General features: G+C 42.7%; 1 protein-coding gene and 1 long non-coding RNA gene across 3 annotated transcripts; one reads left to right on the forward strand and one right to left on the reverse strand.

Annotated features, from left to right (window-relative positions):
- Window positions 1-25507: 25507 nt before the first annotated feature.
- ABCA13 (ATP binding cassette subfamily A member 13) lies at window positions 25508-386937 on the forward strand. The gene is made up of 62 exons (XM_073239122.1): window positions 25508-26526; window positions 44350-44443; window positions 48237-48360; window positions 59096-59250; window positions 61805-61833; window positions 64354-64517; window positions 66646-66776; window positions 70412-70545; window positions 73200-73364; window positions 74940-75139; window positions 77865-77992; window positions 78714-78814; window positions 79012-79188; window positions 80933-81138; window positions 81857-81996; window positions 91548-91662; window positions 94338-99092; window positions 100807-102633; window positions 107176-107285; window positions 112450-112568; window positions 116838-117001; window positions 117719-117798; window positions 118527-118648; window positions 134481-134675; window positions 137335-137499; window positions 138507-138666; window positions 141345-141484; window positions 155046-155159; window positions 157086-157176; window positions 163563-163739; window positions 165042-165348; window positions 178200-178314; window positions 179638-179967; window positions 181791-181860; window positions 183396-183527; window positions 189444-189572; window positions 190188-190368; window positions 192498-192716; window positions 198691-198887; window positions 202727-202884; window positions 204081-204311; window positions 223327-223432; window positions 236283-236532; window positions 249292-249381; window positions 255381-255450; window positions 258723-258841; window positions 260463-260544; window positions 265190-265298; window positions 284953-285007; window positions 286346-286523; window positions 288780-288895; window positions 293626-293782; window positions 297833-298086; window positions 300560-300752; window positions 302878-302987; window positions 343422-343572; window positions 348871-349005; window positions 351067-351170; window positions 363600-363692; window positions 383101-383206; window positions 384367-384504; window positions 385153-386937. Exons 1-62 carry the CDS (start codon window positions 26458-26460, stop codon window positions 385246-385248), a joined length of 15132 nt encoding a protein of 5043 aa, XP_073095223.1. The 5' UTR covers window positions 25508-26457; the 3' UTR covers window positions 385249-386937.
- LOC108405944 (uncharacterized) lies at window positions 117505-133083 on the reverse strand. Of its 2 annotated transcripts, none has more exons than XR_001855332.3 (5): window positions 132706-133083; window positions 125329-125525; window positions 122337-122627; window positions 120924-121382; window positions 117505-118169 (listed from the first exon to the last, which is right to left on the reverse strand). It is a non-coding gene; the product is annotated as an uncharacterized lncRNA (long non-coding RNA). The 2 variants fall into 2 exon arrangements; XR_012132420.1 differs by lacking the exon at window positions 132706-133083 and adding an exon at window positions 126806-128743.
- Window positions 386938-576716: the final 189779 nt, after the last annotated feature.

Raw genomic sequence — 576716 nt, forward strand, 5'->3', positions numbered from 1 at the left:
AGGGGAATAGAAAAAAATGCGTCCTTGAGATCTAGGACTGAGAAGTGGGATGCAGAAGCAGGGATCTGCGATAAAAGGGTGTATGGATTTGGAACTAAGGGATGGATAGGGACAACGGCTATGTTGATGAGGCGAAGGTCTTGGACAAGGCGGAAAGATCCGTTGTTTTTTTTAACAGCTAATATGGGGGTATTAAATGGGGAGTGAGTGGGTCTGAGGTAGTTTTTGTTTAAGAGATCTTGAATGATGGGTTGGAGGCCTATGAGGGCTGAAGTGGTTAGGGGGTATTGGGCCTGACAGATATACTGAGAGGGGTCACGTAATTTGATAGAGGCAGGGGGACATAGGGCCATGGAGGGGCTTGTAATGTCCCAAACTTTGGGATTTACAGGGTGTATAAGGGCAGAACTGGAGCTTTCATTGGGTAGAGGGGGGCTGTCGGCTATGAGGGCCATCAGAAAGGGAGTACTGGGGGCTGTGGGATTGGATATAGTTATGGAAACGTGGAGGAGGGAAAGGATGTCCCGTCCTAGTAAGGGGATGGGACACTGGGGCATAACTAGGAAGGAGTGGGAGAAAGGTATGGGACTGTCTAGGATTGTGCATAAAAGGGGGGGGGTTTTTAATGGGAAAATCTGTTTACCTCCTACCCCGACTATAGGAGTAATGGCTGGCGTGGTAGGGCCCCGGTATTCTCGCAAGACTGAGAAGGTGGCTCCTGTATCTAGGAGGAAGGAGATGGGGCGACCGTCTACTGTTAAAGTAACCCTGGGCTCCTGTTTGGTGATGGAAATGGTCGGGCGAGAAGCCCCCGGGCCCCGTCAATCTTCTTCTGCCAGCCCCACTACGGTGGGCTTAGGATGGGGGTTGTTCGTCCAGCCTCCCCTTCGGGTGGTTGGGCAATCAGACCCCCAGTGGCCCTTTTTGTGGCATCTGGGGCATGGGGTGGTAGGAGATCTGGGGGAGGGGCACGCCCTTGACCAATGTCCCTCTTTTCCGCACTTGAAACAAGCTCCTTGGGGGGGCTTGTCTGTAGAGGGGCGCCCAGGTTGTGGTTTTATCAGCTGGGCCAACATCTGGAAATTGGCCTGATCAGCTTTTTGTTTACGGCGTTCTTTCTCCTCCTCCCGGTTATGGAAGACTTTAAAGGCCACTGTTAGGATCTCAGTCTGTGGGGTAGCGGGGCCCTGTTCTAACTTTTTGAGTTTAGCTTTAATGTCGGGGTAGCTTTGAGCTAGGAAGTATGTCATAAGGACCTGTCTTCCTTCAGGTGTTTCTGGGTCCAGGCTGGTATACTGTAATAGGGCTTGAGTGAGTCTATCTAAGAACTCGGAGGGGGTTTCATCTCTCTTTTGAATTATGTCTTGGAGCTTTTGAAAATTGACTACTTTACGAGCTGCCTTTTTTAGACCTGCTATTAAGCAGGAGGCAAAAATATCTCGAGAGTGGAGACCCACAGCGGTGTTATAATCCCAGTGTGGGTCTTGTTCGGGGACAGCAGTGGGACCAGGGGGACAGGTGGGGTCAGTCCTGTGGGTTTCGGTAGCATGCATTTGGGCGAAGTCCCAAGCTCGTCTACGCTCTTCAGGGAGGAGAGTATTGGCCAGGAGCATGAAGATGTCATGATGCGTGAGGCTGTAAGACTGGAGGGTCCATTGAAACTCCCTGATGTAGGTCGTGGGATCAGTGGAAAAGGAACCTAGGCGTTTCTCTAGTTGGGCTAAATCTCCTAAGGAGAAGGGGACGTGAACACGCAAGATGCCTTCGGATCCTGCTACTTCCCGGAGCGGGGCGATAATTTTGGGAGGCCCTCGGGACCGAGTCTGAGGGGGACTGAAGGGTTCTGGCTCAGTCTGTGCAGGGGAAACAGGTAATGGGGGCAAAGCCGCGATAATTTTGGGAGGCTCTCGGGACCGAATCTGAGGGGGCAAAAATGGACGAGGCTCTTGGAACTTAGTTAGAGGGGGGCTGAAAGGCTCAGGCTTGATTTGCGGGAGGGGGGAAGGTGAGGGGGACAGAGGAAGAGGTGGTGAGGTGCAGGAGGAGATGGTGGAGGAGGGGGAAGGGAGAGGATGGGAGGCTTCTGCGGGGGTGGAGGCGGCGGCGGCGATAGAGGAAGGGGGAGGGGCTGTTGTAGGAGAAGAAGGGGAAGGGAGAGGATGGGAAGCTTCTGCCGGGGGGAAAGCGGCAGCGGTGGCGGCGGTAGAGGAAGGGGGAGAGGCTGTTGTAGAAGGAGAAGGGGAAGGGAGAGGATGGGAAGCTTCTGCCGCGGGGAAAGCGGCAGCGGTGGCGGCGGTAGAGGAAGGGGGAGAGGCTGTTGTAGAAGGAGAAGGGGAAGGGAGAGGATGGGAAGCTTCTGCTGCGGGGGAAGCGGCAGCGGTGGCGGCGGTAGAGGAAGGGGGGGGTGCTGTTGTAGGAGAAGAAGGGGAAGGGAGAGGACGGGAGGCTTCTGCCATGGGGAAAGAGGCGGCAGTGGCGGCGGAGGGTGGAGGGGTTGTAGGAGGGGGAGGGGCTGAAGGGGGAAGTCTGTATGGCGGAGGCTCGTCGGCCGGGTCAAAGGTAATTGAAGAGGGACTGGGAGTGTGTGGAGGGGAGGGAGACGGCTTGCAGGCTAGGAGAACTTGGGGCGGGGAGCAGGTGGTGCAGAGGCTGGGATTTTGAGCTAGGAGGCGAAAAGCTTCGATATAGGGAATCTCCTTCCATTTTTTCAGGCGCTGGCAGTAGTTAAAGAGATTGCGAGTGATGTTAGGATCAAGAGTTCCCCCTGCGGGCCATTGGTTGTTATTGTCTAGGGGGTATGTCGGCCAATCTTGGGAGCAATATTTACGGAGAAGTTTTGGTTTTATATCAGGCGTCAGGGAGAGGGTAGCCAGATGCTTAAGCAGGCATTCAAGAGGTGAACTTTCAGGGAGGGATGAGGAGGCTCCCATGGCTAAAGGACAGAGAAGGAGACAAACAGGGGAAGACGAACGGAGATCCTCAGACTGGAGGCAGACCACAAGGAGACAAAATGGCTAAAGGACAGAGAAGGAGACAAACAGGGGAAGACGAACGGGGATCCTCGGACTGGAGGCAGACCACAAGGAGACAAAATGGCTAAAGGACAGAGAAGGAGACAAACAGGGGAAGACGAACGGGGATCCTCGGACTGGAGGCAGACCACAAGGAGACAAAGGGCGTCCCCGATGATCCTTGGTGGTCTGCGGAAACTCGTATACGAGTCGGAATTTCTTGGGAAGTGTGGGTCGTCACCCAAACTTCCCTAAGAAGGCAGAGTGCCGGAGTCACGAGGTACCTAGCGCTAGGCGTTTTCGGCGGGCCGAACAGGTTTCGGCGGACGGAACAGAAGGAGGAGGGAGCGGGAAAAGGAGCGTTCTCATCTGCAAAGGAGTCACCTCATTTATGGCTGTTGGGGGGGGGGGCTGAGAGTCTGCTGCAGCTGTGAAGGCCTGAGGTGGGGGTTTATGGCTTTTGGAGGAGGGGCCTGAGGGTCCGCTGCAGCCGTGAGGGCCTGAGGCAGGGATTTATGGCTGTCGGGGGAGGGGCCTGAGGGTCCGCCGCAGCCGTGAAGGCCTGAGGCGGGGAGCGTTCCCTCCTCGTCCCCGAGCGTCAGGGCCTTGCCGGACGATCACGGTCAATGGCACTGCGATAGCTCAGGGAAGAGTGGCCCACCCCGGGGAGGGGACTTACCTAAAGGCCAGAGAGGAGTGGTGAGTGTGATGAGCCAGCGCCGGAAAAAGAGGACGAGGGCAAGCTGCTGCTGGTGTTGGGGGAAGACGGGGCCCAGTTGGGGTGTCCCGTCTCCCGGGTTTCGGCACCAATGAAAGGAAAGGAGCGACACACAACAGCAATTTACCGGAGAGTTCCGCTTTATTAGGGAAAGGTGCTGGGATATATAGGATGGGGCATAGGGTGATTGTGGTGTTACTTCTACGGGGCTGGTGGCTGTTGGCTAGGTGCTGGGATTGGGAGGGGGGCGAGAGGTGATTGGGCTTCAGGTGGCGCCGGCGGGAACCGAGGACCCCGAAAAGAAGCCGGAAGTTCGCCATCTTACTGGTGGGGACCCTTCAGACATGGCCTCTGAAGAGACCACAGGTGCAGAGGATGGCTTAGTTGCCAACCTGTGAGAACCGCAGACACCTGGGAAGCAAGGCCAGGGTGATGGGCGGGCCTCTAGGCTGGCCAAGCAGCAGCTCAGCGAATTGATAAAGGGAAGACAAAGTGTCCTTAGCATCTGGGCTCATAATCATCTAAGTGGGTTTAAATCATCTGAATCACCTTTGCTGCAGTCCTGTGGTCTTCATTTAATGGCAACTAAAGTGTCGGCGCATATAGCCTCTTAAAAGCTCATTTATAATGATGTTATAGTTTATATTTGATTTGTGATGATTGCTTACAGTGATGGCATCTGCAAGTGTTCCTTTACAAATTTCTGTGTGAATATATTGCTCTCCCAGCCTGTTCCCCACCCGCTAAGCAGACATCTTCACAGTCCGGCTGCACTGGACCCCGAGGAGGCCAGGAGAAGGTGAGACCCCACCACTCTCTTCCAGGAGTCTCTGCTGGTCACTGGTTCCTAAAGAGCTCTCAGCACCACTGCTGTTTGGGAAACGCTTACCCGTTTAAACTCCAGGACTCATAGAGCTTTAAATCTGTGAATTGAAATCGAAATTGGGCCTGCTGTGGATCACCCCATTAACAGTTGTGTCCAAAAAGCATCTAAAAGCAGGTGTGGGCTTGGAGGGAGGTTATCAGGCATTTGCCTGAAATAAATCTGGAATATTTTAGTCTGAGGCCAGCTCAATGCAAAAACCGTTAAAAGGTGCGGTTTCAGCTTATGTCCCCAGGGCTCTAGTGTCGTGGAATCACCACCTTTAGCCGTGGCAGACATGAAGTTACAGCTCAGGAGGAAGGTGGGAAGAAAGTGGGTACAACTAGGAACCTGCATGATCTACAGTGTCAGGGGATGTCAAGTGAAAGGGAGTTAGGGCATTGAGTATATTTTTTCAGGTTCAAGAGGCAGGAGGGTGGTGCCCAGCAGCCCCGGTATCCTGTAGAACTTTACATGCTGGGAAGGAGGGTTCTTTTCCTGTTTCCCATCCTCTCTCCGCCCTGGCAGGGACCTTTGGCAAGGAGATAAAGACCGCTCAGTTTACTAATGTGGGAAAGCACCCCTCCCAGGTCAATGCTTTCAGCTTAAGAACGCATGTTTGGAAGAGCTGTTTTTCTTTGAAGATCTGAAGGCAATAAAGTTTTTTCCAGAGATTGTGCCGAGGAACTGGGAATGAGCCCCTGGCCCTCAGGAATAGAGGGCACTCTGGGGCTGCCCCTCTGGGGTGGATGGTGCAGGATTGTCCATCAGCTGATGCAAGGAATCTATGGGCAAACAGGGCTTGTGCGGTGGTCTGGGCTCCCCGTATATGCATGGCAGCTGAATGGACTGTATGTCTCCCAGAGGTTCTGGGCTTGATGAAGGGATCGCATTGATGACCCATAGTGTACTGAACAATGGACAGCCTCTCAGGAGGTGGCACTCTGCCATTCTAGGGAGCATTTGGCATGTATGGGTGATTATGGGACAATGAATCCGTTTGATGGATTCCTACGTGAGGTGCAGAATTGGGTCTGATGTCACGTAAGGGCACCTGTGATTCCAACTAGATAGGTGGTGTCCGAGTGTTCCAACAGCCCAGAGATTCTCCTGGGCCTTGTTTACTCTGCCAAGGGAGGGGCAGTATGCCACCCCAAAATGTGCCCATTTCGCATAACGATTATTGAGAAACAGCAGACAGGGGAAATAGTGAAAACCGAGTAGGCATCCCCCATTTGTGAGGGAAATTTACATTGTTACAGGAAATCTCCATTTGTAGGGGTGTCTGCCTCTGTACTTGGGAGGGAAGGAAAACTCACAGGGAGCGCTGACCAGTGGAGAAGGCAGGGGCTTAAAGCTACACTCCCTGACCCTGGTTTAGGAGCTTTTCCTGCTCTCCCCTCCCACTGGTCCCCTGTGCCCCTCCTCTCTTGTGTCTTTAGCTGAAGATGGATTCAGGTGGTGGCTGGGCTTTTTCAGGAAGTTATTCAGTTTTCCTGGGTCTCTCCCAAGTGTACATGAAGTATCCATGTTAATAAAATTTGTTTTTCTCTTGTTGATCTGTCTTTTGCTGCAGGGCCCCAGCAGAGAATTTAGAAAGGTAGAGAGAAAATTATTTCCTCTTCCCCTACATCTTACTATTTATGAAAAATGAATTTAACTTGTAATTAAAATTTAAAGTGCAATGCATGGTATAATGGGAAAAAAATCTGATCAGCTAAATATGTGACAGAAGTTAAATCTCCTGCAGAACCTCTTCAGAGGCAGAACTAGAGTTTTCTGAATGTCTGGTAATATTTCCTGCAGGGACTTGCCTATGTGTGTGAAGAGTTCTTTTAAACACAAATGAGAACATACAATATATCAAGGAATACCTCATTGTCCTTTAGCTTTACTAGCATACAGACATGGTTTTGAAAGAAATATGTGATAAGAGTCTTTTCTTATACTATATAAAATCATGAAATGTATAGCCTGGAGAACTTAGTTTACCAGTAAAGATAGTTTATGGAAAACAAAATAACTGCTTATATTTCTACTGTTGAAAGAAAAATCGCAGGCACATAATGAGATCACTTAAAGTTCAGGCCCCCATAAACCAAGATTTAATACCTAATCTATTTCAGTTTCAACCCCCTCGACCAGCCAAACTGGGATCTCCTGGGGGTCATCCCCTCGGATGCTCTTCCCCCTTAGGAGTGTGATCATGCTAATGGATTCCTCTCTTTTTAAAAAAATTTTATGCTCTCTGCCTTTAAAAACGTTTCCCTTTCTGTAGCCTTTCAGAGTGCTGTCTCCTTGGGGCCCGATTCATGAATTCTTTAATGAAGCCAATTAGATCTTTAAATTTCTTTGAGTTTTGTTTTTTAATACTAGATGTTTTAGTAAGTCAGGTTTGAGAGAGCAAAACTGTGTAGCTGCTTTTATGAAGCTATGTATAAATTACTGTGCCAAAGAGCAGCCTGCAGAGGCCCTTGACTGATTCGCAGGCTGTATCTGGCAGGACGCAGTGGGTGGGCAGTAGCACACACAGCCCTCTGAGAGCTGGGCCTGGCTCTGCACTCTGCATATATGGTCAGAGCGGGAATACTTTACTTTTTATTCCGAGTTGTCGTTTTAGAAATGGGACTACATTAGTAACACGTTTGGGCAAAAGGTGAGCCCCAGAGTTTCATGTAGGTGGCCCTGTTCTGCTGCATGCAGGCGGTTTGCGGGTTGGGTCAGAGTGAGGGGGGAGAGGATGGAGGCAGGTGGAGGAGGTGGGGTGGGACATTGAAATGGCTGGCCAGTCACCCTTCTTCATGACCTGCCCTTCTCTTAAATTTAGTTTCTGAACTAGATGAAAATCTTGGCCAGCAGGGCATCTCTGGGAACCAGAGAGGGGCTGAGCTGGGTCCAATTTTGCATCACGCAGATCCCAGGGAGGGGAGGAATAAGGGACAATGGGTCTCTGGGACCCTCTGTCCACTGCTCTGGACCTTCCCTGGGCTGTAGTGGGGGGCCTGGGGCCAGCGGAAGCCCACCTCAGCAGGTGGGCACACACGTGGCTGCATACAGAGGCCCTGTGGATTTCCCGTGTGGACAGAGGTCTGGTGGCTGTGCAGGACTCAGGTGATGTGCTATCTTCACAGAAGGAGGTGACTTGGGTTGGAGAGAGACACCATGCCCCCATAAAGTGGGAAACTGCTTCTAAGCAGCTGCTGCTTGGGGCTCAGAATGTGCCCAGGTGTGTGCTTGCAAGCAGTCAAAACCTTTTGTTCTTAATTCTAATGTCATTCCTCTTTGAAGAAGCTGCTCAATTCTTTGTGTTTTGTTTTTGTCTCCCAAAATCATGCATGCATGCACACATGTCTGTGTTTATCTGTTTATCATACATTATAATGATGTAAAGTATGTGTAATATACAATTTATAAATAATGATAAAATACACCATAGTTTTTATCATAAGTTTCAGATAGCTGATTGAGTCTTGCAGAGAATTTCACTGATTTTTGTGGAAATTTTAGCCTCCCTGTGTCTGCAATGCAACCCTGACTTGGCAAATGGAACTGTATCCCAGTCAGCTAAGATTTTCTGAATAACTTTATTGTTGCTAAATCTGATACATGACCTACTGGCAAATGATTTTTAATCCTGAATTATCCTGATTAAAATGAAACCTCTTTTGTTTTCAACACTGCAAATATTGGAACTCCACTCAGTCATCAGTACACATGCTCTTTCACTGCTAAATAGGTAATAATCTTCAAATACTAGAAGAATAATTTCTCAAGTATTTATGCTATTTGTAATATAACAGCTGCAGACATGAGATACTTTTAATCTGTATTATTAACATTTTCCCTATCATTTTATTTAGTCTAGATAATCAACAATTGATAAACCAAGTCCCAATTATAGTGTTCGCCAATTTCTACAGTGTAAATACTCCCACTGTGCTCGGTCACAAGCTACTGGCATCGTGTCACTGAGCATGTGGGTTTGAGATACACCAAGTCATCTTTACACCACACAGATTCATAGATGTAAATAACTTCATGAACATGAAGGCAGTGAAATAATGTGAAGTGATTTGAGTGTCACTTTAATTTTTGATAGAATTTACTTAATTGTAAGTTCAGTTTTTTAAATGATGGTTTTAATAACTGGCTAGTAAATTTCTGATAATTTACCATTTGGCTCTCAAGACTGCAAAGGCTGCTCCCAGGGCATCCCTTCCAGAGGGTGTGAGGAGTGCTGAGCCTGGCCAGGGCCCCAGAGGAAAGAGAGGAGCATGGGGGCAGGGAGATGAGGGCAGGGAGGTTAGTTATCCAGGGCCTCAATCCTGTATCGCAAACCCTTTAAGTAGATGTACCTCCAGATCTCGGAAATGAGGCACAGAGGTGGGTGGCATCACTTTGCAATGTCCTCGGGGGGCAGGCTGCACAAGACTCTCAAAGGAAATTGCTTGGTTTGACTCACTGCTATGCTTGGGTGAAGGTCCTAGAGCTCATGAAGTTACATGCTCACCTGGAGATTCTTGTAGTGTCTGCCCAGTGATGAGCTACCACCGAAGGGTACAGCTTATGGCTCTCTAAGACATCAATGCTGGAATATGACCTTCCAAAAGCTCTTTGAAGCAGTCACGCTTACTGGCTTCTTCCTTAATGAATGACTTGCATAAGAACTTTGACCTGTGTTCCTTCTGTATATGCAAGAAAGTCATGGTTTTACCATTGTGATTGAAAAGTATATTTTAACGAAATACTTTAAAGTTCACGTACTTTGGAATTATCGAGAGGCAATGTAGTGCATGTGCGTGGCACAGGCTGGGGAGCATCCTGTAACCAAGGGCAGTAACCCATATAGCACTCATGTCGGGGGATGAAGACTACACGTTACCGCTGGTCAGCGTTGCTACCTGGAAAAGGGATTCCCATAAATTTATTTTACACCACACAAGACTTCAAGACATGGAAACAACTTCAACAACTTAACAGCGGTAAAATAATTGTGGGTTATGCATGCAAGTGATGGGTTTTGCATATTCATAACTTCCATCTATCATATCACCTATTTAACTATAAGATAATTCCAGTTTTTAAAATATTGATTTTGGAGTGACACCAACATACAATCAGTCCATAGCAGGTGTGAATGACAAAAGGCACTCATGTCACCCAGGAAACTCCAAGGGTGTTTGAAGCTCTGTGCCAGGAACCCGGACAGATGATTTTCGTGATACTTGAATTTCAGAATTTTAGATGGCAGGTATTCGATATGTCACCAGGTCCAAGCCTGTCACTGCATGCAAGGCCAATAAGGAGGGAGACAAGGTGCTGGGAAAAGGAAAGTGACTTTATTCTGAAAGCCAGCTGGCCGAGAAGATGGTAGACCAATGTCCTAAAGCCTCACCTTAACTCAGGGTGATTTCAAGCTTCTTTTATGTCACAGAAGGGGGTGTGGGAGCAGATTAAGGGGTGACCAATGCCTGCCAACATCTGGATGCCAGCTAGGTTCTGAGGAGGGTGTGAAACTCCTTGTCCTTGTTTAGTTGATTTAGTCATTTGCTGACGTGGGTCCGACCATGATATTCCTGTAATCTTGACAAACCAGTTGTCATCTTTGTACCTACTTCCTTGTTTCCTTTAGGGAGGTCAGTTTCCGGTAAGGGGCTGGTTGCATTGATCTTAAGCCATGAGCTAAGTTCCTTTTGATGATTAACCAGCCTTTGTGCAGGGCTGCAGTGCTTAGTAGAAACGATGTGACACAAAGATTAAGGCAGCAAAGGAGGCAGATACAATATAGAAGCTGAAAGGCCAAGCTTTTCACCCTGTTACAGATTGTGACTTCTATGTATGACGTCCCTGCAACAACATTGGCATGTGGTAAGCACCCACCTTATGACCAGTGTCCAACACCAGCTGGGTGTCCCACGATTCAGCTCAATTCTGACACCAGCCCCCTGAAGTTAACACCACCCTTACTTTAGATGTCAGCTGTAAGTGGGTCCTCAGGCTACCACACTTCACATTTAGGGATTCCATTTGATAATTTGATAATTTGTTAGAATGACTCACAGAGCTCAGGAAAATGCTATACTTGAGATTATAATTTTATTATGAAGGATATGAGTGAACAGCGAGAAGGACAGGTCTACAGGGCCAGGTTGATGAGGGAGAGAGGAGCTTCTGTCCCATGCAGCTAGCTCAAGCCCCCACCCCTGGTACATTTGTATGTCCACAAATCAGGGTGCTCTCCAGAGTTTTTCCCCTAAGTTTTCATTATCTAGGCATGATTGACTAAATCACTGAGCACAGGATAGAAGTCAGTCTGCAGCTCCCCAGCCTTTACTGGGAGGCCTGGGTGAGTCAGCTGGTGGCCCAACCTTACAATCATGTGTTTGGCCACGGAGGACCAGCCCCGTCCTGAAGCTCTCTAGGGCCCCCATTGAGTCAGCTCATTAGCCTAAACTCAGGGGTGGGAGAAAGGACTCCATAGTCAGCTGGGCTGCCACATGGAAAACCACAGCCCAGGGTTTAAACAAAAGGAATTTATTTCTCATAGTTCTGGAGGCTGGAAGTCTAAGATCAAAGTGCCCGCAGATTTGGTCCCGAGGGAGGGCCCTTTTCCTGGTCGGCAGACTGCTGTGTTGCCAGGTGGGGTGGAGAGGGAGCTGGTCCCTTCCTCTCCTTATCAGGGTCGAGTCCCAGCATGGGCACCCACCCTAATGAATCCTCTGGCCCTGATCACTTCTCAAAGCCCCACCTCCTAATCTATCCCTCTGTGGGTTAGGGCTTCAACAAGAATTGTGGAGAGACACAAACATGCAGTCCATGACAAGTGGGAATAACAAAAGACACTTAGTCACCCAGGAAATTCCAAGCTGGTACCGTGAACCAGGACAATGACAATGTGTATGCATTTTTATTATTATTACTTCATAGCATTAGGTTTTTAATGTTGCTAAGCCTAAGTATCCTTAAGGCAGTGGTCTTTAATTTTTTTCTGGAAAAAAAAAAACTTTGTTTTTTTTCCCCTGAAAATAATTTTGAAAATCTGTGCATCCCTGGTAAAATTTTAAGTTTACATCTTACTTTTATAAGTTTAGCAGAGACAAAGAATGTAATTTCTGGGACATTTCTTGTATTTTTGCTTTAAATATATCCATCAAGCCTCAGAGCTGAAAGATTAGTTCATTTGGTTTTTGGAATGTGTCATATACTCTGAGTGACAAAACTCACCTTTGTTGAATTAATCGTAATAGACTTTCTGTCAGAAAAAAATGGATTCTTTTCAAATCTCTTCACCTTTCTATTTGAATGGGAATCTATTCCCAGTTCTATTCAAATAAATGAATTAATGATCATTGGCATGCAATCTCCCCAGTTCTGAGTGTGTGTCCTGAGGTTAGTAGGTGTATGGGAGGCACTGATGGACGAGTGAGGCAGGACGGCCGGCTGCCTTTGTCACCTGGAGAAATGAGCACTCAGTGCTTCACCGCTTCCTATCCAAACACTCCTCACCTTGGAGCCTCTGGGTTCTCCTAAGGAGCTATTATGCATCCTCACTGTGTCCCTGAGTTTGGCCCCCAGAAGTTCTTACACCAAAGGGAAATACATCATGTGACATTGGGATGGCTGGGTGTATGCCTTTTCTTTGGTTGAATGTGAGGGGGCATCTTCATGTACCCCAGAATCACGTGTACCCTGGTCTGATGGTCATGGATCTGAAGTCATAGGCCATATTGATGTCTCTAGACTGGCTGTCCTCTGTCTTGCTTTTAGTGGATTGCTGTGGCTCCTGTGGTCCTTGGGTGGTGGAATTGGCTTGTGGCACTCTTGTTTTGCATCTCCCAGTCCTTCCGTAGAGAGAGGTGTCCATTAGCTGTAGCGAAAGAAGCTCATGCTGGAACTGTGGGCCCACTCCGCTTCAGCACACGCCATGGGGCTGTGTGAGCAACCCACCCAGGCAGCTCCCTGGCTGCGGGTGGGGGAGAGCACGATGGCTTTTAGAGCAAGGAGACACACGCTCTCCCAGATCCGCTGCTTTATTACCTGAAGACCATCAGCCATCCTAGCCATGATTTTACGTGTCTCAGGGGACTCTCCCCACCTGTGCACTGAGGGCAGGTGGTGGCCTGCAATGTACTATAGCTTTCTGTAGTAAGTGGGACAATGTAACTGAATATGTTTCAAAAACTGTAAAGCACTGAAGAAAAAAATTGCTAGATGTTATTTTTACAATTTAACAGACATTGAGTTGGATAAACTGTCACCCTCCTTAATCCTGTAATTTCCCACCTGTTAGGTGATAGCTACAGGGATGTTGAGAGCTTCCGTACTGTATTCTTGCTTCCTTCTTTGTGTGTGTGTGTGTGAACATAATGTATCTTTGTGACATTTCAAACCATACCTTTAAAAAAATTTAAGAATGAGTAAGTCATGTCTGTAAAATGCCTCTAAAGTGAATTGTATTGTTTGAAAACTGCTAAAAACTCTGCTAGTATTCAGTCTAGCAAACATTTTGCCAAACTGGAAGATTTTCTCATTTTCTAATATTATGGAGAAGCCAACAGAACTCACTTTGCATCTAATTAACAGATTTAAATAGAGTCTACTAGAGGGCCGGAATATGGAATAGAACACTAACAAAAATCTGGTTGCTGTAAGTGGAGGAAACTTGTCCCTGAAGTTGCGCACAGGCCTCAGTGAGGCGGCCTGGTGGCGGAGGGCGCCCCCTCGCGGCCTGTTGAATTTCTCTCTGGACAAGTGAGGAAGTCAGTGAAACCAATTCTGTTAACTTTGAGAGATTGCTGCCGTCTTTCCCAGTCAGAATATCTTCAGGCCACCCTAGGCTCAAGTTAGCTCTTTAACCTGCCGCTCCCCGGATGGCATCATGGTTTACTCACTTCAGTTTCCCTGGAGGGTGTCACCAGGACTAAAGAGCCAGTGCTTGCCTGTTAGCGCGCTGTTTGCTAAAACTATCAGTCCTTTGATGTCTGGCAATCCTCAGCATACTGTGGTGTCTGCGCCCCGGGGGCTGAGAGGGAGCCTTGCAGAGGGGCTGGCAGGTGTCAGGAGCTGAGTCTGCGTCCTTGTCCGCCCTGCTTGTGAGCGAGCCAGACCCCAGAGCTTCAGGTTGTAGGAGGAAATGCTGCTGTCCTCTCGCAGTCATGGACATAAAGTGATAAAAGACCATCAAAGAGCTTGACAAATGGGCGCCACACCGGCCTCCGGGATTTCTGTGGACGGCGCATCCCCTCTGGGTAGCACACTGAATGCTCCCCTTTTACAGATGACGTGGTATGCCGTAATTATTCAAGCCGCTGCTGACTGGGGAGCCCGGCTCCCCTTTAAGCCAGTGTTTGGCAAGGTGCTTGGCTTGTGGGATCTCTCATAAATAATTTGCCAAATGAGCAGGAGCAAGTAATTCCTGGGATCCAGCGGCAGGACATTTCTGTTTCATATTACACGAAATGGATTTTATTATTGCTAATTCCTAACCAATCAGCCTGGAAGGCTGGTTTAGGGATCACCCAGGGTGTTCATCCAAGAATTGTGTATCATCTGGCACTGACGACATTGTCCTGGGGCAGGGCATTCGTGTGCAGAGGGGATGACGCCCCCAGGGCATCTGCCTTTGGGACTGAGTTACCATGAATCTCTAGGGATCAGATATGTTCCATGCAAGAAGCAGGCTGCCCTGGCCATGAGCTCAGATCCACATAGGAAATGAAAGTGAAGCAGTTGGCCAACAACAGCCGCTCTCCATGGGTGGTCCTCAAGTAGCAAGATGAGCATTACTTGGGAACTTGTTGAAAGTGCAAATCCTCAGGCCCCAGACAGACGGAATTAGAAAATCTGTGGGTGGAACCGGCAATCTGCAATTTAAGAGCCCCTCCGGTGATTCGGATACACGCTCTTGAGAACAATATCCCAAACCAATGTCTGAACCACCTCCACCCTCTGCTGATTATCATCTCATATGCCTGCTGTCCAGGTGGAGGGTGGGCTTCGATTCCACTTCCCTATGTTTTCCACTCTGCCCTCCCTTGTGGGTTGGCTTCATCTCATGTCAGAAACAGGGTGACTAAGGCACTTACACGTGTCACATCCCCAAACAAGGCCTTCTCCTGTGGTGTCCTCTTCTTGAGAGCCAGAGAGCTTTCAGTGACCCTGCAGCAGTACAGCCCCTCCCAGATGTCTTATTGGTGAGCCTGGGGCCACCTGAGAGCCCTGTACCGATTCCCTGGGAAAGGGATGTGGCTGCAGAGACAGAGCAGTTGGGTTTTGCCTCTGGTGGTGGAGATGAGCTTCTTTTCTTTTAGTTCCCTGTGGCAAGATTGACTAGGAACTCTGCCAGCCGTTGATTTTCTGTTATTGTTTTATTTTACATATACAATGCAACGAACTTTTAAAAATACATAGTTCTAGGACTTTTAAAAAACGTATTATTTTGAAGCAAGTACAGGTACTTGGAAGTTGCAAAGACAGTCCACAGAGATCCCATGTAACTCCACCCAGATTCCTGCCATGGTTATGCCTTAGGTCACCGTAGTATAAATCAGAAAACTGACACTGACACAGTGTGTGTGTGTGGTTGTGTACTGTTTTATCACATGTAGACTCATGTAACCACAGATAATATTCAGGGCTGTTCCATCCCCTTAAAGATTTGCATGTGCTCCCCTTTGTAGTCATGCCCAACTCCCACCCAGAACTAATATATTTTTCATCTTCATAATACAGTCATTTTGAGACTGTTATATAAATGGAATCATGCAGTGTGTGTCTTTGAGGGTGACATTTTTCTCCCAGGATAACATCCTTGTGATTCCTCAGGGCTGGTGCCTGTATCTGCAGCCCATTCCTCCTCATTGCAGAGCAGTAGCCCATGGTGTGGATGCCCAACAGAGTGTTTATCGGCCTATTGAATGACATTTTGGTTGTTTGCTGTTATAAGCTAATGTAAATAAAGCTGCTATGGACATTCATGTACCAGATTTTGTGTAAATGTAAGTTTTCATTTTTCTGGGATAAATGCCCAAGAGTAGGATTGCTGGGTTTATAGATAAGTTGTATTTAATTTTTTAAGAAATTACCAAACTATTGCCATCCCATGGGCAATGTATGGAGATCCAGTTTCTCAACATCCTTGCCAGCATTTGGTATTTTCCCTAATTTTTATTTTAGCTGTTCTAAAAGGTATGTAGTGATATTTCATCTTGGACTTAATTTGAATTTCCCTCATGGTTAGTGATGTTGGGCATCTTTTCATGGTCTTAATTGATTTCCCTCTTCAGGGAAATGTCTCTTTGTGTCTTTTGCCCATTTCCTAATTGGATTATTATTAGTTTTTTACTGTTGCATTTTGACAGCTCTTTCTATAGTCTAAGTATGAAGCCTTTGTCAGATATATGATTTACAAACATGACTTGCCTTTACATTCTCTTGAGTATTTTTCACAGAGAAAAGTTTTTAATTTTGATAAAGCCTAATTGTACATTTCTTTTCATGGACTGTCCTTCCTGTGTTGCATCTTTGTATTCTTCTATTTTTTTTATTCCTGTACCAATGTCTTTCTCCTCTCCTTCCATCACACTGATGATAAGAATATTGGATACTGACATTGTTCCACAGGTCCCTGAGGCTCTAATTATTATCTCTTTTAATCCTTTCCCTTCTTCTTAGACTGGATACTTTTCATTGATCTATCTTCAAGTGTGCTAACTTTTTCTTTCAGATGCTCAGTCTACTTTTGAACCTCTCTAATGAGTTTTTTTTTAATTTCTGTTATTTTATATTTAAGTTCTAAAATTTCCCATTTGGTTCTTTTTAATAATACTAATCCTTTGCTGAGAATGTCCATCTTTCTAATTGTCTCAAGACAATTGCCCTTACTTAATGGAGCATGATTATAATAATTATCTAAAAGAGTTAACTAACAGTCCCAATATCTGCAGCATCTTGGGGTTGCCATCAGTTGATTGCCTTTTCCCTGGAAAGTATTTTTTTTTATTTAAAAAGGTTTTTCTTGTTTTTATATATGTTGACTGTAGATTTTATCCTGGGCATTTTGAATAGACTGGGTCCTATTAAAATCTGGGGAATGCTGATCTGTTCTGTTATTTTGTTATAGCAGGCAGTCAACCCAGTTCGGTTCACTCTGCAAGTACTGACGCATCTCTTGTGGGCTGTGCATTCAATGTTAATTTGCAAAGGCCTTGGATGTGAATGATACGTGTGCCACCCGGGAGCAGTCAGGGTCCTGGGCAGTGTGTAGTCAGCTCTCAGAGTCTTTGCTATGTTGAAGTTTGTCCATTCCATGCACGCAGAGCTCAGGGGGTCCCAGGACACCGCACACAGATCTAAAGGATCTCCTCTGGGCATGTCTGCTCGGGATGTTCCTCACCCACAGTAGCTCCTATGCTCACCACCTCCTGGTGCCCTGGCCAGGGTGCTGGGCCTGTAGCCTCCCTGTGCAGATGCACACTTCCTATGACAGAGGACTGGGCCTGTGGGCTGCTACCACCACTTGCCATTGCGGGGGCCCAGATTTTTTATGGGATACACCAGAAGGAGGTCTTGGGGACTTGGCCCAGCTCCATACAGCAGGGTCTCTTTGTAGGTCCTCTGGCTAGTGTGAGAGGGTTTTTTCTTGGAGATTTCCCCATCTGTGTTTGCTCATAGATTTGGGCTGCTCTAAACTCTACATCAGGCAACTTGGAAGGAACCAAAAGAAAAAGAACAAGAAAGAAATCACCCAAACATAAGGAAACACACACTGGCATATATGGGCCATTGTTTGAATTTGATTTCTCTACCCAGTCTGCCTGCTTTTATTTACTTTTCAGAGTTCTCCAATAGTTGCTTTTATGATCTGTTTAGAGGTTTTAGTTGTAATCAGTGGAAGTGATAGAGTGGGATGGGCTTAATGCTTTCTAACTACAATCAGGACCCTATTTCTTGGCTTTTAAGTAAAAAGGTCATGGTCCAGAATAAATTGGAGGAATATTCATTGATTTTGTTATTTTGTTTGCTTCCTCTTCTAGAATGGAGATAAAGTCTAATGTGAGGGGCCAGGATTATTGGGGAAAACTGCATTGGAAGCTTCTTTGAGAGGGACCCTTATCCATCCCGTCTCCTGAGCCAGTGCCATCTCCCAGGTGGGGCTGGGGCAGTACAGCCCCAAATAGCAACTGGGGTCTGAGTGTTCAGCAGGCTGGTGCCCTGCTGCTCTGCAAAGCCCTGGAGGGGGCACCTTCTAGAGAACCCGTGCCCTTCAGGCAGGAGAGTGGTAGAACAGCAGTGCCAGTGGGGCCTTGAGGCAGACAGGCAAAGTCAGCCCACTGAGTTCCTCAACGTCCCAGACAGCAGGGAGGGCAGCTGCCTGCTCCCTGTGCCTCTGGGAGGGGCTGGGAGAGGCTGTGGACAGGGTGAGAGGACGCGGCCACAGAGGGCCCCGTGGGCATGCAGACAGGAGACCAAACTTGAATGCAGGCACTGCAGCACAGTCCAGCAGGGAGGCATGCTCAGGGAGGTCCATCTTGGTGGGGTTGCTGAGGGCGGAGGTCAGACCAGTGAGAGAATTGGGCTGGCTGCGTGTTACTAGGATGTTGAGCAGGTGGTGAGACAGCTGAGATCACCATGGCAGTGGGTACACGTGGAGAGAGAAGGGGGTAGAGGCTGAACCCTGGGCACTCTGATGTTCAGAGGAGGGGACGCTGAGGACAGACAGATAGCCAGCCAGGACTGAGCCCAGTCAGCCAGCGCTGTGGGAGAGGAGCTAGGGACAGTGGCCTACTGCCCCTGCCAGGCCAGTAGGAGGCGCTCACCAGGTCTGGGCACTAGATCTGGGAGCATGAGTGTGGAGGTAGCCGACAGAAGCCTGCTGCAGTGGGTCTGGGACAGATGGGCTGGAAAGGCGTGGGGGAGTGTTGGAAGACCTTTGGTGTTAATAAAGGCAAAACACAATAGCTGGAGGACTAGTGTGTTCTGGTTGCAGCCAGTCTGGCACGTTTGTGTGCTCCTAGAAATGACCTGATACACGACTGCCCATGGGTGGGAGCGGTGTAGCCAGTCCCAGGTCAGGGCAGGCAGAGAATCGAGCAAAGACAAGGCCCGCCAGTCTGTTTACTAGAGCGACTGTGTGAAAGCATTCTTCTGATCACCTGGTTTGCATCTGGGAAATGAAATGGATAAAACCTGTCTACTTTTTTTGTGAGGATCAGAGCGATACATTCCGGCATATTTTGAAAAGCACAAGACATTGTACAAATATGATTGTTGTTATAGACCCTGGCAAACTTCTCCCTCTCTTACAGATATGAATGCTTCTTTCCTGAGGTCCTCAAAATTTTAGAAGGTTGGTTTTGATGTCATCAGACTTGCACTCCCCTGGCCAGGACACTGGAAGAAGGGTAATGCTGGAGTCCTACTGTTCATTTCACTTGTGGATTTTGCATTTGATTCTGCAGCCCTTTGCTTCCAAATTAGAACTGGCCTTGGGGCAAACAGAAATGGCACTTCACATTTTCACCTGGAGAAATGTGATTGAACTCAAATGGAAGGTAAAAGTAGCATGATTCAGGTCTCTGTTGTCCCAAGGGGATTAAGGGGGGATTCCACTCACTGGCTGTATACCTAAGTTATAAGTTTGGACAAACTACTTCTCAATATTGTTAGATTTTTGAGGATTTCTTTTTGATTTTCTTAGCTCAGTGGTCACCAGATAACATTAGAAGATGCAAACCACATGTTCATATCAATATATTGCCTTTTGAACAAGTATCCTTTAGATACAAGTTGAAACTATGGTTTTCTATTAAAGCAAGAAGGGAAACTAATTCAGATTCATGAAAAATTATTGAAATGAGCAAGATAGAATTTCAGTATCAGAGAAAAGTAAAGTATTTGAACTACCCATGAGGTTATTATTTTTCATGATTTTAAATTGTAATTAAATAAGAAACAATTATATCGTTCTTATGAACATTCTTTAAACTGTGAACCTTCTAATGCTTATTGCCCCTAAATTAAATAAAGATTTTAACAAAGAGGCACTTTTACCTGAAAATCCTGAATAATTTACATTTTAACTTTCAGACTACATTACGCTATCCTATCAAAGGGACCAGCCAAGTGTGTGATCATCTCCTACATTCAAGTCCACAGCCCACTCTTCCAATGTTGTGGGCGGCCTTTTAGGAACAAGTCAGCTTTCGTGCAAGCCATGATCCATTCAGGCATGGACTGAAGTGCAGCTGGGAAAGAGATGGGGTGGGTTTCCAGCCCCTGGCTGCCTGGTTCTTCACCTCTTTCTGCTCTGGATTCAGCCCTCCTTCCCTCCTCCTGCGTGCCTCACTGTGGAATAAACTTGTAGTTGAAAGGTCCCTGTTGAGTGGCTGTGGGAGGAAGGGATGGGGTTGGGTGAGGGGGGCAAGAGCAGACAGAGGGATAAGTCCTGTGATCAATTAAACAGTCAAGTATTATTTTCCTAAACTCACCCATAGCAGGTGTCTGATGACAAGGGCTGGTGCACATGGGATTCTGATTTGTGATGACTGATGCATTGGCATGTAGTGTGCTCTGCAGACTGTTCATGAGATTGTGTTAGTATGGAGTGGCCAGTTCTCCTCTGGGGAGGTCTTGGCGTTAGAGAGAATCTCCAGGAAGTTCTGTTCTCAGGATCCTTTCAGACAGAGACCTTTCTGCCAACCCCACATTTTCCTCAGTGTGTTCCTGTGGATAAAATGAGAGTTCCTGTGGACAGGATTCTCACCTGGTCCTGGTTGACTAGCTCACTGCACACCACCTGTGGGCAATACATGGCTGTTGACTCTATAAAAAGAGCTCCACCCAGTACTCTGGGCGCGACATGGTGGCAGGGCTGCAAGCCTGCAAGAGAGCAGAGCAGAGGCTGGAGTGGTGGCAGTGCTGAGGACAGAGGCCCAGAGGATGGCTGTTCAGGATGGCTATGCAGAGAAGCCCGGAGGACAGCTGTGAGGACAGAGGGGCCCAGAGGCAGAGACCAGCTTGCTGCTTACAGACTCGCTCTGAGTGAATGGGATTCTAGTGACTGACCTGCCACCTGGAAATAAAGTTGGGTATAACCCTTTCACCACAAGAACGTTTTGCTGTCATTTTCTTTGGTCACACTGAATCCATAGTGAACTTGCCTGGGGCTGAAACCCATTGGCAAGACAGTTCCAGACTCAGAGAAACTCTGCAGTGCAGGTCAGGGGCAAGCGTCAGCCCCACATTCCTTAGCTGGCTCACCTGCAGGCACACACATGCACATTTAGTCTCCCCTGCCTTTTATCCTCTGTGTCAAGTCTCCTGGGGCTGAGCTGAACCAGCAGGCGTTTTCTCTCACAGTGTTGGCAGTGGGAAGTCCCAGATCCAGGTGTTGGCAGGTTTGCTTACTTCCTGGCTATAGGTGCTGCCTTCTCGCTGCGTCCTCACGTGGCCCTCCCTCTGCAGGCACATGCAAAGAGAGCCATCTCTGGTGTCTCTGCCTCTTCTTGTGAGGATATCTGTCCTATTGGATCAGGACCCCCATCCTTATGACCTCATTTAACCTTAATTTCCTCCCTAAAGTTCTTATCTTCAGATCCAGTCACGCTGGGGGCTAGGGTTTCAGCATAGGAATCTGGGAGAACATGATTCTGCCTGTACCCTTGTGAGATAATGAGTCATAAGAAATACGTATTTCCCAGGTATATTTGGTCTTCATCCACGGTTCTTAAAGACACTGCAGTCTTAAAGGTGAAATAGGTGTCTTGTCATGTTAGGGACACCATCCAAGGGCAGGGGCTGGAGGTTGAATCAGCCAATGGCCAATGGTTTAGTCAGTCATGACTATGCAATGAAGCCCTCATGAAACCCCAGTAGAAGAGCATCTCTCTCTCTCTCTCTCTCTCTCTCTCTCTCTCTCTCTCTCTCTGTCACAGCCTTCCTCTCTGTTGGAGAGAGCTTCCACAACTGGGGAACCAGAAAGCCTCCACAAGACATCCAGCCAGGCCCCAAGGTCCACCAGGATAGGAGCTCCTTTATTTTGGCCCTTGCCCTTTGTATCTTTTCATCTGGCTGTTAACTTGTATCCTTCAGGGTATCCTTTATTAAACTGGTACATGTAAATGTTTTCCTGAGTTCAGTGAGCCACTCTAGCAAATTAATCAAACCTAAGCAGGAGTCTGTAGGAACGTCCATACTGTAGCTGGTAGGTCAGAAGCACAGGTAACTGCCTGGAGCTTGCAACCAGCATCTGGAGTCAGGGGATGGAGGTCAGTCCTGTAGGACAGAGCCCTTAACCTGGGAATCTGGTGCTGTCTCCAGGCAGATAGCATCAGAACTGAGTTGAGTTCTCTAATGCTCTGCTGGTGTTCTGAGAATTGCTTGGTGTTGTGTAAGGGAAGATCCCCTCCTGCATATTTACATGCGTTGAAATTGGGTCTGTTCACCCCAATGGAGTAATACTACTATTCCTACTGTGTATAATATTGTTACTGTTATACATGTATGTAGGGAGAAATATACCATTGCATTTGGTGTGGGATGTGTAATAATAAACAGCAGTGTAACAGTATAACTTCTTTCTGGTTCTCAGACTATTCCAGTGTGCCCCCCCTGCATCTCCCGCACTTCCCCAACAACACCAAGCAATTCTCGACTACCAGCAGGGCATCTGAGAAATCAAGTCAATTCTGATGCTATCTGCCTGGAGATGGCAGTGTTTTCAGGAACTGTGGGTGAAGATCAAATATACCTGGGAAATACATATTTGGTCATATGAATGAACAACACTATTGTTGTTGTATATATAAGAAGGAAACGTACACACAACCACCCTATTTTTCTTCCTCCACTGTCCTTGTGATGTAGGAAAATACCTGTTCCCTAATCACTGTTGAACCAGCAAGCCTGTGCTCTCATGTGATATAGAAGAGGGGCTGGTAAGTTTGTTCTCATAGCTTTTCCTCTAATTGTCCTGGTATTTGAACTTGCATACTTGCTTGTGTATGTGCAGTCCACTGACTAGAGAGACGTGGTACAGGGGCTTGTCCTGATAGGCAAGTTGGCCTTGTGCAGGAGAAGACAGAACTGGACCCTTGCTAACTGACTTTCAGAGCAGCCACTTCTGAGAGCAAGTCTGTGCCAGGCCTGGGCTGGGGGTTCTTGCACTTCATCTGTGGTGTCACTTCATAGATGTGCTGATTGGAGCCCATGGCTCCAAAGACCATGGCTGGCAATGCCACGCAGCTGATGAGCAACAGGCCAGACCTGGAACTCCTGTCCAGCTGGTTCCAGTGCCAGAACTGACTGATTTCCAGTCATAGAACTCCAACCACCATCAGGCACCCCACTCCCACGCCACCACCCCTTCTCTCTCTCTGTTAGGAGGCCACCATTCCCTTCTCTCTCTGTGCTTTGTCCCACTTCCTGTTGGAGGTACTCATTACCTTCTGGTCTAATTGCCTCTGAGTTGTGTTAAGGGGGTGGATGGTTGGGATGGGTATTTACAGAGGAAGAGGGGAGGGAGAGAGAGAGTGGCAGAGGCTTTCTCCCATGACAGCACAGGCTGGCCTCCAACCCTGGGGCAGCCACTCCCCTGGCAGCTGGCGTTTTGGACCACCTGGCAGATTGCATCCATCAGCATCTGTAAAAGGAAAATATAGGTCTTGCTGAACATTGCAAGGAGAAGAAATGGAATGTGGGAAACTTGCGTAGGTGATGGAAGAGCTGGGAAGCATGGTAAGGTAACTCTGGAACTGGTGGTACTAGGAAGCCACTGCACCTCCAGGCTGGAGCTCAGGTTTATGGAGCCAGGGCCCCAGTAGGGGAGATGGGAGGCAGAAGGGAAGGAATTCTGTCTCTGCTCAGTGACCCCGCTCAGGGGGCTTCGCCACAGGAGCCTCCAGGGGTCTTTCTGTTCTTCTGCCCCCTGGGGCCTCTACTGGGGGCGAGGGCAGATGCACACCTGAGGTGGAGAACCTGGCCTTGGAAATGGCCAACCCCAGTCCCCTCCCCTCCAAGGCAGTCCTGTGGACACACACCTCTCTGCTTCAGCCTTTTTAGTGGGAGGTGAGCCGTTGGGGTGGGGGCCTCCCACCCCTCATCCTTCTGTGGCTGCACTAAAACTTACTCTGCATCCCCCCATGCTCCATCCAATCCTATTTTACTGCTATTATGTTATTATTACTTACAGTGCATGGCTTCTTCAGGGCTCTTCGGGATCTGAACAGAAGGGAAGGGAGAGAGGTGGGTGACAGCTGGAGTTGTGTTGGTTTGAAACCTGCAGGGCTCCCTGGGGGAGATCTGAACCTGCCTGGCATTGTGGACAGCAGGCGGAGAGGGAAGTCAGAGACAGACCCCTGGATGGGCACGGAAGGTGCATAAGCAAGGGGACTGACCCTCCAGCCTTGCCTGGACAGCCACGAAGGCAAGATCCCTGCCTTGGACACCAGACCTCAGAAGGTCCTCCCGAGGCCCCAGTGGGGCACATTCCACAGAAGGGAAGGTGGGGGCTTCTGATTGGTTGGGGCCAGGCTGAGGGTCAGCCTGCGGTCATATCCTCTCAATGACCTCGCCAACAAGCTGGCTGCTGGGCCATGGCGCCTCTGTGCAGAGTATGTGTGCATGTTGGGGGTGCTCTCATCACTGCTGTGAGCCCGAAGGACACAGGGGCAGTCAGTACTTGACTAGGTGGCTCCCAGTTACAATGACATGCAGGTAAGATGAGGGTGCTGGGTAAGCAGATTGGGTAGGGGACATGATGTGTGTCCTGGCTCTTCCAAGTAGGACATCAGTAGTGGCCATTTGATCCCACAGAATAACCAGGTGGTTGTCATGAAGACAATGGGAAGAACAAACGCAGTCAGAACTGACAGGTTCCAAAATGCAGACCCAGCCAGTGTACTGTGAGTTTATGCTATTGTGAGCTTGGCTAAATAGCTGAGAATACATAATTCACCTAAAATCATGTATTGAGGTGAAATTCACATCATATAAAATTAGCCGCCTGAGCATGAACCTCGCGTGGACATCCCGTACATTCACCACTCTCTGTGGTCACCCTTGCACCTGGTTCCACTGTCAGGAAAACCCACACCCATTAGACCGTTTCTCCTCCTCCTCCCCCAGCCACCACAACCACCAGCCTACTTCCTACATCTGTGAATTTATCTATTCTGGACATTTCCATTGGTAGGGAATCCTACAATATGTGCCTTTGCATCTGGCTTTCTCTTGGTAGTGTTTTCTGGATTCATCCACATTGTAGCATGTCAGAATTTCATTCCTTTTTATGCCCAGTAATATTCTCTTATGTGTACTTTCCACATTTTGTTGTTCATTCATCTGCTGATGGACACCCCTGTCATTTCCTCCTTTTGGTGAGTGAACTGTACTGTAATGACCATATGTGTACATGTATTTGTTTGAGGCCCTATTTTGAATTCTGTTAGGATATATACCTAGGAGTGGAAATTGCAAAGTCATATGGCAATTCTGTGTTTAACTAAAATCCACTTTTTCAGTCTTGGGTGGCAACTCATCCTCACTGGTGTAATAGTGATGTGGACGCAACGCTCGTGGTGGTGCTCCAGGAAATCAGTGGATGAAATGAAGTGCCTGACAATAAAATGGGGAAAACCCCATGGTTTTAACCAAGAATGATGCAAAATGTGGTAAGTGCTATTTGCAAGGGTACCTGGGGAGCAACACCCAGAAAGTAGGGCAGGGCTCTGAGGGGATGGGGGTGCAGGGAAGGTGTGGTGCCAGCATGGGGCAAACCCACTCTTGTGTGGTGACCTCATCCTGCTGGGGAATGGCCTCTACCAGTGCTGAAAAATGGGTAACAAACAATAAAATAACAACCTAAAACAATGTTCTTTTAAAAAAATGGGTTTGCAGGATAATTGAGAGTCAATTCCTCTGCTGAAGCCTGTGCCCTGTTCCTGTTGCAAAAGCCATTGATGGAACATTCACAGCTTGTGAAAACGCTTTATGAAATGGAGACCACAGAGTCCGCCTGCCTGACATTCCTCTGACCACAGTCGAGGGCAACAGGAACCTGGGAGCTCAGGCCCCCAGGACGGTGGGGCAACAGTCCACTGGAACGATGAATGTGTGCAGAATCCACCAAGACCCGGAGGCAACTGCAGGCTTGCTGATGCCTTCCAGCCTCCCAGAAGGTGCCCGAGAGCCCTCACCTGGCTCCCAGGGAGCCTGGCCAGTGGCCTGCCTCCGGGGCCACCAAGACGGATCACATATGGAGAGCGGCTCCCTGTCTGTCTTACTGAGTCATCTGGGCGATTTACTCGGAGGACAGGGTAAAGGCTGGCCCGCTCCCTGCTCCTGAAGCACAGGTTGCCCACCACTGGGGGGAAGTCTGTGAAGAGGGGCGTGAGGCACCACAACTGGCCTTGAACTCTAGGTGCCCTCCATCAGCACCTCTCCCAGACCAACCCTGCCTCCACCTCCTTCCCTCAGTTCCCAGCCATGGGACCTGGGAAGGGAACATGTGTTGCTAACTTTGTGGGGCAGCTGAGGTTTCAGGAGAGAGGAAGGTCTGATGCCATCTGACTGACATCTGGAAGGAGGGAGGGCAGGGATTCCCACTGCTCCGGGAAACATGTGGTGGGCAAGGGCCCACCACTGCCTCACGAAGCCCACGCCTCCCAAACTGGCCCAGTAGCAAAAGGGATGATTTCTCAACAGGTGCAGGGCAGGAGGGACATTCATGCGTGCCTTCTCCAGTCACCCGTAATTCTCTTGCATCACCTGCTTTTGTTGGGATTGACTAACGGGCACCATGCCTGCGCCCAGCCCTGAGACATAAGACGGCCAGCTGCCTGCCTGATGCCCAGAGCTGCTCAGCAGGCATGGGGCGGGCTGGGTGCCAGTTTCGGGCCCTGGTCTGGAAGAACTGGCTCTGCAGACTCCGGCACCCGGTGAGTTCTGAGGTCCCAGAGAGACCCTGAGGTGGGGACATTAGGCGCTGGCCTGCCTGCCCCACTTGCAGGGAACTGGAGGAGGGCAGCTCATTCAAGGTCACAGCCTGCCCCGAGGGCCAAGGTAGCTGAACACTCAGCCTATTGGGGCTGCAGCATGTTGTCAGAAAAAGGCTAATTTGGAAAAACTCTTAAAAAGGAGGAATTTGAACTAAATTGGTGTTTGGGCATCTGTTGTGAAAACTAAACTGAATCTTTTGGTTGAAGAGACTAGGATGAAGTGCACTTAATGCCCAAATACTGTATCACAGGCACCTAGTCCAGAGCACAAGTCTGTGCCTATGTAACCTGGGCTGCCGGTGCATTGGCTCAATGTTGCTCTTTCATGTCCATCTTTTGTGTTAATTCACATCTTTTTGGAACTGTATCCAAATTATATTGCAAGGCTCTCCTAGATCAGTTGGAATTGCTCAAACCAATCTTCCTGGGCTGGGAACACATTTTCCTCTGGGGGTTACACTTCCTCAAAATAAGGTAAATGCTAAAAAGGATGTTTACCTTTTCATGTGATGATCTTTAGGTTTAGAACAATTTCAGCTAGAAATTTGCACAGAAGTTTTAAGGTCAGCAATTCACAAGCAAGTCTTATGACGGATGGCTAGTGCATCTAGACATCTGTGTAACTGTTTTTCAGTTTATGAACAGCATGTGTTATTGACACATAGTTTGTTTTTTGGGAACTAAGCCTATTTTCCTATGAAGGAATTCTGTGGATAGAAGTTTCCTTGGGCGCTACAATTTCTGCTTTTAGTGTATCATCTCATTTAAACCTCAACAAAACAGCTCAGTGAAGTAGATGCCAGGACTGACTACCCTTCAGTATCAGACACTTGAATTGTTTAAACATTTTTCATGATTATTAATCCTGCTAAGATAAACATCCTCCTCAGAAATATTATATTTATTTATTTGAAGACTACTTATTTCAATGGTGATGCCTGCATCCCATCCATCTTAGCTGTATTTTTCTTTTTAGTATTTATCTTCTTGTAACATTTCACAAATACATTTACTAGTTTCCTTTGGAGCCCCACTAGTATCTCAGATTCATGAGAGCAGGGAAATTTTTCTGATATTTCCTAGCACCCATACAGTGCCTGGCATGCAGTAAGTGTTCAATAACTACTTGTTGAGAGGGAGAAAGAAGGCAGGAAAACAGTAGTTTATGGCATGTCTGCTATGTGCTAGGCACTTGGAACAGAGGAAAGCAATGGAATATGCAATCACATATTTAATGAGCCTACTTCCAGGCCTCTGTCCCACAGATGTCCCTGCACAATGGGGAAATGATACTTACACAGGGCCATTCATTACAGTACTGCTGATATTTGAAACAACTCAAGGCGTTCAGTGCAGGGAACTGGGATCCCACCTCTGACAGCCACTTACTAGGTTACTGTGTAAGCGCATTTCTTAACTTGGTTTTCCTCCCTATAAAAGGAGATGGTTTGTAAGGATTGAATGAGTTAGTGCGTATAATGTGCTTGCAACAGAGCCCAGCCTAGAAGTGGGACGTGTTTTCTTATTTGACCAAAGTATGGATGCGGTAGACACGGGTAGGTGATGCCCGAGCAGTGTGAGGCCAGGTGAGGGTGCTGAGGCTCCTGTGGGCATAGTTGGGCTGCCACGGCCCGGAAGGATGCGATGTAGCTGCAGCCCTCTGGGCCATGGTACTGGCACTGTTGAGGCCAGGCCCCTCTGGGCGAATGCCTTTAAGCTGATCCATCTTCCCCAGCTAGTTTGTGTCTCCTCTGTCAATGTGTGCATTCTTTGTGCCCTGCAGCTTCCTGGCTCTGGCAACGGGGAGCCAACATGTGGGATAACCGATCTGACTGGTGATTAAACGACCTCTGATAAATGTTTACTAGGTGAACAAGAACTAGGCGCCATTGTGAGATGGCTGTACTATTGAGGGAAACATGTCTGTTTTCATATTTACTTAAAAAGCTCCTACATTATGTTCTTATTGTTGTAGTTCCTTTAGAAAATGCTTTGTTATGGGCATTTCAAACAGCAAAATAGAATAGCTTAGAATGGATAAACAGTGCTACCATACTTATCTTCATACTTAGCTTTATAGATTGTTGAAACTACACCATTCTTGGGAAAAAAATGAACTCAAATAGAAGAATGTTTTATAACTGTTTTAATGCCACTTATTTTTTTCCACTTGATTTTTATTTATTGCACAAATAGTCCTATAACAATAAGGAAAACTTTGAATGTTATCTAATATTCCCTTATCCTAATATGCCTGCTACTTTTATGGTCTTTTCTTGTCATTAGGCATATATAATGCAATGTTTTTGCATAATTAAAGTCAGAGTTTTTTCGCATTTTTCCCCCCACTCAGCATTTTAAGCCCAACACTTTAAAAGTTGTTGTTTGGTCTTCCTATTTAATGGTCCTATTGCCTAATAGTCCATCCACTGGATACACATTATTTATTCAACCATTTCCTTATGTTGGACTCTAAGGTGCTCCCTAGCTCTTACTGTTGTGGGTAGCAGCTTTATGCCTGAAGGATGCATCTTCTACCAGCTTGTTCCACCTGAATGATTTCCTGGAGCAGGGTTTCTGGGTCAGAGTTCAAGACACCAGTGTTGGGCAGGTCCATAGAGTTGACAGTGCCCCCAGGAGCATCCGTCAGGGCCATTTCTGAGCAATCTTGCCAATGCTGGCAAACGTCCACTGGCTGTGAGCCATGCTCCTCCACATGAATGTATATATTCATTTTTACATCTCATTCTAACAGAAAATGAGTCTAATTCATTGCATCTTGTTTTAATAATTTAATAACAAGAACAAGGAAAAACAACATAAGCCAAGTCTCTGTGGTGTGCATATCTCCTGTTGGTGTTTCATTGAAGAGGGGGGCTGACCCATGTTGTGCAGGTGCTCGTGGGGCAGTGGCTCTCCTCCGGGCTGCCTCCTGTCTCCTGCTCTGGTGGGCCCCCCTCTCAGCTCTGTGTCCCCTCCACCTCTGTGTGACTGCCCCGGCGGCCCTGGGTTGGACAGCACGCTGACCCCTTACTCCTATCAGTGTGAGCTGATGCAAGCCTTTTGGCTTTGGTGGGCATTAATGAAGACATGGAGCATAGAGCAATGCAAGGACATCACTGTCCTAGAATGCTGTGGTGCACCACCAACCAGAGGTCAAAGGGGGCTGGTGGAAATAAGAAAACGCTACAGTGTTTTACCATGAGCACACTTCTGGCTGTCGACATAGCACCCCAGGTCCACACAAACATCCAAGGGCAGGGACTGGCCAATAAGTGAAGCCCACCAAGGAGGAGCCCCACGTTTGCTCACACTTGTCTGCTCTGGTCTCTAGTGATCTCTGAGTTGCAGGACCTCCAGCCTTAGGTGGCTCTGGCCCCTCAGGAAGCCTCCATGGAGGAACTGTGGTCCAGGTCCACAGCCGGTGGCCTGGCCCCATTCAGACTCTCCAGGGCTGCGTCTGGCCTAAGCCCAAGAATGGAGCCTGCTGGTCCTTGCCCGCTCCCAGATGGCAGTGGTGGTGGTGCTCAGTCCTGCTCGCCTTGGTGCACCAGCACTTAGTGAGAGCTGACAGTGTGGCTCCTGTGCTTTACAGATCCTGGGGTGGGATGTCCTCACTGGCTAGCTGGTCAGACATGGAACCTGGGAAGCAGTCCTGAAAGGTGACCTGCTGGCCCTGTGCATCCCCCACACCCCACTTCTGAGCAGTGACTCCAGGAGACCTTCACCCACACTCCCACAGAACTGTGACTCAGTGCTGCTGGGCTAGACAGAATGGGGAGGCATGGGCATTCCCAGGGCAGCGCAGCAGCCTCATGCCAGGCTCAGCGCTCCCCATGGTCACGGGGAAATCGCATTTCCCTGTGGAGACCATGCAGATAGCTCACATGGCCCACTTTTCTCCTCTGGTTGAACGGTGTCTCGGAGCTGGTGTCTGCGGCTTGCAGAGCTCTAGGCTCTGACTTGAGGGATTGTCTGGAAAGCTGCAGAATAATTTAGCTTCTCCCTGGCTAGGTAGAGAGACAAAGTGGATTGCCCTTCTGCAGGCCTAGGGTGCACGAGGTTGGCCTGGGCTGCCCTGCCGCTAGGCCTCACCCCCGACTAGGCCCCAGGAGGAAAGTGGCCAGGTCACTGAAGGTCACTCTGATGTGGCTCAGGTCACTCAGAACAGTGGTCTAAGAAGAGTGGTGCAGAAATCGAATTATTGAAAAGCTTGGCTGTTTCAGGTTTGTGTGCTTTAAACCCTTACAACCCCATGTCTGCAGGCAGGCCTCTCTCATTCTGACTAATCTTAATTTGCTTCTAATCCTGTAATGTGAGCTCACTTTCCTTCTCCTGCTCTCAGAGGCACCACACCTGGGAACAGCTGTGAAGGTCAGGGAGCATCCTGGTAAAGCAAATGTTTTATTCAGTCAGCATTCTTTGTGTCCTGCACCATGGCCCAAGCTTAAAAATGTAAAAATATCCAGTTTTTCAAAGGCATGGAAAACCCACTGAATTTCAAGAACAAGGCATCCAATTTCCTATTTCCCAATTTGATTGTTGGGGTGGAAAGAAAATAAAAATCCTCTTAACATCGTTATTTGGATGAAATTGTTATCAGCACATCAGAGGGAAAACTGCAAGGTCCTCAAAAAGCTGGGTCTGGAAGATTTTATTTGGGATGGTAGATTTGGGTGACTTCTATGGAAGAAAAAGAAAGGCCCCAAACCAAAACCAAAATACGAAGACCTCTTCTCTTCCCCAGAGGCACTTCTGAGCCAGGACTGGGGGCCTCCTTGGGATTCGGGAGTTGCTGTGGTTTATTTACTTTGGCCCGGACACTTGGGTGTTTCAATTACAAGAAAGACGACAAACAAGCAAACAGACCTCCTGGCAATGAAACCTCCAGAGACCAGGGCGAAGGTGGCCTTGGGTTGTCTTATGAGCTGGTGTTAGAGGCAGCTGTCTCCTGGGAAACCATCTGCATTGCCGAGCACATTAATTTTGTCAGCTTAGAGTACCATCCACCCTGCCCTAGTCCTTGTCATCCTGCTTTGCAGCCCTGGTGGGGTTCCCATCCCCACCACCTGCTGTGAGCAGGAGGGCTCCTGTGCCCAGGCCCACCCAGTCCTGGCCAGAGTGCTGGGGGCTGGTGCTGGGCAGGTCCCGGGTGTGCTCACAGGCACCCTCAGCCTTTGGGTCTGCAGCTGCAGCCCTGGCAGAGCCAGTTCCGTGCATCCCGGAGTGCCTGTTTGGAAAACGACTGTTCCTTAGGGATGAGTGGCAGGGGCCTCTGCTGCCCTTTTTGAGTTTGGTACAGACTTAAGGATGGGGGTGGGCATGGGCTGGCTGTGAAGGATGAGAATGAACATGGGCACAGGGTTGTGCTGGGGCCTCGCCAGCTGAGCGTGGGCCTCCTCTGCCCCTTCTCCTTCCAGGTGGACTTGGGTCACATGACTGAGCCCCTTGCATCTGTTTTCTCCCCTGGCCAGTCAGTGACTTGTTGAGCCCAGTACCCCAGTGATCTCCGTCCTCCCTACATTCCTGCAGGATGGGACCTCCCAGTCCCACATGCAGGTGCAGGACCCAGCCAACCTGGTGCTGTGGGGCTTGCCTGGCCCTGGAGAGTGTGGCCAGCCCTGGCCCACGTCCAGCCCACGGTTGCCTGTTCAGTGCCCAGGGCTCTCCCATTTCCTCCAGAAATAGCTCTGAAAAAGCATGTGCTGAATTTATGTGTTGAAGACCAGGGTGGGTAAATAGGACAACATGCCACCACACACCGAGAAGCAGGGAATTCCCTCCTGCACGCAGTGGCTTCAGCCACCTGGGCCACTGCTTCGTCAGGAGCTGGGGGAATGATGCCAGCCCTAGCACAGCCCTGACCTCTGTTGACAGGCAATGCTGGCATACTGGGGGCATTTCTGTTGTGGGGACTCCCTCGTGGAATCATGACCATACCCACACATCGCTCTTGATATGTCACATTGTGTGGAATGTTGCCTTAATGCTTGTCATGCTGGCCCGCTTAAAACATACTAGTCCCAGGACAAGCTCTACCCAGCGCGGTGGCTGAGCCAGAGGGGAGTGTGATTATTTTCCACCCCCCAGGTCCATGCGCCGGCCTCTTTCTCAGAAGGCATGTATGATGCCCATGAGGCCCACTGGCGTGTGCAGTGGTGAGCAGGCCTGTGGTCTGCCCCTGAAAATTTACTACATGCACATGGCATGGAAGGTTTATTTAATTGTCTACTTTCAGGGATTAGTGTGGGTAGGAACATTTTTTATATGTATTTTTGCTCATACAAATTGCTCACCAAATTCTTTTCCTATTTCACAATTTGAGGCCTGGTGATTTTCTCCCGCGGTGTGATTGCTAAGGCCTCACTATGTGTACAAAAAATTTTCTGCCATTATTTATGCTCTTTTTATTTCCTTACGTTTCTTGTTCACATTTAATCTGCATATCTAATAATACCTCTTCCTCTTCTTTGAAGTGTCATAATTTCAGAACCGTGGGATTGTACTTCATTTGTCTATAGGTTTGGTCAATATTCTTTTCTTGCTTTTCTAGAATTAAACTTACTTTGTTTCAGATTTTCTTCCACTAAGAGTGTACTTTTGAGTACTGTGTAAGGCTTTAGTTTATCTTAAAAAAAGAAATCCCAATTCAAGAGGCCTGACCCCATTGTTGAGTTCTTCCTTGCCTCTTCCCAAAAAGGTTGTCTTTTCTTATGTTTTGAAACATGGTAGAATGTTTTTGGACTTCTTAAGCTATTTCATTGGGCTATACTTACGTTTCTGTACTGGATTTGTCTTTTAAAAAGCATTTATAGTTTATAATATGTTCTGACATATTATAGAACTATAATCTTTCTAGCTCATCTTTTTCCTTCAGAGTTTTCGGAATGTATTTGCTCACCAATTATATTTTAGAATCGTTTTGAATTAAAAAATTATCCCAGCTGGTATTTTAAGTGGAACTGGAGTCATTGTGAATGGGCCTTGGGGTGGGAGGGCTGTCACAGTCCCCCATCACCATGTCCCCTCCCTCGTGTCCCTGTGGACAGGGGACTTCACTCCCTGGATATTGTCTCCATGCTTCTTCTGATTGCCCTTGACCCCTGCCTCCTTTCCATTGCAACCTTCTGTGTGCCTACTGGACTTGGCAGGAAACAATGTCAAAATTACCTTTTTTCTTTTCTTTAAATGTATTTTAGACACCTTCTCGATTGTGTCCTTGTGAAAAGTTCATTGACTTGGAATCTCTGGGTTGAAGAGCCTGCACACTTACAGTATTGCAGTGTATCACTCACAAGGCTCCCAGAGGTCATACAAATGTGCATGTCATACCTGGGTCCACATTTAACTGGGATGATTTGTTTGCTTGTCTCTTTCAGGTCCTTGGAGGAAGGACTTACTGCCCCTTCTTTGTGGCTCACTCCCTAAACTCTGGCATAGTGCTGGAAAGAGTGGGTGCTGCATGTGTGTTAAAGGGATGATTATTGAAAGAAAAGCAATTGTTTTTCACTATAAAGCAGCTAAAAAACAAAAAAATAAGGAAAGGGAGAGAGTCTTTTTGTTCCTTTCTCTCAGCACCCAACTAAGTCAGTATCCAGCTTACAGATTTGCAAAAGGTCCCATAAGGGGAAATTTTGGACCAATGGTGAGTTCTTTGGAAGTCCCAGCTCTGAACCACACTGGATTTGGGGCAGGTCAGCTGTGCTGAGACCTGTTATTTAGTTTTGACTCATGCTTTGTTTGAACCCCCTTTTCTTGCAGATTTTATGGCAAGGACCATAATACTTCTGGGAAAGTCTCCTCTTCTAAGAGGCTGGCATACAGGATCTTTTGTGCCCCAGAGAGACAAAATAGAATTTCACACTCACTGCAAAGTGCTTTGTTTCCAAGGACCAGGCTTATGATAAGCTTTACTTCAGCTTCCTTGATATTCTAAACTTACTGTGATTGTTTCCTGCTCTCAGCCAATGAGATCCTTGCCCCTCTGAAGTGCTCTCTTTCTTCTTAATTCATTTACAATTTTATCCTTTGTCCCAAAGCATTTTATTCTGTGCTTTTGTTTTCAGTTGTAACCAAAGCCACATGCTGCTAGAGCAACTTGGAGGATTTAAAAATGGGTTTAAACTGAGTCTGTGAGATGATTTGTTCAGTGAGATGGAAAATTACTTATTTAATCTGCAGGCCTAAGATGCAGTCTGGGTCCCATTGAAAGCTAGTTCAAGGACACCAGGCAAAATAATGATCATTTTTGTTTCCAGTGTGTAAAATTGGCACAAAATACCTCACTGGTTGTTGGAAGGATAAAATAATAGAAGAGCAAGGGCTTGCAAACACTCCAGGGCTGTGCAAATGATCCAAACGAGGCTGGGTTGGGTCCTGCTTACATCTGCATCCTGGGACTTCACTCACGGATGGATGCAAACAACCTGCTCCATCTGCTTCCATGCACATCCGCTTAGCCTCCCAGGCCCAGGCTTAGTCACATGTGTCCACCACTATTTCCCCAGTGCCTGACACATGGTACCCACTTCCTGATGAACAGATGAATGAGCAGACTTATTTTTATTGCTCCAATACACTGCAATGTATTGATACATTCTCCTATTTTTTTTGGCATGACTTTGACTTTTTTTCATTCACAAATAATGTAAGCATTCTTGAGTACATCTCTTGGTTCATATATGGAATTACCTTCTCAACAACTATTAGGTTGAACCTTCTTTATAGGCTAAAACCAGTCTAATACAGATAAATTAAAATGGTCCAGCCTGTTATGTAGTTGTTAAAATATATGGGTCATAGAATTTGGACAACTTCAGCTTTACTGAGACTGTCAGGCTGACCTCTAAATTTCCTGTTGACCCCTGTCCTCATGCACACTTGGTGTTGTCAGACTCTTACTTTTTCCCAACTGGTGGATGTGAGATGGTACCTCATTGGGGTTTAATTTATATCTTACTGTGAACTACTGACATTGAGCATCCATTCGTATACTTGTGAGGTGTTTGTAATTTGCCCTTGCCTCCTCATTACCTTCTAAATGTTTTCTGTTAGGTGATCTCATTGATTTCTAGGCCTGTGTATATATTCTGTATATTACATTGTCAGTTGTGCATGTGGAAATAGATTCTTCAAGTCTGTGGCTGATCTCACTTGTGAAATAGCTTTTCTTAAGCATAGAGATTTTAATTTTTAGCACAGATTAATTTTCTTTTGTGGTTTGTGTTTTCTTGTGTCTTATATAAGAAAAACAAGACATGAAGAAGATGCTCTATGTTTTCTTATAAACATCTTAAAAATTCCTTTTTTCCTACATTTAGAGCTTTGTGCCTGAGGAGTGGTAAGAATCCAATCCCCTCCCTACCCGCTGGTCCCCACTTTGAGGATCATGATATGTGGCACAATTTACTGAATAGCAGTTTTTTTCCCATTGATCCACTGAGACCGCCTTTCTCCTATGTGAAGACTCTATAAATATGCAAACTTCTGTTCCTGGGCTCTCTATGCTTCCATGTTGTTGAACTAATAGCACACGGTCTTACTATTATTTATAGGAAATTTTGATATGTGGGAGAGCAAATTTTTTCAACCCGTTGGTAAAAATCTCCTTGCATATTTTTGACCTTTGTTTTTGCAAATGCATTCTAGAACCAGCTCATTAAATCTGACAACAGCAAAATCAAAATAAAATTGAACACATGTAACTCCATTGGAATTGCATTGAACCTACATACCCATTGGGTAGAATTCACATCTTTGTGATGCTGATATTTTGTGTGCATTAATGATGTTCATCTGTTCACTTAGGTAACTTAGGTTCTTTTTGGTGTCCTTCAATGAAGTGTCATAATTTTGTTCATGAAATAATTGCACATATTTCAGTTAGATTTTTTTTCTTTCAGGTACCTTATACTTTTTACTGATAATACAAATGGTTCTTATTTAAAAAATACCTTCTCTTACTGATTCTCGGTCTGGAGAATTATTGTGAGACAGGTATTGAATTCTTCTCCTATGAAAGTAAATCTGGAATTTTCTTGGTATAGTTCTATCAGTTGTGGCTTTATAAAGCCTGAGGATATTTGTTAAGTATAAAAATGCACCAACTTACTGCATATTCCTATCATATCATTTTTTTATTGGGTGGTGGTCCTCTTTATATCTAATGGTGCTCTTTGTCTTTAAGTCTCTTGTCTGACATTGCCATACCTAATTTGTTTAATATTTACCTAGTATTTTTTAAAATCTCTTCATTTCCAACCAGTCGGTGTCCTTATTTTATCTATTTTAAATGGCACATAGTTTTTCTTTTTAAAATCAAGCGTGAGAAATCCTTATCTTTCTGTGAGTTTAATGCAAACATTTATTGAAATCTAAGCATATTCGTTTCTTTAGTGTAAGTCTTTAGTCTTTAGTTGGATAACTTGATTTCTGATTAACTGAAAATTTTCTTTTACCATCATTGTTGAGAGGCTTTTTCCTGGGTACACAATTTTAGATTAAGGGAATTTCTCCAAGCCATCTAAAAATATGTAATTATTTTCTGGTATTTTGCTATTGATGAGTCCTTGGGAAGTAATTATTCCTAGGAAGTAGTATGTCTATTTCACAAACTGCTATTGAGATGTTCTCTTTGACTTAGTGACACCGAAGTTTTTAATGTAGATTTAAGTTTCCTAGTAAATGTTCTATTTCCTCTTATCAATGGATTTGTGTCTATCATATGTTCTGAAAAATTCTCCATTAGCTATTTAAATATTGCCTGACCTACTTGCTCTACATTTACCTTGAGGGGATTCTCTCCTTATAACTGTAATGATTCAACTCATGACTTATTTTTTTTTAACATTTTTTTTGACATTCCTCTCCTCCAGCGACTTGGAGATTTCTCTTACTTCTGGAAGAGCAGCTGTGCAACATACATGACATTCCTGCAGTGGTTCTCCCCTTGCTTCTAGTCAGCTGGCTGGAACCAAAGTGATACTACTGGATTTTGAAATTTGTCTGGTTTTCATTTGAGGGGGTTTCATTGCTATGCTATTCCTCCCCTCAGGGTTCATGGTTCATAAATTTTCAGTGTCCTTTCATGATTGAGAACACGTGTGGGTTCATTCTTTTTTGGCTGGGTATCATATATTTGTCACACTTTCTTTCTGTTGGAACCAGACTTTTTTTTTTGTCAGTTTCTGTTTTTTATTTTATTTTAATTAAGGTATCATTGATATACAATCTTATGAAGGTTTCACATGAGCAACATTGTGGTTTCGACATTAACCCATATTATCAAGTGCCCCCCAAACCCACCCTATTACAGTCACTGTCCATCAGCATAGTAAGAAGCTATAGAGTCACCACTTTTTCTATGCTATACTGCCTTCCCTGTGACTTACCTATATTGTGTGTGCTAATTATAATTCTCTTTAATCCCCTTCTCCCTCCTTCCCCACCTGCCCTCACCCTCCCCTCCCCTTTGGTAACCACTAGTCCCTTCTTGGAGTCTGTGAGTCTGCTGCTGTTTTGTTCCTTCAGTTTTGCTTTGTTGTTGTACTCCATAAATGAGGGAAATCATTTGGTACTTGTCTTTCTCTGCCTGAAACAGACTGGTTTTTAACCCCCTTGTCAGTGTGTTGCCCCCATCCCCCATCTAGACACCTGTAGTATTCTTTCCTTATCTTTGAAGTTCAATAGCTGTAATTCAACTATACTTTTGTTTTGTATTTTTCCTGAAATACAACATACCCTTTCTGTCTTCAAATAAAATCTTTTCTATTTCAGGTAAATTCTCCTGTGTTACATCTTTGAGCATATTTTGTGTTCCATTTGTTGGATTCTCTACTTCAGGGGTGGTTATTACTTTTAAGTTGCATAGCTTTTGTTTTTCAAAGACATTAGCTTTTCTGTGTTAATATTTTTGCCTTTAAAATTGTTAAAAAAAAACACTGTTATCTCAAACTGTTTCTCCAATGCAAAAATTCAAATATAAACAGGTCTTACTCTTTTTGTGGTTTCTAAATCATTTCAAATTCCACAGTGATGATTTTTTCTGGTTATTTTTTCCTTAGGTCTGCAAACTCTTATTAATCATCTTTTTCTGAGCTCTAGCTTTGTGAAAATTTGTTCTTACTAAGTTCTTCTTCTTTATGAGACAGTTATAAAGAGAGTCTTCATTTTATTTGAGTTGTTTCTTTTCCAGTCATGCTTTATGACTTTCTTTTTCTTGCTTTTCTTATTTGTTTTCCCCCAGAATGTTGAGACAGCTGATAGAAAGATAGCTGTCCTTCTTTTAATCTGACTCATACTTGGACAGCTCAGCGCAGGAGTTACATTTGCTCTTCACTCTCTTTTCAATAAATCTGAGACTAGTTTGTTTTCTCCTTCCAACTGTAGTGCATTCTCTGAGCGTATCCTGCGTTTGCCAAATTTCTATAGCAGGAGGGCTGGTTGGGATGATGGTGGGAATGAGTCGGGGGCCCTCCTGATATGAGATGCAATTATTATTAGACCAGCTGGGTTCTGTGTTTACCTTTGAAATTTTGTTCAATCTTTTATACCATATTCACTCCATGTAGTTGGGGGAATTATTCTCCAACTTTAGATTCTTTTCACATTATTGTGTGAAGCCCTAGAAGCTTCTTCAGCAGTCAGCCTCATTGTTCATCTTCCATGTTTCATGTGATCATTCCCAGCAGCAATTTCCTCGACTCTTCGGTTAGAGGAAGGAGACAAGGAAATCCCTTCAGGGTGCTCATCAGGTATGGGGGTCCCCCTGGGGGTGCGAGCTTTGGAGGTTCTGGGCTGAGTTAGGACTGAGCCATGGTGGGCTGGCTCGATCTGCTCTAGGCATTTGTTTCTTGACATTTTTGTAGTTTTTTGTGTTAGGTGAAGACAGGTTGTCTAATTTCTTTTCTTTTTTCCCTTTTCATGTTGTCTGGGTGAAGAAAACGTTTATGAGGAAGTTTCAATATGTCATTTTACCCAGGGGCCCTTTATGGACATATTTGTGTGTATGTATTATTAAGGTCTCCCCAAATGTTATTGTATCTCAGTTGTGCTGAAGGAACTGAGCAAGTGGCATCCAAGAAAATCATGGCAAGGGGTACTTGGGATGTGAAATCTGGGGCTGTGGTGCTGGACACTTTTGCCATTTGGTGGGCGCTTCCCTCCTGGGACTGTTGGGAGGGAGGGTGCTGTGGTTGTTTGGAAGGGTGGCTATGGTTCTGCAAGCACTTGTTTGTTTACCAGATGGTTGTTTCTCTCAGGAGCAGGGTTCCCAGCATGAACTCCTGGCTGCCCTTGGCCTGCACTAATGTCTATTTTTCCTTGTGCCCTTTCTAGTGTTGAGAAGCCACTCCTGGGGGGCCTGAGGTGTGGGAGATGTAGGGAAACACAAATTTAACCAGATAGCATTCCCACTTATCAAGGATAAGATTAAAAATGTGAAACAAGATTTAAGGATAATAATGACACATGAGAAGAAAAACATGATGCAAAAATGTGATGGGAAAGACAAGACTGCTTTTGCATACCTGCAGAGAAGCAGTCTCCTGAAAGGAGGTGATTCATAGTCTTATAATGGACAATGGCACAGCAGAACTGGGGACCTTGATATATTTCTTTTTCGAATGCAGTAATTTGAAATTCAGAACAATGGAAGATTTTCCTACCAGTGCTTTACAGAGGGCTCAGTGATTGGCTTGTAAATAAAAAACAGATTATTTTTTAGGTTTAATTGGGATTTTGTTTTTATTTCAAGATCCTCAAAGATACCTCTCAACTACAGATGTAGTGTTTTTTTTTATTAAAGTATCATTGATATACAATGTTATAAAGGTTTCACATGAGCAACACTGTGGTTACTACATTCACCCATATTATCAAGCCCACCCTCCACACACCCCATTGCAGTCACTGTCCATCAGCTTAGTAAGATGCTATAGATTTACTACTTGTCTTCTCTGTGCTATACTGCCTTCCCCGTGACCCCCCTACATTATGTGCGCTAATCTTAATGCCCCTTAATCCCCTTCTCCCTCCTTCTCCACCCACCCTCCCCAACCCCCTTCCCTTTCATAATTGCTAGTCTCTTCTTGGGTTCTGTGAGTCTGCTGCTGTTTTGTTTCTTCAGTTTTGCTTTGTTGTTATACTCCACAAAAGAGTAAAATCATTTGGTACTTGTCTTTCTCTGCCTGGCTTATTTCACTGAGCATAATACCCTCTAGCTCCATCCACGTTGTTGCAAATGGTAGGATCTGTTTTCTTCTTATGGCTGGATGATATTCCATTGTGTATATATACCACCTCTTCTTTATCCATTCATCTATTGATGGACACTTAGGTTGCTTCCATATCTTTGCTATTGTAAATAGTACTGCAATAAACATAGGGGTGCATATGTCTTTTTGAATCTGGGATCTTGTTTTCTTCATGTAAATCCCAAGGAGTGGAATTCCTGGGTCAAATGATATGTTTATTTTTAGTTTTTTGAGGAATGTCATATTGCTTTCCACAATGGTTGAACTAATTTACATTCCCACCAGTAGTGTAGGAGGGTTGCCCTTTCTCTGCATCCTCACCAGCATTTGTTGTTCCTTGTCTTTTGAATGTTGGCCATCCTTACTGTTGTGAGGTGATATGTCATTGTGGTTTTAATTTACATTTCCCTGATAATTAATAATGTGGAGCATCTTTTCATGTACCTGTTGGCCATCTGAATTTCTTCTTTGGAGAAATGTCTGTTCAGATCCTCAACCCATTTTTCAATCAGGTTATTTGCTTTTTGGGTGTTGAGGCATGTGAGTTCTTTATATATTTTGGATATTAACCCCTTATCAGATAAATTGTTTACAAATATATTCTCTAATACTGCAGGATGCCTATTTGTTCTACTGATGATGTCCTTTGCTGTAAAGAAACTTTTTAGTTTGATGTAGTCCCATTTGTTCATTTTTGCTTTTGTTTCTCTTGCCCAAAGAGATGTGTTCAGGAAAAAATTGCTCATGTTTATATTCAGGAGATTTTTGCCTATGTTTTCTTCCAAGAGTTTTATGTTTCATGACTTACATTCAGGTCTTTGATCCATTTTGAGTTTACTTTTGTGTATGGTGTTAGGCAATAATCCAGTTTCAGTCTCTTACATGGAAGTGTCCAGTTTTGCCAACACCAGCTGTTGAAGAGGCTGTCATTTCCCCATTGTATGTCTATGGCTCCTTTATCGTATATTAATTGACTGTATATGCTTGGGTTTATATCTGGGCTCTCTATTCTGTTCCATTGATCTATGGGTCTGTTCTTGTCTTCATCCCAAATTGTTTTGATTACTGTGACTTTGTAGTAGAACTTGAAGTTGGGGAGTGTAATCCCCTCAGCTTTATTCTTCCTTTTCAAGATTGCTTTGGCTATTCAGGGTCTTTTGTGGTTCCATGTGAATTTTAGAACTATTTTCTCTAGTTTGTTGAAGAATGCTGTTGGTACAGAGGTAGTGTTTTTAAAGCTAGTTATTTTAAAGCAAGTTGAAACTGGAGATTTGCCATTTATTTTATAATTAGATTCATAAATATTTGTAATTCAACAGTTCTACCAATTTTAATTTTGACTTGACAAGGTCCCTTGAATTACAGTGTCCCTTATGTATAGGAAAAAAAATCTAAATGCTGTAAATAAAAAGACTGATAAATTGCATCAAAGATTTTCACAAAAAAAAAAGGCAAATAATACATCAGGGAAATGTTTGCAATACTTAAAACCAACAAAGGGCCTAATTTTAATTAGAAAAGAAAAACAAGAAACAATAATTTGCAATCCAGTAAAAAACCAATTTAATAGAAAAATGGGCACAGAGAAGAATAAGGAGTTTACAAGGAATTATTATATACTTACGAAAAATGCTTTATCTTAATAATTAAAGAAATGTTATTTTTTTTTTACATATCAGTTTGACAAAAAGTTCAACCAAAGTCTGTTAACCTCAGATGGTATTGAGAGTGTGATTGGCATGAGTAATGACTGGTTTTGCTGTTATTGAGAGCATGTGATTATATCTATCCAAATTAAAAATCTAAATTAAAAATTGCATACACTTTGACTAGTAATCTCATTTAGAAATGTTCCCTCATAGTTATACCTATAAGTCAGCCAAACATGTACAGAAAACTCATGATAGGTATACTTTCTATATTTTTTCACATTTATATTCAGCCATAATTAATTGTGGAATCTTTCCCACTACATCCATACCCCATACTTGAAGAAATTATTAATTTTTTACAGAAAAGGAACAAAATGACTTAAATAGATTGTGGTTTTCTGAGTGCTCTTGACCTTTCTTTCTGGTTTAATTATGATCCTTTGAGCTAGAGGGTGAATTCCTGTGGATGCTTTCTCTGTTATCAGGTTGTATGATATTGGATTTCAGCACTTGGATGGAGGATTTTTCATAATGCTGTACCTCCTGGCACAAAAAACCGCTTCCTCATGAACTATTTCAAAGAGGGTGGTTTCCTTTCTTCCTTAATCACATCAGGATTGGCATCTTTTCCACCTGTGTTTTGTCTTTACAGTTTCAGGCTGCATGTGGTCACCTGGTCACATTTAGATCTGTGTGCCAGACCTGGCAGGGAAGAATTGGGGTAGGTGGGGATGGTCATAGCCATTTAAAGAGTGAAGGAACTAAAGTGATGAGAAGCTCATTTTAGTTCAAAGTGTATAACTTGGAGTCTGAAATAGTATGACACCCTCTTTAGTGTTAGACTGAGTGTTCTTAACTTCTTAACCTGCAGATTTTCAGATATTTGTTTGTGCATTGTTGAATGCCTGGTCCTTTTGTGTCTGGTGATAAACTTCTGTGTTTGTGGAATGACATAAAATCAGTAATAAAACATTATCCACCACAAAAAGAAGTGAAGAATGACAACAAAAAAACAATCTTGTGACTGTTGAAAATTCTGTTAATTTTTCATCAGGCTCTTTCTTGGGTGTTTCTCTCCCACAAAACTAACTTTCAGGCATCAATGGAAGTTCCCCCTCTTCTGACTTTGACAAGTCAGGGTTAGGCAGAGTATTGCAATCTTTGCAGGCAGTCCTTTTGTAGTCTGTGTCAAGAGATCTGGCTCCAATGATCTGAGTTTTAGGGGGTCTGTGCCAATCTCAAAAAGGTAGTTCAAAGGAAACATTATTTATACACAAAAAATATTCATTGATAGAAGAATGTGAATCATGATATATCCATTTGGTAAGAATGTCGTGCAATCAGTAAGATGATATTTATGAACCTCATGTAGCAACATTAGAAAATATTCATCAAATGAAGGTGTGTGCCACTACCAACTCTGGGGGAGATCTCTACTTGGATGGAAAAGTCAGCAATGTTGAAGAAATTAGAAAAATAGAAATAGTTAATTTGTCGGAGTGTGAGAAATAGGACGAAGTTATTTATTCATTCAATTTCTTTAGTGTCATAAAGTCTATAATACATAAAAATTGTATAAACAAGAGAAGAAGCAGAGGCCAAGTCTGGTGGGAGGAGTGCAGGAGCTGACATGGTCATAGATCTGGATATGGTGACAAGTGAACTGGAACCTTCTCTGGGGAACCTTGTCTCAAAAGATTATTCTCAGATTGTGTCTGTGTGCAGACAGCAATGGTAACAATGACCCCTTTTAAAGGAGGCCTGACCTGGCCTTCATAGCATCCTTCAAGAGATGGAGATATTGTCATGCTTTGCAGTTTACTCAAGCACTCATTTGTTTTTTCTGTCAAATTCCTCAGGTTCTTTCCCTTGCTGAATTCTTTTGGCCATGTATCCTGTTCATGATTCTGACAGTGCTTCGTTTTCAGGAACCTCCCAGACATAGAGACAATTGTAAGTTTTACTTTTTATTACCTTCTTTGAATTATAAACCTCTGGAGGAAAAAAAGCAGCAGCCTTTCCTCTTTATAAACTTTGAATTCTGAGTGGAATGAACTGGTAGGGCTCCAGTATGATATCACAACACCTATGTCTGGGATATGTGCCTGTAAGCATCACTACGTTGTTTTTTTCTCCTAATAATGATATTCACATACATCTGCTCAATGTAGCAGACAGATTTATTCTTTGGACTAAACTACCTTGATTTGGGCATAGGTATATGTGTTGTTACACATATAGAAAGAGCAGAGGAAGAGGCAGAGGTGGGAGTACATTTCACAGTACACCAACATGATGCTGATGGCAGTGATGGTGAGGGTGGCGGTGGGGAGGGTGACTACGAGGAGGGGAGGAGGAAGGTGGTGATGGTAGTGATGATGGTGATAGTGATAATGTCAGTGATGCCAGTGATGCTGATGGTGGAGATGATGGTGGTGGTGAGGGAGTGATGATAAGATTATGCTGATGTCATGATAGTAATGATAGTGGTGATGACGGCAGTGATGGTGGTGATGTACTGATAAAACATTATTAATAACTTCCTCTGCTCCAGGAGCTTTATCAGAAAGACCCTTTTGTTTACCTGGTTTGAAACCTCAACAGCATTGCTCCTTGAGAAATGAATGGCCTGTATTGTTTCTATTAGACTTATGCCACTTGAAATATTGGTAATGTGGTTAATTGTGAAAATGTTACAAGAATAAAGGGTTATTAAGGGATGGGCTTCATCTAAAATGCTGTGTCACTATCCAGAATATTAATTCCTTCGGCAAATATGTACTGAGCGCCTTCTGTGTCCCAAGCCTTGCTGAGGATAAAGTGGTGGACAAAGTATTTCCCCTGCCCCTACAGAACTCATTGCAGGGCCAGACTATTACAGCGCAATGGGAAAGCATCCCGGTGGGGTTCTGTCATGGGGGCCGCGTAAGTGCCCAGGAGGTTGGCCGATCCACTCTAGGGAAGGGCTTCGGGAGGAATCAACAGTGTAAAACTGTCAGAATGAGGGCGTGCGGGGGAGGAATGCTGGAGGCAGGCAGACAGCGCGGTGAAGTATGGAGCTGAGAGGCGGAGATCTGGCTGGAGAAAAGCAGCGGGGTCAGATCAGTCAGTGGTTCTGTATGGTGCTGAGGCTGGCGAACTCCTAAAGGGCACTGTGGAGCCTCTGCAGGGCTTCAGGCAGGCCGCAGTAAGGTGAATATGTAGGCATGATGCTCTTGTGCTGGCAGAGCATTGAATTGATTTGGAGGAGGATGGGGTCAACACTGGGGAGCTCAAAATGAGTTGTGGAGTCCCTGAGTAACCCGGCAAGTGATGGCCGCGGCCTGAAGCAGGAGGAAGAGGACAGAGTCCCAAGACTGGAAGGAGGTGGCACTGAAAGAACCACAGCTGGCTGGGTGCCCTGAGGAGAGAGGGCCCTCCCCTGAGACAACGGGGTGGAACATGCCCCTGGCTGCACTGAGAGCCTCAGGAGTGGGGGTTCTGTGGGGGCCTGTGCTCAGGGTGGCCGTGCTGAATTTGAGGAGCCTGGCTGAGCTGGCCCACAGGTGGATTTCTGAGTCCTGAGCTCATCTGAGTTGGGAGGTAGATGAGGACCCTTGAGGAGAAGCAGCACCCGGGACAGGGTCCTCAAGAAGAGCATGTTCCGAAGGCAGCCAGAGGGACCAAGGGAGTGGCCAGTTGGGGGCAGGAGGTGGAAAGGCTGTGCAGTCTGTGTGGGGAGATTTCACGGAGAGTTGCTATGCAGGTAGGAGGGGGCCTGACATGTCCCCATCAGGGGATTGGTGACATTGCCCAGGGTGTTTCCTTGGGAGGATAGGACAGAGAGGGGCCAGCTGTGTGGCATGAAGAGTGAATGGAAGGGTAGATGGTAGAAACCTGGCTCATTGGGCAGGAGAAATAACAGGGATGCTGCTGGAGGGTAAAATGGGGGGTGGCAGCTCTCATGTCACAAGTGGACAGTGTGGCATAAGGACCAGGGCAAAGACCCAAGTCAATAGTGGCCAGTAAAACATTTTGAATGATTTAGTTGTAAATACTAGAGCATTAGATCTACAGTACAGTGGGGTCCTGGTTCAGCCCTGCCATGTGGGAAAAGCAGCTTATGATGTTCCTCATCTTAAAAGGTGACACCCATTCCTTAAGCATTTAGGCAGCTCTTAGCTCATAGCCAGAGTGTAGCCTAGAGAAACACCAGAAATGCTTCAGAGGTTGGCACAGGTGAGCATTCTTAAGGGAGAGAAGGTTTTGCCAGAGTCTCAAAGGGGTCCAGGACCCAAAATCATTTAAGGACCACCAGGTGCGTGGGCTGGAGGCCTAACCTTCGTGAGAGACTGTGCCACACAGAATAGAGGTTTTCCGTAAGGACAGCTGATTTCACCTGCCTCCAGGCTGCCCCAAGGACTAAGAAAGGAAATCAGGCATGAGCATGTACTTAGCACAGGTACCCAGAGGAGATGACAGACAGACGTCTGTTCCCCCACCTCTCCCTTCCTGTTGTCCAGGTGTGGCCTCATGTCATCATGCCAGATCTTCGGTCTTGGAGATAAAGTGCATCCAGGACTAGTCCTCAATCTCTGACCCACTGAACACCCCACTGTGGTGATTACTATCCCCAGCATGTTCCTGAGGGAGGTGGGACACTGAAATCATACTAGGGAAACACACCTTTTAATACTGGCTGGGATGAGACCAAATCTCTCTACTTTCCTACCCTGGTGCACTGGGCCACATGTTACCTAAGAACTCCATTGCCCCTTTAACTTAAAAGCCTACTAACTTATACACTTATTTATTTTTCATTCAGTCATGCCCTCAGTCGTCTGTAGGTTCATACATTGGCTGGTTCATTCATTCCCCACACAGTGTGGAGCATTGTATTGAATTCTGGGCACAGCGATCATCCGAGTTGTGGAGAATAAGACCATGTCCCAGACAAACCAGACTCAAGTGGGAAGCCTTTTGCCAAAGATTTAGGAGCTCAACCAGTTAAATTAGTAACTCCCAAGACCCTTGCTGTCCCCTACAGCCCGACCATGTCCTCCCGGGTTGTGGTGCGGAGGGCAGACAGCGAGCGTGTGCAGACCCAAGAGTTTATCCAGTGAGGAGCCTTTTGTGGCAGCAGTTGTGCTGAGACACCTTGGATCCCAACCAGATTTTTGAAACTTTGCATTACATGATCTTTAGCAACTACACTTAAACCTGCAAGAATCCAAGGTGTATTGATTTGAGAAATTTTCCAAAACTAAAAACTCCTACATTTTTATATGAAGATGGGAAGTATTGTTCTTGGTCTTCCTGCCCACAGCTTGTTTATAAGGTCTGTGTCTGCAGGTCTGGCTGGGTGATAGGGATATTGCCACTCCTTGAACAGGGAGATAGGGAGAGGGAAGCACACAGCTCTGTGGCCAGGCCCAGCTCTTCTGAGCAGACGCATGAGTGCAGGCCCAGGACAGGGAGGTATAAAGGGCCCCAGCCTGCCTGCCTTTCCTTTCTCTTGCTTGCTTCTTCCTCGCTTCCTTTCCTTCCCTTTTCTTCCTCCCTTCCTCCCTTCTTCTCCCTCTCTTTCTTCCTCGCTCCCTCCCTCCCTTCTTTCCTTCCTTGCTTTCCATGCCCAGATTTCCTTTCAATTAATAACAGGATTAGTAACACAACAACATGATATTGCATATTATGATCCTAACTCTATAGGTTTTCCCCTTCTGTTACCAGCTGTATGGACTCATTTCTTCTTTGCATGTACATCCAGGTTATTTGCAAGCTCGGGATCTGCCCAGTCGGGGTGTGTTCCCCTTTGTCCAAGGCCTTCTTTGCAACAGCGGGTCGAGGTGCCGCAACAGGAGTTATGCAGGGTCGATGGAGCACCATTTTCGGTAAGAGACACACAGACATCTTTTCAGAAGTCATGGGAAGCTGGTCCGTAGCAGGCATGGTGCTTCTGGCCAAGCCTCAGTAACCAGGGGCAGATCAGACCCTAGGAAAAGTACAGAGCTTAGAGTTACAAGGAAGTCATTTTTATTAAATTCAGACTCACATGATAATGTCTCCAGCTAATGGTAGTTTCCAGTGGGAGGCCTTTTTACTGTTGGTTTAAGAACCACAAGGTGATTGCTGATCAGCAAATGCCATTTGCAGGCAAGGTTTTATTTTCCATAGGTTAAAACTTGGACTTCCAGATTCCTTGCTTAGCCAACTATTCATTTTGGTGCCAAATGGCCCCCAAGCAAAAGCGTTTGTTTGAGCCACACTGGGTTTTTCCTACTGTGGGATATTTGGTAGGTTCCTGCTTGCAGTTGTGATCAAGTGAAAACAGTGGTAACTCACTTCTTTCTTCCTGATCTAGCTACTTAAGTGGACTAGGTGATTTAGGAGTCCAGCTGAGACCTTCTCCATGCTAGGCCACACCTGTGGAGTCAGGTGGCATCAAAGACCAAAAAGAGCAGAAGGTAGTTTCTGCGAGAAGAGTCCAAATAAAGGGGGTTTAAATTAGAGGATTCTGAACACCCTAGAAACTTCTCTCAGTGTAGTTAAGAATGAAGGGAAGTGTCCGATTCTTCATGATAGTTTGAATTGATCAGGTATAAATGACCTGGGTTTTGCTTCATCTATACTTCCCGGCATTGAATAACCTATTTAAAGGTCAACCATATTAAATGATCTGATCTTCATCTTTAAGCTGCAAGAAGAAAATGAAAATTTCCAGCTGCTTTTGGACACATCTGGCCCAATAGTTATAAATGGTGCTTACATTTTTTTTTAGATAGGTAACAAAAGTATGACATAAAATCCTTTGCAAATAGTCTGAAGTCGTAACTCTGAAATGTTCAGTGATCTTTTTGTGGGTGTGGAAAAAGAAAATACATAACTCTCTGTCTTTCTGGGAAGATTCAGAGTGTGAGACTTCTTGGCATTCCCACTGCAGGTCTTTCTGATAATGTAGCCTCCTCCAGGGGACACTGAAACAGCCTGGAGTGGGTTTTGTACCAAACAATATTGACCCTTTACTTTTTAGTTCTGTGTGTCTGTGCAAATAATTTAACCTCTCTGAATCCATTTCTCATGGACCTGCTACAAGTTTCATGAGTATTCAAGACCAAACCCATAAAACCCCTAGCGGAATGCACGGTACAGGAGCACGCCACCCCTGGGTGCTGATGACAGATTCTTATTGTCTGGCTGTGACAATAATGAAATATTCCTCATAGTCACCAGGAAATGACTCTGTCCTTTCTTCTCCATGCCACTTCACTCTCTTCAGTTTTAGTAAAAGCTAAAATAATTTTAAACAAAAAAAAAAAAACTAAGTTGAAGGACTTAAACCACCTGACTTCAAAACTATTTCCCAAAAGCTGTAGTTATGGAGAATATTGGCCAAAGGATATTTATAAAGGTCACTGAAATGGGAAAGTACAGAAATAGTTCTACATATTATTATCAGATCAAACATCTGATCTAAAACAAAAATTTGCTGAAACCTGGGTGTTATAAGTCAGATGGTACTGCACCCCCACATTCTGAGAACCAGGGTCTGGTTCATAGCATCGACATCATGAAGCCTTTGACTCGGGTGACCAGGAGTGATGTGCCTCGTGTGCAGCAGGTCCTGCGGCAGAGGCAGGAGAAATCAAAAGGTGGTGGAGAAGGAAAAGGGTCAGGAGAGAGGGGCTTGGAGAGTGAGAAAGGGGGACAGGAAGAGAAAGACCATCACCCAGCTTGCCTCTGCTCAAACCTGGCCACGCGGCTGAGTGTTTCCAGCTTGGGTTCTTATTGGTGCAAAAAGGACTTTGGTTGGCCCTAGAAAGATTGACATCCAATTACTTTGTAGTAATTGTCTCAGTTTACCAGTATCTGAAAGCAGAAATTCCCATTTCAAGTCTGTTTACACTTGGTCACAGTTAATCAGTTTTGTGAATTTCCATGCGGAGTGTGCTTCCCCAGGGAAAGTGTGCTTTGGGCAGAAATTCCACATTTCATCTGATCCTGGTTATGACCATGATAAGCAGCTTCCTCATCCCTGGCTTTGCTGCGGAGTTTCCCTTTAGCTCCAGCCAGAGGATTTCAGAACAGACCCTGAGTCATTACTGACCACAGAGTGAGTGGGCATTCCCACGCAGTATAAGCAGTCAGTCCTATTCTTCCAAGCTGATGCTAACAGATTTCCTCCTACAATTTCCTTTAGAAGTTTTGTAATTTTAGCTTTTGTTTAGGCGTATGATCCATTTTGAGTTAATTTTGTATATGAGTGTGCCAAGTGTTGAGGTGGCCTTCTTACATGACCTGTAAGATATCGGCTTGTTGAAAACACTATCCTATCCCCATTACACTAGGCTGGCACCTTTGTTTGATCTGATAATAATATGTAGAACTGTTTCTGCACTTTCCCATTTCAGTGACCTTTATGAATATCCTTAGGCCAATATTCTCCATAACTACAGTTTTTTGGAGATAGTTTTGAAGTCAGGTGGTTTAAGTCTTTCAACTTTGTTTTTTTTGTTTAAAATTATTTTAGCTCTTCTAGGTTCTTGAATTTCCACTTAAATTTTAAATTCAGTTTTTTTATTTCTACAAAAATACCTGCTGAGGTTTTGGTTGGAATTGCATCTAAAAAAACCCCAGCCTTATAGAGATTTAATTCACATAATATAAAATTGACCCACTTAAAGGATACAACTCGATAGTGATAGATTTTGGTATATTCATAGAATTGTTCAATTATTACCACAATCAATTTGAGAAAATTTTAATCGTTCCATAAAGAAAACGTGTGTCTATTAGCATTAACTCTGCTTTTCTCTGGATCTCTCCAGCTCCTAGCCGAGGCATTCACCGTCTTACTTTCTGTCTCTATAATTTGACTGTTCTGGACAGTCTATAGAAAAAGACTTATGGGTGGTATTTTTGGTAACTGTCTTCTTTCACTTAATATAATGCCTTGAATGTTTACCCGTGTTGTAGCACATACCAGGACTTCATTCATTTTTATTGCTGGTCAGTGATGTCTCAATGTGTAGCCATCTCATGATGTTCATCTATTTCATCAGTTGATGGTCATTGGAGTTATTTCTTCATTTTGGCTGTTATGAATAATGCTGCTATGAATATGTGAACAGGATTTTTTTGTGTGAATATATGTTTTCATTTCTCTTGGGTGGATGCTAGGTCAGATGGTAGTTCTATGTTTAATATTTTAAGGAACTGTCAGACTGTTTTCCAAAGTGGCCCCCATGTTACCCTCCCACCAGCAGTGTATAAGGGTTTAATTTCTCCACGTCCTCACCATTACTTATACTTGTGTCTTTTAGATTATAGCCATCTAGATAGGTGTGAAGTGATAGCTCATTGTGGTTTTGATTTACATTTTCCTAAGGGTTAGTGATGTTGGCAGTCTTTCTATGTGTTTATTGACCATTTGTCTATTTTCTTTGGAGAACTGTTTATTGAAATCCTTTGTCCATTTTTAATTGGGTTATTCATTTTTTAAATTATTGAGCTGTAAGAGTCCTTCTACAGTCTAGATAAAATGTCCATTAGCAGATATATGATTGGCACATTTCTTTTCAGTTTGTTGGTTGTCTTTCCATTTTCTTAATTTCATCCTTTGAAGCACACACTTTCTAATTTTCATGAAGTCACACTTACCTATTTTTTCTTTTGTTGCTTGTGCTTTTGATGTCAAATCTAAAAGGCTTTGCTTAATCCATGATCATGAAGATTTACTCCTATGTTTTCTCCTAAATTTTCGATAATTTTAGCTCCTACATGTTGGTCTCTGATTTATTTTGAGTTGATTTTTTGTATGATGTGAGGAAGGGGGTCCAACTTCCTTCTTTTCATGTGGATGTCTCATTGTTCCAGGGGATTGCATTTAATCTATAGATTAGTTGGGAAAGAATTGATACCTTAGCAATACTGAGTCTTCAAATCCATGAGCACATTATATCTTTCCATTTATTTAAGTTTTCTTGAATTTCTCTCAGTAATGTTTTTGTAGTTTTCAGTTTTATACACATTTTGTTAAATGCCTTCCTAAGTAGTTCATGTGTTGTGGTATTTAAAAAAATTTAAAATGCAGGCAATCTGTTCTAGTGCCTTTTTAAACTTCCCTTAGAGTTTTTTACATACATGATCATATTATCTGAAAATACAGTTTTACTTCTTCCTTCTTTACCTGGATGCTTTTTCTATCTTTTATTTAAAGTGTAATGTGTTATTTTTTATCTGTTTTCTTCATGTTCAATTGTAGATCATTCATTTTAGACCTGTACTAATATAATGATTAAGAGCCTTATGTTTATGAGCACTGCTTTTCTGTGTCTAACAGATTTTGACATGTTGTATTTTCATTTGCATTAAGTTCAAAATATTAACTGATTTCCACTGTGATTTCTTTGACTCACTGGTTACTTGTATGTCAGATGTGTAATTTCTAAATATTTGAAAATTTTCCTCAAATTTTTTTATACTAATTTATACTTAAATCTGCTGCACTCAGAGAACTCTATGTGATTCAGGTCTTTTTAAATTTGGTGAGGCTTGTTTTATGGCCCCAGCATATGGTCTCCCTTGATGAGTATTTAATGTGTACTTGAGGAGACTATTAGCCTTCTGCTGTTGTTGGGTGGAGTGTTTAAGTCTTTAACATCTTTACTGATTTCCTGTCTACTTGTTCTATAAATTTTCAAGGAAGGAACTGAAACCCCCATTCATAATTGTGGAGTTTTCTTTTTTTCTTTTCAGTTCTATTGATTTTGGCTTCATTTACTTTGAAGCTCTGATGTAAGTGCATACATATTAGGATCATTATATCTTCGTCATTGACTCATTTATCATGATATAATAACCTACATTTATATATATTATGCATATAATGTATTACATATGCAATATATATACTTAATAAATATATAATGTATTATATAGTACCATAATCTCTGTATCTCATTGTCCTTGTTTTGAAGTCTACTTTGATATTTACATAGACACTGTAGCTGTCTTTTGATTAATGTCTCATGATAAATCCATCTTTTTACTTTTTGACTATCTGTGTCTTTATACTTAAAATTTAGACAGCATATAGTTGGCTCTTGCTTTATTATCCTTTCTAACAGTCTTTGCCTTTTGATGATAGACTTTTTGTATTTAATATATTGGACTTACCAATATTGCCACATGTTTTCTCCTTTTGTCATCTCTGTGTACTCCTAGTTTCCTCTTTACTGCCTGTGTTTACGTATATTGAGAATTTCTTACTATTTCACTTTTTTCTACTACTCACTTGTTAACTATACCTTTTTATACATTTTTCTAATGGTTTATGCCATTTCATACCAGTATACATGTGTTTGAAGAATTCCTAGAAACAAAATTGCAAGTCAACAAATAAATATATTTTAATTTTGATGGTCTTTTCCAAATGCTCCTTTTTGGGGATTATAATATTCTGCATTATGTCTTCCAAAATGTGAGGATTTTTTTCCCTCAATGAGGTCAATAGAGGGTTTTGTTGAACTCCTAAATTTCTTGCAATCTCATATCTTACCAATTTCTCTATATACAGTTTATACTTACTCTCCTGTGAAATATTTATTCATATCTTTTGTCCATTTTTCTCTTGGTTCATTATTTTTCTTCTTGATTTCTAGACTCTTTATATATTAGGGAGTTAAACACTTTGTCTGTGATATGAGTTATAAATGTTCTTTCCTGAATTTGTCATTTATTTTTTGACTTCGCTTGTTTTTTGACTTCCATTTTGAAACATTTATAGACTCAAAGAAGTTGTGAATAGTATATTGAGTCCAGCTTTCTCAAATAGTGACCTCTTATATTAGTATAGTACAATATCAAAATCAGGAAATTGACATTGGTATAATATTGTCAAGTAGAGCACTGAACTAATTTTGTTTTATCTGTTTTTACATTCACTCATTTGTGTGTGTGTGTGTGTGTGTGTGTGTGTGTGTGTGTGTGTGTACTGCAATACAATTTAATCTCTTGCATAGGCTCATGTAACCACCATCCCAACCAATGTATATTGTGACTGTGTCCAATCAGTATCTTGTATCTGTTCAGTCAGTGCAAAGAAACTCCCTCATGCTGTTCTTGTGAACCATGCTTACCCCACCATCCCCATCTTGTCCCTGGCAACTTCTAAATCTGTTCTGTCCCCATAGTTTTGACATTTTCAGATATAATCATGTATAATCACATTATTTATAATTGCACACATTTATATACATTTAAATAAAGTTACATGAATTGAATTATATAGGATGTGATCTTATGAGATTGGCTTGTGTCTTCCCACTAAGCATGATGCTTTAAGACCCAAACCTCTTGATGCGTGTGCCAGCTGTTCATTCTTTTTATGGCTGAGTAGTATTCTAATTTACATTTTAATAGTAATATATAATAATTTTTAGAAATTATTTTATTGGTAGTTTTTAAATAGCTGAAAATTGTCCTGTTTCAGTGAAAAATGATGGCCAATAAACAGAGATCTTTTATACCTGGAACAAATGATGTCAAATGTGGGTGAAGCCATTTCTTTCCACTGGTATTTTAGAAGAGATTGTGAAATGGTTAGAATTTGAATTAACTGAATTTTCTAGCTGTGTCCTTGGAGGCCTTCCCCCTACCCCTGGGGACTTCTTCCCCCACCCGCCAACCCAACACACTAAGAGTGTGTTCCCGTGTCTCCGCTGCCCTTTTCCAGCTCACCCTGCAGACAGACAGCCCACAAGCTCTTCACTTCGAGAGCTGGGTTGGAAATCCCAAGATTTGGGGAAACCGAGAGTGTGTTGGAAACAGAGATCTCAAAATACACCAAGTACTTATGGCCAATGTGTCTGCTCTGGAGTTTGGATTATTTTTTAAATAGACCTAAGGAAAGTCCCAAAGAATTTTTGCTCTTTCTTTTATCCTCAGATGGGAGTATCTAAACTTGGCCTCTTCTCTACATCACAGGTCTGTTACAGGTTTCAAAAGCGACTTGACCCTTGAAGGCTCTCCCAGAGCGCGGGCCCTGAATCAGAGGTTGACAATGAGGCAGAGGCCAGTCCCTGGCCAGCCTTACTCACCACAAGGCAGCTGATCTCCAATATTTCCTTTCTGGCCCCAGGAGAATTAGTTTTGCCTTTGGATCTAGTTGTCTTAGGAAATAACTCTAATTCTGTAAGAAGTTGTTTTACTTGTAAACTACTAATAAAATTAGCACAAACTGTACTAGAAACAATAATCTTCTTGCTTTACTTTGCTTGCTCATTCCTGCAGCTCTCATGGAGACAATGAGTCCTTTCCCAGCATTAGCTATAATATTACAACCCTTTATTCATATTTACAGAGAGCTGGGTGCTGGACACTTTGCTAAGATTTTATGTAGATTCTCTCTGCTGACCCTCCACGAACTCTATCAGGTGGACATTATGATCCAGTTTTAAAGACAGTATTCTAAGGAGACTCTGACTTGAGAAACACTTTGATTCCATCGACCCCTCACAGGTCTTAGTCTCCTCATCTGCAGTCTGAGGGGTGGGCCTGGAGAACCCCATTGGCTTCTGACGTCCTGTGGTCTGTGGCTGGACCCGCATGAGCACTGGTGCACCGCTTGCATCCTGGCCTGTTGAGAGGGGGTTCAGTACTGGTCTGAGGGCTAAGAAAGGAGTTCAGTTCCCTGCCTTTTCTTGTCCCCCTCCATTTCAGACCTGGTAAGATCAAGGGTCACATGATCAAAGACCAAATATATGAATATTTGGTTTCCCCCCTGCCCAAGTCCAAAGAAAGAACTGTATTCGGGAGCAGGTAAACTCCTCTACACACAGACTCCCTGAGGCTCGAAATCTCCATCACCACGTCCATATTTAACCCAGGATTTTCAATGTGCTGCTTCTACTCTAAACATTTCTCATGTTAGTAATAGTTTATAATCTGGTCTTAAGAACAAATTGAGGAACCTTTGAAATAATAATTAGAAAAAGAACATAAAACCAGTTCATTATTACAGGGAAAACTTGCCTTGAATTACATCAGTCTCTGTAATCTGATAGTTCTGCTCCCAGGACTGTCCCACATTGGGCGAGGTGGGAGAGCTTGTACCATGGCCTGCAGCTCCCCAGGGTCACTTTCATCCTTTAATACCAGGCCACAGCAGAAGCAGTAACTGATTTCTTGTGCTTTTGGAATTCTGACCCATTCAAATTAAAGACCACGGTCTGAATGGTGAGATTTCTGTCACGTGTATGGAAAGTGACTAAGCCCATGCCCGTTCCTTGGCCTGGCTTCCCTCTCCATGCTGTGCTTTTACCAAAGTCACTTGGCTTCTCAGGCCTCATTCCTTTGGCTCTGAGTGGACTGTGACTTGAGGGCACTGATGGTTTTATTCCCTGGTCAGTGTCTGTGGAACCTGCTCTGACCTCTTTCTAGATTGCGGAGGTATGGTGCCAACTTAGTTTTTATTTCACGGTAAATTTGCCCTTGACAACTGTTACTTCATGTTCCCAGTGTTCTCTGACTTGTAAAATGAAGGAATTGGGATTTAAAAAAAATCTGATAGGTTCTGTAACTTTGTAAGCCGGGAAAATGTCCCCCAGTTTTACTTTTTTCCCTTTTGGCTATGCTAAATGGAACTGCACACCTAGTCCCTTTAACAAGTTTCCAGCAATTTGTGAAATGAGTCCTATTTTATTTTAAATCAGTTGTTTCTTGGTGATCAAAAATCAATTCCCAACTAATTTGAGCTTAGTTGTGGACTGGGTGGATGATGCTGATTTCAAAGTTCCTGGGAATGTTTTCCCTTGTTTACTGGGGAAAAAAACCCTCTTTTCGCCCGATAACATGGTACATGTAGGAACCTTATCATCATTTTCCAACTGGAATTGCATAGTGTGCATTTCCCACGCCACGAGATTGGTACACAGACGTGTGTATCAGGCAGGGCCGGTAGACGGTGTGGGTCGACATTCCTGGGCCGCTAGACTGGGGTTTGGACCAAGATCCCTCAGGGCTCTGTCGGCACACGCAGCTCCAACCAGCCCACAGGAATCTACTTGCAGGGGCCCTGTTTTTAAAGAAGAAAGGAAATCCTCTCACAGCACCTGCTCTCGCGCCTTGAGCTGTTCTCTGTAGCAGATGTTTATGGCTTCCTGGAAGTTTTCCCCTTTAGAGCACTGCTCTGATAACATTTTTGTTAACACATTTTACATCTATTAGTGTCTCTAGCAGGAAAACTACTCACAGCTGAAATAAAATTAAAGACCAATAAACACCCTGAGGATATATTTTTAACAAATGTGACAAAGGGATACTGTGGTACACATAAAGAAGACAGTGAGAAATGAGGCAAAGGCTGGGACCCTCCAGGCCCTCCTGACTGCAGGCCCCAGGTGCAGGTGCTCTGATTTTCTCCTTGTGTCAGGTGCGCATCCCAGGCTTGGGTCTCAGGGATGCTCCATCTCCACCATTCACAGCTGTCCTCTTATGAGGAGGTGGTGCACTTTCCACCACTACCTGGAAGTCCTCCAGGATTCCCTCTCCGGGAAGCCCATCTTCTAGGTGCTCGTGACTTGTCCTGGGCAGGTGTGCAACACCTGCAGACATGAAGTGCCCAGTGGGTGAGTACCCTCTCCTGGGAGGGTCAGCCCTCCAGGCTCAGAGTCAGCAAGGCCTCAGCTTTCAGAGCCTCAGAAGCACATAAATAAAAGGCACGGGTAACATAGCATGCATTAAGTTATGAAAGGTCCTCTCTGTCCACTTCCCTCTTCCTCCAAAGCCGTTTAAGCTGTTATCTGGTTTCCATCCTGGCTTTCTGAAGCCTGCCTCCACCTTGCAGCTGAGGACTCTAAATGGCAATCAGACCATGTGGTTCCTGGGAAAACGTCCTAGCTCCCCACTGCCCAGGCGGACTCCCTCCCACAGCTGAGCGTGTGGCCCCATTTCTCACACTGCACACCTTCCTCTCTCTGTTTCTGTCTCCTCCCTCTTTCTCCCTCGTCCCTGGCCCTTAGCCACCTGCAGTCCCCAGGCCTTTGCACACGCTCCTCTGGCAGCAGGGCCCTGCCCCCAGCACCTCTCTGGCCATTCCCTGGCTGGACCATTCCATTTTTCAGGTTTTAACCTGTAAAGACTGCAGAGGAGGGTCCCAGTAAACAAGAGAAAACATTCCCCAGCTCATGGCCAGGGTGGTTATCTGCTAGGATTTACCTCAGCCCTCAGCTCTGCAGTGTGTCTGTCCACTTCCACCCCATGTGCTCTGTATGCAGGGCGGCCCTTGTTCACTGAGGTACTGCCCCTGGCGCCTTCCATAGCACAGGCCGCCTGATAGGCGCCAGATGAAGGAAAAACAAAATGACTCTAAACATATAAAACGGCTGAGCATCACAGATAGTAAAGTGATTGAGAACAACTCTCTCCTTTTAAAGCAAAGATTTTTAAAAAGGATAATTTCCATTTTGAATGAGGGTCAAGTAAATGAGCTCCTAAGAGCAGTTGGAAGTGTAAACGGGGCAAGTTGAACTGAAATTGCTTTGGCCTTGGGCATGACAACTTGAAAAATGTGGAGGAAATGTGCCTGTGGAGAGTTCTACTCTGGGTATTTATTCCATTCATTTAAAGTTCATCTAGGTTCCAAGCTGCAGCTGGTGACCATGGGCAGGTGGACGACCTGGTCTTCCTGAAAGAGATACAGGACCTTGCCGAGGAAATTTATGAAATGATGGACAAGGCAAAAAACTTACAGCATCTTTGGGTAAAAAGATCCAAGACTCCAGGTAACTAAAGCTGTCCTGGCCATCACTGCCCTCCGTGGACCCAGGCCTGGGCTGGGTCTTTATGTGCTGTGTCTTTATGTGCTGTCCACATGTGAGTCCCCCTCATCCAGCAGGCTGTCCTTATAGTCTTAGAAAAAAGCCCCTCCATGGAGCAGGCTCAGCACCCACACGGGCTGTGGAGTGTGGGCTGGATGCTTGTGCCTCCCTGGGAGGTGGGGACACCTTGAACAGGGTAGTCATCAAGGCGTTGCAGCGCCTGCTTATCTCTGCAGCCCTCTCCACACTGCCTTCTCTTTTCCTTTTTGGCTGGCGCACGCGCGCGCACACACACACACACTCTCTCACTCACTCACTCACTCACTCACTCACTCACTCACTCACTCACTCCTGATTCCTTTCCCCACCTCTGGTTGGCTTGGATTGATCTCTCCGTGTTAGCAAACTTTTAATTATGGTCTTTGATTGATTAGTTTGCTTTCATGTCCACATTCTAAGAGGCTTCAACCCTTATTTATAAATTAACAATAGAGAAAGTGAGACTGAATATATATATAGCTCACTAAAAGATGGGCTTGCTGATGGAGAAGCTTGGACCTTGGCAAGGGGCCTCTAACTTCACACTTTGCTGAGTGTGAACTTTATTGATCAACTGGGGTCCAGTAATCCTGGCCCCCCTCCAACACTGTTCTAACCTCAGCTGCCAGATAAAATGCAGGACATCCAGTAAAATTTGAATTCCACGTAAACAGCAAATAATTTCTTAGTATCAGTATGTACTTATATTAAAAATTATATACTTACAGTAAAAATGATTTGTTGTTTATTTGAAATTCCAATGTAACTGGACATCCTGTGTTTTTAATTGTTATATTTGGCAACTCTAGGTACCCATCTCAAATTTGTCTTTTCATATAACCTCTTTCTCTTCATGAAGCATATACAAGAAAATGGAATGAAGAGTTTGGTAGAAAAATGGAGAACAGACTCCCCAGAGGAGGTGACATGATGTGTTACTTCTAAGACAAAACATGTCTTTGCAGATTTCTCCAGGGACCCAAATGCACCAATGAGAGACCAGAATAGCTTCAGATACCAAATGATGGATTTCCTGTTAGGGGCTCTTTGGGGATCATTCTACATCTATGAAATTTGTTTTTCAAGTGAGGTGTTCAGCATTCTGTTATACAAAGAAATAATTGATTTTTTGTTTTTTTTTGAGATGAGCTCTCCATCTGCACTTTTTTTCAATTTGCTATGATCTGAGCCCTCTCCCATGGGATATGTGTAAAAGAAGACCTGTTCCTCCAGTCACAGCACTTCTGACACCAAATATGTGGCTTTTCCACACCAAGAAGTTTTGCAGTCCTTTGTGGACACCAGCCGGGTATCCTACCATTTAATCAGTTGTCATGCTGACCACTCAGAATGAGCACAGACCCCACAGATGGAGGGCCCAGCCCCACCACTGCCCCCACTTCAGACTCCATGCAGTGTCCCTGGGTTACCCACACTTCTGTCCAACGTGGCTGTAAATCAGTTCCTATGACCCCTGTCCTCGGATTCTGCTATGACTCACAGAATTCAAGTAAACACCTTGCTTATTGGTTAATCATAATGGATATATGGAGGATGCAGATGAAGAGCTAAAGGGAGAGGTTTACAGGGCTAGGACCAGAAGGATCCTGAGCACAGGAGTGTCTGTCCCCAAGCAGTTAGGGTCTGTCACCTCCCGGCCTGTGGACTATTCACCAGCCAGAAGCTTTATGAACCCACGCACCTAGGGTTTTTAGGAAGGGTCCATTCAGTAGGTATGGTTGATTAAGTCATTGTCCCTGGGTGATTAGTCACTGCCTCCTGCCCCTCGCTGGCAGTCAGGGGTAGGGAGGTAGAAGTTTACTCTCTAACCCCACCTGGGTCTTTCTGGGAACAAGCCCCCCACCCACAAGCTATCTAGTCATATCATTAGCATACAAAAGACATGGGATCATTCTAGAGAGTCCAGAAGTCCTAGAAGCTTTTTGGTCAGGTCCAGGGACTAAGACCAAATATTATAACCAGAGAAGCTCCTATCATCCTCACCGCTCAGGAGGTTATGAGGGTTTCAGGAGCTCTGTGTTAGGGACCTGGGGCAGAGACCAATATATGTATTTCCTGTTACGTCACAAATGTGATTCTAAATATAACCTGGAAAATCATAATTTCACTCTTCTCTCCCTCCTCAACTTTTATCTTTTTTTCCCCTTTACTCAGTCTGTCCTGTCCTGAATGCTCGCAAGGTGTGTGGAATTAGAGATTGATAAAATAATACATACTTCCTGGCAAATTTTTGAAATTTGGTTAACCAATTAACCATTTTCCAGTTTATTTATTATCAGTGTGTCCTGGAAATCAAAAGTGACTGTTCCCTTCCGAGTCATTCTTCAATTTGGGCGTAATCATCCCTTGGGCTGGGACTCTGTGATGGTTCATTTGGTTTTAGATCTAAAATAGGACCTCAGCAAATGCTTTCTGATTGTCTGTTGAGCTAATATCTCTGAAATCTTCTTTATCACAGATTCTTCTTATGGTTCCAGTTTTCCAGCTGTAAGTACTGTTGGGGGGAAGGGTTTTCCTCTGCCCTTCACGCTTCTTCCTGCTGGTCCAGGAATCAAAGACATTAACAGGAGAGAAAAATTGAAGTTTAGTTACGTAGGTATAGAGACCCAGTAATAAAAGTGAGACCCAGGGAAATGACCAAAGCAGGCAGTTTTTATGCATTTTAGACAGAGACAATAAATATGTGAGGAATTCACAAGAAAAAGAAAACTTGGGTTTGGGAGCTTCAGTTAGTGAGGAAGGAATTCTAAATGGCCTTGATCTAAGTTAGGGAAAGTAACAGCATTTGTTTATGCAGCCTTCTCTGCTCCAAACTCCCCATCTCTGGGCTTAAGAATGCCATCTACCCTCTGGGTGCATGGATGGTACGTTTCACGTGGGAGATTTATTTCCTTTACAGTATCTTAACAAAAGTTTGAAACTTAGTCTTCAGAGATATGGTGGTTAAGTTCAAAAGACTGGTTTTTAACTTTTTTTCAAGCACTTTTCCTAATGATTTGATATTTAGTAACACTATTTTAGACAGCCAGAATCACTCAAGAGATGGGTTGAAAGGGGAGTTTTAATGTTGTCCAGCAAGGCTGTGAACCCAGAAAGCAGCAGGGGGAAGACTGAGGCTCGTGGGTGCTGGGTCACTGGAGTGAGTGGCTTTATGAGATGGGCTTGGAGTGCCTGATCTCAGCAGGTCTGGGATTCATGTATCTGGCACATAACTTGCTCCGCCTTCTTCCCTGCTCCCCTCAAGACCTCCCAAACCTAGGGCTACACACCTCACTTGTCTCAGTGCCATCAGAACCCCCTCCTGGCTGCCCCCTGCTCCCCAACACTGTGACAGTCAAACAGGTGTCCACACACTGTCAAGCTAGGTTAACTAGTTAGGGCTCCAGTGGCATGTATGACAATGGTAACTGGTTGTCTGATTTGACAGTGATGGATTTGGTGGGGGGAGTTGGTGTCACTTTGTATCTCTGCCAGGGGCAGTGGGGACCGGGCAGCTGGGGACTGTAACTAGCTGGACATTTTCCAAGGGAAGGTGTGAGGAGCGTGGGAGCAGAGGGGAGCATGGTTTGAGGAGAAGTGGCCAGGGCCCAGAGGGCAGCAAGAAGGAGAGCAGGCAGCAGTGATGGGGGAACTCAGGGCTGTGCAGGCAGCTGGGCAGCAGCTGGATGGAGGGGCATGGGGCTGCCGTGACTAGTGAAAAGGTCAAGGTCTTGGCCTGGGAGCCGCAGCAGGGGTCACTGTCTCACCTAAGAGAAGCTGAGTGTCTAGGCATCGGACAGGCAGGCGTGCTGGTGGGAGTTGCAGTGAGTCAAGGCCCCCGTCCGAAACAGGAGGACAGGACCCCCTCTTCCCACTGAAGTTGGAGTGGAGGTGGCGCCCTCTGAGACTGGCTGGAGGTCTGAGGAGCCATCTTAAAACAATAGCAGCACCATATGCCTTCTGAAGGGTAAACGTGTGACTTCTGGACTCAGCTTGTTGAGGGGTGAGAAGCAGGTTGACAAGGGGCCAGGAACTGGGAGATCAACACAGACAGAGCAGGCTTGTTCTCACCCCGAGGGGGCTGGGTGGCTCAAGGCTGCCTGGAGACCTCTGCTCTGTTTTCTCTCTTTGCCATTCTCAGTGTATAGTATGAAAAGCGCAGGGATCTAGAATGATCTGAAGGATCTGTGCCATGTGCCAGCTGCTCAGGGGGGCCTATGACTAAGTGGTCAATGCTCAGTCAAAATCCGGGTTTCTTTCCTGCTCTTCCCACATCACCCTTTTCTCTGTTGCTTTTAAGCACTGCCCTGGTGTTCAACCCTTTCCTGCCTGACTTATGAGCTGAGTTTTTAATGGGTTAAAAACTCATTCTATCTCCACTTCTTATGCCTTTGCCTGGGGAGAAAGTGCTTGGCAGCTACCCCATTAGAATGAACATATTTACTTCTTTCCTTTGGGTCTTTTTTTTTCCAAGGAAAAGAAATCTGGTCTCTAGTTTCTTATTCCATGACTGTGCTGTCAGAACATTCTTTTCCTCATAAATTTTTACTTACATTCTTCTAGACTGAGCTTCTATTGGTTGTGCCCTGAAAACCAGCTCTTTGAGTGAGTGTGGATGGAGTCAGGGGTTTGTGTGCAGAGGCACGGTTCTCAGTTATTACCACCTTGTACCCATTGTGATTGGGCTCAGTTGCAATAACAGAAAAACCCCAAATAACCGTAGTATTCCACTTCTGTTCATAGTTGAACAACTCATCATTTATTTCCAAGATTTCTCAAAGTCTTAGACATTGGTATAGCCTTTTACAAAAACAGACCTGTATCCCTCTTTTCCTCCATACTTTCACAACATTTAAAAAACCAACCTGACAGGACAATTTTTAAATCTGTCCTTTCAGAATATCAGGCATGAGTCCCCAGAAACAGACTTTCTGCATTCTTACTCTTTGGCATCAGCAGCCCCCCACACCCATGTCATTTAACTAATTAACAAGACTTAAGAAGGAAACTGGTGCTGTTTCCTCTCAGGTGGATCTCAATCAGACGGAGGAGCTGATATCGAAGTTGGAAAGCCTGCACCGGCAGCCCCACATCTGGGATTTTCTGTTTTTCCTGTCGGGACTGCATGCAGACAGTGTTGGCGCTGAGGACGGTATCCGCGGGGCAGTGCATCTCCTCCAGGCAGTTTTGAAGTAAGTTAAGAAGAAAACTATGACTAACTGTGGGTGTGTTGGGGTTTCCTCTTCATTTTTCAATAGGAAAATCTCTATCTCTGAGTACAATTGTTCGAGAAGAGAAAGAACTCCAGAATGATGTCACCCTGAGATGGCTGGGGAGCTCTTACAGCTCACGCCTGTCCCTCGCCTGGCTGTAATTATTTTACATAAGTGCAGTGATGTTGTTCAGAGCATGTTCTCCCTCATTTAAATAATTTAGCATTACATCGTTATTGTTTCATATGTTCCAGCAGTCTTCAAATGAGCATTTTAATGGCCTCATAATATTCTGTTTTGGAAACGTATCATATACCACAATTTTCTTGATAATTTATAATTGAAATTCTGGTTGTTTCTAAGTTTTATCACTATTGGAGATGTGACATGCATATAATAATGTCAACTGATTTCTTAATGAGTTATGCTGAATTGCCCAAAATAGCATCTGGAAACGAAAAGCTCAGTTCTCTGAGGGGCTGAACACTGGTCTCCTCTGATGGCTCTGACCCCCCTGTTACACCGGGGTTCCCTTTGAGAGGGCCCCTTCCCCGGATGGGTTTCCCTTGTTTGAACAGCACTGTCTTTTTTTGTTGTTCAATCAAATTTTCTTAAACCTATTGTATTATTATGGTAGTGTATTAGTGGAAGTTTATAGTCTTTTCAGATTTTTAACTGTGACTTATTTTATCTGCCATCAGTAAGAACAATCAGCACAAGGGCAAGGCCAGAACTAGGGGTGGGGGGTCCCTGCCTTAAAGGGGAGCCCTCTGCAGCCCAGGCCTCTGCCGGTAACTGAGGAAGCCCCTGGGACCGACAGATATGCTCAGAAAGCCCCTGATGATAGAGCCCCTGCTCCAATGGCCAGAGCCCCCTTCTGGGCTGACTGCCCTCTGAGGGCAGCCCTCCTCCCTGGAGCGTGCCCCTGAGGCCCCAGGTGGTCCGGCTGCAGCCGATGGCAGGAGTGTGGGGTGGAGGCTGTGGATGGTGCTTGGATGTGCAGGCCTGAGTGTTCACATATGTGCACACAAGGCCCCTTTAGGTGTTGATGGAGCCAGGGGGCAAGTGGTGCTGGGGTGGGTGTTCCTCAAACCCCCATTCTGGTGCACATTCTGACAATGGGAAAATTCTAAGTTTGAACGTGGCTTTCCAAGTGGTATTTGTCAATATAGGAGAATGGAACATATTTAGACAGTTTACTGGTTTGACTTACCAGGTAAATGTTTGAGCACAGTGGGGCACTTCCCTTCTTATTCTTGCTCCAAGCCCTGAACATGTTAGCAGTGGGCAGCGGTTGTGCTGGGCTCTATGGAGAGAGACCAGTGTTTGGAATCAGGAGTTGCTGATGATGGCTATTGAACCCTATGAGCTCCAGCACCAGGTTTACTTCTATATTTGCTGCAGTGACACAAAATTCAGAAAATCTGCAGTCCTTGAGATCAGTATTTGCATGTGGGGCCAGTTTTCTACTGGTATATCTTATAGATTTAGGATACTTTCTGATGTGCAAGGGTGCCAGGAGAGATTTTCCTTTATGAGAAGTTACAGGAAAAGAACCTGTTTGAAGCACAACTTATGTATTGTTGGTCTCCTGTCACTCACGTTTAGATACATTCTCGCTTTAGTTGAATGGATTTTCTAATTTACAAGTTGAGGTGTAATTATTTATAAAATAAACTATTGATATTTAAAGGACAAAATCAGCACTGTATACATGTGCGCTCCCAGAGGCCCTTGTGCTGGGAACCAGTTTGACAAGCACGGACATACTCAGATCCATGGGCGAAGGCAAGTGGAGGACTGCAGTGCGGGGCATCCGGAGGGCTGCGTCCAAATAGGAAACTGAATGCAGAGCCCCCAGGCTGACTGCTTCTTTGCTTCTCTGAGACTGGAGCACTTGGGCTGTGACTGGACTTGTCATTGCCCCAGTGACATAAGAAAGGCCCTGACTCTTAAGCTGAGCCCTTAGTCCACGGAGTTAGGGTTGTGGTAAAGCCATGATTAATGCTGGTATGCAAGTGGTCTGGCCACATTGTGGCCCTGTAAATCTGGAAACTTGGTTTGCTAACGACAAACTCATATCGAAATGCTTCTGTTTTGTTTCCAGCTCTGTCACATCCCTGGAAGACTTAGACTGGCTGCCATTCAACCACACTTTTTCCACATTTTCTGAAATCATGCTAAATGTGACTATTTCGATACTGAGACTCCTGCAGGAAAATGGAGCAGCAGCTACTGGTACGGGCACCTAAGGGCTATTTCAATATTTCAGATGGCTCACTAGTTACGTTTACTGATGGCCACTGTAGAGCTAAAATGCTATTCAAAGAGATGAATTAAAATATTGAGTGCAAAAAGAATTAGTTGTTTCTATTAATAGAAGAGAATGGACTGAAAATTTAGAGCTCACAAATGAATTTGACTGTCTGCCATTGTTGCAATTCTGCAGTCATTGCTAATAACAATGATAGTTTTAATTAAAAATAACTGATTTTAAAATTCTTTGAGTTGATATCCTCTAAGGCTAGATCTATCACTGTATCTGTGAGTTTAATCTTTCCTCTCTTCTAAGCTCCTATTAGGGAGAAATACTTGAAAGCAGGTGAGGAGGCAGGCTGGTGTGAACTTGTAAATCCCACCACTGAATAGACAGCCCTTCTGTAGGGAGAGCATAGAATTATTTAGCTCTATCCTTAACCCATGATATTCTTTCTTTTTTCATTGAATATTCATTTTATTTTATTTTGACAAATAAAATTATATATATTTAAAGTGTACAGTGGGATAATTTGATATATGTATACACTGTGAAATGATTACTACAATCAAATTAACTAACACATCCATCACCTCACAGTTACCTTTTTTTTGGTGATAACACTTAAGATCTCTTAGCAAATTTCAAGTATACAATACGCCATTATTAACTATAGTCACCATGTTGTTCATTAGATCTCCAAAACTTATTCATCTTAAGTTTGTACCCTTTTACCAATATTTTCTCATTTCCCCGAAACACCAGCAACCACTATTATACTCTCTTTTTGGAGTATTTTTTCTTAAATTATCAACTAGACATTTTAATTTTAATAATCTTCTTATCTATTTCTGTGTCTTTCTGTCAGGAGCATACAGGGAGAGAACAGTGGAGTTAGAATTTATATTCAACTATCCATTCATTCATTCATCCATCCATCCATCCATCCATCCATCCATCCATCCATCCACCCACACAGCCACCCACCTATCCATCGATCCATCCATCCACCCACCCACCCACCTATCCATTCATCCATCCATGCATCCATCCATCCATCCATCCATCCATCAATCCATCCATCCATCCATCCATCCATCCATCCATCCATCCATCCATCCATCCATCCATCCATCCATCTATCCATTTACTCAATCCTTCATTCAGTAAACACTTAGTGGGCACTTTCTATGAACCAAACATTGTTCCATGCAGTGGGAATAAAAAACTGACTAAGACATGATTCTTGCTCTCAGTAGAGTCATGTTTAGTAAAGAGGAGGCATGTGTCAATAAAGAAAAAGGAAAGGCCACAGGATAGGGTATTGACATCTTTCTCAGGAAAAGCTTCAAGGAGAAGTTTTGAAGGGTGAGTCAGAGTTCAGCAGAGACAGGGTACACTTCCAGGAAGAGGGAGAAGTGTGTGCAAAGTCCTGGGACTTGGTGAGGGTCCTGTGCTTGGCATTCAGGTTGTGTGGGATAGTGGGCAATGGCAGGAGGTAGTTCAGAAGAAGATCTGATCACAGGAGAACCCCGGAGCAGAATAGCTGGGTCTGTGTTGTGGGAAGCTTCCCCTGGGGCAGGTGTGAGGGGTGGCCAACCTGCAGTCAGGGGTTCAGGGTCACATCCCCTCCATCGGCTCTCCTCTGGAAATGTCCTATTTGAATACTGAGATGGATGCACACACAGGTTCCTGTGAACCCTTGCAGACTTCCTGTCCAGGGAATAGTTTACCCTGATGCTCTCCATCTCCCCAGTCACACTCTAGGTCCTCTGGCTGGGGGCTCCTTGTAGCAGGAGCTCCACAGAGAGGAGCAGTTTCTTTGTCCACTTCCACTCTGTAAAGGGCAACCAAGTTATTACTATTTAGCTCGCCTCTCCCACAGGTGAATTCCAGTGGGAATTATTTCTTGTGCTCTGAACAAAACCAGAGGTGGAGGGAGGTACATAGAACACCTCCTTGAAGTCTCCCAGTGACCTCAAGTTTAACAGACTCATTATAAACTCAAGTTTTTGAACCTGATCCAAATTAGAGCAATCGGTTTACCTTACAATTGGAAATGTAATTACAGCTAAGAGTGTAATTAAAATAAGCTATTTTCTATCAACTTGCCAGTGCAGGAAAGCTGAGGAATGCAATTACAAAACATATTCTAGAGGCAATGAAAATGACCTCCATTTCTCTGGTCTTCAAGAAAAAATTCTTTGCTTCATGTGCATGTCACAGTGTGTGGCAGGGAGGGGACATGCCTGTTAGTGGTGTAGGGCAAATGGCCCAGTCATGTTACTCATTGGCATCATTAACCTGCACATTTGGAACTCTGTCATTCAGTAAGGACATTCAGAACTGAAGCTGTCTTTTACTTTTCAGAATGATTTTAGGGTGTTATACCCATTCCCTGACTGATGTTACTATTTGTTTTTCCCTCTTCCTCTCTGGAAATCTATGAATAGTTCCCATACGTTCTGAGAACAGTGGAGATGAGTGGTTGCAGTGTAGACTTGGAAACTGGATCTGGGTTCGAAGCATGACTTGATGTAGAAGTTTGACCTTAAGTGGCTCTCAGCATCTGCTGCCTTCTCCCAAAAGGGGGATGTTATTGCACCTGCCTGCCCTCTTGTTGGAGGGCTCACCTGGTACCTCTTTGACACAACAAATGCTAGTTTCAATCGCAAGCCTGGTCCTTTTATCAGGATCCCAGGAAGACTATCAGCCTGGAGGCAGGAGTCTTGGATTCCTGGGATCAGCTCTACCTTCAGTTCCTTCTCACTGAAGAAGTTCCCATGTCTGGGCTCATTTTGTAGTGGCAGGCCTGTGCCTTCTCTGTGGACCCACAGCATTCATTTGGGGACACCATGAGCTCGTGCACGGGAAAATGGCTTCATGTAGTTTGGCACATGTAGGCATTCAGCAGATGGTGTTGAATCAGGATCTGAAATGGATTTATGTGCTGTTATGTTTGAAGTTGCCAGGCCATACGCACACAGAGATTTTGCCAAACCTTGGAGGTCTCAGAATTCTGTCTGGGGAGTGCCACTTGCAGGCAGTGCTGTTTGTTGCTGGGCTATTGGTTGTGGCTGATGAGTTTAATACCTTGACTAACTCTGGTAGGGGAACCTTGGTCTATGACTTTAAATGATTTTTGGCAGTACAGTTTTCAAGACTATGTAGTCTTTTACATTGTGACTATTGCATGATTTGTCCTTTTTCTCCATGCTAGAGGCTTTGACTTTTCAAATTTAAGCAGGATGAAACCAACGCAGTAAACTTTTTGTACATGACTTTTTCTTCAGATGCCTGATAAGGTTTCTTGAGAAAGATTTTTTTCAGAAGTGAAATTATTGGGCTGAATGATTTGAATTTCATGAAGCCCTTGAAGTATGTTGTCCGATTATCATCTGGAAACGTTGCTGTCATTTATCCCAGAGTGGCTATCTCAGAGCACCCTCTGCACACCCACTGGTAGCTGGCTTGCTTCTCCTCTTGGCTTGTCCAAATGGCAGCTGGTCTGCATTGGTTTTTCCTTTAAAAGCAAAGAGGGTGTCGTTTTTAGAATAGCTTCAGCATGTCACAATGTTGGAATACCTGACTGTGTGAATCATTGGTTGTCTTGCAGAGTCAGGCTACCACCTGTCCTTGCAGATGCTGGTGTGGCATCCACAGAAGGTCAAGGATGACCTGAGATCCTGGTTTGGTTTTGATGCCCTTCATGCAGAACGAATCCTGAGTTATCCAGCTGAATTACAGGAGGTATGCACATGCTCGGCTGCTTCTCACGCGGTTGTGTTTCTCCTGGCAAGTGACTCTAGAATGTACTCCTGGGTAGGGTGGGTGCTGGGATAGGAAGGACAGCAGGACAAGGGGTTATTTTACTATCCCAGCTCCTGGGACCCGGAGGGCCTGCTGTGTCTGACTTTCCTAGTGGTGTCCCTGTGCTTGTACCCTGTCACTTTTTCCTGGCCTGAAAGGAAGCTTGGAAGTAGGAGGACACCTCATTGCTCTGGGCACTAGCAGCGGGAGAGGCCAGGTCAGGTGAGGGTGTGAGTTCTGAAGACCAGCAGCAGCTACTGGGGGCCTGATGGGACACTGGAGTATGAGGGGCTGCTCCCCAGGCAAAGAGGAAGTCTTAGAGGCCACTGGGCTCAGCAGATGGGCCATTACTTTCCGAACTGTAAAATGTAGGCATTGAACTAGCTGACCCCTTGAGACCCAGTTCACTGGTGCTCTTCCTGAGGTCCTGCAGGGACTCTGTTCCCGCATGGTTCTCCTTCATCAATCCAAGGATCATCTGCCTCCCCTTGGTGCACGGACCTCTCCTCTGGGGTGAGGGCTTTTCTGGAGCAGCACCCAGGTCAGGGTTGAAGTACTGAGCCTTCCGCAAAGAGCCATGCCTTCCCCTTGATCCACACTCAGGGGGTGGGTTCTGCTCATTTCTCAGAGTTCCCACAGACTGGTCCTTTCCTGATGACTCTTTTCACATCAAATGCAGCTACCATTTGGGTGCAGACTGCTGCTTTTGAACTTTGGGCTCTGGATCTGGGCTCTCAGCCTGCTGCCTCCTCTCTGGCATGGTGTTTGGAAAACCCTCTGCCAGGCTGGTCTCGGGCATAGCCAGAATATAAGCAGCTTTCTGCTCTTGTCCCACTGGCACACTTTTGTTAATGATTTGCCTCCTGTAGGACTTGGAATTGTGCCTTTGGCGTTTCTCCTGGGTGCTGTCGTAGGTGGGATGAGAAAGTCCAGCCAGCTGGCTTTTACTCCAGTGTTCTCGATACTTTATGACTCCATTTTCTCATTGATTTAGGATATAGTTTGAGTCAAATTATAGAAGACTTTTACCTTGAAATGATAAAAACTTAGAGATTAGAATTAAAGGGACAATGGTCAGGGAATATCACTAAGAGTCCACAAAGCTCCGTGGAAATCGAGTGTCACAGGGCTAGGTCTCCATGGCTGCTGTAACAAACTGCCGCCAACATCGGGGCCTGAACAGCACACACTTACTTCCGTAAGGCTCCGGGGAGATGCCATTCCCTGCTTTTCCAGGCCTCAGAGCCACTGCATTCCACAACCTCCTCAAAGCCAGTGATGGCTGCTGGAGTTTGTCTCGTGGCCATCACTCTGACTCTAGTGCCTCTGTCTGCCACGTCTAAGGACCCAGGGATTCCACTGGGCTCACTTGAGCATCCAGAATAATCCCCCAAGTTAAAGTTGGCTGATTAGCAGACTTAATTTCATCTGCAAGCCCAGTTCCCTCCTTCCATATTCCTAGGATCAGAGATTAGGACACGAGTGTTTTTTGGGGGCCATTACGCTGCCTCCACCCCGTGTAAGGCTAGCATGGCATAGGTTCCCAGGTCCCCCCGGGTCCTGCCTGATTCTGGATGCTGCCCCACTCTGGGGCCTCTGCATATCCCGCCCCTGCAATGGAGGAGCTGGCCCCCCACTTCCTCCACTTCCCACTGAGAAACAGACTCATTTTACCTCACATCCTGGATAAACTCTCCTGACCTCACAGCCAGCAGCCCCTCCGCTGTGACCGTCTGTGACCGGGCCCGTCCTGGGGAACCTGAAGGCTGTTTGTCTGCCTCTCATGGACTGTGTGCGTCCTAAGGTCAGGGACTGGGCCCTAGTTCCTGAAAAGGCCACGTGGTACCACCTGCCTCCTTTTTTTAAATTAAAGTAAAAAACCAGACTAAAAACCAGGGGGAACCCAGTGGCTTTGCAACTTGATAGTCACAAGTGAATATTTTTAATCTGGATCCTAAAGGAAGGGTCAACAGGAACAAGTGGGCCTTTGATGCTGCCTGGCCATTGCCACCGAGTTTCTGAAGGGTGACCCCACGATTGTGGGTAACTGTGACAGGGGGACATGGTTTGTTTTGACACAAACCTAAGTATTTCCACAGAACTGCGTTAGAAAGGTGTGGAAGCTCGTTTACAGAAATAAAGGAGATTTAGCTCCGATTGTTAAATGGTGGCTGACCCAGAACCCCAACTGGAATCCTTCCACCTTCATCCATCTTTGAGAATTAGGAAAGAAGATTTTTCGGGCAATGCAACTTTATTAGTTCACCATTTCAGTTAAACTGGACAGGCCTGTGTTTGCTTTTGGCTGGAGAGTGAAATGAGGACTATTTGGCCCGTCCTGCATCTGTGGCTGGAGAACAGCTGGTCCCGCTGCTTGTGGGCTCTCCTGAAAACTCTAAGCAATTCATTCCCAACTCCCCAGGCCTCTCCTCAGGGTACATCCACATGGACGCTACAGGTGACACTGTCAACCTGTTACTTCTTCAATCAAATAATATCAGAGCTTTTCCTTTGGCAAGACAGTGTATTAGTCTCAGAAGGGAAACATTCTAGAAAAATTTTTGGCTTCTAAATACTATTCATATCATTGCCAGATTCCCACAGACAGTTTGCTGAATCGGATGGTGTGTACAGTCTTGTCTGGCACCTCTGAGGATGAAGCTGACAGAGATGGTCACCATGGAGACTGTCACCCCAGATGGTCAGCAGCCAGACACTATCTGGTCCATGCAGTCAGCTGGCTGCAAGTCTACAGACAGGTGCTGTCCCCCAACAGCACACCTCTGTCCTGGTGTGCACCACTTTTAAATGTGTCTGAACCTCTTCACTTTCCTCCTGCATTTCTTATTGCTGGATTTATAAACATTTTGTCATTTTATTTTATGTTGGTAAGAATACAGAAGATGAGATTTGCCCTTTTAACAAGTTTTCCAGTGTACAATGCAGTGTTGTTGACGTAGGTACAAAGCTGTGCAGCCCGTCTCTGGAGATGACTCATTTTGCTAACGAAGCTCGAAGCCCTCATATCCACCCACTTTGCGCACATCATTCTCTGTGTCCTCCCAGGGAGGGACCTGGGAACCCTGCATCCTGGCCCTTATGTGCCCCTCTCCTATTGCATCCATTAGCCTCAGCTCACTGAGCCCTCAACCGAAATATCACCATAAAGCCCCCCTTAGACACCTGTGTGCATTACAAGAACTGCAATCCATTATGGGCCTGAGGGATTGCCACTGGCTGGTTTCATGCCCTACTTCGGCATTTGGGTGCAGAGCTTCAGAGGCCTGGAGCATGTGGGGTGCCAGCTGGCCTGTCCCTCTGCTCCAGTTTTGACAGGAAGCACTGTGCCCCCACAGTGACTGTGCCTTTCAAGGCAATGGATAGGAGGGGCTGTGGTGTGTTCACGGATGCGCTGGCGCAGCACAGAGCAGGCAACTGTGTGCCCTGGCCTCGGAAGCCCATACCTAGGCTGGTTCACATCCCAGTCTTTCTGGGAGGGGGGTCCATATGAACCAGAGGTTCAACTAGCGGTCACTCTCCCCTCATCTTACTGCACTTTCACTTCCCATCACAAGTTTCCCTCAAAGGACTCATATGTTTTGACTTTTGTTTACCTACTGCATCACTGATAAATGTCAAATTGTCAATTAGTGGAAAAAAGGTCATTAAAAAAATGTGGGTGTGATCATCCACTTGGTGGCACTGAAGTGACCAGGGGACACTGCTGACCTGACCAGCCCCAACATGGTCAGGTGGCCACCCTTGCTTGGTGTGTTACCTGGAATCCTAAACTCACGATTAGTTAAGGGTTATTAGCCACAGAGATGCTTGTGATTATTTACCCAAGCCTCATAATTTGAGCATGAACAAACTAATTTTGGTGTAATGTTGAGGATAAATCACAACACCAATTGTCTTTAGTATCACTATCCCCAAATCCATGCCATAAAATGGTATTTAGAAACCATATATTAATTACAATATAATTTTAAGTATATGAATATGTTTATACTACTCTAAGCATGTCAGTTTAGTTTTTACAGTATATGTCACTCATTGAGAAATATATGTCATTACCTTCACTCTTGGGGTTGGGAGTGAGGAAGGAAGGAGGGAAGCAGGGCCCTAACTGAGAAGTTACATTGCAACCATTGTTGCAATTTGTCACCTCTAATTTCTGAGTAGAAATTAAAGTGTGGTGCGCAGACATTTGACATAACTGCCAACAACCTAAGAATGGGCTGTCATCTGGGGGTCTGTTACTACTTAGGTAAATACTGTTCTTCTGAATGTGTTGTTGCTAATAGTAACATTCGGGTTTCTCCACGATGCAGGTGTTCGCTCAGTGGCAGAAGGGTGGCCTGCTCCAGAAGGTGCTTGCAGGGGCTGCCCACAGTCTGGAGGTGCTCAGGAGTCAGGCTGAGGAGGCCAGTGAGCCATGGAGGGTGGCAGAAGCTCTGCTCTCTGTGGTTCTTCTCCTGAATGAGAGCGTGCCGGCGGATGGCCCCAAGGGCAGCCATGCATCTCCACAGTTGTAAGGCAGATTCCTGTTTGTTTATCTGTTAGGCGAGACAACAGTGCTTTTGAAAGAATGCGATGAAATGAATTCTATAAAACTCCAGTTATGCAATGAATTTCTAGGTAGTGTCTGGAAATGCAAGGTTTTATTTCAGACCATCACGGAGCTATTTGCAGCAGTCCGATGCCTGCTCACATGTGGAAAACCACCACCTCATGGGGGAACAATATTAGAGAAGACATCAGCATTCTGGATTTTAGGTTTTCTGTCTGACATTTGTTTTAAAATGCACGAAAACGTTGCAGTGGTACTTCCATGTAAGGAACTACCTGTTTTCATATTTACTATGAAATGTTCTAGAGTTGAAATGTTTACATAAGGTCCAGAAATATTTCAGAAGTAGGACAAGATGAACTCGTGGCTTCTCTATTTTTAAGATAAACCAGAACCCGTGTGCCAAAACGGCCGGCTCTGCTGTGGTCCCAGCTCTTTTCTTCAGCAAGTGTGCAGTTTGTAGCAAGCTGATGGGTCTTCATGCTCCTGAAATGTAGGCCCTCTTGGGAAGAGAGCAGTAAGACTTCCCAGCAGTGTCTCAAGGGGGCTCAGTTCAAAGCATGGGTCACAGACACTCCTGAACCTGTATAGAAGGCTCAGAGAGAGCTGGGCTGTCAGACTGGTTGGGCATTTTTATGGCATACAGAAGAAATAGGAACTGGGGATGCTTCCAACCCTTTTGTGTTTCTTGGAGCCACATTAGGAAGCAGGAAGATCTCCTTTGGAAGGTCCAGTTTCCCGGTTTTGCTTTGGAGTTTGCTGGGGCCTGTGGGTGCCATGACAGAGTAGGGTGGGAGCTGGGTGGGGGGGGCAACAGCAGATGCCATGCAACCATTAGATGACAAAGGGCAGGGACAAACCATTCTGTCATTAGTGAGCTTCTAGTGCAGGACACTGCCTGGGGTGCTGAAAACACTGCTGGCCCCTGGTGTTATTCTTTTTAAAGGTGTTTTAAAATAACACCTCTGTTACTTAATGCACATTAACAGAGACACCACATGAGGTCACCTTAATGGCCCTACAAGCCTCTAGAGGGCCCTGGCACTTTTGTCCACCAGAAGATTTCCTGGCTCTTAGCTCGCTCAGGGATTGGGTCATTACAGGCTGCACTGGCTCTAAGTACTACCACACCTAAGTCCTGCACACACTCAGGGCGGGAAGATGAGGTCTTCCTCACTGGCTGTGTGTGCCAGGCAAGCAGGGGCCCCTGTTAGCCTCCCCTTCTGCGTGTACACCACTTTTGTTACAGGTCATACAAAGCTGCTTTCTGGTGACAGACAAACCCTGAGCTGTACAGCAGTTGGCCTCTCTGGGCCCCACCTCCCCATGGCTGCTACTATCACTGGGTGGTCTCTGTGGGTTTCCAAGCTCTTGGTTGCTGCACGCTCCATGCAGGCCTCCCAGAGGCCCTGTGCCTCCACCTCGAAGAAGGAATGAGCCACTGGCCTTGCAGCTGCAATGGGATTGATGGAGAGGCTGTGTCTAGACGGCCCTTATGGACCTCTGCTGTCCTCCCTGCACCCTTCCTGCTGATCCAACCTTTCTGGCACCCCCGCCTGCACCTTCTTCCCACAGATCCAATGGCTTCCTATATGGATGCCCCCTTGCACATGCATCCTTGTGAATTCTGGCATTGTGGGGGCACGTGCTTTCTCCTGCCCTGGGGTGAGGTTGAGAGGCTGTTCAGCAGGTGGGTGGTGGTGGGCGTGTCTGTGGTTAGGGCTCTGCTCTGCACTGAGGCCTTGTGGCCCTCCCCACCTGGGCGGCCTTCCCTGCCGTTTGTCACACCTACCAAGGTCTCTGGGACCTCCTCTCCAGAGCTGCACTTTTGTGTCCACTCCCAGTCACACCCCTCGGGAAATCTGATGTGCACCCTCCTCCAGCTTCTTCAGGTACTCACGATGCTCTGGCCATAAGCTGGGGCTGGGAGGCCTGGGCTGCTGTATTGCTACTTATTCCAGCCGTGTGTTCATACTTCTTTTGCTAAGTCACAACTTCCAGTGGAAAGAAATAGAACAGCACAGGGCCCTAAGCCTTCCTGTTTCTTACTGAGGATGCTGGCACCCTGAGACACAGGTCTGCCTTCTCCTGGGCACCTGCTCCAGTCCATGTCACCTCCTGGAAGGTGGCTGAGTCCTGAGAGCTCCTCTCCTGGGTTCTGTGTTTTTATGGATCCTCAGGAGTTGAGGACTCAGGGGTGCCTCTGGGACCCTCAGCAAGGTGTTCTCTCAACACCCATGTGCCAGATGAGGAGTGCCATCCCTGAGGCTCCCAGAGATACTAATTTATACCGACTGGGGCCATGCTGCTGGGTCCTGCATGCCACCATACACATCTCAATATTCTGAAACTCTTCTTGAAATATTTTTCTGCACCTGATAACTGGAGACTTCCTGGCAAATGTCTTTAAATCTCACCTAGAATTTTAACCTGAACTTTGCCACTTAGACATGCTGCTAGCAAAATATTTTCCTGTTTGGGGGTGAAAGGAATGTTTAGTCCATACTAAGTACCTAAAAGAATCTCTAGATTGGCTGATTGAAGCCTTGCACCCTGTCAAGAACCTGGTTCTGTGTACAAGTGAAGCTGGATGCTCGGTCCATGAAGGCTCTGTCCCAAGGGTCATTTCCCTGTGAGTGGAATTGACTGGCTTCCTGTTTATTTCATTTATTTATTTTCCCCTCAGATTCCTGCATCTACAGAAATTGCAGAATGTTCTCCAGAACCTGCCCCAGCAGCCGGCTCTGAAGACACTGCTTCGGCTCCATGGAGCTCTCACAAAGGCCATAGGACAGAATTTACATTTTACCCAAGGTAAACTACCTCTGCTGTCACTTGTCACCCTTGTGCCAGTGCTAAAGTGAAATTGAGGCTGCTGACACCTTTGCCCAGTTGCAGATGGTCATCTCCCACCCCCCACCGCAGGGCCTGGTATCTGTGCCTTTCCCTGCGCCTGTGGGCATTGTAAGTTCAGGACCCCGAGGGCGGGCACCACATGGGGAGGGGGCAGGGCAGGAGGGCAATTCTCTGGCTGGGGAGGGGACTGGCACATTCCCTCCCAAGTCCCCTGAGCTCAGGCTGGAATGGTCCTAGTGCCTCCTGGGTATCATCCTCATGGTTCCTGCCCTGCTCTGGGTGTTGGCAGGGAAAGCAGGTTCCCCGGTTACAGATGCCCCTCTCTGGGGACCTGTGAACTGTGTGGGTTGTGCCAGTCTTCTGCCCTCCTAGGAGGCAGCTGGGCATGTGGCAGGCGGGCTGGAGGCTTTTCCCCTCCTGGTGGAGAGGAAAGTGAGCAGGAGCTGCTGCTCCCCAGGGAAACTCCTGCGCCTCCCACTCCACTGGCCCGCGGCTCAGAGGGGCTGAAGTGGTATTGCCATGATTTTCACACTTCTCCTCCCTTAGGCAGAAGGTAGAATGTCTGGTAACAGGTCAGTCTGCTGGAAAGCATGTTGATTGGTTCGTGTGCACGTGGAGGCGTTGGCCTGGGGGTGCTCACCTGAGGGGAGTACTAATCAGCCCTTGGTCAATCTTACAGAAGTCCTCACTGGCCTGGAGACAGCAGCTAAGGACCCTGAAGCAGGTGGACCTGACCAGTTGAAACTGGAAAAGGGCGTGTTCTTTCAGGAGTTAAAGCAGGTAAAGTTGATACAACAGTCAAGAAGCTTACGCTGTGTTTGGGTCTGCTCCTGTTGTGAATGGTACCAGTGAATAAAGAATTTATGTCTTATTTGAAAATAGTGATTATTGCTGATTTCTGTTTGACATTTCCTAGGCCCTAGGGGCCTATCTGAGTCTCTCTAAGTGTGACCTTACCACCCTCACTTACCTTGTAGCTGCTGATGAAAAATGCTACTGTCGGCTGCCTGCATGGACACGGGTCTGAGGGAGCGGCCGTCCGGCGTCCGGGGAACGCCAGCGTCTGGGCCAGCCTCCGGGAGCTGATGTGTCACCACACCTCTTCCAATGAGACCAGGGCTTTGACCAAGCTCCTTGGGTCAGCAGAGGACACTGTAAGTGTCCACCACCTGATCTCACAGGCTAACCCCCCCAAACATGCTAGTACCTAACCTGGAATTTTACAAGGCAGGTGTTGACATCAGCCATTTGCTTAAAGGCAGTTGGCCCACGGACTCCCAGGTGCCTCTGGACTCCATCCTCCTGTGTGACCCTATAGGCAATGTCTGCCACCCTTCTGCCAAAATCTACTTGACATTAAATGGCTCTCCCAGAGAGCACCCCAGATGTTCACAGCATGCCATGTCTGTTTCCTGGGTTCCCTGTCCGGCTCCATTTATTTGTATCTATGCAAAGAAAGGTGGAGGTGACCAGTCAGGTGGAGCAAAGCTGTGCATTCTAATGACCAGAAAGATGTTCTCCCTTTGTGTGCCTGCCTGGGATACCTGGCTCTGCTGAGCCTTTGCTGAGCACTCATGTGGGACTGCAGGATGCTGAAGGGTTTGTTTGTAAAGGTGATTATGTCAAGCTGAGCCTGGATTTTTCTCACTGAGCATTACAAGCTATAACATCCATTTTATTGCAGTTTATTCTCAGTATTACGTGTTTATTTTTTACCTTCTTCCTTATATACCATAAAATAAAACCAGTGCAATAAGGAAATGTGAATTATAACCTGTTACAGCAAAAAGGACAGTGTGCACTCAGTTGAGCCTACTGAATGCTCTTGGCACCTACTTTCTGGTGACAGCATGCCAAAGGGCCCAGATGTGGAGACACTGTCCTGGACGAGAGGTCAGAGAACCGTGGTGCATGCAGTGCAGCATCTCTGGCTTCCCTAGTGAGCTATAACACAGGTGTATGACTTGGAAGCAAGGGGAAATCAGGAGCAGATCCCAGGCAGAAAGAGAAGTGTGTGTGAGGGCAGGTAGGCATGAAAACCACTACCTGTTTGCACATTAGCTTCTCTGTTCTTGGCTCATAAGCTCTTTGCTGGCAGAAAGCCCATCCCAAATTGCTTTGCATCAGTAAAGCCCATCTCAGAGGCCCCACAGTGCAGGGACTTGGCAAGACTTGTCAGGCTATGAGTGTATTTATAGGTTATGCACGTGGCATAGCCTTCCTTGTGGGGCTTAGGCTATTTATCACTCACAAACCTCCCCAGAGCTCAGCAGCTTAAGACAAAGCACACATTGTCACCTCTCATGACTCCTCTAGGCGGTCCTTCTGCGTCTTTCTGGGCATCTCATGTGGTTGCAGGCAGATGGCTGTGGGGGCTGTGGTCTGGATGCTCAGCTGGGGCAGGACCTGTCCCCTCCTGAGTGTCTCTCTTTTCCGTGTGGCCTCTCCACTTCTCATGTGGCAGCTGGGGGACCTCTAGGCACGAGAAAATATAGGACTGTACTGGGTACATGTCACTTTTGCTGCATTGAGTTGCTTAACATGGGTCACAGCTCAGCCTGGGTTAATTGTGGGAATGGGAAGAGGAACTAGACTATTAGGAGGCCTGGTGCACTGGGGGCTATTAAGGGGGACCAGCCAGCACAGATGGGCTTGACATGAGGGTTCCTTCTGCTTTATACCTGTATGAGCCTTTATTTTGGGGTCTGAATATTCACTTGAACATGAGTAAAGATTCCAGTCCAGGACCCAGTTTGGTGATCAGCATCCTCCACCACATGGCCCTTGAGGTAGGGTTCAAAAGAGACCCCTTTAAGTAAGAGGAGGTAAAGGATGCAGTGCTGTTACCCAGATATAATCTTTTTATGGATTAAAGCAATGTCCTCTTTTCTTGCTAAGGGTCATCTTTTGCAAGAGTTCATCACGGGGCACACGAATATGTCCAAATCTGTACCTGAAGGCTATCCAGGCTGGCAGGAAGTGGAGAGCCAGCTGTCAGAAGCAAGCCTTTCCTGCGTGAGGCTCTTCCAGCTGCTGGCAGCTGACATCTCCCCGGGGGATAGTGATGTTTCTGATGCCTGTAAGGACCAGCTTATCTCCACAGTGTAAGTGTGTGTTTGATAGAAAACTTCTGAGCAATTGGAAACCAGAATGATTCCTACTTTTTGCTATCTGCTGCTCAAGTGAAGATCAACATAGTACATCCTGTTAAGGATAGAATTAAGAGATGTTTAAGGATAAAAATAGAAAATATTAAACAGCTTCTTCAAGGTTTAATGATTGGCTTAATCTTTCACAAGAAATCTAGAACCTTCGTTTAGTCTACGTTGCAGTGATGACTGAGGTTCCTGCTTATTACATTAATTGGAATTCTCACATTAACCACCAGTGGCCAGCTTCTCTTCGGAGCTCTATTTCTCCAGAAATTTTGCCTTGTTTTTATTTTATGACACTAAATTGTATGTGTGATCAATTTCTGTTCTCCTTGGCTGTCAGGAAGTTCATTATCAAATATGTCAAATAAGGAATGTTTTTCTTAGTGTCAAAGCTTGTTTCCTATTACAGCCTTTAATATTCCACTTTCTTTTCTCTTGATTTGTTGTATTCTCTATTTTACATATTCCCATAGATGATTTTAACTCATTTAGGGTTGGAGCATTCATAGACAAAAATATATTAAGAAAACTGTTTCAAAGATTTAATTTCTAACATAAACGGACTGCCAGGCATTTGTCTATATGTATTTTGATGAATTTGTAATGGTCTGCCCTCTGGAAAATCATTATTAAATTTTAGTTTTCTCTGGATGCTTTTCGAATGCAGGATACTTCACACCCTTGAAGAAGCCCAGCTGTCCCTGGGACAGGCATCCTACTGGAAAGCCTTTACAGGATTCATCAGGAGGACTTGTGAAGTGGCTCGATATGTGAACATGCAAGAAAGTTTTCAGAACAGTCTCTTTGGTAAGTCAGTGGTCTTAGCTACAGGAATGTGGTGCTTTTCCCCCTTTAGTGTGGCAGTATGGTTTCCTAAGAGGTGACTCTATTGAATGAAGGGAGCTTAAAACAGAGGCTTGTCAAGTGTAACTTGCTGTTGTGATCAGTGTATTCAACCCACTCGCATTGGTTATAACACTCTGCCCAGAGTCCTTGTTTGGGTGATGAGCACATCCACGTGCAAACTAGTCAGGACCCCTCCCTGGACAGGGCTTCTCCCTCCACCTAGTATCAGGCCCACCCCACACACTGGGGACCGCACCCCGGGCTAAGTCAATGCCTCTCTTTCCTTGCCATCCTCAAAACCAAAAATACCCTAAAATATGAATTTTATAAAAAACTGTGTTTTGTTGACTGTACTGTACATTTGTTTCCTATTTCATTAATTTTTTTCCCATTTCTGGAATTGCTCCTTTTAACTTTATCATTTCTTTCCCTCTCCTAAGTTTAGTTGGTGTTCTTCTTCTAGCTTCTTGATCTTCAGATTTTGTTCTTTCATAGTAGATGTTTTTAAGGCTGTAAATGTTCCCCGATGCAGAGCTCTAGGTATGCTCCACTCATCTTGATATGGACGTTTTATTATCAATCAGTTCAAACTTTTCTAACATTTATTATGATTTCTTCTTTGGCCCATGGCTATTTACAAGTACATTGCTTAATTTCCATCAATTGGGGGTCTTTCAAATTACTTTTTAAAAAACCCATTCTCTAGCCTTATTTTACTTTAGTGAAAGAATATATACACTGAGTGTATCAATCTTTAGAATTTTTGAGATGTGCTTTAGGTTCATGTGGTTGATTTTGGTAAATGTATACTCTGCAAATGAATGTGAATTCTGTCATTGTTGGGTGCAATAATTTATATATATATAAATTAGGTCATGTATGGTGTATTGTCCAAATCAACCATTTCTTACTTATTCCTTATCTGCCTGATCTATCAGTTACCAATACAGGTGACATAAAATTTCCCATGGTGGTGGATTTGTCTGTTTTCTTTGTGCAAAAAGTTTAGAGTCGATATATGTTCATATTTTATGGGCTCTTTTATCATTGGGAAATGAAACTCTTCTTCTCCAGTATTTTTTTTTTTCCCTTAAATCTTCATCATCTGATATTAGTATTAAGATTAGTGTTAGCTGGAGTCTGGCTGCTCATCTGGGACATTACATGGGTTGTTTATTCCTAACCTTTCTGTTCTTTTTGATGCTGTGTAAATGAAATTGTTTTTTATGTTTCTTTTTCAGGTTAGTCATTATTAATGTATAGAAATACAATGGATTTTTGTGTGTTGATTCTGCATCCTACAGCTTTGCAGAATTTATTAGTTTTAACAGTTTTTTTGTGTGAATGCTTAAGGTTTTCTGCATGTAAGATAATGTCATCTACAAATAAGGGTAATTTTACTTCTTCCTTTCCTATTTGGATGCTTTTATTTTTCTTGCCTAATTTCTCAGGCTCAGACTCCTATTCCTGTGATGAATACAAGTGGCAAAAGTGGCATCTCTCTCTTTTTTTTCCCTGTATTTTTTCTTTTTTTCTCTCTATGCTTCAGTCTGATAATTTTCTCTGACTTATTTTCTAGTTCACCAATTCTTTCTTAAGAATACATTTAATGTACTACTTAGCTTATTCACTGACTCTTCAATTTCATAAGTTCTAGAATTTCTACTTGATAACTTTTTACAGTTTTTATTAAAACTTGTGCCTGATAATTCCAATATCTTCATCTCTAGGATGTCTATTTCTATTGTACTTTTCTCTTCTTTTTATAAGTTCTTATTGTTATTTATATATGTTTGTTTTTGACTGCATTCTAGACGTTATGTATTGAAAAAGTGTAGTGGCAATTTTATGCTCTGGATGAAGTTTTCATCCTTCAGACATGCTTCTTCTTCTTCTTCCTTTCCTGATAGGCAATTAGAGTAGGGACATATCAACTTCATTCAGCCAGAAATGGACCCATTTTAAAGCATGGCATCAATGTTTGTGAGAGCTCATGTGTTTCTCATCTGCAGCTCCTACCAGTGTGAACCCGTGGGGTCCCAACCTGAAGCTGTGGTGTTTACCAAGACATTTTTTCTTTGGCTGGTCCTGAATTCAAATTTCTTTCCTAGCCTTGTGAGACTGTTGGAAGATCAGCCCCTCAGCCCTTGTTTTGCTTTTGGAAGTAACACCTGCCTTCAATGGGAAAGTGGCTCCAAATACTGGGCTTTGTCTCTCTTGCCTTCTTTCTTCTTCTGGATCCTGGCCTAACAAATTCTCACTGCTTTGAAAGCTCTTTGTTGCCTCCAAACTCCAAAAAATATTTGATCTACTCTTCTAAGAGTTTTTAGTGAAAGGAGCAAACTAACCTGCCGCATGCAGAACTGCCTTTCCAGCTTAGTGTTCAAAGTTTATATGTCCCTAACCCATGGATGACAGAGCCAGGCTTCTGCCTGTGGCTAGAAGTCAAGCCCAGAAGAGCTCTTAGAGGATGGAGTGTATTGGAAAGGGGTAAAGAGCATGGAGGATGGAGTCAGCCTGGTCAGTTTCCAATCTCGGCTCTGCCACTGGCTGACCATATGATTTGGAAGCGTCAGTTATATCATTTACAGATAGGTGTAATCATATGAGAATTAAATGAACTAATACTTAGGACATCATGTGAGGTGTGTTAGCTGTTACATAAGCACATAATAAAGAATGAATGTTAAAGCATGCATTCCTTGGTGTGTCACGACCATGCCTCTTTGTACCAGGTGCTTTAGCGATGAGCTTGTTCCCTGTTTCTGCAGGTAGAAGCACAACGACTCATGAGAGAGAGATAGACCAGAATTAGCCTTTAGAGCAAAAAAGAAATTTTTCTTGTTTTGAATTTAATTTTTATTTGTTTCCAGTTAATACACAGACTAAATTTAAAAGTCAAATTTAAGTCAAAATGAAAACAGCATCCATTGCCCCACCTCCCTCCCAATCTAATTCTACTGTGCGGCAGCCTCATGCAGCTCAGCCCTCTGACCTTGTCATTTTCAAATACTATGCCTGTCCTACTGATTTCTGATTTTTGTATAGTTAGCTTTTATTTATTGACTATGTTGGCACCCTACTTTGTTTCCCATTTTTTCCCCTTTCTTGACTTTCTTTTCAATTTTCTGGGATATTTTCTCAATTTCATTTTAAAAAGCTTCTATTTAATTAAAAATTTTTTATCACATTTTAAATTTCTAAGAACTTTGCTGTTCTGAAGAGATTCATTAAAAATGACTCTGCTCTTGTTGAATCATCTTCTACCACTCTGAGCCACTTTTTAAAAAAAATCTGTGCCAGCATTTTCTATTTCTTCTGAGATTTTGCTTTTTTTTGTTTGTGGTTATCTCTGTGTTTTCTGTGGAAACTTCCCATCATCTGATGAGCCTTGGCTGTTTCTTCATATGTAAAAATGAGGCTCAGAAACACTAATAGCAAGCATAGCAAGCACATGGTGGCTTCTCAGCTGGAGGGCTTCTTTCTCTCTAGTGTCATCAGGCATACCCCGGCTCCTCCATGAGGGGATGTCCATCTTTCCTTTTGGGTGGGTCCATTTGCCTCAAATCTGCAAAACAGAGTTCTCCAAATTCCTGCCAACAGCATGTGGTGTTGAGGAAAATCCTGGGGCAAAATACCTCTAAAACTGAAATCAGTCAAAGGGAGAAATAAAATTAAGAAACCCATTTATTTCTTACAAGCAGTTGCCCCATCTCTCTCCTGACCAGGCTGCAGCAGAATAGCAGAGAGCTCCACCCAACCTCTAGGGTCCAGATAAACCCTTGCATGCCCTTGTGATTACCTATTGATATGTAGATAGACTAATTCTCTGCACTCCTTGGAAACACCTATTGATATGCAGATGAACTAAAACCAGAGGAGAGATTCTGGAAATACTGCCATAAAGGAAGCTCAGTTGTTATCAGGATGAAGGTCACTTATAACTGGAGATCCTAGTGTTATCGGCAAAACGTGTTGTGTTTCTATGATTCTTGTCTTCTTGAAAGAAGGAATTCAGTCAAGAGACAGGCTTAGGAAAGTTTTAAACTTTATTAAGTAAAGCTAAGTACACTCTCAAGAAGGGTGGAGAGCAGCCTGTCTGAAAACTAGAAGCAGCCCTGCTATTAGGTTGGCTTTTACTTTTCCTTAAGGTGGCAGGAGGTCTTGCCCTGCATTTTATGTCTTTGATTGACAATTCTAGGTTATATAAACTTTTGCTCAGTGCAGGCACCTTACCCATAAGTGAAGTCAACAGAAGGGCCAAAATCACAATACGTATTAGATTTAGATGTTATTTTATTGAGGTGGGGTTACTTTCTGACAAAGTCTTTGTACTTTGCATATGCCCTGTAATCAGGGAAGCTTCTGTGGTCCTGGACCTCTTGACAATCTAGGTGTCCTTGATGGTCTGGGCCTCCTGATAAGCTAGGTGTCCTTGACTGTGAAACTGGGAATTAAGGAGGGCTCAGGGGTTGGCCAGGGAGGAGTCCTCCTTGGTGATGGGTGCTTTTCTTTTGCTTATGTTTAACCAACTGCCTACTCTAACATTAGACCTTGATGGGTCCTGGTTGGTGGGGGATGGACAATCTAGAGATGGTGTATCATCAAAGAACATTGGTTCACAGAGGGGGTAACGGCTTGAGTTGTTTGCACCAGGACTTGGAAAGTGAGGAGAAATCTTCAGGTAGAAAACATGAGAGAAGTATACAAAAATTTACATGGTATCGCCCTTTCCATCTTGGGAGATTCATAATTGTTTCTCAAGTTAACTGACTGAAGTATTGAAGCTTTGGTAATGAGTGCACTGTAAAACAATTTTGATAGTTGTATGGAAATATAGGCAAGATGAATAATAACCGAGGCAAATTAGTAGACTCCGTGCCTTTTTTCATTCTTGTTGCCTTTATCAGATGACACCTGATGTCTCACTTTCATCCTTGCTCCTTAAAGTGTGACTTCGGGACCAGCAGCGGCAGCTGGGAGCTTGCTAGTAATACAGAGCCTTACCTGTCTCAGACCTACCAAAGCTTAACGAGCATTTGAAGAAGACACCTAGGTGGTCTGTAAGCGCATCAAAGCTTGGGAAGCTTTGGTTTACATGAATAGCAACAGAGCAAGGCTGTGGGTACGCACCCGGTGCTGTGTTATACATTCTGTAAATTCCTTTTCTCCTTTAAAAAACAAAACAAAAGCAACAGCACATGGTAAGATTGTGGTCCAATAAAGACACTAATTAAGAGTTCAAACAAATGTATTCTGCCATAGTTATTTAAACTCTGCAATGCAGTTTTATCATGCAGATAATGTGTGGACTCAGTTTGGCATTTTGGCATCAGTCTGGAAGCAGATGGACTGGGGAGTGAACTTTGCTTTTGACATAGATTTACTGAGCGGTCATGGGTTCATTGTAATCAGTCCTCTGCCTGATAAGACAGAAATTGAATGGCCAACTTTATGGGGCTCTGATGAGGACTAAGTCGGATAATATATGTAAAGTGCCTCACATAGTGCTTGGCAAGAGCAATAGATACCTGTTCCTTTTATTCCCCACAGAGAAGATTGCCAGATATGTAATGCATCACAAACAATAGCCAGGGAATTTACCACGGTGGGTTATGTTTTCTCCTTTTGTTTAATAGTTATTCAGTAAGGCCTGGTTTTCTGGGAGCTTTAACCTTTTATTTAGAAAAAATCTGATATTACTCACATGCACCTGTGCTAATTTTCAAGCTGTTACCACATTTTTTCCTTGTAAACATTTACAAAATTATGCATGTATGAAAACCAGTGTATTTCCATGAGAGCTCACTAAAGCATAAAGGATGCAAGTTTTATGTAATTTTCTCTCTGAAATATGTGTTAGGCTCTGTTACTTGCTTCAAATTAGAAGGATTTCTTGCTTTAAAAAAGACCTAGCTTTATTGAAATATAATTGACACACAACACGTCCCGCGTATTTGAAGTGCACAGTTTGTTAAGTTTTGACATGTGAAAAGATACATGAAGCCATCATGACAGTGGAGAGAGTGAACATACCTGTACCTCCCCAAAGTCCCCCTGCTCCTGTGTACTCTCCCCTACTGCCCCTGCTCCTGGCCCCAGACAGCCAGCCCCTCATCTGCTTCCAACACTGTCCATGTGTTTTCATTTGCTAGAAGTTTGTGTACATGGAATTATGCAGAACGTACTCTTTTTTGTCTGACATCTTTTACTTATCATAGTTCATTAGAATTAATTACGCAGGCTTTATTCACACAGTAGCATGCCAGTTCCTTTTTGTTGCTGAGGAATAGTTCACTGCACAGAGGGATTCCGGTTGTCCATTTGTACCATTTAAAATGGAGTCATTCCTTGTGTTTGGCTGTTGCAAGCAGAGCTGCTGTGAACATTTATGTACAATTCTTGCATGGAAATAATGCTTTCCTTTCTTCAGAAGTAAACTGGCTTGATTACATGGTATGTGCATGTGTAGTGTTTTAAGAAGCTGACCAAGTGTTTTGCAAAGCCATGCCATTTCACATCCCCACCAGCACCATATGAGAGCTCTGACCCCTCCACATCCTCGTCGACACTTGGTATGGTCAGTATAAACAATTTAGCCATTCTAACATGTGTGTAGTGGTGTCTCATTATGGATTTAATTTGCATTTATGAGTAATGATTTTGTACATCTATCTTTTCATGCGCTTCTATGCCCTCTGGATATCTTTAGTCATGAATTCTCTATTCAAATCTTCTCCACACTTTTTAAATTGGGTTGTGTGTTTATTAGTTGAGTATGAAAGTTCCTTGTAAATGAAAGATACAAGTCCTTTATCAGATATCCGATCTGCAAATATTTCCTCTAGGTTATCTTTCCATTCTTCTTCACAGTGTCATCCAGGAGACATTTTAATTTTGACCAAGACGTATGTATCTATTTTACTTTTTTTCCCAGTGGATCATGATTTTGGTATTATAGCTAAGAAGTCTGCTAACTCTCAAGCCACAAAGATTTTCTCCTGTTTTCTTCTAGAAGGTTAATAGCTTTAGGTTTTAAATTAGGTCTATGATGCATTCTGAATTAATTTTTATATAAGATGTAGGTGAACATTGAATTTTATTTTTTGCATATAGAGATATGATTGTCCAGAAAAATTTGTGGTGAGGATTATCCTTTCTCCATTGAATTCTTTTGTATTTCTGTTAAGTGAATTGTCCAAATACATGGGTATTTTCTTGCACTGTTTATTCTGTACCAGTGACCTGTTCATCTATCTTTACACCAATATTACATGATCCTGATTATAATAAGTCTTAAAGTCAGGCAGTGTTAATCTTCTCACTTTGTTCTTTTTTTAAAAAAGATTATTTTAGTGATCCTAGGTCATTTGCATTTCTGTATGAATTTTAGCATCTGCTCATCAATTTCTCAGAATACTGCTGGAATTTTAACCAGGATTGAATTGAGTCTATATATAAATTTAGAGGGAATGACCTTTTACTATATTGAGTCTTCTAACTCATGAACATATCTCCATTTATTTATGTCTTCTTTATTTTCTTATCATGACTTCTTGTAGTTTTCATTGTAGGATTATTTCACATCTTTTGTTAGATTTATCCCCAAGAATTTAATATTTTTAAAGCTATTGACATGTTGTACTTCAATATAATGTTTTAGGTTATACTGAATGTTAAACCAAACTTGCATAACTGGGATAAACCCCAGCTGGTAAGATACTATTGGATTCAACTTGGTAACTTTTGGTTTAATATTTTCCATTTGTGCTATGAGGGATAGTGGATTGTAGTTTTCTTTTCTTTTAATATCGTTGTTTTATTGTGGTATCAGGGTAATCCTGGTCTCCTAGAGTGGGTTGAGATATATTCACTCCCTTTCAATTTTCTGAGAGAGTTTGTATTGTAGAATTGGTATTATTTCTTCCTTAAACATTTGGTAGGATTCACTGATGAAGTCATCTGAGGCTTCAGCTTTCTTCATGGGAAGATTTTTAACTACAAGGTCAATTTCTTTAATAGATAGGGGGCTATTCAGGTGATCCATTTATTCTTGAGTAAGCTTTGATAGACTGTGTCTTTCTAGGAATTTGTCTTTTTCATCTGAATTGTCCAGTTTAATGTCATAATGTCTTCCACAGTATTCCATTATTATTCTCTCTTTATTACAAAATCTGTAGTCACATCACAGATGTTTCTGTCATGCTGGACATCAGTTCTCTGTGGCTTTCTTTTCTCTTGATCACTTTGCCTAGAGGTTTATCAGTGCTATTGATCTCAAAGAGATGGCTTTCGGTTTTATTAATTTTTCTTGAATGTTTTTCTTTTTTCTAGTTCCTTATCTTCTACTTTGATTTTTATCATTTTCATTCTGCTACTTAATTTGGATTTAAATGACTTCATTTCTAGTTTCTTAACATGGAAGTTGAGGAATACGATTGATTTGACACTTTCGTCCTTTTCCACTGTAGGTGTTTAATGGTATAAATGTCTCCCTGAGTACTTTTTTTAATGGCATCCCACAAATATTGGCATATTGTGCTTTCATTTTCATTCAGTTTTAAAGTACTTTCTAATTTTCTTTTTATTTCTTTGTTGACCCATGAGTTCTTTAGAAGTGTGTTATTTAGTATCCAAATATTTGGGATTTTCCAGATATATTCCTGTTAATGATTTCTAATTTAGTTCAGTGAGCATTCTTTACATGACTTTAATCCAGTTAAATTTACTGAGCCTTATTTTATGGCCTAGAATGTGGTCTGCCTTGGTGAATGTTCCACGTGCACTTGAGGAGAATTTATACGGTGCTGACGTTGGGCGGGTATCCTGTGAATACCAATGTGACTATGCTATGTGCTCAGTGTGGTTGCAAATATCCCCACTACTGAGGAAAGACCATTTGTGCATCTACTACTCAATGTTCAAAGAACTGTAGATTGTCCCAGTTGGGTTAATGGAAACAGATCATTTCTGGCCCTGAGTCATCTGTGGTTGCTGATCTGGAATCTGTCTGGGTGGATCCTTCCCTGATCTCAGGTAGCTTCCCCACATGCTTGTATTGACTTGTTCCCAACTGAATGCCTGAAAGAGGCATACAGCAGATGCTCCCTCTGTGCAGCTGTCTCTTTCTGGTCCTTTTTCCCAGGTACCGCCCCCCTCCTGCCCACTGCCCTTGCTGTCTTTCTGACTAACCTCTGTCCTCTCAGCTCAGGATGGCCACAGGCTGCAGCCCAGCTCCTTATCCTGTGTCATGGCCTGGGCGCTCTCCCTGGGCAGCAAGCAAGATAATTGTGGGCCTCACCTGGTGTATGTTCCATCTTTCATGGATCACTGTCCTGCATTGCTCAATGGCCAGTCGTATTTCATCTTGACCAGAAGTGAAAGTCAAGTCAGAAGTATTTCTTATCCCCTTTTGTTATATTTTCAAGTGAAACATGCTGTAGTGTTTCCCTTGGCTAGATTTGACTGTTATGTCCAACTTGAATTCAACATACAAAATGCTTTCTATTTAGCTTTCTCAGAGGAATCTCCGTGTTATGAAGAACACATGGATTGGAAAGTCATCATTGATAATTATTTTGAGTTTTTTGAGAACTTCTTCAAGTCTCCCAAAGCATCCATATCCAGGCAAGTTTTCAGAATTCAACTTTCAGGTCTTGATTAAACTCTCATCTGAGGATAAGCAAAACCTAGTCATAGGATAACACTTGCTTTAAAATGTGAGATCCTGTTTTAGCTATTGACACAGTGTTTCATGTTAGTGTTCAATAAATATTTGTTTCATAAAATGTATAACTCATGCTCCCATGGATGTTGAAAAGAAATACAGATTATAGTAATAAGATTCAGAAGCATGATTTATAACCGATACTCCAAAAATAACATCTTTCTTTGAAAAATAGCCTTATCTAGTAGCTTAGAGTTTAGAAATGGGAACAATGATTTAAGATTCTGGTACTTCTGGAAACCTTTGGGAGAGAAGTGATCTTTGTAACTCAGTCTGCAGGGTTATATACAGCTGTGCTGTTTTAGAATATGTTTGACATGGAAATTTTCAATGTATAATTGTGGATATTGTGCACAGAATAAAAGCACTCTTTGTTGTTTGTGGGGTGTGTTAGACATGGTGGACCAGAGCTTGGCATTAGAGCAGTAGCTCTACAATGTAACTGTGAAGTTTGCTAAAAACACAAATGTGTGGACCTTGCCCCAGACATGCTAAATCTTGTCTATGTGCAGCACCCAGGTTTCTGTAGATGTAACAAATTTCACAGGTGGTTGCATTTGAGAGCCATTCTGCAACATCAGTCTAGATCTTGGATTTAATCACTCTTAGTGAAACTTTTTAAGTTCAGATATTAGTGGGCACAGGAGAAAGAGAATAGGATGGGCCTCTGGAAATTAGTCCCTTGATCCTGCTGGATTTGTAATAATTTACTTTTCAGAGTCTCAAATATTTGATAGTCCTAGAAAGACAGCTGCAAAATTAGCCTAAATATACCCTGAGGGCATGTTTACCTTTATATTTATAAGCCCATCACAGCTGGCACAGTATCTGTCATGATAGATGCTTAGATACTAGATGGGGACTTACTGAATGAATGAATGAAATTGGGCATCAAGCTTGATTAATATTAAGAAAGCCGAGCTGGAATTGAGAAACCTGGGCCCTGTCCCATTCCTGCTGTGTAATAGTTTTCTAATTAAAAAAAATGTTTGAAACATTTCTTTTCCTATGAAATGGCAGTAGTCATGTGCACCTCAAAGGCTGTTGTAGAAATGAACTAAGATTATTTTTGTGAAAGTTGATAAATTGTAGTGTGATATAAAAATGTGGCAATATTACTACTAGTAGTATTAGTTTTACTTCACCTGTTACTAAGGCTACTATTACTATTCCAGGACTTCTCAATTCCCAATACAAAACAAGATATAAAACGAAAGAGTCATAGGGATGAAAAGTATAGTGTAGGGAATACAGTCAATGGTATTGTAATAACTTTGTACGCTGACAGATGGTGCCCATGCTTACTATGGTGAGTACTTCTTTTGTGCACCTGAAACCAGTCCCATATTGTATGTCAACTACACTTCAATTAAGAAAGAGTTTTATTCTTTTTTACTCTATCAATCCATGACTACTTGCATAATAGTTGTGCATATATTTCCATGTGGGGCTGGATTTGAGCAAATTCACATTCTGTCCCTGAAAGTAAAGTGGTCTGTTTCCTAACGGAAAATTTTCCCAGGAAATATTTTCAGTGTTCCCTGGTTCAAAGAAGGTACTCTCTGTCCTACAAATAATAATAGACTCAATTTAGCCTGTATTTTTCATACTCTCAGAGAGGAAAACACCATTCTTGCATTTGATCCATCCTCTATCTGTTCTGTGCCAGATGGTGTGACACAACAGGATCACAGAGATAAATGTAGAAAGGAGTTCATCCTTTAAGGCATTGATAGCTAGTACAAGTCAAAATCCCTTATCCACAACTCTGAAATCTTAACAAGACTGAAGAATGAAGTTTTCCTTGTGGTTGGCACCATAATTCACTCTGCAGAGACTTACATGTTAATGAGTCTGTTCACCGCACACACTGAGCCCATGTTCAGGGGTCACTGTGGAAGTGTTAATGTTAGTTGGGAGGGGCTTCCTGGGGCTCCAGTTGGAGGGACCATTGATACATGCCTCATACATGCCCATGCCCTCTTGCTAAACTCTAAAACAGGAGGCCTCCAGGATTTAAAAAGGGGATTTATAGCTGCTGAGTTAGTAGAAGTCAGTCCCTTCTCCAAGAGAGGACTTCTTTTACAAGGGTGGATTCACCATAATTCCTGAGGTGCTCTTTTGTGAACCCATTGTGTTTTAAAAATAAACACCTGGAGAAAGCACACCATCTAAAACAGGAGGTTTCTAAGAGTGGGAAATACAGCATTAAGTTTCATGAGTGCTGGAATTGCTTAGAACAGGGAATTCTACCCACTGGCCTTTAGTCACAGCGTCTGACTAGCCCCACAGTTTGGACTTGCCTCTCTAGTAATTTAAAGTAATTTAAAATGCATTATTTTTGGTTCAGGAAGCAAATTTTAAGCTAAATATATGTATCTGCATGGCAGGCTTCTGAAATACTTTGAAATGTTGACATTAATTTCTGTTGGGAAATATATTGTCTAGTGAATATTCTTTCAGGCTTTACTCTAAATAAGTCTTGATATCACTTTGAAAATTTGATAAATAGAACTTGTCTTAAGTTTACTTACTATTTTTTTCTGATACTAAAGCAATTCTGTTGATATTGTAGGGTTTTAAATTCCACAAAAGAACTTCTAATGGTGGAAAAGAAGTTTCATGTCCTTGAGGATGGGCAAGTGACCTTTCTTTTATCATTTGTGGAATTTTTGGAGCAGTTACTATTGCCTAATCCTTTAGATGCAACTGGTACTTCCAAAGTCTATAACCTTGCATCTCTCACTGACATTATTCTGAATAAAAGTGGTTTGTGGATAAATCACTTAAATGGTTTAGAAAGAGACCCATCTTCTACTGATACTCAGAAACTTGGGGAATTTGGCAAAGAGATGATTGAAAACATGCCAACTCTGGAAGGTTTCTGGATAAGGAAGGAATCAAGAGATATTTTGAGATTTATGGAATTAATACTTTCTGAAATTAATCCCAAGCTACAGGAATTGTGGATGTATGGCATTTCAGAAGAAGAAAGATCTAAACTGGAAACCTTGTCTACGCTTCTAAATTTGTCTCTTCCAGAAGACAAGAGGGTTCTTAGTAAAAGCTTTAACTTTTCCCAGTTGTTCCATTCAGACTGGCCCAAACCATCAACTGTGAAAATGGATTTTGTATATTTAAGTGAAACTATAATAAACAGTCTCTGTGAATTTGGATTTCTGAGGCAGGATCAAGCCTCAGGAGCTCTGGACACAGTCTATGCTATACGGAATGCATATGATCTTTTCTCAGCTCTTTCCGAAACTCAAAAACAAGAAGTGGATAAAATTTTGACTCATCTGTATCTAAATGTCTTCAAGAATAAAGATTCAGCTTTACTTTTGCAGATCTATTCTGCCTATCTTCAATATATTTATAAATTCTTGAGCATTCATAGTAGAGAGTCTTTGCTATCTTTCCTTACACAAACTTCAAAGCACGTTTTGGATATCACAAAGCAATTTAATTTCCAAAACATCAGTAAATCATTTGCATTTTTATATGAGACAGCAGGGCTTCTTCAGGGACTGGCTGAGGTATCCTATTGTCAGCAACTGATTTCAATTTTTAACTTTTTGGAGCATCAAGCTCAATCCCTGACATCTACAGAGGGCTCAGCCCTGGAAGTGATCCATACTACTTTGATGGGTCTCAAGCAGCTGCTCATAGTAGATGAAGATTTTCGTATTTCTTTATTTCAATATGTGAGCCAACTCTTCAATGGATCAGTAGAAAGCCTGCTGGGCAGTGAATGCTTTCCTTTGGTTAATAAAAGCATTCATTCTGTGAATCATTCAACAGATGGAAGGTCTTCGTCTATTCTTCTGTGGGCACAGTTTCTTTCAAATCTCTCTGCAGATGGCAACGTGTTCAATGAGTTCACGGCTGTTCACTGTACCATTTCATGGCTTCAAATATGGGCTGAAATCTGTGGAAGCATATCTCAAATACTCAAAGTTGACATGAATGTTTTTCCTCCTCTTCGTGTTGGTCTACATCAGCTTTTGGATGAATTGGAAAGTGATGTGAAAATTCCTAAAAGCTGCCAGGGAATATTTCCCACCCATCATCCTGCTGGATTCATATTAAATTTGTTTAAAAACATGACTCAAGCTGATGGCATCCACGATTTGGATGATTTTCTGAATCTCAGGGATCTCTGGGATGCATTCATGAGAGTTAAGTTGCTTAACCCGGACCAAGTAGAGGAATCCCTCTTCACCATGGAAACTGCCCTGCAACAGCTAACAGCATTTCCAGCAAACACAAATACAAGCAGAGAGTTTTTATATTCTCTGCTTGATGTTTTCATCAAGTTAAGCAATGCCTCAGAATATACAGATAGAATTGTACATTGGATCAATCACTTTCTTTCAAAAAACCTCACAAATGAGGGAGGAAAGTTCGAGAGTGTCATCAGTGAGCTAAGAGAAACAATACTGTTTCTTAGAAATGTGTCACATGACCAAGACTTAGTGTCTTGTGCTAGTTTTTTCCAAAATGTCACCGAGTTTATTTTGGAAGATGGCTTATTACATGTAAATACTTCACAGAGGACATTACATATTCTGGCCATGTTAAATTATACATTTTCCTCTGAGGATGCAATTAGCAGACTAAAAGGATGCATCACATTGGTAGATGCCATAAACCATCTGTACGCAGTGTCCAACTCCACTTTTTATCAAGGCCCTTTTCAGGGCATTTTGAGGAGTTTCAGAGATGTGGAAGACAGAATCAACTCTACACTGAAGCTTATTACCTGGATTTTAAATATAAAGGAAACTCCTTGTTCTTTGAATCAGTCAAATATAAATTGTGTGAATATTAACTTGAAACACATAACTGAGTTTCTAAATGTTATACTTACTGCTGGTTTTGAAAGGGAAAAGGTACCAACATTTGGAGTTTTCTTGACTCTTTTAAATGATTCCACAGACCAAGTAAGGATGATTATCAACAACTTAACAAAAGACTTTGATTTTGCATCTCAGTCCAACTGGAAACATTTTGCCGAATTAGTTCTAAGCTCCATGGAAATGTCAGGTGAAATTCCTAGCCAGTTTCAAAATATTTGGCTGCATTTAGTAGCTTTGGGGAAGGAAATTCAAAAATTTATGAAAGATATGTCCTCTAACATCTTGGAAGGTAACTCCTCTTCTAAAACTGAAAAGTTTTTAAATGTATTTGCTGCCAGTGCAAATGAAAAGGATATAAAGAGTTTAGGAAATTCATTTTATCATTTGGTTCGTTACCTTGTCCTCAATTTATCTCACGTACTCCAAAATTCACCAAAAATAATTCCACATGAAATAATACAAGCTGCAGGTTTTGGTATCCAAGTGCTTAGGGATGTGTTCAACTCCCTGATGCCCTCGGTTCACCATTATATGCCACAAGATCCAGGTAAGAGCCACATTTTAAAGAAGGTGACTTCTTTCTTGCATACTCTCAAGAACCCAGACATACGTCTGCTAGAATATCAACTTGAGCACATTAGTGAAAGCCTAAAGGATTTCATCAAGAATATCAGTAGATTAGGTCCTGGTGATCTGGGAGTCAATTTGCTTGTTGACTTGATGGAAACATTTGTAGACAGCTCACATTCCTGGAATGTCAATCATCTGCTGAAACTCTCACGCCTGTTTCCTAAAGATGATGTCAATGCTGTTGTAGATATGTACTACACACTTCCTCACGCCATGAGGCTCCTGCGGAAAGTAGTTGGCAAAAATATCACAGAAATCCTCAAGGACATCTATAACCTCACACTCCTCCATGGCATAAGCATTTCAAATGTCACCAAGCAGGACTTTGCTATTGTCATAAAAACTCTTTTGGAGACAATTGAATTAATATCTGATAAACCAGGAATTCTTTCAGAGGCTTTAACTTGTCTTCCTGTAGTTTGGTGCTGGAATCACACAACTTCTGGATTTGAGCAGAATCCAAAGTTTGAAACCTGTAAGGCCCATGAGCTCATGTCTTCTGCTTTTTATAGCAAAGTGGCCAGTATACTTGACCACCTCCACATGTCTCCCCCAGGCGATGTTGCACAATGTTCAAATGAAAGCTCACAGATGGAAATAACAAGGAGAATGGTCTGTGCCATTCATGAGTTAGTGGACTGTAGTTCCATTCTTCTAGAGTTGTCTGAAGTCCTCCACATGAACACTTCGCTTGTAGAAACTGTGCAAGAATTCTGGCATAAGGTGCTACCATTTGGCTTGTCTTCTGGAAGTCAAAGCAATGGCAACATCTCTGAACTTTGTCCTGGTGGCCCCATAAAACAAGTTGCTTTGCAAATCATAGAAACATTAAAAAACGTCAACTTTACAAAAGTTACATCAGATGAAAGCATTCTTGAGAAGCTGTCCAGTTTAAACAAGATCCTTAACATTAATGAAGACACAGAGGCATCTGTTCAGCATGTTTCCTCAAGTTTGGAAAGGATAATGAAATTGCTTTTTGGGGATCAGAGTCTAGAAAATAGTACTCATTCACTAATCTCTCCATTTGGGATGTTTCTGAATGCAAATCTGACAGGTAGTAGTGTAGAAGCATTATTAAGTTTTATTAAAAAAAGTGAAGCAACTTATAATTTTGAAGAACTATGGCTTGAGTTTGAGCAAATCATGAACTATCTAACCCATGACGTTAGTATCAGAGCCCTGTTTTCTGAAATTAACAAAGACATTCAAATAATTTATTCCATGGCTCTTCAAAACATAACTTTGCAATCTGGCCGCTTTTTGGAAAGCCTGGATTCATCATCAATGAAGACATTAGAAATTATTGAGGATTTTCTATTGGTTGTAAAAAACTGGCTTAATAAACATGCAAATGAAGATTACTCCAGAATAATACAAAGATTTCTTCCTATGGTCCACGAGAGTTCATCTGATGATATATTGACTAAAGATATTACTAACTTTTTGGATTATCTCAAAAACGTTTCTCTAGAAGATAATTTCGATGTTTCCCTACTTAATCATCTGCCAAACCAAGTACAGCTAACTAATTTCTCAGTTATTTGGTTACTTTTGGAAAGCCTCCTAATTAATTCAGTCAATAACTTAGCTAGGAGTTCTCAAGAGGCAGCCTTGAATTTAAGTGATACTGACCTTCAGGTAATGAATTTCGTGAACCTCACCTTGAACCACACTGAGTCTGAGGATGGTGATGGAATAAATTTCCCTCCGAGAAACATAATGGACTTCATGCAGTGGCTTTTGAAAAAATTCTTCTCTTTTTCACTAAAGGGAAATTCTGAGAACAAAATCTCTCTTCTGCTAAAAGACTCCCACAAAGACATCATTGCAGGGATGAGGTGAGTCCACCTTTGTTTTATATTTACATGCAGTCATCACACATTACAATCTACTTTATTTCCTGGGGTATATAAACATCAATAGCTGCATTAGTACCTAACACCTTTGAAATGATCTTTGAAATGAATTTTGTCTTAATGAAAATTTTATTAAAATACCAAGGTAAAATAATTTTGACGATTGTCCTCTAACTAGTAAACATGTATATAAACCAAGTGCCAGGCACTTAATCACTTATTGTGCTTTCTTACATTGCTGGTTATGAAAATAATTATGAAATTCTATTTTAGATGGAACTTAAAAATCAGTTTTTTATACATTTATAGGCATATATACCATGGTCATAATTTGAGTTAATGTATTAACTGTCTAATCACAAATGAGGGGTTTAACTATTTTCATTCCAAGTAATTTACTATGATGTTTGTATTTGGAATTGATTCGATTCCAAGATTTTAAAAGTGGTAGTCACGTTATGTTTTTTTTCATCCTGGCAAACTGAAGTTTGTCCTACACCCTCCCTGAAGGCCTTCCAACTGATTATGTCAGGCCCACCCTGATATATCACTGTGTGTTGTGATCTTTCCATTGCTAAACATGAAATTAAAAAACATATATTTATAGTTTTGTGCCAAAGGATGAAATCCCAGAAATCCTGAAACTGAATCAACTTCTTAATTCCACAAAAGAAGACAGATTGATGGGCATTTTCTCAAGTTTAAAGGAGAGTCTGTATCATTTAATCAAAAGCTCATTTGTATTAGAGGATGGGAAAATTTATTTTGATAATCACCAAGGACTGAAGTTTGCCAGTGAAAAGGCTGGAGGGAAATTCCAACTTACTCTATGATGTCTGTGTCGGTTGAGGCTCAACCACTGATGTAGAATCAGAGCAAGAATTTCATACAAGGGATTGGTGTCCATAGTTCTGGGGGCTGGCTAAGCAGGTGCAAAGTCAGCAGGGCAGGCTGGAGTGCCATGGGCATGAGCTGGCCATCCACAGGTGGTGGCCAGGGAGGACAATGGGGGAAAGAGGGCAGTTGTGTACCCAGATGCTATGTGGGTGTCGCTGGGTCAGGGAAGGCCTGCACCCTCTCTGAAGGCCTTCCAACTGATTATGTCAGGCCCACCCTGATATATGTCAGGACAATATCCCTTCTTACTAACTTAAAGTTTATTGATCAGAGATTTTAATGACATCTACAAAATCCCTTCCCAGCAGCACCTAGTTAGTGTTTATGTTACAAAACAGCTACTTTCTTCCATACTCCTCTTTCCTATGAGGGTATCAACTGTGCAGCCCACCCAAACCAGAAGCATGTGAGAACGGGATTCTGGGGCTGTTGCACCCCGCTAACCAACTGCACATCACAGATCCATCAGGTGTCTAGGTGGTTTGCTAGGGCTCTGAACAGCCAGGAAGACATACTTCTTACACTGAGAACCACTTTATGTGGAGTTCACATTCTTTTCTAGAAGCAGAAGTATGTGGCTTTGAAGTTGTAGGTTTGAGGCATTGCAATGGGATCATATATGGAATTCCTCCACTCTTTTCGTTATTTGGCAACAAAATACTAATTTTCATGGAAATATATGTTAGCATGCCATCTTTCAGTCAATATCGTCCTCCCATGATGCTACTGCAAACAAAAATGTCACTGTGTGTTGTGATCTTTCCATTGCTAAACATGAAATTAAAAAACATATTTATAGTTTTGTCCCAAAGGATGAAATCCCAGAAATCCTGAAACTGAATCAACTTCTTAACTCCACAAAAGAAGACCGGTTGATGGGTATTTTTTCAAGTTTAAAGGAGAGTCTGTATCATTTAATCAAAAGCTCATTTGTATTAGAGAATGGGAAATTTTATTTTGAAAATCACCAAGGACTGAAGTTCATGGGTGATTTATTTAATGCTCTTCTATGGGAAATGCCAATGGAAAATAGGAATGAAAATAATTTTGAATTTCTCAAGGTGGTGAGCCAGTTGCTTTTCCATATGAATAGTTCTGAGAATATCTTCAAACTCAGTCAAGATCTTAGGTCAGCCCTTCACCTTGTGCAAGAAACTTCAACAGAGACATCAAGTCTTATGGATGCTCTTTTAAACTCTCCAAATAAGGACTTTCGGAACTTATATCCTACACTCCAAGAAGTTATACTTGCTCATCTAACCCATTTGCTTTCCTTCGTAACTAATTCATTCCCTTTAAGAAGCAGAGCAACATTAGAAATTACCAAGGGATTTCTTGGTGTCATCTCAAGAGCTGAGAAAGGTGGAGAAAGTCATGTCCTGGAACCACTCTTGGAAATGTCTAATACTCTGATCATGCTGGTAAGGGGCACTGCTGAAATGGGAGACCTGGCCACCTCAGTAAATTCCACTGTGGCACTTCTTAAATTAGCCAAGAAAGCTTCCAGGAAGATGGCCCATAGTTTTGAAACTCATTTTATCTCTAAGACCAATGATACTGTGAAATTCTTTGACAGTCTCTATTCTATTTTGCAACAAAATGTTCAACAGGTTGTGCATGAAATAATTACTTTGAAAAAAATACCTCATTTAATATTTGAAAATATAAATGACTTGCTGACACCATTTCTTGACTTGGCTTTTGGGATGATTGGGGTCAAGCCTAATATTTCACAAGACTCTGATATTTCCAATATGTCATCTAGCATATTTGCATATGTGAACCAGTCCAAGGACTTTTCTGATATTTTGAAAGAAATTGCTGTTTTTTTAACTTCTGTGAAAATCAATTTGGGAGACATGGAGCATCTTGTGGTAGCACTTAATAATGGGTCTCAGATATTTTCTACGGATTCTGTCAACTTAGGGGAAGAAATCCTCAATTGCTTTATTCCTATAAATAACATCATCAACCAGATAGACTTCTTACATCCTAAACCTGTGTCCACTCACAGTTTCCCTCAAGATACAAAATGGGAAAGAACTCATCAAGTGATCTTATTTTTGGATGAAATACTATCCCAAAACAGCACAGAAATAGGGACTTACTTGAGGATAGTGCTTGATCTCACCTTAGAAGCTCTTTGGAATAGATTGGAGAAGGGTGACTGGAATTCTTTTAATCCTTTGCTGACATTTTCTCAGCATCCAAAAAATCTCTTGAAAGTCATAAAAACAGTTGTAGAAGGCTCCAGGGGAATGAAAAGTGACCATGCAAGTGGTTTGAGTGAAGCTTTGTTTCTCAACCCCTCTTGGATTCAGAATGAGACTCGTCAGCAAATGGATGCAGCAATCCAGATTATCTTAAGGAGAATAGCTCTCCTGAGGAAAGAGCTTCTCCTAAGCAACTCTCTGTGGATTAATTCCACAAGAACTCTGTTTCAGTCCATTTTTGAGATTTTTATTAATGCTGGAAAGAATATCACATCAGGAAAAGAGGAGAGGACCAAGAAAGAGGTGATCGATTTTCCTTCCATCCTCAAACCAGTATCATATTTCGAGAAATATCTGAGGGGATTACTTGCATTGACGGAATACTGGCAGAAGGTCCCGCTGACAGATCAAAGGTAATAAAACACCTAACTCATTTCATTTTCCCACTGCAGTAACTGTAAAACAGACCCAAGCAGGAATCACCCTGAACCAGGGTAAGTAGTCCCCCCTTCAATTTCTGTTAGACTTGGAAGTTACTTCAACTTACGGTCATTCAAGTCCAGTGCCTTTTCATCATTTGACTTGTTATTTAACATTCAAATATGATTTGAATTTATTCTCTGTTTTCCCAAAGTAGATAATTTTATTTTCAAAAGTAAAAACCTCTTATTCTATTCATTTGTCCCAAGCTAGGTACAGAAACGATTTTTCTATTCACTTAGTCTAGCAGCCAAGGGTCCTCTTATTCAATATGTAGATAGGAATTTATGCACTTCACCCAGAAAATTGTGCCTTTAGGTGTAACTAACCACTGCGAAGGGCCAGGCAACTTGTTGGCTTCCTCTCTGTTTAGATTCAACCCAACACCGGGTGGTTAATCCACCTCCAAGCACAGCACCCCCACCCCTGAAATGCAGGGCAAGGGAGCCCTGCTCTTAAAAGCTGCAGTCCTGTTGGTCATTGTGCTCTGGAAGCTGTTACCTTCGATCGGAGTGCTTGTGCCTCAGGTGTGCAGTCTCAGAGCTGTCCCAGCCCATGCTCTTTGTGTGCGACTGTGCTGTTTTGTGTGGCCCATGGTCCCTGTCTGTACCTCTCTTTCTCTCAGTCCCACAGGGAAACTAGAGGTCTCCGAATCACTCATCTGCCAGACAGCTTGACATATTCTGTTAGTTCTGTTGCACCTTTAATCTGATCATTTTTTATTCGGTTGGAAGGATTTCCTTGGTTACTGAAATGGCATCTCCTGGCACGAAGAGCTTCACAGCCTGCATGCTGGCTTTCAGAGCTTCTCGCCCCATCTCCCCATGGCCTCTGACCCCAACTCTACTGTGTTTGACTTTACACTGTGCTCTGAATTTTCATTTGAGCTGCAGGTGGTCCTGGCCACCCATGTCGTCCACCAATCCCAATTTTCATCTGATGTTTAAAGCTCTTTGAGGAGTGAATTTATACCACGTCCCAAGACTGGGAACTGATGGGCTGTGAATTGGCTGGGTGCCCACCCGAGTGTCTAAAATCTCTGGACTTGGCTCCCAGTTTCATCTTACATTAGTGATTACTTGCTTTCATTTGTTTTCCATGTTTTCACTATCCTTTTATCATCAACATCTTGAATGGGGAAGATACAAAATGTCCAGAACAGAAAATCCCATTGGTCACGGGTCTGAGGTCAGAGCAGCCTGACTTTAATGTGAGTCTTGGCCGTACTATTCACCACTTTCTGGATCTAGGCCTCATTTAATCTTTCTGAGTCTCCCTTTTTCTATGTACAATACAGGGATAATATTCATTTTGCATGGGTTTAACATATGAAAAATATTAGTAATAAAATAACCACAGACTTCTAGGCAAAAACATCAGCTTAAAATTAAAATAAATAGTAATAACAAAAACAAAAACCTCCACATGTAGAAAGTTCCATGAATATTCTGAAGATATATTACAAAGTTCCTGGAGTTGAGACTCCCTGAAGGCAGAGATCAGATATCTGGAGCAAATTCAGGCAGAATCCATTTTTCCTGCCCCCTGTGTCAGTACTGACAATTGTTCAGGGGGAGAAGTGTGGTCACCCCACACGGGAATCCTACTTTCCATCCCTAAATCTACCATCAAAATGAGGCAATATATTTAAGAGGAAATGGAGGTCAGAAAAAGAAGGCAGTCACTTGCCTCTGTTCTTTGCTCATGTCTGATGCCTTGTGACACTGGGAGGGCCCGATTAATAAACCATTATGCCACTCAAGTCAGGTGGGTGGCAACATACAGTGTCCTCCCTGGAGGTCCCCTGAGGTAGCCTTCTGCTATTTAGCCTTCTGCTCCTCAGTGTGGGGTGGTGGGGCCCATGGCCTCACCTGATTGCCAGTTAGGACAGCAGGGGTCCACCCTGTGCCATCAAAGCCTGAGGCTTAGCGCGGTCGTGGGCCTCCCCAAGTCTGCTATAGTTTGTGCAAATGCTTGTCTAGACCATGTTCTTTGTGGTCAAGGCTAAGAAACCAAGACCTGGGCACATCTACTGAGCGAGAGCTGACAGTAGCCCATGGCAGCTGTGCAGGGAGACTCTGAAATGATGACTAGTTTGCTTCCAGGTTGGTGATAGTTTGTGTACAACTAAAATGGAATTTACAATCCCACAATTCACTGACGCATATATTACTGGATGGTGATTAATAACTGGCTCTATATACTGTCACTTTTTTTGTCTGGTGGATATAAAAATTACCTGTTTATCTTTCTGTGGTTCTGAAACATGGCTCTGTAGTAACTATTTCCCACCCCCAAATCATTTTCAAATTCAACTATATTTTTATTATTGCTACAAAAAGTCACCTTTAGTCTGTCGTATAGTTTAGAGTGAACTTTTGCTCTTGTATCTGGTTTTCGAAGAAGATTTTGAATAATTCTGCCTTACCTTCAGAAGTGTCAGACTTCGGGATCTCTTTGATCCCCAATTAATCAGTGTAACTAACTATACAGACAACACAGTCTCCTCACCTCCAGGGTCTCAGCAACCCAGGTCAGACACATTTAATCATTAAACTGACTTTTGTCCTGATAGGTCACACAGCTCCACTGAGCTGAAATTCCCATGTTGGCACAGGAAAACTGCATTCTTTAAGGGGGGGCTGGGCTCTCAACAAACATAAAAACAGTATTCCAACTGGAGAAGACTCACATTTGCCTAGAGAGGTGGCTGTACTGGTACCATTAGGTGTGTTAATGAAGCAGAATTGCTCTCTTCTGCTCTGTAGTCAATGCCACAGTGGAACTTTGGAAGTTAAACACTTTCTTCAGAAAGTTTCATTCTTTCCCTGGGGAAAATTTAAAACAAGACACTGTAAAGATATTGCACTGCTTAAAAAAATAGCACTGCTGTGGTCCCCAGAAGCCGCTGGGTTGTCAGTGCTCTGAGTAAGGCATCTTTGCAGATGTGCGAGGTTGCTGTGCAAGGTGAGCTCAAGAGCAGATGAGCCACAGGCAGTGACTGCAAAGAGGATGCGCGATGAGGAGCAACGACATGAATCTTCTTGCTTGAAATCCATCTCCAGGCCACACTGGATATCCCTTCCCAGGGACTTTCATTGGGGAACTGTACCTGTAATCAGTTGATGTGGCCCACGGTGTAAAAAAAAAAAAATAGACAAAATAGACACATACATATTTTACAACTTCTTTTATAAATTGTCTCACAGGTAATGTTACTATATGCTCAGTTGTGTCTGATGTTTGAGGGTGATTTTGAGTTTTGGAAAGAAGGTAAACTCAACTAAGAGTGGAGAGAAAGCCATTTTGGGTTAAAAAAATAAAAGGTAAAGCTGTGAGTTACTGAGCCCTTTTACCTGTGTCTTTATGATGTCAACTCTGCGAATAAGCTGTTCTGACCAAGGGCTGCTCTTTGGTGTCAGGTCAGCCTCTCGATGACCAGCAGTGTTGTGGCTGGACCAGCCCCCAGGGTTTTATTATGATTGCATGATGCCCTCAGTGGCAACATTAGGAGACTTTGAAAACCAAAGGTTTATTATTTACAAGCCCTGGAAATTACACAGCCCACGTGGCCACACAGCAATATCAGGGGGAGAGAGAGCAGAAGGGTAGGCGTCGGGGTGAAGGGTGGGGGCCTAAGGTTTCTAGAGATCACCCGTTGTGGGTGAATTTAAACATAAGTGCCAGAAGTGCAAGTGTGGGAAGAGAAAAAGCAATCTGCCCTAACAATCAGTTATGGTAATCAACCAAGATCTCTAGAACAAGGTGCCTCACCGGGGCTGGGCGGGCGGCCCTCCCTCTGCTGTGCGGCTGGCGACGTGTGTTTGACGTGGCCTTCTGTGGTGGAGCCGCTAGGCAGTTAAAGCTTAAATCAGGAACGTACAGTATAGAAAAGAAACACCAACTCTCAAGGCTGACATAACAGCAGCTTATTAAAAATATTGGTCTTGATGATTTCACTCCAACACCAGCCAACTGGACTCCATAAAGACCAACACACATGTAACACACACACACACACACACACACACACACACACACACACACACACACACACACACACTGCAGCTCTCTGGGGGTTTGTTTAGAAGTAAAGATCTTACATATGCACTCATCTGCTGAAGATAATTCTTCATACAGAAGAAGTAAACACTAAGGATCTTTACTTTGGCTCTCTCCTTTGTTTCTTTTTGACATCCTTTGATCATTTACTTCTGCATTTCAAAAGAATAGATCACTGACAAAAAGAGAGAGTAAATATCAGGTTCATTGGCAACATGATTGAATCTTTGAATAGAAACAGGGGGCCTAGTGTTTTCCAGAGGTCTACCCTCTGTCATCTGTGTGTTTCTGCAGCGCAAATGGCTTGGGGAGGACTGTTCTCCCATGTGTGTTCTGACTTACTCTTGTACGCAGAAATGATGCTCTTGCTATAGAGCTTCACCCTTTAATGCTGTTGTCTGTTTTTCCCCAAGTGTTGTTGAAATGTGTCAGGTTTTCCGGCAGCCTTTGGAGCTCCCAGAAGCCATTGCGATTCTGCAGAAAGTGAAGATCCTGGTTCTGCATGTGCTTGTCACCTTTGCAGGTGGGCTGCTTGGGTAAGAATGCTGCCATTGATCTGGTGATTCTCAGAGTCTGGCTGTGGCGCGATGGGAAGATTAACCCTGAGTGTCCTTTACAGTCAAATGCAGCCCTCTTCGTCTGGCTGCTGAGGCTCTGGGGCCCTGGCCCTCTGCCTCCCACCTCATTTGCACACTGCACCTCTCTCCAGCCAAGAAGAGCAGCCCCCGCCCTCTCCCTGACCTGGGCTGTGGTGGCTGTGTCCTGGTTATGAAGTGTGCTTCCCCCTCCCTGACCTCAACTCCAGCTGACCCCATGGCCTGGAGCTGGGGTGTGTCTTCCAGGAGGACTGCTGCATGCTCCTTTGACCCTGGCCGGCTCTCTACCAAATGCAGTATAATGCCCTTATATCTCATGGGTCCCTTCTCTGCTAGAGTCAGTGTTCCTTGAAGGTGGAACCCTGTCTCAACATTCTTTCTGTGCAAACCCAGTGCCTGGCACAGAAGATGCATCCCACTGATGTGGGCTGGGTGGTCTGTGCAGTAAACCGAATTCCCAGGACACTGCCTGGAGAGGCCACTTTTGTCTTGGGTTTTGGTGCCCTTTACTGGCAGTGGTCTGTAACCTCACTGAGAGCAGATCTGCGCTTACTCAGTTCTGTCTTCATAATGGTCAGCACGGTGTCTACAGTAATGAATAACTAAACATTTGTGCTTAAGTGAACTTGTGGACCAAGACCCGATTTGCACAATGCATTACTATGCATACTTCCCCTGTGGAAGGGGCAGCCTTTGTTGCCTTCTAGGGTGGCCTTGGCTATTTAGGGCTCTGTGCAGTGGGAGCACTAGGCCTCGTAGCACTTTGTAGTCCATGGACGGGACCAGCACTGCCTGAGTAATTTCACTGTTGTACTTTGCACACATGTGGCTATGCTCTAGGCATCATCCCCATCGCGGCTGCACAGGGCCCTCTGGGTGCTGTTGGCCCAGTGGGGCTGGGGAGAGGCTGGGGAGACAGAATTGGCCTGGTGGGTGGGGAGCAGGGAGGAGGAATGGGGAAGCCACTCTCACCTCTGGGCAGATGAGGGGAGCAGGGAGGAGCTGGGGGTCAGCTGAGTGGGCCATCCACCGTCCTCCCTGCATGCAGCTGCCATGGCTGGCCTTGTGCCCCCAGGATCCCCAGTCTCATCAGATACCACACACTCTTCTACCTTCCCAACTCATCTCAGATGATGATTATTTAATGATGATGATGAGATGATTATTCTTGGATTAGCTGCCATTTTCTCTGGAAGGCGTTTTCTAGGCCCCAGATTTCCTACCCATTCTGGCATCAGGTGGCCCTGCTCCTGCAGCAGCCGAACTGTGCCTCGTGGCCTGACAGCTGTGCCCAGGAGTGATGGTGCACGTGCGTGTCTGCCAGTGACTGGCCTGTCAGTCATCATAAACTCAGGATATGGGGACTGGCGCCTAGGAGAGGTGGACAGACGTTTGTTGAATGAAAAAGTGAGTGAATGCCAGGAGGCTTTATGCCCTCACATGTCTATCTACTGCAGTCTGTGGGATTTCACACGGATTTTTCCCGTGGGAACATCTGGATACATGCCAGCGGCTAAGCCGTGTGCACCCTGGTACCACTTGGAGTCACTTTGCATGTGGGGGCTGGGAGGACAGAGTGGGGGGCAGAGGCTGGCTTGCCCCAGGGGTCACAGTGGAGGCACATGCACACCCACCTCACAGAGGGAGGGCCTGGGCCGCAGAGCTGGGAGCCAGGAGTGCAGCTCAGCCCCCACCCAGAGAGCTGGGACAGGAAGTGAGCCTCTGGCAGGAACCAGCATGTGGAGTACTTTTAAAAACAAACTTAAATAAATGAGAGAAATTCTCGTGCCAAGTGCTGAGAAGAAGTTAAAATAGGGCCACGTGGTGAAGAATGAGGGCTGGGAGGAGAGCAGGGGCCTTTAGGACCCCCTCTGGGTGGTGGCACTTCCTGTGAAATCTGAAGGGTGAGCAGGGGGCGTCTGCTTGGCTCCTTGGGCACCCACCCGCCCCAGGGTCTGGGATGCCCCTGACCCCTCACATGGGCATGTCTGTTGTAGGGCCTGCATGCTGGCACTGGGCTTGCACTGTGCGTCAGTCTGCTCAACTGGACAGGCTGGTGTGCCGGGCCTGCTGGCTGCAGTGCCAGTGAGGGGGTGGCCCCTGTAACCGCTGTAACCATGCCATCCCACTGGGTAAGGCCTTCCTCTCCCAGGCGTCGCAGGTGCAGATCCAAAGCAGGCGCTCACAAGCTGTGGATCCGCGTGTGGAGGTGTGGCGGGCCCGCCACAGCCTGCTCAGCCAACGTGCCAGCTGAGGGCCTTGCGACTGCTTTGTGCTCCTGAGCCTCAAAGGAATGGGGCCTCGTCTCTTTAACGCAGCCCTGGGAGGAGTAGGGGGAGGGAGGCAGACAGATGGGTCCGGGCCACAGTGCCATGGAGGGTGGGTCTGCGTGCACACCTACGTCAAAGCCACCTCTGAGCTCACAGCGAGCTTTTTGACAGTGACACATAGAAATTTAGGGGCACCAAGGGAATCTTAGGCTGAGAAACCTGGAAAAGGAGTCAGGGTGGAGGGTGAGGGGTGTTCAGGGCCAGGGGGACAGTGCGCAGTCTGAACGTAAATGGAGCCACGTTGGTCATGTAGGTCTGTTTGTTTTTTAAAGAGTATATCCCTTTTCCCAGTTAGGGATGTTTTGAACATCAGCAGTGCTGCCAAATAGCGTTAGGTATCTAGGAAACCTTCAGGTGGCTGACAGACATCTGGGAAAATGCGGATCACGCTTCCTCCAGGATTCTGATGCTTGTCTGACGCTCGGAGCCCGGCCACATTCGAACACATAATTACCTTGATGTCTCTCAATCAGTGAATGTAATGCCTTTTAAGTGAATTAAGCATTCATTAATACCTTAATTCATATTTATTTTGCCATTCTGTACTGCAGCTGCCACATTAATATAGCATCCTTGAAATTACATTAGCAACAGAACATTAATTTTGAATTTTTATATTTAATCTCAAGAAAACCCAAGCATGTCATGACTCGAGCATGACTGAGTCATGGTCACTACAGGCTCCTTATTAAACAGTCACTGAATCCTGTAGAGAAGGAGGGCAGGGACAGGCTGGGACAGGGCTGAGAGCTGGCTTCTACGGATTTGGGGTGGAATGGGCCTAACCGGGCTGATGTCTCCTCCTCATCACCCGGAGGAGCAGCAGTCAGATCTGCGACTATTACTGTTGAAAGTCAGGTAGTTATCAAGTTCAGCGTCCCTTGAGGAAAGCGCCTGCTTTTCTTCTCTGGCTCCAGCGTGAGAACACGGTGTACAGCTCCGTGGACTCCAGAACCATAAGGAACCTCGGCGGTCATCTGCCTTGGCCTCTGCCTTCTCAAACCGGCTCGCTGAGGACCAGAGAGCGAGCGAGCTGCTCTGCCGGGAGGGAAGAAGCGAGCGCCCTCTGCTGGCGAGGAGGCGGAGGGTTCCCGGAGCTGACCAGGCAGAGGGGCGGGGCCCTGAAGAGGTGGGGCTGGAAAGCCAGTGGGGGTCCAGGGTGTCCCAAAGCTGGGAAGGGCGGCGACGGCAGGTGGGAGGGGCCAGGGGGCGCCTGGGCTGCGGAGGCGCCCGAGGCCCCTTGGGAGAGGGCCCAGGGAGTGGGGCGGACATGGCCCGGATGGGCTCCCGTTTGTCTGGCCTTGAGGGGATGACTTTGAGGGCAGGCTGGTCCTTTTTCTCGTTTTATGCAGAGGAAATGAAGGGTCCGAGTAATCCTTGCCTAAAGTCTCATGACGTGGTAGGTGGTCTTTGTAATGGTGGGTTCTCTGTTCTTTAGGTTTGGATAACATGACTCCCAAACATGTCGTGTCTTCAAAACAGAGGGTCCATTTATCCTTACAGATAAATGCTGTGATGCATAATACTACTTGTTTCATTGTGCATTTAATAAGAGATTACTTAAGAGACACAATTTAAGTTCTTTTTATAACATCTGTTTTCAAAATCAGACACAGCAAGAAAATGAGAAAACAGAAACAAATGAGGCATTCAGATGGAATACTTCTGAAAAACATGGCCTTGGGTATGTTCTATGTCGTCTACACTGGACATAGTTCGAAAGAGATTAACTTTTGAGACAGTGTAATAATGTAAGAAGCATGCATTTTTTCTCTACATGAAGAAAGAAGATTTTGTTACTCACAAAAATATTTATCAAGCATCTACTAGGTGCTAAGCCATGTGCTAGGTGCTTGCAGTGACATGACACAAGAAGAGAGCAGAGTCCCTGCAAGGTCTGGGCTGCAGTGTGTGCATAACCTCAGGACATCTGAGCTCCAGGACCTCTGTGCACCAGCACCCCTGTGCACGAGGACCCCTGTGTATCAGGACCCCTGTGCATCAGGACGCTTTTGCACAAGGACCTCTGTGCACCAGTATCCCTGTGCACCAGGACCTCTGTACACCAGGACTCTGTATACAAGGACCTCCGTGCACTTGTAGGAGCTGAGTGTGGAGCAGGGATAGAGGCTGCTGAAGGCCACAGATGTGGTGTGAATCTTTGGCAGATTCCTAAAACCAGGCCTCTCCATTCCACCTGTTGCATCACATAATGGAAATGTCGGCGTGTGCTCAGCATGGAGGGCAGAGCAGAGGGGTGGGCTGAGAGTGAGCCCTGGTGCTGGGCTGGGCCCCCTCGGATCTGGCAGGTGGCGTTGAGCAGGCAGGCTGAGAGGGGTGATGGGGAGAGTCATGGGCAACCGTAGGGGATGGTCTGGGAGGAGGGGCCCCAAAGCAGCCATGTGCATGATTCCTCCTTTAAACAGGGCACTTGGGGAGTGGCAGAGGGCACTGTGTCTGAGATAGCAGGTGACAGCCAGGCTGTCCTGGGAAATGGGTACCGCCTGAGCATCTGGGGAGAGGCCAGGTGGATGTAGGAGGTATGTGGACTTCTATCCATTCAGTTAGGCCCAGAAAAAACAAGGTATGATGCCCATTAAGAATCAAAAGGCACAGCTTCCCTCTCATGTTCTGAATGTTCATGTTGATGCTTTAGGAATCTTTCAGATTTGTATCATTTTGAATCTTTCAGACATGGGCAGGAGCTGCTGGTTGGGGAAGGACTGATGACTAACTACTCCTCTGTGTGTTCCCTCGGCAGAGAGCCCTTCCCTGACCAAGGACATTCTGTGTGCCACTCTGAGTTGCAAGCAAGGAGGGATAAGGCGCCTCATTCTATCTGCTCTGCAAGGCTTCACGTTGGTGCATGACCACTACCAGGTTCGTTGGCTCCGTGGTTCAGAGAGCCGTGTGTTCATTACAGCTGGTCCGGCAGGGAAGGCTTGTTATTCTGGGCCTGCTGGCTTTGTCCTTACACCTGAGGTGGCTGTATTGTGCACAGGCATGTGAAGGCTGGGCCTGCAGGGTATCACCCCTCACCTCCCAGGGCTTCCAGGTGGTGTGCAGGGTGAAGAGCGTGGACTTGTAAGCTGATGGTGAAGTTTTTAGGAATTTTACAAGCTGGTTCTTATACATGAACATTATTAATAATCAAATTATATAAATATATGATAAAATGAATTATGTTAAAAACAAAGCTACTAAATACTCGAGATTTACCATCTCCTAATATTTTAGTATGTTTACTATTGTCTATCCTTTGAGAATTTTTACACCTGTTGCATCACATAATGGAAATGTCAGAGAGCCATGTGCTACTGAGCATCTCTTCCCAATTCTGCACCAGTGATGTCATGTTGGCAGCTCGAACTAGGACTTGATGAGAGCATTTACACCATGAACATAGGCAAATTCTACCAAAAAGATCTTTTTTCCCAGAGAGCCAGTGATTAAATGTGTACCAGCCCATTGTGGGTTCTGACTAATTGAACACACTGGTGAGTACCTAGAACTGGTAGCTGAAGGGAACCAGCTAGCGGTTTCCTTTTGATCAAGTAAGTGCCCAGTAAGAACTGGCAGAAGTGACTTTCACATGGGGCCTACTCCCTGGCTCTGGGCGTAAAGACCATGGGGCCCACAGGCAGGCCTGACCTGCTTGGGAAGCCTGGACTGTGGTGATTTGTTCAGCGGTGGAGCAGATACCTCCCTCCTAGGTTCCATTGTGAATACTGCTTATCACATTTGTGGTACAGTAACTCCACCTGATCACATTAACAGTGGGTGCTGGTATCTTCCCTGAAGGTTTCAGCCCCAGGAAAGTTCACTATGGATTCAGTGAGACCAAGGAATGACAAGAGAACATTCTTGGGGTAAAAGTGTTTATAACTGACTTTCTTCTCACAGTGGTAGGTCAAGCACTAGAATTACATCTGCATTCAGCAGTCGGCAGCTCTGTAATCCTCCGTCTCTGCCTGCACCCAGAGCACTGGGCAGAGCTCTTTATATAGTGACTCAGTAAACACTAGCTTATTGCCTAAGGGTGTGAAAGCATTAGCCTAGCAGTAGGCCAGTTATGGCATCAGTAGTTTAGGGTCAGGTGAGGATCTTGGCTATAGGAACTTCCATTTCCCCCATACTGGGCTATCACAGCAAGTAGAGAGAAAGACAATGCCAAGAGACTAGAGATAGTTGGGTGAACCCCAGCAGCATTTGGGGGGTTGAAGGCCTCACCTGCATGAAGATGTGAGAAGTCAGGGCTGTGATTCCTGCACTGGGCTGTGGGGCATGAGTGAGCAGGAAGCCCTGTGGGGTCCACCGAGGTCCTCGTCTTTGCAGCCCAGCCATCTGTCATATTTACATTGGTTTATTTCGATCATCAGATTCTTATCTCCAGGTTGTGCAAATCTTTGTCAGGATCACTTGTGGCAACATTAGAGAAACTAGTAGACAGTTCCTGAGTGCAGTTTGAAGCAGTGAGACACACGAGAACTGCCAGCTTTCCATACAAACTGCCTCAAAGAGTGTTTTTATTGTTCAAATTATATAATTGTCAATGGTTCTGGCTGGTAACAGGTCAGTTTTGATAAAAAGCAGAAGTTCCTGTCTTTGGTGAAGAAATAGAAGGTTGCTGTCTCAGGATGCAAAGCTCCCAGGATAGGTCTGTGGTTCAAGGTCTTGAAGGGTGTGAGGCTTTTAGAAACATAAATCTCCTCCAGGTGGCGGGGTGTAAAGTGGCCTGTGCCTGACAGAGGCCAGCAGAGGCATGATGCTATTTTAGTCTTTCAATATCTAAATAGATATTCTAACATCAAGTTGTCTCACTACCAATGTGGAATTCCATCGGGAGTGAAAGTCGTGTCCGGCTGAATCAATGTGGTGAGTGTTCTGGGGTCAGGGCCTCGCCCTCATTCTAAAGAGTAGAGAATAGCAATGAAGGGCTAGATGGGGTAAGAAAGTACATTTATGCAGTGACAGCAAATGCCTGATGAGTCTCAGTGCTTCTGGGTTTAGCTAAACTGGGGAATGTGGCCAGCAGAGCAGGTTCACCTGGGCCTTCCTACCCCCTCCCCATTCCAGGCCTTTGGGCCCACCTGTGGGCAGCGTTGTTCCTATATAGCAGACCCAGTACACCTATCTGACCCTTTCCTGGGCGGGACAGACTCTTCCAGCCAGAGGAAGAACGTGGCTTGGGCTGCCTTTCCTTGTGGCTGGCCCACCCTGTTACCAAGGCCTGCTTGCTTCTCTGTGTTCTCACACTGGATGGTCCCCTCCAGATCCGTTTATAGTCTGATAGATGCCATGAATACCCTGGCAGCGTCCAAAGGCCCCTCCTGTTTCAGGCTTGTGTGCCCAACTGCCCTCCAACTGCCCCACTGAGACGTCCATGGGCCTCTCAATGCAGAGCCTCACAACGATTCAATCTCCTCACCAGCCAGCCCCTGCAAACCCTGTCCCCCAGTGGCCAGGCACTTGTTTAACTTTTTTTCTGTTAGCAAACTGTTAGTTCCACCCTGTAGTTGTTTCCAGAGTCTGGGCATGCTGCACCACCTGCCTGGGGTCCTCGGATTCAAGCCCCCACCTGTCCCTGACTCTTCCAGTTTCTCCACTTCCCTGTCTCAAGTCTGCAGCCAAGTCCCGCTTCTGGGGCATCACCAGCACATGTCACCCCTCAGCTGCGCACTGATGTCTTCCAGTCTCAATCAGAGAAAGTGCCGGCATCCAGCTGGGCCTGGCCACCCAAGTGAAGATCGCCTTGCTAGTGTCCCACTGCGTCCCTTCATGCTCTTCCCCGTGGAGCTGGCCTCCTGCACCTGCCTCCGTGTATTTCCCAGACAGCCCTATGTGAAGTTGTGAGCCTTTGCTAGAGCTTCCAGCACTGCTTCCCCATTTCTGCCTATTTTTCTCCATCTTCCTCCGACATGCCAACAAGTGGCTCCCATGTCTGTTTGTTGGGGGGACTCCTCCAGTGCGATGCAAGCCTCTCGGAGGTGGGGACTTGTCTCCTGAGCTCACAACTCCAGGCCTGGGGCTTCACCCGTGCCCAGCACTCAGCTGGCGTTCACTGAAGGTCTTCTGAAGGAAGGAATGAGTGAACAGTTCTGTAGGATTTCTGTGCATGTTTCACCCCCAAATTCACTGGGAGAAAAGTGAACTTGGAAAAAGAGACTCAGCAACGTGGTAGAGTCAAGTGGTGCCATCTGAGCGATGCTCCACTGGCTGGGCCGGCTGCCCCAGCGTGACTGTAGGTCCCATGGAGGCGATGGTGGTGTCTGGTCCTGTGTTAATGCTCCTCAGTTCCTGAGAAGTCTGTTCTCCATGCAGAGCCTGTCACCTGTGCCAGGTGGCCCACCATGGGATGCTTCAGAGCTCAGGGTCCCTCTGTCTTGACATTTCAGTATTCCTCACATTTTTGACTTTGTATTTGTCACTTAATTGTACATATGATACATGTTTCACATTTTTATCAATTTATAGGGATTATTAGAAATTTTTTTCAAACTGATTGGTCTTTTATAAAGCTGGTTAATGCTTGTAAGATGCTAAGATGTCCATGGAATCCCAGAGTCGGGCCTAGAGTGGGAGTCTCCTGCTGTGTTCCTCAAAGTCTGAGGAACCCCTCCTCCCAAAGAGGGGAAGACAGGAAGCTCCCAGGCTGCCCTGCAGACCTCAGGGGCACTCAGCCTTTATTCACTGTAGGATGAATAAAGTAAATGTATGGACAACCATATGTGATTTTTTTTCAATTACTGGTTTTGTGGCTGGGAATTTTGAAAAGCCTATTTTCAAACCAGAAATGAGTTCTTCCAGGAGGCCAAGTGCCAGGTCATCAGCTGGGTGGTGCCTGTCCTCTGCTGTGCCTTGGAGAACATCCCCCCTTGGCTGGCTGGTTAATGGCAGCACCAGGACTAAAATGCAGGTTCTTCATTTTCAGCCAAGGGCTCCTTCTACTGCTCTGCAGTGCACGGGAGCAGTGGGATGGGGCTGTGCATGCTCAGTCTTCAGTGCTGTGTTCCGAGACTAAGGAAAATATGCTGAAAACATACAGTGCATGTAATACTCAGTGTGGGCATGCATTTAACTGGAGACTAGACTTAAGCTCATACAAAGAAGTGTATATGTTTCTAACTACATCACTGCAATATTTTCTAGGAAATGGGAAAGATATGGTCCTCACCCCTTCACCTAAACTGTGAAAGTCTCAGCAGGAATCTTTCCGACACATTGGAAGGCTTCAGGAGAAGCTTGGACAAGGCCACGGAGCAGGACTGTGAATGCCAGCCCACACTGGACACGGCTCAGCAGCGCATGCACATGTATGCTCTCCCTTGGCGCCTGTGCCCATTCCAGTACTTCCCTTTATAAAGGAGATGTCTTGCATTTTAAAATGATGAACTTTAGACAGTAAGGTGTACAACATACTATTAATAAACACCTACTTTCCAAACACTGAGGTTTTCCATGACATTAGGCTTTTAAATTGTAAAATGTAAGAGCAGCATTAGCTCTCAGGCTCGCATTATTGATGACTGAGATATTAGATCACAATGTTGAGATCTGAGATTACAGTATGGTATTAAATATATTCTGTAAGAGAAAAGATTTTTCAAATTACTTTCTACTGGATTAATTTTGTTCTCTGTTCTGAAAGTGTCAACCACTGGAAGAGGAAATCAGGCACTTTGTATTCTGCAAATGACTTGTTCCCAGAAAGAATGATGTTTATCTGACTTCTTAGTATCCTAATTTCTCACACATTCCATGACCCATTCTGTCCATTCTTTCCACATTTATGAAAAGCCATTTATTATGCATCCTTATCCCCCTGACTCATCTTGACTGATAGGGGCTCAGTCAATATGTGATATTAATGGGTCTTCACATACTGAGAGTGTCAGGAGACACTGTGTGTCTAATTGCCTGAGATCTTGTCGTCTGGCTCATTCCCTCTGAGCTGCAGCAGTATTAGTCACTCCAGCATTGTTTCTGGTGGTTGGTCTTGCCTAAAGGAGCTTTAATTTCTGCTGTTCTAGGTTGGCCCAAAGCCTTGAGAAGACTTTGTTGTCTGGGAATCCCATTATGACTTTTCTGAGCAATTTCACAGTAACTGAGGGTAAGTTTGTGGTTCCTTCAAGTCAGCTTGGTTGAAAATTTACTTTCTCACACAAATGTATCACTAAAATAAAACATAGCAAGGGTAAATTATGCTCTCCATGATAAACAATAATTTAGAGCTTGGCTGCTCTGATATATTTGGGGTTCAGAAGGAAAATCCTAAAACCCTGGTACCAAATTCAGGAGGGGAAGGAAGAGGACTTCTGGGGTTGGAGCTTTGCCCTGGTCCTGCCTCCCCAGACAAGCCATTTGGGTCTTTGAGGCTCTGTTTCCTGGACTGTTCAATCTGGACAGTTCATAAAGTCCTCATGGCCCCCATCAACTGACCACATCTGAGGAACTGTGGGAAATCCTTAGATGTTCCTCCTCCTGTAAAAAAAGAAAAAAAAGTGAGGTATATAGGTAAGTGGACAGAGGTGAGCCCTGCAGCACTTGGTCACTGTTCCATAAGAAAAGCTTCTTTCCAGAGTGAATTTTGAACATCCAGGACTTAGAGTGAGCAAGTGAGCAGGAAATACCCCGAAACCTGGGGTTTGCTTTGTTTTCAGCATAAAGTATGTCAGTCCTCCTGGAGGAGTAAGATGGGACTCTACTAGTGTTATTGTGCCCTGGACACAGTGACGGGAACGGGCCTTGCCAGGTTTAGTATTAGATCTAGTTTTCATAGTCAGTACTAGCCCACACTGTTGTCATTATACAATTTCCTTCCTTCTGATTACTTTTCAGATGTAAAAGTAAAAGATTTGGTGCAGAACACCACCAAATTAACTGAAGAGCTCCGATCTTCCATCCACATCTCAGATGACACCATCAGCAGTATTTTAGAAGCAAATATTTCCCATTCAAAGGTACAGTGCCCAGGCATCTCCTCTGCTTGCCAACCTGTCCCGGGACTGGGGCCATCCTTCCTCCCTGCCTCCCCTCCCCAGTGGGAAAGATATAACTGGAAGCAGAAAGGAAATGAGAGAACCTTTCAGGAACCAAAGGGTATTCTTGTCCCATGCTAAAGCCTTAGGGTCTTTAATTTCCTAATATTGCCTTTGTTTGTGATTAAAAAGATGACATACACCAGTGATTCCTGGTGCACGGTATCCCAGGGAGGCTCTGCTTGGTTAAGCAGGGGTTGCAAAATTCTCAAAAATATACAAAACAAAAACATCTGAAAAGCTCTAAACATCAGCTGTGATCTCTTTTAAGTACAGAATAGCTGGGTATGGGGGACGGTGTACTGAGGCTGTGGCTCATGGTGGAAGCAGTGCCGTCTCCCGGTAGCTGAGAAGCACCTGGAATAAGGAGCTGAGCATGTGTTGGCTGGTGCTGGGGCATGGCCTGTGTTGGAGGATGGGAAGAGGGGGTTCCACCTGGACCACTGCAGACGTGACTGCATCCTTAGCAGGTATTTTGCTGAGATGTCCTGCTGGCACTTCCTGTTGGGGTTTTACTTGTCTGTCCAGAACACCTTCCGGAAGCAGTAACTGTGAAGGTGGCTCTCAGGTGGATGTTTGTATTGACAGCCAGCTGGGCCCCAGTAGACATTTAGTTTCATGTCGATAAGTGGGGCCTAATGCAAGCCTGGGCAGGTAGATGAGTTTATTAAGAGTTAACCTGCCCTAAGAAAGAAATAGATTAGAAGCTAGGAAACCCAAAGTCAAATTCTAGTATCACCATGTAGCTTATGGTAAGTCACACAGTATCCACCTTGAGGGAGAAATCAAAGGTATGTGTACACACACATCTGCCTGGGGACGCCAGAGTGAAGGAGGGGTGGGGACAGCTTCTGCTAAGCTGCTCCATTTGTAAACTGTGATAAGATTTGGTGTGAAGTCATCAGTTACTGGGGCTTCCAACGGGAATGGGGCAGTGACCAGCTTGATTTAAGTAGGTGACCAGCGACGTTTTTTTAAGGAAGGGCCAGGTTAGCTAATTTCTGGGGTCCCTTTCACATGCAAAGTTTCCTGGGTTTGAGCTCAACTCTTTTGATAGCTGCTGCCTGATTAAGCAAGCTACCACTAGATGTCACTGACGTTCCATTGGGGGACCGCCGTGTGGGCTCGTAAGGGGACACTGGGTGTAGGTGGTCACCGGTGTGGTTTTCCATCTTCCTCTACCTCCTTGGCAGTGTGAGTCATCAGAGTCACCTAAGTAGCTGAGCATGTGGGTCAGTGGGAGGGTATTGAAAAGCTTGCATTTTTGCTATTCAACTAAATCATGAAATAATTTGCTTTGATAACCAATTTATCCCTGAACCCACATGAGTCTGCAGATCCTAGGTAACAAATTCATGTTTGGTTGGGTGGTGACAGTGTGGGGCTCTGTTTTTCTCTTGGTTGTCAGACTGACAGCAGGGACCGGGGGTTCTCAGGGGCAGCCTGCTAAATAAATAAACACATGTAGGGGAAGAGCATGTAGAGGGACAGTCAGCAGTGGGAATGGCCGATCACAGGGAAGCTGTGAGGAGGTGATGTTGGGGCTAGGATGGAATGAGGGAAGCCACCGGCTGTAAAGAGCTGTGTTAAGTCTCAGAGTTGGATGTGGTTCAAAGGGCCAAAGGCAGGTGGCACGCTGAGCCTACGCTATTTGTTTTCTGAGTTTCTTTCCGGTTCCAGAGAACCCACTGGGGTGCCCTTAGGATGCCCCATCCTTTAACCCCAGTAGTTCCCAGTTACAACCCACATCTCAGCCTCCTGGGCAGGTCAGACCTGGAGCCTGGATGAAGGAGGGCCTGGATACCCCCCTCGCCACCCAGAAGTGTCCATGCCTTTTGTGTCATGCTGTTGGCTTTAAATCTGCAGTGACTTCCTTCCTCATGTCAGGCCAAATTTTTATTCTTTTAAAATTAACAATGAGTCAGAATCAGGACTCAAGTAGATTGAGAGAGAGCCATCAGAGGGTCTGTCTACTGTCCTTTCATTTTGAACTCCAAACAACTGAGTGTATTTCCACGGCCCTGGAAGATGAGCATGTCTAAAATCCTCAGCACATTTGTCCCCCTTCCCAGGATTCTCACAGGGAGGAGGGTGGGGAGCCGGGGCCCCCCATGAGCTTTGCTGTCTTCTGAGAGCTTCCTCAAAGGGAAAGGTATTCTGAGACTTTCTCTTTTTTCCCCTGGGCAGAAATGCTTACGTTGTTGCATCTGGCCAAATCTCCCTGTCTCTCTTGACGCTGGCTCCATGGGCTTCATTAACAGCTGGCTGGCACAGATTTTGGAGAGAGAGTCCTTAGGGGAATTTAATGGGCATCATGCATCCCATGTAGTGTACGAGCTTTATCTTCAGAAAAGCCGCTACAGCTAGTCGGTGGTGTAGCTCATTCAGAGTCGATGTCAGTCAAAATCTGCTCATTCTGTCTTTCCTCCCCACTGAGAGAGGGAAAATTATTAATGTGTGAGTGGAGTTAAGGGTTTCTGGCCCATGTAGAAGAATTTGGCCCGGTGTCCCTGCCAGACACCACTGGCTCTCCGCGTAGGGAATCGGTGTCCTAGGCTGTGAGTTTCACTCTGTTCCCTCAGGCAACACTTTACCACATCATCAGGCTGGAGTTTATGGTTCTTTAATCGGTGCGCCTCAGACCCTGTACCAACTGCTAAAAAAAAAAAAATAAATAAATTGCTGCTTCTAATGGCTGCATCTTTCCTACATGTACTTAAGTAAATGTTTCGAACCTAAAGCTCAGGATTTGCATTGATCTCTGCCGAAGTACTTCTCGCTAGTTCTCGCCAGCCAGTCTAGATAGTAAGGTACTTTTAATCCTGACTCTGCTTTGCAAAGTGTCATTTGTTCCTCTCAACTGTGCCAGTCACAAAGGAGGTAAGCAATTCTTCTCTATTTTTATTCAAGTCATTAATGCAGAGAGGTGACCACGGCTTGGGAAGCAACCAACCCACACTGTTCATCAGTCTTAAATCAGCCACAGCATGTGAGCCGTGGGTCCTGGTGACTTACTAGCCTAATAACTCTGCTGTCAAAAGAAAGTGCCTTTGTCCTGACCTGACTCTTGTGGTGACTCGATCAACATGGTTTCTGGCAATTACCATTTTCTGCAAGGGCTCATGATCAGAATTCATCCAAGGATTGACATTATTAGCTGTTGGTAATTTCTAAAATCCGCCTTAAAAAATAAAACTGAGCTAGTTTCATTTCCTTCCTGACTTCTTAAACCCTGTAATAAGTAATAGAACCTTGATCCTGTCTGCAGCCATTCAAATGTACCCAGAGAGGCCCACGTGGGGGCAGCCCATGCAGCCAGCCCATGAGCCTGCCTCAGTGGCACAGGCTGCTGGGCTCAGGGCAGGGCTGAGAGCAGGGCCCGGAGAGGGGCATGCAGACGGCCACGTGGATACCAGTTCCCAGACTCCCTCAGAGTGCTCCTTTATCCTCTCCAGGGCCAAGACTGTCTCTTCAGGAATATGGAAACAAGGAGTTAGTTAGGTTTACCTTTCCTCTCATATCATTTTCATTCAACAACCTGTTGAATTCATACTCATCTTTTTTCAAATTTCCTGTAAGTTAAACTATGTGTTTGTTGGTAGCATCCTACCTGCATGCAGAGGGCCTGATGCACTGATTCCATTTAGTTCACAGAACACCCTGTGGAGTCCTTCTGGGTCTCATTGTCACCTCTGTTGCGTAGATGAAGGCACTGAGGCTGCAGGTGTCTTTTACCTGGGAGGGTGCCCAGCTGGAGCTGGTGTCAGGGTTCAGCTGACATCAGCCTTACTCAGGATCCTTCCGTCTCATTCCTGTATCTTCCCTGCAGGGCCAGGCAGGGTCCTCTCAATCTTCTCCTGCTCTTGTCCATCCTGCTTCATCGTGGAGGCAGACCTGAGCCCTGTGGGACACATTGTGACCCATGTAAGATAGATTTTTAAATATCTGTCCCGATCCTGCTTCCTCTGTTCATAGGCAGTGTGACATGGTGTGGACATCCCCCAGTATTTCCAGTGCTTACACATCACTGTCACTGTTACCTTTCTAGTCATAATTAGGCTGCAAACAGCAGTCTCTTCCTATGTTTCCCTGCACCTCTGAGTCTAAAATCATCAGCTGGGCAAAATCAAGGCCATCTCTGAGGCACTCATCTGAACACAATTAGGGTTTTGACAGATGCCAGTAAACAAGCTTCTGCTAAAAATGTAAATACCTCTCCTAGGCATTGTCTTCATTTTTAAAAGGAGTCTGTGAACCCAAGTAAATACCTAATTGAGTGTGTGCACGTGTGTGTGTGTGTGTGTGTGCACGTGCTGGGCACACAGTGGTGAGAGGCTCTCTGCCCTGGATCCCTGGCTCCTTGTGGTTTCCCAAGCCAAACATAAATGCATGGGAAAAGCATCAGCAGCCTGGCCTTCTTGTTTCTGATAATTGGCTTTGTCAGCCTGAACAAAGCCAGTTGAAAATGTCTATTTTACTTTGCAGAGGATTCGCACTTGATGTTTCCAATTCAAAAAAACTGAGTGTTATCTTTTTGTTTTTATTCCTCATTTGCTTCTACCTGTTCCAGGTGGCTTTTGAACAGGAAAAAATGGACATAGCAAGATTTCAAAAAGATGAAGAGTAAAGTTGGAAAAACCAAAGAGAAGGAGTGTCAGCAATCACTGTGCAGGTTGTCGCTGTCTGTGTGGTGTCACTGGGGTTTCTGCAAGACTGGATCCCATAGGCAGTGGGTGGGACCGCTCTGTTAGGTTAAAAGGAGTGTACACAATTTTTAAGACAAATGTTTTTGTCTTAGGACTGAATGCTAAGAGACATACTGAATAGGATCTATATGGGACCACTGGGTGACAGCTGAGACCAGGTCTCCATAGCAAGCAGAGAGGGGCGCTCCTTGGCCAGTTCTGGTTGATGCCCACCCAAAGCCAGGAGCAACTCCACTGCAGCTGTGGGCTCGCAGGAATCCCATTTTCAAGGAACACTTCAGACTGAAGCCCATTTTATGGAGCTGATCAAGAGGGACTGTCCTGATTACAGCAGAAAGTGGGTGTCCATGCCCCCTTTATCCTACCTCCTCTTTGAATCTCCTCCCCACCCAAGGCTTCTACCTTCCCCACCATGGGACATATTTGAAGGCAGTGGCATTAAGGAAATGTTTTTTAAGGTGTGTCTGCACCATGAAAGTTCCATATGACAAAAGGGCTTCTTGGTTAATTAGGTAGTAAGATACTTAATATATCTCTCTCAGTATTCAAGATGTACATATGCATATTAGAGTATCCTAGCCACTTGTTGTAAGATAAATTCCAACCGAAATAAGCAGGCAAAGAGAGGCAACAAAGGGCCAGGTAGTTTATTTGAATGCAATTCCTGGGCGAGGTTCACCAGTCTATGGAAATGGAGGCTGGGGAAGTCGCGCCCAGCAGGGCAGGCAGCAAGTCTTTAAAGAAGGTGGGGGGGGGGAGGGAGAGCAAAGGTAAACAGTGGTGTGGGGATTGGCTTGCCTAGGGTATGTGGGGGTCTCTCATTGGCCTTTAGCCAGGTACTGGAAAGTTACCACTACTCTTCTAGCTTGGGGGAGGGCTCTAGTTAGGAATGTTGTCTGATCAGACTCTGGAATGTTGTCAGACTGGAACCTGTTGGTCTCCCCGCCCTGTTTGGTGAGGCCTGAGCTTGTCCAGCCAGGCTCACCCCTTCCCCTGGTGCCTCCAGTCTTACATTCCAGCCTTTTGGTCATAATGGGCGTTGACTTGATCTGGCTACTTCCGGCTGACAAGGGGCGTCGTGGAGGGGAGTTTAAGGCTGGTTGATGGCTGGAGGAGGCTCAGTCGGGAGGGGCGAGTACTTGTGCAGCAACAGTTGAATGACCTTTATGTGTGATATTTCTGCCATGCGCTGTTGAAGGAACTTGAAAACACATGGGACAATTAAGAGTAAACTGCAAACTATTATGAAGGGGCCAGCAGAGGCATTAGCCAGGCTATCAAGGGGGACTGAAGCCACTCATAAGGGCTGCCTTCAGGTACTCATGTTTTATGGAGGTCTTTTTGTAGTTCTTGTAGTTTTTTTATGCTTTGTTCCACGACCCCAGACTCATTGATATAGTAGCAGCATTCTTCCTGCAAGAAAATACAGGTTCCGCCCTTTTCTGCAGTAAACAGATCTAGAGCCTGCCTATTTTGAAGGGTGACTTGGGCAAGGGAAGTAAGCTGCCGCTGGAGGGAAATCAGAGAGGTTGAGGTTTCTCCCAGGGTCAGGCTCACTCTATCATCTAATGCTGCCAGTTGATTTGTGAGACTTTGAGAGCTGACTAGGCTATGGCCTAACCCTCCTGCCCCTGTGGCAGCTGTGGCTGCTGTGGTGACCAGACTTACTCCTACTAGTTCGGGTAGGAAGACAGCCCTCTTTTATCTAGCTCCCGGATACATAGACCATCTGTCTAGTGCCTGCTTTACCTCAGGTTTGTTGTATAATGTCAATTGGGGAACTAGCATCACTGAAAAGCAGCGCCCTATGGTGGTGCTGCTGATACACTGGGTAAGGGTATTGTTGCAACAGAAAAACCTGCCCCCTTGAAGGGAAATTGGAGTGCCTATGGTTACCTGTCGTCGGCATTGGCTTCCCATTGACAATTCTGAGTTGGTGGAATGCTGGGTCAGGTAGCAGGTCAGTGGGGACGATGGTTCTTCGCGTTGTTTTCTGGTGGCCCCAGACTTATGTCGAGCCTAGGGCTTAAGGCTCGTTTTCCACATCGGTACCTCGCTTGAGGCCGCAGTCTTTTTCAGTTTACTGGTTGAGCCTGGAAAAAAATAATGGGAACTGCCGCCATTGAGGGGCGTTGGAGGGAGGCACAGAGGAAACAATAGGACACATTGCTGAGGATATGTGAAACATTAAGAAACCGCACTGTTTCTCCAATGACTCCGGCCCAGGAAAGGGGTGCTCCTGCTGGTGATAGGGAGTGGGGGTAGGGGTCCGACTGAATCTTCTGTTTTAGTGCCTGTTCTGTTTGTAGAATATTACTTGATACCTGTGCCTGGGTGTTTAGAACTTCCGTGAGAGTGGGGTTTACAGTGGTCCATTCCCTCTTGATGTGTACTGTGCCCTGTGGGGAGGCTTGGTAACTATGGTATAGCTTGCCCTGTACTCCTTTTTCCCAGCATGGATCCCATGGGTCACTAATGGTAATGTATAGCCTATCCTGTATTCTGAAGAACATGTTGTCAGAGACTCCTCTTGCTGTTTTTTCTACTGCATGAACTCTACATGTGTCTAATTCAGGATGAAATCCCCCACACATGTCAGACTGGAAAATACATGTATGAGAGATCTGGTCATATGGAAAGCACAGCATAGGATTTTAGAAAGTGTTTAAGATGTCTGTGTGTACCGGTATCTGAAATTGGTGCCCAACAACCTACATGTGGGCAACTTTGGGTGCCTACTTCTCAGTTGATTCTGCAAAGAGTTAGTTGGAGCTTAAACTTCCATGAAGAATAACTGCCTGGAGACTACCGGGCTATTCATCTGGCTGGTTGTACTTGACACGACTAACCCGCAGCTTAAGAGGGCCCACCTCACAAGACACCCAATCATCATGTCTGGGTGCCTGTCTGAGCCTAGAAAGGTGATACCAGGAGGAATGCCTGTGTAGTTTAGCTGCTGAGGGCATAGTGAGGAGTATTGTATAAGGCCCTGTCCAGCAGGGTTGGAGAGATTTGGGCTGGAGTTCTCTTAGGAGTACCTCGTCTCTTGGCTGAAGGATTGCTGTGTCTCTTGGGTTGTTGGATGATGTAGGTTGGGGTAGGAGCTGGTCTGCTTGTTCCCTAAGAAGATGTCTCAACACTGTGAAATAAGGAAGGTAGGAGGCCAAAGGAGGAGAGGTAGTGGACAGGCCTGTGTTTCGTAAGAAGGGCCTGCCATATATCAGCTCAAATGCGCTTAGTCCAGCCGGTCCCCGGGGGGCAGCACGCAGCCGAGCGAGAGCCATGGGGAGAAGATCAGGCCACGAGAACTTTACCTCTAGAGACAGCTTAGTTAGTTGGTCCTTTAGGAGACTGTTAGCCCTTTCGACCTTACCTGACGATTGGGGGTGATAGAGTATATGGAGGTTCCAGGTGATGTTGAGAGCCTCTGCTGTTAGCTGAGTGACCTGAGAGATGAAAGCAGGCCTGTTGTCCGACTGTAGCAAGGCAGGCAGGCCAAAGCATGGGATGATATGTGCTACCAATGTCTGTGCCACTACCGAAGCTGTTTCCTAGCTGGTGGGGAAAAGGTATCAACCAGAACTAGTAAATACCAGTTTTTTATGCTTAGGCATGTGGGTGAAATTGACCTGCCAGTCCTGTCCAGGGATTGTTCCTTTCATCTGGTGGAGGGCCATCTGGGTCTTCAGAGCACCTTGAGACAAGACGCGATGACAAGTAGTACAGGTCTGGTGCACCTGATCTATAGCCTTGCAGAGACCATAAGGGGCAAATATGGGGGAGAGATACCAGTGCATAGCCTTCAGCCCAATGTGTAGGACCTGATGAATTTTGAATATGACATCTCTGCCTTGGGCTTGGGGGAGGGCAATTCATCCCCCAAGATATATCCATCCCTGGTCTCTCAACGTCCCCCCTGGATGTAGAAGCAGTTGCCATTCGTCATTGGGGTATTGGGGCAATAGTGAGGGGGGAAAGAAACAACACAGAGTGTTGGCTAGACCCGGATGTTAACTGTTGGGCCATGGCATCTGCCAACGCATTACCTCCGATTACTGGATCGTTTCCAGTATGATGTCCCTTACAATGCATGATGGCCACCCCCTTGGGGTCCTGTAGGGACTGTAGCAAGTGGCTGATAGCTCTGCCGTTGATGATTGGGGTTCCCTTGGTGGTGAGGAACCCCCTTTCCTTCCAAATAATAGCATGAGTGTGTGTAATCAGGAAGGCATATTTAGAGTGAGTATAAATTGTGGCCCTCTTACCGGCTGCCAGCTGTAATGCCCAGGTAAGAGACACTAATTCGGCTTTCTGGGAGGTGGTCCCAGATGGGAGTAGGTTTGCTTCTATCACCTGCGACAGAGTCACCACTGCATAGGCTGCCCTCCACAACCCATCACTCCCCTTCACCAAGCTTCTATCTACAAAAAAAGTCAAGTCGGGGTCTTTGAGGGGCACATCTTGTACCCCCTCTCTAGGTTTTCTAAGAGCCTCTACAATCTCTACACAGGAGTGAATGGGCTGATCCACCTGATTGCTGACGGGAAGCAAGGAGGCTAGGTTAAGGGGTGGAGAGACTTGTAGGGTTACCTGTGAATGTTCAATAAACAGGAGGTGGAATTCCTGTACCCTTGAAGGACTCAAGGAGGCCAGGGATTTATGACTCAAAAGATCCTGTAACCGGTGTGGGGAATACACAGTAATGGGCTGTTGGAGTGGTAATTTCAGGGCTTCTCGGGCCAGACTTCCCGCAGCTGCCAGGGCTCAGAGGCAAGGCTGCCACCCCCTGGCGGTGGTATCCAACTGTTTGGAGAGAAAGGCAACTGGATGGCACCCCGGCCCCACTGGCTGTACCAGCACTCTGGTGGCCACCGCTGCCCTCTCTGCTGTATTTAGGGTAAAGGGCTTGGTTAGGTCAGGGAGCATCAACAGGGGGGAGGAGAGCAATGCATCCCGCAATTAACTGAAAGCAGAAGCTACCTCAGTGGGTGAAGTTATCAGCCCAGTAGGAGTCTCTGTGGCAGCCGCATAGAGCGGTCTGGCCAGAAGGGCAAAGTTAGGCACCCAGTGTCTGAAAAACCCCACCAATCCTAGAACGGATAGTATCTCGGCTCCTGAAGTAGGTGGCAGGAGAGCTTTAATTGCAGCTGCTCGGTCTGCCATCAGGGCTTTAGTGGTGGGAGTTAGAGCTAGCCTGAGATACGTAACCTGGGGTAGAGACAGCAGTGCTTTGGCAGGGGATACCCCGTATCCCATGTCTGCCAGGAAATTGAGAAGGGTTGTGGTGTCTAGGACTGAGGCCTCTTTTGAGGGGCTGCAAAGTGAAAGATCATCCACATATTGGAGGAGGGTACTCTTGCCTGTTGAGTGTTGCGAGAGGTCCTCTGCCAGGGCCTATCCAAAAAATTGGGGGATATCTCTAAAACCTTGAGGTAGAACTGTCCAGGTCAGTTGTCTAGATCGACAGGTGTAAGAGTCTTCCCACATGAAGGCAAATAGCGGCTGCGAGTCTGAGTGGAGAGGTATAGTGAAAAAGGCATCTTTAAGGTCTAGTACAGTAAAATGAAAGGTACTGGAAGGGACCTGAAGAGTATATGGGTTAGGCACTACTGGGTGTAAGGGAATAATAGCCTCCTTAATTATTCGGAGGTCCTGAACAAGGCAATATGCTCCAGAAGGCTTTTTTACTGGCAAGATGGGAGTATTGCATGGAGAGTTGTTACTAAAAGCCCCTGAGAGAGTAGACGATTAACAATAGGCTGTAGTCCCCTTCGGTGAGCCTGCGAAATAGGAAATTGAGGCTGAGAAGGGAAGCGGGATGGGTTTTTAAGGTGTATTAAAACTGGGGTGTGGTGGGTTGCCACCACAGGGGTAGAGATGTCCTACACGACCAGATTGACAGCAGTCCAGGTAGTTGGGAGTCTCAGGTCCCTGTCATCTAACTCCCCTTCACTGACCAAAGCAATGAGGGAGTCTCAGCCATCCTGTAAGCATTTAAAAAGTGAGAGGGAAATAGAGGCTCTTAACCTATAGCACAGATCCCATCCTAACAGAGGGGTAGGACAGGAAGGCATGACCAGAAAAGAACAGGTAAACGGGATGCCTTGGAAAGTGCAGGCCACAAGGCCCATCTCTAAAGGCCTGGAGAGGGTTCCTATGACCCCAACTATGAAGACTTTGGCAGGGTTCAGAGGCCCTTTAAAAGAGGGGAGAACAGAGTAGGTAGCCCCCGTATCCACCAAGAAGGGGATGGGCTTACCCGCTACCCACAGCTTGGCCCTGGGCTCAGCGAGGGTGATTGGGGTGTCCAAGTCCAGGCGTCTTCAGTTTTCAAGGATGCCCAGCAGGTCTGAAGGGTAGTCCTTTGAGGGTGTCTGCCCCCCATGGGGCTCTGCCATTGGGGGAGGACCACCTCCTAGTGGACAGTCCACTTTCCAATGATCTTGCTTACCGCAGTTGGGGCATGGTCTGGTCAGTCTGTGTGGCTGGTTGGGACACTTCCGTGCCCAGTGCCCTCCTTCGCCGCACCAAAAGCAAAGGCCCAGAGGTTCGAGTCGATCTTCAGGGACACCCCAACAATTTCCATGAGCCAGCCACAGAGCAGCTGTTATGGCGTGAGTCTGTTCTGCCATTCGGGCAGCTGACCTCCTCTCACTCTCATCCTCTTGGGCATGAAAAACTTCAAATGCCATATCTACCAGGTCTCCTAGAGGGGTCTGGGGACTATCCTCAGCTTTTTTAAGCTTGTGCCTGATGTCGGGAGTTGACTGAGTTATAAAATGCATGGCCAGGAGAGAGGAACCTAATGGTGAGGCTGGGTCAATCTTAGTAAAAGCCCCTAAGGTTTCCTTGAGGCACTTGAGGAATTCTGATGGATTTTCATCAGGTTTCTGGGTAATTCCTCTAAGCTTATCATAATCGATAACCTTTTGGGTGGTTGAGTTCATACCTGCCAATAAGTAGTGAACCATGAGATCCAGGCATGCTTCACCCTCAGGAGAATTATAATCCCATAGGGGTTCTTATAGAGGAATAGCTTCTCTGCTCATAGGTTCTCACTTATCTGTGGCATGGGCTTCATTGGCACAGTGCTGTGCTGCCGCTGTGACATGGTCATATTCCTCCGGGGTTAGAGTGGATTGGAGGACTACATGCACATCGTGCCAGGTGAGCTTGTAAGCGCGAGTGAGATATTTAAACTATTTAGTGAACATTATGGAGCTGGAGGAAAAGGACCCCAATTGCGGTTCTACTTGGGACAAGTCTGCCAGGGAAAAGGGAACATGAACCTGCACTACTCCTTCAGTTCCTGCTACCTCTCTCAGAGGAGCCATCACGTGAGCTTGAGACTGCTGTGACTTAGAGCGGGTTACAGGAGGGCTATACCATTTGGGCGCCAGCCACGGCGAGTAAGACGGCGGTGGGTTTGAAGGAGGGGACGAAGGAGGCGATCTTGGTAGCAGGGGATACAACCTGGGAATCAATGCGGAACTTGAAGGCAGGGGACTAGGATATGGGGGAGTTTTATCTGTTTTATCTCAAGTGGAGTCGGCACCTGTGGAGCAAGATGGCAGCGCAACTGGAAGAGAAGGGGAACAAGGTGGAGGAAAAACCAGAAGAGAAGGGGAACAAGATGGTGGAGAGACCGGAGGAGAAGGGGAACAAGGTGGAAGAGAGACCAGAAGAGAAGCGGAACAGGTGGAGGAGAGACCAGAAGAGAAGGGGAACACGGTGGAGGAGAGACCGGAAGAGAAGGGGAACAGGTGGAGGAGAGACCGGAAAAGAAGGGGAACAAGATGGAGGAGAGACCGGGAGAGAAGGAGAACAAGGTGGAGGAGAGACCGGAAGAGAAGGGGAACAAGGTGGAGGAGAGACCGGAAGAGAAGGGGAACAGGTGGAGGAGAGACCGGAAGAGAAGGGGAACAAGGTGGAGGAGAGACCGGGAGAGAAGGGGAACAAGGTGGAGGAAAAACCGGAAGAGAAGGGGAACAAGATGGTGGAGAGACCGGAGGAGAAGGGGAACAAGGTGGAGGAGAGACCGGAAGAGAAGGGGAACAAGGTGGAGGAGAGACCAGAAGAGAAGGGGAACAAGATGGAGGAGAGACCAGAAGAGAAGGGGAACAAGGTGGAGGACATGAACAATGAGGAAGGGAGCTGGCCCCGCCGTGGGCCTGGAGGAGTGGGAAGGGGGGTAGCCGAGATCCTCCGCCGAGCCCACCAGAGAAGAGCCTCCCAGTAACAGGAGGGGTAGAGCTCGGCAGTCCTTGGAGGAGGCCTGGGCCAACAAAACTTGGGAAGGAGTACACATAACACATAGATCTGGGTGGGTGCGCAAAGTCCAAAAGGCCTGCACAATATGGAATTTCACTCCACTTTCCACTCCAGTGGAGTCGGCACCTGTGGAGCAAGATGGCAGCGCAACTGGAAGAGAAGGGGAACAAGGTGGAGGAAAAACCAGAAGAGAAGGGGAACAAGATGGTGGAGAGACCGGAGGAGAAGGGGAACAAGGTGGAAGAGAGACCAGAAGAGAAGCGGAACAGGTGGAGGAGAGACCAGAAGAGAAGGGGAACACGGTGGAGGAGAGACCGGAAGAGAAGGGGAACAGGTGGAGGAGAGACCGGAAGAGAAGGGGAACAAGGTGGAGGAGAGACCAGGAGAGAAGGGGAACAAGGTGGAGGAAAAACCGGAAGAGAAGGGGAACAAGATGGTGGAGAGACCGGAGGAGAAGGGGAACAAGGTGGAGGAGAGACCGGAAGAGAAGGGGAACAAGATGGAGGAGAGACCAGAAGAGAAGGGGAACAATAATTAGTTAGGTCGGTGAGGAGACCAAAATCGAAAGTTCCCTCAGGGGCCTGTGAGATTGGTTGTCCAAGGGATACTGAGGCCCGGCCTCAGAGCAAAGAAAGACCAGCTTCCATTTGCAAGCTTCCCGGGACAAATACAGAGTAGCCAGATTAGAAATGAGACACCGCAACGGGGTCTGAGTCTCCACTTTTGAGGGCTGGTTCCCCATGTCTGCGTCACCCCCTAACCAATCCCGCTGAGAGGAACGCCCAGCATCCCAAGCACGCCAAGTCAGGGGAGATGTCCTGGGAGCCTGGGTGAGGGACGTCTCCCCCACCGCAGGGCCAGGGGTGGGCTGGATGTCCACAGAGGGTGGGCCGGATGCTCAAGGGGCCAGATGCCCCGACCTGGATGTAGCTACAATTTTGAATGGACCAGGTGAAACGAAGTTAGGAAGGGAAACAGACCGGGAAAAACTGAGGGACTCACCTGAAAGTAGTCCATGCAGCAGAGAGCAGGCTGAGGTCCTGGGTCGGGGAAGGAGGGGGGCAGGGCCGCCGGTGACCAGTCAGGGCCCCATGCGCACGCTCCTTCCCAGGATTTCAGCACCAAATGTAAGATAAATTCTAGCCAAAATAAGCAGGTGGAGAGAGGCAAAAAAGGGCCAGGTAGTTTATTTGAACGCAATTCCCAGGCGAGGTTCACCAGTCTATGGAAATGGAGGCTGGGGAAGTCATGCCCAGCAGGGCAGGCAGCAAGTTTTTAAAGAAGGCAGGGGGAGGGAGAGCAAGGTGTACAGTGGTGTGGGGATTGGCTTGCCTAGGGTATGTGGGGGTCTCTCATTGGCCTTTAGCCAGGTACTGGAAAGTTACCACTACTCTTCTAGCTTGGGGGAGGGCTCTAGTTAGGAATGTTGTCTGATCAGACTCTGGAATATTGTCAGACTGGAACCCGTTGGTCTCCCCGCCCTGTTTGGTGAGGCCTGAGCTTGTCCAGCCAGGCTCACCCCTTCCCCTGGTGCCTCCAGCCTTACACTTGTGATGTTTAATTTTGTATGTCAGTGTACCCAGGTATTTGGTCAGACACCAATCTAATGTCCCTGTGAGGTTATTTATTTATTTTTAGTGGAAATTCATGTTTAAGTCAATAAGCAGAGTGCCCTCCACTGTGTGGGTAGGCCTCATCCAATCAGCTGAAGGACTGAAGAGAAATGTCTGAAACCTCTGAGGCGGAGGGAATTCTGCCTCCAGACAGCTTTCGGGCTGAGCCGCATCAGCCGCTCCTCCTTGGGTTTCCTGCTTGCCAGCCCTGCAGATTTTGGACTTGCCAAGCTCCCACATTTGTATGTGCCAATTGTTTAGAAAAAAGATTTCTGTCTCTGCCTATACACATCCTATTTGTTCCGTTTACTGGGCGACCCTGGCTGATACACTATTCTACCTCTTCATGATTTGCGGGGCATTCTGTGGCATCAGGTGGAAGCAGTGGACGAGTCTGCCTGCCCCAGAGGCTCCTTGTATATGAGCGGTGGCTTCTGCTCGCCAGGGTTTCCCTTGTCCTGATGATTTCAGAGCAGTCACACCCATCCGAGTGTAACCACAAACAGGAGACCCACTGTTTCCTTTATAATTTGTCGTATCATGAAGGTCATTAAATGAAAGTCATACCCAAAAGCAGATGTGCCTCGTACCCTCTTTCTGTGGTGTGTAATGCTAATAAACCAGACACTGATGCCTGGTGCCCTCAGTCCCTTCTTCTGAATTTATTCACTTTTCATTTTTGAAAACTGCAGCAAGCTTAGAAATTTTTATTTTTAAGTTTGGAAATCAAGAAGGGAAAAAAATAGTTTCACCTGGTAAGAGTGAAAAGTGAAAGCTGACAAACTGAAGCCAAGGCTGAGACTTCATATCGGAAAGAAGATGAGAATGCCACCTAGGAGGGTGGTGTCGTGGAGGGGCCGGGAGTCGGCACAGAGGCGTGGGGTGGGCGGCGTCCCACGGGCACCCCGGCCGGGTGCGGGACGGTGTGTGTTAGCGCTGCTCCCCAGGCATCCGAAAAGGCAGATGGCTTCAAAAGGGAGTTAGGTGCACATTTGAGAAACATTTCCATTTAAAATGTTCAAAATAGAACAGGAATTTGGATACCATGTATCTACACGTAAATGCTCAGCCCTTGGGGAAAATGAGTGTCGGGGGACTGCTGGGGCCTGGGGGCTGTGGGTCCCGGTGCACCCACTGACTGCCAGCCCTCCTGCTTTGGAACAGGTTCTCTCGAGCGCCTTTACTGTAGCTCTGTCTGGAAGATGTGATCGCCGCAGTCTCCGCCTCCTGCTGCTCTTCCCCGAGGACTATAGGTCTGGGTTTGCAACGAAGGAACTGTGCGGCCTGCCTGCATCCAAGGTGTATTCTCTGCTTGTGTCGATGAGTAAGAACCTGAACCTGCGGAGTGTGATTTACAAAGTAAGTGGGGTGACAGCTGGGGTGGCCTGACTTGAGTGGTGTGATGTCTGCAGAGGGGCTGCTTCCGTGGGCACACAGATGAGTAAGCAGTGGCTGAGGGCTGAGTGTGCAGCCCCCTCCTCCCCCCCGGTAGCCATGGCCAGCCTCTGTCTCCTGTGCACTGACTCTGGGGTGGGACTTGGGATCAAGGGGTGTTCAGGGGACCTTTCAGGGGTCCTTGGAGTCAAGGCATCAGGGTGGCATACTCGACACAGAAGGACCAATGGCAAAAAGTACTACCTAAGCCCAGTGCTAGGTTGCTCTGCTCTGTAAGGGCCACCTCATAGTACATCGGGGTGCTGGGCTGCTGGGCCACCCCCAGTTGCCCCTCTGAGTCAGGAGCTGCTCCCACCTGTCCTCGGCCATGGCCTGCTCTGTCCGGCCCCAGTCCCTGTGTGTACCAGCTCATTATCTGCCCACACACTTGCACACCCAGTGGCTGAGGATGGCAGGCTGGAGAACACTTCCGGTGTGTGCTGGAAGTCTGTGAAAGCAGACGGGCCCAGACACACGGAGGGCAAGCCCGAATGAATCCCTTCACGGACCATGGGCTGTGTAAGGTGGCCGGTCTGGTCCCTGCTCCTGGCTCTACCTCTTCTAGATGTTCCTCATCTTCTGGCCTCTACTGTTTGAGCCGTTACTTAGGTTTCCAGAACCTTCAGCCCCTACCCTTGGGGACTGGTATTGCTCCAGGGTTCCCCCCAAGGACGGGTTTGACAGCCCTGGGGCTAATCAGAGATGCCTCAAGTGTCATAAACGAGGCAAGGGCTTTAGGCGCTCCAATCCTGGGAATCGTTTTGAGGTCAGGAAAAGAGAAGATTTGTCATCCTGGCCCAATTTCCTTGTGGTCTTCTGCCTTGTATTACACCAGGAGTCCAGTGGGCAAATGTCAGCTTGCATTAAGCACACCCAGACATTCTGAGAACAAATTATAATTTTCAGAACACATACATTTTGAACCCCATAAACAGGAGGACAAACACTTCCTAAAAGCCATAATTTACAAGGCCACCTCTATTCCCATAGGATTGATACTTCCAGCCAACATGCAGCCAGTTTGTCTCTGTGCCTGCTCACCACACTTTCCAACTTGACCATATGCCCCTGGGAAACAGATGCAGCGCCCCTGGCAAGCCAGCATTTTAGTGGCCATTCTATAAGGCACACATGAGCCACCAACATGAAATTAGTGCCTCTGAATAATTCCTTTGACAGGGGCCACAAGGATGACTTATTGGTTTGGTCAGTCTCCCAGACACAGTGAAAATGATGCTGCCATTTATAACACCAGTGCCTGTTGGTCAGGAGCTTTCTGTGTGTGGCTCTGGGGAAGTGGATTAGGGTACAATGTTTATAGGATGGCAGAGCAGTCTAAAGTCCACCAGTGTGGGCAACAGCACCAGCATTCCAGCCCAGCTTAGCTCTCTCCCAAGCCCACACACTTCCATTGCACTGACAGTGGATTAATGAAGCCTTTTGCAAAACACATCTTGTTTGACTGATCTGGTGCGTTCCTCGTCTGCCTGTGCTGTGACTCATTATAGGCATTCCCACCATGAGCTGAGGCTGGTAGGTTCCCCTTCGAAGGTGCAGCTTAATTAGGAAGGCAAGTAGAAGAGAAAAAGCCGACCTCCCTTTCTCCTGCCTGAATCATCTCCACTGTCCTAATTCACCACATGACCACCTCATTATTAGCAGAGTGTCTCTGTGAAGGATGGAGTTGTGATCTGAGGTCAGCCACAGAGCCAGCAGCTACGTGGCAGGTGCAGGAGGCTAATGAGAAAGAATAAGAAGTAGTGACAGTTAGGGTCCCAGCTGGAGACTGAAAACCGGGAACCTCAGTGGGCAAATGGATGCGGATGGAGATTCGCGGTGGTCCCTCCCTCCTTGTGAAAGAGGCAGCATCTGCTCCTTTACCCATCCATCCAAGCAATGATATTGCCGATGCTGTTTGAGTCCCTGTAGCTACATAAATGACCAAGACAGGCAAAAATCCCTGCCTGAATTGAACTTATGTTCCAGAACAAGGAAGATGTCAATAGTAAGTAAAGTGCAGTGTGTGTCTGAGGTGATAGCACAGGCAGGTTTTGGAGGGCACTGATACTCCTAAAGCACTAGGTTAAACTCCTGGCCCTGATCCTCTCTAACTGTGAGGCCCTGAATCTCTCTGAGCCTCAGTTCCTTGTCATGAAATGAGCACAAACACATACTGCTCAGGGGGCTATGGGGGCGGAGGTGACTGTGCATGCTTCAAACTCAGGGAAGCAGCAGGTAGATGGAAATTCTTTCACATGTAAGAATTGTTTCATTTGACACTTTTTAAATTTCCACTTCAGGCACCCCAAAGACAGCAAGAAATTTTTGAAAACGATTTGGATTTTAACAATAGATCACACTGGTCCGTGGTTTACATTTTAACAATACTGGTACAATTGAGCAGGCTCCAAAATCCTGAGCCATATGTACTCTAAGCAGGACGACTGGTATACAGCACAACAAAGGCATCTCCCTAGCTTGAGAGAGAATAACATCAAATAGCTAAGTTGCCACTGCACAAGTGATGCTCATCAGAATAAAAAATACAGTGCTGCTAATTCTGTGCTGTGTTGCTTCCCTTGAGATGCTGATACCGTCGGAAGCTGGTGCTGTGCTCAGGTCCCTGCTGGATGTCGTCTCTAGACTCAGCCACCTGCTTGCCAAAGCTGACCACGTCCTCAAACACCTTCCTGAATTTCTGCATGGATTTCAAATCACTGCCTTGAGAGACATGCCCGACTTCCCACAGGTGTGTGTTTGATCTTGACCTCTGGGGAATATCAGATTTCAGGGTCTTTGCATTTGCTCCTTTTGCCTTTATTTCTCTTCCAACATCTAAAATTTGCATATGACAACACAATACAGGATCGGCAATACCTGTTAATGGCTCTAGAGGCAACAGCATGACAAAGAGTAAGGCCTGGCATCTCCCTGCAAACTAGATGGAAGGTCCTTTGCTGACCGGCAGCCACCCACATGGTGCTGGGATCGCTCCGGCGCGGGCTGTCTGTGAAGTCAGAAACCTCTAAATCGATTACTAGCACAAATGAGATTCCAAGGGCTTGTTTAACATAATTCAGAGAATGAATTGCTTTCAAACCCTTCAATGTTTATTTACATATAAATAATTGGGTTACAACTCACAGAGTATTTGCTGCAAGTACAAGCACACACTTGAATGAAGTAGTGGCATGATACTCATTTTTGTTTGAACTCTCTATGCCTGGGATGGGATTGCTGGGGAAGAAGAGATCTGCAGAAGCAAGTGGGGAGAGGGGAGGCGAGGCAGGTGTCAGCACCCACAGAGCTGCCCCAGGGGAGCAATATTGATATGCTCCTGTTCTGATGGCTAATTTGGATAATTGTCAAGTATCTTGATAACTTGGCAGTACAGACCACATTAAGACCACTAATTAGTCTAAATTAGAGATATTTTATGGATTAACAATTTATCATGGACAAACAAAAAGGATTTGCTGGTGTGTGTGTGTGTGTGTGTGTGAGAGGGAGAGAGAAAGAGAGACATTTGTTTCTTCTAATAGGTACACAGGACAGAAAGAATTACTGCAGGGATGTGCACAGTATATCAAGGACAGAAAAGGCTAAGCGGAGGTTCCACCCCATTGCCTGGTTGAATATCTTGCATATTCAGTTGGAGAAGGACTATACTTTCAGAAGTCTGTAGTGAATTATTCTATGTCACTATTTAATTGCAGTTTATTTTTCTTATGTTCCCCGGCTCCACAAAACGGCCAGGCCAGAAGTTCATCCTTTGGTTCTTTCCAGTCTATGATGAAGGTAATTTGCAAGGAGCAAGAGTCTTTCTTCAGCAATTCTAACATGTTTGTTAACTTGCCCAGAGTTAATGAACTCTTGGGAGAGGACAAAGAAAAATTCAACATTCCTGAAGATTCAAGTAAGAAAATAATAATTCATATTCAGGTGTATTTGTATATTGATCCTTAGCCATGTTTTATACTACATAATCTGTGTAAAGGTGGGTGCATGCCAGCAGAGACCTTTCTGTTTTCACCCTCTTATCTTCAGTTTTGTAAGGCCACTGGTTGCTGACTCTGGAGGCCCTCAGTGCCTGTGAGCACAGGCCAATCCTCTTAGCTGTAAGGCCAGGGGACTGGGCCTGACGCCCAGCCCCTTTGGGACTCCCAGCTAACCACTAGTGGTGGGGGTCCAGACACAGAGCCCAGGAACACAGTTTGGTCCCATAATGAGGAGCACTGTGGGGCCTCCTACAAATTTGCCTTCTATAAAGCTTAGCAGCAAATGGTGGTGGGTTGATAAGGACCTTCTTGGCCCTATTTCAGGTGGGGACATCTTAACTAGAAAGGCAGACTAAACATGATGGTCAGCCTTTGGGGTTTACACAGTTCAGCCCCACCAATAACAAGTCGTGCCTCTTGGGTCACATGACTTCATCTCTGAATCATCTTGGTCTCATCTGTAACGTGGAGACAATAATGCTGCCTCATAAGGCTGTCGCGAGGAGTCCTGGGGAGGATGTGTGTCAGCCGCCTTGCACAACAGTGTAGATGTGCCCTAGCACAGTAGGTTTCTGTGCCACATAACACACCACCACACCTTACTGGCCTAGGACAGCGCATGTTCATTGTGTGGTTCCTGTGGGTCAGGATTTGGGCACTGGTTAGTGGGGTCCTCTGTGCTGCATCTCACAAGATTGCTCTAGGTGGTGGCTGGGGCAGAGGTCTCTTCTGAGATGAATGTGGGTAGAATTCATTTCCTTGAGGCTGCAGAACCCATGGAGGCTGTGTCTTCAGGCCAATAGGAGGAACTCTCTGGCTCTCAGGCTTCCACTCTTTTTAAAGGGTTTACCTGGAAGGTAGGCTTCCTAAGGTCAATTAATTAGAGGTCTTATTTACATCTTCAGAACTCCTCCATGGCTGTGTAACCCAACCATGGGTGTGGCAGCCATCCTGCTCACAGGTTCTGTCTGCAGGACACCATGTGAATGCCAGGGGGTGATCTGGAATCTGCCACTATGCCCAAGATGATTCTTCACTGCATCTGGGATGGGCAGAGTGTTGGTGGGACTGGGGAAGGAAGAGGAGAACAGTGGTGATTTGCAGAGGTGGAGGTATAAGGTGAGGGGCCAGATAGCAATGTCCTTAGAGCTGCCTTAGAGACAGTGTATCAGTATGTTCCTCAGCTGAAGGGTAATTTAGATAACTTCAAGTATAATACCATTTAGCAGCACAGACACACATTAAGGCTATTAATATTTAATATTTTTGTTTCTCCCTTCCTAATCCTCATTTCCTCTTTTCTTGCATTTGGGTTTCTTGAGGGTTATTGATTTATTCAACAAATCTAATCATTCAATCATCCATCCATCGATCCATCAATCCTCTCATTCAGCTACCATCTAGGGCTAGGTTTTCTTGGTCCTTTCATACATTTTACTCTAGCCATAGACAATATTGATGCCCTCATTTTCAGATGACGTGATGAAAGAAGGTTAAGTGATTTGCCCAAGTTCACACAGCTCACAAGTGGCAGATGTCAGGATTCCTTGTTCTGTACACATATATGATATTGTCTTTCCTGAAATCAAAATTGCTGCTGTCTACATTAAGCTTATAAAGTGTATGTTTTTAAAAATCAGTAAGAGCAGCCTCTATAATTCATGATTTAGAGATTTGTTATGTAGTCAGGCTCTTAATTTATGTTTTGTGGGATTATTTCAATTGATTTTATTGTACTTGAATAAAAAGAACTCATTTTTCTTCCCAAACAGAGGATTTGGGAAGGTGAAATTAATAGTGGAATAAATATAGCAGTATTCCGCATAATTTGGGTACTACAAATCATGGTACCAATGCTAAGATGGTATGTCTATTTTACTGTTCTTTTCAGGGGTAAAAGAACTAGTTATATGGAAGTATTCATCACTAGCTTAAAACCTTGTAATATTTGGTTACTAATCATTAATGTGATAAAGACTGTACCTGCATTGGGTGCCTATTGGCTTGGACAGTTTAGTTAAGACTTCAACTGACACCAAGACAGCACCATAGCACTGATGAACCACCACCAGAAATCAAGTATTTGAGTGAAAACAAAGCAATTTAATAGCTCAAAAGCAGCAAGTTCAATTGTTCTGTAGAGGTGTAGCAAAGAAAATTCTGTAATAACTTTTAAGGCTAATTTCATAAGAAAAACCGAATTATGGCCTTTATACGGAGACTGTTGAAACAGATTTTCCAAATTAAAAATCAGATGTATTCCTTTTTTATTACTGCTTTTCAGTATGAGCCATCTTTACCATTATTCAGTACTTTTGATGATAGCTCAGTGTGAATATGTGAAGGTCATGCTTTACTTTCTTTCAAATGATTGATGTGAGCATGGTGTCTTGAAATTTTGTATGAGACAAGAGCCACTAAAGTCAGTGATAAGAAAAATCATTTCTGAACTTACTGCCCAAATTCAGTATTGTATCATGAAAAAAATATATGTCACTCATTGAAAAGTGAGGAATCATAGATACGTACATGCATTTCTTGTTAACTTGGGCATCCTGTCTCATGAATAACAATTCTTTTCTTTTCCTTGTGACAGCACCATTTTGCCTGAACCTTTATCAGGAAATCCTGCAGTCTCCGAATGGCGCTTTGGTGTGGTCCTTCCTAAAACCTGTATTACATGGGAAAATACTGTACACACCCAACACTCCAGAGATTAATAACATCATTAAAAAGGTAAGTCTAAATAACTGTGGATCTCATAGACCATGCAGGTACCACTGGGAAGAAATCTTTAAAAGCATTTAACATGATTATTAGTTTTGATGGCATACTTTTCTCTGATGTCGGTCACAGTTCATTGTTTCACTGTCCCTGCTGCTGTTTAACTTCAATGTGCCAAGTAATTTTCTGGAGGCATTATATGGAGTAGCTGGTGCAGTGAGGACAGTTAAACAGGAAGGATGTCCTGGGAAGTTCCAGAAAAACTTGGAGGGTGAATGCTACTCTGTTCTGCTTGGTACACCTGGCAGTTAAGGAAGAGTCTGCCCCATGTGCTTGAAGTCGGGGTCTGCTGATGGATGCTTCCCGCACTGACTGAGGCTCTGTGGGCTTCACCCTGTGGGGGGTTGAGCTGTGGGGGAGAGGCCAAAGCTGCTTCCCTGCAGAATTTAGATGGAGCACAGCTCTGCGTGTTTTGTTTGTTTGCCATTTCGTATGTTGCTTAACTCCTCAAACCTATTCACTGCAAGGTTCAAATTAGTCATATTTACCCTTTTGGAAGGATCATGTCCGACTTCCCTGGGGTCTTACTTTTTTCTCTAATGGAGGCTTATAAGCCTGCAGGCACCTTTGGGGGCCTTCACAGAGGCCATGGGAGTGATCTGATCCTACTGCCAAGCCCGGAAGGGCAGAAACCAAGCACCAGGAACTTCCAAGCTTCAAATAGTATTAATTTAAAAACTCAAAAGGTAGCACTGGCGTGTGTGGTCATATGAGCAGTTGAATTATATTTGATCAAACTGGCTGTTCCAAGTGTGTGTTTCCTGGCCCTGTGGTTGCCATGTGGGGCTGCAGCTGAGAGGCCTCGTGCACCCCCTCCCCACCCTGTGCCATAGCCCAGGCACTGCATTCGTCTCAGCATATGCAAGTGTTTTTAATGATTTCTGGTTTTATCTTGAAAATGTCCCTTTGGAGGGGTGTTTACCAAAAGTCTGACTTCACTATGACATGATATAAACTAGATGTATGCTGGGAGTTGGTCCTTCCAGGCCTGGGCTGCAGAGAGGCCTGTAGCCAGAGCCCGCGTTATTCAGCTTCTCTATGTGTAATGAGCCTTTAAGGGCCATGTGGTAGCTTAGAAATTTCATAGAAAATGACTATATCACAGCTTTATTATAAATTTGAATTTTTAAAATAGGCCCTGAATTTGTTTTGATTCTATTGCACATCAGTATTATTAATAATACATATACTACAGGGTTGCATGCCGTGCTACATTCTGCAATACCACAGCTACAACAGCAGTCTCCCCTTCTGAAAGCTCATCCCGCAGTGGGGAAAGGGAAGCAGATGACAGAGAGATCATTTGGATACCCTATGAGTGGTTCGTTTAGGCAGCAGGGCACAGGGAGGTGAGCAACTCTCCTCCTGGAAGAAAGGGTTTGGGAAAGCATTTGGGGGCACGTGTTTCCCCATCAGTGGAGGATGGAGGAAGTCTGGCCGCGACAGAGGTGAGGGTGGGTCGAGCCCCATGATTTCCGAGAATGCTAAACAGTTTAGAAGAATCGCAGAGATTCTTGCTTATCCCCTTTCAGATGTGTAATGAGCTGCTATCCTTTTCATGTATTTGACATGGTTAATGACCTTATGTGTAGGTATCTTGGTTGTGTCCTGATAAAGCTAACCCTACGGCACAGTGGCCAGAATGAATTCTTTCAGCGGTCAGCCATGGCTATTCCAGTTCATGACAGTTGGTTCTGGTCATTAGACTCCTGGCCTCATGTCCCATATGACTGGGACACCCTGCAAGCTTTGCCACTTGTGTTTTGTGAAGGAACATCATCTGCAGGGCTGCAGGGACCAGTGTTGTAAATTATTTACTACTTGTTACTTCTTATTAGGTGGGACCATGTGAAGTTGCCATTTTTTTAGGAAAATTGTGTATAAAAATTGGTAATTTCATGTGGTTCAACCTGTAACCCTGAGGGTGGTGCTGAGAAGTACGCTGTACTGGTACAAAATAAGCATGTGCATTGGGAGGACTGGGCTGTGTTCCCCGTGTCAGCCGTCTGTGTGGCTTCATAGGGGGATGGCTCTGCATGGGGGTGCCTCCCAGTACTGGGTTCCCTTCCCCAGCTAGGCTCTGGTGCCTCCCCACCCCGCAGCCCCCCGTAACTTCTCACTCAAGTGTAAACCCCTAACTCAGATCCAGAGCAGGTCCTCGGCAGGTCACCACGGTCCCCTTCATGCCCCTCTGTGGGAGGTAGCCTGCAGCAAGGGCAGTAGGCTTCAGTATCCTCTGGCCATGACCGTGAGCCAGTCTTCTGACTTGGCTGGAGAACTGCCCTGTGTGTCCCTGCTGACGGGCCGCCATGGTCCACACACATCTGTGGGCCTCTGCACAGAGTCAGTGCCACCCCTTAGGGCCCAGTGGGGCCACCCTGTGGGAAGGGATGCCTCCACCACCTGGGGGGGCAGCATGGCACCTGCCTAAGATGCGCCCCGAAGGCCAGGCATCCAAGCCCCTCTCCCACCCTCTCCGGGGTCCCACTCATGGAGTGGCAGCTGCGGCTCTTTACGGGCACCAGGCTGACTTCCAGCTGGGCTTTCCATGTGTCCTCCTTCCCCTGGGCCTCTCCCTGGACCTTCTCCACATCTGGAATGAGGTCTCCTGCGGGGAGCTGTCCCACCGCCCCACCCGGGCCATTCCCTCCTTCAGAGATCCCTCTACCAGGCTGCGTGTTTCTGTTTTTTAATTAAATACAGTACATTTGAGTTTTTTAAATGTGTGTGTGTGTGTGTACAGTTTAGACACCCATCTAGATTCACTCAGCTACCCCCACTTCCATCACGCCCCCCAAAACAAGCCCCTCCCTTTGTCTTTGGTGGTCTCATGCCCTCTCACCCACAGGCCAGAGGACCACTCATCTGTCCTCTTGACACTGTAGTTCTCTCTTTTTGAGAGTGCCCTGTGATCTTTTTTGTTGTGTCAACCCCCCCCCCCACCCCAGTGCCTAGGAATGTGCTAGGAATGCACTAGGCAAACAGTTGTTGAATAAGTTAAGTGATCATGATGATAAAGCTCTTGTGCCTATTTGAGTCAAAGGCATTCCTGTACTTAAATAAGCCAGGGACAGGATAAGCTCTGTGCCAGGCCCTCTGCCCTCTCTGAGTTCCATCACGGTAGTAGCTGTGCTTTGATGCAGATCAGCCATGTCCTTGTGTGAGGTTGGACGGGCTAAGTGTGATCAGGGAGAGTGGTCTGCCTAGGCTATGACTCTCATTTATCAACGCTTGGCCAGGACAGTACATGGATCATCTAGCTCATTTACTCTTCATAGCAACCCCTGGAGGAGGTACTAATATTATCCCCATGATACATACACAAAAACCAAGGCTTAGGGAGGGTAACTTACATAGCGAGGAAGTGGTGGAGCTGGAATTCAGGCCAAAGCTGTTACTCTGAAGTCTTCGATAACCTGCCTGTATTAGTTGGCCTGGGCTGCCATAGCTAAGTGCCCAGATCGGAGGCTTAAACAACAGAAATTCATTGTCTCACAGCGCTGGAGGCTAGGAGCCCAAGATCAGAGTGTCAGCAGGGGCTGTTCCTCATGCCTCTCTCTTTAGCTTGCAGAGGGCATTTTCTCTCCATGTCCTCATGTGTGTGTCTGGGTCTTGATCTCTTTTGCTTATAGGACATTGGTCACATTCCATTCAAGCCCAATCTAGTGACTTTATGTGAACTTTGTTACCTGTTTAAAGATCTTATCTCCAAATACAGTCACATTCTGAGGTTGTAGGGACTTGGGCTTCAACACATGAATCCTGGGAGGACACAATTCAGCTCACAATCATGCTACTTTCAAACTATCTTTGACCACTTGAAAATGGAAATGCTGAAAGCCATCTAGGAAATTTGCAAACTCTGTCCTTACGGTTGAAGCTGGTTCTGGGATTGAAATAGTCACCCAAGGAAGGCAAGTTTGCTAATCACTGCCCGCACACAGGGCTCGGTGCTTGAAATAAGCAAGAGGCACACAGGAACCTGCTGTGGGGCCACCCTTACCTCATCTGCCCCGGGTCCCAACTGAACTTCCCCCAAACCTGGCCAGTCAGGCACAGTGCTTGAGTGCCTGGAGCTGTCTGGGGCAGGGTCTGACCTCACTCTCCTGGGTCACCTGCAGGGCCCAGCAGTGAGCTGATGCCCAAGAGTTGTTGACAAGAAGCTCATTGTGAAGTATGCATCAAAATACAAAGATCTTTGTCTTCAGGGCCAGTTGGAGGAGAAGATGTGGTTCAAATTGTTGTATTAATTAAAATGCTTTCCCTGAAAATTGACCTAGTGCTCTTCCACTTTGCTTTGATCCCTGGAGACTTCTGTGAGAGAACCAAGAACATCTTTATCAAATCTGACCACAGTTTAATCTGAAGTTGCTGAAGCAGACAGGAGGCATGCCCACCATATGGGGCCTGCTAACTTGAAGACCGAGGACAGCCTGCAGCTGGTGGCCAGGGTGCTGTAGTTGCCAGCTGGTCTGGGCTAGCAGAATTCCAGTTCTCCCACTACTCTAGCCCCCTTCTGTAGATTGGGCTCTGTGCTGGGTAGTGAGCCCAGGTGGGATAGCCACACGGGCCTCTCCCACCCCACCTGGTGACTCTGGCCTCTTGGGAGTTGTGCAGAAATCTAGCCCAGATGAGGCCTGGGAGCCTGCCAGCGTGCCTCAGGCTCCTCAAAGCCCCAGGATTGTTTTCTGTGGCTTCCCACCTCTCTTCAGTCTGCACCTGATAGTTTTTGTTTTGCTTTGTTAGAGATCAGTAGCTTTTGGTATTTTAAGTGACTTGACATATGTAAGAGATTTCATTACTTTTTCTTCTCAGCTCTTTATGCATTTTGCTGTTTTCTGAGCATGTCGCCCATTTGGTTATTTTCCAGCGCATCAGTCAGGGTCCAATCAAAGGACACAAGAGGGGGAGTTAATATGAAGAATGATTACAGGGGCAAGACACTAGTATAAAGAGAGTTGGCTAGTGATGTAAAGAGAACACTGGAGAATGCAGCACAGCAGGCCCAGGGTGCAGCCCCCATTTGGGGCTGGGAGGGCTTCCAAGGAAGGCCCTGGACTGGAAGGGGCCTCCACACCCAGGGCTGGAGGCCAGGCCTCACTGGGAAGAGCACAGTTATGGTTGCTGGAGGGCAAGGGATCTCTCAGATGCCTTGCCTCCCAGCCTGGGCTGGCTGGGAATATGCACTTGGGGGCCAGGAGAAGCTCTGTGCTTGACAGCCTTGTGGACTGCATGGGGGCTGCCTGGGAAGTCAGCAGCCCTGGGGAGAGCACCAGCTGGGCTGCTGGGGGAAGGCGCTGGGTGCTGCCTGCCACTTGCAATGCAGGAGATGAGCAGCAGGGAAGCAGGAAGCCAGGGGCTTGTTCTGTGGGAATCTGCTGGAAGCAGTACCCTAGACTCAGGAAGAGAAAATCACCCCTCCAGTGTCCCTTCACTACTGTCTGCTGGCAAAGCTTAATGTCATGCCAGCTAGCAAAAGGCCCAGTGCCATTCTTACAGAGCAGGCCGTTGGGGGTGGGCTTGCAGTGGGGAGATGATAGCTTGGTCCTGGCCCAGCCAGTCCTAGGTCAGTTTCTTCATTTTAGAGAAGTGAGACTCTGCGGTGTGACATGTTCCTACAAAATTCTCAGTTCTTAAATGTGAGTTTAATTTATCGAACACACTGGGTTGAGGAGGCAGGAGAGGTCTTAGGTAGTGTCACTGACACTGTCTGACCCTGCTGAGTTCCTGCCGCTGGGCACAGCCCCGGGCCTCACACCTATGCAGGGATTTGTACTTCACACTGAGTTTTCAGCAGAGGACACCGAGTCTCAGGGGTGAGCAAGCCTGTCAAAGTCTCTCAGCAGGTGCGCAGGTGGCACCTGAACTCAGGTCTGCGGACTGCAAGGCCAGGGTTGGCTTTTTTCTGTTCACTTTACTGTTACATCCCCCTGGCGGGGATTCACATGTGAGGAAAGTTCAGCTGCAGCTCTCAGAAGAATTTATGGGGTGAAGGAGACTCAGATTCCTCTTGAGTAGAGTGAGGAAGGCTGCTTCCCCTGGGGGGAGGTGGCTAAGCTTGGGAATTGGCCTATCAGGTTATGACGGGGAGAGAATGGCTTTAACCTCCTTGAGGGTGTAGTGGGCTCTGCTTACGTCTGGGGCCAGAGAGGAGGCCGATGGAGACTTTAACGTTTGCTCATAGTGTTGACCCCTCAACAAGAATTCCAGTGCCTTGAATGCAGATCAAACTGCTATTTATTGAGAACTTACTTCTACCAGGGTAAAGGAATGATCATGGACACAAACTATCTCTCATCTACTTCTCACAAGAAACAGGTGAGGTAGGCATCATTAGACCCATTTCATTTCTCCAGGGTAAAAGTGAAAATATGACTTTATATAAACCCATGGATTTAAGTCTATTTAATATATTTGATGCATTTGCGAGTCTTTATGCTTCGTGATGTTCGGATTGTCCCACCTAGGGCCAGGAGGCAGCTCTTCAGTTAGGATTCTATGTTCTTTAAAAAGTAAATTTTTTACCTTGAAATAACTGTAGATTCACATGCATTCTTAAGAAATAACACAAAAAGATCCCAAGTACCTTTTACCATTTCCTCCAGTGGTAGCATCTCACAGAACCGTGGCACAACCAGGATTCTGATGTCCATATGACTCATTGATCTTACTCAGATTTTCCCACTTTGACTTGTACTCCTGTTTGTAGTCCATGAAACCTCACCACCTGGGCAGGTCCACGTATCCATGGCACCAGCTGATTGGATCGGTTCCCTTGCTGCAGGGTCTCCTGCATGAGCCTTATAACCACACCCACTTTGTTCCTACCCCACTCCTGCCCCGTCCCTGGCCCCTGGAAACCACCACGGTGTTCTGCATTTCTATCATTTTGTAATTTCAAGGCTGCTATATAAGTGGAATGATACAGAATGTCACCTTCTGGAATTGGAGTTTTTTGCTCAGCATAATTCCCTTAAGATTTATCTATATTGTGCATATATCAGTAATTCATTTGTTTTCATTGCTAGGTAACATTCCATGGTATGCATGGCTCATAGCTTAATTAACCATTCACACACTGAGGGACACCTGGGTTGTTTCCAGTTTTTGGCTATCAAGTCCTCTCTTTATTCCTATGGATTACTTGAATTTGAATTCATAGTGCTTTTGAGTGTATTTCTTTGCGTGAAGTTCTTAGCCCTGGTGCCTGGTATCATGGCACACACATGACTTACCACAATCTACTGTATATGACATTTTACCACTTTGGGTCAAGTGTGGAAACCCTGTTTCCACTTGGTCTCCTGCCCTGCTTTTAAAAAGCATTGTCTTGACTATCTGATGGTCTTATAATTTTTGTTTCAGTCTTCAAAGATGATTGATAAATCTCATGAGGAAGAGGCTGATCTGTTGTATTTACCCATACTGCTCTCTCCATATTCAGTCTTCCTTCCCAATGATCAAGATTCCTCCTCATATTTCCTTTCTGTTTGAGAAACTTCTTTAATTTTTTAAAGTTTGTCTTCATCTTGGAATTGTCTGTATTTTCCCTTCATTCCTGAAGTATATTTACACTTGGATACAGAATTCACCATTGGAATTATTTTCTTTCCTCACTGAAAATGTTGGGCCGTTTCCTTCTGGCCTCTGTGGCCCCAGGTGAGCAGTCTGTGGACTTTTGAGATCGTGTCCCCTATAGGGACTTTGTCATTTTTCTTGGGCTGCTTTCAAGGTGTTTCTGTCTTCAGTTTTCAGAAGTTTAATGATGATGTGGTTTGCTATGAATTTCTCTCAGTTTAATCCTATTTTGAGTTTGCTCAGGTTCTTGATTCTGTAGGTTTTTATTTTTCACCGATTTGGGGAAATCTTCAGCTACTATTTCTTCTGAAAGCCTTTCAGCCACACTCACTCTGTTTCTCCTCTCCTTCTGGGCACCAATGGCACAAATGAGGCATCTTTTATTGTTGCCCTACAGGTCCCTGAGGGTCTTTTCACATTATGATCAATCTGTTTGCTCTTGTTGCTCAGATTGGCCGAAGTATATTTATCCATCTTCAAGGTCATTGATTATCTCCTCTGTCATTTCCATTCTGTTACTTGAGACCATCCAGCAAGTTTTCAAAAATTTCTGTTATTGCTTTTTTCAGCTCTATACTATACAGGCACTGTCTGTCTTTTCCAGAACTTCTATTCCTTTGCTTAGATTTTCTGCTATTTACCTCATTTCAAGACAATTTGTAATTGCTTGTTGAGGTATTTTTAAGATGACTGCTTTAAAATACTTGCCAGATCATTCCAATATGTGCTTTATCTCAATATTGGCTTCAGTTGATTGCTTCTCTTTTTCCAGTTGTGATTACTCTGGTTCTTTGTGTGATGGGTGATTTTCAATTGTATTGTATGCAGTTTGGCTATTATATTAGGAGACTGTAAAAATCTTCCATTTTTGCAGTCATCCTGCTGAAATTTGACAAGCAGGTCTTAGCCTCCTTTGTGGGCAGTGGTTCCACTGGCAGTTCAGTCACCACCTTGTGGTGTTGTGTTAGTCTGCTTGGTTTACCTGGTGCCTCTGAAGCTGCCACTGGTCCCTGGTGCTGCTGCCTGAAGGCACAGAGGGCTTCCTCCAGGCCCAGCTTCCAGGGCCTCCACGTGAGGAGAGAGTCCCGGGCAGTTGGAGAAGGAGAGGAGCTGCAGGCCAGACCTTGCTGTGCCTGGGCCCTCTGCTGTGGGGTAGCGAGTGCGTCCAAGTCAGGCCACCTGCTGTGGCCCTCTGCCACCACCTCCCACTGTTCCCACTGTCTCCCGCGTATGCTGGGTGCTCGTATGGCAAGATCTCCCTCTCTGGTCCTCCCAGTCCCCTCTGTCCTCCTGGGAATGAGAAGAGCGATTTCCCTGACCGCTTATGGTCAGCAAGTGTCCTTACTGTGCCCTTTGCTGGCATTTGCGCAGGAGTCCTGGTGCATTGGGTGTGGACCTGGCTGCCTCCTGTTGCTAGGTTGTTGGTTGGGAAACACAGGGTCTGGGTCAGCTCCTGTTGAGTAGAGGTCATAAGACACCCTTTTGCTGTGTTGTTCCTACAGCCCTGGGGACCCTGGCCACCTTGCCTTCCTCCTTCTGCATTGTTCTCTGTAGAGGCCTCCTGCGTGGTTTCCAGGCCGGGTGCAGGTATTAGCAGGCAGGGGCGGAGAGATGTGAGTTTACTGTCTGACAAGTCCTCTTCTCTTGGTCCTGTTAACATAACTCTAGGAGTCTCTGACGGCTCTCCTGTGTGTGGTAGAATGAGATGCTCAGGCACGTTTTGTCTGTTCCCCACCTCCACCCTGGAGTCAGCCTCTTCTCCAAAAACTTCTGGTTTCTTTGAAACGACAACAGCATTTGGCAAGCACACTTGTGGTGCTGGGGTGGCGTGTTGCTACTGGTCATCGTTTGTAGACCTTAACAGTCAGGGGACGCAGCTCACATTCTGCTTCCTTGTGAGGGTTTTCTACACCTTACTGGTGATTTTTCATTTCTTTAAAAAATATGTTTCACTGAGATTTTAGAATCTATGATCATAGAGATGGTATTTTTTTGCTTAAAAACATTCCCTTATGGATATTATCTAGGATTTTTCATATTTGGTAGCTTTGTTTTCTAATATTATCAAATTATTTTATTATTTAAGTATTAGTGTTTTCAATTGTTTGGAATATTTAAATTTAATACTGAACATTAATATTTAGATGCAACCTAATATTTTAATAAATAGCAAATAATTTAAAATTCAACTGCAGAGATTTTATATTTTGTTGTTAGGAAAATAGCTCTTGTCTTTATATATTTTTCTAACTAATTCCCTTATTGTTATTTCTTTATAATAATTTACTAAATAATGTTCTATAATTCAAGGATTATTTTATGATAATATTTAAGATTTTTTAATTGTTAATCTAAAATGTGTTTTCACAAACTTTTGCTAAGAATTTCTAATCTTATGATACATATCTAAATAGCATATTTTAGGATTTTATTGGCAATTTCTTTGTGCCTTAGCATATTATTAGTTCTGGTAAATTTTTCTTCTATATCTGAAAAATGAGGGTATGTATTCCTAGGATGAATTAGGATATTTTAACCTATGTAAGGTTCAGCACATGTTTATATGAAATATATATGTACATATATGTAAATACATAAATGTAAACATATATTTATAAATATTCGCATTGTGTTCTACTATATGTAAATATAGTATATAACTATATATACTTACATGTTATTTACCATATATATATATACACACACACACATATGGTGAGTGTGTGTTCTCTGTCTGTAGATTAAGATTGTTTTAAAAATTTCAGTTGGTTGCAGTGGTAACACCATCCAAACTGCCTCTCTGTGTGCGGTTTTGACTGACACAGGTGATACTGAGCCCTTACTATGTGCCAGGCTGGGTACCAAGACATTGGAATATTAATTTATTTAATACCATAATAACCCTGCCTCCATTTTTCTTAAGGCCTGAAGCTGAGCATTAAAATAACTTGGCTCAGATCTTGCAGCAAATAAACAGCAGAGCCAGGGTTTTAACCCAAAACAGGGGGTCTAGTTCACAACTTGATTTTTCAAGTACTCTCTGCCTTGTCTCACAAAGGCTCAGTGCAGTGTGTTAATGTCTCCTCCTCTTCAGTTCTTATCAAATTCTTTTCTTATTTTTAGTCATATTTACTTCATGTATTTTAATGATATGTTACTGTATACGTAATATTATGTTGTAATCATTGTAAATTGTGAGTTTTTTCAGAAGTCTTTGTGGCCTTTATTATTTCTGCCATGAATTTGATTTTGTTTTTTATTAGCATTTCTAGCTATTTTTTTTTGGTTGATTTTAAAAATCTCTTATTTTCTGTCCCAGTTAGAAATACAGTTGACATTGATGAACTTTGTCTCTGCAGGAGGACATAATCTTAACTAAGATAGGAAAAGGGTCTTGGTTTGTGCATGGCTACATTCTGAGCACCTCCTGCACCTGCCAGTCTCCGAGGACCTCAGTAAAACTTTACTAAATAATGTAACTAAATGAGTCTGAAAAGCTCAGCCTTTGTATCAGGTTGTTCTTAACCTACCCAGCATTATTGCCAAACTGGTGAGTGTAGTGTTATTTCTGTCATCCTATACAGTTCTCACATTTGTGTTTGTCCATCCTTTTCTCTCTCTTTTGCCCAAGGCACTTGTTTTCTAGAATCTGTTTTTCTCCTGTGCTCCCTTCTTTATTTCAACATCATGCTAACCCTCTCCAGAATTAACACCCCATCAGTTCTTTGCTCTGTGAGATGGGAGTGTTTGCACGCCTTCACTTTCTCTTTGTCCTTCATTGACAGAGACTGGAATCCGAGAGATTTGCATTATCTTAACAATTATCATCATCATAGTAAGCAACTGGTGTCTAGAATTTTTATTATAAATTTCCTGTTATAACTTTGTATCATAATTTTTATAATTTTTTTCTTTCAAGGATCATTATTGGCATTAAGATTAAAGATAGGACTTAATTAGCCATTATTTAAAGGTAATTCTTTATTTAGTTCGTGGTTCCTTATCATTTTGATTGTATAAAGAAATACCTGTTTTTATAATGCTGATTTAGCTTCTGCTCAGGTTGTCTCTGAGTAACGTTCTCAGCGGCATTCATAGGTCCTGTAATCTCTCCCTCCTTGGCTATCTGAAGATGGCTTTCTGTGGTCCTTACCTTTGCACCACAGCTTAGTTGGACAGAGAATTCTGGGCTTACCTTATTTTCCTCTCAAAACTGTAGATTCTGCTTCACTGTTGACTGACCTTTGCAGAGAAGTCGCCTGATGCAATGTTAATTTTTGTTCCTTCTTAAAAGCTTCTTGTGTATTCCTTGAAGCCTATATATTTAGTCTTTTAATTAGGATTCTAAGCTTTACAGGGTATATTAGGCATTAGTTTGTTTTTTATGATTTTGTCAATTATAAGAAATGGTCTTTAAATTCACAGGCTCAGAGACATTTGTCAGCAGTGGTGTGTTTTTTCCTCTCTGTTTACTGACTCTACCCTGGCCCCTCTCCCCCAGGATTTGTATCCTCCTTGGCTTAGATCTCTAGCATCTGTCCTGCTTTGTCTCTTGGCTGTCCTCTGAGGGCTGAGACAGCACCACATGTTTGCTCTGTGCAACAATTGGCTCTTCAGTGCTTGCAGGAGCCTGCCCACCTGCAGTGCTGTTGTTTGAACCCAGCAGCTGGTGCGCACTCCTCAATGGCCTCTCCTCACGTGGGTGGTCCCTTCTTCAACCTTCTCGACTCTCCTTGACTAGTCTGGGAAATACAGAGTGGAGGTTTTCCCCATATTCTCCTGTCTCCCAGTCAGTCAATTCCAGATACAGACCCTGAGTCCAATTCATATGTTGACCTGTCTTTTGACTAGAGGATCATTTCTTGCGCCCACTGGTATTTTTCCTGAGTTCGCTCATCCTTAAAAATCAAGCATCATGCTTACCCAGGTGGGAAATAACACAGACATTGTGTGAGTCCAGGTCTCTGGGGTTCACGGGAAGGCAGAAGGGAAAAGTTTAGACTGGCTACAGCTTTCCTTTCCTGTGTCAGACACTGGTGTCAAAGAAGTTGGGGGGAGATGCAGGGTGAGGGGCAGTCCATGGTGCCTGGGCTGTCTTTGGGCTTTGCCCTGTCTTTGGGCTTATAGCACGAGTGACCAGGTGGTGTCTCTTCCTCTGCGGGGGTTGCTTTTCAGCTCCTGACCTGGTGGAACCTGCACCATTATGAGGTCCAGGGGTGGTGGGTGTATGTGTGGTTGTACTCTAAACCCTCCTTAGTCTGGTATTTTTGGCATATAGACTATTATCTGTATTAACACTGTGCTAATATTGTGAAAGACATTCTCATGGATATACCTTCATATTTCTATGAAATTATTTCCCTAGGTTTGAGTCCTTTTATCTTTAGAGAAAAAGTACTTTTTGTGGGTGGGTGACTTATGAATATTTTTATGATACCAAATTATTTTACAAAAATCTTGTGTCAATTTGCTCTGCCAGCAGCAATAAATAATATACAACCAGTTTTACTCTATCTGCAGTAGTATTGGGTAGCATAAAATAAATATATGGATATAGTTGAGAACATGTTTTTAAGGAGGAAACATGTGCAAACGTTGTTTTATTTAGTCAGGATGTCCTTAGGTTATCTGCTGTTACTGACAGAAAGCTAAATGTTGGGGACAGCTTGGTGAACAGGTAGGGGGCAACCCAATGGACAGAGGCTGGAAGGGAGTTCTCAGGGGCTCACCTTGGCTATGAGGGCATGGGCACTGATCACCTTGTCTGGGGGGGTATGTCTGCCAGCCTGCAGGTGGCATGGACAGGTCTTTGGTTTGATGGCCAAGTCATGTATATAATTCTCACCTCCCTGTTATAACCATTGCAGCATTGAAGAATCTTCCCAGTGCAGCACAGCTGAATGAGACACATAACGAGATAGGCTTTATTTTGCAGGCAAATTATACTTTCCTTTTTGTGGACAAGCTGAAGACTTTATCAGAAACATTGCTGACAATGTCCAGCATTTTTCAGAACAGTGGAAATGGCCAGATGCTCAGCCAACTACAGGTGAGTGGCAGCTCCCTTTGACACGAGAGGCTGTGGGAATATTTGCTGGGGCGTGTCTGGGAATTCATAGCGGCCCTTTGGCAGAGTCTACAGAACTCCTAGCCAGTGGGATGCAGAAGCACTTGGAATAGCGTCTGGCTCACAGGAGGTGCTTGTGTGTCTGGATTCTCCCAGAAGCAGCTGTTAAAACAGGATTACACTTGCCAGGGGTTTTATTCTGGTTAACAGCACAGCAGAGGAAGAGCGAGAGGAAGAGGGAGATGGGAAGATAGGACTACAGTCATCAACAGCAGTGTCAATCTGACCCTGAGAGATGGAGAGAGAGAGGAAGGTCAGGTGAGAATATTTGAGACAGCCCGGCAACGTAGTGCATGTGACGTCACTGAGTGGACATCAGTCACCAACGGGGCATCCTGCAGCTCCTTAGACAGGGCCTGGAGCAGTTGCGGGAGGTGGCGCCCCAGGGCAAGCTGACATGGATTTCTGAGTACAGCCTTGGGGCCCACCAGGTCCCTCGCTGGTAGTTGAAGGTCTATGATGCTCATTGTCATGGCAGCAACAGCTGTCTAAGTGCTTTCTATTATTGCAGTAGTCTTCATTTGCTCATGGATTAATTGGTTACTACAGGGATAAGCAGGATTGCTCTGTAACAGGTCAGATTGTAAACAGGTTTTGGGAAAATCTCTGCTGCAACAAGAAACAATTACATGCAATATCATAAACAGCAAACTGAGTCTCTACAAAATAGTATGAGAATGTTACAGAGTGCTGAGCTCCTCCCCAGGCATCAGGAGTTTCCTGGAGAAGTCTAGGGCTGAACTGAGCCTAGAAATCAGAGTCCCATCTTCAATTCCTTGAACTTTTTATCCAGGAGGGTTAAGAGGGCTGTTAAGCCCCGTTTCCCAGTGTTTGGATCATGTTTGCGGACAGCCAGCAGTGCCCTTGGACTTGCAGTGGGTGACTCCGGCATCTAGGCCGGCTCTGACACTAGAGCACTGGGCCAGGGCCCTCGGTGATGCCCCGGCCTGGCTGCCTGTCTGCATCACTCAGGGAGATGCTGCCGAAATTGCAAAGCTATTACGTGTGAAGTATATGCCCAGCGTCTGCACATAGCTACTGCCCGATAAAAAACAATGAATAAGACCCCAAAATACAAAAGCATACACCAAGGTTTCATGATGACGTCGTGTCACCTGTAGACCAAGTCAATAAAGCCACCCCATCCCTAAGACCATGTGAGGTACAGGGCTGAATGCGGAGGGCGGGAGTTCCCTGAGGTTTCCTCATCAGAGGTCTCCAGGGGATGAGGCTGTGTGGAAAGGCAGGGCAGCACTGAATACTCTAGGGAACCGATGGAGTCCCTGGCTCCGGCCTCACTACAGGACATTTCTCCCAGCCTCGACTTTGTTGGGTGTCGTGTGTGGTGACACACGGCAAGCAAACATGTGCCAACTGCAAACCAGAGACACGAGATTTCCTTGTTTGTTGGAAATGATCTTGGAAGATTCATAGTAAAACCACTGACAAATGAGGCGCAGTTGGAACCCTCTACAGTGAAAGGACGTCCCCTCTGTAAAACTGGCCTATGGAAGAGGCAGAGCAGAGGACCTTGTAGAAAGGGCCGCCGTATAGTTTTGTTAGGAAATTCTTCCAGAGAGTCAACACTTACTTCATTCTGTTTTCAGTGTTAGTGCATATGGCAATTATCACCTAACTTGTCCTAATTGTTACCTTTGTTTTGTGAGATCAATTTCTAATCAAATGTTTTCTTACTTTTTTAACATGATGTTTTAGAACCTCGTTGAAGGTGATTCATTTTATGTGCTTTTCTCCTGTGTAACAGAACTTTGAATACACCTGACAGGTATTATTCAGTAACAGGAAATGATGAAATTTTTTTTACTAAATGATACTGTTTTCCTTTAGGAAGCCCTAAGAAACAAATTTATAAAAAACTTTATAGAAAGCCAGTTGCCTATTGATGTGGACCAGTTGACTGAAAAGCTCCAGAGATACGGTATGTGGGTGTGTAAATGAGTGTGTTAGTGTATACATGTAAGCAGGTGTGGGTGTGTATGTGTGAGTGGGTGGGTGTATAAGGGTGGTGAGTGGATGGGTATGGTAGAGCCCACATACCCCACTGGCTCTCTTTGCTGGTCCTCATGCTTTAGACCCCAAATGTCTGGGCGATGCTGGCATTCACGCCCCCTCTCTGTCCTCATCTGTAGAACAAAGGGCTTGGATTAGACACATTACAAATTTAGTTCATAACTGAAATTTTCCAATTTGTTAACTCAGGGCTTGAATAGTAAGGAACCCAGTTAAAGAGGAAAGCTTCTCACTGGTATACAAGAACTGTGAGTTATAAAATAAGTTTATAAAAGAAACTATCATTACTGAGTTAATAGTCAATTGAAAGCAGTTACACTGATTTGAGAATGTGGAGCTCAGATTAAAAAAATCTGTCCACCAGCAAAGGGTCATTGTGTCTTTACAATTTATTAATCCATGAATTCATTCAGATCACAGGGAGTCTGGCCTGTGCAGGGGTCTGGAGAGCCTGTCCGGAGTGCTGCAGACCACTGTGTCTGGGGACAGGGGCACTCTGCCAAGTCAGGGCTTGTCAGGCCCATTCCAGGGGTCCTGCAAGGGGCTAACCTGGCTGGGTGGCAGAACAGGAGTGGAGGAAGGGTCCCTGCTGGGTCATTGGCACTGGGCTTCTATGTGCACATAAGGAAGGGCTAGCTTCTGCCTGGAGCACAAGGATTGGCAGAGGGCAAGGCGTTTTATTAGCTGTGATACTCACGAAAAAAATGGTGAATTTACTACTTTAGAAGGGTTAGTAATATTTAAAAATAAATGTTACTCCCTTAAGTCATGTTTTCAAGTCACTAAAACACACTTAAAAAAAAAACTGAAGTAGGATGGGAGGCTGGCTGTACAGATTTTCCACTCGTGTGGTGGGAGCAGGATGGTGTGATCAGAGAGGCTGTGCATCCGGGGCACCGAGGCCCCTGTCCGCCTGCCTCTGCGGTCCTGCTGGTGTCCACATGGTTCTCAGAGGGCCACACACCCCGTCAGCACCTCCCTGAGAACCACGCTGCTCCTGGCTGGGCTTCACCCCTGTGAACTCCTATTACAAAGTTAAGGGAAAGATCTGTGCCTGAAACAGACCATGAGCTTTTCCTACAAATGTGCCAAAATGCAGAGTGGGGTTCACATGCAGAGTGGGGTTTATCTGCAGAGTGTGGTTCACACAGAATTGAGACCCGTCCAGCGTGGTTCCTCCTCCTTCCTGCCCCCGCTGAAGCCCGTGACTGAAGCCCCTCTTGGTGGCGTGTAAGGTGGTGATTTTCCATCAGGCCCTGCCCAGTGAGGTAGGCACTGTCCATGGCAGTCGACCCCCATAGGCACAGATCTCCTTTTGTAGCATCCTAGTAAAATAATTAAGTACCTTACTCCATGCCTTCTTTAAAATCGATGGCTAGGCACCCATTCCCTCATCCTACAACCAGTATCTGGAGACGGGCAACAATGACTCTGTGGAGATCAATGGATGCCATTCCTGGGAGCATCTACCCAGTGAGGCTCTTGAGTTTAATTCACTATCCAACTTAAAAAAAAATAACTTCTTGCTCATTACAGAAGCAATTTATGTCTGTTGTAGCAACATGAGAGCATACAAACAAACCAGAGAAAAACGTCTACCCATCACATCATTCAGAGATGCAGCTAGAAACCCTGGTGGTAACTTTTCAGATGGATTTATACAGCTCACATGACCATCAGTGTTTGTATTTTCATGGAATCAATCATACTGTCTATATTATTTTGCAGCCTGTTCATTAAAAGTTGAGCATTCCAGAGGTTTTTCATGTCCATCAATGTTGACTGTCATGAAGAGTCCCCTGCCCACCCCTGTCCATGGAGGAATCCCCAGGAGCATCTATCACGGCCACTGTGCACCTCATGACTGCCAGCCCCTTGGGGTGGCATTTCACAGCCCACATGGCATCTCTGGAATCTGGTGCAGAGATGCATCCTAGTCAGGAGCCAGGGCACATTGTGTCACAGAGTAACTTGATGCATTGCCCACCAAATTGGGGGAAAATGGAACATTATCTATACTAAACTGAAGGAGGAATAGATCAGCAGAATATAAAATTTCCATGAAAAAGATCAGTCATTTCACATAATTTTCTTTTCAGAAAGGCTCTTTCAGGACCTCTTCTTGCACTCCCCTCCCCTTCCACTCTCCTCCTGCACCAGTCCCATGGTCCTTGGCCAGGAACACTTGAGAGGCATGACCGTATACCTCATGAGCACGCCCCACACATCCGGTCCACCAGCTAGGGTGACGGATGAGAAAACATTAAAAACTGCTGGCATCTGGTTTACACCTGCCAGTTCAAGCCAGCTGTCCAGCCCTGGCCATCTGTGTCTCCACAGGAGATGAACTGGGGTGCATCTGGGGGCTGCAGGCAGAGGTGGGGAATCTGGAAGTCGGCCCTCAGTGCAGAACGTTGTTTTGATTGCTCACTGTGATCTGAGCCAATATCTGACCAGGCAGTGAGATGAAGCAGCATTGCCTCTCTATGCTTTATTAGAAATGGATTTTATATAATATTTTAATGATCAGATTACAAGGACACATTTATTGAGTGCTTAGCTTGCTCAGTGAGTGCCAGAAGGTTTGCAGACATTATTTCATTTAATCTTTGGGAAAAAAAGCAAAGAGCAGATTATTATCATGCCTGTTGCATAAAAAGGGAAGGTAGGTTCCGAGGATTAAGCAGGCATACCACCCACTAGGGTGTGGAGAGTGGGTATCCCCCAGAGGAGGCCTGACCACAGGCCCATAGATGGCCCCCTGGGAGCCAAGACTGAGTCTCCACCTGCATATCAAACGAGGTCTGCACAAGGGGCCCTTTAAGGCAAACCCCCATCACCTGTTCAATTGAGAGGGCCTCACCACTGGTCTTTGCTGCTTGCCTTCCATGGCAGTGCCTGGGGAAAGCCGCGCTATGCCCACCACACGGCAATGACCTGAACCCTCCTGTGAGACTCTCCTCGCCCTGTGGTGGTGTCCCTCCCACTGTGTCCCCACTGCATCCTAGTGGTGGATGCAGGGCTCACTGCAGCAGTGACCCAGATCCTGTGATCCTTCCAGTCATCCAAACAGCAAGGTCCTTTCCCACCTGGAACCTTGGAAATCTCTGCACCTGGCACTCTATGGGGTATGAAATGTGTGTCAATTCAGTGTTTCTGCTGTCAAGGCTGTTTGCTGGTTCAGGCTTGGGCTATTTTTTCCTAACTGTATGACTGAGGGGTTTGTTTTATCTTCCGTGACTCAGTTTGACTGTCTCTGCTTAACCAGACCCTTGGGGCCCACCAAGCTGTGGATTAAGGTGCTATTCCCATGAGTGTGTGTGTTGGCCTTCCAGGGCTTAATTGGTTTGTTTAATCATTTACTAAATGACTTCATATCCATTGTTTCTCTCCATTTGATCTGCCCCTGGGAGTCAGCAACACGATTTCATTCTTTATAAAATACAGGCTATGAAACCAAGGCTCTGGGACCAGCTGCTTTCACAGTCCTGCAGTAGCAGGTGGAACTGGAACCCAATGTAGTGAGAAGCGTAGGCCGCACCTTGGTTGGTAGGGCTGCAGGATGATGCTCACGTACTTTTGACATATGTTAATTGCATTCCATTCAGTTCCACCTGATATAAATGCAGCCTGGTATAGTTGTAAGAGAATGGATGGGCTCCAAGCTGAGGCCTGTGTTCGAATCGTGGTTTTAAACCTTACTAGTAACTTAACTTCTTTGTGTCTTTATTTCTGTGCTTTAAAATGAATGTGCCAATAGCAGTTTCCTCCAGAGATGTATGGATAAAGTGAAAAAATAATTAAAAGTGCTCAGAATAGTGCCTAGCACATGACTGACACACAGACAATGCCACCTCAATATCCTCCTAGTGAGGTAGAAAAGCTGGGTTATCTGAAATCCAGCCCTCCTGAATTGCGCCTCCTGCAAATCCTTGCACCGGGGCTTTCCCTGGTATCAGGAACAAAAGAGTAACACGATGATGAGCAACAGCCTCTGCCTTGAGGAACGGTGGGCAGTGCAGGTGGGCAAGCTGCTCCAGCAGCTGGAGGATCTGGCCGGCTGCCCTGTGCTGCTTGGAGCCTTACATGCATCCAGTCATCTGGATTTGGTGATGGAATGTTCTTCCCTTACCAAGTGAAGCTGAGACCTGGACATGCTGATTTGTCCACGTGCTCCAGGATGACAGGGACGGACCTTGCGGTGGTTTCTCATTCATCCCCGGCTCTGGGGTGTGCACTTCTGCCACGCTGCCTCAGATTCAGGCAGAGCCTGGACCTGATCCAGAAATGCTGCGAGCCAGGAGTCTGTGGGAGCAGGAGGCCTGGCCCAGGAGGGAGGTGACAACGCAGAGGCAGCGTCCAGTGGGCCTGATGCTGCCATGTGTGGGGGCGCCCGGGGAGCGGGCACATGGGGAGGTCACTGGGCAGCCTGGAGCATTGGGGATGTCAGAGAGCTACGAGAGGGCCTGCAGAGGGCAGTGCCTGTACACAGAGGGCAGGCAGGGAGGGCTTATTATCTGCTGCTGTACAATGGAGGGCAAGTGACAGGACGCAAAGGCGAGAGGCTGCCCCAGACCTTGGAGAAGGAACAAGTCAAGGTTGGTACTGAAGACTCTCTGGGATTCCTGTGTGACCATTTCTGCACAGGACACTGGATGCTGACACTGGGTATCCAGCGTGTGCAGGCCGGAGTGTGGAGCAGGGGATACCATGGTGACAAACCCTCACTCACGGGGGCTGCTTGCCCCTGGGACATGCAGGGGAGCAGGTGGTGGAGCCGGGTCCACGGGGCTACTGAGGAATCATGGGATTACAGTGCTCCCAGGAATGAGCAACAGGATTTGTTGCGTAGAGAATGGACTTCATGTATTTAAGAGCAAAATAATACATGACATAACTAGAATGTTGGTCAGTCAACACTCGCCACAAAGCACATGTACACTTTGGCAAAATTAAAAGGCATTGTAAAGATGAAACGCCATCTATAGTTGCCGGCCGTTCTCAGGAGGGTCTTGTTACACTTTCCCATTTCTTTCTGTCTTGATGTGTCCCAGCTGATGGTTCTGTTCAATCTGATAGATTTGGGTCAAGTGGATGGAAGCTAATTGCACCTTTATAGGTGCTGTTTGAGAGGCAGCTGGTGTCCACCTGTTCCTTGGGACTGGAATAAGCAGGTCCCTGCGGCTGGGGAAATGACTTGGTGGCTAACAGCTGCCCCCCACTGTAATTTTGTCTCCATGGCTTCTTGATTTGCTGTGTGTTTGTGTTGTGTTGTGGGTATGTAAAAACATGTCAGCCTGTCTCATGTATGTTCACCATTTCCTGATTAATTCTTTTAAAGACTCTCAGGACTTCATTAAGAAGTGAGGCCTAGGGGCATGGTGTGGCCTTGATGACATCCCCCACTGAGGGGCTGTGGGTAGAGCAAAGTTGAGGGGCTCCGTTCCTCAGCTGGGATCCCGAGAGCTTTCATGGCCACTGTACCTCTCTGGGCTGTGTCCTGGGCGCCCTTCCGCACTGCCTGACTCTTGACAGTTGGTTTTTCCATGTCTCTCCTGTGGCCCAGCTCCTCCTAGAATCCAGAGCTAAAGTACTGAGACATCCTTGCTATTTTGTCCTGAAAAATGTTTGATGCTCAGCTTCAATGACAGGTTGTGGCCACCTTTAATTTCCTGCTCTATTTCCATTTCAAATGCACACATTGGGTCAGAGATCACAGCCTGGTTTGATTTCCTGTGTTAATGCACCTTACTTACTGTTTCTGTGAAGTTAATGTTACAGATGGATGGCTTTCGCACTGTGCCTGCTGCCTCAGTGAAGGCACATTTGTACAACTGCTTGTCTTCATATGGGAGTACCGCCTCCAGGTGGGAACACTGCCTCGAGGTGGGAGCACCACCTCTAGGTGGGAGTCCTGCTTCCAGGTGGGAACATTGCATCCAGGTGGGAGCACTGACATTTTTGCTGCGATGTCCCTGAGAGGATCTTTGCTCTGCTGCTCACAGCTTCCCTCTAGTGTGTGTCCTCTCCAACAGCCACCGTTCCACATCCACTGAGCATTGGCTCTTTCCTTTTCATTTCTGTGTAAGATTCAGCATTTCAGGGACCATGCTCCCAAAGTGGAGTTTACATGCAGCAAGTATGTAACAAATTTTGCACATGAACAGATGAGACTCTTTGGACTGGTTTCTTCATGAAGGAATTTAGGTGTGACTCTGCATTTCTCTGTACAATGCCACCATAGCAGCCGTGGATGCTGTGCTGTTGCGATGCCCCCTGTGTTTACTCTCCCAGGAGCGATGCTGGATGAGGTGCTGACCAGTGTGGGCACCACACGCATCCATTTCCTGGGCCGTGTCTTGGTCAATCTGTCGTCCTGTGTGGTGCTGAACCGCTTCCAGGCCCTGGAGTCTGTCTCCGCCCTGGAGTTGAAGGCGCATGAGCTCCTGCAGCAGAACGGCTTGTTGGCCAGTAAGTATTCAAGGCAGAAATCTGCTCACAAAGGCCCAGGCTCCAATAGGTTGTCACTTTGCATATTTCTTCCCAAAAGCATCTGACAGTAACTCAGGAAGAATAGAAGCCCTTTCCAGATAAAATAATATACAGCAGAGAGTTACTTGGAGCTGATGGGAAGGTGGGCCTGGTCCATGACGCCCTTAGCACCCCAGCCCAGCAATGTTCACTGCATCTAGTTTTATTAGTATGTGGTGTCATTTTGTGGCTGGATCACATGATCAGTTATACTTTTCTTGGTTAAATTTATCCTCTGGTTTTCTCCATCACTTGATTTTTATAATAGTCTCTTGATCTCCTGGAGGTGGGGAGAGAGAGGAAAACAGCCAATTCAACTCCTCTGTTAATAGTTCACTTATTTCAGATAAATATGATGTGGTCTGATATTCACTCTGGGTAAACACTGAATTATTTTTATTTTTCGGTTTGTATTAGTTTTCTAGGGCTGCTCTGACAAAGGACCACAAACTGGGACCTTAAGCGACAGAGGTTTATTTTCCCATGCTTGTGGCCAGAAGCCCACGATCAGGGTGTGTGTGTGTGTTGGTGGGGGGGCGGCTGGTTCCTCAGGGATACCTCCTGAGGCTGAGGGCAGAGTCGTTCCAGCCTCTGTCCATGGTGCAGATGGCTGCCTTCTCTCTGGGCTTTCTCATTGCCTTCCCTCCATGCACGCCTTGTCCAAATGTCCCCTGTGTATGAGGACACCAGTCAAATTGGATGAGAGCTCACCCTAATGACCTCATTGTCCCTTGACTACCTATAGAAAGACCCTGTCTCCAAATAAGGTCACATTCTGACATACTGGGGATCAGGACTTAAACATATGAATTTTGGGAGGACACAGCTCAACCCATAACAGGTGTTATATATGAAATCTAAAGAATCCGCATGCCAGAACACAGAATCCATACGTTTACATTTTGAATGGCAGATAATCCTAAAGGTACCAATTCTTAGGAATGTGTCTGTAATCCTTGAGAAGGGTAGCCTGATTATCTGAGCAGCCTGGTGTGATTTTTCAAGAAATGCAAATTGCTTTGTATTAGTGACACCACAGTGTGGTCTTACTAAATAAAAAAAGTGTTGGGCTAGGAGCTTGAAGGCCTTGATCTCACTCACCACCCACTGCCTTTGTGCCCTTCTGAGACAGAGGGCAGTGTAGGGTCTCATGGTCCATCCAGCTTCCATAGGCCCTGCATTGCATCCTGCGAGGCCCTGCCAGGTTGTAACCTGCCATTGTTCTTCCTTTCCTGCCATCAGGTATCATATTCAACAATTCCTTTGTTGGCAAGAACTTCAGGTCAGAGTCTGGCCAGCTGCCACCCCATGTCACCTACACAATCCGGACCAGTGTCTTATACAGCATGAGAACGGATTTGGTGAAAAACCCACTTTGGAAGTTCCATCCGCAGAGCCTACCAGCCAGTGGGTTCAAATACAACTACATCTTTGTCCCTCTGCAAGACATGGTTGAAAGGGCCATCATCCTGGCACAGACAGGGCAGAGTGCTGTGGGGCCAGCAGTGCAGGCGCAGGCCATCCCATACCCCTGCCACACCAGCGACCTGTGAGTAGCTGCATCAGCCACATTCTCCCCATGTGCCCACTTGCAGGGAGAAGGAAGGGCTTTGCAATCAGAAAACTGGGTAGGACAAATCTCGGAGCTTCTCTATAGCCATGCCAAAGAACATGCAAAGGAAATCCATCCCCTTTTAATTTCTTATGGTTCATTTTTTTTATATCCCTAAAGAATAATTGTTGCAATAATATTACCATGTGGAACTTCAAATATGACACCTGAAATCTGTAGCTTTAAAGACCCTTCAGAGTGAATTTGAACAATATTGACAGGGACTTTGCATGTCTGACTCCAGATGGCTCCCACCTGACTATAGAAATACGAAGGTTATTTCCTCTTCAGGGTGAATCCTTAAAAAATGTCTGTGTGCCACTGATCTAATAAGGTGAAATTGTGTGAAGGGGGTGGGGGCTGATTGTCCCTTCTCCCGCCAAGGGCTGGAGCAGCTGAGGGACAAGACTTGGACAGTCCCATAGACCTTGGAGCAGGTGGGGTTTACGAAGTGGAGGAGGATGTGACCCACCTGGGACTCTCACGCCTGTGCAACATCTGATGCTGAAAAGCTTTCCAGCCTATTGCTGGGCTGTGAGCTCTGCCTTCATGAATTCTGCTCCTAATGGCATGTCCTCCTTGCCTTCTGGGACTAGGGCCTGGCTGTGGCATCCTCCATGCCCACACTATAGGACCCAAGCTGCAGGGGTTCATAATCTTCCTGCTCTTTCTAGACTTCCCAGGAAGAAGCAAGTCCCTGAGGGAGGGTGTCAGAGGGACCACATGGGGTCTGCTTGGTGTGAAGGCAGGCGGCAGGCAGCTCCAGTGGCATCAGAGGGACCATGTGGGGTCTGCTCAGTGTGAGAGCTGGTGGCAGGCAGCTCCAGTGGCATCAGAGGGACCACATGGGGTCTGCTCGGTGTGAGCGTGGGTGGCAGGCAGTTCCAGTGGCGCACTGCAGAGCAGAAGCCAGGTGGCTGGCCACGCTTTCAGAAGGGAGGCTCCACATCCTAACTCCATCCTGTCTTGATGTCCTCCATGTAGCTCATCAGCACAGTCTGATAAAAATGAGGGTGGTGAGGAGGGAAGAGCCTTCCCATTTGGCAGGATCAAAGGCTGACTCACTGAATGAAGTGGGGAGAACAAAGGGTCAGGAAGAAAGAGATGGGGTCCTTTTAACCCAGGGCCACCTCATTATGCAAATCACTGGTAAACCTCTTAACCTTCTTCTTTGTAAAATGAGAGCTTTTTCTTTCCTTTCAAAGCAATGACAGTTTTGGCTTTGAACATTTTCAACTATTGCTCTTCTGCTCCTAAATTGTTTTTCTTGGAGGTGATAGCACCAGGAGCAGAGATCACGAAGAAGGCTGTCCTCAGCAAGGTGTCATGCACAGAAACTGCACACAAACCCAAATAGCAAGGTGTGAAAATTAATGACCTGTTTTAGGTTCTTGGAGAAGCCCTCTTTTCAGGATGCTGTCTTTTTTAGGTGACTCTCAGGAAAACCTCACTCTGAAAGCCTCTATCCCCAAAGTATGCTGTGATGCCCACCCTGGAAGAGGGGATGGGAATCTGCTTATTCCCTCCCCTCCTGTTCACAGGAGGAAGAGGGGAGCTCATCCCCTGGCACAGGATGCTTCCCAGAAAGGTGTGTTGGGAAGAAAAACATACGTTCCTGCAAACAGCTTGACAGAAAGTCTGAGATGGCCCACACGGTCCGTTTCCATTCCTACCCACCATCGTGCTTGATTAGCAGGGATGGGAGAGGGCTGGGAAGGAACCTGAGTAAGATAGATGAAGGTGTGCCTTTCACTCCCTGAAGATAAAGTGCATGTTTCTTAAGACTTGATGTGCTTGCAAGTGATTGACATCATCTGAGATTGTCCAGGAAGCTGGCACTTGGCCACCTGAGTTATAATTGTAGTACAGTTTAGACCACTGCACACAGTTGCTTAGAAATGTTACGTGGTTCCCTGCTACTTTTTGCATGAGTTATATATTCAGTCATTTATTAATGTGTTCAACTATAATCGTGTGCTACTTGTCAATCTCTGGGTTTGGGGTGACTCAATGAAGGCCACAGGTAAAAATCTCCCTGCTCTTGGGGCACTTACAGTCCAGGGAAGGAGTCTGAAGATCAGGAGAGAAGAAACTTACACTGAATTTTGGAAGTTATGTAATGTGGTTAGGATCGACCTTGCCAGGACAGTACCATCCCATCTGTTAAATGACAGTGATTCAGTGGAGTAAATTTGAAGATCAAATTGGCTTTATTCAACAATTCAAGAATCAGGCAGAAAATAGAAAGGAGCTTGGCCAAGCTGTAGAAAAGTCTTCAAAGGCAAAAGGGGTGAAAAAAGGTAATTATTTGCAAAGAATGCATTGTTTCATGCAAGATGACCTCTAGGGAAAAGGAAGGCATTTATTGGGAGGATTATTTAGGTAATTCCAGGTTGACAGGTTAAAGGTCACATTCCTGGGTGGTTGGAACTAAGGTTAGGTTGGTGTTTAGTCTTGGTTTGCTGATCTGAGACTTAGGACAAGTGGCTCTGTGCTGGACTTGCTGTCTCTTAACAGAGCAAAGACCTGGAGTGTTACAGAAGCACAGGGAAATGTGTGCAGGTCTGGGGAACAGCCAGTGCAAAGGCTGCATGGCAGGGGCAGCTGGTATGTGGGAAAGCTCACTGGAGCAGAGGGCATAGGGAAAGAGTGCCGGAGGTGAAACCAGAGAGCAGCCTACAGATGGGGTTGCACGGGGTCTGAATGATACACGAGCTGAGGAAGGTTTAAGCAGGAGTGATACCATCTGACTTAGGATACAGAGAGCTGTGGGCAGAGGAGTCTGTGGAGGGTGACTGTGGAACCGAGATCAGGCAGGATGCTGATGTGATAGCCCAGGTGAGAGATGGTGGGGCTGGTCCAGGTGTGGTAGCAGGATTGTGGGGAGGTGGTGAGAATCTGGCTGCATTCAGAAGGGAGAGGCAGCAGACTGGAGGAAGGCATGTAGGGGAACGCCATTGTAACAGGGTTGCTGGGGTGACCTTTAACTCTGGTGGAACCATGGTGGGTGGGAAGGTTTGGGGGCTGAGGATAGGTATTCAGGGTCAAACACATCTGATAGCCTTTAGGGACCAGAAAAAACATGGAGATGGACTTTTTGGGAGGCTGGAGAGATCCAGCAGTGTACATTAATTTCAGAGTCTTCACTGTTTTGATGGCATTTAGAATGTGGAACTGGCAGGCATTCCCATGGGAGGCAGTGTGGATAGAGGCCGACGCCCAGACCTGGGGTCCCCACCTTGGGGAGTTTCAGTAAAGGAGACGAGAAAGAGCAGGTGGGGTGGGGGAAGCCTGGGAGGATGGAGAGTGAGTGGCTCCAGGAGGGAGTGCAGATGGGTCCCTAGGTCATGGGGACTCACTAAGAGCAGCAGCAGAGGAGGGGATGGGAGGCAGATTAGGGGGACAGCAGGACTGGAGGCTGAATCCAAACCCAGGAGTTTGCTATTGTTGCCAGGAGAAGAGGGCAGTGGCTCTTAGAGGAGGGAATTTGGGCAGAAGAAGGCTCTTTCATCTTTATTCTTTTAATGCAGGATGCTGTTGTAATCGTCCAGCAAGAGGGCAGAACTGTGGTGTGTGGTGGGGGAGACCTGGACAGGGGGAGCACCGACCACCAGGCAATCTGACTAGTGACCATGTCTGTGCACTTGACCTCAGAAAGCATTCTCCTCTTTGAACACAGACCACCCCCTTACTCTCTCTCATGCTATATGTTAGCAGCCCATGCAAGTCATGATTTGAAGCCAAGCACTGGGACCTGTTCTTGGGATGGGAGCAGGACTCCAGGAAACCCGATGTTCCTTCCAGCCTGTGGTTCCTGGCTCATGGTCACAGGATGATTTTATAATAGGAGCTATGGTGTGCTTCAGGACCATAAAGAATTTCAAATGTTAATATATTGCTTCAAAGACTATGGCAAGTTAATACAAAGGCTTGCAGAAAAATGAAAAACACAGCTGCCCTCTAGAATTGCTTTATGTACAAAAGCCTATTTCTTTGAAAGCGTGCCTATTATTTCCTGCGTTGCTTTGAGGCACTTTAATTCCCAGGACGGGAGCCCGCCAGAGAGAGGGAGGGAGCCGGCGGCTGAGTGATGGCGCGGGTGCTGCTGCATCTGGACGGGGATTTGTCTTGGGAGACGCCAGAGTGATGGGTTGACAGGGGTTTGTGCTTGAAATGACAGAATCCTGCTTTCCGAAGAAAAAAAAAATCAGCTTGATCCAAAACAGAGCAGGGAGAGGACCTCTCACTTCACGCATTTGTCTTTTCCTTCTCCCGGGGTTTTCCCCAAGTAATGGATTAAACATCTTTCCCTTACATTTAGTGAATAGCTGTTGTTTCCAGCAGAAATTCCCGTGTCTGATTCCACTCAGAGCCGGGAGTCCTCTGCTGCCCCTTCCTGCCCCTTCCTGCCCCAGGCTGCTCTGTCCCACTGAGAGGGAACATGCCTAATTGGAGCTGGAAGCACTACAGTCACTATATTTTTAACGCTTTTCTTTCTCAAGCCCCCAAAGGTCGGTGCTCATTACCCCTGGAGCAGAAGAAGGCTCTTTCATCTTTACTCTTTTAATGTAGGCTCTGTAAAGGCCTCAAGGAATGGTTTCCAGGTTTCTCCACATTCTTTCCATCCAGGGCAGCAAAAATAATGCCTCTCTTATATGCTGTCACATCTTCAAGCTCCTGTTGTCCTTTCCCCCCCAGGAGGATAAATACAGCTCCAGACCCTGAGGCTCCGCCCGCTGGCGGGCACTCCCCAGCCTCACACCTTCCTAGCGGCTTCAGCCCTGTAGCTCTCAATCCTCACTTCCCAGCACTTTGGGTCAGAGCCTGTGTGCCCCAGTCCCTCCACCATCCTGTTCTTCAGGCTCCGTGCAGACTGGTGTTTCCTTCTGTCCTAATCAGAGCTCAGAGTTCAGAGGGCTCTGGACTGAGTACGTGCTGGTGTTTTGAGGGTCACCATGGGATGTTTAGCCAGGGCAGAGGCACTAGCAGTCCTGGAATCAACGGGTGGCTCCGCAGGGAAAAACCACCCCAGCCAATTCCAAAGGCCCTCCCTAGGAATGCCTATTCACTAGGTCATTCCAGGGCCTTCACTCACACACCTGTTTATTCCTCCATTCATCTGTTTGGTGAACATTGTTTCCTTCCCACTGTGTGACATGCATTTTTCTAGGTGCAGGGGAGTGGGGACAGAGATGAGAAGTGTGCATTTCTGAGCCTCAGGCACTCACTGCTTGCTGCAGTCCATACTGTACATTCAGAGGGCTACTTGGGAGTGGGAAGGATGGAGACTGAGATGCTCCTGCTCTGGGGGAGGTGAGGCCGATTGAACCCCTGGCTGCTCGCACAGTTGTGGCACTCTGAGGTATGTATTTGGTCTGCGTCCCTCTTTCTGGCACAGAGCTACTAAAATCCTTGGAATTTCCCATGATGAGAGTCATAAAAGTGTCTTGTTGTGTGAATGAGTGAATGAGGTGAACTTTGGAGTGCCTGAAGGTGGGGGCTGGTGTCCAGGGAAACCAACCATGTGACTTTCAGTCCCAACCCCAGACCCCTGGGAAGGGGAAGGCCTGTAGGCTGAGTCAATCTCCAATGGCCAGTGAGCTAACTGATCATGCCTGTGCAATGAAGCTCTATAAAAACTCCAAAAGACAGGGTTTGGAGTGCTTCTGGGCTGGTAACTGTGGATAAAGTGAAGGTACCTGTGGCCAGGATTCTCACCTGGCCCTGGTTGGCTTGCTCACTACACGTGTGTGGGCAGTATGTTGTTATTGACTCTATGTAAAGAGTTCTGCCCAGTGCTCCGGGAGGCACAGTGGCACGGCTGCAAGGATTCAGGAGAGCAGAGCAGAGGCTGGAGTGGTGGCAGCGCCAAGGACAGAGACTGGGATGGCTGTGGGGGCAGAGAGGCCCAGAGGCAGAGAATGGCTTGCTGCATGCAGAGTGGACAGGATTCTAGTGATTGACCTGCCACCATGGGAATAAAGTTGGCTATAATCTTTTTCACCCCAAGAATGTTCTATTGTCATTTCTTTGGTCACACTGAGTCCATAGTGAACTTGCCCGGGGCTGAAACCCACTGGCAAGAAAGTAACCTGGTGGAGATTTGGGGAGAGTGGTGCCTGGAGTGGGTAGGGCAGCTCCACCCCTCCCCACACCTGGCCCTGGACATCTTCTCTGTCTGTCTGTACCTGAGTTATGTCCTTTATAATTAACTGGTGACCTAATAAGTCAACTGCTTCTCTGAGTCCTGTGAGCTGCTCTAGCTGATCAATGGAACCTGAAGAGGGGTCGTGGGGACCTCCAGTGTGTAGTCAACCATTGGTCAGAAGCCCAGGTGACAACTTGGAGACATCTCAAGTGGATGTGTGGCAGGGTCTGTGGGACTAGCCCTCAGACTGAGGGGTCTGATGCTGTCCGCAGGCAGGTCATGTCAGCAGTGAGCTGAGTTGTAGGACTGGTACCTGAGAATTGTTCGGTGGTGGGGGCACCCCCCAAGTTGGAACTGGGGGCTCTGACCTTTGTAGCAGTATAGGAGTGCTTCCTGATGGGGAGGCTTTTTGGACCCAGAAGTGTCAGTCAAGTTCTAAGTTTGGCCTCTCAGCACTTTGGGCCCTGGCTCTGTCTCACCTTTCAAGGCTATAGTTGCTTTCAACTGCCAGGATCCCTCTAGAATCTCAGGCTTGGAATCCTGAGAGAGCTCATCTGAAAAGGCTGCTTTTGGATCCAGGCCTGCCTCATGCTGGTCACAGGGACTTGGGCCAGGGATCTGAAATGTTTGAATGCCAGGCCCTTAACCATGCATGGGGGTGCTAATTGGTAGAGTGCTCAGCATGGAATGTTCAGTATATTCAGTGTGGAGTATTCAGTGTATAGTACTCAGCATGGCATACTCAGTGCAGAGTACTCAGCATGTAGTAGTCAGCATGAGTTCTCAGTATAGTATGCTGTGTGGAGTACTCAGCATGGAGTACTCAACATGGAATATTCAGCGGGTAGTTCTCTGTGTAGTGGTCTGTCTGGAGTAGTCAGTGTGCAGTACTCTGTAGTACTCAGTGTGCAGTACTCAGCATGTTGTACTTACGATACAATACTCAGAGTATAGTTCTCTGTATGTAGTACTCAGTGTGGAGTATTCTGCATGGAGTACTCAGCGATGACTGTGTTTGTGAGAGCCTGAGACCTGGGCAGGAGACAGGGTGAGGCCCTGTGAACAGGCAGGGACCCAGGGCCTCATGGGTGAGAGGTGCTCACCTGAGTCCAAGGCCAGGATGGATTGATAGTTCCGGGCGGTGCTGTGTTCAGAGAGTGTGTGCACCTGGGCTTCCTCCCTCTGCCCTATGTTCCCACAGACCAGGAGCCAGAAAGCAGATGCAGATCCACCTCTATCCAGGTTTGGGAAGTCCACATATTCCCATGCACAATGCTGGCACAGGGCATACCTGTGTGTGGACGCTGCCCCACTGCCTCCCACCCAAGTCACCTATTTTAATTTTTTCAAAAAACCGTATTTGGACTTTATTTATTAATTCTCTTTTTTGTCTTTCCTAACGTATTCATTACGTCTGCTTTGAGTGGTATTACCTCCTTGTCTGGGTGCCTTTAGCGTATTACATTGTTTCTTTGATACTTGAGGCCAATGGTTAATTCATTATTTTTAGAGTTCTTTTTTTTTTCTTGAATTAATGTTGTTACCTAAGGGGACAATTTTTCTTTCAACCAATACTTTAACTATGTTCCCCAGATCTGACATGCTGCTAAAAGTTCATTGTTTTCTAGATACTTATAATAAGGATTTCTATTGTCTTCCTGACCCAAGACCTGTTTAAGTAACGTTTCTTTTAATTCCCAAGTGGAAATTCTTAGGAATTTTAAGCATATGAAAAGTTACTCAGATTACTTTTAATAAGAAGAATTTAAATTAAGATTACAGTGTGGTAGCATTTTAAAATTTAGATTGACAAAATCCAAAAATTGTAGCACACACTAAATTACTAAATTCTGGTGCTAAGTCCTAATTTTACATTGTTAACAGAAAATATTATCTTGATCATTTTCACTTTTTGGATTTAGGGAATTTTTTCTGTGTCAACTAAAACATAATCTTTTTTGAATGATTTTTGGACACTTGAAAATAATTTCTAATCTCCTATTTTTAGAGTAGAGAATTTGATCTAAATGAATTTCCATATTTAGGAATTCTCTGTCCTTTACTTGTGTCCTTTATATTTGTCCTAGAGAAAGACAGATGGGTTGTAGTCCCTGCAGTATGGTTGCCCCTCTCCTGTGGCCTTTGGGATGGTGATGGTGTGTTACTTTGTGCACAGTTATACATAACTGCGTTTTGAGTCCTCTTTAATGCTTTGCAGAGATAATTGTGCCTTGTAAATGGAATTAAATCAATGACCACTGCTTTTTCTTTCTTTCTTCCTTTTTCTATCCCCCCTGCCTCCACCCCATATTCCCATTGTTTGATAAACCTTTGCCCATCCATTCATTTAAACATCTTGGAAGTGTTTTGTTTCAGGTGTGTCTCTTGTGTACCTCATATAGCTTCTTATATAGGGGAGGTTAGTTGTTTAATCGTGTGAAATGAAATTTCATGTAAACATGGTCATAGGTACATCTTGCATTATAATTTTGCTTTTAAACTAATATTTAGTAATGCTTCACTGTGTTCTAGTGGTTACCTTATAACTTTATATAAATAATATCAACCCTTTATTTGTTTTTTTTACCATGAGAAATAAAAACGAAGTAATCTTTCTCCTCTACCATTGATTTTTCTTCTCCATCATGTGGTTTTAGTTGGTATGTTCTCTCATGTCATGTCTTCCTTTGTACAGTGAAAGCTGCCTATGCTTATATTCCACATTTGTCAGTGTTAAACAGATAGCTTTTGATTTTGACCTTCACTTACCGAGTTTTCTGCTCTTGACTCATTTCCTCGCACCTGCCAATCTTTGTTTGCTGTATCATTTCTGTATTTCAGGAAACATAACATTTCAGCCTTTCTTGTAATCTTAGTTTTCATTTTTGGTTCTTTTTTAATTTTACTGGGAAATATGTCCGTGGCTTACCATTACCCTGTCATGGTAACTCCCCAGTCCTTGGTGGGCTGACATTTGTCTCCTAGTAATTTCCTTAAGAAGCTCTCATGAGATAATATGACCTGAATTCTTACCTACTTAAAACTCTTAGAAGATTGATATTTGAAAGACAGTTTGGCTGGATAGGAAACTCTTGGCTCACTCTTTCCTTAAGTATCTTATAGAAATTGCTCCATTATCTTTGGCCTTGAAGGTTATTATGGAGAAATCTGAGGCTGCCTTGATATTTTACTGCCTTTATATGACCTGGTAATTTGGGTAAGTTTCTAATAACTTGCAAATTCAATACATTTACCAAGACATACTTCATTGTTGATCATTCTAGGACAATTTTCCATGGTACAAGATAAGACCTTTCAATATGTGGATTTAAATTTTCTTTTCTGGAAATGCTTGTTGTATTCTAACATTGCAATTTATCTTCCAGTATATTTGGTTTTCCCTCTCAGGGACTCCAATTGCATGAATTTCTTTTGTCTGTGTTTCTTACAAATAAAATTTTCCTAATTCTTTTAAACTTTATTCATTTCTCTTTCCCCAGTTGTGTTTCTGTGTCTGTTTTCTATGCCTCTTTGCTGTATTTTGTGTGGCATCAATTTACCCTCACTCCTTGGCTAATTTTATGTTCGGTTGTCTGATGGCTGTTTTTTTCCTTCTGTTTCTTTCCAAGTTCTTCCAGTAACATTTCAAATCTTGCTGTCTTGCCATCTCATCATTGTAACAAATTCGGCTGAATGGTGTTTTTTTTTATAGAAAGGGTTGCCTTATTAAAAATTTTTAAATTGATGGCAAAAAATGTGTTCACTGTTTTCATCTCCATGTTACCATGTGCTTGGTATGTCTTCATTTCTTAGTAATTGTGTAACTCTGATAACCTTTTATTTCTTGCTTCAGTGTGCTAGATGATTATTTATTTTGAATGAACTGGGTATTCTTGACCAGTTGTTTGCAAGAGGGTCCAGGTAGTGGTGAGGTCCAGGTGACATTAATGGCTACACAGCTCACAGGCTCTTTCCTTTCAATGGCCACAAAGACCGCATGCTTCCTGCAAATACAGATTTTCTGCACATGACCTTCTCCCATTTCCCTGGAAGGAGGGTTGAGGACTAGGAATGGCTTCTGATTTCACCCAGCTCTGCATGCAGCTTGGCACCCGCTTAACGCTGTTGCTCTATGTGTCATGCCCCCAGGGTGCCCCTAGGCTTTCACAAGTGCAGTTTTGACTGCACATTCTGGATCTGCCGAGGGCAGCACTTTGCTTCTGACAGCTCTCTTACCTACTCTTTTATGTGACTCCCACATGAACATGATTATTTTTAGCAGCTTTTTCAAATATTTCCAAACATTAATTGAAATTGGAATGTAACTTGTTCCCTTCGCTGATTTGGGAAGTGTTTCTGAATCAGGAAGGAGCTGAGTAACATAGCCAGGTAATACAATTTCTCATCTCCAATTTCTATTACATTTAATTTCTACCAAATGGCCTCACTCAAACATGTATGTATAGGGTGTCCGGACATTCTCTGTGATTTGGGGTAGCTGTGCCAAAAATTCCAGCATTGGACTTATCCAATTCTGAGTCTTTCATGCCTTTCTCCTTTACAATGATGTAGGGGTCCATAGGACATACATATCACAGCCCCAGACACATAACTACAGAATTCTAGGCAGTATCCTAGAATTATTACTAATTAGAATCCTAAGATAATATTTGCGCATGATATTTATTGGCTCTCTTGTAAGATTCAAGTTGCTTAAAGAATAGAGTTCAACAGCCATCAATTCCAATGCTGTTAAGCAAAGAATAGTAAAGCCCATGAACAAACAGACAGTTTTTTCACCCTATCCCCCAGATAAATTCTGTGTTCATTGTTTTTAACTTTACAAGTAATCTGAGCTTCATCTCTGTGCCAGAAATGTCACTCTGGGAGAATAGGTGTCATTTGTGGGATGGCAAGTGGATATGGTTTACGGTACTTCCTGATTGGAGACTCCTACCTACACTGAACTCTATAGAAAACAATGACGAGAAAAAACATAAAATCACAAAACTGAAAGTCTAAAGCACTCTGCCCTCTGCAAATAGCCACTGTACAGAGTGCAAGTTAACTGTATTTAACTTAAAAATGTGATTCTCCAAGTTTTATATATGATGGCTCATTATAGTTATCTTAATCAGAAAAAGAAATAAAAGCATAGTGGTTAATTCCCTTTTCTTGTTTACTTGCTCATGGTTTTATTAACAAATGCTTGGCTTCCACTCTGTGGCTGGTCTTTGCCAAGCAGAGGAGGTGCAGGGGGAGGCCTGCCTGAGGGGCTCGCTGTCCAGTGTGAAGGGCAGACACCGCTAGTCCTCCAGATGGTCCATGCTGCAGATGATGCTCTGAAGGGGATGCCTTGAGCCCTGGGAGGCTCTGCAGAAGGAGCCCAGTGAGATGTTCCTCTCTCCAGGACCAGCATCTCTCCAGGTGCTATCTTTTGTCTTGACTGCTGCAACTTTATAGTAGCTTCTGACTCCCTCTTAATAGGCTTCTTCTCTTGGCACCACTGTCTATGCTTAGTTTAGTTTTTTTTTTTAAAGCCAGACACCTGATATGTCCCCTCAATTTCTCTCCCCCCCTTCCAAAACTCTTTTTTTTGGTATTCCCTTGTTCTTTAATAAATCCAGCTACCTTGGCTAACTCCCCTGTTTGAAATAACTTCCCATCTCTCTGTTGCCAAAAGAACACTGTTCTCTTACAGACTTGCCATAATGTTGTCTATCTCTGCATTGACTTAGTTTAAGTCTCCCTGTCCCCCCTGGGGGGTGGTACTAGGATGTGGGATCCTTTACAGCAGGACCTTCCTCTGGTCATCATGTGTCACATGCCCAGCAAAGTGGCCTGTCTCTTTGGTTGGTCTCTGGGAGGAATCACCTGGATCCAGAGCTCAGAGCTACAAGGTGAGGGGACGGAGCCCAGGGTGGCTGAGAAGGCCCACCGGTAAAGGGGAGGAAAGAATTCTCCACTAAGGGGGACTGAGAAGGGTGTTAGAAAGCTGAGGGTGGTTCTGGAACCCAAAGGAGAGAGAAGGAGGGACCCGTCCTACGATCTCAGTCATAGCTGGGAAGTCAAGATGGAAAACGATGAGAACATTTCCATTGCATTTGAGGCCTGGCTGTCATTGGTGCCCTGGACAAGGTTCATTTCATGTGCACATTAGAAAGAGAAGCCCCATTAGAGTGGGTTGAAAGCTGAGTTTTGGAGACTTTCAATGGCCAGTTTTCATTTATCTTAGAGGTGGTAATCTATGATCAATGGGTGTCATTGACTGAAGATAGACAATGGTCCCAATTAATGGGGTAAATTGTAGTCATGCATTAATGAGCGGTCGCCTTCTTCCCACCTGCTCTGCCTGAGAGGGTGTCAGAAAGGACAGCAAGAGCAATGGCTTGTCTGGAACCTTGAAAACTGGTTGTGTCGTCTTTGTGAGTTTGCACACCTATTAAATCAGGATAGCAAACAGCCATCCTGCCTAAGCCACAAGCCTGTTGGAATGGCCCAAGGATCTCTTTTTCCTGAAAGTGCTCTGTAGCCTGTAAGGATAACCTAAAAGCCATGCCCGGGTATGTTACCCTGAGCCTGATTCCGGGTAGAGCTGCTCCGCCTGCCCTCAGGTGCTGACTGAATTGTTTCCTTACAGATTCTTGAACAACGTTGGTTTCTTTTTCCCCCTGATAATGATGCTGACGTGGATGGTGTCTGTGGCCAGCATGGTCCGAAAGCTGGTTTATGAGCGGGAGATCCAGATAGAAGAGGTACGTGGCCTTGGAGCTTGCCCGGGAGGTGAGGAGGGGAGGTTCGGGCTTTGGAGATGAATCCTGTCCTGCAACTCACCAGGGTCTGTTTGGCCTTCCCTGCCTCTGCTGCGGTTCTGTGCACAGCCTAGCTGTGTCCCTGCCCCAGAAAAATCATTTTATACTGAAGTCTCAAGCCCTGCGGGAGTTTAACAAATATTCCCTGTCAAGGTGAGGAAGCCAGAGAGGCAGGCACAGGGGAATGGGGGAAGCCTGTGCTGCTCATTCGGCAGTTTTCATCCAACCTAGGAAGATATAACGGCAGACTTTCTATGTGAATTTAGAGTTAGAGGTCTGTATATATAGCTTTGCTGTTTTGGTCCTAATAATGTTAAAATTTGAAACTATCAAGACTGCGTTTAAGAATGAAAATTCACAGAAGTATCCGGTAAAGGCCTGAAAGATGCTTTGTTCACTCGCCCTTTAGCCCAGCAAAGAGGGAAGCAGTGAGATAGTGGGCACATATTATATAATTACTTAATATCCATTAAAGCCAAGGGAGAGCATGGTAAGGTGCATGTGCTTTTCATTCAGTGTAGATTAGACTGTGCACTATTGTTTTGCATGTTTACTTGTTTAGAACTGTCTTATTCTGGGGTTTCTGTGTTTCTTCCTTGTCCAACTGGGCCCCTGGGCACAGGGTCGGGGGTCTTGCTGGGCTGCCTGCTGCTGGCCGGCAGCCTCCCAGGGTGGGTGCACCTGAATGAAAGGTCCTCGTGGGTGCACCTGAATGAAAGTAACCAGCCCCACACCCAAAGACATCGTGATGTTAAAGATGAGCAAATGGTAGGGTTAGTGGATGAATAAATTTTACTGTTATACATTATTTTGGGAAACACATTCTGTAACCTCTGCAGTAATTCCCCCAGAAGAATTTTATTAAACAAACCCGACAGAAATCAAAGGGAAAAGAAACAAAAAAGGAAACAAAACCAACAAAAGCCAAGCAAACAAAGAAACCCAGGGAGACTGCTGTGGGTGGGACACAAGGCCCAGGACCTGCTCCTGCCCAGGATCTGCTCCTGCCCCTCCGCTGTCACTGTTACAGCAGTGCCTGCTCTCAGCTCTTGCGCCCCTAACATGCCCAATGACCTACTCTGTCAGGGGCTCTGATAATTAGACGCCTGACTTTAGGAGATGCTGGGCAGCATGGCTTAGCAGGCTGGATCTCCAGGCGGGTGTGTGGGCGCCGCATGTGTTTCCCCCGGCAGGCTTTCTCTTCCCGTGACCCGTCCTGCTCCTTCTCCGGCTCCCGGGAGGTAACTCCATGTTCTTCTTTCTCAGTACATGTGGATGATGGGCGTACACCCCACGACCCACTTCCTGGCGTGGTTCCTGGAGAACATGGCCATGCTGACCCTGAGCAGCGCTGCTCTGGCCGTCATTCTGAAGACTAGCGGCATCTTCGCACACAGCAACGCCTTTATCATTTTCCTCTTCCTCCTGGATTTTGGGGTGTCAGCCGTCATGCTGAGTTACTTCCTGAGTGCGTTTTTCAGCCAAGCAAACACAGCTGCCCTTTGTACCAGCCTGGTGTACATGATCAGCTTTTTGCCCTACATAGTTCTGTTGGTTCTACGCAGCCAATTAAGTGTTGTCATTCAGACATTTCTGGTAAGTGGGTGGCTCTGTAAGAGCGCAAAATAAGACACAACTGCCATTTCTATCAGATGGAGCGAAGTCACCACACTCCACGTTTCAGTTTGTCATTTTCAGATCTATGTGGGCTTTCTGATACCTACTTTTCTTTATTCTCCCATAGAGGCAGGCCTTCAGAGGTAGATCCCTGAGGCCGTAATGGTTTTGCTGGAGGGAAGCCCCTTATAATTGGGGTTTCTTCTGTAATGGGGATTGTTCTCCAAAGACATTTAGAAATCAGTAACAGCCTAAAGGAAGCATAGGACTTCAGTATGTCTTTGTGTCATGCATGGAAAGACACATTTCCAAGGCTATTTTAGAAGTAAAAAATCAGCATTTTTTTTCTTGAAGCATAATAAATTACGTTACATTAAGTGGAAAGGTCTCTCCGTTAGCAATGTCAGAATCATTCATCCATTTAAAATATACCTCCTGAAAAAGTATTAGTATATATTCAGGTCTAAATATAAAATATAAGAAAGCAGAAACTCATTTATTCCTTTATGACTGTGGCCTGGTGAGCACAATGCCAGACGTGTAGTGGGACTCAGTCCGTGTGTGGGGGACAGACAGGCACCATCAGGACAGTTGCACGGAGCCAGGGCATTACTGCTAATATTTGCATCATGCTGAAGGTTTTCTTCCCGTGCAGGCAGGTGAATTTCTCACAATGCAGTCCCTTGGGAGATATGATTGGCGTCACTAGGGAGTGGGGAGGTTCAGGAGATGTAACATCTCAGGGCTGCTACAGGGCAACAGAAGTCACTTTGTCCCATGTGACATGGTGACAGCTAGGTATCTCCATTTGGTGGGAGGGGTCACCTTGTTTGCTCATTGAGACCCTCAAGGTAAAAAACTTCTGAAAAAGCCAAATTATTTTTCTCTGACATCAACAGACTCTTCCATCTTCCATGGTTTCCACTGGCCATATACACACAGTACAGATAGACATGCAGAATGAAAAATGCGCTATTTAATCAGTATTTTATACATTGATGTGTACTCATAAGTTTTGATGAGCTAATGTCACACCTGTAATAATCCATCAGCAATAATTTTGTGTTAGTGTTAATTAGGTGTTTTCAGAATGATGAAAACAGCTGAGATATTTAGTTCCCCCCTCCCCCCTCCCAATATACTCCTCACATGTAGAAAAAAACCACTGACCACCTGGCCAGAATTTCCAACATTGTTATTTTTGGTTTTACTTCAGTGCTTACATTGAAGGGATCTATACAAACGAAGTTCTATTTCCTTTTTATATGTGCAAATATTTTCATGTAAATAAAACATCTAATTCTGGTATATTATATTTTTAGATGTGAGAGTTCAGTGGGCTCTTTTTCTGACATAGGACCTCTCCACTGGAAATAGAGTCACATTTTCCTTCAGTGCGTTCTCTTCTGAGTGGAGAATAGTGAATGCATTCCCTTAGTCTGCTGGCAGTGTGCTCCAGGGCATTTACTTCATAATAAAAAATAGTAAATTGCACTATTCCATTTTCCACTGTTTTGTGTTCCCCATTTCTGTGTACAGTGCATTGAATTTATGACACTTCAAGCACTACGGCAAAAGGAAATAATTCCTTTTAACATTAAACAACAGCTTGTTATCATGCCTTTCAGAGTGGGCTGACATTCAGCTCAGTCTCCGGGTTCAGATATTGAAATCACCACCTGGAGCAATGGCTTGGCCTCGTTAGAGCTGGAACGTGTAGTGACTTCTCTATTTGGGTTTAGAGCTGTGGATTTTGTAACTAACGTGCCACTTCTCTCTTCCTTCCCTCAATCTACGGGCAGTGCCTCCTCTCCACCACCGCCTTTGGACAAGGAGTATTTTTCATTACATTCCTGGAAGGACAAGAAGCAGGTATGGAGATACATTTTTAAAAAGTGACTCTCAGAGATTCAGGTATTTGGAAATTTATGGTCACCGTGTTGTAAGTGGTACAGTGGAAGGTCTTCATTATAAAATGGAAATCTGGACTGAGATCCTGGTACTTGGCTTAGCTGATACCAACACCTCCCACCATCCAGTTGCCCTGGTATTAGCAACAATGAAGAATGACCATGGCATCTATGCTTCAGACCCTGTCCAGTCAGCCACCCCGCTAGCACTTGGGGCTTCCTTAAAACACCCAACATACATGTGATCAGCTTAGCAGCCTCCTGAGTTCTTCCAACAATGGAGAGTGCACCCGCGTACTGGTTATAATGGTGACAGTCTAGGGATTATTGGACTGGACTCTGTCTTCTGGGCTGTCCTGCCAGTGTTTTCTCTCTTTCACATGACAGTCATTCACATATTTGTCAGCTCTCATCTTTACCTCCAGATTTTCTGGATCCTTCCTCCAGAAGCATGAGGGTCCAGAAATCAGTGTAGCCAGTGTAGAATAGAGCACAGTTCTCTCTTCCATTTCTATATGTTTTATCCCTATTAATTTAGCTAAAATAATGTTTTAAAAACTTTGTTGTCGGCATTTTTCACCACTGTCAAGATTTTGATAATTAAGTCCCTAAGCCAGACTAGAACTATATTTCTTAGATGTTTATATGGTTTCTGTGGTGTGTTGTGTAAACATTTACCGATACAACATACGCCATAGTAAAACCCAGCTCCGGCTGTGGTCACATTTGCTGGTTAATTCAACACTAGTTCTCCGACTTTTCAGTAGAACATGTTGGCCCATTCCCAGCTGTACTGAACTACAGCTATGCTAAACAGATGAGTAACTAAATGATGCCTCCTGAATTCCTCAAACTCATCCTCAAACTAATTTGGATCAACAGGCTTTGAGTCTTTTGGACCAAATTCCTGCAAGTACACAATGTTAAAACACCTATTTTATGGAGTTCTAGGCTACTTCTATAGGAAAACTGAGAAAGAGGAATGCTTTTCTTAAAATGAACTGTGTTTTAATCCAGCCAAAAATCACAAATGTATTGTAAGAAAATAATGATTCTTTCCCACCCCGGATCTTATATAACCTGTTCATGTATTTTCCAAAAGCAGAGAGAATAATGTGATTTAGAGTTTGGGTTCCAAAGAGTCTCCTTTATTTAAGAAAATATGCTTATTTCCCATATATATGTGTGTATATGCTTATTTACATTTTCATTAAGCAAATAATTCTTTATATAAACAAAGCAATATTTAAAAAAGTTCCTAAATGTTAGATATTAAAGTGTTTTTGAAGGTAACACCACCTGCTGTTCTTGAAATAAATGTGAAATTCAGCAAGATAACATTTCATTTGAAGAGTTATCACCAGTGGTGTTGCCCCTGGTGTTGTTTTAGCTGCGTTCAGCCAGGCTTGAGCTTCCACAGCTAATGGACTCACCTTGCCTAAACTTACAGGGCACGGGGATGTGTGTTTCTAACTCTGACCTTCCCATTCCTTGCAGGGATTCAGTGGAATAATATGTACCAGTCTCCGGAGCAAGTGGGCATGGCATTCGGTTGGGTTTGCTGGATAATTCTCTTGGATTCAGGCATCTATTTTTTATGTGGGTGGTACTTGAGCAACTTGATTCCTGGTAAGAATTCTGCACTTTAAAACATGAGAACATAAACGTAGAAGCACTGTGAACTAATATACATGAATATTAACATAATGATTTATTCTTTAAATAAGACATCAGAAAAGGGAGCTCGAGGGTGTGTCTTAAAGGCAGCTGTGAACGCCTGAGGAAAAGCTATTGCTTCTGAAATCCCAGTCAGACAACAAAGGTCATGGGAGGACAGAAGAGCCCGGGTGCTGGGTGGACCCCTGAGCCTCCACACAGCTCCCCAGCAGGTGTACTCTGCTAGCTGGACAGCAAAGACCCTGGTTCCAGCATCAGGATGGGGGCCTGGAGGCACATGTGCTGTTGGCCCCTGGGGATCACGGTCAGGCAGAGGCTCAGAGAACATCCGAGCAGGGTGAGGGGACCTGCTATCAACTAGGTCATTGGGGTAGGGCTCAGTAGAAGCCAGGCCGAGAGTGAGGGGTCTGTGTAGGGGTTGCAGGCCAAGTATCACCCCAAACCCAGCACTGTCAGTGTGTCATGGATGTGGGATTTCTCCAGTGCTGCTGGTTCTGACCTGGTTTGGCCAGTGTACCCTGGAGGCGACCGGAGGGCAGAAATGGTTTCCCTGCTAATTAGTGGGGGAGGACGCCCAAGTGCCACGTGCCTGGGTCACCCCAAAAAAGCAAAAGTGACATTTATGATCGGTTCATTTGATATAAAATATTTAGAAACAGTTTTCCCAATCTTTAGAAAATAGCATTTTGATGGTAGTATATGTTCTTGCTGAAATTACTTAATGATTCTGGCTCTATGCTTTCAAAAGCAAGTGCATATTTGAAGTGGTGTCTAACTTTTAAAATTAAGAATTTAAAGAATAAGAGACTCCACTCATCTACAGAAAGGAAATGGAGTGACAGAAGAAAAAAAAACAGTTGATTCTGTTCACAAAATCCTATTACAGACTTGGAGAGTCATGCGTCATTTCAGGAGTAAAAACAAAAATAAAATGGGTCCTTAAAAAGACTCTTTTGCATAAAAGCAGGAATACATGGTCCCCGAGAGCTAGAAAGAGAGCATAAGAAAGAAGTGTGATTCATTTTGGAAAATTTAGATTGTATTGTGTTGATAGTTTGAGTAAAATTAAAGAAAAAGTGGACTGTGGGAGATAAGAGATTAAAAAAATTGATCCGGAAAGCCAAAGTGAAAAGAAACTGGGTGGGAAGCAGCTGGGTATGAAAAAGTAGCCAGTTAACACGAGAAAGGCTGTTACAAACTGCACATAGGAGGTCGGTTTGAAATGTGGGAGAAACTGGGGAGAGAGGAAACGCTGCAGGAGGTGAGGGCAGTGGCAGGAGGAGCTGGGGTCGCCAGGGGCAGGGAAGAGGGGCAGGGTCAGCCTGGAGGTCACACAGCTGGGCCCAAGGACTGTGCTCTGCCTGATAGGAAGACAGCAGGGAGACCAAAGGAAGCAGGAAACAATCGTTCACAAGGAGAAGGAAATCCTGGATTTGCCAAAAAAGGGACTCACACTCTTTGCACACACAATTAATAAAACAGAATCTGTTTTCGGACATGGCATGGCGATGTCTCAGACTCTGCAGATGAGCATAAAGACCAGCAGCAACAGGTGGACCTCAGCAATGCCGAGATAAGCATATAGTGCAGCCAGGAATCCAGAAAGATCTGAATTTTCCTTGCAATCATCAGGACTTGCAGGGTGAGAAACCTGGTGGCAATACTGCCATTATTCAAGTTGGACACGAGGATTCTTGACACTTAGCTGGGGCTCCCCCCCACCCCTCTGTGGCCCTCCAGTGCACTAGACGGGAGTCCCACGGAAGCAGATCCTTAGGCCCAAGTCAGAGGCAGAGCAGTGTGAGGTCTGAGGGCTTTCCTTCTTCAGCCCTGGGCTGGGGCAGTTGTTTAATGGGGACGGTTTCCACTTTGCAAGATGAAGAGTTCTGCAGGTTGGCTGCACAACAGTGTGAATGGATTTCCCACTGCTCACCTGCACACTTGGAAGCTTGTAAGGTAGCAAATTAAAAAAAAAAAAGGGAGGTGTCTGGTGTGCAGACGTGCCATTTTCTGGGTCATATTTCAAGGCAAGAAAGGGAATTGGGTGAGCACCTGAGGAAGGTGGCTGGGCCAAGGAAAACTGAGCAGTGGCAGGCACACCCACCTGGGAGACCACGTGCAGCCTCCCTGGCCTCATGCGGCTGGGGACTCTCAGCCAAACCAGTTTTCAGAAGAGCATTTTCTGTTTTCCTGAAAGGTAAATAAGGCCAACTTGGGGTTTGGAGGATAAGGGAAAGCTGTCTTCCTTGGTGGGTCAGGCAACCTAAATGCCAAACTTGGTGATCTTTAGGAAAGACCGTGGCCTTGTGGGCCACACTGTGGACTTGCCCGCACTGCACTGGGAAAACCATGGTCTGCAGGACCATGGCCATCTTCTGTCGCTGGCTCACTCTTAGATGCCTTCAGGCTCCTCGCTGTGACTGCCCTTTAGAGGAAGGTCAGCGTGCCTGCCTGTTGTCTCCATGCACACATACCTGCAATCCCATGGTTCTCATGGTGAATTTCTACTCCTTAATGTCACTGGCAACAGTTACTCATGAACTAGAGCTTTTAGTTATTTGAAAACCAGGTCTTCCTCGCCACATCCTACCAGGCACAAGTCTCTGCTCATAGACTCTAAGTCTCTCTAAATCCCCCTGGGTGGACCTTGCCTGGGGCATGTCTTCACCCCTTCATCAGGCTGCACATGTTCTGGAATCTCGACCACGTTGATTCCCACTAGATGGGATTTGACGCCTCACAGAAGCAAAGACAGAAGGGCCTGGAAGCTGCATTTGAGTGGCGAGTGCCCACCTCCCTCACTGTACTTGGAGGGCCCAGTGCAGGTTTTATATTCTATTTGAGATTGTGCCACCAATCTTAGCTTTTAGCTATTGGGTAGTTAGGAAGCAAGACCAGAGTCTATTCCTGAGTAAAAGATCAAAATGCCAAGATCTTTACAACACAGATTTAAGAATAAGAAGGCACAGACGTGGCCGAAGATGACAGTGAATATTTTCCTTTTTTTTAAGTCATGCAATTACTGATCCTTGGAATGTGCTTAGAGGCTAGATCTTAAGTGTCCTCTCCTGTTTCTTCCCGTGGAAACCACAGGAAAGGCTCTTGCTCATGTTTTCCCCTCTTCCCCTGCTTCCTGGCCTGTAGGAGGACTTTCCCCATGTGGGGGGTGGTGGTGGTGGTGACAACCTACTCTCTGTCTTGCACACACCCACACACAGACACATATACACACCTCCCACATGAATGCCTTTCTCTCCATTTCTTCCACCTTTCTTTTTCAAAAAGCAGTGGGATAGGTTCTGACCCCAACACTTCCCCCCCACAATATCTGCCTGCGGGTCCCCTGGGGATGCAGCATCTCATCCCTCCCTGGCCTGCAGAGCTCAGAGTTAGTGGTTGGTGAGCTCACAGGGAAGCACCCAGCCTCTCAAAGACTCTCTGTTTCAGACACTCTTCTTCATGTGCTCAAGTTAAATTTGATGCCACTTGATCTACGAAATTTCATTGATTCTGCTTTTATTACTGTAGGTTTTGGGGGCAATGCTAATTAGTTCCTGGCCTGCATGAGCCAGGGGACAGTTCTCCTTGAGAAATGCTTAGTGTAAACTGAGGGCTTTTGCACATGTTAATGTGCCCAGTTGTGTTTGGCAATGGGAGGTTGTGCATGGCTTTTAGAGTGTGCACACAAAGCAATTTTGAATTTAGAAGGAAAAGGAAGCTGCAGAGGAGGGCTCAGAGGCAGAGCGGACACTGAACTGACCTGGATTTGGCATTCATTTAGATTGATTAACTAGGAGGATTTTAAAAGTCCAAACAGGTTAGAGCAGGGATGGTTTAATTAACAAATCGACTTTAACATTCAATTTAATTCTAATTCCTTTTTTCTAACTGGGAAGGGCCTCTCCACTCTCTCCCACCTTTCCAGCCCTGTGGCCATGACCCCAGTTCAGGCTTACCTGGACCATCTGATGCCTTGTAACTCCTGCCTGCTTCTCAGTGCCCCTCTGCAGCTGCTAGGTTGTCACGCCCTGGGGTGTTTGAGTCCCACTTGCCCTTCCAACAGGTGGTGCTGCCTCCCTGTCAGCTGCTTACCTGCATATGCTCGCTTGCTCATGCCCACCTGAGTGAGGCCCCTCCACAGAAGACTGTGGCTTGGTGGGCATGAAGGGGTGCAAAGCACCTGACAGCATTTGGACAAGTTTTCCAATGTATTTGTTTGCTTATTGCTGCCTTTCATTTCCACAGACTAGTCATCCCTGCTTGCACACAGGGGCTTATTCTGTGATTCCCATTAACTAGCTAATGAAAGTGGGTGCAGATGAGAAAGACACATCTCCTGGCTTGTTTGAAGGGGCAACAGGAAGTATTTTCACTGTTGTGTGCATGTGTCCAGAGAGGCAGGTACTGAGGCCAGCAGGGTTCAATCATGTGGCTTCTGCAGCTCACCAGCCTGGTGTCCTCAGATGAGTGCAGCTGGGAAGGGAAAGGCAATAATAGCACCCCCACATCGGGGGTTTGCAGGACCATGTGGATTAAAGACAGGTGGTGCCCAGAAGAGAGCGTGTGGGTGCACCTGTAATATGCGTGAGGATCCATGCTTTCTGCACATGGAGCCTTGGTTTGTTTGGTTTGGGAGCACACCCTGCCTGCGTTAGTTTCCCAGGGTTTCTGTACCAGAATACAGACTGGGAAGCTTGCAAAACTGACATTTATTCCCTCACCTTCTCGAAGCCGGATGTCCTAGATCAAGGTATCACACAGCAGGGCCTCCTGAAGCCTCTTCTGGGCATCTAGATGGGCCTCTACCCCTGTGTGCTCACGTGGCCATCCCTGTGTGTGTCTGTGTCCTGATCTATTCTTATAAGGACATACGCCACATGGTATTAGGACCTGCCCTATGGCCTCATTTAACCTTATTTATCTATTGAAAGGCTCTTTCTCCAGGTAGAGTCACATTCTGAGTTATTGGGGGTTGGGATTTCAACATATGAACTTGGGGGACACAATTCAACCCATAAAAGATTGTAACTATGAGACTGTACACCAGCTCCACACTTTCCTTCATTTTGAAAGGTGACAGGCCACGCATTTCCCTCCCTCTTGCTTATTATTGTATGTTGATCTGATTATTGTGTGTTGGGTGTGTGACTCTCCTTTGCTTGATGTCCACAGTGCAGACATCTTGCCTTATGTTAGCCCTTTACCTCTTCAGTTGCTTGTAGAATTGAGACTACTCATCATATTCAAGCTAGAATGGGTGTGTTCAAAGAAAATAAGAAGTGTTGATAATTAAATCCATTCATTTCCACATATAGTGAGGGCACAGTGACCATTAAGTGGGTGATGCGAATTTGGAGGCAGTGTTTGAAGAACGTTGATATGTCTCAATTGGGAATGTTAACATTGTGAGTTATTTTTCTTTGTAGAAGTTTTAATTGATTAATTCCATTATGCTTTGAATCCTTGTCTAGTAATCCATGCAAACATCAAAGACAGACAAAGGAGGAGCAGCTATGTTAAAGGGCAATGGTGAGGGGCCAGGCTGTACTCTGGGGAATGTCAGCAAGCACTCAAGACCGTTTCTATTGCTAAATAGCTGCCTGTTTATTGAATCCCTGCTCAGAAGGCCTCCTGGGGAAGTGGATGAGAGGGGCATTGTCCACAGCCCTGGGGCAGGCTGCAAGGCGGCCCCGCACTCTGCGGTTAACACTGAGCTTCGGATAGTCACTGGTTCCTACACAGGATATGCATGGGCCACGCTAACACGAAATACCATTTTATATTAATTAGTTAAGATGTTCTATTATAAGGATATTCTTCTAAAGAGTAAAAAACTTAAACTGATTTTAATTGTATCTTATTTTTTAGGAACTTTTGGTTTAAGGAAACCATGGTATTTTCCCTTTACCACATCGTATTGGAAGACTCTGTGTGGTTTGGTGGTGAGAAGACAGCGTGCTCTGGGTTCTGGCATCTTCTCCACTGAGAACTTTGACGGTAAGGTTTGTGAAGACTGCTTTTACTGGGCGCAGCGTTTACCTTCTGGTCAGCCTTGGTTCTTGTTTTCGGTTCTGGTTGAGCCTCTGTAACTGTGTGCACCGCCCCCTAGCGGCCTCCCCTCAGGTGCTGTGGGCTCAGGAGAACATCTAGCGGGTTGCAAGAAAGAATCCCCCATGATATTTAGCTGGTGGGCCAAGAACCCCAGGGTGTTACCTGTAGTTTACAGCCCCCTCTAAGCATATGTGCATTTTTTAGAGAATTTGGAACACAACATGTGCCTATAAGTGCTCGCCTTCTTGGGAGACTATCCCTCATGGCCATTTTGGTGTGTAACCTGCCTGTCATTTTCCCTCTGCAGACACACATGGGTGTGTTTATTTTTATTTACCTACAAAATGAATGACATGAGGGTACAAACCTTATAATCAGTGATTCATTTAATTTTGCCGTTATATAATTTGCCTCCTGATTTTGGTGAAGAGGATTTTTGAATCTCTGTGTTCTCACAGAGCTAGAATCCAAGGGCAGGGTGGAATATGACATTACAAAGCATGAGCATCATTTTGGGGCCCCCCGAAGTCTTCTCTGGGTGAATTTGTGCCTTCCTCTCAGGGTCATTGCAGCAAAACACGAAAGGAAAGCATGAAGGAGGTTCCCTGGGCGTCCGCATGATATCTGTGACTAAGGTATACAAGGGCCACAAGGCGGCTGTGCAAGACCTGACGCTCACCTTCCACAGACACCAGATCACAGCCCTGCTGGGGACCAACGGTGCCGGGAAGACCACCATCATGTACGTCTGCTTCGCCTTCATGAACAAGGGCCTTTGATTCTTAAAACCCTCAGTTTACCTGTGAGATAGGAGGCTACATGTCCTTTCTTCTCCTTGTGTTTGAGTCTACAGGGGTTAGAGACCAAGGGAAGCCAGCCCTCCCCCCAGAGTGGCTGTGCCCATGCCTGGAAATTGCCCCATGGTCTGCAGCTGACTCAGAGGGGTGGCAGGTGGATTATTTTTCTTTAATTCTTCTTTTGTTCCCTGTAAGTAATTCACCATGTTTTGACTTTAGATTTTGAAATCCTATGGCAATTTTCATTTTCCTACAACTAAGTTTTATTTTGTTTGCCTATTAAAGGAAGATGAAGTTTGGAATGATGTTTTCAAATTTTTTAAACACCTGAGTATTATTTTTTCCTGTTCTGCATTTTGTGTGGTGATGTTCTTTTGAAGACTTGACTTTTGGTTTGAGATCCAGATTGACAGAGGAATCAAGTCAGGTGATCCCAGAGAATAATGAAGTCAAATGTTCATGATTCACAAAGCAGCCCTGAGTTGGCTATGCAAATGGACTTGTGTAGGGCTAACCCACCAAAATGGCCAAATTTCTCTTTTAAACGAGTCACTTCCTTTTTGTTCCTTTTTAGGAGGACTAAAGTATGCTTAGTTAAAAAAGTGAAAAGGACTATTTGCTTTGAACATACTAAGAAAGGTGGAAAAATAATATTTATCAGTTTTCAGCGATCTCATATAGAAAACAAATGGAAAGAAAAGAAATGGAATGTTTTCTTCTTTCCTCAGATGCTGAAACAGAGCTGAAGATTCCGCTGAGTAGATTTTTAGGGTTTTCAGATGGGGAAGATAAACATTATGTGAATAATTACTCAGAAACCCAGCATTCCACATGTACTCTAATGCACATTTTTTACAAGGAAAATCTGGTGTTGGTGTTAAGTGGAATGACGAGTATTAGATAGGGAGCTTCTCTATGATGCTTGAGGGTCCCTGACTGCATCACCCTCAGTGTGTGTCTGAAGTGCATCTGAGTCATCCTACAGGGTTGTCCCTCCCTGGCAGCTCTCAGACAACAGGCTGAAAGGGCAGTTAATGGACAGGTTGTCAGTATTTAAAATAAAAAAGCTCTGAGACACATATAGAATGTGTACACCCTGATCTACGGTGTTCCCAAAGAAGTTTGCAAATAAAATAGCAAACAGCTGATAAGCAAGTTGGTGGAGGTGTAATTCATGTATGAGAAATGATACTGTTCAAGTGTGTAGAGAATTCCCACTCTCTCTGAGGTTCCCCATGCCCACTGTGACCGTGGCCCCCAAGGGACCACAGCCCGCAATTGGTCACTGTAAACAGTTTGCATATCCTGGAATGTTCTGGAATTTCGTAAAAGGGATCATGCCTGGCAGTTTTCACTGGGTACAACATGGCAAATCATTTGCTGGGCCCTTAGGATCCCACTCTGAGGAAGCACCATGCTTTCTATCCTTTCCCCTGTTGGTGAGATTGAGGTTGTTTCCAGTTGTTGGCAGAACAATCGTGTTAGCACGGTTGTGGACACGCAAGTGTTACTGTCAGTTGCATAAGTCCTCAGGAATGGATTTGCTGCGTACCATGGAAGGTACATGTGTAATTTTTTAGCAGTAAGAAATCAGTCTAAAACCTTAAAAGATAAACTTCCTGAAACAAGGCAGCAGAGCTGGGCAGTCCTCAGGCTTCCTTTGGTCAAGTAGACCAGTGAGCTTCCAGAGATGAGCCACTGAGCTGTAGTGATGGGCAGGGATGGGAGCAGGCATGGCAGAAGGAAGGCCTGGCTGCAGTGCTGGGCGTCCAGGTCCGTGCATTGTCTGGTTATGAGGACTAGGGAATATGCTGTTTCTATACCTGTCTCATCTGTAAAAGAAAAGTTGGATTTATAATCCGCCGTGTAGCCATACTAGTCTATGTTGCAACATCTATCATAAGCCCACATGTCTAAGAGCAGGACAGACAACAACATTCCAACTTTTCATTGACTGTGTAGAGAACAGGTCAGGGTGTGCTCCTCACAGGATGTGAGCATTGCTCAGGAGCCATCGGGTTGCTGGTGTTGGGCAGCCCTCTTGTGTGCCCTGCTGACTTATCCTCTCTGGTAGATCCATGCTGACAGGACTCTACCCTCCCACTTCTGGGGCCATCATCATCAATGGCAAGAACATGCAGACAGACTTGTCCACGATCAGAATGGAGCTGGGGGTGTGTCCCCAGCAGGACATCCTGTTTGACAACCTCACTGTCCTGGAACACCTGCTGCTCTTCGCTTCCATCAAGGCACCACAGTGGACCCAGAGCGAGCTCCGCCAGCATGTCGATAAGTCAGTACTGGTGTCCCCTGCTCCCTCTGCCCCCTGTAAACTGGGGAAGGGCATGAAGGGGACACTTTGGAAAAGTCTTTGGTGTCTTTATGAGAAGAGAGAATTTAGCAAACAGTTTTAACTGTGTGGGTTATGACAGCCTCCTACACTGGGCATACAGAGAGGGCTTCTCAGGGAAGACATTGAATTTGATGTGATTTGTCTTTGAAGTGGGACACAGGTAAGCATGGGTGGGGTGAAGGACACAGGGGACAACAGGTGGGGAGTGGGCTCAGGTGAGCACAGGTGGGGAGTGGGAGCAGGTGAGTACAGGTGGTGGAGTGGGGTTCAGGTGAGCACAGGTGGGGAGTAGGGCTCAGGTAAGCACAGGTGGGAAAGTGGGCGCAGGTGAGCACAAGTGGGGAGAGGGGCACAGGTGGGTGCAGGTGAGTGCAAGTAGAAAAGTGGGGTGCAGGAGGCCAGAGGTGGGGAGTGGGTACAGGTGAGCAAGGGTGGGAAAGTGGGCACATATAAGCACAGGTGGGGAGTAAGGCACAGGTTGGTGGTGTCTAGAACAAGTGTTCTTGGGGGTGTCCTGAATGACAGAACTGGGGGTATGGAAAGCCAGCTGTACAAAGCCCAACTGGTCATGCAGAGGTGCTGGAATTTCCCATGCAAGTAGGTGGTCACGGGCAGGGGAGGGCCAGCAGCCTGTGACTGAGAAGATTGTCTTGTCGCAGCAGAGCAGACAGCATGGCCACGGGGAGGCTGGAGACAGAGGAGCCATGTGAGCAGGTGGTGGTGAGAGCCTGGTTCACAGCTGTGCCAGTGGGGTGGGGTCCAGATTTGGAGGCTGTTGAGAGTTGAAGGGGCAGGTCCTATGACCACCTGGCTGCCCAAAGTAGGGAGGGGGGAGTTGAGGTGGTAGCTGAGTGCATTTCCACATGGAACCACATGAGGAAGACTTGAGCGGAGAGCACGCATCTGGGGAGGGGTGGGAGGGGGAGACCCAGGAACCCGTGGCAAAGGGAGAGCCCCTCCCAGAGGCAGACACATGCTTGGACAACAGGGAGAGGGGAGAAGCCAAGGGCCCGTGGCCAGAACACAAGGTGGCATTTCAGGGAGAGGAGGCTGGGAGGATGGAGCGGGTGGTGGGGCAGCTGAGTCAAGGGCAGTGGGGGGTGGAAGCAGGTATCCCATGCAGAGCCATTGACTGGGGAAATAGTTAGTGGTCAGGTGGGCAGCTGCCCTGTCTGAGGGGTGTGGCCTTGGGCCAGGAGGTCAGAGCTGGACTCTGGGTACCCTCAGTTTGACTGACAGCACAAAGCAGAAGAGTTGCTAGGAGGGGTGGTGGCCCATGTGTAAACATGCATGATTAACTGTACTGATCTCAGGAAAACAGGAAGCTGGTTACTGCTGCTCATTACTGCTTATTGTTATCTAAGAATAGTTTTGCCAGCTTAATTTTTAAAAATTAGTATTTATAGTCTGCATTTCATTAATGAAGGCAAAGATGCAGGGTCTTGGTGTTTCATTCTGTGTGACCCTATTTCTTCAGCACAAGAAACATAAAAAAACGTGTATTTCCACTTTACTGGAATTCGACCTTCATGGTTCAGTAACAAACAAAGGAAGGACGAGCCTTAAGACCGTTATGTGTTCCATGCACCTTTGTTGATCTTCCTGGAGGTGGAGTTCCACACTCCTCTTGGCCATTTGCACTTAATCCCTGCTTTGGTCCACCTTTCCATCCCCCTTGGCTTTAGAGTTTGTCCTATGGACAGCCAGCAGGTGTGAGGACACTTGGCATTGCTGAGGGACCTGGAAAAGTGGCCTCACTTGTCTGGGCAGAGGCTGTCACCAGGCAGGGGGCTTCTGCTGTAAGGGCAGAGGGGCCAGAAGGGTCCAAGGAGGGTGAGGGGGCAGGAGAGGGGCTGATCCAATGTGGGGTTGAGAGCAAAGGGGACCTGGGACAGTCCCAGGTTTCTGCCCAGGCAAGCGGAACGTGATATTGTTTCTCGAAATAAGAGAGCCAATCTGGGGAGTGGAGTGAGAAGAAAATGGGGAGTTGGTTTATTGAGGAGAGTTTGAGGGAAGAGGTGTCCAAAGCCAGGGCCCAGCAGCCAGCAGAGCTCCCAGCCTGGCCCACGCTGTCCACGTGGTGACAGGAGACAGGCACTTGTTTAGCACCTCTCTTCCCTGGGTACCCCTGGGGCCAAGCTGTAGGCATCTGACATGTGTGGGCACTCCTGCGCAATAGGCACACAGGTAGGGCCCTGTACCTGAGGGGGCTGAGGTTCAGGGAGGCAGGGTTTGGCCTAGACCCCCTAGGGCAAGGTTCACATGGCTCCTCTCCCCTGGGTGGGTTGCTGAGCTGCAGAATCTTGGGGTATAGGCACCTGGGATGTGCAGGCTTGCTTGGAGGAGGAAGGGAAGTGGTACTCTGGCCCAATTTCTGGCCTCATTGCCCCAGCTGGGGCTCAGACCCCCACTAGGGGGTTCCATGAGTCTGAGGAGTGAAGACAGTGAACAAGGGTGACAATAACTTAAAAATACAGTCCCTGAGCCATGGCAGGTGGGCACACCACCATGGCATGGGGACCGAAGGAGCCTGGCTCACTACAGAGCCCGTGTCTGGACCATCAGTTCCTGTAATGGGGTCAGAGATGGTCCAGTTGCACACACGGGATCCCAGAGAGGCAGCTAGCCAGTACTGCAGTGTTGTCTTGTTGGAGATAAGAAACAACAAAACCAGACAGCAAACCCACCATGTGGGGGAGGCACGTGTATTACTCAGGGGTCAGGGTCTGAAAGCGGAGTGTCAGGGAAGCCCATGCTGTAGGTGACCCTGAGATCTCCTGTGGAGAGTGACGTTGGACGGTGGTGGTGTGCTTCTCCAGAGGCACCCACCAGGCCGGGGTCTTGGCTCGCATCAGCTTGAAATCCATTGTTGGGCTTCGGGACAGGCTGTAGGATGGTGGGAACAAATCAAAGCTCTTGCTGGGTAGATACTCACACCCTGAGGGTCACATGTGAATTAAGTCTGAGCTGATGGAACAAACCTCTTGGGAAATGTCCATAAAATCCTGGATGGTGCTGCACATTTTATGTATGCTGGTTTCTTCTTTTCCCCTGTCTCAGAGCTCACACTGTGGGCAGGTTCAGTGGGTATCTGAGGCTGTTCTGTACTGCAGAGGGGGCGGCTGGTTCACATCTCCCTACGTCTTTAGAAGTGGCTATTATAATAATCATACTAATGACAGCGGAGGCTTGGATATACAGGGGAAACACTTACTTTGTGCGATTTAAGTCTATCCTAAATCGGAGTGGGTACTTCATGAGAAATGGCCTCACATTAGTAAAGGGAAAATTGGGTACGTGCAACCTAATTTTTAAAAACAAGTCACAGGTCACCTATTTTAATTAAAAAAGTGCCTCTGCTCTGTACCACAGCTAACTATGTGATTGTGATTGGACCTAAATCAGGTCCCTAACAAAGCCACAGGGGCTTTGTCTTATTTGGGAGCAGACCAGCTTAATAGTTATCAGTTGGCTGTGTGTTACCTAGCAACGCAGCCAATTTGCGCAAAAGCAATGAGAGTGAGATCATGTTTTAGGACAGTAGTTCTCAATTAGAGGGAGTGAAAACTGAAAGCATTTGGTTTAAAGCCAACACACTCGTATCAGGCTGTGGTAGCACCTGCTGGGGCTCCTGAATGTGCAGCTTGATCAAAATGTGCGTTCGAGAGGTAGGATCCCTGGGGGACTGTTTAGAGTGAATGTTTGTCAAGAGTCAGGCCGTTACTGGGTGGCCCATAATTTGGCCTCGGGAAGATAAGGAAAGTCCAAAGAGGAGCTTTATCAGGCCACTGAGTCTACGAGACGTCATGTAGTTCACATGAGCCCTTGAAATTCTGGCGTGCACCACGGGACTCAGGTGGAGGCTGATTTGAATTGATTTGTTGGGTGGTAATGAGATGGTGGAGGTCATGTATGCAGGTAGCCACACGGGCATGAAAGACTGAGCCCTGGACACTCCAGCATGGAGGGTGGAGACCCAGGGAGGGAAGGCAAGGTCAGCAGGGAGAAGGCAGGGGCATGTGCATCAGGTGCTGCTGAGGTCAAGTCAAATGAAGACTGAAGTTTAAACCTTGGGTTTAGTACGTGGAGGTCACTGGGGGCCTTGACCACAGCAACTGTCACAGTCAGATGGGGAGAAGTCAGAGGATGGAAGGTGGAGTTGGAAGTGGAACTTCTTCCCGGGAGCTTTGCTACAAAAGAGAACAGAGACACAAGCCAGTGTCCACGTGAAACAATGCTTCAGACCCAGAGTGAGTGTTTGGGGCAGAGAGGAAGTGGCCTGCCAGGCGTGGACCTGCCCAAGGGGTGAAGCAACTGCAGGAGCAGGGCTGCTGTCCAAGATATGGGGGTGCAGTTGGGCATAGGGGCCACAACCCAGGGAGGAGGAGGTGCCTCCAGGTGGCAGTGGACTGTGGAGCTTTGTGGGGGTGGGGAGGGCTGGTGGCAGGGGTTAGCTGGCTAACACGTGGTGGTCAGAGTAGGGAGCCTGGCATTGGGACTGGATAGCTGTGATTTGGAAGGTCCAGTGTAGCTTGTGGTAAGTGGCTGAGATCGGGTTGACTTAAAACAAACAGAGCAGAGGGGTTTGATTTAACACAGCAAGTTATTATATCTGCACTTTGGGAACATCTGACATCTTCCTGATGTGGCTTTCTGCTTGCTTGCTCAGCCAATTGCTCTCTGGCTAACGTGACTAAGCTGGGCTCACCAGGGACTCCTCCTCGGCTGTGCTGGCATCACCCAGGTGGGGAGGTGTTGGTGGCGTGTCTAACTGGGGATGGAAAGCAGGAGCGCATGACACCACTGTAAATGCAGGGTGAAGCTACCGGTAGGGGAGGTGCTGCAACCTTGGAGTAAAGGAGAGCCCATAGGCTGAGCAAGACATTGAGGAGCTGGCCTGCCCCTTGGGATAAGGATGGGAGTATATAAACATGAAACAGACCTGGGACATTAACTTAGTGATCAGGCAAGCCAGTTCTTGGGGTTTCACCCACATCTTTGCTTAGGATTCCACAACTTTCTAGGACCCAGTGCTTCCTGAAGCTCGGCAGTGTGGACCATGCCGTTGGTCCCTCTCGCCCAGTCCCCTCCTTCTGACTGTCTGCTGGCAATCGGGAAGCTGTGCATCGCCTACTCCTCAGCTGGGAGGAGTCAGCGTTGGTCTGAGTGCTCACTGACAGGTTTGGGGAAGGTGCTGCCGAAGTGGATGTCCAGCAATGAGTAAGGCTTGGAGGTGACAGGAGGGGTAGGCATCTGTACAGAGTGAATGGGTGCCTCGGCTGAAAGTGGACAGGTTGCCTGTGAGGAGGTCATGGACCTATAGAAGGAGGTGACACTTCACATAGGAAGGTTGGCTTTGTGCTGGGGATACTAAACCATGACTCTTGAGACTGAATAATTAGAGGGCTTGTTCCCACATTAATGTGTCTTATCATTTCTACTCTGCACATGGCGTTTCCTGGAAACCTCCCAATAACTCAGCTGGAAGGTGGGCTGGTCCAGTTTAGAGCATGTGGGCCAGAGTCTGGGGCCTCTCCAGACCACCCGCTGGGGTGCCGTGAGCTGGGCCTCTCTCCTCCAGCGCACTAGCGCACTGGCCATTCCACCATCCTCACCAGTGCGTGGGGGCAATGTAGGTGTCTTGGCAGGAGGTTTGAGTGGAAGGAAAAGATACTTTCCAGAGAGGAGACAAATGTTTCTAAAAAGAATACTTGGCAAGCCCCCTGAGCAGGCGTCATGACTAGTCCTTTGGCAGGGTTCCATCTGAACCTCAGGAAGGTGACGCTGCTATGTCAGGACTCAGGGTGCCAGTGACTTATAAAGATCCTGGTCATTGCAAGTCATTTATGAGTGAAATTGGAAGTGGAGCATTAAGACTTCTGGGAGAAGAGTGACATCTTTGTTTTCATTTCAGAACGCTTCAGGATGTGGAGTTAATGCAGCACCGGCACAAACAGACCTGTGTCCTATCCGGAGGCATGAAGAGGAAGCTGTGCATTGGCATTGCGTTTGTGGGCCCATCACGGACTGTGGTTCTGGATGAGCCCACCAGTGGGGTGGACCCGTGCTCCCGCCGTGGCATCTGGGACATCCTCCTCAAGTACCGGCAAGGTAGGCACCGGCCTCCTTCTGCTTTGTCTTCCCGCAGTTTTGGGGCCCAGGAAGAGGACGTCATCGCATGTGCAGAACCAGGTCATCCTGTAAGGATACATCGCCTCTTCAGAAAGACATTTTTGCAAGAGCTTAGAGGTCAATCTGTAGTGTGACATCTCCACAGTTGTAGGAATTCCTGACCTGTGTCTGAGCTCCTAAAGTGATGCAAGTGGGTGTTATCAATGCATGCTATATGTGGTTTTAATTGAAATTGTATTCATCCACATTGTGTTCCACTCTGGAATCACAGATTATTAGGAGAGGCATCCTCACTATAATCTGGAACGAGCCCTCCTTTTCTCAGGTGAGGATACTGAGGCACAGAGAGGGGCATGTGATTCAGAGCAAGTTCTCTGAGCCCAGCGGGGGATGAGGGCCTGGCTTCGAGGCCTTGCATCTCCCCGGTGTTGTTAGGTGTTTCCAGTTTAGGGCACCAGGTGGGCAGTTACTCATTCCCAGCTTCTGACTCTTTCTGTGAGGCCGAGGGCTGGGAAGCCTGCTGGAGGTCTTCCGTCGGAGACACCCACATTGGGGAGGAACTATGGGGCTGGGGAGGCACGTGTGGACTGCTGAGCAAGGGTGGGAGAGTGAGGCGGCAGGGTTACTTCAGGAATTGTTAAAGGTCATTTGGTGTTCTTTTTTGCCTTTTGAGTACAAAATTTCCTTCTGATTTGACCTGGAGTCTCCATCTCCCTGGGGAGATTGAGATCTGCTACCTAGGAAATGCTGAGAAGGGACCAGGAGGAAGCCCCCCTGTCTTTTAGCAGTCGGAGGGCTACATCCAGAAGACTTGGGCCATCCAGTTCTCTTTAAGGTGGTCAAGATGCTCCTGTCTGTCATTTAAAGCTTAGTCAAAGTCTGGCACAAAGGGAGGGAGGATGGCACAAAGGGGACACGAAAGGACAGTCCCATGTCTTTCTGTCCCAGAAGTGGAGGAGGGTGTGGAGGAGGCAGGAAAATGCAGGGAGACGTGGCTTCCTATTCCTTTCTAGGCACTGGCCTGGGGTGGGCGGTACACCAGAGGAGTGAGATCGTGTCAAGGGCGTGGGCTCCTCTGACCTTGTGCAGCCGCATCAAAGTCCGTGAGGATGAGCCAAGGGCCGGGTCCTGGGAAGCACCGCAGTTGGTGCCCCTCACTTCCCTGGTCCCCAGGTGTGGCACTGAGAGGGGGCGGGACTGCGGGAATGCTGCCCCAGAGTAGGGGATGGGCCTGGAAGCTTGGGGGAGACTTGGGGCTGGTGGCTACCTGGGCTCAGGTGAGGCCCAGAGAGCAGGGAACTCTGTGCTCTGACCTGCTCAAGCCCTAAAGGTAGGGATGGGGCAGCAGCAGGTGGCCTCGGCCATCACCTGGAGCCCACAGGATGCTGAGCACACCGCACCTGTAGATCCGAACCCTTCCCACTGCCACCAGACCACAAGGCCCAGGTTTCCCTTGCCTGAATGTCCTTTGGGGAGAGAAACAGAAGGACCAGAAGTGAGAAACTGTGACCTTTCTATGCAAGAGACTGTATTCCTCTGAAAGAGACTGCTGACATTTTTAGATTAAAACTAATTAGGCTGGATTAAATAATTTCCCTGCCACCCTGAGTGGGGCTGATGAAGGAGACAGGGAATGAATAGACTTCATCGTCCCTGCCTGTGTGAGCTGCGGTATGAGTGAGTCCCTCCAGCCTGCTACTTGTGTGCTGTGAAAGCCAAAGTTGGAATCTTCAAGGGCTGGCTGACAGAACATTTGAGTCGTGAGCATACTAGCAGCTATGGATAGAAACCAGATGTGATGAAAGTCTCAGAAACAGTGTTCTTCAAAATCTGTCATTACACCTGAAATCTTTTCTCACTGTCCTTGGCCGTTTAGCAGAGGTGTTTGTCTGTGGAGGCTCCTTTGCTATAGTCTCTGCACTGGTCGCAGTGCAAAATCAATAAGATGTAAACGGATCACATAGATGGTACTAGAAGAAAAATACATTTTCAAGCATCAGAATGTGTAGCTCTTTCTGGAAACAGTCCCAAGCCTACAGGTAACTGTGCCACGTCTTTGTGGGGTGAGTCTAAGGAATGCACAAAAACAAAGGTTTCCACTGGGTAGGAAGAGATTCTCTAAAGCAATGTCAGTCCATCAGGGCTCAGCCCCTGGACTTTACTCAGGCTATGTGTCTGCTATGACATGCAGTGCTGAGCAAGCTCTCCTTCAGCCCTGGCACCAGTACTTTAAACCCTCTGTAGAAGGAGAAATAGGGAAGGAAAAGATCCTGGAGCAGATGAGTGCAGGACAACTAAATTCCTCTGCATGATCACACTCCTACCTACACTTCCTGTACAACCCTGGAGAAATGATCACCTTCCTCTGGGCTTCAGTTTTTCCATTTGCAAATGGAGACACTTTGTACCATCTCGCAGGATTTTGTATATGGAAGCACATGGCTGGGTGCTCAGTCGAGGGCAGGTCATCATCTTAATTAAAAGGGACAAGAGAGGGTGAATTTGGGAAGTACCATTTTTGGAGGAGAGTAGGCAGAACATACCATTTGATGGAAGTTTGGGATGTATCTTAAGTTTCCTTAATGTCCACTGAGAAACCATCATGAATCAAAATCTGTGAACTCAACCTGCATATTTTTGGAGTTTACATTACAGGTGACTTTTATCTTAGACTCCTTCACTGTATGGGGACCTATCACCTGAGCTGCAAGGTAGAGCTAATAGTTGTGTCCAAGCTGCCCCTGACCCCAGATGAGGGACTGAGTGTGTTTTCTTAGCTTTGAAGACTTCCATGTATGGAAGATGGACTTGGTACTGGGGACACAGCTGTGGAGAGTGTGGGTGCCATGGGCCCACCCCTGCCTGCTGTTCTTGGGTCTACAGTTTCTGGTTTCTTTTTAGATGCCTGTTCAAAGAAAAAAAATAAAAAGAGAATTCTGGTCTTTTCATTTATTTCTATTTTATAAACTAGAATTGGGCTCGACTGGTGTAGGCCAGTGGGGCACATGTCAGAGCTAAAAGCCCCAAGATCTGTCTATGTGACTGGAGTAAACATTACAGAAACTTCTTTTACAGTATCGGGCTCCTCCCTCCTGAGGTGAATCTGAGCCTTATCCTCCTCTAGCAGAGGTGGCAAAACCTGACAAGATGCTAGAATTGATGGGGGACATAAGAACTCCACATTTGTTTATGTGGAAAGTGGCCATGTTCATGGGGCTCAGTGATGTTGTTATTTCTGGGGAGGCCCTGGCTCAGGACCCCACCTCCCTGCTGGCTGTCCCCACCCTCCCCACTCTGGAGGGCCAGGCTGCCATTGACCTCTCCATGGAGGGGCACATGTGATGGAGACACGTGTGCAGTGACATCACCCAGACTGCAGAGGGTGTCAGCATGCACCGCGGCTGCTTCCCCTGCCTTAGCACAGCATTTACTTTTCTTCCAAGATGTGGTCTTCTTCTTAGTGAATGAGATGATTGTCCAAAATCAGAGGGACAGAGGGAGATGGCCACCGGCTACATCTGCTCAGTGACCTGCCTCTGGAACTTTCAGAGCAGGGTGGAGGTGGAGGCTGGACACAGGGACTGTGTGCTCCATGGCTCAGCTCTACCCTCTGGGGAAGTGTGGGCACCCCCCTGGTTCAGGGACGTGGAGGCTCAGAGAAACTGACCTATGATGAAGTAACTGCTACAGATTATGGTTTTCTGATTTGAAAGCTGGCCATGATTTAAATCATCTCCCAGGGCTCCCTTTGGAAGAACAGATGACAGCACCCCTCTGGGCATTTGTGTGTGATTCTGATGCCCCCTTTCTTGACACAGGTCGGACGGTCATCTTCACTACCCACCACCTGGATGAGGCAGAGGCGCTCAGCGACCGCGTGGCCATCCTGCAGCAGGGGCAGCTCCGGTGCTGTGGGCCCCCCTTCTGCCTCACAGAGGCCCACGGCCAGGGGCTTAGCCTGACACTCACCAAGCAAGTAAGCAAATGATGCGGATGGGGGACAGGCACCCTACGTGGGCACAGGAAACACTGTGACTCCTATACAAGAACAGCACTTTACACGTTGGGTTCAAGCCTTCATGCCAAATATTAATTCTGAATCCACACGGACATACTCACTGTGGGTCTTGGGGGCTGGATGCAAAGGGCGTGTGGTCTCTGCATGAGGCCCTCCGGGGCTCAGTACAGAAGAAAAGGGTGTGCCTGGGAAGGAAGGAGCAGAGGATGATAATTATATGGGTATAGGTGACATAAGTACTGGGGTGGGGACTGCCCCAGCTCCTGGTGGTTGGGCAGGGTGTTGGGGGGCACCCTGGACAAGAGCCCGCCTCAGAGCACAATGGCCCAGAAGTGAATAAATCCCCTGGGGCTGGCAAGGCACTCAGCCCTGTGAGCCCGAGAGCCTTTGATGCCAAAGGAGTCTAATGAGAGAAGCATGGGAGGGTGACAGGCTTCCTGGAAGTTTCTGGCCAGGCAGCGTCATGTTCCAGACATCCTAGAGGTATTTTTCTGGCAGTGGTACTCTGCTTAGGAGGCTAAGGCCTTACCACAGTGCAGAGGCAGCCAGCACGGGCCCTGAGAGATGCAGAGTGCATGTCAGGGGCCCCATCCTGGCCACAGTGGCAATTATCGTTGCCTGAAGTCAAGCAGGACAGGTGGAAGTGGCTTGGGGGAGGGCCTCCCATTGCCTCCCATTGCCTGGTGGCTCTGTCTGACCCTTGGTGGCCCCCCAGGTCGGTCTCCCATTTGCTGTGGTGAGTGCAGGGTGAGTGCCTTTCCATCCTGAAGCGGCTTCTTTCCTTTGTGGGTGGGAATCCTTATTTTGTTCGGAAGAAGACTTCACCCTGAGGCTGTGAAGCCAGAGGCACCTCTGTGATCGTCCCCAGCACAGAGGGTGTCTCATGAGAACAGACCTCTCACAGGCGTGCCCAGTGGACCTTGTAACTGAGGTGGGCATGGGGTATGGCTTTCCAGGTTTATTACCACAGAGTCCTGTTTAAGCAGGAAGCCCTTGAAATGCCTGTTGTAAAAGGGGATCTCTTGACTTTGCTGCTTTTTGAGTTTTCAAAATAATTTTGAAATTATTCGTGGGTGTATGTGAAGTCAGGTGATGCACCCTTGGTATATTAGCACTTACATTCCCTCCTGGCTCCTTGTGGTTTTCTTTGACAGCCCTCTGTTCTGGAGGCCGATGATCCGAGGGCCACAGCTGCTGCTACATCTCTGATCCAGAGCTTCATCCCACAAGCCTTTCTGAGAGACAGCAGTGGGGGCGAGCTGAGATACACCATTCCCCAGGACGCGGACAGGGATGGCTGGAAAGGGCTCTTCCAGGCCCTGGAGGAGAACCTCCAGCAGCTGCACCTGACCGGCTATGGGATCTCGGACACCACCTTAGAGGAGGTAAGGAGGGATTAGGAGGGATAGAGGCATGCTTCTATTGTTCATGTTCACTTGCTGCTCCATGTTCAGCAAGATGTGGGGCAGGGGCAGGGCAGGGATGTGATGGGGAACAGGGCACATGTCAGTCATGTCATGTTCTGATTGCTGTCAGGCACAGTGTAACCCAACATGTGATTTCATAAACCTGACAAAGACTCTTGTTCTTTCAGGGAAATAAGCATTTTTATGTTTGAGAAATTCAGCGTCTTTAATCCAGAATCATTAGACATGAGGACAATTTTCAGTAGTAGTGGTTGGCTGGTGACTTCTCTTTTCCCTGTGGGTCCTCTGCTCAGGAGGCCCTGGCCATACATGGGGAAAAAGAGATGTGCATGAGGTCAAACACTGGAACACTGCTGATACCTGGCTCACCCTCACTCCACCACTTCTGCTGTCCCCTTACCTGTGACTGAGATGGATGACGCCAGCCACTTAGTGTGGTTTGTTTTTTTCATGGTTCTTAGGATAGAATTTTATTTTGGAATAGTTTTAGATTTAAGGAGAAATTGAGAAGATAGTACAGAGAATTCCCAAATATCCCACACCCAGTTTCCCTTATTAAAACATCTTCCACTGGTATGGTGAATTTTCCACAACTAATGAATCAATGGTGATACATTATTATTATTATTTTTAAATTAAAGTATCATCGATATACAACATTGTGTTTTCAATATTCACCCATATTATCAAGTCCTCACCCCCACATTGCACTTAGTGTCCATCAGCACGGTAAGATGATATAGAGTCATTGCTTGTCTTCTCTGTGCTGCACTGCCTTCCCCGTGACCCCCATACACATATGTGCTAATTATAATGCCCCTTAATTCCCTTCTCCCTCCTTTCCCAAACTCTTCCCTTTGGTAACTGCTAGTCCCTTCTTGGAGTCTGTGAGTCTGCTGCTGTTTTGTTCCTTCAGTTTTGCTTTGTTGTTATACTCCACAAATGAGTGAAGTCATTTGGTACTTGTCTTTCTCCACCTGGCTTATTTCACTGAGGATAATACCCTCTAGCTCCATCCATGTTGTTGCAAATGGTAGGATTTGTTTCTTTCTTATGGCTGAATAGTATTCCATTATGTCTATGTACTACATCTTCTTTGTCCAGTCATCTACTGATGGACACTTAGGTTGCTTCCATATCTTGGCTACTGTAAATAGTGCTGCAATAAACATAGGGGTGCATATGTCTTTTTGAATCTGAGAAATTATATTCTTTGGGTAAATTCCCAGGTCAAATAGTATTTCTATTTTTAGTTTTTTGAGGAACCTCCATATTGCTTACCACAATGGTTGAACTAATTTTTATTCTCACCAACAGTATGTGTGAGCTCCCCTTTCTCCACAATCTTGCCAGCATTTATTGTTCCTTGTTTTCTGGATGCTGGCCATCCTAACTGGTGTGAGGATGTGGTTTTGATTTGTATTTCCCTGATAATTACCATTGTGGAGCATCTTTTCATGTGACCTTGGCCATCTGAATTTCTTTTTTGGAAAAGGGTCTGTTCATATCCTCTGCCCATTTTTTAATATGGTTACTTGCTTTTTGGGTGTTGAGGCATGTGATTTCTTTATGTGTTTTGGATATTAACCCCTTATCAGATATGTTGTTTACAAATATATTCTTCCATACTGTGGGATGCCTTTTTGTTCTACTGATGGTTTGTTTGCTGTACAGAAGCTTTTCAGTTTGATGTAGTCCCATTTGTTCATTTTTGCTTTAGTTCCCTTGCCCAAGGAAATGTGTTCAGGAAAAAATTGTTCATGTTTATATTCAAGAGATTTTTGCCTATGTTTTCTTCTAAGAGTTTTATGGTTTCATGACTTACATTCAGGTCTTTGATCCATTTTGAATTTACTTTTGTGTATGGAGTTAGATAATAATCCACTTTTATTCTTATATGTAAACTGTCCAGTTTTGCCACCACCAGTTGTTAAAGAGGCTGTCATTTCCCCACTGTATATCAATGGCTCCTTTATCATATATTATTTGACTGTATATGTCTGGGTTTATATCAGGGCTTTCAATTCTGTTCCATTGATCTATGGGTCTGTTCTTGTGCCAGTACCACATTGTTTTATTTACTGTGGCTTTGTAGTACAGCTTGAAGTAGGGGAGCTTAATCCCCGCAGATTTATTCTTCCTTCTCAGGATTGCTTTGACTAGTCAGGGTCTTTTGTGGTTCTATATGAATTTTAGAACTATTTTTTTCTAGTTCACTGAAGAATGCTGTTGGTATTTTGAGAGGGATTGCATCGAATCTGTAGATTGCTTCAGGCCAGATGGCCATTTTGACAATATTAATCCTTCTTATATAGGTGCATGGGATGTATTTCCACTTATTGGTATCTTCTTTAATTTCTCTCATGAGTGTCTTATAGTTTTCAGGGTTAGGTCTTTAACCTCCTTGGTTAGGTTTATTCCTAGGTATTTTATTCTTTTTGATGTAATTATAAATGGAATTATTTTCCTGATTTCTCTTTCTGCTAGTTTATCATTAGTACATAGGGTGCAATAGATTTCTATGTGTTAATTTTGTATCCTGCAACTTTGTTGAATTGAGTTATTAGTTCTAGTAGTTTTGGTGTGGATTCTTTAGGGTTTTTTTTGTATACCATATCACATCATCTGTAAACAATGATAGTTTAACTTCTTCCCTACCAATCTGAGTGACTCTTATTTCTTTGTGTTGTCTTGTTGCTGTGGGTAGGACCTCCAGAACTATGTTGAATAAAAGTGGGAACAGTGGGCATCCTTGTCTTGTTCCCTATCTTAAAGGAAAAGCTTTCAATTTTTCACTGTTAAGTATGATGTTGGCTGTGGGTTTGTCATATATGGCCTTTATTATGTTGAGGTATGTGCCCTCTGTACCCATTTTGTTGGGAGTTTTTATCATGAGTGGATGTTGAATTTTGTCAAATGGTTTTTCAGCATCTATGGAGATGATCATGTGATTTTTGTCTTTCTTTTTGTTAATGTGGTGGATGATGTTGATGGATTTTCAAATACTGTACCATCTTTGCATCCTTGGAATAAATCCCATTTGGTCATGATTGATGATCTTTTTGATGTATTTTGAATTCAGTTTGCTAATATTTTGTTGAGGATTTTTGCATCTATGTCCTTAAAGGATATTGGTCTGTAATTTTTCTTTTTTTGTGGTGTCTTTGGTTTTGGTGTTAGAGTGATGCTGGCCTCATAGAATGAATTTGGAAGTATTTCTTCTCTTCTACCTTTTGGAAACCTTTAAGGAGGATGGGTATTAGTTCTTCTCTAAATGTTTGATAAAATTTAGTGGTGAAGTCATCTGATCTGGAGGTTTTATTCTTAGGTAGTTTTTTGAGTACCAATTCAATTTCATTGCTTGTAAGTGGTCTGTTCAGATTTTCTGTTTCTTCCTGGGTCAGTCTTGGAAGGTTGTATTTTTCTAGAAAGTCCATTTTGTCTAGGTTATCCAATTTGTTAGCATATAATTTTTCACAATCTTCTCTAACAATTCTTTGTATTTCTGTGGTGTCTGTAGTGTTTTTTCTTTCTCATTTCTGATTCTGTTTATGTGTGCAGACTCTCTTTTTTTCTTGATTTGTCTGGCTAGGAGTTTATCTATTTTGTTTATTTTCTTGAAGAACCAGCTCCTGGTTTCACTGATTCTTTCTATTGTTTTAGTCTTCTCAGTTTTATTTATTTCTGCTCTGATCTTTATTATGTTCCTCCTTCTACTGACTTTGGGCCTCATATGTTCTGCTTTTTCTAGTTTCTTTAATTGTGAGTTTAGACTGTTCATTTGGGATGATTCTTCTTTCTTGAGGTAGGCCTGTATTGCAATATACTAGCCTCTCAGAACTGCCTTTGCTGTGTCCCACAGGTTTTGTGGTATTAAGTTGTTGTCATTTGTCTCCATATATTGCTTGATCTCAGTTTTTATTTGATTACTGATCCATTGATTATTTAGGAGCATGTTGTTAAACCTCCATGTGTTTGTGGGCTTTTTTGTTTTCTTGCATAATTTATTTCTAGTTTCATACTTTTGTGGTCTGAGAAGCTGGTTGGCACAATTTCAATCCTTCTGAATTTACTGAGGCTCTTTTTGTGGCCTAGTCTGTGATCTATCCTGTAAAATGTTCCATGTACACTTGAGAAGAATGTGTATCCTGTTGCTTTTTGCGTGGAGTGTTCTGTAGATGTCTGTTAGGTCCATCTGTTCTAATGTGTTGTTCAGTGCCTCTGTTTCCTTACTTATTTTCTTTCTGGTTGATCTGTCTTTTGGAATAAGTAGTATGTTGAATTCTCCTAAAATCAATGCATTGCATTTTATTTTCCCCTTTAATTCTGTTAATCTTTGTTTCACATATTTAGGTGCTCCTATATTGGGTGCATAGATATTTATAATGGTTATATTTCTTGTTGGACTGACCCCTTTATCATTATGTATTGTCCTTCTTTATCTCTTGTTACTTTATTTGTTTTGAAGTTTATTTTATCTAATACAAGTATTTCTGCTCCTGCTTTTTGCCTCCTATTATTTTCATGAAATGTCTTTTTCCATCCCTTCACTTTTAGTCTTTTTGTCTTTGTATGTCTTTGGGTTTGAAGAGAGTCTCTTGTAGGCAGCATATAGATGGATCTTGTTTTTTATATATTCAGTGACTCTATGTATTTTGATTGGTATGATCAGTGCATTTACATTTAGGATAATTATCAATAGATATGTATTTATTTCCATTGCAGGCTTTAGATTCCTGGTTACCAGAGGTTCAAGGGCAGCTTCCTTACTGTCAGTCCTTCTTGACTCTCTTACTATGGTATTACAAACACAATCTAAAGGTTGTTTTTTCCCCCTTCTTCTTCCTCCTCCATTCTTTATATATTAGTTGTCATATTCTGTACTCTTTGTGTAACCCTTGACTAACTTTATTACTAGTTGCTTTAATTTTACATTTGCTTAATAATTAATTTTTCTACATTCTTTACTGTGGTTTCATTTTCTCTGGTCACAGCTATGTAGCCTTAGGAGCACTTCCATCTAGAGCACTGTGGAGATGGTTTGTGGGCAGTGAATTCCCTCAACTTTTGCTTCTCTGGAAACTGTTTAATCCCTACTTCAAATTTAAATGATAATCTTGCCAGATTGAGTATGCTTAGTTGGAGGCCCTCCTGTTTCATTGCTTTAAGTATATCATGCCACTCACTTCTGGCCTGTAAGGTTTCTGCTGAGAAATCTACTGATAGCCTGATAGGTTTTCCTTTGTATCTGATCTTTACCTGTCTGTGGGTGCTTTTACTATTCTGCTCTGTCCTCATCCTTGATCTTTGCCATTTTAATTATTATATGTCCTGGTGTCATCTTCCTAGGGTCCCTTGTGTTGGGAGATCTGTGTACTTTCATGACCTGAGAGACTATTTCTTTCCCAGATTGGGAAAGTTTTCAGCAATTATTTCCTCAAAGAGACTTGTATTCTTTTTTCTCTCTCTACTTCTAATAGTACCCCTATAATGTGAATATTGTTCTGTTTGGATTGGTCACAGAGTTCTCTCAATATTCTTTCATTCCTAGAGATCCTTTTTTCTCTCTGTGCCTTAGCTTCTTTGTATTCCTGTTCTCTAATTTCTGTTTCATTTAGTGTCTCCTCTACCTCATCTAATCTACTTTTAAATTCCTCCATTGTATGTTTCATTTCAAATACTATATTTTTCAAAGTTTTTTCTCTTTCTTGAAGTCCTCCCTGAGATCTTGAATATTTTTCTGTAGCTCTGTGAGCATGTTTATGATTTCTATTTTGAAATATTTATCAAGAAGATTGTTGATTTCAGTTTCCCTTAGCCCTCTTTCTGCTGTTTTTTCCTGAAGTTTTGTTCCTTTGCTATTTCATTTTTTTAGTGTTTCCTATGGAATGATAACTTTGTGTAGGTGGTACCCTATAGTACCTAGAAGCTCTACTCTCTGGAGCTGCTGAACACCGGCACCAATAGTGCCAGTGGCAAGTGAACAGAACCAGCACCTGCTGGGAGGAAAGAGCCCTTTCCTGCCTTCCCAGATATAGCACCTGCCTCCACTGCCAGGTCCAGTGGGCCAAGCATGCAGGGGGGATTTTGCTTTGTACCCCTGTAGTTACCATTGGTGGGGCGATCCTCTTGCTGGCCTGGTGCAATGGTGGTGGCAGCAGGTTTGCGGGCAGGTGCAGGCTGGGAGGAAGGAGCAGTAGGCTGTGGGTTGCAGTGGGGGGGTCTCGGGGCTGCGTTGCCAGTGGGGCATGGGGCGTCTGAGGCTCTTGAGAGTTCCAACCTGCTGAGCTGTGTATGCTGGAACAATTTTGTCTACCTGCCCATTTCCCTGAGCAGTGAGCTCTGTGTAATCCTTACCCCTTTAGTGCCCCTCTCACTGCTGGGAAGTCTTTCAAGCTGCCTGCCTTTCACTTGTCCCAGGGGAAATGGTTGTGTTTACCCATTCTCCATAAGCAGCTGGAATCTCAGTTTCTCCCAATATTCTGCTCATCTTTGCTTTCCAACCCCACTAATCTCCAGAGCACCACGTAATGTGGGTTTGTGCTCCATCTCCAGGGCTGGGTTTTCAGCAGGTCTGGTCTTTTCCTCCCTCTCTGCTCCATTTCTCTTCCTCCTGCCCAAGAGCTGCAGTGTGGGGAGGGCTTGGGGCCCACTGGATCATGGCTTTCCTACTTTACCCTTTTCTGAGAAGTCTTCTCTTTTCCCCAGTTGTGGGCAGTTCTGCAGTCTTTGGGTCACCTTTTCAGGATTTGCTGTATTTTTGTGTTTTATGTGGTTTTGGGAGATTTCTGCCTCACTTCTCATGCTGCTATCTTTTCCTGACTCTGGTTAGTGTGTTTTCTTCATGGTTCACAGCCAGTGGGAGTCACATTAGGTGTTCTCCAGAAGAACATCACAGTATCCTCCCTGGAACCCAGTGAAAGGCAAGCCCTGTCTGGGGGTCCTTGGGGTTGGTTATGTGTGTGAGCCAGATCTGAGTTTTATTTTTACATTGCTATTTATAGAAAGTGCTGCAAATTAAAATAAAAATCATGGGTTGCAAATTAAAATAAAAAAATCAGGGGAGAATCTTGTGCCACTTTTCCCTGTATTTTCTAGGAATCATAATAATTCCCCATCAGGTTTGTAATTGTAATTTAGACTCTAGTTGGCGTTTAGAGTCTAAAACAATATTAGAAACTTCAAATAACCACAAGAATTAAAATACCATGACTTTTAGACTGTCAACGCCTGAACTTTGAGTTGTGTTTGAAATGGATTTTGGGGCTGAAAGCACAGTAACATAAGTGAAGCAACTGCGTGTGTAAATCAGTGTTGCCCCAAGTTGAGAGCTGTCATCACGGCTTCTGTCTAGAATAAATGGTCATAAGGGATTGTAAAATATGAAAACATTTACAGTGTTACAAACTGTGTTTATATGTAAATGTATGTGATTCCCCCCAACTCTCTTAGTTGTTCTGTCTATATTATGGTTGAGGCTCAGATAGGCTGATTTCTTTACCCCAATCCACACAGCTCACGGATGACCACACTGCTGCTGGACCTGGGTTTTCTGATAGTGAGAAACGCGCTCCTTAAATGCACCCATGAGTTTGTGGGCAATACTCTGCATTCTGTGAACCTCCAAACATCACCTTGTCCTTTTGAATAGAGAAAGTTGGGGTTGTTGAGGTACACAGCCCAGCAAGGAGCAACCTCATCTGCAGCCTGGGGGGCATGAGCTACTGTCCATGTAGAAGAGTGCAGTCACTGTACTGGTCTCTCCCACCTCAGCTTTCAAGTCCCCACATGAATGCGCTCTCCAAGATATGCACCCTGTCTCCAGGGCTACACCAGTTTTGTCCTCCTCACAGTTCACCATGAGCTCTACTTCCTGACCCCTCCTGATTGTCACCCCCAGAGCTGGGATCATGAGGGAGTGCATCTTCCCTGCTCACCACACCAGCAGCTCCCAGCACACACGCAACACTAGAGGTTGCTCAGAACTATTTTCTGATGAGCCATGAGCAAAACATTTCCAAAGATCCAACAAGCTTCTGGGAATAACATGCTAGAATGGAAAGGCTGTGAGCTCTGCCCCAGCCAGTTCTGACTGCAAATTGTTCTCCCTCCCAATATGGAGGGACTGACTACATCACTCAATTCCTGTGAGCCTCAGTTTTTTAATGTTTAAAATGGAATAATTAGGACAGTCAGAAATGGTAAGGGTTCTTCTTTCCTAGAGTGTGAAATGGTAGTGGTTGGGGTGTCAGTGGAATTAAAATGCATCTGTGCTCCAGGAAAGAGCACCTTTTCTCTGGGGACTTTTGGTCCCAGACAGTGGGACAGACAGGGACAGACAGTGCCCTCTGTAAGCCGGTGTAGAGCAGGGCCTCCTTGATGGTGTGAGTCAGAGCAGGTGTGCGGGTCTCTGTGGCCGTGGGGATGCAGCACCTGCAGCCAATCCAAGCACCAGGCTCCAGTGTGGCGAGGCCACAGACCAGATGTCATTGTCTTTGGAAATCTGGATTACAAGTCTGAATATTATGCCAGGAAAGTAGCAATTTGGAGAGCTGGGAACTTTGACCTGTTATGAATCACAGCTCTTTGCAGACATAAAGAGGTGGTGCCTTTGAGACCTGTTTCACCAGCCTGGGTCCTGTGAAAGGGAAAAGGGAAATAATTTCCTTTGGTTGTAAGGACAGGTTACTGCCAGCCATTCACAGGTTATTAGGCTGTGGATTAATTGAAGGGTGTCTTATGCAGATAAATTGAACATTTATATGTGTCCTGCACATTTGTTCAAGTGTAAATAAGTAAGTATACACCTGTTGAGTGTGAGCATTCATTATTTTATTGATGCCTGTGTTTGGTTGACTCACTTCTACCTGGCATATGAATCAAGTGAGCATGTGGAAATTTCAATTTATCTGCATAATTTCATGGAGGTGGTGTTTCATTCTGTTGCTAATAAAGCAAAAAACCCTAGGAATGTTCCTGAACCAAACAAACTGGGGTCCACTTGCCCGATGCACAGCAAAGCCAAACACTGCCATCAGGATGTGGTGAAAGAAAGTGGCATTTATTTCAGGTACCAGGCAAGGATGGGTGGCTAATGCTCAAGGTCCTGAACTCCCTGTGGGCTTACAAGCAGACGTGTTTGTGGGCAAAGTATGGGAAAGGGTGTGAGATCAGCTTGGACCTGATCTTCTGATGGTCAGTGGTGAGGTGACAGTGGATAGTTTTGGAATCTCAGCCTGAAATAACTGGCTCCACCCAGTCTGGGGTCTGTGTGTGTGGTCAGCAGGTGGCCCATCTGTCGGAGGTCTAACTTCTTGCGAACCATCTCAAGAATCCTGAATCAAGAGTTTATCTAGAGCCTTGAGGGGAACTCAGAGCCTGTGTGTTCAGTTTGCTTTACCTTTTGCAGACCCCCATTTGATTCAATCTCCCAGTCTAAGTCACATACTCTGGGTCACAATCGAGGGACCCAAAGTGAGTCCTTATAAATGAGAAGCCCAAGAGACTGGAACAGCGATGAGGAAGCCTCTGCCATGCTGACCATGGCCACAGCGGCCAGCTGAGGACTCCAGTGACCGTCCATGCCTTAAATGTCAGGAATTTGTGACTTTCGACAGGTCACTTGGAAGTAGAAACTGGTATTATCATCTTCTTCCCTCACATCTGGAGTGCTGGTGATGGGGTCAGAGAGCCCTGAGGGTTTTGACTGGATTAGGGAGGCCTTGGGAAGGGCCCTGGATTCAGAGCAGGACTCCAGGCCACTGGCCCTGTGTGCCCCCCATGCTCAGTGCCCTCCTTTGAAAACTGGGAGCTGAGGGCAGCCACAGATAGGGTGTGTGGGGCAGACCCCTGACACAGTGTCTGATGCACTTCAACATGAGAGGGATCTGTGTGAAATCTGGGGTCTGCCGCCTGAGGTACCCCCAAGGCTGGGTGATGCTAGGTGGTCTCCACTGTGCCCCACTCCTATTGCCCTCTCCCTGGCGCCCTCACAGCAGTGGGCAGTTCAGGAGCTGGGAGCTGGCCTGTGGGGGCTGCCTCTCCTTTCCCCACCCTGCCCCAGTGACTCAGCCAGCCTGGGTTTCTGCTGGGCCTCTGCCCCTGCCAGCCTGCTCCACCTGCTTCCCCTGGAGTTTGCCCTCCTCTGTCTTCTCTGATTCCTGGCCCTTCCTTTTTCTCCTTCTTGGAGAGCTGGTGCCTCCAAGCTTGCTGTACCCAGAATGTAGTCAGATTTGAAATCTCATTGCATGTGACATTTTTAAACAGGAGTTACCCAGATAACTTATCTTAAGCAGTATCCCTTTTCCCCATAACCATTATGGGCATGGTTATATAATTACTGCTGCAAAAGGTTCCTTTGCACAGACCCCTCTTCCCCACTGTAGGGCACCAAGTTCCCTAGTTCTCCACTATTCCCATATTATCTGTAAGATGACACATGCATCTGTGACAGGGTGAGGGTCCCACCATCATCTCCTGAGACCCAGAGGTACATTTTCTGGGTCCAAGATAGGAATCTTAAGATATAGTTGAGTAACAGCTTCCCTTAATGATTATATACATTTGTAACTTACCCCCTACATTTTACACAGGCCTCATTGCCTTTCCATCATTCCAGAGGAACCCGGTGTCTTCCACTCACACAACGTCCCAACCAATTCTCTGCTAGTCTCTTCATCAGTCCCCACAGCAGACAGGGGAGCATGTGGTCCAGGCAGGAAGCTGGTGCTTGGGAGGCTGATGAATCACAGGCTGAAAGTTCATTTTTCAAGGTGCTAAAATAGAAATATACTCCCTAACTTTCATACACAATTTTTGTTTGCATCACATAATAATACTGAGAGCAAGTGATCACACACAGGTGAGGACTTAACAGTAAGACTTTGCTATTTATCCATAATACATGTTCTGTGTAGATTCTGAAATTAAGCATTTTTGTATTTTAATCCATCTATATTTTTACTGTTAGGGAAGATGTTTCATCATAGTATTAGCTTCTAAAAATTCTTCTTGTGCTGTTTCCAGATATTCTTATTTCTTCTCCAAAATACTTTTGTTTATGCTTTATCCATCCATTCTCCTTTTGGAAATTTCTTAATTGTCCTCCTCTTTGCCCTCTTTTTTATTTTGTTGTTAAAGTTATTTGGTTATTAAATTGCATGCAGTAAAAATCTACTCATAAATGTTGGCAAATGCCTAGGGCTTTGGCACCACGATCACAGTCAAGATACAGAGGGATTCCTTCCTACTATCTTAAAAGAATGAGTCTTCCATGCATCTTGCCTCTCTGCAAACTACTTTATCTTTTTTTCCCCCAGGATTTTCCCATCTCACGTCCCTGTTAAGCAGCCCAAAACAAGCCCAGTAGAAGCAAGGGAACCAGCTGCTCAATTGCTTTGGAGATTGTATACGTGCTTCTCCAACTTCTTGCAGTAATTTCTACCTGGTACATTTAGTACATGCTTTGCACATAAAAGGTGCTAAATAAATATTGATTGATTAGCTCTCATGTATTTTTCTCTCACACACTCACAGATGCTAAACACATTGCCTGTCTTAAAGACAACTGTAGTCAAAGTCAAGTACATTTTATGTATTTCAGATATGAGATTTCACAAAGTGTAATATTCTATTTGAATCTGCTTGAGAAAGATATCTTAAATTGGAGAAAGATTAAGTGCCTTTGAACAAGTTTCTTTTGTTTGGTGTAGTCTATAAAATATCTGTCTCAGCCAATTTTGCCTATTTAAACTTGGTAAGTATTGACTTTCTTAGCTTGTGTTTGTTATCGACCCACCATTTGTTTGGCCGTGAACACACCAAGCGTGCTTTTTCCTTTGCTCATCTGAGTTTTTGCCCGATGACTTTACAGAGGGGGTGGAGGGCCTGCTGAGGAGCACCTCTGACTCTGTGGCTAGAACGCACATTTCATTTTAAACTAAAATACATTTCTTGCAAATCATGGCCCCTAAACAGACCCCCATGCCAGTGAGGCTGAGAGGTAAAATTTGGTCATGGTGATTACAAGGCCAGGTCCATTGCCAGGAACAGCATCTCCTTCCGTGTGGGGCTGGGGACTGGGGAGCCCTGGGCTGTGCAGACGAAAGACATTTGCAGTCGTCTCTGAGGCCGGGACAGAATCTTCTGACAATGCAAATGGAGCAAGTTTTGTAGTGTATTTGTTTAATAGACTGTATTGTTTAGAACAGTTGTAGAGCAGTTTTAGATTTTTTACAGCAATACTGTCTAGAAGGTACAGGGATATTCCCTGTCGCTGCCCCCACACATGCACAGCCTCCCCAGTTATTAACATTGTAGTGTATTTTTAGTAATTTCGACGTTTGTTATAATTTTCTGGAAAGGTCAGCATGCCAGTGTGGGGCTGGGTGGTTTCTGCCATCCACTTGCTGAGTTTGGCACAGTGGGCTTCCTCTGAACCTTTGTCAAGAGGGTTCTGGGTATCAGTCCCTTGGGTGCATGAGCTCAGATTCCCCCATCCTACATAGCATTGGGAGGTAAAACATGGGTCTTGGAAGAAAAAAATCAAATCTAGAGTGGGAATAAGTGCCTGACATTTATTTTTTCTTTAGTTTTAGAGAACAGTTTCTAAGAACAAAGAATTCCTGTACAGTCTTTACCCAGAAATTTCAGTGGCCCCAGTCACATCCTCAAGAGCAGGAGGCTCCAATCCGGGTCTGTGAGTCATGACCACTGCATGTCTACTGAGTCACCACGAGCTGCGCTAGCACTCCTGTGTCCTTGGCTGTGGTGACCTTGGTGTTTCTGAATATGACGGGGCCATCATTTGCACAGTGAGCCTCATGTGGGTTTGTCATGCTTCCTCATGATGACCTGGCTTCCACGCGCTGGGCTGGCATGTCACAGGGCCAGTGCCCTGATCACTGTGTCCCACCGCCTGGTGCTGGCACCCGTCCGTCCCCCTGTGGTGTGGCCAGAACTCTGTTCAGGTCAGGTTGTGTCTGCCAGGTGTTTGCACTCTGGGTTAGTTTTGCTGTGCTTCACTATTAATTATTTTGGGGGGCACATTTTGAAACTCTTTAACTATCGCTCTCATCCCACTTTCCCCCACGAGTGCCAGCCCATCCCGCATTCCTTGCCCAGATAATTATGATTACAACATTTTCCAAGTGGTGATTTTTCTACCATTTTCCACCATTCATTCTGCCTCTAATTTGGCATTAAACCCAAAGGAAGCCCTTTCTCTCCATGCTGTTTACTCATTTGTATCAGTTGGGGCTCATGGCCTCCTCGGTTATTCAGTGAGCTACAGTTCACTGTGATCCCATTTGCTGTGAACTGAAATCATGTCAGGCTTAGCCAGAGGCACTCCTGGAAGCTCGCTTTGTGTCTTCTACTACATCCCCTCATCTCCAAGTATCTTCTTGCTGATACAAGATGCTCCCAGCTTATCATGGCAGGACATTCCTGGTCCAGGATCTAGAATCAGCCGTCCCTGCAGGGAGCCGCTGCTGCCAGTTGCATGCAGCCATAGGGCTGTTGCTCCCCAGGCCTTTGGTGGCTCTTTCTCTCTCTGTGTTAGGCAACAGGAGTCCCCCCCACATAGACCTCCAAAGCTCACCCAAGCACCCCAGGTTGCTTGTTCCCCCTCTCTTTGCACTTTGTGCAGTAAGGAGTTGAGAGACTAAACTTGACAAAGGAAATGAGCTGCCCAAAGTCAGGCATTTGAATTTAATGGTGACAAACTCCAAAACTTCCTACTTCACCTTCCAATCTCCCTGCCTTTGCAGTGAGCAGGGACACATCACATCAACAGCCCTTGTTGCAAAGATGTACTGATGGCGTCATTGTCCTGTGGTGGCTGAATAGTGGGCCCCCAAAGACAGCCGTGCCAAATCCTGGGAACTTATGTTTCTTGCATGGGTCTAGTGACAGGTTATCCTGGATTATCTGGGTGGTCCTGGGGGATCAAAAGTAAGAGGACTTAGGTAGGTGAGATGGGGAGTTGATGTCTTGATGGAAGCAGAGATTGGCAGGATGACTTTTTAAGATGGAGGAAGGGGCTATGAGCCAAGGAATAGAGGCTCCACTAGAAAAAGGCCAGGGGTATGTTCGCCCTTGGAGCCTCCACAGGGGCACAGTCCTCCAACACCCTGGTTTCAGTCCAGAAGGCCTGTTTTTGCCTTTGACTTCCAGATTTAGAAGCTGGTAAATTTGTATTGTTTTAAGCCCCCAAGTTTGTGGTAATCTGTTACAACAGCAGCTGGAACTCAAATACAAATTCCTGTCAGATAATAAACTCTGGCTGCCCGCACTGTGGCACATCTGGGCATATCTGCCGAGCCCTGTATCTGGGGAGGATTGGTCAGTAACTTTCACAGTCCTTACCATCTAAGCTTTCCACATGGTTTTTATCTCCTGCTTCTTAAAAAACAAATGCACTTTTAGAAAACTGAGAAAATATTGCCTACATTTTTTTTTTGCTAAAGTTTCTGCTCATGGCATCCCTTGGTGGAATGATATCATCACTGGCTTCCAGAGTTTGGTTGCTTCACTCCATTTCTCTAGCAACTGAGCCCGAGGCACGTCACACGGACCAACTCCAATGTGTAGTCTATCAAGCTGACACTTTTAGTGCAGGTCGAGTTTGGGGTCTAGCTCTACTTGCCGATGGGGTGGGCACAACGTTGCAGTCTGCAGGATTGATGGCACCATCAGTATTGAGGTGACACCGGGTTGTCATAAATGCTCAGAGTCTACAGCTCTTCTAAATTAAGAAAACACGTATCCACAAATGAAGAATCCCCAAACTGTTGACCTTGTTCTTCCTGGAAAACAAAGAGCAGAAGTGCCATAGGCTTCACACTTAGATCCATATTTTTGTTAAATTGTGAATTACTTCCACACTAGTTAGTGTCTTTGAGATTCGATTTCTTTCTTATTTTTTTCAATATTGTCGGCCTATAACATTATATTATTAAGGTGTATATAATGATTTGATATAAGCATATATTGTGAAATGATCACCATTATAAATTCAGTTGGCATCCACCACCTCACATAGTTATAACTTTTTTTCTTGTGATGAGAACTTTTAAAATTGACTCACTTAGCAACTTTCCAATATACAACAGAATATTAACATTAGTCACCATGCTGTATATCACATCCCCAGAACTTACCTAATAACTGAAAGTTTGTACCTTTTTGACCACCTTCACCCATTTCTCTTAACCTACCCCCCACCTTTGGCAACCACTAATCTGTTCTCTGTTTCTACAAGTTAATGTTTTTTAGATTCCACATGTAAATGAGATTGAACAGTATTTGATTTTCTCTGACTTACTTCACTTAGCATAGTGCCCTTGAGATCCATCCATGTTGTTGCAAATAGCAAAATTTCCATCTTTTATGGCTGAAAAGTATTATTCCACTGTATGTGTATGTGTGTGTACATACTTATGCATATCATATTTTCTTTATCCATTCTTCCACAATGGACAGTTAGGTTGTTGTTTCCATGATGGGTTTTATAAATAATGATGTGATGAACACGAGGATACAGATTTCTCTGCAATATAGCATTTTCACTTCCTCTGGATAGATTCCCAGAAGTGGAATTGCTGGGTCATATGGTGTTTCTGTTTTAGCTTTTTGGGGAACCTCTATACTGTTCTGCTGCACCAATTTACATTCCCACCAACAGTGCATGAGGAGTCCCTTTTCTCCACACCTTCATCAACACTTGTTTCCTGTCTTTTTGACAGCAGTCCTTCTGAGTGGAGTGAGATGATATCTCATTGTGGTTTTGAGTTGTGTTTTCCTGATGATGAGTGATGCTGAGCATCTTTACATGTACCTGTTGGCCATTTATGTCTTCATTGGAAAAATGTCTATTCAGTTTCTCTGTCCATTTTTCAAGTTGGATTGTATGAGATCTTTTGTTTTTGAGTTTTAATCTCATTTCTTATTTGTTTCATATAGTTAAATTATTTAAAAATTAATAAGAGTAGTTTTGACTAATCGTCATTTGACTTGAGTGTCTTTCGACTTGGGAGTCCTGAGCTAATCCAGAAAGTTCAAAACATTAGATAATATTTAAAATAACTTCCTAGTACTTTATATAAAAGAGGCCAGGTGTGGGTCCTATTTGATCCATATGAATTGGCTTCTGGGCTTTATTCAGTTGGAAATGCAGAGAAAACTCCAAAGGAATAGGAAGGTATGTGGGTTCATTTCATACCTATGTCCAAACACCACCCAAAGCGACCCCTTAAACTTGGGGGTGTGCACACAGTAATTTTGTTGGAAATTATTTTGTTGGCTTCTGTTTTCTCTCTTTTCTGAGTGGATATTTGTATGTGTTCAGTGACCTTTCCTAATCTTCTCTATAACAAGAATGTTTTGCAGTTTTTGCATTTCTTCATCATTATCCTGATGAAATGAAGCATATATTTCCTTGCGTGAGTGATCTAAAAAAATTTGTGAAGATGTGGCCTTCACATACAAATACTGATTTAAAGTTGTATCAGCTGATAAGGAGTAAATTAAACCTATACTTTGGAACTTCCATTTCCCAGACTAAGCAGAAGGGTGATAGATTCCAGTAACCTTCCTGTGCATTTCCGTTCCTTAAAGCCATGGGTAGCATTTCATTCTGGGTGCTCTGGTTCCATGAGACCCTTGAAGAGTGGAACTTTGGAGGGTGCAGTGTGCTTCCATTGAGCATGGCAATTACAGAATTCCCAGAGTAACAAGGGTGAGATGCGCCATCAGGAGCCCAAACCTTGAGCACAGCAGTTGCGGTTGTACTGCTCTGGGAGATGTGCCTTGACTGGCCCTTTCTGCTCCTGGGGCTGCGATGTCAGAGCCTCCTGGGGTGGCAGGCCTGCAGTTAAGCGGACGATCACTAGATGGCGCTCACACACTCCCTCTGCCCTAGCCGCGCCTTCACCTTCCCGCTGAGCAGGTTGCGAATTGCCGCGCTGCGCCCTGATACGTGGTTTTGTGTTGTCATCCGTCATGACCCCCAGGCACCTGTGGGATTGTGGGGAGCAAAACCACCGCCTGCATTCTGTTTCCTCCTCCAACATGTCTGTGTGCCCAAATGTGTGCACACTCGCACACACCTGCACGGTCTCATTAGGAAAGGAGGGCAGGAAGGGCAATTTAAAACAAATGCAGGAGCGTGATTATCCAGAATGTTTCTTTTGGTATCAAGATACGCTTTAAATAATTCACAATTACGTTTGAACATTAGATGAAAATTCCTTTTAGACTAAGGTACAAAGGAAAGTGCCTGCTCAGTGAATAACTCTTGACTCCCACTGTTTTTATCGTCTTTAATTTCATCCTTATGCATGCACCAGGTGAAGAATGCTCAGCCCACCAGGCCCTGTGCCCTCCTCTGGAGGGAGCAGCAGTACTGATCTCATTGGGCTGACTTGAGGGTTAAGTGTATGGCCTCGTGGGCACCTCCTCCTTCTCTGCCTCCTCTCTGGACCTGACTGTGCCAGCTTCCCGCCTGGCAGGCATTGGGCTCCTCCCTGCTTTGCACGTAGATGAAGTCACCACTCTGCAATGATTTTGTTTACCATTTTTCACAGGAGGCTGGAGTGGTGAATGGTTTTCCCAGGGTGGCACACTGACCCGGTGTGATTCACCATCGTTGTGATTGTGTTACCCCGTGCGGTAGTCCTGAGTTGGCAGCTTTCCTTGTGCTCTTACTGGGACTTAGCAAGGGGTTATCTTACAGGAACCACATCAGAGCTAATGAAACCTTGTGGCGCTCCACTGGCACCAGGGACTCAGACTTCTCTCCAAAGGATTCTGTCTCAAACCGATGGGTCCCATACAGAGAGATGTGCGCCTGCCCTGCCTACACCCTTGCTCGCTGTTTCTCCTTGCGAGTGCCCTCTCCCCTCTTCCCCTGAGAGCCAGAGGCTCCTTAAGACACCCAGACACAGTCAACACCTTTGTGCTTATTTCCTCAAATAAGCAGAGACAGAATAGTGTGCACCATTTATAGGAATCACTAGTCCCAGGAGGCTGCCAGCGTGGGTACTCAGTTCTGACATTGGGTGTGTGAGGTTCTAGCTGGAACTGCCCAGCAAGGGAGGCTGCAGTGAGGCCAGGGCCAGGCCCCTGATGTTCATGTCTGCAGAAGAAGAGGGAGTGACAGAAACACTTAATGATGCTGCCAAGGTGAGGGTGGCAGCATGCAGGGCCTGGCGTGGCATGTGGCTCACCAGGGACATGGTGCCAATGTTGCTAACAGCACTGCATTCTTGCCGAGTCTGTGCTCAGCACTCAGCCATCATCCATGGGACATTAGCTGCTGTTACTATCGTCCCTGGTCTACAGATGAGGCAGCCCACCCTCCAGGGGGGTGCTGAATTCTGGGCACGTGGACACTGAGCAGGCCCCACCTGCCCAGAGGGAGCCAGCAGCCACCCTTTTCCTCTGGGACTGCCACTGCAGGGGGCCTGCACCCTGGGGTCTGTTAGGGATGCTCTCTCCAGCTCTCCAGCCTTCCAGCACTAAGTAAGTGCTTAGTGGCTTCAGGCCAGTCACTTACACAAACTGCTCTAGGGAACATGGTGCCCTGCAGCCCTTGGAGGAGCCAGGTTCCATGGGGGTTTTCCATGTGATGTTCCCCCCTGCTGCCGAAGGTTCAGCGTCATGAGTTCATTGACTGAGTGACTTCTGGATTTTGGAGATGCTGGCACAGTGAGCTGCATTCCCCACTGAGAAGGAGATGCCGTCCTATTGGCAGCTCCTGTCTCTGCCACCGCAGGCACCCTCAGGTTTCAGTGAGACAAGCAACCTTACACCCAGCTTGCCAGAACTAGGTGGCCTTAGAGTGGCACCCATTAACTGAAAGAAGAAATAGGGGGCATGTGGAGGGTAATGACAGGTTGGGTAACTGAGGCAAAGGAAAGAACCACAATGGGGAAAGGAGATATGCTAATAAGCTTTTTTCATTTTCATAAAGGTGTTTCTGATGCTTTTGCAAGATTCCAAAAAGCGATCTGATGTCGGCCCAGGGATGAAGCTGGAGCCTCAGTGCCAGAGGCCGCCGGAGTGTGCTCCTGACTGTTGTGAGTACAGAGCAGCTCTGCTTCCTGCAGGCAGGTCATGTCACCATCCTTCATTCAGGTTCCCTCATTTTAAAAGTTGAACAGAAAGATACGGAAGACAGGAGGGGAGTGGCTGAATAGACAAGATGCGATTCAGTGATGGAAGCTTAGTGCGTCAGCGTGACTGGAATAAAACAACCATGTATTATAAATGGGACAGCTTCATTTTTTCCTCGGGACTTAAATTACTACACAAGCAATTTCTTAGTACATAAAATTAGAGTACTTAAAACAGTTCATTTTGTTTTTCCTTTATCACAAACATGCCAACCCAGCCTATATCTGTGGAGTGTCTGTTACCTGCAGACACTTTGCTGGAAATAGGTTGACGTGGAGAAAAATCCAGATGTGAGCCTTGCCATCTTGGAGCCTCTATCCATTTGGAACCATGCAATGGTCCTAGGTTTCCCATGCAGAGCTCTGTGCATCGGCACCAATGATCAACAGAAGCCAGATTTGGTTCCCAGGTGTGCAAGTGTAGCTCTGATCAACCCAGTTCCCACTTTTGAGCTGCACCTCACCATGGAGTGCTGAGCTGGGCTCCAGAGGTTTGCATGGGGACAGACAGAGCCTTCCTGCATAGTCAGCCCGCTGGGAACACAGACCTGTAAATGAATAGCTAAAGTTATGTACCTGGCAATGTTTATATCAGATGTTTACCGAACTGCATGCTCACCACCAGTGTGTGAAAGCTCCAATTGCCCCACTTCCTCTCTAGCTCTGGTATCATCCAGTTTAAAAAATATCTATTTTTTAGGCATTGTACTTGGTGTGTAGTGATTTCTCATTGTGGTTTTAATTTGCTTTTCCCTAAAGATTAATTATGCTGGGCATATCTTATTTTAATAGTTGTATTGAGTTCTAATTCATATGCCACATTCTGCCCATTTCAAGTGTATGATTGGATGACTTTTGAGTTTATTCCAGAGTTGTGTAGCCATCCTGATTCAGTTTTAGAACAATTTTCGTTATCCCAAAAGGAAACCCTGCATGGACTTAGCTGTCGCCTCTGATAACCCCCGTGTCTTCCAGCCCTTGGTAATCCATGATCTTCTGTCTGTCTCTATGGATTTGCCTATGCTGGACATTTCCTATGAACAGACTCATGCAATATGTGGCCCTTTGTCACTGGCTTCTCTCACTTGGCATGATGTTTTCAACGGTCATCCATGCCGCAGCCTGTCAGCAACTATCTATTTTGATTGCCAGACAATATGCCATTGTATGGGCAGTCCACATTTTGTGTGTTGATTATTAGTTGATGGTTATTGGGGTTGTTTCCAGTTGCTGGCTGCTATGGATGGATGGCTGTGAACATTTGTGTACGAGCTTTTTGTGGACGTATGTATATATGTATACATATGGGTATATGTCCTGGGTGTGTGTGTACGAGTGGACTTGGATTACGTGTTTAACCATTTCAGGGCCTTCAGACTGTGTTCCAGAGCGGCTGCCCCATTTTACTTCCCCACCAGCAGTTTTTCTCAGGTTCCCCCATGCCTGCTGTTATCTGAGGTTTTGATTACGGGCAGCTCTGGCGTGGAGCAGTAGCTTGTCGTTGTTTTGATTTGCATCTTCCTGATGCGTGATGGTGTTGAGCATCTTTTCATGAACTTAATGGTATTTGTATATCTTCTTTGGAGAAATGTCTATTCAGACCCACTGCCCATTTTTAAAATCAGGCAAATGTTATTTCTGGTGTTGTAAGAGTCTTTAATGATGGAATTGTAAGAACAATGTGAACTGTAATGTGAACTATGTGTTTTCAAAGATAGATTTTATGAAGTGAAGAGAGTTCCTATTGATTCCTGGTTTGATGAGAGTTTTTATCCTGAAAGGGTGTTGGATTTTGTCAAATGCTTCTTCTGCATCTATTGAGATGGTCATGTATTTTTTTGTCCTTTATTTATTGGTGTAATATGTTACATTAACTGATTTTTAGATGTTAAAACAGCATTTCATTGACCAATGGGGATAAATACCACTTGGTCATGGGATATAATTATTTCCATACATTGCTGGATTTTTTATTTGCTAGTATTTTGTTGAGGACTTTTGAGTCTGTATTTGTACCAAACATTGGTCTGTAGTTTTCTTTTCTGTGATGTTTGTCTGTTATTGCTCATCTGATAGCATGAGTGGGAAGCTTTCCTTCCTCTTCTGTTTTCCAGAGTTCTGGTGATGAATTTGTGTTAGTTCTTTAAATGTTTGCTAGAATTTACCGGTGAAGACATCCTGGCCTGAATTTTCTTTGTGAGTAGTTTTTTAAATTAGTAACTAAATTTCTTTACTTGTTATAGGGTCTATACTGAGTGTTCTTTCTTCTTGACTAGCTTTGGTGTCTTGTGTCTTGCTAGGAATTTGTCCACATCCTGAAAGTTGTCCCCTTATTGGTGTGGTGTTCATAGTGTCCCTTTGTCACCCCTTCATTTGTGTGAGGTTGGTGGTGACATCCCTTTTCATTTCTGTGCTCTCTCTCTCTCTCGGCTCCTCTAGCCAAAGTGTGCCAGTTTTGTCAGTCTTTTCACCAAATCAACTTTTAGTCTCACTGGAATTCTCTATTGTTTTTCTCCTTTCTGTTTTGCTAATTGGAGCTCTAACTGCAATTATTTCATTCCACCTGCTTGCTTTAGATTTAGTTTGCTCTTTTTCTCCCCATGTCTTAAGTTGGAAGTTTACATTAGTGATTTGACTTTTTCTTCTTCCATGGTAGCAGCATTTGCAGCTATAAGCGTCCCTCCAACCTCTGCTTCATGTGCCCCAGGGCTCTGCTTGGCTGTGTCTCCACTTTCAAAGTATTTTTGAGCTTCCCTTTTGGTTTATTCTGTGGTCGATTGGTTACTTAAAATCTCCATTTATCTGTGTTTCCCAAATTTCTCTTTGTTATTGAAATTCAATATCATTTTACTGTATCCAGAGGTAAAAAATAGTATGATTTTAAACCTTTCGATTTGTTAAGGTTTGTTATATGGACTAGAATATGGTCTATCCTGGAGAAAGTTCCTTGTGCCCTTGAAAGGAATGTACATCTGTTGTGATGGGTGGTGTGTTCTGCAGATGTCTGTTACATCGATTATGAAATTTGAATGTTGCTAATTCCAACTCTTACTGTTGAATTGTCTGTTCCTCCCTTGAATTCTGTCAGATTTTCATTTTGTCAATCATGTCTGTCTGTCTGTCTGTCATGTAGTTAGGGCTTTTTAGGTACACAAATCATCACAATTTTTGTAGCTTCCTGATGGAAGGCATGTATCATATCTTTTATGATCTTCTTTCCTTTGTGTTTTTCCTGACCTCTAAGTGTGTGCTGACACTGTATCTGATGGAATTATCTTTTCAAGAACTTTGTGGGCCTTCCCTGGATTTCCGTAGTATCCCTGCAGTAGACCAAATGTGGGCGTTTCGAGATAATCTCTCCTCTATTCTTGGTTCTGCAGAGACTGTGGAGAGACCCACACCCTGAAGCATCCTAGAAGCCATCTGATTTGGTTGAGTAGATCTGGAGACACAGCCTTCATTTTTTATTTTAATCTAGAGAATTTAGTAGTGGACAAGAATACCAAATGGAAAATTCATTAGTGAATCTGTTAGTACATATATAAAATAGATATACAGATATTTATTTGTTATGGTAAAATATACATAATATAAAATTTCCCATTTTTAACTGTTCTTCTGTGGCACCAGGTGTATTTATACTGTTTTGCAGCTGCGACCACCACCTGTCACCAGAACTTTTCGTCTTCCCAACTGAAACTCTACTCAGCAGACACTAACTCACCACCCCCTCCTCCTAGCTCCTGGCAACCACTGTTCTGCTTTCTGTCTGTATGGCTTTGACTCTACCTCATATAAGAGGTATCATATACTATTTGTTCTTTCATGGCTGGCTTATTGCGATTAGCATAATGGGTTTCAGGTCCATCATTACAGCACGTGTCAGAGTTTGTCAGGTGCATAAGGCAATGAATGTGGAGACGTGTGGAGCTGCCATGCCCTCTCTGGGTGTCCCTCTCCCTGAATCTCCATTTTTCACAATTCTGGAAGATCTCCAAACCCCATCCTGTTGGGTTTCTATGGAGTTTCATTACACAGAAATGGTTGATTAAATGATTGGCCATTGGTGATCGATTCAACCTCCAGCCCTTCTCCCTTCCCTGAGGTCAGAGGTGGGGCTCCTGCAACCAGCCCTCACCCTCAGGTGTGCTACCTGTCCCCTCATGAACAGAACAAAAGTCACCATCATGGCCCCTATCACATAGGAAATTCCAAGGGTTTTGGGAGTTTTGTGCTAGAAATAGGGACAAAGACCAAATACATATCTCTTACTATAAATTACACTGTTTGTCAGAGCTCTCTTCCAAGCTCATTCTGCTTGTTGGCAAAGATCAGTTCCTTGTGGGTGTAGGACTGAGGGGCACATCTGTTGGCTGGTTGCCAGCAGGACTTGCTCTCCATTCCTAGTTGCCACCCTCAAGTCTTGGCCACGTGACCTAGTACAATATGGCATGTTTCTTCTTCAAAGTGAGCAGGAGAATCTCTGCTTTGGTTAAATTCAAAGGTGGTCTGATTAGTGACCTTAAGTAGATCTGTCAAATCTCTTTATCTTTTCTCTATGACACAGAGTTTTGTTTAGAAATAGAGTCTGTGTTTTTTCTCAGTCTACATTTTGTCTCTGAGATCCATCCTTGTTATTGCTTGAAAAATTTCTATGTAGTGATATTTCACTGTATATATCATAATTTATCTCTGTGTTTTACTGCTTATATACAAACTTTTAAGTGGACATACACATTATTTTTCCTTTTCGTTATTAGCACTTTGCCTAAAGGTTTAATTTCTTAGACTTCATTTATTTTAAGGCACAGTAGATAATGACTTTCTTATATAAGAGAAAATCTAAAGAAAATATAATTGGTATGTACTCATAAACATTTTGCCATCATTGAGAATTTGGGATAATTTACATTGAAGATGTGTTGCCTACATACTTCCTCTTCATTATGGCTATACATCTGTTTTGAAAAATGATAATTTCATGTTCTGAATTTGTGGAACATTATGAAAATCCATGTAAATATGTTAGAAACAAAACATGTGCAAGGAAAGCTACATGAAAGAGAGTGGTATTTTAAATGTAAAAAAGAACCCTGAGGAAAGAAAAATTGTAGTGTCTTTCATTTTCATTGTAAAATATGATATAAAAATGTAATTGTATTTATTCAAATTACAAATTCTAGAACTGGAAAATACATCATCAAAAAATCAACTTAAGTATTTAATTACTAAAAAAGAAGTGTGAACAGAATACATTAAAACAAATTTGGTATGAGATAGTCTGCCATTTACCAATTTTATCATATTCTGCAAATCCTCCCATTATGCTCAGTGTGAGACATCTACATACCTGCAATTTATATTACTTAGTAGATAGAACTTTATCAAAATGCTAGACCAGGATTTTGGAGAGTGTGTACTGATGCCTTCTAGGTAAAGCACCTTTTTCAGGGGTGCATGATCCGCAATAAGGAAATGTGATTTCTGGAACAACCATTTATGTAAGCCTTTCTCCTCCTGCTGACACCTTCAAAAATGGCTCTTTTGTTCTTGCTTCTTGCTCATGGGCTGCAGCCACCTGTGGGCACACTTCTTTGTACCTGCCATATGTCTTCTCCATCTTCCAAGGGCTAACTTTCAAATAACTCACTCACTGCTTCACTGAGAGACTGATGAAGACAAAATAAAATACAAAACTTAGACTTTCTAATCATTGGGACCCTAGTGGCTCCACTGAAATGAGTTATGGGGACTAATGCCTGGGGCTGCATGTCCCTCTGTGTACCTGTGATGCAAGCCGTGGGATTCACTTCTTCACAGAGTGTAAAGCTGTTTATTAGCTGGTGGGGTGCTGCAGGCCTGTGGCAGGCATGTTCCGTGCCCCTCCTCACAATCCTCCCCTGAGGCATGAAGGCTGCCCCAGCCCTGCTCACCTCCCTGGGGCCTCCCTCACCCCCAACACAAAACACCTGTTTCTGCAGGTCCTGCCAGGCTGACTTCTTGTCATGTAGATGCCTGGTCTTCATTTTTTTCCAGCGGAGCCAGCATTTTAATCACAGACTGTGGGCTGTGCCGAAAGCGGGCCTCAGCACCAGGCTCTCAGCACAGCCCCAACCCAGCCATGCCCTGGGACCCTCTGCTGCTTGCTGAGAATCACTTTGCAATGCGTCCTTCTTCTTGGAGCTGCTGCCTTTGATTTAGGTGGTCTGTGGGTGCTACTATGAGCAGCACACCATTAAAGTCTCTTTATGCTCAAAGTTCATGTGAAAGATCAGAAATCCAGGTAAGAGAGAATGAATCAAGGAAAGAGTTATTTTCTCCTTGTGAGGCTTGTTAAATAACAAAATTGATTTGAGTAAATTTTAAGATCTAATTGGCTTTATTATTCAATTCATAAATCGGGCAGCAGCATCCCATTGAGCAAGTAGAGGGGAGCTCCTTTGAGCTGTGGAGGAGGAAAGGGTTTTAAAGGTAGAGAGGGAGCAGAAAAAAGGAAATCATCAGCATAGAATCCATTGTTTTAGGCAAGGTTGCCCTCCTAAGGGGAAAGGAAGGGATCTATCAGTAGATTTTCTAGTGCTGACCAGGGATTCCACACTGACTAGTTAAAAGGTTATATTCTTGGGATGCTGAAACTGCAGCTAGATTAAGTAGTTAAGTCTTGGGTGTCTCTATATTTGGGCCAATGGGTTTTTTTTACAGGCTTGTAAATTTAGCCCATGTAAGATCTGAGGTTACACTGAAATCAGCTCCATGGTTTCTCAGTAACACTTTACCTAAATCTTTTTTTTTAATCTCCTACAATTTAATCCTCTGTATTCCACTCCTAATTGCTACTTCTTGTGATGATGGAAAGCAGTTTTGGCAATGATTAATTTGAAGGGTCTGCAGCCTCTCATTTGCTTTTTAAGACAATCCTGTTTGCACAGCCCATCCTATGCTGGGAGCCCATAATTCTCTGCCTCTTCAAGGAGCTGTTCCAAATTCTGCGTGTGTCTCCTAGCTTAACCATGGTATTAAAACCGGACTGCTGTCTCTTCTTCTTTGTTCACATATCCCCAGACTTCAAAAACTGTCTTCCCTACACACAAGGTGGGGAGGAAGCATGACTGCTGCCAATTCTTCATGCCGAAGAAGGTGTGTTTCCACGTGAACTGAAATCTACAGAGAACTAACATCAGGTTGCTGTGAAAAAAGAATCTGCCAAAATAAAAATGGAATTGAAGCAGATTGGGGTGGGATAGGTGCTGGTGCCAGGTGCCGGAAAGCAGTGGCTTCTGCAAGGGGCTGTGGGAAGTCAGGGAGCGTGGGAAGCTCTGATTCCCGCAGCCATGCAGGTCAGAGCTGTCAAAGAAAGCTCCTAAGGTGATGAGTCATCCTTATCCTCCTTTCCTGAAGCAAATCTCATCTTCTTGTGAAATGTTTGACAAAGAATGTGCTTCATTCATCTTAAGTGTAGTCACTGCCTCAAAGGTATAATGATGAAATGACCTGGATAATTCAGGCAGGAGTGGTTCTGGGCAACCTTTGTGAACAACTCTACCTTCAAGAAGTTAAAGATAAACGTGCCCTTGTGGGCTTCGTCCATCCTCCTTAGTGGTCTCCCTTCTGCTGGAGCTTACGATACTGAATAGGGCATCCCGAACTGGCTACCTCAGTGCCATCCTTCCCCTGACCTGCACAACCTCAATTCCTCCCCTCTGAGGGTCAGAGGTGCCTGGGAGTATTGTGAGCAGCTCTATTTATCTTTCTTAACCCACAGTAAAAAACTATGGCTTTGCTTGGTCATCTATTTTAACTTTCTTGTTTGCACACTGGTTGAAAATTGGATGGATATGGAGCCAGTGTGAGTGGCCTGAGGACTGCTGTTGAGTGAGCCCCTGGGCATGACTGTTGATGTGCAGCAGTGAGAAGTGCCAGACGGTGTGCAGAGATGGGGCATTGGTGGTGGTGTTTTCTGAGTAGGGAGCACTGGACCTAGGATGGGGTGGTGGGGGACACTTGGGCACAGTAAGGGGAGGAATGGGTAAGGATGCAGAATGTATTTGGTCAGTATCCCTCCACTTGCTTATTCATCAGGCCATGTGGAGCATCAGGTGCTGGAGTGTAAGTAAATCCGAGGATAGCAACATGAACTGAGCGCTTTGTGGTGCAAGGACCTCACTGCACGCAGAGAAGACAGACGTGGAAGGTGATGCGGCAGTGAGGGAGGCACGCACTGGCGCACTGTCCAAGAGAAGATTTGGTAGAGGAGGTTTTCTTCCATTTAGCTGTATTTATAGACCCTCACCACGTGCCAGATGCCACCTAAGGGGCTTTTCTCTCATGTCTCCATGCACTTTTCCTAAAGGAACTGTTTGAGCCAAGCTTCAAACATAGATCTGCCTGACAGCAGAGCTCAAACGCTGCCTGCTGATTCCCTGCCTCCCCTGTGATGTGAACAGACCCTGGGAACAGGGCCAAGGGTGAAATCCTGATTGAGGTGCAGCAGAAAATACCCCATCACCTCATTTCTCTTCCATCCATTAGAACTTTGGAGGAGCTCAGGTTGGAAAACCCAAGTGTGGGCTTTCTAGAGGCTTCAAGAGCTCTGTCTTTCATGCATTTAAAAGAGAAAACCCTAGCTCAACAGTTTAAAGTCACCTGCCCACGTAGTATAAGTAGTTAGTGGCAATGCTGGGGCTGCACCCCTGGTGCCCCAAATGTGAGGTCACTGTCTTTTTAAGGAAGGTTGAATTCAAAGAGTTCAGTAGCTGTTTAATTATTCAAAAACATGCCCAGGTGTCAAGGATGGCCCTGTTCCAAAGTGAAATTCCAATTTGATGCCTTTAACATTTTGGCTGTTACAATCACAGTGCTTTTAAAAGAGTTGAGTCAGTGATACATCACCTGTATAGCAATTGGAAACTTTGGGGCATGACATAAAGAAAATTACTCTTCTACCAGGTATCGTTTTTTCTTTTTATAAAAATCGTGTGTAAAAAAAGCAGTATGGTTATTAAAAGAAATGAACAGATAAAGCATTATAAAGTTGGTTAATACATAGTTAGGAAGTTATTTATCAATAAAACAATTTAAATAAATAGCCTTTACTTGTTACCTTTTAAAGAATTAAGCCATTAATATTGATTTTGCTCTTGACAAGCATATTTAACCCAGGTTACCATAACCTAGCACAGTCTGAAAACTTGTCTATTTTTGTATTACCGTGTTTAATATTTAAATAGTTGTATTTTGGGTCATATTAATAAGTATACAAGAACAACAAAAACATTTTCATTTCTTTTCATTTTTCTGTTTTCTATTCCTCTTTCTTCTTTCTTTTCCTCCCCAGCCCTCCCTTCTCCTTCCTGTCCTAATAAGAGGACATTTGATTTTGTTGGTTTTCTTCTACAAATGGTATGAATAATACATGTAAATGTCCATACAACTCGAGTCCTTCTTCCATGACAGCATTGAGGATGACCCCGTCTAAGCCTTTTGTTCTGTAGATGGTGCACCTGAGAGGAAGTGCCCCAAAATGGCAAGGCAGCCTGAAATGCCTGCTTCCCGATGCCTATGGGCATCTCCCCTGTGAGGTGTTCATACCGTTCACACTCATCTCAAGGGCTTACCTATTTCATTGAAAACATTCTAAGAAGCCATGCAACACTGTGAGGGTTTTCCATGCAGCTCAACTGATTCTGTTCTGCTGGTCTGGAGAGAAGAGATGACCTGACTGGAGCCCCCTCCTGTCTGTTAATCGCTGTGAAGTCCCAGATGCTGGCTGTAGTGCAGTAGAAAGTATCCCTCCCCTTCTTTTTTTTTTTTTTAAGATCGCTTCCAACTCTGAAATACTGTAACTCAGTGAACAAAGATACTGTTTCTAATTCATGAAATAGTGCATGTATATAGTCTTATCAAAATAAGTATCAATTTCAAGATGCAAGAACATTCATTCTTGAAAAACCCAGAAAATTGTGAAAAAACATTAAAGCAGCCATGGTTTTACCACAAAAATCAATATAAATCTTTAAGTATGTTGAAAAGGTATATATGACTTTAACTTTTTTAATGAAAAAATCACTTTGTCAAACAGGATATAGATTGTAGAAATTATTTCATGAAAGATAACTTTTCACTGGAAGTATATACACTGAAATACTATTTTTTCCAGTTCAGTATAGTATACTTTGCAAATTATATTCATTCCATATATGCTACTTTGTAACAAAAATTTTTTTTTATCTGGTGTATTTATTATGAGTATTTTCTTATAATTACATGATTAATGTTTTAATCCTGCCTCTTTTTTTGGCTAATACATGCTGATCATAGTTTAGGTCATATTCTCTCACCTGCCCATGTTTGTGTGCAGATTTTTTTTAAAATGATATGATTCTAAGTTGCTTTATTCACTGATAAGCAGTAATAAACATTCTCCACATCAGTGAGTATTTATACTGTCACCTGAAGTAGATTGGTACTCCAGTGTGCGGTCTATTATAAATTGTTCAATTATTCTCCACATGCATTTATGTTGTTTCCACATTCTGGCTCCTACTTAGAATAAGATGTAACAAACCACCTCGATGGTGTATTCAATGAATTTCTCTCTCTCTCTCTTTTTAAACTAATATAACTGTTGGATTCCAACTTGCTGATCAAATGGCTTGTGCTTATTTCCCACGGAAAGACTCTTCAGATCTATTCTACCACCACCACCACATGAGAAGTCCTAGTTCTTTAAACACTCAGTGTATTAGGTATTATGTTATTTTTAATCTTTACCATATTAATGACCTGAAAAATCTCATTGTTCATGTATTTTTAAAAAATTACATATTGGCTATTTTGCAGCATTTTTGTGGACTGCCTATTCCTGCACATTATTTGCCCATTTTTCTTTTGGAAGATTTATTTAAAAAAAAAATCTGACTTGAAGGTATTACATTTATAATCCTTTGTTGTGAAATCTGGAACACTTGGAAGAACTCGGTGATATGGAGATCATATTCTGGGGTGCCTGCAGAGTCTTGACATTTCCAGTTACTCCTCACTAGATGTTAGTGTTTGAACAATTGAAGGCACCTAACCAAAAAAAAAAAAAATGGCTCTTTAGACATTTTCCCCAAGCAATTAGATGGTCAGGGTAAATGGGAATGCATAATTAGAGATGTAAATAGAGTCCTTTAATATAATTGTGCTCATAAGTCAAATAGATGATTCGTAACAATTTAATTCACCATTTTATTTTTGTCTGTTAAATTATTCATGTGAATGCCTTTGTGAGTTTAGTCATGGCTATTTGATAGGTGGTTGACTCATAACTATAAATGATTTCAGCCTTTAGTTTTCTCCTTTATGTCTAATTCACATATATAAGAAGGTAGTAAAAATTTACTTAATATGAACAAAGCCTCTCCACACAGAGTTGTAGAGCCTGTCTGACAAGCATTTAGTATGACTGGAGGTCAACATTATACCTGTTCTGGTGGTGCAGTGAGATAATAATAATCTACAGGGAAAATTACTTAGATTACCTAGAGAGAAAATCTTACCTAGAGGGAAAATACTATAAATCTCCATTTTACAACTGAGGGAAATGAGAGTCAGAGAGGTCGGGTAATTTTACAGATGTCACATAGCACGTTGGTGGCTGAGACTGGATTCCAAGCCAGGTCTCTGTGGGTTCAAAGGTTAAAGTTTCCCCGCCCCACAGTGCTTCTCATGATGGTCATCCCTGAGCACGGCCAGTGGGCACAGAAGCAGCCGTCCTCTCCTTCTGCTCCCACTCCTTTATCACCAGGCAAATTCACTAAGTAGGATCCAGCACCAGAGAGTCTGTCCTTTCCCCAGAGTTGTCTGGGGCTCAGACACGGAATAAAGCTGCTATCTTCGACTCTGCCTCTCGTTTTTCTCCTAACTTTTCATCCTCATGCTGGGCATAAACGTTGCCCTCTTCAGCTGTTTGGCCTGAACTGGGACAGGTTTATTGTAGAGAGTGTTGTGGGGTCCCCAGACGATCCCTCTAAGAAGGAGCCTGGCAAGGTGACCAGGAGATCCGTGAGGCATGGCCCCATTTCCGATTGTACCTTTGGACCTGTGCTTGCTGAGGGCCGTTTTTAGATTTGCCGTGAAAGGGCTGGGGGCTGGGTTGCTGAGGCCTCATGGGCTGGGGGAGCTGAACTGAAGGCTTCAGGGGCTGTTCTGCCTCTGGGACTGCCTGGGCTCAGCGGGGGAGCAAGTTGCCAGCACTGGGGTGGGCAGTGCCTCCTGAATCCTGTCTGGATGTGGCCTGGGGTTTCCTCAGGGAGGACCTCGGTGGGATCACAGAGGAGGAAAGTGCTAGCAGGAAGGAGGCAGGGGGACAGAAGGCCTTGTTGAGATGGGACATGGCCTCTCTGCACCCACCCACCTCAGTGCACTTGGGGATGACAGGACAACCTGCTCTCTGTGTGCAGTTAGCACCCTGTGAACGCGATGGGTCTTATTTTAACTTTATCCTTTGCGGTCTGCCCATCGCCCTTCCAAAGTAGGGCCAGATTGAGATCCACGGAGGAACTCTGTCCTTACCACCTGCTGTTACGGGATGTCCTGTTGTCCCTAACCATCTAGAGTGTTCTCCATCATCCTGGAGTCTGACCTGGTGCTCCAGTATTAAAGCTGCCCTGGGTCATGTGTCAATCATCCGAGGGACCGCAGAGTCAGGGAAGGGCCAGGGTAGCTGTGATCCCAGTGGGCTGTGGCCAGCTGTGTGTCTCTGTCCCTGCAGGTGGTGCCCGGGCCAGGCCCCCAACCATGCAGGGCGGCCCACTTCTGGCTGCTCAGATGGTGGCCCTGCTGAGGAAACGGCTGAGCCACACGTGCCGGGCCTGGAAGGGTGCGCTGTCCGACCTGCTGCTGCCCATGCTCTTTGTGGCCTTGGCAATGGGCTTGTTCATGGTGAGGCCTTTGGCCATCGACTACCCGCCTCTCAAACTAACGCCCGGCCATTATGACAGCGCTGAAACTTACTTTTTCAGGTAAGGAGCTTTTCTTTCCCCCTTTTTATTTCAAAATATGTCAAGACAGATTTTGAATACCAAAAGCTTTGATATGTTTAAGAATTTCAGACATGTGTTTTCATTAGTTTGGAGCCCTGCATGTGTGCAGGTAAGCTCTGGGGAGCTCTTGCTTCTTCCAGGCTGTGTCTCCTGGCAGATGTCTGGGGCACGTGAGGCCAGACTGGCCTCCAACCTCCGTGTCCCTGGGACCCTAGCTCCCAAGGGCATATGGTCTCCTGAGTAAAAGGAGGACACGGTACCGCTGGCTGATGAGTGGTGGGTAGGCCCACAGTGGCCCATGGACCTTGAGTAGGAACCAGAAGAACTAGGAATGTCCCAGGAGTTTGAGGATTTCAGCAAGTAAGTAGATTGGATGGTATATTGCATAAAACCTACCAGGTTGCTTCCCTGCAAAGAAATGATCCCATTCTCTCTGTAAATGGAATCAAGTCCATGCAAACCCTCAGGCCAGACTAGCTTCAGTTTGCTGCCAATCCATTCAGACCAGGTCAATTTCTGCTACCAGATGAATTTACATAGGACCTTCTCAGAGCTTTCATGGATTTGTTTCACCCACAAGGGCCTGGGAGGCTAGTAGGGGGACCCTGGCTCCCCTCCCCAATCCTGCCCCTCAGTTGACTGGCTCCCATCCAGATTTAGTTGAGCTTATGGTCACTGAGCACCTTGGGGACATGCATGGGGACTGAGTGGTGCCTCCGCTGTGACTGCACAGGCCGTTCATGGTGAGGACAGCCAGGGGATGCTATCAGTTCCACTTTTGCCCAAAATATACCTTTATTAAAATAATGAGCTTAATTTGCTGGACTCTGAGTACTTGCTAATATTTATTGTGTCATTTTTATGACGATGTGTAATTTGGAGTTAGATTTAAACAACTACAGATACAAAAGGAAAAATCAGTAATAAACCACTCCATTTCTTCCTATCTCCTTTGGTTAATGATGCATTTCCTCCTCTGCATGTCTTTATGCTCCAGAGAGTCTGGGTCTGCCTAAAAGCAGGACCCTGCCACAGTCCGGTTTGTTTGGAGAAGTCATACCTGCCCCCAGCGTTCCTTCCAATGGGCTCCTGTCTTCCCTGGTCACCTGTGCTATTTGCCTCCTCACATCCTTCTTTACAAGGTGCTTTAAATGAATGAACCCATATGTAAGGAATCTGCTAATGTTTGTGGTCTGGCCAGATGCTCAGATTTCTGTCCCTCTCCTCATGTATTAAAGAGCTATACTATTTTTAACTTTTTAATTATAAAACATGTCCTTTGAAGAAAGTAGTAGATGATGCAGGCTGGCCAAAGTAACAATAAAAGCAGTCACTATATTGATATGGGATCTTTGCCATCTCATATATGATGCTTTTAAATATGTGAATTTTATTTGTTGTGACAAGGAGGTCACACTGGAATATTTTTTTGTTCTGTGTTTTCTACTCCAAAACGCACCTGCCTATCTATTTTTGTAGATGAGGGCAACTGCATCACCCTTTTTCATGTCTGGCATGGAGGTGTCACAATTTATTTAAACATCTCTATTTTAGGACACATAGAGGTTATTTAAGTAATTTTTCCTGTTTAAGAATATCTTTTGGAATTTATGCCACTGTCCAGTTGTTTTAATTATCACACATTTCCAACAGAAGTTTATTGGGGCAAAAAGCATCAGTGTTTTTCAAGGTAGATGTTACCAAATTATCTTCACAAATGTGTACTAATTTACATTCCCATAGAGTCATTTATTCTTTCCTTCAACAAGTATCTATTATGCATCCACTATATGCCAGACAGTGTTCTTGGTAGAAGCTGTACCCATATGAATAGAACCAGCCCAAATCCCTACATTCATGGGAGAGATAAAGCTCCTTTCTCCAAATCCCCACTCTTTTTCATCCAACCTGCTTTACCAGGCAGCTCTTGGATTGCTATTGAGATAGAATGTTCTCAATTATTTTGTTGGTGATTTAAAATTTTGCTTTATGTGTTGAATGCCTTAAATATCATAGGTATTATAAACATATGTCCCACTCTGTCACTGCTTCTGACCAGTGTTCCCTCCCCAATATTCTCCACACTGCTTTCACTTCTGTCCTTTGCTTCTGAGACCAGTGAGACTCCATCTACAGGGTGTTTACTTCGAGGATACTGTTTTCAGTTGACTGCAGACTGCCCTTCACTTTCCCTACTGTGTTACTAATTTGGTGATTGGGGTTTTATCGGATAACATGTTTTCCTGCTTTCATGCATTCACCTTTCATAGAAGTGATGCATTCCAAAATTATTTTGAGTATGAGAATTAGAGATATTTTAATATTTTCTCCCATTTCTAAGAGGAAGGCTTTCAAAGGAGGATATTTGCTTGTTCTTATTTCTCAAGTTACATACGGTGTGAAGCCTGGGAGCCTCCCTCTCCAGGTTTTGACCTCCCCATCCTCATGCTGGGCCCCGTCTGTCAGAGACATTCCCGCAGGGACAGCATGTCTCCTGTTTGGGTCTTTAATTTCACACTAGATACGAAAGAACAAGTTTACATTTTCTTAGTGTTTATTTTAGTTGAGTAGTAGTTTATTTCAGTTTGTAGTTTATAATGCAGGAGACAGTACGATCTGCCAAAGATCATTCATATGGATGGAAACTTTCCCTACTTTTCTACTGCTCTTTCCTGTTTGCTGTGATGGTCAATAATTAGGGGTGTGACTGGCCCCTTTTTTTGCCTCTATGACGGCTCTTATTAGGAACTCCCCATTGAAAGCACTACTGCTTTTCTGTGTGCTGGGTTCCCTATTCAGTTGACCATGTGTCATGGTTTGCTCAGATGATACCTATCATCTTAGGCACGCATATTAACCATGTACGGGGGACCCTCTCACCCGGAAGGTTCCTAGTATGGGTGATAATGATGTGGCAGTCCCATTTGTATTCAATCTGAGCATCATGATCTGGACCTTAGCACAAGATGGTTCTCAACGTACAGCAGCTCCTCACTGCTATATTCCTGCCCTTTCCCTCCACACACATACACATGCGTGCACACACACACACATGCATGCACACTCATGCACACATACACACAAGGCCCCTGGTTCACATACTCCCATACTTGCTGCTTCATATCTGGGCACATCCCCATTGCATAGTGTTTGTGAGCAATCCCAGGGGTGATAGGTAATGTTTTCATTATAGTTCCTTACTCTCTCCTTAGAGTAGCTCCCAGTTAATAGGGGTATAATTCAGACCTGCATGTAGCTTTCAGAAATCACTAGCTCTGTGTTGACCTGGACAGTACATACAAATCTTCTCTTATCTGAGCACTGACAAGTCTCCATACAACCTCGTGTTCCTAGAATCTTAAAGTTGGGAAATGTAATTGTGTACCTACATTAAATTCATTTAAAACTTCTTGTAGAATCCATGTTTTCATGAAACACAAGCCAAAAGCAATGTGCTGGAGAGGTTCTCTTGCAGCTGGATCTTCCTCTGAGTAACGTGAGCAGCCAGCACTGGGAAGTTCAGGCTCTTGGTGCTCTGTGGGCCCAGAAAACCTGGGGCTTTGGTGCTCAGCCTAAGCCCCACCATCTCTAGCTTAAATGCCTTGGAAGCCAGGTGGGGAGCTGGGCCTGCCCTGCCCAGGGCTCTGCAGCTGCAGGAAGGTGCTTGCTGTCAGGTACTGCGTTTACATAGCTGCCAGGACAAGCACCAGATGCAGTGTGGTTTGGGCTGGTTTGGGCTCTGGCAGCCAGTTCATGGACCATGTTCTGACTCAGTTTTATTGTGAGTCAACTTGCTAGCTGATTTCCTTTTATAGAGGGCTCCAGAAAGACTTTCTCCCTGTGGAGAACTGTCAGAGAGGTGCCAGGGCCTCTGGGCTTGCTCAGGGCTGAGGCAGGTGGGTCCAGAGCAGGCTGCATGGAGCCAGAAGCCAGCAGTCACTCGATGAGTTCAGCAGCCGCAGCACAGACGTGGACACACCTTCTCTGTTCTCTATGCCTGCAGGGGATACAGTCTGAAGGACTACCTAGAAATCATTGAGTAGCTCCCTGTTGCCCGTGGGGAGGGGTCTGCACATCAGAGCCTGGCTTACGAGGCCTTGCAGGCCACTCCGCAGCCTCAATGGCCTCAGGGTCCCCTGTGCTCAGTTCTTCAGGAGGACCTGTCCTACATGGTACGTCCGGCTCTCCGTGTGTAAAGAAATCACAATTACCTCTCCACCTTACCACTCTAATTTTTGCAGAGAAACAGGAGCCCTTCCAAACTGGCTCCTATGTGCCCTCCTCCTGCTTCTGCAGCCTCTGCCCCCTGCCCTGTGTCCACTGAGCCATGTGGATCTCACTGTGGCTTACCTAGTGCTAGAGATTCCTGCCTTCCTTCCCACACAATGACTTCCTTCAGAGTGACGTGCAGTGTTCGTCATCCCTGTACCTCATGTTCTTGCTACAGTGTCTAGAAAGGGTTATTTCATTATATATTTATTGAGTGAATTAAACAACTGAAACAAAATGTGGCAGGAAAAGTCTTCCAGAAAATAACTTGGACAAGGCTCTACTTCAAGGCAGTAAACAGAGCGTGGACCACTAAAGTTTAAAATGTCTGTAGGAGAGTCTGTGGTCCTGTATTCTGGGACAGGAGGGGAGGGTGCTGATAAGCCACTAAGTGCACCCCACTGGGAAACCCACGGTCCTACCTCAGCCTGGGCATCACCCAGGCCTGTGGCCATGTGCACAGCCACCACCAAACTCCCTTTGCCTCTCTCACCTAGTCCTAATCACAAAAAAGTGTTGAGGAATAAGTAAGACTCCATGCTAGCTCTCTGCAAGCAGACCAGGGGCTGGTGGACCCATGTGGCTGGCTGGGCCTGCTCTGCCCCACTCCTGCCTGTCTGCATGTCAGCAGGATGCGTGCAGCTTTCTGTCTAGTTTGCTAGGGCTGTAGTGACCAAGTACCAGTGACTGAGTGGCTTAAAATGATGGGCATTTATTTTCCCATAATTCTGGAGGTCGGAAGTTCAAAATCACGGTGTAGCCAGGGCCGTGCTCCCACCAAAGGATCTATGGAGAGATCCTCCCTTACCTCGCCCATCTTCTGGATGCTGCCGGCATCCTGGCTTTGGCTGTTAGCTTTGCTGCCTTGGGGAGGCATCATTCCAGCGGCTACCCCTGTGTCCACACAGCCTTCCCTCTGTGTGTCTGTGACTGCATTTCCATCTTCTGATCAGCCATATTGAATTTAACTCTCACCCTAATTCTGTATAATTTCATCTAAAGTAATTAATCTCCAGAGACCCCATTTCCAAATGAGGTCACATTCTGATGTTCTGGGTAGACACGAGATTTTGGGGAACACTATTCATCCACAATACATTTTCATGACATCTTCTGTGTCAAATAGCATTAGGATGGACCACATTTTTAGTCACTTTTCAAAAGAAGAACTGGGTTTTCTTTAAAAAGCATGCCCTTCTGCTATCGGCAGAAAGAGAGTCAGAAATTAACATTAATTGAAGACTAACAGAGCTCGTTGGTATTCTGTCCTTTGGCTTTCTGTCATCTCGAAAACACCCACTGTGTTTGGCAAAATGGTAACTGGAATGTGGCAAGGGTATTCCTTCTGGTCATGTCTCAGCAATGTTGCCTAGAGGCTGTCAGCCCTCCTGGTGGGTATCTCATGACTTACATTCTTGTATATATGTGCATCTCCCTTCCATGTACACAGTACCTCCATCACATGAGAGAACAGCAGCACTTAATTTTGGTTGGGAATTCAGTGAGATGAATGGAAAATAATCAGCCTGTTCCCTTGCAGAAATGAAGCACCCAGTGAGAGTTAGTGGTAATTATTCTTATTCTTGGTATACCCCGGAGTGGACCGAACACGTCATCTGTGCTTCTGAATGAGGTGGGGGAGGCACACCACGATCACCGAGAGGTTCTTGAACATGTGTCTTTGGCAGAATAACCAAAAGTGCTGGTTGCCTCTTAGGTCTCAGGTTCTGGCAGCCCTGGTCCACCCTTGCACTGGGCACTCAGCAGGTCCTGGAACGTCCAGTTCTGCTGATTCAGTATGTGACCCAGAGAACATTCTCAGCCCCACTCATTGGTATGGTTGCTTCCTTCTCAGTTCATCTTACACGTCATCTCTACAAAGTCCTACCCAAGGGGCACCCCAGCTCACTGTCCCCTACTAGCATCCACTGTGTGTCTTCCTACATCATACTCAGGCTCACACACCAGTGGGAGAAAAAGAAATAGCTGAGACTTCAGCTCAGCTGTATATGCCCTATCCCTGGACATTGCCCAGCAGCAAGCAGGCATTCCTTAAATATTCACTCATGAATGAATTCATTTCCTTCACTCTGTCCCAAGCCCTGAATTTTACTTCCCTCTTACCTGGAGATGAACTGACCCAGCTGGCTTCAGTGCCTTTTGCATCATTGACCTTTAGGGAACTTTGCCCTCTTAGGGGGGTTAGATTTAAAAAAAATAAATAAATGCAGAAACTCAGTGAGATAAAGTCCTGAAGACACTGAGCTCAGAGATCATAGGTAAGTTACTCAGTTGACACAGTCTAGTAGCAGCAGGACTTAAAATACACTTTTAGCTTTTTCTGGTACTAATTCTCATTCCTTGAATATCTACAAAGACATGAGTCCCACTAAGAAAGTTTACAGTCTAGAAGAGGGAAAAACCCTGCAAACAGACAGAACAGGAAGCCTCATAAGATGCTTGTAGAGGCACAGATGCCTGGTTCAGGGCTGTACCCCAGTTAGATGGGGACACTGCTGGGCATCCGGGAAGGCCTTTTAGCAGCTATGGCACCTAAATCAGGTGCTGAGTAATAACAAGGTGTTTTTCCAGGCAAGTGGGAGAAGAATGTTTCTCCAGACAGAGGAAGAAGTGTGTCAGTGTGCAGAGTAATGAGATCATCTGCAAACTTGTTCATGTGTTCTAGCAAGTGCTAAGAGTTCCAAGTAGCAAACACCTTCTCCTGCAAACAGGCTTTGAAATGTGGAGGGTGAGGTAGTCAGGTTTAGTTTTGCAATGGCATTTCTTAAATGGCTGTTTCAGGGAGCACTTTTCCTTTGGATATGAATTTCGTGTGCCACAGAAAGAGATTCCATATTCCCACAGGGATTAATTGAGCTGTTAATCCAAGTTTAATAGTCTACTTTTTGGCAAACTCCTCAGAGCTTCTAATATGTTGAATTAGCCAAACAGAGACTATTTTGTCTGTTTTCTTACTTGAATTCAATTTTATAACAGCATCCATGAAACATGTAGCAGCCAGGACAGCCTTATATTTAGTCTTCCATTATCTAATACCTCAGTCACTGGTCTATACACATTCCAATTCTTTATCTGTCATTAGGTTTACAGAAGAATACCATGCTTTTGGGAATGGTCTTTTTCACTTAACATTGCATCACTAAGATTCTTCCATTTTTTTACATGTCACTGTGTATCATTTTTTTTCAATACTGCACAATATTCCCCTGTATGAACATATCACAATGTATTAATCATCTCTCTTAATGATAGACATTAGAAGTTACTTCTTTAAATTGTGAACAGTACTGCATGAAGATTCTAATAAATGTCTCTTGTACAAATATAAGAGCTGCTCAAGGGTGCAGTGGAGTGTAATTGCTAATCAGTTGCACAGGGTATGTGAATATCCTATTTTAGGAGATAACGCCAAACTTTTCCAAAACAGTTACAGCAGTTTTCGCTTGCTGGCCCTGGGTAAGAGATTCTGCAAATATGCATCCTCTTCAATGCTTCATGTACTTTTATAATTTTCAATTGTTGCTAATGAAAGGGTTGTTTACCAAAAACCAAAACCTTGTATCTTATTGTGGTCATAATTTGCATCTTGTTGGCCACTAATGAGGGTGGATGTCTGTTTATATGTTGATGTTTTGCTTTTTCTCTTCTGTGAAATACCTGTTTGTGTCCTGTCCACTTTTTTACATTTTGGATGTTTCTGCCTTTTCTTTATGTCCCTTATTATACATTATTTATTTATATAGTCATACGAATTGTTTTTTACTGTTGTGTGTGAACCTTAAAATAGCTAGTTATTTTGCTAACGAAATGAGTTTATTTGGAAATAGCAGAAGAATTGCAATTTGGGACATGAAAACTACGGCAAGCCATAGCAAGTCCAGAGAGACAAAGGGAAGGGCAGCCTTTGTTAGGTATTAGGAGGGAATTCGAGGAGGGTGGATTTGAACAAATGTACATTGGAGAACAAGAGTTTGAGGCTGGGGAGGTTCCTCGCTGGCTGCAAGTGGGGGCTACTGCCTGGATGCTGGATGAGGGAGAGATCTTCCTGCTTTCACTTAAACGCAGGTGTAACTCCCGGGGGAAAATTACCTTTGAAACTGAAATCAGTCAAAGGGAAAAATAAAGTGAGAGAAACCCGTTTATTGCTTACAAGTTGTCCACTTCTGCTTTCCTGTGTCTCTCATGACCCAGCTGCAAAAAAGGGACCCCACTCAATCTCTCTGGTCCAGATATGCCCTCGCTCTGCTCCCCTTTATAATTACCTATTAATATGGAGATGGACTACTTCACTCCACCCCTTGGAAACATCTACTGATACGGAGATGCACTAAGGCCAGGTGAGAGATTCTGGAAATATTGCAATTTCACCCACAGCAGGAGAGAAAATTCCCATGTGAAAAGTGGCCACTCTTGTTAAGAATGACCTTGCTTCTCCCTGTGCGTTACACAGGCAGCCGGGAGCCGGTCCCGCAGGAGAGCGCCCCCTGCAGGTCTCCGGCTCCACTTTCAATGAGGCTTCCCTCACTAATTTTCACAAGGGTGTTGTGAGTTATCTTCTACCCTTGTGTCATTATCTTTTATTTCTTAAAAGAAATGTTTTGATGGCCAAATGCAGAGTGCCTACAAGTTTTGGATAGATAATTAATTCTATTCTTATTTCATTGGATATCAATCACTTTTTATTTTACTGAAATATCCTTGAGTTTATTATTTATATTTGCTGATTTCCAGACTACAGAGTAGCTGCTTTTATTTCAGTCCTTTTTTGTCTTGGTAGGGAAATATTTTCCCATGCCAAGATCAAAAAAGTTTTCACATTTTTAAAGCCGTATTTTCTACCATTAAATTTTTCTTTTAATATTTAAACCATCTGCAGTAGATTTTGTACTTTTAATGTCTGTTACTTAAATTAATTTTTTCCCCACATGGATCACCAAATTTCGCTATTTCATTTATTGAACAATTCCTCTTTTTCCACTTATCTAGTGGGCACTATTCCCTTCCCTGTGTAAGTTCTTGGCTGAGGCCCCTGAAATAAAAAACAGATTAATAGGAGAAAAACAAGTAGAAGTTTATTAGCATGGATGCCTCCTGTATACAAGGCTAGGGACCCAGGAAAACTGGGTAACTTCCTGAGATGGACCAGCCACCACCTGGATCCATCTTCAGCTAAAGACAGAAGATGATGTTGGGGCTGTGGAGTCAGTGGTGGGGGAGGCCGGGAAAAGCTCCTAACCCCGGGTCAGGTTGTGTAGATTGAAGCTCCTGCCTTCTCCACTGCTCAGCACTCCCTGAAAGTTAGTCTTCCTCCCCTCCCTGGTACAGAGAGACAGACACCCTCACAAATGGAGATTGCCTGTGTCAGTATACATTTCCCTCACAAAAGGGGGACATCTACGTGGTTTTCAGAATTTCTCCTGTAGCTGTTGTTTCTTAAAAAATAACCAGCTCAACATAATCCTATGCCAAAGAGCCATATTTTGGGGGACATTCTGCTCCCCTTCACATGCCATATGCCCTTCTAGTTTAAGAATCCTTACTTAACTCTGAGGTGACATGTTCCTGTACTTAAGGACACATATAAATATATGTCTGTATGTCTATGTGTATGTGTCTACATGTTGCCTACCTACATGTAACCAGAACCACACATGTCAGTTCAGTTCATGGTATATAAGAAATGCTTGTACAGGTGTACCAGTATGTAGCACATTTTTTCCTGATACACGTTTCCTGTCCTCTGAAGTGTCCCCAGTCTGTTTCAGGGTGTCTGTTCTATTCACTTGGCAGCCGTGAGCCTTCTTCCCAGTAGGCTTGTGCTGGGCCCCTGGACTGGGCTGGGTCAGCGAAGGAGGTGCTTGCTGCCCTGCCCTGTGAGGGGTCCTGTTTGCTGCCGGCCTCTCCAAGCACTGTCCTTTTCAGAGGTGGTGGGTGGCTGTCCATCACCTTGTGCTTCCAGGCATGAAGTTGGATCTGCCTCAGCTCAGCCACCCTGTCTCTTTCCCTCACCAAAAGGCTTTCTGTCTCAAACCTGTAAGATTTCTTTGTTCCTGAAGTGAAGATCTTTTTTTCCCTGTCAAATCTGCAGATTTGAGTCTACTCCATGGCCAGTTGCTTGTCTCCTATGATTGATCAGATCGTTTCCATGCACATGCAAGATTCCTTTCCCTCCTCCCAGAACTGCCTTCCTCATGGGCTCCTAACAGCACTTTAAATACAGCCGAGAGTTTGAAGACAACTGAGAAACAATACTTCAGAAGAAGTCTTTGAATCTTATGGCAGCAGGGAAAATTTACAGTTTAGCTTTGTTTTTTAAACAGTGACCTCTGTATTTAAGCAAAAATGTAGTAAGAAGTGGACCTTAACTTTTAAACTTGCACTTGGTGATTACTCCAGGCAAACTACTTTATGCATTGTTACTGTTTTTCAGAAAATAATATTTTAAACTTTCCTATTTATACTTAGATAAATGGGTCAAAAGAGAGCAATCCAGAGTATTTCCACAGATGCCACAAATAATGTTTTCTTTTTATGGGCAACATTTTAGTGGAAAATATGTCTCTTTCCTTGTAAAAGTGTTTTCTCACTTGTCAGAAGCTTGAAGGCTGCTTATACAGAGGTCACACTGCCTGCTTCTGAGACATAACTTGGTTGTAAATTTCAGCAAGTTTCATCATGGCCTGACTCTGGCCATGGCTACAGGAAATCATATTAGGCCAGCTGTAAAATACCTGAATATTTAAAAATCTTTCTTGCATTTTATGCAATGGGGGAAGATGGTGTTTCCTATACATCATTTTCTGGGTTTGGATGCTATAGTGGGGATGGTATTCTAACTTTCTGTATAGTAAGTGTTCTGAACACAGTTGTCCTCAGCAGATATACAAAGCTACTTTGGTGTAATGGGTCAGAATTTCCTTTCCATTAAAATTATTCCTCTCTGAAAGGGAAGAGGTCAGGGAAGACCAAGTTTAAAGAAGTAAAATAGTGGATGAAGGATAAGGTCTATGATTTCAGCACATCAGTAAAACCACAGTTTGTTCAACAAATTATATTTGAGAATTTACTGTGTTCCAACTACTGTCCCAAGCCTGTGCCCACTCCCTTGTGGGCTGTGAGTTCCATGACAGGAAGCCCCTGGTTCAGCACCAGTGTGGATGTTGTCAGTGCCACGTGGCAGAAACAAGAGAGGGGAGGAGGCAGAGAAAGACCTGAGAACTTCACAGTGGTTGTGGAGTTTCCTACCAGGAGCAGGGATGTAGGATGCACTTCAAAGGGAGCAGCCCCTCCAAGCCCGAGCTACCAGTCAGAGGGACATTATGGTTTCCTACATTTCTTAAGCTAATGTTGTAAATTCTTTAAAAGAAACCATTTATGTACTTTTTTAAAATCATGTACTGCTTCCTTCCAGAAAGACTGGAGGCCACCATTTATATGTAAGTAATCCATCATGCAACAATACATCAATTTTCTTTATTTTTGAGTAAGTGTGCCCAATGAGGTCTATTGAATAGCATTTTGTAAATGATACAATGTAAGGTCCAGAAAGTAATAAATCTGTATTCTTTCATAAATATTAAAATTCAGAATTTTAATTAATTAAAATGAGCTGATTCCCAATCAGTCTAATTTAGATAGGTTTAAAATATGTTTTCCTGTGCATTTTCTGAAGTCAGGATGTTTCTTACAATTGGTGTATAAAATTGAACACAGAACTTGTTTCCACCCTGCCCCCAAACTAGGATAATAATGTGTCTTACTGCTGATGGAGTCTTCAGTAGGGAACTTCAGTATTAGTAGCCTTATTCTGTGCAACACTGCTTGAACTATTAATCGACTTCTGAGACTTGTGCCAGTAAAATAAGTACTAGACTTCCAAGTATATTTAGAGCGCACATAAAAGTCTGTGCTGAGGACTTCTTACCAAGAAAATGTTGTTTAATATAGTTCACATATAGAAACAAACAAATCCCCCATAAATATAGGAAGTTTTATTGCATGACTCTGTAATAGAATGACTATTCAAAACAACCCAGAGTTCCAACAGTAAGAGAATAATTTTTATATATTTTAATATGTTATATTAAATAATATGGTATAATGTTATGCCACCTTTAAAATTTATTTTTAAAAGCCATGCAGAAATGCCAAAGATGGTAATATTATAATACTAAGTGAAGAGATGAGAAAAATAACACATCACAGATCAGGTATATAAAATGCATATCTGTGTGGTAGCAACACTGTGATTTTAACAGATGTCTTAATCCCATTGCTGGTTTGGCTTTCCCACAAAAACAGGGAATGATTAGCTTTATCTGAACGACAAGGAACAGTTGCCCGGATCAGTTTGACCAAGGCACACTCCGAGGTCAGACTGTCCTGTGATGTCTGTCGGTTGGGTGAACACTAACAGGCCACCTGTTTCCTTTGTCTAATGATGAACAGCAGCGAGAGTGAAGACTTCAAACTTGCCCATGTGCTTCTGCGAAAGTTTGGCGATCAGGATCTGCTCTGCCCCGAATTAAACCGAGACCTGTAAGTATCAGATGGCTTCTGCAAAAGTGAGGATGGTGGGGCCACCTCCCTCCATGAACTGGTTTTCCATGTTGCAAATTTACATTATGTGAAATGACCATTAACCTAATGAGTGGGTGAGTGCCTCAGCGGGGTTGCCATCTAAAATGATCGGGAATAAGCTTCATGATTGCCTGTTTCCTTCCCTGATCAACACTGGCTTTATATTATTATTAAAAAAACTGATTAATAATTAATAGCATTGTTTATTAAACCCAAAGCTAAAAATGAATAAAGTATCAGGTATATATGAAACTTGTATTAATGGTTATTTACCTTTAGGGAAAACTTGTAGATAGCAAAAGACCGATGATCATTATAATTAAAGGGACTTAAAAAGTCAGTCATATCATTCTGAGGTTAAATCACTTTGAAGATTTTTTTCTAGTATTTAAAAATGATAATACAGAGATGACTTTTTAAGAAACCATGATAAATCATGACTTTTTTCACAGAAAAAGTCTCTCTGTCTTATTTTGCTCAATTGTTTTTTATTGAGGGTCTACTATAAATACAGTGCTGTTATAGGAACCAGAATTGATAGAGTACATGGCCCTGGTGTCAGGAATTTACAATTCTGAGTAGAGCAAATGGCGAAAGTGATAAAAAATTTAATGATGTAATAAGTACTAGAGTGTATGTTTTTAAGTAATAAATATAAAAAGCCAGACAATAATGCAATATTGTCAATATGCATTTCTAATTTGCAGTGGCACATTTTATGCATTAGTCATGTCGGCAATTAACTGGAGCCTGAATACTATTAGTGGTCTCGTAAGGAGGAATTAATAGAACATTAATTATGTTGCTTCACTTTAGTCTTCCCTTGAAAAAACTAATTTAAGTTACTAAGTAAAAGCTTCTATGGTGATGCTTTTATTTCCCTCCTGCCTACTGAAACACACGGGATATAAGATGCATCTGCTTTGAGAAATTGGAATGTAGCCCACCAGCTACATTGTTGGGCAACAAAGAAACAGAGTTGGCAGGTAGAAGGCCATCTCTAGGGAGGGAAGCATAGGATCAGTGCTAAAGAGAACAGAACATGATCAAAATTCTGTTTGGACATTCACTCTCCTCCTCTGTGAGCCCTCAGAGCCACCTTCCCCAGCTCCACCTGCAGACCACCTTAATGCTTTTCTCCTCAACCTTCCTGCTCCCTTCCAGGATCTGTATTTTGATTTTCTCCTTTTGCTTTGTGAAACCCACCTAGCCTATCTCTGACTCATTCCTATTTTGTAACCATTTCTACCCTTTCTCTTGGTCAGCATGGCAAAAGGCTGGGTCTGGGTGGCCTCACACAGAGGTATTGCAGTAGGGGCAGAAAAGTTTTCTCTTCTTTCTTTCTAGGGTCTTTGACTGGTCTGATAGTTAAACTGACAAAAGACAGATTAGTAGGAGAAAAACAAAGTTCATTCGTACGTACTGGAGTTCATAGAAATATGAGACTCAGCGAAGTGACCGAAGCAGGCAGCTTTTATGCCTTTTAGACAAAGAAACCAAGAAACTGTACATTTGTGAAGAGCTGACAAAGCCAAGACGTTTGGGCTGGGGCACCAAATCAGTCAAGAAGTACGAGGGTTTGTTCACACCGCCTTCCTGGCCTTGAATTCCTTCTTCGGTGATGAGGACCTCCTTCCTCTAGTATAGGGAGGGTGCCCTTCACAGGGAGGGTGGTCTCCTGCTTCCAGGAAGACAGAGCAGTGTCCAAGTGTCCTTCTGGCCCTGGTTGCTGCTTATGTTACTTTAATTCAAAATCATCAATATGCCACAGAAGGATATTTTAGGGCAGCTTGCCCTGCAGCTCATCACCATGCCTTTTATACCATTAATAATTTCTGTCCATGTTACACACACACAAGACTTGGTTTGCTAAGGTCCCAGGTTGAAGCATAAGATTTGACTTAAAACATCTAAGTTTCCCTCTATATATGTAAAATATCACTGAATTCAAGGATAGCCACTTTTTGTCCTCCTGGAAGACTTTAGCAATCACATGATTGTTAATTAGAGGAAACATTTTAAAATAGTGGATTAGATTCTGCTTATTGATTGATTTTCTGTGATGATACTCAGCATCATATGTGAGGGTCTGACGTTGAAGTTCTGACTTTTACTTCCCTCTCGTACAGAAGGCAGTAAAGGGTTCCAGAAAAATCCACTGTGGTATAAACCTGACCTGAAGTATAAGTTTTTCATAATAGTAAATGATGTGTGATGTACGCTTTAAAATGTGCTGAAGATACCAACTTTTAGAAGCAGACTTGTAGATAGAAATATAGGCATGCCTGGCAATATTGGTGAGTTCTGCTCCAGTCCACTGTAACAAAGCAAGTTTGCCATAAAGTGAGCAAATAAAATTTTTGGTTTCCCAGTGCACAAAAAGTTAGGTTTACACTATACTGCACTCTACTAAGTGCATAATGGCATTCTGTCTAAAAGAAACAATGTACATATCTTAATTAAAAACACATTATTGCTAAAAAATGCTAACATCACTGAGCTTTCAGTTAGTGATAATCACTGACCACAGATCACAGTAACAAATACAGTAATAATGGAAAATGTTTGAAATATCAACATGAGTTACCAAATATCAACCAGAGTTACCAAAATGAGGCTCACACTGAGAGAATGCTGCTGGAAATACAGTGCTGACAGACTTGTTAGACTCAGGGTTGCCACTACCTTCAACTGGTAAAAAACACAAAATGCAATTTATTGCAAACTACAATAAAACAGGGCATAATAACATGAGGTATGGCTGTGTTTAGTTCCATTTTTTAAGGCACAGAACTTGGTGACACTCTGGTGACAATTTTCTCTACTACTGCTGAGGTAACATGGCCATTTCCCCATCTATTTTGTTAATGCTTTATAGAAAACAAAGTGGTAGCAAGCAAATCGTGTATTTCCACTGAACTTTAAAAGCCAAGTGGGGAGATGCGTAAGGTTTATCTCCACAGCTAGATCGCAGCAATAGGAGGAATCATATTGATGGTCTGAGTTCCCATCTCATGAGGTCAGGTCCTTGCAGTCTGGCATGGCTGGTGATAGATTTCTCAGAGGGGCCTATAAAGACTGAAGTTTCTGTCAAGAATCACAAGCATAGAGTGTGCAGATCAGGCATTATGGAAAAGGGGTGGAGAACCCAGATTCTGGGACCAGGCTGCCTGAACCCACATCTCAGCTTTACCAGGTATTTGCTGTGTGGTGTGGGCAAGTTTTTTACCCTCTCTCTGCCCTTTCTGCCTCAATGTGCTCCCTGTTCTCTAGAAAGAGCAGCCACTGGTGGCCCCTGTGAAGGCTTTTGTTCTTTTAGGCAAGTGTGTGTCTCAGAAAACGTAGTCCCTTCGGGCATCTCCCTCTCTTTCTGAGATTCAAGTGCGCATCAGACCATCAAGAGATCTGTTTAATCAGCACTTCCAAACTGGAAGAACCCCAGCATGCTCTCTCGGTACACTTACTGTGGGATGCCAGCACGGCTGCTGTGCCCTCCAGAGCATGCAGGGGGACACGGGCCTTCCTCACACGTCAGTTTCTCCTTCGTCGCTTGTCTGAATGCTCACTCAGCTTTAGAGCGGATCTTTGGACACAAAAGTTCTGGGAGGCTCAGAGGTTCCCAAATCCAAACTGTGTGCAGTACTGTTGTTGGGAAAGAATTCGGTTCAGAGATGTGGGGAAGTCAGAGAGAAAAATGTGGAAGGAATTTAGCAAAGCGAGAATAGCAGGGAATGGTAGCGGCCTTGCAGGCAGCAGAGAGCGAGGGAGAACAGAGGGAGGAAGGGAAGCTCACCAAACTCTGCTCAGCATAGGGCAGATCCCCTGCCAACTCCTAAAGACTGGGTCACCTGGCGCCCAGTGTCTGCTGGAATATGCACAGTGTGGGATTTAAGCCCCCACCACCGCAGGATTTGGGGGAGCTGCCAAGCACTGGATGGAGAGAGATTAGGTTCTGAGGACTTCCCAGAGGCAAAGAAAGGAGATTTTCAGGCAGGCTACTAAAGAGCATGGTCGTACAGCTGCAGTCCTGCCTGGGCCACCCAGGCAATGGGAACTTGCAGGCCCAAATCAGAGCTCTCAGCAGCTTCTCCTTACTTACCTGGAGTAGAACGGAGACAGAGTGTAGACTTGTGGCACACTAGAATAAAGGGGAATGCAGGTGACCTGAGGGAGGAGCGGCACTTAAGGGTTTAGGATTTAGGGTTTGGAGTTTTATAGGGCTCTTTAGGTAGGAGTCAGCATAAGGCATGGTGTATACAGGTGGTTTATAATTCTTTTGAAGTTTTGTCTTAAGAATAAGGTTATGTAGGTGACTGTGTTGGTCTGGAAATCAGCATTCTTTATCTAGATAGGTTTATGTTCATTTTGGAGGTCTATCTTCTGTCCTGGTTACAAAGTTACTTAATTAAGGGGCTGGAAGAAGTGGAAGAACAGCATATAGATTAAGTTAAAGAATAAGTTTGGGCCTTTTTTGCAGGCTGATTTTACAATGGCAGGATCTGCTTGGTACAATGAAGATATAGATTCCTCTGATACTTTTCTTTATCTGAGGAATATCCAGACATTCCAAGTTACTCCTGGCCTTTGAAGTTCAGCTAATTAATTCATTAACTCTGTGAGCCCTTTCTGGCTCTCTAGCCTTATCTGGTTAACTCTCAGAGTCCCCTTTAATGGGCTCCACTGGCTTTATTCTCCATCCACCCTCTTATGTCTGTCTTCTGCCTAATACTGTGGCTGGTCACTGTGCAGCTCCAGAGGCCACATATTGTACTCCACAAAGCCAGCAAAGAGGAGAAGGGAGGGTCTGGAAGAGACAAAGAGGGTTGAGTGTTTGGAGAAATTCTTTAAGCAGTAATCGCTTGCTAACAGTCAGTGGAGGCAGCAGCTGGAAGGCCTGGGAGCAGTAGAGAGGGCCCCACCCTGCTGAGTTTAAGAAGTGTGCATGGAGTCCTTTTTAAAAACATGATTATAAGCTACAGCAGCTGATTAAACACATTATTCCCTTAGGTGGTATGGCCACTGTTACTTTAAAGTCTCAAACTGGAGTCCCCATAAACTAGATAACCAAGACTGTATTATTGGGGATCTGTAAATTACTTTTGATTAAAAAAAAATCAGTGGAAATTGTACATGGCTGACCTGCTAATAGAAGCGGCGATTTCTTTTAATTGGACTGGACATTTTTCACCTTTGTGTTCTTGTGTGGAGCAAAGATCATGGGCTCTGAGCTTGACAGGCCAGTCTAAACTGTCAGATGAGCTACTGAACCACTCAGACCTCCACTTACTCTTCTAAAAAGTGGGCAGAGCAAGAACATGTGCAAACATACCTAGTGGGGTTCCTGTAGTTTAGTAAGTGTTGCTTCCTCCCTTCTTTCCCAATTTTTGGGTGAATAGGAATAATTACCATTACTAAATCAATGTTTGGTTTACAAACATAAGTGAAAAAAAAAAGAAAAAAAAATCAAAGTATAGAGCCTACAAGGGACCAAGCTAGAGGGAAGTTCTGGAATGAAAAGGGTTTGAACCATGGCTGCAAGTTCTCCTCCTAACTGTTCCTGTTGTAGCATTTTGTCATAATGGGAATTTAGTAATTATTTTCTTTAAATGATGCCTAAGTTGCTCTCATGCCATGAAAAGGAACTGGCAGCTGACTAGGAGCATCAGGATTTGAGCCAAGCCCCCCCATCTCCATGGAAGTCCCAGGGAGCCCTAGTGCCTTCAGTACAGCCACCCAAGTAAGCATCATTTAATAGGATGGAAATATTGTCATTGTAATAAAACATTGTCATCAGATTAACAGCTCGAGCTGTGAAAACAAATCTAAGAGTTCTGCCTTCTACAGCAGGAGATGATTATCTTGTGAACTGTGTTCTGGTCTGATGGAACTCTCTTTTGTGGAAGTACAATAGCTTTGTAATCTGAAAGATCATTCCCTTCTCTCTTTTGTTTTGTTAGGAAGAATTCTTCATGCTGGCACACAGATCCCTTTTCTCACCAAGAAGTCCAGGACTCATGTGGCTGCCTGGTAGGTTTATACTGTTTTTGATCTTTTTAAAGTCTCAACCTCAAGTAACAAAATGAGTTCACTCCATCTGTAAAATCTTCATTTTTGTTAAGTCAGTGAGCCTCTGTGACTTTCTGATTTACTTGATTAGCTGGTTCTTGGCAAAGTTTCATTACATAAAGTGTACATTTTTGCAATGTGGATGTTGTACGGATTCCACCATGGTGCTCCCATTTGTCGCCTTTCGGGGCTTTTTAAGGCAGGATGACCTCAAAGCTTTTGTCATATATTTATTTGAGTTCTGAGAGCAAGATGTTAAAAGTTAAGCATCATTCTTTTCTGTCATGGTTGATTCCTACAAAAATATGTAGATGTAGGTATTCTGGTATGAAAGAGAAGCTATAGCTATCTGGTCTGTGGAGGAGAATGAATCATAATTTATTTGGACAACTGATAGCAACTTATCTTAAAAGAGATTTTGAAAGGCAATTAATAAAAGGTGTGGAATGTTCAGCCCCAATCGACATACAAATGTGGCAATCCCAGTTGATGGAAAAAAAGGAAAAGCAAAAAGACCTCCATCAGAGCGAACCGAGGATCTGTTAAGGAAATGGCCACATGAAGAGAACGTTCACAGGGCTCTTATGTGGGTGCCCATGGGATCCATTCCTCCTGATAGCGTCATGACTTCAGAGAATTTTCTTTGGATGGAGCAGGTCTGCTTTCCTCTCTTAGGCACGAGTTTCGAATGTGGTGACAGCAGCCACACAGCCTGCAGGCAGTGGCTGACCTCAAAGTGCAGATGGGGCTCCACATACTCCGGGTCAAACCCAGGAACATGGTCCAGGATAAACCCAGAGCTGTATTTGGTGCTCCTTTGAGGGGACAAATGATCTTTGTTCAAGATTTATTGATTTATTTTTTCCTGTGTTGTTTGCTCCATTTACTCATGAAACCTCCAATTTTTGTCTCTATGCTATTATTTTGTGACCTTGATTTAGTCATTCTGTTATCCTGGTGCCTTTTGTGACAAGCTACCTGCAACCTAGTGGAAGGGGGTTAGGTGTCAGCGGCAAAGCAGTGAAGGAATAAATAATTTCACTCCAACTTACCTGAACTACAAGATTTCAGTACTATGTAGGGAGGAAACAAAACAGAAGGTTCACGTGAAAAAGTTCCATGCACAACATAAGCTTCCGAGAAAGCTGGACGTGTTTAGAAGGTCTCTGCTACGGCTCTTCTAGAATGCTATTATCTGAACTGTCGAGGAGGGTGGAAAAGATGTAGCATTTTCTACAAATTGTTTGACTAAAGCATCCCTCTTTTCTGTGGCACCTGTGTTCTTTGGGGTGCACTTTGATAAGTATGTGTCTAAACAGTAAGTGTCAGAGAGGTTTAAGCGAGAGTGGGTGGAATTCATGAAGTCCCCAGGTCTGCAGGGCAGCTTGAAGGAGATGCATGTGGTGGGCGGAAGGTCCCCCCAGGTCCTGTTCTCTGGTCTTTAGTGACTGTTGCCCCAGTTACCTGGCAAACTGCTTCTCACTGCTCAAATTCATCTGTTACCCAGAAGTTCTGATCTATAAGAATTTGTCTATTTTCTTGTATATTTAGCAAATATACTATGACCCCTCCAGACCTGCAGCAAGTTTCCCAGGTTACTTTGCTTCTGAGGGGGAGCACTACTCTGCAAGATGCCTTCGGAGAGCCCCTGGGGGAATTTAACCGAGCTGGCTCTGGAGAACCAGTGGGCATCGCAGGGCCTACCTCTCTGTGGAGAACCACAGGGCCAGAACCCTGTGATCAGCAGTGAGTGTGTAGACAGGGAATGGAGGCTGTCTGGGCTCCCAGGGCCTCCTGCCATAAACTGCATGGCTTCAAGCAATGCAAATGAATCCTCCCACTGTCCTTTGAATTCTGAATCAGCATCGGTGGATGGAATCAAGGTGCTGCCCTGGAGGTGCCGGAAGGGAGTCTGTCCCTTGTCTCTTCCAGCCTCTGGTTCCCTCTGCCTTGGCTTCTGTGCTCATGCCGCCTGCTTCCCTCTCTCTATGACCACCCTGCCTCCCTCTCAGGAGGACATGAGACTGAATGAGGGTCACCCTGATGATCCAGGATAGTTGCTCGTCTCCACATCCTTACCTTCGTTGCATCTGCAAGCCTTTGCCATCCGAGGCACCTTCACCGAGCCCGGCAGTCAGGAGCTGGTGCCTCTGGTGCCCTTACTCAGCTTCCTGCACAGCCTGTGTTCCGGGAGAACTGAACTAAACAGATATGGTCAGAAAGAGAGCCTCTGGGCATTTGCCGGTGGACTTGACTTCTTGATAAGAATTTGATTTTGCAGCAAGAGAGTCATCTAAATGAATACAGTGCTTCAGTAAGCTGCATCATGATGTTGTGTTAAGGTGGATCAGAGAGAGGGGCTGGACGCAGGGAAGCTGAAAAGTGGGGCCATCAATCTGTGCACGAGGAGCTCAGCTGCATAATGATTGAAAACAGCTCTTCCTCCTTTTAGTGTCTTTCCCTGCCTTTCAACCAAGAAACTGAAAGTCATGTCTTGAATTCATAGAACACTCTCACCTTGCTATAGTTCTTTGTGTACATCAAAATCTAACAAAAACCGTGAGTTGGGTGAGGCTGGTTTAACTTCCATTTGGCACATGAACAAACAAGCTTCCGAAGCCGAAGTGAAAAGTCTGGACAAGGCATGATTTCCAGTGTCCTAACAGGTTTTAACATATTACCTTTCCTAAGCTCTTCTGGGAAATGGTGAGAAAGCCCTGGAAGCCAGGCGGACAGGGCAGGGCAGGGCAGCCCGGAGCAGAGCCTCGGTGGGCGGGGTTGTCAGCGCCCTGAAGGAAGTGTGGCGGCAGGGATATGTGACTCCTTCAGGCGCTGGGGGAGGAGACGCATGCCTTTCTCTGGCTTCTCCGGCGGCCCGTCCCCCCACTTGTTGGCTCCGATTCTCTTTTAGGTTCATCACATTCAGGGTCACCCCCATGAAATCAGTCTTCCCTGTTTGGTTCTTGCACATCTGCCCAAACTTAGATGCGGAAAAGGATCTGAAGTTCCCAAATATAATTGATAGCCAAGGTCACAGTGGAATTCTGGTGTGATTTTCAAATGTAGGTGACTCTTATTAAAGAGATTTGGAAATCAGAACATCTAAAGGGCTGTAGATAATTTATTTGAAAAGGAAAGGTAGGAAGAGTCATATTTGGTTTAAAGTCACATCAGTAAAACTGATTGTGCATTTTAAATGAGTTCCTATTTTATCTCTCTGAAAACAATTACAGGCATGTCCCAATGGCAGTGCCCTGGCTCCCTACCTGACCAACCGCCTGGGCCACACTCTGCTGAACCTCTCAGCCTTCCACCTGGAGGAGTATTTGCTGCTGCCCTTTGCAAAACCAAGGTGGGTTCAGAATTCCTGCTGGGGCTGTGGTTCTTCACGTTACTCTGGAAAGCCTGTTGTTTCAAATGCTAATGTTTTTAAAAACACAAAAGTTTTTAACCTTGTTCTAACCTTGTTCTAAGCCTAGTTCTAACCTTGATGCTCACAGAAACTTCAAAGTGCAGCAAGCCTTAATGAGATCCTTTAATGCGGAGTTTCACCCTTTTGCTCTGTGGGGAATCATAGCAACTGGGATTTGCTCAGGGGAAACAGAAGCAGTTTTACTGCCTTCAAGAATAAGGGCAGATGAATTAACAGCAAGTTGAAATGATGGTCTCCTTTGAGAATTCCCTCTACTGGGCAGCATTTGATATGGGAATCTTGGTGCAACTGGTGTCTTAAGGTTCCTCTCAGGTGATTTTTGGGAAAGCTTTTGTTTTTGTGCTGAGTTTCCTTCAGGCTAAGGGGCTGACTCTAAATAAGTACGTCTCCTTGCTTTAATTGCGGGCATATCATCCCTATGCATCAATGCCAAAGTGTCTGGTGGTCTGTACTTGGTGCCCGGGATCTGCCCCACCCCTTCCTCCTTGCCTTCCCTCCTCACCTTTGCCACCCAGCAGCATCGTCCTCCTTGGGTGCCCCCAGACCCCAGGGTGCTTGGCCGGCCTCTCCTCTTGGGCCACCTCTTCATGTCTTCAAAACAGTTCCCAGAATCTGCTTTCTGAAGGCAGGAGTTTGTATCCCAGGACTTAGGATAGTGTTTGGTGTGCAGTCAGTGTCTCTGTAATGAATTTATTCTAGACTGACTGACTGAATGAATGAATGGAGGCAGGTGGAAAAGTATCCTGAGTCCTTTGCCTTAGTTTCTGCAGAGAGTCAGAGCCCTTTGGCAGAAGTTTGTCCCTCAGTTTCCTTTTCTCCAGACCGTGGGATGCAAAGTTCAATATGTGCCTTTATTCCCAATGTTCAATATTTTTGGAAGCTTAATAAGTGTTGGATACTCCACAGGCCAGGGGTATGGAGATCAGAGATATAATCCTCACCTGGAAAAACTCACAGAGATGCCTACAGGATGAGCAAATAGATAATTAACGCCCAGAGTGACAGTTGATGCAGTCGTTGAAAATGTAGGGTGTCAGGAGATCCCCAAAGAGAAGGAACTCTGTTCCTGCTCGGGTGCTCCGGATGCCTTCCTGAATGAGGCAGGGTTTGTGTTGAAGTTAAGGGAAGGCAGAACAATGCAAAATGGAGCCGCCTGGAGGAGCATGGCTAACTAAGTCATTTGGGAAAGCTATTTGTAGAGAAAATGACCACTGATTAAAATAATTAGAGTGCTGGTGATCACGACCATGGTAGGAGTTTCCCATAAGACGGTTAAGTTCTAGGAGGCACACTTTCTAATGCAGCAGGTCTTATCCACACCTTCTAAATGAGCAAGACCCCCCTGGGTACCTTCCCTACCAGTCAGGCTTCTTCCTTCTGTACTCTGACCCACCTGCATGGCCACTTTCCAGGGCATGGGTGCTCAGCTGGTTGCCCTTCTAAGGACATTATGACTAGTTAATCAGCAAGGAAATGCCCACTAGTTGGGAGTCCTGGTGCTCATTGATTAAAGCACTAACACCATATTTACTGTTATCAGGCTCGGAGGCTGGTCTTTTGGAGTCCGAATTCCTGGTCAAGACGCAAATTTGAATACATCAGAACCAAAAACTGTGGCAAAGGTAACAGATCTTTTTGTTATACTTGTGTGTACAGGAGGAACCAGATCCAATCTCAGTGTTTGTTACTGTGAAATGAAAACAGTTGTATGTAAACATTCCCTTGAAAGAGAAAATGAATGATTTTCCTTTAGACTGTACAGAAATATAGTGGACAGGTGACTGCTCTTTGTTAAATCCAGAATTTACCTAACATATCTGAAGCAAATGAGAAGATAATCGATTTTTAAGCCCACGCATCACCAGGATAACTGGAAACATCACTATTTTCCCTGGTGGCCAAGGAGCTTTTCTATACATGCACTAAAATTCTTCTTCCAGAGGCAGGCTGGGCCCAGTACTACAAAGAAAGCTGTAGACACGTGGGACTGCTCAGAGGGGCCTGGGTTTTCCAGGCCTGCTGGGACTATCCCTCAGAGTTAGAAATGTTTCCCAAAGCATCACTGAGAATAAGTTGTGGGGCTGTTCAGTGGTAGGAAATCAGCACAGAGACAGAGGAAAAGTCCACAGTAGGAAGACGAAAGAGAAACGCATTCAGTTGGGAAAGAAATCAGTGTTGGTCCTGATTGAGAGAGAAATTGGGAAGCGTAGATTGAGAGGTGTTGTGTCTGCTGGTAAACCTGTCCATAATGGATGCAATCAGGCTGAAGTGTGTGAGCCCAGGAAGCGCACTCTGCCATTTGGGGACTTTGATGGGAACCGGGCAAAGTTTATTGAGATGAGGGCTCTTGCATCTTGGAATTACCCTGGGGGATGAAGGCCCTTTACAGGTATTTCAGTGCAATTCCCAATGGAAATGGTAACACTCGGTCTTCACAATATAATCCCTGAAGAAAGTGTTAACATATCTCACCAACAAAAAACTTAAGTCATTGTGTAGACAGCTCAGAATCCCTCCCTCAGCTGAGGTTTGTCCAGATCTCTCTTCTTTTGCAACACAACACATGGGAAGATTTACAGCTCAGTGTGAAAATACCAAGAAGGAATCTATTCATTTCATCTAAGGATATTTTAACTTTTTAATCTGTACCCATCCAAAACATTCATATTTACAGCAGGTGGTTGTGTCCTTGGTCTCGGACGTCTAGGGCCCAGCAGCAGGGCCCTCCCAGAGCCCCTCTTCAGTGATGAACATGTGCCCAGCTCATGCATTTCCCAGACACCTGTTCCTTAGGGCCTCTATCTGGCTTGGTCTTTGGTACTGACATGGCTGACTAGTGACTTCTGCCAGGCACAGGCATATGAGTGAATTGAATCTGGCCCTTTGGGGACTGAGCTGCTTTTCAGAAAGCCCAGAATCATGACACTACAGTGGACGATAAAAAGGCATCTGTTGTTTGAAATGCCTGCAGCACCCATTGGTGGTTGAGGTCATGTCAGATTATTGCGTTAACCTTTCAGTAATTAACCACCAGCCTTTATATGGGCCTTTTGGGGTACATTCATAAGACATTGTACAGTTTGCATAGTCTTTTTGTAGAGAAAATGGGAAATCTTCATAGTAGTAGGCTTGATATGAATACATTGCTTATATTGTACAATGTCTCTCTTGGAACCTTTATGAGTATGTCATTCTCACCCTGAGCATTTAGTTTGTTTAATCAAAACACCCTCTAAAACGTATACACTTCAGATAAAAAAGCTGGACACATTCTCCTTCTGGGTGTTTGGCATATATTCTATAATTCTCAGTATAATTTTATGCATTTGAATTTCCACTGAGTGAGTTTTTTCCTTATGGCTGTTTAGTTGCTTTCCTGAGGAACTGTTGCACATAATTCCTGACATGAAAGGTCCTATTTGAGGTGCCAGAATATGTTTCTAAAAGGAGATGAACTTTCTCCTCCAGTTATTGGATTTTATTGTGTCTGCACTTAAGGGATGGCAGGGGAGGTACTTCCACAACATATTCCCAGAACACAGTCCAGTGTTTTAGGAAACCATTTCTGGGAGAGGAAAAAAAAAGAAAAGCTCTTCCTTTGAACTCTGCTAAATCTCCAGTATTAATTTAAGATCATCATAAAGTGTGTTTTGCTTATTAAAGAATTCATAAAATGTCTCTCAAATAAGGTTCAATTTGTAGAACAACTGAAATGAAGTTCAAGGGTGTCTCAACTTCTGGGTATCAATCATGTATTGCCAAGATCATGTTATATGACGAGCAACAACAGCCATCAGTACCGTTCACACACACATTCACTTGGCCTGTGGATCCAGGGGTCAGGCTACGCTCAGCAAACTGCCAGCCTCCCTCTCAATGGGTAGCATTCCTCACTGAGCTCGTGGTCCTGCAACCTGTGGTGACCCTACTTCACGGTTCTCAGAGGCCCTCAACTCTACTGCCAAGTGCTTCTCTGTCTATCCTTTTTGATGGCCACACGTGGAAACAACATTTGGAAATAGACCTTTTGAGCAACGTCCCAACCTGCTTCCGGACTGCAGGGAGTGGGGCCTATTTCCCTTTCACATGAAGTCCACTTGGCCCTACCTTCTTCATCCAGCCCCTGTGAAACCTGACACGCTTTCAGTTTGTCCTGCTGAGGTCCCTGAGCCGCACTGAGCATTCTTGTGGAGACATGCGCCTCCCTCCAAAACTGAACTGTGATATCTTGGAAAGGTCAGGGTACTCAGGTATCAAGATGCCCTTTGTCCCCTGAAAGGTGCACTCAACACCATCCCCTTTCAGTGTTCTTCAGTTTCTTGTTGCCATGCCTGTGATGGACACTCAAAGGCTCTGCAAACCCCTGCTGGTGCCACATCCTATTGGCCAAGGCAGGTCACGTGGCCGAGCCCAGTGTCTGAGTGGGAGGGCATGGCGATTGTCTGGCAAATGGTATGGATGCAGGGAAGGTGGAGAAATGGGGCATCAGGGCAGCCAGACTCCACTGCCTGTGAGCTCAGAGTGCCGTGGGTGAGCAGGCTGCGTGTGCCCAGCCTCTCCCCTAGCACGTCACTTTGGTTTCCATGCAAAAAAGACACTGTTCAGTGTCTTATTTATTTATTAATTTTTTTATTCAGGTAGCCCTTCGTGGTTGGTCCACCGACTCTTTTTTTTTTCCTTATAGTGTCATTAATACACAGCCTTATGAAGGTTTCACATGAGCAGCATTGTGGTTTCAACATTCATCCATATGATCAAGTCCTCACCCCCCATTACAGTCACTATTCATCAGAGTGGTCAGATGCTATAGGGTCACTACTCATCTTCTCCGTGCTGTGCCCTCTCCATGACCTACCTACATTGTGACTGTGTATCATAGTGCCCCTGAATCCCTTTTCCCTCCCCACCCACCCACCCTCCCCAACAGTGTCATTTTTAAGCTTAAAAAAAAATCACCCTGCTTTTAAAACAAAACTTAAAACAAACAAATACAGCAAAATGAAGTTAGAAAACTCCTTATGTTGATCAAATTTTTTCCTCCAGTTAAACAGGGTAGCTGAGCCTGGGGAGAGGAAGGTCTCAGGCAGTGTGATGGGAGACTCCAGGCTCCACTGGCAGGGGTCTTCCTACCTTAGTAATCCACCCCTAGACTTTCACAGAATCCCAAGTTTCTGTCATTTCCAGAAATATGGCCAGTCCCTGTGCATGGGAGAAAATACCTGAAGAAGGGATGATAGTAATTGCTGGCATGAAGAAGATAAGGGGCCTATGTTCTGAGTTGCTTGATGAGAAAGAACTGGGTAACATTGTCTTGTATAGACGGTTATCTTAAAGTACACGAACAATAATTTACTACTTAGCTGTTCCCATGAACATATTAACACAAGGCTCTGGTTAACAAATGATCTATCATATGTGATGAGGTAGGTTGGAGATGAGGTGCTTGAGTTCTGGTCCTAATTTTGCATAAACTGGTCCTAAATTTGCATGAACTTGAGTAGGTTCCTGAAAACATTAACTTACTGGGGATGAGCTCTTATTCTGCAAAGAAGATGGTCTATCGCAGAAGATGGCATTATCTAAAGAAATGAATCGTCCACTCAATTGAATTAGGCCCAAATCTGCCAGTTGGTACATTATGCTTCTTGAAGATATTCACCAACTTTCCAAACTGAGTATATTTTTTAAATTTTTCATTAAAATATAGTTATTGATGGTCCAATTAGTATTTTTTATGCTATTTATTGTCTCAACTTTAATAACTCTGTCTCCTATTTTCCCCATCTTCTCCTGTCTGACAGGCATACTACTTTATTCTCCATGTTCAGCAAATGTTCAGTTCAATTTATTTTGAGAAATAATGTTCCACATTCAGTTATTAATTTGAAAGTAATCATTTTTTCTGATCACTTTCTCTGCTTTTAATTTGCAGGTCAAATTTCATTAGCTTACCAACTGAGAGAGAAAAAAAATGATGGGCTCAGATTCCTTTTTCGCTGTGAGAACATAATTATAGAGCAACATTCACATTTGTTCTGGGAAAAATTAATCTATTTTTAGCTGTAAATTATATGCTTGAAATAAATATAAAATTAGCAGACTAGAATTTGCTGCTCACTGTCAGCCATGCGGGAACATTCCTCTGAGTCCTGAGCTCAGGTGCCATAGAAGCTAACAGACACATGTGTTCCTTGAGTCCAAGGATGGCTGACAAATAGACTGAAGAACTAGTTTTGTGAGAGCCACTAAATTACCTTTCTCTTGTAGGTGTGGTATAATCAGAAGAGTTTCCATTCCCTACCTTCCTACTTAAATCATCTGAACAACCTTATTTTGTGGGCATCCTTACCCCCTGGCGTGGACTGGAGACGATACGGTAATGTTATTTTTCATGCATTATAATTTACTACTTTAAAAAGACAATGTCTTTGAAAGTGAAAGAGTCAAATAAGATTCTGCCTAGGAGTATGGAGAGTGACTGAACAGTTTGCCACTGGCAGCCATGGCATAATAAGCCCACGCAAAGTCCTGGGCCCTGTCTGCCCCTTTTGGTGGCATTGAATGTCATGGCTTTCTTGAGGTGATGGCCTCATTGGTACACCAAGGGGAGTAGAGGATGACATGAGAGTTCTCTCCTACTGACTTTAATATCTCACAGAAACAAACATAATTTCTCTTTCTAAAGACCCTATTATGTGGAATCCATAATCACCCATTAATTGTTGGGAAGTTGAACATCATCATTTGTTTTATGTGGGGCTGTCACCTCATCAATTATTTACATTGGTGGTAGATTTACCACCTATGCTTTGTTATTTTGAAATAATGACATTATTATTATTTACTTGAATATAACAGTTCATTTAAAAAAAAATGCCACATAACCATTTCTAGAATCCAGAGTGAATTATTGGTTTAAGGGGATGCTGTATGCTTCAGTTGGGTGGGATAAATTGTAATTTAGCCAGTTTATTCAGTTTCTTAAGAAAAAAGAAATGAACGAAAAAATCAGATTTCTGAGCACCAACAGGACATGTTCATCATAATTTATATACAAAGTGTATTTGTTGAAGCATTAATTTACATGGAAATAAATGTTAAACAGGTACCTCAGTATGCTATCACATTACTCTAACCTTATCTTGTTCTTCTTTGTTTATTTTCCTTTCTCCATCAACTTTTTAATGAAACAGATTTAATTATTTGTGGCACTGAAATTATTTTGGAATAATAATTAGTAGTATAAAAGATAAAAAGTGTGTATGCCTAAGAAAAGTATTAAAAAAGTATCAAGTCCCACAGATGAGGGGCAGCAGAGTGATATGTATTAAGTGTCTGAAATGTAAGAGGGGCTCTGTTGGATATTTAACATTATGGTCTCGTTTAATTTTCATATCAATTTTGTAAGGTGGACAGTATTTGCCTACTTCACTGATTAGAAAACCAAAGTTCAGAGAAATTACCTGCCAGCTATGGCTCTGAGAAAATTGAGTGATGGGGCCATGATCTGATTCTAGGTCTAGCTGATAACAGAACCTTTGCTTTTCTACTCTGTCAAACTGTGAGGTCACTTTGATGGGCATGAATAGAGGGGGTCACTAACATTGAAACTGGAATTACGTACACAGGTTTGGCTATGTCAGGGAGCTCTTGTAGGTATTAGTGACATAAGAGAATTATAGTGTCCATAAAGTTCTCTGGGGGCATCCAGTCTGACCTCAGTGTAAAGGTGAATGTAGATAGTTGTTGGTCTCTCTGAGAGGTTGTCTGAGGCCGGATTCTGCTTGAGTTTGAGTGACAGAGTGAGGAGTGCACACTTTAGGTTGACAGCCATGATGTATATTTGAGAATGAGAATGGCATGATCAAAGAACGTGTAAGAAAGAATAAGGTGGAAGCCATGAATTTAAGGGAGGAAGGTTGGTTGCAATCAAGTGACCTATTGGAAGGATGCTGTTCACAGTTGGAGGGCAACCCAGTCAAGACTAGGATGTATCTAGAAGAAAAAAGTGAAATTAGAAAGTGCAGACAGATGGGAAAAAAGGTCGAGGTGTTGAGATGGAGAAAGGAAAGAATTTAAAGAACCTGACAACTAAAACAATGTGCGGGAAGAGATTGAGGATGTAAAATATAAATCTGAGCTTTTAAGACTGAATGACTTACTAGACATTATAAGAAGTAAGTCAGGAGAAAGAAAGGTTTTCAAGGCAGAGGTGAAGTGATTTGTACAGGTCCAGAGATGCTGGGTTTGAGTCACACGTTAGATGAGTATGTGCAATAAGATTCAGAAACCTAGAGATACAAGCTCAGTAGTGTGGTCATGAGTAAAATCCACCCAGTCTTAACCTTAGGAAGGATTATGGACTAGGCTGGTCAGGGACTGAGATCCTGCACACGTCAGGCAAAGGTGCAAAGGAAAGAGGCCCGTGGCCAGCACAGTAGGAAGAGGGAGAGAGGGGCAGCCCCCAGTCAGGAAGAGGCATGGAGGCCAGGGAAGGCCCGCATGTCAAGAAAAAAGGTAAAGGAAAATGAATGACCCAGTGTCCCAGAGTTATTAGGAACAATGAGCTGGGACTAGGATGGTGGCCTCCAGGAAGCTAGTTCAGTGGAGCTGTATGGATAGAAATCACGGTGGATGGAGTGAAGCAGAGAAGTGGTTTCAGAGACTTGGGAGACTACACGGATGAACTCTACTTAATGGAAGTTTGTGAAGAAGGGTGAGCAGAGGGACTGTGTGTGTCTAAAATAAGGAATAATTGGAGGTTTTGGTGGGATGATGTGAAGAAAAGGAATATTTTAAACATTGGGCGAGAAAGGGACTTGATAGGCCATATCATACCTGGAGACAGGTAGAGGAAGACCATGGAGGGAGGTTGTCTCTGGAAGAGGTGAGCATGCCTCCATGATTTCGAAAGAGTGGAGGGACCTGGAGAAGAAATCTGGGGGACATAGATGGGTTTTGGAGGTTCTGCCAGCTGGCTTTGATCTCTACAAAAAGGACATGAGGCTGATGGACCCTAGATGGCCCCAGATAACTAAGGAAACACAAAAGTTTGTGCACCTCTTGTTTGAAGATTCTAGGAGACAGAGCAGAGGCATATGAAATCATGACTGAAGGTCAAAGCTATGCTCACTTAAACACACTCTCATAATTTAGTGGGTGTAATCAACACGCAGCCGGCTGGAAGCTGATTCTTTTGCTGGTGGTTTGTAACAAATGTGAATGGAAATGGATGAGGTTTGAAGGGATTAGAGTGGACGAAGGCTGGAATGCTTCATCACTGGTTCCAGCCTGGAGAGAGGGGCACCCATGCCCAGCAGGAGCTTCTGGGGGGCATTGTGGGAGTAGGTGGCCCTGTGTGGCTAGTAAGTGGGTCTGGAGCACCAGGGAACAGAGGGGGTGAAGATGCAGGAAGGACAAGAAAGGTTATCTTTTAATCAGTGAAACAGGAGGTGGGTGTGAGGGTGCCAAGGTGGAGGCTTTGAGGAAGGACTGACCAAGTCCGTAATCTCCAATGATCTCAACAAGAAGTGGAGGTATTGAGAGTGGATGCCACTGAGGCATGTGTGGAACAGAGACATTATGGCTCATGCTTGAGAGCTGCTGCTCCTCACACCTGATCGGTAGTGTTTACTCTGTGCTCACTTCGGTGGGGACACAGAGTTTGAAGAATGCCAATTATGTCATGGAAATAAAATCAGACAACACCTCAGGCTTATTTAGAGGCAAACAGGTTTTGTAAGAACACAAGAAATTAGATTTGTCATTTAATAATTTTTTAAAGTGCTTTATAAGGAAAACCAAATATTTGTGTAATCAAATATTTTTAAAAATTGAACTTTATTTTCCAAGTTAGGTTCTGTTCTTCCTATACTCCTCTCTTCGAATAATATTAGAAGTCAAATCCTTATGTACTATTTAAAAAATCATACTTAAATCTTATAAGAACTAGGGACTTGAAACAAATATTAACATAAATGTCATTTGTAGAAAATAGTCTGAGGATTTTATTAGGAACCAGGGGATTGGCCACTGTCTTTAATCAGTACAGCAATCAGAATAATGGACTCACAGTTACTTTGTGTAGAAGTATAAGCTAAAATGGCAATTAGCTGTCACACTTCCACTTCCTTCCATTTATACCTTTCCTGGTTTGGCTTCCAGCAGTCTTCTGCAAGGTCTGTGTTCTTTCTGCTAGGCCTAGCAAGTTCCCATTATGGCATCCAGAGTCCTTTTCCGTTGCGTCCTATCCTGTTAACCTGTTAACTTCAGGTGGCAGAGGACAGCATTAACGATCCCCTCCTGCTTCTTCCCATTATGAAGTGTGGTAGAAGAGGTGTAGCTGCATTTGGCCAGGTTTTATTTAAGATGAATAGGTGGAAATGCCCTTTTGGAAATTGGTACTATCATAGCTTTTCTTGAGCTAGATTAGACCTCCATGGGCGTCCAAAGAGAAGCACATTCATTTTATAGAAGAAGAGAGTATAGCCCAGACATCAGCAAGAGGGCAGACTAGGAGAACCCAAGCCCTCGTTCCCCCCATGGAAACATGACTGAACAACTAGAATCCAAGGACCATAACTTTATATGAGCTCTGGAAGTCAAAGATCTGTAACAACCAAGCAAATGCCCTATCAAAGAAAAGCTATGTTGAAATGGTAGGAAATGGTATTTTTACGTACTCTTGCCCTTCTCCAGTGTGGCCTGGCATGGTTTTGGGGAAAAGGAGCTCCCTCACCAGTTTCCTTCTGTCAAACAGAGAGAGCAGACCACATAGAATTTGCAGTGCTCTAGCCTATCGTCAAGCTGCCTGGTCTCTGAGTTGCCTGCCTCCAGGTTCAGAGAACCAGCTGAACTCAGATCTCAGGCAATAGGAGGCCACGAGGAGCAAACATGGCTTGTGAGAACCTCAAGGAGACTACAGGTATGCAGATGCCTGGGGCAAGAGATGACCAATTGAAGAGTCAATTAGACCAGCCCAAGGAGAAAAAGGTTAAGACTGTTAGGGAGAGTAAGATATTTAAGAGTAGCCTTGTATACTGGGGGACTGGGAAGATAGCACCTGCTCAGCCCAGGGAAGATGCATGCCCAGAAACACCAGAAGACGTTCTCCCTGGGCTAATTAGTGAAGGCTACTCCCTGCATGTAGCCAGTCTGCAACCCTGGGAGAGCTGGCTCTTTCTTCAAATGCTCAATTTTCAAAAAAAGATCACAAGGCTGCTTAACATACTGACTTTATTACTATTCTGGTATGGTGAAACCAACAGATCAGGAGATGATTGCAAAAAAAACAAATAGCTTATTAGACTCACAGATCCCAGGATGAGGAGGCAGAGTACACTACTGGGGGGGCTGCATGGGGAGGCATCAGGCTCAGTCAGGTGGTAGAAGGAATAAAGAGAAAATGTGGGCAAAAGCCTTTATTGTGATTTCTGCAGGAAATGAATTAGGAAGGGTAAGAAGCTGAGCAGGATGAGGACTGTGTCATGTGAATAATTTCAGTGGGCTCTACGATATATGGGGGCTATTTCTAGCTGTCTTGTCTCTGCCATGGGGTGATGAGAGTAGTGGCTTTGAGTAAAAGGGCTCAGTAAAGGAGGTGGTTGGTTATGAGTTTCGGGTTGGTCTGTTTGCATGTGAAAGGTGCACTTGCCAATGAGCATTTTTCTTTCTCCAAGAATTAGCTAACCCTGTGAGGGACAGTCCCTCCAAGGTCAGCAAGGCCCCAAGATGTCAAAAGAATAAAAAATAAAGAACAAACCTTGATTAAGACAAGGAAACAGGAAGACAGGGCTCATTCAAAGGAGTAAAACAACCAGAAACCATTTCTGAAGAAACATAGGCATAAAACTGACTTGACAAAGACTTTTAGAACAAGTGCCTTATTTTATATGCTCAAGGAACTAAAGGAAAACATGGAAAGAACTACAGAAAATCAAGAAAACAATATATGAACAAAATTAGAATATGAAAAGCTGGAAAATACAATAACTAAACTGAAAAAAATCACTGGAGAAGTTCAACAGCCAACTCAAATAGGCAGCAGAAAGAATCAGTGAACTAGAAGACAGGTCATTTGAAATTACAGAACTGAGGAGCAAAAAGAAAAATTAACAATGAAAAGTGAACAGATTTCTAAGATACCATCAAGTGACCAATAAACACATTATGGGAATCTCACAAAGAGAAGAGAGAGAGAGAGAGAGAGAGAGAGGAGAGAGAGAGAGAGAGAAAGAGAAAGAAACAGATACTTTTTTTAAAGAAATAATGGCTATAAACTTCCCAAATTTGAGGAAAGACATGGAAGTACAAATAAGACTTAATGAACATCAATAGGATGGTCTGAAAGAGACCTGTTCCATAACACATAAATAAATTGTTGAAAGAGAAAGTCAAAATCTTGAAAGCAGCAAGAAAAAAAGTGACTCAGCACATACAAGGAGCCCTTAATAAGATGACTAGCAGAAAACTTGCAGGCCAGAAGGCAGTGGGATGATGTATTACAAGTACTAAAAAAATTTAACCAAGAATTCCATTTCTGGCAATACTGTCTTTCAAAAATGAGGGAGAAATAAGATCATTTCCAGATAAAGAAAAATAAGGTAGTTCATTGCCACTAGATCTGCCCTATAAGAAATGCAAAATGGAGTCCTTCAGGTTACAATAAAAGACACCAGACAGTGACTTGAAGATACATGAAAATGTAAAGTTCTCCAGTAAAGGGAAATACATGAATATGTTTAATAAGTTTTTAAATATAAAACTGAATATCTTTTTAATTTTGGTTCATAAGTTTACTTCGTACTCTTCTACAAAATTTAAAATTAGACCCATAAAATATAAATCTATGTTAATGGGTACAGGACATAGAAAAATGTAATTTATGACATCAGTAGCATAAAGGGTGGGGGCTGAAACTGTAAGGGAATAGAGATTTTTGTATGCAATTGAAGTTCAGTTGGTATAATGAAGGGTTCTGCAGAGGCCCCTGCCATGGCTGGTGTGCTCTCTACACAGACCCAAGAGACTGAAGAGCAATCTGAAAACCATGAGGCAGAAGACTGTGGCTTTTGAGATGCAAACCCATGGTCATAGTAATTAAAATTTCTCTCCCAAATGACAGAATGGTGTCACTATTAAAACATATTTTAATCCATATGAGCTTATGTTAATCATATAAGCCTTAAACTTGGCTCCAGTTATGACAACATTCCAGGTCTTGCATTTGCTCCAAGCACTGTGTGGGGACACAGAGCAATTTTGACTGGCCTCCAGGTGGTCCATCGAGGTGTTTATGTTGAAATTTCAATTCTAATTTGACTTGTTAATGCTGTTGTCATGGGAAAGGAAGGTTTGTGCAATAAACTGGTAACTTACAAATCATTGCACCACAGGAGAACGTGTGGTGAGTTCATATCAAAATATTGATTAAGGAATTCCGTAAGCAGGGCTCTGAACAAACTTGTTTTCTTATATCCCTTGATGCTTGCCTGTCCCTCTGGGAATGGGCAGAGCTACAGCCATTAGAATGATTACTAGAATGAAATGGGAGCTTACCTGGTATGGGGCCTGGATTCATCCCTTGAGAGCAGAGCCAGGGTCAAGCTCACTGTTTTGGCCCCTACAGTCCCACAGAACCTGCTCAGTGGGACGTGTTGGCAATACAGCTGAATGCACCATCCTGCCCCACACAGGCAGCACATACTGCTTCCCATCACAGCGGTTCTGGAACAGGGTCTCTATAGACACAGACATCTCTGCCTTAGAGGTGAAGGCACTTTCTGAACCATGAGCCAGGCCCCTTGATAGGCACTAGTTCCCCAGAACCCAGGATGGTCACCTTCTGTGCTCCCCAGTATGTTTGCTTGTCAGAGCCCCTAATTTTAAGATAAAAATTCATGTAAAATAGGTTTATAATGCAGCCCATTCAAATGCAGTCATTTTCTAAACTTGGGAAGGCTGGCACTGGCTTACATGAATAGACATGGTTTGCACAGAGAATTCTCCCGGAGCCTCTTTCCTCCTGCACGTGAGTGAGCACTTCCAGGTGTTCTGCTCAGCAGTGCTGTAGGTGGCCAGGATATGATCAGGTGCTGGAGGAGGAGGTTTGCAAGGACTACCTGCAGCCTGGGGCAGTGTGCATGTGAGACTCATCCAAGGGTTGAGCGGACACAGGATGTATTTCCTGTCAGAGACTTTATTCCTTCTTGTATCCTCACATTGGCAATTTAGTCACACTTTATGGCTTGCCAATACTGCTTTTCAGGATCCCAAGGAAAACTAAAAGTCAGTTGAAGCCAAACCCCATTTCTTGACTGTGCCTTTTCCTGCACATCTCACAGTTAATGGACAAACCGTGTCCCTTCTGCACTTGAAGCCTTGAACATTTGCATTCCCCCAATGTGCCCTGATACTCACTGGCCCAAGCACTTCTGCTCTTGCTCAGGTGCCTGCCCCAGCCTCTAGAGTGGGTCCCTGTGGTCCCCTTACCCCCTGCCCCAATAGTCTCAGGTCTCTGTAAGTGCCTGCAGTCCCCACACTCATGTCCCTCAGACCACTCACCCCTCAGCTTTCTGTGTCTCTTATGATACAAAGCAAGCTCTCACCTGTGACCTGCAGGGTCCTCCCTCTCGGGCCCAGTAGCCCCTCCTGCTTCCTCTCAAACTGCTGTCCCCTGGGCAGTGCCCCTCTGGCCACCAGGGCTCCTTGCTGTCTCCCAAACACGTCACCTGTGCTCCCAAATCAAACCACAGCCCTTTCCCTGGAATATTCTCTCATATTTGCACTCAGTTTCTTTTAGCTTCTCCCAGAGATGTCCAACTGTTTGTCAAATTCTTGGGGATGAAATAATGAAAAAACAAAACCAAAGCCAGAAAGTTGGTCCTGTTTGTGCACCACTGGTCTCTCACATAACCCTCCCAGCCTGTGCCCGGTACCCAAGTCCTTCCCAGGATGGGTGCTGTTTTCTGAGAGCATTATTATGGAGATCCCATCTGTATGGATTCAGGAAAAAGATACAGTAAAGAGTGTGACAGTTTGCTGGGAGAAGTCTTTCTAAGATGGTACAATTTCCCTTCTTGGGCAATATTCAGGAATTTTACTGGCCACGTTTGCTTCTCTGACAGAGTCCACGCATCTAAATTGGCACACGCCAGCTACTCCTGCCCCCTCGCACCAGCCTCCCTCCTGCTGCTCCCCTTGCCCGAGAGCTGGGCATGGCCAGCCCTGGCCGCCCATGCCTGTCAGCCTCTGGACCTGCACTTGCCTTCTTGCCCTTTTCCCATTTCTGCTCAACTTTCTACATTATTTTTTTAAGCTACTTCATTGAGGCATGATTGACACACACAACCCTGCAAATATTTACTGTGTATGACTGATGAGTTGGAGGTAAGTATACACCCATGGAACCATCACCCCAATCAATGCCATAAATGAGACTTTACCTTCAAAAGTTCCTTCTGCCCAATCTGTCTCTTTCCTATCTGTCTATCTATTTTTAATCACTATTTTTGATAAGAAAACAACGTAAGATTTACGTGTTTAGCAAATTTCTAAGTCTGCAATACAGTATGTTAAATGACAGGCTCTGTGCTGTGCAGTAGCTCTCTGTGATATGACTTGCATAGCTGAGACTTTATACCCTTTGGTCACCATCTCCCCATTTCCTCCTCCTCCCAACTTTGGTAACATAATTCTGTCTCTGCTTCTATATATTTCACTATTTCTTTTCCTCACTCATCATGGGATCATGTAGTATTTGTTCTTTGGAGTCTGGCCTCATTCAAGGAAACAATAAAAAAAATGAAAAGGTGGTCTGGGAATGGGAGAATATATTTGCAAACCGTTTATCTAATGAGGGTAATATCAAAAAGAGAATTCCCTCTCCTAATTCATCGATCCCCAGTCACTCAGGTTTTGTTGATCAGTTATTTTAAGTTCATCTGTATCTTTGCTCATTTTCTGTCTAATAGTTCTATCATTTGCTGAGAGGGAGTAATAAAGTCCCCAAACATAATTGTGGATTTGTCTGTTTCTCTTTTGAGTTGCATCATTTTTTGAGTCACATATTTTGAGACTCTGATGGTTGGTGCATGCAATTTTGGGATAGGTAACATATTCTTGGTGGATTGCTTTATTTATCCTTATGTAATATCTCTCACTGTTGCTGGTACTTTTAATTGCTGAGAAGTCTATTTATCTGATATTAATATAGCTTTTATTGCATTTTTTGATTAAAATTTGTATGGTATATCCTTGTCCATCCTTTTATTTCCAGCCTATGTCATATGGTGGGGACACATGTTTTAACCCACTCTACTAATCTCTTTGCCTTTTAGTTGGTATATTGAGACCATTCAAATCAAATGGGCCTGCATATCATGAGCTTAAGTCTGACATGTTGTTTTGTTTCTTCTGTTTGTCTTTCCTTGAGTTACTTGGACAGCTTTTAGGATTCCATTTGGATTTATTTGTAGTGTTTTGAATATATCACTTCACCTAATTTTCTTGGTGGTTGTTCTAGGGATACATGCATGACTAACCCCAGTCTGCTGGTATTGATATTTACCACTTTGAGTATTGCATAGGAAACCTGCTTGAGTTAAGGTCTCTTGACCCTCCCCACTACTAAAATATTTGTCTTAACTATATCCTTACATATTGAGCACCACCTCAGATGGTGTTGTAATTTTTGCTTTCAACACTAAATATGACTTAAGAAACTCATGAGATGAAGGCTGGTCTGCTCTATTTACCTCTGTTTTTAACACATCCTGCTGTTCTTTCCCCTTGGAAGTTCTATGCCTTTTTCTATTATGATTTTCTTTTTATTTAGAAGACTGACTTTGCTATTCTTGGAGGATAGTTTTGCCAAAGACAACTTCTTACTTTTCTTTTAACTGGGAATGTTTTTATTTCCCCTGCATTCCTGAAAGATAGGTTCACTGAATATATATTTCACAGTTGTCACTTAAAAAAGTTCATCCCTTGAAAAATGTGCCAGTTCCTTCTGGCCTCCATGGTTCCTAATGAGAAGTCCTCTGTCACTGAAGTTTGTATTCCCTTCTCTGTTTGGCGGCTTTTAAGGTTTTTCTAATTGTCTTTAGTCTTCAGAAGTTTGACTATGACGTGTTGTGTCATAGATTTATTTAGGTTTATCTTCTTTGGGATGTCCTTAGCTCTTGAATTTGTAAGTTTTTGTCTTCTACCAACCTTGGGACTTTTCAGCCATGATGTCTTCAAATGCTTCAGTCCCACTCTTTTCTCCTTCTGGTAATGAGAATGGCAGCTCTTCTGTTATTTCCCATAGGTCCCAGAGTTTCTGGGGTTTTTCCCCTAATTTTTTCTCTCTGTGTTTTTCACATTGGGTAAATTCTATCCTTCCATCCTCAAGTTCATTGACTATCCTTTTTCATCTCCACTCAATTCTTGAGCACATCTCGTGACCTTTTATATTTTTTATTTTATTTTTCTGTTCTAAAATTTCTGTTTTCTGGATCACTTCTATTTTTTTTTCGCTGAGGTTTTTGTTTTTACTTATCATGTTTAAGGGGAATTCACAATTAATTGTTAAAATACCTTTGTGATGCCTTTTCTCAGATAATTCTAACTTCCCTAATTCATCTCCATGTTGGCACTTGTCTTTTTCTCTTTCAAGTTGTGATTATCCTGGTTCTTGGGTATTTTCAATTGTGAAGCGTATTTTTAATTGTACCCTGGATATTTGGATGCGAAATTATGAGACTGGTTTGGCAGGCAGTGCCTCTGCTGACATACAGCATGGTAACTGGATGGATGTGTTTAGCTCACCATGGAGCCGCCATGCCATCCCGGCGAAACAGGAGCCACTACCCTCCCCAGTGGTGTTGTGGGGTGGGTTTCAGATCTCCCCCTCAGCCTTGCTGACACACACAGCACAGTGGGCACCAACCCACATAGTCTCACTGCCTTTAAATGGGAGATGTAAGCTCAGCTCCCACGGGCCCTACTCATTCTGGGGGACGGGTGGAGTACAGTTAGCCGACCCTGCATGGCCTCCTCCGTGTCACTGATGCTGGGTGGGATGGAGACGCAGTTCCTGAGGGCCCCACCGGCAGCACTGGAGTGGTGGGGAAGCAGAGTGCTGGCACCCCTGTCCCACGCAGTCACACTCAGTATGGTTGCTGTTGGGTTTCTCAGTCTTGCTGGTCCCTCTTGTCAGGATGTGGCCGTGGTGAAGTCTAGTGGCGGCAGTTCCGCCTCACTCTGGCTTGCTGAGTCTCACTGTGGCCACGCTGGGAGAGGCTCCGCTCACCGGTAGGTCCCAGTGGGGAAACCATGGTGCCATCCTTCTGTCAGGCAGGGGTGGAAGAGTGGCTTCCTGGGGGGGCCTGCTGAAGCTGCTGGGCATGGGGCAGCTTCTGGTGCAGCTTGGTGGAGTAGGTAGATATTGCCATAAAGGATTTCTTTGGTTAGCTACCCTTTTGCCTGTCCTTCAGCTTTACTTGGAGCTTTGTTGTCTGTGCCTATTGGTGGTTCCCATTTGGGAACTTTTACACTGCCTTGTCTGGGATCTATGGGCGGCATTGAGAAAATGTGGGAATTCTCTGTCATCTCCTCCTCACATCCTGAGGTCCCCAAGCAGCTGCCGCCTTCTTCCCACCTGTCAGAGTAACTGGTGCTGGTTGATGTGTGATGTCCAGGGATTGTTAGTCATGAGGAAGAGGACCAGACAGTATTAGGGCTACTCTGTCTTGGAGGAACCAGAATTTGGTCTCTGACTTTCAACCACAACCTCCAAAGCCAGCAGGTAATGAAAAATAGAAAGAAAAAGAAAATTATACCCCAAGTTCTGTCCTGAGTGTAGATTTTGCCCATAAATAAGCCACAGAGATGCATTTACATTGGCTGTGACTCAAAACCTACTGTTGATATATTTCCAGTAAAAATGTAGTCATTTAAGAGATCAGTCCAAAGTAAGATCACAAAAATATTGAATCCACAGAATGAACAAAAGAACTTGGTGAACACGAGGTCTAGTGATGCCCATAGATTCTGCAAATGTTTTCATGCATGTGGTGAAAACGTAATTGAAGATCAAGTATGATTCATGAAATAGAAGCTGCATAATGTAAAATGTAATTCAACAATAGTGATGTGTATATTTGGGGTAGACCTTGGACATTTTGAAATAATATCAAAATGCAAACAGTGATTACTTCTGGTTGATTTTGTATTAGATTATGACTTAATTTTATTTTTTTATCTGAAAACTTACAATTGGCATTTATTACTTGGTAAGAGTAATAATTACTCTTACTATTGAGAAACAATCATCTTTTTTTTTTCTGGAAGAGATTAAGAGAAGAGAGAAAGAGCCATCAAAATACTTTGTAGTCAGTTCATACATTTCTCTTAATATTCTCTGTTGAATTGAATGAATATTTCTGTTCTGCTATTTCTCACTGATGATTCATGGTGAATTAATTTAAAGAACACAAGCTTTTGCCTGTCTATTGATGCTCAGGCAAGCCTTTTCTTTTGATATGGATGCTTACAGACATCTCCACATGAATACTTGCAAATATATACATTTTATAGGAAGAAAGTAACTCCTTGAATTGGAGACAAGTATGTATCTTGCTACCATAATGGATATTGGACAAAAGCACAGATGTGAATTTTTACAAGTGATAGATATACAGCCTGGAAAGCATAATGAGAGTACTAAATGAGAAAACTAATTTTCACACTTATACATTGCTATGGGCCAATTTTTAGGAAGAAAAGCCAGAATGTAAATGATAAGAATAATCAAACAAAGAAAAGTTATTTGTGCATTCAAAATGTACATTTTGAAACATCATTTCTGAAAACCTTTTTTTGTGATGCTAGAGAGACATGAATGAATCTTTATCACCCATGGGGTGAATCCACAGCCCTTCCATGAAGAGCCTTGGACCTTTTCCTGACATCAGCAGCCCCGAGATTCTACCTCAATACTATTGTTACCTAAATACAGTTATGAGCACACACAATACAATGGAAATAACAACCCAATTACGGAGATTGTCCATGGTATAATGTGGTCTTTACAATGAGGATAACAAAGGCTATAAATGATTTTCCTAATCTCACTTAAAATGGAGAAACTGGTATCCAGAAAATCAGAGTTGTAGATCTTACTCTGCTATCATCATGTTTGGCTTTAGAAAAGTCAACAGAACTTCCCCGTGCCTCAGTTTCCTTCCCTGTAATCCCTGCAGCTGCACTTTCTCTATGCCAAGCCCACCCCAGCAGCAGAGTCCCATGTGGCAGGATCCTGGTCCTTTGTGTCCTCCAAGCTGTGATTTCTGGTTACTGTTCAAAGAGCTGGGAACGGTCATGAGAAGGTAGAGAGTGTCTGTGGTCCTGTGAGGCATGGTTTCTCCTACTTGTCATCCCTGGCTCAGGGGTCTAGGGAAGCATGGAATTCTTGGGGAAGAGGATAACCTCCCACCTGGCTTGTAAGTTCAGCCCATGCTCTTCAGGCAGCCTTGCTTTGCAGTCAGAAGGCAGCCCCAGGTTTGCTGGGCTGGGGACCCATGTGTGTCACTGGGCTGGGTCCTCCCTGACTCCCTCTACCCTACTCCCTGAAGCCCTCCTTGGTAGCACATCCTTGGCCCTTATGTGTTGTCCTGGGTGTGCACTGTGTCCCGTTGGGGATGCGGAACTCTGCGGGAGGGCCTGCTTGTCTCACGCCCATCAGCATGCCATTAAGTAGCGGGCACCTGAGAGGTGCATGCTGAATGCATGCTCAGTCCTCGGCGTGAAGAGGTGTCACATCTCTGTGCGGTCCTTGAGGAAACTCTGTTGCTATCAGGTGCCCAGAGTCCTACCAACAAAATCAGAGTACTGACAGTGGCACACTGTTCTCTTTCAAAAACCAGCACGAATGCCCAGTGAGGGGACTCAGGTCTCTGAAAGCAAGCGGATGGATTTTCTTGTTTATTTGATGGCCTCCTGCCCCCTTGATGGCTCACAGTAGTCTAAGGCCCTTTCTCCCTCCATATCTTATTTTTAAAGAAAATTCTTACTTCTGTAGTGTGTGTGGGAGGGACCCCTGCATGAGGGCTAACATCATGGTGCCTTTGCAGAAGCGCCTGGGAAGCCTGCTGCATTGCACTGAGCAGAAGGGAAGCTTTCCTGGGCAGCCTGGATTCCCTGCAGAGCCTGGGAGAGGCCCACAGAGCATGCGCGCTTCTTCAAGAGATTAGACTTAAATACTTACTGTGTGTAAAATGTGTAAGTTATAAGACTCTTGAAAGCCAATACCAAATGAACACCTGTTGCCCCTCTGAATTACTTATGAGTGGAGGTCCCGGAGAAGGGCAGAGGTTGCACTCTGTGGGGTTTGGTTATTCACACCAGTGACTCTGTACTTGCAGAGCCGGGATGGGTTCAGTCAGGGAGATTTGTATTCTTGGAGCAAAAGACAGGAGGAGGGGATGGCTGCAGGGCCGGGCTCTCCCCCCTTGCCCACTATATGAAATGCATCAGCTGCTCTCTGCTGCCAAAGCTGAGCTTTTCATTTTGGTGTGAGCAGATTGCTGGTACCCACAGTGTCTCTCAGTGCAGAGGGAGGGCTTCCAGGGCCCTGTGTGCTGGCAGGTGACTGGATGAGAGAGGAGCAGACCTGGCACTCTGGACACATGGGTGTTGCCTCTATCAGGAGCCAGTCCCCTGCTCTGGGAAATTTACCACATTCCTCTGTTACTGTTTCATCTTCTGGAAAACAAGGGTGTGTCCTAGTCGGACCACTTCATGGGGCTCCTTTGCCCTGGAGGAATCTCCAATTCTAGAATGCTGCAGGCTGATTTACAAAGACATGCTTGCACATTGCACTAGTCTCTGTGTCATAGAATTTCATCACCAGATTACTGAATAAAAAAATATATCATGAAAACATCCAGAATAGGGTCTGCTGCACAGGGGGTTTGCTAGCCACAGGTACAGTCAATCATCTCATCAGTGATATAAAGGACCAGATATGCCCTCACCTCCCAGACTGAACCCCTAAGGGATGACAGGAATCCAGGACATGTGTGAAACTGAAGGGCAGTAAATTCATAACAGAGGGAAGAGGGTACAGACAGCAAATATTAGAGTTCTGCTTTTAATCTTTCAACAATGACTCCAGCAGGTTAAAGTGAGAAAAGATATTTATGCAACCTAATCAGAATAAAGCTCTAACCATGGTCATTTATAATTTTGTTTAAAATTTTGTTATTGAACTCTCCACCAAAGCATTTACAGCTTTTCACTGCAGATTTGAGCTTCAGCCCGGTTTCCTTCCCATGGTACATGGGCATTCCTTGAAAAGCCACAAGTGTGTGCTGAAGGGGGTGGTAGGAATGTGGTTGGAGGCACCAGCAGCCCAGGGCTGGAATCTCAAGTACTTACAGACTGCCAGATCTGGGAAGGTTCTCAGATATTCACACTTTGAAGTCTGCTTCTGCAAATGGGCATAATAATATGGATGTGATGGAGTTGCTCTAAAGGGTTTGTACAAATGGCCTAATACCCTCAACGACATAGAGCATGTGCCCATGGGCAGATTTTCATATACTTTGGGATACCAACTCCTCTTTGCTTATGAGTAGCTAAGTATTCAGGACCTGAACGCTGCCTGTTCATGCTGCCCTGTATTTCTGCAGGGTGGTGTTTAGAAATTAATACTATCACAGAGCAGACATGAGAGGGAGTGGGGTTCAGACAAAGAAGTAGAGGTTTCCCTTGGCTGACAGTGGGGTCACATCCCGGTAAACCAATCATGAGTGGAAAATGTCATAAGTTGAAAATGCTTTTAATATACCTAACCTACCAAACATCAGAGCTTAACATGGTTAGAATACATACATTAGCTTACAGTTGAACAGAATCACTGAACACAAAGCCTATTTGATCATAAAGCTCTGAAAATCTCATGTAATGTATTGAACATTGAATTGAAAAGGCTGTGTGGATCCAGAATTGTCAGTGTGTTGGTTGTTTACCCTGGTAATTGTGTGGTTGACCAGGAGCTGCTCTGTCCAGCATTATGAGAGGGTATTGAACTGTGTATCACAGCCCAGGGAAGGACCCAAATTCAACATTTGTAGTGTGGTTTCTACTGAATGCATATTGTTTTCACACTGATCATAAAGTTGAGCCATCGTGAGTAGAACCACTGTAAGTCAGGGGCTGTCTGTATAAGGAGGAGGCAAAATGTGTCTGTAGTTAAGGAGCGTGGGAACTTGGTCATAGTCCAGTTTTGCAGGTGGAAGCAGAGGAAGAATAGGGTAAATGAGAACTTGGGGCCTTATTGTAAGGGCCTCTATGTCTAGACAAAGAATATGGACTCCATGGTTTTTTTCTCCACTTCCATTTGGAAATTCCATGGGGCTGCTGGGGGGAGGATGGGTGACATAGGGAAAGGTGAGCTTGGAGGTGAAGCTAGTTAGGGTGCCCGGGATGGGTGTGGTGTGCGGGGGAGAGTCCTGGCGCTGTGGCGCGGAGGTGGAGTGGAGTGACCGCTTCCTGGCTCTGTGTGGTGGAGAAGCAGGATGAGGATGTGGTGCTTATGGGTCTGCTGACCACCCGGGGGACGAAGGGTCGCCAGTGATAGTGGACAAGCTGCGGGATGAGCACAGGGCAGTCTGAGGTGGGCTGGGTCTTGGATATGACACACACGTGGGTGTGTGGGGGCAGATGAGTAGGAAATATCCATGACCATCAGGGGGGTCCGAGAAGAACCAGAGAGCACATGAGGACACAGGGAGAGGAAAGCCCAGTGTGGGGATCCTGATATTCCAGGTGAGGAGAAGAATCCAGCACAAAGGGCATCCTGTTTCACCCCGACTGGAGGGGCTGCCCTTCAGCCATGGCCCTGACCATCTGGAGTGAATGCTGGCCCTGCAAGTCAATGGGAGGCCAGCTATACTCCCAGACACCCAGGGCACCCTCACTTCTGACCAGAGGATGAAAATCTGAGGGACCCCAGGACCCCATCCGGGATAATTCACAAGAACAGCTCACAGAGCTAAGAAAAGCACTGTTGTCGCAATGATAGTGTTGCAAAGGGCACTCAGTGGGACCACCCAAATGAAGGGGTCAGAAGGCCGGGTCTGGGGGCTTGCAGACTTCTATGCCCTCTTCTCTGGGAATCCAAGCACATTGGCACATTGGTGAGTTCTCCATGCAGGAAGCTCCACTGAGCCTCAGTTTCCTGAGTTTTTAACTGGGGTTTCATGCCACAGGGATGATGGAAAAATCACTGGCTGCATGATTGAACTTAGTCTCTGGCTCTTTCTGCCGAAGCTCAGGCTGGTCTAAAGTTCCAACCCTGTAATCATGTGTTTTTTTTGTTTTTGTTTTTTTTTTTGTATTTTTGAACCTATCTCCTTGGACCAACTTCTCCCTCTAAAACCTTATAGATTGTGTCTACGTCCTGTGCTCCAGGGCAGTTCTGTAGCCATCTGGGACATGGTCATCCTGCCTCATGACCTACGTTGTGTGTGTGTGTCCTCAGATTAAGCCATTCCAAGCTTCTCCTGTGTCCCTAAAGTAACCTAATTCCCACACCCTCACTCAGTGCACCATGTCTCTCTGGCTGTTTCCTGATCTCAGATGTCCTCAATTATCCGCAGCCAAGAGCAGCATATGTAGCATCACCAGCCTGCTCCCCTCCTCCACAGCCTGCGGGATACCTGCCCCATTTGGGCAGGAGCCCCTGCCTTCACAAACTCCATTGAAAGGCCATTAGCTGTGTACAACCCCCTGGAAGGGCTGGTTAAGCCTGGCTGCTCCTCACGTACAGAGCTGCTTGAGGGCCAGCACTTCAGCTGGAAAGAGCAGGACAGCAGATATTGTGAGGAGGGGAGGAGGTCAGCTTCAAGGAAAGACAGACAGATTGGAGAAAGACAGGGTTATGTGTCCAGACAGGCAAGCGGTTCAGACCTCACAACTCAGTCTAGGATAAATGTATATACGTCAGGGCCAGGATGTGGGAAATCACACAGCAGGTCTCCTCACACGCAATTGGGAATCTTTAACAGAGTATCTGAACGTTACTAATATATAATCAATGAGATTGTTCCTGAAAACTGTACAAGGCACTTGCTAAACTAGGAGTTCGTACTCTTATTTTTGCTGAGAGAGCATTTGCTTCAGTGTGGGGCTGAGCACACAATGGCAGATAAAAAAGGCTGGCAGAGCTGGAGGCGGGCAGCAGGTGGCAAACTGGTAGAAGTCAAATCTCCTGGTGGCAAAAGTGTTGTGTTTTGGAGCACTGTAGTCTGTTCCTGTTCCATATCTTTTAATTTATTTACATTTACTAATACCCCACAGTGTTTTTGCAAAGATGTAATAGGCCCTTATAAGAGAATGTGGAATACAGATGACAGGCTGAATTATGTGAGCCAGAAGAAGAAGAATGTAGGTACAGTCATGAGATGAAGCCAGCATGCTGGGCTCATTGTCACTGCCTCTACGTATGGGCCACACCCTTAGCATCAAACGTTTGGAACCACCAGTCAGAAAAGGGAAAACTTCAGCCATGGTGAGACCAGTGTCACCATTGATGATAAAATGAAGCACGAGTTGTATGCCTGCATGTATTGAGTTATTCCTGATACGATATGGACTGGAACCTGGAGTGGGGACAGCATGCCGTGTGATGTCACCAACAGCCTTTATGATAAAATCCTTGGAATTGGTTAGTTGATTGCAATTTCCATATGGGCTGCTGTCATTACACTAATTCCCCACTGGGAAATGTGGATAAAGTATTAGACCACAGGGGCGCTCATCAGGATTAGACGGTAAAATGTGTCACACGGTGCATGTTCTGTATGCACAGGTCATGTCTGACAACAACAAATACAACAGTCTGAGCACAAATGGACTGAAATGCATGTCGGGACCTGCCAATCTTGGGTGCTAATGGGTCATGCTTGCTTGAAGCAAATGGAGATGCTACAGGCCGGGAGGGTGGGCATGCCTTGCAGACTGACTTTTTACTTTGTCCTTCCCAGGAATAACGCTCTACAGCCACCCCTACGGAGGCGCCCTGCTCAACGAGGACAAGATGTGAGTTGCCAGTGGGAGGGTGGCCCTACCAATGGAACAGAGCCTTGGGGTCCTTCAAGGTGATTTGAAGACCCCCTGTGCATTTTCCCTGAGGGATGCTGGCCTGTGCTGTTGGTGGAGTGAGGTGCAGACATTTCTTTGAAAAGTCTGAGGGAAATGATTGAAGGGAGGGAAAGTGCATTGACTGAGTCTAAAATGCATGAGTTCATCATGACTTCTTAGTAAGTAGAAATTGTCTTGAGGGGGTGGCTTCCCTGCACACAGAGAACCCCACATCTTGCAGACTCTTTTTCAGATTAAGTCTTAAACATGGAATTTGCATAGCTGAACATAGCAATGCCTCTGTGAGGATTTCTCATGGGACAGATGGGTCACAGGGGGTGACAAGCCAGTTCTCCTGAGGGACAGAACCAAGCACTCGTTCCCATTGTTTTATGAAAGCTCAGAGGCTTCTGCCTGTCTTTTTCTTTTCCCATTTCCGTCCTCTCTCATACAGTTGACAAGCGTTTAGTTAAAACTTGTCATAATAAAGTTCATTTACATACTGCCTATGACCTGCCAGGTCGATTGGAGGACACAACTCCACCTGGTCAGTGTTCTCAGTGGTCAGTGTGGCAAGAAGCCTAAGTGGGGTCTGTCCCCACGTCCTAGGCTGACTTTCGGGGTTTTTCTGTGGCAGCCTCTGAGCCTAGAGTAGGCTCATTGATGGGAAAGAAGGCATGACACAGCAGACAGCTGGCAATGAGCCAGTTTGTGTGCCCCCAGAAAGGCTGCCGGGGTGCTGCCCTTCCCTACACGGGGGATGGTGGTTGACTCAAGAGGATGTTCATAGTGCTTCAATTAAAAAGTGGCCAAGGATGTATACAGTGTTTGTTGTTACAAACACCTCAGTCAATTACAGAAGGTTTGTGACATTTTGAGAGACAAAGTTCAGAGATGGGCCAGTGATGTGTGGAGCTACAGCTGAAACCCCTGTCTGTCCTCTGGTGGTCCCGGCATGGGCAAAGCCTACAGCTCACCACAGGTGCCACTCTGCAGATGTCTTCTGTTTTAACTGGGAGTCGGGCTCAATGGTCAAGAGTAAACTTGAGGGAGGCCGACTCTGGAATGCCCCTCAGCTTCACACTGCTCAGTCTTCTATGAGCTGAGAACAGCAGTCTGCACCTCAGAAGGCCAGTGGGGGATTTGGCGAGGGAGCCGTGCTGTAGCCACGCGCCTTGCCACCAAGAGGGCCTCATGCATGGTCTTCACCAATCTCATCCTCGTCACGGCCACCACCTGAAAGAAGACCCACGCCCTTCATCTAGCCTCTCACGAGCTGTTGTGTTCTGTCTATAGCCTGGAGAGTATCCGTCAGTGCGGGGTTGCCCTCTGCATCGTGCTGGGCTTCTCCATCCTGTCTGCGTCCATTGGCAGCTCCGTGGTGAAGGACAGGGTGACTGGAGCCAAGAGGTTGCAGCACATGAGTGGCCTCGGCTACAGAACGTACTGGCTCACTAACTTCCTGTATGACATGGTAAGCCTCGGGAGTGACATCCCGTGTGTGCGCGTGTGTGTGTGCATGTGTGTGTTAGCAGGCTGGCTGCCTCAGATGACCCCCATGAGAAGGAATCATTTTATTGGTAAGGCTATTTCAGCTCAAGTCGCCTTTGTGTGTCACCATCATCCCTGTAAGATTGCTTCATAAGGTGGAAGATGGGCAAGCCACCGCTGGAGACGTGAGGGACCTGCACAGAGATGCAGCTTCACACCAGGAAGATGAGAATATAGTCACCTTTCATATGCTCTTTTCAATGGAGGGTGGTGGTGAGATGATGAAACCAACATAAATGGTCTGTCATCTGCATGCTGAAAGCCACCACCAACTAGAGCAGAGCCAGCTGCCGTCCTGCGGTAATGGTCTCAGCGTGTCCCTCCTGTGCTTGGCAGTCCAGACCACTGTCGTCGGGGGGGCAGCAGTGCTGTGCCATTTGTTCCCCAGAGGTGAAGACATTTCACTGGAATTAGTATTAATTCCTGCTTTCATTGTAGTATTTTTGTAAGAAAGTGGTGTCCTTTTTCCTCATAAGTATGACTCATATGTCAGAATATCTTAGTTCAGCCCATGAAATGGTATGTTAGCGCACTGGTCTTATGTTTTGTTTACTCTTTGACTTGGCTTAGAATATGGCTGACTTGTTTCCTTTGAATGCATAACATGGATTTTTAAAGTACACTTTATATGGTTCACACGTAGGTGGTGTGACCTTTTAGTCACAGGGACCTTTCAGTCCAGGGCGCCTCCAAACCTGGCCAGTGAGAGTAACTGCCCCCACATGGTACAGACGGTTCCCAGGCCTGTGCTGTGTGATCCTATTCTGTGGGTCTGAGTGGGACTTGGAATCGGCATTTGGTCAGCACCCAGGGTGATTTATGAATCTCAGCTGAGACAGAAATGCTGGTCCTCAAGCTCCTCATCTTTACTGAGGACTCTTGTGAAGCAGGGAGAGGAAATGACTCGTCCAAGATCCAGGACTGAGGTCTGTTTAGCGCAGAACCACTATTGCGGTCTGGTTTCTGGGTCCTGGTTCCGCTGTGTTCCCAGTGCTGCATGCTGTTGGCTGCTGGCCGCCACACCTCTGGGTCTCATGTGCAGCCACCAGCCTTCCCAAGAAAATGCACCTGAGCTAATGAGCACATGAGGGGAGGGCCGGGTTTGCAGGACACCAGGAGGCCACAGCCTCCAAGCCCAGAGTCCCCTTGTTTCTGCAACCCTCGCTTATCACCCCTATCCCTGCCCCTACTGTGGTCCTCATACCCTGTGATGTTTGCCTTAGGATTTAATGTTCTTGGTTGACTATTTCTCACCTTCATCTGTTCAATCCAATTGCTCATTTAACAGGTACTTTTGAGGGTCTGCTCTGGGTCAGAGTGTGTCCGAGGTGCTGGGAATAAACCTTGAACAATGCAGAAACATTTTCTCTCCACATGAGCTCGTGTTCCTATGAGAGGAGCAGAAATCACACGAGTGAATAAATATACAGGGTACAGCTGGTGACTAGATTCACTGAGAGAATGAAGGGGGCAATGGGATGGGAGGTGGCTTTAAGTCAGGAGGGCTCTGAGGGACGTCCTGCCAGCTGCCAGGACGGGTGCATGAGCCAGGGAGCAGCCTGCCCTTGCTTCTCGGCAGGGGAAGGAGTCACGCTGCATGGATGCTGTCGGGCTTCTGAGACCCTCCCTCAGGGAGACTGGTGTAGGGGCTGTATTTGTTTACTAGGGTGGCTGTAGCAAATTGAGGCAGCTGGGAAGCTAAAGCCACAGACACTGGTCCCTCCCCGTCCTGGGGCTGGACTTCGGGGTCTTGGTGTGGCAGAGCAGGTCCCTGGGAGACCTCTCCTGGGCGTGTAGACACTGTCTCCTGTGTCCTCACGTGGCCGTCCCTCTGTGTGTCTGTGTCCTCATCTCCTCTTCTTACAAGGACGCCAATCACATAGGATCAGGGCCCAGCCATGTGACCTCATTCTACCCTAATCACATTTTTAAGGCCTCATCTCCAAATATGGTTCCATTCTGCATTCTAGGGCTTCAGCCCATAAATCTGGGGGACACCAGACAGCCCCAAACTGTGACTCTCTGGGGCTAATTCCACCGCCACAAACTTACGATGGTGCAAAATAGAAAACAAAATAGGAAACATCTTGGTATAGAACTTGTGAAAACCTGGGGATAAGGCGACAGGGATCATCAGGCCATCTGATACAGCCGGTGCCCCTTTTCTTTATGTTTCCAGCTGTTCTACCTGGTTGCCGTTGGCCTGTGTGTTGCCGTCATCGTTGCCTTCCAGCTAACAGCTTTTACTTTCCGCGAGAACTTGGCAGCCGTGGCCCTCCTGCTGGCACTTTTTGGGTATGTGATCAGAAGCACTGCTGCAGAATTACGGTTTGTTTTCTGAAGGAGAAACCCCCCGGGATGGCTTTGAACCTGCTGTTGGCTTCATGATTTTCTCTCTTTCCAAGCAATTATGTTGCTTCTATGAGGGGACCCTGAACAAACAAGCTGGAACCAGGTGATGGCCAGCCCGCAGAGGAGGGGTGGGCTGACACGGCCGTGGTGGGGAAGGCACTGGCCTGTCTCAGGCCTTCCCGCTGTTGGCAGCCCTGTGCATCGCAAATAGATTCTCTGTTCTTCTCACTGTAGCATAAATCTGGAGCTCAAATGCATAACCCAGTTAGCTCTGAAATTGCCTTGGAGGACATTCTATCATGAAACCCCATGTCTGGCATATTTTCCTTCTCTTGTTATATTAGTCATTTGAAAGTGTTTTGTCTAACTTACATCATTTTTCTCAAGCAAAAATAGCAAAAGCAGGAAAGTCATTTTACAGATATCTCACTTATACACACTAATCAGGATCATTGCTAGTAGTCCCACAATCACACCTATTTGGTATCCAGGTTATACCATATAATTATCTGTGTTCTTACACATTGGGCATATGTTGACCCAGGCTAGTGTCTTAGAGATGCCTGCTAATATTAGGGAGAGTAACCAGCATATGCTAATGATTATAATTAAGGCTAATAATTTTTTAAACAAGCATTCTGCTTTATTTAAAACAAAGATCACAAGTGATTTCAATATAGATTCCAGTTCTATCAGTGACTCAAAATATCTCATTATATTAATTAAATAAGTGTATATCATTATTAGATATCTAGATATATAGATGACTAGACAGAGAGACAGGATAGACAGACAGACCTTGTTGGGAATATTGATGTCACCACTCATGAACTCTGTGGCCTTGAAAATATTAATTACTCTTTCTAAGCCTCTCAGGTTCTTCCATGTAGAACTTTAATCCTATTGCTGTGAAGATTAAATTAGGTAGTTCATATAAACTTCACATACAATAACTGGCAAAAGTTCCCATTATATTCATTTTAGCCATATCTTTACTAGTAGAATTATTTTAGTATCTGGAGGATATTATGTTTTCAGCTATAAAAAATGCTTATGGTGGACACATATTCATTATACTCACTTGGAAATTTATGTTCCCAGATATAAAGATCTATATATGTGGATTTCTAGTTATATGGAAATGGTTTGATTTTGGTTTACTGATCCAGTTGAATGGATAAAGGGTGTCATGGCTCTGTAGCATGATACATAGACTTTTCTATAAATTATCTTTGAACTTTAGGAGAGCAGATTTCATTAAGTTGAAAGTAACGTAAGACTTAGACAAAATAAAGTAGCTAGAAACTTCTAAGAAATATGTTTTTAGGAGTTTTCATTAGCCTTGTTTTGTCTGTAAGCCCCTTGAAGTGTCAGGATGAAGCTATGAATTCTCTTTACATGCGTGACATTTGTCAAAGAATTTCGGGAGATTCACAGATCTCCTGGGTACATTCACAGGACAACAAAGGTGACCCAGCTCAGGTGAAGAATTCATAGGTTAGAGAGACCGAGAAGATCTGAAAACATAACCCAGGCCGTGTTGTGGTTGGGATAATTCCAGTGAAGAAGAGCCCAAGGCTGACGATGATGAATATGGCATCACAGCTGAGGGTCCTGGGGCCAGTTCAGAGTCAGTCAGTAGCTCTTCCCACCTCGGAGCCCCATCCCGCACATGGCTCTGAACTGGGGATGCTATAAGCTGCGTGGGGCCCTCCCAGCATGCCCCGTTTTCATGCACCCTGGTGGAAAAGAGCATGGCTCACCCCTCTTGTCCCATGAGGACCTGGAGGGCGGGAGCCTGGAAACCATGTGAAGAAGGCCAAATTCCAGAAGGAGCTGAAATCTGAGAATACAGTCAGGCATTAAACAGGCTGGCTAGCAGTTTGGAATCTGAAGAAACTCAGGATCAGATAAGTGAACAGGATCTCAAGAGCTAACAGAAAAATAGCCCAGGAACAATTTTCTTTTTTTTTTCTGTCTCAGGGAAGGAAAATTTGATATTTAAGCTGGAAAGGAGGCAGAATTAGTATCAACAAGGAAAGGAACATATGAAAATGTCAGAAAAGAAAGAGAAACTGGCTCATATAGAAAATAGAAACCTTAAGACCATGTTTGGTACATAATTGGTGCTACTTAGTGCTGACGGATGGTGAGGCAGGGGTCACAGAGTCCTGCTCCACGTCCTAGGGATTCATGCCACATATGAGAGGAGCCTGTCCTCCAATGGAGGAAAACTCCATAAATTCTAGAATAATTGTGAACAGTGTGCCAATACCTCACAGTTCTAAAATCATTAAAATGGTATTATGTTTTAATAAAAGTGGAGATTGTTAAAAGCCACCATAGGTTTCACTAAAAAATAAATTATGCTCTTCAAGCCATTTAAATATTTTTCTTAAAAAAAAATAAGGAGACTGGAGCTGCCAGTATATTGATTTGAACCACATATTTGAAAGGTAGCTAATAAACATGTAGTAAAAATAATGCAGTGGAAGCACAGCTGCCTGGAAAGTGCACTCAGATTGTTCATTAATGTGGCAATAGGGCCTCCAGCAGCATCGTTCAAGTCTGTGTCTTGGTTGTTGCTTCCTTTTTGCTTAAATGATGCTTTGATCTGCTTGCCAAATATTTAAATGCCATAGCCCAGCACAGAAACCTTATGTAATGAGTGACACAGTACCGATTCTGAGCAGTCTCCACTGGAGCTGAGGCTGATGGTATTGATCTGTCCCTCTGGTCCAGATGGGGGCATCCCTGCATCTGAGCGGGAGAGGGAGGCCCCCACGTGCCTGGCTCCTGATCCAAGGAGTGATACTTTCACTGTGTTTTGTGCCAGGCCAACCACACCAGATGCCCTGTTAGGGGCCGCTACCCAACACACCCCTCACTCCCACACTGCAAAACTTAACACAGAGAGTTGGCTGGACACCATGTCATACAGGGAACTGGGAACGACCCGTCCTTCTGTAGAGGAGGATTAGGGGACCAACTTAGATCTCTTCAGCTGGAAAGGGCACCACATGGGAAAGAAAAGCAACTTCGCATGTGTTGGTGCAGATTATACAGCTTGGATCAGTAGTTTTCAGCAACTGTTGGTTCACTCTAAGAAGGAATTTTACAGCGATTATGGCTGCCCCAAAATTTGACTTGTAAATTGCTAGTAATGCTTATTTTTATTTCAGTTATAAAGAATACTTTGAACATCACGGTTTCATTTCCTTGTCCAGGCAGCCGTGGGAGGGAGGGTAGCACTTGATTTATGCCCCAGGGGGGCAAGTGAAGGAGAGAGAGCAGTGGGTGGGGCATTTGATTCCTTTCTGAAGTCAGGCAGTCCTGTTGGCAATTTAAAGCACCAAGAAGCCATGGCCTACCTCTTTGGTAATTAATTTAATTATTTAATGATAATTTGGTTTGGTACAGCTGTTTTATTTAAAACCAAAATAATTTTCCTCATGCCCAAATCATGAGGCAGATTGTTGTTGGGAGAAGTTTCTGCAACACTGTGTGATTCTATGTTTGATATTACATATGTATTTTATTTTCTGAAATATGAGGAGTATGCTTTGACCCAGGGGCACATTCTGATATCATACAGAAAAGGACCTATGCTAAAATAAGAGCCTGCTTGCAGGGCCTGGCCACCCATCATTTCGAAGCCTCATACTTCTCATAGCTAGTTAACACAGCAAACCCAGCCATTTAGAAAGCACTGAAGGATTTTGGCTGAAGCACTAAATCACTCTAAGCAAACAGTGGCAAATTTACCTGGAGTGTGCAGAAAGTGTGGGGCCGTATGAGAAAGACTGTCATTTAAGAGTGACTCTGCTGAGATATGGCACTGTCATTGAAGTACCAGTGTCCTTTCATGTAGCACAGTGGTCTTGTGACACAAAGAAGCTGAGGTCTACTGCTATTCGTGAAATCTGCCCCGAGGATATGAAGAAAGAAAGGAGAGAGAGATGTTTTCATTTTAGGGACATGTGAGTGTTTTCTTAGGTCTTGATGTTGTCTGAAACTTGCAGGGCTTCTTCTAAGATCATACCCCATATTCCCCAGCTTTGGGACTACACAGAAATGAATCCCACCTCTGGCTTTACCTGCTTCCCAGCTATTCAGCCTTCAGAGGTATTAACCTAATCAACCAGTTTGCCCTGTCTGTGAACTGGACTGCAGCAGGGCCCTCCAGGTTGCCGACAGTGGGGCAGGTCATGGAACATGATGGAAGCCCACTGCATGGTGCCCAGCCTGGAGTGGGCACTGCAAAGAGAGCTTTCTGCTCACATCTTCTTTTAATGCATGGCTCTGCAGCTTCCCATTCTTGACAGATTTTAAGTCTCACTTCAACAATAGGTATCGTTCCTGATTTACTGATGAGGCAGGCATGCCCCTTTGGGGGAGGAGGCAATGGAGGCCTTGGCTGACTTCTTGCAGATCATGGAACTGCGAGATGAGGCCCACATGTGATCCAGGTTTTAGCCCCATCCAGTGCTCTTGCCATTATATTGCAGTGTCTCTGAGGCCCCAGAACATGGGCTTTGTCTTCAGAAAATTCTGTGGGATTTGTTAAGTCAGGTGCATTTCTGATCACTAACTGCGAAACAATGACCAGGCCAATAAAACCTCAGCAGTGAGTGTTACAGGAAAATAGACATGGTTTTCACTTTGTTTTCCAGTTATGCAACTCTTCCGTGGATGTACCTGCTATCCAGAATCTTTTCCAGTTCGGACGTAGCTTTCATCTCCTACATCTCCTTGAACTTCATCTTTGGCCTCTGCACCATGCTGATGACCATCATGCCCCGGCTGCTGGCCATCATCTCCAAAGCTCAGGTTGGTGAGCTTTACCATCGCCTCTCCCAGGGCGCTAGTGAGGGGGAAATGTTGGCTCATGCCACACTGTTGCTTTTCCAACTGGAATTAAATGATTATGTGCTAGTAGCCACTGTCTTTAACAAAGAGACGTTGACTCTAATTAACAAAATCATCTGTGCTGTTTTAAGAGCCATGCTTAGGGCTGGCACCAACCAACAAAAGATGCTCAGTTTCTGCTTCTCCATTAGCAAGGACAGACCCACGAGGTGGTTCACTGCCCCATCCCTGTGTGTTGATGAGTTCCTGATAGTGGTTGGAACAGTGAACACATGTACGAGATGTGTCTGCACAGTGTTGCAGGAGTGAGGGTCAGACATTCCTCTCTTTGGGGTCAGATGCTGCCGGGTAGGATTGGCTGCGGTGGCTCACTGCAGTGCCACACCACAGCAGGTCTGGAATATCTGGGTGATTCTCCCCTCTTTCCTATTTTGTTTTTCTACGGTCAGAGTGTTGGAGCAAAGAGAAGCCTGAGAGAGGGCTCCATGGTTTAGAAGCCTTTTTCCCATGAGAGGATAAGGAGGTGCCTCTCTCCAACAGGCTTTGCACATTAGCAAGTCACTCTCTGGGTATCATGCCCAACAGGTGTCTCAGTACAGCTGAATCCAGTTCTGCCAGCACACCCACTGTTTCCACCATGCTTCTTCCACCTATATCCTCCCACTGAAGCCCACCTGGGTCTTGTCCGCCATAGCCCTCCTTCAGCCTCCCCTGTGCCACCTGGATAATAGACCTCAGAGTTTGCAACGAGGACATGCTGACCTGACTACAGTCCTTTTCGTTCCTGCTGTCTGCTCTTCTCTCTGACCACACAGTTCCCTCCCGAATCCCTGCTGTCTGCATGGACTCCAATTCCTCAGTCATCCCAGGTGTTTGTTGGACTCATAGGTTGAGAAATTCATCTGGAAAAGGTCCCACTCTCCCAGTTACGGAGATGTGCTACAAGTTTCTACTCAAATGAGTCAGGGACACATGCTTGCCTCATGAGGACAGGCTCACTTTCTCCTCGCAGGACTTGTAGGGACCTCGAAAACTCCCCAGTGATGACTAATATTGTTTTCTGTTGTTCTGCTTCCTGTTGCTATAGAAACAGTGAAGTACACAAACATTCATTATTCATTTAATGAATGAAAACAACCGATTTTGGCGATTTTTTTACAGATCTATTATTGACACTAATGTATTAATGTGTCTAACCTTTAAATAGAAAACTTTCAGGATGGTTAATGCCTCCAGCTTGAGGAGGAAGGTGAAGTTGGCTGAGGCAGTGACCATTGTCCCTCTTGACCATATGGTCTCTAATTTGACATGGGCTGTGAGGGACGAACTTAGCATGAACTAAGGTGAGAAGGAAAATGCAATCAAGGATGATGAGCTCTATGGTGGGAAATGGGAAGTGGAGGGCTGCTCCAGGGGCCTGGGTCACAGAAGTAAAGGAAACTGGGGGGTATCATCTAGACCCAAAGGGGGAACTAGCCAGGCACCTTTGCATTCCTGAGCTTCTGACCCTGGGGCTGGTGGAAGGCAGTCCCTCTGATTACAAACAGCATTGCTCACTTGGAGAGAAATCAACAGGCAACTATCTGGTTGCAGAAAAATGGGTCCAACTCAATTGTTAATTAAGACATTTGTTAGAAGTAATTAAATAATAGAAGACTTTTAGTTGCTTTGTTAAGGTCTTTTCCTTGATCTTTATGTTGATTCGGCTTGCTTAGAAGCACAACGTTAAAATGGGTGATTTCAAACATTCATTTGTAAGTTAAGGAGCAATATGTTTTTACAGAATCAATACAAAAAGCCAAGAAAAGTGACTGGATTCTCAGATCAGTCTGAAAAGCCAATAAACTAGTCTTAACCATTGTGTATGCAAACTATGATGTTAAGATGAGCATTTTCATTTTTACCAAAACATTATTTATAAGCTGATTTCTATAGAAAATGTATTTTGAGCTGTAATTCAAGATCTCAAACATCCATCTTTCCCATTGATGCCCTGCTGGAGGGAGGGGGATGGAGGTGGAGGGAAAACTCCCAATTTCAGTAGTTTATTCCTCTGAATACTTACTCAATTTCCAGATAAAATAAATCAGACATTTACGAATCGTTTTTGCATGAATTTGCAGCTACACCCCTGACAGATGGGAATTGTTTCCGCAGTGTTCATGCATTATGAAGAATTTACTTCTGCCAGAATAGACCATTGTGAATTCTTTAAAGGCAGATATAAAGTCCTTATCATTACTGTGTCATTTCCTTAATTACCAGTTCCTGAGTTGAAAACTGGAATATTTATGATTTCTAGCTTATAACTAGTGAGAAAATCCTTTCAAATAGTACATTATTTGATCCAGGGACACAGTTTTAGGAAAAGTGGAATTAATAAGTCCCTTCAGGACTGGTTGAACTCCATGGGAAAATTAAGTGAAGCATTCATGTTTTTCAGGTGTCTGTATGCAAAATACAGTAAACCATCATGTAACGATACATGCCCTTACAAGTCTTTATTGAATTTTCTATTGATCCAAATCACGTTACTTAAGACTATGTTTATACTAATCAAGTTATATATTTGCATTCGAAGGGAAAACATAGTATGAAATATGTAATTGGTAATTTTTGTAAGTTTAATCTTTAATATTTATGAATTTAACACATACACTATTGTATATTATATACTTTATGATGATTTTGCTCCACTGTAAAATATTATTGTTTAGATGAATTACTGAGTTTGAACTTCAGGAGAAAAAGACTAAAATGTGAGTCTAATTCTCTATCATATTTCCATAGCTCTGTTTGGTAGCTGAAGTTAGTGTGATCTTTGGGGGTTAAATGCTTTAAAGTAGCTACACTGAGTCTGACAGTTAAGGACCCACATTTTAGTGAATTTTCTCCAAAGGTTGTGTTCTTTGGCGGAAAGATCTTATGCATTGGACAAGAAAGATGGAGGTCAAGTCCTGGCCTTATCACAAGGTGGCTTGCACACATTTATCAGTCTCTTGACACTGCGTTTCCTCATTGGTAACTGAGTTTACTTCCCACTACCTTGTACATTTATTGAGACCTCTTCCCTTACTCATCCTTGTCTTTGTAATACCACTTAATTTTAATATGTTTAATAATGACAACTATATATATTTAGCATTTATTATATGCTAAGCATGGACCAGACAGTTTGCATGTTATTTACATGCTTATAGTCACAGCTTCTAGCATCATCCACTCATACAAAACTCTTGTCACCTTACAGTTATTAATGTTACCCATATGTCTTCGTCAGTTCAGGCTGCTGTAACAAAATGCCACGGATAGTGCAGCCTAAATGACAGACATTGATTTCTCACATTCTGGAGGCTGGAAGTCCAAGATCAAGTTGCCTATAGATTCAGTTCATGGGAGCCCCACCCACACGAGCTCTTCTGACCCTAACTGCTTCCCTAAGGCCTCAGCCCCTAATACCTTCACACTGGGGTTAGGGCTCCAACACAGGAATTGGTTGGGGGACACAAGCTTCAGTCCTTAACATTTCACCCCTGGCCACCCTAAATTCATGTCATTTTCCATGAAAAATACACTCCATTCCAACAACTCCCAAGGTCTTAACTCATTCTAGTATCAAATCCAGGGTCTAAACCAGAGTCTCATCTAAGTCAGGTTTGGGTGAGGCAGGAGGTATGGTTCACCTTGAGGCTGAATGAACCTGTGATTCATCCTTCCCAGCTGTGGACCTGTGACACCAGATAAGACACATGCTTCCAAAATACAGTGATGGGATAGACATTTCCATTTCAAAAGCAAAAATCAGAAGGAAGAAAGGGTGAAGGGTCCCAAGTATGTCAGAAACCTAGCAAAGCAAAACCATCAGACCTTAAGGCTTAAGGATAATTCCCTTGGTTTGATGGCTGTCTGAGAGTGTTGCAGAGTGGCTGGCCTGGAACGCAGGACGGTCAAGAAGTGGGAGTTGTGAAGAGCTTTTAATTTGACTTCTGCTCTCTTTCTTTCACCATACAGAATTTACAGCACATCTATGATGTCCTCAAGTGGGTCTTTACTATTTTTCCTCAATTCTGCCTGGGTCAAGGACTGATAGAACTCTGCTATAATCAGATCAAATATGACCTGACCCACAACCTCGGCATTGATTCTTACGTGAGTCCCTTTGAGATGAACTTCCTGGGCTGGATCTTCACGCAGCTGGCCTTGCAAGGCACGGTTCTGCTCCTCTTGCGGGTCCTGCTGCACTGGGACCTTCTGTGGGGGTCACGGTAGGTCCTGCAGGGCTCACGCTCGAATGGCACCAGCTTTTTAATAAAGATGGAGAAAAAAACTCCATCCTGCAGGTTCAAGATAAGAAATGTGTCTGACCAGTGTTATATACAGTTCTAATGGGTTAAGATTTTGATTTTATGGTTCTTTTTTTGGGAATTGGTGTGAGACACCAGCACTAGGAAGGAAACTGTCAGATGATAGATGCCAGTGTGTGAGACAGTAGTTCCTATTATTTAATTTTCCCTCTTGAAATTGTTCTATTTCTCTCTAACTTTGATTGTACCCAGGGTGAATTTACTTGATACCATAACATTATTTATTTTTATGGCTAAATGGTATTAACTCCTAGAATCAGGAAGGTACACAAAGTTAGTTCTGATAATTACCTACCTTTTGCCAAGTCCTATTGCTATTAATTCTGTGTTCTTGTTTTTGTTTTTGTTAGGTGAGGATGAAAGTCAGTAGCACAAGGGGGATATATATATATCGATAGATAGATATCTTACATACAGTTGACCCTTAAACAACATGAAGATTAAGGGCACTGACCCCTCCCACAGTCAAAATTCCATATATAATTATTGCCTCCACAAAATCTTTATTAATAACCTACTGTTGACCGGAAGCCTTACCAATAACATAAGCAATTGATCAGCAAATATTTTATCTGTTATGTGAATTATATACTATATTGTTACAATAAAGGAAGCTGGAGAAAAAATGTTATTTAGAAAATCATGAGGAAGAGAAAAATGTATTTACAGTACTCTGCTGTATTTATTGAAAAAAATACATGTATAAGTGGACCTGCATGGTTCAAACCTGTGTTGTTCAAAGGTCAACTGTTTTATATATATATATATTTATATTTATACATATATATTTATATATTTTTATATTTATATGTTTTACACAATCCCCCTTTCATCGATTTCAGACTGCTCCCTTCTCCCATAGCATCAAAAGATTTTTCCTGAAAGAGAAAACTTCTTTCTGTATTACTTTGTAGAAAATAAGTTAAACCATATTTTAGAATAAGGTCTTTGTTATCTACAGTAAGTAGTCAATATTTATTGTTCTGTGTCAACATGAAGGTTACAGAGCACAGAAATTTAATCTAGATGCAGGTTGTCTGCCCCTTCCTTAAGGATAACTGCTACGATGACTATCTGACCAAATTAATCTGTTCTTTAGATCCAGCTCTAATAATTGCTTAGACGGGTCTACATTCCTAGCCAGGCCCCACGAGTTGGGTCCCTGGAACATTCTGCTTCCCTGGGCCCATCTAGATTCTTCCTCTGGAATACAGGTGCCATTGAGGAGGCTTAGTGGTTGGGAGATGACTGAGAACCACATTTCTAAGCACAGTAGGATGAACTGTGTGTTGGGTTGTGGTGAGGTGGCCAACACAGTGACCTTGACTGACTTTCATTCACCCATTGAAATGCCTTGACGTTCAAACAGAAGCTCTGGGCATGAAATTGGGGGGTGTTTATAAAGTTTCCTGGGAGATTCTGATGAGCAGAGGGCCAGAACTGCTGGGGGAGCAATTTGGTGGTGGATCTTGAAAACAGGAGGAGTAAGGGCAGCCTGATTCCTTTTAGAGTGAGAAAGGATGTCGGGAAGGCAGGCCAGGCTGAGGAGTCCAGGACTCGCCTCTGACTGGAAAAGCAGAAAACAGCAGTCAAACAAAAAAGTGTAACACTCAATGAAATTAACCAGACCTGTGTTACCTTCTCCCAGACTGAGCACTAGCAGCTTCTCCGAAGCCCCCGTGACCTCTTGCATATTGATAACCACTCTGTGGGTAACACTGTCCTTATTTTTATCCCCATTGATTTATTTCTCCTGTTTTGAATGGCATAAAATGATACTGGATAATAATATTACAGAGTAGCTAATTGTATTTGCTTATCATCTATGTTGTATGTTGAACATTAAACTTGGATTCATCTGGCAAATACTTGTTAAATACATTGGGCAAAATGTGCCAACTGCTTGCAGTATAATTCTTTTATGATGTCCAACATATATGCTGTATAATCCATTATATGTGTGTAACTATAATGTTTGGGTACTTATATATATATTCTACTTTATTAAATGATCTATTTGCTAAAGGTGTTTAGGAAAATTATTTCTGTACGATAATTTTGTGATAAATTCTTTATCCGTCTAGCACAGAAGTCTGGCATGCCTTGGTCATTCATAAAATTGAAGAGTAAGTCCAGTTGGGTGTCCATCCACCTCAAGGTTGCATTTCTCCACATGAGGCAATGGATGTTGGCTGGCTGGTTATCAGTGATCCGGAGGGTGGCATCGGGGGGCTTGGACCAGAGCTGAGACTGCAGGGTCTCAAGATGACAGCTCCTGTTTTGACAGATCTGACCTTTTTTTCTCTCTCTCTCTCTCTTGACTCCTCCAGTCCCATTTCCCAGGTGTGAATTAATGCTGGCTTCTTCTTCCCAGGGGTCACTCTGCCATCTACGGCACAGTCACGTCTTCTAAGGACACAGATGTTGAAAAAGAGCAGATACGGGTATTGAAAGGAAGAACTGCTGGAGATATCCTTGTGCTGTACAACCTCAGCAGAACTTACAGTGGCTTTTTCAAGAGGACCCCTGCCGTGCAAGATATCACTTTGGGCATACGAAGAGGAGAGGTAAAGAAGCTTCTAGCTGCACCCCTTTCCGTGGAAAATGTGGGTCCCTTTGATTGTTGACCTGCTCATCTTATTCTTAGAATATTTGATAGAAGAACTAAAAGCAGCTTTCAAATTTCAGGAATTTATGCAAAATCAGTAGAAGTAGAATCTGCATAGAGAGACTGTTGACTCTTTGTGAAAACTTTGCTAGTTGAGTGATGGGGTTGATTATGTTTTGTAATCTTAAAAATTTCACGTGACTGAAGAGTTTTAATAATTATTTGAGTTATGGGGTTACTTTTCATTGAGTGTAAATACTTTATGAATCCAAGTAATTAAGAAAACGATTTCTAACTCTCACTTGGACTTCAGTACCCTTTAAGTGGCCATTAGGCCTGTCTAGTGAAAAGCTACTCAGGAAAGGTAAAGGGTGCTCACACGCCAAAGCAAAGCGCAGGAGTTTTTTTTTTTTTTCAAGGATATGACATTAGGCCTGGTAGAAATGTTGAATCAGAACTAACAGAAGCCATGTAAATTGTTCCTGATTTGTGTTAATTGCATAAAGGGAAATCAGTTATGGAAATGATTACCTTTAATTAACTGTTAAAAATGAGATAGTACTTTGCATTCATATTGTTCCAAGCTTCTGAGAAATTCAAAGTAGCTTATATTGTTATCTGATTGGCGCCTATGCTTTACTGTGAGTGGAAAGCAGGCGTTTCAGATATGAGTACAGGGAGGCAAAGAGAAGCCAGGAGGCCAACCTTAGTCAATCCAGGATGTCCTTACGCACTGGTTCTGGCTGCAAAGGACAGTAAGGAAAGAGTTTTTTATAGTTGTTGTTTGCTATTCAACTCAAGACTAGCTATGCAATCTTTGCCATCTTATGGAACCATTGTTTACCCTTGCTTCAAAAGCCAACTTTACTTTTGTCAACACCTCTCTGTGGTAGTTTAAGCTAAAAGGGAAGAGAAAATTTGGAATGCCTCCTAAGAGATATGCTCCAGGTATCTGAAATGATCCAAAACGCCATTTACACTTGGATTCTGTTTGCCAGGCATTTTATGAGCATCACAATTTAATTACTTAGATGTAAAGTGCTTTATAACAGTCTGTGGCAGAGGCAGAGATGGTGAAGTATGGCTCTGTTTGTCTAGGATTAATAATTGGGTAGGAACTGGAGGATAATGCCCTATGGCCTGAGTGTTGTCCCAAGGCAGGGCAAGAATAAAAGCCCACAAGTGTGTCGCCCTAGAGCTCTCAGTCCAGAGGCTGCAGCTGGGCAGGAAAGGGTGGAAGGTGGGAGGGTAGTGGGTGTTGGCACCCTTTATAAAAAGGTGAGCTTATATAAACTGAAGCCTGAGCCTTGGAGAGCGGAAGGTTTGGGTAATGGGTGGTGCTGTCCCGTGGGAGAGCCAGCTCTCATGTGGCCTGCTGACGGGAGTGACATGGAACAGAAACAGGGCAGGCCCGGAACAGGATGGGCCACCTTACAGATGGAAGGGAGAGCCAGGTGAGATGGGAGAGAGAGGGCACTGAAGCAGGTAACAATCCGGGGAAGCAATTGCCATCCAGAGAGACAAAACAGGGTCTTGTGGTAGTTAGGTAGGGCATGGTGACAGCAGGTCCAGAGCAGGCACCTTTCCAAGAGGCAAGGATCCAGGAAGCCAGGTTAAGTCAGCAGATAGAAATCCAACTTGTGCCCTCAGAAAACAGATGACTTTACACTGGGCAGTGAGGTCAAGGGAGAAAGGACTTGCCACTGGGTGGTGAGGTCGGGGGAGAACAGTGATTATGACGATGTAGTTTCCAAAAAATATCTTACTCACCAAAGGGACACAGCTGGCCCCACTCAGGACAGGAAATCTCAGCATCACCTGTGGTAGCTGATGTTCCCGTCTCACCCTGCTGGCTTTTCCATATGTGAATGGACCTGTCTGCAGGTTACTGCAGGAAATGTTACACCATTCAAAGGCTGGGATAATTTCGGAAGTATGCTGTCATCTGTAAAGGGCCTTATATGTTTGTGTGCCTTTAAAAGCCCACAGATATCACAAACCACAAATAGCCACTCAGCTTGCTGCTGCGAATGCTGTCTCTGAGGGGATTTTGATTGTGCTGTCTCCCTCTTCTCTCCTCCCAGTGCTTTGGGCTGCTAGGGGTGAACGGAGCTGGGAAGAGCACCACCTTCCAGATGCTGGCTGGGGACATCCCTCCCACCTCTGGACATGCCATCCTCAGGACTCCCACAGGGTAAATCCAGACTTACTCACTATGGCTGCCTATAGAGCTGATAATCAAGCCCAGAGAACTGCTGCATCCCCTCGGTCCTGCGAACTAGCATCTGAGTCTTGAGTCATTGTCCTCCAAATTCACCTTCCAGCTCCCACTCCTCAAAAAGGAAAAGACCCCTCCAAATGTGAAGGAAAAAACTCCGTATTTCTGGCCAGAGGGTCAAGGAGGTGTTGGCAAATGCTGACCCCTTCTGGAGGCACCAGTGGGGTGGGAGGTGTCAGGCTGCTGGTGGCCTGGTGGCTAGGGGCTGGCTCTTTCTGCTTTAAATGCCTCCTCCTCTGCCATGGGAGTGGCTAGAGGGGCTGGGTGGCTTTCTTCTTTTGTACAGATAACTTTGGTCTGGGAAGATTGTACATATTAAAAACCAGAGTGGCATTTGGAGGCATAGGGGAAACATTTATTCCTTTTGATCTAAATAGAATGGAAGGTGGAAGGTGTCCTGCACTCCAGAGGCCACCCCAGGCCATCTGGGCCCTGTAGGTGACCCCACATTCACAGCTTTATTCCTGCATGTCACTACTACCTTGGCCTCTCAGGGTGTGCATGACATGTCCTGGAATCCCTTCTAAATGACAGTGCTGCATGGGGACATGTCCTCCAGGGTGGGGGATGCCAACATGTGTGCAGGCATCTGCTGGCCATCCAATTTTTTTCCTCTCCTGCTCTGACCAGGACAGGGAATGGTGGTATTTTTCCTCTCCTACAAAGAAGAGATTCCTTGTTCTAAAACACTCCGGATGCTGGATTGGCTGCTTGATTCTTGCTCTCACATTACCCCAAGAGTAAATTTGCCTCACTTACATACTCTCAACTCTTCCACCTTTAATTTTACAGCTGTTTTCTAGCCACATGCCATCATGTGTGTCTTAACATGGATGCATCCATATCCCATTCTGTACCCACACTTCTTCTTTTCAGTACTGTGGCCCCTGGCATCTTTCTAGGGGCCCCCCAAAAAGAAAAAAATATGTCTTTCCCCTCCACCCCTCAGCAGCACATTCACTGTAACTTGATAATAGATTTCAGATGTCTGTTGTTGAACTTATATAAGGAAAACCATGTGCCTTGCTGTATATTCAGTGAAGGTCAATATTATAAATAGCTACCACTGTTTCAGTACCATATTTGAGGTCATCGTTTGTCTACTGGGGATCGTAGACTCATTCCAAAATAGACTTGGAAATAGTTTAATTGAGAGTTCAAATATAGTCAGTCAAAAAAAGTTGTTCAAAAATATCAGTCACCTACTCATTAACTAATTGTGTCAACACATGCTTACTGTCCATCTATCATGTACCAGGCACTAGGAGGACAAAAATTTTTCCCAAAGTCCTAAAATGCAGTGTTAATATTAACATGTTTCCTACTAGTCTAATTTAAACATGCATATATCTCTGTTTGTATATGTATTTACTTCTTATCTATTTTCTGAGTGTGTATAAGTGTGGGTGATTAACTGTGGTGTTTGTGTGGAAAGATGTGTCTTAAAGTCAGAAAAGAATATAAAGATCATTGTATATACTTCATTTATACTTATCCCATGAGCATTTCATAATTCGATATAATTCTTAAAAGTCTTAATTTTTTGCAAGTCTAGAGGGCATGAAATCTCATTGTTCATATGCATTCCTTAATTACTCATGAACTTGAGTGTTTTCCCATGCAGTGATTTTTACTGTCACTTTGCCCCAAGAGTAAACTTGCCTCTGGAACCAATCTTTTGCATGTTTAAATATTTTAAGTGTTATCTTTCAGAGATACCTTGTATTTGAGCTTTGTTTTAAATTTTGTGTGCATAGAAGTTCCCAGCTTTGAAGGAGTCAATTTAGCATTTCTTCTCTTTCTTATTTCTAGCCTTTTGAATCTTAAGAAATTCTTTTTCTCAGGTCATAAAGCTAGTTATTCTCCAGATTTTCTTTTCAAGACTTTTACATCCATGTATTTGTCTTCTATGGAGTTTATATATATTGTGCAGTAGAAATCAATTTGCTTTCTTTTCTGTCCAGAGTTCCCTTTGCCTAATGCCATTTTCTCAACAAAGTATCTTTAGTGCATCAGCTGGCAGCCCTCCCACTGTAGACCATGTTCGAGGATGAGACTCTGCCTGCCTTCTGCTCCTCCATGCCTCCCAGGAGTTCATGCTGCCTCTTTCTTCCCAGTCCTTTGTTTTCAGATTTGTTTGGACTAATTCAGGACGTTTAGTGTGTATAACTTTTAGGATTACTTTACCAACCTGTATTAAAAAATTCACCATATTTGAATTTTGGCTGGAATTGCACCATATTTATACTATAGTTTGAAGAGATTTGACATATTTATGATATTCTGTCTGCCTTATTCCTTGACTATGGTGTATGTAGACATTTATTCAGACCATTTAAAAAATACCATTTAATTGTATTTTGTCATTTTCCTTATAGAGTCTTGGCATAACCTTTTAGATTCACTCAACTAGATTAATTTGTCTTTATCAGGAGTTCATTCATCTCTTAGTTGCTTATATTTTGAAATTTCTGCTTGTTAAATGTTCTCGTGGCTTGTGCTTTTGCTAGCTGGCCTCACAGGTGAGTTTGTTTATATGTTGCGACATTTACTCTTCTTTTTCTATATGTCACCTGTCATTTCTGTGGTCCTTTCTGCTATTACCCCTAACTCTGCAGTTCAGAGCCAGGTCTTATGTTGAGAGCTGTGGGCTCCCATCCTGCAGCTACATGGCAGATATCTCAGTTCCACTCACTGCCTGGCTCAGCCCTGGCCCTGAGCAGCTGCCTAGTGCCCTCCGCTCCAGGCAGCTTCTCTCAGCCTCCTTGCAGGAGTGGTGGGGCTCTGCTGTAGACTGCATCACACTCAACTCCATTTGGGTCCCTCTCCATCTGTACAAGAGTGCTTACAGCCCCCTGACCTTGGAGGGCCAAATTCCCAGCCCCTCCATGTAATTAGCCTGGAACCCAGCAGTCCATGGCTTGAAACTCTTCTTTCTCCATTTTCCTGTTTTGGATGCACAGAAATATTTATTTTTGAGTGTCTTTTTCTCTTTTAGATACTAATTACATAACAATGAATGTAAGAAATAAAATCTATTAAGCATTTTTTGGATGTAGAGGAAGAAAAAGTAAAGAATTGTGTCCACAGTTTTCACTGGGATTTTAATTGATTTTATGTTTCATTTTAGATTAATTTGGAAAGAACTGACATTTTAATACTGCATCTTCCACAAACCTTGTATGCCTTTCAGTTATTAAATACATTTAATTAATTTAAAAATATAATTTTAATCAGTAGTTGTATTCTATCTAGAAAACAATGTTCTTCTCAGTAATCCATGAAACATTATGAAACATTTGTCTCCTTCCTTCCTGTGCTAAAGCCTGGTTCCAGTGTCCCTCATTGTTTTTTCTAGACCTCTCAGAACAATGATAAATGTGGGTTCATCTTATTACTCACTATACTGGTGGTATTTCTGTTTTACTAAATGTGTTGATTTGAAAATTATGTACATATTGTCATTGCCATAGTATTATTTTGCTATTTTACTTAAAGTTCTTTAAGGAAAATCTTAAATTTATCATTTTAACATTCATGCAGATGAATGTATTTTATAGGTCCTCTACTTTTGATATACTTCTGTCATAATTCAAATTATTGCTCTTTCCTTACCTTTCTACAGTACATTTTATTTTGCTGTGGGTTTTGATCTTTCCTCACTTGCTAAACTTTATATAACATTTTATATTTATGATCTGTGAGAAAAACTAGTCTGTTGTCGAGAACTTTTGCTTTCTATACTTACTATTAAATTATTCTTATTTTTGACTTTTGTTGTAATTTTGACAATTTATGTATTTTTAAAAACCTATTTACTTAATTAAAAAATAACTACTTTATCATAGTTATAACTATTATTAACCTAACATTTTACTATCCTAAAATTGGCCTTTTCCTTTATCCCTGTATCTGTATGCTTGTGATTCTTTTCTGTAAGATTATACTTTTCAGACATTTTGACTATTTTATTTTAAAAAAAATGAAAGATTGAATTTCTTCAGTGTGAAAATGTTTTTCCATTTCCCAATTTATTACATTTTGTCAATATTAACCTCTCTACCCGGCTTCTCTCCATCTAGTTTTGTTGTTTTAATTTCATAATTTGGGTGATTTTTAAAGTCTTATTTTAAACAAATGAGTAAATCAAGCCTATAAATATGCTTCTTCGTTCAGTTCTACCTTGGTCTTATACATTTAATTAGTGGCATCATTGCTGTCATTATTCCTTAAAAGACATATATAATTTTGATTTAGTCTTTCAAAAATGTATGTAGAAGAGCATTTCCAGATACTCAAAATCTTGTTTCTTAGTTTACTATTTTATAAACATTCCTTCTAAAAAACTTCTATTGAAGTACAAATTACATACAGAAAAGAGCATCTCAGTAAGTTTTCTCTAAGTGAACACACTGTTATAATCTGTATGAGCTCAAGAAATAACCAGACCAGTAGCCTCTAAATCGCTGCCCTCACTTCTTCCTGTCAAGGGTAACTCTTACCCTGATTTTTTTTTTAAATTGTAGTTTTGTGTGTTACTATGAGCCAACACGTTTGTAACCAAGACTCAGGCCAATTAATGGAACATCAACAGCTACTGCAGAAACCACCACGTGCCCATCCTGACCACAGCCTTTCTGACCAAAAGAGTCAGTAAGGCTTTGTCACCCAACAGTGTCCCTACACACTGTGGCTTAATCTTGCTCATTGTAAGCACTCGATATGACTTCCAAGTCTCTCTCTCCATGTTTGTCTTTTGCCCACAATCTACCTGTTGATCCTGAGCTATTGGACTTGGAGAGAGAGCAGCCTGCAGGCTTCACTGATCGCACAACCAGGGTTTGTCCTATTTCTTGCAAGTTGCTGCTCCAGAGGCTTTATCAGGCACAGGTTCACATTTTAAACATGGAACGACTTTACCATTGCCTTAAAGTGCTTGGCTTTGCCATGCCTAGGCAGGAGGTAGAGTTGATTTCTCCCTTCGTCAGGAGGCACATGGTATCAGTCTCACTCTCTTTTTGACATTAGGGGTTCTGATCCCAGTGCCTAGGCTGATGCAGTAATTCACTGGAGATTGCAAATAGTTATATTCTAGCTCTCATTGTTTTGTTTTTATTTACTAGCTGGAATACTTTTATAAGGAGTTGTTTCCACTACATTTTATTTGACCACCAGAAGTATAGTTAATACAAAAAAAAGACAGATATATGCTCAATGTTTTCCTTTTCATTTACCTCATTTTCAAGATAACGAACTGGTTTTTAATCATCCTCAGAAGTGAGAAACCGGGGTTTGTTTGCTCTTGGCTGGAGCTTTCTGGCTTCATTCTGACAGATGTAGAGTAGATCACAAAATGTATTTCATGCTGTTATCCTTTTACTCTTCACATCTCCTTCTTCTAGCCTGTCCCTGCTGACCACCAGCCCAGTGTCCTTGGTGGAATTCTAGGAGTGGTAACAGCTCAAATGTTTGTGTGAGGGTTTCATGAGATCACATGTAAAAGCCACCTTGTCCGGTAACAGTGTGGACTTCTCATTTATGAACTGCCCCCTTTCCTAAGTTAAATGAAGCAGGTTGGAGACTTAAAAGTGTATTTGTCTTTCCACATGTTTAATCATGCTCTCTGTATGGGCTCTTTGCCATTGTAACTGTGGCTGTCTACAGGCAGAGACCACACAATTACTCTTTGTTAGGCTATGTCAGTTGATGAAAAGTCAATATTTGAAAGTAGTTATGTCCAAGAAAGAACATAGAATTCATCAGTTGAGTGTTTGAGGTATGTGTGAATTGGGTTGATGTCTTATTTTAAGATTCAGAAAGGGAATTGTGCCATGTGGAATTGAAGCCCTCTCTAGTATTATGTTGATTTTTCCCTGCAGTCATGAAAGTAAGAAGGTGCTTTTGTTGATTGAGAGTTCCCCCAACTCCTCTGTTTGCAAGTATGTAGGCGCAAAAGAATCAGAATTTCAAAAGGAAACAAAAATGTAGGGTTTATTTCCTCACCCTGGAAGGCTGACTCTCTTTTTTATAATTCCAGTCCATCATTTGTCAGCTAATTGGAAAATGAATTTCAAATAGCTGCTCTCCAAAGGAAGAATGCATTTACATCCCCATAATGGTCTGCAAGTCCCTTGTTATGCTACATATCTGTGTAATTGGTTTAATTATAACTAAATCACACTTGCATTAATTATATTTTTAACCTTGATTATTTGTAATGTTAATTGCACATTGGTATTCAAGAAATTAAATGGGTAATTAGAACACAATGGAATTTTTAACTACTTAGAGAGTTGGTATATTTCTGTCCATGAATCTCTTAACTCACTGCTAACTAATTGAAACACATTGATTCAGTGATTCATTATATTAAGGTGCATTTTGTCTCTCCTTTGAAGTTGTATTATCAGGAACAGCGCTGTTTTCTTGTTTCATTTATTCATTTCTATGAATACATATCCTCAAACTTGAGAGTAACATATGTCTAAAGAACTTTAAAACCAACCAATACAATTTGGTTTAATGATATCATGAGCTCCTTGGCATAATAATAGTGGTCACAGACTGACAGACTGCAGCCGAAAATCACAGGCATCTTTACTTGGTAAACTCAGTTCACATTTTGGAATTGGACTGCACTTTGTCAGAACATGTACTTCCTTGTTTTGCACAGTTTCCACCTCTCCAATTGCCTCCATACTGATACCGTCAGATGCTGAGGTTGACTGTTTGGATCCTGAAAACATTTGGGTTTGCAGCCCCTGACAAAAGAAATTCTGTAACAATAGTCCTAACATATGGTGCCTCCAGTGTTCAGCAGGCGTTCTGTTAGGGCTCCGCATGCTTGATCTCACCTAACAATTGTAACAAGCTGGGGAAAGGGATATTATCCTAATTTAACTGAGATGTGCAGAATTAAATGGTGTGCCAGAAGTCAGACTTCTAGAAAGTGGCAGAGGATTTGAATCCAAGTTTCAACGTGTAAATTCCTAATCCCTTATAGTTGGAATTTAGCCCAACAAAGACAAACTGCACGGACTGGAGGACTTGGGGGGCTGTCTCCCAGCCCAGTGGTGCTGACCTAGGTCCTTCTGAAATGAGCACAGATTCCAGAGGCTTCTCAGGGGTGTAATAATACTGTTTTTAGAGCAAGTGCCTGTCACCTCTTGGTCCCTGCTAAGAGGGAAGGACTGCCTCTGGGAGGGTCAGGAAGGGATTCATTAGCCCCGCAGCCCACTAGCTCTCGGTGCTATGTGCTATGTGCGTAGGATGTGTTTATAAATGTAAAATTCCTATTAATGTTGTAGAGGCTGTACCAGCTTTGTGCTGATCTTATTGGCTTATGATTATCCACAAATAAATATTCACGTGGCAAAAGAACCAAACAGCAAAAAAACCTAATTTCCATTTTCCTTTCAGTTCACCTCTATTACTTGTTCTTGATGTTGAGACCAACTTTACTTCCCAGGCCCTAATTGCTAAGACTCTCCTGATCCCAGTAAGACCAAAACACATGCATATTAAGTATTTCTTTCAAAAAGAGCTTCTGTATACCAATACTTCTCTCTTTCTCAGACATAGATGCACTTACACTCTCATACTTATTCAGTACTGGCCACATTTTTTTTTCTTTGTAAAAGACATTTTTATTTACACTTTAGAAAGCAGACTGCCCACAAAGAAGGGTTAGGAAACTTGAAGCATAGGTCATTGATTCATCTGTATAAATAATTTGTCTGGCAACAGTAATGGACTTTTAACATCCCATTCAAAAGCTTCACAATTCTAAGTCTTCCAACTTACTTAAAACTTTGTAATAATGTTACCAAATTTTCCTGAGACCAGAATTAATAATATATCTCAAAGAAAACTAGAAATAATGCAGGAAAGCATAAACATTCATTATTCAATGGGGAAATTATTTCTGAACCCTAAATATGTATAAAATTCAGAATACATAAAATTCAAAATCTCATGCTCTGGTTCTTCACCTGGTTATTAGAGGAAGACGGGGATAAAAGAAAAGAAAGTACAATATGAAAAAGAGGAAGGATCAAGAGATAATTTTTGTTTCTTAAAGTTGACAGTTACCAGAGCAGGCATATAAGTTGGCAGTAATGTTGCTGGGTTTATTGTTCCTTAAAAAATCAAATAGAAACTGGCTTTTAAAAAAGCATGCCTTTTGTATGACATAACACAAAATTACAGGGGAAATTAAATATAAAAGACTGGCAATTAGGTAAGGAAAAACAAAACAAAACATATAAATATATTAATATCTCATCAATAAAATTTAGGGAAAAGGCATTTTGGAGACAAAAATATTGTGTATCAATCAAATATACTGTCCTACATGAAGTCATCACAGTCAAACAGTTCTATGTGTGAAATACATGAAAATGTGTAAAACAAACTATATTTGAAAACCATAAAGAGAATGACAGGAATATATTTGAATTAAGAGATCTTAACTCTTTACTCATTATCTGATTAAACAAGTATAATATATATATTACATCAGTGACACAGGAATAAGACTATATATGATATAAATATTCGAAATGGAACAAAACCTCATATTTATTAGTGAAGTACTAGGATAACACCCATTTAAACAAAACACAGGAATAACACTATTAAAATTATTAGCATTATTCTATAATTAAGTCCCTGTATATGACATAGCTAAATAATGTAAGAATATTTATGCTACTATTACTAATGTTATATATTAAAATATGAAATACTTAAAGCACCCATAGAAATGAATTAAACCATTTCAACTGAGATGGCCAGATTAAAATTAAATGTACAAGAATCAAGAGCTTTCCTGTGTCCCAGCAATAAAGAGTTAGAATATATAATAAGAAACACACTTATAATAGGAAAAGTGCATGTAAAATATGTAAGGATAACTTTAGAAAGAAATATAGTGAAACTACATGATAAAATATAGATAACTTTTTTTTAGAATCAGCATGACATGACTGAATAAATAGTGACCTATGTATGCCATGTGGCTAGAAGAAAAAGCAAAGTATCTTAATGTTATTTTTCTCCACCAAGTTGTATAGATTTTATGTTACAGAAAGTAAAAAATTCTGAAGTTTACTTAGCTGAATCTAGTCATGATATAGAAACTCTGAAATTTACAAAGATGAATTTAGTCACTAAGTTTTTTAAAAAGAAGAATAGAAGATAGCTAATTGCCCTAACAGGTATCTCAATGCACTATATTTATTTTGTAGTAAGATAGTACCTTTCTGAATGGATAGCTTAATCATGTGATAGAATAGAGTCAAAGATAAAAAAAGATAGCATACAAATTTCATATCAGGGAGAAAAGGAAAGTAAGTTAACAAATTTTCTGAGACTAATGCTTAATATTTCTCATAGAAAACTGGAAAAAATGCAAGTCAGTATTTCTGAACATTAAATTAATATAAAATTCATACTATAAAAAATATAGGTATATTCCAATGTGGAAATTTACAGTGTTGCTTTAAGTGAAAACATTAAAATTTAAGGGCAAAAAACAAGGACTGAATAAGACAAAGCACTGACAGACATACTATATAAAGTAGTTACAAAGTCATTCAAAATAATATTTAATGACAGTTAAGGTGAAAGTCTAAAATGACCTGAAAATGCTGTTATTACCAGATGAAAATGAACCAGAGCTGTTTTATAAGTGCCTAACTGAGGAGGCCGTAGAAAGAAAGTGAATTGCTAGGTACATAGGAGAAGAAGAAACTAATAAATGCTCAGGTCGATGCCTGGCTGCCTGAGAAAGGGGTAAAGCAGCTGTGGGTTTGTGAATTGAAGACAGATTTTGAACCCTGAGGGTTCAAAAATGTGGCTACAGCTCTGCACTAGGGGAAACTTTGATCTGAAACCCTCTATAAACTTAGCATCATTGCAGGGCTGCATCCTTACTGACACAGTGGGCTCCTGAAAAAAACCTCACACTGGCATAGTAAGATGATACGAAAACTTGTTGGTTTCTGTTGAGGATCAGAGTTTTAAAGGAGAGGTATCCCATGAAATTTGGAATTTAACTACCTGTGGTCAAAAAAATTGCATCTCTATCTACTCAAGTATGTAATATAAAGATTGACTCCAGACTGATTGTAACCATGGGCACCTGGAACAAAAAGACATGAAACTCTGAAGGGATGTTCCTACAAGCCATACTTTAAGGGATTTTACAATTTAAAAATTCAGTCTCACTAAAATGGAGTTTCCAATCAAATATCACAAAAGGAACAGAAAATTAGCCACCATGAATAGATATTGATGGATCATACAAAGAGGATTAGTGCAAGAATATAATATAACCTCAAAGAGAATGTAAACATGAACAAAGCAATATGACATGAAAAAGAACAGATTTGAAAAAAAATACCTTCTCAGACTGAAAAAGATGGTTATTGAAATTAAAAAGAAAATATAATTGTTGGGTTAAGAACAAAAAATGCAGAGATTATGAAAAATAGATGAAATAAAAATTAAGAGATATGAAGGATGGAAAGAGAAGGTCCAGTGTATGCTTAACTAGATAACTGAATGACAAAATAGAGACAATGGGAGAGAGGCACCACTTGAAAAAATAATAGCTAAGAATTTTCTGGTATTAAAGAGATGAATCTTTAAACTGAAAGCACTATGCTTCTCAAGCAAAAGAAATAAGATATCCTTATGGAGACATTTTGTAGTAAAACTGCGTAATTCTAACAAATTCTTTAAAAAAGAAGAGAGAAAAGACAGGTTGTCATACAGGAGTAAAATTAGACTTACACCTGTTGAAAATAGTAACTGGTAGCCACTTGTGGCTTTAAGCTTAAATTAAATTAAACTAAATTTTAAATTTAACTTTTCAGTGACACTGACAACATTTAAGGAGCTTAACAGTGCCTTCTGTTTCAGACAGCATGGATACAGAACATTTCCATGATGGCAGAAAGTTCAGTGAGATAGCTGAATTGAACCAAAGGCTACCTCCTTAGTAGCAAGAATATAAACAGAAATAATGGAATGATAGCATTCATAAAAAAGCTGGAAGAATGCATTGCTAGGTTGACTAGTTATATTTAGGTAGGGAATTATAATTTCTGTTTCTTATTCTTTCCTATGGTTTCCAAATCTTATGATCACATGTTAAATTGTCAGACAAACAAGAGAAAAACTCTTAAGACACAAAGCTTTTTCTTCACATTTCATACAAATGGTTTTGGATCCTACTCCATTTTATGTATGTAACTGGGACAGATCTTTTTTTTTTCTGGCTTAGGTTCTTCCTGTCTTAAATGACCACTTTCATATGATTCATGTAAGCAATAGCTATCACATGCTGTAACACCATCAAATTGCTAAGTATTATGGGTGTAGCACTTAGGAATTTATGTATAGATTACTCTGCCTCACTTAAACCATTGCAATAGCAATATATAAAAAAAAGCAAAGAACTCATTTATTGCTTATACTACACTAACATGAGTCACAAATCAGAGTAATTTAAAGCATAACCTCACCAACTAAGAATTACTTGAACATTTGTTTCTTTTCCATTTTAAATGAGGTGGTTATTTACCAGACTAATACAGAGTTAGGGAAACAATGAGGGGAAATCCTCTATAATCTTAAAGTGCTTTTTTTCTTGTAGTCACTGGTTAAAAAATATCTCTCTATGTCTATTTATCATCTATCTATCTATCTTGCACACATACATGTATATACATAAATACATAATTGCAACAATATAACTTTTATTCATTTCACCCAAGTTTTCAATTTACATCATATCAAAGTGTTTTTCAGTACTACTATGCAGACTTCATATTGATGCTTGCCTTATAGCCCTTTGGACTTCTATACCAACATGTGCTGGACCACTTCTCTATCATACAATTATATTCTTACTTGAATTTTCCTTTCCTGGAGCAAAGTATCTCCTAGCGTGAAACAGTCTTATTGTATTTAAAAAAATTGGTGCCTCTTCTATGGCATGGCTTAGATAAGGCAGATGTGTAAACCAGCAGAAGCCATCCATAGTTAGCCATCACAGTGGGTGCGGATTATCACTGTGCATTACCAATGTTTCCAGGACTTACTTAGTGTCTTCTGCCTCAAGCTTCCATGGGGAATATGATATGTGTGGAGATCTTCATTTCAGACTGAAGGTGCTTAGTTCTGTGTATATGCTGTCTGCCCTTGTTTGCAGCATGTCTGCTAACATTATCTTAGATATTGCCTCTGTCATTCAGAATGTCTTTCTAACCCATGATCAACAGAGATAATGCATAACTAGAGCTAAAAATGTGACTTCTTAAATGGAAAAAACTTTTGGTATGTAAAGAACTGCTGACCTGTCATACATAGTGTGTAGCGTAATTTATTATTTCTTACTGGGACTTTATACTATACCAACACATATCTCTCTATACTGATATGCCAGTATAATTAAATCATCTTGGGTAATCTATTCCTTTCATTTCAAAGTGGTATTGGCTAAACTCCGAAAGTCCTCTGGCAGGGATATGTCCCCAGGCATTTTGTTAATTAAGGGATAATGTTCACTGAAGAGGAATATGGGAGGCAATTGCTTTCTTTTCAAGACATTTAAATATGAAGGCCAAGTTGAGGTCTTCATAAATTTAGGATGTGTTTTCTAAAGATACTCCAACATAGACCATATTTCCTTTAATGGATAGAGAAGGCTACTAGGGGTGGAATGTGGTAGGAACATCAATTTGAGACCCTTTATTTTCTTTGACTGAAGGTCTTTAAATGTCAAAAACAATCTCAGACTTACAGTTTATCTACTGAGCTGTACGGAAGTTCAATGTTAAAATCAGAGTTAGTATGTCATCTAAGCTCATAATCCCCCTTGGGAACCCTTACCTCCACTGCAGGGGCCCTCACGACATGGGAATTAAGCTGTCCCCAGTATCAGGCAGGCTCTCTCATGCCCGTGATGTCCTCTATGTCCCTTCCGGGCACAGTTTCTGTATTCCCCATGAGCCCCTTCCTCCTGGGGAGCTCCAACTGTCCATCTATGTCGAGCACACAAGTCTCCTACCTCCCAGGGGGAAGACAGGATTGTCGTCAGCTCTGTCCTGAGATGACACTTGGCCGCAGCTCTGCTAAGTATTGAAATAATTGCGTCACACTGTTTCGTTTTCCACTGATAGGTTTGCTGCATCATGAACTCTCTGAAGATATCCCTGGAAGTTTCTTAATCAACTAGTCAACCCTTTTGTTGAGGAAACTGAGGCCAGAGAGGAAAATGGATTTGCTTTAGTTGTGTAGTTTGAAGTTAGGGTAACTCAGTCTTCTGAGTCCCGGTACTCCTCCCCTCTCTGCTTCTGGAAATCAGTAAGAAACAAAAGCTGACGTGGTGGGACTGGTCAGCTTTGCCCAGTTATGACCCAGACAGGAGCATGTTGACTGGTCAGGAGCATGTCACTTACCTGGCATATCTGTGGCCACGTACCGTAACCCATTTAGAAGTCATTATTTATCTCTTAGGCTGATTTCAAAGAACTGGTTCCTCACATGAGTTGTATTTATACATATGCTTGCTATCTACACTTGTATCTCACATTTGTAAAATTAATTTTTAAAATACTCTAAAACAACATGATTCAATATGGTTTGGTGATGGAAAAACCATTTAAAAGTTTTTTTGTTGACTTAAAAATAGTCATGTTTTCCATTGGTGAGTTGATCATGCAGTCCATATGGACACATGTGACACATTGGTTTAATCCAATATCTAATAAATCATGTAGGTGCAATAAAATTGTGGCCATTGAGATTGATTAAAAAAGTAACTAAGACTATTAGATAATGCTTAAGATCTTCAAAAAATTGCTATTGAATCTTTGCTACATTTGTTATGTACATATCATGTTTAAATGATGATTTTGACCTTTGAGGATCATTCGCAAGTAAGAGATTGCTGGCAGAATGGTTTAAGAGTTTGAGTTTAGGAGAAAAACTCCCTTGGTCTAAATCTTGGTTTTGCCATTGTCTGTGTGAACTTGGGTAAGTTGTTTATCTTTGTTAAACATCAGTTGACTAATCTTCAAAATGAGGTAATAATCTTTGAGATCATTTATCTCAAGGTAAATTAGAATATGTGAGGATTAAATGAGATAATCTATGTCTGGCTCATAATGGGAACTCAACAAGTTTTTGCCATTATTATTACTGTCCACATCAGAGCTCTGACCTTGAGATGTCTGGGAAACAGGAGAATATTGTGACCTGAAAGGCTGTTACACCCTGGTTCACCAGAACACTCGTATACTCTCTCCTCCACCTCTGGGGTCACAATTACATGGAGCACAGCAGACACTTCTGTGCAGTGCCTACCACAGAGTGTCTGAATATTTATTTTCACAGGAAATTCAGCTTTTCATATATTTTCTTTTCTACCAAACACTTTGTAGATTTTGTTTTCATTTTATCTTTGAACAACGTATCTCTTGAAATAGTTTTTCTGTGGTTGTTTTTTGCAGTGGATGATACCATTGGTTGAACAACAGTATGTTTGTGCGTGTGTGTGTGTACGTGTGTGTGTATAAATTTACTAGGGCCGCTGTAACAAAGTACCACAGATTGGGTGGCTTCAGCAATAGAAATGTGTTTTCTCACAGTTCCAGAGATGAGAAGTCCAAGGTCGAGGTGTCTGCAGGGATGGTTTCCCATGAGGCCTCTCTCCTTGGCTGGCAGATGGCTACCTTCTCACTGTGTTCTCAGGTGGCCCTTTGTCACTGTGCATACACCCTGGGTGTCTCTCTCTTCTTATAAGGACACCAGTCCTATTGCATCCTGTCCACCCTTATGAACTCACAGTCACATTCTGAGGCCCTGAGGGCTTAGGGTTCCATCTTTTACCTTGGGACAGGTCTTCCATGTTGTGTGCCTCCCCATATCAATGCTCACTACCTGGCATTCCACAGGGTTTCATTCCAATCACACTGCTGGTGGGGATAACAGGCTGTGCCCTGGGGAAGCCTTTCTCCACTCTCCACAGGCCTCTCCCTCCCACCCACCATTCCTTCCTTCCTTCTTTCCTCCTTCTCCTGCTCCTGGAAACATGAAGAAGATAGTTGAGTGTGCACCACAGAAATCTGTGTCCACTAGAAGTAAGGCCAGTGTTGTCCTCTGGTGCTTTGATATCTTCACATGGATGTCACACTGCTCCTTCAGCAGAGGCAACTGTCATACACATTTCAGCTTTCCTCTGCGTCTGACCTGGATGAATGAAGTCACAGAGCTCTTGCAGCACAGCAGTGGGGGGACAGAGGTGATCTGTGGGCTGTTCACATATGAGTGCTGCCAAAACTAGGCACCTCCCTGCACCCCCAAATCAGGACAGTGTGCCCACACCTTCACTCCCCACCTACCGTCTGCAGCAGGAATGCTCAACTAGTAAGGGGCAAATGCTTCTGTAAGAAAACAAATAATTACAAACACTTCCAAAAAACTGAAAAAACAGGCAAACACACTAAACATGTACCACTAAGTATTTTATACATATTTGATAGGTTTGTGTGCTTTTAATTTTGAATTTGCATTTCTGGGAATAAATTCTACTTTTTAAACTATGGTATTATAATATGCCTTACTCTCAAATGAGGTACCTTCACATTAATTATCAGAATTTTCCTAATGTGAAACAGACATAAAGAATTGTAAAAACATCAAAAAGATTTATAATGACCTTTCACATTCAGGAGCATTGTCTCTACTTACTGCAGTTATCTATAATATTCTTCATTGAATTTTAATACATGCTACATGTTTCTTTTTAGTACTATTCTTTCAGGCTTTATGTGGTCTGATGATGCTGTGGATGGTATTTTATTTCTCTTATATATTTAGTTGATTAATTTGATACACAGGGAAGCCAGTTAACATTGTTTTTCTGTGTGTGTGTGTGTGTGTGTGTGTGTGTGTGTGTGTGTGTGGAGTATTTTTCTTTTTTTAAAATTAAGTTATCATTGATATGCAATCTTAAGAAGGTTTCATAAGAAAAACAATGTGGTTACTACATTCACCCTAATAATCAAGTCCCCCCCTATAGCTCATTGCAGTTACTGTCCATTGCAGTCACTGTCCATCAGTGAAATAAGATGCCACAGAGTCCTTGTCTTCTCTGAGCTACACTTTCTTCCCTGTGATCCCACACACACCATGTGTAATCTAATCATGATACCCCTTAGTGTAAACTAATCATGATACCCCTTAATCCCCATCTCCCTCCCACCCTCACCCCTCCCCTTTGGTAACCACTAGTCCCTTCTTAGAATCTGTGAGTCTGCTGCTATTTTCTTCCTTCAGTTTTCCTTCACTGTTATACTCCACAAATGAGGGAGATCATTTGGTATATGTCTTTCTCTGCCTGACTTATTTCACTGAGCATAATACTCCAGCTCCATCCATGTTGCTGCAAATTGTAGGATTTGTTTCTTATGGCTGAATAGTATTCCATTGTGTATATGTACCACATCTTCTTTATCTATTCATCTACTGATGGACACTTAAGTTGCTTCCATATTTTGGCTATTGTACATAGTGCTACAGTAAACATAGGGGTACATATGTCCTTGTGAATCTGGGAACTGGTTTCCTTCGGGTAAATTCCTAGGAGTGGAATTTCCCAAGTCAAATGGTATTTCTATTTTCAGTTTTTTGAGGAATCTCCATATTGCTTTCCGTAATGGTTGAACTAGATTACATACCCACCAGCAGTGCAGGAGGGTTCCCCTTTCTCTACATCCTCACCAGCATTTGTTGTTCCTAGTCTTTCTATGTTGCCATCCTAACTGATGTGAGGTGATATCTCACTGTGGTTTTAATTTGCATTTCCCTGATAATTAGTGATGTGGCCCATCTTTTCATATGCCTCTTGGCCATCTGAATTTCTTCTTTGGAGAATTGTCTCTTCATATCCTTTGCCCATTTTTTAATAGGGTTATTTGCCTTTTGGGTGTTGAGACGTGTGAGTTCTTTATCTATTTTGGATGTTAACCCCTTGTTGGATATGTCATTTACAAATATATTCTCCCATACTGTCAGATGTCTTTTTGTTCTGCTGATGGTGTCCTTTGCTGTACACAAGCTTTTTAACATGATACAGTCCCATCTGTTCATTTTTTATTTTATTTCCCTTGCCCGAGGAGATATATTCAGAAAAGTTGCTCATGTTTATATTCAGGAGAATTTTGCCTATGTTTTCTTCTAAGAGTTTTATGGTTTCACGACTTACATTCTGGTCTGTGATCCATTTTGAGTTTACCTTTGTGTATGGGTTTAGACAATAATCCAGTTTCATTCTCTTGCATGTGGCTGCCCAGTTTTGCCAACACCAGTTGTTGAAGAGGCTGTCATTTCCCCATTGTATGTCCATGGCTCCTTTATCGTCTATTAACTGATATTAACATATATGCTTGGGTTTATATCAGGGCCCTCTATTCTGTTCCATTGGTCTATGAGTCTCTTCTTGGGCCAGTACCAAATTGTCTTGATTACTGTGGCTTTGTAGTAGAGGTTGAAGTCGGGGTGTGTAATCCCACCCACTTTATTCTGCCTTCTCAGGATTGCTTTGGCTATTCAGGGTCTTTTGTGGTTCCATATGAATCTTAGAACTATTTGCTCTAGTTGGTTGAAGTTCTGTTGGTATTTTGATAGAGATTGCATTGAATCTGTAGATTGCTTAAGGCAGGATGGCCATTTTGACAATATTAATTCTTCCTGTCCATGAGCATGGGATGTATTCCCATTTGTTGGTATCTTCTTTAATTTCTCTCATGAGTGTCTTGTAGTTTTCAGTGTATAGGTCTTTCACTTCCTTGGTTAGGTTTATTCCTAGGTATTTTATTCTTTTTGATGCAATTGCAAATGGAATTATTTTCCTTATTTCTCTTTTTGCTAGTTCTTCATTACTATATAGGAATGAAAGAGATTTCTGTGTATTAATTTTGTATCCTGCACCTTTGCTGAATTCAGATATTTGTTCTAGTAGTTTTGGAGTGGATTCTTTAGGGTTTTTATGTATGATATCATGTCATCTACAAACAGTGACAGTTTAATTTTTTCTTTACCAATCTGGATGCCTTTTATTTCTTTGTGTGGTCTGATTGCTGTGTCTAAGACCTCCAGAACTATGCTGAATAAAAGTAGGGATAGTGGGCATCCTTGTCTTATTCTCAATCTTAAAGGAAAAGCTTTCAGTTTCTCACTGTTAAGTGTGATGTTGGCTGTGGGTTTGTCATATATGACCTTTATTATGTTGAGGGACTTGCCCTCTATACCCATTTTGTTGAGAGTTTTTATCATGACTGGAAGTTGAATTTTGTCAAATGATTTTTCAGCATCTATGGAGATGATAATGTGGTTTTTGTCCTTTTTATTGATGTAGTGGATGATGTTGATGTATTTTCTAATGCTGTACCATCCTTGCATCCCTGGGATAAATCCTATTTGATCATGGTGTATGATCTTTTTGAAGTATTTTTTAATTTGACTTGCTAATCTTTTGTTGAGTATTTTTGCAACTATGTTCATTATGGATATTGGTCTGCAATTTTTTTTGTGGTGTCTTTGGTTTTGGTATTAGAGTGATGCTGGCCTCGGAGAATGAGTTTGAGAGTATTCCCTCCTCTTCTACTGATTGGAAAACTTAAAGGAGGATGCGTATTAGGTCTTCACTAAATTTTTGAATAAAATTCAGTGGTGAAGCCATCTGGTCCAGGAATTTTGTTCTTAGGCAGTTGTTTGATTACCAATTCAACTTTGTTGCTGGTAATTGGTCTGTTAAGATTTACTGTTTCCTCCTGGGTCAGCCTAGGAAGGTTGTATTTTTCTAGAAAGTTGTCCATTTCTTCTAGGCTATCTATTTGGTTAGTGTATAATTTTTCATAGTATTCTCTTATAATTTTTTGTATTTCTGTGGTGTCCATAGTGATTTTTCCTTTCTCATTTCTGATTCTGTTTATATGTGTAAACTCTCTTTCTTTCTTGATAAGTCTTGTTGGGGTTTATCAATTTTGTTTATTTTCTCAAAGAACCAGCTCCTGCTTTCATTAATTCTTTTTATTGTTTTAATCTCAATTTTATTTATTTCCTCTCCAGTCTTTTTTATGTCCCTCCTCCTACTGACTTTGGGGCATTATTTTTCTTCTTTTTCTAGTTTTGTTAATTGTGAGTTTATACTGTTCATATGGGATTGTTCTTCTTTCCTGGGGTAGGCCTGTATAGCCATATACTTCCCTTTTATCATGGCCTTAGCTGTGTCCCACAGATTTTGCAGTGCTGAATTATTGGTGTCTTTGTCTCCATATATTGCTTGATCTCTGTTTTTATGGGTCATTGATCCATTGGTTATTTAGGTACATGTTGTTAAGCCTCCTTGTGTTTGTGGGCTTTTTTGTTTTCTTTGCATAATTTATTTCTAGTTTCATACCTTTGTGGTCTGAGAAGCTGGTTGGTACAATTTCAATCTTTTTGAATTTAATGAGGCTCTTTTGGGGGCCTAGTATATGATTTAGCCTTGAAAATGTTCCATGTGAACTTGAGAAGAATGTGTATCCTGTTGCTTTTGGATGAAGTGTTCTGTAGATGTCTGTTAGGTCCATCTGTTCTAATGTGTTGTTCAGTGCCTCTCCCTCCTTACTTATTTTCTGTCTGTTTGATCTGTCCTTTGGAGTGAGTGATGTGTTGACGTCTCTTAAAATGATTGCATTCCCTTCTATCTCCCCCTTTAATTCTGTTAGTATTTGTTTCACATATGTAGGTGCTTCTGTGTTGGGTGCATAGAAATTTCTAATGGTTAATTATATCCTCTTGCTGGATTGACCCCTTTATCATTATGTAATGTCCTTCTTTGTCTATTGTGACTTTCTTTGTTTTGATTTCTATTTTGTCTGATACTATTACAACTCCCGCTTTTGTCTCACTATTAGTTGCATGAAATACCTTTATCCAACCCTTCACTTTTAGTCTGTATATGTCTTTGGTTTTAAAGTGCATCTCTTGTAGGCAGCATATAGATGGGTCCTGTGTTTTTGTCCATTCAGTGCCTCTATGTCTTTTGATTGGTGCACTCAGACCATTTACATTTAAGGTGATTATCTATAGGTATGTACTTATTGCCATTATGGGCTTTAGATTCGTGGTTACCAAAGGTTCAAGGGTAACTTCCTTACAATCTAAGGGTCTAACTTAACTCTCTAGTATGCTATTACAAACACAATCTAAAGGTTCTTTTTTTTTTACTTTCCTTTTTCTTCCTCCTCCAGTCTTTATGTATTAGGTGTTATATCCTGTACTCTTTTTCTATCCCTTGACTATCTTTGGGTGTGGTTGATTTGACTTTGCATCTGCTTAGTAAATACTAATTCTACTTTTTTTTACTGTGGTTTTATTTCTTCTGGTGATAGCTATTTAACCTTAGGAGTGCTTCCATGTTTAGCAGTCCCTCTAAAATATTCTGTAGAGATGGTTTATGGGATGTAAATTCTCTCAGCTTTTGCTTTTCTGGAAATTGTTTAATCCCTCCATAAATTTAAATGATAATCTTGTCAGGTAGAGTATTCTTGCTTCAAGGCCCTTCTACTTCATTGCATTAAATATATCATGCCATTCCCTTCTGACCTGTTCTGCTGAGAAGTTTGATGATAGCCTAATGGGTTTTCCTTTTTAGTGTGATCTTATTTCTCTCTCTGACTGCTTTTAATAGTCTGTCCTTGTCCTTGATCTTTGCCATTTAATTATCATATGTCTTGTTGTTGTCTTCCTCGGTTCCCTGTGTTGGGAGATCTCTGTACCTCCATAGCCTGAGAGACTATCTCCTTCCCTAGATTGGGGAAGTTTTCAGCAATTACCTCCTCAAAGACACTTTCTACCCCTTTTTCTCTCTCTTCTTCTTCTGGCATCCCTGTAATGCAAATATTATTCCATTTGAATTGGTCACACAGTTCTCTCAATATTCTTTCATTGATAGAGATCCTTTTTTCTCTCTGTGCCTCAGCTTCTCTAATATTCCTCTTCTCTAATTTCTATTTCATTTACTGTATCTTTTACTATATCTAATCTGCTTTTAAATCCCTCCACTGTATTTTTCATTCCAAATACTGAATTTCTTATTGATTAAATCTCTGTCCTAAATTTGTTCCTGAGTTCCTGACTATTTTTCTCTATGTCCATGAGCATGTTTATGATTTTTATTTTGAAATCTCTTTCAGGAAGATGGATGAGTTCAGTTTCACTTGTCCCTTTTTCTAGTGTTTGTGGGATTTTGGTTTGAACAAGCCTCCTTTGATGTTTCATATTTGTATGTGGTGCCCTCTAGTGCCCAGAAACTCTTCTCTCTGGAGCTACTCAGCCCCTGGAGCCAGTGTCCGGTGTTGCGAGGGAGTGGTATTGGTGCCTAGGGAGAGGAAAGAGCTGTTTCCTGCTTCCTGGCTGCCTTGCCTATCTCCACTGTCAGAACTAGTGGGCCAAGCACACAGATGTAAGCCTCTGTGGTTTGGGTTAGTAGCTTCCATAGGTGGGACCTCCCTCTGGCTGGCCTGACACTAGGGCAGGGACTTCCAGTTCACTAGCTGGTGCTGGCACCCTAGGAGGAAGGCACAGCAGGCTGCGTATTATGGTGAAGGGCCTCAGAGCTGCTCTGGAGCCAGCCAGGGGGATGGAGCACCTGTAGCTCCTGAAAGGTCCCAACCTGCTGGCCAGAGTGCACCCAGACAATTTTATCCACCTATCCTTTCTCCTGAGCAGATCCTTCTGTGCAATCCTTGCCTGTTTAGCAGCCCTTTAACTGTTAGGAAGTTTCTCAGACTGCGTGCCTTTCTTTTGACCCAGAGCAGCCACATGTTTTTCACAAGTGGCTGGAATCTGTCTAAGTATTCCACTTGTCTTAGCTTTCCAACCCCTCAAAAGTCCAGAGCATCATGCAATGTAGTTTCGTGCTCTCCAGGGCCAGGTGTTCAGCAGTTCTAGGCTTCCACCCCCCTCCCTGCTCCATTTCTCTTCCTCCCTTTGGTGAGTTGGGATGGGAGAAGGGCTTGGGTCCTGCTAGATCATGGCTTAGGTACGTTATTCTGTTCCATGAGGTCTGCTGTTTTCTCCAGGTTTATGCAGTCTGACCCAGCCTTCTTTCTTGTTGCTCTTTTAAGATTAGTTGTATTAACTATATTTTCATATTATATGTGGTTTTGGGAAAAGGTCTCTGTCTCACCTCTTATGGCACCATCTTTAACCTCCCATATCCAATTAACATTGTTTTTGTAGGTTGTGACCAACCATATTATTGAATTCTTTTATCTGATCTAAGATTTTCTTCATTGACAAAAATATGACTTCTCATTGCTATATAATGCTTAAAACTGTAAAACTGTGGTGGTAATAAGCAAGCACTCTCTTTTCCTGAATTTGTTTATTCAGAATGAATGCTGATTTTATCTGCTACTTCTAAATCATGGGTATCAGTGATCTTTTTGTCATCCTTTGATACATCTTATTTTTCACATTAAAATTTTTTATTTATTAAAAAGTTTTAATTGAAGTACAGTTGACTTAGTTTCAGGTGTACAGTAAAGTAATTTACAGTTATATACGGTATGAAATGCTCACCATGGTAACTGTAGTTACCATCTATATTTTCACATATTTTTTAAAGGAATACATGCACACAGTGGTTAGCTCATTAAACGGGGTTTACACTATTTTGATGACATATGTATTACTCACAGTTGAACCCTAAATTATCATGACATTTCCTTTGTTACTTAATTTTTTTTGTTGTTGTGTTTTCTGTGAATTATCTCTGTTCTCTGTGAATTAGCTCTCCTTTATAATCCATTCAAGTGTATCAGTTAGTCTGTCAATTTCATCCTCTTGAAGATATTATGATGTTCTGGAGCTTTCTACTCCAATCTGTTTTGGCCCCTCTTCAGACTCACTATTCAGTTGTCATCCTGTATTTTGTACCACTTTGCACCATTACTCCTGGGTTCCTTCAGTCTTCTCTCTTATTGGATCCTCTATTTCCTGTTTTCACATTATCTCCTTTTTTTGGTTTACATTTTTTTTTCTTTTTTTGATAACATCCTCCAGAAACTCCCTTTATTCTGCCTCACTTTCATTTGATAGTTCGGCTGGGTGGAGAATTCTGAGTTAGAAATCACATTCTCTTTGAACTTGAATGCATTTTTCAGTATATTTTCTAGGAATTAGGGTTGATTTTGAGAAATCCAGTGACATTATAACTTGAATTTTGGAGTGATTTTTTTGCCTGTAAGTTTTTAGGATCTGTTCTTTTTTCCTGTGTTTTGAAATTTCATGATAATATGCTTTGGCATGGGTCTTCTTTTTTTTAACTTATTATTAGGCTTGGAATTCTGTGGCTCCAAGCTTAATTCCTTTGGTGCTAAGAAATTTTCTTGATGCTTTTTCTTTTATAATCATTTTACCTTTGTTTTCACTGTCATTTATTCCTAGGTGTCTGGTTATTCAGCTGTGTCTCCTAGAATACAAAATTTTCTCTTCCATTTTCAATCTCTATCTTTTGGTTCTACTTTTTGAGAGATTTTCTCAACTTTACCTTCCAGTTACTTACTGAGAATTTTATTATAATTGTATTTTTAACATTTTGAAGGGCTCCTTTTTTTCTCTCTAGTTATCTTTTTACAAAACATGGCACCCTAGTTTTTCATAAATGTAATATCATGTCTTATCTCTGAAAATATTTATATACTTATCTTTTAAAATATTATCTCTACATTGTCTCTGATATCTCCAAGTTCCTGTTTTTTTCTTATTTTTTTATGGTTTATGTTGTTCATGTTGCATATGTCCTTTAAATGACTAATACTCATTGGATATTCTTTCATTCTTTATGTTTGATCATTAAAAGCTATCATGAAGACTCTGTATGACCAGGACTTACATCCAGTCTGTATTAACTGGGCTTCATGTAGGTAAGCTATCATCTTAATGTAATTTGGGGAAGCAGTAAAGGTAAAATGTATATTTGATCTCCATATTTAATTGGATATCTAGATGTACTAACTACAAAGAACCTTTGTATTGTCACTGAAATCCCATTTGATCATTTGTATTACTTAGAACCTTTCAGAAGCTTGACATACGGAATCAATACTGACAGTTCTTTTGAATTCCAGTTACTTAAGTCTAAAGGATAACCAGTTGTTTTTCCTCATCTATCTTTATAACCTGTTCTGGCATTTTAGACCTCAGATTTTTGTTAAATTTTTGCATTATTCTTTCTTTCTTTTTAAAGAAAGGTATGCATAAGTGTTGATCTATAACTTATTTAGACATATGTCTATTTTAATTTGTTGTGGCACTGACCACCAGCTTTTCCATTCATTGCAATAATGCCTAATTCCTATTTTTTTAGAAATTCATCTTACACTTAGGTTTATTTTTTAAACAAAGGATAACTGAGTGGGGAATGCATGTTCTGATTCCTCTAATATTACTTAATTTCAATCACCTTCACTTGTGACAGATGACTTGTGTGTACAAACATTCTCAGGTCACCTGTTTTTCTCAAAAGCTTCTGGAATTATCCCATGGTCTTCTGGCAATCACCCTCACTTTGCTTTTTATTTCGCTATGTATATGTTTCATTTTCTTCTGAAGTTAACCAAAACAAACAAGAAATCAAAACTTTAGTATGTCCTCAGTTTCAAGATAGCACTGCTGCTTGCCTTCACTGCCTTCTACCGGCATCTGAACCAGTGTAGAGCTTACGGGCTCTGTCTTAGGCCAGGCCTGCGGTTTCAGGAGCCCTGTCATCTGGCTAGTGTACTTCCCACTTCTCTGAGTCTGTATCCAGGTGGCGTGGTCTGCGTGGTAGTGGTGGGTGGATATGAGATTTACTTATCTTTTACTCACATATTCTTTTACGATTTGAGTCCTTGTGATCTTAACTAAAATTTTTTATTTTTTTCCCCCAGAACTTTATTACTATAATTTTTAATCCAACTCCTTCTGTCATAACTATTAAGATGTCCTCAAAGATTACTATGTTGCTTTTCTATGTGATGAGTTTTTATTTACTTTTATAGGCATTTTACAGAAGCTGTAGAGATTTAATTTAATTTGGAGCTGGAAGTTAGAGCTCTGATTTTGGTTAATAACTCTGACAATGTGAAGTGTGAATTAATGTGGATAGAGAACCGTTCTTTTTTTTGGTTGTTTTTTTCCCATGATCTAGGCATGTTTCATTGGTATCTGAAGCAGAGCTTGGAGAGAATGGAGGAGTTAGGGAGAAAGGAACTGAAAGGAACCATGCCAGAATATTTTTGGTAGCACAGTGCCATGAATAATAGCATTTGAAAAAAGTGAAGTCAAATATAATTTTGAGCTTGGTTAGTCTGAGTCAGGATTTTCTGAGGAATGAAGTATTAATCATTAATAGGGAATGTGAAAAAGGAAACTTTGGGAGGAGAAGATGCTGTCTTTTTTTTTTTTTTGGTCTCATATTCAATCTTTCTTTCTGAAATACATGCTTTTATTTTAAAGGGACTAATGTGCCATGATGCATGCTCTAATTTTTTCTTTCTGGATGCAACTATGAGAGAGAAAAATACATCCTGAGACAAACAGGGATAAAGTTGTGATTTTGATACAATGTGTTACCTTTGATATTGTAGATGATTACCAAAATTATTTAGCATAAATTGTAAACATTTGGTATCATCATCTGTAATGACACTAATGTATTGTGATTTCCACAGGCGATGACTATGACACTTTTTATCTTTGAACTATTATGTATGTCAGTATCATGAAGGAGTATATTTTAAAGTTTGTGGGCTTCATATGAATTCTGTATCAGCCTAAAATGTGTCAGCTGCCTTTTAAAATTCATTTTATCAGATAAATATTTTTGTGATGTTGCTTTAGCATTTGGTGTTATTGTTTTAAATATTTTTGAATATGCAGTGCATGCATATCCTAAAAATATCAGAAGACTGTAGAAATGTACAACCATTTTCCCCAGTGGCCCATTTTTTTCTATGCAGACATTTCTTGTTTGGTACTCTCTGTGCATGGATCTGCATGACTGGGAAGGGCAGTGATTTGCAGCTGCTCTTTGACATAGAAACTGCTTTTCAGTTTCTAAAATGGTCACTGGTCTTTGCATAGCTTGCCAGTCTGTGGGTCAGGCCGGGGCATTTATATTTCCTGGAAGAGCACTTCACTGACATGTCATTTGATTTGGGCAAAATAATGTCTTCCTGTTATTTTAATTTCCTCTATATTTGTAATGTCCTTATTTTTATACCTTTCTTTTTTTGAGAGGAACTGATTACTTGTCTATATTTTTTCATGGAACCAACTATTTATAATTTTTTTCTAATTAATTTCTGCTTTATTCTTTCCTCTGCTGTCTCTGGGGGTCCTTTTGTATGATGTTTAAGTAGTTCTGATTATTGCATCACTGTTACTGAAATAATTTAAATCCATGATTTTTCCTTTGAACATTATTTTAGATAATATTCCATATATAACTTCATTTTTGTTATTTCCCAGATATTTTGTAAAACCATTTGATTTTTCTTTTTGGAATTTTATTTTGAAATTTCAAAGTTGTATAATGTTTCGTTTGCTATCAGCTTTATTTCATTGCAATAGGAAATTTTCGTATGCCATAGTCCTTTGTTGGATATTTTCCTTCTGATGTATAGTCGATTTCCGCATATGGTTTCCTTTACTGCATCCCTCTGACTTTGACTGCCTTTGATAGTGATGTCATGAGCCCTTCTCTGCTGTGTTTTGCCTTTTCCTCATCTCCACCTGCCTGTACTGTCTACTTTCCTGATTCACTCCCAAAGTGCCTCTGGCAGCACAGAGCCAGGTTTCTGGCTGTATTTTAGTCCAAGAGGTTTTGCTGTAGCCTCTGAGTTTATCTAAGTTTATTTGTTGCTAGAGATATTATATTCTCCTTAGTGATGTCCTGTCTTTCTGTACTCTGCTTCCTAATTTAATGCTGCTCTCTTTAGTTATTTCATGCTATTGTGTAGATTTTTGTTGATTGCTCGTTTTTGTTTTCTGCATGGCCCCACATTTCTCCTGAGAATTTGTGGGGGGGATTTAGACTATTTAGCTTCTCTGATTTGAGAAGTTATATTTGTAGGAAATATTTCCTCTCCAAATATAACTCTATATAATGTTTAATTTTCTAATTTATAAGGACCATATTAACTCCTCAGTGTAAACAATAGCACTATGTGAATATTCCCAATTTCACATAACATTCCCCCTTCTTTTTCAATGGCTCTTATCCTTTCATCATTTTATCTCTAGCATTTTTGGGGGGTGGTGAGTGAGGAATATGTCAGGAAGACATTTTGGTACCTCATGTCTGCCAGACCTGGACCGGCATCTCCACATGGGTAGCAGAGCTCTCATATATGGACCTTGATTCCATGCAGTACATTTATAAAATAGTAATTACCTTGAATACTCCATGGTGCTTTTTGTTTTCCAGAAAAATAAGTTAGATTTTCTGAAAGACTCTGAAAACTTTTAAAGAAATTTATCAAATTGAGTCCTGATCTTCTGACTGCTACTTATCAGTAGTTTATTAACAATAAACAGTGGTGTTATTTTGCTGACAGTTTTACTTGCAATTATTACTTTTTAATGATATGGATTCTTAGTGGATTTGGAGATACAGCATAGTAAAATAACCTGTACCTCTAACATAAGGATTTTTGAAATCCCACTTTGAAAAAAATAAGAACCTTTGTGAGTTTGCCTGCCCTCTGCTTAAATATTCAAAATATCAGGTAGGTAGAGAATAGTGCCAGCATTTTTAATCAGTCCATTTTCTGTAAATGGCATTGTTTTTGGTATTTCTTTATATGAAGATTCCTTATGTAATAAAAAAAATTTAGAGATACCCAAATTGGGGTAATTCTAACTGTTTAAAATTAAAATAAAACTCTTCCTGACTTCCATGTCTCATGGAAGTAATAATACTTTTCAAGGAATTTGTATCCACATATGTCCAAATATGTGCAAGATAGATTGCAGACAGTTATCATGTGGATCAGCAACACACATTTAATTTCCTGACTCTGTGAATTTACCAATGACTTGGTTCAACCTTGAACATGACCTGAGGAAGAACTGTATTTGATAATGGAGTGCTGAGAAACTGGTCCTGTGCTAGTGGTTTCCTGACAGCTTCTAAAAGTGGGCCTGTGCTTGTCATAAATGATGGTACATCGAATGAAACGTCTGATACTGCAGTAGGCGATAAGTATAAGCCACCATTTGTTCTTTAAAAACAAGTTTTTGATGTAATAACTTAATCTCCTCTTTGAATAAATTAACAGACTGGTAAGGTTGGTTGTTGCTATGAGCAAAAAATATATGTCATTCAGTGAGTCATTCTGCTGCTAGAAATGTGTGGCACTTTCTTGGTGGGCAAGAACAGCTCGGAACTCACCTGGAGACAGAATGGGGATCAATCCCAGGCAAGCCCCATGATGGTGTATGCACGGTGGCAATAAAACAGCAAGCAGTTTGAAGGCAAACGGGCTTAAACTGCTGCTTGGAAAGCAGATCAAACAAGGGCTAGGGAACAGTTCTATCCTGACTTTTTGTTAACCTACTTGGGCAGCTTTCAGACTGCTGCTAATACAAAGGAAATTAAGTGCCTGAGGTGAGAAGTGGAATCTATGTAAAACCTTTTCAAACATTAACCACTGGGTTGGCAAAGATCTCTCAGGGTGCTCCAAATGCTTTATTTAATTTTATGAATTTCTTGATCTGCTATCTTATTAAATAAAGAGAAAAAAAGCTAGCAGCATGCTTCAGGATAAAAGCTACTTGAAGTTCATTTTTATCTCAGATCCTCTGCTGAAAAATGTCTTACCTTTCTAAGAGGTGCTGAAGCATAAAGCTTACAGAATATTATGACCTTCTTTTTGGGTTGAGATAACTGATATACAAAGCATGTGGAAGCTATAAAATAGATGAGCCTGACCGTGATTTTGATTTAGACATTGTTTGGTTAGCATCCCTATCCCTGAGGGGGATAAATGGGCTCATCACCTTCTGGGACAGTTAGAATGGACTCTGGTTTAGATACCAAACCTTCCTGTACTCCAGAGCTACATTATAAAGTGACCTCCTTTTTGTACACATATTTCCACAACAATGCACACGTTGTGTCTCCATCTGGAGCATAACATTGCACCACTGAAAATGGGTCCAGTTCACTTAAACTTTGAGGTGTCAGGTTGCTCTCTCTAGACTCTTATTTTCTCCCAAGTTGTGATAGTGAATTTTAGCTATTCACAGAGCACCAGGTATTTAAGGTAATGAAACAGAAAGAGGACAACCACTGTAGGCTTTTACTTAACAAGTCCTTAATGCTGTTTGAACACCTAGCCCTGCTTTATCAGTAGCCTCTGGCTCTTCTTTGAAAACATTCTACTGAACTACCCACACTGACAGATGTTGGTTCATTAATAAAACAATAGGATGTGTAGTTATCCTATGTGCAAGATGTGCATGAGGAGGTGATTTCTAGGAACTCAAAGCAAATGCAATCGGTTTATTTGCACAGCAAACACAAGGTGCCCTGCTCTGAAAGTAGAGGAAAAGGCTCTTCATTCCACTCCATTGTGAAATCTTGCCCTTCGTTAAAAAATACAACTCTTGAATAACTAGACATAAGGCAGCCATCCCTGTGCTGGGAGATGAGTAGTTCTGAAGACAGGAAGACACCAAACTCTTTCTGTTGTTGAATCCCCGCCTCCCCCGACTGTTCCGAATCCTTCACCTGTTCTGAATCCTTCATCCTTTCAGAAGTTCAAAGGTATTAACTGGAAAGGAACAAACATGGGAGTAGGAAGTGCAGAGGCAGAAAGTGGCCTGCGATCACTGGGAGATGAAAATGATAATTTAAGGAGATGTCCCACATTTTTAAAAGACTTGAAATGTTTAAATATTGCTTCATATTTTGAAATTGTCCAAGAGGTACTTGAGATTGGAAGGGCTGTCAGGAGACTATGAAAACTCATTTCAGGAGAACCTACATGCATAAGATGCTTTTAAACAAATGCGTAAGGAAAATTTATAAATTAACAGGTACAGACTAATAACAACTTCTCACATGTAAGGTTTAAATTGAGATGTACAGTAACTCAAAATTCTAAGTCTAAGTCTTGATGAATTTTCATCATGTTAGTCCACCCATGTGGCCACCGCGAGGAAATAGACCATTGCCAGGACCCAGAAACCCCATTGTGAACAGCCTCAGTCAAGACCCCATCCAAACTAAAGATAAGCACTGTTCTGACCTTCATCACGGATTAATTTTGCCTATTTGTTGAACTTTATTTAAATGAAATCATACGATGTCTACTCTTTGGAGAGTGGCTTCCTTCGGGCAGTATCAACTTTGTGAGATGTGCCCACATTGCTCTTGTTACAGTAGTTTGTTCATTTTGGTTAGCTGATAAATGTTTGTCATGGATGTTCTTGAATATTTGTTGGTGAACATACTGAAGTCACTTATATCACATACACATCAAGAAATAAAATTACTTCCATAGAGCATGAGCATTTTCAGCTTTTATGGATACTGTCAAACTGTTTTTGATATATAGTTCACATACTATAAAACTCACACTAGGTATAACAATTCATGGTTTCTAGAATATTCACCAGGTTGTACAACTGTCACTGTCTAATTTCATAACATTTTCATCACTTTGGAAGAAACCATGTACCAATCCACAGTCATCCCCCCTTCCCTAGGCCTTTGGCAAAAATTAATTTGCTTTCTATCTCAATGCCTATTCTGGACATTTCATTTAAATAGAACCAAACAATATATGGTCTTTTTTGTATAGTTTCTTTCACTTGGCATGTTGTGTTTCTCAATTCACCTGCATTGTAGCATGTTTCTGTATTTCGTTCTGTTTTATGACTGAATAATACTCAACTGTCTGAATACAGCAAATTTTGTTTATCCATTCATCAGTTGATGGACATTAGGTAGTTTCTACTTTTTCACTAAGATGAGTAATGCCTCTATGAACATTAATGTACACGTTTTCTCATGGATATTTATTTCCAAATCTTTTGAGTGTATAAACCAGGAGTGGAATTACTGGGTCATACAGCTAGGTAACTCTGAGTATAGCTAAGGAACTGCCAAACTGGTTTTCAAAACAGCTGCACTATTCTATATTCCTAACAACAATGTTTTACAGTGTCAGTTTCTTCTCTACATCCTCACCAACCAGTCCGTTATTGTCCATTGCTTGATTATAGCCATTCTAGTGGTGCAAAGCAATACTTCATTGTATTTTTGATTTGCATTGCCCTAATGACTGATGATGCTGACCATTGTTTTTTTCTATTGACTATTTGTGTATCTTTCTTGGAGAAACACATATTCAGATCCTTTGCCCATTTTTAAATTGGGCTACTTGTATTTTTTTTATTGAGTTGTGAGCAGTTTATATAATTCTAGAATAAGTGCTTTATTAGTGATATGATTTATAAAAAACTGCCAGTTGTATAGGTTGTCTATTTTTTTGTGATATCTTTGAAATATAAAACATTTTAAATGTTGATGATATTCAATTTGTCTATCCTTTTTTTTATTTTTCAGTTTTATTGAAGTATAAGTGACAAAATTGTAAGCTATTTAAAGTGTACATCATGATTTGATATTCATATACCTTGTGAAAGGATTCCTCCTGTCAAGTTACAATCCAACACCTCACATACATTTTAGTTTCCTTTTTAAATTTTCCTTTTTCCACCATTTTATTGAGATTCAGTTACTATGGAACACTGTGTAAGTCTAACGTATACAGCTTGATAATTCGACTTAGATATATTGTGAACTGATTATTGTAGTAAGTTTAGTTAATACCCATCTTTTCATTATATACAAAAGAAAACAGAAAAAAACCTTTTTTCTTTCCTTTGATGAGAACTTTTAGGATCTGCTCTTTTAACTTTCCCACCAATTATATCATATGGCAGTGTCAGCTGCGGTCACTGTGCTGTACGCCACATCCCTAGTACTTATTTATCTTATAACTGAAAGTTTGTCCCTTTTGACCAGCTTCCCTACTTTTGGTTACAAATCTGATCTCTTTTTCCATGAGTTATTTTTCTTTTTTTCTTTTTCCCTCTTTTTTTTCCCCTTCAGATTCTACATATAAGTGAAATGGTACAGTATTTGTCTTTTTCAGTGTGTGTGTGTATGTATACTTATCCCATTTGTTTTCTCTGCAGGAATTTTACAGTCCTTAGTTTTTAATACATTTTGAGTTGATTGTTGTTTATGGTATAAGATAAGGGTCTAGTTTCATTCTTTTGCATGTAGCTGTCCAGTTTTCCCAACACCATTATATATATATTTATTTATTTCACGACTTCCATATCCCTCTGTTCATTCATGAACACTTAGGTTGTTTCCATTTCTTGGCTGTTATAAATAATGCTGCTTTGACAGAGGAGGAGATATCTCTTTGACATAGTGATATCATTTCCTTTGGATATATTCCCGGAAATGGAATGGTTAGATTTGGTATTTCTATTTTTATTTTTTTTGAGGAACCTCTATGCTGTTTTCCATAATGGCTGCACCGGTCTATATTCCCACCAACAGTACACAAGGGGTCCCTTTTTTCCACATACTTGCCAATACTTCTTGCATCATCTTTTTGATGATACCTATTCTGACAGGTATGAGATGATCTCATTGTGGTTCTGATTTGCATTTCCCTTATGATAAGTGATGCTGAGCTCCTTTTCATGTACCTATTGGCCCTTTGTATGTCGTCTTTAGGAAAATGTCTATTCATTCCACTGCCTCTTTTTTAATTGGATTTCTTTTTTGCTTTTGAGGTGTGTGCGTTCTTTATATATTTTGGACCTTAATTCCTTATCAGATATTTGATCTACAGATACTTTCTCCCACTGTGTAGGTTGCCTTTTCAATTTGTTGATTGCTTTCTTAGCTGTGCAGAAACTTTTAAATTTGCTGTGGCCCCACTTATTTATTTTGCTTTTGTTGCTTCTGCTTTTGGAGGCAAATCCAAAAATTCTTTGTCAAGGATCTTATACCTTTTGTCTTTTTTCTAGGAATTTTGCAGTTCCAAGTCTAGTTTTTAACCCATTTTGAATTGTTGATTGTTGTTTATGGTGTAAGATAAGGGTCTTGTTTCTTACTTTTGCATGTGGCTGTCCAGTTTTCCCAACACCATTTATTGATGAGACTGTCCTTTCCCTATTGTATATTCTTGACTCCTTTTTCATAAATTAATTAACTATAAATGTATGGATTTATTTCTGGACTCTATATTCTATTCCACTGAACTATGTGTCTGTTTTTATGCCAATACTATACTTTTGATTACTATAGCTTTGTAATATAGCTTGGATTCAGGAAGCATGATGCCTCTAGCTTTGTGCTTCCCTTTCAAGATTGCTTTGGCTGTTTGAGGTCTTTTGTGGTTCCATACAAATTTAAGAATTTTCTTTTTGTATTTCTGTGAAACCTATCATTAAAGTTTTGATAACAATCGCATAAAATCTGTAGATTGCTTTGGGTAGTATGGACATTTAATCAATATTAATTCTTCTAGTTGTAGATTGGATTTATTTGTGTCTTCTTAAATTTCTTTCATTTATGTCTTATAATTTTCAGTATACAGATCTTTCACTTCTTTTGTTAAATTTTTTTCTGAAGTGTTTTATTCTTTTCTAATGCAATTATAAATAAATTTTCTTAATTTTTCTGATAGTTTATTTTTAGTGCATAAGAACATAGCTGATTTTTGTCCATTGATTTTGTATCCTGCAACTTTACTGAATTAATTTATTAGTTCTAACAGTTTCTGGTGGAGTCTAGATAGATTCTATCTCTTCTTTTGTTGCTTATGTTCTTTGTGTCTTATCTAAAAACTAATGTGTAATTGAAGTTCAGGAAGTTTTATGCATATATTTTCTTTTAAGAGTTGCATAGTTTTCGCTTTTACAGTTAGGGCTTTGATCCATTATGATTGATTTTTAATCAATGTTTAATCAGTGGGGTAAGTCAGGACTCCAGTTTTTTGGAATACAACTATTTATAGTGTTCCCTTATTAACCTTTCTATTTCCATAAGGTTGGTACTAATGTCCCCTCTTTGATTTCTTATTTTGGTAATTTGAATCTTCTCTCCTTTTTCCTTTGTCAGTCTAGCCAAATGATTATAGATTGTTAGTTTTTTTCAAGGAAGCAAATTTTCTTTCTGTTGATTTTCTCTATTTTCCATTTTCTCTTTCATCAGTTTATTTTCTAATTCTGTTTCCTTCCTTCTAGTTGCTTTATGTTTAGCATTCTATACTTTAAAACATTTCTTAAGAGAAATGATTACACTATTGCATTGAAATCAGTTTTCTTGTTTAATCTACGTATTGCAGCTCTCTCTTTCACTATACATTCCTCTTGCCAAACCCCATAAGTTTTGGTATGTTGTGCTTTTGTTGTATACATCTCAAAATAATTTCTAATTTTCCTTCAACTTCTTTGACTTATTAGGTATTTGGGAGAATAATCTTTAATTTCCACACATTTGTGATCACCCTAAATTTCTTTCTGTTACTGATTTATAATTTGATTCTATTGTAGTCAGAGAGCATATTTTGTATAATTTATTTTCTTTAAAGTTTATTGACATTTATGGACCCACAAATGTTTTGTCCTGGAGAGTGTTCCATGTACATTACAGAAGAATGTACATTCTGCTGTTGTTGAATAGAGAGTTCTATGAATATCTGTTAAGCTAGCTGATTTATAATGTTGTTCAAGTATCCTTTATCTTTCTTGGTCTTCTGCCTAACTTTTCTATTCATTAATGAATGTCATGTTTGAAGATTCCAAATGTTATTGTTGAACTGTCTATTTCTTCCTTTATTTCTGTCAGTTTTTCTTTATATATTATGGGACTTCTCATAATGTAAAAACATGTTAATAATTGTTATAGTTTCCTTAGGAATTGATGTTTTATTATTATAATTTTTGTTATAATTTATTATAATTTTTTGTGTTTCTAGTATCAAATTTTATTACAGTTTATTTTGTCTGATATTAGTATAGCCATCCAACATTATTTTGGCTACTGTTTGAATGGTACATCTTTTTTAAAAGTCATGGTAAAACAAACATAACATAAAATTTTCCATCTTAACTATTTTTAAGAGTACAGTTCAGTAGTAAATATATTCACATTGTTTTGCCACCATTCTCCAGAACTTTTTGATGTTACAAGACTGAAACTCTGTATTCCTCAAAACACACCCTATTCCCTTTTCCTCATAGCCCTTGGCAACCACCATTCTACTTTTTATCTCTATGCATTTGACTCCTTTATGCACATCATATAGGAGGAATCATACACTCTTTGTTATTTTGTGACTGGCTTATCTCACTTAGCAAAATGTCCAAGTTTCATGCATGTTGAAGGATATATCAAAATTTCTTTAAAAGGCTGATAATATTGTATTGTATGTATATATCCCATTTTGTTTAGGGATTTATTCATTGATGGACACTTGGGTTACTTCTACCTTATGGTTATTGTGAATAATGCTGCTGTGAACATGGATGTATGGCTATCTGCTTGTGACCCTGCTTTCAATTCTTTTGAGTACATAGACACATGTAGAATTACTGGATCATATAGTAACTATTTTTAATTTTTTGAGGAAATGTCATATTTTTTCCCTAGCACCTACACTATTTGATATTCTGAACAAAAAGTACACAAATTTTCCAATTTTCCTATCCTCACCATCCTTTTTTATTTATTTATATATTTATTTTATATTAGCCAATTCTTGCCCTATGCAAGGATGAATAAATAGCAAAGCATATGCATCATGAAAGCAATTGTACAAAAGCTTATTGGGACATGAGAGAAATAGTAGAACTGTAAAAATAATACATTGATATTTTGACTTATTAAATTTAAGTAAATACTAAAATGATTTGATTTTAGTAATGATTAAGTAAATACTACTATGATTTGATATACTTAGAATCTGAAAAGGTAAAATTTTACAATATAAGGGAGAAAGCTTTGTGACAAATGCCCTCACTGATTTTGAAGACAAAATAATATTGATGTGATCTGACTACAGTAAAGGAAACAAAATACACAATAAGTCATAAATCTAGTTTTCTAGTGTATTTGTCAACTTACAAGAGCAGAATTAAAAGAACAAAATGTTGAATTAGCCATGTCAGCGCTATATCTGAGAGTTGTTTCAGGGTGTAGATGAAAAGGTTATTGAATTGATGAGTAAGAATTTAAAATGTATAGCTTTTCCTGTATGTTGCAGATGGAAAAAATGAAAAGGAATAAATGAAACAAAGCTCTAGTGGAAAACACTATTGATTCCAACTTGTAGTCCAACATGTATAGGCTTGGAAATCATACTCACATCCTCACAATAAGTAAATAGTAGAATAAACTAAACAACTCCTCTTAGATCCATCTGATCATGAGGTTATAGGGCTAAGTTCTGCCCCCACAGCTAGAGAAGCAGCAGGTGGATACTTAGCTTCACAGCTGACCAGGAGCAGGAGCCCCTCCTGAAGAAAGTGTCAGTAGGAAATCTTAAAACTGTAGGTGCCAAATCGCTAGTTCAGTGTGGACCAGCTTGAGACTTAATATTACAAAGGGGTCCTCATCTCAGGGTCCCCCCACACTTTTGTAAGTATTGCCTCCAGGAGCATCATGAGGTTTCCACTCTGTTGGAGAAAAGTCTCTTTGTGTAGGAGAAGAATCATTTTGAAATATGCCCGAAGATCTCTGTTTTCCTCAATGAAAAAATATTTCACTAGACGATAACTAATGAGTTTTACCAATGCCCAACCACCCTTACTGTGGATAGCTAACAATAGTGTGTCAAAGTATGTGATGAAAACATGATGGAACTGCACTTTTACATTCCTCTCTCAGTAACTGACATATCCCAGGCAGTAAATGAGCCAGGATATGGTTGAACCAATTAACACCATTCATCAGCTGGATTGGACTGACATCTATAGAATAATCTCTCCCACAAGAGCAGAATACACCTTCTTCTCAAGCTCACATGAATAGTCACCAAGATGGACCACATTTTGGGCCATGACACCTTAAGAATGTAAAAGGATATAGATCCCATAAATTATGATCTCAGATGGCAACAGATTAAACTACTGGGAATAACAGAAAGCTGGAAAATCCCAGAATATTTGGAGGTTAAATTACACACTGCTAATTAACACATGAACCAAAGAATAAACTGGACTTCATTAAAATAAAAAAATGTCTGCTCTGTGAAAGACACTTTTAAGAGAATGAAAAGATAAGCCACAGACTGGGAGAAAATATATGCAAAACACAAATCTGACAAAAGACTTCTATCCAAAAGATACAAAGAACTCAGGAATAAGAAAACAAATAACCTAGTTAGAGTGTGGTCAAAAGACTGAATGGACACCTCACCAAAGTACATGTACAGATAGCATGAAAAAATGTGCACCATTGGATGTCACTAGGGAATTACAAATCTAAACAACAAATATAGGCCACTACATACTTCTTAGAATGACAAAAATCCAAAACACTGACAATACCAAATGTTGGTAAGAATGTGGAGCAACATGAACTCTTATTGGAAATGCACAATGGTGTAACCACTTTGGAAGACAGCTTGTCAGTTTTTTACAAAGCTAACCTTAGTTTGACCATACATTGCAGCCATCTCCTAAGTATTTATCTGAATGTTTGAGAACTTTTGTCTACCAAAAAACCAAACCAAAAACCTGTGGCCTAATTCTTTTAACTGCCAAAATTGAAAGCAACTGACTTGGCCTTCAGTAGGTAAATTAATAAATAAACAGTGATACATCTAAACAAAGGAAAGTTACTCAGCAGTAAGAAATGAGCTATCAAGTCATGAGAGGACATGGAAAAAATTTAAATGCATATTACTAAGTGAAAGAAGCCAATCTGAAAAGGCTGCAATAACGCATGATCCCAGCTCTACGTGACACTGAGAAAAAGGGAAAAATACAGAGACAAGAGCACCACTTGCTCGGAGCAGGGATGGAGGGAGTAAGCAGAGCACAGAGGACTTTTAAAACAATGAAAGTGCTCTCTGTGACACTGCAGACACATGACATTAGGAATTTGACAAAACACACAAAAAGAACCCTGGCATAAAGCATGGACTTCAGTCAATATTAGTATCTTAATACTGGCTTGTCAGTTGTAACAAATGTGTCACACTAAGGCAAGATGTTATTAAGGGGAGATTCCGGGTGCGAAGCGAAGGAGTGTGCGGGAATTGTATATTCTTTCTGTTCGACTTTCGCATAAGCTAAACTGCTTTACAAGGTAGAGTCTGTTAATTAAAATATAATATCCTTCTCTATCTTTTATGTAATTCCTTTGTTTTTTTATACCCTTCTCTTTCTTTTTATGTAATTCTTTTATCTTTCTATAATTCTTATATCTTTCTAAGTGTGAGGTAGAAGTGCTGGAACTCGTTCAGCGGTTAGTCCGGGGCCAGTTTTAGCAACTTGGGCTTTAGTTTTAGCATCTGCAAAATGGAAGCAGTAATTTTTTAAAAATAGCAGCTGTGTGCATTTCTATCACTAAAATAAAACAGAATGAAGTACTTGATTTATGCTGTAACATGGATGAACATTGAAAACATGCTAAGTGAAAGAAGCCAGATACACAAGGCCATCTGTTACATTTTTCTGTTTATGTGAATATTCAGAGTAGGCAAATCCAGAGACAGAAAGCAGATTAATGGTTACCAGGGTCTGGAGGGACTGGGAAAGGAGGACAGGGATATGGGGTTTCTTTCTGGGGTGTTGAAAATGTTCTGGAACTAGATAACAATGATGGTCTCACAACTTTGTGAATGTACTTAATACCACTGAGTATTACATCTTAAGATGGCTGAAATGGTAAGTTTTATATTATGCGTATTTTATCACGATGAAAAATAAAAGGGAGAATAGGGGAAAAAAGTTCCTGAGTGAAATTTTCCCATAGGCAGTAGTTCAAAACAAAGCCTGGCATTATATATTGAAATGATTCACAAAATTCTAATACTCCGTGTAAATTTGTTGGAAAAGCCCCACACTGATATATATCTTAGAAAATGTCTTAAAATATGTTGGTAAAGAAAGTTCCTGAATGACTAAACAAACAAACAAAAAAACCCATATTTTCTATAGAGTAGCAAAAATCAGGCTGAAATAAACATTTTGCTATGCTGAATTTAGAAAAAAATTGAGGGAGTAGTGGTTATAAGAGTTATAAAGGGAAAAGAACCTGAAGGGGGGAACTTACTTACCCAAAGCCATGTGGTTCCCTGCACTGTTTGCTTATTACCATCTGCATATATTACTTTAATAAAAATAAAAATAGCAATAATCATTAAGTGAATAAATTCACTGTTTTTGTTTAGTTTTGAGAGATGCTAAACCTTCTGTAGCAGTCGTGATTTCTTGGCAAGATTTTCTTTGCATTATTTTCCATTAGAAATAGGAATTTTTCTTTTCTGAAGTGTTCTCACTCAGTCTCAGTAAATACTATTTTATATATAAAAACACACAAACATATCAGTGAGAAATCAAATAGTTAAATATGGTCACAATTGAGTAGTTTAAATTGTTCCTTGATGAGTATGTATTACTGTTAAAATTAGAAAATGAGGTTTTTTTTTTCTCTAAGCAGATACAATTTTGTGTGATCCTCACCCTTCACTCACGTAGCACAGCTCCAATTGAAGGCTGAACACCAAATGTGAATGGTGGAAATCACTGAGGATTGGGGCCATGAACTTGCCATATTATTTCTCTGTTTTTCCATATGTTCACTGAGACATTAATACAGTTGTTATAATGAAAATTTATTTAAAAAAATCTGAGACTGAATGATGTTCAGTCATTGAGGGTTCATGTGTTCACATACATTGTTTTGGTGGGACAGTGATGGCTCCGATAGCTATTTAGAGAGCGAGCCGTATGCGAACTACAGAGTTCAAGCACGTTATACGTGCTTTTCTTTAATACAAAAGCAGTTGCGGCCTTGGAGCCCAGCCTGTTCTAATTGACATGGATTGCTGCTCCTTCACTGAACCCACGGGTGCTTAATTTAACTGCACTGGACAAAGTAGGATGAAATTGTGGGTGAGCCAGATTTAGGAGATGGTGACGTTTGTCTGGGAAGTTGAGTTTTCTGGACTGTGCTCCTGCTTCTCTTTACAGAGAGGATGTGGATCTGTCATTTGCTGGCTCGGCAGGCATTTGCATTGGCTACTGTCCACAGCAGGATGCCCTGGACGAGCTCCTGACGGGCTGGGAGCACCTCCAGTATTATTGCAGCCTCCGCGGGATTCCTAGGGCGCTCGTCCCTGAGGTAAGGCCCCTGGGGTTTTCCAGGGAAAGGATTCCACTGAGACAGGCCTGGTCAGCACCTTTGGGCCCAGCACTGCTCTCCTAGCCCCTGAAGGTGCCACTGGTAGAAAGGACAGGCCTCCCGCCCTCCCTGCTGCAGAGCGGACAGCAGCCCCAGCCCAGCACCCCTTCCAAGCAGGAAGCCACCGAAGGGCAGGTACTTGAGCAGTTGTACCTTTTCTGTATCTTCCTGTAGAGAGTCAGGTTTCTCTTCACATCTCAGGATTCTGCACATGGACCAGACATAAGGGGCTTGTGGGATGCATTTTCCGTGAGGATCTGCAGGAGATGGAGCGTCATAGGATTCACAGGAGACGAGAACTCAGCCATTGCCTTCCCCAGGCCGCTGTCCTGTAAAGCTTCCTCAGCCCTCATTTCTTACCTCTGCTCTGTAACCAAATGAAACCAAAACAGAATTTCTGCTCGTCCTGGAGATGGGGGAGCCCTGGTCTGTTCACTGGCCTCCCATCTTAATAAAGCAAAGCTAGCCATCCACCACAGGAGACCTGCTCCTCGCAGCTCGGCAGCTTTGGAAATCCAGGACTAAGGTTGGACTCAGTCTCTAAAAGGTGTTTGTCCCTGCCAGTGTCCCCTGGTCAGCTTTTGATTAAAGAGTTGGGTGCTTGGCAAACGCCTTAAGCTGGCCCTTTCTTTTCCCCGGCGGGTTAATTCATCCTTTGAAAAAGTTCTTGTTAACAGAGTAAAGCTTGGTGCCCAATCTAGGACACCTACCTTCTGATACTTGGCTGTCTCTCTGTTCATTTTTCTGAGCTCCTCCACTGAGAAAAGCCACTTTAATAGTCCCCAATTAGGAACTGACTTCATTTCTTTCATGAAACTGCCACTGGTGTTGCAGACAGGATCACTAGTTGCTTGGAGAGGGCTGAGATGTCAGCACTGGTGTTCCCAGAGGAGTTAGCTCCCTGCAGGGCAAGTTTCCCTTTCCTTTGAATTCTAAAAATATTTTAAATTTAGAACAGGGATCTCCATTCTAATGTGCTTATCACGAGGTGACCTGAGGACTTATTATGGAATTATTGTAAAATGATTGAAAAGAACAGTCTTAGCCAATATTTCCAGGCACTGTTCATTATTCTGGTCCAGGCACTGTTTTAAGTATTTTGTAGCAACCCTATGAGGTAGATAAGATACTTACTCTCTATTTTACAAATGGGGGCTCTGAGGCACAGGGAGGGTGGGACACCCAAGCCCTGTGGCTAGCTTTGGTGGGATAAGGCTGCTCAGGGTACCTGTTCTTGAGTAAGATGCTACCCTGATGGCTTAGTCAATTCAGGTTGCTAGGTGTGTGAGAGAATTTATGGTGCCCCGGATGGCTCGGTTTTATTTTCTCCACCCCTTTGGTGGCTAAGGAAGTGGGAACACAGTGGGAGGGAATTTGGCAGGTGAGCTGGGCCCCCCAGCTGTGCATCTGCCCTCCCGTCCCAGGACGTCAGCTATGGACGAGATCCTTTCTGGTATATCTGTTGCTCACGTGGGCTCCCTTCACCAGACTGCTGTCTTCATGGTAACATGGGCAACCACGGTTGTCTCTGTTATGACTCTTGCACTTACAAGTGGGGAGAAGTCCTCCTGCCCTCCCCTGCCCTGAACCACGGCTGGCCCCTCTGCTCCTCTGCCCCCAGGGCTCCTGCTCAGGAGGGCTTTTTTTGTATAGCCATGTTGCTTTCTCCATCAACCCTCCAAAAGTTCAGCTGGGTGAAAAAAGATGCTGGCTTGGCAGGTTCATGTAATGATATTCAAGTTTTCCCCATTGTCTACACTACATAATTTTGCTCACTGACCATATTTGAGCCTGAATTAAATTAACCTGGCTGAAAATGAATTTACATTAAGTTAAAACAAAATGATTCAGGAGACAGGGTGCTAAAGAAATGCATATGGTAATGTAAGAATTAGGGTTTGTTGACCCAAAACAGGCAAAGTCTGAGGCAATACATACATTGTTTTGGTGGGACAGTGACGGCTCCGATAGGCATTTATTTGGGATTTTGGGACTGCAGTCCCAGAGGCTATATACTCCAAGGAGGCGAAAGGACTTAGGGTTTTTAAAGGAAAATTAAGGGGTTTATGTGAGTTTTTTTGAAGGAATCATGATTGGGTAAAGCTATTGTAACCTACATTTAGCTGTACCTGATTGGTGGCTAAGGTTATTCACTAGGCAAAAGTCCACTTTGCTGTGGGCAGCAGGTGCCTATCCAGGATGTTTAGAGTTTGACAGAATACAAAGTTTAATGGTCTTTCAAGAACAGTCAGTTTACGAGCATGGAAGCCCTTTCTATAATGGTCCCCCACCCCCTGCTCTATTTTACTCTACTCTCCTTGTCAATGGTAACTCCATTTTGTCTCCATTTACATGTAGTAGCAACACAGCCATCCCCCCCCCCCCACCCGTACCCTTCACACTGCGGAAGGGTGAGGAACAGGATGTGCGTATTTCAGTTCTGCCCACGGTAGAAGAGGTAGAGTCCTCAGCCATTTAAGTTTGTTAACACCTGCAGAAACTCATCAGGGGAACCCCTCCTGCATCTTGTATTTTCTATAGACGTGACTGTTACCCTGAAGTTTTCTGCCATTCAGAGTCAGTTTTGTTAGAAGAAGCTGGAAGTTGTAAGGCAGGAAAGATGGGGACAGGGAAATAGAGGGAGGCTCAGGAGGAAGGCATGTCGTCTTAAAGCCCTGGCTCCTTTCCCCCTAACTCCTCATTCTAATCTTTAATCTCATGGAACATGTTGATGTGGCCATCATGCGTGCTAGTGGATAAACTTGGGCTTTGGAACCAAACAGATGTAATGTGAGTCTCTGGGTGATTATTTTGGCTCAAATAAGATTTACATACATGTCAAACATGATTATGCAACTGGGGATATGAAGGTGAATGAGTCCCAAACTCTTACCTTGAGTGTGGCACAATTTCTAGGACTTTATGGGAGAAAAATAGTAACAGAGAATGCTTCTTTAACGTCTGACATTTGGGGGATGAGACAGTGTTTTGCCAACCATAACTACCAAGGCAACATGTTTGTAATTATTTTGACAGGAGTCCAGAGTGAGAGCAGGAAAACTGCTACAAAAAACTTTTTATTATACCATTTTCAGTTATTTTCTGAAAACATGACATTTGGAAAGCATTTGATGAAACCAGTCCATTTTCTCTGTACATTCTCTACCCTTTGCTGTGGTTATCCCATCTAGAATGTGCAGGCGGCAACATCTAACCTGCTGTGAAATAGGGCCAACATAACATATGTTTCCTGGTTTCATCAAAAAAATGCAGTAATAGTTTGGCAAGTTTATTCAAAAGTTCCCTTCTCATTCTGAAGTGCTGTTCTAGAGTGCCAGGTGCTTTTATTATTAGTTATATTTCATTTTTCTGTCTATCAGCTTTATTTTACATATTGCTAGTCTTTGAATAAGGTGGATGGGAGTGAAATAATCACTTTTATACGCACATGTTTTTATAACCTTTTTTAAAAATTGTTATGAGTCTTAAAGATAAGCCAAATGTCGTTTTCCCAATGTGTCATTTCTGCTGGCCCCGCAGCTATTAGCACTCATCCTTCCAGAAAGTGAAATCCTCCTAACAGAGTCTGCCATTCTCTTAGGTTCTCCTTTCAATCAGACAGTGCCTTCTCTTCCAGGAAGCCTCCCTGGCTCCTTCCTGCCACTTCTCTTGAATCAGTGCCCACCTCTTCACTGGTCTTATTCATCTGAGAAAAATGATGGCTCCAGTCTGATCTCTCTAATCTTGCAACACCGGCCTTGTGTCTCTTCATCCATCACATAGCAGTGCCATAAGTACTTGTGTCTGCATGAGTTGAATCAGTTGTTTTATTGGAACAATTTTTTATTTATTTCAATACATTTTTATTCAATTTGGGCTAGTTAAAATAGTTGGATTACCTAAAGCAATCTGGGAAAATGACACTACTTTATATGGTTTCTAGTTAGAATAAAAGTATTGGCCCCCAGATGACATTCTTTGGCTGATACCAGGAGATTGCACACCATCTTCATGAATCTGGAAGCTTGAAATCTAGGTTCCCTTGACTTAAACTATTTGGCAACTAGACCAGTCTTTGAGAGTCTTACTTCTATCTCTATTATTTGAAGGCTTCACAATAAAGCAATAGTACAGTTTGTGTTCAGAGTTTTTATTAGGAGGCATAAATATTATGATCATTATCATTATTAGTGTTATCCCAACTTTTGCTCATCTATCCAAAGAGTACATGCATTAGTTTAAGGCTGTGTTATTTAGTGATGAGGACATGCACTTATTAGGCCATCTTCATAGCTGTGTAGTTGTGTAGAGTTTTTCCCACTTCTCCTAAATTTGCATTATGATATGCTCTTGACCAGTTTGATTATATGAGGACAGCCAAGAAAAGTCAAACCTCTGTGACTACAAGAGTTAAATAGAACTACTGGCAAAAGTTTCAATTATGCAGAATTGGAAACAAAATTGTTGGTCCCCCAGAGGACCCCCTAGCACAGCCCATCCAACTGGAAGCAATCAAAATATAGCCTGGCTAAAATATAACCTGGGGTGAATTGCATCTGGGCTGCTGAGCAGAAGGGTTGTGTGGACACATGTCAAGCACTGAAGAGGGGACCACGACTCTGCTGAGGAGAGACTCAGAAATGAGCTGGGCCTCCCAGGGTGTGTGCGGCAGTGGGAGCCAGCAGAGGAGGGAGCCCTGAGCTGCCCTACATATGGGCGATGACTTGATAAAATGGTTCCCAGTAGTTAACAAATAAGAAGCACCTCCCTCTTCTTTTCCTACCTCTGGTTTGTATAAACCAAACCCTGAATGGGCAGTCTCTGCCCATGGTTCCTCTGTGGAAGGGGAGCCTTCCTGTGTGAATATTAAAAACCCTTCCTTCCCTCTCTGTTTATTCCTATCCACTTCCTTCCCAGTCTTCCTTTTGTCTCCTTTGTCTGCTCAACTCAGTGTGGCTTGAGGGTCTGGCCCAGTCTGGACTCTCTTTTACAGCCCATGTGGCTCCCCTGAGCTGCAGCCCTGAGTATGTGGGGGTCGTGATGACCCACAGGCACAGAAAACCCAGCCTGGCTGAGCAGAGCCCACCTCTTCTTTCTCAGTTAGCCAATGTCCTGAGGGGGCTGGGTTTGGGCTGTTTCCACTGCATGTGGGGAGTTGGGCAGGGGTCCTGGGAAGGCGCAGGGCTGGGAGCCAGGTGAACAGAAGGGATGCGTTCATGGAGAGCTTCTCTCTTCCAGGTTGCAGGAGACCTCGTAAGGCGCTTACACCTGGAAGCCCATGTGAACAAACCAGTGGCCACCTACAGTGGGGGAACCAAAAGGAAGCTCTCCACAGCCCTGGCCCTGCTGGGGAAACCAGACCTTCTCCTCCTGGTGAGCAGTGGAGATCCTAGCAGTAGCCCATGTCCTTACAAAAGATGCCTTTAACCTGTCAGACTGCCTAAGCAGAATCTAAAGTGCCATTGGAGATATAGTCACTGTTATTCAAGAAGTTGAAGATTCAATAAAATTGAATTAAAACATTAAAAACATATTTTAGAAGAATGTCAAATTCTCCTGTAAACCAAAGACCAGTACCTGTCACCTAGCATATTGCTCCTCAGCCTTTTTCTCCCTGCAGACAGGCTTGTCATGGCTGTAGAGACACACGTCCCTGGTGAATCCTGACAGTGGCCCTTGGGGTGCAGGGAGGACATGTGCAGGAGGGGTGGGCATTCAGCAAGAGCACAGAGCAGGTGTCATGGCCTTGAGACAAGGCCACCTGTGATCCATGTGGGAATGGCCCTGAATCCCATAGGGCTGGATGAAAGCATGAATTGGAGGTGGTGAGTGTCAAGAAGTAGAGCCCATTGTCTTGCATTTAAAAATAGCTGAAATCAATAGCATCAAACAATAATAAGAGTCATTGTTTGAGTGCCACACACTGGATGCTCATCACTAGGGTGTGTCCAAGGGCTTTACCCTTGTACAAAATCAGAGGGGAATCAGAAAGTGTGGGAAGCAAAATAAATTCTTTTTTCTTTCTGTTTTTGTGCGTTAAGTGGAACCAGCATTTCAGTGATGGTGGTGCTGCAGGGTGATAGGGCGGATTTAGAAGGCCTGAGTTGTAAGAATGGCCATCGTTTATGGGTTGACTGCTGGAATCTGAGCTGAATTTCTGTTTTATTTGCTTTAGGTTTGCTTTTTTCCAAGGCCCACATCAAAGACTGTTGCATAATTCCATATCCTGAAATGCAGCAATAAACACTGAAACATGCAGTTCTGCTGTTTGCAAACCATACTTTCCTTACCAAAGGAGGCAGCCTTGTGCTGGAGAGTTCACAAGACTGGGGTGTGGGTTACCTTTTGCCCAATTTTCCCTGCTTGGCCTTGCTTATTGTTTTTGCACATGGTTGGGGTCCCCTGCCCTGGAGCCTGATGCCCGCTCATCACAGCCTGCCCCCTCCACAAGCCTTGCTCTGGTTGCCCAGGACCCTGGCCTGGCAGTCACGTGGGACTTGAGTCACCTGCCGGGGTAGATCCTGCTTCTGTAACTCCCCACATGCCACCTTGTGCATCTGTCTGTGTTTTCTCCTTGTCTGAAAATGGTTCTGAGTGTAGTACCCGTCAACTGGTATTGCTGAGAGCCACCCATGAAGGAATCCACACCGAGCACGTGGCCCACAGCAAGCGGCTGTGACCATGGTGATGGCTCGTGTTCCGAGCATCTGCAGAGAGACAGCATTGAAGGGCCCTGAGTGTTTTCCCCCAGAGAAGACGGGGGAGGGGGCTTCCACAGCTGATACCATCGCGGGGACCAGGAAAACCTAGAATCATACACCCAGTGCTCCTACCGAACAACGCATGAGCATACCTGCTACTGGCTTATTTTTATAACTAGACACATACAGCATTTGACTTGCAGAAAAGACCAGATGTTTGTTTCCCTTGTCTGTACCCTTTCTGGTTCACTTCCCGTCTACCTTTTCCTCTGGCGAAGATGATGATCATGAGCTTTTAAGAAAAATGTGTTTAGTACTCTCTGATTACAGAAAGCACAGACTAGAAACATTTTTCTCAAAAGTGTTTCAAATAAGAAGTGCTTAGTTTTATTGAGGAGAAAGCTTCAGGTTCTCATAAATTGCACTTTACTTGATGTTGTGGAATAAATGAAGCCTTTTTTCTGCTGTTGTATGAGTTTCTAGGGTACATCATTCTGAAATGGTAGAGGTTGGGGGTACATCAAGGTTGGCCTGCCTAATGGGTCACCAAGGGGAACTCGGCTGGCATGAAGACATCGACTGGCTTTGCTGAGCACAGAGCACAATGGCTGTGGAGAACTGCCCCTGAGCCAGCACTGGACAAGTCCTCTTGTGGGGCCTGGCCTCCTGGTGGGGTGTGTCTTCTTATGTGCATTCTCCCAGCACACTTCATGGTCTGTTTCCTCTCCTTCAGGATGAGCCCAGCTCTGGGATGGATCCCTGCTCTAAGCGGTACCTGTGGAAAGCAATAATGAAGGAGGTTTGGGAAGGCTGTGCTGTGGTGCTGACCTCCCACAGGTGAGCACATCTGGAGAGGCTGGGGGCAGGCAGGAGCTAGGATGCACCCAGCATAGCTCCATAGCAATCATCTCCATAGCAACACCATGACGGTGATGCCATCATGAGTCTCCACCGTGTAGATTAGGACACTGAAGAAGAGAGGGTAAGTCACATGACCAAGGCCACTCTGGCGGCACACCCCTGCCTCACCCGTCAGTCCTGGAGGGATGGGCTCCCCCTCAGCTCTTGCTGAAGCCATATTTCAGATTCTTTCCATCTAAGATTTTCTATCCAAGCAGGAGAATTAGCTGAAATGAAAAGTTCCCAGGCTTCTGAATTTGGTCTCATATTTCCCCCCTCACAGAATATATCTCATAATGAGATTTCAGAAGAGTTGGCTTGTTTTAAATTTTATTCTACATCGTTCTTAGCCACACAGCAATATGACCTTAGATTCCATAAAACCTGTTCATGGAGAGTGAGCAGTGTGATTTGGCTAATAAAAATCCTGAGATATAATGCAGTTCAGACTTTGAAGATTAGACTTGTTTTCTTCCTGTGTTTAAGTAAAATATGCTGAAAGTTAAGTGTCAGGAACTTTGAAGAATCTGAGATTCTACCTCACTTGCAAGCCAACCAGTTTGGCTTGCATTTCACGAATGCTTCCAGAAGGCATGAGGCCTCTGGGTCAGAGATAGAAGGCTTAGCTATTTACAGTAAAAACAGTAATCAGATGCCATTAAGGTCCCACTGGTTCCCTGAGCCGCACCTATCCAGGGGTAATGTAGGTAGGAGAGATGATGCCTAAACACCCAAAGAGGACACCAAACCTGGGGACCCACATCTTCATAGCAACTGATTAGCAAGCCAACTCTGTGTTTGGGGAAAATTCCTCCTCATTCTTCAAGGTTGAAAATACAATGTGAGAAATGGCTCAGGTGCAGAGCTGCCAGTTCTCCGAACCTTGGTAGTTCCTAGTGGGATATGTAGGAGCGTGAGGGACCCTGCCCTGAGGAGTGTCACCCAGTGGTTAGTGAGTCCATAGGTCTGTGCAAGATGGGGTCACCCACTCCTTCTTGCTGGAACTTAAATATAAAGCTAGTCTATCATTTGAAATGTGAGATTTCTGAGAGGCTTTCAGGAGACTTTGTCGATGACCCCCACCAGCATTATCAGTTTATGTACAGTATTGGGTGCTGTTAATATTCAGGCTCAATCCTATCACACTTAAATCTTAGAACCAGTTGCTATAATAAGTGTTGGTGGCCACCCTGAAATTAAAGCTAAGTCAGAAATGATGCCGTACAGAGTGTGGTGAAGATGAAGACGACAAAATAGACAGACCTTGCTTCATGGTCTTCCACCTCTGCTCTCTCTCTCTCTCTCTTTTTTAACTTTAATACTCACTCATTGATGGTTTCCATATTGCCCAACATTCCTGAATTTTCAATGCCAGTCAAAGCACTGCCATTTTTAAAAATAGGGTTTTTTTGAGGTATAATTTATGTACTATGCAATTTACCCACTGAAAGTATACCATTCTATGAGTTTTTAGTAAAATTGTGGACCTGTGTAACTGTCCCCAGAATCCAGTTTGGGACATTTCCATGACCCTCAACATTTTCTCATGCCTGTTTTTAGTTAATCCCCATGCAAATCCCAGACGTTCTATCTCTGTAAGTTTGCTTTTTATAGGTATTTCATATAAATGGAAGCATATAACGTACAGTCTTTTGTATCTGACCTCTTCACTTCTGATGGTTTTGAGGTTCATCCATGCTGTAGCATGTATCAGCAGTGTGCATGTTTTCATTGTGCAACAGCATTCCACTGTGTAGCTAGACCACATTTTGTTTATTCACCAGCAGATGGCCCCTCGGATTGCCTTCTGTGTTTGTCTGTTTTGTATGATATACTATAAATAGTCACACAATGTCTTTGTATGGACATATCATTTTATTTCTCTTGGTTAGATTTTTAGGCACCAAACTGCTGGGTGGTATGGTAAGTTTGTGCTTCACACTTTAAGAAAATGTGGAGCTGTTTTCCAAAAGTGGCTCTATCATTTTATGTTCCCAGGGCCAATGATGAAGTTTCTAGTTTCTCCACGGTCTTGTTAATACTGTCTTTTGAATTATAGCCATTGTAGTGAAGAGTTTCTAATTTACATTTTCCTGATGAGTATGTCATCTCTTTGTCTTCTCAGCTACACTGTTTCTTAGAGGAAGCCAACCATTGATAGGTCTAATGCATTTCTGTATATCTGGAGTCATTTTTGTTTTGCTAATTCAAGATTTCTCTCTGGATCTCTGCATTCATTCTACCTGGGGTTCACTGTACTTCCTGAATTTGTAGATTAGTGTTTTTCAGTGAGTGTGGGGAGACTGGCAATTGTTTATTCAAATATTTTTTTCTGGCTCTATTTACCTTTATTCCTTTGTCCATACACTGATCCTTTCAGTGTAAGGATTCTGGAACTCTTGATGGTGCCCCACAAATCTGTGAGTTTCTGTACATTTCTTTTCAGCGTTGTTTTTCTCTGTTCTCAGATTTGATAATATTTATTGATCTATGTTCAAGTTCATGGAGTCTTTCTTCCACTGTCTCAAATTTGCTGTTGGCCTCTCTACTGAAGTGTCCATTTCATTTATTATACTATTCAGCTAAAAGTATTCCATTTGATTCTGTTTTGATAATTTCCATTGCCTTCAGAATCTCTATTTGTTGATTATTATTGTCATAATTTTCTTTAATTCTTTAAACATAGTTTCCTTTAGCGCTTTAAATATATTCATAGTAGCTTCTTTTTTCCTGTTAAATCTAACATCTAGAGACACTTAGAAATAGTTTCTATTGATACTGACTGCTTTTTCCCCTGAGCATGGAAAACATTATTTTTTCTGTAATAAATGCTGTAATTTTTTTTGTTGAAAACTAGACATTTTACATAATAAGTTTTAGCATCTCTGGTTTCCGGTTCTGATTGTTGTCACTGACAATTCTTTTTTTGGGGTGGAGGGTTGCTTGTTCTTTTTATGTGTCTGTTAATGTTTCTTTGCCTTTTCCCCTGCAGTGAGTAGCTGCTGATGCCTCTGCTCATATATATATATATATATATTTCATTTTTAGAGCCTGGATTCTTTGGAGTTACCCTGAGTTTATATAGGTAGAGGGTCTCCTCAACCATCTCACGCCAACAAAGATTCTGTCCTCTGCCAGTGTATCTGTGTGTAGATAGGGGAGAATATTCCAGGTTCAGGCCACCTTCTAGTTGGCCAACTTTAGCTTCTTCCTGGGTTCTTCTGGTTTCTGTGATGTGCATGTGGGTAGCCTTTGGGTTAACTTGAAATGTGGGGCTGGTATGGGTCTTCTCTGGCTTCTGCTACATGTGCACACAGCCTCAGGGAAATATCTATGTGGTAGAGCCCACCTCAGGCCTGATATGGGAGCTCTTGGTCTTTCCTGTTTGCTTGGTTCTAAGGGGGTTGCAAACACTGACAGTGTGGCTGGTATGAGCCTTGTCCAGTGGCCCTAATTGAGTGCACTCCCCCACCAGTGGCAGAAAAGCTGCCAGCTCTCACGGCCTGTCCTGCAGCTGCGCACTGAGGGAGCTGCAGTGCCACAGATTGCCAACCTTCCTACCCCAGGTTTAGCGAACTGTCAGCTGTAAGTCAGCTGTAAGTGTTTCTCAGATTGTCCGATGCCTTTGGTTGATTTTCAGAATTCAGAAATGCTTGTTTTTGTTCATTTTGTCATTTTGTAGTTGTTTTTTGGGGAAAAAATTTACCAGTTTTTTCACCTGACCACAGCCAGGAGTCCTGCCCTTGTCTTAAAATATATATATTTGGTCTTCTGTTTTTCTCTTTAGAAAATAACATCTGACATTGAAATGAATTAAATCCTCTTATTTATCATTATGTATATACATTCTTGCTTAAAATTGATCTTTTTGCTGTGCCAATTCCAGAAACTCTGTACATTCCTGTGTTCATTATGCCATGTTTGTTAGGTCCACTTGTAATGTGTAAGCTCTAAAACTGGGTAAACTGGTGTTATATTGACAATTCCTTCTAATTTTCATATAGCATGTAATCACTGCAGACGGTTCTCAGAAAGACCACATATCACTGTAATTTTTCTCTTTTGCATCCCCCTGCCCATATGGTTTCACATTAATGATGTATCTTCATTTCCATAAATCTGGCCATATTCATGCCTTACAAAGATCTAAATGACTCACTATTAATGAAGAATGGGGTGGCTTTGATGGATAATGTGTTAGTGAAACAGCTGCCTTCAGCTGAGAAGTCTCCAAATTGCAGTTTCCTCTTAGCTTTGGTTCTGTCTCCCTTTCCTCTTCTTACTCCTTACCTAGAGGACCTGGTGGAAGTGTGGGGCAAGGAACTGATTGATGTACCCCACTCCACTGTTCTCACTGGAAGGTATTAACATGAGTCCACCAAAAGTGACCAGCAAGCCTGTTAGTCACCCTTCAGACACTGATCCAGGAGCTCCATATAAGTCATTAAATCTGCATCACCTGACCATTGTTGCGGTCCAGTCAGCTTAACCACCCACAGAAAATACAGTGTCCATTTTAAAAGTAAAAGAGCTTATTTTCATCAGGGTAGAACCCTGGCTTTGTGTGTTCTTGATACTGAAGATCATCACCATCTCTCAGGCTCTGCCCTCTAGGCTGTAATTTACATGGTGCCCCATGTGCTTGGTTCATGTTTGTTTGATAGCTAATAAACTGAACTACAAAGTCATTACTCCGAGGTCTTTATTACCATCAGTGGTTATTTGGATCTCTACTCATCTGAGCTCTGTTTAAGTATGTAATATAGAAATGATTGCATATTCTATGCTTTAATTAGAGTGCTTACTATGCACTCATAAAAGTAATGAGATTGTATTAAATTGAAATTCAAGAAACAGAGAGAAAAATAGGTTTGCACAGAAAAATATGTTAAGCATATTGGAATGTATTATATAGCATGTATTACTTAGACTTCATGTTAAACTATTATAACAAAGACCCCAAATTGCAATGGCTCTGAGCAGACTTGTCTCCTGCATTAACACCTTATGTCGGGGGGATTGTGCCAGAGCACAGGGTCATCCAAGGACACAGTTTCTTCCCACCATGTCACCAACTCATTGGTGAGTGTGTTCTCATCTTCCTGGTTGAAACAGACTCATTAATGCTGTGTCTCCATTCTTGCTTATGGAAAGTGGGAAGAAACAAAATCCGGGGCAAGTGGCTTGCCTTATTTCAACATGACATGGAAATTGGACTTAACATTGACTTGATTAATTGGACACTCACCTCTTGTACATAGAATACTGACAAACATAATCTTGATCTGAACACACACTGACTCAATGAGAAGACTGCTTAGGTCCACTCTCCATGAGTAAAAAATAATGCATGCCTCCTACAGATAATTAGATAATACAATATGGTAAAAGAAGGAAAGAAACTCCACCAATGAGTTCCCTTTTCAGACATTGATAGTCATACATTCTTTGTCTTTCATTCCCAGTTTTTTGGGGGGCTACATGTGCAATTTTCCTAACATGCATTGTTATTCTACCTTTGTTGTACCATTACTTGTCCCCATGCAATTAATTGACTTTGGAGAACCTCATGTTAATGACTGACTAACACATGGTTGCTCTCACATTTTTAAACATGTATTATCCTATCTGAAACCTGTTTTTTTTAATTGAAGTATCATTGATATATAATCTTATATTGGTTTGAAATGTACAGCTCAGTGATTCAACAGTTACCCAAATTATTAAATCCTCACACCCACTAGTGCGCTTACAATCTATCAACATAGGGAGGTGTTACAAAATCATTAGCTCTATTCTCCATGCTGTACTACCATCCCCATGACAGCCATAAAAAAAAAAAAAGAAAAAGAAATATGTTTGCAATAACATGGCTGGACCTAGAGGGTATTATGGTAAGTGGAATAAACCAGATGGAAAAAGACTAATATCATGATTTCACTTATTTGTGAAACCAGTTTTTTTCTATTTTTAAAATTTTGGTATCATTAATATACAATCACATGAGCAACCTTGTGGTTACTAGATTCCCCCCATTCTCAAGTCCCTAAAACATACCCCATTACAGTCACTGTCCATCAGTGTAGTAAGATGCTATAGAGTCACTATTTGTCTTCTCTGTGCTATACCTTCCCCATGCGCCGCCCTACATTATCGGTGCTAATCTTAATGACTCTTATTCCCCTTCTCCCTCCCTTGCCACCCAGCCTCCACTGTCCCTTTCCCTTTGGTAACCATCAGTCCATTATTGGGCTCTGTGAATCTGCTGCTGTTTTGTTCCTTCAGTTTTTGCTTTGTTCTTATATTCTACAGATGAGCGAAATCATTTGATACTTGTATTACTCTGCCTGGCTTATTTCACTGAGCATAATACCCTCTAGCTCCATCCATGTTGTTGAAAATGGTAGGATTTGTTTTCTTCTTATGGCTGAATAATATTCCATTGTGTATATGTACCACATCTTCTTTATCCATTCATCTACTGATGGACACTTAGGTTGCTTCCATTTCTTGGCTATTGTAAATAGTGATTCAAAAAACATAGGGGTGCATCTGTCTTTTTTAAACTGGGCTGCTGCATTCTTAGGGTAAATTCCTAGGAGTGGAATTCCTGGGTCAAATGGTATTTCTATTTTTACTTCTTTGAGGAACCTCCATACTGCTTTCCACAATGGTTGAACTAGTTTATATTCCCACCAGCAGTGTAGGAGGGTTCCCTTTTCTCCACATTCTCACCAGCATTTGTTGTTCCTAGTTTTTTTGATGTTGGCCATTCTAACTGGTGTGAGGTGATACATCATTGTGGTTTTAATTTGCATTTCCCTGATAATTAGAAATGTGGAGCATCTTTTTATGTGCCTTTTGGCCATCTGAATTTCTTCTTTGGAGAAGTGTCTGTTCATATATCCTCCACCCATTTTTTAATAGGGTTATTTGCTGTTTGGGTATTGAGGTATGTGAGCTCTTTATATATTTCAATGTTAACCCTTTGCCAGATATTTCATTTACAAATATATTCTCCAATACTGTAGGATGCCTTTTTGTTCTTCTGATGGTGTCCTTTGCTGTACAGAAGCTTTTTAGCTTGATATAGTCCCAGTTGTTCATTTTTGCTTTTATTTCCCTTGCCGAGGAGATGCATTCAGAAAAAGTGCATGTTTAAATTCAAGAGATTTTTGCCTATGTTTTCTTCTAATAGTTTTATGGTTTCATAAACTACATTTAGGCCTTTGATCCATTTTGAGTTTACTTTTATGTAGGGAGTTAGAAAATAATCCAGTTTCATTTTCTTACATGTAGCTGTCCAGTTTGACCAACAACAGTTGTTGAAGAGGCTATCATTTACCCATTGTATACCCATGGCTCCTTTATCATATATTAATTGACCATATATGCTTGGGTTTATATCTGGGCTGTCTAATCTGTTCCATTCATCTATGGGACTGTTTTTGTGCCAGTACCAAATTGTCTTGATTACCATGGCTTCATAGTAGATCTTGAAGTTGGAAAGCGAGATCCCCTAGACTTATTCTTTCTTCTCAGGATTGTTTTGGCTTTCAGGGTATTTTGTGGTTCTATATGAATTTTAGAACTATTTGCTTTAGTTCATTGAAGAATGCCATTGTTATTTTGATAGGGATTGCCTTGAATCTGTAGATTGTTTTAGGCAGGATGGCCATTTTGACAATATTAATTCTTCCTATCCATGAGCACAGGATGTATTTCCATTTATTGGCGTCTTCTTTAATTTCTCTCATGAGTGTCTTGAACTTTTCAGGGTATAGGTCTTTCACTTCCTTGGTTAGGTTTATGCCTAGGTATTTTATTCTTTTTGGTACAATTGTGAATGAAATTGTTTTCTTGATTTCTCTTTCTGCTAGTTCATCATTAACATATAGGAATGCAACAGATTTCTGTGTTTTAATTTTCTGTCCTGCATATTTGTTGAATTCAGTTATTAATTCTAGTAGTTTTGGATTGGATTCTTTAGGGTTTTTTACTTATAATATCATGTCAGCTGCAAACAGTGACAGTTTAACTTCTTCCTTGCCAATATGGATGCCTTTTACCTCTTTGTTTTGTCTGGTTGCCATGTCTAGGACCTCTGGCACTATCTTGAATAAAAGTGGGGAGAGTGCACATCCTTTGTCTTGTACCCGATCTTAAAGGAAAAGTTTTCAGCTTCTCACTGTTAAGTATGATGTTGACTGTGGGTTTGTCATATATAGCCTTTAATATGTTGAGTTACTAGCTTTCTATACCCATTTTGCTGAGAGTTTTTATCATGAATAGATGTTGAATTTTGTTGAATGCTTTTTCAGCATCTATTGAGATGATCATGTGGTTTTTGTTCTTTTTGTTGATGTTGTATATGATGTTGATGGATTTGTGAATATTGAACCATCCTTGCATCTCTGGAATAAATTCTACTTGATCATGATGGATGATCTTTTTAATGTATTTTTTTAATTTGGTTTGCTAATATTTTGTTGGGTATTTTTGCATCTATGTTCATCAGGGATACTGGTCTGAAATATTCTTTTTTTGTGGTATCTTTGCCTAATTTTGTATTAGAGTGATGCTGACCTCATAGAATGAGTTTGGAAGTATTCCATCCTCCTCTACTTTTTAGAAAACTTAAAGGAGGATGAGTATTAGATCTTCACTAAATGTTTGATAAAATTCAGCAGTGAAACCACCTGTTCCAGGGGTTTTGTTGTTACGTAGTTTTTTGATTACCAGTTCAGTTTCATTGCTGGTAATTGGTCTGTTTAGATTTTCTTTTTCTTCCTGGGTCAGCCTTGGAAAGTTGTATTTTTCTAGAATGTTGGCCATTTCTTCTAGGTTGTCCAGTTTGTCAGCATATAATTTTTCATAGTATTCTCTCATAATTCTTTGTATTTCTGTGGTGTCTGTAGTGACTTTTCCTTTCTCATTTCTGATTCTGTGTATATTTTTAGACTCCCTTTCTTTCTTGATAAGTCTGTTTTGGAGTTTACCTATTTTGTGTATTTTCTCAAAGAACCAGCTCCTTCTTTCATTGATTCTTTCTATTGTTTTATGCTTCTCAATTTTATTTATTTCTGCTCTAATCTTTACTATGTCTTTCCTTCTACTGACCTTGGGCCTCAGTTGTTCTTCCTTTTCTAGTTTCATTAATTGTGAGTTCAGACTGTTTATATGAGACTGTTCTTTTTTCCTGAGGTAAGCCTTTATTAACAATATACTTAGCTCTTAGCACTACCTTTGCTGCATCCCACAGATTTTGTGGTGTTGAGTTATTTTTGTCATTTGTCTCCATATATTGCTTGATCTCTGTTTTTATTTGGTCATTGATCCATTGATTATTGAGGAGCATGTTGTTAAGCCTCCATGTGTTTGGGGGCTTTTTTGTTTTCTTTGCATAATTTATGTCTAGTTTCATACCTTTGTGGTCTGAGAAGCTGTTTGGTGCAATTTCTATCCTTCTGAATTTATGGAGGCTCTTTCTGTGGTCTTGTATGTGGTCTATTCTGGCATATGTTCTATGTGTATCCTGCTGCTTTTAGGTAGAGTGTTCTGTAGATGTCTGTTAGGTCCATCTGGTCTAATGTGTTGTTCAGTGCCTCTATCTCTTTACTTATTTTCTGTCTGGTTGATCTGTCCTTTGCAGTGAGTGGTGTGTTGCAATCTCCTAAAATGAATGCACTGCATTCTATTTACCCTTTGAATTTTGGGAGTAGTTGTTTCACATATGTTGGTGCTTCTGTGTTGAATGCATATATATTTATAATGGTTATATCCTCTTGTTGGATTGACCCCTTTATCATTATGTCATGTCCTACTTTGTCTCTTGTTACTTTCTGTTTTTGAAGTCTATTTTGTGTTATACAACTACTGCATCCTGCTTTTTTCTCGGTGTTAGTTGCATGAAAGATCTTTTTCCATTCCTTCACTTTTAGTCTGTGTATGACTTTGGGTTTGAATTGAGTCTCTTGTAGGTAACATATAGATGGGTCTTGTTTTTGATCCACTCAGTTACTCTATGTCTTTTGACTAATGCATTCAGGCCCTTTGCATTTAGGTTAATTATTGATGGGTATGTACTTATTGCCATTGCGTGCTTCAGATTCATGGCTACCAAAGGTTCAAGGGTAACTTCCTTACTGTCTAACAGTCTAATTTAACTCACTTAGTATACTATTACAAACACAATCTAAAACTTATATTTCTTTTCCTCCTCCATTCTTTATATATTAGATATCGTATTTTGTATTCTTTGTCTATCTCTTGGCTGACTTTGTGTGTGGTTTATTTGATTTTGCATCTGCTTAGTAATTAATTATTATACTTTCTTTACTATAGTTTTATTTCTTCTGGTGATAGCTATTTAACCTTAGGAATACCTCCATCTTTAGCAGTCCCTCTAAAATACACTGTAGACATGGTTTGTGGTGGGTAAATTCTCTCAGCTTTTGCTTTTCTGGAAATTGTTTAATCCCTCCTTCAAATTTAAATCATAATCTTGTTGGACAGAGTATTCTTGTTTTGAGGCCCTTTTGTTTCATTGCATTAGATATATCATGCCACTCCCTCCTGGCCTGTGAGGTTTCTGTTGAGAAGTCTGACAATAGCCTGATGTGTTTTCCTTTGTGTGTGATCCTTTTTCTCTTGCTGCTTTTAATATTCTGTCCTTATCCTTGATCTTTGCCATTTTAATCATTATATGTCATGGTGTTGTCTTCCTTGGGTCCCTTGTTTTGGGAGATCTATGCACCTTTATGGCCTGAGAGACTATCTCCTTCTCCATATTGGGGAAATTCTCGGCAGTTACCTCCTCAAAGACACTCTCTGCCCCTTTTTACTCTTCTTCTTCTGTTACCCCTATAATGTGAATATTGTTCATTTGGATTGGTCACACAGTTCTCTCAATATTATTTCACTACTAGAGATTCTTTTTTCACTCTTTGCCTCAGCTTCTTTGTATTCCTGTTCTCTAATTTTTATTTCATTTACTGTCTCCTCTACTTCATCTAATCTGCTTTTAAATCCCCTCATTGTATGTTTCATTTCAGATACTTTATTCTTGAAGGTTTGTATCTCATTCCTGAATTCCTCCTTGATTTCTTGAATATTTTTCTGTAGCTCCATGAACACATTTATGATTTTTATTTTGAAATCTCCTTTAGGAAGATTGATGAGCTCAGTTTCACTTGGCCTTCTTTCTGGTGTTTGCGGGATTTGAGTTTGAATCAAATTCCTTTGACGTTTCATATTTGTAAGTGGTGCCGTCTAGTGCCCAGTAGCTCTACTCTCTGGAGCTGCTGTGTCCCTGGAGCAATGGCCAGGGTCACAGAAGAGTGGCACAGGTGCCTGTCAGGAGGAAAAAGGTCTTTTCTGCTTCCCAACTGCAGTGCCTGTCTCCACTGCCAGTGCCAGTGGGCCAAGCATGCAGAGAGAAGCCTCTATGCTTTGCACTTGTAATTGCCATAGACAGAGCTACCCTCTGGAAGGCCTGGTACAATGGCAGGGTCAGCAGGTTTGTGAGCTGGTGCCAGCCAGGAGGAAGGTGCAGTAGGCTCTGTATCATGGTGGGGAGCCTTGGAGCTGAGTAGCCAGCCAGGGGGATGGAACGCCTGAAGCTCCTAAAAGTTTCCAACCTCCTGGGCAAAGTGCACCTGACAATTTTGTCTACCTATCCTTTCTCCTGAGCAGCAAGCTCTGTGAAATCCTTGCCCCTTTAGCAGCCCTCTCTCTGTTAGAAAGTCTCTCAGACTGCCCACATTTCTTTTGTCCCAGAATGTCCAGATGTGTATCCCTGTTTTCCACAAGTGGGTAGAATCTCAATCTCTCCACGAATTCCATTTGTCTTAGTTTTCCAACCCCACTAATCTCCAGAGCACCACGTAAAGTAGGTTCATGCTCCCAGAGCAGATCTTCAGGGCTGGTGTCAGCAGTCCTATGCCTCCACCTCTTCCGTGTTCTGTTTCTCTTCCTCCCTCTGCTGAGCTTGGGCAGGATAAGGTCTTGGGTCCCTCCAGATCGCAGCTTTGGTATGTTACCCTTTCCTTGAGGTTTGCTGGTTTCCCCAGGTGTAGGCAGTCTGCCACAGCCTTCTTTCCTACTTCTCTTTCAGGATTTAATACATTTGTTATATTTTCATATTACATGTGGTTTTGGGAGGAGGTTTCTGTTTCACCTCTCATGCCATCATCTTTAATCCCATCAAACTCTTAGCCATTTTAAAGACACTTTTTTTGTTTCCTGACATTTCTATAGAAGTTAACCAGTCTGTGATGATAGTGTCTTTCTCTCCTTTTTAACTTGCTGTCTGACACCCGCCCTGCCCCTCCGGATGGCTCTCTCATGTCCCTGCCCTCCCTCCAGCATGGGGGAGTGCGAAGCACTCTGCACCCGGCTTGCCATCATGGTCAACGGCAGCTTCCGGTGCCTTGGCTCTCCTCAGCACATTAAAAACAGGTACGTTGCATTTCTCTTCTTTAAATGTCTATCATAATCAATAAAGTGATGCAGTTAGAACTGGAGATATTTAGAGACGCCTGGGTCCAGTAGCCTCATGGCTCAGGAAAGGAGACAGAGGTCCTGAGAAGGTAAAGGGGTGCATGAGGGCCACTGTGGCCACCCTCTGCCCAGGGAGCCCTGCACTGTCCCGACAGTGTATGGTGCTCCAGGAGGACAGCACTCACTGTGAGGGTGAGGAAAGGACAAACTGTCCTTACTGATGCAAAATACCTTATAAGCAGATTGTACCAATATATCCCTCATCCAGAGCGAATCAGGCTGCCTGTGTTATCATTTGAAATGCTGTTTTTTTTAAAAGATTGCCATGGACTTAAGAGGGTAAAAGAGGCTTTCTGTGGTTCTTTTCTGTGTTGACTATTAAAGAATAAAGACTTTTCCTATATGCATAACCCTTTAGATTTATCCCTGGTTAACTCTCCTATTATGTCTTTTTACCATTTACATTTTGTAATCTTAATAGCTTTACCATTAATTTTCATGAACATTTTTATGAACAAAAAGTTATAACTTTTCACAGATTCTATGTTGCCTGAGCTGTTTCCAAAGTTGCTGGTTTCCTTTTAATTTGTTTAATCTGTCATTTTTTCATATAGTCGTCTATTAATATATGTTGGTAAATCCCTTTTCATTTTCATTCAGTGTTTTTAAAGTTAAGAGTTCACAAGTGGAGATTTGTTAGTTATATATATATTTGGTTGAAATATTTTTATTTACAGAGAATATAACTATGGAATGCTTGGCTAGCGATGCCATACTAGGGAGTAAGCATCAATTTTGTAGGCTTCGAGTCAGGTGCTGATGAAGGCCCACCTCATTGCCTCTTGCTGCTTAGGGTCAATCACCTGTCAGATAAACCTTCTGGAAACAGTTCTTGAGATGTACTCTGCTCACCATTAATAAGTATCATCAAAAGAAAAATAATATTTCACACTCCCTAACCTTTATGAATGCTTACATAAAGTTTTATAGCCCATGCCTGATTGTCAGGTGATTCATGTTTGACTGTAGCTGCTAGACAGTCACGAGGTGTGCTCAGGTTGGGTGCCAGAGCCAGCAGTCAAAGTGTGCAGAATTCCTCTCCAACTGGTATGGTCTCTAGTCTCTCCTCCTCCTCCTGGTTTTAATTCTCACAATGTGTAGGTTTGGGGACAGATTGTTAGTAGCTATGAACTACAGTCATGTTAAGCAATAAATAGCCTGTGGGTTATTCATTGAAACATTGAACCTATTACATCTGAAGAAATAACTTGTAAAGTTGGTATTTTCCTGTAACAAGTAAACCAACTACATATGTTTGTGTATGGAGATAAAGAATACTGGACTGGTCATGACTTGGAATCCAGCATCTAAAGCCGGTTGTGCTGAGCGTCAGTGTCCACCCTCTCCCAGTGACAACAGCATGGGCACCAAGTGGGTGACTGCTCTCAGCCTGTTCTCTCCATACCCTTCTTTCCAGGAGCTTGTGCCCTGATGACATTAAAGCATCCATCGCACATACTCTGTGGCTGCACACCTTTGTAACCCTGACTCAGCCAGCAATCTTGTTATTGGGATAAAAGAAAGGTCCTACTGGGGTCTGACCACATCTCTATGTGTTGTGACTGTGAGGGGGGCTTTGGAGTTTCAATTTGGACTTGTTAGGTGGAGGGCCAGGGGTGCTGTGTGTGAGGCCCGTGGGCCCCTGCAGGGGGATACTCAGCAGAGACAGGCCAGTCTGGCTCCCTTGCTCCTGTTACAGAGTTCTCTGTCTGAGACCCAGCTGCCCAGTGGGTCGTCCTGAGGACCTGAGGGGCATGGTGCCCTCAGAGGGGGCCTCACTCACACCATGCTTTCCTGTTGGCTCCTGTCACTCTTGCCAAACTTGTCCCAGTGTGTCATACCTCCAAGGAGCAGGGAGAGTAAGGAGGCCAGTGGGTCACAGAGGAGCTTCTGCAGTTGTAGTGAAAAAAATCAAACAGCCAGAATGGGTGTTCCTGTGGGGTGAGCTGAGTAGCCTGCTGAGGGTGTGAGCAAGGTGGTGCCAGGACACCAGGGACCTGGACAGGAGGGTAAAGATGGCCTTGGTGATTTGGGATTTAGAAGACCTGGAGAGTGAGGAGGGCGCAGGGGGCAGAGCATGGGGAGGGAGGGCTGGGAGGGCCTTCGGGAAGCACAGGAGGGCCTGGGTTTGGGGTAGGGGTGCCATTGAGGGGCTTCCCGTAGGGGAGCTGAGACCCCACAGGGCCAGGTGCCCTCCCCAGGCCACAGACACCTGCCCTGACCGGCCCCTGCTGGATCACCACCACCTGATGACTGTGTCCCCATTGGCCCATGGCTTCCCTCCCTGTGGCCTTCTCTGGCCTTCCCAGCACTCAGCATTTCCTTCCCTTTGCCTGCATTTCCTCTTCATAGCAACAACCTGTTTCTCTTCTTTGGCATGTAATTGCATTCTCCCCACCAAAAGGTCTGCCTGTGCAATGTTGATTTCCCTAGGGCCACCTTGTTCTCAGTCGCCCTCATGCTTCCAGAAAGCAGGGCCTTTGTTCTTTATCAGTCCCATGTGGCCCTGTGCTCGGCCTTGTGCCACCTCAGAGGTGCCATCTGGGGGCAGTGACAGCCAGGCCTGAGTGCCATGGCCTGGGAAAATCAGAACCACACCAGGAGGACATGCATGGCCCTAAAGGGTTAGGTTTTGATGCTTCCGGAAGGAGAATGTTTCCAGACTAAATTCACTCATTTATGGACTTGATGTCCTCTTTTCTTCTCAAGTTCTAGAACTCTTGTTATCCCTTCTTAAATGTCTATCATATTTGATACCTCTAAATAGCTAAACACTGTGTTAACCTTACAGTTGGTATCCCAACATATTTTTTAAAGGTTATTTGTGTTCATAAAATCCAACCAAGCCTAAGTATAGTAATCATGGTCATACATGTGTGTGTGGGTATGCGTATGTGTAAATGCGTGTATGCATACATGTGTATGTGCATGTGCATGAAAGTGCCTGTGTGTGTGCACAGAGGAGAGGTGGAGTAGAGTGGAAGCCGCCTGGTGGACGGGGACGGCTAGCACCCCCGTCCCTGGGCACCGATGCTTTGTCCTCAGCATGAGGGGCTTATCCCCAGGCCTCTGCATGTCATAACTGGAGCCTTGACAGCAGCCTTCTCACCCCCAGACTGTGGCCACATTCATGCTTAAGGGCCAAGTGTTCCTCCTGTTTGCTTTTCCCTCCCTTGGGACTGACGTAAGCAGAAAGTTTAAGCCGAGTGTTAAAGCAGCCTCTCCCAGGGAGGGAAAGAAATGCCACTTCCAAAGCATGGAGTTTGGAGTTAAAAGTACACTAGGGTAACATCAGTGGGCAGGGAGGACAGGGCTGTTTGTATATAAAACAGCAAAGCTTTAAATGGTATAAAGAAAAACCTAAGACTATGAGAACTCTCATTTTCTTGAGTTGTCCAACACAAAAACTTTTGGAATCACAAATAAAAATGGAGTAGACATCAAAGAATTCTGCGATTGATTTGTTATCTAGCCATTCTCCTTAGAATACAAAGTGTAGTCCAGTGATGTGTTGGTAGATTCTACTCTAAGTAATGACAGCAGGTGTAAGGATGTTTGCACTCCCAAGCTAGGACTCTCTGGGTAGCTGCAAATTAACATAGCGCCTTAGGGAACACCATATGCTTCAGGGTGACAATGTTGTAAATTGTAAAACACTGCTATAAACATAAAAACTTAGATTAAGATTATATCACCAAATAATAATCCAGCTCATTTAAGAGTGAAATAAGTGATTCAGTATGTTTATGTAATTTTCACAAACGGGGAAGGAAGTTTGTACATGACCCTGTGTAATGATTTCTGCCATGCCGTAGAGCTATGGAATGAAGAGCTTCTGAATACAGTTTTGCTGCATTTTGCTTTGTTTTAAAGCATCATAAAATTCAAGGGCTTCTACAAACTGTTGAATTAACTCTTATTAGAAATGGTTCTTCTAGGAGAAAGAGGGCTCCCTTGCATCTCCTCAGCATGGGGTCACCTCCACTGATAACATATCATTTGTCACTTCATTTGCTTTCACAACATTGTGTTGCATGTCCAGCCGTGTTGCTCCAGTGCAGTTACCTGGGAAGTTACTGAGCTGCATGTCCTCATGCTGGACATTTTGATTGTATGCCTCTGACCTTGGAAATTCAGATCATGGGCAACGTCACTTTGCCAAAGGGGACACTTTGCTTTTATTTTTTAAGATTTTCTTAAGAACAAAGAGACTCCTTCTAACCACAGTGGGATGGGAAATGGCAGTGTTTGAGACATTTTTTTTCATAGATTCAGACTCACATCATGATTCCTGTTTATTCATGCATATTTGTTGAATGCCCATTTTATAAGAGACAAAAAGGCATGGTCCTTCATCTCAGTAAGCTTACACCCTAGTATCAAGAGACACACCTACATGTAAGGTAAATGCAACAGAGACAGTGATAACTGTTCTAAGGGATCAGTGAGTGAACAAACTATTAGGAGATGGAGCTCAATTTAAGTCATTAAATATTATCAAATTTTTATGTGTGACCAGGCCTTGAGATTGAGTGGTGAATAGGCATGACCCCTGCAAGGAGTGGTATAGGCTTACACATCAAAAACTTCAAAGAGAGACTGTAAGTACTACTAGAACTTTTCCTAGTGCACATGGTGGGAGTTAGGAAGAGACAGTGCATGTTCCATGGAAGAGGGGGCATTTAAACCAAATCTGTTCAAAGGCAGCTAATCAACTTTGAGCTCATTCCCAACGACATGAAGAGGCATGGAGATAAATAATGCCAGTCGTGTTTGGAAACAGCTTGACTGTAGTATGGAGTACAGGTCCAATAGTGTGGATACCCCTGAAGGCAATTTCAGGGGTCACTCCATGGGAGGTTTTAATTCAAGGATGAAAAATGAGGGACCAGAAGGAAGCAGTGAGACAGGAGCAGGAGTGGCCTGTTAACGGGCTGGTTTTGTTCTCTGGCTGGAAGTCACTTGCATAAACTGAAGTTGGCTGGTGAAAGGACCTGTGAAGAAGTACAGGTGGCAGTGCAGAGAAAAATGGTTGGACTTCTTTACAACAGACTGACCTGGGGCTTAGGAATGGGGAGGCCATCGTGGTCAGGAGCCCCGGCCTTTGGGGGATGAAAAGAGGCTGTCTCAGAGAAATGAGAGGTCAGGTGTGCAAGGAGGATGTGTAAGGCTGGCGGGTGGTCCGAGATGGAGGGGGCAGATGGCGTACCTCCCGGGGCTCTGCACCCTGGCAGGAGGCAGGAGACGGACGCACACCGGGGTGCTCTGGCCTCTCATGGATGCAGGGAGGGAGTGGCTGCGCCCCTCACAGCTCCGCATCAGTGTTTATAAACCCTGAGGTCAGGGCCCTCATCCACGCTGTGGTGTCTGTTTAAACATCACTGAACTGTTTGCCAAATGCTTTTGCTGTATTATCTCATTTGATCCTTGCAACAGTAAATAGCTATTATTTTACCCACTTCAGCATAAGGAAACTCAGACCTAAAGCACTTTGACTGTTGGTCCAAAATACAGAGTCAGTATTGGAAGAGGGCAATTTTCACACTCGGTTGCTTGGCTCCCCCATTTCTCATTCTTTTCCTACCACTGCTGTTTTGTCAACTCGTTCCCTGTAACTGATTGCAGAGCAGAGCTCTGCCTCAGGGAGACGTCACGGGAACTTATGAGCCTGGAGCTGCAGCTTCCTCTGTTGAATTTACTTCCTGTTGAATTTGTTGAGGAAACAGACTGTCTTCTTAAAATATGGACCAGCTGCCCTTTGAAGGCCACACGGTTTTATGAGACGGAGGATATATAGTCAGACTTCTCATACCAAAATAGAACTTTGAGAAAATTATTTAACATCTCTGAAAGATCTTTTGTTTTTTCCTTAATGGGGATAACAGTACGTATCTTTCAGTCTTATGGTAAGAGATGGAGGAAGATGCCGATCATTTTCCCGCCTGAGGACTGAGGCTCCCTCCTTCCCTGAGGTCAGTGCGAGGCTTCATTCCCTCAGGTGTTTACTCAGCTGCCCCTCTTTAGGGAGGTCTTTAGTGTCTGTTCTACCCACTCATAGAGGCATAAGAACCCTGACTGTTAGCTGGCACCATGGCCACTGGGAATTAAGAATGCATTTCTCAGCTTTCATGAGTGCTACATGTGGCTAAAGAGATATAATAGGAGAAGTGTCTGCAGCTTCAAGGATATGGATTTGTAGTGGCAGGCATGCACTTTTTCTGCCCTCCTTCCCTTCTATTCTGAAAGCAGGTATGATGGTTGGAGATGAAACACCTATCTTGGCCCACGAGTCAAAGTCAGCCAATGGAGGTCTGTGAGCGGAGCAGCAAGACAGAATTAGAGGAATGGCCATGCCCACTTTGAGCTGCCTGACTTCAGACTTTAAATTTGCTAATATCCCATCTACTTTGGGTTTTCTGTCACTTATACATGAATCTAAGCAAACTAATACTCCCTGTGACATCATTAATACAACAGTATGTTTACCTGATGATTTTCAATCTTGTTTCAGTTGAATATAAGCTCTTGGAGGGTGAACCTTTATTTTTGTTTATTTCTGTAACATTTAGGATAATGCCTGGTATAGGACATGTACTAAAGGTAGTTGCTGAGCAAAGAAATAAATGAGTGAATGAATTTAAAGTCCAGTACATGGTGGGCCTTTGCTAAATGATCCCTCCTTCCAAGGTGCCATGACTGGGCTTTAAGAGGAATCAGCTGAAGTTATGGAAGCATTCAGACTCTGCCTACCTTTAATGAACAACTACCACTAATAGCAGTAATCGGCTTTATTGATAAAAACTTTTATCCAGATCCCGTTTATCTCTAGACAAGGTAAAGCCTGTTTTTCTTCAAAACCTTCTGCATTCACTCTTAGTTTGCTGCTTTTAGAAACAGGGCTTTGTACCCAGCGTCTCCATTAACAGGCTCTATTGGGTTTGTGAATCAGGCCTAATTGCTGCCCTGGCCCTGGCAGTATTTTCTATCACCTTCTCTGCTGGATAGTCAGATTTGGCTGTGATGCACACTGACCTGCCAAGAATTAATGTGTGATGCAGACAGCAAAAATGGGCCATTATAAACTCAACTGTACCCTGTGGGATAATGAATTCTGATGGTAAATACAGCCTGTACAGCCTAAGCATAGGGAAACACAGGCTAGTCAAGGAAATGGATTTCTGTTAAATCAGAACTCTGTTTCAGAATAGATATTTTTCCAAAGAAGACATACAGATGGCCAACAGGTACATAAAAAGATTCTCAGAATCATTAATCATCAGGGAAATGCAAAGCAAAACCTCCCACCAGTCAGAGTGGCCACCATCCAAAGACAAGGAATGACAAGCATTGGTGAGGATGTGAAGAAAAGGGAACCCTCCTACACTGCTGGTGGGAATGGAAATTGGTGCAGCCACTGTGGAAAACAGTATGGAGGTTCCTCAAAAAATTAAAAATAGAAATACCGTACTATCCAGCAGTTTCATTTCTGCATATTTATTCAAATAAAACAAAAACACTTACTTGAAAAGATTTTTGCACGCCTGTGTTCACTGTGGCACTATTTACAATAGCCAAGACGGAAGTAACCCTAAGTGTCCATCAATGGATAAATTGTGGTATGTATATGTGTGTGTGTGTATACATATGTATATGCATATTTGTGTGTGTATGTGTGCGTATGTGCGTACACACACACACACAACTGAATATTACTCAGCTATAAAAAGGAATGGAATCCTGCCATTTGTGACAACGTGGATAGACCTCGAGGGCATTATGCTTAGTGAAATAAATCACAGATGAAAACGAGCTCATGGATACAGAGAATAGATTGGTGGTTGCCAGAGACAGGGGATGAAGAGTGGGAGAAATGGGTGACCCATTTTTTTGTAGAGTTTTTAAAAAAGAACTACATTTCAGGTTTAAAATGGTTCAAGACTGGGATTTGTGAGGTTTATTCAGTCTGTGTTCAGTTAGCCTAAAATTTATGTGTATGTCTGTGTGTGCATATATTTATGAGTATGTATGTGCATGTGTCTGCGTGTATTTGTGTGTATGTGTCTGTGTGTGTGTGCATTAAAAAACATGCATGAACTCTCAAGCTTTCTTTGTTTCATAGTTTAGAAGCATTTTACCAATTTGATTTTTGGCTCCGTTTTATCAAAAGCATAAAAGAACCTTCTACATCACTTGGATTTTGTTACAGAAAGTAGCAAACCAGTGTGTAAAATGCAGTGATTTATACAATTAGCATTCATCCTCATGAATCTGTCAGTTGCCTGGAGGTGGGCTGGTCCAGGTGTCTAGGATGGGTGGGTCTGTTCTCCCTGCGGCTCTTCCTCCTGGGAGCAGTGGGGGATAAAGGAGTGGAAGACCAAAATACACAAGTATGATTCAGGCCCCAGGTTAATTCACACCTGCCAACATCCCTTAAGCCAAACCAGGTCACCAGGCTACAGAAAAGGGCAGTAAGCTAGTCCCACCCATTAGTGGAAGGACATGGCAAGGTTATGTGGCAAAGGGAAGGGATGTATGAAGGCAAGAAGAACTGGAGTCATGTTTACCATCTACTCCAATTCCCACATTTTGTCCCTAATTTTTTAAACTGTGGCCATCTCTTTTTTTTTGTTTTTTAACAACTTCATTAATACATTACATACCGGAGAACTTACCCATTTAAAGTGTATAATTCAGTGCTCTTTAGTGTGTTCACAATTTTGTGCAACCCCATCCACAATTAATTCTAGAATATTTTCATCTAAAAAAAACCTGTCTTTTACAATAGATATTTTTAGATTGAAGCTATCATCCCTTCAATTCACTCCAACCCTTAGCCCCCACTAATTGATTTTGTATCTTCACAGATTTACCTTTTATTGTCATATAAATGGAACTATGTAATATGTGGTCTTTTGTGATGGGCAGCTTTCACTTAGCATATCATTTTAGGATTCATCCCTCTATTCAGTATTGTATTCCTTTTTTATGGCCAAATAATATGCACACTTTGTTTAAACATTGTTGATGGTCATTTGGGTTGTTCCTACCTTTTGGATATTACACATAATACTGCTATTTATTCATTTAGGTATGAGTTTTTGTGTGGACATATCTTTTCATTTTGGGGGGGACTATACCTTGGAGCAAAATTGTTGGATTGTATAGTAACTCTATGCTTAACCATTTGAGGAACTGTCAGACTATTTTCCAAATTGGAGATGCCATCGTACATTTGTATTGGCAGTGAATGAGGGTTCCAATTACTCCACATCCTTGCCATTAACTTTTATTATCTGAATTTTACTTAACCATTCCAGTGAGTGTAAAGTAGTATCTCACTGTGGTTTTGATTTCCATTACTCTGATGACTAATGAGGTTGAATATACTTTCATGTGTGCTTACCTGCCATTTGTATATCTTCTGTGGAGAAATGTCTATTGAGATCCTTCACCTATTTTTACACTTAGTTATTCATCTTTTATTATTGAGTAGAGGAGTTACATATAATAGATGCAAGCCCCTTCTCAGATACATGATTTGCAAATATGGTCTGCCATATGTGGTTTGCCTTTTCCTTTCTTGATAGCATCCTTTGAAGCACAGATATTTGTAATTTCAGTAAAGCCCAAATTATGTATTTTTTCCCTTTTGTTCCTTATGTTTTTGGTGTCATATCTAAGAATCCATTAGGAAATCGAAGACAATGAAGATATATCCCTACACATGATTCTAAGAATTTTATATGTTTAATGCTTACATTTAGGTATTTGATCCATTTTGAATAAATTTTTACATTAACTGTGTCTGAGATAAAGGTTCATCTTCGTTCTTTTGCATGGGCTATCCAGTTTTGCCAGCACCATTTATTGATAAGATAATTCTTTCCATTGAATGGTCTTGGCAACATTTTCAAAAATCACTTGACCTACAGGTTTATTTCTGGATTTCAGTTCTATTTCACTGCCTTATATGTTGATCCTGATGCTAGTACCACATGATCCTGATCAGTGTTGTTTTGCAGTAAATTTTGAAATTGTAAACTGTTGCTCCTCCAAATTCATTCTTTATCAAGATTGTTTTGGCTGCCATAGGGCCATTGCATTTCCATATGAGTTTTAGAATCAGCTTATAATTTCTACAAAGAAGGCAGCAGGGATTCTGAAGAGGAATGTGTTGAATCTCTAGATCAATTTGAAGAGTATTACTATCTTAAAACAGGTGAAGTCATCTGAACCATGAACATGATATATTCTTCCATTTATTTAAATCTTTAATTTCTTTTAACAGTGTTACCTAGTTACAGAGTAAAATTTTTCACTTCTTTTGTTAAATTTAATCCTTAGTATTTAATTTATTTGGATGCTATTATAAATGGAATTGTTTCCCTCATTTCAGTTTTGGATTGGCCATTGCAAGTGTGTAGAAATACAACTGGCTTTGTGTATTGATCTTGTGTCTTGCAACCTTGCTGAACTTATTCATTATTTCTAGTATTATTTAGTGGATTCCTTGGGCATTTCTATATATACAATAATGCCATTTATGCATATAGTTTGGCTTCTTCCTTTCCAAAATGGATACCTTATATTTCTTTTTCTTGCCTAAGTGCTCTGGATAGAACCTCCAGTACCGTGTCGACTGGGTGCTGTGACAGTGGGCACCCTCATCTTGTTCTTGATCTTAGGGAGAAAACTTCCACTGTTTCATCACTAAGTATTATTTTAGTTGTGGGTTTTCATTAGTGCCCCTTCTCAGTTTGGGAAACTTCCCTTCTATTCTTAGTTTGTTGCTCATTATTCATCATAAAAAACTGTTGGAGTTTGTCCAGTGGTTCCTCTGCACCTACTGTGATAATCATGTTGTATATTACATTAGCTGATTTTCAAATGTTAAACATACCTCGCATTCCTTGGATAAATCCTGTTAAATATATATATATTTTTATGTTACCATATATAATTTGTTAGTAATTTGTTGAGCATCTTTTGTTTTGTGTCCATGTTCATAATAGATATTGGTATTAATATCTATTATTAATTGGTATTAATATTTATTAATAATTGCTATTAATATATATTTTTATTGATCTATTAATAATTGGTATTAATATCTATTATTACCATAATTGGTATTTATTTTTCTTTACTTGTTAAAATTCACTAGTAAAGCCATGTAGGCCTGGCATTTTCTTTAAGGGTAGTTTAATTAATCTAATCTCTGTACTTGTAATAGGCCTATTTATGTAGTCTTTTTCTTCTGAGTTGGTTTTGGTAGTTTTTGTCTTTCTAGGAATGCATCCACTTTATCTAATTTATATAATATATTAGAATATCATTGTTTGGAGTATTCCTCTATAATCATTTTATTTTTGTAAGGTTGGTAGTAAAGTCCTGTCTTTCTACCTATATTTCTGATTCTAGTAATACGAGTCTATCATTTTTTTCTTTGGTCAGTCTAACTAAAGGTTTGCCAATTTTGCTTATCATTTCAAAGGACCAGCTTTGCGTTTCATTGATTTTTCTCTATTGCTTTTCTGTTCTCTATAACATTAATATCCACTCAAATCTTTATAGTGTCCTTCCTTCTTTTTGCTTTAAATTTAGTTTGCTCTTCTTTTATCAGCATCTTAGGTGGTAGACTAGGTTGTTGGTTGTTTTTATTTTAATTTTTATTGAAGTATCATTGATAGACAATCTTACCCTGGTTTCAAATATATAGCACAGTGGTTCAACGGTTACCCAGTTCTCACCCCCTCTAGTGTAGTTCCATCTGTCAACATAGGAAGATGTTACAGAATCATTGGCTATATTCTTCATGCTGTACTACGATACTTGTGACCAATTTGCATTATGATTGAGAATTTTTGTGCCCCCTTTTTCCCCTCACCCTCCTCACCTCCCCACTCTAGACCCTCCCCCAGTGTTTGAGATTGGTTTTGACCTCCCAGGTTTCTGTCTTTGGCTCTCTGACACACTGGCCAGCCTATACTTTGGCCTATATCTCCAAGGAATGCACCAATCGCATCCCCAAGACCGTAACCACAACCTCTACTGTTTGTCATGAGGTCTCTTAGGCTTGAACTTCTTCCCACTCTGCTGCCAATGGAATTGGTTCCTTTGAGAAAGGATTGAGAATTATCTATTTTATGGCCTGCTTCTCCTTCAAAGGAGAATCTCTGAGCCATGGCTCAGGAACTGGGTAGGGGATGGTATTTGCTTCTCTCTGAGTGACACTTGCTTGAGGAGCTGAGTGCTCAGTGCATCAGTCTCAGGGAGGTTGTCTTCTTCAGCCTGCTTCTGCAGGTATGGAACCATTGCTTCATGAGCCAGAGAAAAGGGTGATCTTGGCCCAGTTTCTTTAGTGATAGGGCTTCCATGCTGCAGCTGAGCAGAAGAATGGAGCCTCTATCTCTTTGTGGCATGTTTCTGGAATATAGCCTTAGTAGTATGTAGCCAGGCCAGGACGGGTAATGAAGACATTTTGCTCCTCCCAGGATGATAGTTCTCTGACAGCAAGCTGGGGTGGGAGCCCTGTGTTCTTATAACACTCTTGGGGGTGGAGTTGCCATCTTGGGTTCAGGGGTGGGAGGCAGGAAGCACCTCGCAGTTCAGATACCATAGAATCTTGCCAGTCTTACTTAGTGTCTATAGACTTTTTGAATAAATGTTTTTTTTTTCACTTGCTGTATGCCCTAAATACCATTTCTGGGAACTTAAAATGGTTGCTTTTGTCATTTTCTCTGGGGAGCGGGCATGTGGAGCTCCTCACACTGTTGTGCCTCAAGTGTGACCATTCTGTTTCCAAAACATCTATTCACGTCCACTTGATGCTGGTTTTAACACCTACATCTAAAGTGCCTGCACCTTAAAATGGGCATCCAGGCGCATTGTTTCCGAGGCCTTTTTGAATATCTGGTTTCCAAATGCCCTGCTCTCCTACCATTACTGTAAGCATGTATAGTTTCAACGTATTGCTTATTAAACATATTCGAGTGATTAAACGACATTGCGTAAGGGCAAGGACCCATCTTTGGATTGGACTCTGGGAAATCGCGCCAATACAATTATTTATGGAGAAGCCAGGGCATCGCCTGAAATATACACATCGGTACAATGTATTGTAGAACAGCTGGTCCCAATTAGCATTTTCTTTGTCCTGGTCATCCAGCTTCTACTTTGTGGTTGGAGGGACCCAGAGTAACATTTGAAAATATTCATTGTCTTGATGATTCATTTTTACAACCCCTATCTCACCATGGTCTTCCTTTCCCATGGGAGACTTAGAAAAACGTACCTGATTTCATGCCAGTGAGGGTTCAGAGACCCTCAGCCCAAGGGTTCTATGGGGTCCTGTGCTTTATGGTGTCCACATGCCCCTCTCTGTCCTTGTGTCTGCAGGGTTCCCCTGAGCGCCTGCTGCCTGGTTCTGGGAGCCACATCAGTCTCTTGCTATTCATCCCTCCCAAATAGTGCGTGGGTTTAGCTAATTTCCTGATGTTTGCTGACTGTGGATCTGAGGGGGAAGTCACCCCAGAGCACCCCAGAGCCCTGCTCACCCGGCCGCAGCCTGGGTTCTCCGCGGCTCCTGTCTTGACTACCCTGGCAGCCGACGCATGCTCACCCTGCTGTCCTGCAGGAAAGGTCCGGCTACATTCAGGCTCCAGAGACTTTCACCTTGAGTTTGGTTTCTCTGAGTGCTGTCTCAACAAGCGGAGGGAGGCTGCTCCTTCAAGCAATTCCTTTCTGCTAAGAAAATAGTTCATTTTTCTTATTATTCCATTGTTGTTGTAAAGGCTGTGCGATCTGACTTGGAGTCTGTAGAGATGATCTGGGAGCCCTCTGACACTGAAGGCAAAGAGCTCTAATCACATCTTCCAGAGGGACCATTACCCCCTCACGTGCTTCAGACCACAGCCAAGCAGAATAATGTGCACCTGCTTACGTGCCTGTACAGAACGTCTGAGAGGAGGAGCACTAAAGTGATTATGAGGCTGTGAGCTCTGCACAGGCGGCGGCTGGGCAGGTGTGCTGGCTCTGAAGGCTCACCATAGTCATGATGGTGTTGTCCCCTCTGCTGGGTCCCGCCTAGTAGATGCTCTGGGCTTCTCTCTGGGCAGTGTTCTTCAGGCTAGGAAGTACATCGCCATGGCCTTTCTCCAGGAGTTGGGGGTAGGGGGGTTATGTAATATGCTGGTAGGCTTAGAGAGGAAACATCAGGATGACAATGATGGCTATGGTTCCCTCTGTCCCTGCAGGTGACTGTGGCCCAAGCCCAGTGTGGTGGCTGACCCTAACTGCAGTAAGGCCCCCAGCGTTTCCCACATTAGGATGTCAGCTATAACAGGACATTGGGTTAGCTGCTAGAAACATTTCCTGTTCCCAAAGACTTTACCCTTCTGCTACTTACCACACCCAGGGTGGGTGGACACTCAACCCACAGAAATGCCCTTCTTTTTGATAATAGGCTTTGGATTTTATTCACTTCAGGGAAGTGTGCCACCTTGCAGCACTTCCATGTTAGGGCCTGTGTTCTCTCAGGGAGACTGAATAGGGGGCCATGCATGGAGTCTTACAGAACATAAGACCACATGAGCTCCTGTGTGTTTATTTGTTTTCATATGGTTTGTGTTACTGTCTGCTAAATTGAACCAATCTGTTCACTGAAATAATTTTTGTAGTGTCTTATTGGCCCTTACTTATTTTTAAATTAATTATTTTTATTTATATATTTTTAATTAAGGTATCATTGATAAACAATCTTATGAAGGTTTCACATGAGCCACATTGTGGTTTCAACATTCTCATATTACCAATCCCCCCCCAACCCCATTGCAATCACTGTGCATCAGCATAGTAAGATGCCATAGAGTCACTACTTGTCTTCTCCATCCTATATTGTTAATGGCCCTTTTATGCAGGAGGATAATTACACATTTAGGAGCTGTTGTTATTCTTCTGTTAGTCAGAAAAAAACCACATAAATAATTTAGTTCAATAATAAAGAACTTTTTCAGATCCTTGCATGTTCCAAGCAAAAATTGTCTTCTGTTGCTCTGAGTGGAAATCATGGTGTCAGGATTTCAACTTCATAGGTAATAGTTATATTTATATTCCTACTTCCCCTTTAAAAGGGAAAAGAAAAATATGCCTATTTGTCAAGATTGAGAAATACAGAAAATCACTCATAATATTGTCAGCTATAAGAAGTATCTTTTATCTATTTAGATTCTAGGGTATTTCTGAAATGATGGTAAATGTTCAGAGCTCATGGAAAAAATGCAGGGGACTGAATAAGAGACCATCTTACAAGCTATAATCTCACCATCCTGAAAACAAAACGGTCTGTGCTGCTTGTTTGGTCGGTAAAATCGTATCTTGTGAAGATGAGGGCACTTGTTTTTTCATCCTGCTGTCTTGACTATTTAAAATGACTCGTTTAAAATGGTCCCTTTCAATTATCCCAAAATGAAAGGAAAAAATACAGAAGTAATCAATACATTTGCTGTTTGGTTAAAAGAGAAACAGTATTCCCATTCCACCAAACTGTCACAAGGAACTAAATCCATTCATTAACTCACAAGGAAAGCACTTCCCCATTCCCCAGGAGCTGAACGGAGCCCAAGGCAAAGGCCTCCACCCAGAATAGGGCCTTGCACACTGAGCATTAAGTACATGTGTTGAGTGGATGGAGGAAGGGAGATTAGTGTGCACAAAATGAAGACGTCATAGAGGAGAGCCTGGTGGGTGGAGCCCAGGAGCTTGACTGTGGACGGGAGACTTCCAGCCTGGAAGCTGGCAGGGCCTCCTGAGTTCTGAGACAGTTCTGTTGGCCCTTCCCTGTGGCAGCCAAACTCTGAATTCTGGATCTATAGCTGGTAGAGTCATTTAAGAAAGCTACACCATGGCTGCAGACAGGAATCTTTATAGAGCTGTGCTGACCCGGGTCAAGCTTCTCTTCCCTGTGAGGCTGTGCCATTGACCCACTGTTACCTTGCCTTCAAACTGAGAAGCTCATGGAGGTTCTTCTCAAAGAGTTTCTTGCCCAGGAGGAATGCTGGTGTCAGCTGCCAAAGGCTGCTTTTTATTTGTTGTTTGTCAGAGGCTCTCTTTATGTAAATACCTTCCATCCGCAATCCCCACAACCATTCTGATTTGCATATACAATGATGAGAAAGTTTCTGAACCAAACTATAGTTGGAGTAAGAAAGGAACTGGGGATGGAGAGACGTGGTTTTGGAGTTTGAAGGCCTGCAGTAAGCTGAGTGGCATGAAGTCCCCAGATCTGTGTGGGCCCCATGACTAATAAAGAGGAAGCCCTCTGTTCTCCTGGCCGCAGAAGGTGACTGTGTGAGTTAATGAACTGCTGGGGTGAATGGTGAGCCAGGGCCTGCTGCACGTGGGAGTCTGAACCCCACTGGCCAGTGGAGGCTGTACCTCCATCCCTTCCCTCTAAGGTGCATGACTTTGACCAAATGACCTGACCTCCATGTGATTTCCTTTCACTTTAGTCCTAGGGACAGAGGTAACGACATGGAAATCCTTGGGGTTTAATGTGGAGCCACATGCTTAGCAGTTCTGTGACAGTGACAGTGGGTCCTGTGCTGTCACGCTCTCCTCCCCTGTCAGCAGGATCACGTGGGAACTGAGATGACAAGGTGGTTCCAAGGTGGCCAGCTGCAGACCAGCCAAGTGCTCACACAGACCTTCCTTCTGCATCCATTCCTCAGCTGGCCCTTCTCACATTCTCACCCCTCTTGAGATGTCTGGCATTAAAAATATCTGCACGGGTGTTTGTTATTCCACTACCACCTTGCTCATTCTTGGATTTCAGCATTTATTACATATTTCACCTTTAATGTTGGTTGCACCAAAATGTATTGCAAATAGCAGTTGAATACTTATAGGCACCTTTCCTGGCAGGTAATGCTGTTTATTTATCTTTACATTATCTCCAAATATGCAAATGATGTGGACATATGGATTTTGTAGAAATGTCAGACCAATGAGTGAATATATGAGCAATGACTCATCAGATTGGCATGAATATGTGAGTTATAGGCAGAAATGAGAAAGTAAAGATAATATAAATTAGATACTTGGATCATAATGAATGGGATAATCTACAAAGATTCTCTTAGTTATTGAAAATGACATGCTTTTTTAAGTTTCTACCCAGAAGTCTTATTGACTAAATATTCTAGAAAGATCCTGAGAAGTTTGCCAACCTATTTCAGGAATATTTTCTCTGGAGATTTTTTTTTTAAACAACTGTGTAAATCAGATTCTCTAGAGTAATGCTGTAAGTTGCTTCATTCCAATGAAACTTCATTTTGAAAGAATTTTAGATATTAATATGTAGATATGCTTCTAGTGAGAATTTAGCAGACAATTATTGGAATTTAGCATTTTTTTCAAACACATTAGCAAAAATGCCCTGAGGGCTGCCCCTTCTGTAGATGGCAAGAGCAGACCTCTGCTTACTGTCTGCTTGCAGCTCGTACTTCTGTTCAGTAGGTACCCCAGATTCATGTTCTTGTCCTTTCATCTGCTTTTGTCAAAGTGTTCTCCAAAGAAATCAGGAGCTTCCTCACACCAAAGACAGTGTTCTCCCATGTGAGTCATATCCTGCACAGAACCCAAATTTTGGTATATATTTATTTAGTTACTCAGTGCCTGACACTGTCCCAGGTGGTTTATGAGGATTGATTTATGCAAGGCTCTGACTAGCCTACCTGACAGCAGCTAGTATTTCCAGCCCATTTTCCAGGGTGGGAAGAGTTGCCTCCTTGGGGTCCCACATGCAAACCCAGGCTGCCCATCCAGATCTGGCATCCTAGTGCAAATGCTGCATTATGCTACGATCATAATCAGCATCGGACCAGAAACACATCCCAGTCCTCAGACATCCCTGGGACATGGCCTTGGGCACAGACTCAGCTGAGAGCTCTCTGAAGAATAGGAGCTCCTGCTGCACATGCCAAGCCTTTTTCTCTCCCATGGAGAGACGGCAGAGATGGAAGTGGGTGGCCCTTGTTAACGGGCAGCATGGTTCTGACCTGCACTTCTGGGCAGAAGAGGAATGGTAGACAAACATACCCCCTGTACTGACACAGTTTTTGGCCTTTAGAAATTCTTAGGGAGAGCTAAGCATATTTTATGCTTTCATTCACATTTCATTCATATTTTATAAATGTCCTCAACAACCTCTTTGCTACAAGTGGATTCAAAACCACCAATGTTGAATAATAGGAGGCAGCTGGGACCACATACAAATCTCAGGGGAAATTTGAAATCAGTGTAGGAGGCCAGAAAACAGAACCAGACCAGGATCTCTGGGGTTGCTGATCTTAGGTCTTCTTCACCAGAAAAATGATTTGACTCATAAACATATTAAGATCAACCTCACTTGCAGAAAATTCACTTAAATGTAACACGTCTTACCAGCAATGCTTCATAAATGAAGGTGCTTATAAGGCTCTGGGCATAAAATTTCTTCATTCATTCAACTAATGTTTTTTAGTTCTAGGTACTTGGGGTAGGTATATTAGTGAACAAAATTGACAAAAAAATTATCATGATATATTCTGCATTTCTTTTTACACAGCAGGTTGTTATTGAGTTACTGTTATGTGCCCAACACTCTACTAGCCATTGGGGATAGGCAGGAGAGTGACAAACATGGGTTTGGGGAGCCCCATAAATCCTTGGGGGTGCCATCTGAGATTGCTCTATGGTGTGAACAGACCTCAGGTGTGGTCCTGCGGGCACTGTGGAGCCACCAGCTACAACTTGCAGTGTTGGGAAGTGTGTCTCTGGGGCCAGCAGATCCCAGGCTGTCCCTGAACCCGTTGGGTTAAAGTCCAGTTGGGAGAATTGTCTTCTGTCATAAACAAATGTCTTTCGCTCCTTACACATTACTGTTCATCTGTCTCAGCCACACACTTCAATCACCACAGCTTCTGAAGCAGCCAGGGCTCCTCGGGCCGGTGTCTAGGCAAGCTGTCACTCTGTGATTCAGCACTGGGCTCTCGCGGTTGCCCTACCACTGCCCCTCTTTCATCGATAAGTATGAATGCCAGGGTTGGCGGATTTTTTTTAAAGATAAATCATTGTCTGTGTCAATGAATTGTGGCAAACTGCCTAACTGGGTTGCAATTATTTTCTGAGTACTGTGTTTTTGAGATTCCAAATTCTCTCAACAATTTGAAATAGTTCCTTTCTTTTACTGCCTCCCTGTGAAAATGGACTTAGACCCATCTTAGGTCCATACAGTAGTAACCAGATTTTTATTTCATTCGACCCTCAGGTTTGGTGATGGTTATACTGTCAAGGTTTGGCTTCATAAGGAAGCAAATCAACACAACACTGTTTCTGACTGCTTGAAGCTCTATTTTCCAGGAATCCAGTTTAAGGTAGTGCTAATATTCTACATTACTTCTTTGTTTTCAGCTTAAAAATCTCATAAATGCACTTGGCTTTTAACCTGTTCTAGTTCTTTGCTGTCATAAGATACTGCCTGTTGTCTCTGTCTCATTGCAAAGTGTAGACCACGCCTCCGCTCCACAGATAGCATGGACAGGGCATATTGCCCGACCACTTGCCCACATGTTGGGTTGCCCTGAGTCCACTGTGGGTACACCCTCCCCTGACCCTCATGTGTGGTCACAGCTCATTTTGCTCAGGAGGGAAGACTGCAGAAGTAATCATCTTCTGTGTAGCTGCTGTGGGGCTTATAGGCTTGGTGGCTTCAGCATTAATTTGCAAGGGGTGCCCTGTGCCTAAGACTGACCATAATCCTCTACCAACCTGATGCAAAGCATGATCCCTGACTCAGCAGTGCAGTCATCACCCAGGAGCTGGTTAGACCTGCAGATTCCAAGTCTGCATTTTACCCAGGTGACCAGGGCAGCCCTATGCATGGTAACATCTGCGAAGTACTGTCTATAGTTTTCTTGGATTACCCTGTGATCTTAGCCCCTAAGAAATTGTCATCTGTAGCCATCACCTACCTATGTGTTTCAACAAGAACCATGGGGTAAATCCTACCAGGTAAGAAGCATGCTGTGTAAGGACAGGCATTCATGCTCAGGTTCCCATGTAAATGGCCCTATATAATGGCTACCAATAGGGCTATTGCCATTTGCACCTATGAAGACAAGAATCAGAATGGTGAAACACCCCACCAAGAGTTGTTCAGCTAAGGGCAAGGACAAGTGCATGCCCAGCCCAGGTCCCAGTGTGAAGGTCAGGGCGCCTCTGTGTTGTGGCACCTGAGCTTCCTCCTTCCCAGCTCTTGGTAGGCATCTTCTTCCCCTTAGAGAGGCCTTCCCCACCCTCAGGGCATCTGAGGGGCAAGACAGCAATGAGGCCCAGGGAACAACACTTATCAAAAAAGCCACACAATAGATGCTGTCAGTTGCATCCATAGAGATTCCCTAAACTGACCTCCACACCTCCCTGGTATTTAAGTGTGTGGTTTGAGAAAAGATAATTTGGCAATTAAATGTACTTAATAAATTTTTCTTAATGACTGCTAGGTATGTGATACAATGTGTTTCCTTTTGGTTTTTAGGGGCAGCGCCTTAATTTATTGGAATATCATGTGCCAAAAAGATGGGAATGCTTAGCTGACCTGTTTAAAGTTCTAGAGAAGAATAAGGCCTCCTTGAATATCAAGCATTACTCCATTAACCAGGCCACTTTGGAGCAGGTATAGTGCCTTGAATGATTCAGCAGGTTGCTTTTTGGTATGTTCTTGAGGCCTACTAGGCTGATTTTAAAACTAGCCAGATTACCTCTGTAGTAATCTGGATCCTTTGTTTAATCACTGTTTGGTTTTATAAAATTCTGATAAGGATGGTGAGTGTTAGGAGGTTTGTTTATTGTCTGCTCTGCACTCTAGGTACATATTACCAGAGCTTCTTCTTGTTCATAATTACACTGGGCATTCAGCAGGTAAACCATAGCCAATCCACCTCCCCTTCCCCACTCTGCCCACCCACCAGTATCTCCCAGGTCTCTGCTGTTAACTGGGTGCTAGCTAACTTTGGGCAGAAAAGGGCTTGCTTTACTAAGAGTACCAGAATGTCACATTACATCACAACTTTCTTTTAAAGCTGTGCTGAAGGCATTGAGAACTTTCATGTGATAATTGTCTAGAAACATTTATCATTCCTGGAGCTATGTCCTCAAAGGATTTACCTGTTTATGGTGATTTCCTAGGGGGTGGTATGAATTAAAGGCTGTGGTTTGTAGAAAAAGTTGGGCAGTGCTCTGAGAAGGTGTCCTCTCTTAGAATCGTTGACAACAAAAGGTCTCGGTTCTCATAAGTTAACAGTTACAATACCATTGCTTTCAGGTGTTTATTAATTTTGCGACTGAGCAGCAGCAGCCTCAACAGTGTGCTCCCGACCCATCCATGGACTCTTACCGGCCGTCTCACCTGCCTATCTAAGCACTAAAGAAGATGTTTTTAAGAGGACCTAACCCTTCTCTTTCATTACCATTCATACTCGAAGATCAGAGGAGCCAGTGCACAGAGAAGGAGCTGGAAGACGTATCCAGGAGTCACACTTCATTCTCTCCTCATTTTCTATTTTGAAACTCTTTGTTAATCAGGAATCAGCAAACTGAGAGGTCCTTCTTTTCTGTGGATTTTTTGGGAGTTCCTGCAGCAAGGTTCCTCTCTCTGCAGAGTCACAGCGGGGTAGCTTCTTTGGGACACAGGCAGGAATGAGTCAGCAGTCCCAGTGGAGACCTTCTGCAGCTGCCAGGGCTGTCAGACGTTGTTCCAAACATGTCATTTCACTTTAAAGGACACCGAGGCCGCTGAGGTTAAAAACTCCTCATTTGTTTGTTTAGGAAGTAGTACCTAGGACTCTTCTATTTTTGTCATCTTTTCACTAGAGATGCTTATGCATGTCTAAATAAAAACTCAGTGATCGAAATGCAAACTTTCCCTGATATTGGATGTCATTATATGGTCTGACATGAAAAAATTTCCAGCATTTTCCACAAAAGATGCTTTTAAAGAAAAATAAGTATTGAAAAGCTTTATAGTCAACCCTTTAGCAAAATTAATTAAATGGAACTGAACACTCTGTATCATTTATAAAAGTTTTACCAGAATTTCACAAATTATAAATTTAGGGGGAAATATAATGTGGATGTATTTCTTCTTAATTTGGATTCATAATTCCTGATTTGTTTAAGTTACTCTAAGCCAGTGGTTCCCAAATGCGGTGGTCCCCTTCGTAGCCATAGCAGCATCTCCTGGGAGCTGCAGAGTCTTAGGCTCCCCAACCAAAGCCAGTGAATCTAAAAGTGAGATTCACTAAAACTCACCCTCTGGGGCTGGAGCGCCACACTCCAGGTTTAAAAAAGGCCTTCTGGTATTCTGATGCACATCCTGGTTTGAGAACAAATGACCTAAGGAAATGTCCAGTTACCTTCTAATTATACAAGCAAAGTTAGCACAGTATGTAGTAAATAAACGTTACTTTTCAAATATTTAAAGATTATCTAAAAATTATGCCATTCTCAGAATTATTGTTGTCAAAATTCTTTTCATTGTGAAGTACTGTGATGTGGCTCTAAAAGGCTATAAACCTGACAGTCTGCATCTTGTACTTAGTAAAGTGCATTTAAAATCATGTGCCTCCTACATTGTGTCAAATAGTCTCCGGACAGACATATCGGAGTTATTTCTCAGCCTTCTTTGAATAACATTTTTCTGAAAGCTCAAAGGAAGAGCACATTAATTTCATTAAAAAATTTAACCTTATCCAATTAAGTTTTCGAGCAATAGTAGCTTGTTATCAAGGGACACTTTCTCACATTTCTTTACTGCAAGATTTCATTAAAATCTGTCTTTCCTGAATATCATTCTATATGCAACCAATTTTTAAAAGTTAAGGGTTAAGCCAATCATGTATAGTTTTGATTGAATAGTTTCATTTACATGAATCACATGAATTGTGCTTTTTTAAATAATTTACAATTTAGGGTTTTATGATCCCTCCTAATTCTAACATTGTCTCATTGTCAAAATGGAAGATGTAATCTTTTGTTACTGTTGTTGAATGAATCAATAAAATGTATGAAACACAAACTGGTTTATACTGCAGTGAATAAATGAGATGCACTTTAACCTGTTTCTTTGGATATAATTGTGTTTTTGCAAGTATGTTTTCTTGCATCTTTAGAGATCCAGTTTAATATAGGAAAGGGAGAAATGCAGCTGCTCTAGATCTTTTAAAGCTTGAAAGGTTAACATTTAATTGAGTTTTTAGTCTGCTATGTTCTGCTCCTAGGGATTCTTAAGTCTTTGAGCTGCTGTGTTCTTGAAGGCTGTGCTTTGAGGTATTGCCCTTAAACAATGAACGGGGAGAAGAGAGAAACTCAACATGCTAAACACCATCTCCCTGAAGACTGGACACAAAAGGTCAAATCTTATGTTAATGTTGAAAATGTCATTGCATTTTTAAGTCATGCAGCTATTTTATGCCTTGGAGTTAAACATTGTCTTAAGATCTCTGGGCTGAAGTTCACACAACTGAGACTTTTAAACAAACCATATTTCTTTGGAAGCATCCTACATGGAGTGCCTTCAAGGCACAGGTAACAGGGGTTGTTCTAGTCCAGTGTTCTAGTCTGTATTTTATGGGTTTTCTCTTCCCCAATATTGAAACAGGTGATATATTACAGCCCTCATGAAACCAAGGCTGTAAAAAGAAAACAAGAAATATGTTTTCAGAACAGCAAAGAGTAGAGGACACAGTTATCAGTAGTTTGGTTTAGTGGGCATGGAACTGAAATGTAGTTCAACAGAATCCCTCCAAATCATCTTACAGGATACACACACCATACACACTCTCCCATGTTATGCGCTGTTCATGCATGTGAATAGGAGTACTTTGGCTTAATCACCAATTTCCCCACCCAAACATGAGATGTAGATATTTTACATTTTCAAGCAGGTCTGACCATATTTCACCTCTGGTTTTTGCTCTGGGCTGTATCAGCATTTCAGCTCAGTGATGGTGTTGGTATGATATTTTTCTAGTATGTGATAGCTCCTTATCACATGTGTGAATAATTCAAAGCCATTTCAGTCACATGCACACACATTCTTTCTTCCAGTTACTATTACTGAGCCTATTATTTGGGCATGGATAGATGGCAGGTACTGTGCACATGGGGTGGTAGACTAACAGGTAAAAAGCCACTGTCCTCAGCCAGCATGCGGTCAGGTGGAGACTGTACAGGTGAGATTATAGGCAGCAAGCACTCCCTGCAATGGGCCAGAGTGCTTCCCTCTCATCAAACATGTAGGAACTTACTTGTACCAGTGGGGTTGACCTTTATGGATGGAGAAGACGGTGAAGGTCATTTGAGGGTAAGAGAATGCCAGAGAAAATCACCAATCACTGATAGTCAATGAACAGGGGGTATTTGCCTGTTACTCTGGAGACATTGATGTATTTCTGGGCATATGTATTGAAATATGGATTCCATAGACATCAAGAACCCAGTAACCATCTTTAGAATTTCGTATGTATCCCAAAGTGGCCACTGGAGTTTCAGCTATCAAAATATTCCAAGCAGCAAAAAAGTAGAAACTGGATGAAGGAGAAAAAAATACCACACCATTGAAAGAGGTCTCCTGGCAGCCTAACCTACTTAGGCTTATATGGCATTGGCCAGAAAGAATCACATGGCTGTAACTTAGCTGCATGAATGTGTAGGCAGTGCAGTTTGAGTTGTGGCCCTAAGAAGAAGTGAGGGTTCTGGCTCTGGCAATCGGTACTGAACAGGCAGCCAGCGATCTGTATTACAGGAATGCATAGCAGGTTTTATGGCCATTTTGCATGGAAACAAAATGAATTCAATTTTGGACAAGTTGAATAAACTAGGTAATGTCCCATTATGTGACTCTCTTTGGGCAATCAAGTTTCTAAGATTATTACTATTTTCAGGATTAACGTCACATTTTAAACTCTGTAGATCAGATGTCATTTGTATTTATAAACTGTTATTGTCAAACTGAATGTAGTAGGCAAGGAGAAGGAAAAATTTTATGGATATTTTTTCCATTTGGGCAAATACATAGCATTGTCATTTTCTCATAGTGAGAATTCCTATTGAGAGCATTAATGGATATATTTGTCCTGCTGAAAGGGATTCAAACTACTGAAAGAAGTCAGAAACATTTTTCCTAATTATTTGCTATTGCTTGTCATTGGAAAGGAGATATTTTACTATGTTTTCAGTGAATCCATCACAGTTTTCATCACATTAGAGTGTTTTAAGGAAAAATGGGGTCCACTGAGTTAAATGCACATCACAAACCTTGCCAAATTCTCTGGTTAAAAAACACATCTAGGGCGCAGAGCCAAGATGGTGGCGTGAGTAGAGTATATCTATGAAAATATAACAAAGACAACTCTTCCTAAAATAGAGACCAGAGGACACAGGACAACATCCAGACCACATCCACACCTGCAAGAACCCAGCGTCTCGCAAACGGGGTAAGATAAAAGCCCCGGCCTGGCGGGACTCGAGCGCTCCTCCCCCCAGCTCCCGGCGAGAGGAGAGGAGACAGAGCGGGAGGGAGAGGGAGCCCAGGACTGCGGAACACCCAGCCCCAGCCATCCAGAACAGAGCGTAGACACAGTGCATGCGTGGGGACCTGGATACTAGGGAAACAGAGCAGCAGGACCGGTGAGAGGGTGCCTGAGGCCGATGCCGGAGAACAAAGAAATGGGAGCGACCATTTTTTTCTTTCCACTCTCTTTTTTTTTTGTTGCTGTTGTTGTTTTGGTTTGGAGAGTACTTTTTGGAAGTCTTAAAGGGGCAGGACAGGACACGTAGCCCAGAGGCAGGGAATCTGGGGATCTCTGGGCACTCTAACCCCCTGGGCAGCAGGGAGCACGGAGGCCCTTATGGAGATAAATAGCCTCCCGGCTGCTCCCCCTCCAATGGGGCTCCACCATTTTGGAGCAGCAGCCCGAGCCAGGCCACACCAACGGCAACAGTGGAGATAAACTCCATAGCAGCTGGGCAGGAAGCAGAAGCCCTGTCTGCACACAGCTGCCCAGCACAAGCTACTAGAGGTCGCTATTCTCCCAGGAGAGGAAGGCCACAAACCAATAAGAAGGAAAGCTCTTCCAGCCGTCACTCGTACCAGCTCTGCAAACAATCTCTATCACCATGAAAAGGCAAAACTACGGGCAGACAAAGATCACAGAGTCAACACCTGAGAAGGAGACAGACATAACCAGTCTTCCTGAAAAAGAATTCAAAATAAAAATCATGAACATGCTGATGGAGATGCAGAGAAAAATGCAAGAGCAATGGGATGAAGTCTGGAGGGAGATCACAGATGTCAGGAAGGAGATCATAGAAGTGAAACAAACCCTGGAAGGATTTATAAGCAGAATGGATAAGATGCAAGAGGCCATTGAAGGAATAGAAACCAGAGAACAGGAACATATAGAAGCTGACATAGAGAGAGATAAAAGGATCTCCAGGAACGAAACAATACTAAGAGAACTGTGTGACCAATCCAAAAGGAACAATATCCATATTATAGGGGTACCAGAAGAAGAAGAAAGAGGAAAAGGGACAGAAAGTGTCTTTAAAGAAATAGTTGCTGAAACGTCCACAAACTGGGGAAGTAAATAATTGAACAGACCACGGAAATACACAGAACCCCCAACAGAAAGGATGCAAGGAGGACAACACCAAGACACATAATAATTAAAATGGCAAGGATCAAGACAAGGAAAGAGTTTTAAAGGCAGCTAGAGAGAAAAGGGTCACCTATAAAGGAAAACCCATCAGGCTATCATCAGACTTCTCGACAGAAACCCTACAGGCCAGAAGAGAATGGCATGATATATTTAATACAATGAAACAGAAGGGCCTTGAAACAAGGACACTGTATCCAGCACGACTATCATTTAAATATGATGGTGGGATTAAACATTTCCCAGACAAGCAAAAGCTGAGGGAATTTGCTTCCCACAAACCACCTCTACAGGGCATCTTGCAGGGACTGCTCTAGATGGAAGCACTCCTAAAAAGAGCACAGAACAAAACACAACATATGAAGAATGGAGGAGGAGGAATAAGAAGGGAGAGAAGAAAAGAATCTCCAGACAGTGTATATAACAGCTCAATAAGCGAGCTAAGTTAGGCAGTAAGATACTAAAGAGGCTAACCTTGAACCTTTGGTAACCACGAATCTAAAGCCTGCAATGGCAATAAGTACATATCTCTCAATAGACACCCTAAATGTAAATGGACTTATGCACCAATCAAAAGACACAGAGTAATAGACTGGATAAAAAAGCAAGACCCATCTATATGGTGCTTACAAGAAACTCACCTCAAACCCAAAGACATGCACAGAGTAAAAATCAAGGGATGGAAAAACATATTTCAGGCAAACAACAGCGAGAAGAAAGCAGGGGTTGCAGCACTAATATCAGACAAAATAGACTTCAAAACAAAGAAAGCAACAAGAGATAAAGAAGAACACTACATAATGATAAAGGGCTCAGTCCAACAAGAGGATATAACCATTTTAAATATATATGCACCCAATACAGGAGCACCAGCATATGTGAAACAAATACTAACAGAACTAAAGGGGAAATAGACTGCAATGCATTCAGTTTAGGAGACTTCAACACACCACTCACCCCAAAGGATAGATCCACCGGGCAGAAAATAAGTAAGGACACACAGGCACTGAACAACACACTAGAACAGATGGACGTAATAGACATCTATAGAACTCTACATCCAAAAGCAACAGGATATACATTCTTCTCAAGTGCACATGGAACATTCTTCAGAATACACCACATACTAGTCCACAAAAAGAGCCTCAGTAAATTCCAAAATATTGAAATTCTACCAACCAATTTTTCAGACCACAAAGGTATAAAACTAGAAATAAATTCTTCAAAGAAAACAAAAAGGCTCACAAACACATGGAGGCTTAACAACATGCTTCTAAATAATTAATGGATCAATGAACAAATCAAAATAGAGATCAAGGAATATATAGAAACAAATGACAACAACACCACAAAGCCCCAGCTTCTGTGGGATGCAGCGAAAGCAGTCTTAAGAGGAAAGTATATAGCAATCCAGGCACACTTGAAGAAGGAAGAACAATCCCAAATGAATAGTCTAACATCACAATTATCAAAACTGGAAAAAGAAGAACAAATGAGGCCTAAAGTCAGCAGAAGGAGGGACATAACAAAGATCAGAGAAGAAATAAACAAAATTGAGAAGAATAAAACAATAGAAAAATTCAACGAAACTGAGAGCTGGTTCTTTGAGAAAATAAACAAAATAGATAAGCCTCTAGCCAAACTTATTAAGAGAAAAAGAGAATCTACACAAATCAACAGAATCAGAAATGAGAATGGAAAAATCACGACATATTCCATAGAAATACAAAGAATTATTAAAGACTACTATGAAAACCTACATGCCAACAAGCTGGAAAACCTAGAAGAAATGGACAACTTCCTAGAAAAATACAACCTCCCAAGACTGACCAAGGAAGAAACACAAAAGTTAAACAAACCAATTATGAGCAAAGAAATTGAAACGGTAATCAAAAAACCACCCAATAACAAAACCCCAGGGCCGGACAGATTTACCTTGGAATTTTATCAAACACACAGAGAAGACATAATACCCATTCTCCTCAAAGTTTTCCAAGAAATAGAAGAGGAGGGAATAGTCCCAAACTCATTCTATGAAGCCAACATCACTCTAATACCAAAACCAGGCAAAGACCCCACCAAAAAAGAAAATTACTGACCAATATCCCTGATGAATGTAGATGCAAAAATACTCAATAAAATATTAGCAAACAGAATTCAACAGCATATCAAAAGGATCATACACCATGACCAAGTGGGATTCATTCCAGGGATGCAAGGATGGTACAACATTCGAAAATCCATCAACATCATCCACTACATCAACAAAAAGAAAGACAAAAACCACATGATCATCTCCATAGATGCTGAAAAAGCATTTGACAACATTCATCATCCATTCATGATAAAAACTCTAAGCAAAATGGGAATAGAGGGCAAGTACCTCAACATAATAAAGGCCATATATGATAAACCCACAGCCAACATTATACTGAACAGCGAGAAGCTGAGAGCATTTCTTCTGAGATTGGGAACTAGACAGGGATGCCCACTCTCCCCACTATTATTTAACATAGTACTAGAGGTCCTAGCCACGGCAATCAGACAAAACAAAGAAATACAAGGAATCCAGATTGCTAAAGAAGAAGTTAAACTGTCACTATTTGCAGATGAAATGATATTATTCATAAAAAACCCTAAAGACTCCACTCCAAAACTACTAGAACTGATATCGGAATACAGCAATGTTGCAGGATACAAAATTAACACACAGAAATCTGTAGCTTTCCTATACACTAACAATGAACCAATATAAAGAGAAATCAGGAAAACAATTCCATTCACAATTGCATCAAAAAGAATAAAATACCTAGGAATAAACCTAACCAAAGAAGTGAAAGACCTATACCCTGAAAACTACAAGTCACTCCTAAGAGAAATTAAAGGGGACACTAATAAATGGAAACTCATCCCATGCTCGTGCCTAGGAAGAATTAATATCATCAAAATGGCCATCCTGCCCAAAGCAACATACAGATTTGATGCAATCCCTATCAAATTACCAGCAACATTCTTCAATGAACTGAACAAATAATTCAAAAGTTCATATGGAAACACCAAAGACCCCGCATAGCCAAAGCAATCCTGAGAAAGAAGAATAAAGTAGGGGGGATCTCACTCCCCAACTTCAAGCTCTACTACAAAGCCATAGTAATCAAGACAATTTGGTACTGGCACATGAACAGAGCCACAGACCAGTGGGACAGACTAGAGAATCCAGACATTAACCCAAACATATATGGTCAATTAACATTCGATAAAGGAGCCATGGACATACAATGGGGAAATTACAGTCTCTTCAACAGATGGTGCTGGCAAAACTGGACAGCTACATGTAGGAGAATGAAACTGGACCATTGTCTAACCCCATACACAAAAGTACATTTGAAATGGATCAAAGACGTGAATGTAAGTCATGAAACCATAAAACTCCTAGAAAAATACATAGGCAAAAACCTCTTAGACATAAACATGAGTGACCTCTTCTTGAACATATCTCCCCGAGCAAGGAGAACAACAGCAAAAATGAACAAGTGAGACTATATTAAGCTGAAAAGCTTCTGTACAGCAAAAGACACCATCAATAGACCAAAATGGAACCCTACAGTATGGGAGAATATATTTGTAAATAACAGATTTGATAAAGGCTTGACGTCCAAAATATATAAAGAGCTCACCCATCTCAACAAACAAAAAACAAAGAATCCAATTAAAAAATGGGCAGAGGAAATGAACATGTCTGTGTTCTCCACAGTTCTCCAAAAAAGAAATACAGATGGCCAACAGATACATGAAAAGATGCTCCACATTGCTAATTATCAGAGAAATGCAAATTAAAACCACAATGAGTTATCACCTCACACCATTAAGGATGGCTACCATCCAAAAGACAAACAACAACAAATGTTGGTGAGGTTGTGGAGAAAGGGGAACCCTTCTACACTGCTGGTAGGAATGTAAATTAGTTCAACCATTGTGGAAAGCAGTATGGAGGTTCCTCAAAATGCTCAAAATAGATTTACCATTTGACCCAGGAATTGCAGTCCTAGGAATTTACCCTAAGAACACAGCACTCAAGTTTGAAAAAGACAGATGCACCCATATGTTTATCGCAGCACTATTTACAATAGCCAAGAATCAGAAGCAACCTAAGTGTCCATCAGTAGATGAATGGGTAAAGAAGATGTGGTACATATACACAATGGAATATTACTCAGCCATAAGAAGAAAACAAATCTTACCATTTGCAACAACATGGATGGAGCTAGAGGGTATTATGCTCAGTGAAATAAGCCAAGCGGAGAAAGAGAAATACCAAATGATTTCACTCATCTGTGAAGTATAAGAACAAAGGAAAAACTGAAGGAACAAAGCAGCAGCAGAATCACAGAACCCAAGAATGGACTAACAGGTACCAAAGGGAAAGGGACTGGGGAGGATGGGTGGGTAGGGAGGGATAAGGGGGGGAAGAAGAAAGGAGGTATTATGATTAGCATGCATAAAAGGGGGGTGGGAGAAAGGGGAGGGCTGTACAACACAGAGAAGACAAGTAGTGATTCTACAACATTTTGCTATGCTGATGGAGATTGACTGTAAAGGGTGTTGTGGGGGGAACCTGGTTTAGGGGAGAGCCTCTTAAACATAATATTCTTCATGTAATTGTAGATTAATAATAACAAAAAAAAGAAAAGGGGGATTACTCCCTGATAGGATAAAACTAACTGTAAATCAACGATTAATGCATGCTTTAAATATCCTTAATTTTGTTCACTTAAAGGGTGTCAGATGATCGGCTATGGAGGTACCCTTTCCTGATAATATTCTTTTCTCTTAAAAAGAAAAAGCAGTTCCTGTGTGGTGATCTCCAAAGAGTTCTACACAATGGTATAAAGGGCATATCAAAGTGTGGGCAAAGGGTCTGTTTGTGTTTATACAGAGGATCAAAGCCTAATTTGGCTACCCAGAAAATGAACTAAGATACGATATGAAGAAGAAGTTCCAACATCAGCACTCTCTGGAAGAGTCACACCAGAAGGTGATCATCAAAAAACCTCAACAAAGATCCAGGCGATGCTGCAGTTGTAGCTGCATCCATCCCACCAGTTCCTGGACTTGCCATTGGAATGAAGAAGGAGATATCTAAGCTGGCCTGTGCATACAGTAAAACAACAAATTTGACTGGATCTATACTGTTGGAACTCAACCAAGAATTAGGAGAAGTGCAAGTTTCAGCACTCCAAAATCTTACGACTACAGACTATCTACTATTGAAAGAACATATGGGATGTGAACAGTTCCCAGGAATGGGTTGTTTTGATTTGTCTGATTTCTCTCAGACTGTTCAAGTACAGTTGGACATTATCCATCATATCATAGACAAATTTTCACAAATGCCTAGGGTGCCTAACTGGTTTTCTTGGCTTCACTGGAGATGGTTGGTAATTATAGATCTGCTTTGGTTATGTAACTGTATTCCTATTATGTTAATGTGTGTGCACAATTTAATTAGTAGTTTAAAACCTATACATGCTTAAGGTACTCTACAAGAAGATATGTCAAAGAAATAATCAATCCTCCCATGTTTTCTTCCATCTGCTACCTCTATAGCTTTTCTTCTTCCTTCCTAATTACAACCCTTAAATAGAATTCGTGCCTCATATCGAATTTACTGAGTATCAAAATTCCTCCAAGTGGTAAAGATACCTCAAGACAAATGCTGGGCATAGAAGCCACAGGGCATAAATCTGCAAAGAAGTGAAAAGCTAACCTTTTCAAACAGTATGGCTTCTCTCTCACTTACCAACTTTACATCTCCCTGTATGGCCCCGGAAGATGACTGGTTAGCCAGAGACAGGTAAGATTCCTCAAGGGAGGAACAACCTAAGGCAGGCACAGTCGCAGGGGGTCCATCAGGTGAGAAATTGGGGATCAACAGTGGTGAGGCTTAGAACCTCTCCCCCCTATTTTGAGAGAAATCTTCTGCATCTGTGGATGTTTAATGCCCTTGTCTAGCTTGGATTAGCAGATAGTCTACAGGCATACACCTGATCATCTACATTTGCTCTCTTACAATACTAAACTCTGTTTTCTACCTTTATCTTGCATCTACCTACCACTTCAGCATTTTATTAAAAATAAAAATAATAATAATAATAAAGGGAGAAATGTGGGATCCACACATAAATCAAGTATAAAAATCAAATGAATATTCATATTTGACCTGATTGTTTATAGTTCATAGTGCGTGATCAAAACCGAAAGTTTCTGTGACGACTGCCCTTGTACTGTTCACCACGTAAGAACTTACTCACTATGTAAGAATTTGTTCACCATGTAAGAACTTGTTCATTATCCTTCTGAAGATTGGAGACTGATGAGAATTAGGCTTGGGGTGGATTAGTGATTGTGCATTGAGCATTGAGTCCCCTATGCAGAAGTTTATTGTTGTTAACAACCATTTGATCAATAAATATGAGAGATGCCCTCTCAAAAGAAAACACATCTAGAAATTTCTTGAGCATATCTTTTTTTCAAGTAGAAGTAAACATTACAACTCCCATTGTTGCCATGACATTGTTGTCCTTCGGGTATAGTTTTGTTTTGCTGGATTTCATCCATTACCTGTGGTGTTATATTAGGTTTGTGGTTTTGTATCATGAATACTGGGAATTTAGCTTTAGATAAAGCCTTTGTGAATGTAATGATGGTTGTGGGTCACCTCTTCCCACAGGTTCACAACTGCCCTCAGTTTCATATTGGCACTTGCTCTGCCCCAAGTTAATCACGTGAAAACTTCATGCCTCAGCATAAATTGAGCTGAGTTAGGTTTACACACTAGGGTGAGATTATACCCAGGGAGGTCCAATGGCCAGGCATCAGGACACCTGCCTTGTCTTCCAGCCCCAGTGATCTCCTACCACTTTGTTTCCTTAAGCTTCTGTTTTCCTCATTTTCACAATCATGGCAAGATCTTTGAAAAGCTAATTAAATCAGCAAATCTCTACCGAGAGTGCATGAATGTTTGCAAAGGTAACAGAGCGTATCTACAGATAGAAATAAAAAGTTACAAGAAGATAATATGAAAGTCTTCATGGAAATTATTTGAGTACAGCAGAAATGGATGGCATTTCTAGTGAACTATTAATGATCAAGATTGCCTCAAGAAAACAATAGCCACATTGGGAAAAGGATTGGTTAGCACCAGCCATCCACTTGTATAGCCTTGCCATAAGTTTTCCCAAGAGAGTGGCCCCAGATGGTTTTCCAAATGAGTCATTCCAAAGGAGATACACTCAGTATTACACAAACTATTTTAGAAAAGAAAGAATTGCTATCCATTTCATTTTATGATGCCCATACATCCTCAGCACAAAAGTTCTCAAGAATAGAAGATGAATACAGAGCAACTTCATGTATGAACCCAGATACAGAATACAGAGCAAACAGAATTCAGCAGTGTATACAGCATACCTTCCAATCCAATACAATTTACCTAGGGAATGCAATAGTGGTTCAAACTGAGAAACTATTCACATAACCCACTGCATTCAAAGGGAATATAAATTGTCTCAATGCAGAAAAAATATTTCGTGAAGTATATAATAATATATTAAGATTGCAAATGAATTTCCATGCTCTGATAAATTTATCTAATGATATATGTGGAACTTTAAAAGCTGAATTGTGTTACCCTGTGAGTGTTCTCTTCCTTTCACAGGAACCTTTCTCTTCTAATCATGTCTTTTCTCTCCTCTGTAATCTTCATTTTTCTTAGAACTGGGCCGTTTCTATCAACATGTAAGATGCTCAGCTCCTCTTGCTTATTAAAATGTCCTGTCGGTGCTACAGAGCCCCCAGTCCCCTGTGCCACCCGCCCTCCTATTCCGCAGCAGGGACCCTGGCTCCAGCCCTGCCCCCAGCCACTTCTACACTGGATCCAGCTCCTTGAAGCCACTAAAATGGCTCTGGCTGTAACGGACCAGGATCTCCACTTTTCTGAGCTCAGGGGACACACTGAAACCCACTGGACGGCCCATCTGGTGAGATGTTTCTTACTCCACAGATCTGTGATTTTGGCTTCCTGGCTTCCTCTCCTGGGCTCTGCAGGAGTTACTAGGCCTGAAAGCCTGCTCCTGGTTCTTCCTTCTTCCCACGGTCAGGTGTCACCCAAGCTGCCCCCAGCCAGGCTCGCACACCTGCCTCTCAACTCTCTGCTTGGCACATCCTTGCCTTTCCTGGCATCTCCTGGGCTCCCTGCTAGCTCACACTATCTTCAGGCTAGGGCTGGTGCAGTTACAGGAGCTGCATGCCCTGGCATTCCACAGGCTTGCTGTCCTTCATCCCCATGTCCAGGCCTTCAGGAAGGCCTGGAGGCCCCCTCATTGTCCTTGCCATGTGCCCTTGCCATGTTCCCATCCTAATGGAAGCCTCACCTTGGGGCTCCCACCAGGACCACTGTACGGGTGCTGACAGCTTCCAGCTCACCCTCTGCTGAGTCACCTCCCGCCACCTGCTCTCTGCATGTAGCAGAGATGAGGTTTTCCTGGTAGGGAGCTCCTTTGCTTATGACTCTATGGTCTGCAAATAAAGGCGACCACCTGCAATGGCTCAGGAGCCCCTGCTGGGTTCCCCACCTCTGCTAGGCTGCCCAACTGCTCAGCTGCTGGTGCTTCTGACCCCCCAGTGCCCCTCTCCCAGGGGGATCATTGTGTGCGCCAGCCTCTGTGTATTCCCACTCCAGCTTCTCACTTATAGTGACAGTACCTACACTGTGGTGGTAAGCCTTTCCACGTGTACATAATAGCTGGGTCTCTATGGTACACCTGTAACCAGTGTAATATTGTAGATCACCTGTGTGTCACTTAAAAAGTAAAGGCACAGAAGTCAAAGAACTGAAGGTGGTTGAGACTCCACAGGTTGCTTCCTCTGGTTGAGTGTAGTCAGCGCCCTGTGAAAAGGTCTAGGGAGCAAGAAGGGAACACAGACAGGGCTGGGCCTGGCCACCTCGCAGGCTGTGGTCTGGGAGAGAACCAGCCCACTGTCAGTCCCTGTGTGCATCTCGGGATGGATGCCTGGAAGAAACCAGGCCTCATGACGACAGCCCTGTCGCTACACGGCCTCCCTGCTGCAACCAGTGTGGCTTTCCGGGTGGCATGGGCTCACAGAGGCTCCTCTTCAGTACTTGCAGACCACCCGTCCACCTCCTCCCCCTCCTTCCAGAGAAGCCTGGGCCTGCCGCTGGGACCCCTCCAACTGCCACCTGACCTGCTTTTGTGCGACTGTGTGACATGAGATGGTAGCTCTGCCTGCAGGTGCTCCTCTCCACCTTCCAGGGATTTTCAAGACACACTCCTGTATCCTCTCTTGACTCATCTTTGAACCATGCCTGCCCCGTCAGAGTCCACTGTGCCCACCTCCGAGTGTCTGCATTCCTATACATGCCTTTATTACTAAAAATTTTTTTTCATATAATTTCCCCTCCATATAATAAATGTTTCAAAAGTAATTAGAGAATCAGACATAGCTACAGTGACACTCTGACTCATGTTGTACTGCAGTGAGGCGCCGTGAGGGTTACCTGTGCTGGCACGTCTCCCATCCAGCACATCAGGAAGCCCCGCTGATCCTGCTCCTAAACACCCCTCATGCCTCCCTTCCGTGTCTTTCTCCATCACACATTTTGTGGTCTACACAGGCTTCATTGCTCCCCCAGGAGCTGCATCCCAACTTTCCTACCTGCACAGCTACCGTAGTGGAATAAGCACCCCCATAGATATCCATGCCCTGTGCTCTGGAACCTGTGAATATGTCACCTTACATGGCAAAGGGGACTTTGGTAATTAAGTTAAGGGTCTTGAGATGGAGAGATTGCCTGGCTCATCCACACACTCTGTGTCACCACATAGGTCCATCTGACTGAGTGAGCACAGCAGGAGAGTCACAGAGAGGAGGTGATAGAAGCAGAGAAGCAGGGATATGCCAGGAAGACGGGAAGGGGCTGAGTGCCGAGGAGATCTGGTGGCCTTCCATGCTGGAAAGGGTGAGGAGATGGATTCCCCGTGAAGCCTCCCAGAGGGCACAGTCCTGCCAGTCTAAGAGGGCTTGATTTGAGCCCATTGAACTCCACTGTGGACTTCTGGCCTCCAGAACTATAAGATAATAAATTGATGTGCTTTGGGGCCAGTAAGTTTTTGATAATTTGTGGCTGCAGCCATAGACACTGGGTGTGATTTTGTGTCACCATTTTCATACACATTCTTGACACAGACACAAAAATGACATTTCTAAGACTCAAAGCTGATTGTCATCTCTCCCCAAACACAGAACATGCTTAAGTCACTCTAGTGGTTCCTAATTCCCCTGGAAATGGGACGTAGATGATCCCCTGCCATGGCCTGTCATGCCTGCCCACTCTGGCCTCATGGCCCATCCAGCACCTAGCCCGCCTCACTCCCCACATGTCACCCTGACCTTCCAGTCCCTGCCCTCCGTGCCCCTCCCTTCACCGGGCACCCCCACATTGAAGCCTGTCTCCAGAATGCCTGACCTGTCCCTGGGTTAGCCAGGGCTCTCCAGGGAAACTGAACCAGTAGTGGGGAGATGGAAGAGGAGATTAGAATAGGAATTGGCTCTGTAGGTATGAGACCAACAGGTCCCAGGATCTGCCGTCGGAAGCTGGACACCCAAGAAGGCCAGGGGGGTAGTTTGGTCAGTGCACAGGCCTGAGACCTGGGGGTGGATGAGACAGGTCCAGTCTGAGCCTGAAAGCCTGAGAACCGAAAGGCTGAAGTCCCGCAACAGGAGAGAATGGATGTCTCAGCTCCAGCAGAGAGTGAATTTGCCCCTTCTCCTCCTTTCTGTTCCATTTGAGACTCAACAGCCTGGATGGTGGCTGCCCACCCTGCAAGAGTGTCTGCTTTACTCAGTCCACCAACCCAAATGCTCATCTCACCCAGAAACAGCCTCCCAGACACTCAGAGAGGCTGCTGCCCCAGCTTCTCAGGCTGGTGCAAATCTCCGTGTCTTGGTCCCCACCACAGCTCCTTTGTGCCACACCCTCCACATCAGCGACTGTCATCTTGGTCATTTTACATTTCTCTTGATGAGTTTATGGCTCTTTTTCCACTGAATTTGGGACTGGCCTTTTGTCCTTCTCCTCCTTCCTTTGTCTCCTTAGGCTCCCAGCACCCTGCACTGTGCAGGGACCGCTGTGGGTGCAGACTGACAGTCTGACCATCCCAGCAATGTCGCTCTGAGCCTGTTGGCATTGCTGCTCCACCGTGACCATGCCTGCAGCCCTGGGACATATCAGACTCTGAAAATGATTCTGCACTGACCGCTTTTCCACCATCTAGGATAAGAGGGCTGAATTGCATGAACTCATAATGTCATTGCATACATTAAGGTTAGTTATACACTGGAGAATGATCACCATTATTTTGGCCAAGACATTTTGAAGAGTTGAAGTCACTGGTGATTCAATGTCAGAAACGATGATGTTAGCATTTCATTATTTTTTATCTGTACCAGTACATTCCCAATGCTGTGTTTGACACCTTTATAACTCAGGAAAGCAAATTAATTCAGACAAATAAAGCAAGCAGAATCAAAGAGAAAAAATTAGTTTCTAATCAGATGTGTATACCAGCATAAAGTAATCTTTAATTCTTTTTCAGCACCTTTAGTTAGAAGACAAACAGAATATCAATAGCCAGGAAAGATGAAATAAAAGGTTCAAACTCAACCTTCTGCTCAAAAATAGAATATTTAAAATGCTCATGGCACTTGTAAATTCTTACAAGAACCTGGCCTTGTGCATGTCACAGGTGTGTGGGAGATGCTTTCACAGGTGAGAACAAGGCTGGCTCAGCCTTCTCCTTCTAGGAACCTGTCCCCCTGATGCCTGTTAGCCTTGGGCTTCCAGAGGACTGGGGCAGGCTGGGAGGCTGAGGCCTGGTTCCAGGCAGGCCCTCCAGCAGTCAGGCAAGTGCTACTGGGCCTTTGCTCTGTGGGGGACTAGTTTGGTTAGGAAAGGGCTCTGGAAGCAGTAGATGCTCAGTCCAACCTGCGTGGAGTTGGATCCATGCCTTGAATTTAAAGGGAACGAAGAGAGAGGCCATTGTGGTAGAGATGGAGGGACTCCAGCCAGGAGACAGAGGGCAGGCCGGGACCTGTGTAGAGAGGGAAGAAGGAGGTGCGTGGCATGGACTCCTTGGCTGCTGTGTGTCTGTGACAGGCAGTGGTTGCTGTAATCGCTGGTTCAGCTAGGCTGGGGTCCCACCAGGACCTGCAGGGGCTCTTGTAATGCTGGATTTTGTGATGACAGCTGAACATCTATTGGGGAAGGACCATCTTATGGGACAAAGGGTACTGGCTAAGTGGAGCGCATCAGAGCACAGGCAAGGATGCAGAGGCATGAGCAAGCCTGCTTCCCAACACCCCTGGGGTCGCACAAGCCTGGACGTGTCTGGATTTGGCATCCTCGGTGGGAGAGCCTGGATTCCAGTCCTCCACACTCAGGCATAGAAATGGATAAAGCCTGCCTTTAACATCGGGGTATGGAACACTTGGGGGCTTTCCCTTCCGCCCCGCCCCGGGCCGTGGAGGAATTAAGCAGGTGACGAGTTCCTGGGTGAATTCCTCCGAGACCCAACAGAATGGGGGCAGACAGTGGGTGTGGCTTTGTTCTCCAAGAGAGGAACTCAGAGCAGTTAGGAATCGTGGTGTGTGTCTTCACTGTGCTTCTAACCAAAACCAGTTTTTATAAGGTGTAAGTTACAGTGGAAACAACTCATTGCTGAAACTAACACAAATTGTCAGGAGTGAGTGGGAACTCAGCTCATTATCATCAAGAGCTTGCATCAGACCATCAGGTAGATTTCTGTGCTTGAAAAGCAGAAAACACCCTTTTGTGTTTTGTGGAGAAATTGTAAATTCTTAAAGCTTGTTGAAAGAGGTTGGCATAAAAAGTTTAGAAACATCATTCATTCTTTTCTTCAGCCAATTTAAGCCAATTAGTTAAGTAATCAAAATATTAATTGTGCATAAAAAATTTAGTTACAAAGCCTTTTATTGTCTCACTTATTTATATAGTATACATTAAAAACAACCTCAGTATCTGACAATAGGGGGCTAGCTAATTAACCTGAGAGTGGTTTAGCATAAGGTATCATATAACAGTTTAAAATTGATGATGTAGAATAATGTTTACAAACTGAATAAAATATGTTACAAAATGATATTCACAATGCAATTTGATTTTGATAAAAAGTAAGTCAAATTCAAAAGAGAATAACTAGTGTTGATTAGTTACTTGCTGTATCTGGCCCCATTCTAAAATTCTAAAGATGTGATGTGTGTGTGTTCATATTCATGCATACATGCATCTAAGTAGTCCTCAAGGCCACTGTACGAAAAGGAAGAGCTATTATAACTGCCACTGAGATAAGCAAATGACAATTCCAGAATTTGAACCCAAGTCCACAGATATACAAATGCATACATATATATACATATGTATAAATACACATTGTATTTGCATGATTATGCATATTACTGTGATTAATATCATACTTAAATCTCTGTGTGTTTCAAGTTATTTCTTTAGAATAAAATTCAATGTAGATTTTTAGATGAAAAAGCCAGAATATTCTCCAGTCTCTACATACTGCCAGGTCACCACGAGGAAAGTCTGTGCTCAGGCTCCCTCTTTACCCCCTGCTGGCCTTAGTGGGATCTCCACTGTTAGTGGGGTGTGCTCTTCCTGAGATTTACAGCCTGGCTTTGTGACTCTGTGGAGCTAAGGAAGGGTCAGACGATGCAAGCAGCAGGATTCATATTCTCATTTGGCTAATGAGGAGTGTTTCTGGTTTCTTACACAGCGCATAGGTGAATTCATGAGCAACTGGGAAAGCCCTGAGGATCCTGACATCAAATGCTTGGATTGTCGCTCTGAAGACCAATGTGTCCACACTTGGCAGGTGGGACTGCGGGAGGTGCGTGCTCAGCCTTCCACACCCTGAGGCGGTGGGGGTGGGGGCAGGGACTTGCACAGCAGAGGAAGGAGTCGACAAACCACTGTGAGCGGTTTAGGTTTGACTCTGATTCTCCAAGCTGCTAAGAGCTATAACCTCCCCAGCAATTAAAAGAAGAAGCGCTGTTAAACTTGTTCTAGACGTTCCTGTTTAGCATATGGGTCACAAGCTAAGTAGAGTATGAACCATAAATTGCTACATAAATGTGAGCAATCATTTTCTTGTTATTTCTATTTAATGTTCCATATCATTTGAACCACAACATGTTTATCTGCTACTCATACATTCATTCATCTGCAAATATGCTATCAGTCATGCGATAGGTACTGGGATCCGTAAATATGAAGATCCCTGAGAACTGGCTGCCTACTGAAGAAAATAAATGTAAGGAATAAATTGCTAGAGTGGCTACAGTGGTGCCAGGAAACAGGGCCGTTTGTGAAGGGGCAGTAAGGGTGGCGATGTGCACCTGTCAGGCAAGCTCTGAGAACACTCTGGACTTAGAGCGGGCATTGCAAGAGTACAGGTGGTGAGGGCCACGCAGAGGTTTGAACAGGACAGGTTGGGTGGGCAAGACTTCTGGGGCACGTCTGGGAGTTTGCACTTCACTCCACAGTGAATCTGATGGGACCTAGTCCTGGGGGGATTCCTCCAAAAGCCCTAGAGCAAGCATTCCATGTGATCCCTCTCTGGGCCTTCTGGGACACCCCTTTGTTTAGGAGTCAACAATGGACATGGGGAACCATTGAGGAGGTTGAAAATGGAGATAAAGACAGCTCCGCTGTCCACCAGGGTTCCTTTGGAAACAGGGTTGCTTCTAAGCCCACGTTAGCTGGTTTTCTGCTCCCCTAGTTGGAGTGTCAGTCTGGCTTCACTCAGTCAGCAGCGGGCAACCAGAAGAGGTTCATAAAGCAAACTGGAAGAGGTCCACAGAGGCCTGGATTGCCACCCGTCCTCAGCAGGGGGTGGGGCGGGAGAAGGGAAGGACTGATACCAACCCTGAGGGGACCAAGTTCACAAAGAGGAACAAAGGGTGAGCGCCTGCTGGAAAGTGAGGACTAAGAGAAGGGGTAGGAGGGCCTGGGAACAGGGAAGAGTCAGAGGCTACCAAAGGACAGAGTGTCACAGAGAAGGGCATTGGCAAGTGCCCTGTGACCAGGCAGACCCTCTTCCACACCAAGTTTGTCACCGTCTGGGCTTTCCTCCCACCAAGTCCTTACCTGGGGAGCTTCGTGCCTGCTATAGGTTGGGTCTTCTGCCTCCGGGCCTTATCACCTCGGTCCTTCCCTGTGGGGTTGGCAGAGCCTGCTCCTCTCAGCTCGTTTTGGGTGAACACCTTTATTTCAGTCCCTACAAGTAGCTGGAACCCTGCCTGCACCCCTCGCACTCTGCAGCCAATATCTAGGATAGATGAATCCCCTTATTTTGAAAACACCTATATTTGCTCAGTGGGTCTCATCTCAGCAATCCACCCTCTGTGTCTGAAACACATGTTGCTGCTCAGAGGTGGGCAGGGCCAGCAGCCCAGGCCCTGCTGAGGTTCTTGTCTATTAGCAATAGAACAATGGTGGCCAAGCCCCCTGTGTATCGAACTGCCTCCTCTTGGATGATATGTGGCAGTCCTGGTTACAGATAAATCTTGCTGTGTTGGTCCTTCCATGCAGTGCCAAAGTGGATCTGAGTTACTGTAGCACACCCGGGTCAGGTCTGCCGACTGCCAGGCAACACACAAGTATGCACAATCTGCCTGTACTGGCTTTCTAGAGCTGCTGTAACAAAATATCACGAACTCTATAGCTTAAACAACAGAAATATATTGCCTCACCAGTCTGGAGTCCAAAAGTCCAACACCGAGGTGATACGGAATCTACTTGGGGAGTCTCTCTGGGCTTCTGCTGTTTTCCTGGTAATCCTTGTGCTCCTCAGCTTTTAGAGGCACCGCCCTGTTCTCTGTCTCCGTCTTCTCACAGTGTCTCCCGTGTGCATGTCTATTCCAGATTTCCCCTTTTTCTAAGGTCATATTAGGTTAGATCCCACCCTCATGAAGACTGCTTAACTGCTTACATCTGTAAACAAAAAGGAAGGAAGAGTTTTGCAAGCCTGGTTCAGAGGATGGTCAGGGATGTGTTCCAGCTCTCACCCCTTCGGGACGGCCACTCTGCAAGTCTGCACTGCATTCTCTGACCCAGTGGTGTTCCTTATGAAGGCAGGATGGGGTAGGGAGCTGATATTTCTTCTTGCCACGATGTGATCCTGCTGTTGCCCAAAGAGCAGGGCTAATGGCAAGCAGGGAAGCTAGATATACATTGTAGTGAGAAGAGGTGAGTGTCCACAGAGCATCTTAGCCTCATGTCTTCTCCAGCTGAGCTCTGGAGTGGTCTCCAAATGTAGGCAATGCAAGGGACAGAAGACATCCCCTCAGAATGACAAGCTGTCTTCCCCAGCTAGCCCAGAATATCAGTGACTCATGACAGGGATATCCAGAGGATGTGGGGTTGAGGGGGAAATACACGGTCTCTGGGTTAAAGCAAGTTTTTGTGATTGGTAATGATTTCAGAACACTCAGTGGGAAAAGGAAAGTGGAACTTGTGGTCCTAGGTTTTCAGGCTCTTGATGGCTGGCAGGATCTGTGAAGGACCTGGGATGTCAATGGCAACCTGGTAAGTTACCTGTTTTGCTCTGTGGTTGCTGGCAGAAGACATAAAGCTCCCATGCCAGAGACAAGCAGCAGTGTCAGCATCATGCTGCATGGCATTTCTTTAGTCTCCTATGTTCCAGGGCCAGTGTGGGGGAGCCTAGGAGGTGCCTGTTAATGAAGGGGTGCGTGGCAGGGGTGAGACACCGAGCCTGGGAATGAACAGCTGACCCTTCAACAGAACAAGTGCAGCTGTATGGGTCTACTAATCCATGGATCTTTTTCAATAAGTATATTGGAATTTTTTTTGGAAACTCGTGACAGTTTGGAAAAGCACCTTCTTTTCTCTAACTTACTTTATTGTAAAAACACAGTATATAGCACAAATAACATACAAAGTATGTATTAACTGGCTGTTTATATTAGCAGTAGGCTTCTTGTCAGTAATACACTATTTATAGTTAAGTTTTGGGGGAGTCAAAAGTTCTCTGTGAATTTTTGACTGTGGGGGGCCAGTGCCCCTAACCCCTGTGTTGTTGAAGCGTCAGCTGCATTGCATGTGTCGTAAGCAGGCCTTCCCTTTTCTGGGAGGTGGTGGAGGAGCTGCCACCTGATCCCTCATTGTTACTACAAACATGGTCCTGAGGAAGGGACTTGGCACACCTACGAGGACATGCAGGGGTACTGAGGGCTCGTGGTGGGTTGCCTCCTCAACAGTGGCCCATGAAAGGGACACTGAGAGAGTATTTTTGACAGAGGTCATGCTATTTGGTCAATTAAATATTGAGGATCTGTAAGGATGTCATAGAATTTGTTTACGGAAGGAAATAATGGAAGATCAGTTTTTTAGTTGAGAATTATAACATATTTGTGTAGTGACTTGAAACCTATGGACTATAGAGGAGCCTGTTTCCTCTCCCAGGGTCCCCATGTCTATGCAAAATAAGGAGCGTGGCATCTGGGAGAGTTCCAGTGGCCTTAGATCTGACGTGTCATTCTCCAGTATGCTGCCCTTGTGACATCTCTCAGTCTGTGGTAGACACATCCCCTGTTTTCATCCCTCGGTTGCCCGTGAGAAGTAGCCATGGGCCGCGTCATCACAGACCTGCTCGTCGACACAGTGTCACCTGGATGGCGAAGGAGGTTCAACAGGCCGGGAAGTTCAGTTGAGGAACGAAACATACAGCCGTATGCCCTGTGCTGAAACATCAAATTGTACTTTTCTGAAAAGTGTGAAACTCATTTCTGTTCTGCTTTTTTTACATTGGAAATCTTTCTCTTTTCTAAACTGCATTTTCAGTTTCTACCATTACCGCTCCACGTTAAGTGGAGGAACAGCCCACCCCTTGAGTCTTCCTTAACAAAGTCATCTTTGTGGTTTCTCCGGTAAATTTATCTGGCAGCAGCATATTATTTTCTATTTCTCCTAGATCACTGCAAAATCTTCTCCAGGTGACTTCTTCAGAGTTCAGTAATTCCTTCTTTTGATTTTGCTCATATCTTTGGAAGCCTCTGAGAATTAATGATTTTGTGATCACTGTTCCATAGAAACTCACCCCTTTCATATTTATTTTTTATTCCTTGCTTCATAGGAAGAAAGCCAATACATAAATAAATCAAGAAATCACAGCATTCTGTGGAGTCTCACTGCCATTCAGCCCTCCTTCGAGAGCATGTCCAGCTGTTTATTTATCTCAGACTGTACATGGTGATTCTCAGAAGTCCCTGTCCCTCATCACGTTAGAACTTGTGCTGTTCAAAACTCCATCCTTCGGCACATCAACTCACATTGGGGTAGTTTCTTCATCTGTTTTTCTCGTTAGTCTTGAACTTTCCAGAAGCTGTCCCAGAGAAGACTTTAAATGATGTTCATTTAAACTACAAGTACAGCAGTTATGATTCCATTTTGTCCAAAAACTTCCAATGACTGATGAAAGGACTGGCTCTGCAATAAGAAGAAGAATGGAGGACATCAGAAAACACACGGCTGCAGAATTCAGTGCACGTATTTGAACATAATGGATGGAACCACAAAGTTGGCCATTTTTCTGTTGCTTAGAAGCCATTCTTTCCTTAAATTTGGTCCTGAAACTGATTTTCCATCGCATTATTTTTTGATAAATGTTTAACAAATATTGAGTGTCTACAGTGTGCTGAGGACCCAAGACACAAATCTGAGTCAGGCAGAGTCTCTGGCTTTGAGGATTTTGCAGATTATTGTAAAACAGCAGGATTTAGGTGTGTGGTTTTGATAATGTGCCAAATAAAGCATGTGCTTGGATGCTTCTCCCACTTGGGAGCTCTCCACACCTACTTGCCTAGGATCGGTGGGCTTACTGCAGGAGGATCTGGTTACCGGAAGCAGCATGCAGATGGCTAGAAAGAGGCAGCCAAACGCAGTCAAGGACAGTGAAGGAGTGTGTGAGGTGTGTGTGCAGGCAAGCTTATGCTGACATCCAGGAGTAGAAAGCGGCCTGTGGCGGTGAACAGGAGGGGTTCAGATTCTCAAAACACCTTCAGTTTTCATGTACCAGAGCCATTAGAAGGGCAATTGCAAACTGAGTGGGTTAACATGGGGGAAATCATGAGGGAAGAACAAAGGGCTTGTCTACCTCTGTTTAGGGAAGCAGTGAAAGTGCCACACGATGAGCTGAATCCTGAAGGATGAGTCACGGGTCAGTGTGGTTTTATCTTGGTTGAAATGAGACTATCATCAAGAAATGTATAATAAATTTTTCTCCTAAGACTTTATATATATATATACATTTCCTTTTCCTTGAAAAATAGAAACACAGGCTACATTGATGTGGTTTTGGTTCAGATGGTGAGAATATTTACCATAACATATGCAATGAATTAGAGAACTTTCTTCTCTTTAGTACAATCAGACGAGTTCAATGCTCCATTTGTGGTTTTATTATTTCATCCTGAATAGAGAAGACTTCATTCTGCAGGGCCAAATAGAAGGACTTTGATACTTGTAGAGGTAAAGTCATCGTTACAGACAAAGACTCAAAGATGAGCAGCAGCAGCAAACTACAGAAAGCTGCGTCTGTTGGGGAAGAGCTCAGGAGCTGCTGAAGGCCTCGTGCAGCAGGCAAGCTAGTCTGTTTGCAGGAGGCACCCAGGGCTTTATGTGGGGGATGGTATTAGCCAAATAGAATTTGCATTTTGATGCATGCTGTATTTTTTTCCAAGATTCTCTGCCAGAAGTAAAATATGTCTAAAAAACAAAAAAGCCAGAAAGTGCTTTCAGTGGCTCAGGAAGTGCTCCCTTGGTGACGTTATGTGATTTCCTCAGAACTGGGCCTCTGCAAAGTACTGGTTTGGACTATACATCAGGGATTAACCTACTTTGTGGCCCTCCTTGAATAAGTGGTTTAACTTTCTCTGAGCAGCAGTTATCTCACTAAGAAAAGGAGATGTGTTTAATCTGTCCCCTGGGAGTCTTAGGAAAATGATTGGATAGGTATGTGATGCATTTAGAAACGGTGCCCAATTATAAAAGGTGATCAATGATGCTGATGATTATCATTGGTGCTTACACTACAGTTATAGTTACAGCACTGCAGTAATCACCCTGTGTTAGGAGCTCCCCCTCACTACATCTCCATTTAGTGACATGCAAGTCCTTTCAGCAGCGCGGTCCCTGAGCTGGAGGCCGGCACCAGCCCCCATGTACCCCTAGGAGGATATCTTCCAGATTAGAAGTTGCGTTCTGTCAAATCCGAGTTAATGGAGCCTCAGATTTCCTTTTCAGGAGATAGAAATTGAATCTGAGACTTTGTGAATGACTTATTGCTGTCTCCATGGCCTGTTTTGAGGGTTATTTGAAGAATGCAGTCTTTCCTGAGCCATACTCCTCGTAGGTAATGTGACACATGATATAAAATCTGGTTTCATCTTTTAGTTGGCATGAGATAGATACACGTGCTAGGATTGCAAATGGAAAAGTCAAACAAGACCGACAGAGCCCCCTAGCCTCATGGGGCTTATAATCCAGAAAGAGCCATCGATCATTTTTAAAGTAATTATGAGCACATAACTTTTCTTCATAGTTTACTGTATACAACCAATTGAAATTATTCTGATACTGAAAAGTGTATTGCAGTAATCTTTTTTTCTGATTTACCCAAGGCAGTAATTTATTAAGAAGAGGTACATTTTTAATATAAGTAATAAACAGACTTTTCTTTCCCTTCAGTTTTATTGGGATATAATTGACATATAAGATTTGTATCCATTTCAGGTGTAAGTACATGATGTTTCAGGAGCAAAGAGGGACTTAACCTCTTATAGGTGATGGGGCCAGGCTGCCTGGAGGAGAGACCATCAACCAGAGACTTGAAGGCTAGGGGTGCAGCCGTGGGTGAGAGTGGTGCTGACGAGGGACCATTTCAAGTAGAGGGATGGTTAGGGCTCATCTGAGAAGCTCAAATAGGAACATTATGTTTAGAATAATGCCTGCAGGGGGAAGGCTGGTGTTGCTCTGTGCAGGGTCAGTCATGAGTGTGGGCTGAGACACTGAAATGGCGAAGAAGGTCCTTGGCAACACCAGGTTGGCTGGCGCAAATCCGGAGCCACATTCTACCCCTGGCTCTCTGAGGGCCATGCAGAAGCTAGCAGCTGCGTGAGGACATTGTTCTCAGAAAGTACAATATTCTAAGGAGATAAGGTCAGCTGAGGAACCTGATGAAACCCGTTCAGGTCAGTTTTGAAGAATAAATAGGAAATTTATAAAATTGAAGGGTGGTGACTGAAATTTCAACTTGCCTGGCAATGTGGAACTAGTGCTAGATTCAAAGGCAACATTTAAGCCACCACCATGACCAACATGACGGACCATCTTCCACAAATTTGCCAGAATCTTTTGTATCCAAATTTATGTTTATAGTAGCATCTAAGACTATTGATCAATACAGATACATCATTGTTTAGACAAGAGGCTTCAAGCCTCCAAAAGGAGAACTGGGCTCTCTGCAGAAACAGCTAGAGAGAAACCCTCAAGCCCAAGGGAGACTAGCAGGAGGGCAGGCTGCTCAGTTTCCCCAGCTCCTGATCTCTCGAGGCCCTTCATTAAATTGGGGAATTAATACATCAGAAGCAATTGTTTGGGTCTCTGAATGTTTTACTAGTTCAGTAGATTCTGATGCTTGTTCAGTAGATGATGATATTTTCCTAGAAAGATAGATTGGGCCAGGCAGAGACTCTGCTGGGAAGTTTTCAGCCAGCATGATTCTGCCGCTTCCCTGCTCTGTGAAAGTGTTATTAAGGTTTAGAAGAACTCCAAATTCTAGATCCTTTGGTAGTTGCTAAGAAGTGCGGGCACAAACCCTCCTGTCACAAAAATATTAAAAGAGAATTCCAAATCCCCAACAATCCCTCTATGTGCAGAGGCCACAGACGGCCAGCTGATATGATGGACATGAAACATGACCATGAGCTCTGCGAGCACATGCTAACCCCAGCCTGTGATGCTGCATCCTTGCATCGGTCATGCAATGACTGATGCCTCAGAGGCAGCAAAGCGATACAACCAAGTGTGCGCTCAGCACAGAGCTCCATATGTGCTGGAGACCACAGCACTGGCCGCGCCGTGGGTGCGATTGCAGATTTAAAATCATATTAGTACCCTTCCTCCTCCCCTTCCCTTCCCTTTTTATCCTGAACAAGTCACACCAAAATCACTAGGGGGCTCTGAGCAAGGTTGGATTCTGCACAGAGGTGAACGGGTGCAGAGACCTGGCTCAGGATGTCAGAGATCCAGAAGGGTCAGGTTGCGGGAGACAGCACAGCATGGGTGATGGAGGCTCCCATGGGGCAAGTATAATGTCCGAGGGGAGTGGGGGGCTCACAGTGATGAGGAGAAATCAGCTATCGATCACTCAGATACTAATGTAAAGGTGGTGACAGCCAAAGAAGAGAGCCAGGTGACTTGTAAGGGGGCAAATTTGTGTGAACCCTACTATATTAGAGTGAAATTGGAGATAGCTATATAAACTAATTTTATAAATATTTAAATAGGTACAAAATCAATATAGCTTCGATATGCACATATATATGTATATACATGCATATACATATTTAGTGAAGGCACTGAAAGAGACTGCATCAGTGGGATACTGATCTTGAGCTTTAAATGTCATTTCACATCTATAAAGACAGCTAGAGCTCCTTAAAGAAATGGCTGATCCCTGAACAGTGAAACTACAAGATGAGCTGGTGACACCCTTTTTTGTTCCCCTCATAACAAGGAAAAGTACCAAGAATGATGATGACCAGTCACAGGGACTCCTGGCCACATATGAGGCAATTTAAGCATCATAAGTATATTTGATAGATTATAATCCACTGAATAAAACAAGGATCCAGGAGTCTGCATTGACAGAAATTTTAAAACATGAAAATGAATAAGTTAAAATTTTGATGAGGAAGGGGTTGTTTAAGTAGTTTCAAAGTACTTCTCAATGAACTTCTGAACTAATTCCAAAGGGGAAAGGGTAAGTTTGAAGTAGAGAGGCCCAACAGACACCATCTCCACTGAGCAATCAGAGCAAATGTCAACACTGAAGGGACATGTTGGCATCATGTGTTACCTGATAGGATGCAGTGAGAACATAGCATTGCTTTTGATGTGTCCCTGCCAAAGTGCACAGCCTGAATCTAGTCCTTAGGAAAATGCCAGGAAAACACAAATGGGGACACTTTTCGCAAAATGATGCTTGATTTTTAAGAGCCCATGATGTGAAAGACAAGGCAAGTCTGAAAAAGTGTAACTAATGGGAACAGGATGGAGATGCCGTGGGGGTCCTGTCCTGCATCCTCTGCTTTCTAGAGATGGGGTGGTGCGTGAAATGTAAATGGGTCTGACGTCTAGATGGTGGTAATGTGTTCATGTACTTTCGTGGTTTGATAGTTGTACGGTGGCTAGGTAGGAATGTGTCTTTGTGGGACATACACACCAGCACATTTAGGGGTTATCTTGAAATAGCTCAGGAAGGCAACATTATATGTACTGTCCTTATAATTTTTATGAAGTTTTGAAATTGTTTTAAAAAAAAGCATTTAAATCAGATTTACACTTCCGTATAATTTCTGAGTATTCCCAAAGTTTCATCTGTTTAAAAGGAAAAACAGCACCAAACTTCTTGTAACTCAAAAGACTATAAAGATCATGTTGGAGAAGAAAATCAGTGTAATTGTGGCACCAGGGGACATTGACGATTTGAATTATCTCGACTTCATCAAGTTCAGAGGTAAGTAAATTGGTGCCGCGTGTCTGAGTAGGAAGAAGCCCTGGTTGGATGAGTGGGGGCAATGTGCTAAGTGACCTCATAGGGGCAGGGGCCTGGGAGAGGTGGAGCTGTAACGCAGCCAGGAATCTCTGGCTTAGGAGTCTCTCGGTGATATTTTAATGGGCAAGATTCTGGAGGCAGTTTGTGTGATGATCCCTCATGGTGTAGAACAAAGAGGACCAGCACACTCCCATTTTTGTTTACAACTTTGGTGCTCTCCTTTGCTCTTCCCACACTGGAAGAGATGGCTTACACACGAGCAGGCTGTTAGGAAACAGTGAATATTTGTAGAAGCAACTTGCCTATGTGGGTTGTTTTCTATGCACAAACTAGGTCCTGAAAACCTGGTGCTAGTGAAAGTGTCTCACTGTGAGGCTTCAGGAAATACTGCATCAAGGTGAATTGTGGGTTCTCAAGGCGGGTGGGTGCTGCGCAGATTGTCGGGGAGGGAGGAAAGCATGAGCCCAGAAATCCTACAGTGGATCAGCAAAGAGGCCATTTGCCTGGATATATAAAACAAGCCAGGAAGGACAGGAATCCACGCGGCTAATAACCATCCCATAAAACCAGTTCCTTCCCTTTCAAGAGGAGAATCTTGTGGCACAGGATTAGTGAGCCACAGGCTGCTCTTCATTCTGTAAGTTCTTGGATTCAAAAAATGCCTAGCTAGGTGTATTATGGATAAGCCCTACCATTGGTTTGTGGAGGAGCTGGAAAAATGGACAAATATGAGCTGCCTGATGCTAAAAATTTGCATATTTATAATTTGTAACAAGGATGGTAATTCACTGAATGCTTGCATCTAAGGTATTGGGTCCAGACTCAGAAAGAGCCTTTGGAGGGGTTCTAGGGCACATGACCTGGCTCTGTTCAGATGTTTTCCCAAGACCTAAGCACCCTCTGCACTGCACACATAGCCCCGTGGTGTCCACACAACACGTGAAAATGGCCTGGCCAGCATCTAGGACCATCCTTGGCTGGGCCTGCCCCTCTCATGGTGCTTCTTGGCCTCCCTGGTGGTGTGTCGGGCTCATGCCTATGATGGACTTTGCCCTTCCCTGTGTCTGGGCATTGCCTCTGCCTTTTCTTTCCTTTGAAACGCATTTTTTTCTTTCCCTGTTGAGTTAAGGGCTGTACAATTCAGGACAGTGGGGAGAAGATGGGTTCTGGTGAAGCCCTGCCATGCAGGGTGACAATCACTGGGGGTCCTTACTGTTCAGAGAAGGACTGGAAGCCTCCAGGCCCATCAGATGCTGCCCAGGAACCCACCAGAATCCATGAAACCAGTGGGTCATGTAGACAGGGCAGGATAGAGTCATGGGCCTGGTCATTGACCCTCTTGAGGCCCTGGAACAAACCTTCTCCAGGCATGAAGCACCAGTGCCACCGTGTGGGCTTGGGGATACGCATCTGAGGCTAAAGGGGCCATACATTGTTGCTACCCAACAGAAAACAAAAGGGACCAGCCATCAGCCACAGAAAATGTGTCCCAAACCAGCGGGGAATGTATTTCCCGGTTAAGACATACTAGGGAGGAGAGGATGTGGCAATTTCTGTAGGTGTGGAGCTGTGAGCAGGTCCCTCCTGCCCCAGCCAGCCCACCACCACACTCCCCACCATGTAGATGGAGTTGGCATCCATCTCTGGATTGGCTGCCAGGCAATAAAGCTCTCTCCTTCTGCAGAAGCCCAGGTCTGTGTCCACCTACAGTGCAGCACCTGGGGCAGTCCATCCTGTTCTCTCACACCAGCATCAGAAAGGGCTACTTCCAGTCTCACCTGCTCACTGAGGACAGTTGCCTGGCCACCCGGGTGTGGACAGGCCCCTCTCAGCCTGGGCTCCTTATCCTCATGACACACCTACAGAGTGTTTTCACCTCAGAGGGTTGTTCTGAGCATCCATTAGACAGTCAGCGTGAAGCTCTTCTCCCACATGGCTGGCATAGAGCAGCTGTTCAGTGACTCAGATGCTGTGCTCTCATTGCTGTTACAGGCCAGTGGCTGGACTGTGCTGTTCCTCTTCTGGGTGCTCCAGCCGTGTGGCCTCCAGTGGGATGAAACTTCCTGTGGTCCTGTTTTCACCTAGAATACCAGGATGGTAAGGGTTGTCATGGGAATCAGATGAGATGAGGCATGGAAAACTGGCATTAGGTGGACACTTAATACACATTAGCATTTATCATTACTATTTATATTAGTCAGCTGAGGCTGTTGTAACTAAATGCCCCAGATTGAGGGACTCAAACAGCAGACCTTTACTTCACACAGATCTGGAGGGGGGTGGTCCGAGGTGAAGGTGCTGACAAAGTAGGTTTGATCCTGAGGCCTCTCCTCTGTTTGCAGAGGCTGCCTACTCCCCTGTGCTGCGGGTGGGGTGTGGGGTGGGGGGGTGCAGCTGAGAGCAGGCTTGCTGCTGTCCCTTCTAATGAGGGCACTAATCTCATCAGACAGGGCCCTGTCCCATGACCTCATTTCACCTTAGCTGCTTCCCTAATGACCCATCTCTATGTACTAGGGGTCAGGACCTCAACGTATGCACTTTCCAGGGACACAAACACTCAGTCCAGAATGCTCTCATTATCACTGTTATTATAAAAAGCCCATGTGGATATCATCCTATTTTTTTAAGCCTTTCCTCACTTCCCAGAAATGCTTTCCTCTCCTTATCTGCCTGGATCATTATGTTCATTATGCATATACACGTATTTCCCACCAGAAGGATTTAGGGTATCTCCATCTTGATAGCCCTGACATCAGTCATGTGATTGGAAATGCCTAAACACAATGGGTGGCCTGAGTCTGCTCACCAATGTGCTTCTCCCGTCCCTCTGTGCTTCATCTGGGTGTTTCAGTCACTATGTCCTCATGTTTACCCAGCTATTCCTGTGTGTCAAATCCACGGTCACTTTCATCCAGTCACCCTTCCCTTCAGATGATGTAGTTTTCATTTCTAGAAATTCAGTCTGTATTTTAGTTTTCCTATCTTCCCTGTCTTGTACTTATACTGTGCTCTACCTTCAAGGGCATGTCCAGTAAAGTCAGGACAAGCATACAAATGGACCCTGTACAAGAATTCTGCCATTGGTGTCACATTCCGAGCCATCTTTGCTTTTTATCTTTGTGATTTTTTTAATGTCTGGAAATTTTTAATTAGATGCCTGATGACATAGTCATTTCACCTTTTTGAGTTCTGTGTCTCCTTTTACTATAACAACCCTTTACTCTTGTTCAGCTAAATTACTCTGAGCCAGGGCAGCGGTATTCTGGAGACTCATGACTCTGTTACACTGCACGCAAAAGAACACAGAGTGGGACAGATTTTCCACACTACTGAGGCAAAACCAGATCTTGGGTTTACTCTTTCCAATTTTATATATATATGACTGTTTTCCACTTCATGTGGTGGAAAAAGCCATTCCCAGGCTTGCATGAGTTCTGATGAGGTTCTCACCTGCTCCTTTCTGGTGGTTCCAGGCTAAACCTCCAGCGTTTTGTGCACATGCATGAAGTGAGCAGTGCTCTGCTACTACCTCATGGCTCCCTCTGCAAACTGAGACCAGGTGCTACGCTACTCTCTGCTCCGTGGTACTATGCCCTGCAATCTCCAGCTCTTGTTCTGACATCCTGGCAATCATGGGGCTCCACCTACAATCCTCCCCCAGAGGCCATGGCCCAGGATCCCCCTCCAGGCAGTAAGCAGGGGCAGTTGCTGCCTCGACCCATTTGCTTTCCCTCTTTCAGGGATCTAATATCTGACAACCATTGTTTCATATTGTTTCCCATTACTTTTAGTTGTTTAAGGTGGGAGAGCAAATCTGGCTGTCAGTTACTTCATCTTATCAGAAACAAAAGTCTCTCTATAAATATCATGCCAACTAAGGCAGTAAGAACCAGTTAGTGAGAACACTAGGGCTGCTTTCTAAACAGTAATGTACAATGACTCTAAATTTGTGGTACCAATGAGATATTTTAGAAGCAAGCAAACAAGACCATCTGAAGTGAGTACACACATATTTGAATTATATCTAAATTCAGTAGCAAAATTTATGTCTAAATGTCCAGCCCAGTGTTTGACCCAGGTTTGCTGTGGTGGAGAGCATTGGTGATACTCTGCAGTTCTGTTCATTTCCGGCCACTGAAATCCACTTATTTTTCTGAACCAATAATTGTTCTGGAGCCTAATTGTGCAGTTGCAGTGCAAGTTAGTTTGGGCACTGAGTTATGCACTTTTCTTTGTCTAGGGGAGATATTCTTCCAATCAGAATTCTGTCGTGAAGTAGATTGTGGGTGTATCAACAAAAACAATTTTTGTTATTTTGAAATCAATACCAAAACCCAGATTATTTGCAACATTCGGGCATTTCCAAAGCACATTTCCAAGACCTAAAGAGTTAAGCTTCATTTTGTTTGAGTGAAAAACGTTCCTCAAGTAGATTCATGCCACCGCCTCATCTTTACACTGCTTTTAAATAATGAAGCAATGCAAATTGTTTTTCATGCATATGGATTAGAACATTCAATTAGTTTTCAATTATGTACCCAACTGCTTTTAAGAAACTCTCAATTTGTACTATGCTGAAAACCATCTCCTTCTTTTTCCTTTTAAACCTTAACCAATTTTAAGAAATCGTCTAGCAATATTACAGCATCTCATGAGCTAAGAAACAGTTCACAAAGCTTCTAAATAAAAGAAGTCTAGCAAGCCTGAACATTGCTGCTTGGACCTCCTGTCTACTGGATTAAATTCAATTAACGGCATAGTGTGCTGGGGTGTATAAAAACATCTCGAGGTGTTCACGATTAGGTGAATAAGAGAGACAACTAGTCAGAGAGGTAGGTGGAAGTTGCTAGGAGAGCACAGATACAAGGGCCCCTATGCAAACTGGATACTTGGAGACACACCATGCACACCATGAGATTTGTCCATTCACTCAGTGCCTTCCTTAGAAATTCACAAACCTTTGAGCTGTGATGACGCATCCCAGAAAAACTGCTGAGGACTGAAGGGAGGGGAGTATGAAGGAAAACCAGACACCAGTTCAAGCAAAAGGAAGTCTGCCCAAGGAACTGACACGGACCGGAATTAACCACCCATGACGAACGCCCTCTGTGGCTGCACGCTTCCCCGTGGTGAGCATATTTAAGTGCCTTCACCGGCCTGGTCTCCCCACAGCGCTGTCCAGGGCGTTACTGTGTCCATCTTACAGAGGAGGCCACAGAATCGATGCTGGTTACTGTTGAAGTAGTGGAGCTGTAGCTCAAACAAACCAAGGGCCATTTGACTCTAAAATGATTATTTTTTTCCACACGATGAGGCGTAATTGCCCTTTTCTCAAGATTTCTCTCTTACATTAGTCTCTTAAGCCTACATCGAAAAGAGAGCAAAGTGGGGAAGCGCCCGTGTGTGCAGGTCTTGGCCTCTCTGTGTGGGGCTCAGCTGCCCTTCTGCTCCCACAGGCCCCCGTCACTCCTCCAGGCGCTCTCTTATTAGGACCCGGCCATTGGCTATCTTCTCTGCGGGAGACATCCACATGGCCACCTCCCTTTCTGCCATAGTTGCAGTTGAAATGCCACCTCCTTGAAAACTCCTCCCAGACCACACTATTTGGAGCTGTGACCCCCTCGCTCGGCATTCTTCTTCCCCTGCCCCAGCTTCTGATGCTCTGCCTTCACCGGCTTGTCGTACACTCTGTGTGTCTTCCTTATTTTATCACCCAACCAGAAAATACATTGCCTGAGTGCAGGTATTTGCTTCTTGATGTAACCTCAGCTCTTAAACTACCAGTGCCTCATGTTTCCTGGGGTGGATCCTGGAAAGCCTTGGTGTCTCTTGGCTTGTGGCTTATCACTCCAGTCTCTGCCTTCATGGTCACATGGCATTTTCCCAGGTGTCTGTGTCTGTGTGTCCTCTCCTGTCCCTATAAGGACACCAGTCATTTGATTTAAACCCCACCCTAATCCAGAATAACTTCATCCTAACTGTACGGAAAATAAGTACATTTTGTGTACTTGCAATAAATGTTCTGCAATATGCGTATCCTAGCATCTCGATTCAAGGATATTATGGCCCATGGAACTCTGACTGCCGCCATTTGATGGAAGAAATGAGCCCAGTTTGTTTAGACCTACTGTGTGCATGCCATTGACTCTGGGATTCACTGTTTAGTTTGCTTTAGCCAATGAGACATTTGCAAATATGACACAGAGACTTGAAAATATTTGTGCATTAAAGCTTGCTTGTTGTCCTTATAGGAACTTTTTGTAAGAACATGTCTTCTGGGACATGAGGAACCATGCAGACATTGAATGTTTATTTTAATTTATTAAGAATATATACACATATATATGTTGATGTCTGTGTCTACAGCCTATGGATTTAGAAATTAACCTTTTAATTTACTGCAGACTTCCAGGTAGAGACATCTAATTAAAAATATATGACACACTTAAATTTTAATTATCATGATTCTTAAATGTCTTGCATGCAATTTCTAAGATGGAACTTTTCATAGAATTATCATTCTGAGGTTCCTTCACTTTGAATAATTTTGGACTGCATTCAATTTCTCACCAAAAGGATTGTCATACACAAAAGAGGAGATTTACACTGTTGTCATCAGATGATGTAATTCTGTATTTATTGAATTTATTCAGTTAATGAAGGTAGGGTTCTGTGATAACCCTTCTAAAAATCTCAAATATAATTGCATTTATAAAATATCACATTATACAATGAATGGAAATATAATTCAAATTTCTTCCCACAGAACCTTTAATGTAGCCTTTACATAGTAAAATTTCCCTAAAAGACAATAAAATCTTAGCAGGTAAAAACTGTGAATGCAAGAAGTCTGATATGTTAGACAGAAAGACAGAAATGAGAGGGATGGAAAGGAGAAAGAGCCCCCCAAAGATGACACAGGGAGTTGATCAGATAGAGCCAGAGAGCCAGAAATGACTCAGAGAGTTAATCAGATAAAGCCCCAGGGTCCAAGAGTCACTCAGGAAATGTCTAGGGTCTAAGAAACATCAGAATCACCGGCACAGCATAGCCCCTGTCCTCATTTCACCAATCAGAACAAGCCTTGATAATTGACAGCTGTCAACCAAGGACCTCTCTGCCCTGCCAAAACCACATAAAAGCAGCCTCAGAATGAGCATCCACGCCTGTCTCACCTTAGGCAGGCCTGCTCTGTTGCTCTGCAGAGTATATTAAATATTAAAACTTACTTTGCTTTCTTGACTTTGGTCTCTCATCTCACTGTATCTCACTTCCCTGCAACACTGAGCTGAGTCCTTTCCTTCCTAACATACAGCTGGTAAAGTTAGAAAAATGTGTGAAATTAACAAGGCATTCATAGCTAATACAATTTTTTTAGTGAAATGAATTTTCAGAGGTTTAGTCTTTTTTCTGGGATTTTTTTAGAGGATCCTAATTTAAAGTAACCAAAATACCTCATTGCAACCTGAATACTGCTCAGTGTTTTCTTTCTTAATGTAACCATAAATCAGCTATACCAATGTGCTAAAATGAAGAAAAGTCAGTGAAAATGTATATTAATTCCCATGAACTTTTCTCAGGGAGAAAAGTTGATTCTTGAAATCAAGAGAGTTAGTTGTCCAGACTTGAAAAGCTGCAAATTTAGTCATGGGCCCCACTCAGGGCTTCAGGCTGTAGCACCCTTCCTGCTCCTAAAGAGATGCTGTGTGTGTGGGAAAAGTGCAGCCAAGGGGCAGTTTAACTGCAATTGTTCCTCTCAGGCTGCTTTTGAATAGAGGGCCTTGAAATTAGCTCTTCCTGAAGGGAAATGTTTGGAGCAGACATTAATGCATTTACCTCTCAACTGCAACTAACAGCTCTCAATGTTTACATATGTAGGAGTCTGTGTAAGAAAGGGTTGCTATTGCTGGGTATTTTTTTGTAATTGTTTCTTCAGAAAAAAATGATGATTTCTATATTATAAGACCACTGAAAGTTGTTTTGCTCTCCATCTTTTTCCTGTTTTTCTGTGAAAGAGGCAGGAAAGAACAACATGGGCTTTTGTCTGTGCTGTGTTTTGATCAGCTTAGTTCTGCACAAGCAGCCAGGTGCAAGCTTGAGGCCACCTCTACCAGGTGCTGTTGTTAGACTGGGATGTAGTACTTTCTGATTTGAAGAATCCAATCTGTTCACAAAGATTAATCTTCCCCTGCCTGGCATTTGGCTGGAGAAGCGGTTGAGGCCAAACCTCAGAAAGTGCTGACATTATATCCTGTTCCTGAATCCGAAACTAACATTCACTGGTGCAGGGCCCTCTGCAAAACTTTCTTCTGATTCTAGGGCCTGCATGGTCCAGAGGCAGGCTGGACTCCAATTATGAGATAAAGACAGGGCAGACATTCAAACAGGTTGGCATAGGCAGCACAGAATGTAGAGTGAGTAGTAGATCTTAGAGGCATCTGCTATTTTTCTAGTATGTAAAAAATAAAAAATACATGCTTGTATAACAGCACTAAGTGTGCAAAATCTGAGAAATAAATGTCTGCATTAGAAAGAGATTCCTTTTTTTGGGAGCAAAAATTATTACAAAATTTTGTAAAACAGAGGGATTAAAGATGGCTGAATGAGAAGTGAGAAAGAGACCTTCTCCTAAAACCACATACAATACAAAAATATAATTAATACAACTAATCCCTGCAACAGGAAAGAAGGCTGCACCAGACTGCATACACCTGGAGAAAAGAGCAGACCTCACGAAACAGGGTAACGTACCAAAGCAGTGACCCATTGGGACCCAAGCCCTTCCCCCACCCCAGCTCACTGGCAGAAGAAGAGAAACAGAGTGGGGAGGGAGTGGAGGCCTGGGACTGCTGAACACGTAGCCCTGAAGATCTGCTCTGGGAACACAAACCTATATTGCATGGAGCTCAGGTGATTAGTGGGGTTGGAAAGCTAAGACAAGCTGAATACCTGGAGAGATGGAGATTCCAGCTGCTTTTGGAAAACAGGGATTCATATCCAGCTGATCTGGGTGGACAGTCTGAGACACTTCCTAAAAGTGAGAGGGCTTCTGAAGGGGCAAAGATTGCACAGAGCTTACTGCTCAGGAGAAAGGACAGGTAAACAAAATTTGTCTGGGTGAACTCTGCCCAGCAGGTTGGGAGCTTAAACGATCTGCAGGCACTCCATCCTGCTGGATGGCTATGCAGCTCCAAGGCACCCCACAGTGATATGAAGCCTGCTGTGTCTTCCTCCCAGCTAGCAGGCACCTGGCTGGAAAAGAGGCAGCCCCTAACCTGGTGTCAGGCCAGCCAGAGGGAAGCTGAGCCTATGGCAGGTACAAGCACAAAGTATAGAGGCTTACTCCTGTGTGTTCAGCCCACTGGTTCAGGCAGTGGAGACAGGCATAGCAGCCCAGGAACAAGAAACAGCTCTTTCCTTCCCCAGGCACAAACACCACTCCCCTGCAACCCCTGGCATTGCTCCAGGGACTGAGCAGCTCCAGAGAGCAGAGCTTGTGGGCTCTAGAGGGTGCCACAAACAAATATGAAACTTCAAAGTAACTTGGTTCAAAGCAAAATTATGAATTCACCTGAGAAATACTCAAATGAAATCAACTTCATGAATCTTCATGAAAGAGATTTCAAAATAAAAACCATTAACATGATCATGGAGGTACAGAAAAACATTCAAGAACTCAGGAACGAATTTAGTATGGAGATCCAATCATTGAAGAACACAATGGAGGGTATTAAAAGCAGATTAGATATAGTGGAGGAGACAATTTATGAAACAGAAATTAGGGAAGAGGAATACAAAGAAGCGGAGTCACAAAGAGAAAAAAGGATCTCTAGGAATGAAAGAATACTGAGAGAACAGTGTGACCAATCCAAATGGAACAATATTCATATTATAGGAGTAACAGAAAAAGAGAGAGAAAAAGAGATAGAAAGTGTCTTTGAGAAAGTAATTGCTGAAAACTTCCCCAATCTGGGAAGGGAATACTCTCTCAGACCATGGAAGTCTACAGATTTCCCAAAAACAAGGGACCCAAGGAGGGCAACACCAACACATATAATAATTAAAATGGCAGAGATCAAAGACAAGGGCAGAGTATTAAAATCAACCAGGAGAGGAAAAAGATTCCCTACAAAGGAAAACCCATCAGGCTATCATCAGACTTCTCAGGAGAAACCTTACAAGCCAGAAGAGAATAGCATGATATGGCCAATGCAATGAAACAGAAGGGCCTTGAAACAAGAATACTGAATTCAGCAAGATTATAATTTAAATTTTAAGGAGAGATTTAACAATTCCCAGGTAAGCAAAACTTGAGGGAATTTACAGCCCACAAACCAACTCTACAGTATATTTTAAAGGGACTCCTCTAGATGGAAGGACTCCTAAGGATAAATAGCTGCCACCAGAGGTAATAAAAAGGGATAGACAAAGAGTACAGAATATGATACCTAATATATAAAGAGTGCAGGAGGAATAAAAGGACAGGGAAAAAAACCTTTAGACTGTATTTGTAATAGCATACTGAGTTAAGTTAGATTCTTAGATTGTAAGGAAATTACCCTTGAATCTTTGGTAATCACAAATCTAAAGCCTGCAATGGCAATAAGTACATACCTATTGATAATCACCCTAAATGTAAATGGTCTGAATGCACCAATCAAAAGACATAAAGTCACTGAATGGATAAAAAAATAAGACCCAACTATATGCTCCCTACAAGAGACTCACTTCAAACCCAAAGACATACAGACTAAAAGTGAGGGGATGGAAAAGGGTATTTCATAAAACTAATAGGGAGAAAAGAAAAGGTGTTGCAGTACTTGTTTCAGACAAAATAGACTTTAAAACAAAGAAAGTCACAGGAAACAAAGAAGGACATTACATAATGATAAAGGGGTCAATCCAGCAAGGGGATATAACCATTATAAATATCTATGTACCCAACACAGGAGCACCTACATATGTGAAACAAATACTAACAGATTTAGAGGGGGAAATAGAATGCACTGCATTCATTTTAGACTTCAACACACCACTCACTCCTAAGGACAGATCAACCAAACAGAAAATAAGTAAGGACACAGAGGCACTGAGTAACACATTAGAATAGATGGACGTAACAGACATCTACAGAACTCTATACCCAAAAGCAGCAGAATACACATTCTTCTCAAGTGCACATGCAACATTTTCTAGAATAGACCACATATAGGCCACCAAAAGAGCCTCAGTAAACTAAAAAAGATTGAAATTGTTCCAGCCAACTTCTCAGATCACAAAGGTATAAAACTAGAAATAAATTGTACAAAGAAAACAAAAAGGCTCACAAACACATAGAGGCTTAACAACATGCTCCTAAATAATCAAGGGATCAATGACCAAATTAAAACAGAGATCAAGCAATATATTGAGACAAATGAAAACAACAGCACAATGCCCCAACTTCTGTGGGATGCAGCAAAGGCAATTCTAAGAGGAAAGTATACAGCAATCCAGGGCTATTTAAAGAAGGAAGGACAATCCCAAAGGAATAGTCTAAATTAACAATTACTGAAATTGGATAAAGAAGAATAAATGAGGCCCGAATTCAGCAGAAGGAGGGACATAATACAGATCAGAGAAGAAATAAATAAAATTAGGAAGAATAAAAGAATAGAAAAAATGAATGAAACCAAAAGCTGGTTCTTTGATAAAATAAACAAAATAGATAAACCCCTAGCCAGACTTATCAAGAAAAGAGAATCTACACACATAAACATAATAAGAAATAGAAAGGAAAAATCATGATGAACACCACAGAAATACAAAGAACTATGAAAATCCATATGGTAACAAGCTGGATCACCTAGAAGAAATGGACAGCTTCCTAGAAAAATACAACCTTCCAAGATTGACCAAGGAAGAAACAGAAAATCTAAGCAGATCAACTACCAGCAAAGAAATTGAACTGGTAATCAAAAAACTACCCAAAAACAAAATACCTGGACTAGATGGCTTCACTGCTGAATTTTATCAGACATTTAGAGAAGGCATAATTGTCCTTAAAGTTTTCTAAAAAATAGAAGAGGATTGAATACTTCCAAACTCATTCTATGCGGCCAACATCACTCTAATACCCAAAACAGGCAAAGACATCACAAAAAAAGAAAACTGCAGACCAATATCCCTGATGAAAATAGATGGAAAAATACTCAACAAAATATTACCAAATCGAATTCAAAAATACAAGAGGATCATAAAACATGATCAAATGGGATTTATCCTGGGAAGCAAGGATGGTAAAACATTTGAAAATCCATCAGCATTATCCACCACATCAACAAAAAGGACAAAAACCACATGATCATCTCCATAGATGCAAAAAAGCATTTGACAAAATTCAACATCCATTCATGATAAAAACTCTCAACAAAATGCATATAAAGAGCAAGTACCTCAACATAATAAAGGCCATATACAAGAAACCCACAGACAACATCATATTTAACAATGAGAAGCTGAAAGGTTTTCCTCTAGGTTTGGGAACAAGACAAAGATGTGCACTCTCCCCACTTTTATTCAATATAGTTCTGGAGTTCCTAGCCACAGCAATCAGACAACACAAAGAAATAAAAAGCATCCAGATTGGTAAAGGAGAAGTTGAACTGTCACTGTTTGCAGATGACATGATATTATACATAAAAAACCCTAAAGAATCCACCCCAAAACTACTAGAACTAATATCAGAATTCAGCAAAGTTGCAGGATACAAAATTAATAAACAGAAATATGTTGCATTCCCATACACTAAAGATGAACTAGCATAAAGAGTAATCAGGAAAATAATTCCATTCACAACTGCACCAAAAAGAATAAAATAGCCAGGAATAAACCTAACCAAGGAAGTGAAAGACCTATCTGCTGAAAACTACAAGACACTCCCAAGAGAAATTAAAGTGCATACTAATAAATGGAAATTCATCCCATGCTCTTGGGTAGGAAGAATTAATATTGTTAAAATGCCCATCCTGCCTAAAGCAATCTACAGATTCAATGCAATCTCTATAAAAATACTGACAGCATTCTTCAACGAACTGGAACAAATAGTTCTAAAATTCGTATGGAACCACAAAAGACCCTGAATAGCCAAAGCTCTGCTACAAAGCCACAGTAATCAAGACAATTTGGTACTGGCACGTGAACAGACCCATAGTCCAGTGGAACAGAATAAAGAGTCCAGATATTAACCCAAATATATATGGTCAATTAATATATGATAAAGGAGCCATGGATATACAGTGGGGACATGACAACCTCTTCAACAGCTGATGTTGGCAAAACTGGACAGCTACATGTAAGAGAATGAAACTGGATTACTGTCTAACTCCATACACAAAAGTAAACTCTAAATGGATCAAAGACCTGAATGTAAGTAATGAAACCATAAAACTCTTAGAAGCAAAAACAGGCAGAAGTCTCTTGAATATAAACATGAGCAACTTCTTCATGAACATATCTCCACAGGCAAGGGAAACAAAAGCAAAATCGAACAAGTGAGACTATATCAAACTAAAAAGCTTCTGTACAGCAGAGGACACCATCAGTAGAACAAAAAGCCATCCTACAGTATGGGAGAATATATTGACAAATGGCATATCCAATAAGAGGTTGACATCCAAATTATACAAAGAGGTCATGTACCTCAACAAACAAAAAGCAAATAACCCAATTAAAAAATGGGCAGAGGATCTGAACAGACACTTCTCCAAAGAAGAAATTCAGATGGCCAACAGGCACAAGAAAAGATGTTCCACATGGTTAATCATCATAGAAATGCAAATTAAAACCACAGTGAGATATAACCTCACACCAGTTGAATGATTGTCATCCAAAAGACAAACAACAACGAATGTTGGTGAAGATGTGGAGAAAGGGGAATCCTCCTACACTACTGGTGGGAATGTAAATTAATTTAGCCATGGTGGAAAGCAGTACCGAGGTTCCTGAAAAAACTAAAAATAGAAATACCATTTGACCCAGGAATTTCACTCCTAGAAATTTACCCTAAGAATGCAGGATCCCAGTTTCAAAAAGTCATATGTACCCCTGTGCTTATCACAGCACTATTTACAATAGCCAAGAAATGGAAGCAAGCTAAGCATCCATCAGTAGATGAATGGATAAAGAAAATGTGGTACATATACACCATGGAAAATTATTCAGCCATAAGAAGAAAATAAATTCTACCATTTGCAACAACATGGATGGAGCTAGAGAGTATTATGCTCAGTGAAATAAGTCAGGGGAAGAAAGACAAATATCTAATGATTTCACTCATCTGTGGAGTATAAGAACAAAGCAAAAACTGAAGGAACAAAACAGCAGCAGACTCACAGAACCCAAGAATGGACTAACAGTTACCAAAGGGAAAGGGACTGGGGAGGATGGGTGGGAAGGGAGTGATAAGGGGAATAAGGGGCATTATGATTAGCACACATAATGTAGGGGGTCATACAGGGAAGTCAGTATAGCACAGAGAAGACAAGTAGTCATTGTATAGCATCTTAATATGCTGATGACAGTGACTGTAATAGGGTATGTGGTGAGGGCTTGATAACGAGGACTTACTCTAGTAACTACAATGTGGTGCATGTAAGTGTATATTAATGATACAAAAATAAAAAATGAATAAATAAACTAAAAAAAGGAAAATATTGTAAAATAATCGTTTTTCATAATTGCAGTCAGTCCAAGAACACTTGCTATGAGCTAGCTGCATACTGCACATCTCCATGCCATACATTCTCTCACTCCCAAGGTACCATGGTCTTGCTGGACAGACAGGAAATACGCCCATTTTACTCGTGAGAAAACAGCCCTGATAGGCAGCCTTTCAAAGAGCACACAGTTGGGGGAGTTCCCAGCCTAATCGTGAAACAGACAGGGCTCTCCCAATTTCATTCTCTTATCCTCCATGCTAATTTGCCTTACATTTAACAGACATTTGGGTGTCCTTTTTGCATTCAATATTTCTTTTTATATTTTGTTTCCTTCCTGAAAAATTCAATGTAATAATAGAAGCCAGTAAACTAGGACAGGAAAACTAGCATCAGGGAAGCCAGTAAATTGCGGAGGGTCCCATGAGTAACAGGAATGATCTAATTTGACCCGCATTGCCGCTGACCACCGACCTGTGCAGCATATCATGATGTCTCCAAGGCAGCCTGGCCTAGAATGACAACGACGCTGCTCATAGTTCAAGTTGTATGCCAATTATCAGTGGCACTGCCTGGTTTTGATTTGTTTTCTTTTGCTTTTTCCTTAGGATCCTTCCCAAGGGAAGCTCTATATGGTGCATTGAGGGAGGAAGCAGGGAAGGAGACAGACATGGTGCATTCTGACCTTTCTGGCGGTCACTGCCCTCACGGCAGATCTCAGTAAATTAAGCTCTCAGCCGGCACTCTCCCTCCAGCCCCTGACAACTTCTTTTAGAATAAGAACAATGCACTAGACATTGACTGCTAGATGGTTTTTAAGGAAACTTAACATTCCATGCTAATACATTTGCTTGAGGATATCAAACTGGTATGTAACAAAAATCTAATGAAATGATCATTATTGAGCATTCCACAATCCGTATTTTCCTGAATTGCAGATTATAAGACATGGAGAAGCATAATGTTCTTAGGTAAGAAGACATTTTTATGATGAAGGAGATCTACTATGTTTATATGTAATATACACTGGTCAGTAGGTTTTGCTGGTTTGCCTGTTTCTTGCTTACGTTTCTCTTCTACTAATTCAAAAAAGAACTTTATGCATCACACATTCATATGGTATTCATATCTAATGATTTCACTCATCTGTGGAGTATAAGAACAAAGCAAAAACTGAAGGAACAAAACAGCAGCAGACTCACAGAACCCAAGAATGGACTCACAGTTACCAAAGGGAAAGGGACTGGGGAGGATGGGTGGGAAGGGAGTGATAAGGGGAATAAGGGGCATTATGATTAGCACACATAATGTACTTGTATGCCAGGGAAAAAATACACAACCACAGAAACAGTCAAAAGAATAGACCACAACATTTTATTGAAAAAAATTACATTGCATGTGTTTCATCTGCTAAAAATATAATAGCATTTGATGAATGCTGATACATAACATCAGAAATGATTATGCTGGCACTTGTGGATGGACTCATTTGTTTGTGCCATCATGAAACCAGAACAGCAGGTACACATTCAGAAGCTAACATCATCAGTTACTATCTGTGTGTCCTAATGCATCCTAGGTGACATACAGCCCCACAAAAATACTTATCTGACTTCAAATTTCTAAAGGTCACCAATTAAATTTAATGGGGACGTATGGTACAATGGGCATATTTTGCTGTGGTCTGCAAACCATCAGTACACATGTCATAACAAGGGCACTTAAATCACTTGTTCAGATGTCCACATTGAATGCATTCCGCTTGTAAAAAAAGAGAATACGGCATTATATAACATTACCAGGAAATTGTACAGGAACACAAACTATTCAAAGCACCAAAGTTTGACTTTTTAAATAAAACCTATCCTGGTGAGGTAAAAATGCTGCCTTTAGCACATTTCTAGTCTGTTTGTGAACCACTCTGGTTCTATTGTGATTTATTGAGCTTCTGTCTTCAGCCAGAATCAAAATGTTACCTAGTTCAGAAATGTTCTACAGAAATGGCACCATTCATTCAACAATAATACACTGGATGCCTACTAGCTTCCAACCAGAGCAGTGATTTAGTGGGGAGCCTGCACCCAGAGCTCTTGAACCCATGAATCCATGAACTGACCTTGTAAGGTGATCCATGCTTATTTCCACAGTGCTCTGTGTCTACTTAGCACAGCGAACGCCCTTATATTTTAATTGTCTGTTTATCCCTTTGCTGTGAGTAACAAGAAGGTTAAGTGTTTCATTCATCCTGTTTTCAGCAGTGTCTGATCATGGTAAGTGGTCAGTGTATTTTCCTGAATTGCAGATTGTACAACAGACTTGAAAGCCTAGTGCCCCATAGCCAGTGGGCCAGGCTAAGCAAGAGACTTCATCTAGATTCTCTTTGGCCTTTTTCTGGAATGGTTTTGACTCTCAGTAGCAGTGCTTTCCTTAGTTACACACAGAAAGCTGTGGCCTAACATGAGTTCATATGTCGATGGTCACAGATTAGAGCTTCCCTTCCCAGATAAACAAAAAGTCCAGAAATCAGTTGTGGGGTATCTGCTCTGAACCTACCAGGTTAACTGAGATCTTGCCATATTTGGACCAGTGGCAATGACAAGAATTGTTTATACCATGACTGTAGAATCCTTTGTTTATTTTTAACCAAATCCCACAGAGAAGAGTCATAAAATGCACATAGTTTGCATGTGCAAACTTACATAAGGCAACACGCTGATTAGAGCTACTGCTTGGAGAGGAGGAGATGAAGCAAAGGAAGGTATACTAGGGGCTCCTCGCTGTGCCCCCAAGTCCACATGCTGTCCTGATTAGGGCTTTCCAAAACCAGATGCTGAAGCAGGCAATCCTGAGACAAGGATTTGGCTGTTACCTCTGTGACTCAACCCCACAGGGCCTTGAGGGAATGCGTGAAACACATCTTTGACCAATAACACCAACTACCTATGTTATTAATTCTTATCTCCATTAATTCTGATAATCATCTTGCAAGGTAGGTCATACTACCCCATTATTATTGTTGAAAAAAAGTCAGAGAGGCTCAATAACTTGTCCAGGTTCATCTATATAATGACTGATAGAGCAAAAATTCGAACCCAACTTTATAGAATCAAGACTTTCACCTTCCCATTGCATTGCATCTAATAGGTAGGGATTAAACAGAGGAAATCCTCTAATACTTTTCAAAGCACAACTACATTAAAAAAATGTTGACCCCGAAGCTTGAAGCATAGTAGGGATGTTATATTGCATTGTCATAGCTCAATGACAGTACCTACATCTGATGGCTCGTGTCTTTGTAAGACAACTATTAATAGTTTCACTCATAAGATTTGTGAGAAGAGGAATTAAATTTTGATATTAACAGATCTTTTGAAAGGAAAACAGACAAGGGAACATAATTGAAAAGAATTTAAGTTTATCCAAAAAAATTTTTTAAAGCACATGTTAATTCATATTCATTGACAGTTTCTTCATCTTTTCTTTGCTTATTTCTTAAGAAATCCAGGGATTTTTAAAAGAGGCAGGCTCTATGATCTTTCTTAAGCAATTATTTGAAATTGGATGGTAGCAGTCAAGGGATCTTCACCTTCCTTGTGAAGCTCTGCTACATTTCATTGTCATTAAGTAATCTATCCAAAGAGTTACCTTTCTTAAGTGATTTATTTTTTCTTTGTTAAGTGATTGCACTTCCTGCAAAATCAACATGGAGGTGTTAGCAGGGCCTACGGGGTAGCAGCTGAGTCATATTGATACCTAGAACCTAGAAGATAACCTACCATGCAGGTGTGATGGTGTGAAAGCCTTTATTTTAATAAACGGCCATGTTGCCTTTTCCTAGCAGTTGTCATAAAAGTGTACCTTCCAGGGGTAATGTCTCTTTCCACCAAGACTTTTTAAATTGCTTATAATTTAAACCCACAGTAATTGAGATGTTGAATGGGGCATTGGTGACAGAAAGGTAAGAGCTTGGGGACAGAAAATTCTGAACCGAGGTGCTAATCATGCATGATCACAGCGTGAGAAGCTCGTATATTCTGTTATTAATGGAGGGAAAAGAGACTTGTCTTTTTGTAGACGAGAATAGCAGCCCTAGGTGTGAAGAGGCAGAACTGGACAAATTAAAATGAGGACAAGGGACCATATTTACTGGGAGAGTCACACTGGTCTTTGGTAAAAACAAAACCTATGTACTTGGTTTGTCTTGTCATGGAGACTTCACAAATGCTATTTGAGAAATTTTTTTTTGTCTCTGGCTACTAAGAAGCTCTGACCTATATCTGTGTTCCAAATTTAGCAAATGTATGTAATTGTATGGTCTGTTTTATGACTAATTGTTCCTTTGAATGAAATAATTTCCTACTTTTGTTCTTTCATTTAAAAAACATTTTGGGGGTGTTGTGTATACTTGTTTAAAATTCTTCATAGATTCATGCAGGATATAAATCAATCTATTGCTTATATTTTAGTGAAAATAGTAGGTTCATGAAGCAAACTAGACCATGAACCATACCTTTAAAAAGTGTTATTTTCAACTCTATTTACAAGGATATGATATCAGGGATATAGGTTTTTGTTTTTAATATTCCCTTTATTTAGTAACCCCTTGGTTGTATTTATGCATAAATAAGAGAGGTTGCATTTATTTCTGGCAAACCACTAGTATTTTTGTTTTATTTTTCCTTATAAAATCTCAAACAGGGCTTCAGTAAATATTTTAGCTCAGAATTATTGATTCTGAAATTGTGTTTCATCCCAGATGAAGCTCTCTGGTGCTGATGAGGGTCAGAAGCTGCACACAGGCAGCTTGCTCTGAAGATGTGGGGATGTTGGCTCTTCAGCTGTTCTCTGCTTTACTGCCCGCAGTTCCAGTGACTCTCAGAGCTGGGCCCCTGTCTGGTTACTCTGAGGGCAGGAGTCATGTATTTTTTTTTTTTATCAATCTTCACATTTCCAGGCCATGCAAGGAGCAGTCTCGGGAAAGGGCAGAGAAAGAAGGGTGTGGACGCCCCCTTCACACTGGGCTCCTCTTCTATTCATGGTGCTGATTCCAACAGGCCTGACATCTTTTATTTTAATTTGTTGACTTCTTATTTCATTTGGAAAAAGAAAAGCCATTAAAGCCTCTGGCTTCTCCCTGAGAAATGTATTTGGCAGCAAATCTCTTCAGACCCTATTCCACTTAATAGTCTTCATCTGTAGCCTTATCATATTGGGCTCCATACACAAAACTAACTTTGGGATGAGTCTCCAACTGTCATTTTCTTCATGCCATTGGACAATTAAAATATTTCTGAGTGAAGTCACCCCCTTGGTGAACGATAATTCACCATGTAATATTGGACATGTCTTTCTTTGGTATCAGCACAGTCCAGTCTGGCTCTACTTTCCACCCACCATTCCATTTCCCCAGGCTCCATCTGTTGTCAGTCTTCAGAAACCTTGTCTGACAGTGCGGTGCAGATTCTGGCCATAGAACCCTGCTCACGTGGCTCTTGTGTCCCCTCAGATGCATATGAGGCTCAGTCTTCCACATCAACCCATTCACCACCTTTCTCATAAAGTCCTTCTGTGTTGTTCAGATGGCTTTGGCTTTTCATCTTCATAGCTGAGACCTACAATAAAGAGAGAGGGAGAGATGGAAGGGTTCAGGCAAAATGCTTTATTTTAATTGTGAAATAAAATATGGATGAAACAGTTCAAAAATTCAAAATTAGGATGGGAGCATCGAGCTCAAATCCAGATTCTTCTTTCCTCACTGTACCATCAATGACCAAGTGAACAGAGTTTTCCAGGGTTCTGTCTTCACATTCCTTCCTGTAGCTCCCTGGACCATGTCACTCATTTCTCAGCTCAGATGCCCCTGAATGTCAGTGTCACTCAAAAGCTGTTCCTCTAATTTCAATCTTTCTGCTGGCATTTTATCCTAACTTTACGTGGATGCCCTCAAACACACTAAAAAAATGTGAATTCATCATTTTTACCGAATTGGTTTCTCTTCTAAAATTTCTTGTCAGATGGGCACTTTTTGATCTACCTTTCATAGATGGGCTTAAAAAATGGAGACAAATCAAAGCAGACTAGGAGAATAAGAAGTGTGTCACAGACTAAGGAAATAGGCTCCTGTGTGTTCAGGAAGGGGGTACAAACACAAGAGTAATCCCAAGCAGAATCAAACAGCAACACATGTACTGTAAAAAAGGTGGAAACAACCATCATATATTATAAAAAGTGGACACTCACATTCAGACAATATCCCCCCTCAAATTAAGGCAAGAAAGGGGGAAAAAAGAGAACAATACAAGCAAATGGATTATGGTAGGAAAAGGTGATATGTATCAATAATTAATTAATATTAATGGCCTAAAATACCAATTAAAAGAAAATTAGTACAATCCTTTTCTCTCCACCCTCCCCCAGAACTATCCCTACAACTTAGGGATAGTTAAAAATAAGGGGATACATCTGGAAAATACTAAGGAAAAGAAAGTTGCAAGATATATTATTAGACATATAGACATTAATAATAAGAGCCTTTTTAGGCATAAAGAAGATAAAGCATATAAGAAAAGTTTCAAGGTTCAATTCTCTATGCAATACATTCATATTAATAAATAAAGGAAAAACTCACGTAACTACAAAGAAAATTATAAAAATGCTATCAAATATGAGGATTAAAATGCAACTTTCTTTAATGTCAAGCATATATTTAGGTAATTTAAGTAACTAATTTACATAACATAAATTACTCACCTTTACTTCATAACCAACAGAGAACTCAGGTTCTTCTCAGGAACACATGAAGCTTCCAATTCACCATTGCCTTTATGTAGTATTTCTTCAGAAACAGAATGTGAGGCAAAAGTTTGCATGTGAGTAATTTACTTAGAAGGGAAGGAAATGCTGACAGGAAGGTGGGAAGTGAGAAGGGAAAAAACAAAGGGTATAGTTTCAAGTGTCAATGTGGGTACACAGAGCTTGTTCCTGCTGAGGAACTGTGGGAGCCAGTGCAAAAATGCACAACAGAGTTCTCCCACATGCAACAAGGCAGATGGGGTGTGTGGATACACCAGCTCCCATCTGACATTGTCTGAGCACTGTTGCTTGGGGGATTTAAATTCTGGAACACCTATTGTGCCAGTTGGCTCACAGCACAAGTAGGTAATAACACAGGCCATGACCTTAAAAACAAGTCTACAGGCAAATTAATACAGGTGCTAGAAGCTGGAAATCGGGCACTGTACCCTGAAATGGTAAGGATGAGGGAGTAAGGACAGACCAGCACCAATGTGTACTAGAACCACATTCTAAGGAATAAAACAAGTCTCAGCACACTTAAGGAATGTTCCATACTGTATATAATCTCAGATACAATGTAATTAAATTGCAATAACAAAATTCCATATAGATTTAAAAAATACATATATATATGATTCCAAATAACTATCAAAGGTGAAGTCAAAACAAATTTAAAGAAATATCCAGAGATGAAAGATAATGAAAATATTATGTATAGAAACATAGGAGATACAGTTAGGAAAATGTAGAGAATCTAAATTATTTAGAGGATCTAATTATTTAGAGAAATATTAGAGGAATACTTACTCAAAAAAGGGGCTTAAAATTAATGAGGTAGGCAACTATATTATGAAATTGTAAAAGTAAAGCAAAATAACTTCAAAGAAAATAGGGAAAAGTTATTTTAAACAACTGAGTTTCTTTCAACTGAATACTTGAAGTTTCGTACAGTTCATGAACTAGTTTTTGGCCACAGTTTTATCCATACAATTAAAGAAAACATTGCTATTGGGATTAAAAGTTACTCTGGAGACACTGATGCTATCTTATTTGACTCTAGTAAATACCAAACCAGGAAACTGATACTGGTACACCACTGCTAGCTAGATCACAGATTTTGTTGTTTTTACCATTTTTACATGCCTTCTTGTGTGTGTGTGTGTGTGTGTGTGTGTGTGTGTGTGTGTGTGTGTGCATTTATACAGAATGAAAAAACTTTTATACAGCTCCCAATTTAGTAAAATTAAACTATGTATTCTTTAGATATATGTAGGCATGTCATAAAACAATATATTTGAAAAGGAAGATAATAGATGATGACCCAGAGGAGAGAAATACTGGTGCAAGGATTTACAATTAAAACATTTTTAGAGTTTTAGTTCTTAGATAGACAGAGGATTCATTTTAAATTTGTTTCTAATTTATGTGAAATATGAATTCTTCTTCTCTATCAGTTATTGCATAATGACATATTTCATTGAGTATAGAAAGTAGGCGGCCACTGTTAATCTCTGAAGGACTGTGAAGAGATGGTGTCCATTACAGATGGCTGGAAAGTGATTTAGTAATCCTTGTTCTGTGGAGTAGATGAGAGGTGGAGGAGGGAGAGGACACAGGCTTGGATGCAAACAGGCAAGAGCTGTGGTCTTGGGTGGTGACTGTGAGCCAAAGAAAGGAGCCATTGGAGGGAGAGGGGCACATGGTTATATGACAGATCTTATGTCTCTGTCATAGAAGGTGAAGGAATGTCGACCTCCAAATTTCAGTGCAAGATGTTTATGTTTGAGAGTTAGGAAGGAGGAAAGTCTTGAAGGCATTCAGTTATAGATGACATTTTTCTTTTCACCTCTGTCCCCCAAATCTCAGAGGCTGAGAGAGAGAGACAGAGGCCTGGGCTATTCTAGAGAACAGAAGAGCTTCAGGGGAGACGGGGAATGTAAATCACCTGGGAACAAAGAGAGACCAATAGAGATGGAGTGAGGGTCCAGCTGAGGGGAGGCTCCATGAATGTTTGGGGGTCATGCATTATGTGTAGGAGGGAAGCCTAATAAGGATTGGGGGTTAAATAGCCAGTGATCTGTATCAGATGATGTAATGCCCATTTTCAGCAGGCTCTGTCAATTTTGGGTACATGCAAGTTGGCAAGAACAAACATTAGGTTGGTTGAATGTGTTGGAAGAGCGACTTTCTCTCACCGGCATCGTATATGTGTTATGAGGACACCCCCTCAGTGCACAGAGAAGAAGGGGCGGGAAGCTGGAATGCAAATGTTATTGAGATAAGAGGACTCTTGAAGGAGCTCACTTGTACCCACTCTGACCACAGCGTGAGGTGGAGGGTGGTGTGGTGAAGAAGAAGATACGGTGTGGCCTAGAGAATAGCTGGAATCAGGTGAGATGGACCTACACTGAGTGTGTGAAGGAGAGAGGGAAGCAGAGTTCCCCTGGACCCCAAGTGGGAAAGGAAGAACTGAAGCCCAGAAACTATGAGCAGAGGAACTGTGTAGTGCTCCTGAAACATTTGGCTTGATGCCCTTTAAAAATATGGTCTAATCTATAGCATCTACATGTACATGTACATGCATATCTGTTCTCTAGCTCTCTACCATCTATCTTGCCATCTAGCATCTATCTTGTTAGTGAATACTGGTGTATTGGACACTTTTAGGCCCATAGGGGTGATAAGCAAATTCGGCACAGAGAATATATCTGACTGTACAAGGTGCTTAGAGTCCAGTAGGGGAAACAGACAGGTGGAGGAATATGTGAGAGGGTCTAAAGGGAGGAATGTACTGGTGGGCATGGGTTGTGGTAAATGTCACCATCCCTGAACTAACAATGATTAAAACAACAATAATCACAAGTACTATTTCTGGGCATCTAATTTAACTTGGTATTTACAAACTCCTTTCCACCATAATGGCTTTATTTCACCTGGTTGAAAGCTGCAGTCTCATTGTGGACAGGACCCAGGTCTGTTCTGTTCATCAAGCTCCTCTACCCAGGACATGATCTGAGAACCTAGTGAGCTTTAAAATAATAATACTCTTTTCAGTAATAATAATAATAAATACAGAAAACAAATCTGCACCACACTCATTTGGGTGGCTGGTATGCAGCAGTATGTCAAATTTTATCCCGAGGCCCAGACAGCCCTCGCCAGCCAGCGCCACCTGTACAGCCATACAGCTGTGTCCTGTGGGCTGCGGGCTGCAGAAGCCCTCTCCTGCATGCTCTGTCCTGTGGCTTCTCCCCAGTAGTCAGACAGCAGCCAGTGCCCAGCCACCCATGCACAGGCAGTTGCACAGAGCTGTTCAACAGAAAACCTAGCTAAGAGCTCAAGTTTTTCTCATCTTTAGTTGGAATTTCATATCATTTATCATCTGTTTCTCTCTCTCAATGTATTCTTTTCAATGTAAACAAATGCTGGATTTTAGCAGCATTTGAAACCTAGAGCAATGCTTCCTGTTTTGGCTCATCCTAAGGCCCTTTCCTCAACCTATTTGGGTAATTTAGTCTTAAATGATGGAAGCATCTGTTTTGTATGGAAACATGCGATTTCAACATCTGAAAGAGGCAGCCTGATTGGGCCTGGAGGATAGCACGTGCACAGCAGTCCCCTTTCAGCAAGTACTGAGGCTCTGCTAGGAAGCAGAAAGAACTGCTCCATGCAGATGTTCTCTGAATAGTACTTATGACAAGAACTGAGGCTTGAACAGCACGTGCTTGCTAAGGCTAATGAAAGTCTTGGGGAAAATGAATTACCCAACTCTTAAAATTAGAAGGGGAAAGAGCTATTTATTGAGTTTTTCAAAATCTGTTATTCATGCATTTCCTTTAAAATTATTCTGTGCATTTGTTATTTATTTGCCATTTCAAGTTGCCCCTTTGCTCCGAAACCTCCCAGCATGTTACGTACCTTCAAGTGCACAAGTCACCACATTCAGTTTCAAATTGGGGCATATAAACAGCAAACATGGTTGCAGGCATCTCCTCCATCCTTTTTCATTCAAATGTGGTCCTCCACTGCACATTGCCTGGCTGGAGCATAAATGCCCACTGCTGATGAGAAAGCCAGTTAACACAGTTGCCTGCTAGGACCTTCTAATTTGGGCAAATAGGGTCCCTGGGCTGAGTGTCACTCAGGACTCCAGAGGGTCCTCCAAAGACTTGTCTTCCAAGGCTGAGCCCCTTGCTGAGGACCCCTGGAGGCTGATCTTTCAAGGCAGATATCCCCTGGGTCTTAAACTTTAGTCAAAGTGGCTCCTGTTGCAGAAAGAGACCTACTTTGGGGAAGAGAGTTAGGGCCTGAAAGAAAGATTGAAATAATCCATTTGTGGTTGGGGTGCTAACGCAGTCACAGGGCTGGATTCCACGATCCACTAAAACTTCCTGTTGGAGCTCTGCTTATTCAGAGCAAATTTCAAAACAGGAACCATAGTCACAGACTGTAGGCCAAGGGACCTGGCCAGTAGGAGAGTTTTCCCACAGCTGGGTTTCTGGCTGTGAGACTCTCCTTGTTTCACACATGCTCTTGTGTTGATTCTGGTGTGTGAGGGTCTATTCATTGTAAGCTACTGTGTAGACTTCAGGAAGCAGTTATGTATAGAGATGGCATGTTCAGCCCCCATGAAGATAGGACAGGGGGCCAGAGATCCAGCAAAGTAGACTTCTATGCAGAGCCCACTGCCCCTTGTTAGGGTACCTCATTCAACCCCTAAACCCTCTATGAAGTAACAGTAATCAGGCCAGAGTATGTAAGAAACAAATCTAAGTTGGTAGCACTGATGTAACTTGGTTGGAGTCATGTGCCTAGGAAACAGGAGGGGAAAAGGAGTTCCATGTATTATTCCCACAAAGCTTTTGTCTTTATACTATGCCCAGTGGCCAAACTGAGGTGAGGTTAGCAGGCAAGTCTTCACCGGGGTTCAGACTAGGCCGCCTGGATACCAAGCACAGAGCACCACATCTCAGAATCTCAAAAAAATGTGAACTTGGTTAAGACCAACTGTGAAGTCCAAGGCTCAGGCTGTGGGCTGAAGTGCTAGTGACAGCAGGTAGCAGGCAAGCTTTTTTTCATTCAGGTGAACCATGAACAAAAAGCCATCTTCAGCCACCTGGCATACCAGGTGGTGTCCCCTGCCAGTCTGACCCCATGTCAGATGCAGAGCCAGGAGCTCAGAGATATAGTTTCTCCAATGAGATCCAGGATGTTGCCTCACCAATGGCTGGGAATTTTATCCAGCATCTGTACATCAGCACCCCATATGCAGCCAGGCAATTGAATGGATTGCGTCCTCTAGGCCTGCTCTTGAGTTATAAAATAAGCATTTGGCAGTGTAACTCCAGGGGGAAAATATCTTCCCACCCTGGGGCAAATAACCTTTGAAGCCAAAATTTGTCATAGGGGAAAGAAAGTGGGAGAAACCCATTTATTGCCTATGTCTCTTGCAACCCAGCTGTAAAAAGGGACCCTACCAAACCTCTCCAGTCCAGGTGTGCCCTTGCTCCTCACCCCACTTATAATCACCTATTGATATGGAGATGAACTACACCTCTCCACCCCTGGGAAACACCTATTGATATGAAGATGCACTAAGGCCAGGGGAGACATTCTGCAGGATCAGAAATCTGGTGGTAAAATGTTCTCAGGGAGAATGGACTGCTTCCTCCAGAAAGGCCTTAGGGAGAAGCCATCCTATAAAACTTGGCCAAGTTTGCAAACTGTGACCCCTCAGGCAGTGATGCAAGATCCAGAAGGAGGTATGGTCAGTGTGAGAACAGTTAGATCCTTACATTCATAGGTGCATTAGAGGGTGTAAGCAGAGATGACTCGAATTTCTCCTTATCAACATTCAAGAGAATTACTGATCAGTTTTGATTATACTAACTTTGACTTAATTTCCTGAGTAAGTGTTGAGCCAATTAAAATACATTGAGAACACATAAGAGGTACTCAGTAATTTTTGCTGAATGAGTGTGTTTAGTCTGCAGAGAACATGCATTTGCTGCCTAGGGCAACAGCCAGAGGAAATACTACTACTCCCGTATTGTTCTTGTTTTTTTGGAACCAGGATATTGAATGCAGTAGTCATTGATGTTCCCCTGAGATTCACTATAAGCAGCCATCATTACATAAATAAGTTTATCAAGTGGCCATTAAAGAAGGAAGATCAAGAATTTAGAATGCTTGAATGTACGCTCTGAGATTAAGGTGGTATTTTTCAGTAGGATGAATTGGTGAATACTCATTTATAACAGACTCGGTGCTGTATGCTGAATTTTGTAATTGACCTTACTTCTGCAGACCACTTTTTTTGGGTGACACTTTAACCAGTGATGTTGTTAGGGGGAGTTTGATTCGGAGAAGGAAGGAAGTCAGAGTACAAGGTGAGGAAGTAATTCATTAAAGCTAGAGTGATAGGGAATGACAGAATAGAATAATCAAGGATTCACTGAACAGCTACTCAGCATGTGGCACAACCCCTGCTAACTCCTTGAGCCAGAGTAACCTGGTGTCCAGTGTCACCTGGCATCCAGTCCCTGCTTGGATCTGCACAGTGTGGGAACTGAGTCCCTACCACCTCAGGCTTTGCGGGAGACACAGAGCACTGGATCGAGTAAGATTATGTTCTGTGAACTTCCTATAGGTGAAAAAAGGAGACTTTCAGGCAGGCTACTAAAGAGCATGACTATAAACTGCAGTTCCTGATCGCCTAGGTGATGGTAATTTGCAAGCCCAGATCTGAGCTCTCAGGGGCCCTTCCCTACTTGTCTGACATAGGACAGAGAGAGTGAAGGTTAAACTGAAATCTGGAGGATTAGAATGACAAAACAAAGTAACAAAAACACTTACCACTGGAAAAATGCAGAGATAATACGTTTAAGTTGAGCAGTGAGAAGTTTATTCAAGGCAACAAGGAGCACACTTGGAGAAAGGGGGTGTGGGCTGCCCCAGAGAAGAGGTGCCCCTAAAAGACTGGGAAAAGTCAAAGACTCACTTACAAAGTGCAGGTGACCCAAGAGAGAGGAACGTGCCCTGAAAAGTGGAAAAGAGAGGGTTTAAAGTTAAAAGGTTATGCACTTAGAAAGTTTGGGTGACCTCAGAGACAGGAGCACCCTGAAAGGTTGGGGGTTCCTCCTTTTAAGGATTCATCAGGAACGTGACTAAGAGCTGGGAGTGCAGATTGTTAATTGGTTTCTGAATATTTTAAATTAACTTAACATAAGGAATTTACTGTTTGATTTCTCCCTGGATACTGGCTCTTAGTTTGGTAGCATATCAAACAAGACTGCCTGCCTAGCCTCCAAGGTAGGCTGAGCTTTGTCTGTTTGCTAAACAGTAAGTTAGGAATCTTACTTTTTAACTTCCTGGATATTAAAATGCATCCTGTCTTTAAGATGGAATTCTTCCTGCCTTTTACTATGTTGCTTGTGGCTGGGGCTGCATGCTAAATTAGTTGCCTAGGTTGCAAATTACTTGATAAGGGCCAAAGGAGAAAAAACAGCATATAAGTAAAGTTAAAAAAATAAGCTGGGCATGCATGATCAACACAATAAAGACATGGGCTATGCTGAGGTAGCCACCTTTATTTGGAGAATATTCAAACATTCTAGGCCAAGTTACTCCTGGTTTTTTGAGCTTTAACTGATTAACTCTGGGTCTTTTTAGTGGGCTCTCCTGGCCTTATTCTCTTTCCACCATGATCATATCTATTTTCCTGCCTAACAATGTCAAGAAATAGGTTCTTTCCTGGCTTTCCCTATTGCAGTGGTTCTCAACTTCCGGATGTTTGCCTTCCCCAAGCCAGCAGCCATTTAGTAATGTAGTGGATGCTCATGGCAATTAGTGGGTAGAAAACAAGAGTGCTGATATACATTCTGTAATACACAGGACAGCTCCCCCTATCTCAGAAAAAATTATCCAGTCCCTCATGTCAGCAGTGCCTTAACAAAGGTCTCAATGCTTATCAAATAAAAGTACAAGAGGTCCAGTTAAATCTGAATTTCAGATGAACAACTGTTTTTTTAAGTATATACTTGCATGGGATAATTGTATGCTTAATGTGTCCCAAATATTGCATGAGGGCATACTTACACTAAAAATGATTCACTATGAATCTGAAATTCAAATTTAACTGGAGATCCCACATTTCATCTGGCAACACTAGCTCTTTCCCTTGTCCAGGAACATGTTCTATACTGTGAATTCCAAGCTTCTCTCCATCAGGATGGGTAGGACTTTCTTCAGTTCAGGGCAATTATTATAAAGGAGACATTAATGTGTAATAGCACAGGACCTAGAATAAAACATGTCTCAATTCACATTCATTTATGACCAGTGGTATAAACTAGGAGAGGTTATGGAATTTCTTTCTGTCTCAGTTATCTCATATGTGTCATGGGAATGGTTTTGACTATCTCATAGTATTATTGCAAGAAGCAAATAAAATAATGTATGTAAAATTACCAGTATTCATAAAGGATAATTATCATTTATATTATTAATTTATGCTTTTCCTCATGGATATCTTAAAGTTCCCTTCAAACTTAGGCTCTATCTAGATTATTCTTACATTTGATATGTTCAGTGGGATTCTGGCAGTTTGCTGTTCTGGGTAACCCCAGAATGAGTGTAGTCTTTTCTTTTTAATGTTTGTTGAAGTAAAACACATACAATTGAGTTAGCAAATCTTGATTATAAACCTCATTAATTGAATTTTCAAACTAAACATACCCTTGTAACTATCATCTAGCAGAAAATATAGAACATTGTCAGCACCTGAGGAATTTATGACCTCTCCCATTCATTTAGCCCCCAAAGGTAATTAATGTCTTCATGTCTATCACCACAAGGTAGTTTTTCTTTTGTTTCTAAATTTACTATAAATTGAATTATGTGTAAGTACATTATTTTGTGGATGGATTTTCTTTTTTTTATTACTATTTTTTATTTTTATTAATGTATCATTGATATACACTCTTATGAAGGCTTCACATGAAAAACAATGTGGTTACTACATTCACCCATAATATCAAGTCCTCCCCACATACCGCATTGAAGTCACTCTCTATCTGCATATTAAGATACTATAGAGTCACTACTTGTCTTCTCTGTGATACAATGTCTTCCCATGATTCCCCCACACCATGTGTACTAATCATAATACTTCTTAATACCCTTGTCCCTCCCTCCCCACCTGCCCTCTCACACCCCTCCCCTTTTGTAACTGCTAATCCCTTCTTGGAGTCTGTGAGTCTGATGCTGTTTTGTTCCTTCAGTGCTTGGTTGTTATACTCCCCACATGTGAGAAAAAGGATTTGGTCCTTGCCTTGCTATGCCTGGCTTATTTCACCTGAGCATAATATCCTCTAGCTCCGTCCATGTTGTTGCAAATGGTAGAATTTGTTTCTTATGGCTGAGTAGTATTCCATTGTATATATGTAACACCTCTTCTTTATCTATTCATCTACTAATGAACACTTAAGTTGCTTCCATATCTTGGCTATTGTAAATAGTGCTGCAATAAACATAGGGGTTCATATGTCTTTTTCAAACTGGGCTCCTACACTCTAAGGGTAAATTCCTAGGAGTGGAATTCCTGGGTCAAGTGGTATTTTTATTTTTAGTTTTTGGGGAAACTTCATATTGCCTTCCACAATGGTTGAACTAATTTACATTCCCACCAACAGTGTAGGAGGATTCCCATTTCTCCACATCCATGCCAACATTTGTTGTTCCTAGTCTTTTGGATGTTGGCTATCATAACTTGTGTGAGATGATATCTCACTGTGGTTTTAATTTACATTCCCTTGGTAATTAGCAATGTGGAGCATCTTTTCATGTGCCTGGTGGCCATCTGAATTTCTTCTTTGGAGAATTGTCTGTTCATATCCTCTGCCCATTTTTTAATAGGGTTATTTGATTTCTGGTTGTTGAGGTGCATGAACTGTTTATATATTTTGGTTGTCATCCCTTATTGGATATGTCATTTATGAATATATTCTCCCATACTGTAGGATGCCTTTTTGTTCTACTGATGGTGTCCTTTGCTGTATGGAAGCTTTTTAGTTTGATATAGTCCCACTTGTTCATTTTTGCTTTTGTTTCCCTTGCCCAAGGAAATATGTTCAAGAAAAAGCTCATGCTTAAATTCAGGAGAGTTTTGCCTATGTTTTCTTCTAAGAGTTTTATGGTTTCATGACTTACATTCAGGTCTTTAATCCATTTCAAGTTTACTTTTGTATATGGAGTTAGACATTAATCCAGTTTTATTTTCTTACCTTTAGCTGTCCAGTTTTGCAAATACCAGCTGCTGAAGAGGCTGTCATTTCCTCATTGTATGTCCATGACTCCTTTATCATATATTAATTGGCCATATATGTGTGGGTTTATATCTGGACTCTCTATTCTACTCCATTGATCTATGGGTCTGTTCATGTGCCAGTACAAAATTGTCTTGATTACTGTAGTTTTGTAGTAGAGCTTGAAGTTGGGGAGCATAGTACCCCTGCTTTATTCTTCCTTCTTAGGATTTCTTTGGCTATTTTTGGGTCTTTTGTGTGTTCTACTTTCTTTACTGTGGTTTTATTTCCTCTGGTAACAGCTAGTTAGCCTTAGGACCATCTCCATCTATAGAATTCCCTCCAAAATGCACTGTAGAGATGGTTTGTGGGGTAAGTTCTCTCAGTCTTTGATTATCTGGAAATTGTTTAGTCCCTCTTTCAAATTTAAATGATAATCTTGCCAGATAGAGTATTCTTGGTTCCATGCCCTTCCATTTCATTGCATTAAGTGTATCATGCCACTTCCTTCTGGCCTTTAAGGTTTCTGTTGTGAAGTCTGATGATAGACTGATGGATTTTCTTTTGTAAGTGATCATATTTTTTCTTTCTCTGGCTGCTTTTAATATTCTGTCCTTATTCTTGATCTTTGCCATTTTAATCATTATATGTCTTGGTGTTGTCTTCCTTGGGTCCCTTGTTTTGGGAGATCTGTGCACCTCCATGGCTTGAGAGATGATCTCCTTCACCAGACTGGGAAACTTTTTGGCAACTAACTCCTCAAAGACACTTTTTATCCCTTTTTCTCTCTCTCTGCTTCTTCTGGTACCCCTATAATGTGAATATTGTTCCATTTGGATTGGTCACACAGTTCTCTCAATATTCTTTCATTATTAGAGATCTTTTTTTCTCTGTGTCTCAGCTTCTTTGTATTCCTGTTCTCTAATTTCTATTTCATTTGGTGTCTCCTCTACTTCATTTAATTTGCTTTTTAATCCCTCCATTGTATTTTCATTTCAGATACTGTATTCTTTAAGATTGAATCTCATTCCTGAATTCTTCTCTGAGTTCTTAAATATTTCTCTGTAGCTCCATGAGAATGTTTATGATTTTTATTTTGAAATCTCTTTCAGGAAGATTGATGAGCTCAGTTTCACTTAGACTTCTTTCTGGTGTTTGTGGGATTTTGGTTTGAAGCTAGTTTCTTTGATATTTTGTATTTCTATGTGGCGCCCTCTAGTGCCCAGAAGTTCTACTCTCCAGACCTTCTCAGCCTCTGGAACAATGGCAGGGGTCACAGGCAAGCAGTGGAGATGCCTTTCAGGAGGTAAGAGGTCTTTACTGCTTCCTGGCTGTAGTGCCTGTCTCCACTGCCAGGGCCAGTGGGCCAAGCATGCAGGTAGGAACCTCTAATTTTGTGCTTAAAATTGCTGTAGGCAGGGCCTCTCTCTGACTGGGTTGGCACAAGGGCAGGGGCAACCAGTTTGCAAGCTGGTGCTGGCTGGGAGGAAGGTACTGCAGGTTGCGTATCATGGTGGGAGGCCTCAGAGCTGTGTAGTTAGCCACGGGCATTGAGTGCCTGAAGCTCCTGAAAGTTCCCAACCTGCTGGACAGAGCACACCAGGACAGTTTTGTCCACCTGTCCTTTCTCCTGAGCATTAAGTTCTCTGCAATCCTTGCCCCTTTAGCAGTTCTCTTGCTGTTAGGAATTGTCTCAGACTGCCCATCTTACTTTTGTCCCAGAGTAGCTGGAAGTGGGTCCCTGTTTTCTGCAAGTGGGTGGAATCTCAGTCGCTCTGAGTATTCCACCTTTATATCTTTCCAATCTCACTAATCTCCAGAGCACCATGTACTGTAGGTTTGTGCTCCCAAAGTAGATCTCCAGGGCTGGCTGTTCAGCAGTCCTAGGCCTGCACCCCCTCCCCACTTCATTTGTCTTCCTCGCACTGGTGAGCTGGGGTGAGGGAAGGGCTTTTGTCCCACTGGATCATGTCTATTACGTTACTGCATTCCATGGGGTCTGTTCTTTTCTCTAGGTCTATGCATCTGGTACAGCCTTCTTTCCTGTTGCTCTTTCAGAATTAGTTGTATTATTTATATTTTCATATTATATGTGGTTTTGGGAGGAGGTTTGTGTTTCACCTCTCACACCACCATCTTTAATCCCTCTTAGTATATCCATTTTCATAATGTGCCAGTATGTTGCAATTATACCCAACATTTGTGTTTTTTTACATTTGTAAAGCTACTACTATGTGCTTTAACTGATTATAAAAGGTGAGCTTAGAAAGAGAACATCAAATTTTTGTACAGAATTTGTGCAATTATTTCTAATTTAGATTGTTCATCACATGAATAAATAAATTCCTTTAAGCAGAAATCCCATTTCACGAGAGTCTTTCAGAGGTAAATATTCAATCTGCTCTCTGCCCCCACTGCCTCCTCATAGCACTGTGCCAGCTGTCCCTGATGTCTACACAACCAGTACAGGCTTGGGCTTGGGTGGAAAGGAAAGCGTGAAAGGGTGCTCTGCTAGTTGTTACAGCACCTTCTGTAGTACTGTTATGTTTACTGAGTTATACTTACATTATATACTTAAAGGTTCTGAGTATTTTATTTATATTAACTATTTCAATTCTCACAACCAACATTAGACATGTCAAATAACTTGCTCCAAGTCACAGTGTGGCATAAGATAGGTGAGCTCAACTTCATGGCATCTCTCTCTCTTTTTTTTTTTAACTTTTAATATTCCTCCTTCTCTTGTGTTTTTTAATCTGCTTTTCCAGCTCCCTTTAATCTGCCTGCACCTTGTATATCAATGTTCCACACTCTATTTCCTTGTCCTTTTCTTCAAATTCTATGGTCCCCCTGAAGATATCATTTATTCCCTATCTTAGCTGCCATATATCCTGCTCTCTTCTAGACACGTCCACCTACATTTCACAAAGGCACTTCTAAGTTCTCTTTTCTGTAACCTAACACAATATCTTTCTCCCAAAACTTGTTTTCATACTATGAAATTGGACCTTCTTATCAATGTGCAGTGTTGTGGGGATGCTTACAGGGTATCCTACACCCTTGACTTCTGCAACTTTAATCCTGTCTGTCTGGATTTTCTTTCTGTTCTATTTTTATCTTTTTTCACCACACTATGTGAAATTTCCTATGTAGTCACATATTTTTGCAGGTTAATGTGTTTTTTGCTCTATGGCATTCCATTGGGTAGGTAGACTAGGATGTATGTAATATACTCAACTACTAATGGGCATTCAGGTAATTCCTATTGTCTTACTATTGAAATGGTACTTCCATTAATGCTTGTAATGATGCTTGGTCACCATAAAGGTACATTTACGTTGGGTGGAAGAGTTGTCATAGTGCATGCACAAATGTCATGCTAAGTAGCTAGTTATACAGTTGCACAGAGATGGCACCGATTTCTTCCCCTACTAGAAGTAGCTGAAAGTTTCACTGTCTCACATTCTCCATAACTTGAGATCGTCTTATAAATGCTACTTATAAATGTTAGCCCTGACTTAGGCTGTGTAATGTTACCATACTGTGGCTTGAATAACATTTCCTGACATTAATGATGTTGAATACATTTCCAAATGTGTATTGGACATTGTAATAAGGATTTAAAAAATTCTGTCTTGACCCAATTTCAAGGCCGTGGCTAGAGGCCGCTCAGCTCCTATTCCTGAGCTGCTGAGGTCCGCACCCCCCACTCATCTCCTCACCTGTCTCTCAAATGCTAAACCCTATTAGCCTGGGGGCCAGGTACCAGACAACCATACAGGGTTCTGCCCCAGAGCTGGTTGAAAGTATTCAAATTAGATGATGTGAAGCCTGGTCACCTGTCCCACTGTCTCATCCTGCAGAAACCACACCATAGGTGTTTGAGAATGAGTTCTCCGTTCTCCCTGTGCTTCCTGACCAAACCTGGTGTCTCCAAGCCCCAGGAGCTCTCCACGGTGTGGCATGTTGTGCCCTCCCTTGGAACTGAGCCTGACCAAAGTGCAAAACTCTTCAGATTCTGTCTCTGGACCTGCAGAGCTCTCACCACACCTTGTCCAGGGTAAAGTTGTTAATACAGCTGCGTGGTACCCTCTTTTCCAAAATTACTGTGTTTTCCCCATATTCAACTTGCCTTTCTTTTTCTTATTGCTTAGAAGGAGTATTTTTATTTTGGGTGTGAATCCTTTGTAAGATACATACACTTCAAATATCTTGCCCTAAGTATGTCTTATGCACTCACTCTCTCAGTGGTATCTTCTGATGAAGAGTGATTATTGATTTAGAAAAGTATAATGTATCAGTCATTTGCTTTACAAGTAGCTTTTTGTATGCTACTTAGGAAATCCTCGCGAACTCTAAGGCAATGGAGTTATTCTACGTTCTATGTAGACACTTTATTGTTATTGGTTTAATCTTCACATTAAGATAATAATATACCTAGAATAGAATTTGTGTGTGTGTGTTGTGAAGTGCATGCCTTGTGTGTGACAGCTGGGTGTGAAGGATTGTTCTTTTTTGCGTAGAGATAACCAGTTGCCCCAGTCCTGTTATTGATAAAGATTACCATGCCTCATAGCATTGCAACATTGTCTTTTTCATAAATCAGTTGATCACATTATCCATTTGTTGAATTTTAGATCATTGATTTTCATTTTGTTAAGGAATTTAAAGTGTATTTTTTTGTAGTCTAAATCCATTCCACAGGTTTGGATATGTTATATTCTCAATTTCATTAAGTTTGGAAGAAATCCTTTTATTACAATTTCTTGTTTAACCCATAACATACTATTAGTACATTGCTTAAGTTCCAAACATTTGGGATTTTTCTAGTTATTTAATTAATCATTAAACATTAATTATTGTTAACTTTTAAAAAATGTGAGTTGTTTTAAATTGTATCTGAACATATTAATTTCCCTGTGCCCAGACTAAAATCTATGAATTTTTTGAGAGCTCTTTTTGGCTTAGCACATGATCAATTTTAATAAACATGCACATGGAAAAAACCTGTCTTCTTTGGGTTTGTGTACAAATTTTAGTCATATTAGATATATATCAACTTACTAATATTATTCTTATATTTTATATTATTTCTGATATTACTTTCTATCATTTGCTAAGAATATTATTTAAATTTGTAATTATGACTATTGCATTTCTCTACACTTCCTTTATTTTTTTCAACATTTTTTTGTCTATAAGAGTTTTACTAGTCATTAGAAAAGATCTAAAGGCTCAAGAAATACATCATTAGAGAGTCTGTTTTTTGCTCTACGGCAAAATACAAGGACTTTAAAACACTTTAAATGCTCTGAAACTCCTTTTCTTTCCTGTTCTTGTGGTACATATTTTATTCTACATATTTTAAATATACCACTATTAATACTCTTATAAAAAGCCAATATATATTTTTTAATTACCCACATGATTACCAATTCCACTGCTACTGTTTATTCTTTTTCTACATTTTTTAAGAAAATTATCTTGGGTCTTTTATTTTTATACAAGAACTCCATTTAGTAATTTATTATTTTTTCTCATGATAATTTTTCTCAGTGAATGCCTGAAAGCATCTTTATTTTGGCTATATTTTCTTTGGGATAAAGTTGATATACAATGTTATATTGGTTTAGATGTGCCACATGGTGACTCAATAATTATATGCATTACTAGATGATTGCCAGTGTAAGTGTAGTTCCCTATTACCATATCAAGATATTACAATATTATTGATTATTCTCTATGTTGTACTTTTATTCCTATGACTAACTTATTTTACAATTTGCAGTTTTTACCTCTTTATTATTTTCACCTGTTTCATCCATCCCCCACATCCCCTCCCTATGGTAACCAACAGTCTGTTGTTTATATTTATGTGTCTATTTCTTCTTTTGTTTCTTTGTTTTGTTTTTTAGATTCCACATACAAGTGAAATCATATGGTATTTGTCTTTCTCTGCCTGGATTATTTCTCTTAGCATAATAGCCTCTAGGTCCATCCATGTTGTCACAAGTGGCAGGAATTTCTTTTTTATGGTTGAATAATATTCCATTGAAAACATGTAACCATATCTTCTTTATCCATTCATCTATTGATGGGCATTTGGTTTGCTTCCATATCTTGGCTATTGTGAATAATACTGCAATGAACAAAGGTGTGTATATATCTTTTTTAATTGGTGATTTTGTTTTCTTTGGATAAATTCATAGACTTGGAATTGCTGGTATTTCTATTTTTAATTTTTTGAGGAACCTCCATTATGTTATCCACAGTGTCTGGGTCAAGTCACATTCCCACCAATAGTGTAGGAGGGTTCTTTTTCTCCAAATCCTCACCAACAGTTGTTATTTCTTGTCTTTTGGACAGTAACCACTCTGACTGGTGTGAGGTGATACCTTATTGTGGGTTTAATTTCCATTTCCTGGTGATTGTATGATGGAGCATCTTTTCATGTATGTGTTGGCCATCTGTATAACTTCTCTGGAAAAATGTCTATTCAGGTTCTCTGCCCAGATTTTTATTGGATTATTTGTTTTTTTGGTGTTGAGCTGTATGTGTTCTTTGTATATTTTGGATGGTAGCCCCTTATCAGATGTATCATTTGAAAATATGTTCTCCTATATGGTAGGCTGTCTTTTTAATTTTTGATGGTTTCCTTTGTTGTGAAGAAACCTTTTAGTTTGATGTAGTCACATTTGTTTAGTTTTGCTGTTGTTTCTCTTGCCCAGGAAGATTTATCTATAAATAAATCTCTCATGTTGATGTTCATGAGATTATCACCTATGATTTTCTCTATGAGTTTTATGGTTTCATGCTCACATTTAGGTCATTAATCCATTTTGAGTTTAATTTTGTAAGTGGTCTAGTTTCATTTTCTTACATGTTGCTACTCAGTTTTCCCAGCACCATTTATTGAAGAGACTGTTTCCCATTATTAATTCATGGCTTCTTTGTCATATATTAATTGGCCATACATATGTGGGTTTATTTCTGGACTCTCTATTCTGTTTCATTGACCTATGGGTGTGTTCTTGTGCCTGTTTTAATCACTCTAGCTTTTAGTAGAGCTTGAAATCAGGGAGTGTGATACCTCCCAGCTTTGTTTTTCTTAAGATTGTTTTGGCTACTAAGGGTCTTTTGTGGTTCCATATAAATTTTAAGATTATTTGCTCTAGTTCATTGAAATTGCCACTGGTATTTTGATAGGGATTGCATGAATCTGTAAATTGCTTTAGGCAGGATGGCCATTATTAATTCTCCCTACCCATGAGTGTGTGATAGAGTTCCATTTACGTGTCTTCTTCAATTTCTTTCATCAGTGTCTTATAGTTTTCAGAGTACAGGTCTTTCACCTTTTTGGTTAGATTTGTTCCTACATATTTTATTCTTTGTAATGCAGCTATAAATGGAATTGTTTCCTAGATTTCCCTTTCTGCTTGTTCACTGTTAGTATATAGGAATATAACAGATTTCTGTATATTGATTTTGTATCCTGCAACTTTTCTGCATACATTTATTCCAATATTTTTTAATGGAGTCTTAGGGTTTTATTTATATAGCATCATGTGATCAGCAAATATTGACTGTCCTTCCTTCCCAGTTTGGTTACCTTTTATTTTTTTTCTTGTCTGATTGCTGTAACTAGGACTTGCAGTACTATGTTGAAAGCAAGTGGTAAGAATGAGTATCCTTGTCTTATTCCTGATCTTAGAGGATGAGCTTTGAGATTTTCACCACCGAGTATGATGCTAGCTGTGGGTTTGTCATATATAGCCTTTGCTATGTTGAGGTATGCTCCTTTAATACACACTTTCTTGAGAGTTTTTATCATGAATGGAGTTGAATTTTGTTAAATGCTTTTTCAGTATCTATTGATATGATCTTATGGGTTTTAGTCCTTCCTTTTGTTAATGTGGTATAGCACATTGATTGATTTGCAGATATTGTAACATTTTTCCATTCCTAAAATAGATTCCACTTGGTTGTGATAAATGATCTTTCTGATGTATTTTTTTTTTAGTTCAGTTTGCTGATATTTTACTGTGGATATTTGCTTTTATATTCACCAGTTTTCTTTTTTGTGATGTCTTTTTCTGTTTTGGTATTAGAGGAATACTAGCCTCATATAATGAATTTGGAAATATTCTGTCCTCCCCTATTTTTTGGAATATTTTAATAAGGATGGATATGAACTCATCTTTGAATGTTTGGTGGAATTCAGTTGTGAAGTCATCTGGTTCTGAACTTTTGTTTGTTGGGAGTTTTTCGATTACTGGTTAAATTTTGTTACTGGTAATTAGTCTGTTTAGATTTTCTGTTTCTAGGTCAGTCTTGGAAGATTATATATTTCTAGGAATTTACACCTTTCTTCAAGGTTGTCCATTTTATTAGCATATTTTTAATAGAATTTTCTTACAGTTATTTGTATTTCTGTGATGTCAGATGTAACTTCTTTTTTATTTATGATTTTACTTATTTGTGCCCAGTCTCTTTTTTTCTTGGTAAGTGTGGACAAAGGTTTGTCTCTTTTGTTTATCTTCTTGAAAAACCAGCTCTTGGTTTCACTGATTTTTTTCTATTGTTTTCATAGACTCTATTTGATTTATTTCTACTCTGATCTTTATTATGTCCCCATGTCTACTAACTTTGGGCTTTTCTTGTTATTCTTTTTCTAGTTTCTTTTGTTGTGATGTTAGATTATTTGGGATTTTTCTTGTTTCTTGAGGTAGGGCTGTGTTGTTATGTGCTTCCTTTTCAAACTGCTATTGCTGCATCACACTATTCTGAACCATCGTGTTTCTGTTTTCTTTTGTCTCCGTATATTGTTTGATTTCCCCTTTGATTTTTTCATTGATCCATTGATTATTTAGAAGCATGCTGTTTAGCCTCCATGTATTTGCATTTTTTTCTGTTTTTCTTCAAGTGATTAATTTCTACTATCATACCATTATATTCTAAAAGGATGCTTACTACAATTCAATCTTCTTAAATTTATTGAGACTTTTTTATATCCTAATATGTGATCTATTCTGGAGAATGCTCCGTGTGAACTTCAGATGAATCTATTCTTCTGTGGAATATTCTGTATATAACTATTAAGACCATCTGGTTTAATGTGTCATTCAAAACCACTGTTCCCTTTTTTTATCTGTCTGGATAATCTATCCATTGATGTATCAGTGGGCATTAAATCCCCAATTATTATTGTGTCACTCTCAATTTCTTCCTTTAGGTCTGTTAGTATTTAGTTTATATATTAGGTGCTCCTATTTTGGGTGCTTAGACATTTATGATTGTTATAGCCCCTTGTTGGACTCATCCCTTTATCATTGTGTAATGTCTTTCTTTGTCTTGTTACTTTCCTTTTAGAAGTCTATTTTGTCTGGTATAAGTATTGCAATTCCAGGTTTTTCTTTGTCCCTATTTGCATGGCATATCTTTTCCATCCCTTCAATTTCAGTCTGTATATCTTTAGGTCTGAAGTGAGTCTCCCATGGGCAGCAAATAGGTCTTATTTTTAATCCATTCAGTTGCCCTGTTTCTTCTGATTAGAGCATTTAGGCCATTTATATTTAAGGTATTTATTGATATATATGTACTTATTAACATTTTTAAAAATGTTTCCTGGCTTCTTTGTTGTTATACTCTGATCCATTCTTCCTCTCTTGCTTTCCTCTCTTGTGTGTCTGTGTTTTTTTTTACTTTATTTAGTGTGTGGTTGGGTTTCCTCCTCTTTCTTTTTTGTGCATCAATTATAATTTTTTGGTTTGTGGTTACCATGGAATTCTTACAGGACATCCTATGAATATAACAATCTATAATAAGCTGACAGTCACTTAAGTTGGAATACATTCCACCAGCACTGCATTTCTTACTTCCCTTCCTCCATGTTTTATGTACATAATATCTTTTTTACACCTTTTTATTAAGTGATTCCCTTAACAAATTTTTACATGTAATTGATTTTATTACTTTTGTCTTTGTGACCTTCATACTAGCTTTTATGTAACTGATCTACTCCTTCTGCTATGTTTGCTTTACCAGTGGACATTTTCCCTTTCTTAAATTCTTGCTTCTATTTAGGGTCTTTTCTCTTCCTTTTAAAGAAGTAATTTAAACATTTTTTCTGTGGCTGGTTTAGTAGTGGTGAACTCTTTTAACTGATGTTTACCTGTGAAGCTCTTTATCTCTTCTTCAACTCTGAATGATAACCTTTTTGGGTAGACTATTCTTGGTTGGTGGTATTTTCCATTCATTATTTTGACTATGTTACACTATTCCCTTCCCTCCTTTAGTTAATGTGTATTAGCCTATCTATATTCGTACTTTATTGGCATTAACCATTACCACTGGATATATTATTTTTAGTATATAGGATTACTATTTTATTATTTTATAGGTTATAATTCTCTGGTTAATTTCTTATTCCTTTCATCTCTTTATGTCATGGTATTAATCATAGTCATTTAAATATCCATGCATGAAAACTCCAATAACTAGATCACTTCTGGTGTCTTTATGTTTCTCTCTCTCTCTCTCTATCTCTCTCTCTCACTCTCTCTCTCTCTCTCTCCTCTCTTGTTATTTGATCCTATTTCTTGGAATGCTTGGTAAATTTCTACTGAAAGTTGATATAGCACATGACAGTTTGTAGGAATTCTGGATGAATTTATTTGTTCTATAGAATAGAATACAATTTTCTTCTGAATGGCATACACAGAATGATAAGATCACCCTGATTATGCTTAGCCAGTGTACTTCAGCCTATCTTTGGAGTAAAGCCTTTCTGGAGTCACAATTAGAAGCCTGAATTATTTGCCAGCCTTTCCTTCTTAGCTAGCACTGAATTGCACTTTTTGTCTTTCAAGAACCACCAAATTTCTAAAATCTCTGTATAGTTTTTAGCTGCTTAGAAGCCATATTACACTTGGTTTTGCAGATTCTTGTCCAGTATATGTGTGGTTTAGGATTCAGCGGTGAGGGGACGTGCAGGAATGTGAGCTTGCTTCCATGCAATTTCCCTTTTCTTAAGATTTCAGGACCACAAACCCTGGATGTGTTGGCAGCTCTGAACTCAGGTTTAAGTGTCTCCATCCCAAGAAAGATGCCCCTGCCTGAGGCTACTTCTTTCTTTACAGTCTCTTTACCCTGATCTGAAAGTCTACAGTTGCACTGAGGGGAAAAACCTGGGTAACTGTCAGGATGATCTTTATGCCTTCCTCTTTGTTCTGAGACTTTGTTCCCTCAATTTATGTCTGTCTTAGTTTCTTCTGCTGCTGTTAAATGATGATTCTTGCAATTGTTCCAACTTCCTTGTGTTTGTAGATGGGCAGGTTATCAAAGAACAACTGTTCTGTTACTGATGATAATAGGAGTCAGCTCTGACCTTTTGTTTCTGAGGTTTGGCTTAAGGGGGTGGAGCAACTGAGTTCATTTTTCAATCTCCTTAAAATTTATGAGCAATTAGTTCCGTTTGTTCTTAGATTTAGGACCTCAAAGTTCTTTTAGTGTGAATATCCCATTTAAACATCTAATCACTGTGACTGGAGCACAGAAGCATTATGGACAAAGACATAAGTTATATACGGAATCTCAAGGGGCTTATCTTCCATCTGGAGAGTGATTAATGATTATATGAGTTTAATAATGTTATTATATGTAATAATAGTTATTGAATATTTACAATTTTACAACAATTTTCTAGGTATTATTCTACATACATATTATGTGCTTACTCATAACAACCATTTAAGTTACCATTGCCATATCTTGTAAATGAAGTACTCAAGGTTTAGTGTGCAATTCAAGGTAACTCAGAAGAGTAAGCACAAGGCCAGTGAAAATGAGCAGTGTACAGATTGTTATTGAAATGAAAATACAATGTATTTTTATTACCAATATTTTATGTTATTGTTTCTAGTTGTCCCTGTAGATCTCCACCCATTGAAATTAAGACATTTATTGCTTTGTAGCAAGGGTACAATCTATAAGAAGGAAGGCAGTGTTAGTTACATTTGGCAGACATCAGAAGGATTTGTTGAAGACAGACTCTTGGAGCACAGCCTGGAGAAGCTTCAGTCTCCCAGTGGTCTCATTTTCAGAAGTCATGCTTTTGATGACAGGAGTAGCAGTGATGGCTTAGGAAGATGTTTATGTAGGCTGACAGGGCCAAATATACTTCACTGCAGGGCAAAACAAAATGAGAGCTCCAGGCAGACATTCCAAGGGCTTAGAGGTTACCTAGGAGAGCTGAGCAAAGGTCAAGCCTTTCTTTGAGCAATGTCAGAACTTTATTGCAGTCAGCCACGACCATTCTTACAGAACTGTGCATCTGTGGGTGTGGTTTCTTCTGCTTCTCATTTCTTCTGTTTCTCTTCTTTAGTGGGAGAAACTGCAAAGTTACATGTCAAAGGGTTTGAATGCCCAGATGAGTGAAAAATTGGGAAAATGATGCAACCTATCACAGTAAGAACCCTAGAAATTAGATTTGGAGATCAGGAAAAAGGGTATGAAGAAAACATACTGGAAGTCTATCTGTACCAAAGGGACCACTTTGAAATAGAATGTGGCTATCATAATAAATGATATGAGAGTAATAAATTGAACTGAGAGTACAGAGAACTGTTATATGTATTTGAAGATGGAGAAAACTGTTCTTCTGATGAGTGGCTAGTGATCTCTGGATTACATAGTATCAGGGAGATGGATGGGAGGAGACAATCAAAAAAGATGATAGCAGGTGGTGAATGAGGGATTTGAACAAGGATCAATTGAAGACGATGTTCTGTTGTCTAGCTGAGTTCTAGGACCTGGGGTTAGATTAAGAAGGCTGAAAAAAGGACAATTCTGAGGAGACAGATGAGCTCAGCCTGGGGTCCATCATAAATGGATTCCTAATAATTTCTCATATATAACCTAGCTCTTTTCCATGCAAGGTCTTTGCAAAAGCTGTCCATGTGCCTAAAACACTCCACCTGACCTATTCTTGCTGCATCCTGATTGTCCCCCAAGTCTCAGTGAGACAGCTCTTCCTCTGGAAGCCATGTGTTAATCCTTATATTTGATCTTGGTTTCCTGCAGTCATCCTCTCTCATAACGTTTGCTTGTTTGTGATGACTTTTTTCCATAGCTGTTTTCCCACCCAGTTGTAATATTCATGACAGGGGGCATTCTGTCTGTCTGGCTCGCCACATGGTCCTTGTGCTGGGCTCACTCCTTATACCACAGTTGGGACATTTGAGTGAATGAATAAAGAAGTCATCAGAAAGAATGCCTTTATCAGAGTCTGATTGGTTCACTATTCTGAACTTGTTCTTTCCAGAGATGACTTCAACCATTCCTCAAATCTTTCATCCTCCTGTACTAAGAGTGTTTTCACAATGTGGTCTCAGACATGCACATTATTGCTACTAATAATATCTTTTGTCTTGATTGTACAATAAACCTATAAGTAACTGCTAAACAGTTAAGTTCTTAAAAGCTTATAAGAAAACAGCATGGTACAAGGCAGAAATGGCAGATAAGTCAAACTTAGGACAAAGCCATCTGCTCTCCCATGCCAGACAGTGTTGGTCAACAGCAGCTGTCTGCCTATTGAGGCAGAGAATCTTTATTTTGCACATGTTCTCTAGATAGTAATTGCCAATTGATTGAATTTTCAGCAAGCCATGGAGCAAAAGAATGAGGAAATCTCTGTATGAAGGAATGATCACTAGGATCAATTATTTGCTTGTATTTGCAAAAAAAAATTACATTCAAAGGATCTGATCCAAGTGGGTCCTTAGGAGCAGGGAGAATTTGGATGGAAGGTATAGGGATGAAAGTGAGACTTATTCTGAGTATCTCTTCTGATAGTTTGGATTTTCAAAACAAATATTTTACATGTTCAGAAATAAAGTGTAATTAAAAAGCACACTCTGAAACTGAAAAGAAACAAAAACAAATGAACCCACGTTAATGTGCACAAAAATGAAATGATTTTTTAATAATTTTAAATGCAGTCATCTGACTATGCATCCTTTAGTTGGTTATATTCTATGGATAAAAATTAAAAAACTGCAGAGGATTTTACAATTTGTCAATTATATGATTGTTAGTAATGGTATTGATACTGTAATTTAAAAACTGTTTTGATGAAGGTGAGCTTATGTTTCATCTTAAGGAATAATTCCAACTCATAAATGTAAAAAGGATGATAGCATAAGAAAGGTCACCGTTTACCAACACTCTTGAAATGTTCAACTAAGGCAGAAATTTTCAATGGTTGCTAAGTAATAAGAGTTGCTAGTGAATACAATTCTTACAGTGCAAAAAGCAAACAGAATCTCCACAAATAATTTGCTCATTGCAAAGGAGAAATGTACTTTTCACTGAAGACAGGAACTTACTAGGGTGTCCTTACTAACATGTGCCCACTGATACAGTGCAGCAGAAAGGCATATTAACTGGAAAGTACTCTTGCCACAGATGTTTAAACTGAAGCTAGCCAAATCTTTAGACCTAAATTCCACCCAAGCAGGACTGGGATGGAGCAACATTTCTCAACTCTGGCTGTGCATTGGGGTCCCACTACAATGAGAAAATACCCATGTCTGGGTTCTACTCCTAGAGTCTGTAGAATTGGAGAAATTTGAATATGAACTGAATATTATAGAACTATTCTTTAATTAGCTGTGATAATGATATTATGATTCTATCCAAATAATAAATTTTTCTCAAAAACCAAGAACATTGAGATTAATAGCAGCCATTAAATCCATATCTTATATCAATTTGAAATAATCATTTAAAAGTGTTAGAAAACATTAAGTTTAATTTACAAATAATTAAGCCTTTCCCTACTCCCCCAAGTCATCAATTTCTGTTAAAGTATTATAATTTCCATAACACTTATCACAATCTGTAAAGTTATCACTAATTTCCTTGGTTAAACATTCCATGTTTATATGTCTAGTGGCTTTCCTGGCCTCTACCTACAAAAATAGTAAACCATAACCAATACCACATCCTAGACGGATTGCAGAGATTAGTCCCACTATCAAGGTCTTAAAAAATACAGGGATGGTGATTCTCATTATATCCACATATAACCTACTTTGCATGTGCAGGAGACAGGTGACCTTGGGGAATGACTCAGTCATGTGGTGACTACCCTAGTAGTTGATGTTCCAGATATGGTTTTGTTATGTTAACCAATTAGCAAGCTTCTGATACCTGGCATACTGGTACTGATTTTGTGAATGTTTTATCTCTGTATCTATTAACAGAGACCACCAGTATTTCTTCTTTATCTCAATACTAATATTATTATTGATATGCAATATTAATATTTATATATTTATTAATTTCAATATATTATTAATTTATTGATGTTTTATTTATTATAATATTTTTTAATTCTTATTACATTTATGCCTATTTTTATATATCACATTTATATTGTATTAGTCACTTTGGGCTACATAATAGAATATCATTGACTGGGTAACTTAAACAAAAGACATTTATTTCTCAAGGGTCTGGGTACTGGGAAGTCCCAGATCAAGTCTCCCCCAGGTCCAGTGTGCCTGGTGGGGGCTCATTTCCTGATTTTCAGATGGCTGTCTGCTCACTGTATCCTCATGTGGTGGAGAACACAGAGAGAGGAAAGCTTTCATGTCTTTTTCTATAAGGGCACTAATCCCAGTGCATGAGGGCTCTACACCATGACATATCATCACTCAAACTCCCCACATCCTAGTACCATCCCCCTGGGGTTAGGATTTCAATGTAAGGATTTTGGGAGGACTCACTCAGTCCATAGAATACACGCTGTAATTTTATACAGGGCATTTTTTTCCCTTTCCTCTCTCACTCTCTTATCACTTGATACGAGATATGTCAATTATAGTTAACTTTACATCTCAGTATTTAGGTTGCAGGCTATCCCAGGAGAAGACTAAACATGACTCAAGGACTTTTCATCCTTCCTGGGGAGATGTCAGCATACTTTACATTATACACAGGATCGTGACATCATGTCAGGTAAATATGCCTTTGTCTTTGACTATGTTTAGAGAAAGAGCAAGTGTGATTTCAGGAGTGGTATATGAGTGCTAAGGTGACAAGGGCTGGGCTGATGGCTGGTGGTGTCAACATGCTGGACTCAACTACCTCCCTGGAATCCCCTTTCTGGCATGTCTTTGGGGACACAGGAGATATTCTCTTGTGAAAGTTGCAGGATGGAAAGAAAGCAACAATCCCTTGGAGGCATACACACCATCAGCCAAGTCTTTCAAACATAAATCTTAGTGCCGGTGTGAGGAATTTGGCAGATGAGATTGAAGTCCCTAATCAGTTGTTTTAAATTAGGGATATCATACTGGCTGGATTTTCTTAATTAGTCAGAAGGCCTTAAAAGAGGGCTTAGACCTTCCCTGGGGAGAAAGGATTCATATCTGTCGACCACTTTGGCTTGTGGCCTTGGGGTTCCATTGGCTTGTGATCTTCCCTTTCTACTGCCCACCCTATGGACTTTGGACTTTTTTAGCCAGCCTCAGAATTTCCCAGTTGCATAAGTCAATTCCTTGTGGTAAACACATATGTGTGTATACAAGCATGTGTTTATGAACATATATGCACGTGTGCATGTGTATATATGTTCATATGCGTGTGTGTGTCATTGAGCCCGTTTAAAAGAAGCTTGGGTCAGAAATCCACTCATCTTCTGAACACTTTGTGTCCTGGTATTGCTCTTTCCCCCAAGCACTGTTACTGTGTTAAGTCGTTGCAGGTTGACTTGGGAAGAGCATTGAGGAATATTTAAATGTTATATTTATTATAGTATTGCAGGAACATTCCTCAAGGACAACTGGTCTCCACTTCAAACAAGGACCTCTAGGTTTATACACTGACTTAGGTCTATGAGTGGGGAAAGACCCTGAGCTCAGTTTCCATTGTGGTGACTTATGGATATTTAGGATGTTTATTGCTCAAGTCTAGAGCTGTTTTTAGTTTTTTCTTTTTTTTCTCAGTTATAGACATCAAGTAAAACTAGTTGACTGTCCCCACATTTCATTATTAGGACCATAGTGAACAATTAGCTGCCAGCATAGACCCCTGTGAGTCAGACCATCTTGATTGTTTCTGCATTCCTGTCGCTTATTATGAAAATTGTGCTCACCTTGTCTTGGGTGGCTAAGTATTGTGATCTGGGCTTGTCATTCTAATACCTGTGGATTGAGATCAACATGGCTACTATGTTAGGAAGGATAGAATCTAGTCAGAGTCCTACTGAGGACCATGGCCTGAAAACAGTTAAGCAGAGAAAGAGTCCTGATTACACCATCCAGTCCCTCTTTGTGCGAAGATGATTCATATGCAATTTAGAGCAGGGGATGCATTCAGGGAAGAAGTTACATAAATTAACACATCAAAGCAGTGTGTCAAGGATGCATTTGGTTTAGTGTCCTCTCAGGACAGAGTATGCACATTCTGGGGCTGTCCGTGTGCTAGAGGAGGTAAGGATTAGGATGGATCCTTGTTTTCTAAAGAATTCTGTCTAGGACCTGAGAACCTGGCTGACGTTCAGTTTGTGTTCTTTGATCATTCAAGATCATTTGTGTTTTTGTTTTTGTCATCCTGGTCACCGGTGAGGGGCTGGGGCAATCCTGCGGACGGACGCAGGCGGGCGCAGAGGCGTGGCTTCCTCACCGCCCAGCATGAGTCCTCCCGGCTGACTCAGGGCCTCTGCCGCTCACTCAGCTCTCTTCTCCTGCGGGACTACTGTGGAGGACCATCAAAATTTCACTTTCATTTTACATATCCTACCATTATCTTTAAGTCAACGAGTGCAATACCAGGACAGCCTGTCTGTGTTTATATAGTGTATGAAGTTATATCTGAGTTGTAGTAAGGCCAGCAGATCAGGAAACAGTCACTACTGCATAGTTGACTATTCTCTAAGAGAAAAAGGCGTCATATACCCTGGCATGGGGGGCACACAGGGAAACGGGTGGGTCAGGAGGCAGGTGGGGAGGGGAACTGTGGGCAAGAAGCTGTGTGGTGGTTTTTGCCAGAAGGAATAGGAAAGGCAGGGCGCAGGTTTACTATTGGTTAGGTTAAGTAAATCCACTGGGTCCTAGGGGCCCAGGGGCAGCCCCTAATTGTCTTGTTACTGGCCCTGGGGTGAATATGACAGGTGCACAGAGAACCTTATGGAGGAGATGGTCAGGTGTGTGCTCTGGATTGGTTAGTTTGTATTTGAAAAGAGTGTTCGCAGGGGAGTTTACTGTCTCTGGGAATTGGCTAGCCCTGGAAGGGGAAGTCCCTCCTGAGTCAGCAAGGCCCCAGAAGTCCAGCATCCTAGTACATAAAATAAAGGACAAGGTTTATGCTCTCCTCCTGACCTTCCTACAGAGTACATCCATTTTAGAGTGCTTCAAAGATGCCATCTACCCCCACCGGTGGATTTCACAGTGCCTCTGGAAAGGGTTCATCCCCTGGGCCCGCTGGGAAGGTATAACATGTTCCTATGATGTGCCCACACCCAGCAGATTCCTTCCTATGCAGAGACCCATGGCATTTCTGGTGTCTCCACTTTACTGAATATAGGCCATCGTTGAGTTGAATTTTCAGTCAACTTACCAAGGAAACTTAGAAATACTTCTAAACCTGATTAGCATATTCTATTCTGAATCTTGAAAAAGATACCAACATGGGCCAACTGAGTCAGAGCCAGCCAGCTGGTACCTCACTCTCTGTCCAATACCCTCCAAGTCTATTTCCACACATGTTCCACATGGTCTTATCAACCTCTTTCCTTATTAGATTGTGCCCTTGTTCCCCTGAGGCATGCTGGTGTCTAATTCTCATTATGAGGGGGAGATTCAGGAGATGGAGAAGGTTAGGTGTGGAGGAGCCTAAGGTTCCTCATAAGAGGCAACCTCTTTAGGTAATGATGTTACCTGAACTTTGTAAGTCAAAGCCAGTCTCTACACAGAGCAGGTGAGTCTGCTTCCATTGCTGGGGTGGCCCTGGGGGGCTAAGGGGGTTCAAGGCTCTCAGATTTATCCAATGGCATCCAAATTTCCCATCTATCTCCTAGGTTACCAGGTGTTCCCAATCAATGCCTCTGTTTATCCTAAGACTTGGAAAATATTGAGACTCTTTTAAAGCCACCATGAGGGATTTTTTTTCTGACTGTGACTAGAACAGAGACCTTTAAATCTTGACCTTATTTTTTTTAATGAAGCCTCTCCAGCACAGTTGGAAGAAATTCATCTCAGTCCATATGACTTCATTATGAGTACCTTATTTATAAAATGAATTAGCTACATTATTAGTAAAATGGAGGATTTATCCATAAACCCTTATCCTCACTGGGTCTTTATTTCAAGCATACATGTTTGGCAATTTGAATAATTATGATGTCACTCATTTCTAGTATTCCATTTTCCAGTAACAATGAGGTCTCTACTAGTCAAGATAAAATTGTTAAACTACTGACCTCTATACCTTATCTTAAAGGTCTATTTCCGGGGGTTATTCCCAGCACCCAGGCTGTGTCATCCAAAGATAGCATGGAGAGCAAAACATACTGGGCAGAGAGGGGAGTCCAGGAGGGGGGCTTAGTATGAGGAAGCTTGCAAGTTGTTGGAAAAGACGAAAATGGGGAAGTGGGACTGTCCAGAGATTAACAATTTAAAAAACAGTAACATGAAATTTTGGTCACCCCTAGTGCTAGAGGGACTCACGGGGAAATGCTTCTATTAGACCCAGGAGCAGAGGCTGACTGGTGGAACTGGGAGGCTTTGAGGAAAGGATGCTTCCTAGGAGCTGGGCTGTGGGAGTGGCTGGAGGAAGGTGAGATGATGAAAGGAGGAGAGACTTCCGGTGACGATCAAACCACAGAGGAGACACAGCTGTGCCTGGGGGCCATGCAAAGTGGAGGGAGGGCCAGATAGCCTAGACCCTTGCCTCCTCTTGCCTCCCAGGCTCCCAGCCTCCCAGCCCAGCCTCTACTGATGAAACCTGCTGAAAGCCAGGAGGACATGCAGCCTGGAAAATGTAATTTTTAGGGCTCAACTCCCTAAATTGAATACAGAATAGAATGGGAGAGCTGAAAGGGCTGAGTTGGAAGCCTATGAGCCAAGGAGCAACATGCTTCTTCTCTTGTTTTTTCTCATAAAACTCAGAGAGTGAAGAGGCGTAATCAAGTTGGGCAAGGACATTTTCTGCTCCAGCTCAATCTCCATTCTCAGCACCTTCATGGCATGGTCATTTTCTGCCTCTGGGCTTGAACTAATGCACCTTCATTATCATTATCTCTCAGTTGTTGTGGGACAGGAATCCAGGCATGGCTGAGCTGCTCCTCTGTTCAGCAACAAACAAGGCTGCAATCAAGGGGAGCTGGGCTGTGCTCTCACAGAAGCCTGATGTGGGATAGGCACCTCCTCCGTGCTTCCTCAGGCTGCTGGCAGAACTCACCTTCTTGCAGTTGTAGGGCTCGTGCTGGCTTGCCTCTTCGAAGGCTTTAGGAAAAGTGCCACTCAGCCCCAGCCCTGTCCCTCTCTTAGGGACTTGGGTCAGGCCCATCCAGGATGATCTCTAACTTGCTTAGTTAGAAATCAACTGATTCAGGACCTTACTTACATCTGCACAATCTCTTCACCTTTGCCATAAACCTAACTTTCTAAATTCCATCATATTCTAGGTCTTACCCACACTCAAAGAAGGGGTTTATTACCATTGGAATTTTTGTCATTGCAAACCTTTGTCTCCTCTGTGTAACTGGATGTTATAAAGACACCGCTCAGATAAAGGTCACTCAGTGTTTAAAATGATGTCTAAAGCTTATCAGATGTCACATGAGGAAGCTCCAGAAACTTCAGAAGACATTTGGCCTTAAGGAACTTGACAGAAAGGACTTTCTCTCCTCCGGTGCTCTGTCACTCAAACGTGGCCTTTCCGCCCTGTATGAAACATGACACACTGGCAACGAGCCTTCCTGGCAACGAGGGATCAATAATGTTTGACAGATGATCAGCAGTGCTTTCTGACTGCATCAGCAATGCCTTCTAATGATGCTTTAGAAGAAAGATGGAGATCAAAAGGGGAAATGCGAATGAGGCCATTTGAGGACATCACCCGCAGATGAGCCTGCCTCCTACCTGCCTTTACTACCCTGCATGGGGCAGCACAGCCAGAGTGCCAGCCTGTGCCTGAGAAGTCAGCGGAAGGACCAGCTTCCTGATCACCAGACTGATTCTTGGACCTTCTGACAGGGATCAGCAGCCCATCTGCATGTGACCCAGGCAGCCTCACTTGTTAGAAGGGCCATGACCATTCTGTCTGGAAGGACCTCCCTGTGCGGTGAGCACCCCCAGAACTGTTTTTCCTTTCTTCCACTCATGTACTTGCTCCCTTTTCTTTCCTCATAGAAACCCCTGGCTTCCGCTCTACCAGCAGCAATACTCTTTGCATTTCTATCTGCATCTATGCTCCCAAATTGCAATTCTTTAAACTTAAATCAATACTCGTTTGCCTCTCAGTGTGGCTTCTAATTTTCAAGTTGACAACTTTATCACCTGTGAACAGGAAGGGTCACACCTTGTTCCTGTGTTCTTTGAGTTTTCATCTTATTCCCAGCTGACGATCCTCCATCCACTTGGAATTCCCTCTTTTGGAAATAAAAACAAAGGACCTGAACTCAAAGTCACCAGAAATAGCACTTCTATAATACTTGTCTAGAGACGTAGGATGTTAGAGCTTCAGACCTCAGAATTATCACTGATGAAGAAGTTGGCCAAGGAGATGAAGGAAATTGCTCAACTTCACCCAACCATGTATGGTGGAACCAGGACTGGAAACCCGACCTTTTACCATATCCATTATGCTACACAGCTTCCCCAAATCAGGGTCCCCACAACTCTGTCCCCAGGCTTGCATGTGGATTATTCAATGACAATGAATGTCTGTCCACCATCAATTACGTAAACTGGGCTGTGCACATCAGATGTCACCTACTTCACTGTCTTAACTCAGTAAGATTTGGACATCTCCAGTGTTTGTAGAGGGCCAGATGTGAGGCAAAGACTTCTGTAGCTGTCAGATGTGTACCTGAGGCTTGAATCCCTAAAGTTTGATGGCCATCTGGGTAGTGAGGAGGACCTGGGATAGTCTCTTCCAGAGAGATTCGAGGGTAATCTTTATTTTAACTAATTCCAAAGCAGAAGGATGGGCGAAAATTAGAAACATTAGTTTGGAGAGTTGTAGCCAGATTTTTGAGGAAATTAGAAGAATCCAGTATATCCTAAGACAATTAATAGGACTAGAATGTAACATAGACAAGGCGTAAACATAACTCTTCTCTCTGCCATTATTCCCATTTTTAAGTCAAAAAGTATAACAATAAAATGAATCTTTTAGTTTGAGTTTAGTCTGATTACTTATATAAAAGCCACTCTTTTTAAGATTGCTTTGCTGAAATCTTAAAGGTAGTAGGCCAGTTTTACCAAGCCTTTTTTTAAAGCTGTCTGGTTATAGTTGATCTACGTATGTAGCTCTCTAATATGACATTTAGTCAAAGCCTTGGTAAGGTAGCCAGCTTTTAAAAAAATGGTGCCCTGTGGCAAGGAGAAGAGATTCTCATTGAATTTATGTAAATAACTACCAATATTATGTGAATTCTGGAAGGATCAGATAGGGAGAAAAAGATCCATGATTCATCTTTGTTTACAAAGATGTCTTACCAAACTGTTGACAGCTTAAGAGAAAAGATTTTCTTAAATCTGGAAAAAACAAAAGATTAAAACCCAGTAATACTTCATATCAAAAAAAATCATTAAAAATTGTAATCATATTCATCACTTTGTTCAGTCTCATGTAATTATTAAAGCTTGTTATGTTTGAGTCCAGCTTTTGCATTAGTTTAGTTGACCTTGACTGACTGTGATGATTTTAAGAAGTTTGTCAGGTTTCCATCAATGCTCATATAATTTGCCTAGTGAAGTGGGTGCCTTGATCACTGGAGACTGTGGAAAATATACCCCAAATGGGAAACACATTTTAAAATAACAAGAATATTTTGATAACCAACTGTGAGTGGCAGTTGAATGAAGTCCAACTGCAGGTGCTTAAAGGGTCCAGAGGCAGGAGGTCTGAAGCCTCTGGTGATCAAAACAGTTTTTCTTAAATGTACTAAGGTGGACAAAGGAATTCAAAAACAAAACATGGGTTTGCCAGGGAGCCAGGAAGAACCAAGTAGCCTCAAATATTCATTTAATTTTTAACCATGGTTTACCCACTTAAATGTCTCTGATGGGGAGCAGACTGTTGCCCTCTTACAGGAACATCAGGATGGCGAGTGGCTGGTAATGAGGGCTATGTTTTTGTAGAAGCAGAATGGGCAGTGCCCACAGGTGCCACAGTCTTTATAGATTTTGTTTCTTATTGTTAAAGATCTGATGTGAAGTCACTACAGTGAAACTGACAATAACAGTTGTTTTTGTAATGCAGTACTTTAAGATAGTTGGAATTACAAGTGATAACTGGACTTTGGAAAGCTTATGAGAAATAGTAAGCAGTTTTAAAATACTTGGCTACACGGGACCACAGGCCATTGTGAAACAGTACTCACTGTCTGTTCAACTGAAGAGTCAGCAGGCAAATACAGAATGTTGTGTAGTTACAGAAGTCTTAGCTCTTTCAATAGAAAAGACTCAGCTTTAAGTAATCAAGAGGGCTGATTAAGCCATTTTTAAAGAAAAAATCTTTTACAGTCTTTTATCAATGGCAGACCAAAGGCCTAAGAAACTTTGTCCTTTTAAGAGAGAGCAAACCAAATTCAAATCTTGCACCACTGTACTTTTGATATTAAAATTCATTTTTTAAGAAGATCCATTTTAATCTTAGCTGGCTTGAATGTACGTTAAAGTTCCTTTTCAAAGATTCCTTTCCCTCAAACCTTCTAAATTTTCTTCTTTACATCTAGATTTTGTCCTACGTTTTCCCCTTTTGAATTAACAGCCTTATGTTAGGACAAAATTATTCTCTCCATAACACAAACGTATGTTCATTCCTCATACCTTTGTAGCAGAACAAAATACCCAAAAACCAAACACATCTTATTCACTTTGCATACAGATGTTTCTCTTATTATTTCTAGTTTAATAATAGTAATATTATTACATTTATTAGAATTACTCTTTAAAAATCTTAATTTCTGTTGAAAATTAAGAAGTAAGCAATCATGAACTGTGTCACACCAGTATTCTTTAGACTGGCAAATTTATGAGTACATTTCATAATTTCTGGAAATGTGCTTCTTTATATAATCTTTCCATAAGGCACAAAGCATGTTAAATAACAGACCCACATTTATCTTTAGTTTCTCTTTAGTAAGGAAGACAAAAGTAATATATATAGTAATAAATGTTTAATATTTTATCTTACTTGGAAATTATCTGGATTGTTAGTAAATTCTATTTAATTTAGCAAAACTCTAAAGTTCCAAGTTACCAGAAAGATTTTGGAAGCTTCTTTAAGTAAAAGTTCATTCTGAATTATTGTTGACAAATTTTGTAATAGAGATAATGTGGGCTCATTTTTCCTACCTTACTTTATCCTACATAGGTAGGATTAAAGTTTCATATTAAACGCTGATACTTCTAAACGCATTTCTATTTTAATTAAACTGACAAACTTAAATTAGCTTTAATACTGATTGTTTTTCCAGATCCCATGAATGTGAAGAACATTTGCATTATTTTTTTTTCTTGAGAATTTTAGAGTGTCCAATCCTTACAAGACTTGCCTTTAATCAATTAAATAGAACTCACTTAAATTTTAACAATCATGCATCTAAGACATAAACATGCAGCAGATGCAGACACTTTAGAAGACACTGTGAGGGTCTAAATTTCAAACAACCTTTTCCTCCTTTTCATTCTCCTTTTGATAAGAATTATTTTCCTGAAGGTTATACTTTAAAGAGATAATCTAGACAGGAGGTAACGTTTTTGTCTCAAAGCCACAGGGACAAGCCCCTGAGGTGTATGTTGGGGCAGCCCTGAGTGTCAGCTTTCGGTTTGGCCAAAATTTTGATCATAGTGTTATTAAATTTTTCCAAACATCTTGTCAAGTTTCAATGAGGACCAACAGTAAATATTTCAAACAGTATTGAGTAATTCCACTCATTTTTAATTTTAGTTCCCCCTTGGCTTAAGGGGAGAGCAGTTTATCAGGACACCTTCCTGCATGTGGTGCCCTCTGGGAGGGACGCGTGGGGCTCCTTTGAAGGTAGGTATGCGGACTCTCTAAGGTCCTTGTTTATGCCTGAAGTCTCCTTCTCTCAGGTACCTTTTTCATCTTCACTTCCTCATTAGCTTTTGGCAATGAAATTTGTAAAGAACCGATTCTGGGATTTTGAAGACTTTTCTCTTAAGTGCCCTTCTCAAGTGATTTTACCTAAATGAGTGTTCTTCATCATGGCCATGTAATGATCCTGAGAACTGGCGGCGCTTGGCAGGACCTGAGCCACAGATAGAGTTTAACTCTCATTTCTTTCTAGTCATAGAGTTTCCAATCTGATGGTTTCTAAGCAAAGTTCTCAGGACTGCAAATGAATTAATGAGATTTGTATCTTTTTTTTTTTAGTAGATGATTACAACTTTCTGGGACTGTAGGTTTTAAGAAGTGTACAGGAATGTGGAGCTCATAACATTTGGAAGTAAAGATCTCATTAAAAATCCACAGGTTTTTTTTTTTCAGGTCTAATGCACAAAAGACAAGTTCTGGAGGCTCCAAGGAGCCTCAGAGTGATCACTGTAGGCTTAGATCATGTTTAGGAATTTCTGTCCATTGAGATTAAATTTAGAGGAAAGGGGACAAAAATTTCTGCACATAAACCCATCTGGAGTTCCCAAGGGAGGAATTGCTCAGGGATTTTTAGAAATCAAAAGCCCCATTGTATGGAAAAATGCCACAGGTATGGAGCCTCCATGGTGGCAAGACCCTCAGTATTAATGCAGGTACTCCCCAGTGGGAAGCCCCTCGGGACAGAATGGCCGGGGCGCAGCACAGTCAGCTGTGCGACTGCATCCAGAAGCTCAGAGAAAGGCGATGCCCTCCACTGGAAAAGTCAACCAGGTCAGCAGCCAGAGGGGCCCCAGAACCAGAGGAGTCACCAGTCCCTGGCAGTGGGGGAGCTCAAGGGCTCATTATGGATGCCTGGTGGGTCTGGGGGCGCCAGTTCATGAAGATGAGGTTACTTAGGCCCTGATTCCCACACCAGATGGGTCAACCTGAACACGAGGCAAATGAGCATTTATTTGGGATTAAGAAACTGCAGTTTGGGAGCACAGACTCAGGTAGACACCCAGAGAGTGTTGCTGCTTGTAGGGCGGAAGCCAGGGACTCCTATGAGGAAAGAAAAGGGAACCAGTACATGAGTGGAAGAAAAGAAAAACAATTCTGGAGTGCTCACCACGCAGGGAGGTCCTTCTGGACCGAATGGCCGTGGCCCTTCTAACAAGTGAGGCTGCTCTGGGTGACATGCAGATGGACTGCTGATCCCCGTCAGAAGGTCCAAGCATCAGTCTGGTGGTGGGGAGGCTGGTGCTCTGCTGGACGCTCCAGGCAGAGGCTCACACCCTGGCTGTGAGTCCCGGGGTGCTGGCCCGGCTCAGACACAGGTGGTGGTCAGGTTGCTCTGGGTTAAGTGGCCTCCTCACAAAGTAAACTCCGCTCAGTATGGCTTTGAGGCCTCTCCTGTTCTTGCCCATCCTGTGAAAGACACAGAAGCCCCACCTTACCTCTGATTCTCAAACCTGCCACCTCCTCTCTGATTCTGATGAGTAACCAGTTCTGAGCCTCTCCTTTAGGGCTGAAGCCTAAGATGCTCCATCTGTGAAATCGCCTGCTTCTTCCTGCTCTGAGCTCCAGTGCTGCTCATTTACTGTCCCACGCAAGGCCCTAGGTCATCGCCACTCTGTGCTGTGGTCCTTCTGGATGAGAACGGTTCCCTTGGGGCAGGGACCTCATTGTCCTGACACCAGGCTGAATGGCTAACTGACTTAGTAGCTGTATTGGTGGCAGCCCTGCATTCAGAGGCAAGGTCAAGGCATTTCTCCTGTCCAGTGAACCATCATGGAGAGAACTTTAAAACACACAAGTTATTACTTTAAAATCAGTTAACTGATTATTGAAATATGATTATTTATTAGGATATTAATATTTCTTAATTTGACACACATCTGTAGAGTTTGTTATGTGTCTGTGTTATTCTGAGCAACTTTATATGTGCTAGTTAATTTAATCCTTACCATGACTCTAGGAAGTCACTGCTCTTATCCCCATTTTGCAGAAGAGGAAAGAGGCTCTGCCAGCTTAGGTAGCACCTAAGGCTAAGCGTTTTTACATCTTGGATAGTTACAGAAGTCTTAACTCTTTCAGTAGAAAAGACTCAGCTTTAAGTAATCAAAAAGCCTGATAGAGGAGCCAAGATGGTGGCGTGAGTAGAGCAGTGGAAATCTCCTTCCTAAACTGCATATATCTATGAAAATATAACAAAGACCACTCTTCCTAAAGTAGAGACCAGAGGACACAGAACAACATCCAGACCACATCCACACCTGCGAGAACCTAGTGCATCGCGAAGGGGGTAAGATACAAGCCTCAGCACCGCGGGACCCGAGCACACCTCCCCCCAGCTCCCAGCAGGAGGAGAGGAGTCAGCAAGGAGGGAGAAGGAGCCCAGGACTGCTGAACACCCAGCCCCAGGATTCTGAACCAGAGCGCAGACACAGTGGATGTGTGGGGTCCTGGAAACTAGGGAAACAGGGCAGCAAGACTGGTGAGCGGGTGCCTGAGGCTGACGCCAGAGAACAAAGAAATGGGAGTGGCCATTTTTTTTTCCTCTTTTTTATTGGCGAGTGCTTTCTGGAAGTCTTAACGGGACAGGGACCCCAATACCAGGGAACCAGGGCAGCAAGACCGGTGAGCGGGTGCCTGAGACTGGTGCCTGAGGACAAAGAAAATCGTGTGTTTTTCCTTCCTTTTTTAAAAAAATTATTTATTTAATTTTTTCTTTTTTTTTTGTTGCTGCTGTTGTTTTGGTTTGGTGAGTGCTTTTTGGAAGGCTTAAAGGGGCAGGGTGGGACACTTAGTCCAGAGGCAGGGAATCTGGGGATCTCTGGTCACTCTAACCGCCTGGGCATCAGGGAGCATGGAGGCCCCTTACGGAGATAAATAGCCTCCCAGCCGCTCCCCCTCCAATGGGGCTTCACCATTTTGGAGCAGCAGCCTGGGCCAGGTCATGCCCACAGCAACAGAGGAGATAAACTCCATAGAAGTTGGGCAGGAATCAGAAGCGCTGTCTGTGTGCAGCTACCCAGCACAAGCCACTAGAGGTTGCAGTTCTACCAGGACAGGAAGGCCACAAACCAACAAGACGGAAAGCTCTTCCAGCCGTCACTCGTACCAGCTCTGCAAACTATCTCTATCACAATGAAAAGGGAAAACTACAGGCAAAGATCAAACAGTCAACACCTGAGAAGGAGACAGACCTAACCAGTCTTCCTGAAAAACAATTCAAAATAAAAATCATGAACATGCTGACGGAGATGCAGAGAAAAATGCAAGAGCAATGGGATGAAGTCCAGAGGAAGATCACGGATGCGAGGAAGGAGATTAGAGAAGTGAAACAAACTACGGAAGGATTTATAAGCAGAATGGATAAGATGCAAGAGGCCATTGAAGGAATAGAAACCAGAGAACAGGAATGCATAAAAGTTGACATAGAGAGAGATAAAAGAATCTCCAGGAATGAAACAATATTAAGAGAACTGTGTGACCAATCCAAAAGGAACAATATCCATATTATAGGGGTACCAGAAGAAGAAGAGAGAGGAAAAAGGGATAGAAAGTGTCTTTGAAGAAATAATTGCTGAAAACTTCCCCCAACTGGGGGAGGAAATAATAAAACAGACCACAGAAATACACAGAACTCCTAACAGAAAGGACCCAAGGAGGACAACACCAAGACACATAATAATTAAAAGATCAAGGACAAGGAAAGAGTTTTAAAGGCAGCTAGAGAGAAAAACGTCACCTATAAAGGAAAACCCATCAGGCTGTCATTAGACTTCTCGACAGAAACCTAAGAGGCCAGAAGAGAATGGCATGATATATTTAATGCAATGAAACAGAAAGGCCTTGAACCAAGGATACTGTATGCAGCACAACTATCATTTAAATATGATGGTGGAATTAAACAATTCCCAGACAAGCAAAAGCTGATGGAATTTGCTTCCCACAAACCACCTCTACAGGGCATCTTACAAGGACTGCTCTAGATGGGAACACTCCAAAAAAGAGCACAGAACAAAACACACAACATATGAAGAATGGAGGAGGAGGAATAAGAAGGGAGAGAAGAAAAGAATCTCCAGACAGTGTATATAACAGGTCAATAAGTGAGCTAAGTTAGGAAGTAAGATAATAAAGAGGCTAACCTTGAACCTTTGGTAACCACGAATCTAAAGCCTGCAATGGAAATAAGTACATATCTCTCAACAGTCACCCTAAATGTAAATGGACTTAATGCACCAATCAAAAGACACAGAGTAATAGACTGGATAAAAAAGCAAGACCCATCTATATGCTGCTTACAAGAAACTCACCTCAAACCCAAAGACATGCACAGACTAAAAGTCAAGGGATGGAAAAACATATTTCAGGCAAACAACAGTAAGAAGAAAGCAGGGGTTGCAGTACTAGTATCAGACAAAATAGACTTCAAAACAAAGAAAGTAACAAGAGATAAAAAAGAACACTACATAATGATAAAGGGCTCAGTCCAACAAGAGGATATAACCATTCTAAATATATATGCACCCAACACAGGAGCACCAGCATATGTGAAACAAATACTAACAGAACTAAAGGGGAAATAGACTGCAATGCATTCAGTTTAGGAGACTTCAACACACCACTCACCCCAAAGGATAGATCCACCGGGCAGAAAATAAGTAAGGACACACACAGCACTGAGGAACACAGTAGAAGAGATGGACCTAATCGACATCTATAGAACTCCACATCCAAAAGCAACAGGATATACATTCTTCTCAAGTGCACACGGAACATTCTCCAGAATAGACCACATACTAGCCCACAAAAAGAGCCTCAGTAAATTCCAAAATATTGAAATTCTACCAACCAATTTTTCAGACCACAAAGGTATAAAACTATAAATAAATTCTACAAAGAAAACAAAAAGGCCCACAAACACATGGAGGCTTAACAACATGCTTCTAAATAATCAATGGATCAACGAACAAATTAAAAGAGAGATCAAGGAATATATAGAAACAAATGACAACAACAACAGAAAGCCCCAACTTCTGTGGGACGCAGCAAAAACAGTCTTAAGAGGAAAGTATATAGCAATCCAGGCACACTTGAAGAAGGAAAAACAATCCCAAATGAATAGTCTAACATCACAATTATTGAAACTGGAAAAAGAAGAACAAATGAGGTCTAAAGTCAGCAGAAGGAAGGACATAATAAAGATCAGAGAAGAAATAAACAAAATTGAGAAGAATAAAACAATAGCAAAAATCAATGAAACCAAGACCTGGTTCTTTGAGAAAATAAACAAAATAGATAAGCCTCTAGCCAAACTTATTAAGAGAGAAAGAGAATCAACACAAATCAACAGAATCAGAAATGGGAACAGAAAAATCACGACAGACTCCACAGAAATACAAAGAATTATTAAAGATTACTATGAAAACCTATATGCCAACAAGCTGGAAAACCTAGAAGAAATGGACAACTTCCTAGAAAAATACAACCTTCCAAGACTGACCAAGGAAGAAAACCAAAAGTTAAACAAACCAATTACAAGCAAAGAAATTGAAATGGTAATCAAAAAACTACCCAAGAACAAAACCCCTGGGCTGGATGAATTTACCTTGGAATTTTATCAGACACATGGAGAAGACATAATACCCAATCTCCTTAAAGTTTTCCAAAAAACAGAAGAGGAGGGAATACTCCCAAACTCATTCTATGAAGCCAACATCACCCTAATACCAAAACCAGGCAAAGACCCCACCAAAAAAGAATATTACAGACCAATATCCCTGATGAATGTAGATGCAAAAATACTCAATAAAATATTAGCAAACAGAATTCAACAGCATATCAAAAGGATCATACACCATGACCAAGTGGGATTAATCCCAGGGATGCAAGGATGGTACAATGTTCGAAAATCCGTCAACATCATCCACCACATCAACAAAAAGAAAGACAAAAACCACATGATCATCTCCATAGATGCTGAAAAGCATTCAACAAAATTCAACATCCATTCATGATAAAAACTGTCAGCAAAATGGGAATAGAGGGCAAATACCTCAACATAATAAAGACCATATATGATAAACCCATAGCCAATATTATACTGAACAGCGAGAAGCTGAAAGCTTTTCCTCTGAGATCAGGAACAAGACAGAGATGCCCACTCTCCCCACTGTTATTTAACATAGTACTGGAGGTCCTAGCCACGGTAATTAGACAAAACAAAGAAATACAAGGAATCCAGATTGGTAAAGAAGAAGTTAAACTGTCACTATTTGCAGATGATATGATATTGTACATAAAAAACCCTAAAGACTCCACTCCAAAACTACTAGAACTGATATCAGAATACAACAAAGTTGCAGGATACAAAATTAACACCCAGAAATCTGTAGCTTTCCTATACACTAACAATGAACCAATAGAAAGAGAAATCAGGAAAACAATTCTATTCACAATTGCATCAAAAAGAATAAAATACCTAGGAATAAACCTAATGAAGAAGAGAAAGACCTATACCCTGAAAACTACAAGTCACTCTTAAGAGAAATTAAAGGGGACACTAACAGATGGAAACTCATCTCATGCTCATGGCTAGGAAGAATTAATATCATCAAAATGGCCATCCTGCCCAAAGCAATATACAGATTTGATGCAATCCCTATCAAATTACCAGCAACATTCTTCAATGAACTGGAAGAAATAATTCAAATATTCATATGGAAACACCAAAGACCCGGAATAGCCAAAGCAATCCTGAGAAAGAAGAATAAAGTACAGGGTATCTCACTCCCCAACTTCAAGCTCTACTACAAAGCCATAGTAATCAAGACAATTTGATACTGGCACAAGAACAGAGCCACAGACCAGTGGAACAGATTAGAGACTCCAGACATTAACCCAAACATATATGGTCAATTAATATTTGATAAAGGAGCCATGGGCATACAATGGTAAAATGACAGTCTCTTCAACAGATGGTGCTGGCAAAACTGGACAGCTACATGTAGGAGAATGAAACTGGACTATTGTCTAACCCCATACAGAAAAGTAAATTCAAAATGGATCAAAGACCTGAATCTAAGTCATGAAACCATAAAACTCTTCAAAAAAACATAGGCGAAAACCTTTTAGACATAAACATGAGTGACCTCTTCTTGAACATATCTCCCTGGGCAAGGGAAACAACAGAAAAAATGAACAAGTGGGAGTATATTAAGCTGAAAAGTTTCTGTACAGCCAAAGACACCATCAATAGAACAAAAAGGAACCCTACAGTATGGGAGAATATATTTGTAAATGACAAATCTGATAAAGGCTTGACTTCCAAAATATATACAGAGCTCACATGCCTCAACAAACAAAAAACAAATAATCGAATTAAAAAATGGGCAGAGGAACTGAACAGACAGTTCTCCAAAAAAGTAATACAGATGGCCAACAGACACATGAAACGATGTTCCACATCACTAATTATCAGAGAAATGCAAATTAAAACCACAATGAGGTATCACCTCACACCAGTACGGATGGCTACCATCCAAAAGACAAACAACAAAAAGTGTTGGCAAGGCTGTGGAGAAAGGGGAACCCTCCTACACTGCTGGTGGGAATGTAAATTAGTTCAACCATTGTGGAAAGCAGTATGGAGGTTCATCAAAATGCTCAATACAGACTTACCATTTGACCCAGGAATTCCACTCCTAGGAATTTACCCTAAGAATGCAGCAATCAAGTTTGAGAAAGACAGATGCACTCCTATGTTTATCGCAGCACTATTTACAATAGCCAAGTATTGGAAGCAACCTAAATGTCCATCGGTAGATGAATGGATAAAGAAAATGTGGTACATATACACAATGGACTACTACTCAGCCATAAGAAGAGGGCAAATCCTACCATTTGCAGCAACATGGATGGAACTGGAGAGCATTATGCTCAGTGAAATAAGCCAACCGGAGAAAGAAATACCAAATGATTTCACTCATCTGAGGAGTATAAGAACAAAGGAAAAACTGAAGGAACAAAACAGCAGCAGAATCACAGAACCCAAGAATGGACTAACAGGTACCAAAGGGAAAGGGACTGGGGAGGATGGGTGGGTAGGGAAGGATAAGAGGGGGAAAGAAGAAAAGGGGTATTAAGATTACCATGCATAATGGGGGAGTGGGAGAAAGGGGAAGGCTGTACAACACAGAGAAGACAAGTAGTGATTCTACAGCATTTTGCTATGCTGATGGACAGTGACTGTAAAGTGGTTTATAGTGGGGACCTGGTATAAGGGAGAGCCTAGTAAACATAATATTCTTCATGTAAGTGTAGATTAATGATAAAAAAAAAAAGAAAGAAAGAAAAGGGGGATTACTCCCTGACAGGATGAAACTTACTGTAAATCAACGATTAATGCATGCTTTAAACATCCTTAATTTTGATCACTTAAAGGGTGTCAGATAATCGTCTATGGATGTACATTTTTCTAACAATATTCTTTTCTCTTAAAAAAAAAATAAGCAGGTCCTGGGTGGTGACCTCCAATGAGTTCTGCACAATGGTATAAAGGGCATATCAAAGTGTGGGCAAAGGGTCTGTTTGTGTTTATATAGAGGATCAAAGCCTAATTTGGCTTTCCATAAAATGAACTAAGATACGATATGAAGAAGGACATCCAACATCAGCACTCTCTGGAAGACTCATACCAGAAGATGATCATCAAAAAAAACCTCAACAAAGATCCAGGCATTGCTGCAGTTGTAGCTGCATTCTTCCCACTGGTTCCTGGAATTGCCATGGGAATGAAGAAGGAGATATCTAAGCTGGCCTGTGTATACGGTAAAACAACAAATTAAGCTGAATCTATACTGTTGGAACTCAACCAAGAATTAGGAGAAGTGCAAGTTGTAGTGCTCCAAAATCTTATGACTACAGACTATCTACTGTTAAAAGAACATATGGGATGCGAACAGTCCCCAGGAATGGGTTGTTTTAATTTGTCTGATTTCTCTCAGACTGTTCAAGTTCAGTTGGACAATATCCACCATATCATAGATAAGTTTTTACAAATGCCTACGGTGCCTAACTGGTTTTCTTGGCTTCACTGGAGATGGCTGGTAATTATAGGTCTGCTTTGGTTATGTAACTGTATTCCTAATATGTTAATGTGTTGTGTGCAATTTTATTAGTAGTTTAAAACCTATACATGCTTAAGTTACTCTACAAGATATGTCAAAGAAATAATCAATCCTCCCATCTTATCTTCTGTCTGCTACTCCTATAGCTTTTCTTCTTCCTTCCTAATTACAACCCTTACATAGAAATCGTGCCTCATATCATAATTCCTCCAAGTGGTAAAGATACCTCAAGACAAATATTGGCCATAAAAGCCACAGGGCATAAATCTGCAAAGAAGTAAAAAGCTAACCTTTTCAAACAATATTATTGCATCTCTCTCACTTACCAACTTTACATTTCCCTGTATGGCCCCAGAAGATGACTGGTTAGCCAGAGACAGGTAAGATTCCTCAAGGGAGGAACAACCTAAGACAGGCACAGTTGCAGGGGGGCCATCAGGTGAGAAACTGGGGATCAACAGAGGTGAGGCTTAGAACCTCACCCCCCTGGTTTGAGAGAAATCTTCTGCATCCGTGGTTGTTTTATTGCCCTTGTCTAGCTTGGATTAACACTTAGTCTACAGGCACACACCTGATCATCTAAATTTGCTCTCTTACAGCACTAAACTCTGTTTTCTACCTTTATCTTGCATCTACCTACCAGTTGAGCATTTTATTTAAAAAAAGTAATAATAATGATAAGGGAGAAATGTGGGATTCACATATAAATCAAGTATAAAAATCAAACAAATATTCATATTTGACCTGATTGTTTGTAGTTCATAATGTGTGATCAAAACTGAAAGTTTCTGTGATGAATGCCCTTGTACTGTTCACCATGTAAGAACTTATTCACTATGTAAGAACTTGTTCATCATCTAAGAACTTGTTCGTTATGCTTCAGAAGATTGGAGACTGATGAGAATTAGGCTTGGGGTGGATTAATGATTGTGCATTGAGCATTGACTCCCCTATACAGAATTTTATTGTTGTTAACAACCATTTGATCAATAAATATGAGAGATGCCCTCTCAAAAAAAAAACTGCAAAAAAAAATATCTTAAGATGTATATACTAAATGTATTCTTCCTGTTCCCTACTAACAATCCAGGATAGTGTTAGTTAACTGTCTTTAAAGTTTCAACACTTACATAATAATTTACTCATATATACAGGTGGCATACAAAAGGAAAATGAAACAAACTACAGAGTGTATTCCATAGGAAAAATAAAGGTCACATCGAAGTTATAAAAAAAAAAAAGCCTGATAAAGCCATTTTTAAAGAAAAAACCTTTTACAGTCTTTTATCAACAGCAGACCAAGGGCCCAAGAAACTCTGTCCTTTTAAGAGAGCGCAAACCAAACCATCACCCGAGGCAGGCCCACTTGTCTTGTGATCAAAGAGCATGTTGCTTTCCTCTCTTCAAGTCGTCTGCGTAGTAAAACAATTTTATAATACAGCAACAATATATTATTTGTATTGCATGTCCAACTGAGAGCAGTTGCTTTTAAATCAATTAGAAGCTTCTGGTTTCAAAGTTTAGCGATACTGCAGACTAGAAGAGAGCAGTCAAACCAACTCCAGGGCCAGCCCAGTGATGTCAGCTCTCTCCAGCTTGCACATGGAAGGATGACTCTTAAATCCAAAACATTATCGAGCAAAATGAAGAGGCTCTTCTGAAACATGACATGGGAAGGGAATGGGCAGTTATGTTGGGAGGTCTTTTCCTCCAATATTTCCAATAAAATGGAAAGTCTGCAATTCTGCTTTGAATAAAGTATTGCTAACCTTAATCACAACCCATAATGGAGGACAGAAATGGCACTTTTTGAGTTTTCTTTACATTTAATGATGGACAGAGTGCCAGAGAGCTTTCCAAGGTCTCCTTCTCAAACTTGGATCACACTCACACACACACACACACACACATTCATGCACACATACATACATATATATATATACATACATACATGTACATATACATACATACACAGACACACACAATAAGGCACAAATGTCCACCTTGAAATCAAGCTGTATTAGGGATCCTCACAGTGGTGCATCCTGTGCACAGTCGCAGAGCACTTTCGTGACGTAAAACTAGAAATGATTCAGCACTGGGAAGGCAAAATCAAGTAAAAAGCATGCTACCAAAAATAAAAAGTGGGTGCTCAGTAGCATGTGTCTCACGATAATCACGGAGTGAGACCTGCGGGAGATTTTGAGATCATCTGCAGGTCACATACTTGCGTTCCTACTTGCCTATTTTAGGATCAGGCTCCTGGTAGGCATTCAGTAATACATTAGTTCAACAAACAAATTCACAAAACAACTTTGCCAATGAAGATCCTAAGACCCAGGCAAACGAAACAACTTCTTTAATGCCATGCAACTGTGAGACAGCAGAGAAGCATCAAATCCAGGTCTTCTGGTTTTACTTTCTACTTTCCTTCCAATGCACTATGTTGATTATTTTCATATAGTGTGGCTACTCATTTTGGCTTTAAAATTCATGGGTAACTGTGTCAGTGGGTTATAAATCAATTTGGTTGTTGTAGATTTTCCTAAAAGAATTTGTGACATTTCTTTCCGTGTAAAACAAAAATCCTGAATAGCAAAGAAAGTTCTGTCATTATTTTGAAATTCCTTTGGTGTACCTATCTCACCCCTCTCCTAAGAGTACGCATGTGATTGCAGTCTGGGTGATGGGCAGGTAGGAATGTGAGAGAAAAATGTAAACATTAAACTTGAAAAGCATTTTAAAATAGATGTGTTTTACTTAGAAATTTCAGAAGGTGAAATTTCTGCATGAAAGGACTGCATCCTTTTATGGCATGAATGAAATGATATGCTATTTCTTTCCCTTTGCTTATGTACTTACTGTGTATTTACTGGATTATATTAATAAATTTCTTAATGGAAAATCATCAGTGGATTCCAGAATTAAGCCCCAAATGATCATAGTGTACATTGTATGTCAAATGCATATTGAGGGTACAGCCTGCATTCTGCCCACATCCCCTCGGCTCCAATTTGCAGATTCTGTTCACTTCTCCTCTGGCTTTTGACCAGTCTACACCTGGGACTTGTTTGGGAGGCCTGACCTTGGGCTCCTAGAACATTCTGGAGCCACGTTGCAGATCAAAGGGCTGCAGAGTGCCTGTGATTTTACATTCTGTGGAGCAGTGCAGCTGTTGTCTAAGGAGCAGGAACACTCAGCTCTTTGCCTGGAGCTGGGAGGAGATGACAGCAGCCTTGGAGTCTCCCCTTAGGCTTTGGCTGCAGCCCCTCTCCCTGGAACTCTGCCTAAATTGCCCTCTACCCTTTAACCCTTTCTGCCTTTGCACCTGTTTTTCCTGGGAGTAATTTCCTGAATAAACAATTTGCATAGGAATCTTTGCCCTATTGTTTGCTTCTGGAGAGCTGGTCTTAAATAAGTACATCACAAGATTTCATGTGCTAATATTAAGTTTTGATTTGAGCCTGGGCATTAATTTCCTATTGCTGCTATAACGAATTGCCACAGATTTAGGGGGTTAAAGCAACACACATTTATTCTCTAGTAGCCCTGGAGGTCAGCATGCTATCATGGGTCTACATGGCTGTTTCCTTCTAGAGGCTCTAGGAATCTGTTTCCTCATCTTTCGAACCACATTCTGTGGCAGTGGCCCTTCTCCTTCCTTCAAAGAGCATCGCTCCAATGCCTGCCACCCTGCTTCCCTTGGAAGAACCCGGTGATGACATTGGGACACCTGGATGACCCAGGATAATCTCCTCAGCTCAAGATACCCAATTGAACTACCCCTGCAAGTCCCTTGTGTCATGTAAAGTAACACACTCGCAAGGCCAGGGTTAAGGCGTGGGAATTTTGGAGGAGGATGTTATTCTTTCTACCACAGTGATGAGTGAGATGGGCCCAAAGTGTTGCTTATGTGATTGCTTTGTCCAATATTGGCATTAGGATAATAACATTTATTGAGAAAATTACTTTCTTTTTATTTTATCTAAACTTTTTACATAACAAAAGAAGTGATCATTTCTGGAAAACATGAAAACATCTCCTCTAAAACCAAATGGGTGACAACTCTTGAAAGCTACTTCTTAAAATTTAAAAAGTGTTTTTTCCAACTATTTCCAATGTTATTTTCCTATTAGAGTCTTTCTTTCTCTTTGTGTCGGCTCTGGAAATACGTCTACATAATGATCTTCAAATTCATTTGCACGCCGTTGTACAGAGTGCTGCTATTACAGAGGGTTATTGTCCAGGGTGCAATCTTTGTATAGGATGTCGCATTGACCAGGGTAGTCATGGTGCAGGGTGTTGTCATCCAGGGTGATTTTCTTTTTTTCAAACCTCCCCCTGGACCATGTTTCTTAATATTGGATCCTCTTTCTTTCTTCATGGTCCAGGGGGAGGTTTCTGTGTGCAAAAACTTATCTGTTAACATACTTTTAAAAACTTCAGCTCTTAGATTTATTGCTTTAGTTTTGTTTTCTGATTTGTGCATCATTTCTTTTGAACATCTTGAATGGAACATATTTAGGCTTTTCATTTTCTGTTTTCTAGAACTGTAAATTTTGTTTACATTTTATATTAAATGAAGATGTTTTATTTTCTGGAAACAGAATTGGTCATCTCACGCTGCTCTTCAATGTTTCATTTACGTATTTCCTGTTTTTGTAATAGCTGTAGAATTTTATAGATATATCACAGTGTAACATATCCCTTATGATTAGGCATTAATATTATCCAAGTTTTCTATGCCAGAAAAAATACTGTAATGAATTTACATATAATTCTGTATGCTTTTATTTCAAGTTCCTTAGCAAAATGTGGCAGATGTCTTCAAGGGAGACAGTCTAGGTGTTGGGGCATCTCCTTCTTTTTTCCTAAGCACAAATGTGCAGCCACAGATTTCACCTTCCAATATAGGAGCTTCTGATCAGTTCCTGCCTCCAGTACCACCCAGGACTCAGCAAACAACCTTCAGAGACAAGTAATGTTGAGGCCCCCAGATTTCCAGCTAAATCTCTGCTGGTTCCATTTCTGCACCTGGGCTGTCTGCCTGCTTCAGGTGTGACCTCCGCTCTGTCCAGAATGAGCAGATGCTGCAGGGAAAGCCTGGCTGCTGACCATCAGCTCCTCTCAGAGAGATGTCCTCTTTTTTAAAATTTAAGTCAACTCATCCATATCACTTATTCTTTTAAGTAACATTAGTTGACTATCTACTATGGGCCAGAGACTGTGAAGGTCCTGTGACTACATAACACACTTTATTGCTCTTGAGAATCAAAGACAAGGACTGAGATCACTACGGTACAGGTGAGATCAGGGGAGACCCAAGGGAAGGATGATGGATTCAGTACAAAGCAGAGAATTCTAGATGTCAGCGCGCAAATTTGCATCCAAATTGCTTTTCTGTACATGCTAATATTTGAGGCAGAAGAGTTTTAGGGTTGAAGTTGCTCTGTTTTTTTCTTTTTCTCCATTCAGCACCTGTATTGCAGTGTTGGCACAGAAGCAAGGCAGTAATCCCCTGACAAGGTTGAAGTGGTAGGAAGGCATGTAGGATCAGCACAGCACCTGGGGCCAAGAGCGCTGGGGGCCCCTGCAGAGAGAAGGCTGCTCCCAAAGCTCAGCTCACAGCCCGAGTCAATAAATATGCCAGAGTCTGTATTTGGGCTGTTTTCCACAGCCTTGGAGAGTCTGTGTGTGTGTGTGTTCATGTGCGCCTATACATGTCTGTGTGCATGCTTGTGCACATGTGTCTGTGTGCCTGTGAATGTATGCATGTGTGTGTGTGTGTCTGTGTGTGAGTGCATGTGACTCTGGCAGTTTCTCTGTATTTCATTCAACAGGGACAGCCTGGACTTGGAACTAGAAGACATGGGCGATGCTTTTCTATTTAATAGTGATGTGGACTCCAGGAGTCCTGAGATATCCAATCTTTGTATTAGAAATAACAGTCGTGGCCTCCACCTGGTGGCATGTCTGAAGTGCAGAGGAAGTAATACCTGTGAAGGTACAGTGGTCCCCGAGAAGAACAAGCCCTTGGCAGGGCCGCATTTGGAGATGAGGCCTCTCTTCAGGACCAGCCATGGGGCAGGACTGCTGATTGTCGCTATGGCTGAGGCCACTCAGTCAGGCCCCCCTTGGAAACCACACTCAGTGACTGAGATGGCAACCAGCACATCCCCTCCATGTGTCCTGGGGCCCCCCCGCCCGTGAGGCAGGCACCCCCTCCCCACCACTGTGGGGACCAGTGGGCTGTGGAGACGGCTGCAACCCCCCTTGAACTGAATACACAGATGGGGCACCCCTGTGCCCAGGTTAGGAGCTACTTGAGGGGAGCCCAGCTGCTGTGTAGGGGGTGCAGCAGTGGAGGCACTGATTCTGTCACAGCAAATGCTGACATAGTGGGAACAGGCCTGCCCCTGGCCCAGTGGGCCTCAGGATGCAGGCTCGGCCATGTGTTGTACAGAGAACATGTTCTGGTTTCATTTTGCATTTTCCTAAGGCTCCAGCCAGTGCCACTCTATCAAAGGTGCCATGGTCTTCCCTACTTCTTGCTTCAAGTGAGCAGAGTTCTCCGTCAAGAGCTGTGGGTACCTGTCCTTCCTGGGAACAACATACATCTGCTCACTTCCAGGCTGTTGTGATCAGGTACTCCTCAAGGATTCATGTTTTACAAAGAAGGAGCTGCTCCTTCTCCACCCTGTCTCCTGGACTCCAACTGGTGTTCACGGACTTAGCCATTTGGAGCTCTCCTTACGGTTCTAGCATTTTCTGGGAGAATTCATTTCTAATTTCATTTTGTCTGGTTGCTTCTAATGAACAATTAGACCTCCTTTTATATCTTATTCCATTTCCTATCACTAAATATTTTGCATATGTTAACTCATTTAATCCACAAAGCAATTGCAGTCATGTAGGTTCTGTCTTTCTTCCTTGTTTCCAGGGAAGAATACCAATATGTGGACGGGAGGAGCTTTTCAAAGTAGCTGCCCGCAGGTCCTCCCATTTAGGTCCTGCCACTTGCTGAGGGTCTAGGCTGTGCTTGCCATTCTGCTGGTGATACGTATCCTAGTTCTGACTGGGAATGTATTGACTATATGGACCAATTTGGAGAAATTTGACATTTTTTACAGTATTGGTTCTCCAATTCAGGGGTGTGGTTTTTCTCTCCATTTATTTATGTCTTTTCAAATACCTTCCAATAATTTCTTGATAATTTTTTTAATATAGAGGATTGGTTAATCATACACATACTACTTTTTTGTGCTATAGCATTTAATTTTTCAAAGGATTCTCATAGGTGTATAGAAATATCATGGATGTGGTGATGCTTTCGTATGCGTGTATTTATCTCCAAACTCATCCAGTTGTATACATTAAATATGTACAGCTTTTTGTTTATCAGTTATACCCAAAAACATGTTTTTTTAAAAACCCCTTTGATTTTTTATAAGGACTTTTATATGGCAAACTTGCTAACTACTCTTAATCATTCTTACAACTTTTCTGTTGATTACCTCCATTTCCTAATTCTACAATCCTGTACTGCAAATAACATCTTTCCCTTTCAAACCTTCTATACTGTTCAGACTGTTAATAATTGGAGTGGCTTGAGAAAGATAACATATTATCTATTTTTTAAAATTATCTCTTTCTTCCATCAGTGAAAATAGTTAAAAGTATCTTCATCAATTTTTGTTTTATTTTGTTTTTAAATTTATTTTTAAAATTTCGTATCCATTTTTATTTATATAATATTACACATATATAGTATATATAGTTTTTATATACATACACATATGCAAATGTTATATATAACTATAGAGCCATATATAAATACTATAAAAACTATATATAATTTCATATATAAATAATTATATATCATTTTATTTACTTATTTATTTTTTTAGTTTTTATCAAGGAACATTGATATACACTCTTATAAAGATTTCACATGAAAAACATTATAGTTACTAGTCACCCATATTATCAAGACCCTCCCCACATCCCATTGCAGTCACTGTCCCTGAGCTTAGTAAGATGCCACAGTCACTACTTGTCTTCTCTGTGCCACACTGTCTTTCCCATGAACCCCCCACACCATGTGTGCCAGTCACAATGCTTTTCAATCCCCTTCTCCCTCCCTCCCCCCAACCCTCCCCAGCCCTTCTCCTTTGGTAATCCCTAGTCCCTTCTTGGGGTCTGTGAGTCTGTTACTGTTTTGTTCCTTCAGTTTTGCTATATTGTTTTACTCCACAAATGATGGAAATCATTTGGTACTTGTCTTTCTCTACCTGGCTTATTTCACTGAGCGTAATACCCTCCAGCTCCATCCATGTTGTTGCAAATGGTAGGAGTTGTTTTCTTCTTATGGCTGAATAATATTTCACTGTGTATATGTACCACATCTTCTTTATCCAATCTTCTTTATCCATTCATCTACTGATGGACACTTAGGTTGCTTCCATATCTTCCCTATTGTAAATAATATTATGATAAAAATAGGCATGCATATGTCTTTTTGAATCTGGGATCTTGTTTTCTTTGGGTAAATTCCAAAGAGTGGAATTGCTGGGTCAAATGGTATTCTATTTTTAGTTTTTTGAGGAACCTCCATATTGCTTTCCACAATGGTTGACCTAATTCACATTCCCACCAGCAGTGCAGGAGGGTTTCCCCTTTCTCTGCATCCTTGCCAGCATTTGTTCTTCCTAGTCTTTTTGATGTTGCCATTCTAACTGGTGTGAGGTGATATCTCATTGTGGTTTTAATTTGCATTTCCTTGACAATTAGCAATGTGGAGCATATTTTCATGTGCCTGTGGGCCATCTGAATTTCTTCTTTGAAGAAGTGTCTGTTCATATCCTCTGCCAAGTTTTTAATCAGGTTATTTACTTTCTGGGTGCTGAGGCATGTGTGTTCTTTATATATATTTGGATGTTAACCCTTTGTCAGATATTTCATTTACAAATATATTCTCACATACTGTAGGATGCCTTTTTTTTCTTCTGATGGTATCCCTTGTGGTACAGAAGTCTTTTAGCTTGATGTAGTCCTATTTGTTCATTTTTGCTTTTGTTTGCCTTACCCAAGAAGATGCATTCAGGAAAAAGTTTCTTGTGTTTAAATTCAAGAGAGTTTTGCCTATGTTTTCATGATTTTATGGCTTCATGATTTACTTCAGGTCTTTGATACATTTCAAATTTACCTTTGTATATGGAATTAGACAATAATCCAGTTTCATTCTCTTACAGGTAGCTTCCCCAGAGGCTGTTATTTCCCCATTGTATATCCATAGTCGTTTATCATATATTAATTGTCCATATATGCTTGGGTTTATATCTGGGCTCTCTAGTCTGTTCCATTGATCTAGGAGTCTATTCTTGTTCCAGTACCAAATTGTCTTGATTACTGTGGCTCTGAGTAGAGCTTGAAGTCAGGGAGTGTAATTCCCCCAGCTTTATTCTTCCTTCTCAGGATTGCTTTGGCTATTTGGGTTTTTTTTGGTTCCATATGAATTATAGAACTATTTTCTCTAGTTCATTGAAGAATGACGTGGGTATTTTGATAGGGATTGCATTGAATCTGTAGATTGCTTTAGGCACAATGGCCATTTTGGCAGTAATAATTCTTCCTATCCATGAGCATGGGATGTATTCTATTTATTGGTGTATTCTTTAATTTCTCTCATGAGTGTCTTATAGTTTCACCTCCTTGGTTAGGTTTGTTTCTAAGTATTTTATTCTTTTTTATGCAGTTGTGAATGGAATTGTTTTCCTGATTTCTCTTTCTGCTAGTTCATTGTTAGCATATAGGAATGCAACAGATTTCTATGTATTGGTTTTTGTGTCCTGCAAATTTGCTGAATTACGTTATTAGTTCTGGTAGTTTTGGAGTGGATTTTTTAGGTTTTTTAATGTACAATGTCATCTGCAAACAGTGATAGTTTAACTTCTTCCTTACCAATCTGGGTGCCTTTTAAAGAAATAAAAATTTCTTTGTGTTGTCTGATTGCCGTAGCTAGGACCTCTAGTACTATGTTGAATATAAGTGGGGAGAGTGGACATCCTTGTTTTGTTCCTTATCTTAAATGGAAAGCTTTCAGCTTCTCACTGTTAAATATGATGTTGGCTGTGGGTTTGTCATATATGGCCTTTATTATGTTGAGGTATTTGCCTTCTATACCCATTTTGTTGTGAGTTTTTGTCATGAATGGATGTTGAATTTTGTCAAAGGCTTTTTCAGCATCTATGGAGATGATCATTTGATTTTTGTCCTTCTTTTTATTGATAGATTTCCAAATATTGTACCATCCTTGAATCCCTGGGATAAATCCTACTTGAACATGATGTATGATCTTTTTGATGAATTCGGTTTACTAATATTTTGTTGAGTATTTTTGTATCTATGTTCATCAGGAATATTGGTCTATAGTTTTCCTTTTTTGTGGTGTCTTTGCCTGGTTTTGGTATTAGAATACTATTGGCCTCATAGAATGAGTTTGAAAGAATTTCCTCCTTCTTTACTTTTTGGAGAACTTTAAGGAGGATGGGTATTAGGTCTTCACTAAGTGTTTGATAAAATTCAATGGTGAAGCCATCTGGTCCAGGAGTTTTGTTCTTATGTAGTTTTTTTTATTACCATTTCAATTTCATGGTTAGTAACTGGTCTGTTCAGATTTTCCATTTTTACTGGGTCAGCTTTGGAAGATTGTATCTTTCTAGAAAGTTGTCCATTTCTTTTATGTTATCCAGTTTGTAAGCATATAATTTTTTAATAACTTTTTCTAATAATTCTTTGTATTTCTGTGGTATTCGTAGTGATTTTTCCTTTCTTGTTTCTGATTCTGTTTATGACTTTCTTTTTCTTGATAAGTCTGGCTAGGGGTTTATCTATTTTGTTAATTTTCTCAAAGAAGCAACTCCTGCTTTCATTGAGTCTTTCTATTGCTTTATTCTTCTTAATTTTATTTATTCATGCTCTGATCTATAGTATGCCTCTTCTTCTACTGACTTTGGACCTCATTTGTTCTGCTTTGTCTAGTTTCATTAATTGTGAGTTTCAGCTGTTCATATGGGATTGTTCTTTCCTGAGGTAAGCCTGTATTGCCATATACTTCCCTCTTATCATGGCTTTTGCTGCATCTCTCAGATTTTGTGGTGTTGAGTTATTGTTGTCATTTGTTTCCATATATTGCTTCATCTCTGTTTTTATTTGGTCATTGATCCATTGATTATTTAGGAGCATGTTGTTAGGTCTCCATGTGTTTGTGGGCTTTTTTTTCTTTGCATAACGTATTTCTAGTTTCACACCTTTGTGGTCTGAGAAACTGGTTAGAGCAATTTCAATCCTTCTGAATTTATTGAGGCTCTTTCTGTGGCCTCGTATGTGACCTATTCTGGAATATGTTCCATGTACACTTGAGAAGAACATGTATCCTGCTGCTTTTGGGTGAAGTGTTCTGTAGATGTCTTTTAGGTCCATCTGTTGTTCAGTGCCTCTGTCTCCTTACTTATTTTCTGTCTGATTGATCTGTCCTTTAGAGTGGGTAGTGTGTTGAAGTCTCCTAAAATGATTGCATTAAATTCTATTTCCCTCTTTAATTCTGTTAGTATTTGTTTTACATGTGTAGGTGTTCCTATGTTTGGGTGCATAGGTATTTATAATGGTTATATCCTCTTGTTTGACTGACCCCTTTGTCATTATGTAATATGCTGCTTTGTCTCTTGTTGCTTTCTTTCTTTTCAAGTCTATTTTGTGTGATACAAGTACTGCAACTCTTGCTTTTTTTTGCTTCCTATTAGTTGCATGAAATATATTTTCATCCCTTCACTTTCAGTCTGTGTATATCTTTGGGTTTGAAATAAGGCTCTTGTAGGTGGCATACAGACAGGTATTATTCTTTTATCCATTCAGTGACTCTATGTCTTTTGACTGTTGCTTTCAGGCCATTTACATTTGAGGGTGATAAATATCAATAAATATGTATTTATTGCCATTGCAGCCTTTAGATTCATGGTTACCAAAGGTTCAAGGGTGGCTTCTTTACTATCTAACCATCTAAGTTAACTCACTTATTATGCTATTACAAACACAATATAAAGATTATTTTCTTCCTCCTCCATTCTTTATATATAAGGTATCATATTCTGTACTCCTTGTGTATCTCTTGACTGACTTTGGGAGTAGTTGTTTTAATTTTGTATTTTGCTAGTAATTAATGGTCTACTTCTTTTACTCTGTTTTTATTTTCTCTGGTGACAGCTATTTAGCCTTAGGAGCACTTCCATCTATAGCAGTCCCTCCAAAATACCTTGTAGAGATGGTTTGTGGGAGGTATATTCTCTCATCTTTTGCTTATCTGAAAATTGCTTAATCCCTCCTTCAAATTTAAATGATAATCTTGCCAGATAAAGTAATCTTGGTTTGATGCCCTTCTGCTTCATTGCATTAAATATATCATGCCACCTCCTTCTGGCCTGTAAGGTTTCTGTTGAGAAGTCTGATGATAGCCTGATGGGTTTTAGTTTGTATGTGACCTTTTTTCTCTGTCTGGATGCTTTTATCATTGATCTTTGCCATTTTAATTATTATATATCTTGGTGTTGTCTTCCTTGGGTCCCTTGTGTTGGGAAATCTGTGTACCTCCATGGCCTGAGAGACTCTCTCTTTCTCCAGACTAAGGAAGTTTTCAGCAATTACCTTCTCAAAGACACTCTCTTCTTCTTCTGGTACCTCTATAATGTGAATATTTTTCCATTTGGATTGGTCACACAGTTCTCTGAATATTCTTTCATTCCTGGAGATCCTTTTCTTCTCTCTGTGCCTCAGCTTCTTTGTATTTTCATTCTCTAATTTCTATTTAATTTACCATCTCCTGAACTGTATTTATTCTGATTTTAAATCCCTCCATTGTATGTTTTATTTTGGATACTGTATTTTTCAATATTCCTCTTTCTTTCTTGAATGCTTCCCTGAGGTCTTGAATATTTTTCTGTACCCTGTGAGGATGTTTATGATTTTTACTTTGAAATATTTTTCAGGAAGATTGACAAGTTCATTTTCACCTGGCCCTTTTCTGGTGTTTGTGGGATTTTGGGTTGTACCAGGTTCTTTTAACATTTTATATTTGTAGTAATAACTTGGTATAGGCAGCACCTTCTAGTGCCCAGAAACTCTGTTCTCTGGAGCTGCTCAGCCTATAGAGCAATAGCATGGGTCACAGGCAAGTAGCACTGGTGCCTGCTGGGAGGAGAGAGTTCTCACTTGCTTCCTGGTATTATTGCCTGCCTCCATGATAAAGGCCAGTGAGTGATCCACACATGCAGGGAGTAGCCTCTTGGATATACCCCTGTTGCTGCTATAGGTGGGGATGCCCTCTGGCTGGCCTGGAGCGATGGCAGGGTTCACAGGTGAGCTGGACCACTGCCTGCCAGGAGGAAAGAGCTCTTTCCTGCATCCTGGATGCAGTGTCTGCCTCCACTGCCAGGGTCAGTGGGCTGAGCACACAGGGAGCATCCTCTATGTTATGTCTTGTAGGAGCTGTAAGCAGGGCCACCCTCTGGCTGACCTGGCAGAATGGTGGGGGCAGCCTGTTTGTGAGCTGGTGCCACCCTAAAGGAAGGAGCAGCAGGCTGCATATCACAGTGGGGAGCCTCCAAACTGTGTTGCCAGCCAGAGGGATGGAGCACCTGAAACTCCTGAAAGTTCCTAATCTGCTGGGCTGAGTGTGCTGGGACAATTTTGTTCACCTGTCCTTTCTCCTGAGCAGCAAGCTCTGTGAAATCTTTTCTCCTTTAGCAGCCCTGTCACTTTTGGGAAGTCTTTCAGAGTGCCTGCCTTTCTTTTGTCCCAGAGAGGCCAGTTGTGGGTACCTGTTCTCCACAAGTGGCTGCTATCTCATTCTCTCTGAGTTTGCTGCCTGCCTTAGCTTTCAAACCCCACTAATCTCCAGAGCACAATGTAATGGAGGCTTGTGCTCCCAGAACAGATCTCCAGGGCTGGGTGCTCAGCAGTCCTAGGTCTTCATCCCCTCCCCACTATATTTCTCTTCCTCCTGTCAGTGAGCTGGGGGTGGGGGAAGGGCTTTGGTCCTTCCAGATCATGGCTTTGGTACTTTACCCATTTCTGTGAGGTTCACTCTTTTCCCCAGAGGAAGGCAGTCTGTCTCAGCCTTCTTTCCTGCTGCTCTTTCAGGATTACTTGTATTTGCTATATTTTCACATTTTATGTGGTTTTGGGAGGACACTTCTGTCTCACCTCTTAAGCCACCATCTTTAAGGCAATCCTGGAGTCAGTGAGGATAGTCACCAACTAAGATCTGGGCTCTGTGAAATCAGTTCATCATTACGCCAAGAAGGGAACAGCCAAGGTAAGGATAGGTGTTGAGCAAGTAATTCTGTGTCTTTTAAATAATGACCATGAATCAGGATAATTAACAAGTGGTTGTCCACTTCTACTCTCCTGCGTCTCTTGCTACCTGGCTGCATAAGAAAGGCACGGTCACCTCCATCTCAGTGGAGAATCTCCATCACAGCACATCCCTCTCATGCTACAAATCTCTGGCTCCCTGTTTCATTTTATTTAATTTAATATCCTCATGTTTTAGATACATCTCTTGAAAGTAGCATATAGTAGTATTGTATTTTAATTCTCACCTGATAGCCTTCATCTTTTAATTGGAGCATCTAGTCCAATTACATGAACTATAATTAATGGTCTATTTGGGTTTATCTCAATCTTCTCCTTGCTTTTTATTTTTCTTCCTTAGCTTTTTCTCGGTTGCCTTCTTTTAGACTACTTTTAACCATTTCATTTCCTGTCTAAAAACAGAAGTTGTGTACTTTATTACTATTTTTTGGGCCATAACCCTAGAAACTGAATATATAGCCTCAGATAATAGCTTTATGATTCCTCAGTAACTGATGCACCTCAAATTATAGGTTATTGTCATAATTACATCTTCTGTGTATGTAAGTATTTCATCTCCCAAAGCAGTACTTTTTTCCTATCTTACATATCAATATTCATCTGGATTTACCCACGAAGTTTTCACTTTCTTTAATGGTCACTTTGTTTGCCTCCCAGGTGATTCACATACCACCACTTGCCTCCTACCTGTGTCCTGGAGGGAGTGCATCAGCCAGGAGTATAAACTAAGCCGTGGTCATAAGTCCAATGTACATATCAGTGGCATCAATCATTAACTTTTTGCTCACTCAGGTCCTGTCTGATGCCAGTTTCCCTGTATTGTGTGTCCCAGGGATCTGATAGCTTTGTCATGTCACATGACCATCCACCTCTGGAGGGGAGAAGAGAACGTGGGTTATTATCTGTGCAGCATTCTGACCAGGTTTGTCTGGAAGCTGCACCTACCATTTCTGCCCATATCTCATGGACCAGAACCCAATTACATGACCCCAGCTATGTGCAAGGGATGCAGGAAATGCAGATTTCCTGCAAAATCTAGGAAACAAAATGGCATCAATGTGCATCTACACATGCTGTGCTATTGTGGGGATGTGTGGTGGTAAAATTTCTATTTTTATCTGACAATGCTGGGGCTGCAGAAGAAAACAAGACAAAGTGTTTGCCCTCCTGGGGCTTCCACTCACATGGGGAAAGAGGTAATTAACAGGTTAGACAAATAAATGGCATAGTTAGAAGATGGTGTGTGCCAGGGAAGTATGACAACTGCAGCAAAGTCAGAGAAAGAGGAGAAGGTACCAGGAGTGTGGGCATGCCCCAGGCTGATCAGTCTCATCCCACTGAGAAAACATATTTTCTTATACATGGGAAGGCATTGAGAGGGTGAGCTGGGAGTGGATCTGGGAGAAAAGCACACATAAGACCACAGGTTAGGAGCATGGATGGCGTGTCTGCGAGCAGCAAGGCTGGAGCCAAGGGAGGGGAGGACGGAGAAGGTGGAAGTGAGAAATGGGAACTGAAAAGCAGCCAGAGCAGGGAGAGGAGGTGAGGTCATCTAGGTCCTTGGAGAATTTGGTACATTTTTGGATTTTTAAATTTTTAAATTTGGATTTTAGAGTTTTAATCCAACATGACACTTCCTTTCATGGCATCGTCCACCACAGTCTTGGCAGAGTGTGGTGGTGGAGTGGGAGGACTGACCAAGGGTAGAATTAGGTAAAGAAACCAGGAGATTCCTGAATTATTCCAGGTGAGGTATTGTGCTGGTTTGGAGAAGTGCACCAGGTAGCCGAGGTTTCTGAAACGTAATCTGGTTCTAGATATGTTTCGATACTGGATATTTTGTGGTGTAAAGAAACAGAGGAGATGATGGCTGTAAAGTTTTTGGCTAGAAAACCCAGACAGATGGAGTCGCTGTGAGGTCGGATGAGGATCTCATTTTGGGCATGTGAAGATGAGGATCTCATTTTGGGCATGTGAAGATGAGGATCTCATTTTGGACATGTGAAATTTCAGGTATCTATTATATATCCACGTGACACGTCCACTCCAAAGCTGGATGTGCGATCCTGGAGTTTAGAAGACAGTCCAAGCTGGAAATAAATATAGGCGTCATCAGCGTCTAAGAATGGCATTTACAAGCATGAGGCCACATGGGATCATAAAAGGAATAAAACAGAATAGAAAGTGAAAGGTCTGGAGATTGAACACCAAGCCATTCCAACACAGAAAGGTTGACAGAAAGGATGATGGGCCAAAAAAGGAGACTGAGAAGCAACAGGTGAGAAAAGTAGAAAGTATGCAAGCAGGGTGTTCTGGAAGCCACGTGAAAATAACACATCGGCGAGAAAAGGAAAGACCACCAGCCTCACGTAAACACGATCAGACTGAGGCTCGACTCAGGAGTTCGCACCGAGCGGGCACCACGACAAGAGCAGCACAGTGTCTGAGGAATGGCGAAGGCGGGCAGGACAGAATGGTGACAGGAACTGCAGACGACAGGAAGATAAATTCTTGAGCATTCCCAGTAAAAGAGAGGAGAGCAAAACGACAACAGCTGTGAAGATCTGCATTTTATATATTTTAAGGAAGTGGTAAATAAAAACGTAATAGGGAAACCGATGTAAATGATCCATTAAGGCTGGAAAAACTGATGATCCTGGAAACGGGAAAATTGCCCAAGATGCCCTTTTCTTGGGGGAAGGAGGTCCTGTGTGAGGCTGGGCCTGGGTGGAATCACCAGCGGTTAGGTGTCAACTCCCCGGGAGGGGCTGCAGGAAGAGGCACAGATGCCGATGCTGGAGGTAAGAGTTTGTGCAGCTTTACTCTTCATGCTTCTGTTTTCTCAGTGAAAATAAAAGTCAGGTCCGGAGCTGGGAGTGAGCCTGGGGTCAGGGGTTGTTGAGGATCTGAAGAGAGTAAGGAATGAAGGAGGGGCCCTGGGGAGTGGGAGGCTGAGCTGTGTGACGGGCAGGCCGTGGCAGGAAGCTGCTGGAGCAGCCGCGCAGGGGTCCGCTGCAGGCAGGCTGGAGGGAAGGAGACGGGGAGCGGAGGGGAGCCCGCACTGGCAGTCCCGCAGGTAGCAGTGAAGGACTCAGAGTTTGCCTGGTCGTACCAATTACCAGTACCTAAAGAATGCTCAAGTTCTTTCACTTACTGAATACTTTCTGACTTAGACTTTATTTTATCTGACAGTGACGTCCTTTGTCCCACTTTTGGTTTTTATTCTAATGCATTTGAGCCTCCTTTAGCCTTTAACCGTTTTGCGTCATTTGGTTTTATGAGATGTGGCTTTTAGAAACAGCACAGACCAGTTCGCGGTGCATGGGCATTCTCCTCCCACGCTAGTTTGGGTGACCCACAGTGCCTTGTGTCCTGTTCTTTACCCTCTTGATCAGGTGCTTGGGACTCTTCCAGCTGGTTTGAAAATCATAATTCCAATATTTATCCTCTTACGATTTTAAGACATACTTGATATGTGATGTCTATGGTAAGAATAAAGACACCTTGGATAACACAACGCTTCCCAAAGTAAGGCAGAGGTTTAACTTTAGCACTTTTCTTCTTCCTATCCCCTTCTTCCCTAAAGATAGTTTTATTTTATTAAATTTTTACTAATATGGGTTTTTTTATTAAGGTGATTACTATTCAGTTTTTATATTCTGATTGTCACCTTATTCTCTAATCATGTGAATTAAATGTAAATGTTTTCATTAACTCTGCTGTTCATTATTTATTTCTTAAAAAAACAGTAGTACATTTCTCTTCTCCTTGAATCACATCTTGGTCACACAGAGCAATGCTTCTCAAACTTCCATGAACACACAGATCACTTTGGGGTCTCCTGTAAAGGAAACTGATTCGATAAGTCTCAAGTGGGCCTGAGCTGAGTCGCTGACCCATGTCATCAGATGGGCTGACTCGCAGACCCCGAGGCAATGAGATACAGTGTTTCTCTAAGAACATTCTTCAAGGAAGAGTGCACAGGTGATATAGTTCCCAAGGCGCCCAACATGTCTGACAATATGGTACTGTTACTCTTGCAACATCAGGCTCTGACTAGCAAATGGTCTGGTGTCCCATCCTTTTCACTTTATATATATATATTAAGGAAGTTATTTTGGTCAGCATCATAAAAATGGATCACATGAGTTAGAAACTGGATTCAGTGACAACCCTTAGAGGATGTTTAAAAGGTTCCTTCATTTGTTTATCCTGCAAATTTGACCAAAAACAGCTATGTGCTTAAACTTCCTCCAAACATTGGACAGAATTCCTGTGTTCATGGAGCTCAAAAGAGAACACAACTTGGAATTAAGCAGTGATAATAGAGATGGAGAGGATTGGATATATGAGTACGTAATGTAGGAGGTAAAAATTGCAAGAATCACAACAGCAACTAAATCTTAAAATGGATTAGAATAAACTACAAGAAACGTGCATGAACCATGAGAGAACATTATAGAAATTTACAGATGGCTATAAAGGATGATTTGAATATTTTGGGGAAAATAACATTTTCCTGTATGTGGGGAGTGAGCATCAATGATTCCAAGCCACTTTATATTTGGACAAAAAATATGTTGGCCCTGGGATGCATTGTTTTTCTCCCATGCTTCATTTTGTAAGCTTTAACCCTGGCACTTAAATATGTTGTTTATGTGTCCAGGTTCAGTCCACTGCTGACATACTACTAACCAAAGCTGCTAGCTTTCCTTAGAAGGAGAGGCAGCCCAGGCCACCTTGGGCCCACATCCCCAGTGGCAATGTTAGATGAGTCTGTGCCTCTGGCACAGGCCAGAGACCTCACTCCTCCAATGCAGTAGCTTTTTCATTTTTCTCCTTCACAAATTTCAGCTTTCTGCCTGGTTCCTGGAGTCAGAGAGAACCTGGTTTGTATTTTCTCTGATTCATTCCTGTACATGGTTAATCTCTTTTCATCAGAGGTAACATACAGATTGAGAGTCCCTCCTGTCAATGTCTTCAGTTGCTGAAGAAAGTTTCTCTTTAAAGTAGAATAAATACTTCTCTATATTCACCTGTTTGCAAAGACCCAAGTAATCCTGCAATTCTAGGAGTCATGGGTACCTTCAGTGTAGACAGATCATGCTAACGTCTTCTGTGTACAGGTGCTTTTCCACATGTTATGGGGGAGAGACCTTCTTGTGGAATAATGAGCATTATCATTTCTGTGTTGAATTTGATTAGAAAACTTACAGTTGTTAATGTTTGCATAGCATTGTAATACCGTTTTGTAAAGTGCACTTAGTTGTAGTAGCATCTTGTTCTTATTTTTTAAATAGCTTGAGGAATTATGTACTACACTGTCAAGCTCAAACCGCATGAGAAAGGTCAGATGTGAGGTGAATGTATATGTGTGTGCTTGCGGCGGTTAGGGCTGGTTTTCGCATGGCTGATGTTGAGTCCTGGGCTTCTCAATGACACCAGGACTCAGTGTTGCCATCTTCACCGTAAAGTGCTTCTGTGGATCACAAAGGGAGGCAGAGAAACCGAGTCTCTCAGTGTCTCTGCACATTTAGGGTCTAACCACTCTGTGCACCTTAGGGACAGTTGAGGGATGAGGGTCATATATAGAGGATAAGCGGGGCAAATATCTGGCTCCAGTGTCTCTAGGATACTGTAAGTGCTCCTAAAGCAAAGGGAAGCAGCTTGCTTTGGAAGACAGTTCTGAAGAAGCCTGGAAGTGCAGAAGGGACCTAACAGTTGTCAGGTACTAAATACAGTATGTTCCCAGTCTTTCACACAGTATCTTGTTGAATCATTTAGGAAGTCTTATGTCATCATCAGAAAGCCCTGCTAGATAGGAATCAAACACAAGGGTTCATTGATGAGAAAACTGGAGCTGCACATGGTTGAAGTGTTCACAGTTACTCCCTGCACATGTGGTGAGTGAGGATGGGACCCTGAGACTCTTTGGATTGAAAGCCTCATGCTCTTCCTCCTCCTCCTCAGCTCTCAGAAACGTGGGTGGGCAGCCCCTTGCTTCTCACAACTTTTCTGTCTCCAGGCTTTGCTGTCCCTTCTGTCTGCACTCTGCTGTCCCTTCATGAGGCTTCTCTGACTAAAGACACCTAAATCACAAGATCGGAATCTGTCAAGCAGCCACAGATTGATTTTCTTGCTACTAGAGCAGAAAAATACACTTTCCATTTCCCATATAGATTTTGTGGTGAAGCTGTGCACGTAATAAATTATTGGCACATTCAGACCATCAGGGATAACTCTGGGTGATGTACAGACTCTGGTGTGTTTTATATGATCTGCCAAAAATGCAAATTAAGAGCATATTTGCTTTATCCTTCACCTCGGAGTTTTATCACCAATGATATTACAACCCTGACAGAGAAACCACAGGAAGAGTAAGAAAAGGAAGTGTAAGGTTTGGAAACGCTTGTGACCTTTATTTAACATGCTCGACATTCAGAGAACATGGAGAGGACAGGCATGTGTTTGGAGCAATGTCTTCCAAAAATTGGCCAGATACGGTGGGGTTGGAAGATTACCCTAGAAAGATACTTCTATTGTCCACAGCAAGTCCGCAGTGCAGAGTTCTGTCAGCATTCAGAAGAAACACAAAGTCATATTTAGCTATTTATGAGGCAATATTTGCAAGAAAGTGTCCAGTGAAACATCAAAGCCCATGGAGGAAGCTGACCTTTTCTTTTGTTTCTATGTCCATCTTTAATTTTGGACTTCTCTGGAACATTTATGTCCTCTTGGAAAATTCTGATGGGCTTTTGCCCTCTCAGGGAAGTGCCAGGTCGAAGAGTCTGTGATATCCTCCAACCCCTCCCATCTTCCTCCACCACGGAGAAGTAGTGACTGGACCCTTTATAAAAGACTGGGTAACAGTCCCATCACATGTGGGCCCCCCTCTCCTGTTTACTTACTCTCTCATCCTGTTTACTTACCTGCTTGACAAAAAGCACCACTGGTGCAGAGACATTTCTCTCACGCTCCCAAGTCTGTGTGCTAAAGCCCAAGGCAGTCATGGTGCTCAGGGCAGCTGATGAGGTGAGCGTCCGTGTGAATATTCCACTAACCCTGGATTCTGGTTCCATGCAAGCTTTAGGAGAGAAGAAGGAGGAATCTCTTTTTGGCCTCATACTAAATCTCGTTTTCCAGGACGGCTATCAAATGTTGATATTTTTACTACCATATGACCCTGGCTTGTGTTTCTGCTTCTAAATTCAAAGTAAGAGCAAGTGTTTCAAGTCTAATGTCTTGCTGCAGTTAGATCAGGAAGGGCAGGATGCAGCAGAAGGAGGATGAGCCTTCCAAGAGGTCCCTGGAGTCCAGAAACCCGGCTTTCTGGGGTAACTAGAATTTCTCAGGACGTCAGAACTGATGCTCACCAAGGACATGATAGGGGACCAGTGTTCAGTGTATGAATGTATCAATGGGTGCTGACAGTCCCATTCTTTCTGGGCCACAGGTTCTTCTGTTGGAATGTCCAAAGAGCATTCCAACTGGAAACAAAGTTGGCCCAGTGAGCCTGGTCTGGAGCAAAGACACGACACTGGGTAATCCTGTAGTTCATTTTACTCATTTTGAGAGTCTACCATACACTAAAAATAAGATTGTTGTCTCCATTGACAATATGGGAGACAAACTGAGAGGACAGATGTTGGAGGGGATGGGAAGCAGTCCCCCTTTATCATTTACTCCTCGACTAGTATGTCATTCTCTCTCCAAGTACAGGGGTTGAGAGCATGCGTGCTAGGGAAAGACGGTACCTGGGGCTGAATCTTGGAAATGCCACTTACCAGTTCTATAGACCTTGGACGTAAGTCTCACATAAGCCTCAATTTGTTCATCTGAAAAATGGATGTGATGATAAAAGCTATCTAATCAGGGTGGTGTAGGGTCGAATGAGACCACTGCTTGTAGAGCTCAGAGTCTGGCTCATCGTAAGTGAGAATCACTTAGAAACCACTCAGCCTCTAGCAGTGGAACCTTGGGAAGTAACCCCAGCAAGAGATTCAGCACAATGTTTAAAAAAATATTTGCCAGTCCAGTGCAGGAGACATCTCTCTGTCCTTCCATTCTTCCATCCTCCCATCTTCCCATCTCTCCATCCGATCCTCTTATCCTCCCATCTCTCAGTCCTCCTGTCCTCCCATCCTTCCATCACTCCATCTCCAGCCTTCCATTCTCCCATCTTCCCATCTCTCCATCCTTCCATCCATGTCCCCACTGACTGGCTCAGAGCAGGGGTTTCACGCTAAGGTACTGGAGCCACAAATGTCTTCAAGGTGACTTTAGAGGACAACAAGTGGGCTGATTACCTGAAGAAGGTAAGGAGGAAGCACCAGGTCTGACAGACCATCTCTAATGAGAGTAGCTTCTGATTTGAAGGAAGAAAACTGTTTAATAATCTAGAAAACACAGAGAAGACATGTAGTGACTCTATAGCAACTTACTATGCTAATAGACAGTGACTGTAATGGGGTATGTGGTGGGGACTTGATAATAGGGGGAATGTAGTAGCCACAATGTTGCTCATGGGAAACCTGAGTATAAGATTGTATATCAATGATACCTTAATAAAAAAAAAAGAATCTAGAAAACAGATCATCTCTCAGCGTTCTTGGTATGCACAGTGAGTGTGTGTGGTAATGGCACAGTGGCCATGGGATGGGCTGATTTGCTGGGGTCCTTGCCCAACTGCTGTAAATACTTAAATAATCTGTCTAAAATTGGGACTCTTTCTCAGGATGCTTACATAGATTCTTTTAAGTCTAATAAGTTTCTAAGGCAAAGTTTTCTCTTTACTGTCTGAATTATGGATTAACTGAGCTACAACATGGAAATTCCTGACATGAAGCAAAATGGCAATTTACTTCATCAAATGGATTATCTCAACGACAAGCTTGTTAGTTGCGTTGGTGATTTGCTATAGTTTACCCATCATGGTAAACTCACGGTGTTTACTCATTAAGACCTCTCAAGATGAGGATAAAAGTAAATTTCAAAAGTTTAAAGTATGCATTAAGCTCATTTGCATGTTATTTTCATTGGAGCTTTCACGGTTTTTAAGGAACTACTTTAGTTTTTAGAACTATTTTATGTTCATAGCAAAATTAAAAAGAAGGTACAGTGATTTCCCATATGCCCACTGCCTCCACACATGTGCAGCTCCCCATCTATGAACATCCCTCACCAGAGTATCTATCATTATGTCATCATACAGAGTATTTCCACTGCCCTAAAATGCTATGTTCTCTACCTATTCATCCCTGACCCCACCCCTGGTCACCACTGATCTGATTACTGTCTTTATAGTTTTGCCTTTTCCTTAACATCATATAGTTGAAATCATACAGTGTGTAGCCTTTTCAAATTGGCTTACTTTAACTAGCAATGTGCATTTACATGCCCCTCATTTCCCTTTCTGGCTTGATAGCTCGCTTCTTTTTAACACTGAACACTATTCTATTGTCTGGATGTACCGGCTCATTGATACATTCACCTATTGAAGGACATCTTGGTTGCTTCAAGGTTTTGGCAGTTATAAATAAAGCTGCTATGGACATCCATGTGCAGGTTTTTATGTGGACATAGGTTTTCAACTTTTTTGGGTAAATAACAAGGAATGTGATTGCTGGATCATACAATAAGAGTAAGCTTAGTTTTGTAAGAAACTTCCATGCCATCTTCCAAAGTGGTTGCACCATTGTGCATCCCACCAGCAATGGGTGAAAATGCCTGTTGCTCTATACCCTCAACATTTGGGGTTGTCACTGTTCCAGGTTTTGGTTAGCCTAATAAGTGTGTAGTGGTATCTTGTTTAATTTCTCTGTTAAAAATGATGTAGAGCATCTTTCTATATGTGTGTTAGCCCATTTTAAAAATCTAGTTGTTAACCTCCATACTGCTTTCCACAGTGGCTGCACCAAGTTACATTCCCAGCAATGGTGTAGTGGGGTGGGAGTTCCCTTTCCTCCACATCCTCGCCTGCCCTTTCTTGCTGTTGAGTTTTAACGATTCTTATGTTTCAGATAACGGTCCTTTATCACGTGTGTCTTTTGCAAATATTTTCTCCTAGTCTGTGGGTTGTCATCTAAATCTCCTGATAACTTTCACAGAGCAGTTAATGAGGTCTGATGTATTAACTATTCATTTCATGGACTAGGTGCTTGGTGTTTTATTTTAAAAAATCATTGCCATACCCCAGGTTATCAGGTTTTTGGTTATTTTATCCTCTAGGCATTTTCTAGTTTTGTGCTTTATACTTAAGCATGTGGTCCATTTTGAGCTACTTCTTCGTGACTAGTGTAAGGTCTGTGTCTAAATTCATTTTTTGCATATGGATGTCCAGCTGTTCTAGCATCATTTGTTGAAGAGACCATCTTGGCTCCATTGTATTGTCTTTGCTCCTTTGCTGAAGATCAATTAATTACATTTATGTGGGTCTCTTTCTAGGCTCTCTGGTAAGTTCCGTTGATCTGTTTGTCTGTTCTCTCCCCAGTACCATCCTGTGTTGATCATGGCAGCTTCACAGTAAGCCTTGAGGTTGGGTAGTGCCAGTCCCCCCACTTTGCTCTCCTTTGGTGCTGTGTTGGCTATTCTGGGTGCTTTGCCTCCCCACAGGAGCTTTGGAATCAGTTTGTTGAAATCCACAAAATAACTTGCTGGGGTTTCCATTGACATCAGAACTTTCAGTTTTTGAACATGCTAAGATTTTAATTATTTTTACTGTCTGCCATGTTGTCATTATTTCTCTTTTGTTTATGGTTTTCAAAACATTTTCTATTTTACAAATCTCCTTGGCTGTCAAAATGGCCATTTTGCACAGAAATATATCTCAGAGGGAAAGCAGGACTTAGGGACTTGTGGACCGCATCCAATCCACTGATAGAATAAAAAGGCTGAGAAAGAAAGAAATCTCTCTCTCCCTGTCTTTAAGCTGCAACATAGTTCTCTGCCCTCCACCCAGACTTGGACAGGAGCTTACACCATCACCTCTCCTGGGACTTGAACTTGTTGACTGCAGACTGACTTCTCAGCCTCTGCATCACATGAGCCAATTCCATTTCTCATAGTAACTAAGGTATATAATATAGAATATGGTATACAATATATGCTACTATAGGTAGTATTCATTCTGTTCCTCTGGAGAACTCAGAATAACACACCTGCTCTGCTACTTTTCAGTATAATCCTTCATCTTCCATATCCTAATTGTTGGGCCTTAGAACATATCTCATAACAGTAATGATCAAAATTTGCATGGCATTTTTTAGTTTTAATCACATTTTTGTTGTATTTTTTCACATCTAATGCTTTTAAAGCCCCCCATAACAAACATTTACTATCACTTCTATTTTTCCATGCAAGGAAATCATGGCTAAAAAGAAATGAAGCAAGATACACTGTGATGTTTCTCATTTTAAAAGACCATCCCAAATTTAATAATTTGGAATTTCCTACTATAAACCAATCTTTTAAAGGTATATTGCTATAAAATGAACTGCATTTTAAAGTGTGCCTTTTTACCTCCCCTGCTTTCTACCCATTGCTCACTTTTTTGTGATAAGTTGTCAGAGGACTAAATTTCAGTAATTTGTATTTTCACACAAAGCCTGGTTATTTCCTTTAACAAATTAAACATGACACTAATGCATGCAGGCAGCCACTGTATTTGTCCATTTTGGGCTTTACCAAAGGAATCATACTGTGTGCACTATTCCAAACCTTGGTTTTCTTTACTTAACATGTCCATTGTAAGGACAAGAGGACTTATTTATTTTATTTTTTTCCTGGATTTCTGTATCAGACTTGCTCTTTATCAGTATTTTGTACACCAGGAATCACAAAATGTATTTCTTAACATATCTTCTTTCTTTCTTTTTGTTTTCAATGCCAAAATTTTAAGATATATATATATATATATATATCTACAAACACATACATATATGCACATACAGGTACATGCACACACACTTTAAGGAATTATACTAAACAGCCTCAGATACAAGTAGAAAGTCACCTTGCTGCTGGAGCCCCTTCCTGTTTGCATCTCCCTGCCTCCCCATGGAGAGAACCAGTACTGTACACTTTATCTTAATTATTTCGCCTGCCAGCAATATCTGCATCTCTAAGGCACAGTTTGTTTGGGTGCAGCAAGGTTTGGGCTTTACCAAAGGAATCATACTGTGTGCACTATTCCAAATATTGGTTTTCTTTACTTAACATGTTTTGGGGATTCTTTTCCACATGTGTCATTATACATAAGTTGTCCTAAAAATGAACAATATAAAAATTGATTAATAGTATAATCACCCACTTCCAACTAAATAGACAATCCATATCATGAGGAAAATTACTGAAGGAGATAAAAACTCAAGTTATGTCTCATTGAATAACAGCCCTAAACAGGGCTGAGGGCACAAGCAACTTTCACTTCTGGAACCTTTAGTCTTGTCAATGTCACCCTTCTGTTCCTTAGCTTCAGTTTTTTGAGGTCAGTGCTGTGTGACCATCACCCCACCCTGCTATCTGAATGGGAGTTACAGACTCATGCTAACTTCTTGCTGTGTGCATACATACATTAGGCAGGGTTCTAGAAGCAAAGGAACAGAACAGTGTGTGTGTGTGTGTGTGTGTGTGTGTGATCTCTATATGTGTTGTAAGGAGGTTTTTATGTAAGGAACTGGCTTGGGTGATTGTGGAGGCTAGCAAGTGCAAGTCTGTAGTGTGGCTGGCAGGCTCAACACCCAGGAGAGCTGATGGTGCAGATAAGGGCTGAAGGCCATCTGCTGGCAGAATGCCTTATTTCTATGGGGAGCTTAGTCTTCCTGTTCTTTTGAGACCTTCAACTGACTAGATAAGGCCCACCCACCTTGTGGAGAGAGATCTGCTTACTCAAAGTTCACAACTTAAATGTTATCTCATCCAAAATCACAGCCCATTTTGACACATAAAATTAACTATCAAAATGTGCGATAGCAGAGATTTGTATTTTTAAATGCAAACTTGAAATGTTCATTTCCTGCCCGTCTCCTGCTCTAGGATTGGAGTTCAAAGTTGTGCCACCTTCTCTGAAGCCTTTCCTCTCTCCTCTGTGTTCTCTTACCAGTAGTTTTGAATGCTCTCAATGCATGCCATTCACCCCTTCAGCTAGACTGAATGCTTTCAGGCCAGACAAGGATCCTTACTGACCTGTGGATCCTGGGGCCTCACACTGTGCACAGCATGGATCAGGCATGTGATCAGTGTTTGCTGAGTACAAACAACAAAGTCTTGATCCATTGTATGATATATTCCAATATTAATGTAAAGAGTCCTGACTAGAGACAGCCCTTCTTGATAGAGTATTTTGAAATAAAAGGCTGTTTTCTTTGCTTTTCCATGAAGTGTCTGTAACAATCTGCCTAATTCAGAATCTGCCTATGAGTGTCAGGGCCAGACTGGATGAGTTCTCTGAAGTGCACCTTTATAAAAAAGGCAAAAAGATTTTCAATGTGACTAAAATCGAGTGTCAGCGTCTCTGGGTGTTACCTGTCAGTGACCGTAGGCTGGGTTCCAGACCACTGTGTGCTCCATAGCAGCTTCCTGTCCTCTCCAGCCTCTTGCTGTGCAGTTGGCTAAGATAACTGTGGCAAAAGAGGGTATCTTCCTCACTCATTCCTATTCTGGGTTCTGCCCAGCCTCCCTCAATTGGGACCTGATTCACAGCTCTGGTATGTCGGCTTGTGTCTTACTGGTCCTAATAACTGTGCTCATGTATACTAGCAGCATATTTTTGGTTATTTCCAAAGGTTAAACCTCCCCTTGGTTTCTCCTACCCAATCTCACCCTCATACTTCACCCTGAGCATGGAGACCATCCCAGCATATCGTGACAGAGGGTTGGGTATCAATACTTTGTCTAGTCTTATTAGTGCTCTGATGGCAGCTTCAGTACATTTTCTCCATTAGTCATGAATATAACTGGGGCCTTGAAAGTCCCTGAATGTACACAGCCAGTCCCTGAGTATGTGCACACTCAGCTGTTTGTGATCTAACTTAATCCTGTGTGGCAGGGCTGTGACCTCATCATGCAGATGAAGGAAAGCTGGGCAGAGAAGTCATGAGAGGATGGCTCTCAGCACAAAGCTCATAGTCACTGGAGACACAGTTAGTTTAAACCCAGATTTACCCACCAGCCTGTGCCTTCCTCTTCTCAACTCCACCCCAGAGACACATGAGAATCGGGAGCCCTGGGCTCTAGAAGATGCATTTTATCAGCTCACTTTGGGGCTCTGTGCTGGTGTGTGTGCTCCTCACCTGCCCCTGAGCCAACCTGTGAGCCCAGCTTCCCTGATGCCTGTCCTTGCTGGCCTTTCTGACCCCTACCACTGCCTCCTACTAACTGTACACCAAATTTCCTTCATCCATGCAGAAAGCCCACACTTAAGGCCAGCTTGAGCAGACCTCTGTCACTGTTCCTCCCAAATACCCCTGTCAATCACCATCCCATGCAAACACTCCTGATGGGAAATGCCAAAACTCTTAGCCCAATGCTGGCCAGGCCACAGTGTCAGGAACCTCACACCCCTGGGAGCAGCCCTCCACCAATGGGCTGACCAAAGATCTCTCCCTCATATCAGTCTGTTTCTAATCAGAAGACAAAAAGCATAATGTGATTTAAACAGCTGAAGTTTAATTATTTAAATGTGGGCAAAGAGTAACTATAAGATGAGAAAACTCAAGAAGGCTTTCTAAGATAGAGCAAGATTACCCAAAGTGAACTGAATCAGGAGAGGGCACCTGCCCCAAGGCTGGGATTCTGAGCTCACTGGAGAAGGTGCAGTTGCAGCTGGCCAGATGGCAGACCTGTCATTGGGTTCCTGGGGCCAGAGCTGATCTGCAGGCACTGAGCTAGCAGGTAGCAATGCCCTGGGGCACAGGCAGGCATGTGGGTGTGCAGAGGGTGGGGGCACCTTTGTGGGCAGGAGATCTACAGCACAGTGACTGTGTTGAGATGACCTTGGGAAGGTGATCACCTGGCTGGTCTGGAGCTACAAGGTCACTGAAGGACCAACATTCCACATATGTAGCTGGAGCAGAGCCCCAGTGGATGTCCTCACCCCCATGCTGCTGAGCGGCCACACAGCACTGGCAGCTCAAGATGAGCTGCTCTGTCTTATAGCATCTCTGCAGAGCCCTGTACTATGAACCCTGAGGGTCTGCATTGCTCAGTGTATAGAGAAGGGCCCAAAGGAATCCTTCCTATATTGCAGTGCAGGTATAGTGCAGGAAGACCAACCTGGGACCTATGATGTATAGCATTCCTCACCAGTTGGGATGACTGTCAGGGATATTGTGCACTGTTTTCCAGAGTTCCGAAGCACGTTGAATTCAGTTGCTCACAGCTCAAGTTTGTGGTTCTTATGGGCTTCCCTTGGTTTATTGTCTCACTTCCCCATTCCCTTATATTTGTTTCCAGAGACTACTGTAGGCACATTCTTGTCATCTGCTCATGTGCTTCTGGGGAAACTCAGCCTTAGCAGATGAATCAAGCAGATGGTTCAACAATGACTGATGTGTTAGCTAGTATGAGGTAAGTGAAGAAGGGCCACATCAGGACTGAAGAACTGGGAGTTTCTCAGTAGCTGTACAATATTGGAAAATTGTATGAGCTTTGATCAGGTCATTTGCAACATACACAAGCTAACTTAAAGGGCTCTGAGAGGATTACATGAAACTGGGAAGGATAGGAGATTAGCAGGCATGCAAGAAAACCCTTATCTGTGATCAAACCCCCACTGGACTAAGCCAGGGTCACATCTTCATCTATGAAGAGGAAGGGCATTGTCAAAGTTTGTGACTAAAACAAGCGGAGTTCTCAGTGACATAGCTTTGGAGTAGGTCATTCTGTTGGTGGAAAGTAAAAAAAAACAACTCACACTAGTTCAAACAAAAAAGAGAACTTACTGGCTCACAATCCTGGGAAGTCCAGGTTGATGTCCTCAGGCCCATGTGGGTTAAGACATGTAGACATCCATTCACTCTCTGTGGGTTCCATTGTGTGGACTTCATTTTAAGCTCAGTCTCTTCCTGTCTGGGGCCCCCAATTCCAGACTTGCATCATTGGATGTGTAACCCTAGAGAAAGGGGTGAGCTTTCTGTCAGAGGATGAAACAGATGCCCAGGGAGTGTGGGACTGGCCCATCTGCTAAGTTGTGTCATGCAGCTGTTGCCAACAAGCCATTGTGATCAAGGAGATGGAGTGTTCTTACTGGTCAAGCTGGGGACACATGTCCGTTCTGAACTGACACACCAGGACACTTTTTTGAAAGTAGAAATCAGGATCATACCCGAGAAAAAACTCTTGGTGTTTCTCTTTCTTTTTATTAGAATAGGAAGATTTGAGATGCCCCTATTATTTTCACCTGAGTTGCATCTTTGTTGTGTGTGTATGTGTGTTTGTGTTGTACTATTTTGTTCTCTCTAGTTTTGGCAATGAAAAAACTATGAATTTCAGGCAATCTGTTTTCAACACTGTCAATATTACACAGTCTCAGAAGATAATTCAAGAATTTTGACAGGACAGCTGCTCTAGTTTTTGAATAGTTGTACAGTGTTTCAATGTAATTATAAATTATTCTAGTAAGAAAGAGAAAAATTGGCCATTTATCATATGTAATGTGGAAAATACAGTGTCCTGAAGCTCAAGATAAAAAGGAAAATAACCCTAATAAAAATGGGAAAAATATATGAACAGACATGTCACAAAGTAAGATGTACAGATAGCCAATAAACACAAGATGTCACCATCTTAGTTATCAGTGAAATGCAAATTAAAACTCAATTAGATCACATTTCATAGATACTAGAATAGTCAGATTAAAGACATTTCTCAAAAGAACATGTGCAAGTGCCCAAAAGCTACAAAGAAATGATCAATGTCATTGCCAATCAGAGAAATGCAAATCAAAAGTACAATGAGACACCCCCTCACACCTGTCAGCATGACTATTATTTAAAAAAAAAAAGGCAAGTGTCAGCAGGGAGGAGAAATTGGAGCCCTGAGCACTGTTGGTGGAAGTGCCGAATGTTCAGCCACTGAGGAAGACAAGTTTGGAGATTCCTCAAAAAACTAAAACTGTAACTCCATATGATCCAGCAACCCCACTTCTGGGTATTTATCCAAAATAATTGAATCAGGATCTTTAAGAAATATTAACACTCCCATGTTCATTACAGCATTATTCACAATAGCCAAGACATGGAAACAAAATAACTATCCATTTACAGATGAATGGAAAAGAAAATATGTATTCCACATACAATATCATCCTACTCAGCCTGAAAAAATGAAATTCTGCAATAAATAACAATGTGAATCAACACTGAAGACATTATAATAAGTGAAATAAGCTAGTTGTAGAAGGATAAATGCAGCATGAGTCCACTTATATGAAGTATTTGAAAGAGGTTCATAGAATCAAAGACTGGAATGGTGGTTGTCAGGGATGGGGAGGGAAAAATGGGGAGTTATTAAACAACAGGCACAAAGTTTTAGTTAAAATGAATCATCTCTAGAGATCTTGTATACAACATTGCACATATAGTCAACAGTAATGTGTGATACACTTAAACATTTGTTAAGGGGTAAGTCTCATGGTAAGTGTTCTTACCACAAAAATAAAATAAGATAGAATTAAATTAAAGATGGCAGCATGAGAGGTGAGAAAGAGGCCTGAACCCAGAATCACACATAATACGAAAATATAGTTAATAAAACTAATCCTGAAAGAACAACAGGAAAGAAGGCTGCACCAGACTCCATACAACAGGAGAAAAGAAGAGACATTTTGGAACATGGCAATGTACCAAACCCATGGTCTGGAGAAACTCAAGCCCTTCCTCCACCCCAGCTCACTGGAGGGAGGAAGATAAATGGAGTGGGGAGGGAGTGGAAGCCTAGAACTTCAGAACATCTAGTCCTGGAGATCTGCTCTGGGAGCACGAGCATACATTGCATGGTACTCTGGAGATTAGTGGGGTTAGAAAGCTAAGACAGGTGATATAGTTGGAGAGACTGAGATTCCAGCTGCTTGTGGAAAACAAAAATCCACATATGGCTGCTCTGGGACAAAAGAAAGGTGGGAAGTCTGACAGGCTTCCTAACAGAGGGCTGCTAAAGGGACAAGGATTGCACAGAGCTTGTGACTCAGGAGAAAGAAGAGGTGGACAAAACTGTATGGTGTACTCTGTTCAGCAGACTGGGAACTTTCAGGAGCTTCAGGTGCTCCATACACATGGCTGGCTATGCAGCTCTGAAGCCCCCCACCATGATATGCAGTCTGCTGCAACTTCTTCCCAGTCAGCAACAGCTCAAAAACTGACAGCCCCTGCCATGGCGTCAGGCCAGCCAGAGGGAGGCCCCACCTATGGCAGCTACAAATGCAAAGCATAGAGGCTTATACATGTGTGCTCAGCCCACTGGTCTGGCAGTGGAGATAGGCACAGCAGCCGGGAAGCAGGAAACAGCTCTTTCCTCTCCCCAGGCACCAGCACTACCCCCCTGTGACCCCCAAAATCACTATAGGTGCTGAGCAGTGAGCAGTGACAGAGAGTAGAACCTCTGGGTACTGGAGGGTGCCACATACAAATATGAAACATCAATGAAACCTGGTTCAACCCCAAATCCCACAAACACCAGAAAAAGGACCAAGTGAAACTGAACTCATCAATCTTCCTGAAAGAGATTTCAAAATAAAATTCATAAACATACTCAAGGAGGTACAGAAAAATTTCAAGAACTCAAGAATTTAGAAATGAGATTCAATCATTAAGGAATACAACATCTGAAAAGAAACATACAAAGGAGGGATTTAAAAGCAGATTAGAAGTAGTAGAGGAGAAGGTAAATGGAATAGAAATTAGAGAAGAGGAATACAAAGAAGTTGAGGCACAGAGAGAGAAAAGGATCTCTAGGAATGAAAGAATATTGAGAGAACTGTGTGACCAATCCAAATAGAACAATATTGTAGGGGTACCAGAAGAAGAAGAGAGAGAAAAAAGGATAAAAAATGTCTTTGGGGAGGTAATTGCTGAAAAATTCCCCAATCTGGGGAAGGAGATAGTCTCTCAGGTCATGGAGGTGCACAGATCTCCCAACACAAGGGACCCAAGGAAGACAACACCAAGACATATAATAATTAAAATGGCAAAGATCAAGGATAAGTACAGAATATTAAAAGCATCCAGAGAGAGAAAAAGATCACATACAAAGGAAAACCCATCAGGCTATCATCAGACTTCTCAACAGAAACCTTACAGGCCAGAAGGAGGTGGCATGGTATATTTAATGCAATGAAACAAAAGTGCCTCAAACCACAAATACTCTACTCAGCAAGATTATCATTTAAATTTGAAGGAGGGATTAAACAATTTCCAGATAAGAAAAATATGAGAGAATTTACCTCCCACAAGCTATTTCTACATGTATTTTGGAGGGATTGCTATAGATGGAAGTGTTCCTAAGGCTAACTAGCTGTCACCAGAGGAAAGAAAACCACAGCAAAGGAAGTAGAACAATTTAATTACTAAACAGATGCAAAATTAAATCAACTACCCATAAAGTCAGTCAAGGGATAGACAAACAGTACAGAATATGATACCTAATATATGAAGAATGGAGAAGGAAGAAAAAGGAGGAAATAAACCTTTGTATTGTGTTTGTAATAGCATAATAATTAGTTAAATTAGACTGTTATATAGTAAGGAATTTACCCTTGAAACTTTGGTAATCACGAATCTGAAGCCTGCAAGGGCAGTAACTACCTACCTATCGATATTCACCCTAAATGTAAATGATCTGAATGAACCAATAAAAGGACATAGTGTTACTGAATGGATTAAAAAAAAGACCTGTCTATATGCTATCTAGAAGAGACTCACTTCAAACCCATAGACATACACAGACTAAAACTGAAGGGATGGAAAAAGATATTTCATGCAACTAATAGGGAGAAAAAAGCAGGAGTAGCAGTACTTGTATAAGACAAAATGGTCTTCAAAACAAAGAAAGTAACAAGAGACAAAGAAGGACATTACATAATGGTCAGTCCAACAAGAGAATGTAACCATTATAAATATCTATGCATCCAGCACAGCAACAGCTACATATGTGAAACAAATACTAACAGAATTAAAGGGGAAAATATAATGTATTAGATTCATTTTAAGAGTCTTCAACACACCACTTGCTTCAAAGGACAGATCAACCAGACAGAAAATAAGTAAGGACACAGAGGCACTGAACAGCACATTTGAACAGATGGATCTAACAGACATCTACAGAACACTCCACCCAAAAGCAGCAGGTTACACATTCTTCTCAAGTGCACATGGAGCATTTTCAAGAATAGATCATATATTATGCCACAAAAAGAGCCTCAGTAAATTCTAAAAGATTGAAATTGTATTAACCAACTTCTTAGACCACAAATGTATGAAACTAGAAATAAATTATGCAAAGAAAACAAAAAAACCCAAAATCATATGGAGGCTTAACAATATGCTCCCAAATAATCAACAGATCAATGACCAAATAAAAAAGAGACCAAGCAATATATGGAGACAAATGACAACAATAATTCAACACTGCAAAATCTGTGGGACACAGCGAAGACCATGCTAAGGGGAAAGTATATTGAAATACAGGCCTACCTCAGGAAAGAACAATCCCATATGAACAGTCTAAACTCACAATTAATGAAACTAGATGAACAAAAAGAAATGAGGCTCAAAGTCAGTAGAAGGAGGGACATAATAAAGATTAGAGCAAAAATTAATAAAATCAAGAAGAATAACACAATAGAAAGAATCAATGAAAGCAGAGCCGGTTCTTTGAGAAAATTTAAAAAATAGATAAACTCGTAGCCAGACTTATCAAGAAAGAAAGAGAGTCTATGCACATAAACAGAATCATAAATGAGAAAGGAATAATCACTAAGTACACCACAGAAATACAAAGAATTATTAGAGAATACTATGAAAAATTATATGCTAACAAACTGGATAACCTAGAAGAAATGGACAACTTTCTAGAAAGATACAACCTTCCAAGGCTGACCCAGGAAGAGAACGGAAAATCTAAATAGATAAATTAACAGCAACAAAATTGAACTGGTAATCAAAAACTACCTAAGAACCAAACCCCTGAACCAGATGGCTTCACTGCAAACATTTAGTGAAGACCTAATACCCATCCTCCTTAGAGTTTTCCAAAAAGTAGAAGAGGAGGCAGTACTTCCAAGATCATTCTATGAAGCCAACATCACTCTAATACCAAAATCAGGCAAAGACACTACAAAAAAAGAAAATTACAGACCATTATCCCTGATGAACATAGATGCAAAATACTCAACAAAATATTTGCAAGCCATATTCAAAAATACATCAAAAGGATCATACATCATAATCAAGTAGGATTTATTACAAGGATATAAGGATGTTATAATATTCAAAAATCCATCTACATCATCCACTACATCAACAAAAGGAGGGACAAAAACCACAGGATTATCTCCATAGATGCTGAAAGAGCATTTGACAAAATTCAATATCCATTAATGATAAAAACCCTCAACAAAATGGGTACAGAGGGCAAGTACTTCAATATAATAAAGGCCATATATAACAAACCCACAGTTAACCTCATACTTAACAGCAAAAAGCTGAAAGTTTTTCCTTTAAGATCATGATCAATACCAGGATGCCCACTCTCCACACTTTTATTCAACATAGTTCTGGAGGTCCTAGCCACAGCAATCAGACAACACAAAGAAATAAAAGGCATCCAGATTGGTAAGGAAGAATACAAACTGTCAGTGTTGCAGATGACATGATATTGTACAGAAAAAACTCTAAATAATCCACTCCAATACTACTAGACCTAATATCTGAATTCAGCAAAGTTGCAGGATAGAAAATGAATACACATAAATCTGTTGCTCTCCTATACACTAATGATGAACTAGCAGAAAGAGAAATCAGGAAAACAATTCCATTCACAACGGCATCAAAAAGAGAATAAAATACCTAGGAATAAACCTAACCAAGGAAGTGAAAGACCTATACCCTGAAAACTACAAGACACTCATGAGAGAAATTAAAGAAGATACCAACAAATGGAAACACATCCCATGCTCATGGATAGGAAGAATTAATATTCGAAATGGCCATCCTGCCTAAAGCAATCTATAGATTCAATATAATCCCTATCAAAATACCAAAGGCATTCTTCAACAAACTACAGCAAATAGTTCTGAAATTCATATGGAACCACAAAAGACCCCAAATATTCAAAGCAATCCTGAGAAGGAAGAATAAAGCTGGGGGCATTATGCTCCCTGACATCAGGCCTGTGCTCTAAAGCCACAGTAATCAAGGTAAGTTGGTACTAGCACGAGAACAGACCTATAGGCCTATGGAACAGATTAGAGAGTCCAGATGTAAACCCAAGCATATGTGGTCAATTAAAATATGATAAAGGATCAATGGATATACAATGGGGAAATGATAGCCTCCTCAACAACTGGTCTTGGCCAAACTGGACAGCTACATGGAAGAGAATGGAACTGGATTATTATCTGATTTCAAACACAAAAGTAAACTTGAAATGGATCAAAGACCTGAATGTAGTCATGAAGCCATAAAACTCTTAGAAAAAACATAGGCAAAAATCTCTTGACTAAAAACACGAGCAACTTTTCCCTGACGCATCTCCTCAGGCAAGGGAAACAAAAGCAAAAATGAACAAATGGGACAACATCAAGCTGAAAAGCTTCTATACAGCCAAGGACACCATCAGCAGCAGAAAAAAGGCCTCCTACAGTATGGAAAATATATTTGTAAATGACACATTCATCAAGGGGTTAACATCCAAAATATATAAGAACTCAGATGCCTCAACACCCAAAAAACAAATAACCATATTAAAAAATGGGTGGAGGATATGAACAGACAATTCTGCAAAGAAGAAATTCAGATGGCCAACAGGTACATGAAAAGGTGCTCCACATCGCTAATCATCAAGGAAATGCAAATTAAAACCACAATGAGATATCACCTCACACCAGTTAGGATGGCCACCATTGAGAAGACTAGGAACAGCAAATGCTGATGAGGATGCATAGAAATTAAACCCTCCTACACTGCTGGTGGGGATGTAAATTAGTTAAATCATTGTGGAAGGCAATATGGAGGTTCCTCAAAAAACTAAAGATAGAAATAACATTTGACCTGGGAATTTACCCCCAAAAAACTTCTTGGATTCAAAAAGACATATGTACCCCTATGTTTATTGCAGCATGATTTACAATAGCCAAGATATGAAAGTAACCATTTACAATAGCCAAGATATGAAAGTAACCTAAGTGTCCATGAGTAGATGAGTGGATAAAGAAGAGGTGGTACATATACACAATGGAATACTATTCAACCATAAGAAAGAAAGAAATCCTATCATTTGCAATAAGATGAATGGAGCTAGAGTGTATTATGCTCAGTGAAATAAGCCAGGTGGAGAAAGACAAGTACCAAATAATTTCACTCATATGTGGAGTATAAGAACAAAGGAAAACTGAAGGAACAAAACAGCAGCAGAATCACAGAACCCAAGAATGGACTAATAGTTACCAAAGGGAAAGGGACTGGGGGGGATGGGTGGGAAAGGAGGGATAAGGGTGGGGAAAAAGAAAGGGGCCTTACGATTAGCATGTATAGTGTGGAGGGGGTCATGGGGAGGGCTGTGCGACACAGAGAAGACAAGTAGTGACTTTATAGCATCTTACTACGCAGATGGACAGTGACTGTGAAGGGGTATGTGGGGGGGGACTTGGTGAAGGGGGAGCCTAGTAAACATAATGTTCTTCATGTAATTGTAGATTAATGATACCAAAATAAATAAATAAATAAATAAATAAATAAATGATAAACAAACAAACAAATAAATAAACAAAACAAAAAGCAAAACTGAAGGAGGAAAATGCAGCAGACTCACAGACTATAAGCAGGGACTAGCGGTTACCAAATGGGTGGGGAGGGAGGGAGAAGGGGATGGAAGGATATTATGATTAGTACCCATGGTGTGCGGAAGACAGTGTAGGACAGAGAAGACAAGTAGTGACTCTATGGCATCATACTACACTGATGGACAGTGACTGCAATGGGGTATGGGGGGGTCTTGATAATATGGGTGAATGTAGTAACCACGTTGCTTTTCTTGTGACACCTTCATAAGATTATATATCAATGATACCTTAATAAAAAAAATAAAGTGTAGATTTAAAAAATAAAATAAGGTAAAACAAAATAAAGTAAAATAAAAAGAAAATGCCACATGTTAGCAAGGACAGGATGTCACTAGAAATTTCATAGGCATTGACAAGTAGTGTAACAGTGGTGAAGCCACTTAAAAGTTTTAGCAGATTCTTCCTAAATCTGTATCTAAATTGTGACTCAGCAATTGTAGTTCTATGTTTTCATAAGAAATGAAAGCTATGTACACACAAAGACTTGTCTATAAAAGTCATAGCAGTCTGTCTGTGGAGATAGTGAAGATCTCCTTGAGAGAGGTATGAGCTACATGGCAACTGTATTTTGTTAAAAGCCACTGGATGGTATATTTAAGTTTTTGCATCCCACTGTATCTAAAGTTTACCTCAAAAAACAAAAAAGTCTCCACAACATCTCATAAACAAATATTGAGGTTCAGTTAATGAAATGCATGTTGAAGTTTTCATGGCCAAGTATACTGATAACTGAGTTTTGACATGCATTTAAAATGATATCTAATAATAGAGAGATAAAGGGATGAATATATGAGTAGCAATAATAATAAAGCAAAACCATGCAGGTACTAATGACAGCCTCTAGGTGCTGGGTAATTTCTGAATTTGCACTAATCCAACTGTCTCAATTTTTTTGTGTGTTCTAAGATTTGAAAAAATATTTGAAGCAAAATATTTGAAAAAATAATCAATATACACTGAATACTATGTACACTCCAGAACAGAACAGATTACATAGAGAAATCACACTTTGAAATCACAAAATTCACAGTTCATAATCAAAATTTATTTGATCATAGCTTTTCCATTGATACCAGGTGATAATAACTAAACAATCATTTTTTGAAATCCTATTTGAATGTTTTCACTGGCATAAGCCTTTTTTATTCCTTAGATTATTAAATATTCCATCAGATTATTTCCTAAATATAAAATAGAAAGTATAATTTAAATTTTTTCCTAGTATTTTGAAATATTTTTAGACTAAAAAATAGTGGCCAAAATAGTACAGTGAATTCCTATGTAACTTTCAGTGAGCTTTCCCATGTTAATATTTCTGTAACTATAGTACAATAATTAAAATGAGGACATTGACATTATTGCAGCACTTAACTATAGACTTTATTCAGATTTTACCAGTTTTTATGTTTCACCAATTCTTCTGCCATTTGGAGTATAGTTCTATGTATCTCACCACATATATTGATATATGTAACAATTAACCCAAGTACAGAGCAGTTCCATTGCTCCCTAAAAATATCCCTTGTGCCTCCCTCATAAATGCTAGTGGGATGTCAAAATGGTACAGCCATCCTTTGCTTACCTCTGAATATTGGCAATCACTAACCAGTTTGCCATTATTATAATTTTGCCATTTTGAGAATTTTATACACACAGATTCATGCACTAGGTAAGCTTTTGAGATGGGTTTTGTTTTCATGCAGTATGTTGTCCTTGAGATTCATCTAATTTTGTTTATATAGCCACAGTTCTTTGTTTTTCATTTTATTTTGTAATAATGTTCATTCTATTTTGTGAAAATTAATGAACTAAATTTGGAGCAGTGTGGAGGCTTGTAGGGGGAGCTCTCATGCTCTGCGACTCCTCTCTTCCTATTTAGGAAGAGCCATCTTCTGCCTACAGCAGGACGGTGTCACCACTTTACCACCCCGCAGAAGCAGAAAAATTTCTTCTTGCCCAGCATCAAATCCAGCCAATGGAAATGCCACAGCTCAGCCAATGAAAAGCCATTGTCACTCTGAGCTCTTACTTTTTCTTCACCAAACCTTGATTTTCCCTTTGCTAATGACATACCCACCTGTCTTCCTATAAAAGCCTCCCTTGTTGCATCGCACCTCGGGGTGCCTCCTGCTTGCGGGGTCAGATACTGCCTGATTCATGCATTGTTTGATACAGCCAATTAGATGTTCACATTTACTGGGGTGAATTTATCTTTTTTTCTAACAGAGTGGGGGCTCTGCTGGAAGTGAAGTGAACTTCCAATGGCATTTGGAGACAAGAAACACAGATGTGGCACCTGTGAACCCTTTGAGCTCATGTCTTTCTCACCATTTCTGAAGGCTCTTGATTAGTTCCTGTTGGCTGAGCTCCACCTTTTCTCGCATTTGAGCTCTTGCTTCAGTTGCCTTTCCTTTATAGGGCAGGTCAGCTTGAGCTGGAGGATTCTGCCCAAACAATTGAGTGGCAGATGATTCTGCCTGGAGCCAAACCCTAGCCTTTCAGAGGGCAGTTCCTCAGGTAGAAAACCCGGACGCTTAGCTCTGTCCCTTGACTGCATGCCGAAACTGCTGGAGGACTAGGTGAAGTTCTCCATCTTGTTTGGAAACAGCTATCAGTCCCAATTCCATGGGGTTCGCTGGTCCGGTCCCTTCCCCTGTCCAAGGTTCCATGGGGGTTGGTGGTGGTGTGCACAAAGCCCCCTTGTGGCTGGGATACAGCGCCATCTTGTGGTCACTGCCAGTACATTAAGGCGAATGGGTTTATCATATTTTGTGTAAATGAAGGCTATTGCTAAGTGAGTATTTCAGAAGCCAAAATGAATCTCCAGACCTTTGGGTTTGTCCCCAGATTCCACATGGGGAACTGCTGGAGGCAGCTGCAGACCTCCTAGTCCTCATTTTGGGAGTTTTCAGGTTCAGTCATTTCCTCACTTCCCGTATTATTAGTGTGGCTCTGGGAAATACAACAGCCTACCTCAACAAGTGGACTCCTTGTACAAAGAGGTTCGACCACCCCACATTCTGGCATATCCAGCTTATGTTATGTTTAACATCTATAGTCCCAGAAGTTGCAAAAGTCTAACAAGATGGCAACATTTTGCTAAAAATAACCTAGAATTGTAATGGTTATTGTGGGAAACATTCGAGTTAGATGAGATTGTTAATTTATGAAATGCAATAGATAGAAAGGAATCCCAAATTGGACAGACGGGATGGGATGCCTATTTTAATTGGCATGAGGAAGTTTATAGAAACCTGCCAGATTCCAAAGTAGCTTCTTTAAAAGACTTGTTACAAAAGGCTAACGAAAAATTAAAGACTTAAAACAAAAAGTGACAGGATAGAATGACTATGGATGTTACTCCTGCTTTCTTGCCTTTCCTTTGTCTTCTGAGTACTCAAAAGTTCTACATCTAATAATCTTAACTGCCTTTCCCCTCTGAAGAGACTATAAATTGACCATTTAAAATAAAACTGTCCGAGGTTGCAGGCAAACACCCTCAGGGGTCCTTAAACCCTTGGTCAAAGACCGAACTAAGAGCTGTAATTAAAGAATTTCCTAAAACTCCTAGGGAGGAACCCCAAAAGTTTTTTTGAAGAGTTTAAGGCATTGTCAGGGCCTCTGACCCCAGGCTGACAGGTCTTTATCAGCTTGTACACATGCTTCTAGGACCTGGGAAAGCCCCAAAATGGATACAGGAAGCAGGATGGCAAAACTTGAAGCTGACATTCAAGATCCTTGACCTGAAAGGTGCTCACAAAATAGCAATTGCGTTTTTACAAGCCATTTCTAGAGTCTTCCCTCCCTAGACTGATGGGTCTATTATAGAATCATACAAACAAAAGAAAGATGAATCTGCAGCCAACTTTAGAGCCCATTTGGAAACTCCCCTTTTATGGCATTCAGGGCTCAAAACAATAAATGAGGTTACTCAGCCTGCTCTGGCTGCCCTTTTGTAAATGGATTATCTCCTGAGACTAGCAGACTGATAAAAATGCAGAAAAATAGGATGGGAGGCCACAGGGCTGACTGAACTCGTGACTATGGCTGAGCATTTTGAAAGGACCCTGGAGCAAGGTGACAAACAGAAATCTTCCAAGCGAACAGTTATATAGCTACAACAGCTCTGAGGCCAGAGACCCCGAACAATATAGCACGCCCTAGGCTCCATTTTCAAAAAAACATCAATGTCACAGCCATAATCAACTGGGACAGTGGAAAGAGATAGCCCTCAGAGGGTCTTTGCAAATTCTTCTCAATTCCCTCATGTCTACCAGCAGGGGAGGTCCCACACAGGACCCTCCCACAGCTGATGGGGCTGTGAGGAGGTCTGTAGTAATATATTATAATAGTGCAGTTAAATAGCCAAAGAGAAACTGAAATCAAAGTCAATGGGAAACCTCACCAAGTTTTAGGTGATACTGGAGCTGTGCTTTCTATTTTAAACTGCACCCTCCTAGAACAACAAACCCTTGGGGTGAAAAGATTTCCATAGTAGGGGTATTGAATAAAAATTCAAAGCCTCTATATCAATTACTACCAATGACTGTCTGAGACCCTCTGCTGTAAAGCATTCCTGTTTGCTGTAAGATACAGTTCCAGTCAACCAATAGACAGAGATCTTCTTTCTAAATGAAAAGGACTGATATGTTTTGTTCAAATGCAGACCTCACCTAGAATTTCCTGACCTGATCCTTTATGCTCCTTACAATCTGTCATTGATATAGAGGAGGAAGAAGTTAGAGGAAAGTCCCCTAATTTAATTGAGCTGTTTGAAAACCGGTGGCTTAACTGTGAGACAGACACTGGGAAAATGAAAAATTCAGAACCAATAGACTCAGACAGACATAACTAAACCTCTCCCTCTGTTACCTCAGGACCCTTTAAAGCCTGAGGCCATGCAAAGCCTTTCACTCTCATAGAAGACCTGACTACCTAAGGGCTAATCCCTTCTGTATCAGCCCCTGTAACATGCTTGATTTGTCTAGGACTTGAGAGCTATTGACAATATAGTTATTCTCCATTTCCCAGTTGTTCCAAACTCAAACACCCTTTGGTCACAAGTTCCACCTGACTCAACACAGCTCATTCCTGTGCACCCCTGTCCAGCCCTCCTTAGCATGCCTGCTGACCCTCAACTAATGTCCATTTGCCTTTACCTGGAACAATCAACAACATACCTGGACAGTTGTGCTTCAGTGGTTCACTGGAGCCCCATTTTATTTCTCCCAAGTGCTCTACCATGATTTAAGTACCCTCTAGTTCCTGAGAAACTGACCCTTTTACAGTATGTAGATGTCCTGTTAAGTTTAGTTACCAAAGAAATGTCCATAAAGAATTCCCTGTTTGCTACAACAGTTAGCTGAGAAAGGGCACAAAAGTTCTAAGGAAAAGTTAGAATGTCTGTAGACATTAGTAATTACTTGGGTCTAATCTGAGCCCTGAAGGATTCAGCTATCTCCAAAAAGAATTAAGCTAATCCAGGAATTTCCACAACTAAACAACTGCTTTATGGACTGCTAGCCCTGGCTGGCTTTTGCAGACTAAGGGTTCCTAATTCTTCTCTGTGAACTTACTTTAGTTTCAGTCCCTGAACTGCTTCCTTGGAAAGACAAACGAAAGCAGGCCTTTATAAGACTAAAAGAGGGCTCCAAGAAGGCCTTCCTTAGGGCTACCTAACTAAGCACAACCTTTCACTTTATCTAGTGCATGAAAGGGGTGACCTAGTGCATGAAAGGGGTGACCAAGCCCCAGGAAGCTGATGGGGGAACATGGCAGTACACCTAGGCCTGCTGCCTGGTACTGAGACAGGGAAGATGGGTGCAGTCAGAGTAGGGTAAGGGCTTCTGGAAACAGACCCCTGCCAAAACTCTGTATTAAACAATTAGACAAAGTCAGAGTCACATTAATTCTCTAAAGTAAAATATCAAACTAGGAATATAAGCATTCTTCAGTGAGATTAATTAAAACTAAAAAGCCAGGACTAACTTGGTCTGGAATGTTTGAATATCCCCAGACAAGAAAATGAGGTAGGCAAAGCCCATATCTTCACTGTGTCAGTTAAATGAGGCTATTGTAAAAGTTACTTTAGCCTGCCTGCTAAAAGGCCCAGCTTATCTTCTTTAACTTTTCCCAGATGCTGCTTTTCCTCCTCCAGCCTCTAATCAAATAATATATAATCTGGGCAATTAATATAGCAAGTGAGCCCAGACACAAACAACATGGTAAAAACAAGAAAGATTCCATCTTAAAGATAAGATTGCATTTTAAAACCCAAAAAGAAAAAAATAGGTTAACATAAAAGACAATAACCCAGCTCACCTTGGGGTGGGACAAGTGGTCTTGATTGATGTGCTACCAAACCAAGAAGCTGCTATTCTGGGAAAGAATAGGAGCAGTAAATTTCTTGTGATAACTATGCAAAATAATCCAGTAGACTGACAAGAAACTGAGTATCTCTTCAAAGATAAACATTTAGGGACCATTTGGCAGGTCTGTATCCCTAGCCCTTTGTTTCACAACCACCTATAAATCCCCTAGACAATGCACCACCATGCATTCTCTTGTCCCCTCCTGGCATGAGCTGGAGCTCTGTCCTCTCACTTGATCTCTAAATAAAAGCCTCTCACTTGCTGTCCTACCTTGAGTGTTTGCGAAGTTTATTCTTTGACTCCGTGAAGAAGAACCCTGGCATCACTACTGCATACAACTTGGCTCATTGGGTCTCATGTATTCCAGCTGTCTTATGGTGATAGCCATAGCAGTGAAGTTAGTAGAAGCCTCAGCAGATTTGGCCCTAGGAGATGTTTATTTGCAAACCTCACATGCTGTCCAAAGACTTCTTTATTCTGAATTGCCATAACATTCCTCTGCAAGCAGACTTAACCTCCTATGAGGTCCTTTTATTTCTATCACCTAATCGGCATCTTAATGTTCAACCTTACAGCTAATTCTAGATACATTTCCAGTTACTGTTATGTTGAATAACAATGATATACAGTATTTTTATCATCATGGAACATTCTACTGAACATCTATGGCCTAGAACCTCTTTTTATGGTAGCTTTCTCACCTATAATTGAATATTTTTCTATTTCTAACTTGAGTGCCTCTAGTTCTGTAGCATAAATTTGCAATAGAAGTTTTAGCAGCCACTGCTCAGTTCAAATGTATGTGGAAGGTCAAGGATTTTGGAGTCAGAAAGATTTGAATTCAAGTTATGTTTAGCAATTGATCAATACCTGACATGTCAATTTACTTTGCATTTCTGAGTCCCAAATATATTACCTATAAAATGTAAAGAATGAAGTTTAACACACAAAGTTACTGTGAGATTTAAAGTGAATAAATGCAAAAACTAGGAGAATTTTACACCCAGCTATCAAAAATGGATTGTTTCCCATCTTGAATCAAATCAAAATTCTTATTAAAACAAACATCAACCAAGAAAAAAAAACAGAGAACCCTTAGGTGTTATGTTTGTCTGAAGCTCTATTTAGATATCATCACTGCAGAAGGGTGTCTCCCTCAGCCTGTGGTTGTATCTTTCCTTTTTGGACCCAGACATGAAATTTTGCATTAATGTTTATGGATCTGTATCTCATTAGGTTTAACCTATTACTTAAGCCTTTAAAGAATTGTTCATATCTATATAAAGCATGGTATCACACTCTTTCACAATACCTAAGAAACTGATGATGGCTTTCTGTTGCTATATCCAAAATGGTTATGTAAATGTTGAACAAGGTCAAAGATGTAGGTGGGCCCTGGGCCTGTTGTAAATAAGTCCTATCCATTCTCATCCCAGCTTGAAGCCTGCTGTATTCTGATTTATGCATATGGATATCCACATCCAAGCAATTTGTAATCTTCCCAAATATATCTCCTCCTGATGATAAATGGTGGTTATATACCAGTTAATTCATCACTAGTTGCTGTAAAGAGTAATGACCTCTCAAAGATGTCCATGTTCTAATCCCTGGGATCTGTTCATATGTTTCCTTATATGGTAAGAGGAACATTGCAGGTGTGACTGAGTTAAGGATATTGAGATGGAGAGATTACCCTGGAATATCTGGGTGGTCAAGGATTCTTGTAAGTGAAAGAGGGAGGCTGAGACTTAGGGATTTGAAGAGGCTGCACTGCTTCTTTGAAGTTGAAAAAAGTGTCATGATCTAAGGAATGCAGGTGGCATCTAAAAGTGGGAAAAGACAAGGTGGATTCACTCCTGGAAACTCCAGAAAGAATACACCGTGCCAACACCTTCACTGCAGTTCAGTGAGGTACATTCTGGACTTCCGACTTCCAGGTATGTGAGACAATAAATGTGCATTGTTTCCAACCACTAGGTTTATGATAATTTGTTAAGCAGCAGTAGGAAACTAATACATCACATTTAGAAAAAGGGGAATGGTTTGATTCTGTGGGGACAGACCCTCCATGTCTTCTTCCCGTGCTCTCTGCTATGTGAAAGCTTTGCATCAGTTCTTGGCTAGGAACTTCCATAAGACCATTTCATTTACTTTTCTCAACGAATGTATAAGCCAGAATAACTTCCAATTTTAAATAAGATGAAGCTGAGGATCACCCTGCATAAAGAAGCCAGCTGGACCCCAGCCATATTCTCCGCCTTTTCCCTGCTCTCTTGTGTGACACTCTGCACACCACAGTTTGACCAGAGGTCTTAGAATGCATTGTTACACTGCAAAGGAAGAATGTGAATATTTTATCATGGTATTAAAAAAAAGATTTCCAACAAGAAAAAGCAGATGTGATACAAAACTAACAAGAGAGAAAAAAACCTGAGTTAGGGTCATTCACCTGAGTCTCTTCTTTTTTAACCTTAGATTCTATTTCTGTTTCTTTATGAGAAACTGGTGTCAATATAATTGCCCTATAATTTCATGCAGGGATGCTAGGACATTTAATTGTGGAAGAGTATGTGAAATTGTCTTATTTTATAAGATACTTTATTTGTTTATCTCATTATTATTCTAATTTAAGGTATTATGAGTATCACTTTAATTCCATATTTTCACAGGAATTTCTAAGAATCTGAGGTTCACAAATGTTATGTTGCAGTGATAAAGATGGCAATATTTGTGTATTCAAATGATCTATATTGGAAAATTAGTGCTACTTTGGAATTAATGAAATACTGGATTGCCAATTAAGGTGAGTGTTAAATTCTTCTAATGAGCATTGTCTGTGCATCAGTTGTTCCCCAATGAGCACAGGCGATTTCACTGGACGAGTTACATATATTAAACAGAAGATTTATAGCTATTGCTGAGGTGTTTTTACTGAAATTGGTATGAGAGTTCACCTAATTGCTGCTATTATCCATTTCTCAACTTCAAATTGCAGAACACCACATGGCCACAATTCCCTCCTAAGCTGCAATGCCTGGGGCACTGACTGTAGATTTCAGTAGGATTCATTTTCTGATTTCTTTTTCTGTTTTAAAAAGATAGAAAGAAAACACAGACTTGTTGACCTGGCACTAAGCAGCTGGCAACTTTCTCCTGGGAAGAGTGAAAAGTTTGACCCTATGTGGGTTTTGTTCCTTTTTGAGCACATGCTGCAGCCTGGATGTGGAGGTGGCCCTCGGGGATCACAGGGAAGCCAGGTCAGGCTGGCTCCTGTGAGTGTCTGTTGGCATCGGTTGTCAAGAATGCTCTGCAAGGAGAGGTACAAATACTATGGAAGCAGCTAAGATTGGCAAACCCTGAAATAATTCTGCGGCAAACCCTGAAATAATTCTGCTAGTGTAACTGGTTTTGAATTGTAATGGCAGAAAGCACTAGGAGTAGCAGGAAAAAATGGAAGTAATCTATTTCAAAAGATAAACCTTTAAAACCGTTTACTTGAAAGCTGAACAGAGATGTTATCCAAAATTCAATTACAGTAGATGAACATTGCTTTGGACTAAAACCCATTTGGATTGAAATCTTGGATGTCCTTTAGTACCTGTGGGATCTTGACCAGTTTCTCATCTGAGGAATGATGATCATGGTTTCTGACTTGCAGTGTGGGTACAGGAGAGTGAAGTTTCTATGCCAGGCACACATGCAAACCTTGGCAGCCATCACTGATGTTACCATGATAAAAGGTGGTAAAAGCTGAAATTATAATGAGCCTGTGTCTCCAGTTAGGTCTTCAAACTGGAAACAAAACTAATATCCTGAGTACTGACTTTGTGGTAAGTTAAGATTGTTTTCTATTTTATGGAATAGAGTAAGTCTACTGGATCCCAGGGCCTCGCTACCTAAAACCTCTTGTAGATGTTTGAGCCAATCCATGTGTCACGCCAGCGGAGGTTGCAGATTGGTACATTATTTTGTTCAGCCTTTTAGTCTCTTAGGCTCCAACCTCAATTCCACTATTTCTGAGTACCCCTATTCTTCAAAAAAGAATTTTTTTAATACAAGTTTTCTTGTCTCCACAAATATTTATTGACCATGGAACTGAGCACTGGGGGGGATCTGAAGGTGCCAGGAAGACCCTGGATGCTATGTTCCACCTCTGAGAGGCAGGTAAGATTGGCAGTATCATCAATTAGAAATTGAAAATTGAGAAAGTTCAATGAAGGTGGGTTCTAGAAACATTCCCTAGGGGATTTCAACTATGGAAAGCCTGTTTGTGACTGTCTTCAACTGGCCTATTTAAAAGATTAAGGCAGAATGTGGAGGAAAGATGGTGGCGTGAGTAGAGCAGCGGGAATCTCCACCCAAAACCACATATATTTATGAAAATATAACAAAGACAACTTTTCCTAGAATAGAGACCAGAGGAGACAGGACAACATCCAGACCACATCCACACCTACGAGAAACCAGCGCTTCGCAAAGGGGGTAAGATACAAGCCCCGGCCCAGTGGGTCCCGAGCGCCCCTCCCCACAGCTCCCAGCAGGAGGAGAGGAGTCTGAGCAGGGAGGGAGAAGGAACCCGGGACTGCTGAACACCCAGCACCAGCCTTCTGGACCAGAGTGCAGACACAGTGCATGCGTGGAACGCTGGAAACTAGGGAAACAGGGCAGCAACACTGGTGAGCGGGTGCCAGAAGCCGGTGCCTGAGGACAAAGAAAAGCAAGCGGCTTTTTTTCTTTTTTTTAAATTATTTATTTTAATTTTGTTTGTTTTATTTTGTTTGGCGAGTGCTTATTGGAAGTCTTAAAGGGACAGGGTGGGACACTTAGTCCAGAGGCAGGGAATCTGGGGATCTCTGGGCACTCTAACCCCCTGGGCAGCAGAGAGCATGGAGGCCCCTCACGGAGATAAATAGCCTCTCGGCTGCTCCCTCTCCAATGTGGCTCCACCATTTTGGAGCAGCAGCCCAAACCAGGTCACACCCACAGCGAACGGCGGAGATAAACTCCATAGCAGCCGGGCAGGAATCAGAAGCCCTGTCTGCATGCAGCTGCCCAGCACAAGCCACTAGAGGTCGCTGTTCTCCCAGGAGAGGAATGCCACAAACCAAAAAGAAGGGAAGTTTTTCCAGCTGTCACTCGTCCCAGCTCTGCAAACTATTTCTATCAGCATGAAAAGGCAAAATTACAGGGAAACCAAGACCACAGAGACACCAGAGAAGGAGACAGACCTAACCAGTCTTACTGAAAAAGAATTCAAAATAAAAATCATAAACATGCTGACGGAGATGCAGAGAAATATGGAAGAGCTAAGGGATGAAGTCTGGAGGGAGATCACAGATGCCAGGAAGGAGGTTACAGAAGTGAAATAAACTATAGAAGGATTTATTAGCAGAATGGATGAGATGCAAGAGGCCATTGATGGAATTGAAACCAGAGAACAGGAACGCATAGAAGTTGACATAGAGAGAGATAAAAGAATCTCCAGGAATGAAACAATATTAAGAGAACTGTGTGACCAATCCAAAAGGAACAATATCCGTATTATAGGGGTACCAGAAGAATAAGAGAGAGGAAAAGGGATAGAAAGTGTCTTTGAAGAAATAATTGCTGAAAACTTCCCCAAACTGGGGGAGGAAATAATAGAACAGACCACAGAAATACACAGAACTCCCAACAGAAAGGACCCAAGGAGGACAACACCAAGACACATAATAATTAAAATGGCAAGGATCAAGGACAAGGAAAGAGTTTTAAAGGCAACTAGAGAGAAATAAGGTCACATATAAAGGAAAACCCATCATGCTGTCATCAGACTTCTCGACAGAAACCTTAGAGGCCAGAAGAGAATGGCACGATATATTTAATGCAATGAAACAGAAAGGCCTTGAACCAAGGATACTGTATCTAGAAAGATTATCATTTAAATATGATGGAGGGATTAAACAATTCCCAGACAAGCAAAAGCTGAGGGAATTTGCCTCCCACAAACCACCTCATCTTACAGGGCATCTAACACGGCATCTTACAGGGACTGCTCTAGATGGGAGGACTCTTAAAAAGAACACAGAACAAAACACCCAACATATGAAGAATGGAGGAGGAGGAATAAGAAGGGAGAGAAGAAAAGAATCTCCAGACAGTGTATATAACAGCTCAACAAGTGAGCTAAGTCAGGCAGTAAGATACTAAAGAGGCTAACCTTGAACCTTTGGAAACCGTGAATTTAAAGCCTGCAATGGCAATAAGTACATATCTCTCAATAGTCACCCTAAATGTAAATGGAGTTAATGCACCAATCAAAAGACACAGAGTAATAGAATGGATAAAAAAGCAAGACCCATCTATATGTTGCTTACAAGAAACTCACCTCAAACCCAAAGACATGCACAGACTAAAAGTCAAGGGATGGAAAAACATATTTCAGGCAAACAACAGTGAGAAGAAAGCAGGGGCTGCAGTACTAATATCAGACAAAACAGACTTCAAAACAAAGTAACAAGAGATAAAGAAGGACAGTACATAATGATAAAGGGCTCAGTCCAACAAGAGGATATAACCATTATAAATATATATGCACCCAACACAGGAGCACCAACATATGTGAAACAAATACTAACAGAACTAAAGGGGGAAATAGACTGCAATGCATTCATTTTAGGAGACTTCAACACACCACTCACCCCAAAGGATAGATCCACTGGGCAGAAAATAAGTAAGGACACACAGGCACTGAGGAACACAGTAGAACAGATGGACCTAATAGACATCTATAGAACTCTACACCCAAAAGCAACAGGATATACATTCTTCTCAAGTGCACATGGAACATTCTCCAGAATAGACCACATACTAGCCCACAAAAAGAGCCTCAGTAAATTCCAAAATATTGAAATTCTACCAACCAATTTTTCAGACCACAAAGGTATAAAACTAGAAATAAATTCTACAAAGAAAACAAAAAGGCCCACAAACACATGGAGGCTTAACAGCATGCTTCTAAATAATCAATGGTTCAACGAACAAATCAAAATAGAGATCAAGGAATATATAGAAACAAATGACAACAACAACACAAACCCCCACTTCTGTGGGATGCAGTGAAAGCAGTCTTAAGAGGAAAGTATATAGCGATCCAGGCACACTTGAAGAAGGAAGAACAATCCCAAATGAATAGTCTAACATCAAAATTATTGAAACTGGAAAAAGAAGAACAAATGAGGCCTAAATTCAGCAGAAGGAGGGACATAATAAAGATCAGAGAAGAAATAAAATTGAGAAGAATAAAACAATAGCAAAAATCAATGAAACCAAGAGCTGGTTCTTTGAGAAAATAAACAAAATAGATAAGCCTCTAGCCAAACTTATTAAGAGAGAAAGAGAATCAACACAAATCAACAAAATCAGAAAAGAGAACGGAAAAGTCATGACAGACCCCACAGAAATACAAAGAATTATTAAAGACTACTATGAAAACCTATATGCCAACAAGCTGGAAAACCTAGAAGAAATGGACAACTTTCTAGAAAAATACAACCTCCCAAGACGGACCAAGGAAGAAACACAAAAGTTAAACAAACCAATTACGAACAAAGAAATTGAAACGGTAATCAAAAAACTACCCAAGAACAAAACCCCCGGCCCAGATGAATTTACCTTGGAATTTTATCAGACACACGGAGAAGACATAATATCCAATCTCCTTAAAGTTTTCCAAAAAATAGAAGAGGAGGGAATAGTCCCAAACTCATTCTATGAAGCCAACATCACCCTAATACCAAAACCAGGCAAAGACCCCACCAAAAAAGAAAATTACAGACCAATATCCCTGAGGAATGTAGATGCAAAAATACTCAATAGAATATTAGCAAACAGAATTCAAAAATATATCAAAAGGATCATACACCATGACCAAGTGGAATTCATCCCAGGGATGCAAGGATGGTACAACATTCGAAAATCCATCAACATCATCCACCACATCAACAAAAAGAAAGACAAAAACCACATGATCATCTCCATAGATGCTGAAAAAGCATTTGACAAAATTCAACATCCATTCATGATAAAAACTCTCAGCAAAGTGGGTATAGAGGGTAAGTACCTCAACATAATAAAGGCCATATATGATAAACCCACAGCCAACATTATACTGAACAGTGAGAAGCTGAAAGCATTTCCTCTGAGATCAGGAACTAGACAGGGATGCCCACTCTCCCCACTGTTATTTAACATAGTACTGGAGGTCCTAGCCACAGCAATCAGAAAAATCAAAGAAATACAAAGAATCCAGATTGGTAAAGAAGAAGTTAAACTGTCACTATTTGCAGATGACATGATATTGTACATAAAAAACCCTAAAGACTCCACTCCAAAACTACTAGAACTGATATCGGAATACAGCAAAGTGGCAGGATACAAAATTAACACACAGAAATCTGTGGCTTTCCTATACACTAACAATGAACCAATAGAAAGAGAAATCAGGAAAACAACACCATTCACAATTGCATCAAAAAGAATAAAATACATAGGAATAAACCTAACCAAAGAAGTGAAAGACCTATACTCTGAAAACTACAAGTCACTCTTAAGAGAAGTTAAAGGGGACACCAACAAATGGAAACTGATCTCATGCTCATGGCTAGGAAGAATTAATATAACCAAAATGGACATCCTGCCCAAAGCAATATACAGATTTGATGCAATCCCTATCAAATTACCAGCAACATTCTTCAACGAACTGGAACAAATAGTTCAAAAATTCATATGGAAACACCAAAGACCCCGAATAGCCAAAGCAATCCTGAGAAAGAAGAAAGTAGGGACGATCTCACTCCCCAACTTCAAGCTCTACTACAAAGCCATAGTAATCAATACAATTTGGTACTGGCACAAGAACAGAGCCACAGAGCAGTGGAACAGATTAGAGACTCCAGACATTAACCCAAACATATATGGTCAATTAATATTTGATAAAGGAGCCATGGACATACAATGGCGAAATGACAGTCTCTTCAACAGATGGTGCTGGCAAAACTGAACAGCTACATGTAGGAGAATGAAACTGGACCATTGTCTAACCCCATACACAAAAGTAAATTCAAAATGGATCAAAGACCTGAATGTAAGTCATGAAACCATAAAACTTGTAGAAAAAAACATAGGCGAAAACCTCTTAGACATAAACATGAGTCCCCTCTTCTTGAATATATTTCCCCAGGCAAGGAAAACAACAGCAAAAATGAACAAGTGGGACTATATTAAGCTGAAAAGCTTCTGTACAGCAAAAGCCACCATCAATAGAACAAAAAGGCACCCTACAGTATGGGAGAATATATTTGTAAATGACAGATCCTATAAAGGCTTGACATCCAAAGTATATAAAGAGCTCACCCACCTCAACAAACAAGAAACAAATAATCCAATTAAAAAATGGGCAGAGGAACTGACAGTTCTCCAAAAAAGAAATACAGATGGCCAACAGACACATAAAAAGATGCTCCACATAGCTAATTATCAGAGAAATGAAAATTAAAACCACAATGAGGTATCACCTCACACCAGTAAGGATGGCTGCCATCCAAAAGACAAACAACAACAAATGTTGGTGAGGCTGTGGAGAAAGGGGAACCCTCCTACACTGTTGGTGGGAATGTAAATTAGTTCAACCATTGTGGAAAGCAGTATGGAGGTTCCTCAAAATGCTCAAAATAGACTTACCATTTGACCCAGGAATTCCACTTCTAGGAATTTACCCTAAGAACGCAGCACTCAAGTTTGAAAAAGACAGATGCACCCCTATGTTTATCACAGCACTATTTACAATCTGCCATAAGAAGAAAACAAATCTCACCATTTGCAACAACATGGATGGAGCTAGAGGGTATTATGCTCAGTGAAATAAGCCAAGCAGAGAAAGACAAATACCAAATGATTTCAGTCATCTGTGGAATATAAGAACAAAGGAAAAACTGAAGGAACAAAACAGCAGCAGCATCACAGAACCCAAGAATGGACTAACAGGTACCAAAGGGAAAGGGACTGTGGAGGATGGGTGGGTAGGGAGGGATAAGGTGGGGGAAGAAGAAAGGGGGTATTATGATTAGCATGCATGGTGGGGGGGTGGGAGAAAGGGGAGGGCTGTACAACACAGAGAAGACAAGTAGTGATTCTACAACATTTTGCTATGCTGATGGACATTGACTGTAAAGGGGTTTGTGGGGGGGACCTGGTATAGGGGAGAGCCTAGTAAACATAATATTCTTCATGTAATTGTAGATTAATGATAATAAAAAAAAGAAAAGGGGGAATTACTCCCTGATAGGATAAAACTAACTGTAAATCAATGATTGATGTGTGCTTTAAATATCCTTAATTTTGATCATTTAAAGGGTGTCAGATGATCAGTTATGCACCTACATTTTTCTGATAATATTCATTTCTCTTAAAAAAAAAGCAGTTCCTGTGTGATGATCTCCAATAAGTTCTTCACAATGATATGAAGGGCATATCAAAGTGTGAGCAAAGGGTTTGTTTGTGTTTATACAAGGAATCAAAGCCTAATTTGGCTACCCAGTAAATGAATTAAGATAGGATATGAAGAAGAACTTCCAACATCAACAATCTCTGGAAGAGTCATTCCAGAAGATGATCATCAAAAATCTTCAACAAAGATCCTGACGCTGTTACAGTTGTAGCTGCATCCATCCCACTGGTTCCTTGACTTGCCATTGGAATGAAGAAGGATATATCTAAGCTGGCCTAAAACAACAAATTTGACAAATTTGACTGGATCTATACTGTTGGAACTCAACCAAGAATTAGGAGAAGTGCAAGTTGCAGCGCTCCAAAATCTTGCGACTACAGACTATCTACTGTTAAAAGAACATATGGGATGTGAACAGTTCCCAGGAATGTGTTGTTTTAATTTGTCTGATTTTTCTCAAACTATTCAAATTCAGTTAGACAATATCCATAATGTCATTGATAAGTTTTCACAAATGCCTAGGGTGCCTAACTGGTTTTCTTGGCTTCACTGTAGATGGATGGTAATTATAGATTTGCTTTGTTTATATCACCATATTCCTATTATGTTAATGTGTGTGCACAATTTAATTAGCAGTTTAAAACCTATACATGCTTATGTTACTCTACAAGAAGATATGTCCAAGAAATAACCAATCTTCCCATGTTTTCTTCCGTCTGCTACCTCTATAGCTTTTCTTCTTCCTTCCTAATTACAACCCTTAAGTAGAACTCGTGCCTCATAATGAAAATACCGAGTATCATAATTCTTCCAAGTGGTAAAGATACCTCAAGACAAAAGCTGGGCATTAAAGCCACAGGGCATAAATCTGCAAAGAAGTAAAAAGCTAACCTTTTCAAACAATATTGCTTCTCTCTCACTTACCAACTTTACATTCCCTGTATGGCCCTGGAAGATGACTGGTTAGCCAGAGAAGGGTAAGATTCCTCAAGGGAGGAACAACCTAAGACAGGCACAGTCGCAGGGGGGCCATCAGGTGAGAAATTGGGGATCAACAGAGGGGAGGCTTAGAACCTCACCCCCCCTGTTTTGAGAGAAATCTTCTGCATCCGTGGATGTTTTGTTGCCCTTGTCTAGCTTGGATTAATACTTAGTCTACAGGCACACACCTGATCATCTACATTTGCCCTCTTACAGCACTAAATTATGTTTTCTACCTTTATCTTGCATCTACCTACCACTTTAGCATTTTATTATTAATAATAATAATAATAATAAAGGAGAAATGTGGGATTCACATATAAATCAAGTATAAAAATCAAACGAATATTCATATTTGACCTGATTGTTTATAGTTCATGATGCGTGATCAAAACCGAAAGTTTCTGTGATGACTGCCCTTGTACTGTTCACCATGTAAGAATTTATTCACCATGTAAGAATTTGTTCACCATGTAAGAACTTGTTCGTTATGCTTCAGAAGATTGGAGACTGTTGAGAATTAGGCTTGGGGTTGATTAATGATTGTGCGTTGAGTCCCCTATACAGAATTTTATTGTTGTTAACAACGATTTGATCAATAAATATGAGAGATGCCCTCTCAAAAAAAAAAAAAGTGCATGAACTGAGGGGTTTCTTTGTGCTTCACACCAAGCTAAGAGGCTTTTAGAATTTCACATTCTCTTACATGTATGTCTGTCATGCAATATTTTTCTGGAACGCCATTCCCTCCTCTATAACCTTCTCCTGTTTATTTTTTGATTAGATTTTACTTTTCACAAGTTTTCCCTATGATTTGCATGTTAATATGACACAACATGGATTGTGGGTCCTGTTTCTCCCCAGTGACAGGCATTTTTGTACCCTCTTCCATACAGGATGAGTCTTCCACAAGTTCATCTGGCCAGCCGCTACTCACTATGCCTGTTTCCTTTATAGCCTAGCTGCACGCATGCTCCAAAGTCAAATGCACAGATCAGCACAGGAGTTATAATCTGCTCCATTTCTGACCTGGGACGTTTCACCCCTCCTTAGGCAACCTGGTGATCCCCCACTCCCAGGGGGTCACCACGCTGATGTCGAACTTAGTGTGGACACCATATCAGCATAATGCACTACGACCAAGAAGTCTTGGGCTCAAACAACCCTCCTGCCTCAGCCTCCTAAGAAGCTGAGACTATAAGTGCAAGTAGGTCACAGGGACAGTAGCACAGCATGACGAATATAGTCCATGATTCTGTTACATCTTTCTGTGTTGCTAGATAGTAACTGCACTAGTGGGGGTGAGGATTTAATAATAGAGGTAACTGCTGAACCACTGTGTTGTACATCTGAAACCAATATAAGATTGTATATCAACAATACTTCAATAAAAAATTTTAATAAAAATATAAACCAAAAAAAAAGATTAAGGCAAAGAAAGTAAATTTGAGTAGAACTCTGAAAGATGACATAGAGTCAATTATTCAAATGAGAGTCTAATTCATTGATAGACTTTGCCACTAAAATTTCAACTTGTGTGTTGAGTGTCTACTCTGTGCCATCCCTGAGGACAGCATAGAATAATGAATGATACATGTATTCCAACCAGAACACTCAGCTTCAAACCTGTGGCTATCCACATACTATCAAATGCAGGGCTGTAAAATATACTATGCATGTATTAAAAGATTACATCCTGTTTCCTTTGCTAGAACTGAAGCATCTGAAATATTGTTCTTGGACCCATCTAAAATCACCAGAGAGCTAAGACTATCCTCATACTACCATTTTGATCCCCATGGAACTCTTACTCAACTGACTTAAACGGAAGGTTTTACCTCACCTAAGAAGTGTAGGATGGTGGTGATCCTAGAGCTGATTCGTTCAGGGGCTCAGGAAGACCACCCTTTCTGTCTGGTTGTTTCCTTCTCTGGACAATGGCTTTGTCATCTGTTTCTCCTCGTGGGTGCGGAATGGCTTCAGCAGGTGTGCCCATCACATGAAGACACAATCGTGTTCAAGGGAAGAAGAGGCTGCCCACAGACTTCTCATTCTCTGGGTGAACTGTATCACATGCTTTTCTCTACTCCAATAACCAGCAGAAGGGAATGGGGTTACCAAGATGGACTGCATTTACCAGAGATGATTCCTCTTGAACTGGGAATCTGCTCCCTTTTCCCAGGCCCCGGTGGAGGAGGTGAATGAAGCAGAGAGAGCTGTTAGCAAAGAAGAATGGTGGATTACTGAGAAGCATGATTTACAAGTCTGTAATGCCTCACTTATATTTTATATTTCTCTCTTTGAGGCAATGTTCTTTACTCTTAATCCTATTCTACTGTATGCAGGCAGATGTCTCACATCCTTTTTTTTAAAGCAAAGCCAAGGAATAATCAAGAAAGGAAACAAATAGAAATTAAATAGATCCATATGTGCATGTAACAAGCTGTATGCTTGGGATGGATGTATAGACATCAAGAGAAAAATGGCAGGAAGGGTATAAGGTTGGTGGTTAGAAGTTGAAATTAGCAGCCTTTGTCCGTGGACCTGGTGCAGAGCCTCTGTCGGGGGAAGTAAGTATCTGTGATCACTCTGCATCACGTGGGGGAACCCCACACATATTGTTGCTCATAAATGGGCGGGAAAGTGAAGTAAAAACAGTCCTCATGAGTTCAGCTTCAAACCCACCATGATGAAGAAATCAGAGGCAGGTGTTTGTGTGTGTAAAATACTATGAGGTTCTGAAAACTGCTTTCATAACCATCATCTCCTTTGCTTTTCCAATCCTGCTGAGAGATATGCATTTGATGTCTGAAGAAAGTAATGCTACAGAGTGTGTGAGCTTTTCCCAGAATAACACAGCTAACATTAATGAAAGCCAACGGGGACTACAGCCTCTTAGAAGTGTTGTCATTTATTCAGTCCAAAGCCTCAGGTTACATTTTAGAATTCAACATCTACAAAGACTTCAGTTAGGTAGGAAAACACTTTGGCATTGAGTAAATGGTATGCGGTGGGTTTATTGTTTCTTAGTGGATTGTAGAATTAAAAAGTGCCACAGTGCATTAGTCATGTACATTATCTGACTTACACTCATTGCCCATTTCTTCATGCATCACTTTGTTACTCAGCAGACAATGAGTGACAATTATAGTCACTGCATCTAGGGATGCAGCACAAAGACACGGTTCATAATGGAAGACACATATATGCAACAACTCCAAGGTTAGTGCCCAGGGCCGGTGTCAGCACACCTATAATTTGGCTCTATTTTTGTTACTGCCTTGTCCTCTAGACTCTCTGACCCCCTTGAGTCTACTACATATGCTGGAAATTATAGCAAAAATGATTTTCTCTTGTGTGGAGAGGTCATCTAGGGGAGGAGGATACTTAGCACTTGTTCTCTGTTACCATATGCCAGACGGTGATTTGTATGTTATCACCTAATTCTCACAAGATCCTGGTGAGTAATGTTATTCTACTGTGGGATAGGCTGTATGGTTGGGGCTCAGGGAGGTTAATTATCTTGCCCAACTCACATTCATTAAAATTATGCCTACAAATGTGCATTTTATATATGACATATTATATAATATAATATAAAAATATAATATAATATAACACAATTTTAGTATAATGTAAGAAAAGGCTAAGTTCCATTTTCTGCAATATATCTGTTGGCTTTTCCTAAGCAATGGTTTTAATTTCAAAGATGAAACAAAGATTGGAAGTGACTGGGGAAATGCTGGATGAGGGAAGAAAATATTCTAAGGAGTAAAGATGTTTTGAGTGAATTCCGACACAGAAGTGCACATTGCTCTTCTAATGTCAGTGCAGGAGGTCCTGGAAGGAAGGAATTGGACCAGTAGGTGGAGTGGCGAAATGCTGGGCTTGAGGACTGTGGCACTGTGGGGCATGAAATCAAGCCCCTGGGCGACATGTGTTCCCTTTCAGGGACACTGCTGCTGGCCCTCCCTGGATGCTGGTTCCTGCCTCTGAGCCAGAAAAGCTGAGCAATTTGACAAAATGAGTCTTCAAGTCTGGTATCAGATTGAATTTTCTCAAAGGTTATATTAGAAACACTACTAGGTGGTTACAGCAAATGTCACAGAAAGCCTGTCAAGTTTCACTTAAGTTCCTGAAAAATTGGTAACTTACAAAGAGAATAGCAATTTAGAAGGAGGGTCTGGAAAGCACCAGAGCTATCTTCAGTGCATCTTGCTAAACCTAAAGCTTGCCTCAGCCCCTCTCCAACCTCCCAGGGAAGGCTGAGCCCTGTGACTTAGCCTCTGCAGCTTTTTTCTCTCTAAATCAAGCTAGCAGGCCAATTTCAGTTCTGCCAACGTGCTGGGCACCATTCCTTGCACGGGCCCAGCAGGTCTGGGTGCTGTTCTACACAGGACTCACTTTCCACATGACCCCAAGCTCTGCAGCCATGTCCAGCATCTCGCCTGCCGACTGGATAACTTGGGTTTTCTTGCCTGTGGCTCTGGGTCAGGCTGCCCTTAGGGGTAAGTCCACGTGGCAACATTTCGGTTTGTGTGAACCATCACTGATTTTCTTTTGTAATGAAGGGAGCTTGACAGAAAGAGCCCACTTAACTCTTCCTCCTATCATGGAATTTGAAGTGTCTATCTGCCTTTAAAAGGCAAAACTTTTCAGCATCCTTAGTCATGATCATCATCAGAATTTTTCTCCTATGATCTCTCTTCATAGGTTCTTCCACTCAACCTGTAACACATTCAGCACTCTGCATCTGAAAAGTTCTCTAAGTCCTCCTTAAAACCTACTCTTTTTCTTTTGTTGCCACTTGCCAAAATCACTCTGGTGTCATCTGACCACAGAGCCTCCCTCGCTTCACAGCCATCAGCCTCCTTTCTGCTGGAGCCACCCACTCGGCGGTCACCAGCGACACTACAGCTTCACCCTTAATGAGTTGCTTCTGGATTCCCTGGTCTGTACGGCTGGGTAAGGAAGGAGATATTCCTGAAACATCATGTTGGGTCATGGTTGAAGCACTACATTTTGAATCTCAGTTTGATGCTTTGCTCCCCTACTTCCCAGCTGTGTGAATTTAGATAGGCTAGTGAGGTCTTCAAACTTCAGGTTTCCTCATCTGTACAATGGGATTACCAATTCCTCCTGCAAAATGTTCTTGTGAGGATTTATCCGCTCACCACAAGCAACTCTTACCACACTCCACTTCCCAAACTGCTCTGTCCTCTGGACACTGGGAATAAACCACATCTCAATGCCCTTAGTCCCCATGTGAATCAGCCCCCAAATCCCTTCAGCTTAACCTTCTGAATATCTTTTTGTAGCCTTCTGCTAGGTGCCTCATTAGTTTGTGTTTTATCTCTGGAAGAATCCGTACATTATCCTCTCTATCTCTACTTTCTGTCTCTGCCTTTCCCTCACATGGGCACTTGAATTGTTTTCCAGATCTTGGCTTTCCTCCTGCTGCCTGCTGTGCAATTAACTATGGAAACCACCCCTCAGCTACAAACTAAGGCCAGACTACAACATCCCATTGCTTTATATCAACTGCATTTCTTAAATTTAAATTTCAGAATGTTCTTCTGAACAGCACCCCTGAGATTTCACATAGGCTGCTCTCCATGGACACCTTGTCCTCACCTGTCCTGCACAAATGCATGTCACGCCATTCAGTCTCCACTCCCTGACACGCCCCCCCGCAAAGCCTCAGAAATCTACTGTGTCCTAAACAAATTGCCCCTTCTTCCAAGAAATCATCCAGAAAGGGATCGGCACATGCTCCTCTCTGCCTCCAGGCAGCCGCAGTGACAAGGGTTTCATCTCAGTCATTAGCTCCCAGACCCCTTGGCATTCATTCCTTAAGGTCAGAGATCGCGGTTTTGCACTTTTTTTCCTTCCTCAGGGACATGAATATGTTCTTTTGTATTGACATTTGTTTTATTGAATTATTGACTTTAGGAATCACGAAACAAAAGCCAACACATCCAGTTTGCTTTATGAATGTAGAATTCTTAGTTAATGGAATAAATAGTGATTGAGAACAATCATGTGACAAGTACTCGAAGTTCAAACAAAAACGTTTTGCTCCCTGTGCTGGAGAGTATCCCAAGATTCAGGTGAGTGGTTCTCAAATGTGGGTGTGCCTCAGGACCACCCAGATCTGGGATGAGACTCCAGAATTTGCATTTCGCCAAGTTCCCAAGTTATACCAATGCTGGGGGTCCAGGGAACACACTGTGAACCCAGGTCCTGGATAACTAGCCCAGAACCAACTTCACTCCCCCTGGTGCAGGCAGAGTCCCTGCGTTGTCTAAATTTCTCTCTCCCACTGTGTGGAGGAAGGTCACCAGACTGAATGTTGACTTACCTGGCTCTACACTTTACCATCTTTATAACATCTAGAGATTTTTTTTCAGCCAGTGGAATATTTGTCAATGCTGATTTAACAAAGGAAAATGGAGAGCTATTTTCACATATTAGGTTGCAGATTGATTCTCAAAGATGACTTTTGGGAAATCTGGCTTTCCAAGGGCAAAATACAGCCATGTGAGCCTTATTTTGAATATAATCTTTTATTACCTGACATGGGTGACTTGGTAACAGGAAGTTGTGAGGATTCTCATTTGAGTAGAATTTGTCTCAATGTTTGCATGTGTCTACATATGTCCCTGTACCAAGTAAATGGTGCACTATGAGCTCTAGAACAGCATTTGAACAGCATCACCTGGGAAATGATCTCAGCAATATTGAAGATAGAGAACACAGGGAACAGGTATACTTTATGAAAATTTGTCAGAGATGTTGAAATTTGAGTATTAAGAAGATATGATTGGGTTTTTATGGCTGTGGGTTTGAGATCTGGGGAATTCAGGTCTTGGTTTTCATGCTGGGTAGTCAAGCCCTTTGCCTGAGAAGCAGGGCACGGTGAGGAGGGACAGGTGTCCTGTGGCTGTACTCTCTGCTAGCATGTTAGCATGTCATTACGTTATTTTTGTCTGGGAGCCTGTCTTACAGCAAAAAGAAAGGAAATAATATACTTCTCACAGGCCAAACTGTTTTTGTTTCCCAAGACAGCAGAATATGGCAGGGCCTTGCATCTTGAGATCTTCTTTTAAGACATTTTATAAAAGCAATTAAATCTACACATTGGAGCTCTGTGCACATTTTCATAATGTAAAGAGCTAAGCTGGGATAGAAAAGTCCTGCTTCTGTCTCTCACTTTCAATCTCTCCCCCTTTTTCTCTATTTCTGCATTTAGCCTAAGATCTGCAGAAAGCAGAACCATGTCAGTGGCCAAGTTACTGGGTTGCCTTCTGTGTATCAATATCCTCTAGCCAAGGACCATCAGGGACACCTGTAGTTGATCAACTTGGGTTTATCGCTTACAGCAAGGAGGGAAAACACACACCTGGGGGAATCATGGGGCATTTCAAAAAGATTAGGAAGAATTTATTGGATTTCTCTCATTTTCTCTCAGTACAAGTTAGGTAATTTGGGGTAGGGTTAAAGAAAATGGAGTTCTGCTCTGGAAAGGATGCCATGATTATGTAGCAAAAATTCTGTCTTTAATATTTTAAGATATTTTGTCTGGACATTTGAACCAATAAGTTGAGACCAAAGCGCCAACAGATAAAAATTGGCTACATAATGGCCAGCACAGGGGCTGACTGTCATTTTATGGTTTGGATAATGCTCATGAATTTAGTTGTGTCCTGAAAAGACTGGGAAAGGGTCTTGTATGTTTTCTTATTAAAGAATGATGTTCTTTAAAACTCTTCATGCTTAACAAGGAAACACCAAGCCCTAAATGATAGAACCAAACCAGCTCCCATGGACTGCCTGTCTGAGACACTAACTTGTCACCATGAGCAAATACACGCTTACAATTAACACCGTCTTCCAAAAATTTATTTCCAAAATTAAAGACAGATTATATTATGCTAAAGATTATTTGTTCTTTTTCTTCAAAGCAAAATATATCTTCTCAGATGAAAATATTCTTTGAATTTATCTATTACTCTAACCATGCTATTAGGATTTTCTGGAGAAACAGAACCAATAAGATACATATATGATTTATTTTAAGTATTTGGCCCACATGGTTTGGAGATTAAGAAGTACCAAGATCTCAGAGTGAGTCGGCAAGTTGGAGACCCAGGAGAGCCGACATGCAGTTCCAGTTGGAAAGCAGCAAAAAGACAAGTGTCTCAGCTCTATAGGGTAGGTAGCAGGAATTCCCTCCTACTCAGTCTTTTTGTTCTATCTGGGTCTTCAATTGATTGGATGAGACCCACCCACATTGGGGAGGGCAATCTGCTTTGTTCAAATCTATGTATTCAAATGTTCATCCTTCTAGAAACTCTCTCACAGACATGCCCAGAGTAAAATTTGACACAATGTCTGGACATTCCATGGCTCACTCTAGCTGACATATAAAATTAACCATCACAAAACCTAAGGTGAAAACACAATGCAGTAAGTAGTTTAGAAAGTAGGACTGTTGGCAAGGTTTTCTGGCCCCTTGGAAGGTGGACTGTCCCACAGGGCTGTTTACTGATCAGAAAGATGGTGAGAAGCCTGGCCTCATAACCAGCGCTTTACTTTCCATGGATTCCCAGATTTAAGAAACAGTTATGCTCTGTTCTTAGGAGGTGTATTTACCCTGAGAAGGTAGGAGAGATGGTTCTGCATAGATGGCCTTCTACCACTCAATCCAATGGGAAATTAAATGATGCAATATAGTCATCACCTAAAGACTGGAATTCTGGGGAAAAGGAGGTTTGGATGCCCTCTAGGAAAAATAACAAAAGAAGACATAGATGGCTGGTAGAAGAGGGAATCTCTGGCTAGCATCCTCAGCCTTGTAATCTACTGCACAGAATACAGCAACTATGTCTTGTCCATTGATAGTCTCTCTTGTCCCTCTTTCCATCCTAGAAATGCACACAGCACTGGATGGAGATTTGATTTACTCTTTGTTGGACATGAGATTTCTTCCCTGGGGTGGAGGATTAGGGTAGAGACTGGATGGATTGTGGTGGTTGTTCCACAATTGTCCCTCCCCCAGGCCACTTCTCTGCCCTTGCTCAGCCTGCTTCTTGCCTTGGGCACGGTCCTTGGCTCCCTTGTCCTTGCCCTCTGGTTGGTTCAGCCAGTGGGAGACCCTGACTCCTCCCAGGATGCTGTCTCTTCTGGCTAGGCAGCTGCTCCCTCCCACGTCTGTTGGCCAGGCTCCAGAAAAACCATTTCTTCCACCTGCTTTTTCAGGCTAGGATATAACAGCTTTCTAAGGTCCCTGGTCATCCCACGTTACATTTGAGGGATCTGTCTGTGATGTTATGTAGAGCTCGAGTTCTTTAAGTTCCATTGCCATATAATATTCCATCATTTGAAAAACTGCAATTTGTCCACTATTGTTCATGGGTATTCAGGTGGTTTCTAGCTCTTGGCTGTTAGAGTTGAAATAAAGCTTCTGTGAGCATTCTTGTGCATGATACTTGGTGCACACACATCTTTATTAAGAATATAGCTAAATATGGGGCTTGTAGTTTATAGGTTATGCATATCATCCAGTTTAGACAATACTGTTAAACAGTTTGCAAAGTATTGTAGCAAGTACACCCTTTCTAGCAGAGTGGGTGTATGAAAATCCCTTTTGCTCTCCATCCTCCCACATGGTCACCATGGTTTCAATTTGCATTCATCTGATTATTAAAGAAGGAGAACACAGTTGATAGAGTATCTGGTTATCACCTTTTGGGAAGCTCCTGAACAAGACTCTCCCCCAGTTGTCAATTGTCTCCATCTTTTTCCTGTGGATTTCTAACAGTTCTTCACATGATCTCACTCACTACAAATCCCAACAATAGATCACTTCTAATAATTATCCTTAGTTTCTTTTGTATCTTTCCCCTTAAGCTAGCTTATCGTCTGTGACTAATACCATCCTTTCGTGTTACCATCCTATTTTCTTGCTCTTTTTTTCCTGCTTTGTCTGGGATATCCTTTTTTGCAGTTGAGTGGGAATACATATATTGATGTCATTTCTCATTTTCAATATTAAAGAAAGTTTTAACATATTTTACAGTAAAGTATAATGTTTATAGTTTGGGGGTTATTTTGGTAAAGTTTACTGAGAAAAGTGTTCAGTTTCCCAATGTAACTATGAATTTGTCTATTCTCATTTTGTTTGTCAATTGTTCCCTTGCATGTTGTAACTCCAGGGGGAAATTCCTGAGGCAAAATACCTCTAAAACCAAAATCAGTCAAAGGGAGAAATAAAGCTAAGAAACCTGTTTATTTCTTACAAGCAGTTCATCCCATCTCTCTCTTGATGAGGCTGCAGCAGGAGAAGAGAGCGCCATGCAACCTTTCCAGTCTAGATAAGCCCTTGCATGCCCTTGTAATTGCCTATTGATATGTAGATGGACCATTTCTCTCCACTCCATGAAATAGCTTTGATATAGAGGTAAATCACCTCTCACCATCCCTTGGAAATGCCTGTTGAAGGGCAGATGCACTAAACTTAGGAGAGAGGTTCTAGAAATATTGCAATATTACCCACAGTCCACCCCTCCAGAAATCTCACCTCACAATCTACATGTTCCCCATTTTCCACAATGGTCCCTGTGCAAGAAAACTGGAGCATGGTAAGCAGGCTAATAACATAAAATAGCAACACCAATAAAATCATTATAATCCTCAAGCTGGAGGCTTCGGGTAGGTTCAAAGTCCTAAGCAGATTAAGTCCATAGCTCACCCATTCCACAGGCAGGCAGTAGCTGAACAGATAAGGAGTTCAGAGCAATCATCATGGACAGCTGCAGCCAGTGGGCACATCTAGGCCACAAGGACTGTGGAAGAAAATACCTTAAATGTGATAAGATACATGTTTTAATGACATCTTTATAGGCAAATGTTGTCCATCAGGTAGGATACATGCAAGAGAGTGGTCCTATGATAGGACAGTGGCAGGAATGGGATCTCGTCCTGGTCTAGAACACCCTCCTCCCTGTGGGAGTTATTGATGGGTCTATATGTAGGGCTATGGGAGGCACATACACTGGCCACAATGGTAAGACAGAACTCCCTGGTAAGATTCTCTTACCTTCCAGCCTTTTTTATTACACTACCATGATCTTTGGGGGCCAGTGCTGTTACTCCAGGAACACACAAGGTGCCAGAAGGACCAGCCATTGTTGGTCCATGTCCAAAGCCATATAGTCTCAGGTTGCTGTGGGATTCAGTCACACAGTGCACTTCTGATGGGACTCTGCTGACCTCTTCAAAGGTCAAAGGCAGGGCCCACTGACAGGCTACAGTCTACATTGTCTTCTGCCCAAGGCATTCAGTGCTGCTACCCAATGCACCTGGGCTACAAGGCTCTGCCAAGGCCCCAGTCCCAGCCATCTTCAGTCACATGGTCATCCAGCTCACAAGGCCCTAATGGATCTGTCTCACTCAAGACCCTCCTGGCCTTGACAGTCCATTTTGCAACAGCAGAGGTAAATGCACATGTTTTATGTCAGCCCTACCTGATGCCCTTTTGTACCAAATTGCATAAAGGCTTCAGAATTTGTGCCAAGTGGGGAGTAAACTCTCCATTAGCCTATAAGACCCAAAACCTCTTGCAAAAATGCCACATTTATCTGTAAGGTAATCAGATATGGGTGTAACATCACACAGAGTATTAGATGCCGTATTCCCAAAGGGATTTGGGCTGTTCCACTCAGCCCCACCCTGAAAACAGTAGGGGGTTCCCTGGAAAACCCTCCAGGTCACAATAAATCATGAAGCATTCAGCTCCTGTGTCTACCAGGGACAGGACACACTGCACATTAACTGGGGACTAGTGAATCATATGGCCTCTGGTCCCCACCATGTCCCCCAAGGTGGTGACCTTGATCCTCCCCTCAGTCAAACTGCAATGCTCATTGTCATCCTGTGGGGGTGAGGGCCCATGGGGATCCTGAGTACTGTCCCCCAGGAAGTTTTGCAGGGACACAGGCCAGACATGGGGCTTTGCCTCCATCTTCTGTGTCCTGGACCTCAGTGGCTGGAACTGCTGCTCTGGCTTTAACTGGTGCCACAATTCTAATAAGATCCTATTGGGCTGCCCATCAAGTTTTTCTTTAACTACCCCAGCTTTTATTAAATCACCTGATATCTGGGTCCTCGAGACCTTTACAGGGCCTTTTGCACCTCTCCTTTTAGTCATAGCCGTACTTCCTTCTGGGCTTTTATTGTTTCAACCTCCCCCATATCTGCTTAAGTACAAGTAGCTTCACTTATGGGTTTCCATATGTGGGGGGCAAGAATAGTCACTAGGGACCCAAAAAGAGATGGGGGAGCTGTATGGAGCACCAGATTTCTCATTCCTATAGTGAACAACTCCTCATCAAGACTCTGGGGGTCCAGAGCATAGATGATATTTTTCATGCCCAGTTCCTGCAACACCTGCTGGAGCTCTGCATATGTTTTCCAGCTAGTGGGGAAATATGGTAAATCACCCTGAATAAGCCAAAGTGCACTGATGGCTGCTGTCAGTTAATCCAGAAACACCCGATTTCCTGAGGTGTGACGGCACTTTGTAACCACTGCCGGGGAGAAGGTTGAGTCGTCAGGGAATCCATTCAACTCATTTCAGAACCCTACATAACAATGTTTTCCACCTCCATATCCCAGAGAAGCAAAAGTCAGGTAGGCAGAGGTTCTGATGGCCCCTGCTGATACCATATGCTCATGTCCATCAGCTCATCCTGGGTATAGGGGTGGGGCATGGAGTCTTCCACAACCTTGGGTGGGGGAGGCCCCTCCCCCTGAGCCCATGGTTGTGTTTTTGTTTTCTTAATTACAACAGAGGCTGGTGCCTCAGGCGGTGGCCTCTGCATCAGATCAGTTCTCAGACTCCCTCCCCACCTCATTCTGTCCTGACACCTCCTCCACCATCTCTACAGCTGAAGGCACAGCTCTTTCCTCCTCCCCGCGTAAGACCTTCTGCAGAGTGGATTCTTCTGCTGCCTCTCCCCTCCCTACTGCTAAGGAATTTTCCAGGACTGTGATCCATCTTCTCAATAACTGTCTCTCTTCCTTAAAGGCATCCCATAGGTCATCACCCAGCTCCTCCAAGTGATGCTAAAGTGTGTCTCTCTCCTGCCAAAGTCTCTCTCTCTCCTCGATAAACCTCTCTCTCTCTTCAATAACACTCTCTCTTTCCTCCATAACACTTTTCACTATCTCAACGAAAAGAGAGCTTACCATGCCAGCTGCTACACGGCCACTCTAAGCAGTCTTCTATCTGACAGAGTACTGATTCTGCAGCTTTTGGAGTTTAAACCCTTCCTCAATTCTGGAGAAGGCCTCACCACTATAGGAGGTGCTTTACCCTAAACCAATTCCCCACTAAAGGCTCCCCAATTGGAAACACCACATACAGAGGGTTCCTAAGTAGAGCTCCACCCTCTACCACTACAGTCATTGGGGCCTCCCCATCATCCCTAAAGGCAGCCCCCCCAAGGGTCACACCCATTTAGACAGATTTCAGGTTCAGAGGTCCTGCTGACTACTGCCAGATGTAACTCCAGTGGGAAAATCCCAGAGCAAAACATCTCTAAAGCCAAACTCAGTCAAAGGGAGAAATAAAGTTAAGAAACTTTATTTCTTACAAGCAGTCGTCCCATTCCTCTCTTGACCAGGCTGCAGCAGAAGACAGCACCACCTAACCTCTACCATTCAGATAAGCCCTGGCATGCCCTTGTAATTACCTACTGATATGTAGATGGACCATTTCTCTCCACCCCTTGAAATACCTATGGATATGGAGGTGGACTATAACTCTCCATCCCTTGGAAACATCTATTGATATGCAGATGCACTAAGGCCAGGCGAGAGATTCTGGAATTATCACAAATTTCCCCACATATATTTTTAGGCTATGTTTTAAGTACACACAAAATAGTATAATTTATCTTTGTCTGTTTGTCAGTGTTTTCAATATGACCAACCTAGGTAACCCCCTACTACTCCGCTTTATTATACTTTCTTCAGGCTCTTCTAGACTTTGGTTTGATATATTTCACAAGTTCTAGAAATTTCTTAGCCTTTACCTCTTCCAGTATTGCTTTCTTCCAATTATTTCTTGTATTTCTGGAACTCAAAATTGCATATATGTTAGTCCTACTCATGGAATGCTCTATATTGCTCACTTTCTTTACTGTATTTTCCCTACTTCAATCTTTCCATGCTTCATTCTGAATACTTTCCTTTGATCTATCATGTAGTTTGCTGATTTTTCTCTGTGTGTGTTTAATCTGTAGTTAACCCTATTCAAGTGGTCTTTAGTTTTTGTGATTAGTTCCATATGTTTCATTTGGTTCTTTTGTATGATTTCCAGGTCTCTGCCCAAATTCTCAATCTTTCTTTAGGTGTCATTAAAAATTATAATAGTAGCTATTTTAAATTCTTTAGCTAATAACTCTTATTTATAAATTCTTACATATGCCTTTCTATAGCTTATTTCATATGAATTTCATTTGAGTGATCTGGTCATTTTTCACTGTATTCCTAATGTATTTGAAAAGTTGTCTGTAAAAATACTTTCAAGCCTAAGATTATGCTGATGATGCTGTCTTTCTTCACAGAGAGGCTGCTTTTCTTTTGCCAGGTACCTGACACAATGGCAACCTGGCCTCACTGCTGTCCACTTTTGGGAAGTGAGATAATTTGAAGCTATATTGCTCACTGTGTGAGAACTTGTCACTTCTGGTTCCAGTGAGACGATAGGAGGTTCACCAGGAACATTTCATCCAGCATCCTGAATGACCCCACATTTCTCTCCCTGAGTATCCCCAGCCATGAAATGACCATGCAGCCACTTTTCTTCTCAGATTCCCATGGCACGGGTGTTGCAGGAGCCACAGGAACGATGAACAAGGAGTTGGGACACCAAGAAGTTTGGTGAGAAGCAGCATTTATTAGTGCCAGGACTGGCTCAGCAGATTCCTGTCCAAAGGCTGAGTCCCAAGTGCAGAAGGGCCATGCCTTTTAAACATTCACTACAAGGTTGGCAGGGGGAATCAGCACCCAGGAACTGTTGCAGTGGAAGCTATTAGGTCACTACAGGTGTATTCAGGATGCTAGTTATATTTTAATCTATCTCTGTAGAGGTTACCCAGATACTCTATTATAAACTAATGGGCCTCCATGACTGTGGTCAACAAGCTGTTCTATTACCACTGAGTCCTGGTTGGGGGGAATACATTGTTACATTGTTTCAATCTTAAGCACCCAAGCACCTTGTGATTCCTCTACATTCCTGAAGCTTCAACAGAAACTTTGTCTCCTTGGCTTCCTACCACACAGGGAAAGCCAACTCTCAGTGTGGGACTCAGAACTCTGGGCTACTCGCTTCTGCCTGAGTTTTGAATAACTTGTTAGCATCCAAGTTCCTTCAATAAAACTGTTGAGACATATTTTTGCCAGCGAAGTCCTCAGCAGAGCAACCAATACAAATTGCCTGGTCTGCTGTTCCCTGAGCTTGTGCGTTTCCTCATTCACCAGACCCACGGTGTTCACGTTCTGTCATGCACACTGTGTCCTGTTCACATCGACTTCCAGAAGCTGGCACAATCCCTGGAACTTTGTGAGCACCTTGTCTCCACAAACGTGTGCAGAAAAGTGATGGAAAGAAGCAGGGAGAAAAGGAGACAAGGTCCTGAGACATTTTCCAGGAGGCTCACAGGAAATTGTTCCCATAATAGTTCAAAGTGAATGTAATTCTTTTTCCTGAGAAATTCCAATCTAACTCTGCCCCTGAAGCAGATTCCTCCTTGTCTTAAGTATGCACATATGCCTTATCTACAGGTCCATCTTTAGAAACCTCTCAGATCTTCACAGCTTAACTTAGTTGTCAATTAAAGTGACAAGAAGGTGTGAGATTTATTTCAGATCTGTAATTAGTCTTACCAAGAAGGCAAATGTCTGAAACCTGAAAATGTCCCTCATTTTCACTTAATTCTGTGCTTGGAAGATATTAATATTTTTACAAGCCTTTAACAATAACTGAAGCATGACAAAATCATTGACAGAATGATCTTGCCTTGTGGCTTGGGTGTGAAAATGAAATAGATCACTAGATAGATTTTACTTTATAGGTGAAAAGAAAAAGTATCTGACTCCTTTTTCCATTAAAGTATCATAATTTTCCCTCTATTTGTTTAGCAGCTGTTAAGACTCTTTTCTCATAATAGGTCTCTTTTGATTTACTCTTCTATTCTGTGGTGTCATTTTTCCCTTCAAAACCCAGGCGTGGGTTCATAATACCCTCTGGCAAAAGGAAAGTTCACTGGGTAAGTGACAGCAGGAACAAGTCTACAGTTTGAGTTGCTGAAATAAGATTTGAGCTTGTGTTTTAATCAATATGTAGGGTACAGGTAACATGGTTATGTTTGCGACACTCCTGACTTAATCAGTGACTTAAAATGGTTCTGCTCTTTTAAAACCATATTTCAAAAAATACCCTAAGGTTTTTAAAGATTCTAAGACATGAAGCTCATAAACTTTTCATTTTCTGGAATCAGAAGGAGCCTCCAGCACACTTTGACTGATAGGTTTCTACATTTCAAGTACCTATTTGGTACCTAACTCACTCATGGCCATCAGAGTCCCCTGCCATAACTGCCAGATGTGCATGAAAAACTACCACCTCAGAATGTTCCAGGCAGAGGATGGAAAAATTTAACTGTTTCCTGTCACTGTCATCACCAGGGGAGAATCCAGGACCACATAGACGGTGCCGCTGCAAACATGGGAGCATGTGCATCCATCATTTGGTTGGCAAGCGTGTCCTGTATTATAGTCTCTGCTTGTGGAAAAGACAAAAACCTCTTTGAGGAGTGATGGTGGGTCACCGTGGGAGGCCCTGTGAGATAGAGACAGAGGCTGGGTTTTGGCAGTGAGGCCTGCCATTGGAGGAGCAGGAAGGAAAACAGTGTGGCTTGAACCTCATGAGGAGGCCAGGCCAGATGGGGCCCAGTCAGGGGGCCATGTACACCCAGGAAAAGAAGTTCTGATTTTGTTCTAAGGGCAAGGGGAAGATGAGCAACTTTAAAATCTGGGATCCTGCTTGTATTTTTAAAAGATCCTTCTGCTTTTGTAGAAGTACAAGTGGAACATATGGGATGACTGGCATTCCACATTGAAATCGGGACAGCACATGGAGGTGAAAGTTTTGTAGCAGCAGCCTAGGTGGGTGGCCATGGTGGGCTAGACTGATGTGGTGGTGAATTTTACGTGTCAGCTTGGCTGAGCCATTGCACCCAGGTATTCAGTCAAGCATTATTCTAGGTATTTCTGTGAAGGTGTTTTTTTCATGAGATTAACATTTACATCAGCAGACTTTTGAGTAAAAACCATAATGTGGGTGGGCCTCATTCAATAAGTTGAAAGACTTAGGAGAAAAGATGGAGGTCCTCCGAGGAAGAAGGAATTTCTGCTTCCAGACATGTTCAGACTCAAGCAGAAACCTCAGCTCTTCCTTGGGTCTCCAGCCTGTGGCACTGCCCAGCAGACTTGGGCTTGTCCGTTCCCGTAACTGCACCAGCCAGTGATCTCTCCCCATCTCTCTCTGCGCACACACACCCTGTTGGTTCTGCTTCTCTGGAGAACCCTGACTGATACAAGTGGTTGTAGATATGCAGAGAAAGGTGATATATTCAAGGGATTTGGGGATTAGAACCACAGATGTTTGCTGAGCTATTTCTTGGGGGATCAGAGAAAGAGAAAACAAACATGGCTCCCACCTTTGGGCATGAGCAGAAGAGAAATCAGCAATGCCTTTTCCTGAGCTGGGAGGCTGGGGTACAGCTGTGCAGGCAGGCATCAAAGGGTCAAGGGGCTTGGGGGGCTCTGGAGGTTTGGTAGAGGTTAGGGGGTCAGTAGATGTTAGTGGGAGTCAGTGGGGTTACAGATGTCAGTGAGAGGAAGGTCAGTGGAGGTTAGGGGAGTTGGGGGTATCAGTGGGTGATATAGGGTCAGTGGGGTCAGTGGAGGTTGAAGGTCAGTGGGAGTTAGTGGCAGTCAGTGAGGGTCATTGGGGGTCAGTTGAGGTCAGTGGAGATTAGAGGGTAGTGGAGTCAGTATAGGTTAGGGGGGTCAGTGGAGGCCAGTGCAGATCAGTGGGGTAATTGGAGGCAGGGGTCAGTGGGATTTCAGTGGGAGTCAGTGGAAGACAGGGGTCAGTGGGAGTCAGTGAAGGTTTGGTGACATATTGAAGATTTGTCCTGGAAATGTGGAGTTTGAAATGCCAGTCATTCCACACTGAAATCGGGACAGCACATGGAGGTGGTTTTGAAATGTATCCCGGACTTTGCAGAGAGTGACATTTGACATCCAACATCACAGGTTGAAATCTCACCTCTGCCATTTACAGAATTTGAACAGATCTCCTAAGTCTGTTGATCCTGAGTCCCTTTTATAGGTGTGAGATAAAAATAACATCTATGTCACACAGTATTTTTGGGATAACATTGCAAACATATATGTAAGTATAAGATACAAAGGCCAGGTAGGTGCCTACTAGGCACACAGGGATGCTTGGTTTGAGGAAGGTCAGCACATCAGCATGGTGCTGTTAGTTGTGTTTCTCTTCAGTCATTAGAGGCTGAGTGTGGGTTTTCTGCATTTGTCAGTTTAATTGTAAGGACAGCTGTTAGGCTGACACTGCTTGATGAAGGCCTCAAGGCATCAAGTGAATTCAGCTCCCTGAAGACAACAGGCACTGTGGACCCAACCCCAGATAACAGGCCACCAGGCTCTAACTACCTGTGGCCAAGGACCCTTTCCTTTGTGTTGTTCCTTAACCTGTGATGGATGAAGACTTTTAAAGCAATGCAATAAAAATAAAATGTTAGAAATATAATTTAAAAAATAAAAAATACTACCAGTCCTATTTACTTATAATTATTTGCATCATCTATCATACATTAGTCTGTGAAGCTGCCATAAAGTCACTGACCGAGGGCTTCATCTCCTTTCCACCTGGTCTGGGTGTGGATCCTCAGTCCGGACCCCTCAGCTCTCCACCAGTGTTTGAGCAGCATTGCCTGGGAAAAAATTCTCAGCAATATTGGGAGTGGAGACCCCAGGGAACAGATAGAATTTATGGTAATTTGTTAGTTGAAGGCTCAGCATTATCATAATTTGGGTGTTAAAGGGCAGGTGACCTAGTTTTGGCCAGAGGCATGAGTTCTGGCAAACTCAGATCTTAGTCCCCATGCTGGGTGATCCAGGCCTGCTGAGAAGCAGGGCAGGACGAGCAGGGCCTTGTGCCTCTGTCTCCGAGACTGGCCAAGAACGGGAGGGAAGCAGAAGATGCAGTGCCCGCGGGCCAACTGGACAGGGCCTTCCAGATTTCCTCTCCTCCAGGACATGATAAAAGCCAGTGAAATCTGCATGCCGAGAGCCAGCTTCATACAGGATGGGACCAAGCTTCCCCCTCCCACCCCAAGACAAGCATGGGATATGTAGGAGGCAGGCAGTACTCACGGCCTAGCCCAGGGGGTGCGGCATGGGGTCAGGTGACCCAAGGTGAGGTGGGGCAGCTGTGGGGGCCAACTTCACAGCCCATTTCCATGGCTGACTGCTGGCGCCGAGGGACTGCACTGCAGGGCGATTAAATTTTGATGATAAGAATTGCCCTTGTATGTTATCAGTGAATAATATCAGTTTTCCTGAAAGAGGATTTTGCTGGCTGAGAAAGAGAAGGATAATGAGTCCTCACAATAGTAACAGATTTGAGAAGAAAAGTGAATAACCAAGCTGACTGGGACCAGTAAAGGTTCATTTTACCCTGGCACGCTGGGCAGGAGGCTAGTGAGTCAGTTTCCTGCTGCTGCTGCTCAGCCCACTCACGCCCCCCACGCGCTCCCGGCCGCCCTCTCTCTCCAGCTCACACGGGGAAGAGTTTGGATCTGACCCGGGGCAAGCTCAGGAAGCCACGTGGGGTCACCAAGAACAGAAACCTTGTCTAAGCTACAGTTTGTTGTTTTTAAGGAAAATGATATTCATTTGTTTATCGTTTGTTCCTGTACTTCCCGTTGAGGTAGTTGAAAGAAATTATATATAGACAATATGGAATCAAGACAAGTGGAAGAAATCCAGATGAGGATAAAATAAAAATAAAAACTAGTGTCAGGGTCATGGGGACATATAAATGCATGGCACAGAGTCACATAGCTTTTCTAAAAGTTGAATATGAATTTATTTTTAAGCCCCTAATACTCAACGTCAAGGGGAAGAACGAGCAGTTACTGGAGTGCTCCGTCTCCACCAGAAGCATCGCTTTCCTGAAATGCAAACGTGAGAATTTTAGCCTGTGTGGCCTCATAAAGGGGACGGGGTTTGACTTTAGTGATGTTTGGCTTTCTGTTCTCTTTACTATTAAACCAGAAAACATTTTCATGTGAACTGATGTCATAGTGCATAAAAATGCTGCTTGCTTTAATGTGTGCTCCTGTAAGTGCAGTAACTGCTTGCCATGCGTCATCTCAATTCGGAAAATAGCACAGAGATTATTTTCTTATTTACAATGCATACATGGTGTTTAGAAATGCAAATCATTTAGACAGACTCTTTGATTAACTCTGGCTTTATTCCAAATGGTTATAATGGAGTCCCTTTTTACACAAATACAATGTTACGATTCTAAGACAAAGATCTTCCAAAAACATTCAAGGGCTCCAACATGTGGAGGTGGTGAAACAGACATTTAAAATGGATATTTAGGAATTAGTAGCATCCGGGCATTTACTTCAGTTGCTGCCTTAGTCTGAGAAGCAGGTCCTGGTCCCTCTCTCTCTTGTTCTAATTCACAGGGTGCTCCGGATCCCCTGGAGCAAAGATGAGGCTTCACTTTGATTTATAGTTTCTGGTCATCCCTTTCTTTCACTGCTACTTTGCTAGTAGCACTTCTGGATGAATTTTAGTGCAGATGTTGCCCAAGAGTTCTTTTTGACAAAGCAGGCATGGAAGACAACAGAAATTCGTTCTTAACCAGCTGAATCTCCAGGAAACAAAACAAAGCAAATTCTAAAAATGATGTGTATATAAATACCTAGAATCAACTTTCACTAGAAATGTCACACTGCTTATGCTATAATCTTTAAGATATCTTTCCTTTATTCATTAAAATAATAATTTCCTCTGCGTTTAAAAGGTTTCTTTCCAGGACAAATCTAAATATAGTCATTTCATGTAACAGTAGTTTTAGATTATTTGATTTCATTTTGGCTGCATAACTCTCTCTATATATGTTTTTGTGTGTCTTTCTTATGATCATTTTAATGGCTTAACGTATCATAATATGTGTAAATATTTCTACGAGTGTTAAGATTGTCCTAGATTCTGCTTTCAAGTTGAAGGTGAAGCTGTGGGTCAGCTGCACTGTCCTCATGGCACTCTGTTCTAGGACCCTAACCGGACAAGCATCCCTGATCTGGGATCCAGTTTATCTCATAGGACAGGAAATAAAAGATGTGGCAGTAGCTTTCAATGCCTCTCAGAGGTTCTGCTCAGGAGTGGCTCACCTAATTACCCCTACTCTTTCCCTGGGTGGAGCAATTCAGATGATCAGGCCTGGATTCACTAAGGCACAGAGCACAACCCATCCCCGTGGAGATGCAGGTCATTGGAACAAGAAGTAGGCTAATGCAACTGCCATGCTCTCCTGTCGCTTTAACATAGAACCTCTTGCATTTTAGGTAACATGTGATGCCCAACCACATTTTAAAAAATAATCTTTCCTAGTCTGTCTTGTTTCTTTGGACACTTAGCTTCCTTAGCTAAAAAGTTTAGACAAACGATGTCAACATTTAATCTTTAATATTAAATGTCTCTGGTGAATTGTGTCAGACACTGCTGCTTCATTAATACCATGTAACTACTCTGGGACAAGATGCATCTCAGAAAGAACAATCCTGTTATGGCAAGAAGTGTATTAGAGATCTCTTCCTTTTACAGCTAAAGATACTAACACAAGTAAAACCAGATCCAAAGCATGGAGAAGTCAGGGTATGAGCAGAATCCAGAAAGGAGAATTTCTGTGACTCTTTTTTTCATTAGCCCAAATCTTTTAGTATTCAAGCCCATGCTTGCCTGCTCACCAACAATCAGCAGCATTCATTATTTAGTGACTCTCAATCTTTCAGTGTCAGTCAATCTTTTAAAAATATCATTTTAAAATACATCTTTAGACACTGGAATGAATGATGCACAGGAAATCACCTATGATCGATAGTGAACTAATGTTTTCAGGGACACTTTGGCACTGTTCAAAATGGTATGTATTTGATGAATAGTCAGGGCTAAATTTCTCAGTAACTGCATATCCTGAAAGCTACCAGTTCTTTCCTGATTCTTAGTAAAGTACTTCCTTTCCTCTTTTCTTTCCTCTTTCCAACAAACATATTCCAGTTTAGGTGATCATTTTCCATAAGACTGAGGCTAACTCTCCAATGTTTTCCAGAATCATCCAAATTCAAATTGTATTAGTCATTAACATTACCATTTGCAAAATCACTTGGCGGAACAAAGCTTTAAAAATTATAATGAGGTTTTACAAATATTTTATTTATTAAAATGATATTAAAAACAATGTAATTCCAGGTTTTAGGGAAACAAATCACTTCATAATCCTCTTATCTCTTTGTTTTTGTTTTCACATTCTTATCTGTCTTTTTCTACATGCACATATAGGCTTTACATATTTATGACTATAGCAACGTTACCATTTTGTACCCTCAGTTAGTAACTTTATACTAATATAATTGTTTTCTCATGTTAATATACAATCTTGAAAATCATTAACAGCTACATCATATTTTATCAAGCCAATAAACCACAATTCACTCTTTATAATGAAATGATATCTTACTTTTTGGAGATTTGCCTTGTTTCCAATTTTTCATTACACACAATGCTAAATGAAATAATTATTTGTATTCTTATATTTTCCCCCCTTTTTTGGCAAAATATTCTTGTCATAAATTTCCAAAACTGACATTACTGGGTTTGAACACTTCTGCAGCTTTTGAAACCTATGCCAAATCTCTTTTCTGAGATAGATATTTTAGTTTACAGACCCAACCTGTCTATTGCAATGTATATTATTAAGCCTTTGTCAACTGTAATTCTTAAAAATTTTGCTACCTAATATTAGTACTTTTGTATTTCAACATTTTTTCTATTTTACAAGGTATTTTTTATTATTGTTTTATTATAGCAGCTGTAGTATAAAATATACAGGTGACCTCTCCTTATGACCTTTATTTCTTGGAGTCCTGACACTCTATTACATATAAGCTGCTCCAGCTTTTTTTGTCTTTGATACAGATATTCTTCTCTTAATTGTAGATGTTTTAGTCATTTTATATAATCAAATATGTTTATCTACTTACTGATCAGTCAAAAGACAGAAACAATTCCAGCTTTCTGAACAAATAGAATTTAATATTCAGAATTGTTATCTGGGTATAAAAATATGAACTACTGGACAGGTAAAGCATGAACTCTGTTATCAGGGAGGGAGTGTCTATAGGAAGGCAGGGTGGGGTGAGGAAACTGCCCACTGAAGCTCGTTCCTCCAAAGAGGGGAGCTGGTCAGCTGGGGCTTATGTCGCTAAGCCCAGGGGAAGTGCCCTGGACCAGCCACCCTGACCTTCCACCGGAATCACCTTTGCCACAGTGAGGGCCATCACTGTGGGGATGACATGGGACAGAGCAAGGAGGAGCCTTCACTTCCCTCCAGCCTGGCAGTCCCTTCCAGAGCACTCTACTGTGAGCTGGAGCCCAGGAAGGGGAATGCAGCATCGCAGCCCAACTTTGCCAAGCAAGGTATAGAGCGTGTGAGTGGAGCCTAGATGCAATAATCCAACATCTGTAATAACAAGTATGGAAAAGGTTGGGCTCCTGAAAAACACCTCTCACGTGTACCCTTTCCTTCTGCAAGGAAAGAGATGGATATGCAGTGTGCCCATTTATATATTATACCCTTCTTTGCACCACAAAGGATGGATTTGATGTTTCCAATTCTAGTGGAAAATCATTGTGTATCTGGTTCTGTTTAAGATTTTGGAATTTGCCTTATCTTGAATCAGTTCTACAACCTTGATTAAATTTCAGAAGAGACATTCAACAGGGCGAACACTAACTGAATGTATTTTTATTTTCTATCAGGCACTCTGCCTATTGTCCCATCTTTTGTTTTTCTTTATTAACTGAGCTGAAGACCTCAGACATCAGAGAGGCAACATATGTAGAACTGAGTAATAATACTTGGCAAAGTATATTCCTTATTACTGACATAAGCAGTATACAGGAAAAGGGCCAGGTCCTGGGTGAGACAAGAAAATCTTGAGGACAGTCGTGTGGTCAACTAGCAGAACAGGTTAAGTGAAAACCACCAGGTACATTCTCGGAAAATAATTGATGATAAAACACAATGATGTTTCTAAGCAGTTCAAACCAACTAGATACAGGAAAGGGAACAAAAATAACCTACAGTTACTCCAAAGTTCATTATACACTCATTAGCATATAAAAAATTACACCCCTTGGTGCCATGACAACTCTCAGACTGACCATATCAAGAAGAAAAGAAGGCATAGCCTTTTTCCCTGAAACCTCCTCCCTGTTCTGAGAAAACCCACCTATTCCAATGACTATTCCAGCCCCTGCTTAAACTCCAGCTATACCACCACCCAGCCCAAACCCCACCATGCCGCCCATCTCTGGAGCACGTCCACGCTCCCTCCTTGAGTGTGTACTTTTGTGTTATTAAGCTACTCTTTGCTTGCAGCTCTCAGCCTGATTGTGATTTCCTTCTCAGTCAGCACCAAGAACCTTCTCCCTGGTTGAGGCCTCACACAGTGCTCAGGGAGAGTGTTCCGGATGGTATTACCCAATGACATTACCAAAGACGTTTCCTGAAGTGTCAGGTGAATATTTAAGTCTCTAAAGCTCCTGGTAATACAATCAGAATTTGAGGAGTCTTGGAATTAGCAAATTCCTCTTTTTTTTTTTTGCTCCCAAACATAAATATTAATTGAGTGAATGAATGAATAAATGGGAACTTTTTTATTTTCTGATCAGTTTTCCATTTCAGCCCTTATTCTTTTGCTTCCACACACATATATTCTGAACTCTTATGTGATATGATGTATTAAACCATTCATTTCAGACATATTACTAAGCCAATAAGGACAACTCTATATCATCACTAAAGGCTGAACAGTTTTCAGTGTTGTGGTGAATTCTGTTTTGGAATTTGTATTTTTTCTAATTGTTTCTATTAAAAACGCGATTATGGTAACTTCCAGTTTCAGCTCCCACATGTAAAGAGCTGAAAAGTTGTCACTGTTCTTACAAAAAGAAAAAAAATGAACAACTTCCAAAGTTAACAACTTTTCTTTGACCCTTTGGAGAAGTGAGGTCACAGGGAGAACCATTACGCCCAAATCTGGAGAGACAGGCAAATACAGAGAATCAATCTGAGATGACCTTTGCAAGCAGAAGATGCTGCAGCTGTGCCTGGTGGGAGCACCTGAATGATACCTTTGACCAATTGCTAGAGGGAGAGTGCAGACAGACTTCCTGTAGACTCAGGGAGATTCCTCTTCCTAGTTTCCACATGTAGGAACCGCACAAGTTCTCACAGGTAGGCACCAAGGAAAACCCTCCTATTTCTAGGGTGGGCAGGTATGGAATAGGGTTGTAAACACTTTGAAATGCTGCCTGAGTATCTCCCAGAGGAAAACCAAGACTCCCAGGGAAAGGACTCTACCAGGGCCTTATCTGACAGGGGGGAAGGGAAATTCCCCAAGCCCCATCCCCTAGCCTTCCTGTTTCACCTAAGGGGATAAAGAGGAGGGAATCATTTTTGAAGTTTACCACTGAGGGACACAGGCGCGCAGAAGTCTGCGATTTAATCACCAGCACACAGAGTGCTCACTCTCTGGTTCCTCATCACCCCATCTGCAGATTCCAGCGGAATAACAAGATATTCCTAACCTACAGTACAACGGACTGACAGGGCTTCAAGGTGGCACCCTGTTACAGAAGATTCCAGGAAAACCCAGAGATAATGGGGAGATACTGGAAGTTTCTTAGAGGAATTTAACTTCTCTGTCACCTGCAGCTTCCACAAGCATTAAGACAACCCCACGGTATGCCACCTGATGCACACTTCACACTCAGATCTGCTCTCCTCAATGCTCCCCGTCCGCTAAACCTCATCCTGCTTTCAGCAAGAATGGAGAGACAGTCTGTGTTCATAGTTTGGAAATTCAATATTGTTAAGATGTCAGTTCTTCCCAACTTTACCTATAGATTCAACACAATCCCAATCAAAATTTCAGCAAGCTATTTGGTAGATATTGACAAGTTAATTTTAACGTTTATATGGCAAACGCCCCAGAGGAGTCAACATAACACTGAAAGGGAATCCACTTGGAAGACCCACACCGGCCCACTTAAAGGGGCAGAGTGCTCGCTATGGTCATCAACATGGTAATCAAGACAGCTCAGTGCTGATGAACACAGATACATGAACTAATGATGCCAAAGAGAGAACCCAGAAATAGTCCCATGCAAATGTATGCAACTGATGTTTGATAAAGGAACAAAGACAATTCAATGAAAACGAAAAGGCAGCTCTTCAACAGATCATGCTGGCACAATTAGATGTCAGTATGAAAAAATAAAGTCTGTCTTATTCAGACTAATCGTTATTACAAATGCATGAAAGGATTTCAATAGGGGATGGAGCAAGTGAGAATGTAAGTACCTTTGGAACTGACTGACTTCTATAAGTCTTCAGGCAGAAGAAGCTGCCTGCCCACAGGGCACTCAAACTGATGGCATGCCTTTCATGGGAGTATGGGTTAACTATTCTGACACCTCTATTCACATAGCCCAAAATGGAACAATTAAGTAAATGGTGACAGAGTGGAAGCCGGTTTCTCTCTTTTGGAGTGGGAGTTCACAGATAGGCTAGAGTGATCCAAGCAGTAACGGATTAAAGTTAGAGACATCAGTGAGAGTCATGTTTATCTGGATATAGCTTTAGATGGTGACACACAAATATTCATAGATGTATGTGTATATAAGACCTAGTGTGTAAACACATATATATTTTTGCTCTGTCAGTTGAGCGGGTATTAAAAGAGACATTGCAGTAACTGGAAACACATTTAGTACTCAGATCTTGGCTTCTAAAAGCACTCTCTTATGAAAGGAATCATGAGTCCTTGGAGAAATGACTGCTTTGTGAACAAAATACACAAGATGAGGCTGGAGCCCCTTGTTGTGCAAGAAAGTAAGGATGCCCTCAAACACACACACACACACACACACACACACACACACACGCACACACACACATTGCTGGGGTTATGTCAAAGGAGTACAGAAGCCAGGTGATAACGTTATCAACATCCAAATCTGGAACAATTTTAGGAAGAAAATATGTAAAGTAGTTTCAGATTGTAACTCAAAGAATAAAAAGCATACATTTGAGTCCATACAGATATAAATAAGTGGTTGATTAAATTAATAGGGGAATTAGATAAATCGCCCAACAGAATTCCAAATCACTGTGCAGACTCCACTCAAGGAGGGGAGTGTCGTTCTCTGAGATTTAGGTGAAAACTGCACAGAGGGACTTCTTCCAAAGGGCACAGTATGAAAAGCTGGGAAGAGAGTCACTGTACACAGAGAAACCAGCAAACAATACCCCTGCCAGGTGCTCAAGGTCAGCATCCACACTCATGAATCATAATGCAATGAAAATGGCATTCTACTGTAGTGGTATTCACGCCAGTAACCTACAACCCACTCTTATGGGAAAATTATCAGACATAGTTTATTCTTCAGTATTGTTGCTTCATTAAGAGAAGAAATAAAAACATAATAAAAGGGATGATCTGAGAAACTGTCACAGCCAAGAGGAACCTAAAGAGGCATGACAACTGTACGTAATGTGGTGTCAAGGTGGACCCTGCAGCAGAAAATAGACATGAGGTAAAAACTAAGGAATCTAAATAAATGATGGGCTTTCATTAATAATAATACATCAGTATCAGTTCAGTAATTGCAAAAAATATATACAACTAATTTAAGACAGGAATAATAATAGAGAAACCATGTGGAGTATATGGGCACTCTCTGAACTATGTTCTCTGTTTTTCTATAAATCTAATACTGCTCTAAAAAATAAAGTCTATTAAAAATAACTACACTGGATGCCTTTATGTATATATTTATGAGAGTTTTGTTTATTTCTTTGAGATACTTTTCTGGGAGTAATATTTCTTTATGTAAAGATTTGTTTCTTATTAGTTCAGATATGATTTTAAAATATGGCTTGATTGCTTTCCAGAGAAATCTTATCAATTTATACTCACAGCAAGAGTGCATTAGATTCACTTGATTTACATATTATTGTAAATCCTGGGTATCATTATTTTAAAAATACATTCTCTAATAAAAATATTTCACCAAAATCTTATGTGGTCAAACATCTTTTATGTTATTATTTTACATTGCTTCTGAAAATGTGCTCACATACTGATTTCCAAATCCAATCCCTTAAAACTATAACATTCACACATTTATTCTGTTTAGCCCTGAAAGTGTCCTTGTATTTCCTGTGAGCACCTCTCACATAGCTCTGCCTGCTATTCTCTCCAAAGCAGACCTCATGGTGGGCACTGTCCTCGAACTTCATAAAAAGTGCCACCATACCCACCTTGTTGCATGCACTCAGCCTTTTGGTTGGAGACTGGCTCCTTCTAAGAAAACTAAAGCTGTCTGACATAATCTTCCCCAAATTTTAGCTTATGGTTAACACAGTACACTTACCAAAATTAAGAAACTAACATTGGTACAATACCATTATAACTAAAATAAAGACTTTACTGGGCTTTCCCTAGGTTTTGCATTAATGTCCATCTAAGTACCATGTAGCATTCTGCACCATGTTTCCTTAGGTTCCACCCATCTGCTACAGTTTCTCAGATTATTGTGCTTTTCATGCCATTGGAAGATTGCTAGTTAGGAAATTTGTAAAATGTTCCCCAATTTGGATTTGTCTGTTTCCCCCTAATTAGACAGGGGCTATGGATTTGGGGGAAGAATATCACAGGGGTAAAATGCCTTTCCCACTGCATTATACCAGAGGATGTGTGAGGTCCACATGATTTATCACTGGTGATATTAACTTGATCATTTAGTTAACTTTATTTTTTCCAGTAAAAGTTGTTACTTTTTCATTCTAATATTTTTGTCAGATGTGACTCAGTAAGTCCAGCCTATACTCAAAGGGCAGGGGAATTCAGCTTCACCTTCCTGAGGAGAAGTATCAAATAATTTGTGGATATAAGTTTCAGCAACCACAGTAATGAACACGTAGTTTGGAGGGAGATACCCTTTGAAGCTCTACTGAAGGTTTCCTACTGATTTTATCATGTCTTGGTACGTTTTGCTTGCAGCAACCATTACTCTGATAATCCAATGGTGATTTTCTAGTCCCTTCATTTCATTATTTATTGTTAAGAATTCTTCTCTAAGGAAGATCCGTCCCTTACTTCCTATTTATGTACATATTTAGTCTTTTACAAATGTCAGTATAAATTTAAGAATATGTATTTTAGTTTATAGTTGTAATTCAATATCACTGTAATCATTTTGTTACTCAAATTCTTCCACAGTAAGCTGTCTTTTAGGTTGACCCATCTGTCATTTTGATACTTTTTAAAATCTATTTTTTACTTTTTTGTCACTAAAATGTGCTCATTTTAGTGAGCCCTAGCATCAGTCAATAATTTATTCAAGGATCCTTGTTTCTTTATTAAAGAATGGGCAAATTGAATTCAACATTATATGAAAAGAATTATATACCATGATCAACTGAGATTTACTCCAGGTATGCAAAACTACTTCAAAATTCAGAAATCTAATAATGCAATCCATCACATCAACAAACTAGAGAAGCAAAATCAATTGACCATACCGATAGATGCAGAAAAAGCATTAAAAAAAATATAATGTACATTCATTACACAAACTGCCAGAAAAATAGGAATAAAAGGGAACTTACACAACTTGATAAAGAGCATCTACATAAGACCTAGAGCTAATGTCATACTTAATGGTCAGAAACTGGATGCTTTCTTGCAAATATCAGGAGTAAGACAAAATGTTTCACTCTCACCTCTCCTACTCAACATTGTGCTAAAAGTCCTTGCTAATGCAATAAGATAAGAAAAGGAAATATAAGTTATACAGATAACTATGCAAAGAAGAAGAATGGTATTTAGAAACCAAGATCTGGGCACTGGGCATGTATCATGCTACAGGATGCCAGTACTTTTAGGCCTTCACTAGTGATAGAGTATAGAAACTTTATTTTTACAGGCAATATCTATCTACCTATTTATCTTTCATCTCTCTATATCTATCAGTCTTTCTAGCTATCTATCTCCTATCTATATCTATCAATCATCTATCTATTTCCTTTTTAAATAAATAGAAGTTCATACAGATATTGAAGACGCTAGCATCAAGGAGCTCATTCTAACACTCTTTGATTTTGGTGAACATCTTTCTCCAAGAGTGAGAAAACTTTTGCTTCATTTTAAGCTTCATATAGATGACATCCTACTACTGTATGTGTTCTCCTATAACTTGCCTTGTACACTAAGAATTTTTCATTCATTTATGTTGGTATATGTAGCTGTAGTTCATTAATTTTACATGCTGTATAAAATTCCATTTATGAATACACCAAACTTTATTCCTCTATTTAACTGTTGAGGGCCATCTGAGTTTTTTATAAAATTTTATTATTGTTTTTGAATTTCATAAACAATGTTACTGAATGCTTTGGTACATATGTTTTTTGTATACACTAAAATTTTCCTAGTATGCATATTTAAGACTGGAGTTCTCTGAGGCATGCATATTTTCAAGTTAACTAGGCAATGCCAGTTTTTCCACAAATAGTTTACATAGGTTTACATTCCTATTAGAAAAACAATGATAATTCCTTTTTTTTCCTATGTCCTTGCAGACATGTAGTTCATACTGGTATGGACAAACTTTATAGATTTTTGCCAGCCTGACAAGTATAAAATGCTATCTCATTGTAATTTTATTATGTATCTTCCTAATTGCTAGTGCAGCTGAGGAACTTTTTATATGAATATGAGTTATTATGCTATTTTTATAAAATGTCTGATGGTGTGTTTGCCTATTTTTCTATTGAATTATTGGTCTTATTCTTAATAATATATTGGCATAAACTCCTCCATAATCAGTATCTACCAGAATGGTCCATTTGTCAAAGTTAGTAAGTTGAAATCAATATATCATTACCACCAAAGATTGCAGTTTACATTATGGTTCACTCTTGGTATTGTACATTCTATAGATTTGGACAAATGTACAATAAATGGCATATATCTACCATTATAATATCATACAGAGTAGTTTCATTGCCCTAAAAGTCCTCTGTGCTCCACCTGTTCATCCCTTCATCCTCTCAAACCCTTATGTTACTGTCTGTATTGTTTTCCCTTTTCTAGAATGTCATATAGTTGGAGTCACACACTGTATAGTCTTTTAATATTGTTTTCTTTCACTTAGTAATATACATTTAAAGTTCCTCCATGTCTTTTCATGGCTTGATAGCTGATATCTGTCTAGCACTGAATAATATTCCATTGCCTGTATGTGCCACAGTTTATTTATCCATTTATCTACTGAATGAAACCTTGGTTACTTTCACATATTGACAATTATGAATGAAGCTGCTATAAATATCTTTGTATGTGGTCATAAGTTTTCCACTCCTTTTGTTAAATACCAAGGAGTGCTACTGTTAGTAAGCGTTGTTTAGTTCTGTAAGAAAATACTAATCGCCCTTTTCAAGTGGTTGTACTATTTTTAATTCTTACCAGCAAGGAATGAAAGTTCCTACAGCTCCACATCCTCACCAACATTTAATGTCAGTGTTCTGGATTTTGACTACTCTATTGGGTAGGTAGTGGTATCTCACTGCTGTTTTAATTTGCAATTCCCTCATGGCACATACTGGTCAGCATCTCTTCATGTGCTTATTTGCCATTTGTCTATTTTCTTAGATGAGGTGTCTGTTAAGGTGTTGACCCATGTTTATAATGGGTTCTTGTATTCTTATTGTTGAGTGAAGTTTTCAAAAAAGATCTTACATTCTAGGAGATTATATTTTGTTAGATTGAATTCTGGATGCCTTTGTTTTTTCTTACTATTATTATATATTTTTCTAAAAACATACATACTTTTTATTTATTGCTAGATATGTAAATTTAATTGACATTTGTTTATTGACTTTTAAGTTCAGTGTAACAGAATCATTCATTTACAATCCTCATATCTTATTTAAAAATATTAGTTAATTAATTTTGTCTCACTGCCCTCCATATCCCCATAGTACATTGTTCAACAGAAGTTGTGGTATGATGATACTGACATCATTGCTTTGAATCTGATTTCAAATATTTATTCATTGATTATGATATGTTCTATCGGAAGGATACAGTCTCTTACGGTATTTTCCCCCATTTTTTAAAAGTATACAGTATTTCTCTCACATAGGCATCAGGAGCCACTTCACCTGAGTTTGAGTTCTAGATTTGACCACTGCTAGATGTTAGATCATATATGTAAGTTACTTAACCTGTGCTTCGGTTCCATTATCTGTAAATGATAGTATTAACATAACATTCATTTTACCATTGCTGTGAATATCAAATGGTTTAATATATGTCATGTTATTACCTTCAACATTTTGATTTACATCATTTTGATTTTTCTAATGTGAAGCTGGCTTTGGCTTTCTGCTAGTAGTCTTTCTTCCTCCAATACATGTTTTTTTTTCTTTATTCAATTGTAGAAAATTGGGAAATAGATGAGAAAGAAGAAAAAAATGCAAAGTAGAAGGAATACACATTATCATTACCAAGAATTGTCATTATTAACATTTGGACATTTGCTTTTTGTGTGTATTTTTCTTAGAATTGGCAATATATATAACTTTACATTCCATTTTTTTCTTTCAATTGTCATCTATCACATATGTTCCTATGCCATTAAATAATACTTTGTGTCGTTAGCAATGCAAATTGATGTTAAATTCCCATAAATCACATTCTGCAGGACTGCTCAGAAATTGGGGGAAAATGGACAAGAACTTCTTCTAATTAATACAAACTGCCATACATAACTGTAATAAAATGAGTTGTAAGAAACACATACTCCATCACTCAGATGACCAAATATATATCTCCCAGGTATCTCTTTGGTCTTCATCCACAGTTTTTGAAAACACTGCAGAGCCTTAAAAGTGAAGTGGGTGCTGTGTCATGTTAATGAGAGTCTTTTGGACCCCATTCAAGGGCAGGGCCTGGAGGTTGAATCAGCCAATGGCCAATCATTTAGTCAATTATGACTATGCAATGAAGCCCTCACAAAAACTCTTGAGAAGAGCATCTCTCTCTCTCTCTTTGCATTCTGCTTCTTTGTTGGTGAGAGCTTCCACACTTGGGGAACCAGAAAGCCTCCACATACCATGGAACCAGGCCCCAAGCTCCACCAGGATAGAAGCTCCTTTATTTGGGGCCTTAGCCTATGTCTCTTCTCATCTGGCTGTTAACTTGTACCCTTTATGATATCCTTTATTAACCTAGCAAAACTAAGTGTTTTCCTGAATTCTGTGAGCCACTCTAGCAAATTAATCAAACCTAAAGGGGAGGTTTTTGGAGCCTCCAATCTGTAGCTGGTTGGTCAGAAGCACAGGTAACAGTCTGGGGTGAGGGTTGTAGGGCAAAGCCCTTAACCTGGGGAATCCTGTGCTGTCTTTGGGCAGGTAGAGTTAGAATTGACTTCTAGGACACCCTGCTGGTGTCAGGTCCGGAAACCCAAAAGAAGTTATACTGCTGTGTAGGAAAAAAAACAGAATAACCAATATTGATCATTAGGCATAGATGTTACATGGTCCCCACGTTTTAATATACTGTGCTTTTTCCTCTATAACAGCACTTATGATATTTTAAATTCTGAGATTCTAGCCTTAACATTGAGCCATTATGTACTTGAGGAAATAGCCTTGCTTTTCTAGAGCCTTTAATTCAGAGCATTAAATTCTACATTCTTTTTCTCCCAATCTTAGGCCCACATATGTTTAGGACTCAGAATTTTAATACTGGTTTGTTGAAACTTTGGTCTGAGAGTTTCAAACCTAGCATTTAGTATCTGACACAGGTTTTGGAGTGACAGACTGGGACCATGTAAGTCAGTAAGTTGATATTTGGTGTCAACTTTTAGAAGGTAGCATGTTAATGTTTTTAGGTGAAAATAATAGTGCATTCAATTTAGATTTTTGTTAGAATAAATGATGTTTAGATTCTACAGAGAAATCCTGACCCCTCTAATCTATCCTTTATGTGTCTGACATGTTTGAGGGTCTTTGTTCTTTCCTCCATGCCCATCTTTTAAACTAGGTCATGCACTTCTACATCTCAGGAAATCCAGTTGTCAGACTGAGGACAAATCACCCTGCAACAGGGAACAGAAATCCCATCGTCTAACTACTCACATCTTTCAACTCTCATTAAGGAACAGTTCTCGGCCCCACAAATTTATTTCAGCATAACCACGACTGCCACAGTGGGAGACTGTCAAATATTTTAACTGTGGTTGTCAGGAAAACAAACAACACCCTAGATCAAAAGTCCAGTAGGGCTGTTAGAGCTAGATTTTTGATTTGGGACAATTCTTTTCCCATTTGGAGTTTTAACACTAAGTAGGATTTTTTGTTTTGTTTTGTTTTTTATTCTGGGAAAGTTACATAAGTGTTTTTTTTATATATAAGATGGAGTTAGAAATACTAACACATTGAGTAGAGTAATATTTAAATATGTTTAGCTCACCAGAATTTTAGCAGAAATTCAACAAGCATTACTTCTGTATATCTGACCACCCTACTTAAAGAAGGTCCTGCTTCCATTTAAGAAATGATGTCCTGCATGGTAAATTTAAAAAGCAGTGTAAGGTAAAATAATGTTGCCTCATGATTTCATCCTGCAAATTGTGCCCATGTAGTATAGTGTTAATACTAACAGAGATAAAAGGAGTGTTCAGTGCTTTTCAGCCTACCTTGCCAGACATCAGCGTGCTTCAGGCTCAGAATTCCTCAGGTAGATAGTCACATCAGCTGTCTTTGAATGTCCTGCGTTAGGCAACTGACAGAAAGGAATAGTACTCCAAAGAAGGAATAAGACATTTTTATACTCCCTGGAAATCATCTGATCAACATAACACCTTTTTATCAGAAACCCTGATTTCTAACAATTACGCTACCGTGGGCCTCAGTTGTTGGGTTTCAGCTTAGATGTGTGTCCTGACCTCCTACCGCACTTGCTCTGCACCAGGGATGGAACACCAGACAAGACCACTTGATTGTTCTTTAAATAAGCCCCCTGCATTACTACTTACTGAAGTAGTAATTTAGTATTGGAGCCTGAAATGCATTTCTGCCTGCTGAAGTGAATATCTTATGGCAAGCACTTAATCCACAAGGCACCACCTACCATGCCATTTACATTCTATATCAGTTTTCCATCCACTTCTACCATAATATTTTTATAATTTCACCAAAGCTGTAAAACTGTAGGTTTAGAGCCATTTTACATGTCCAACTGCTTGCAACTGTCGATGGGAACTCAAAACCTGTCCAGTGACTGAATGAAATAATGAATGAATGAGGGAGTAAATGAGTGGGGTTGAAGGAGCAAATTAAGGAAGAGCGTTATCAGAGCATTTTTCTTGTACAGGAGTAGATATCATGAGCTCCATTATTGATTGACACCTGACAGATCTAGGTAGTAAGAAGTATATTGGAACAGCAGTCTCCCGGCCAGAGCCTTTGTGCAACATTGTACCCATTCTAGTCAGCTAAGCTAGTAACACTCTGATTCCTCTTCCTAAGACAGTTGCAAAATGCAAGAGAAAGGTCATCTCATTTAATATCTGATGTAATTCCAGTGATGCATAATCCACTATTTTCTTAGCCCTGAACAGTTTTCAGTGTGATAACCACATCTGCTTTGCATTTTTTGAGAGAAGAATGAAGCACTGCTAACATAAGATAATGCATTTACTAAAGTATTCAAAGCAAAGGACACATCTTACTTGCTAAATATTTCATTGGTACTGAATTAAGAAAAACTTCTTTCCTTAAGTCGGTACCATCACTTCAGCAGGACTGCACTTGCTCTCTACCATGTCCTTTCATTGCACAGGTGTTAAGATCACCAAAAGTTCTGTTTTCACCTGCCTTGTGTTGCCGACCATCAAATAAATGAAGATGTATCTGCAAGTTGCCTTCCTTCATCTGTTTGGCTGACATTTATTACACAAATACTAATAGCTAACAATTATAAAACATTCATTATGTACCATGCTTTAAGAAATGACTTTATATGCACTATCTCATTGAGCGTATTCATTCCCAAAGAGTAAATATAATTATGGGCACAGTTCTACAGGTGGGAAGATGGAATCTCGAAGAGGTCAAAATCTGTTATACATCTAATGTGTGGTGGAGCAGATGCCAAACAAAATCTGAATTGTTGCTCTTTGGAGCCAGGCTATTAGCACCTCCTTGACCTTAGGACAGGGCAGATTTACATGGATTTAACTGTCAGATGGTGCCAGGCAGTGTATGAGTTTTGCATGCTTTATCAAAGCTGGCTGATGATGCTCTTGGAAACTTTCTGGACCTTGACCATGGGTCCCTTCCTCCTGAACACTGTCTCCTGCCCCCCTAATGCATGCGTCTCCTTCCAGCCTGTCCCCTTCCCGCCTGTGAGAAAGCCAGCATTAACAAGGCTCTCCGGTGACACTCCTCAGTAATTTTCATTGACCTTTTTCAAAACAAGCCCAAATCCTTTGCAAATCAGGCCTCCAGAGACAGCAGTCTTCTCTTGTTTCATGGTTACTCGAGGACTATTTTCTGAGTTCCTGACCTTGAAAGTCAGCTTGCTGCTTTCCACTCACTCTACCCAGCAGCACCTTCCATGCTACCTCCACGGCCGTATGTGTGTGCCCTAAATACACGGTTTGTTCTCTTTACTTGTCACTGTGAACATGGTTTCATCTTCCCACTGTGTCAGACACTGTGCCATTTTGGCTGTGCTGTTGCCTCTGGTTTACATGGGGACATATGGTGAGGAGGGCTCAGTGATGGCACCTGGGGGGTGCTGTGCAGTGTATGAAAAGGAATGGGTGGTGACCCAGGTGGAAAGTGAAGATAACTTAGAGGCCGAGGATCCTGCATTTGAGATCCTACCAGTCTTTGGAGACTGAAATGTGTTGAAGTGGTCATGTGGACACTGAAGCAGGCACATATGGTGGAACATCATAAAGGCGAGGTCTCAAAGCCCCTGGTTCTTCCTATGAGAAGAAGAAAACCCACTCTAACATTTCATATATATTTTTAGCAAAATATGGAACACACAATAGTGGACTTTGTTTTGTGTTTCTCTTCTTAACTGCAAAAGTCTATGCCAAATGTCTTCCCTTTTTATCAAAGACTAAAGTTCTATATGTCCTCTAGAAGGACCCACCGAATCTCCTGCAGCCTATCCTCATGCTCTTTGCTAACACGCCAGCCATGTCCTTCCTGCCTCAGGGCCTTTGCATGGCTCCTCTGTCTGCCTTCACTGCTCCTTTCCTAGGTATCTGCCTGGCTCATTCTTTTCCTCATTCAAATCTTTGCTAGAAAACAACTTTTCTGTAATTTTGCCTGATTACTCTGTTTAAAATTTCACCCCTCCCCACTCCTTTTGTGTTTCTCTTTAGTGTTTTATTTCTCCATGGCATGTACACAATCTACCATACTATATAATTTACCTATTTATTTTGTTTACTGTGTACCTCTCCACTAAAATGCAGTTTTCAGAATGTGGGTTGTGCTTATTGGGTTCTCTGCTGTATCCTCAAAGCTGAGAACAGTGGCCAGCACATTCTATATATTTGTTATTTGTTTAATAAGTGAATTAATAGATAGTATAGAGAAGAGTCTTTGTACATTCATCTTTTTGTCTATCATACATCTAATACATTTTTAATTTATTAGAAGCGTTAACTGTGAAAGTCACCTTCTTGAATATCAGAAATCTCCTTGCCCTTTTTAACCTGTAAATTAACCAGATTCTTCCATAATTGATTAAATCCTTCTGGTGATATTAATGTTTGCTCTGTTCCCCTGTGATGAATGCACTTACTATGGTTGCTACTGAAGATTTTTGAAATGCTCCTAAGACCACACAGCATAAGCAATCTGCAAGACTGTATAGACACCATCACAGACGAGACAGCATCCTAGCAAACTCATGGAAGGAAATTCTTAGAACAGGAAAAAGATAATAGTACAAAATAATAATCACACATAAATGCACGTCCTCCCACAGTCATTGCTATGTTAGTGTGTACACACACACACACACACACACACACATACACACACACAGACCTGCATGACTAGTTGTGCTCTCTGTTCTGTTCAGAGTATTCCTGAATCTTCTTTCACCCTTCCTAGAACTCTTCCTGAACACTAAATCTAGTCTTGGAACTGGGGGGAATTGCAGCTGTTGTCAGCCCTTGGTTGGCCTCACACATTCATATTTTTCTACAATTCATCTTATTAAGTCATACATGTCCATTCTGGAGAATTCTAAGGACCTAAAAGCATAAATAAGTAAACAAAAAATCATATGTAACTCCACAATTCAGAAATGACATCCATCTCTCAAAAATGTTTTGGTGCTTTATTTGTATGTGTATCTTTTTGCAGAATTGGAGTCATTTGGTACCTCCTTTCTTTCATGTAATAATAACTGTGGACACTTTCATATCCAGTTAATCTTCCTATTTATTGTCTATTTGTCATTTATCACCTACCCCAATAGAGCTATTAGGAAGACTGCTACAACCAAAGTTACAGAATAATCAATCTGGATGCTGAATGGACCCTAAAACACATCAGGTCACCCTCCTTTATTTGGTAACTACTCTTCCCTCTCCCATTAGGCCTCCAGCTGTGATTTATGTTCTTGAAGAATTTACATCCAGGAGAGAAAAATGATACTTCACCTTTCTCTCTCAATTTTTTATAAAGTGAGATGTTTTTGACAGCGTCTTACTGCCTCTCTTATCAGCAGATGACAGTGAAATAGGATGGCCTATGTCCCCTGCCCCTCAACGCTCATTGCCCAACTTCTCAGGCTCACCTCTGTATGGAAAACAAATGCCTATGGAAACCAAGTTGGGGCTAGTAAAATCCACCACAATGTATAACATATGAAATGACTTTTCTCACCAGTAATTGCAAATTTAGCTTTTATTATAATTCTTTTGGAATTGCGAATTAAAACCTTGGGACATTTTCACACTCGTATGTTTGGGAGAAATGAATAATGATTACATTTTAGATGTTGGCAAATATGGGATGCAAGAGGAATCCGTATAGATGGTGCTC

Source organism: Manis javanica, chromosome 6, assembly GCF_040802235.1.
Source record: "Manis javanica isolate MJ-LG chromosome 6, MJ_LKY, whole genome shotgun sequence".
In the NCBI taxonomy this organism is placed as follows: Eukaryota; Metazoa; Chordata; class Mammalia; order Pholidota; family Manidae; genus Manis; species Manis javanica.

What these genes read in the sequence shown, in the direction of transcription:
- ABCA13 (XM_073239122.1), top strand. Translation starts at nt 26,458, where the DNA reads ATGGGGCGGGCTGGGTGCCAGTTTCGGGCCCTGGTCTGGAAGAACTGG. An exon ending in AAATGGAGCAGCAGCTACTG is followed by an intron (nt 66,777 to 70,411) that starts GTACGGGCACCT and finishes GTTGTCTTGCAG; the next exon opens with AGTCAGGCTACCACCTGTCC. An exon ending in AGGACTCATGTGGCTGCCTG is followed by an intron (nt 255,451 to 258,722) that starts GTAGGTTTATAC and finishes AAACAATTACAG; the next exon opens with GCATGTCCCAATGGCAGTGC.